The sequence below is a fragment of the Anabrus simplex genome, chromosome X, assembly GCF_040414725.1.
Source record: "Anabrus simplex isolate iqAnaSimp1 chromosome X, ASM4041472v1, whole genome shotgun sequence".
Taxonomy (NCBI): domain Eukaryota; kingdom Metazoa; phylum Arthropoda; class Insecta; order Orthoptera; family Tettigoniidae; genus Anabrus; species Anabrus simplex.
This window is the reverse complement of record NC_090279.1, coordinates 191,391,762-191,968,477: the sequence shown is the minus strand read 5'-3', so window position 1 is coordinate 191,968,477 and position 576,716 is coordinate 191,391,762. Positions and strand designations below refer to the sequence as shown.

The window sequence follows — 576,716 nt, the reverse complement described above, 5'->3', positions numbered from 1 at the left end:
ACTGTCCTTCAACCATTCGGGCGTATGTGAATCTTAACATTTTCAAACGATCTGGCCCGAGATAGTGCAACATACAATTGGCTGCAACTGAACACTGATTCGGGTAAGTAGACACCCACTTTTTCAAGAGTTTGTCCCTGCACTTTGTTATTGGTAATGGTCATACAGAAGGCTAGTCGACTTGATACCTTCCCGCCTGTGCGCACGCTGATGTTTTCTACTAGCAGCAAGTAAGTTATTAGGAAAGTTCTGTCATCTGCTGAGTATATTAAGAAGCTTTTTGCTTTGTAAAGTATTAAGAAGCTCACGAAGGTCAGGGAATGAAAGTGCATATAGCACAAAATAATATTCTTCCATGATCAGCTTGACAGGTAGTAATCAACATGGCTGCACGCAGTGACATTACTAATGATGAAAATCAGATATAACAGAATATTAAAGAAAGGAGAAAAACCTCCATAAACCCGACTAAGTAATCCTATGCTGGCTAAATAAATTAAAATAAATAAGTAAATAAAGTGTTAGTCGCTTAGCAACCTGCTATCTGCAGAATGCATTGAGGGTAGGGTAAGCCTTCGCCTGCAATTATTAGTGAGATCATTTACTGATTTGTACTCAAAGTTGGCTGAACTTAGAGACCTATCAATGTGTCATCATTCACCGGCAGGTAATTCCAGAGAGAATAAAACAAGAATGAAGCAAATCGGTCGAGTAGAACGGACGGACGGATTTGCCAAACCTGTTTGTAGTAAACTGTTTTAATATACAGATTTTATTTTCTTTACGTTCCACTAACTACTTTTACGGTTTTTGGAGATGCCGAGGTGCTGGAATTTAGTCCTGAAGGAGTTATTTTACGTGCTAGTAAATCTACTGACACAAGGCTGACGTATTTGAGTACCTTCAAATACCACCGGACTAAGCCAGGATCGAACCTGCCAATTTGGGGTCAGAAGGCCAGCACCTCAATTGTCGGAGTTACTCAGCCTGGCAAAAAAAAAAAAAAAAAAAAACCTTTTTAGAAGAGACACTAAGGATTTTGTGCTAGGAGTGGAAAACGGTCTTATAGTTGACATTTAAAATGAACACATGAGTAAACAAAATAAATATATTTTATTAAAAACAGACTTGTATATTTTTCTCTCATACATGCACCAAGATCTACTCGGATACACCCAATATCACATTGAGAAAACAATAACAAAAAATATACTGTCAGATGTGATGACTAGATGGTCCTATTAAACATACTACATAAGGCAGAATACAGTATAAGAGTTTACATCAGGTACATGATTGGAAATATTCCAAATTCTGCAAGTGGATTCTATCTTTCTCGCATTTCTATTATTATTATTATTATTATTATTATTAAGGCATACTAATTTCTACTGTTACGTTAGTAGCATAAGAGACAGCCATACTTCATAGGCAGCAAAAAATTGCACAATAAAGCTAATTTCACTTGCAAACCAACAGCAATTCGTACTTCCCAAAAGTTTAAAGAACACCTTAAAATGTTAACCTCACAACATTTCTTAAAATCTATTTGCATTATCGAGAACTATTGAAAGAAATCTATAAGCTTTAATGGTAATATGGTCGTCTTGACGAGAAGCCGCATGGATGCAGGGCAAGAAGTGCAAGAGGTAAGCATGGCTGCCGCGCATGCACCTATCTCAAGTCTTGCTGCCTGACAATAATCACCTGTTCCATCTGCGGTGACTTGCAAATCGAGGTGCTGTCGTGAAGTTTCAAAGTGTTAGTGTAATTATTGTACTTTATACATTTATTATAATTACAAGTAATGCATAATGAACAAGGATCTGTTTCTTCTGTCACGACTCATATTTTTAATGAATGTAGTATGTTACTCGTGCCGTACCTACAAGCCGCTGCGACTTCTTGTCAGACACATACAGTAAATGCTCGACAGAATTAATAACATCATTTTCTGTAAAGTCAGTAATTTAATTCTTACCACAAAAGACCTGTGGGAGAATGTGTTCAACCCACCCCTAGAAATATATTTCTAGTACTTTTATAACCTAAAATTATAAATCACGCAACATTTTCCGTACTACGACACAACCTCTTTAAATGAAATAAATTTCATTTCATTATTTAGCCTGTTTTGACCAAGAACCCCTGTGTTAAATAAAACAGACTAGGCATCCACCTTTTCAGTACTGTTAAATGATCTTAAACAGAATACAATTACATATTTATTGTCCGGCTAAATGGTTAGCGTGCTGGCCTGTGGTCACAGGAGTCCCGGGTTTGATTCCTGGCAGGGTCGAGAATTTTAACCATCATTGGTTAATTCCGCTGGCACAGGGGCTGGGTGTATATGTAGTCTTCATCGTCGTCATTTCATCCTTGTCACTTCTTTAATTGGTACATACAAACTGTACTCTACAGCAAGAAGTAGATTTTATTGTGCGCGTATTTGTTACGTGTCATAATGTGCTAGTAATCTCGTTTATTTGAAAAGAAAATTTATGAGTATAGGAAAGGAAAGAACAAGTGTCAAATCAAGTCAGAGACATAGGAGGGAGAAGATAAGAAAATAATACATGTAATAGGATGAACACCATGGCAGGTCAGTATGCGAAGAGGGAGTAACAGACAAAGGAGACGAGGACAAACATGGAAAACAAAAGGAGAAGGACAATCTCCACATCTTTATACAGACAGGCTCTCTCCTCATTAATACCAGTTCTTTTACGTCCATCTCTTCTCTGGCCCCGATGAGCTCATTTCTGCTTTCCAGCTTCATCCGGAGGGCGGGCTTCAACATTTTTTGAGGGGCTATCTTGACAGATCTCTCAGATTTGATTTACAAACAAACTTTTACGTATGCATATGATCTTTTACAGATTTTTGTTATGTCAGATCAATTCTGGTTTTAACTGTACTTGTATCAGCAGCAATGCCATTGGCTAAAATTTATACAACACGTCACACCCAGAATTCAACAGTGATAAAGTGTAAAGGAAATTTAATTTGTTCTCCTATTCAATACATACATATCTTTAGATGGAGTAATATTAATCATACGTTTCAATTTGTTTTGAGCCATCTTCAGTGAAAAAAGGTTTAATGTTTTTACATAACTGATGCTAAAAGAATATGTTACAACACAATGAAGAAAAGAGTGAAAACAAATGAGACATGATGGAATTAAAACAATAAGTGATTATGGCAAGGTTGTGGACCTCTTAGTCTAAACATGCAGTGTTTTACAATTAAGAAATGAGGATGAATTCAATGTGCTAAAATTTAAAATGACAGTCTGTCTTCATTGAGTCAAAATCACAAATAGTCAAGAGGGCAGCAAAAAAGTGAGAAACTATATTTGAGAAGAAATCAAATGCCAGGTAAAATGTATGCGACTCATAGTGGAAACTGCCAATGAAGTTCAAATTTATTAAATAGTTGCTCTCTCAAACGGCGTGACCTCAATTTAGCTGTCCCGCTTTCACTCTAAATTTTCACTCTTTTCATCATTGTGTTTTAACATATTCTTTTAGCATCAATTATGTAAAAAAAAAAAAAAAAACCTACTTTCACTGAAGATGGCTCGAACGAGTTGAAACATGTATGATTAATATTACTCCATCTAAAGATGGAGATATGAATGTATTGAATAGGAGGACAAATTAAATTTCCTTTGTAAAGTGAAAACAGTCAATACGGAATAATTTTAATATCTGGTAATGTAAACAGAGATAGATATTAAAACTCTTCTACAATAAACAATCCTAAGCAAAATGAAGACTAACCCCTAATGCTGTAAAGAATCTAAAGACGATAACTTCAGTTGGTACGAATTCGGCAAGTCCCGAGCAACATGCTAGAGTTGTGCACGGTACGTGTGGGAGCCTGTTGCTAAGCATTTCCTCAAGTTCTACTATAACCTATTTAAATTTTTGAATTGACAGAAAGAATAGCACTACTGAGCGAAAAGTAACAATAAGGTGCGGCCACAGTTTCAGGACACATTCCTCACACGCAAAAGAAGAAAATGTGTTGTATGGCCAGAAATGTTTTGTTTCCACGTTAGAACTCGTTTTCTACAACTCTAAGAGTACATTAAACACACAGCAACAAAATGTACCAGCATACCTTATGAAACTCTTTCGTAAAGGTTCAAAATGCCCTCCGTTAGCACTGATAAACGCATCAACCTGCCATCACATTAACCCTTTCCCGCGGACTATCTTTCACTCACTGTCTGGCGAAACCCAGAGTAATAATTTGCTTGTCAGGTATAATTGTGGAATACCTTCACTAAATAATTTATTCTGTAAAAACCGCTTAAGATATCAGTTTCAAATTTTGTAACAAAGGAAAATACACCATATTTATTCTAAAATGATACAATGAGATCACCTAATCTAGAAGCATCCAGCACGGTGCGAGTTGATGTTAAATTGTTTGTTCTGAAAGTCAGTCTGAATTGCTCAACCTGACAGGGCTCTTATTTTCTTGGTAATGCAGAGAACACAGGACTTCACCGTGAATCTCCCAATTTATTTCATTTTCGGGATACATCGGATGAAGATACAGTTGAACCTGACTTATACGTATATCAAGGGGAAGAGATAAAAACTACTTTTAACTCAGAATTACTTAGAAATCAGACTTACACAGTACGTCACTTATTTACTGAAAATGCAATGGAATAGACCTACATGTGTAAATCCTTGCAAATAACAAATACGTTAAGGAAGAAAATATTATTTTGAACTTGGTCCAGCCTTAAAGAAATCACATAGTTTGGCTTGTTTCACTTTCCTTGCATTAAGAGAATAAATTTCCTTTTGCAAACTTAGTAATGCATTCAATGCATTTTCACTACAACTTTTCGCACTACACACATCGATTGTACTTAACACTTCACTCAATTCATGTGTTTCAAGATTCATGTCGTTATCTCCATTTACATCACTGTCACTATCGCTTATAGTTGGTCCATCACCACCACATTGTTGGCATACATCAGCAGTAATCTCTTCATCCAGTAGTTCTCCACATACAGCCAGATTACCATCGAAATGCACAAAAGTATCGAATTCTACACCCTCCGGTAACATTAGCTCATTGCCAGACAAACCTTTGTCCCCATAATCATCATCAGAGGCAGCCTCTTCTAGTAAGACTCCAGCTTCACGGAAACAGTTGCTGATTGTGGAGGATGACACCTGCTTCCAGGCATCCGAAATAAAGTCCATGGCTTGTAGCAAATTAATGGAGAGAGGTTCATTTCCTGCATCACTCAGTGTTATTAAATGTTGAACAAGCATTTTTCTATAATGCACTTTGAAATGTGCAATGATGCCAAAATCAAGCGGTTGTAGAACACTGGTACAGAAATGAGGGGAAAATTCCACTCTGGCATTCTCCAGAACGATTTGAGGTGGATGTGCTGCACATCGAGCCATAAGAAGGATCTTCTTCTGTTTCTTTTTCATTTTAATGTCCATTTTTTTCAACCACTGTTCCATTAGAGGCATAGTCATCCAAGAATTTCTGTTGGATTCAGATTCCGTACCTTTAGTTTTCGTACCCTTAAAACACCTCGGTTTCTTCGGTTTTCCTATCACAAGTGGAGGAAGTTTGTCAGATCCATCTGAATTGGTGGCGAGAAGTACTGTTACACAAATTTTACTTTTCTTCCCTCCATGGTACGAGTCACTTTTTCTGCTAACGTTTTATTAGGTTTTTTTGCTAGTTGCTTTACATCGCACCGACACAGATATGTCTTATGGTGACGATGGGACAGGAAGGGGCTAGGAGTGGGAGGGAAGCGGACATGGCCTTAATTAAGGTACAGCCCCAGCATTTGCCTGGTGTGAAAATGGGAAACCACGGAAAACCATTTTCAGGGCTGCCGACAGTGGGGTTCGAACCTACTATCTCCCGAATACTGGATACTGGCCGCACTTAAGCGACTGCAGCTATCGAGCTTGGTGTTTTATTAGGGAGGAGGTTGTAGAATAGGTCTGTCTCATCACAATTGTAGATGTTTGGAGGCTGATAATCGCTTATGATACCCAGAAGAACCTCTTCTTTCCAGTGTTGCACCGTGACGTCGTCCACAGCTTTTGAGTCACTGCAAATTGTTCTCCCTGTGATTCCATGACGATCTTTAAATCCTTGCAACCATCCTGATGAAGCTTTGAAATCAGCAGTGATGCTCATCATTTTAGCTAAATCTATCGCCATTGCCTTCAGCATGTTGCCACTAATTGGTAGAGCTGCAGCCCGCATTTGCTGGAACCATGTGTAAAGTGCTTTCTCCAAATCTACGTACCTTCCTTCCTGTTGACGGCTGCGTTTTGATGATTTTGAACCCAGTTTTAAGAACTCATCCAAAATAGTGTTTCTTTTACTGATGACTGTACACAGCAATCCCGAAGTATGAAGCAATTTCAGTTTTTGTTTTGCATGGATTAGCGTCCACTTCTCGCATAAACTTTACTTTTCCATCTAGGGTATAACTTTTCCCCTTTCTGTTCTCCATGGCTAATCAAAAGCAAATGAATGACAAAACTGTTCAACAGTAAATGCCAGATACCGGCAACGTGGACATTTTACATTTTCCCCACGAAATAAATTCTCATATTCAAACAAATTTACTGTATTTTCTTTTATTTCCGCACCGAAACCGCCGACTTTGCTTGTAATGTATCTTAATCTTTGGCGGCATTGTGAAGGATGAAGTTAGAGAAGGAGCGAGATAGAGAACGAAGGGGACTCGCTCGGTTGGCCTTTGTTAAGCCGCCAGCAAGAAAGGGTCAACAATGTCTCTCGGCGAAACTCTGTGTTTTCTGTTTCAACACCAAAACCCGACCACTCTACTTCTGCCTACGCCGACAAAGAGGAAACTTCGTTAATACAGTAGTTTCTTTTAAAAAAGCATGTGCTCATTACAATTACGCAAAACTCAGTTATATTTCACCGACACTTAATACGTATAACTGTGAATTACGTATAAGCGGATTACGTATAAATAAGGTTTAATTAACACGCTTTTAAATTTCGTTTTGCTGGGACCTAAAGGAAATTACATACAAATACGAATTATGCAGAACAGAGTTACGTATAAAGCAGGTTCAACTGTATTTAGATAGCAAATCATACTGCCTCTCGGACATACAAATTATGAACTATTTTTCAGTCAATGGGACTGGAAGATAAATTGACATTAGTTGGCATATTATTTAATTATGTAGAGGCACACAGTCCAAAAACAGAATTAACTGGAGGATTAAAACTGATAATTATTTTTTGTCCAATATTTTAGAGGGAGACTGTACACTGACCAATAGAGATAATTCCAAACTTCAGGCAGCTGAAATGAAATTCCTACGCACTATGATCCAGAAACCAGGAAAGACAAGATTAGGAATGAGAAAATTAGAGAAGAAGTAGGAATAGATGATTCTCTCCTCAATAAGATTCAGATATCAAGACTGAAGTGGTTTGGTCACATGAAGAGGATGCCAGTAAACAGAACTGCAAGGAAGGAATTTGACAGAAAGGTAGAAGGAAGACGACCCATGGGAAGGCCACGAAGGAAATGGATAGATTTAGTTAAGAGCGATGTACTGCTGAGAGGTCATGATTGGGACAAGTTGGTGGAGGAAGAATGGTACAAGGACAGGATGAGATGGAGGAGGCTCATATACCACACCCGGGAAACTGGAGATGGTTTAGGATGATGATGATGATGATGACTGTACCTGAATGAGCATTTCCCATCCTGTGTGCAATATACTGTATTTCAATTTCCCTCAGGTTCATCTTCTGTCCCAATTACTTCCCACACCATTTTTATTATCATACCTACAACTTCAAATTCACTACCACTGAATTCGTCAACATATTAATCTAATATGTAACAAATATCCTCTTCAGTCAACTGGTTATGTGCAGCCATGTTGCTGCAATGTGTTTACATTCAGTCAGCTGTCTGTTCTATCTAAGAAAATGTTTACGAAAGCACTTTATTATTGCATTCCGTGCATATCAGTTGCACCTAGGAAGCGTAGGAAATTTACTGGTTCCAAGAAGTTATACGTTTAGCAGACAGACGGCAGAAGAAGTCGGTTTGAAAGTCGATTACGCTCTACTACGCAATCCACGGGAAACTGTTAAATCCCAGATGCGCTAGTGGAGTGCATTTTGAACATTTAATTTCCTAAGAAGTTCATGTCAATAATGGCGTTTAATTGATTCCAAAATGCCCTGATCCATGGGCTGAACCAGGGCTGGATTACTTAGATGTTCGACTATTGAGGGGGTGGATTAGAGAGAATCTAGCACATATATTTCCTTCAAAAATGATTTTTGAAGAAAGATTGTAAACCTAACCAAATCAAAAGAATAACTGAATAGTGGTACTTTGAACGTTAAGAGATGTCAAAAATATATCTACAAATTCAAGCGTTAAAGATGATATTCTCAAAGCGAAGTTGTAGGTACATATTTCATCCCTCTTGCGGACATCTTTCGCCTAGTGAAGAACGAAAGTTGACCGCTCAAGCCGGTTCGACGTATACCTGTATGGACAAGGCTAGCAATGTTTAAGATGTACATATACGTGCCATCTGTTGGTTGTAAACTTAAAACTTTTTGCACAGCTCGCAGCACAGGGCATCATTCTATGCAAGGGAGTATCTTCTACTGTGATGCGGCATTGTTCCGACATAAAAAGAATTTGAATATTGAATTTTCACGACCGCACTGCAATTGAAACAGACTTTCAACGTATTAGGTCGTGTTACGTACATGTAGTACGTGTTGAAGAGATGTTAAGTACAGAACAAAAATGGCCAGCCGGACACCAGTGGGATCCGAACCCACAACCTCCCGATTTCGCATCGGTTGCTCTACCAATTGAGCTATGGTGGCCTAGGCCATCTTTGTTCTGTTTGAAAGGATCTGAGCTACAGGTCTGGCACTGCTGCTAGCACACTGTAGAGTGCGTTTAAGTCGCCCGTTGTGGGGCATGTCAATGAATATTGAATTTTCACGACCGCACTGCAATCGAAACAGACTTTCAACGTATTAGGTCGTGTTACGTACATGTAGTACGTGTTGAAGAGATGTTAAGTACAGAACAAAAATGGCCAGCCGGACACCAGTGGGTTCGGATCCCACTACCATTGAACTCATTATAGCCAAACTAGGTAAGTACATGTACTAATGAAGCAGTAAAAGGGTAAATGCTCCGACAATATGCATGCACCCAAGAATCACGGAAAATGAAATAGTACCGAGCAAGTGGCCATGCAGTTTGAGTGACGAAGTGATCAGCTTGCATTCAGGAGATAGTAGGTTCGAACCCCAACGTCAGCAGCCCTGAAGATGGTTTTCCGTGGTTTCCCGTTTTCATACCAGGCTGTACCTTGATTAAGGCCATGGCCGCTTCCTTCCCACTCCTAGCCCTTTCCCGTCCCATTGTCGCCATAAGACCTTTCTGTGTCGAAGCAATGTAAGGAAATAGTTTAAAAAAAGAAAAATGAAAAAGTGAAATAGTTTCAGAATTAAATTTTATGAAAATCTGAAAAATCTTTCAGAAATAATGAGTTGATCTGCACAGTAAGGTAACAGAATTTTTCTCAGTTACACTGATTACTTAAAATATGGAACTCTTAGTCCGCTCAGCTGAGTTGAGACAGCAGACAAAGAACCCCTGCTCTGATATAATCACTTCCTCCTTTAGCCGGCCCATGCCTTAACAATACAGTCACCACAACACAATACAACTTTTAAGTAAAAAGTAGAGCCATAAACTCAAATATGTTCTAGAGTTTTAAAACACCCAACTGAGAAAAGGAGTTTAGAGGAACGTCAAGCATATCACGATCGCACTTACATTCTATAAAAAATAAAATAAAATTAAAAGTTCTAACAATATAATCTTGGTAATAAATCTCCACACTTTTTCTCTATCTTAAGTTGAGCATATTTATCGCCCCGAGTCTCGCCGATATTTATTATTGCGATCGGTTTACCAAGCTCTGAGGCGTGTAATATAAATCGAAACCCTGAGAATACAGAGAGAGAAGAACCGAGGACGAGGAGGGAATCGCTCGTGCTGATTTGTTGTTTTATAAAGTTGACTCGTTCCTTGGGCACGTTATCCCCGAAGAAAACGATGTCAGGCTTCAATATTCCTCCACAGTTAAAGCAGCTGGGCACCTTAAAACTTTCCATATCTTCCTGCAAAAAAAATAAAATTGATAAATCAAATGGAATTTTTTAAACAAAACATATAAAACAAGTTTAATTCTGACTGGAAATGTAGCATTTTATACAGACTACGAGCTGTCAGTTCATGCCAGATGACATCACTGCATGTATGAAATCATGCTATGATTAAATGAAACGATTATATGAATAAACACTGATGGCTTTTACAAATGAACTGTCAGTCATCTGTTTGTTACAAATGGATCGAGCAGCTAATTAATCATAATACAGACTCATTTCGAAGAGGTAGGTTTCTTTCTTAGTACCCTTACCAGAAGATCAGTTTGGCTTCAGAAGAAATGTAGGAACACGTGAAGCAATCCTGGCTTTACGTCTGATATTAGAGGATTGAATCAAGAAGGACAAGCCCACGTACATGGCATTCGTAGATCTAAAAAAGGCATTCGATAATGTCGATTGGACCAAGCTATTTAAGATTCTGAAGGTGATTGGGATCAGATACCGAGAACGAAGAATTATCTACAATCTGTATAAAAATCAGTCTGCAGTGATAAGAATTGAGGGCTTTGAAAAAGAAGCACCAATCCAGAAAGGAGTGAGGCAAGGCTGCAGTTTGTCCCCCCTGCTTTTCAACGTTTACATAGACCAGGCAGTAAAGGAAATCAAAGAGAAATTTGGAAAGGGAATCACAATCCAAGGAGAGGAAATCAAAACCTTGAGATTTGCCGATGATATTCTTATTTTATCTGAGACTGCAGAAGATCTCGAGAAGCTGCTAAATGGTATGGATGAAGTCTTGGGTAAGGAGTACAAGATGAAAATAAATAAGTCCAAAACAAAAGTAATGGAGTGCAGCTGAACGAAGGCAGGTGATGCAGGAAATATTAAATTAGGAGATGAAGTCTTAAAGGAAGTAGATGAATATTGTTACTTGGGTAGTAAAATAACTAACGATGGCAGAAGTAAGGAGAACATAAAATGCAGATTGGCACAAGCAAGGAAGAGCTTTCTTAAGAAAAGAAATTTGCTCACTTCAAACATTGATATAGGAATTAGAAAGATGTTTTTGAAGACTTTCGTGTGGAGCGTGGCATTGTATGGAAGTGAAACATGGACGATAACTAGCTCAGAAAGAAAGAGAATAGAAGCTTTTGAAATGTGGTATTACAGAAGAATGCTGAAGCTGAGATGGATAGATCCAATCACAAATGAAGAGATACTGAATCGAATTGGCGAGAGGAGATCGATTTGGCTAAATTTGATGAGAAGAAGAGATAGAATGATAGGAAACATCTCCAGGCATCCAGGGCTTGTTCAGTTGGTTTTTGAAGGAAGTGTAGGTGGTAAGAACGGTAGGGGTAGACCAAGGTATGAATATGACAAGCAGATTAGAGCAGATGTAGGATGCAGTAGTTACGTAGAAATGAAAAGGTTAGCACAGGATAGGGTGGCATGGAGAGTTAAATCAAACCAGTCTATGGACTGATGACCCAAACAACAACCCTTACCAGCTACTTAAAGCATGACAAATAGAATACCATTCGTCATGCTTAAAGTCTGATTCATGGTCTGATCAAACAGAAATTATAAGAGCCAATGTTAAATTAAAAAGCACCAAGAATTTTTCTGTTGTCTTGATTCTACGTGCAAGAACCTTGATTTTCAGCATATATTATGCGTCCGTCTACAGTAGATCGAATGAAAATACCGATGGAGAGAAATATTAATTACTATTTAAAGAACATATTGATTGTTTGATTAAAAAAAAAAGACATCTCAAAAAAAGCTAGTTCTGAGTTTATATAAAGTTTAAGTGATTCATTAAAATCAGACATTCTTGAGTTTTTTATTTTTTTACCTTTCCAAGCCACTGTAGAAAAATGACACATAACATATTGTTCCTATTCAAAACGACTATATTTCGAAAAAGTGCAGTTGTGAAAAGTTCAAAGCGATAATTGTGGACATTTCTATAGTGTTTTTTTTTTTTCAAGTTTGATAAGCGATAAGACTTACTGCAGTACTCGCCCGGAAAGAGCTTGAAAAATGAACGAGAATGATATAAATAACACAAAATCAACAATTGTTGAGTTGTCGCACTTTTGAACCAGATGATCGATACATCTTGTTAATAACAAATGTAAAAGACAACAACAAGATTACAAGCAAGGTGTTGAACAGCAGATGAGGAGAGAGTGAGAGGGAAGATGGTGCTACAACAACTACTACTCAGTATACATCTGCTGTTTAAAACCGTACAAAGACAGAGCGGTTAGCTTGGACTTAGGTTGGAAAAGCGCATACATGCACAACAATAGCTGCTGGAGTCAACTACAGCAAGGAAGCCTGTTGAAGTATAAAAGCTGGTTCTATTCCAACAATTTCAAATTGATTGTCTTTCTATCTATCAAAGAAATCGACCATAGAAAGAAAAGCTCCAAAAGCAGAGTACTGGAAATTGAAGAAACGTTTAAAACTCCTGAGGTAGTCAAGTTGAAAAAGATTGCTATTGATGACAGTGCCAGAAATTTTTAGTAATGTGTGCAGGAAATCTCTGGTAAGTTGACTGATGTACAATTTTTTTTTTTTAATTTACCTTATGTCGCACCAACACAGAGAGGTCTTATGGCAAAGATAGGATAGGAGAGGACTAGGAGTGGGAAGGAAGCGGCCATGGCCTTAATTAAGGAACAGCCCCAGTATTTGCCTGGAGTGAAAATGGGAAACCACAAAAAAACCATGTTCAAGGCTGCCAACAGTGGAGTTCGAACCCACTATCTCCCGGTTGCAAACTCACAGCTGTGTGCCCCTAACTGCATGGCCAACTCGCCCAGTATTAAAATTAAAAATAAAGCGATTAATTTTAAATTGTATGATCATATGCAGTAAAGTTTGTCTCTATGAGTATTCAATTTTATGTAAATATATAGATAGGAATATTAAAATTTCTGCACATTTAAATGAATATGATTTCTGCTATCAAGAGCTAAGTGAATGTCTAGGGCCACAACTATTGTTACAGAAGTAGAACTGTCTGCGACAATAATTTGATTGTGATGAAAACCACTATACTCCACATATAAATACATTAGTGAACAATTGTGAAAGCTAACCATCAAAACCTAAAATATACTTATAAACAATGACAGTGAAATTCTAGTTGACCATGTTGGTTTATCAGAGCGATTTTCCTTAATTTCCAATTCAAAAAAAGAAAGAAGTTATTTTCCAAGGATGGTTTTGACACAGCATTCCTTATTTACCTACAGACTGGAAGTGTTATGAAGCAATTAGGACCAACAAAATTCTCACACTACCACACACTAAATATATTTAAAAACTCACTAGTTCTTTATGTATTTTAGCAAGACAGCAGAATGAAAATGTCCATTTTCTGGAAGTTCTAGGTGAAAAATTAAGTGGCATACAAAGGTGGAGTATTTCAATACTGGACAAAATATAAGTGAATGAAGGAGTACACTAGAGATGTTGAAAACTTACAGGTTTCGCAGAAAATCACATATCCCATACAGACAGTCTCATGATAAAAAATGTCACAAATAATCAAGAAGTCATTTAACTTCTAGACGACTGTAATTTCAGGATTTTGAGTGTCATTTCTATCAATGCTGAAGTAAATCAAAATATGTTTCATTTGTTGAAAGAAGGATCAGACAATGCATGTAAACTGTTTTTGCCTAATATTACATGTATGTTTACTGTAGTATTATCTGCAGCATCTTGTAGGTATGGCACAAGTAGAGATGAGCTTAGCCGATATTTCAGAATAGCAGTGACCGGCATATCTGTGATACAAAAATATCTGCTTTTTATCTGTGATTCAGTCACAGGAAGCACGAGGATATGATTATCGTCATGGTCACTCTTTGGTTGCGGGTGGCCAGTATGGAAATACTTCTAATTGATATGATGACAAAGTCAGATAGTATTTTTTTGGAAGATTCAGGACATTAGAAGTGGGAAAATTAATATTCACATTTATAATTTGAAGTTTTAGTAATGCATAGGGAAAAGGTTGTTAACAGGATTGCAATAAATTAACAAGCGGAATGTGATTACCTGTGTCGTGTTTCCGGGATACCAATTATTTACAGTACTTAATGTAGGTTTAAAAATAAAATGACAAAAAATAATAAATTTATGAACTTAATACAAAGATTCCTCCCATTCAGCAAAGTTGTCCACCTCAAATAACTCGTGAACGGTTAAGGTACAGTATATCTCAAATATTATTATAATATTTATAGATCCACGTGTTCAATACAATATAATCCACTATTTCATGTGGTTAAAATTTATACATAATACATAAAAGTCATAGATACATGTTTCACCCTCAATCATTTCTTCCAACAAATGTTTCAACGGGGTTAATAACACCCACTTGACCGTCTTTTGGATCCAATTAATTACCGCACCAACATAATTACTGACATCAGCTAGCTTTGACACAACATTTTATCATTAGCAACGTCTCCACAAGAAGTCCCATTTTCTTTTCTACGACTTTCAGATAGACCTATAGTACATATTTTAACATATTTGATACGTTCACACTTCTGTTTTAAATAACTGACAGTGATTTTACTATCTTGAACTCATGCTATGGGAATGGAACAAACATCCCCCTTGGATGATTGTGCTTACACTCAAGGCCGTCACAGTCTTAATGATGTATAAGAAGAGGATCCATTTTGGTTTTAAACGCTCAAATATTCATGATTAACCACGTTTTAATCTTCAAAAACTGTTAATTCACAGTATTCTTAACATACTTTCTGTGCAATATCGTTATTTTAGACGTTATAGTAGGGGCCTATAATATTTTATGAAATCATTGTCCAACATTTTACTCTATAGTTTATATGATTAGAAAGATTCCATATCCATTAATTTTTAAGATTGATATAGGCTGATGATGCCCGTAAAAAAAAAAAAATGTGAAACATTGCAAACTTAATAAACCAGTGCCACAGTTGGCAGTGAGGAGTCATTAATGAAAACAGAGTTCAACCACCCTAGAGAAAACTATAGGGAAGAGAGCAACAATTCATTTTAAAGGAAGGGGAGGGTGTTTTTCCAAAGCAATTTTTTTTTTTTTGCTAGTTGCTTTACGTCGCACCGACACAGGTAGGCCTTATGGCGACGATGGAATAGGAAAGGGCTAGGAGTGGGAAGGAAGCGGCCGTGGCCTTAATTAAGGTACAGCCCCAGCATTTGCCTGGTGTGAAAATGGGAAACCACGGAAAACCATTTTCAGGGCTGCCGATAGTGGGGTTCGAACCTACTAACTCCCGAATACTGGATACTGGCCACACTTAAGTGACTGCAGCTATCGAGCTCGGTCAAAAGCAATTTTCTTTACATGAACATGTGTATACACGTATCTTCATAAAATACAGCAAAAATCTTGTCCAAAAACACTCAATGACTCAGTGCCAGATGAGCGCTGGCTGCATTATGGCGAAGTGCTTCTCGTTATTCATTTGTTGTATGGACAACTAAATTGATACCAAACTATGAAAGTATCTAGTGTAGGTATATAGAAGTCAATTCAACAGTACAGTTGAAAAAGGGCAAGGGTCAGCTTTTCCCCAAAAATGAGTTATAGAAAGTTTCAGGAAATTCTAGGGCGTACAATTCCCACCCATGTATGTTGAATGTTGCACCTCTGCATTCACACAACAGGCCCATTTCTGAGTCTAACTTAAAAAATATACAAAAGTTTACAATTGTTCTATGACCCCTTTTCAGCAGGAGTAGTCCGCACCACAAGAATCAGAGAGCAAGAATTCTGTATTGTCCCATCATTTTATATTGAAAAATTAGGTTACGGTAAATCTTACCTTTCCTTATGCAGTCAGTCCCTGCTATGAATGGTGTGAAAATGTTGCTTATAGGCTCAGTTGGTGCATGCATTTCAGTAGACTTGGCAGACTGATATGTAATAGCAACTTCTGGCTCAGTGAGGAAAGTAACGGGAAACAACCTCACTACTCATTTTCTTAGTATGCCTCTTCAGTGATGCCTAGGGCATCTATGACAGCTTATGGTGGAGCTGTTGAGAATCCAACCAGCCTTTGGGATGAGAACTCAACATACAACATGACATGTAAAGAGAGAGAAGTATTCATTGCCACACCTGTCCTAAAAAGTTACATTATACAATATCATAAAACTACAACAATTTGGAAAGTAGGCAAATGAAGGAACACTGCTACAACCTGATACAAATTCTGCATGTCACCTCTCCCAGAATTCAACACAGATATATTTCATCACCAACTGTGAACACTAGCCAGGATGTGTGCAGAATAATCTCTCTCCAGATTTACCTTAACTAGTCATAGAAATATTCAAGCAAGTGCTGTAACCTCTAAGAACAAAAGAGCAACATCCTCCGTGCCCAGTGTAGCACACACTCCCGTGCTGGTTGATGGGACAATACAGAGAATCAGCCAAATCAGAGTAATGGACATTAAGTTACAAGATAAGACACCAACTGTTTGCAGAATGTGCAACATCCTAGACATTTAAAGTAAACCATCTGTCAAACTTGTGTAGTATCTGGGTAATAATAATAGTATAAGGATCACTCAAAAGAGTATAAGCCGGGCTGAGTGGCTCAGACGGTTGAGGCGCTGGCCTTCTGACCCCAACTTGGCAGGTTCGATCCTGGCTCAGTCCGGTGATATTTGAAGGTGCTCAAATATGTCAGCCTCGTGTCGGTAGATTTACTGGCACGTAAAAGATCTCCTGTGGGACAAAATTCCGGCACCTCGGCGTCTCCGAAAACCGAAAAAGTAGTTAGTGGGACGTAAAACAAGTATTATTATTATTATTATTAAAGAGTATAAAGTGTATCTAAGATCAGCCACTGAGTCACGGATTTCATTGCACTTAAGGAGGCGATATTGTTCACACACAAAGAACACACAGTCTTTATTCGGGAAGTGAAAAATCTTCGTTGTCCAAATCTTATGATGGAAACCGTGAATTGCATATCTGGTTATCACATGTCTTTGCTCCTGAAGCTCCTTGATCCAATTTCGATCTATCATCGCGTCCGTAGCAAAAAACTCGGGATCGATTTCCTTTGATTTTTCCAACAGTACGGTATCCGATGTGCTTCCTGATATTGGTGAGTAGCTGGTAGTAGTAGGCTGAGACGTATTTCCTCAATGAAGAAGGTCTCCTTTGTGAGCTGGTATACCAATCTTGATAGAGCTGAAATCCCCACCCCGATAGCTCTTTTGAGATATCTTGCCTTCACTTTTTCAATTCTTTGTAGGTCATTTGTTGTTAATTTCTCCCATACGATGTCAATTCCATAGGTCATATGTTATGAATTTCATTATGGTCCGTATTGACAACTGATCACTATCAAAGGGTAGGAATTCCATAGGTAGCGATAGGGGTAATCACAGTCCAGAAAAGTGCTACAAATTAATGGAGTGACACCTCTAGTATCTGGGTAGCATCTAGATTAAGAACAATAAACAGTGACAGAGATGAATATAGATTTCCTTTCTATTAAACTCAAGTTGGACATAAAAGAAAACTATGATGCATTTAATTCCTATGAAAAAAAATGCAATATCGACATGTACACATTCATGTTAAGCCTATACCACAAGTTGTATCTAAGGATAATGACATCATCACTATCACCAAGAGTGTTCCCCTGTAAAATTTAGCATCTTGACTCATGTCTTTTTTTTTTTACTGTGTCCTTTAATTCCATTATTCCTTTACTTTAAATTCTACACATTATTATTATTATTGAGTTATAATGAAGAAAACAGATCAGGGAAAGTCCAATAAGCTATGAAGGAAGACTACAGCTCTGATCTGCATGGCGAGTGCTCAGCCTAGAGGCTGGTCTGGACATTAATTGATTAACTTAATTAATTAAAATATAAATTGCAACATACCTCTCTTATTTCAACATCACCATCGGGTTTCATTTCATCAGACCTTAACTGAACACCGGGGTTCATTTCACTCAGAATTTCTTGGAACTTATGCCTCTTCATTTTGAAATTACAAGATAGGCACATCACTCTGTATGCTGTACCATGAAGTTCAATTACTTTTTGGCTTCCAGCTTTGTAATGTAAATTGTCTACATTTTGTGTAATAACGTAACTGATCCTATTCAAATCTAATTCTAAATTTCGTATAGCATAATGAGTAGCATTGGGTGAAATCGAAGAAAACTGGGGCCATCCAACAAAATTACGTGCCCAGTATCTTCGTCGAATAGCTTCACTTCTCACGAAATCATTATACTGAACAGGTCTCCTAGAGCTTCGTGCATAAAGTCCCACTCCTTCAGAACGATAATCAGGAATCCCACTCTCCGTTGATATGCCAGCACCAGTCAATACTAATGTCTTCTTGGAAGAATTAATGAAATCCCTTACTTGATTTATTTCATCTTCACATACAGGATCATGTTTAGGAACGAAAGCTAATGAACTGTACGTAGCACGACCACGATGGAAAACGCTCAAAGTATGACACCTGTCATATAATATGCAGTAACATCTAAACATTTTCAATACAATTTATAAGAAAATTTTCAAGCTAATCACCTACAGTCGAATTACTTATTCAAGAGAGTAGCCCTTTGTGCTACTATACTTCGATCTAATACATAACCTGTTACAACACACACAGTTCGTCAGTCCATCTGGAACAGTAAAACACCACGATCTCGAGAAAGTAAAGTGCCACGAGGAGAAGCAGTCTAACAGTAAGAACATATTGCATATGTATTAATCTTTTTAAATATTATCAACAAAAATTCATTTCATTTCCGTCCATCAAACAGTCTGTCAAAACACCCAGCTGAATCACAATTCCTTGTCAAGGTTAGAAAAAACAAAAACAGATGACGCGCGATCGATAACCTTGGTGTGGGATAATTTTGGCAAAAAGGTCTTCCTTAAAATTGCATTATATCAGGATATCTGCCTCGTCTTATTTCTTCTAGTTTATAAAGTTCCTTCAAATAAATGGTTAGGCCATTCTGTGATGGCGAAATTATAATCTTTCCTAGCAAATAAGTGGTTCATAATTTATGAGATGGGAAGTTTTGACCATGAAATGTGAATGCTGGAATGTTGGTTATATTGAAGAAACAATGCGAATCGTCATATTTTCAATGGTGATTAATCGTGCCAGGGTAGGCTGGTAGGGAATTTAGTCATTTATCTTTCATTGTGAGTTGTAAAGTGATTCCTGTGTAAGTGTTACGGACGTTTTCTTCTAAAATGTATACAAATTATCCAGAGCCCGATTATCCAGCAGCACTTGGACTTATATCACATTTAAATATCGAAGAACTGAAGGAACTTTTAAACAATGACTCCAAATTTGAAGAGTTATTGAAAGACCTAAAACAAGTAAGTTTTCATATATTTATATAACTTTATTCTGTGTTAATATAAATTGTTAACATGTAATACTAACAAGTTTCACTGTTATTGTCAGTTTAAGGAACTAGAAACAGAAAAGGAAATGATAATTGCAAGTAACAGATCCTTAGCAGAATTCAATCTGTCAAAGGAGCCACAGCTAGAACAGGGAAAAGAACGCCTGAAAGAACTCTCTGCCAGAGGAGAAAGACTTTGTCAAAGTATAGAAAGCAAAGTGCAACAATTAAGTAAGTGTCATTAATGTGATTTAAATTTATTTTAAGTGACTGCATGAAAAGGTAATTTTCTTTTGTTAAGTAAGGATTACTTTAGAATTACAATAATTGTTCATTGTAGAATGCGAGGTGGTACTTTGATATCCATCCCGCATGTTTGGAATCACAGAAAAATGATATATTTATATAGCAGGATTAAAAGTGAGGCAGTGTAAAACTGGAAAATGCCAACATTTTCTTAGTTGCTATTGGCTGGCTGTGATGAATGCAAATATAATCTCCGATAGAATTCACATTGTGCGGCCACAAGGCTGCCACATTCTATAAAAATAAGAAACCCGCAAAATTTGAAACTGTCGTGGTGTGTACTAATCGCAGTAATTGATCTATCTTTGATGCGAGTGTATTGACAAAAAGGTTGTAAAAAAAGTCACAGAAATAGTGACCTCTGGGGGGGCCCCACACACTCTTTCCTATGGCTTTAGCACATACTGTCTGCACGACAAGAAAAGAAAGCCATCCAGTAGCTGTGTATTTAACGTCCCAACATTGTCATGCTGTTGTGGGAAAAGTACCTACCAGAGCTTTACGTAATAATGTGAAAACAGGATACCATGATCGGTGTCAATGGTCACTGTACTTGCAAGCAATTTGGCAAGTAGGAAGATTGCATCACATTGTGTATGACATTTCTTTGCATATGATAGTGATGAATATGTTTCCAGAGGAAGTAAATGCCTCACATTTACCTGAAAATATTTTATTTCTGGAACTCCCAATGTAAAGTGAACACTAGACCAAGTGTACACATTTATTTATAAATTTATTTATCAGATACAGCCAATGCAGGGCCATCTCACACTTATATGATAACAGATTTAAATAAGTAGGCCTATAACTAAATAGCAATATTAATTTGATTTGATTTGTTTATTTATCATCAACAGAGTTATTGATTCTCCAATTACAGATGATATAATACACTCAAATAATAACAATATTAACAGAACTTACTACTACCACTAATTATAAATAAGCAATATATAATATATACATATTTACAAAACACATTAGGAAGGAAAAAAGACATGTTTTGAAATGACCGAAGGAAAGAAGTATAACTTTCAGTTACTAAATGGGCAGAACAAGATACAAGGAACACACTGTCTATGAAGTGTCCATAAGGTGTCTGCGAATTTCACTAGCTGACGAGTGAGATATATCCACTATCCCGCTAATTTCGTTCAGGGATCTCAGGGCCTGCATAAACCAAGAGTTCCTGTGCGATTCCGTTCTGGACCTGGGTAAGTGAAAGGTGACAGCCTGTCGGGTATTGCGGGAAGGAACATGAATTGGTAGCAACTGGAGTAAATTGGGACAGTCAAGGAAATTACCGATACATTTGTGTATGAGACGTGCATTGACATACCTGCGCCTAGTCCTAAGCGACTCAATACACATATTTGTACAAAACAAATCATAATCTGTCGATGACAACTTGATACCCAAACACTTTTTACTAATCCATTTTGAGAATCTGATCTGTACTCGCTCTAAGGCATTAACTAAGTATTGCTGTGAAGGGATCCACACTTCAGAACAGTACTCTAGACTAGATCATATAAGCGAAAAATACAGGGTTTTCAATGGGACAACAGATTTAAAACTCTTGCAATTTCTTTTGAGGAAGCCTAACGTTTTAAATGCCTTGTTAACGATATTTAACACATGCTCATTGAAAGACAGACCATTTTGATTACTAAAAATAATACCAAGATCGTTAATTTTATTAACACGCTTTACTTCTTGTTTCCCTACATTATAATTGAATACATTAACTTGCATTTTTCTCGTGAAGGATATCGCACTGCACTTTGAAATATTTAGGGTTAAATGCCAGTTTTTGTACCAATCACTAATATTATTTATATCAGACTGTAACAATTCGCAATCACTCATCTTTTCAATTACCCTGTAGATTTTAAGGTCATCAGCATAGAGCAGGTAGTTGCTCGAATGGATTTGTGATGGCAGATCATTAATAAATAGAAGGAAACATAAAGGTCCCAGTAGTGAACCTTGTGGGACGCCAGACATAGGCTGATAAGGGCGAGAAATGATACCCTCGTATTTTACTGAATACCTTCTTTCGTTAAGATAGCATTTAAACCAATCAAGCAAGCTTCCATGAATGCCATATGCTGACAACTTAGTCAGAAGAGCATTATGCTGCACTGAGTCGAAAGCCTTGGAAAAGTCCGTGTACACGGCATCAACCTAATTGCAATTGTCCAGAGAGCTAGATATGAAGTGGGAGTACACAGCAAGATTGGTGGTAGTTGAGCGTTTCTGGACAAACCCATGCTGGTTAATATTAATTAAACCACTGACTGCACTGTACATGGCTTTGTATACGACTCTTTCCGCTACTGTGGATATGAGTGAAAGAAGAACTACTGGTCTGTAATTGACAAATAAAGATCTGTCACCTTTCTTAAACACTGGAATAACATAGCCTTTCTTCCATTCCGACGGGAAATTGCCTGTACGAAGAGACCAGTTGATTATCGTAGCTAGTGGCGTTGCCAGCTCCTCAGCACACTCACGTAACACGATTGCTGGAATTTGATCTGGACCACAAGACTTCTTCGTATCCATCGACTTCAAGATGTTGCGGACTTCCGATGCCGAAGTTACTACTGATGATAAATTAATATCCCCTAATTGTTCAGTGTGAGAATTACAGGGAACACTGGGTGGATGGAATGTTTTGAAAGTGTCAGCAAAATTATCCAGAATTTCTTTCAGTGAGCTAATTTCCTTGTTTTCATTAATCATCATAGATGGTAGCCGCCTAGATTTTGATTTGCAATTAATAAATTTCCAAAATCTTTGTGGGTGTCTGATAGTATCTTCCTCAACAGACCCGACATATTCCCTGTACTTTTTCCGCTGCATTTGTTTGTATTCCTTTCTTAGCGCCGCGAATTCGATGTAATCTGAAGGAAGTGAAGACTTTGCAGCTCGTTTCCTTGCTCTTTCCTTTGCCCGCAGTTTGTCTGTAAGTTCGGAATCATACCAAGAGGGAAGACGCCTGGTCTTCATTATGCGGGAAGGTACGGCGTCCTGAAGAGCACTGTGCAGTAAGTCATAAAACAAGTCAACTGCGGCATCAAGAGATGGACAGGATTCGAGCAAGTTCCACGGACAACGGGATAAGATATTTCGTAGATGGGGAAAGTCTGCTTTTGTCCAAACGAATAATGATTTTGTAGTCTGTGGTAAACGAGGAACACGGGAAATATGAAGTCTGAGCTCAAGCGCAGAATGATCTGATTGTACTAACTGTTCTGTTGCTTCACACAGGGTATTATTAGTGACTTTTTCAGACACGAAAGCAAGGTCCAGGAAGTTATTTCCTCGTGTTGGAAAACCGCAAACTTGGCGAAGGTTAAATTCGTTAGTGATCTCTAAAAGAAAGCAGGCTTCCTCGTTGACATGGGCGAGAATAGGATTAATAGATCCCGAATCGTCTGATGCCCAGGCTAATTGGCTTATATTGAAATCTCCGCACACAATAATAGTGTCATTTTGTTTTGCTACGCGATTGATTCGAGCCAGGGTTTCTCGGAAGTCTGCGAGGCGTACTTTCACCTCATCCGGGGGCAGGTAACAGCAGACTATGTATAGCACTCGGCCAGGGGATGGGGTGGCTTTCACAACAACACATTCCCAGTTTCCCGTTAAGTCAGGTCGTTGCACTGGACCGTACGCAGAGTTCACTGCTATTAAAACCCCACCTCCCTTGTTCTTACTAGTAATGATATTTTGCCTATCTTGGCGGAAAATAACATAATTGTCATTCAGTATTTCACTATTGTCGATTGAAGAGCCGAGCCAGGACTCCGCTAAACACACGCAGTCGTAATGCATGTCACTCAGAGCGACGTTAAAGTCCACGAGTGATTTCTTAAGACTACAGACATTCTGGTAGTAGATGCTAAGGCTGGTATTTACCTCCGGTCCTGGGTTCAGCTGGACATTGCCGGCAACTGCTAGTAGTAGAACACTCAGCGTCAGGATGGATGTGTCACTGGCCAAAGGCTTGTGCTTTACACGCTGACTGGAATGGTAACGATAACTGGCAAGGGTAGGTTACAGAGTCAGCAAGAAGAAAGGTCATGGTTGGAAGGATGGAAGAAAATATAAACATGGAGAGGAATTCAAAGGAATCTTTTAATTTTGTGTTTGAAGAATTTAAAGGGTGTGAATTTGTCAACATTGGGTAGTGAGTTACCAAGAGTTGGGAGACGGTGGAAGATAAGAGTGTTGTTGTAAGTTTAGGTACGGACGGGACACATGATGAATGTGCCGGTAACTTGTTGGGCTGGGTGAGGAACATGTGCAGGGAAGTACGTTGGAAGAGTATATTGCATTTGGTAAAGGAAATTGTGCCTGGCATGCTGTAACAAAGGGATGTAATTTTCAGTGCACATGTACGACACTGAAAATATCGAGAGATCTTTCAAAATATGTATGAACAGTTTCTGACCTTATTAATGATTTAAGTTTCAAGTCCACCTGGTGACCATGATCATTAAGGCGTTGAAGTCAAAACGGTCGACATTGTGATTAGCTGGTTCGAATCCCGTTGGTCAAAAAAAAAAAAAATTAATCATCAGAATGTTGGCCGGCAGGGTAAGGAAGGTGGTGGTATACAGTTTCTAATCACTAGATTGCGTGCTAAAAGCCTGGATTAAATTTTAAACTTCTCCCCAGTGCTCATATGGAGTGAGGGCATATGATGTTGTTGATTGTGATTTGTCCATCGGTTGGAGAAGTTAAGCCTTGAGCAGGCTCCTTGGTGCTATTCAGCAGGAGTAGGCTATGTGCCAGCACCAGGTTTCTCCCTCTCTACCTTCCAACTATCATATATCACGTCATTCATTTCATCTCGTTTACTCCTCTGATGAGATTGCTGTCAGGAAGGACATCCGGTCATAAAAACCCGCCATGACCGATTCGTCTCGCCTCATACTCGACCCCGTAGAGGAAAGGGGCAAGAGTTGGACACACAGTGATTTTAGTTTGATTGAATATTAGTATTGTAGTTTTTTCTTGTTTGGGGCGTCGACCCATGTGGATCTTTTGCCCCTAGTGGCACCATATTGTATGAACCTGCGTGCAATTGGAATGGCGGTAGTGTGGAAGATTAAGGACATCACATACACTCAGTCCCCAGGCCAGGGATATTAATCATTACAATTTAAAAACCCTGACCCGGCCGGGAATTGAAACTGGGGCCGCCGGGTGACAGGCGGACCCATTGCCCCCCTACACTGCGGGGCCGGACAAGTAGTGTAGTTACTTTCATTCCGTCAATAGCAACATACTGGGGAATTAAAAGATGCCAGATGAATAGAGAATGAATGTGCTGGTACCAATTTACAGTTTAGGTATCCTGTGGCTTGTAGTGTCGGGAATGTCCGAGGACATGTTTGGCTCGCCTGGTGCAAGTCTTTCTGACACCCATTGATGACCTGTGTATTTGGATGTTAGATGTGATGGTAATGAGGTAGGGAGAGGCGAAACCTGGTGTCTGCATATAGTGTACTCCTGGTGAATAACAGCAAGCGGTCTGCTTAAGACTTAACATCCCCATCCAGCTAACGAATCACCATCAACAGTGTCCTGCCTTCACTCCATATGAACACTGAGGACAGGTTTGGAATTGAATCCAGGATTTTGGCGCACAATTTAGTGATTAGAAATTTGGTAGAATTTTACTATCCACTGTCCAAACATTGCAAGGAAGTTGAAGCAATAAAAATCTTAATTGGAATTACTTTTAGAGGAGAGATGTGTACATTACAATAGACAGGGATCCACAACCTGCCCCCAGAACTCAGAAGTACTTCTATAGCCTAATGAAAATGTAGCACACGCCATTGCCCATTACTTAAGCAGCTACTAGCACTGCCATTGGCTGACATATAATGGGAAAATGATGCCATTCCCAGAAATCAACAAACCTAGATTCTGTTACCAAATAGTGAAAATATGGTTTGGTGCTAGCCTGACCTAACAGTCCAGACCAATGGCTTTGTCACTGTATGGCATATTTCAGTAATTCAGCTTTTGGCCACAATCAAATATAGAGTGCATTGCTCTCTCTGTAGGAAATCCTAAAATCCTATTGGCTGATTTGTGGCCCTGCCCTGGAGGCTTGTTCCCCCAGGCCTGCTTTGCTTTCCCCCATCCCAATGCTTTTGTCACTAGCTGTACCTAACAGTGTAGACCAATGGTGTGCATAGTTCCTAAGTTGGTAGCCTTGTGCAGCTCGCTGTCTCGGCTTCCGAGAGAAACAAACAAAAGACAGTCATACCGCACCTAGATGCCTGCACTACAAGTAGCGACTGCTGGTGTTAATGTTAATATTGGGCAGCAGAAAGTACACAAAGTACCATTTTGCCAGTAATTGTCAAACCCTCCCCCACTCTTACCCTGGCCAGCATTCTGATACCGGGCAAGTTGGTCTTGCGGTTAGGGGCGCGCAACTTGGAGCTTACATCCAGGAGGTAGTGGGTTCGAACCCCACTGTCGGCAGCCCTGAAGATGGTTTTCTGTGATTTCCCATTTTCACACCAGGCAAATGCTGGGGCTGTACCTTAATTAAGGCCACGGCTGCTTCCTTCCCACTCCTAGCCCTTTCCTATACCATCAGCCATAAGACCTATGTATGAAGTCAAATAAATATTAAAGTTTATTTAATCCACCTGTTCAGTATATAAAAAAGATAATGAATTAAATAAAATTATAGGGACATGTTTCGCCCTTTAATTATGGGCATCTTCAGCCTTAATCTCAAACTGAAAGTTGATTAATCTACCTGATTGTAATTAACTTACATATGAATGTGAAGGAAAAGTTGGAAAAGTGTGAAATGGTTGACAGTAGTTATGAAATTCTTAATATCAGGCCTTAATAAAGTCTAAAATACAAATATTCTTAAAATTATACACTTTCTTGAATGTAGTTAAGAAATTCTTGAAATGAGGCCTTAATGAAGTTTAAAATACAAGTACTCGTGAGTTTATACACTAGAGGAAACTTTTGGATCTTAAACAGTTTTAATGTCACTAATTACATCAAGTGGGGTTTATAATAAATGTGAAGTGATAAAACTGTAGTTTCCTAGAAGCATGAGAGAAGAAGAGTGCTTGAAGGTAAGTTGCTGTGTTAAATGTTAGCAGGAAGGAACGGCTGTAGTCTCTTGTGTAGAGTCGTAAGGGAAGTTTGGATTGAAGTCTGTAACAATAGGAGATTTACGTGTTAAAGAATGAATTTGAATGGAAGGAGAGTTTAAAGAGAAATTAAAGGATGTAAAACCACTTACCTCTTTAATAACGTTGAAATTGGTTGACCTATGTATGTCGGTGCAATGTAAAGCAAATTGTAAAAAACATTCAAAGTTATATTTATTAGATCATTGCATAATTCAGAGGTCAACATGTACAGGCAGATGATCGTGAATGCGTTGCAAGAGATTTTGATAATAGCCTAATTGTGACAAAATCATTTCATTCAAAATTCATGGGAGAAAATAAAAGCCAATTAAAATGCTTGCTTTCTGCTGCTCCCACACAAATGCATTGAGAACTTGTTCCTTTTGCTTCTGGGAACTTAATTTTTTATATAAAAGACAAAGGCAGATACTTATACAAATGGAGGTACCTATCTCCCCAAGTGCACTGTTACTGTATTGGAGTTCTTAATTTTTGAAACTTTATGTTATTTAAAGTAAGAACAAAATCCATTGATCTTCATATTGCTCCTCGTTGGCCTTGTGGCACTAGTTGCTCTGTACAGAATAGCGTAGTCCTTTGCATCTGACCTCGTACCTATAGCAATATACAGTAATGTCTGTTGGTATTGATATGGAATTGAAACATACAAAATATTGAGCAAAACACCTGAATACAGATCCAAAAAGTATTCAGTTAACCATTTTGTGTGAGAACATGTATAATGCAAATACAATATCAAGAACTTTGTAAATATTTTTGAGTCTTTGTCTATTGGCACCCTTTTGTAAAAAAATAAATATATATATAATTTTTTTTGTTCACAGAGCAACATACGAATAACATAACAACGGATACAGCTCTAGCATTACTACAGACAGCTGCAGCTGAAACTGAGGAAGAATCAGAGGTAATATTAATTGTCATGGAGTGTGGATTTGGTTATTACATTTCCTCTGTAGCCACCTCACCCTACAGGTCCCTCTGTGGTGTGTGGTAGATTGTCACCCTGCAGATCTACTATGTGTCATTTCTGCTGAAAATTTGTAAGTCTTAAGAAGGGTGTTAATTATTAAGCGATTTAATGACTTTTTTCTTAGCTGTAAGTAGGCTATCATAATACAAATGTTCATTGCCCTTCACTGTACAACTCGCACACAGATTAAATTTCTAACTTCTGCCAGGAATGTGAAATACAAGCATCCTCACTGCTAACCAGAAAGCAAAATTGAACTTTCTTGAAGCTAACAGCTTGCACCCTGTGAAGTTCTGCTATTGTGCAACTTTCCCTGTCCTGCCTCCTATGGCAGGCCTCTTATCTGTGTTGAAAATCACATTCCATACACAAGGGATGACAAAGGACATTTTCAGGGCTGGGAAAAAGTGATTCTACTAAGCAGTAACTTTCTTAAAATTATTTTATTTCATAACTCTGAGGTTCTTCAGTCTGTCTAAACAGCTATTTAATTAATTTAAAAAAATTTAGAAAATAACTGAAAAAGAAACAACTTAATTGAAATTCTTCCCAGATGGCTACTCTGCATCATGTGGGCAAGTCAGTACATCTGTCGAATGCTATCAATTCTTTTAGAGATTCTGTTTGAATGGTGAGCTCCAAACTGACCATAATTTGTTCGTCTTAATGTTATTTAAATAACTTCAATACAGTATGAAATATTATACGTTATGCAGACGACTGTGTTTCACGTGTTTGTTTAAAAATTCCTGACTAGTTGTAAACATCTCAACTAATACATAAGATTTCGCTTTCGGTCTTTGTAATCTAAGTTGCACATGCTCCTGATGACTTTGAGACACAGATCTTCTGTGATCTCGCCACATATCTGACCGATACATGCATTCATTTTTGTGGCGTCATTGAGTTATGCAGCAAAGATATTTTAAAAAATGCTACACAAAAATAAATGTCGAGGTGAAGATCATCCTGCTACAAGAGCTCTTGCAGGCGAGGAACCAAGGAGAGGACGCGGGCATCCGAGAGCAACGTGGTGGCTTGCAGCCAGAAAAGTCTTGAACAGAAACAGCATTACAGTGTCGGAGACATCCAACCGCAGGGAATACTCTCTAAAGATCAGAAGAGCCGACCCTGAGTGATACTTGGGAGTGTCCATTGTGGGCCAGGAGAGAAGGAAAGAAGGGCTCAGGAGAGGCAAAATGAATTCACCATTATGGAATTTTGGGTAACAATTAAACATCGTGATTAATTTCCTGTCTTCAGCAAGATCTTTTGTTGATTCTAGAGAAAAGTTTTGTGACCATATGCCCTTGTTGATTCTAACCCACCACTTGATCTAAACAGCTGTTCCTAACCTGGAGAACAAACACCCTTGTAGCTGCCCGTAACCTGGGGTACAGACTCTGTGTAATGGATTTCAGAGTAATTTCCTCCTGACTATCACATTTCCAAGAGGGCTCCTCTGCTGGAATTCGTTAGCCCTCTCGGTGTCAGGTTATTTCCCTGCTGCCCAGCACTGGGTGTTGAATTGCTGGCTGTATGGGTTACTCCATTACCATAACAGAGTCATCTGCAGTCACAAAGTATCATTCTCCCAAAGTCCAATAGAATAGGAGCAGTGCGAAACAATATACCATCCTACTTAAACCATTGTGTTTGAAGTAGCACTTTAATACGAAGAAGTTGAGACACAAAATTTGCAATATATTCAGGTACTTTACTCAAACATTTATTCAACTACTTTTGGAATAGTAAAACTAAAAATCACTGGTTCAAAGAAGTCCAAGAATGTTTAAATGAATTAGGCTTGACAATTCAACAAATTAGAAACAGAGAAGAGAAGAGGATCCTGAGAAATAACGACGTGAGACTTAAACTGAAGACCTTTACACGTAAACAATACAACATAACTGACGAAGAACGGGCAGCCAGGTCAGAGAGAATGAAACATTTCTGGGAACAAAAGAAGAAACATCAACCAAATTTGTAACCAATATTCATAAGACTTGACTGTATATAGATTGATTTCTTTGGTCCAATGTGGGCATAAAATAAAAAATATATATTCAGGTACTTCTGAGAATTCACAGTATCGCTGAAGAAAACTGTCCTGATTATTCAATGGCTGGATGAAGCTACCGAGATGGTTTCCCTCATGATTTTTTTTTTTTTTTTTTTTTTTTTCCCAGTGGTTTAACATCAAACTAACACATTGAAGGTTTTCAATGATGCAAGGATGGGAAAGAATTAGAAGTGGTAACATAGCCCTGGCCTTGGCCTTATTTAAGGTACAAAACTGCCTGGAGTGAAAAAGGGAAACTACGGAAAAGCATCTTCAGGACGGCCAACAGTGGAATTCGAACCAACTATCTCATGAATACAAGCTCATAGCTATGCGGCCCTAACTGTACAGCCAATGCTCTCAGTTCCCCCGTGACTGTTCTTTTCATTAAAATCTTCTAGCTTTTCTTTGACCCAAAGACATAGGCTATGTTTTGTTTATTTACAGTCCCATCCAGATAAAATAGGACCTTGTGTAAGAAGCATGTATTGACGATTATTTCATTCTTACCTTCTGCTCATAAAGCATACTGCCATCTTCTATCCTTATAACATTTAGTCAGCTTACATAGCATGGTCATTTTGTACAGGAACATTTTAGAAATCACTACATAACATAACGGTCTTGTTATTCTAGAAACTTTCTTTGCAACACTGTAACATTTATACGAGTACATTCAACATAAAGCAACAGTCAGATGGTCATGGTTGTAATGGCACCAATCAACCATTAACCGTTGTTTACTGACCTGTATAGTTATTTCCAAACAATGGTAGAGGAGCGTGCAAAATTTGATTGGTATGTGCCATCAGGTACTAATGTTATTGGCTTTTAAAATAATATGAGAACTATTCATGCACCACCCTGTATAATTGAGAACGTGTTGTAAAACCTCAAAAACATGCTCAGATAATCTGACCATGGATGATCGAGGGTTTACTGTCTTTTTTTAACATTTTTGTCGTCATTCTTTACAGAAAATCTCTGAAAAATTCCTGGAAGGCGATATGGACCTCGAAACTTTCTTGGACCAGTTTTTAACGAGAAGAAGACTAATGCATCTGCAAAGAGTGAAAGCTGACAAGATGGCTGAGCTAATGGCAAACCGTTCCCTGTCACCTCCATCAGGTCGCCTTGGAGGCTTGCCTGTAGTTTCTCCAACACAGCCCGGAATACGGCACAACGTACCCAGCTACTTTCCTCTGCCTCCTGTGGGGGGTGGTGGTGCTGCTCCCCCGTATCCTCCTGTTGGTGGGATGGGTAGTTCCGTGCCGTATCCTATCGGCGGTGTCGGCATGCCAATGCCAGGCTCTTACGGGGCTAACGTCTACTGAAATCTTGGATCACATGAATTATAATGTTATAAATATATTGTAACATAAAGCTTATATTTTTGCTGTTGAAAATCTGATGAATTGCTGTAACGGTGCTGGATCGGAAGTGGAAAGTTCCACGAGCCCTAGAAGAACTGGAAACTGGATTATATTGCCATAGACTATTGACCTGTCATTCATAAGTTGGAGATGACTTGTGTGTTCTTAATTTTAAATAAGTCAGAAGATGTGTGGAAATCCAATTTTCTTACCTTAGTTGTGTGTAAATACTCTGTTAACTGTGAGGAGAGAAACATTCGTTGAGGATGGATAGCAAGTAACGAGGAAAGAACATGGTCAATAGCACATACAGTCAGGAAGGAGTAGTAGAAATATTTGTCCAGTGTAAAATTTTTGGTGCATTCTTCATTGAAGTAGTAAAGAATTAGAATGGTTTGAAGTGATTATAGGAGAAGAGATATGTAGGTGTAATGTTTGAAGAAATGATGAAAGAAAGGTATTTTAATGTTAATATCTGGTTCTCCCCTAGACGTCGGAGTTTCTCAGAGCAACAACATGGGATGTTTAAAGTGACTACTTCAAAATTTTGACAGTTCAAGAATTATTAAACATGGTTTGATGGACTGAGGTATGGGTGGAAATCAGAAGATTGGTGTTATAGTGTGTTTGGCAAGTAGAGAGACTCTTCCCACCTAAAAGTTGAAGCAGTTTATGGATGGGTGTTGAGGATGAATGACCTTTAGGACACTTTTGCTACTTCAGGAAGTTTAACTTGCCTTGGATTTCCTAATCCTTTCTTGCAAGACTGTGTATTTCAAATACATACACAACCTAGCAACATTCATGCATTGTTAACAATAACAAATTTTGGAATGACAGATTTCTGTTCCCTTCTTTTCACCCACCATGTGAAAAACCATTTCAAAAGGAGCTGGAAGAGTCTCTCTTCTCGCCAGATGTTCTATAGATGTACACATCGATCTGCAGTGAACAGCATGTGGACTCTGTATGTATCAGGTGTTGCAGAAGACAATTCACAAACGAAAGAATCATGGGGCAAAGTTCTTGATGCCTATTAAAAAGAAAAATTGTATGCATGTTGTTGGGTAAGTTCTTACCTGGCTAGACACTTCTCAACACCTGTTTCTTGAACAAGTGGTTTTAATGTGTAAATATTTTACCCAGTGCTCTGAATTTTTTTCTTCTAGGTAGGCCTAGGTCAAAGAATGTTTGGTTTGTATCTGTTCCAATCAACCAGTTTTTGGTCTAGCTATAATTACAAATATTTGCTGTACATATTGTTGCAATGCAAGAAAGAGAAGGTTATATATTTATAAATTAATTTTACAATCAAATATAGAACAGTAGGAACCTATACTAGGATATGTTAATACACTGCCCTGTCATTATGTTCATCCTCATACAGTATATCAGTATATGTTCCTAGCCTCATTTCTGACTTTTTAATATTTTATTTTAATTGTCACTTTTATTTTTGTTACCTTTCCACTTTACAAATATATAAAGCAAGAGAGTTGCATAGAATTTAGTCAAGTTCAATGTGCAGGTAGGTTTGAAAATTTCCAGAATTAATTCAGATATTTTTAACAGTTTTAAATTGCAGTTCCTTTCAGAAAACTCTCCTTATGGCTAGAAGTTGGTATTATGTCCGATGCCAACCTTAGAGTCACATTCTGCGACTTTCTATTCTAAGATAACAGTTTTGATCCTGAATGATGTTGGTGCTATTTTCTGCTTCTAATATCATCTTGTCAGAATGATGAAGTAATCTTCTTTATTCAGGCTTGCCATATCAGTATGACCACATTGCAGATTTCAAAGCATTGCCAGTGCTTCCACATCCACTAAAGCCTTCTCCGTTCAGGCTCGCTCTTCCTTATACACTATGGCCAAGAATAAAGTATCCCGAAATCAAGTATTGATTTATTTGACTATATTTGTGAATTCAAGTTACCAACACAAGATATGCTCCAGATAGGAACCACCCAACTTAAGGCATCTTTCTTACTTGTGCTGCAGGTTGTTAAACATCTTTACAGTTGTGTCTGTGGACACAGAATGGATTACACATCTGATGTTAATCTTCAGCTGTTCAATATATCGAGACACTGGATCTCGTTGTGATACCTGCAACACTGGATCTCTGTACACTTTTTCCTTGAAAAGACCCCACAAATATGCATCCAGTGGTGAAAGGTTGGGGGAATTTGGTGGGAATGGATAATTGTTTTGTAAGGAGATGGTGTAGTTTTGGAAATGTTCTCGCAGTACACGTGCGGTATTCCCAGCTGTGTGTGCCATCGCTCCATCTTGCTGGAACCACTGCTCGGGGAAACACAAATTTCTTGTCCCTTTCGTCGACACAAAATGTTTCCAGTTTGTCTAAATTTTTGCACCTGCTGTAACACTGTTCTTTTCATGGGTGGGGATTTATTGGATTCCTCTTGAAAACATTCCGGCACAATCTTCACACTTGGTCCGCCTAATCGACCCCTTCATATGAGCGGATATAATGCTCTACAACAAAACTTTTTCCTACCAAAACTAGAACCATTGTTAACTGTCACGCACTGAAACTACCTCAGTGGCAAATCAAGGACAAGCTGCAGTCTGACAGAACATTTGCTCAACCGCTTGTCTTGCAGCGCAGTAGTAATGGAAAATAAAACACCAAAATTGAAATGCAGGCAACCTGAATGGCATCAAATCAAAATGCCTGAACATGGTAGAAGATGTAGCCATAACACGCTGTTTATCTGTGTTTTAAATTGGTTAGGACTTTGCATTTTTTCCTGGTGTGACAGACTATATCCTTATTGATAACATCATCTATTCAAGTCATCCTCACCAGCAGCACTTGAAAAAAAAAAAAAAAAGTTCTATATGTCAAAATTCTGACACCTAAAAGTCATTAGTAGTTTGAATGCACATTACACAGTAATTATTATTCAGTGTTCTGCCCAGAAATTTTTGTCATTCGGGTGGCAGGAATGAGTAACCAGGTGGGGAATACTACGTAAAAAATGAATGATAGAATTTCAACTTATTCCCCTCAGGATATTATAAATGTCGGACAAGTAAACATTAACTACAATTTGAACTATGTTGGTCTTATTATGACAAACAAGACATAACAGAGTATTTTGAACTTCTAGTGTTCTACAGCTCATTCATAATTGTAAACACTGGGGTTCATCACTCGGTTGCTGTGGAATGCCATATGGGTTTGCGACGTTGTGTGAAATAGAGTGCTTGCTATTCTATGCTAATCTTGGCATTGCTCACGTGCCCTACGCGATTGTCAAACTAAATATTTAAACTCTGATACAGTTATGCTGACAATAATGAAGATTTATCATTTAAATAAGCAGTTTTAAAGTATTTATATTTTAATTTGGAACACCCAATGAGTCAAATATGTATTAATATTACTAACTAGCACATAGGTTTGTTATGTTAGCTGGGCGATCTGTAAAAGCTGCAGGCTGGTGCGCCATTAAAAAGGTCCTAGGGTGAACACTGTTCTTCTTCTTATTATTATTATTATTATTAATAATAATAATAATAATCCACTTCCAGCCAGTTGAGTAGCACAGGCACTGAGCTTCAGTGATGTATAAAATCATGCCATAGTAGGTTGAAATTTAAGAGCACCTAATTGACCTGTGTCAGTAAATTTACTGGCATGAAAGAAACCCTTGAAGACTGATTAATAGATGAAGGAACATTTAAAACGTTATTTTAATTATTATCTAACAGGCGAAAATGTTCATTTGATTATATCGTGAGGTGCTGGTATTGTAAGTTAGAACTGCACTGCATGGAAATTGTCTCCCTTTCAGAAACTGATTTATATGTGTATGTATGAATGAAAGAAATGTTGGGACAGGTTAAAATTCTCTTTGCGGAAGAATAAGAAAGCTGGGATGTGTTCATCATCCAGTTATTACCCAGGAACTGCTTGAAGCTTGTGATTGTGTGGACAGACATTTTGCAACAACTTATTTCATAGACATTATAATATGCTTTTGCAGTGTCAAGAAAACAAGGTGAAATTCTTTAGTAATGGAGAAGTCTTCCTCGTGAACAGTCGAGATTTTCTTCTGAAGACGCGGAGCAAAGTTCTCTGCGAAACGTAAAGAATTTCACCTTGTTTTCTTAATACGGCAAAAGCTTATTATCTTGTCTACAATTATGGGCCGTGAAAGCATCAATCGAAACAACTTGTTTCATCTTCTGATCTTACCTGAAACTCTGCTGGTATGAACTTGACAAATTCTTGTTCCTTCAATCTACCATTGATCTGATAACCATTATCGAGGATAGCTTCTAAAGTTGTTTCAGTTGTTTTTCATTGAACTTCCATTTGTTAATAACATTTTTACAAAAAATATTGTAGAACATTTTGTCAAAAATATGCAGTGTTCCTCACCTTCAAAATGTACTCAGAAAGTCAGGCCAGTAGATTCTTGTTTTACAAATACTAATCTTAATGTTATTTTCAAAGTTGGGAAACAAAATAATATTATCCCCAAAGAAAAACATTAAAAGAAAGATTTTCTCAAAGGCTTCCTCAGCTTGCAGAACAACGAAATTGCTTAAATTGGATTAACAAAAACCAATCCTTATTTTATCAATATTTATAAGATAGGTCCCTCTGTGAATTGGCGATAGAATATCAGTAGGGCCCGGATTCATATGCACTGAAAACTCCGAAAATATGCATGCACATATGCACTAAAAATGTTGTAAATATGCCCTAAAATAAAACAAAATACACTCATCAGAAGCATGAAATAATTCCTTGAAAAATGATGCATGGCAGTAGGTTTCAACAGTTTTTCAATGTTTTCAGGAGTCGGCGACTTTCTCTTGTCGGCCAGAATTAATTTATACGCTGAAAATGATCGTTCTACGTCGACGGACGTAACTGAGCAATATTTCTACACTGGCACTGAATGCTCGCAACATTCTTCTGGCAAAGACTTTAGGCATTTTTTACTGTTTACTCTAGTGAAACACTGCAATAGACGAAGAGCAAGTTAATAGTTGAATGCACTTGTTTAAGCAAACCTTGGGAAGCTACTGTAAGGAGGAGGAAGGAATGTCAGAAAGAAGGAAGTAGCTGTTGTCTACCTGCTTGTATTGCAACACTGAAACCTTTTTCCTTGATCAGGGAATGCTTCTTATGTTGCCAACGTATATATAACATACAGAGTTCATTGGATTTTTCATTTCGTTCAGAAATCTTAGATAATTGATCACACATAACAGAAAAATATGTCTGTATATGCACTAACGTTCAAAATATGCATTTGCACATGCGCATATGTATTTAAAAATAATCCGGGCTCTAAATATCAGCCTCTGAATGCCAAGGTTACCCAAGAGAGGCAATCCCATTTTTGTAGCCAGAAAAAAGTCTATTCAGCACTCCATGTCATATGTGGGCTTGTCAAGGATCTCTGGTGACATATTTGGTTTCAACCTGACAGAATTAATTAAACTCGTGTATAGGTTGCCCAACAGAGTTGATTCTCTGCCATGTGGTCCAGTAAATTATTATGATATATGAGTGTTCTGATTAGCCCGCCCGGAAGCTGTGGATGTTAACATATTAAGTCTTTTAAGATCTGACATTGAGAAACCCTCCACTGCCTTTATTATTATTATTATTATTATTATTATTATTATCATCATCTCAAACGTCCACCCACATGTGCAGGTTGCTCTTGGGTGTCAACTAGGGAAACTTGCACCAGGCCTCTCTGGAGTCATGACATCATTTTCTGATTTCCAGATTTTGTGCTAAGTATATTGTCATGCAGTTATTCAAAACTCATCATGTAATACTTCACTTTAATTAATTAATTTATTTAGTGCCTGGCTTTACAGATACAATACATACGACTTCGAAAACAAACTATATCTCTATGTCCAGGTTGTTTATGTAACTAATTGTCTGTGAAAACGCATGAGCAAAGTCACTAATGTCGCCACTGTACTTTCTTTTTGGACACTTGGTGATAATTTGTTGGGTGATCTGCTTAGAGGCACCACAATCGCAGTTAGTTTTAGATATTCTTTTCCATTTGTAGTGGAAATCTGCACAGTTACCATGGCCCGATCGTATCCTGTTGAGAGTAGACCAGGTTTTTCGAGGAATCTCAAATCCAGGTGGCAGCGACAAACCAATTTGTGGCAGAGTTGACTCAGGTATCTTGTCTTCGCTGCCATTCTTTAGTTATATTGAAGTTGGTTTTCTTCAATTCTATTGCAGTTCTTATTGGTGGATTTTGAGATAATATTGAGGACTTGTTTTCAAAATAAACCCCTAAGTATTAGGTCGTGTTCAGTACATATCAAAGAGATTTAAGGACAGAATAAAAATGGCTTACCAGATACAAGTGGGATCCAAACCCACAACTTTGTTTAATTAGGAACAACCATCATTCTGATAGAGTAAGTGCTGCTTTTTTTTACAAATGTCATATAGTTATTTCATCTGCCTATCAGACATGTTTGCTTTACCCGTATCTTCAGAAGTATAACCGCGCAAACAACCCCACGCCAAGCGAGTGATGCAAACCATCTACAGAAACCTATAGTATATGAATGTTATATTTGATCTGTGGCTGTGGTTGTTGTACGGTTAATTCATCACAGAAACTTGTAGTTTTCTTGCTCTGTGGTTTGTAATTATTGCAAATCCATCCACAAAGACTTAAAAATATACATATATATTCTAAGTGGTTTGTGATTGTTGCAAATCTATCTGCAGAAATTTTAAATATATTTGATTGTATTCTCTCTTCTTTGTTCTCTGGTTTGTGGACATTGCCACTTAGAACTGTAGAGTTTTTAAAAATTAAATTATCTCGCACTCTGTTGTATGGTGTTATGCATCACAAATATGTATTGAATTGAGTGGACAATAAAAACAAGAATTGTAAATACTAGTAGTAAGTTCAGTAGGGTAAAAATAACATGAAATTGGTCTTACCACAAATAGGTTCCGAGATGTTTACACAGACGCAAAATTCTTTGTATTATTTAATCTTTCCTCTGAAATGTAAAGTATTAAACACCAATATGAAGATAAAAACATGAATTTTCTTGTTAATGTATCAACATCAGAGATTGTTGTAATCTGAGATAATGGCACTTGGTTGTTTGATGCTTTACTTCAGTTCCTTTAGTTTTTTGTTTTGCATTTCTTACTAACCAACAAATTTGTCATTTAGTGATTTGATTTGACTTTAAAAAATTTCAGTGCATTGTAGAATATAACATTTTTTAACAAATGTTATTGCTCCTTTTAAGTCAAATACCACACCTTGTTTTATATTGATCATATTCGTCTATAGATCTCTTTCACAAATGCCTGCAGTTGTGAGGCATAATTCAGACTAAGAAATTGTGGTTAGTTCATGCAAAACTTTAATTTAAATGAGAGAGGGGTTGGCGTTTGGTCAAAATTGATTTCCCGTGAAAACATGGTAAGGATAACTGAACAATAAAGTTTACACCTTCAACTGCCTGATGGAGCAGTAATGTAAAAAAAATAATTTCAAAATCAATTTTGGCACTTGGACAAGCGAGATGCATAACACTATCCAATTTATTTTGGGTTCAAGCCAATTGTGTCCACATCTATAAATTCTTATGAAACAAGTTTGACTTCTAGTGTTGTATGAGGACTGTTTCCTTATTATTGGCAACTCTTAATTACAACTAATACAAGAGAGATTCCTCTGTAAAACTTCTACAGTCCCCAGCATTTAGTAGAATTTGTTGCCATTGATATGGAAGCCGTAGCATCCCTTCAGCAGTCTCTGTTCTTGAAGTGGTGTGAATGGAGTGGTCTATCCCCTGCAAAACTCTGGGAACATTTTGAAAGCAGATACCTCGAAGCAGTTCCTTCATCTTCGGTATGAAAATCACAGGGGTTACAAGGCCAGGCAGTGGGGGGATGTTAAGGCCAGCCCCATCGAGCTTATAAATCAGCCTTTGGTTATGCAACATGCGCCCAAATGTTGTCCTACAAAATGATAGGAGGTATCTGATGCAAGTGACGTCACTTCTTGTGCAACGCTGGTTGCAGATGATGTTAACAAATTTAACAATAATACTGTACATTCAAATCCTGTCCCTGGGGTACTGTAAATGTTAGGATAACGCCATCACAGTCATACACCAGAATCACCATCACTTCCATATTGGTGGGGTCCTGATGCATTTTGACTTTCACTGGGGACCGAGCAAGTTGGCCGTGCAGTTAGGGGTGCACAGCTGTGAACTTGCATTCAGAAGGTAATGGGTTCGAACCCCACTGTCTGCAGCCCTAAAGTTGTTTTTTCCGTGGTTTCCCATTTTCACACTAGGCATATGCTAAGGCTGTACCTTAATTAAGGCATAGCTGCTTCCTTCCCACTTCTAGCCCTTTCCTATCCCATCGTCGCCATAAGACCTATTCATGTCGGTGCGACGTAAAGCAACTTGTAAAAAAAACATGTTTAAAACTTTCCTGGGGACTTGTAATGATACCATTTGTTCAGTTGGCGTTTCATTCTAGGCTCATACAATCTGGTGCATATGAAAACCTGCTGTTTGCGCAGCCAGTTGCCAATTCTGCAGTTCCGTCAAATGGTGTGGAACCCACCGCGATACACTTTTTCTCTTGCCGAGGCAGTCTTTCAGGATATGAAGCACTTGTCTCTCAGGCGAGCTCACAAACTGTCTAGTTTTATCCATTCCAACAAGCTGAACATACTCGTCACTGACACCACGATGTGTCAGCCACACGCAGTCGTCTATTATTGAAAATTTTGACATAACCATGCCAGAGTTCTGTAAGGCAATGCCGAATCCCCACATACATACCTTCACAACACTGTCGTACTGTATGGCTGCAGGCACATTAAATTTTAATCCACTTGTGCTGTTCCCTTTTAAAAACATCTGGGTGTGTGAAATATTGGCTTTACTTTTTTGGCGTTCATATAACATTGTTGGCACTAATGAAGAAACAACCCTCAAATAATTATAAAAATATGTTATTTATGTGCTTTTTAACTTCTCTTGTATTCTTTCATCTTTGATTACCTGTTCCCTTTCTGAGTTTATTTCTTATTTAAATAACTGACTTTTTTTCTTTCCGTTTTGATCTTTCATGGTATTACACTGCATTCAAGTGGATGCTACATTTCTCTGTGGTTTGTAATTTTTAAAATAAGTTGTAATTTTATGATGAGACGCACAGGAAGAGATTCAACCCCATCTTGCCTGTAAGAGCTTTGTAATTGATTTCTACATGTGCCATAATTCATTATTCTAAGAGAAACATACTTTACTTTGTGTAAAAGAAGGTGAACACCAGAGTTTCCAAGCTGGTCAACCTTCCTTCACACCATATTGAAGCAAATTTTGTTAGTGTTATTAAGGATCCCTTTGTTTTATCATGGGTATGGTTTTTTTTTTTTTTTTTTTTTTTTTTTTTAAATATGATGTTTACTGTGCTTATTGTTTCTGTTTAATTCTCACTGTAGAATGATATATTATCTTTCTATTTCATTTTCCTACACTGCACCCTTCAGTTTTGATGGTGCAGTCCATCCTTAGAAGGTATCCAGGCTCACCATTTCACTGGTCGTAGACGGACAGATAGAGATGCAAACTACTACAAATTGATTCTCACATTCATTATACTAGGTCAATATAGAATGTCAGCTAGGGATGATTATTATTATATTACAACTGATTTTTATGGATTTCACAGATTTGAAATGCTCTTCTTAAATGTTTCATTTCTCCTGTGAACATAAAAAAAATTGTTTTGCACATTGGCTACTTGCTGTCAAATAACGAGATGACAACAGTTGTCTTCGTCTTTCAGCCACAAACATAACATCATTGCTAAATTCTAAATCCCAGCATATGCTTAAAATCTGTTCTATTACCTCGAAAAGTATTATCATGTAGTGCAAGCATCTTATTTCTATGAAGTGAAGAGCAACATTAAAAATAAAATAACAAGAAGAAGACTTCAATCCTAGCAAACCTACAAGGACAGAAGGACTCTCGATGTTCTTCTGGGTGGCAAAAGCAAAAATGTTCCCTTTCCCTTACAATGATGTATGCTGTCAAAAACAGTTCACTGAGGAAGACCTTTTACGAGGCAAAAGAAGCAGCAGTGAAAATGCTGTAAGACAAGTAGTTACAATATGTTTATGTAATAAAGTTGAGATGGTTTATATGCAACAGAGTTCTGCTCATTCTGTTTTATGCATAAATGTCTGTAAGTCCTGGCAAACATAACCCATTATTACATAATTCGGTGTTATATGTATTAATTTTCATTAAATGCAGTTTATTTGTACATTACACAGTTCAAACAAAATGTCGCAGACGTATACATTTCCTCTGATCAAAACGCAAGTGAGTTAGAAATGTGATAGATTTGTTGTCAGAGGGATGCGGTGGTTTAGTGAAGGTCGTGGGAAGTGATTGCGCAGCATAAAGCTAAAGGAAAAAGTTTACGAGACCCGTGTTCAAAACATAGGACACGCTTTCCATTTAAATGTAACAAGGTGATGAAAAAGAGACAAACATTATGCAGAGACCTGACAATTGCCGCATTGAATACTAAAAACTGCGGTACTATCAGTAGAAAGTGTACGCTGCTGTCAGCTGGTCAAGCAGAACGGAAAGAGGGAAGTTACACGCTGGACTAGAAAGTAAAATCCATATGAGTAGTGAACAATAATCAATAATCCACATAAAATTGAAATTATTGGAGATTTAGGATCACTTTGCACGGTCATTAGTAAGAGAAGCGCTGTTTTAGACAAATTTTTAAAAATTGGGTGAAAAATCAACAATAATGATCAATACTGTTTCAAACCTGAAATTTTGAAAGAATCATAAGTAAAAATTATGTTGTTAATTTGTATCTCTGAATAAATTGTCATTAATCATATTCCTGAAAATAGAGAAAATGCTTTTAATAATTATATGACAATATCTAAACGTGATTTGTAAGTAATTCTTAGTTATGCGTATAACTCGTGTTTAGTTGTACTTTAGTTTTTACACCTTGAGGGAATTTTAAAAGAAAGTTTACATTTTTTGAAATTGCATTACTGTTATTTGCCAAAGATGTCAAGCTGGCCACACCTGTTCTCAGATTCACACTACTGACAACCACCTATGGTGGTTGCACCTCTGGATAGAATAAACTGAAATTGGCTTAAACAAAACTGAATCCATAAATAGTAGCTAATGGCGTGCTAGCTGGCCAGAGTCTTGGAAAGCTGCAGTATCCAACCGAAGAGTCCATGCCGCACTGGGGCGAAACGCTGCTCATTTTTTATTATTGAGTGTCCTGAATTTTATTTAGCTATCTCTCTCGGAAGCCATACTTTTGGTCAAAACTGCATCCAACCTACTGGAGCAATGAACTTAATGGTACAGATTAAGGGAATCTGAAATATTTGTCCTGAATGAGTAAATTTATAATACCAATATAAATGGTCCGTTATTGGACATTATATTTTCCAGCTAACTCATTCCTGGTTGCCAGCGTTTCGCCCTCGTGTGCTAGGGTGGGCTCATCAGTTGGTACCTAGCACACCTACCAATATGCTGGCTAGTGCATACCGTGGAGGCCACTGCGTAGGCTAACTGGAGCCACCGGCAGTGCCAATGCACTAAGAGACAGAGCGAGTTGGCCGTGCAGTCAGTCACGTAGCTGTGAAATGCTGAGTTCAAACACCACTGTCGGCAGCCCTGAAGACTGTTATCCGCTGTTTCCCATTTTCACACCAGGGAAATGCTGGGACTGTACCTTATATAAGGCCACAGTCTCTTTCTTCCAACTCCTAGCCCTTTTCTACCCAATCGTCACCATAAGACCTGTGTCAGTGTGACGTAAAGCAAAATTAAACTTAGGTAATATAATTATCCTGTCTTGAAGTGTATGAACTTATTTACAAGCATCACATTGAAATGTTCATAGAAATAATGGGGGAGGGAATTATGCTCAACCACACTGCCCCCAGCCCCTCTATTGCTTCCACTCGCTTCTCCTAAGTTCCTCTCCATTACATTTCCTGATGTGAAGCCTCTCTATATTCCAATACCAACATGATATGTTTATGAAATCTAAAGGTTATTTTATTTTTGTATATTTTCTTCCGTTGGCCAATACCCTCATATATGGCAACGAATTCGCAGTGGTAAAAGTCCTTAAGGTGATGGTGGTTTGTTCCTTTATATATGACCCATTGTACTGAAAGGGACCTAAAGTTGGATTTCTTTTTTCTTTTGTTCTAAAATTGGTATAAGATACTGAACATTCTTTTTTAAAGTTCATGTTTCTAGGTGCAGTACTTCAGAAGATATTAATTATTGACTGTTGCTATTAAGAAAACTGTATTTTGAAACACAATTGCAGCCTGCACTAATTTTATTACCAATTGTACAAAGTTTTCATGACATTGAGTGGCAAAGACTTGTACTGCTGCGTAACTTAGTTTGTTACGAAGACCCGTAGGTAGCGCAAGAAGTCAGAACATAGAAATGCAATTTTTACACCCCAGACACTGTTCAGCTCTGATGTAAAATTTCTATTGCTGACTTTCAGTCCTTTTCTGTGCAACGGGTCACACAGTGATAAATACAGTAGGATCTATTTTAATCTATGAACTTCCCGATCATCTTCATAACCCCTTTTTACACTTCAGAATGAAATTTATGACGTACAGTACCTGTATTAAAACGAGAGCTTTCCTTTTTTGTTTTCGGTGTTTTTAATGACATTGTGAAATAACGTTGTAAATATTTCTTGTAAATACAATAATCTTAGTTATAAAGGAAATTTCTGATGTTTTTTTTTTTTTTTTTAAATACTATTACATATTGTTACTAATGAAATGCAGATCAGTGGTAAATGAAATGTTGTGTTCCTTTTTATTTCCCCTTACCTTCCCCCCTAACAGATGTCCATATGATATATCCTGTATATTTTACTCCTAAACTCTTGTGTTTTTTCTTTGGGGCAGCTTCCCAAGCTTTTTCCTTCCTTGTTATTACTGTACAGAATCAAATCAGTTTTACATAACAGGAGGTGATCACTGATACTATGTTGAGAATCCACATGTATAATAAATGATACCGGTGCATGAAAAAAGTAAAATAATATAAATATTTATAAACCCTGTAAGATAAAATCAATAAAACCTTTCTATAAACAGTTTGTTTCATGACTTATTCATTTTATCCTGTCTATTAACACATTGCGACCAGCCCTTTCTCCACCCTTAGTTTCCAAAAATCCCAGGCCTTTTAGAACTATTTCATTCACTTTGAATATGTTCAGAATCATTACCATACTCTAAAACATCCCTGATCATCATTCTTTCAGACAGTAAGAATTGTCATCACCAATATTTATATATTTTTTAAAATTTATTTGAAAAATGTCAAAATTATAAGAAACACATCTGTGTAATAAGCAAAATTGGAATAATTCCATTGCCCTTTGTGGCACTTGCATTTCTTTTGCCAATGATTTTTTGAAATGTCTGACCCCTTCCATTTATTTCCTCCGATTACTCTCGATAGAGGATGGTTGCCCAGATGAACTTCCCCTTAAAACAATAATTACCACCACCCCTTAATAAAATTAGGTTGACCATCTTCACTGGTCAGCTTAAAGTCCAAACTTGAACCAAACAGAACATTCTAAGAACGAGGTTGATCGTCGGCTGCAAAAATGGAAGGATTTCGACATTAAAAAAACCGAAGGTATCAGCCAAAGAAAGACAAGGGCCCAGGAAAGGACAAGAGTTGACCAAGGGGAAGTCTGATAGGACAGATGAAAGTGAGAAGTCTGGCACAAGTAAGCAGAATCATGCCAGGGCCCTGTTGTTGCCAATTGGCTACATGTTAGATTAACACCAACAAACATGTCAATAATTCACCATACCCATACTACAGGAAGAATGGAAACTAGAATCTACCCTGAGGAGTAAATGCTACAATAAAAGCAAGGAAAGGATCAACATCCTTTTAGTTACACGGCCAGCAACTTTGGAACCAATAACAATGCATGTCCAGTGCATTTTCAGTACATAGTTAGTCATAACCTCTTCAAACTTCCTCATCATCTCTGTAGTCATTCTTGACCAAAGTAGGTATTTTTGGGGATGTTTTCTTTCATGAAAAAGGTCTTGGGTCTTTTCAGATTTCTTTCTTTCACACACACCTGTGTCTGAACGCAAACAGTGTAAGTTGACTGAACCAGTGTTCTACAACTCTTGAGTATATGTACGAAGGAAGCAGTTTAATTAAATTATCAAATTGCCACCAATACTCTAATGATAAGAAGCAATGCTAATAGTGCTAATAATGGATATGACCACACTGTGGAATCATATTTATGAGGTGTTAGAGTTGATTTTTGAGCAGTGTGGGGAGAAGGAGAAAGAAAAGGCTGTCTCCACGCCTTCACACATAGCCATCTTCAAATAGATTAAATGAAATGATGTACGGCTTTCAGTGCCAAGAGTGTCCAAGGACATATTCGGCTCGCCAGGTGCAGGTCTTTTGATTTGACGCCAGTAGACGACCTGCGCATCGTGATGAGGATGAAATTAGGGTTGTAGTAGAAACGGAGATATATTTCACACTCACTCGTGAAATGACAAAATTAAATATGAACATCCGTGTAATGGGTGGCTTAGAAGGGCTTTGGAGATAATTGCATTAAATTAGTTGTAAATATTTATGTCTCAATATAGCCTAGGCCTATCTAATTTTCTAAGAGTATCTGGATAATAATAATAATAATAGCAAAACATTAATGAAGATGTTTTTAAATTCTCCATTAATTTAAAAATAAAAGGTGCTGTCACACTTGGATGTTTGAATTAATATCACAAATTCCAGATATTTATGAAGCAGTGTAGGTAAAAATGCAATTGGCAGTACTAATTAGGTATGGAAGTTCTTCACTATGGGCCTTTGAAATAATGTGGGAGGTTTAAAACATTAATATATTATAAAACAAAGAAACTTCAGCCAAATAAAAGGGAAATGGGTTTCAGACTGTGCCTCCCCTTTCCAGATAGGTTATGGACTCCATTCCGATGCATTCCGGCACCACTGCATCCCTGGATGAAATGTTGATGAAGATGACACGTCATATACTCAGCCCCCGTGCCAGCGAAATTAACCACTGATGGTTAAAATTCCTGACCCTGACGTGAATCGAACCTACGACCCCTGTGACCAAGGGCCAGCACGCTAACCATTTAGCCATGAAGCCGGACTCAAATATATGGATTCTCTCTTTATCAATCCCAGTTCTTTCCAGGCCACCCATTAACTCATTTCTGCTTCCCAACTTCGTCAGAAGTGAGGGTTTGTCTTTGCCTGCCGTTTTGATGATGATACTTGTAGTTTAAAGGGACCTAACATGTAGGTCATCGGCTCCTAATGGTATGAAATAAGATGAAATGTAATAACAATTTAAAAGTCCAAAATCCTCCAATGACCAGAATTCAGAACATGAGGACAAAGAATGAATGGATGGATATGAATTTAAAACAATCAGTGGATCCGCCTCGCAATGCCCCTCATTCCCAGAAACTAGCGTTAAACAATAGTATTACTGACCAAAGGACTGCTTCTTAAGCATAATGGGTTCGAACCCCACTGTCGGCAGCCCTGAAAATGGTTTTCTGTGGTTTCCCATTTTCACACCAGGCAAATGCTGGGGCTGTACCTTAATTAAGGCCACAGCCGCTTCCTTTCTATTCCTAGGCCTTTTCTGTCCCATCGTCGCCATAAGACCTATCTGTGTCGGTGCGACGTAAAGACTAGCAAAAAAAAACTTCTTAAGCACAATACTGAATCGATGATGCTTGTAGTCTAAAGGGGTTCAAAATCCAGGTCATCAGCCCCTCATAATGGTATTTATCGCTAGGAAAGTAGAACCATGGTATTTGTCATGTTGCGGTACTAACCAAAAGTAGCGTAGACTCGCGGTATTCCACACATTATGGTACTACTCACAGGTAATGTAATGCAGACTTACGGTGTTTCTCACATTGCGGTGCCATTTACAGGCAACGCAAACCTATGGTGTTCCTCACATAAGTGTACTAACCACAGGGACTCGTACTATCCCATGGTGTTCCTCACATATTGGGTACTAATCATAGGTAAGGCAGACCCATGGTGTCGCTCACAGAGTCGTACTAATCACAGGTACTGTAAAACCCAACCTGATTCACACACTGTCACTATTAATCACAAACCTATTGTATACCTATCATAGTGGTACTACGCGCAAGTAAAAGCAACCCATGGTGTTCCCTGCGTGATGGTACTAATTACAAGTAGTCTCATGGTTCTAATTCAATCATCCCTTGGTGTCGTCCCCCCCCCCCCCACTCTTACGACAGGCAGGGGATACCATGGGTGTATTCTTCATCTGTATCCCCCACCCACAGGGGGTTGCTGCTATTTTGAGTTGTCTCTCTATTTCGCCCTCTTCTCACACTAAACTGTTATTGTGCTTATCCTCTCAAATGTTCCTTTCGATGTATAGACATTTCTAAGTAAAGACTGTATTTCCAATAGAGTGGCTGTACAAGGTGCCTGGCTTGAATGTATAATAAAATAAATATCTTGATAATTAATAGAGATAATCTTCGGCGATTTGGTTCTGCAAGTAGAGAAACTCAAAATGTCTTTTTACCTATCTAATATACCTCGATATGCACATCATTAATGGCGAGACAGACGTTGAAACTGTATTCCACCTCTCTCTGTGTGGTTTGTCACATTGTAGATGTAGCATTTGCAATAGCTGCTTGAATGCTGCATCTAAATGTGAAAACTGCATTTCACATGTGAATTTTGAATTAGTAAGAGTTCCAACATTCAACTGGCTTGCAAAGTATGTGTCCCATCTGTCTCTCTTCTTTGAAGTTTAGGCAGCTCAGACGGCTGTACAACACAGCATGCATCTCACTAATTGTCTGTTAGGCTTGTAAAACGTCATTTTCGGCAGGAGTATCAATTGCGACTAAGTGACGATATTCCCCATGTAGATATCAATCAGGAAACTGGCAGATCGCTTTTGATATCAGGCCACAAGCTTGCCAATGGTGGGGGAGTGCAATATAGATTCGGCTTTTGCCTCACCATAAATGATGCAAATATCGAGGTCTATTAGGTATATAAACAAACACTTTTGAGTTTCTCTACTTATAGAACCAAACTGCAAATGATTACCTCTGTTACTTCTCAAGATATTAATTTTTATTTTATTATACATTCAAGCTGGACATCCTGTATGTTGGGAGCAGCTTAAATCCCAGTATGCAATACATTGCCAAAAGAGTTTGGCAATTTATCTAAGAAAACAAACTTGTCATGTCTGCATGGAACATTGTCATTTGCCTTGTGTAGAAAAGGGGAACCACAGAAAATCATCTTGAATTGGGTTCATTAAAGTAAATGGCGTATGGCCTCCAGAGAGGCCTGGTGCAGGTTTTTTTCTAGTAGACCGTCTATTAGGCGACCTGCATGTCTGTGAAGATGAAGGCCCTACCTAGGATGATTTCTACGCCACACACACCCAGCCCCCAAGCCATTGGAATTAACCAATTAAGGTTAAAATCCCCAACCCGGCCGGGAATCGAACCCGGGACCCTCTGAACCAAAGGCCAGTACGCTGACCATTCAGCCAACAAGTCGGACAATTGGGTTCATGTCCTTCCCAGATGATGATCATCGTATCAAAGTATCCTCATGTGTTGAAAGCACTCCAGTATGAGGCACTCACGATAGCTTTCCACAGGACAGGTTGGACAGTGAAACAGATGCTCAAGATCTTGAATTGCACTACAGTCACAACCAGCATTCTGTGTATAACGCCATTTTTTGAGCGTAGCCTCAATTCTGTGCATTTAAGTTCTTATCCTTTTTAAGGGTCATTAGGTAGTTTGTTTAAAACAAATTGTGGGGTAGTTGTGATTTTTTGCTCCCTTCGTTTTTTGGGATACCAATTGTGAATCTGACACTTGCCAACAAAAATTTCCTTGGAATTTGAGTTGTAGCAAAAAAAAATGAACAAAATAGTTTTTGCCCTGGTTTTTTTGTTTATAACTCAAAAACTATCAACACTGGATAAAATATTATGGGCCTACTAAAATAATCTGCACAAAATTTCCTGTTTAGGTCCTTATCACCTTTCTTTCTCTTTTGTCACATGTACCATTTAGGCACAAACACGTGTTGAAGTTATTGCATTACTTTCGACACTCAAGCTCAACACCAAGCATGTGCATTGAAGGTCGGTGGGGTTCCATATGGAGGGATCTATTGTCTCACAACCCTCCCTCTGCTTATCCCCACTACATCATTATACCATATGTCACCCTCTCTTACCTTTCCACAACACGTACCGAAAACTATTAATAGTTCTCTCTTCCCTTAGTAGAATCAGTCATTATGAAGGGCGTTCAAGGTGTTCCTGTCTACTCTCACACGAAAGTAACATTTACAGTCTATGAATTTGACTATTATTCAAGTTGGCTAGTCGTTACTTGAAGAAAAGGTGAAAGAAATAAGAAAAATTAACAAGCATTGAGGAGTTCATTTGCAACACCATTAAAGGAAGAATAAATGAGAAAAGAGGAAGAGAATGACCCAGAGTGTCTTACTTCAAAAACCAGCTTCTGAGGATGAAGTGAAAACTATGATGTATGCAAAACAAGGCTTATGATATTAGGAAGTATTTTTATTTCTTTAAGACTGGGCCGAGTGGCTCAGATTGTTGAGGCACTGGTCTTCTGACCCCAACTTGGCAGATACCATCCTGGCTCAGTCTGGTGGTATTTAAGGTGCTCAAGTACGTCAGCCTCGTGCTGGTAGATTTACTGGCACATAAAAGAACTCCTGTAGGACTAAATTCTGGCAGCTCGGCATTTCCGAAAACCGTGTAAGTAGCTAGTGGGACATACAAACAAGTAACATTATTATATTTCTTTAAAAATAATATTCATATGAAGCGTGAACCTCTGTGGCTCAGGCAGCAGTGCACCAGCCTCTCACCGCTGGGTTCCGAGGTTCAAATCCCAGTCACTCCATGTGAGATTCGTGCTGGACAAAGCAGAGGTGGGACAGATTTTCCCTATCATCTTTCATTCCAGCAACACTCTCCAATATCACTTCCTTTCATGTCAGGCATTGATCACTGCCCCAGAGGGGTGTGACAGGCTTCAGCAGCTGGCACAGTTCCTATCCTTGCCGCTAGATTGGGGGGCTTCACTCATTCTATTCCTGACCTGGTCAAATGACCTGGAAATAGGCTGTGGATTTTCATTTTCAACTCATATGAGGGTAAGGAATTTTATGATAAAGTTTATAGGGATGTGTTAAAGAGCCACGAGATAAAAGTGATTTATGATCCACAGTGCTTGCACCAAATAACTTAAGTAATGCTCAATCAAGATAGATTTCAACTTAGATTAAATTCTGAGTGTCAACTTTAATTTATTGTTGCATTTGATGCAATTAAATACCTACAACATTGTTGTGTTCATAGATAAGGTCTGAGGACATTACCAGATGAACTAGAATGTGTCCTACACTTTTCACATAAGAAATAAGTTTGTCTATGGCTGAAAGGAAATGGATGTATGAAGAACTGGGACTGAGTGTATGAAGATTTGGAGAATTTCCTTGTTCTCCTGTTTTTACTTTCTATTGCTTTCACTTCTCATATTGACCTGTTTATGCTGTTGGGCGTTTCTTTTGATGTACCTAGATTATAGCTTGATTTGCACTGGTTTGTCTTTTCCCATCACTTAATTTTTAAATCAGTCATTAATTTCTCTCATATCTGGTATAACTATTATTTTGGGCTTCCTAGCTTTTCCATTGTTTACTAATATCACAATCAAATGTCAAGAAATTTTAAGCTTTTAAGGGCCTTGAAATTCTTACCATTTATCATGAAACTGAATTTCCTCATATTTTTGCAACTGAACGAACAATGCCTCAGATATTACTTTCTATTACAGGTAGAGTGCAACCAGTGATGGGAACAGTACAAAATTAATTGGACATAATTACAGTTAACTGAGAAAAAATTGCTCAATTACAATGAATTTTTCAAAAAGTAATCAGTAAATGCAAGATTTTAGAGAATCACTGACAGTTTTTCTTTCAGATTGTGATGGAATGATACCAAAGTTTGCAAGGAAAAATACATTACTCAATTTTGTGCTTTTTAGCATAGATACATTAAGTGGCTATCATCACTAGGCAAGACTAGTCAGACTTTCAAAATGATTGCTTCCAAGCAAAATTTTAATGTCATTTTCAAATTTTTGTTATCTTCAGGATAACTAATTCAAAATATTTATTCAAGTATATTCTGGGACCATTCTCAACCACGTAACCCCTGTGGGTGGGGGCAGTAGAATAACATCCACAATATTCCCTGCCTATCATCACAGAAGACTAAAAGGGAAACCAAGGACTCTCAGCTTGGGAGCATGAGTTGGCAACTGTGTTTCTGCAAAGTGAACTTGGCATTGCTTCTTACTTGTGTCAGTATCCTGTTTCATCTGTCCTATCTGACCTCCCTCGGAAAACTCTTGTTCTTTCCTGATCTCCACAGTATTAGGTTTTTGAGGCCTAAGGAGTCTTTCATTCTGACATCCTTTGTGGCCCTCCACTTCTCAAAGTGTTGGATCTCCATTTTTCTTCTCATTAGTGTTAATAGAAGATGGCTGTCCAGTTGTACTTCCTCTCAAACCAATAATCACCACCAACACCACTAGTCTCGACAAAGTAGTACATGATTATCTAAATCTCAACCAGTAACCATAACAAGCTACGAGTAACTGAACGAGTGCACGATGAATCTTGGAATTATACCCTTAGCGCAACACCTTGCAAGCGCTGGGGCTCCAAAGGGGCCAGCCTCTCGATGCTACGTACAGTAGAACATAACGATTACAATTTTATTTCCAGAAGTAAATTACGAGTAAAAATTACATTTTGTGAAAAAATAATTATTACAAGTAAAAATTACCAGAAAAGTAATTGTTAGTTACTTTTACTCAATTACTTCCCAACTCTGTGTGTAACCTTTCAAAACACAGGAAGAGAGTAAAGGATTTGTAAATAGAATAAAGCATTACTAGTTCAATAAATATAATTTATTCTCATATAACCCAATTCAGAGTTAATACTAGTTTTGATTTCTTTACAAATCAATAAGAGTATAGGACATGATCACAGACCTTTGTTCCAATACTGGTGGACCAGCCACTCACAACATACAATTCATTTTTATTCTTAACAGCAACAAAGCACCGTTTTATTCTCTAGGTAAGTACAGAGTGGATCTGTCATGTTATCATGAAGGCAGAAATGCACATTGATGAAGGATGGGAACATGGGTAGACACTGCTACATTACAAAGTAATATCTGGACGTTCCAAATAAACCTTTGTAGCGAAAAGATGCTGCCTTAAGTTGCCTTTGTCACACGCCAATGTTACTTTAATGTTCGTTCCTCCTGTAACACCCGCAACTGCTCTTGTGATTGCTCATAAAATTTTGGTTACTACTCGGCCTGCATACTTCCTGACCGAAAAAGTGATCCGCTGAGTACCAGTATGGCAGAAATGAGCAAAGCTAGCTTGTTATTTTATGATCTTGCTTATCAATGCTTGAGGTGGGGCAGATGGCATCCAGTTACTTCTGAAAATACATTCATATACCATCCTGCTACTTTCTTATAGTAGCAATATCATCCCAGAACTTTTTAACATATTTCAAAACTATAATATTGACATTTCTTTTATATCAATGAATGCTTAGCACTCAGTGGAAAATTAAGAAGATACATGTCAAGATCAGGGCAAAATCTCCTTCAAGAACTGTAATACACACACCTCAATGTGTGTGTTTGGCACCCTGCTGCTTTGTGACAACTGCAATAAACTTACTTCATCTATCGGAAATTTACTACTTCGATGTTTAGGATGTCCCAGAAATTGTCACGTCAAAACACTCGTTTATGGGGTAGTGAAAATCTGCAAGCACAGGTCAGAAATTCCTTCATTCACAAAAGGTAGCCGTGTTCTATGCATTATCACAGTGGCACATTATCAGGCCTACTTTTTTAGCAACTCTACTGAGAAAAGTGAACTTTATGTGGAACTGTTTCAAGAATTTGTGAATCAGTTAAGACGATCAGTAATAAGACATTCGGCTGGTACCAACAAGTTGGCGCAACATGCCACAAGGAGTATGGCCCACAAGGCCACCGGATTTGATCCCACTTTACTTTTCCCTGTCATGTAACTTTACAGCAAAGGTCTACGTGATCAAACCATGCACCCTTGATAAGTTATGGCAGAACATCCACCGTAAAATCCAGGCAGTGATACCCGAGGTTTGGGCAGCCACAATCACGAACTTGCAACATCGTGTTCAACTGTGTTTACAAGTTGAGGAAGGTCATTTCCAGCACCTCTTGTGATGTACACATACAGGTATGCCATGTTCAATTTTAATTTCATTTACTCTCCAATTACCTTCTTTACACAATTTCTGGGGCCCCTTTTGAGTGGGACACCTTGCATTGGTTGGACCTCCGCCTAGTGTTTTTAATGCTTAATATTACGTGAAGGAATCTGAATGGTTAAAAAAAAGTCATCATGCAGGCTGTTATCCAGTGCCTTCACCTTCGTTAAAAATGTTGTTTAATCTTTCATGGGTGGATTCATATTTTGTTCTCAATACCGAAGAGAAAGCTCAGTGTTTAATTTGTCATGTAATTTTAAGTGTAAAGTCTTCAACCGTTCAAAGACACTACCACAATAAACATGTTTTCACTTATGATGACACTGTTGGCGCAGCAAGAACCGAGCAAATTGCTAAGTTAAAATCGGAATTGCCAAGTTCTTCAGAGATACGTAATAACTTAGTCATTAGGAATTGTTTTACATGCATTTTAAGAGATCTGTTTTCGTTTTTTTGTTTTGTATTATTAAGAACTGTTGAGAATTAGACGTACTGCTAAGAAAAAACACCGGTGGAGTTGGCGGCGCGGTTAGAGGCGCTCAGCTGTGAGCTTGCATCCGGGAGATAGTGGGTTCGAACTCCTCTGTCGGCAGCGCTGAAAATGGTTTTCCGTGGTTTTCCATTTTCAAACCAAGAAAATGCTGGGGCTGTTCCTTAATTAAGCCCACGGCTGCTTCCTTCCCATTCATAGCCTTTTCCTATCCCATCATCGCCATAAGACCTATTGCAAAAAAGAACCCACAAAGATAATTATTTTAATTATTTTATCTCCCTGTCCCACAGATACTTGAACCCAATACTTTAGAAGGCGCAGTTTGAGCACGTTATGGGCTATTGTTGCTCTGAAAAAAACAGATGTTTTCAATTCTGATTTTAATAAATGGAGAACTAGTACTTCTCTGTCTGATGCGGACTTAGAGGTTGTACTTAGAATTTCTACTGCCAAATCGATTGTACCCATTATTGGTAAATTAGTTGCCGCAAAACGATGTCAGCAATCGACTTAAACGCTAAATGTACATTAAGACAAACGCAAAGTATGTACAGAATAAATTGTGTGTTTATGTGTTCACAGAACTCTCACAAATAATATTGTTTTCATAAGCTGTGTGCTGACTTGACGACCTATGGTTCTGCCTCTGTCACTTCCCCTCCTTCCCCCACCACCTCAACGGTGCTTTAGCACAGCACCGGGGCTGCTGCCGGGGCTGTGGAAGCACCTCAGTTGGAATCGCTTGCTATAACCAAAACCCAAATACTACTAAATAGAATTACGGAGGGACACAATTTGCACAGCAAATCAAATCACTATCTAAAAAGAACGATGCAGCCAGTGACCAGCAAACCATAAATAGCCACAACATTCAGAAATATGACGGATACACTGTTAAATTGGTAGTGTATTCTTACGTGATTATGTAGTACACTGAAGTGACAAAGGCCCCAGATTGGAATTAGGCGTAGAAAGCGCACGTATACGTATATTAACATCTGAGATCTTACTACATTAAGTAGACGGTCAAATTAACCTTCGTCAAGCAAGGTGAATATACGACAATGCCAGGCAGCAAAGCGAAAGAGATTATAGGTGCAGAAGGAGAACTTCACAGTCAATGTGTTTACATTTATAACATCAGTCACAAGGAGGTTGGCAGTAACAGGGCTCTGTTGAATGTGAAGCCTGCAACAGATGGCACCATATTGACTGTTATGGAATGACCGGAGGTGAATTTGGTATATTTAAGTAAAAGAACTGCAAATTAACTTGGCATTGTAGTGAATGTAAACCCCAGTTATTGAAAAAGAAAATTTCAAATTAGAAGTATCTGGAGTCTTTGGAGGATAAAATACAAAAAGTACTAGAATTCTCAGAAAATGGTCTCAAAAGGAGAATACGAGAAGATAATTATACAAACCACATTAAAGAAAGAATTAGCTCATAGATTACCCGGAAAATCTGTAATCAAACAGAAGCCAACAGATCGCTTGACGGTCGATAAATGTCAAGCCCCAGTTCCTCCGAACAATGTGAATCCATGCGAACCGCCAATAAAACAACGGGAAACCCAACAAAACATACAAAATTATCTAAGGAGAATGAAAGTAACTATTTCAGGTCCAGTATCAAAAGCAGAATGCGTGGAAGAATGCAACAGGGATAAGGACAATCAAGACGCAGGACCATGGACTACTTATCAAGGAAAAAGATCTAAAGCGAAAGAAACTTGAAATAATCTTACACGAGGGAACACAGTGATCAGCTGCAGCCAGAATACTGACTCACGATTGCAGGCAGCCCCCAAAAAGGCATGGATTTACATGGGTAGACTGCATACTAGAACAAAATCGGAAGATATAATTGACCCCTCCAGTCTTGACCCTCTACAAGATCCCAATTTCTAGCCAAAGGAAATTATAGTGTGCCTGTTTCTTTTTCGGAGACAAAGAACAAGAGCGTCCTTATAATCCAGACTATAGGTCGACACAAATAAAGAACAAATCTGGAATTCTGGACATTCTACTCTGGGACGTTGAAGGGCTGAAGTCAATTATCTTGCACATTGTAAGAGCCATTACAACAGTGAGAGATGACAGAAATGTAATTCTTGGGGGCGACCTCAACTGTCAAATCGACAAACCCAATTACAAGACAAGACTCTTACTAGACTTCCTACACAATGAGGGATACATTCTGCTAAATAGGCCAGAAGCTGTAGCTTATATAGCTACTAATGGGAAATGCACCATAGACTTAACCTTTGTGAAAGGGGACTGCCTAACAACACACAATCAAGAAGTCCTATATTGGGACTCGGTTTCCCACTCTAACCTGTCCTTTCAAGAACCGTTATAGAAGAAAGATCGCTGTCGAGAAATAAGGAGTGGATTATCACAAGAAAGTTATCAACTGTTATTCTTGAAAGGAGAAAAGACGAGCTGCAAAATATATTGCAGACGCTCAAGGAAAGTCTTCTAGATTCAGCACTAGATACAACGCTGAACATTATCAAGGAATCGCAAATCCGGAGGCCACCAAGAATCGCCAAGATTTGGTTTGACTCCAAATGTTTCAAACTTAGACACGAGACCCTGGACCTTCTCCATAAGGTGCGACAATCAAATGACCATTCCACACTAACAGATTATGCACCGAAGAGGAAAGTGTACAAAAAGCTGTTACAACAAAAGAAAGCAAAATACTTTGAAGGTCTGGCACAAACACAAGCTCAAGAAGCCCTCAGTGATCCATTTATTGCACTCAAGACGCGAAAAACAAAAAACATGCTCCACTCCAGAACTCTTGATAACTACATGGGAAAATCACTTCTCGAAAATTCTAAACAAGCAAAATCTTAAAATTGCTTTCCCACTATGAAGAAATGTTGCCTCAATAACAGATCCGAAAGAACAGGAGGAAGTCAAAACTGTTATTCTCAGCACCAAAGACAAAAGAGCAGTTGGGCCTGATGGGATTTTCAAAGAAAACTTGAAAGATACCTGTGAGACACTGCTTGACACACGGACCACCTTATTCAACAAATGTTATGCAACAGGAGAATTCCCAGATGGATGGATGATATACAAAGGTAAAGGAGATAGAAGCAACCCAGACTCATACAGGGGCACAGCCCTTCAAAATAACATCTACAATGTATTTGCAAAAATACTGGAGAACAGACTTGTCGCAGTGGCTGGAACAATGATCCCTGATCTACAGTTTGGATTTATGAAAGGAAGAGGAACTCTAAATGCATTTAAAAAAACTCATTGGCAGTATTCAGGACAACATTAGACTTCTAAAAGGTAAAATTCTATGTAATCTTCATAGACTTCAGAAAGTCATTTGATCTGCTGAACAGAGATATGCTCCTTTTAAAAGCAGCCGATACGATAGGAAAAGACAACCCACCGACTATAGCAATCAACAACATCCTGGCATATAACCGAGTGACAGTACATGACAGCACGACATATTCAGCAAACATTAAACACAGAGTAATGGAGTTCTCCAACGTGATTCTCTAAGCCCCATCTTATTCAACATTGCCTTGACAGACATCGCAATGATCACTCACGAAACCTCCGTTACAATGTATTTATACGCTGACGACATGATTATAGGGTCAAACAACAGGGAGGAATTACAGAATGTAATGGATAAACTCGAAGACTATGCCATTAAAAACAGCTTGGAAATTAACAAAAATCAGACAGATGGTGTTTAGAAAAGGGGGAAGAATCACAGCCAATTACAGACTATACAGTGTGGAAAGGACTTGGAGGTCATGAGCTCATTTAAATATTTGGGTATCACACTTCAACCTTCAGCTAATTCTTTCATATGTCATGTAAGAGAGACAACATCAGCAGCCATCAGAAGCAGTGGCGGCCGGTCAGTACGTGCTACCGGGCTCCAGCACGTAGCTTGGAACTGTAAAGAATATTATTTATGTACAGTACCATTATCCTGGTGCCTTTTCTTTGTTTTGACTACGATATGAATTTGTGTTTTGTGAAAATCAGGACGAGATCTGTCGAACACCTAGCGCCGTTCTCCTGGGGAACAAGGCTCGTGCTCATGTGAAATGAGCCCTTGCCTGTAGCCTGAAGGAAGCAATACGCAGGCGCAGCCAAGCTTGCAGCACTCCCCCTAGCCGGTGGAGTATACCGTAAACCGGGATCAACTTTCACTGATCCCGTTTATAGTTACTTCCTCTCCCGCTAGGGGGTAGAATTACTCGATGTCTCCTGCTACCCGGAGCGCAGCGAGGGATCCAGTCGGGCGTGCTTATGTTGAACGTGGAAAGCGAATCTGCCACTAGAGAGTAGCATCGTCTGGGTTCGAAAGTAAAGCGTAAGTGGAGGCAATCTATCTCACACATGCTTATTAAAATATCCATCTTCCTTTTGTGTCAAAAATAAGGAATTCGTAGGTGAGTCAAAGAATCTTTGACTGACCCTAAATGTTATCCCCCGTTACAATGTAATTTACTCTGGTGAAATGAAATAGCGTATGGCTTTTAGTGCCGGAAGTATCCGAGGACATGTTCGACTCGCCAGATGCAGATCTTTTGATTTGACAGCCGTAGGCGACCTGCGAGTCGTGATGAGGATGAAATGATGATGTCGACAACACGTACACCCAATGATGGTTAAAATTCCAGACCCTGCCGGAATCGAACCCGGGATCCCTGTGACCAAAAAGGCCAGCGCGCTAACCATTTAGCCATGGAGCCGGACATTTACTCTGGTAACCTAATAGGGGAGGTCTCAATGAATCAGTTGGCAACTCTTTCAGTTGCTTTGTGCAGTTTTTAATCTCGCGGTTATATTACTGGTGCGTGTTTTTTTCTGTCATTGTGTTAGTGCTAAAGTTTATACGAAGATTTATCAAATTATTTATCCACTGCAGTGTATATAAAGTGAAATTAAATTAGTGTTCTTAGTGGGGATCTATATTCCCACGATTCTATTTGCACTGATGTAAGTTGCGCCATTAGGTTAGTAAAAACAATATTTCTTCAATGAATTATTTATCTCGTAGACAGTTGTCGAAGAATTCATCTGCTTCCAAATTAATGTTGTTTTTGTTTGTTCTGAGTAATAAATTGCGAGAAAAGTTGTATTATTATTATTATTATTATTATTATTAGTAGTAGTAGTAGTAGTAGTAGTAGTAGTAGTAGTAGTATTACCAAGTTTGAAGTATGCGTTGTTCATCATGGCAATATTCAGATTTAAAACAGCGTATTTAGCTTGTTTTTGGTAGCACGTAGGACGATTTTTTCACGAGCCGCCACTGATCAGAAGCATTTACGATATTTCGGATCCCACGATAATATCCTTAAGCACGGCTGTGAGTTTATTTTATGCTATAGTACTCCCAGTTCTAACATATAGGCTGGAACTCATCTGGTAACACCTAACAGCATCTGATCTCCAAGCCATTGAAAATGTCAAAGCTAGATTTCTGAAAAGATCACTAGGGGTCTCCAAGACGTCACCCTCAAGACTGACATACATTCTAGCCTCTGAGACATTTTTACTGGAAGACCTACGAATAAGATTGCAGCTTCCATCTACAAAACAGGAACAAGAGCTTCTTCAAATTTGACAGAAGAAACAAGAGGACATCGACCTGGAATTTCACTCGACAGATGTCATGCTCAACAGTAGCTGGTCTGGACCAAACGATATGAAAGTGCTCTAAATAAGTTGGCAATACATGGTTTTCATCATAAGCTATGTACTCAGCAAGGTTATCATGACCAGTCTGAACAGTGTGTTTGTAAGTTGCGTGAAGGCCATTGCGAGCACTACCATTTCAACAAATGCACTAAATGAGGAAAATCCCTTATGGACTACTGTAAACCATAAATTAATGTTAGTGGTGTAATGCTTACTTATAATAGTTTCATGTACTTTATATATGGCCATTTGGCTGCAATAAAGTTATTATCTATACATATAAAATTGCTCAGAATTTGAAAAGAGTGGTATTTCTGTATTGATCATGTCCACAGCAACAAGGAAATGCACTTTTTACTTTTTCGTAATTTCTGTCTGTCTGTATGTTCACGCATCTCGAGAAAACGGCTGAGAGAATTTAATGAAAATTGGTATGTAAAGTCTGAAGATGAGCCACTACAATCTAGGCTATAAATCATTTTATTCACGCTGAGTGAAATGGTAGTTCAGGGGAAGGCCTACAACTTAATTCTCAAATATTTATATTATTAGTGGTCCTATCGATAAATACTACATAACTAAAGTTATATAGAATTAAATTTCTGATCATTTATGTCTTATACATTTTTACCGTGCTGGCTATGATAACACAGATATTCATGAATTTGTATTTTTGTTGCCAAGTCCATATCAACGCCGAGCCACGAGAAAATGGGTTAACAGAATTTAATGAAAATCGGTATATAGAGTAGGGGAATAAGAAACTACAGTCCAAGCTATAAAAAAATTTATTCACCCTGGATTAAATTGTAGTTTAGGGGAGGATGCATAAAATTTAATTTTTAATCTTTAAATACCTATGTTATTGGTCCTATCAAACAGTACTACATAACAAAAGTTACAGAGAATACAATTTCCGATCATTTATGATCTTTTTCAGTTTTACCGTACCGACTATGATAAGAGTGGTATTTCAGAGTTGGAAGAAAACTAAATATGAAGGGCTACAATATCGAAAACACACAACACTGATCAACAATAACATTACATTGAACATTGTTTGTTGTGATGTTCTTTGCCTTTTATGTTGCCACTGAACACCGATAGATGGGATTACTGCTGCATACCGAGTATAACAGCCTCACTGAATAATGGCAGGAAATAGCTGGGGAGTTAGAGATAACTTTCTTCTATGGCATGCCGTTTACCTGGTGTGAAAATGGGAAACCATGGAAAATCATATCCAGAGCTACCGACAATGGGGTTCGAACCCACTAACTCCTGAATGCAAGCTCACAGACCCTAACTGCACGGTCAGCTCGCTTGGTAGCAATATCATAGGTTATGAATCTGGTGTTGGTGTCTGTACCAAATGCACACAATTTACGAGGAACAAAGACACATTCACTTTAAACCAAATTAAACAATAGATCAGTACATCTGATGAAAAGGAATACCTATTCAAGTAATGAATGTTTCCCTTCAACAAACCATTACCCATATTATTATTGTACAAAACATAATTTATACACCAAGTGGCTTGTCTATACAGATGGGGAATGCCAACTCCCAGATCAACTCAGGAGCGTTTGGTTACTGTAGGAGCAACGAGATAGTTTGGCACCAACAGCAGCAGTTTTGATGAGTCATTTGATTTCAATTTTCGATGTGTTGTTTGGACTTCACCAATGTTTTAAATTTGGATTATAAATTGAGACATACCAGATTGTTTACTTTATTATGTGTTGTATGTGAGCATATGTTTTTCCAATTGGATCGAGGCTGAAGATGACCTGGGTATATGGGGTTGAGACTAGTCCCAATTATATGGGACACTATACAAGCTAAAAATGAAATGGCATATGGCTTTTAGTGCCAGGAGTGTCCGAGGACATGTTTGGCTCACCAGGTGCAGGTCTTTTGATTTGACGCCCTCAGGCGACCTGCTCGTCATGATGAGGATGAAATGATGATGAAGACGACACATACACCCAGCCCCAGTGCCAGAGAAATTAACCAATCGAACCCGGGACACCTGTGACCAGAGGCCAGCATGCTAACCATTTAGCCATGGAGCCGGACACTGTACAAGCTAATGGTATTGAATAGAAGGACCCTTCTCTACCCTTTGATACCGGTAGCAATATCTTATTGGGAAATTCTCCCCGATAACCCTGTATCCAAAAAAAAGAACTAAGTGGTAGACAAAATTATCAAACATTTCTGAAGAAAAACATATATTTAGATTGAGACAATGTTTGAAAAAATAACTGCAAGGGAGGGAAGAAAGATGATAATAATAACAACAACAATAATAATAATAATAATAATAATAATAATAATAATGTTATCAGCTTTATGCCCCACTAACTCCTTTTTACGGTTTTCCGAGATGCCATGGTGCCGGAATTTAGTCCCGCAGGAGTTCTTTTACGTGCCGGTAAATCTACCAATACAAGGCTGACATATTTGAGCACATTCAAATACCACCGGACTGAGCCAGGTTCGAACCTGCCAAGATGGGGTCAGAAGGCCAGCGCCTCAACCGCCTGAGCCACTCAGCTCGGCAGGGTAGAAAGAGCAACATCCAGAATTCTTAAACATAGGTACTATGGTTAATAATTTACTCTTTACTTTGTGTATGGTTTTTAGTTTGGGGAGTGTCCAAAGACATGTTTGGCTCGTCTGATGCAGGTCTTTCTAGTGACACCCGTGAGCGACCTGTATGTCTAGGTATGGGATGATGATGACGACTTAGAGAGATGGTGAAACCTGGTGTCAGTACACAGTCTGCTCAAGAAGTATCATATGCCTTCACTACAGTGACTCTATATGTACAGTGTAGCCTAGTCCAGTCCATGTTTTAGCTAAGTACTCAATCAGCTGATAGATGAAGGAGAGTGATTTTTTCAAAAAACAATTATATTTGTTTATGACGTCGACCTCTGTAGATCTTTTACCACTACTTTCACCATTCCTCTCAAGGAACCTGCGTGTAAGTGGAATTCCGGAAGTGTAGAGTGTTGAATGTGAGGAAAGGAACGTTAAGGACGACACAAACACCCAGTCCCCAGGCCGGGGATATTAATCATTTACAATTAAAAACCCGTGACCCGGCCGGGAATCGACCCCAGGGCTGCCGGGTGACAGGCGGACGTGTTGCCCCCTACACCGCGGGGCTGGACAAGAAGAGTGATACTGTTTCAATAAAGAATAGACTAGGTTAATGTTTTAAGATGTAATTTATTTTGCTTATGCTGTGTGTATATAGGCCTATCAGTATTTGTTATATTCAGAGTCTGACTACTTGACGTAAGACTTCAAAATTTAAATTTGTACATGGTATAGGCCTACAAGTCACAATTATTGAAGAGCTTAGTAATTCAACAATGGTAGCTAGGCCTATAAAAACATTTATATTATAATACCTGCGGCATAAAATAGTATAGTCATTGTCTTGCATAATGTATGTGATGGCTGTAAAGTTAGCCTACATTTAAATTTAAAAAATTAACATTACCATATTTCAGGTTACATGGTTTTACATATCAGAATATACAACACAGTATCATCAAACTATACACAGAAATGTACTTTTTTATATATGACTTATCGGTATGTATATAATCTTAACACACGCAGAAGATAAAAAAGAATATTAGTTAACCGATGGGTAGACAAAATTGTATTACCCAGCTCCATATTTATGTTAACATATACTGTACCATTTTACTTGTAGTACTAACAGAAATAATAATGAAAACCTGCTACTCTTTAATGGTGAAAACAAGCAACTGCCATGGTCCTCGGGTTGTGTATAGTGTTACAAGTGCTCCTTTAATCATGGCTACGGTAAAATTATAGAATTTAATCACTAAAAAATATATTTGTATTGAATAGGTGGACACAATAATTGTATTCTTGAAAGAGTTTTACTTATTGTATCTTCAATACGGAACAAAATGGGATTAGTTACGGTTTGATCCCCGCAATAAGGAATTAAATATTAGTATCACTATACAAGACTATAGTTTGAGAAAATGCTACTTGTTGCTCGGTGAAAACAAGCAGTTATACTGGTCCCGGAGTACTTGTATTCAGGACTCAATTATTGACCACCCGCGGTTCGATCCCCGTGATGTGCGACTAATTCTGTGCCTCGGTTCGGTTAGTAATGGTAGATATCCGCTGTATTTTAAACATTCTATTTGCTACTATCGGTTTTGCTAATACATTGTTATTAGTGTTATCATTACCTCCTTTTTCTACCTCTCTTCCCACAACTGAGCGGTTGTGGGTGGGAACTGCGTTACACATGTGGATTTGGTCCTATTTAACAGCCAGATGCCCTTCCTGATGCAAATCCTTTGTGGAGGGATGTAATCACTATTGAGAGTTCTTGTGGTGATTTGTAATGTGGTATGTTATCTGAATGTAAAGAGGAGAGTGTTGGGACAAACACAAGCACCCAGTCCCCAAGCGCTAGCTATTAAAATATCCTATCCAGCCGGGAATCAAACATGGGACACTCTGAACCGAAGGGCAGTATGCTGACCATTCAACCACAGAGTTGGACTATTACTGTTATCATTATAATGTATGGGAAAATTCAACTTGATGCTAGAGAGATGCTAGTTGCTTTACATCGCACCAACACAGATAGGTCTTATGGCGACGATGGGACAGGGAAGGGCTAGGAGTGGGAAGGAAGCGGCCGTGGCCTTAATTTAGGTACAGCCCCAGCATTTTCCTGGTGTGAAAATGGGAAACCACGGAAAACCATCTTCAGGGCTGCAGACAGTGGGGTTCGAACCCACTATCTCCCGAATACTCGATACTGGCCGCACTTAACGACTGCAGCTATCGAGCTCGGTCTGAAGAGATCAATAGCCATAAAAGTTTGAATTTGAAAATATATCAATCATAATATCTCATACAGTGAAAATGAATGAGACTTGCAGTAAATGATCGGGATTGACCTTTCCTGTAACTTTTGTTATGTACAGGTTTTAGATAAAACAGATATTTTCGGGGATATTTGGAAATTTGTGAAAAATAATATGATCGTGAAAATCTCTGTTTTTCCTTACACGGTAAAACCGCACAAAATGCAGAGATCGGAAATTATATTTTAAAACTTTCGCTGTTTACAGGTTTTCGATACGGCAAACATTAACGGAGAAATCTGACACTTACTGTCTTGGCTTCCATAAAATTACTAACCCATTTTGTTATTACTGTTACCATTATAATGCATGAGACAACTCTACTCATTGCTGGAAGTGTCTTATAACGTGCTACTTTCAGAGCTGAAAACAAGCAATTGTCAAATTTCATTTAAAAACCCTTTCCGGAACTGTTTCTGGCACCATAAGCATAACAGCCTGGCGTAATTTTCTTCAAAACTCAGACCTCAGAAATACGTAAATTCACGCACATTTCAAAACTACTAATACTAAATAATCTTCAGTGTTTAACAAAAACATAATTTATAAGTTTCATTTCCGTATTGATTGTAGCTACAACATAAGATTTATTCTGAAGCCTCCACTTTATCAATACATTTGTTTACATACTATCATTCACAGTACCGGTTTCGACCCTTCAAAGGTCATCCTCAGCTGACAATTACAAATATAGTTCTTAAAAAAGCATCACAATGGGAAATATTCGTGACAATTGTCCAACTCAACAGACCATCTAAAACAAATGATACAATTAAAATAATAAAATAAGTCTTCTTCTCTTCTTCTCCTCTTCTCTTGGATTATAAAAGTATTACGTAGTATAAAAAGACATGTCATTTGCAAATGTTTTTGTTATTTTGATCAGCGTAAAAATTGGAACTTGCAATGTTATGTATGCACTGAGTATCAGACCTCAGAAATACGTAAATTCACGCACATTTCAAAACTACTAATACTAAATAATCTTCCATGTTTAACAAAAACATAATTTATAAGTTTCATACTTTTATAATCCAAGAAAAGAGGACTTATTTTATTATTTTAATTGTATCATTTGTTTTAGATGGTCTGTTGAATTGGACAATTGTCACGAATATTTCCCATTGTGATGCTTTTTTAAGAACTATATTTGTAATTGTCAGCTGAGGATGACCCTTGAAGGGTCGAAACCGGTACTGTGAATGATAGTATGTAAACAAATGTATTGATAAGGTGGAGGCTTCAGAATAAATCTTATGTTTTAACAAAAACATATTTTTGGTTGTATTAAGGTTAAACAGGTAGTCTGTACTTCGCTGAAACTGCATAAATAGCGATCTTACCCTGTGCAGAAATACCATGTTTAAATCAGCTGACGGGACATTTGGCTAAAACATGGCGGAGCCAATCAGAATGATGCACTCGTTGGCCACACTGTACATATGGAGTCACTGTAGCCTTCACTATATATAAACGCTGCGGAGAGGTATGGAATGAAATCCAGGTTTCTGGCACGCAATCTAGTGATTAGAAATTGTATACTGCTACTTCTCCTACTCTGCCGGCCAACATTCTGATGATGAACATTTTTTGCACCAACGGGACTCGAACCAGGTAACCATGGAGTCAGACCATATTGACCTTATGGCCACCAGGCAGACAGGGTTAATTTTTTACAAGTTGCTTTACGTCGTACAGACAGAGAGAGGTCTTATGGCGACGATGGGGCAGAGAGAGGCTAGGATGGGAAGGAAGCGGTCGTGGCCTTAATTAACCCATTAGCGCCCACTGATACCATATGGTATCAGGAGACAGTAGAAGTTTAACTGAGCTGGTACTGGCTTGAGTCGCAAGAGGGGTTTAGTTGGAGCTTTATACGTTCTTCGGCTTGAAGTGACACATGCGCCTGAAGAAGCTTCCGACACTTACGAGTGGTTTGTTGGCGGAAGCGCTTGCATGAATTCAGGTGTGATTCTCTGGAGTGAAAATCATGCACGTTCGATATGTGTAAGTATAATATTGCCCTTATTATCTATTATTCCTTTCTAATCAGTATATTATAACATTGACGATGAATCAAAGAAACCTTCTGTAACATTTGAATTTCAACAATGTTATTTGTGACAACACAGCAATGCCTCTAAGTGCGTGATACCATATGGTATCACTGGGCGTTTATGATATCAAGCCGTTGATACAGTAATTTTTAAAATTTTATATCGTACATTCAAAGGTTACTTATGTGCTAAATGTAGTTGATTACATATTTATCTTTTATTATTCGAGGGGTCGACTGGCCTTATCAGAAGTGATGGATATATTGGAAGCAGACGATGAGTTAGGACATCAGACTGAGGATATTTTCATTGAACCACCTGATGGTAATGTTGACACAGATGAAGATTCAGCCAATGAAGATGAAGGAGGAATGGTTCATAACCTAACTGGACGTCAGCTGCGTGCTGCAGCTGAAACACGCTTAGCAAACAATGAACGTATTGGAGGAGATTTTGAACCCCTTGATATTTCCTCTAGTACTTTCTCACCATCCATGCAGCCTACGGAGAAAAATCAACAACAACAGCAGCAGCAGCAGCAGCAGCGACAACAACAACAACAACCTGAAAAACAAGCTCCTGAGTGGATTCTAGAAAGATTAGCTAATCCAGCTATTTATGAATGGAATGACGGTGACTTAGAACGTGTTGATGTTCCCTACCCTCCTCCTGACTGCAAGGGCACATCACAACTTGACTTCCGTAGATAAGTTGTTCAAGTGTATCTAAAACGCTATTGTGTCCCACAAAAGATTCCTGGGAGAGTAAGTGTTGCCCGAAATACAATGCCAGCTTTGAGATTTGATGGACTCAATCACTTTGTTGCAAACTGCAATAGGAGAAGATGTGCCAATGAAGGGTGCAAGTCATTCGGCAGAACAATGTGTCTGAAGTGTAATGTAGGCTTTTGCGTAACATGTTTTGCTACATACCATACTCAGTGAGCTGTGTCAACAGGTTGGAACAATATTAACAATTTCTTGTACCCTGTACAATGATAGCAGTGTAACCGCCCAGTGATACCATATGGTATCAGCTAATATCTCGTAAAATAAATTCTTGTTTGAAAATATTGTGTTATTTTCCCAATTTATATACCCCAACCATCACAAATTAGTGAAAATATAATTAAAGTAGGAACATTTTTTTTTCTGGGCGCTAATGGGTTAAGGTACAACCCCAGCATTTGCCTGATGTGAAAATGGGAAATCACGGAAAACAATCTTCAGGGCTGTCGACAGAGAGGTTCAAATCCACAATCTCCTGAAGACTGGATACTGGCTGCACTTTAGCGACTGCAGCTATCGAGCTCGGCAGAAAAGTAACCAACCAACTGGACGACAGTGTTCTCAACAGCTTTGTAGTTCATGACTACCACCACATATTTACATACACTAAAGAAAGACTGACCGAGCTCGATAGCTTCAGACGCTCAAGTGCGGCCAGTATCCAGTAATCGGAAGATAGCAGGTTCGACCCCCACTGTCAGCAGCCCTGAAGATGGTTTTCCGTGATTTCCCATTTTCACACCAGGCAAATGATGGTGCTGTACCTTAATTAAGGCCACAGCTGCTTCCTTCCAATTCCTAGGTCTTTTGTCTCTCATCATCGTCATAAGACATATCTGTGTCGATGCGACGTAAAGCAAAAAAAAAAAAAAAAAGCTGAATGGATAACTTTGCACCTGAGTTGATAGAGACAATACTTTACAACGTATCTTTGAAAAATTAGGTAAAACTTACATTTCATAGCTCAACATTCATAAAAAGTTATGGCAAATGCTTAAAACAATAAAACAACCCAAAAGATCCCTGTATGATATATGAGTTTGTTTGTGACCTCTTTTAGTGGCAACCTGTAAAATAATAAAGGACATTTTAAAACAATATACCACAAGGACACAGTTTCCTAAAACAAAAACAAAACATCTCAAATAAATATTTTGCTCGCTATACAGTACATAACATAATACCATCATTAGATGGAGTAATGATGGTATTATGTATTGAATAGGACGACACATTAAATTTTCCTTTGTAAAATACAGAGCAATTAGCATTTTGACTTCATGATATAACATAAAAGCTGACAAAAAAAGAAACAGGTTACCATAGTTTCTGCATCATCATTTAAAATGAACACAGAAGTTCCTGTACCAAACTGTACAACAAATAATTCCTTATACTTCTGGCAAGGACTGTCTCTAAACTTGAAATAAGTTGCATCAAAATAAACAGTTAGTACATAACTCTATTGCAATCTATTACTCCATGAAAATTATGTTTTAACTTTTACAGGCTCTTTCTTATCATTCACCTCATCCTGTCTATTTGTATCTTGTTGAAGCACTACATCATGTGACTGAGCTGCATAATTAAAGAGTACGTACACCATGATAAATGAAAGAATTCCAAATACAACTAACTCTTTCTCAATGTCATAAACGTTAGTTCTTTCTCTCATAACCTTCCTTTCGAACTTTTCTTTAGCAGCAGCCCGTCTTGCAAATGCGTCTCCGTAGTGGGCTCGTGACCATTCATCAAAATCATAAATAGGTGTTCTACCAGTAGGTGTAGGAGCGGTGTGTCGTCGTGTTCTTGATTTGTAAAACCTAGTCTGATCGTCGTCTACTACAGTAGCAGCATCCGCATATTGGGGTCCAGCAGTGTGAAGTATCCCCTTGTCGTATAATTTTCGAAGTTTAAAGTTACCTAGCACTTCGTAAGCCTCAGATATAGCACGGAACTTTTCTGAAGCAACATCACTTCCCTTATTTTTATCCGGATGATACATCATAGACAGTTTATAATAAGCTGCTTTGATATCACTCTGGGTGGCTTTGGGAGTAATGCCTAAAGAATCATAATGGTTTTTGGAAGCGTACACAGCTGCAGATAACGAAAATCGAGAATGTTGCACCATTAGCATTAACACAGCCCGTTTACAAGCCAGCATACTGGCTATCTGCCGGCGCACTAACTGTTGTCATCTACGACAAAAAGAGATGTTAGTTTACCAAGGATACTTCCCTAATATACGTTGCTTCAAGGTTCCATCTTGATCTATTCGAGGTTCATGGAAGTTGCTATTTATGTGCAATATGATAATCGATAAAATATCGATTTCTTGACATTTTGTCGAATGAAATGTCGTCTCGTATCTGAAGTCGACGTCGCAATTGACACTTGCAGTGCGCTACAGCAAATACAGTAGAGACAATACACGACACTGAGCGAGATATCGAGGGACAGCTATTGGAGCACACTCTAGCGGATAGACCTGAACGGTACTGATTCTGTCATAAGAGCACGTGTATTTTTGTGTGAAGTTTTTGGTGTTATTTATGCGTTTTCAGTGAGTTGACATAATTAAATAGTAGCGTGTGTCATTCCTTGATATCTCCTCTCAACATGAGGGGAAAGGTATGTGCTGTGTTTGACTGCAGTAATTACGAAGTAGAGAAAAATGCGCGCTCGTTCTTCAGGTTCCCTCGTGACAAGAACATGTAAGTAATATTGTGTTTACATATATATTCTTCCAGTGACAGAGATTTTTTTATAGTACTTCATAATCTTCTGACCTGCTCGACCCATGTTTTAACGGGCTTAAAATATAATACGCATATTTTATTCTATAGTGCAGCAGTTAACCTTCAATACCGATGTGTTGTTGTAGGTGTGATCTGTGGGTTATGAAATGTCACAGAAGCGATTTGGATAAAGTGTACAAGAAAGAAGGGACGTTACGCTCGTATAAGAATTATAAGATCTGTTCAGATCATTTCCAGGCCAGCGACTTTAAAAATCCTCGACTATACAGCCAAGGGTATGTTACATTTTTACTCTAATTGTACGTAAATATTCCTCAAAGCATCACTATCGACAACATTTTCAAACTTTTCTTTCTTTTATCCCTCTTCTCAGATTAAAGCCGGGATTTTATAGATTTTCTTTCTGTTAGTAGGCTTCATGTCAAGAGGAAAATTGTCCAGCTATTAAATGTTAATTCATTGCATCATATGTGTAAGGAATGTGCCGATATTTTTATTGACAAATGTCTTAATGTGATGATACATTGTTTTTAAATGAGGAAAAAAGACAAATCCAACCATAAGATTTCAGGCAGGTATGCTAAAGCTAAAAAAGTAATGCATAAATGAAAGATCAAGCCATTTCACAGCAGTCCATTTCACACCTTGTTTATATGTCTAATTTCAGTCTTTGAATAATAACCTTTTAAATAATTCTTCATTCATTTATCCAGAATTGCTTTAGCAACTTCGAAGTTAATATCTCAATACCACTTTCTTTCTAGACGTAATTTATTTATCCATTTCCGTATATACATTTCCATTGATATTTGAATTTAGCGCGATTTGTTCAGGTCAAGTCACTAGGAGCGCCACCGTCGAATTGTCTCCCATTTTAGCAAGGCGAAATCCGTAAGTGTCGTGTATTGTCTCAGGCTACAGGCAGGCAGCAGGTTATACAATTAATGAAATGGATTAGGGGTACCAAAAGGTCAGAGCATCGTCCCAAGACAACCCTGTTATTTCCTTATTTAACAGTTTATTCGATTTGAAACACCCTTTAATAATTGGTAAAAGCAACATTTTACTTGGCATCTATAAATCCTTTAACATATGATTACACTACAAACGTCATTGCAATAGCAACGGTTGGCATCATTCTCTTTGGTATGTGCCACACGTGCTCTGTGATCTGCAGCCCAGCGATCCCAAACACAGGGTGGTCCTTGGGGTGAAGTAAGGATCGGCAAGGATCATATAAAAGAAGTGAAGTTGGTTGTAAGGAAGACTGCCTGCCTGGTGACTTACAAATTTAAAAACGATGTCGAGACCGGAGCATTTAGCACCGCCAGAAGTGGTAAGTAAAGTAAATGTATAATTTGAAATTCCAGATAAAGTAATTTGTACTTTGCCATGAGATTTCAAAAGTTTATTCTAATATCAATGTCTGTTTTCAGTTTTATAATGAAGAGGAAGCTCGGAAGTACACACAGAAGTAAATAGAAATATTGTTTCTTGCATTCTTTTTTTAATGCCTAAGTGTCCATTTAAGAACTGAATTATTCAACCTTAACACATTTTTTTCTTCATGTTTAGTTCAAGGATGATCGATATCCAGGTACAGATGTCCGAAAGAGCCGTGGAACTCCTAGCTTTACCAGATGACTCTCCTTGTTATCTCTTGGATCTCGGTTGTGGATCTGGATTAAGTGGGAGTGTGTTGGAAGATCAAGGGCACACTTGGGTTGGAATTGACATATCTACAGCTATGTTAGGTAAGCTTTCTCACAGTGTTTTTATTTATGTAAGTGGTTCTTTGTGGGACATAGTAGCTCATGGTGTGGGTTGCTGTAGTAGGTGCATCCGAGTTTGTGAGCCAGCAGCAAATGTTGAGTGGCCTCGTAAATAATTGTCAATGTTGGTACACTGTCACGCCATCCACACTTCAGTCTCTCTATCATCTCACTGAGGTGATAGTTGTCTAGTTGAACTTCCCCTTGAAAACAATCACCACCACCAGTCGCCTTACTGCCGTTCACTGTACTTCACTAGCCACCATACTACCTGCCTCACTACTTTTTGCTTCATCAGCTTTGGGAAGGTACTCCTGAGATTTAATTTCAACCTTAATCATTCCCCTGATAGGCCTGTGCTGTATGAGATTTTTGCTTTCCTCCAGCCCAGCAAGTGCCCCATTACAAGTGGAAGTAATACCAAAGCAAATGAAGTATTAGGTTTTAGAACTCAGGTGCTTCAACATTCCCGCCTCAAGGCGGAGCTAGGGTCAATTGGTCTTGGTTCAACTGCTTACTACTGGGCGAGTTGGCCGGGCGGTTAGGAGCGCGCAGCTGTGAGCTTGCCTCGGAGAGATAGTGGGTTCGGATCCCACTGTCGGCAGCCCTGAAGATGGTTTTCTGTGCTTTCCCATTTTCACACCAGGCAAATGCTGGGCCTGTACCTTAATTAAGGCCATGGCCGCTTCCTATTCCATCGTCGTCATAAGACCTATCTGTTTCGGTGCGACGTTAAGCCACTAGCAAAATAAAATAAAAATGAAATGCAACTGCATACTGTAACGTGAAACATGAAAGTACAGTAAGATAAGCCTGACAATTGGCTTTGGGTTGAGTCCCGTATTGAATAGGTGGAATAATACATTTATTGTTTTTACTTCCATTTAATCTTCAATACGGGTTTTAAAGTGAGAATAGTCACTTTGTTTACCAACTGATATGTCCAATAACAGACCATTCATATTGTTATTATAATATTACTCATTCGGGACAAATATTTCAGGTTCCCTATGGGAATCAACATCTATATTTATTTATCTTTAGCATATAGCCTATATAACTGCTGAGTTCAGATTTGTTTAGTTTCTATAGGCGTAAACACGTCGCTTCTTTGAGATTACGTCTGCTCGCCGCTGGGGGCACTGCGTTTGCTCCTCCCTGTGCGCCTATTCCTCGGTACTCTGCTATGAAGTCTTAAATTATACTCCCTGTTGACACTTGTTTGATCCTTTTTATTTCTTATAACTGCTGATTATGTTTCCATTAATGGCAATGTTATTATGATAGAAACGCTAATCCTGTGAGTCTTGTCCTAGAGGTAGCTGTTGAGCGAGAAGTGGAGGGAGATCTTGTGCTTGGAGACTTGGGACAGGGTGTACCCTTCCGTGCCGGTGCTTTCGATGGAGCTGTCAGCATCAGTGCCTTACAGTGGCTCTGTAATGCCGATAAGAAGACGCACAATCCAGTCAAGAGGCTGTATGCTTTCTTCAGCAGCCTGTTTGCTGCCTTGGTAGGTACATACATAGTCCCCTTTGTTTATGTGGTTGGGTATGAAGTGGGATGAATCTTCGTAGCAAGTTTTTATGACCGGATGCCGTTCCTGACTTTGACTTCATCAGAGGAGTTAACGAGATAAAATGAATGATGTGATATACAGGGTGACCCAAAATTCCATTAGCATTTGACGAGGCAATACTTCACAGAATATTGGGGGTAGAGAGGTACTATTTGCATGACATGGGATTTTATTGACACCAAAATAAAGTAGAGAAAATGACCAACAGATGGCACTTCATATGATACACAAGTAATATAACAATCGAGGTTTAGCAAAGACTATGTTCTTTATAACACAAGCTCAACATGTCGGCCGTCATTCATCAACGATACCTGTAGTCGAGGGACAATGTTGTGAACAGCCCTGTACAGTATATCCGTAGGTACAGTGAGGAATTGCAGTCAGTTGTTGTGTTTTAGCATCCCTAATGAGCATTACAAACTGTCCACTTCATGTCCATATCGATATGACAGTCTAACAATCAAAGAAATATTTAGCCACCTAATCAATACCTTTATTTGCCTTTGGCAATTTTATAAAATCATTAATAGTACATGTTTCGACTGCTTTGCTAGATGTAAATAAAGTGAAAGTGTGCACAATATATGTTCTCCTATTAGCCTCGATAACTTCTCATGGGAAACTCTTTTGTCTGTTGGGGGAGGATCCAGATTGAGGACAGAAGTCACAGACCCACACCCAAGATAGCGGGAAGTAAAGACGGAAATCCAGACAGAGATCGTGTTACAAGCTGCCCAATTATATGGTTTATGGGCAAAATAACTTCTAAGCACATCTCAACAGTGAGCTGCAAGAACATTCTAACAATCTACCTTTGGCAAAAAAAAAAAAAAAAAAAAAAAAGAGCAAGTTAACCAGCTTTTTCCACAAGCCTTCTAGCACAAACATGAATGGGACTTAAAAACCCTTGACTGGAAGCTGACATATGTTTTTATTAATATTTTAGTTAAGAATAAGTTTTAATTATACTGTAATAACATCTCAAGTAGTTAGTTGGTGGAAAGTTAATCTGTGTTTTTTCAAATACGCTTCCGAACAGAAGCTAAAAAGATACTTAAAAGATGTTTTTATCTTCTTATTGGAAGAAGATAATTTTTTTCAACAATATTTTAGTTAAGGACAAGTTATTAATCACTTTCTAAGTATTCTTCCCCACTCTACCCCCCCCCCCCCCCACCACCACCACTACCAAAATATTTCCCCAATAGAGAAAAAAAATTAAGTTTCCCATGAGAAGTTATCAAGGCTAATACAAGAACATATATTGTGCATACTTTTACCTTATTAACACCTAAGCTTACATGAATGTAGCTGATGATGACTGCAAAGCAGTCGAAACATGTACTATTAATGATTTTATAAAAATGCCAAAGGCAAATAAAGGTATTGATTAGGTGGCTAAATATTTCTTTGATTGTTAGATCCCTAATGAGGTCGGATGATCGCGGTAGACTTGTGACTTCAGGTAACCCCACAACCAATAATCACACGGATTGAGGTCAGGGGAGCAGAAAGACCAAGTAAAACATGCCGCAATTGCAGGCACGTCTGACGCCCTCTCTCACGACAGCTCTTTTATAACCACACACGGGTATCGAGGCATCACTGACGTGTTGCTGTCTACCGCCATCTGTTGGCCTGTTTGTGCACTCGTTGTTGGTGTTAACACATTGCGGACCGGGTGATCATCACACTGCTCGACCCCTCTGCCCAGCCATTTTCTGTATAACGTATTGCTACAGCGCATGCACATAAACAAATGAGATGAGCTTCACTAACCTTGAACTGATTATGGTGGAATTTAAAGGAGACCTTTGGTAAGAGTCCTAATAATGATTCCTGGTGTAGTATCTGCTCATATCTATTTCTATTCATTGTATATGGTGGTTTAAATGAGGGGATCAGTTGACCAGTAGTCTTTCCAATATGACATTTTTACCTGTCCCATCAGTATTAAAAAAAAAAAAAGCCAAAAAATATTGCATTTTATCATTATATCAGTCCACTTCGAGCTCTTAGGGGATAATTTGTGTGATGAAGCAGATTGCTGGTGATAAAATTTCGTCTGCTCGGCAAGAAGTTCAAAAAAATCATCACAAAAAATAAGCCCTAATACTCAATATTTTGAGGTTCATTAAGTCTCACCGTAACGACAGAAACTCATGGGAAATCCTCTAAAGTCGGTAAACTATTATTTTCTACCCGTTCATCAATATAAATAAACATATACTTCCATTTACACTCACAATATCACATTCAGTCTCATTCTTGACCACCTCTACGTCACGTTGTTTTGGAGAGTGTACATCATCATCATCAATCGGAACACTTTTGATAGAATAGCTTTCCGCATCGAGCTCGCAATCGTCAATATCACTGGGGCAGTCCGGTTACTTACCCACATATAATTAATTAAAAGTCTCGTCTGCATCTAAGTGCGTGTTCAGTCTCGGAAGCACTGTCTTACCCACCACATGGCTCCTTGAACGATGTAAACATGAGGTTGGAAAACTTAATAAATGAATCATAAAACAGAAGAAAAATGTAACGCAAAGCTATCATAGAATAACACAAAAGCTTTAACACAGAGATTCTGGTAACCTTGACCGCCAGCTAGTTTCAGAAGTTTCGACAGATGTTACCGAACACACGAGTCTCGTGAGGACGAGTTAACTCGTCTCCTGTCTGCAATGTGTTAATAAAACCCCACGTCATGTCAAGCATGTGTGGTCATTTGTACCTGACGTGTTGCTGTCCAGCGCCTTCTGTTGGTCATTTTGTGTACTTTAGTTTGGTGTAAAAGTTTCAAACAAATTTATTTTAAAAAACCACCATTCCAATACTTTACTTAGTGGTGGTGGTTTTTTAATAAATTTGTTTGAAACTTTTACATTCTGTATTCCAATATGGCTATCATAATGAGACTCATAACATGTAATACTTTAGTTTGGTGTCGATAAAACTTCATGTTATCCCCATCTTGTATGTCAATTATTACCTCTCTACTGCCAATACTCCGTGAAGTATTGCCTCGTCAAATGTCGGACTTTGGGGAGACCCTGTATGATAGTAGTAAAGGAGAGGGTGAACCCCAGTGCCAGCACATAGCCTACTCCTTTCGAATAGCATTAAGGGGTCTGCTCAAGGCATGATTCCAAGAGACGAATCACCATGAACAGAGTCATATGCTCTTATTTAATCATAATTGGTTAATTCCCCTGACATGGGGGCTGGGTGTATGTGTCGTCTTCATCATCATTTCATCCTCATCATGACGCGCAGGTCGCCTACAGGAGTCAAATCAAAAGACCTGCATCTGGCGAGCCGAACTTGTCCTTGGACACTCCCAGCACTAAAAGCCATACGCCATTTCCATTTAATTTCATATAAACAATGCGGACATGTTTGGAATTGAACCCAGGCATTCAGCACGCAATCTAGTGATTAAAAATTGAATTGATGCATGCAGAAACGGGCTAACCATCAAATATGTGAAAATTTAGTTAGATGCTGCTACCTACCGTTAATGATACAAACTACATTTACTAAGGTACCATGAGGGAATTATCTATAAAGAAATACAAGGCTTCTAAGTTCTTGGGGTATCTAAATCTTCGTGGCAGAGTTGCAAAATCGGGCTAACTGATTGTTACTAAAAGTTTGCGTCATAATATCTACAGTACGACGAAAGCTACAGAATTTGGTAGTGCGTGATAAACATCCATTTTGGTATGATGTTAATTCAGAATGGAATCAAAAATGCAGATATTATTGTAATTTTAATAACGCATTGTCTTAGTATAGTATTCAGTGCAATAAATTAATGTAAATTATGAAATGTTATACGGACATTTGTTTCGTATTGGTCATATTGTCTGTGTACAAACCAAGCAAAGATGGCTGCTACTTTTGAAGGTGATGATAATTTATGTGAACATAATCAGAGTTCCACCAGTGGAAGTTACAGAAAACGTAAAAGGAATGTCTGAAACAGGGAAAAGGAAAAGGGTTAGTGGTGATTCTTACATTACGTATAAAGTTGAATCACGGAAAAAGAAAAGCTTGGATGGAGACTGTAAATATGCATAAAAGTTAATACTATCGCTGAAAAATGGTAAAAGCATTTTGATGTTTTCCCGTTCTGGCCCAGTATTTTGTGCTCCATTCACCTCAGTAGCTGAGCGTGTTTACTCACGCTCCACGAAACATGCTCCACGAGAAGACCAAGGAGTTTCAACGTTAGGAGATCCGAGGTTCGAATCCCGGTACTGACAGCGGCTATCCTGAGTGTGCTTTTACCCTGGGATTTCCGCATTTCCTCCAAATAAATGTTGGATAGTACCTTATTTCAAGTCCCCCAGCACCTACCCCGTGACGACAACCTGCTATCATTTTTGAGGAACCTTTCTTCATTGGGCAGGATCATGATTGAGTGGCTGCATAATTTGTCCCACCTCCTCCCATTGTGATAAAATGGTTAAAGTTGTATTCCAGTGTCAAAAATAAAGCTACTTCTTTCAGAAGAAAACAAAAAAATGTTAATTTTATCCCCCAGAAATGTATTTTTTCCATCTGTGAGAAAGTCTCTTTTTCTCCAATTTAAGAAAATGATGGTTAATCCTTTTTTGCATGCATCCATTCAATTATATATTAATTAACCTGTCCCTATGTTCTGTTGTTCTCCCTTCCAACGTCTTGTTTTCTGATATACACTTTCATATACATTTTTCTATTCCTGCTCCAGCACATAAGTTTATGTAACATTTCAGAGTCGTACCGGCAGAGCAGTATTCCAGTTCTACCCTGAGAACAACGAACAGGTGGAATTAGTCACCGCCCAGGCGATGAAGGCAGGCTTCTTTGGTGGTATTGTAGTGGACTACCCTAACAGTACAAAGGCCAAGAAATTCTTCCTGGTGCTGATGACAGGAGGAGCCATGCCTATGCCAAAGGCACTTGGTGGACCAGAGGATGGCCAGAATGGTGGTGTCTCTTATACTAGTAAAAGGTAATTTATTTACAGCACCCCATTAGGTATCTTAATTTATATTTTAGTCATCCGGGGGGAAAACCAGGCAAGTCATTTTTACAGTTTTTTATTTTTACATTTTTTCAGTAACCTATAGTTCAGTTCTTATGAGTTTCAACTTGACATTTGAGCGCTGCGTTTTGGCGGAGACTAAGTGAATTTATAAACAGTCAATCATAGGCAGGCGATCGCTCCGATAGGCGCGTTAGACTCTAGTTCCGGTTACCAGTGTTGTCGATCTGTTGTTTACTATGACCACGTGCTTTTAGCTGTGTGTTGTATTGTGCGTGGTCTTTGTCAGTTCACTTGGTCATTCTTGACAAAGCACCAACAATGACGGCTAGAAATAATGAGTTGATTGAGCGGCTGAAGGAGCGCAATATTTCGGTTCGCGATGTAACGAGCAAGGGGGGATCTCATACGTCTTGTGAAACGAAACAAGCCCTTGTAGCCAGTTTACGTGGCAGATGAAATAGCCAGGAGGCATGGGCATAACATAGTTCGCCTTCCACCATACCATTGCCATTTTAATGCCATAGAACTGATTTGGGCCCAAGGGAAGAAATATGTAGCTGCGAATAACAGGCTCTTCACAGCTTCAAAAGTTGAAAGACTTTTTTGGGAACCCGTAGGCCGTGTAATTGCAAGTTGTGAGAGACAATCCGAGATAATTGAAGCCAGAGAGAGGGAAAGTATCACTGACAATTTTTGTTGACGTCAATATCTCGTTACGGTCAAGCGAGAGTGGAACTTCAACAGACGATGACAATGCTGATAATGACTCAGAAATGAGTAGAATCTTTCCTTACTTAGGAGAAATTGAATAGATTAGCAACAGGAGCTCTTCTATATGGTGAGTATGTATTTCATTTCATGTTCTCGCGTTTTACCTGCTCGAGCATTGATCTGTTTTTATCTTATAGCCTTATCCTAAATATGTTATTGTTAAATCTTATGTGAGTTATGCACGTTGCTACAAAGAAAAATTGTTTCTGGACTTATATTCGAGTATGTACATTTCCGTTCATGTCGTTAATCAGCTGTTTGTATTCGTAACAGTTCAGCATTAATGTCTGACTTCTGGTTAACTGTCAAGTCGAAACTCATAGAAACGGAACGATACTAAGATCAATCATTGCTCTCTATCCTTTGACACTAACAATAGAAGTCATTTATTAAAGGAATAGCCAAATCTTATTTCCAGATTATTGAAGAATACAAAACAGCCCGCAGTAAGACCAAGATAGGTTATCTTGTTAATATTCTGCATATTGTTAATAAAAGAGACTTCAACGAGATAAGTCAGTTTGTGTTGTGTGTAATATACAACCTGTGACAATCAAGTTCGGTGAATAGTCCTGTACTATCAATATAGATGAACAATGCACGACAGTGACATTACTGTCCTTCGAAATGGTCCCCTCCCATAAATATGTACTGCTGAGATCGGCGACACATGTCCGGGACACTTTGCAAGGCTTCCTCTGGGATGGTGTTCAAAAGCCTCGTCACGTTTCATTGAATGTCAGGAATATCATCAAATCTCTTTCCTTTCAAAGCGAGTTTGATGCGTGACTTCGGCTCTGGCCTTTTTTCCGACGAGGGGATCCCGGAGAACGCCATTCCATTTTTGCCGTTTCATTTCAGGGTCGTACCTGAGACACCAGGTTTCATCCTCAGTGACAATACAGTTCAAGAAATTTGGTGTCGCATCCGCCATTTTGACAAAATCCTGTGAAGCCTCTAAACGTGCCTGCTTCTGATCGTCAGTGAAGTGATGTGGCACAAGACGAGAACACGTTTTCCTCTTTCCTAACTTCTGGGTAACGATTTGTCGCACGGATTCATGGTTAATCTGCAGTTCATCCGCTACGATGCGGACAGTTAATAGCCGATTGTTTGTGATTAATGTCCTCACCTTCTCAATGTTTTTGTCACTGATGGCGGTCGCCGGTCTTCCGCTACGGGGCTTGTCAGAAACACTTTCCCGGCCTCCTTGAAAACGGGCGAACCATTCATACACACACTTCAAGGACAGTGCTTGATGTTCATAAACACGTACCAACATCGCAAGCGTATCTTCCGGTGTCTTGCCAAGCTTAAAACAAAACTGTACATTTATCTTTTGGTCGGTCATGTTCCTGTTCACAGTTCAGAACCAACGCACTGCGTCAAACGGATCTTACACGGCACACACGATGCTCAACTGAACAACGTTGGGAGCAGGTGGTCAAAACCTGTTGCTACGCAGGTGCAGCATTGTGTGTCGCCAGTGTTGCCGGATCGACCGTTCTGACTTCATTCACCGAACATTATTGTCATAGGTTGTATTTTCTGCTGTTATTGTGGAAGTGGACATTTATCATCTTGTAAATGAATTATTGGCAGTGAATTTACCCAGCTACCTTTGTTAAAGAGAACTATTAAATCTTACCAACTAACAATACACAAATGTCATTTACACCAATTTGTTTTTGACTGGTCCACATCAGAAAATAATGCCGGGTCAATATAGGCTTTCATTCACGATCCGAAGCAGATACTTCATTAATGTTTTGAATTAAACAAAATGAAACCAAAATCATTATTTAAAAAGCTGTTCACAATCAATCAGTCACTACTGATCTGCATTTAGGGCAGTCGCCCAGGTCGCAGATTCCCTATCTGTTGTTTTCCTATCTGCCTTTTCTTAAATGATTGCACAGAAGTTGGAAATATACTGAACATCTCCCTTTGTAAGTTATTCCAATCTCTTACTCCCCTTCTTACAAACTAATAATTGCCCCAATTTGTCCTCTTGAATCTCAACTTTATCTTCATATTGTGATCTTTCCTATTTTTAAAGACACCACTCAAACTTATTCGTATACTAATGTTATTCCACGCCGTCTCTCCAGTGACAGCTCGGAACATACCACTTAATACCAGTATAGTTTGTCCGTTATTGAACATAATAAATTTTCCAGCTAACTCGTTCCTGGTTGCCAGCATTTCGCCCCAGTGGGCTCATCAGTTGGTAAATAGCACACTTACCAAGACGCATGGCTAGTGCATACCGTGGAGGCCACTGTGCAGGCTATTGAAGCCACCTGCAGTGCGAATGCACTATGAGAGATTTTGTCTCATTTTCAAAAGTTGATGCCTGCCTGGCCAGCAGATGATCTGAGCAAGAGGCACCATCCAGAAACTTTCTGTAGATTTCTGTAAGCAGTTCGGACTTCCAAAAACAATCATCACTACCACAGCAGTTAGTGTTTTGAAAAGTTCTGTCTCCATTCTTAGGAACCACACATGTGAACCTTAAAAGTTATTTTCTTTCTTTGATTATTCAGTTTCTAAAATGAATAGGTTCATGTCTGACCACAATTTGTAAGGTACTCTGTGTCTTTGTGGCAGGATGCAGTTGTTGTAGCAAGAACTAAAAATAAAATAAAAACTGACAGAAATTAAATAAACTGTGTATTTTTCTGAGTTACCTAATGTAAGAACAAATCTGTTTTTGATGTATTAATGTTGGTTCAACTTTCTGTTTTTCATCTTTAGAGAACAAATGAAGAAAATGAGAGGCAAACCTCTAAAAAGGAGCAGAGAGTGGATCCTAGAAAAGAAAGAAAGGAGGAGGAGACAAGGGAAAGACGTGAGAGCAGATACCAAATATACAGGACGAAAAAGAAGTGGAAGATTTTAGCAGTAACTTTTGTATTTGCCTTCTTATTTATATATAATAAAATACAATAAAACGTGATCAAGCTGTTTAATTTTATCGTATGCAAGTTCAGTCAACAAATTAACATGTTAGCTTCCATGGGGGTCCAATCGGACCGGCAGTATAGGTATTTATTAATACAGCTGGTTGCTAGGTAATGAGAAATTGGATTCTTATACTAACTGCACACATTCTATCGTGTTAGAAATTAACCATGGTATCTCAAGAGACTCTTTGGTAAACACTATCATCCAATGCGGCTGGGTATGGAGCATAGCACACTTACAAACTTACAAACTTACAAACTGACGCAATATGCGACGTTACCTATCGGCCCAACTGGATCGGCATATGATTTTACGTAGTAATGACCCGGGTGAAATTGAGAATTCAAAAAATTATTCGACATTACGATGTAATTCAGTAGCAAGATTTGACGATGGATGGTGGAGAGGACCAGTTCCCTGTGGAGCCGGGTGAGAGCCCATCTTCAGTGATCTAAGAAATTATAGTTGGCGGCCAGTCTTGGTTGGCCAACAGAGCAAAACAAATCTGTGCTCCGCGGCAGGCTGAAACGTTTGGTTTTTAGGTCTCCAGTCAGCTGGCTCCCTGGTTGCATCTAAGTACAGTAAAACGTTGTTAATTCAAAGTCGTTGGGACGCAAAATGCAACTTTGAATTACGTGATTTCGAATTAACCGCCAACATGTAATTCGGAAATGCCAACCCTTGCGGCATCACAATATATTCTAAGACCCGTTACTGCATGCAGTTAACCTTTATTCACAGTTTAAACCTCTCAAATACCATGGGAAGAAACTTTTTCCAAAATGTATCCAACAAGGTGCATTTACAGTATTTAAATAATGGACTTGGATAACACACTGGCAAACATAACCTCATGCACTGAAATCAAAAGAAAGAAAACTTGATTCAGAGACAAGGAGAAATCTATACTCGTTCCCCTGTGCAAGTGCTTCATTCATTGGGTTATTGTACTGTATGCATTTTAGATGTCTTGTACTTGCACGCAAAGTACCCGATGCCCTTAAAACGTCGCGACTTATCTAACTTTCCCATGACGAGGGGAGAAGGTCTTTCACTTCCATCCGCATTATAACAACAGTACAGTGACTGTACTTGTGCGATTTCCCGCCAGGGCACTTCTAAGACCCATTAATTCATGCAATCACCTTGATTCTCAGTTTAAACTTTTCAAATGCCATGGAAAACACTATTTCAAAAATGTATCCAACAAGGTGCATTTATATAATTCAAATAATGCACTTGGTTAAAACAATGGCAAACATAACCTCACGCAACGAAAGAAAAAAACACGATTCAAAGACGAGGACAAATTATGCTGGCTCCTCTGTTCGAATGCTGTATCTTTTGTATTCCTGAACTGTTTGTATTTTAAGATGCCTTGTACTTGCACGGAAAGTGCCCGACGCCCCTAAAACATCGTGGCTTTTCGAACTTTCCTATGACTGGGGACGGAAGTCTCATGCTTCCGTGGGTACTGCATTACAACACCGTACATTTCCCACCTCTCCTTTACAAGAGAGCCTTAATACTCGAATTTTCAAATGGTGTATAACTTCTAAGTAGATTAATGGAATAGTTTTAAAAATCCACAGTTTTAGACCTTGAGGCATGTAACTCAATGTTGAAAACATCGTAGGGATACAAGCTAAGAAATTTAGATAAATAATAGTACATTATGCAACAAGCATATTATGGCAATAATTAAGACACGAGTACGTTTTATAGGCGAGTTGCATACACTGTTTATGCTCAACGATAATTATAACTCTATTTTTTAAATATTCATAAATTTCTGTCGAGATATCGCTTGACAGTTGAGTTTAATGGGTTATTGATTTTTCCGTGAGCAGATCAGAGACCTTGACAATGTCATATAGAAGGTTATCATAACCTAACTTTATTTCAAATATAAATTGTTTATTGTACAGTTGGTGAAGTGAATTTCCTGGAATGTGCTGTGTGGTTGTGGAATATTGGAAGTAGAAGGTGCATTGATGTTGATATGTGTGTCCGACATGTTTGATTTTTCTATCCTTACCGAACAGGTCAAACAGTAGTATCATAATGAAAATCTGAACTCTGATTGGTGGAGAGCCTGTATCATAATGTAACTTGAACTGTAATGATCCTCATTAAGATTCAGTTTTCCGTCATATAATATTTATATTTAGGCATCATTGAGCATAAAGTATATTCTTTATTTAGTCCTAAAAAGTACAATCCTTTTTTAATTATCGTTGTCCGGTCGATTAGATTAGCACCTTGCCTTTTTCTACCACTATGAGCACTAACGTGAGTCAATACAGAGTTTCACATAAGCCCTTATAACTACATTCAGTGTGGGCATTTTTCAAAAAATCAAAATACCTGAGGGTATTGAACCAAGGAACACGTAACAGAAATAATGGTGTAAATAAGTTAATTTGGTTATGATTTGAGTCAAAAAGAAAAGGCTGCTTTACTGGAACTGCATTTAGGCCAGAAGTGATTTTCAATTTTTTTTTAAGTTCGATAGAGCTATCCAGGACTCGCAAGTTGAAATCTTTCTGGGCAATTTAGCCCTTCAACTTTTGGCACAATTGAGGAAATTGCTTAATTTTATGTTTTTCATAGTATAGGAACCCCTACTTTATCTGCTAAGAAATGTTTTCTACATTGGTCTTTTTACAAAAATTTATGCCTGCTAGGCATAGATTTCCATAGGGAACCTGAAGTATTTGTCTTGAACGAGTAAATTCATAATTCCACTATAAATGATCCGTTATTGGAAATTGTTGTGGGTTTGAACCCCACTGTCAGCAGCCCTGAAAATGGTTTTCAGTGATTTCCCGTTTTCACAAGATGCTGTACGTAATTAGGGCCACAGCCTCTTCCTCCCCGCTCCTATCCCTTTCCTATCCTCTCATCACCATAAGACCTGTGTGTGTCGGTGCATCGCAAAGCAAATTCTAAAAAAAGTTATGTTTTGGGGAGTATTTCTTCTGTGGTTGCACTGGTGCCAGCACAAAATTTACCAGGTGATGACCTAGGTAACTTGATAAAAATAATAACTGTAAGTACTGTACAAAATTTGGTTTTACTGTGCTTAGCTTTAGTTCTGATAATAATCAGATAAATCACAACATGTTTCCCCTCTAGGTGGAAGTTTAAATTATAAGATGCCCAATCCAAAAGGTGCTTCTTATATTTACAGTAGAAGTCCGCTATAGCGAGTACGGCATATAAGGAGAGCTCTGTTATAACGACAATTTTGGGGGTCCCTTCAAAATTCCTATATTAAACTGTGTATTGTTCTTAAGTAACAACGAGAGCCCTATCACTATCGAATCCGTTATTACGAGCGATTAAGCGCGCACGATTTTTTCCGTTATCGATATTTAAGCACCCCAGCGATTATGTTGCATGCGATCGATTACCTTCGGTATCATTTCGTCGCTATGTCCACTAGCGAGTTCTCTCGTCGACATACGAAGGCGATGGCGGAGTCGATTAGTAATACCCGTCGATTGCTGTTCTGTAGAGACAATTCTAAATGAATGAGAAATATTTTCGTAATAAATGCGTAAAAAACGTGTCCAATTACAGTTGTTAACTCGTTAAAAAAATGGTTGACTAAATGATCGCTTGATTTTAATGCTAAATACTGCAATTAAATAAGAATGTGATACACCTCCAGATATGACAGGGTGTATAATTGATTTCAGAGGTTAGTTTATATATTGTCGCGTCTGGTTTAATTACAGAAAGGCTATTATGAAAATTTATGGCGAGAAGGTTATCTTTTTTTTACTGGCGCTTGAAGTGTGTTTTCATTATGCGTATAGCACGGTTAAGTTAGGATAGGTGATGCTGTTTGAATAAGAAAACTGAAACGTTTGCTACAAAATGCGATCGATCATCTTCGGTACGATATAGTTTTCTCACTATGTGCATTTGCGAGCTCTCGTGGACATTCGAAGGCAATATTGGAGTCGATTAGTAATATCCCTCGTCTGCTGTTCTCTAAAGAAAATTCGAAATGAAAGAGGATAGCACGTTTTCATAATAAATGCGTAAGGGACGTGGCTGAAATAAACGATCTCTTAATTTTAATGTTACATGCTGAAATTAAGTAAGAATGTGATACACCTCAAGATATAGCAGAGTACATCACCGATTTCAGAGGATACGGTAGTTCATATTTTCTCACGACTAGTTACATTTCGGAAAGCAAGAAGGTTATCATTTCTCTACGTGCGTTTCAAATATGTTTTCATGATAGATATACGGTTAGATCAGATGACGCCGTTTGAAGAAGGAAACTGAAATGTTTGCCACAAAATCCTCTGCAGTGATACCAAATTTCTCCGAATCCAAGGCAACATTTATTTTTCTCAGAATCACATGCGCAAAATTAAGGATTGTCTTGCGTTCGCGTAATGGATACCACTGGCAACAATCGCGGTAACCACGCTGCTTCTCTTCACCCCCGCACGCGCACACAAAATTCGCTGACAATAAAAGACCGCCTCTTTATTATTAGTCACTATAGTCACGACAACCGATTGTACAGTGCCTGTGTGTAATGTCCGTTGCCTACGCTATAATACAAGGCCTTGAAATGCACTCGTGGAAACGGGTTGCTTCCTAGTTCACCATTCAGCCGCTAGGATCGCGTTCTTGCCCCCAGGTATTCGCATGGCCGTATATGTCAATAAGTAAATTATATCCTAAATAAAAAGAACTGAATGTTTTTGCGAGTATTGACAGTACTTTATTTATAGAGCGGTGCTGCATTGGCTTGGATATGTCATTGAAGTTTCAAAACTTCCCTTTTGAGGGGCTTCTTATCAAGTTTCAAAACTTTCTCTCTTCTACTTGAGTGGCTCAAAGCAATGTTGTCTAACAGAGGTCTCAGAAATGTTCATAGTAGAAAAATAGGTGGTTTGTCGCCTTTACACTTTCCAACTTTCCACACTTAATTTCACTGTTGAACATGTCTTTCGAAAAAATAAACGTACACTTTTTTGAAGTGACAAATTCCGTCGTTCACTGCAGAAGTGCCACAGACGATGATTTTCGGTATCTGAGGGCTCCTCGATCTTGAAAACGAATAAGACACAATGTTGGACTTTGAGTAGCTGGAGAACAGATATGTTCTAAACAGCCTTTACAGTCTGTTTTTTCTTTTGCCACACGAACCATAATGTCATTTTATTCCGCTTGGCGTCTTAGGTAGCTGAAGAAGAGTTCGATATCATAGCTCGTTAGGTTCCTCGTCAATGCATAATGCAAATATATACTTATGAGGTATTTTACGCAGGCCACAGTGGACTGGATAGTCAACATCTATGCCTGATATATTTCTCTCATGATTCTTTCTTAGTTTCTCTGAATGCATTTTAAGTTTCTTAATATATGACAGGAAATCATTAATTAACCAACTGAGGAGTTCATCTTCAGTACTAAAAGATTTTTTTTTGCTAGTGACTTTACGTCGCACCGACACAGATAGGTATTATGGCGACGATGGGATAGGAAAGGCCTAGGAGTTGGAAGGAAGCGGCCATAGCCTTAATTAAGGCACAGCCCCAGCATTTGCCTGGTGTCAAAATGGGAAACCACGGAAAACCATCTTCAGGGCTGCCGACAGTGGGATTCGAACCCAATATCTCCCGAATGCAAGCTCACAGCCGCGCGCCCCTAATCGTACGACCAACTCGCCCGGTTAAAAGACGCTCGTTTGTTCTCGTTCCGAATATGTCCCATGTGAGGTGTTGCAGACGTTATGCGCATTGAACACTTTAATAAAATGCTACATAAAACAAATGGCTTATTTTAAACTGTATTTTATGCTCTCGGGACAAAACCACCTCCATACTTTTCAAACCAGAGATTGTTTCAGGGGAAAATACAATAGTTTTAGCTCTTGCTACATTCTCTTTCGCGAAATTTGTTGGGCAAATTATTTTCCTCGTTGGTTTCCTAATTTAAGATTTCTGAGTTTGAAGATACCTCTCAAATGATTGCCGGTCACGGTAGCATAGTTTAAAAAAAGTCCAGTGACAAATTTTGGGATCGCCCGATTCTTATGACGTAACTCGGATCAAAACTTAGTAACAGAGGCCTACTTCGATCAGCTTGATGTCGTATCTCATGTGTAATACTTCCTCTGTATAATATTTCGAACATTGAACATTCACTGGAAACTTGTGAAACGAAATTCCACTACCTTTAATTTTTCGTGAATAAACCATGACTGGAACTGCGAATGCTTAACATCAGACAAATACATAATGCATTCACAACCAACTCAGTTAATGAACACGTTTAAAGGCGCGAGTCTGGTAGACAGGGGGCAAGATAGCGATCCTAGCGGCCCGGATTTGAACTTCAGTGTAACCACTTCCATAGCGTTTTACGGGCTCTATTTCCAGGCCTTGTATTATAACGTAGGCAACGGTAATGTTACTGGACTTCCGGAAATAGTGAAGAGGGAACAGGGAACTGGAAATCAAATAGGGATGACGACAAATAAGCTAATATGAGAAGGACAGTTGATTCAGAAAGTGATGGAACCAACTAGAGGGAAAAATATCCTGGATGTGGTGCTGGTAAAAACCAGATGAGCTCTATAGCGAAACCGAAGTAATAGATGGCATTAAAGATCATGAAGCTGTTTTTGTCGTAGTTAAAATAAATGTGATAGAAAGGAAGGTATTAAAAGTAGGACTATTAGGCAGTACCACATGGCTGATACAGCAGGCATGAGGCAGTTTCTAAAAAGTAACTATGTTCGGTGGAAAACGGTAAATATAAATGTAAACAGACTCTGGGATGAGTTTAAGGTAATTGTTGAGGAATTTGAAAACAGGTTTTTACCTTTAAAGGTGGTAAGGAATGGAAAAGACCCACCTTATTTAATAGAGAAATAAGGAGACTAAGAAGGAGGTACAGATTGGAAAGAAAAACAAGCGGGTGTATTTTTAAAATAAGTTTCTTCTTCTTCTTGTACCGGTTTTCCCACACTTGTTGGGTCGGAAATACGAACTGTATCGCACATTGGATTTGACGCTGTTTTACGACTGGATGCCCTTCCTGATGCCAACCCTATGTGTAGGGATGTAATTACTATTGCGTACTCCTGTTGCAGTTGGCAATGTGGTGTGTTGAGTGAATATGAAGAGGGGAGTGTTGGGACAAACACAAACAACCTGTCCTCGAGCCAGAAGAATTAATCACACGCGATTAAAATCCCAGACACAGCCCGGAATCGAAACCGGAACCATTGTGAACCGAAAGCCTCAACGGTGAACACTCAGCGCAAGGAGCGGGGCAGTTTTTACACTGACTGACAGAGCAAATGCAACACCAAGAAGGAGTGGTCAGAACTTTATGCCAATTGCAGGGTAGACTGACGTCACTGAGGTATGCTCATGATGTAAAATGCGCCGCTGTGCTGCGCACGTAGCGAACGATAAATGGGACACGGCGTTGGCGAATGGCCCACTTCGTACCGTGAATTCTCAGCCGACAGTCATTGTAGAACGTGTTGTCGTGTGCCACAGGACACGTGTATAGCTAAGAATGCCAGGCCGCCGTCAACGGAGGCATTTCCAGCAGACAGACGACTTTACGAAGGGTATGGTGATCGGGCTGAGAAGGGGAGGTTGGTCGCTTCGTCAAATCGCAGCCGATACCCATAGGGATGTGTCCACGGTGCAGCGCCTGTGGCGAAGATGGTTGGCGCAGGGACATGTGGCAAGTGCGAGGGGTCCAGGCGCAGCCCGAGTGACGTCAGCACGCGAGGATCGGCGCATCCGCCGCCAAGCGGTGGCTGCCCCGCACGCCACGTCAACCGCCATTCTTCAGCATGTACAAGACACCCTGGCTGTTCCAATATCGACCAGAACAATTTCCCGTCGATTGGTTGAAGGAGGCCTGCACTCCCGGCGTCCGCTCAGAAGACTACCATTGACTCCACAGCATAAACGTGCACGCCTGGCATGGTGCCGGGCTAGAGCGACTTGGATGAGGGAATGGCGGAACGTCGTGTTCTCCGATGAGTCACGCTTCTGTTCTGTCAGTGATAGTCACCGCAGACGAGTGTGGCGTCGGCGTGGAGAAAGGTCAAATCCGGCAGTAACTGTGGAGCGCCCTACCGCTAGACAACGCGGCATCATGGTTTGGGGCGCTATTGCGTATGATTCCACGTCACCTCTAGTGCGTATTCAAGGCACGTTAAATGCCCACCGCTACGTGCAGCATGTGCTGCGGCCGGTGGCACTCCCGTACCTTCAGGGGCTGCCCAATGCTCTGTTTCAGCAGGATAATGCCCGCCCACACACTGCTCGCATCTCCCAACAGGCTCTACGAGGTGTACAGATGCTTCCGTGGCCAGCGTACTCTCCGGATCTCTCACCAATCGAACACGTGTGGGATCTCATTGAACGCCGTTTGCAAACTCTGCCCCAGCCTCGTACGGACGACCAACTGTGGCAAATGGTTGACAGAGAATGGAGAACCATCCCTCAGGACACCATCCGCACTCTTATTGACTCTGTACCTCGACGTGTTTCTGCGTGCATCGCCGCTCGCGGTGGTCCTACATCCTACTGAGTCGATGCCGTGCGCATTGTGTAACCTGCATATCGGTTTGAAATAAACATCAATTATTCGTCCGTGCCGTCTCTGTTTTTTCCCCAACTTTCATCCCTTTCGAACCACTCCTCCTTGGTGTTGCATTTGCTCTGTCAGTCAGTGTAAAATGAGTATATCTGCAGTACATCTCATGTACTTAACACGTTACAGGCGTGAACATTGGTATTTATAATCTCCTTTAAAAATAAAGAAACACGTACTTTTTGTTTTCAGAAAATCAACCTAAGCTGGAGATCAAAAATAAGTGAAGGAGGTTTGAATTCTCTTTATGAGGATACTTACCTCAAAAACTAAGATGTTACAGACGTGAAAATTGGTATTTGGAATCTCCTTTAGATATAAAAAAGTCCTATTTTTCCGACTTAATAGAGGCCTGTTTCTCACATGTAGAGTTACACGTCGCATATTCCAGATTTCTTACATGCACTTATCTTCGAAATGTACAGAGCATAAGCGACTGTATTGAGTAAGTTACCATTTATCTCTTTTCGTCCTCACAACGCATTGTTCCGTTAATTCCTTGTTCTTTAAAGGAAACGCGAGACATAATCCGATAAATAATTACCGTGGCTATCCGTACATTCACTGTGTAAACAATAAAATGGTCTAATGACAAACAGAAATTACAAAAAGCAATCTCGGCAATCATTCAGTAATATTGACTTAAAATACGATATATCCTTTGTTTTATTACTCCTATTAGTCCAACCGTATGCTGAGCATACGGCTGGGATTCTTGAAATCGAGAATCTATCTTTTCACTTATTGAAATGCACGATCTCCCTGTCACCTCATCATAAGTTCTCGCGCCAATTCGCTTTATTTTATTATTATTGGAAGTGCGCACAAATGTGCAGAGTACAACAAAAGAAATAGTTTAAATATTATTTCTATTAATACTTAGTTTTGCGTATTCACTTATGGTTTTTGTTCGCTTTGTACACAATTCGATGTGGTAACGATCACACGTTTTTTCACACAGTTGGCATATGCAAGTCTTCATGGGATTGTGGTACGCCTTGTTTTTGCAGAGGTGATGATGGAAACCATGCACAGACAGTCTCGTTAGTACGTGTCTCATCTCGAAGTTTGCTAACGTCCAGGTCCTATCGATCATCGCACCCGTGCTGTAGAATTCTGGCCAGCTTTCTAGGCGGTGGTCCCTTAAGGCCGGTCTCCACTGATTAACATTTAACAACAACATGTTAAATGTTAAAAGTGTTAAATGTTAACTGGTGACACCATCAGCATGTTAAATGTTAAATGTCAAAAACTGTTTCATTTAACATTGTGTCCACACTTAATAAACATGTTAAACTTTACATCCTTTGTTTATATACAGGTAGTTCATCATACAATTTATGGTAATACATTTAGATGGTGTCTAGTATTTTTAAATAAGGACAATGGACTCAGATGAAAAGGAATTGGCCTTTGTTATTGCCACTGTTGCTTCTTGTTTTGATTTAGAAATTCAGTTTTATTAGGCACATTTCCTCCCCTCACTCTGCTCATAGCTTCAAAAGCAAACCACTTTGAAGTACAGGGTATAAACTTCGTCCGCTCCCGACTACCGACTTTTCTGAACTTTCTGCAATTCTCGACTGTACTGGGAGTGGAGGGACGCTAGTTTTTTTTTTTTTTTTTTCGATTTACTCGCGGGAACAATTATAGATATTTTCGAGTTCCTGGAAACTGTGGGCTTTCTTCGCTTTATATCTGTATTCCTCTGATGAGACATCCCACAAATAAGGCCTTTCTATTATATCATTAATTAGGTCCAGAGTAATCTCCTTGCTCTACTCCATTTCTGACATTTTAGTATAGTGCAGAGAGAACGACACACGTGCGTGTACTGTATTTGTAGCTTATAACAAAGAGGAGTATTGCGGAGTGTTGTAATTATAATCCTACTTCATGAGGAGCACGTCGTTTGCATCGTTTAGGTTATGCGTTGGCATGGAAACATCATGGAAGTTGCCGAAGCTGTGCCGACAACGCACGAACAACGAATTGACTTGACATGTTTTCCACTTGGAGCGGAAAACACGCCAACATGTTAAAAGTGTTAACTCAACATTCTGAGTTAACATGCAAAGTCAATTGGAAGACACAATCACAATATACATGTCAACTGTAACATGTTAAATTTAACATGTTGGTGTTAAATGTTAAACAGTGGAGACCGGCCTTTAGAGTTTGTAATTCTTGTTCTGCTGCTATGGTAGATGGGGGCACGAAGGTTGTTTTCAAATCCTCTAGCAGAAATGATTCTCTAGCTAGTACATATGTTAGGCGGGATCTTGTTGATTTGGATACACCCAAAGCTCTTTTCAGGAAGCATGCTTTAACTTTTAATAAGGTAGCTAGGTTTTTCCTGGTGAGGTCAGGCCATATAATTTCAATGCCATATGTTAGGATGGGAATGATCTTTGCCTCGAATAAATTCATTGCTGTTTCCATGCTAAGTGCTTGTATATTCTTGATATTATTTATTGCTAGGATAGCTTGCGCAGCTCTTTGTGTTATGTGTTCTGTAAAGCATTTGCCCCTAGTTTGTAGCGTGACCCCTAAATATTTGAAATCGTTTACTATTTTGAGTTTGCTGTTGGGGATAGTAATTTCTGTTCCGTGAGGTACCTTACCCCCATTTCTAAAAACCATCATTTCCGTTTTTGTGTTGTTAATGTAGAAGTTGTTGTTCTGGCACCATTTTACAATTGTATCTATGGCACTCTGTAGTTTGTGCAGATTTGTGGAGCTAACTACTATGTCGTCTTCATACGCAAAAATTTGAATGTCTTCTCTATCTTGCGTTATCCTCAATATTTCCTCGGTTGCTAAGATGAATAGTAGTGGACTCATGGGGTCTCCCTGAAGCACACCATTTGTTTGCCTAATTGCATGTGAAATGGAAAGGCCGTCCGATACCTTTATTGTGTTGTATTGTAATATTTCTTTGATTACTCTTGTCTATACGTTTTCTCTTCCTAATACGTTTTCAAGTTTGGATATGATTAGTCCTCTGTCCAGTTGGTCAAAAGCCTTTGTGAAGTCCATAAAGACGGAATAGAACTTTTCCTTTTTTCAAATGCTTCTTTTATGTTGCCTAATAATAGTTCTACTGCCATTAGTGTCGATCTATTGTTTCTGAATCCGAATTGAGTTTCAGGGAGGATCTCATCAATGGGTTTCTTTACTCGTTCTGTTATTAATGTTGTGAGAATTTTAAAGGGAGCGTTTTCTAGTGCAATGCCTCTATAGTTGTTGGGATCTTCTGGGTCTCCTTTGCCTTTGAATATAACTTTAATTATGCAGTTCCTCCATTGTTCTGGTATTGTTCCGGTCTCTATGCATTTATTGAATAGCTTGGTCCATATAGGGATGATTTTATATGCACATAATAGATCTTGTCTGGGCCTACAGTTTTCTTGTTCTTTGTTCTATTTATTGCTTTTCGGACTTCTAATTCGCTTTATTTTGACAACCGTTAACATGGCCGCCCCTTATCAACATGCTTCCGCAGGGAGCGCTGATGTCAGGCATACAGCCCCTGTTATTCCAGCTCGTTGACATCAGATACTTTAATATTAAAGTATTTGTTGACATCTACTGAACAATATGCAGAAATCTGGAAAGAAGAGTGGCTAAGAGTAAAGAGATAGACATAGACTTCTACGGTACAAGCGCCATGTTAGAGAGAAACTGGATGAAGGAAAATCAGGAACTCAGACACGTCGTGACCCGACAAGCTATCCACGGCTTTCATCACAAAATATGTGCGACCAAATCGTATCACAATCCCGCCGAAAATTGTGAATGTGAGCTGTGTAATCAAGAATGTGACAGATATCACCTAACAATGTGCAAGAAAAGAACAATGTCATTAACACATTATAGGAAGATGTAATCAGTATTCTGTAGATGTTATCTTTCTTTGGCCTTTCAGTTGCAATAAATGAAGCACTTGAGCTAATCACGAAGATGATACTGGAAGCAACTGAACCAATTTCAATCAGGAGAGCTCAAAGGTGGTTTGACGCAGAGTGTCATAAAAAGAGAACGGAAACTCTAGCTGCGCTAGATAGGACAAGAACCTCACAATCAGAGAGACACCATCAAATATATATCTCCCAAAGAAAAGAATACAAACTACTTATAAAGAAAAAGAGAGACGATTTTATCGAACAAGAAGCTAAGAAGATGGCAGAGGAAGGAAGAAATGATCCCTTCCTGGCGCTAAGAAAGAAAACAGCCTCGAAAGCCAGAGAAATTCCACTGAATAAATGGGAGTCTCATTTTCAAGCCATTCTAAACAAAGCGGAGGAGGACGTACCTTTTATCAAGGATAGAAGGGAATTAGAAGAACCTACAAAGACCATAAACGAAAAAACTATATCAACAACACCTGGGGAAGTAGAGGACATCATAAGAAGAACGAAAAACCGTAAGGCTCCGGGACCGGACCAAATTTGTATTGAACACATCAAGGACTCACTAAAGACGCTACTACCAATGTGGACCAATATCTTCTATATTTGCTTGGAGAGGGGTATTCCAGACATATAGAAGAAATCACTTATTAAAGTGCTATATAAAGGTAAGGGCGACACAAGTGACCCTAATGCATATAGAGGAGTGGCGCTAGAAAACAATCTCTTTAAGATATATATGAAGATAGTTACAAACAGGCTAGAATCAGAAGTCACAATTCCAGAATGTCAATTCGGTTTTACTAAAGGGAAATCAACTCTTCATGCAGTCCAATACCTGTTAGGAGAAGTACAAGAAGCCCTAAAAATATCCAAAGGGAAATATTTCACTGTATTCATAGACTACAGCAAGGCTTTTGACTCACTCGACAGGAAACTACTGAGACAAAAAGTCAATGATATGATTGGCATAGAGCACCCACTTATCCATGTATTGGAAGACGTTCTCCAATATAACTACATTGAAATCGATGATGGTGTCAACAGATCGAAGACTATTACACAGACCAATGGAGTCCTACAGGGTGACCCCATAAGTCCGTTGTTGTTCAACATAATGAGAGCAGACATCGTTGAGATACTCAAAGGAAAGAAGACAACCACGTTAATCATGTGTGCGGACGACATGGTCTTAGGCTCTACCAACCAAGAAAAGCTGCAGGAAATCTTGATGGAACTTGAGACATGGGTAGAGAAAAACCATCTTTCAATCAATATGCAGAAAACATATCAGATGATTTTCAGAAAGGGAGGGAGAATATCGCAAAACCACATACTGACTCTCCACATCAAACCACTAACGACAGTCAATAGGGTCAAATATTTGGGTGTAACCCTTCAAACGATAGCGAGCTCCTTCCGGTGTCACATCCAGGATAGGACAGCAGAGGCCACGAAAGCAATATGCAGGGTAAAGAACATTGCAGCACTATCGCTGAAGACAGCCATGAGACTTTTTGATACGATGATATCACCCATAGTTACCTACGGTCTGGAACTAATATGGGAAAATCTGACCATTTCTGACTTAGATCGCATAGAAAAGGTGAAAGCTCGTTTCCTAAAACATGCCCTTAGGGTGGGAAAATAGGCACCATCTAGACTTGTTTACGTGCTTGCCAAGGAAACGTTTTTATGGAGGGTCTAAGACTACGTCTGCCTTCTACTGAGGCATCCAACAAATTACTGGAACGTAGGAGGACGAAGAGACCAGAGATAGATATTGATTTTTATGGAACATCAGCGATGATCGACCGCAACTGGACAAAGCCGAACCAGGAGCAAAGACATACCGGTACGAGACTGGCCATTTATGGATTTCATTATAAGATTTGTGAGAATAAGCTTTTTCATTCGCCGAACGAAAGGTGTGTGTGTGAATTATGCAGACAGAAATGTACCCTGTATCATATATATGTAGGCCTATGTCAGTATGTCAGATGAGGACAAAATCTTTGTCTGATTACAGCAGTGAAAACTAATCCCTGTTTGGGAGATCATTTCAATTTTATTATGATTTTGTTATTGTACTCTGAATCAGGTCTCCATGAGTGTTAAAGTATCTTTGGTTTGTAGTTAATGCTCTTTCGAGCGTACCTTAATAAATTAATATTATTGCAGTAGGCATCTCTGTGATCAATCCCGTAACCGATACGAAGTCAGCGCATGCGTATTTGCGTGTACGTGAATGCGTTCATGGAATGGCAACGAATTGCGTGTTGGAAAGACCCTCGTTATTGTTAGCTGTCATTCAATTTCCCGCTATTACTAGCAAGGCTTCTGAAGGTCTCCAGCTGAAATACTTGGATTAAACAAGGTAAGCGGCATCTCACGAAGAACTCTACGGTTCTGCATTTATGTTTGTTTACAATGATTATACCAAACAATTGAAGTAGGCTTACGCCACCGAAGAACGCTGTATGGCACATTTTCCATTTTTTTACAGCAGAGGCGAAATACGTAAAATAATAAAAATAAACAATAATTTAATCCCTGTGTCATGGAAACAGACACATTTCATCATAACAGTACAGTACGCGAACCTTTCCTTGAGCCCTGAGCTCCATAGTGCAGAATGGGAACTAGGGATCAAGAAAAGTTTCGCGTACTATACATATTCGTTCTTAATCAGCTGCCTATAATCGAACGTTTCAACATCGTAGTTTTAAAGCGATTATCAGTCGAACAATGATGTGTTACTTAGTGGAACAATGCTGTGTGTTATTTAATGACGAACTTACTAATGAGATATGGATTTCTAATCTTATAATCATAAAAAACAAAGCAAAGCCTCAAAAATAACATAATAAATTTAACCTTTTCAAGGTTATGTAGCATGTAAGTACCGTAATTACTTGTGGTAGCACACACTCCTGAATCAAAACCAAATTTTACAAGCAAAATTAATATAACAATTTGTTATAACATATTTCAAAGAGTACACTCTTTTTCTTCCGTCACAAATTGGCAAATCAGTTGGCAGGTAAGGGCGCGTTCATATTACAAGTGCAGAGCAGTGCTGAGCAGCCGTGATCCTGCCATGGTCAAGATCGCCCTTGCGTAATTTAAACGGAAGTGTTCTCGCTAGACGTTCTGTGCTGAGGAAATGAAGATCTGTTGACCGTCGCGCTGCCTTCAGGCTCTGAATATTAACCCTTTAGCCTCGTTTACGGTTAATTAACAATGCATATGCACAATAAAATATGAAATAAGAAACACTCTTTCGTTCAAATGTCGTCAAATGTAGTGAACTAGTGTGACAGCTAACGTGTTAAAATTATAATCTATCATCCACATTAGTGCTTACATTCGATATCAGTTGCAACATTTGAAGAGAACATAAAATTAGCACATACATTAAAGTATAGGAACATAAATATCACGAATGGCAATCTGGAGACCGGAAACGTTCTGTACCGGTACTGCAGTAGGAATAACAAATACCGTAGAGCGTTGTTCGACTCATCTTACCTGGAGGTGTTCTTCCAGCCACCTCTTTGCCTTTTGTATGGCATTCCGGAGTCCTTTAACCTCTTCCATTTCACACCATTCCACTGATATATGTTAATTTTTCATTTTCTTGGCCTATTAAGTCGTTTTATAGTGCTTGGCTAAACATGTATAACTTAGGACTATTTGCCTACTTGCAGCGTCCACCATCTTGTTTTGCTATATAGTACTATTCACTGAAGTACTTCAGATATCTGACTTTTACTGCCACCTAGAGATGGATATTTGACCTTCCGGTCATTTTCCATGCCATACATCAATGTTCCAACTCAACTTCACCGATAATGTGCCATACAGCGTTGTTCGGCGGCGCACAATACCGTACTTCAATTTCACAGTGATTTAAACCGAGATAGGAAATAATACATATTTATTATTTACTATATTTCCTGTTCACTAGTGGGTTTTACATGACAATAATATTAACATTTATACAGATCTTTACTGCTTATGGTCGTTTCTTGACGGATACAGTCGGATCTGTCTCTTGGTAAAGGGCAGGGCAAAATAATCACAAACGTTTTCATCCCCCTCACTGAAGGGGTGGGGCGGGCCACCTAGAGGTTGATAGTCGCAAATCTATCTATTGACAAGCAGTGTTAATTCCTAAAATTATTCAGTGCCTCATGGACTGCAGCTGGACTCTTCAAGAATTTACTCCGTGTTACATTTAGATATGTATTTGGTTCTGGACTTCTTCACACACACAGTGCTCTAACATATCAAACTTATGAGACTTTTAGGAGCACAGTGCTGATCTACTCTTCGGGAACTTGCTCCGTAGTATATTTGCGTATTTGATCTGCGACTCCTTCGTAATTTTTGGATCTATCGATGGGCAGTGCTATTTCCTAAAATTATACAGCGTCTCATAAACTGCAATTGAACTCTTCAAGAATTTGCTCAGTACTATATTTGGATACGTATTTGATTATACACTTCTTCTCGTATAGTGCCCTCTAACGCTTATGTCTTACTAAAGTTCATGATTGACACGCAGTATCCTTAAAAGAGTACAGTGCCTTACAAAATATGTGTGTTATAGTGCTTCATAAACTGCATCTGACAGTATCTTCTAAACTTCATATTTTTACCCGTTTATTTTTCAAGGCACGTTACTCCCTAAAGATTTTAGTGCTTCACTATCAGCAACCTACAGAATTCTTTATACTTCGCAATTTATTTATCTGTGCATTGTTTTACACCTATATTTTATCAGCCGATGATGACCAAAAATACTGGTCGAAACCGGTACCAATTTTATAATTAAATTGGAATGAAAAGTTACATTTCTTATTTTAATAGTATTGAAAGGTTGAACCATTTTATACTTTCTTTAAACTTATTAGTGAACTCGCTTCAATATGGAACAATATGAAATTTTTATCTCTTAATAAAATCCATATTAGTTCGAACAAGGTTAATCGATTGGGTAAAGTCGGATTCAATGCAATCCAGCAATATCTCCATAATACTTGATGGTATAAGACTAATTCTTTGTCAGAAGGGCCCACTGATTGAGGTTACACTTGAAATACTTCACTTCGAGACAAACGGCCTTTAATTATTAAAATTGCTATTCTTGTGCCTACTTGCCTGGCATCTACAGAAGGTTCCTAGAACTATCTACTTGTTGTGAATGACCTCCAGTGCCATCTAAATATTAGGACTGGAACTACCTGAAGCTAACTACAGATTGAAACTATAGGCCCCATTAGACTTTCACCGGTGGGGTCAGAAGGCAAGCGCCTCCACCGTCTGAGCCACCAAGTTAAACACAGTTGATATACACTCAACTCTTATTTGATCACGATTTTCTGTTATTTCACATGAATTTATGGCAATCTCTCAAGAATGTTGGATGCGGAAGTGGAAAACTTTACTTATTAGTTGCAAACTTGCCAATCTCCAATTTTAAAAACGTCAGTGCAGCAGTGCTGTAAGTTTATCATAGACTAGCTGACGCGCCCGTGCTTTGCTACGGAACAAGTAAGCCGCAGGCAGCCGTGAATGCTCTCTGCCGTATTCAGTTAAGTTTGCACACTGCTCATTCCAATCGGCGCCTCAGAGTAGGGATCGAATAGCTGAAATACTATGACGAACCAGTGTGTTACATACCAACATTTTTCAGAAAATTTATAAACCAGAGGAATGTCATGCTTTAAAAATTTTAAAAAAGTTATCTAATTCCCCACCTACTACCCACCAATATTCAGGCAGGTTGTTTTACTTGGAATCTGTCGGATTTGAGTAGCAACAGAAGAGACAATGCACATCACAACAAACAATGGTCAGTATTGTTGATCAATTTTATGATCTTTCAATATTATAGGCCTTCACATTTAGTTTTCTTCCAACTCTGTGATACCGTATTAGGGCATCAAATGTAAAGAGACTCCTCCCTTCCTTTGCAACTCCCTCGTCTTACTCTTCAAGGAATAGTTTCTTCAAGATTTTTGCTCATTTTTATAATCATCTTCACAATGTTCCTTGTCAATACGGACCAATGACCACACGGTTCTACACCTTAAGACAATGACGAAAGCCATCGCTAATTAACATGACCGAATAATATTTCCATGTTGGCAATGGTCGGCCTTGATAAGGACTAAGAAACAAAATTCTAAATTCATGAATTCTCTTATCATAGTCGGTACGGTAAAACTGTATTAAGACATAAATGATCGGAAATTGCATTCTCTATAAAAAAAATATTATGTAGTAGCTACTTTTCGATAGAACCAATGACATAGGTATTTAAAAATTAAATTTTAGCCCTTCCCCTAAACTACCATTTCACTCAGCGTGAATAAAATGATTTACAGCCTAGATTGTAGTGGCTCATTTCCCGACTTTACATACCGATTTTGATTAAATTCTCTTCAGACATTTTCTCATGATGCCCATACAGACAGACAGACAGACAGAAATTACTGAAAATCAAACAGTGCATTACCTTGTTACTGTGCACACAACCAATACAAAAACACCATTCTTTTCAAATTCTGACTAATGTAGGCCTATAGACAAAACTCATATATATATAAAATATTTTAAGATTACTGGCAGAAGGGTTAAATTCTAGTTACAGAGTTTTAATAAAACAGTCTCTCCTGTAAAATTGGGTTGACTGGACATTGCCAGTTTTGCTTGTAGACCTCTCATTTGTCAAGATGACCCCTCAACGAGTGTTCAAGGCCACTCTACTGATGAAGTTGGAAAGTAAGGACAAGCTTGTCGGCATCCGAGGAGAAATAAGGTTCTATTACTACCGCTTCCCACACTGAACTTTCGTTACAATTGCTGCTGTGTGTTCCTTTAACCCGGCAGAGGGTGTGCGTGGTTGATAAGACCGCACCTTTTATTTACTCACAGCAATCAGAGTTCATTGTCGTATATTTCTCAATTTATACATTTACAGTACTTGTTTATCTTTTTTTATTTTTTATTTTGCGAGGAGATTTATTTAATTTGCGTTTTGTGCAAATGATTTATCTTTTATTTGAACAACATTGTCCCTGTGACATACTGAGTTTCTGACATTTATTTTACTTCTTCCTGTATTTTCGCTGTTTTGTTCAGTTAGCGGATAGTATTAACGGTTGCAACGAGACCGAATTACTGCATAACAATCGTCACCATCGAGTAAGGTCATCAATTGTTTAAGGCCTGAGGCAACGTGGATGGGAGGTGCATGAAGAAGTTCAGTGCGTCTCTACCGACGACTCAACAAGAAGAGTGGACATCACAGCCATAAAGCGATGTGTTAGATCCTATCATTCGCTTTGAGAGAGACCTGCAACAAGCTCAGGATGTTAATCTGGAAAAACAAGCGAATTATACTCCATGTCTGCCATATCTAATCAACCAAATATAATCTTCCCCCTTAGTCCTTTTTACGACATAGAGAAAATCTTATTACAGATCATCAGAGATTCTCTGCGAATTGTACAGTTTCATTTATACTTGAAATTGTAATCTCCTTACAATGAATTTTCCACAAGAGATGATTTCATTATTATAATTACATACTGTAAGTTCTGCATTCCGCACCTGTATGGTCACCCCCCACTGGAGGACGGATGATTTAGTTTTTAATAAATCTTACTACTACCGACTTCATAATGGATCCGAAAGAACAGAAAAGAATAAAGAAACTTTTTGAGAGTTTTGAAAAGGAGGAGAAATGGAATGAAGCACTAGCAAAAGAACAAGGCGTATTTCATCAGAGGCTTTTTGAAGATGTTATCAGACAAAATTCTGCGGATGTTTCGGAAGAGGAAGCAGACAAAGATGTTTTTTTGAGACACGTGATCATAATAGGGAGGCTGACGTATCAGCTGAATCTGAGGATGACAGTGAAGTGCTGCGAGTCGCTGTTGTAGGCCGTGCTAGTGCTTCGTTTCATGTCTCCTTTTGAATGCATTCAGGAAGTTTATTTCTTCTTTCCTGTTCTTTCTGATCCTTTGTGAAGTCAAAGAGACAATCTGCTAACTGAACAAAACAACAAAAATACAGGAATAAGCAGTAAAATAAATGTCAAACTCAGTATGACATAGGGTGTGTGTGGTCGAAAGCACCGCTAATTTACACTTTCAATCACCGCATTAACACAATCACGACTGAGGGATCGATAATGCTGTATGTGCTACCCAATACCTCCCAGTAGGATATGATTGGGGTGAGGGAGCTGTACAACAATCATTTAACAACTGGCGAACAAACAAATACTGCGGCGTGCCTCCTCCCGGGTTAATAATAATGTTATTGGCTTTATGTCCCACAAACTACTGTTACGGTTTTCAAATTTGTGTGTTCCTATTCATGTCACTATTTCAATTTCTTAAGAGGAAGAAACATTTCAACAAATATCTCTTTTCATATTAACTGCTTTGGTAATAATTTTGATGAGCACTGCCTGTTAGCTGGTTTTTTTCTTCTTTCAGACATCCTGAAAATGGCTGCTGGCGATTACCAGTTGATAAAGCATGTAGATGCTTTGATGAAGGCTTTAGAAGATGGAGCGTTCTTGGAGGCTGAAGCACTGATAAGAGACGCTTGGCACCCAGATTGTTTGAATGCGTATGATCGCAGGTCGTCACCACTGTTCCTAGTACTCTCTGGAAAGGCTGGTTATTTCAATCTTTATCTAGCTGATTTATTGGTCCAGTATGGTGCTGACCTGAGCAACAGAGACTCTTTAGAAGTATCTCCTTTGGAAAGTGCCATCAAACTGTACTTGCATGTTAAGGCCTTATCTGAAATACAAGAACCTTCTGATTCCATACTAATTATTGGGTTAAATGGTGAAATAAATCCACCACTTTTGAAACTGAAGGAGCAGCTGTCGGTACTGATAGACTTTCTGCTAGCCTCAGGTGCAAATCCAAATTCACATCAGTACCTTTGTAAACGATCTATCTTCCACGGAGTGGTGGCATTCAAGAATACAGACGTGGACATGGTTATGAAGTTGTACCGGCGGGGATGCAATTTCAACGAGGGTGATAGGAACGGAACTACGCCTCTCATGGACTGTATTACCGTAACGAAAAGGGATCAGTGTCTTCCGCTCGTCGATAAGATATTGCGTGAAGTGACAGAGTTAGATCTCAACCACACAAACCATATGAACGAGACTATGTTCTCGCGGGCCTTGGCAGCAGGATCTCCGACCATAGCCATGCACCTCCTTCAGAACGGTGCAGATCCTACAATAGATGTTAAAGTCATGAACAAGAGCGGAGATTTCATAGATATCTCCCCAATCTTTGCACCATTACTACGGCGGTCACCGCTGTATACTTCTTTGCTTAACATTTCTGGAATGGGTACCTCTTTCAGTATTCCAAGACTCAATAAGGTGATGCTGTGTTCTGTGTTTCCTGTCATCGACTGTACTGATCTGTGCGACATTCTATGTGCCAAGCTAGAGCAAGAACTATCGTTAAAGACAAAGTTCCCATGGCTTTGCTTAACTGACGAGGAATACCATAGTCATGATGTGGCAGTCTTGATATTAGGTCATTTCAAAGCTGGTCTTCAGCAGCTGTGTGTGCGCAGAATAATGGAGCATCTAATAGTGAAGCAACCTTGCCTTTGGAGGGACATTGTGAAGACAGGAACATATCGTCAAGAATCTTTAGTTAAACAGTTGTGCCCAGTGATCATTGGCATCCTCAGAAGGAAGCTGGGGCTACCTCCCAGAGTTGAACGAAGGTTCTTTATAGAGGCTGCCCGTCTACAAATGGGAAGTTGTTTTTTTTGGTACTAAAGAAAGGCAGAGAGCTTTGAGTGTTTCATGGATTCCAGAAGGCCGGAGTTGTTCAGAAACAGAAAGGGAAGAAGACCGTACTTGCTAATGTACAGTTAGACAAAAGTTAACGGTATTCCTGACTGAGCAACTTGATTATTTTTCTTGAACAACAATTTCATAATTAAAAGTTATCTGTATATAAAACAGATTGTGCTGTTATTGATTCTTAATACAGTAGAACCCCGCTTAACCCAAACCCGGCTTAACCAAAATGCCCTGGCAAGATTGTATTTTAATGTTTTGTTTTTACCCTCTCATTCATAGCCATCGATATTAGTAATTCTCTTGCTATATGTGCTGACAGCTACTAGGTTAACCCTATTTTTATATCATGCACATGTAGCATAAAACAAAACAGTTTCTTACCATCTAGTTCATTCCATGATGTATTTTTTCTTGAACAAGCAGGAATTATTACTATTACTGAATTATTATTATTACTGTATTATTCGTCATGAAGATTATGTAGACTGCGGTTAACATTGCTTCAGTTGCAGGAGTTTCATCTTGTTTACTGCTCGAACTATACTGCAGCTTCTGTTAGGAAACCAGGGTGCAGCTTCTGTTAGGAAACCAGGGAAGTCCAGCGACCCTTCTCTGTTCATATTTTTCTTTCACCCAAGGTTTTATACTGTAGTTCCAATGCTTTTCTTACCCCATTGCAAAAGAAACTGTTTCATTATTTCAGATTGCTGTGCGCTTTGTTGAACAAAGTAATGAATCTACACCAGCTGATGTATTGTTGAGTAAACTGTGGCGCGACAACGCTGCACCAAGAAAATTCAGAAGAAAAGCACTGATTTTATGCAATGAATGACATTATGTTAACATTTTAATGTACAGTATGCACCTTTGGTTAACAGAGTTTATGCATTTTTATTTTGACATTTAACTTCTGGAAATATTTACCACATGTCAACCGAAAAAATGCGTCAACCAAAGTGGCTCCACCCCCTTTACTTTGGATAAACAGGGTTCTACTGTATGTGCCTACCTCAATGTATTTATTTGCATAGATAGCGTGGTCGGAGACAACATGTATTGGGTGTATGAGTATCGGAATAATACGATATCTTGTGTTGTCATCTTATCAGGCGCTGAAGAGAAGGAAGATGTAATATTGAAGTAAATGGAAGACAATTAGAAGTTGTGAAAAGCTTCAAATATTTGGGAAGTGGTAATCATCATCAATGTCCCACTCCAGTCGTCCGGGTCTGGTTAACAAGCCTCCTCCAATCCTTTCTGCCCTTTCGCTTTTCCTGCTTCATTACTTCCGCCACATCCAATCCAGCTTCTCTAATGTCCTTCCAAATCTGATCCATCCACCTTCTTCTCGATCTTCCAACTGGTCTCTTTCCCTTAACTTCTCTTTCCAATTCCCTTCTTGCTACCCGTTCCTTTCCCATTCTATTTACATGTCCAAACCATCTCAGTCTTGCTTTCTGTATCTTCTGTACTAACAGTCCTATATTTAGCACTTTTCTGATTTTAATATTTTGAATTCTACCTCTTCTTGTCCTTTTAATGATGATAATGTTTGTTGTTTAAAGGGGCCTAACAGCTGGGTAATTGGCCTCTAATGGTACGAGGTGCAACGAAATAAAACGATAATTAAAACTTCAAAGTGTATCCACTGACTATAATATAAAACAAATGATAATGAAAAATGGCCATGAATCCAAAAATCAGTGGATTCAAGTCACCGGCCCCTCATAATGGTACTATTCACTGATAAAGCAGAACCATGATGTTCCTCCCATGGTGGTAGTATTTACCACTAAACAGAGGCAACATACATCCATGTTGGTCTTAATATACAGTAGCGGCGATTGGGGTGGCGGTGCGGGGTGAAACTATGAGTTATTAAAAAAAGTCATTTGTACAAGCCCTGTTGTCTTATCAGATCATTTTTTTTCTTTATTTTCTTTAATCATTACCAGCATTATTAGCGGAAATACAATATGTCCTTCGTCCTGGCTAACCGATTTGTACAACGCCACAGCAAATAGTGGAGACTCTGCATGTGCTGTGAGGAAGGGTACCAGGGCTATATATTTTTACCAAGGTCATAAACATTGAGGTATGATTCACCACCTTGCCGCGTGCATTCGTCAGTCTGGCAGTCTCTTTAGTGTCTGTTAGTTTTTTAGTGTAACTTTAATTGCATAACCATGCCTTATTTCTTTTTAATTGTAATAAATGTGTAATATTGTTCCTTTGGTGAAAGTTTTATTGTATAGTATTGAATCAAAATTTCAAAAGACTATTATTACCGCATTTAAGTTGGTGAACTGTCAATCTTTACCTCTCTGTCGAAATTTGCTGAGAAAGCATGAAAAAACCTTACCATTTGGTGGCCTTTTTTTAAAGTTTTGATGTATATACCCCTCTCCCCTGTCTGCTATATCCCATAAACCCGGCTACTGTTTGTTGTCTGCATATTTTTTTGCCCCCACACTTAATTCCCAATCGCTGCTGCTGTTCATACAGTAGTACTACTCAGAGATAACGCAGACCCATTCTGAACACAGGGGAACTGACACATACCAGCACAGCGTACAGTACCTTTTCTCGCATGGACATTAGGCTGCGCAACCAAGTGCCCCCCCTCTCCCGCCTCGGTGGGATACACACGATGGTACTAACCAAAGGCAACGCCCAGATCCGTGGTGTTCCTCACGTAATGGTACTAATCACAAGTAGTCTCATGGTTCTAATTTCATCATCCCTTGGTCACCTCTTAACGACAGGCAGGGGATACCGCAGTTGTATTCTTATCCGTCCCCCACCCACAGAAGGTTATTTGGGGAATATACTTGCAGAAGATTGGAAAATAAATGAAGAAATTTGAAAGAGAATCCAACATGCCAATGGGTTTTACCAATGTGTGGGAGGTATAATGTGGAATTGGGATGTCCCAGAAAAATGCAAGAACAATGTATTACACATCAGTTTTGAAATACAGGATGGGCACATAGACAACAACAAAACATGATGAAAGCACAATCCAAACAGCCAAGATGAAATTCCTTAGAGGAATAATTGGGAAGATACAAGGGGATAAAATCAGAGAGATTAAATTCCCTAAACTGCAAGACAAGATAAGAGACCAATAAGTTAAAATGGTATGGACACATGATGAGAATGGAAGAAGACAGAATTCCAAAGCGAGTATCCATGGAGAAAATAATAGGAGGAAGACAACCGGGAAGGCTCAGAAAGAGATGGATGGATAATAGTAAAAGAAAGTATACAGGAGAGGGGAGTAAAAGAAGAAATATTGGAGGAAGGAAGGGAGCGGTGGAGAGATTGACAACTGTGGAGGTCCATGATTCACAACCCGATCCAGAAGATGGGAAATGAAGAAGAAGAATATTGCAATATTGAAATATTGTTAAAAAGGAAGCCAAGAAAACATTTTATTAAATTCCGATATATTCCATTATTAATTGTTTTCTTTTTCAGGCATTTTCTAGATTATTATTATTACTCATGCATTAGTTTTGACAGACTGGAAAACTTTCCAAATTATATACATGGTGGTCAGAGACAATGTGAACCAGGTATGTAAGTGTAAGAGGGTCGGTCATACTGATAAATAATCCGAAGAAAATTATTTGATAACTCGCGCTGTTGTCATTTTATCACCTGCTGAAGTTAGCCAATCAGATCCCAGAGATTCCAACTACTATGGATTTTCCACAGTTTCTACAGTTTTCTCACTTATACTACGGAAATATAGAAACGATGCTGATTATGACGGATTTCATGAAATTAAAATGCTCTTTCATAAATTCTTCATTTCGCCTGGAAACAATACAGAATAAATGTTTCATGAAGAGATTCGCTGTTAGAAAACAGTTCATGAAAAATGATTAGATAGTGACATTTGTCTACAACTTTAACACAGAGCACGAGATTCAGTAGCATTCTTTGACGAACACAGATTCCCGGTGTTTGTGCTCGGTTTCTGTTCCATCACCTCTGATTTAGTAACGAGTTGCCTGCACTGATAACACTTCCATCGCCTGCCTTTGCTACAAATTTATGTTGTATTGTGTAAACATTTATTCATGTGGAGTGAAGAACAACAATAAAATAGGAAGAGTTATAAAAGTAAAAACAATGAAGAGCCGAGTGACTGCACAAAAATGTCTGCAAGGAATCAATATTCCCAAAAATAGTACATGGAAAGAATGTCATGGCTAGGACCATTGAAATTTTACCTTTGTACGTGTTTTGTGAAACACGCTTGCGATTTTTCACTTAAACACAGAGTGACACAATGACCATCCATACCATGTGAATTCTAGAAAAAAAGAAAAAATCAGAATATTATTTCTCACGTTTCTTGGTTGAACATAACCTTCCCTTATCTGCAGCACAGATAACCACTTTGAAGGTTGGCATCTCTGAGATCCTTTTGCAGGTAAAGTCAAATGGGCTTTGCATGTCTGTGTTGCCTAGCAGATACTGATGCCAAGAAGTCCAGCACCAAATAAAAACACACTGAGTTCCAGGATTTGTCACCAGGTATGATCTTGTCAGCTCAGAGGTCCATGCTCAAATCCCTGCCCTGGCAAAGTTTGTTTTCTTTGGTACTCTCAAGCCTGTCCTAAGCCCTGTGCAGATTTAGCATCACCGCATCGCAAAGCCCACTTGAATTTTTCTACAAAACGATCTGAATTGCTAACTTCAGCAGCTGATAAAATGATGATGTTTGTTGTTTAAAGGGGCCTAACAGCTAGGTCATTGGCCTGTAATGGTATGAAGTGAAAGAAATTAAAATTAAAAGCTCAAAATCCACTGATTAGAGTCTAAAAGGAATGACGATGAAAAAATGATCGTGAAACAAGAGCAATCCGGGATCCTATTCACAATGCCTCAAGTACTGGGATGATACTTACCTAAAGGGGTCCAAAATCCAGGTCACCGGCCCCTCATAATGGCACTAATCACTGGTAAAGCAGAACTATGGTGTTCCTTCTATGGTGGGACTAATCACGAACACCAGTATTCCCATGGAGCTCCTCACTTTGTGGAACTAATCATAGGCCATGTATACTCATTGTATTGTTCTTATAGTGCTAATAATCATAGGCAATGTAGACCCACGATGTATCGCACATTATGGTAACGCCTACAGGCAACACAAACCCATGGTGTTCCTCTCATAATGGTATTACTCTCTGGAAACGCAGACCCATGATTTTCATCACAGTGGTACTTATCATGGGCGCCAGTCAGACCCGTGGTTTTTCTCACAAAATGGTGCCAACCACAGGTATTCCTTATAAAGTGGTACTACTTACAGGTAATGCAGACCCATTCTGAACACAGTGGAACCAACCGGTGCAATGCACACAGTGACACTTGTCACAAACAAAGCCCAGACCCGTAGTATTTCTTGCATAATGGTACTGCTCCTATGTAACGTAGACGCATGGTTTCCCTCACAGGGTGGTACTCGTTGCAAGTAACGTTGACCCATGGTCTTCCGCACATAATGGTACTAATCACAAGTAATCAAAAGGTTCTAATATCATCCCTTGGTCGCTCCTTACAACAGACAGGGGATACCGTGAGTATTCGTTTGCGTCCCCCACCCACAGGGGGTTGTGCGTTTGGTCTGCGAGAGCTAATTCAATTCACTCAAGTCCGCCAACAAGCCGATTAGGACTCCACTATCCGCCACGTGGGAGTAACCCCTCTCCTCCTGGTATGCCAGCGAGATATTGAATTTAGCAGTATGACCAACCCTCTAAAGCTCATATAACCAGTTCACGTTTTTCTGGCCACCCTGTATATATATATATATATTTCATATTGGCAAACCAATAATGGCTGATGCTCCTAGCAGTGAAGCCTGTAGCTTGGTATTCATCACATCACACAGATTTTCATCTTCACCATATTGGTCCGTATTTACTACAATCTCACAGGTGTCTACTACAGTAGTTGCAAAGAAAAATTTAATATTAATCCATATTTACCAACTAATCCATCCATCCTTATTTTGTAATGATTACTTACAAAAATTACGAGGGTCGAGTCTTAAGTCATGGCAACTAATTTTTTTCTCGTGAACAGGAGACAATTTAAAAAAATATTTGTTTAATGTCAACCTAGTCAATACTTACAAATTACCACTATTGTGGTTAAATGATCATAAATAATTGAAAAATCGTGAACATGTTTCGCCCTTCTTAATGACTTGTAACAGGAGACAACACGGAAAATCTAAGATATGCATTTGGAAATATAGGGCATGTACTTATGCACAGTGCCTGAAGACAAATTCTGACATCAGGAGATTCTCGGAGGAAAGTGACAGAACACAGGCCATTGGTAAACATTGTTATAGTATAGACAGCAAATACACAAGACTATGAACAAAGGACAGGTCTCCACTGGTTACAGACCTTCAAAATAATCACCCAAGGTTTCCACTGTGCGTTGCCAGCGGTGGGGCAGGTGCTGAATACCATTCGCTGCATGTGTGTCGCTAACGTGCAACACCTTTCTCCGAAATGCTGTTACGATGACCTCTTTGTTAGCAAACAGTTGTCCACTTAATGGCTTCTTGACTTTGGGGATTAGATCATAGTCACAGCTCTGCATGGCATTGGCATGCCTTTCTGCCGCGGAGAACTGCTGTTTTAATACATAATCGTTGCTCCTGATTGTTGACTTCCATTTTGTGACGCTTTCACTCACACAGTGAACTTGGGGACATACTTAGACCCACACTGTTTACGTACACCATCTGGTGGCATCATACATAAGTACATGCCGTACGTTTCCAAATGCACATCTTAGATTTTCCGTGTTGTCTCCTGTTCGCGAAAAAAAAAATAGTTGCCATGACTTATGACTCGACCTACGTATATCTGTAAATTTCCCCACAACATAGAAAAGCATAGAATCATGGGTATGTTTTTGGGCTTAGAAGACGAGAGAGCGAGCATAGATTCTTAGGTGCTCCCTTCTTAGTAGCATCTTATGACATGGAAGGGGTGCATCCTTCCACTCAATCTACAGTGGAGATAAAAAGAGTTCTGATAAATTGAAAGAAATGCATAATATCACGATCAACAATGTGACAGCTGATTCAGCACACAACATTCCCATGCCATGTCAAAAGATAGCCGCACAAATGAAGATATGAAACCAACAAAATGGTCGCTGATTTAGCACACGATTTTATGGGCATAAATATTCGCAAGATACATATTATGAGAAAAGTTCGGTTGCCTTCAGTGATAATTAGACCCCTGCGCGGATATTTAAATATTATCAGCATCCTCCATCGCATCAGCGAATGGTTTCATTGTAAATATTTAACTACAGTATTTTAATACATCCAAGGTATAATAATAATGACTTGTGGCCTCCAGAGAGGCCTGGTGCAGGTCTTTTGATTTGACTCCCGTAGGCGACCTGCGCGTCATGACGAGTATGAAATGATGATGACGGCACATACACCCAGTCCCCTTGCCAGTGGAATCAACCAATTATGGTTAAACTTCCCGATCCTGCCGGGAAACTAACCCGGAACCCCTGATACCAGAGGCCAGCACGCTAACCATTTAGCCATGGAGCCGGACATCGAAGTTATTGAAACGGATAGATCTGTTAGTACAATACAACAGGCCTGATACCTGGCACCAGAGCCCCCAGTCAAAGGTTTATGAGGGATTTTCTCTTGCAACAACTGTCAACGTATTGACCTTTGTTCCTTCCTTCCATTAATTGCGGGCAGGAGCCAGTTTCTTTACAGCTTTATGATCTCAAGGATCTTTATCACCATTCTCCCATACCACTGTCCAGGGTAGCCTGACCACAAGCAAAAATAAGAGTATACCTGAATGAAAATCAATAAACTTCATTATTTAGAAATTATCAGCAAACACTGGCAAACAGTTTGCATCCGCCAGGACACTAACTTCACAGATATCCACATCCATGCACGGCTCTAGTGATGCTACTGTGTGTAAGGGGCTTTGCTCTGACCTAGATGAAACACCAGGCAAAGACAGCGGAAACTCGTTTAAAACACGGCACTTTTCGTACCTACTGTATATAGAAGGTAGCAGGGGGTAATATCATGAGGAAGAAGATTACAAACACTTAGTATAGATATAGATGCCTGGTTATCCTGTTGTCCATTTTCGTCCTATGCTCCTGGACCGCAGTCTACAAGCCTGGAAAATACAGATGTTTATAACGCCAGAACTGGAAGCCTCAACTGCTATAATAATCAACAATATTTTCAGTAATTAGGACTATTTTATTACACATTATATCACTGACATTAAATGCCATTTCTTGTAGTGTTATTTACAGTTTCTTGTGCACATTAATACTACTAATGGACATAAGAATAAATGCATTACGAAGTAAACATCTTACCCTAGTTTCAGGATACAGTTCATAGGAAACTCCACAAACAGGATTGCTGAGAAATTGCTACATTCCTATTGCAAATACAGTCATTCACAATACATTAAATGAAAGGAACATAATTGATAGGTACATTAACATACTTTAAACTTATTAATATTTTCATTAAAAAGAAATCCTCTCAACATGAATATCATAAGATGAATGAAGGAATAAATAAAAGAGATCAGCAGAACATTGCTAAAATATATCCAGCAAATGACACAGTCTAAACAAATTCCGTAGAAGTTTGATACAACTTTCAACAAATATGAGTTCACACCACTTGAACTTGAGATACTGCGCACTGCGGGCCATGATAGACTGGATACAAATTATTGTATCCTGTCTTACGATGTTTCGTTCATACATATAATTTTGTTGATCAAATTATATTATTATTATTATTATTATTATTATTATTATTACTTTAGTGTATGATGTACTATTGTATACATGACAACCTCTAAAAAACTATGGAATTGATCAACAAAAGAAAAACATTTATGCTCAAAGCATTTAATTATTTAACTTTCTCAATTAAAAACAAAACAAAAATTTATTTATATCACAAAAGAAAAATTTTCACGACAATATACGACGAGCATTCCTTATAAACAGGTCAGATAACTAGTCTGATGTGCCTCTCGAAGTCATATTGTTTCATCTGCCCTTTTTGATAGTTTTATGAACATGTAATACCGACCATTCGGCCGTATCTGGATCTTAACATTTTCATACGATCTTGCCCGAGATAGTGCAACGTACAATTGGCCTTGGCTGAATACTGGTTTGGGTAAGTAAACACCCACTTTTTAATAGAGATTTTCTATGCACTTTATAAATGGTCGTACAGAAGGCTACTCGACATGATACCTTCCCATCTGTACGTACATAACTGTTTTCTCTTAGCAACATGTAAGTTATTAGAAACTTTCTGCTATCAGTTGAGTGTATTCAGAAGCTGGGAATGGTCAGAGAATGAAAGAGTACCTAGCAGAGAATAGTATTCTTCCATCATCAAAGGAAGCATATACTCTCTGGCTTACCAGGTAATAATCAAACATGGCTGCATAAAATGACATTACTAAGGATTACAATCACATAATATATGAGAATATTAGAGAAAGTGTTAGTCACTTAGCAACCTGCTAAATAGAGAGAGTATTGCACGCTAGGGTAAGCCTTCACCTGCAATTATTGCAGTGATCATTTAATGATTTGATTTTAGGATTACTCATAGTTGGGTGAACTTGGAGATCTATCAATGTCTCATAATTCACCATCAGGTAATTCCGGAGAGAATAAAACAGAAACAGTAGAACGGACGGACAGATTGGCGAATGCTGTTTGTAGTAAACTCTTCTAATGTACTGTATATTCACAAGCATTCCCATGTAAGACTTGATTGTTGAAGATTTTTTAATTTTATGTTCAATTAAATATTAAAAAATGACCAAGCTAAATTCTGTCTGCTACCTACAGGGCTTTTTCTGTATTAAATACTTACCTTTTTTCTTTAATATCTGATGTTCTCTCTTTTTAGTTTTGAGACAGTTTCTTCAGTATGCTGAAACTAATTTTGATTAATAAATTTATAAACTATCTGAAACAGAAAATCTACTATAATTAAGTTTTTTCTTTTTGAAGTATAATACTGTTACCATTTGTTTTCTCTTTCAGAATTACAGCAAAATCAAAATGTTTGGCAAACTGAAGAATCTAACAGTTTTATAATAAATACTTACTACATAGAAATTACATGACTGTAAATATGAGAAAAAAATTCTAAGACTTAGATTTCAGGTCCAATAATACTATCCTTGGATATACTGTTTTAAAGTCACAGTGGGAAACTGCAATTTCTCAGTTATCCTGTACAACCATTGTAAACAGTACTGACATAAAAAAATCATAATCTTAAATTTTTTGCCTCTTCTTGTAACTTAGCTGAAGGGCATATCAATACCGTCACTAATTAATATCCAGTTACAATATGCTACACAGGAATGGTTTTTTTTTTTGCCAGATTACTGGTTGAACAACTCAATTTCTCACTGCAAGCTGATCACATTTTTCTGATTCCAACTAATGAACTATTGCTTTACATGCATTTGCTTACATAAATAAGATTATATTAATAATTCGTATAAAATAAGAGCTTCTTTATTTCACATACTGAAAAGAATTCTTGGTAAGAAAGCAGAAGATTCAGTGCTCAATTGCTGGAATTTGTTATAGTGTAAATTTCAATGGAAGACTGCCATATATTTTTATGAGCAACTGAATTTCCAGAAACAAGAGAGAATGCTTGAAAAGCTGGAGAGGTCTCTTATACCCTAACTCGATCATTCTTTCATTAAATGGATGGTATACCATTTAGAGAGAATGGTCTACTTTTCCAGAGTCTCCAGCCAAAAGTATGATGAAACAGCTGAGTTTGCAGCACTCTACCAAAATAAATTCATATGATTTCCTAGTAGACTGGCTTTGTCAGTCTATGTCAGAGTTTGATTACATTTCTATGAGATAGCATGTTATGTCCCCAGAGAATAGATTATCTTAAAATACTGGATAATAAATTGAGAAAATGGATGCATTCAGGAGTAAAACCTTACTCCTTTAAGACAGGAACAACATTTTTTAAAATTCTGCCAACAATACTGAGATTCTGAGAAACCAACAATGTATCCCACTAGTCATACAACCAGCTTTTCGTTTTCAATTATTTGCAATGTATTTTATAGGTTTCCTTGATTAGAAGAACTTTATACATACAATTTGGTATTATCTTGTTTTTATTTAATATTTGTTACTAGTCGCACCGACACAGGTGATGATGGGATACGAAACAGATAAGAGTTGGAAAGAAACTGCTATGGTCTTAAGGTACAGCCCTGGCATTTGCCTGGTGTGAAAATGGGAAACCATGGAAAACCATCTTCAGGACTGCCTACAGTGGGGTTTCAACCCACTATTTCTCAAATGCAACCTCACAGCTACCATGTCCTAAACTGCGTAGCCACTCTCTTGGGTATCTTATTTTAATGGCAGTCAGCAAATACCGTAGGTTGGCTCTTTAGTAATTGAAACAATATACTGTATTAAGGATTTTGCTGTATTAAATGTCAACCAAATACCAAGTTGTGAACTTCTACTTTCAAGTGCTTGTTGATCAAGGTTACAGTAAGTTACACCACATCAGCGCCCATATGACAGCTTGGAGGGGGGGGGGGCAGACCTGGGGGTACATAGAATTTTTAAAATTTTGGAAGATAAATGGAGACTTGTACTCTGTGGTAGAAATGACCCATGGTGTTCTCTGCCTGTTGGTGGGGTACGGTACTATCGCTTCTACATAATACTGACTTTTAAATCATTTTCTTGAAAGGAAAACACCTGACTAGACTAGATTTTTGCCTTTCCCTGAGAGCTGGGGGAGGGGAACGCGTCCCCACCTTGCCCCCAGGTATGGGTGCCCTTGTTACACCATTAGCTAGTGCAATAAGTCCCATAGACTTCATTAAGTTCAGTGGGTTTGGCCATTCTTGAATTTTCTTTCCCACTTGACCAGTGCTGGAGTTGGTATATTCTTGAGGCTAAGATTGTCAAATATAGTCCCAAATAACCAAATTACTAATTGATACACCAGAACAGATATAAAACGAAGAGCTCCGAAAAGTTGACACTCAGGATTATGTACTAATGAAACAAGGGATAGTACTCTGATTAGCTTATACAGCTTACAAGTGACTACAGGCGTCCTCAGAGGATGGTTGCCCAGTTGTACAGCATTTCGTCTTATAATAATCACCATCTACAGCACCACATCGAGCATTTAGGGCCTTGAAGTTTGAAATTACGCAATTATACTGCCGTCGTTCACATACATGAAAAATCACATCAAGTATTCCATGTAGACTTATAAAGTAAGGAGTGTAAGATAGGTTATATTACCAAGTCTGGTATTTTAAAGTAGATTTAGCATTTATCAGACTTCCAAAGACATGAGGAATTGGGCACCAGTTTTGCACTAGATTTCTCATTTCCAAAATGCAAATGTAGAAATTAAACCATTGTCATATAATGTACAAGTATCCGAACAACTGTTTGTACATGTAAATTAGAGCCTAGAAGTCACTACAACTGCTGCCGATATAAAGGCGGCTGAAGGCTGACTGTTCAGTGCTATGAAACACCTACATGGAGCAAGGGAGTTTAGTGACTTTGAACACGGAATGGTTATTGCTTGGCATTCCAGTTAGCAGTTGGTCAGTGCCATTTCTTCCCTTCTTAAGTTGCCTAAGTTGACCGTCGGGGACGTGATTGTGAAGTGGAAATAGGAATACACAACTAAACTACGGCCGGGTAGGCAATGTGTGCTGACCAACAGGGACTGTCGAGCATTAAAGAAGGTGGCATAGGAAAGCCACATGCTGTGTGTAATGCCATCACCCATGAATTCCATAGTCCCACTAATTGTGGTGTTAGTGCCATGACTGTGCGCTGGGAGATGCGATCTGGGGTATGAGATTTGGGCACTCTCCCATACACCATGACCATGCACCGGAAGATACGACACCTGGGGTTTGAGACTGGGGCATAAACCAACATCAGGATCGTGTGCGAGGAGATACAAAACCTGGGGCTCGAGACTCTGACACTCTTCCATAAACCAGCACCATTATCATGTGCCGAGAGATAAAAAAGACCTGGCGTTCGAGACTCTGGTACTCTCCCATAAACCAACACCATGATCGTGCGCCGGGAGATACAAGACCTGGCGTTCGAGACTCTGGTACTCTCCCATAAACCAGCACAATGATCGTGCGCCGGGAGATACAAGACCTGGCATTCGGGACTCTGGTACTCTCATAAACCAGCACAATCGTGCACTGGGAGATACAAGACCTAGGGTTCAAGACATGGGCACACTTCCATAAACTGCACATTTCGCTGGTGAACTAAGTTCCGCGTTTGGTGGTGTCCACTGGTCCGTGGACGACTGGAGACACCTAATTTGGAGTGATGAGTCACATTACCCCTTTGGTAGTCAGATGGGAAGGTTTGGGTGTGACAAATGATACATGCCCATAGTGAAATTTGGTGGAGGTTTAGTGAAAATATCAAGGTGTTTTTCATGGGAGGAACTTGGTCTTCTAGTAATACTACAGAGCATGTTAAAGATGAAAAGCAATAAGGACATCTTGACCAGCTGCTTATTGACTACAGCAAAAGGCCAGTTTGGAGACTATTACTGTGTGTTTCAGCATCCTAATGTTCCCTGCCATACAGTGAGGTCTGTCTATAAATTGTTTATGGTCAATAACGTTCCAAAAATGGACTGGCCAGCCCAGAGCCGCACTCTCAACCCTACTGAACAACTCTAGAATGAATTAGAATGGCAATGACCCACACCGCTAATTAGTCTTGTTGCAGGAAGAATGGTCCGTCATTCCCCCACAGATGTTCTGACACCTTGTAGACAGTCTCTCTATGTACACACTGAACAATATAAAAATGAAAAGCCCCAGCCTGTTTCCTGTCATTCGATCAGGTCAGGAATGGAATGAATGAAGCTCCCATCTAGCGGCGAGGATACGAATTGTGCCGGCTGCCGAAGCCTGTCACACTCTTCTGTGGCAATAATTAATGACTGACAAATGAAATTATATTGAGGAGTGTTGCTGGAATAAAGATGACAGGGAAAACCGAAGTACCAGGGAAAAAAACCTGTCCCGCCTCTGCTTTGTCCAGCACAAATCTCGCATGTAGTAACCGGAATTTGAACAATGGAACCCAGCAGTGACAGGCCGGCATGCTGCCGGTTGAGCCATGGAGGTTTACTGGACAATATATCTGAGAAAAATTTAGAGGAAAGTATCGAGTAAATATCCAGGGTACTTTCAATCACATGGTGTACATTGGACAGTATGGGAGACTCTGTACATGACGTCATACCAAGCACTGCTTTTGGGAAAACTACGACAAATTTCAAAAACTTCAATGCAATAATAATAATAATAATAATAATAATAATAATAATAATAATAATAATAATAATCTTTTCCAGTTTGTCCCAGCTATTTATGGGGATCAAACTGATTTTGGCCGAAGGTTTAAGGTCGGATACCCTTCCTGGCGCCATGTAACTTTTGAGATTAAAATCTCAACCCAGGATCGACTAGGATTCAAACCTCAGCCTTCTGAGTGGGAAGCCAGCAGTTAACCCACTGAGATAATCATGCCCCCCAATAATAATAATAATAATAATAATAATAATAATAATAATGTATTTCTAAACTCTGCTTCATCCAACTGGAGACTGCTATGTACAAAAAAAACCAAGGATACAGTAATTAAAGACTTTTACAAGTTTGTATAATAAAACTGATCTCTGGAATTCTATTGATATTAACAAAGATATTGAACTTTTGGACAGATGCACAGATGAGTATTTTTGCCACAGGATGCACAAATGAGTATTTTTCCCATAGTGTAATACATATATCCATTAAGTATAACTACTTTTGTGACAATAATATTTCCCAAAATATATATGCAATGTCTTCAGATTAAATCATTTCAACTGCATTAGCAATAATTTCTTGTGTAAACCAAGAAATTTACTACTAAGGTGTACTGTAGAATACAGACCAGAGGATTTCATTTTTCCCCTTAAGCACTAAAGTAAAGTAAGACATGTTCCCTTACCGAGATATTCTTGCATTTGGTGGGCTTTTCAAGCTTGGCAATTATGTCCTAACTATATAACTGAAGACTTTTACAAGACAGCACAGTAGAAGAGAAACTTCAAACTTACAAAGTTCTGTTTTATGGAGAAAGTGAATGCCTTCAAATAATAACTTTTTAATGATTAACAGCAAATTAATTCCTATAAAATAAATATATGACATGTGATATGATTTGTTTGCATCTTGGTTTTCAACCTCAGAAATTCAACCATCAATTATATTTCTGCTACAGTAGTAGTTGTTTTGGAATGAAAGCCACTGAAGCATGGGTGAGATGTGAGACTGAAAATTACTGAAAAAGTACAGCTAAGCTCAAAAACACATCACAATTTAACAAGAGACAAGAAATACACTTAAATGCACATATAAAAATAATAAGCAAATAAGTAAATCAACATAAAAGAAGTGATGCCTTACAAATATTAAATGCATTAAACATACAGACAATATACTATAAAAATAAATCTTTTCAAAATGTGAAGTTCTAACAGTGATTATAAACATTATTCTCATACAATTTAAGAGTGATTCAAGGCTGACCCAAGTATTCTGTATTCTGCACATATCAACAGGTCGAGACCAAATCCGGTCCTGTAAAAACGTGATAACCTTTTAGTTATCTGTAACTTATATGTTATAGTCAGAATGCAAAATCCTTAAAAACTTTAACTTATTAGGAAATTCTAGCTCTGGAAAACCTTTCTGGAAAATTCTTGTTTTGAATAATGTAATTCAGTTACATCTAGAAATTACTATCAAAGGCTCTATAGGAAATTCTAGTTTAAATTAATATAAGTTAAATCTACAATTATGTTGTTGAGGCAAGAGCAAAGAAAGGATTCATAAAAAATGGTTAGTCTGTTGTGCTTGCAAAATGAATTGTGTTTCAACTTGAGAGTGAAAGAAAGGGAACTCTCAGCAACTCAAAATGTTACAATTAGTAAATTGTGGGCAAACGATTATTAAGCTCTGCAACACAATTATTTTTCTATCAATATTTATTTATTTACATAGTTCATGTTCACATTGGAGCACTTAAAGCATATACATACATCTAAACCTTCAAAGATACAAGTGGGAATTTAGCTTTCATCATCTTCCTCCTTTCCCAAAACCTCTTCATTCTTTCTGACCTGGCTGCCCTTTCTTCCTCAGATATGACAATTGTTTTCATTGCAAAGTCTTGTATATTTGTTCTTCAGAATCCTTTTCTCTTCTCTATTTTCAAACTGCTGCATTGTAATATTCAACTCTTCTAAATCATCTTAGACTTCTTTGAACCAATTACTTTTTGTTTTACTTTTCCAAAAGTTGTTTCATCTAATCTTTATACTGTATATGACAGGATTAAAAAAAAAAAAAAAAAAAAAAAAAAAAAAAAATCCATTTTCCCCATTGTGTATCTATTTTATATTGATTCACTTTCCCAGTATTCCACTGCATTAGGCAACAATCTCCACTGTTCATCTACCTGGTGCTTTATATTAACGATTGTTCTGATAATCTTCATGCCAACCTTCTCCCAGTCCATACGTTGTTGAGTTGGTGTTTAATTTAAATAGTGTTTCACTAGCATAAGTCGCTTCAGACTTAATATTTGTCTATAAATAATAATAATAATAATAATAATAATAATAATAATAATAATAATAATAATAATATGGCACTTAAATTTGATGCCATCTGGTTGCCCGCTCGTCAATTCCGACATTCTGTTTTTCTCCACGTCTACTAGATGGTCGAGTAAACCAAATCTCTCTTCAGTGTCTATGGCTGAGTCTAAATGAATTTTGTCGGATAAACATCAAAAGTGTCACTTGCCAGCACCGTGTGACATGGCATGTCGAATGGACTTCCTTCCAGCCTTCAAAAATTAGACTACCTCTGCCCGGTTTGAACCCTGATCTTGGGATCCAGAGTTCAACACTGCCAATGATCTTCAGAGGTAGCAAACAAATTATAATAATTTCCTTAAGTCTTATTAGCAATCAGTTAATTCTAGATGTAACAGAGTTATAATAGTCAAAACCAGAATTTGCTACAGAGCTTTGTCAGGGCTACAACTTTCTATTCAGAATTTTTATGGATTTTGAGTACTGATTGCTAATGTAGGCCTATGCATGGAAAATATAAAGAACAAGGCACCTATATTATGAAATAATATTTTTGTAGAGGAAGGAAAAGTTTTCCACTATCTTGCAACAAATGCAAGCGAAGTCTGGAGATGAATTTCTCTTAAAAACTGCTTATCTGTGGTAGTTTTAATAAATGTTTTGAAACCTATTAAAACCCAGCCACCTGAAGTGGGGGAGCAATCCAACCTAACTCCATGCCAAACTCAGTACCATATAAATAAAAGGCTGACTGGGTAGTAGTTTGGTCTAGAGCAATTCAAGGAAGCCAAGCCTGTGTTTCTGCTAAAGCTCAAGAAATGCCTACTGTCTAATGGATGATCCTTGCAGAAAGGAAGATACTACCTTATCTAATAAGGTCAGAACAGTAGCCGATTCTTGGAAAATGTAGCGTGCTTGGCTTGCATGTATAATAAAATAAAAATTAATATCTTGAAAAGTAATAGAGATAATCATTGGCAGTTTGCTTCTACAAGTAGAGAAACTCAAAATGTTTCTTTAAATACCTAATATAACTCTATATGCACATAGTGGTGCGACAGACACCGAATCTGTATTGCACTCTCCCTCCAGTCAGCGCCGAAGCGATCTGCCAGTTTCCTGAAGGCGCCTGTGTCATTTTCTGATTGATATGTACATGGAGAACATTGTCACTCAGTCGTAGTTGATACTCCGGCCGAAAACAACGTTGTACAAGCCTAACACACAGCTAGTGCGACACATGCTGTGTTTCGCAGCCGTCTGAGCTGCCTAACCTTCAAAAAAGAGACAGATGGACACTTATCTCGCAGGCCATCTGCATGTTGGGATGCGTACTTAATTAAAAATTAACATGTAAAAATGGAGTTTTCACCTTTAAATGCAGTATTCGAGCAGCTATCACAAATGCTACATCTTCAATGCAACAAAACACATGGAAAGTGGTGGAATACAGTTTTGACGTCTGTTACGCCAAAAATGTTAGCTATGTAAAAAAAAAATTGAGTTTCTCTACTTGTAAAAACAAGTCACCAATAACTAACTCTATTCCTTCTAAAGATATTCAAATTTATTATATTACACATGCAAGCCAGACACCCTGTATAAATAAATAAATAAATAAATAAATAAATAAATAAATAAATAAATAAATAAATAAATAAATAAATAAATAAATAAATAAATAAATAAATATTCTAAACGAGGTGTAATCTATCACAAGACTTCTTACAGCCAAAATTAACACACCTTCCCTTCATGGCAGAATGCAAAAAATTAACAAAGATTTGTCCTAAAAGATTAACTTCATCATCTTCCTTTAGAAGAACTGGACACTGTTTATTCAGAAAAGGATCCTGCCTTACAAATAAAAGGTCACCGTGGAGGTCCAGGAAACAATGCAAAAGTATCTAATAAGGCATCATACCATTCTTCCACTTGCAAAAACCGCTGTGTGATAATGTTATGCGAGAAATACTGACCGGCAGTGCCTATCTCGTCAAGAGCGAGAATTCTTTGACATTATTCTCACAAAATTCAACCTTAAGTGACAGAACCTTACCTTCTAAGCTGAAATACTTCATATAATGGTTCTCACAAGTGCAACAACTATATATATCAAAATAAGTTTTCCCTACTTGTGAAAATACTAGGTAAGAATCTGCAATGGGTCAAAACAAGTTGATTCTTCTAGAGAGCATTTTTTATAGAAGTAATTTCCTTCAGTGGTTATGTCGTCAACCTAGATGATTTTCCAGAGATATATGTAGTTTTCATTACATCACAGTGCCTAGGTTAACCTTGAACCATGCCTTTTCTCACAGTTCCTATAAGCCTACGTATCTTGTTCCACAACCTGTCTTATCACAAAAATACAGTAAATATATAAACTATATTTCAGTAAGTACAAAAAAAAAGGAAATACAAAGTAATACAAAAGAGTTCTGACGGTGTAGATTATAAACCCAAATAGTCGCTCTTCAAATTCCTGCTCTCGACAAGGTCCAGATAATTGGTCACTTTGATGACATCAGCATCTGTTCAACAAAAACAGAACACAAATACATATGAGTATTGTTTAAAATAATCATACATAAGGAAATAAATCCAGTGTAAATAATATTGTCAGAAATACACAACATGACAGTACTACTGAATGATTGCAAATACTTGGTGGTGGTGATTACTATTTTAAGGAAAAATACAAGATAATCATGCAGATCAAGTGTTAGAAAATTCTTTAACATATTCGCTGCGAATAATTTCTGAAAGTACAAACCCCAGGACCCATTGCATTAGCAGACAACCAGAATAATTGGTACGAAATTTACTTTTAAGAAAGTAAGAGGAGCGAGTTAGTTACATGGTTACGATCACACAGATACAAGTTTGCATTTGGGAGATGGTGGGTTTGAACCTCACTGTTGGCAGCCCAGAAGTAGTTTTCTATTGTTCCCCATTTTCACACCAGGCAAACGCTGGAGCTGTACCTTAGTTAAGACCACGGACACCGTCTTCCCATACTTGTGAAACCGAAAGCCTTCGATATGTTAGTACAATGATAAAACCACTTTATGAAAGGAAACTAATAAAATAAACGCTACTTGCCTGGAACACCATAAATATTTTAATGCTTTAAAGTGATGGTTGCAATTGTTATCTCTTACTATTTTGATACAAGTGTTCAATAGAATAAACAGAGCTTATAGTTCAATTCCCGTTGGTTGAAACGGTTTTTACCATCAGAAATTTTCGATTTTCCAATCACTAGATCGCATGCCAAAAGCCTGGAATAAATTCCAAACCTCTCCACATTCCATATAAACACTGTGTGGACGTTTGGAATTGAATCTAAGCTTTTGGCGCACAGTCTAGCGATTAGAAATTGTATATATTTGGCTAACCACGGTGTCAGACCATATGGACTTGACGCCTCAATGATCATGGCCACAAGTTTTGCACAAGAACAGCAATTATCAGGGAGGAGAGAGTGGAAGTTCTCACAATATAGATGGATACAGAAAAACTGGGATATCAAATAGGAAGAGTGACTAATGTAGTTTGGATATGGGAAAAGGTAGAATCCCTGTTATGTTATTTAACGTTCGGCAATAAGTTGCATATTTATCTACAAATATATACGTATAGAAAGAGGAATTATGGATTGGAGTAATTTATCACGTGCGTGACAGCCCAAAATCAATTATGACAAATTTCCACTATGATTTATAGAGTGATTTTGTTAGGATGCACAACTATCTTCGAGGGGACTTGTGTGACAGCATGCTACCATGATGTAGTACAAGAACCAGGCTAACAGATGAAGGTGAAATCTCAAAATCAGCAGTTTTGCTCGTCCTGCACGACTTAAGGTACGGTTTCCTCGATACCATGACATATACTTCTGAAAACTTATTTTTCATCACTGTCAGTAACCAAGTCTCAGCAGCATATAAAACTGCCCCAAATATAAACTTATGAAAATAAAGAGAATATTCAAAAACAAAATTTTAAACACATTGAAGACCGGCCCTGGAGATCTCCATATTAATGCGGCCAGCTGTTGTGGACGGACCCCGGAAATTGCCGTTTTTACGTACTGGTTTAGTTTTCAGATTGTTGCGCTGTCTGTTAGAGTTTGAACTATTTGCAGAGCCATATTTAGGCATGGGCCTTATGAGCCCGGAACCAGGGCAGCAAAAATGAAAAACTTGAATAGTTCGAAAACAAGTTTTTTAGAATGCGCACACTTTTGCAGTATTTTAGAATGCGCACACTTTTGCAGTATTCAAAAGTGAAAGCTCCTGACATGAATAACGGAGATTTAGTTCCACTTACGTGAAAGCTGTCGGTAATAATATTATAAATACCATGACAATGTTGAAACAGTCCCCTTGGTTGTGCGTACGGGTATCAAGATGACTTTAGGCTGCACCTTATTCAAACGGGTGGCAAATCAATGCCATCTAGAGACAACCGCGTGGTGTTGAATGAATCGGGAAGGCCGCTAATTGTCCACAATACCAACAGTTCCGGAGAAGTTTATGAAAATGAAAGCAGTTCATTTTGTGGGATTTTTATTACAAGTTTTTCGTGTTACATACTCAGCATGGGTGGTCTAAAACTATTGCAGTATGTGGCGCAAATTGATACAGATTAGCAGAAGAGAAGAAGAGGACGGAAAGTGAAATGTGTCTCAGATACCAAAATTAGACTGTTTTCCACAGGATCCAAGCTATAACTCAAACAGCTTCCTTTCCTGCAATGATGAAAATAAAAATGATGGTACCAGCACCAGTTTTAGTTGCATTTCCATTGGTCTGCTGTTGGAACCATAAGTGAAAATCGTGGAGACGATCTAGTGGCAAACTCTTACCTTCAATTTTGGCGTATATACTACTATACTATACTACTATACTAAAAGTGAAGTGAAACAGAATCAGGACAATTTCTGTAACTCTATGCGGATGCTTCCAGACAATTAGCAATTTCTGAGAAAAGTGCCGGTTGGAAGAAAGCTTTTAAATTGAGACATTGTGAAACGTGAATATCTGGTTTATTCCTGCAGCCAATGATCTGTTTTTGTGCTCCTTGTAAACGTTTTGGAGGGACATCCCAATTTGCAGCAACTGGCTTCAATGATTGGAAGCACGGAAACCAGCTGTTAACAGAACTCTCATCATTAACGTGTTAATGTTTAAAATACGGGGTAATGAATTGTGCAATCTGACAGGCGTGTGCTCTCTCAGTTGAATAATAATAATAATAATAATAATAATAATAATAATAATAATAAATAATAGGAAGGGGGGCGCAAAATATGAGCCCAGAGGCTTTTAAGTAGTTAAATTCAGCCCTGACCATTTGCCATCATGTCATGGAGTAGTAGGATTGTTTGATTTTAGTGCCAATATTTTTTTCCACTTTTACAATCACTGTAACTATGAAAATATTTAATATACAAAAGTGATCTTACTTTACATGTAACAAGCTTTAACAGCTTCATTTTTTATGAAAACCCGTATTGATTATAAAATCAAGTAGCGAATATTTAAGAATAACTTAAATATTGTAAGTGGGCTGTTTGTTTCTCAAGTTCCAACAGGCCATAAATAATAGACGTATTGAGATAACAAGGTGATTTTATTACCAAAAGATTTGTACATTCATACTTATTTTTCTACATAGCCATCATGAAGGTTGAGGCATTTGTCATAACGAGAGACCAGCATTTCTATACCCTCTGCAAAGAAGCCTGCCACCAGTCTATGCCAGATGAGGAAGTCTACTGAGAGACCCTACGTCACCTCCGGAGAGAGATACAAAACAAACGAAGAGGCATGCTCTCATCTGGCGTGGTTCTGATCCATGTCAATGCAACCGCATAGTGCCAATGTGACAAGAGAACTTCTCCTTAAGTTCAAGTGGGAAGTCTTTAAACATACACCTTACAGTCCTGACCTAGCACCCGGTGACTATCACCTCTTTCGAGAAATGAAGACTACCAACAAAGAGCTTCAAGACGCTGTAAGGACCTACCTGAGCTCACTGGCGGCAGGCTTCTTTTCAGAGGGTATAGGAACGCTGGTCTCTTATCATGACAAATGCCTCAACCTTCACGGTGACTATGTAGAAAAATAAGTAAGAATGTACAAATCTTTTGGTAATAAAATCATCTTATCTCAATATGTATTATTTATGGCCTTTCGGAACTTAGAAAAAAAATAGCCCTCGTATTTAAGTGGTCCGCCTATTCAATACATATATATAATTTATTAAATCTAGTACATGTTTCTTCCCCTGAGGGACGTCAGCTAGAATAAATCACACAATATATTACATACAAAAATTACACTAATAGATTGGTAAGACAAATTAAAATACACTTTTATAATAAAATATGTGCAAACTTGAGATTCAAGTTTCAAACTAACATTTTTATTCGTAAAATCGTAAGATGAACATTAAAGTGAGTAAAAACCTTTCATTTAAAATATTTCTTGATAAAGTATCCTTACGATCGTTCGTAGAAATTGCTTTAAATTGCATTTAAGAATGAATGCTTCTGGGTTCCAAGTCAACATGGCGCCAAAGTGGTAAAGTTAGTTGTAGAACTGAATAATGTTCAGTCTGAAATTAAAAGTTTGCAAATATTTTATTTTAAATGTCCTTGTGTATAAAGGTGTATTTTAATTTGTCTCACCAATCTATTAATGTAATTTTTGTATCTGATATACTGCATGAGCCGACCCCGTGGTGTAGGGGTAGCGTGCCTGCCTCTTACCCGGATTCGATTCCCGGCCAGATCAGGGATTTTTTAGCTGGATCTGAGAGCTGGTTCGAGGTCAACTCAGCCTACGTGATTAGAATTGAGAAGCTATCTGATGGTGAAATAGCAACCCCGGTCTAGAAAGCCAAGAATAATGGCCGAGAGGATTTGTCGTGCTGACCACACGACACCTCGTAATCTGCAGGCCTTCAGCCTGAACATCGGTCACTTGGTAGGGAAAGGCCCTTCAGGGCTGAAGCCATGGGGTTAGTTATACTGTGTGATTTGTTCTAGCTGATAATGTCCCTTAGGGGAAGAAACATGCACTAGGTCTAATAAATTATATATGTATTGAAAAGGCAGACCGTTTAGATACAATATTTAAGTTATTCTTAAACATTCGCTACTCGAGTGATCTTAGGCACATATCTGGAGACGACTGTCTGGATGGCATGCCCGTGGCAACTTGCCTTGTGAGACGGCAAAATATTTCAACATTCATGTGCAGACTCATTATCTGATGTGCCACACAGGTGACAAGCCCTGAGAATTCTTGTAGTTTCTCAGCTGACAGACGACAGCCGACAGTAGGTAATGGACTACAGGAATTCTTGCTTTTATGCACCTCATATTTCCTTATCACTGATACAATTGCAAGCAAGATTATGAGATCCAAATGGTGTAGTCATGGAATATAAACTCTCTACTGCTGCATCTTTCTTTAAACCTTCATGTATTTAACAAAATAATATCTGATATGTAGAGCTATTCCCTGGAGCTCCAGTGTGGATGTCAACATGGTGTGGCGCATTCAGCTGCTGAAGGATACCGATATTTGGGATTATGTATAGATCGGTTGTTATAGGTGTTGTGTGACAGTGAATAGGATATTTCTAATGAGTAATGGCTAATACTAAATGAGGAGTAACCGTAAAAAGAAACCCTTCCATATTTGAATCCAATAAGTACATGAAAGGCACAAACCGGACATTCCTACTACACTGTGCTGAGAAAGACAATTAAATTGAGCCACAAACAGTACTGCTTTGAAAGATATCACACTGTACAGACTACTAAGCAACCTAGTGAGAGTACATGTTTCAAATTTGAGGTCTATATCCTCAATACTTTGAGTTACAGTAGTTTGAGTGCAGCAGTGTAATTTCTTTCTTGGAGGCTTGAACTATTTGTCTACATGGGGTAGCAGCCTCCATTCGGGGTTCATCCTCAATGTGCTAAGAAAGAAGGTACCTTGATAAGTTGTGTTAAGCTGCAAAGAGTTACATCTCAAGAAGACCAAAAGCACCGGACAGGTGCTATGGAAGGGATGCATTCAATTTTTGTGCATAAATACATAAATTTGCTCATTCAGGACAAATATTTCAGATTCCCTATGGGAATCAACATCTATATCATACATCATCATTCTTAAAGATACTTACCAAGCAGGTTAAGTGCACCAGCAATTAGGATTTTTTTCCACTTCAGATCTTGTAAGTCTACGTCCACTTTGCAACAAATCAGCAAATTTAGCTGCTACAGGATCTGTTTTCATGGTAGCTATTGCATTTACACTGTCACCTTGGCAATAATAGGCAACAAACTCCAGGTCGGCTAGACTACCGTTGATTATTATTTTATCGAAGGATGGTGCGAAACCTAGGAAAACAAAGACAACCAACAGATGAACATGAAAATCATTCAAAATATCATGATAATAAATAAGCTTTTGGGATTCTGCTGTGTCAGAAAACAAGGTGAAAATTCTTTACGTTTTGCACAGAAGTCTTGCTCGTGTCTTCAACCTTGTTGTAGTAAGTCCTTTTTCCCCACCCCTGCCAGATTTACACCCATTTTTTTTGCTATGCACTTTTCTTTCCATTTCAGCTCTATTCTATACAGTGTTCTCCTTAGAAATTTTCATCAGCCAGGTGGCAGGAATGAGTATCCGGGCGGAGAATACTACGAGGGGCATTCAATACATAATGCAACACATTTTATTTCTCGGCCAATTTCAGTTTTAAAAAATTGGAATTTTGTCTGGAACACCTTTGAATATTCCTGCTTCATCTCGTAGAGTTTCATTAATTTCCGATACAACGCAGCACTATAAATAACCTTCAAAATAGCATCAGCAACAGAGGTGCATACCAAACAGAGAGCAGTATAGATTTCTTTTGGCGGAAAACCAGGGCATCACAGATATTCATAGGCACTTGCAGAATTTCTACGAAGACCTGACACAGTGAACCTTCTCCACGACAATGCAAGTCCTCACACGCACAGTGAACCTTCTCCACAACACAAGACCTCACACAAGTCTGCGAAGCCGGCAGGAGCTCACAAAACTTCAGTGGACTGTTCTTCCTCATCCACCGTACAGCCCGAAACCCGTGTCTTCTGACTTCCATCCATTTGGCCTAGTGAAAGATGCACTTCGCAGGAAGCACTACGTGGATGATGGGGAAGTTATCGATGCAGCATGACATTGGCTCAGACATCGACCAGTCGAGTAGTACCGTGCAGGCATACAAGCCTTCACATTATGGTGGCATAAGGCTGTAGCATTGAACGGAGATTATGTTGAAAACTAAGGTATCGTAGCAAAAGGATTGGGGAATAATATGGTGTATTTGATTCCTCAATAAAACCAACCTTGTTTTAAAAAAAAAAATGCGTTGCATTATATATTACACTCCCTTCGTACATTAAAAAGAAACAAATATGATAACATTTCAATTTATTTCCCTCAGGGCATTAACAATAATATCAGACAGGGAAACATTAACTGCAAAACTGAACTATTTTAGTCTTACCACAAATAAGACAAAGCTGAGTATTATGAACTTCTAGTGTTCTACTGCTCGTTCATGATCGTGTAACTCCAGGGCTTACCTATCGGCTGCTATGGAGTGCCACACGGATTTGTCATGTCATGCAGAATCAAGTGCTCGCATGCGATTCCACACTAATTCAGACACCGCTTGCACACAACGCTACCTGTTAGTCAAGCTCAACATTTCAACTCTTGATGTAATTGACGCAATTATGCTGACAATAATGAAGATTTATCATTTAAATAAATAGTTTTACAGTATTTACATTTTAATTTGGAATACCGAATGACTCAAATATATATTGATATTATGTAGCTATGATACAGCTCATATCTAGGTTTTGTTAGCTGGGTGGTCTCTAATAATGGCAGGGCGGTGCGCCCATTAAAAATGTCCTAGGTAGAACACTGCTATTTTGTTATCCTGTCAATCTTTCGTTGCACTTTTTAAATGTTTTAATTTATTTATTTATTCTAACACATTCATCCCTGATTCGTCTGATGACATTGCTACTTACTTTGCATGCACATACAATGGTACAAGAAACATCTTAATTGGGGCTAACAAGGGAAGGGTGCGTACTGGGGAATCGACAATCTTACATAAATTTTGCACACACATTAAATAAGCCGAGAATAAAACAATGGCCGAATTACTTCTTTTGGAAATTAACTTGTGCGACCTACAGAAAGCGTTGAAGTCCGTATGTTTGATTTAGTGCGCTCGGCAGTGTCCAACAGCTGATTTGAGGCCACGCTGACACACACTTTTACTCATTTTGTATGGGACAAGTGGTTGTTAGTATAATGGTAATCAACATTGAGCCCTTATCCTCACTTCATTAGGTGAGGTTAGTGTAGAACCACTGTGTGCTTTCAACATTTTTTTTTTTTTTTTTTGTCATGAGCATCAGTGTTGCAAAAACCTATTAGGAGTAACTATTTCGTGTGTAACATCCCTTGTTATACTGACTGTAAGAATCTTATTCTATTGCCTTTATTGATGCATAATCAGTGCAGGAATTAAATTATGTACCTTAATGCTGCTACATCATTTTTACGACGTGCTACATAATTACTAACAGAATATAAAAGAAGATCAGTAGCGCGGTCCCACGTAGCCAAGCATGTCAATTCAAACGTGCAAACTTTAATGCTTTCTGAAGGTCGCACAAGTTAATTTCCTAAATGATTTGGCCGTTGTGTTATTCTTGGCTCATTTAAAGTGTGTGCAAAATTTATGCTGAGATCCATAATTCCCTGGTTCGCACCTTCCCTTTGAAAGATGGCGTTGTCTCCTCCCACTCAAAAGGCTAGTACACAGTAAGCCAGGCATCTAGTGATGAACGACAGTACCACTTACTATAGACCAACAGTAAAGCATTCTTAAACTCAAACCTTCATTATTAGGGAAGTCGTGCTTGTGAACTGACGAAATTTTTTTCTTATTTCGCGGAACCAAATTCTTTGCGAAATGTGAAGAATTTCACCCTGTTTTCTTGACACGGATAAAGCCCAAAAGCTTCATCATATCTATAATTATGGGCTGTGAAATCATCGATCTAAATAGTATTTATACTATTATCACTGAATTCTAAAAAAACTTGAATAGGCGTTTAAAACATTGTTTCCATGAATAAGCTGCCACAACAGACTAAGATGCATCATACCTGCATAACGTATTGACTTCCCAAGGAACATAGTCCAGAAGAAGGGCACTGCCTTGAGATTAGTGCTTTTGCCAGCCATGTTACGGCCTGCAATGTGACCATGGTATTGAGCCAGCTGCCAGTGCCCAATGCTTGCCTTCGTGTGCAACACTGGAGCATTGGCAATGTCACCACCAGCATACACGCCCTTCACATTGGTCTCCAGATGCTGTAACAACAATAAGTATACATATCTGAATGGAACAACAGAGCTTTATTCCCGAGGACAGCTTTCATCAGGATTTACAAACAAAAACAGAACAGACACTGCTAATGAATGAACAACAATGCTACCACTTTCTCACTCTTCAAAGAGATATGTAAATTAAGATCTGTTCACAAATACAGTCAAAACCGGGTATAATGACTGTGAAGGGACCAGCAATTAACGGTCGTTACAGACGATAGTCATACAAACCGGTCTTTTCTTTTTCTTTCTCTGAAAATGTCATATCTGTAAGTTTCAGTTTTCTTATTCAAACAGCGGCACTTAACTTAACCGTACTAGACGTATCATGAAAACATATTCCAAGCGCCAGTAGAGAGATGATGATAACATTCTCACTATAAATTTACATGGGAATATCCTCTCCAAAATTTAACCATACGCAAGAAAATATAAACTAACCTCTGAAATTAGTGATATGCTCTGCCATATCCTGAGGTGTACAGCATTCTTACTTAATTTCAGTGTAGAGTATTAAGTTAACAACTGTTATCGACTATGTTATTTATATATTTATTAAGAAAGCATGTTCTCCTCTTTCATTTCTAATTTTCTTTACAGAACAGCAGCCAACGGGTATTACTAATCGACTCAACATCGCATTAGAATATCTACGAGAAAGCTCACAAATTCACATAGCGAGAAAACGATAGCAAAGTTCGCCTTTGTGGCAAACGCTTCAGTTTTCTTATTCAAACAGTGTCACCTACACTAACTTAACTGTGTATGTACCATGAAAATTAAAACACATTAAGCGCCAGTAGAAAAGTGATTACCTTCTCGCTATAAATTTACATGGGAATAGCCTTACCGAAATTTAACCAGATGTGAGAAAATATAATCTAATCTTTGAAATCTGTGATGTGCTCTGCCATATCCTGAGGTGTATAGCATTCTTACTTAATTTCAGTGTAGAGTATTAAGTTAACAACTGTTATCGACTACGTTATTTACGTATTTATTATGAAAACATGTTCTCTTTCATTTCCGATTCTTTTTATGGAACAGCAGTTGACAGGTATTACTAATCGACTCCAACATCGCCTTTGAATGTCGATGAGAGAGCTTGCAATTGCACATGGCAAGAAAACGATACTGTTCTGATGATCGATCGCATTTTGTGGCATACGTTGCCGTTTTCTTATTCAGAGTCATTTAACCTAACCTAACTTAACCGTACTATAATGTATGTATCATAAAAACAATTCAAGCGGCAGTAGAGAAATTATAACTTTCTCGCTATAAATTTACATGATAATAGACTTTCTGAAATTTAACCAAAAACGAGAAAATACACACTAACCTCCAAAATCATAATAATAATAATAACGTTATTTGTTTTATGTCCCACTAACTACTTGTACGGTCTTCGGAGACGCCGAGGTGCCGGAATTTAGTCCCGCAGGAACCTCCAAAATCAATTATGCACTCTGCCATATCTCTGCCCAATTAAGTAAAATTGCAGTATTTAGCATTAAAATTAAGTGATCTTTTACTTCAGCCTTCATTTTTAAAGACTTAACTGCTATCGGACACATTTACGCACTTATTACAAAAACATGTTCTCTTTCATTTCCATTTTTCTTTACGGAACAGGGTTTTAATAATCAACTCTGACATTGCCTTCGAATGTAGACGAGAGAGCTCGCCAGTGGACATAGGGAGGAAACTATACCGAAGATGCAATATAATGGCTGGGAGCATAAATATTGGTAACTGAAAAAAATCTTGCAGGCTGAATCGCTCGTAACAATGGATGCGTCAGTGATAAAGCTCTCGGTGTAACCGAAGGATAATACACAGTTTAATATAGAAATTTTGAAGGGACAGAAAAATACTGACATAACGGGGTTTTCGTTATATCTCGTACTCGCTAAAGCGGACTTCTACTGTAGTAGCAATATTAATAGAAGGCAATATTTAATGAACTAAGGAGTACCATTGCATTACATTCCTTCAACATAGCCACCCACAAAGTCGGCAAGCCATTGGGGACCGGTGAGAAGGCGTTCTCAGTTGATGACAGCAACGGAGCGCCCCACTGCACGGAGTACAGATGCCACCTCAGGAAATCGGCGGCCTGGGAGGAGATCCCTCAACTTTGGAACAGGTCGAAGTCGTAAAGACTCATGTCTGGTGAGTACGAAGGGTGTTCCAAGACCTCCCAATGCCACCGTTGCAATAAGAGCTTGACACTGTTTGCGACATGACGAGTTGTCGTGTAACACGATAGTGTAAACGTCTCTCAAAAAATGCAGACGTTTGTGCCGCATAGCCGGATGCAGACATTGCTGCAGAAATTAGCAATAGTAGTCACTGTTGACGGTTTGTCCCTCAGGCACGGCATGCACAAGAATCACACCCTCGTAGTTGTACGACACCATCAGCATAAGCTTAATCCGACTGGGTAGCGAACCAGGGTGACGCCATTCATTCGACTGGCACTTTAATCCAGGTTTGTAGGCTCGTGTCCACATCTCAACGGCGACAATGCGCAGCAGAAATGAGTCTTCTTCGTTGCGGTATCTGTCCAGGCGGATGCCAGCCAGTGCATACCGGTGCCACTTCTGTACATTGGTGAGTTGATGTGGAACCCAATGGGACGCAATTTTCCAAATGTTAAGACATTTCGTCAGTACGTGCCACACCATTTGATGACCGAGACCAACCTCTTTGGATAATTCCTGGACAGTTCATCGACAGTCTTGAGGAAACAAGACTATTCACGATGTCAATCTGATCTTGAGGAGTGAATAGCCGACCCGTGTGGTGCAAATCCACAGTCTCAATCTGACCCGCATGAAATGCCTTGACCCATTGTTCAACCGTTCCACGCAATCCTCGACAATATTCAGATGCATTTTTGCCATGGGCAACCTCGATTTTGATCTAAGAATGATGATCACCTTTTGAAAATATGCTTTAGAATGGTTACATAGACACTCTACACTTCAACGCCACACAGCAACAACACTCTCAACTGGATGCCTATCAAATGAAAACTACACAGTGCCTACCCGACCGCTCCCATATCCAATTTGTGCATGCCCAATCTCCTGCGAGTGTCTGGACTAGGTTGTTAATACTTTATGTACAGCCCTTGTATTTGAAGACAGCAGTGTATGACGATGTGGAGATTGTCCTCCTGTGTTTCCGTTTGTCCTGGTCTCCTATTTCTCTTCCTGCACTGACCTGCCCTTGTGTTCATCCTATTGTGTGTGTTCTCTCTCTCTCTAACATTCTGTCTGGTGAGTTTACATTCACCATGAACATTGGGATTTGTAAGAAAAATCTACCATAAGGGATTCAATGGTAAGGAGATGAATTAAGAACTTCAATGAAGGGTGCGAAATGTATAAGACGAGTTGCACAGTGACAGACTGCTACTGGTCATGGGTAGTTTTGTGTCTCATCAATATTTTCCTTCCTTACGTACAGTACATACAACCTTCAAAGATCAAAAGAGATTCACTCACCTTATCTACTGGCACAGAACCATTTGGTTCTAGGTTGTAGTCAGCCTTGTTCAAGAAGTGAGTATTAGGAATAGCACCAATTCCAGCGATGACCACGTCGGCTGGTAGTTCCGATCCATCGGTGAGCACCACTTTGCCGACTGAATTACTGTCGTTCGAACTTGGAAGCAGCTTGACAAGGTCGGCTCCCAGTCTAAACTGAACACCCTTTTCTTCAAACACGGCCTTGATACGAGCACCGATCTCCTCTCCTAGCACAGCCTTGAATGGAACAGAGCCACGGCCAACCACAGTTACGCTCTTAACTTTACCCTGGCAGTAGGCAGCACACTCCATACCTGAAACACAACAATAACAGTATATAGAGTAACATATAAGAAACAAGAAAATACAAGCTTATCACAGGGAATTGCTATGGCAATCAGAAGAGTACCAGAATATTACATCAATGTGGTGAGAGACATGCAGATCAATTCAGTGTTAGGTTGAGTTCAAGACAGCTTAGCACTGAGTTCAACAATAACAGCAATGACAATAATATTTACGAGAGTGTATGGATAATCTTCCAGAAGACACTTGAAGAGTTCACACTCCACAAGCATGCAGGATTCTTACCCACTAAAAACCACATACCCTTTTCCCACGATGTGCAGCTTCGTCCCGGAACCCCTCTAACATTACTTCAGTGCGGCATCATGCTTTTAACCTATCGCGCCTCTTCTTTCTTCGTATCTCCTATACCGACATTCATAAACATCCAAATCAAACTTTTTCTCTCATAGGATACTTTCTGCATATGCAGCTATCTGATACCAACATTCTTGGTTCCCTAACATCACTAGGACAATAGATTTGGTGCCAGTTCTCTTTGATCAACTTTTGATCATCATCTTCGTGTAGATCATTTATCACATACAAAAAAAAAAAAAAAAGTGTGCAGTACATCGTCAGCATCATTACAATAAATACATAATAGATCGCTTGCTCTGCCTACTGTGCAGAAATTTTCTAAAGTACCCGTAGCCTGTCAAGAGCTGCGTAAGGTAATAATTAACTTCACCGTTTGCCCATGCTACCCAGTCATGGTATCAGCTGCATAGTCCATTTCCCTCATCGATCTTCCTCGAATCTTTGCTGCCATCGTTCCATTTGTTTGCTGTAAGCCAGCTTCTTGGCGCATTTCTTTCTTAACTCTCTTCGAGTACGCCAGGCTTCTTGTCCCTCTAAGGGAAGTAAGTAAAATAATAATAATCGTATGGCCTCAGCTACCGTGTGCAGACATTTTGATTTGACGCCATCTGGCTGTCTGCTCATCAATTTCGACGTTCCGTTTTACTCTAGGCCCACTAGATGACAGACCGGGTAAACCAAATCTCTCTTGGGAGTCTTTGGCTGAGATGTAATGAATTTTGTTGGGTAAATACCAAATGTATCACCAGAGGTCTTTTACATGCCGACATCGTACGACATGGAGTATCGAATGGACTTTTTTTCCGCCCTTCAAAAATCTGACTACCTCTGCCGGAGGGCGACGCTCTACCACGGATCCACAGAGGCAGCTAGGGAAGTAAATCAATTGGTGGTACTACTGCTACCATAAGGATCGGAGGTTCAGATACCGTACGATATGCACTTGTAATTCTTAAAGCTGATATCCGCTGTACTGCAGGTATCCTTCTTAGTTATTTTTCATACTTCAAAGACTCAGCCCAGGTTTCTGAACCATACAGAAGTACTGATTGAACTATCGACATAATAATAATATTAATTTCAAGTTTATAGATTCCAGAGGGGTCAGTCGGTTCCTTGACACGCAAGGCATATGTTGCAGATATGAACCATGTTGAACATGGATGGTGTGAAATGAAGATGTTTTTTTCTATTTGCTTTACGTCGCACCGACACAGATAGGTCTTATGGCGACGATGGGATAGGAAAGGGCTAGGACTGGGAAAGAAGCGGCCGTGGCCTTAAGGTACTATTTGCCTGGTGTCAAAATGGGAAACCATGGAAAATCATTTTCAGGGCTGCCGACAGTGGGGTTCGAACCCACTCTCCCGGATGCAAGTTCGCAGCTGCGTGCTCCTAACCACATGGCCAACTCGCCCGGTGAAATGAAGACAGACACTGCCCACAGTCCTCATCCCCCTACTAACATTCAGCAACTGACTGAAGCTGCTATCCAAGAGTGGGGTAATCTGCCCCAAAACAATTTGGATTCTTTTGGTGCTGAATATTCTAAGTGGCTATACACAGTATTGAACTGCCACACAATGAATGAAAATTTTGTGTTCAAAATCCCCTATTGCCAACTTTGCACATTTGTTGCAATTTTATTATTTTTTTTGTAGTGGACTAAAACAGAATATGCAGGACATTTTTGAGTATTCTGATAATGAACTGTTCACTTTTGTTACTAACAGTGTTCAAATGGTGGTGGTGCTGGTGATATTTGTTTTTAGAGGAAGTGCAACTAGGTAAATCCTCCTCTCTGAACAAATTAAATGGAGAAAAAGTTAAAATAAATTTATTTATTCAATGAATTAGAAAATTAATTAAAAGATAAAACAATGATATTAAGCCAAAAAAACAAACACACACCAAAAGGAAACTTAAGTTCCCTGAGTAACAGAACACTTAAACGTTATATGCCCTTGATTAATCGATTGAAACATAAGGCCAATGACGAGATCAACAGTACTCTTGTCATCGGCCAGTATGAGTTAGAATGTCTCCTGAAGGCCAAGGTTCAGTCTTAGGTGAGAGAGATCGGTATCTGATAGGTATCAAATTCACTCATCTTAAAGCAAATTTAACACTTCCAAATGATGCTCCAATCATATTATTGTAATTGTTGCAATCTGCTGTACTAGTGGGTGTTGTGGGAAACGGGTGTCAATGGACTGCAGAGAACTTAACGAGCCTGTACACACGTGAAATTGGTGTCTCTAGTTATGCAGCGCAAGCTGCAGAGCGTCTAAGATCGCAGTATACACGCTACAGACTCTCGGAAGAGAGGTCTTAATGCTAATATTATCAGAGACAAAAGAGCATCCCACATTTTCTCTGATCTTAGAACCATTTGTGAAGACACGTCGCGCAGCCGGAAATTGGTGAATGAAGTCCTGGCAATACCTTCGATGAACAGGGGCACCCGTAATCTCCTTAGGTCCAAGGAGTAGATTAGCCATATATCCGGCCGTAGAACTGGTCAAAGAGGTACCTCGCTAGAAGTCTGCTGAAGACAACCACCGATAGCTACATCAAACTCACGACACAAGCTATCAATGATATAGATGTTGATTCCCATAGGGAATCGGAAATATTTGTTTCGAATGAGTAAATTTATAATAATAGGTGTGCTAGGTACCAACTGATGAGCCCAGCCTAGCACATGGGGACGAAACACTGGCAACCAGGAATGAGTCAGCTGGAAAATTTATAATGTCCAATAACGGAGCATTTATATTGGTATTACAAGCTATCAATTCGATACCCAACCAGCTGTGTGGCATTCGTCTGGTTTTAGTACCTGGTCGTAATGGGTAGTAAAGATATTGCTAGCTTGATGTTGCAGCATTTCATGAATTTTGGCAAGTCTGACATCTAATCCTAACTTCAATATGAATGTAACTGCAAGTACTGCAAGAGAGCAATACACTAGTTTTTAGTCTCCTTGTCTCTGTAATTCTAAACCTCTGCATTTTAATCCAGCTTGATGAATCACTTATATCCTGCTTTCACAAATTATATTAAGTGTTTGTAAGTAATCATATTCCATACACACAGTGAGAAGAATACAAACCTATGAAAGATGCTCCTGCTATAACCACATCCCTCTCAGGGTTCAGCTGCTCCTGAATTTTGTTAGCATCGCTAACATCTCGCAGAACAAAAATGTTTTTCAAATTGGACCCTTCACATTCCAAACGTCGAGGCCTAGAGACAAAAAATACACAATGTTAGAAAATGACAAGAGCTGAAAAATAAACACAAGAGACACTATTAACAAGATGATTATATAGGTGAAAACTTTTTTATGTGGCTATAACAGCAAGATGTAACCATTGTAAGCTCTTCAATCTTAAGCAGTAATCTGGAAGAATATGTACTTTCTCAGGGCAGTAGTTGTTTTGGTTTCTATATACCAGTTTGATGCAGCTCTACACATCACCAGGTATCAATAACTCAATTGTGGATACTACACTGGAGCATGTCGAACACTTTTTGTATCTAAGAAGTATCCTCTCAACAAATGCTAACTGTTCACATGATGTGGATAGGAGAATGGGTGCTGCCCACTGAGCATCTGGGTGTTTATCCCATTGTGCCTTCATGAGTACAGTGCATACCAAGATCATGGTTTACTGTGCTATTGTCATAACACTGCTTTATGGTTGTGAAATTTGGACCCACGACTGTCAGGTTATCAAAAAGCTAGAATGCTTGCAGTTCTTGAGAAGCGTTGGCCATCATCTCAGATGGACAGGGCACATTGTCACACGAGCGATACCAGACTTCGTCAGCTCCAGTTTGGTGAACTCTGCTCCAGCACAAGACTTCATGGAGCCCCTTTCAGCCATTTCAAGGATCAGCTAAAGCATACTATAGGTTTTTTTTTTCCTAGTGGTTTTTTACATCGCACCGACACAGATAGGTCTTATGGCGACGATGGGACAGTAAAGGCCTAGGAGTTGGAAGGAACCCGCCGTGGCCTCAATTAAGGTACAGCCCCAGCATTTGGCTGGTGTGAAAACGGGAAACCACGGAAAACCATCTTCAGGGCTGCCGACAGAGGGATTCATACCCAGTATCTCCCGGATGAAAGCTCACAGCCGCACGTCTAACCGCATGCCCAACTTGCCCGGTGAAGCATACTATAAGAGAAGCTGCAATTAACACTTAATGTTTGGATATGCTTGCTGAGAATAGTACACTTTGGTACCACACTGTTCCTACAACAGTTACTGTGTATGAACAGGAACGACAGACATGAAGAGGCTAAACAACAAGCACATAAGCTCCATCAAAGCTCAGCCCTGCCCTCCCCCAGCCATTCCCATACCTGCAAACTTTCCAAATGACGTATCAGTAAAATCCCCGTACGTCAAAATACGCGGGAACCCTAAGCACCAAAATGCGATAAAACACGACAAAATTTATGTATTTTATTCACTTCAGATAATTACGAGTTCAACAGTATTAATAAAAAACACTACATGCAACCAATAACATTATAAGGAACCAAATATTTCACCCCAGTTAACCCATACATTGCCAAACCCATATATATATGTTTTGGTACAGTGTGTACTTCACCGATCTTCGAAATGAACGGGATATAGTGCCATGCTTCGAGATTCGTGGAAATGCTCAAAGAAGTTCTTCACGGCAGATATACCACTCCATTTTGCGTGTTTTGAAAGCGATCGGGTGTTATTTTTTTTTTTTTTTTTGTGGTTCCCCTTTTGCACTCCAGTTCCTATTCATAAACTACAGCAGATTCCTTCCACTTCCTTACCCAGTTTCATTCACCATCATTCGTTACATATTCATTAAATTCTCAACTGAGGTTTGCGTCAGGAAGGGCATCCAGCCATAAAAATATGGTGTAAAATATTATCTCACTTCATCCCGAACCCTGTATTGGGCTGCGGGGCAAAGGGGACGATGTGCATTCCATTGATAGTATTAGTAAAATTGTATCTGTAAAAGTGCTTCTTCCTTTAAAATATAACCTGACCTAAAGGGTTCACCTGGTCATCAAAACTCAGCAGTGAATAGGTTAAACTAATACAAATATTTTTAAAAATGCATCAATGAAATCTACTTAGATTTGTTTATGCACACGACTAATTAAAACTTTGAAGTAAAGAGTATGCTGTTGCACATAATAATGCAACCAAGTTATATACATTATTTACACCGTCACACGCACATCCTCATTCTGATTTAACAGCTGAAGTTGTGGCTTGCTTTGGTTTTTTTTTTTTTTTGCTATTTGTTTTACGTTGCACCGACACAGATAGGTCTTATGGCGACGATGGGATAGGAAAGGCCTAGGAGTTGGAAGGAAGCGGCCGTGGCCTTAAGGTACAGCCCCAGCATTTGCCTGCTGTGAAAATGGGAAACCACGGAAAACCATCTTCAGGGCTCCCGACAGTGGGATTCGAACCTACTATCTCCCGAATATTGGATACTGGCCGCACTTAAGCGACTGCAGCTATCGAGCTCGGTAATGCTGGTACCAATAAAACAGTATTTATAATACTTTCTCGAGCAGCATCATAAAAAGTAACCACTATGGGATTCAACTTTGAATCTGTATCATTGCTTCCATCTCTCGACAAAGAAAAGGGACTATCCTGTAAACAAGTAACAATGTCCTGTGTTGCAGTACGCACCATTTCGTTTAGGACACACGTTTTTGTGTGATCACAACCATACTTTTTTGCGATTTCCGACGTAGGGAACATCTTTCTGATCAGCTGCACTCAATGGAATGTTATGTTCCACTAAAAAAGAAGTAAACAAACACTCTGCCTTTATTACATCATAAACATTATCTCCAGCTTTGGTAAAAAACTGTTAAACTCGGAAATGAAGAGGTCATGTCACGAATGGTGTGCAGAATAGGATTTAGACCAATCATGGAAGCTGTGCTGAATCCCTTCATAAATGGGGAGGGATTCCATCTCCTCAGTATAAATGCAACGCACCCAGAAATCCTATCCAGAACATGTCTGAATGCAAGAGGACACATTAAAGGGACTTGTCTGATTTTCTGTTGGCAACACCTACAGCTCTAGAGAGGATAAGTGCATTAGATCTGAAGCTATCAGCCCTCCTTGTCATGTAACATGTAAATATTTGTACATATTGTCATATAATGAATATATAAATAAGCAAAACTCAATTTTGCATTAAGCTTTTGCACTCCTTATGTCTAGTGCGGTTCGACATTAAAATATTTGACTTGTGCTCCGATGTCGAGCTCCACTCGACATGACAATTTCTCATACCTTCAGCGCTCGTATGACGACTGTGGCGTGTTCCGGTATTGTTGAGCTATCTAACGGTCTCTGAGAGAACAAGTTTTCCTATTTACAATAGTTTGCGGGAATTGTGGTAACTTTAAGCTCTGTTAATCTCGAATGTTTATGCAATCTCACAGATGATGTTGTTTGAATGTAAACATGGCTTCTGCTTCGTCTTCACTCACGGAATTGGATATTTCAGAAGAGTTAGTGAACAGTGATAGTGACGATGATGAACCAACAACTGACCTGGATGATTTATTAGTGAATAATGTAAGTAAAAGTGAACAAAGTGATAGTGATAATGAAACCGGAGGTGGTGATGCTCCTCCATAACCATGGTGCAAGTGGAAAGCTGGCGATCCTGATTTACCTGCATTCTCAATTAGTGAAACAATTTGTGGATACAAAGCATCAGGTAGGAACAATCCCTCAACACTTCACGGATTTTTTCAACTTATTTTTAGTGATGAGTTATTCAAGCAAATTGCTGACGAGACCAACAGATATGCTAAAGTCAAAATTCAGAAAGTGAGAAAACCCAGTCTCCACGAAGAAAACTGTTTTGAAAAGTACCACACAGTGAAAACATACAAGGATTAATGTATTTTGTGTGCCTAATTGTAAATATATTCATGTAACATACTTATATTTTGTGTTAGATTCTTTTGCATTGTTCACATCCTATAGCTGTTCATAGTGCACAAATTAATTAGGAGTGGAGCAGGAAGCATACGCTAAGGGTAATGGAGTTCAAAAGGTTAAAAAAAAAAAAAATTAGCTCCTAGCTGCTACTTAGGATGCAGTCTCCCTACAAACGTTGGCGTTCCAACTGATTATGATTGTTCGCGAAACAGCGGCTTGAAAGATTTCAATGGAAGTTTGACCATACCAGTGGCACAAGGTTTTTGGACAGGAATTTCTCTGTTTCCCTTTAAATCATTTTCTATCAACTTTCCCCCTGGATGAGGAGTTGGTGGAGTTCATATCGATTATCTCTCATGATATACCTGAGCTTTCATTCATTGATGGTTGTTAGAAGCTTTTTCCCCCCCTTATTTAACAAGTTTAGGGCTTCATCACTGGTCTTCCTTTCTGCCCAGGGCATTTGCAGCATTCTTCTGTACAAGTTACATTTCAAAAGCTTGCAATCCGCATCTCCAGCAAAAGGCTGAGCGTCCAGTCTTCCAAACCATACAGGAGGGCTGGGAAAACATAGCATCGGAACATCCGAACTAACAGCTGAAGGTTGAGATTTCTCCTGGTCAACAGGTCCCTCATACTGTTGAACAAATTTTGGCTTGCCCAATTCTGGGCAATTATGAGGTTTATTTACATCAGCTGCAGGCATCAAAATTGAAGCAGTTTCATTTTGAGAAATGGGAGGAGGGAAGCAAGCTTTTAGTTTTGTGCAACTGTTGATATCATGATCACAGCCATTTTTCAAGTACTTACCTTAGGATAAGCTTAATTCCTTTGATTTTCAATTATTTTTTTTTCCTTGAGATCACAATGCTCAGTCATTATAGCCCAGATATTAGAATTTTGAAAGACAACACTTGCTGAACAATTGTGTACTTGCTGTGCACGCAGGCCTGCTTCGCAGTTCTTGAAAATGCAATCAGCTTGGTCTTACCAATATTCATGAACAGATCAAATGCTGCATTGATCCTTACAATGTTATTAATAATTTGAAGATCTGCACAGTTACTGGCTAACACATCAGTATCATCAGCAAAGCAGACGTTATTAATGACATTGCCATTTATCCTGATCCCTAGGTTATAATCTTCAAAAGCTTCTCTTAACACAGGCTCAGAATAGATATTAAAAAGGAGAGGGAATAGGACAACCCTGTTGCACGTCACTACATATAGCAATGTCCTCAGTTGTGACTCCCTCTATTTTGACCTCTAGTTCCTAGCTTTATACAATCAACTTTGTTTTCTTCGTAAATTTAGCTTTACGTCGCACCGACACAGATATGTCTTATGGCAACGATGGGATAGGAAAGGCCTGGGAATGGGAAGGAAGCAGCTGTGGCCTTAAGGTACAGCCCCAGCATTTGCCTGGTGTGAAAATGGGAAACCACGGAAAACCATCTTCAGGGCTGCTGACAGTGGGATTCAAACCCACTATCTCCCGGATGAAAGCTCACAGCCGCGCGCCTCTAACCGCACGGCCGACTCGCCCAGTTGATTAAAATAACGAGTTTATGCTATGTCATGATGAGAAACAACTTTATAACGACACTCAAGGTATGAATTACTTACGTAGATCCAGTGGCGAGGAACACAGAATTATATTTCAGCTCCGTGCCAGAACTCAGCTTGACCATCTTTGTGTAATGGTTCACACTTTGCACCTCTGTGTTCAGCATCACTTCAATGTCATGTTCCTGAAATGACGAAGTTGAGCGTAAAGGTTAAGTTACAAAACAATTCCATTTTGTCGTCAGTCAGTAAGAAACACCTTTTTATATATCGTACAGTCACATTCTTAGGCAATTATGAGGTTTATTCACATCAGCTGCAGGCACCAAAATTGAAGCAGTTTCATTTCAAGAAATGGGAGGTGGGAAGCAAACTTGTAGTTTTGTGCAACTTTTTATACCATGATCACAGTCAGTTTTTAAGTACTTATCAAAAGAAGATCCTTAGGATAAGCTTAATTCCTCTGATTTTTAAAAATTATTATTAGAATTTGACTTATCTGAACTATGTGACATTAAAATATTTTCTTCCCCTCATTAGAATATATATTTTGTACCCTTCCCCATTGATTTTAGTAACTCTTTGCAAAAAAATATATTCCCAGTATAATCCTAATCTACCTATTTAAGGGTATTTCTTGTGTCAAAAATCTTTTCTTTATGTGTGACATGTATTTGTCCACTTATCAGTGTAAAGATCTGATAATCTGTAAAATACAACATTCTGGCTTCTGCAGAAGGACTTCATTTTAGATCACGTACCAACTAAGGCCTAGTTTAATTCGGCTTAAATTTATTTCTTACTGCTGTTCACATTTGTTCCTGTATTGCACCAGTATGAGCTAATGCTCTGGGAAACTCTGCAACAATGGATTATAATCAATTATATGGCAAGAGATCTTACCTTATAGAATTCAGGAGGACGTAGCTGAAGTTTTTCTGCAGTAGTGTCCAGTCCTTTGCTCAGTTTAATTCTGTCATACGGCAAAGCATCCTCCTTTGCCACCATAACCAACCGGCCTGTAAAACCCTCCTGACGCAAGGTTTCAGCGCACGATAGCGCAGCTGGTCCTGTAACAAGGATTCTAAATTCTTAAACACATGCAGAGATTTAATTTCACTTTCAGATCAAACCATGAATTAAAGCTATGAAATTTAGCTGATGGTAAAACTACTCAGTCACATACTGTAATTCTGAATTTTAAGAGGAGAAACTTATAATAATGACATGGAAGCACTACGCTATATTCACCAGGCCAGGTGAAACCAACAAATTTCTTTCTCTTGATTCCATGTTGAAATTTAATACTTGAAACTGAATATATCTCTGAAGACAGTCCACTAAAGAAGAGGTTGGGATAGATATGACAGGTCTGGGTGAGTCGAGAGAACAATAGAAAGGTTGTAGAGCACTCATGATCATGCCTCTTCTCGACTAATGAAAAGGTAACGTCACTAAAGGTGTGTAAATAAAACTCTCCCTAGTCTCATCAAAACGAGATGGAGAGACACATCCTTCACTATCAGTTTGTCAATGCTGTCCACTTCCAGACACAAAAAGTGATACGGCTGAAAATCTCTAGTGTATTTTTTCTCTTTTTGCTAGTGGTTAAACACTGCACTAAAACATCAAAGGTTTTTGGCGACTGAAGGATGGGAAAGGGCTAGGATTGGGAAGGTAGTGACCATCAATCATCATCAATGATCTGCATTTAGGGATGTCGCCCAGGTCACAGATTTCCTATCAGTTTTTTACCTAAATTTTTCATATATATTTTGAAAGAACTCAGAAATTTATCGAACATTTCCCTTGATAATTTATTCCAATTCCTTATTCCACGTCCTATAAATTAATATTTTCCCCAATCTGTCCTCTTGAATTCCAAATTTATCTTATTTCCAACTTTTTAAAGCTCCACACAAACTTATTTGTCTACTGAAGTCATTCCAGGCCAACTCTCCGCTAACAGCTCGAAACATACCCGAACGGATAAAATTAGAAACATGGAAATCAGAGACAGAATTGGATTCCCTAAACTGCAAGACAAGATAGAGACCAATAAATTGAAATGGTATGGGCACATGATGAGAATGGAAGAGAGTAGAGTTCCAAAACGGGTATTTATGGAGAAAATAATAAGAGGAAGATAATGGAGAAGGCCCAAAAAGAGGTGGATGAATATGGCGAAGGAGAGTATAGAGAAGAGAGGAGTAAAAGTAGAAGAAATATTGGAGAAAGGAAGGGGGTGGTGGAGAGATGGAAAACTGTGGAGGTCCTTGATTCACAACCCAGCCCAAGAGACTGGAAACGGGAAATGAAGATTAAGAAGAATTTATTTTAAAGTCTTAAGTCTTGAGATTATGGTCTTTACTTCCTAGCTATCATTTGGAAGAGAGCTGGACTACCAGCAACAGGGCAGAGAAGCAATCAAACATTTTCAGATGGATGAGTGAGAACAGGCAGGAAGGTGTGGTAGGGAAGATCACATGATCGTTTGGTGACCGAAGACTTTGCATTGCTGTTCACATTTTTCCTGAGATTTTGTTGCATTTGCATGATCCTGATGTAATTAACGGAGATCATGGTTGCCTGTCGAAATGAGCGCAAGTTTGTCAAAATGAAAAGCAATGCTTGAATAATTAAAAAAAAAAAAAAAAAGATCTCTCTGTGGATCATTGGAAGTGTGTTGGCCTCTGGATCTCAAGATCTTGGGATCAGTTCTAGCAGAGGTAGTCAGATTTTGAAGTACAGAAGGGAATCTTTTCTATAGTTTGTGTCATATGATATCAGCATGTAAAAGATCTCTGGTGACACGTGTGGTGTTTACCTGACAAAATTAATTTAAACTCATCAGTGGGTTGCCAGAAGAGTTCTGTTTTCTCTACCATTTGGTGGTGTAAAACAGAACCTTGAAACTGATACGCAGACAGTCTAAATAGCGTCAAATCAGGAACTGTCAAGAAATAAACGTAAGTGGGGATCGAATTCAATTAATGTAATATTCAACTGAAGATAGTGAGGCTAAATGATGAGCATAAATTTAGACAGGTGGACTCAACCTTTGAGAACTAACAATGAGTTTATATCTTATTATATTATACAAGTGTACAACTAATTAGATTACGAGTGAGTTGGCCATGAGGTTAGTGGCACGCAGCTATCACATTGCTTTTGGGAGATAGTGCGTTCGAAACGCACTGTCTGCAGCCCTGAAGGTGGTTTTCCGTGGCTTCCCATTTTTACTCCAGGAAAATGTTGGAACTGTACTTTAATGAAAGCCATGGTTGCTTCCTCCCCACTCCTAGCCCTTTCATACCCCATTGTCATCAAAAGACCTATCTGTGTCGGTGCGACTTAAAGCAAAACTCTATTTTTTGTAATTGTAGAGGTTAAATTTAAAGAGTAAGAATTATCTAGTTTGAAAAATCATAGAGTTAAACCTCCAGAACACCATTTTATTTTAAGGAACATTTAGAGGCACAAAGAGATGTTTATGAAAAAAGTAATTTGTAATCATTGGCCTTTTTGTCCTAAGAAAATAGGTTAATTTCGAGTCACCCAGAATCTTAAGAGAAAGAATGTGAAACGCAGCAGATGCCAATACTTGGGTACTTCATATTGCTTACTTATGATATTTAGTACTACCTTTTGTAATTTGCCATTAATGGGTTAGTTTTTCTAAAATTGGAGTAGTAATGCCATCTGGCAGCAGAAGAGAGAGAGAGTGTACCCCTCAACTAACAACAGCTAGGCAGTGCAATGTTACTGTTGATCACTTTTATGGGTTAGGACATGGAGGCCATAACATTATTTTCTTCCGCTTCAGCGATGTTAAGACATCCAAGGTTAAGAAAGTCTTTCTTTCATTTCCCCCATCCTTTCAATATCATCATTACTCTCCTAATCAATATGGTCCATTAAACATCTTGTAATAGCAATCATGACAAATTAACAGGTTACCGCAACGTTTAAACAATATTAAATTCGTAAATATCTCTTATATAACCCGTATGGTAAAACTATACGAGATATATGATTGGATCTATAACTTCGATCCAGTTTTTAGATAGAGCAAATATTTATGGAGATATTTTAAAGTTTGTGAAAAATATTGCGGGAATATCTCGGTTATTATACCTTGTGTGGTAAAAGGGCGTGATCAGAAATTATACTCTGCACAATTTTGACAGTGTACATTTTTTTTCAAGTCTGCTGTCCTGAGAAAGTGTTTTCTGTGGTTTCCCATTTTCATTAAGGCCATGGGAAGACTTAGGAATAAGGAGGAAACATATTCCAGAATTAACCAGAAACATTACTCAGGAGTTGTTCATTAGGGATGAGGTAAGGAAGTAAAGAGAGGCCAAGAACTTACAGCGAGTACCGTGAGTTGCAGCCATACACACCTCCACCCACAATCACAAAGGTGGTGTTATTGTTCTTGTCCCTTGACACCATGGGTTTCACCACTTTGGCCACCCCCAAGTCCTTCCTTCGAGCCTTTACCTTCACGTCACCATTCTTCTGCACCTCTACTTTGAAGCATGGGATGCCATCCAGTCCAGGAAACTCCTCAATATCTCCTGGTGAAAAAATAAGACAAGAATAAATGTGTTATTCATTTTCTAACAAGCAAACTTTGGTCTGCACACAAGGCAGTAAAACTTAAGTTTATTACAGTGTGACAAACTGAAGTACACTGCACACTACTGTAGCAGAATCGTCATATTTATTCACATAATGGATACATCACAATTTTTCCTTTACCAAATTGTGTGTAAAAATCTCCACTTAGTGGACAAATTTAATTTTCAACAAAAATGGTCTTGGCAATATTTAAAATCTTAACTCCTATGCACCCGTAAGCGGACCGATACGTGCTCGAGCGGCAGGGCCAGAACACCACAAGCGGACTGATCAAAGAGGATAGCGGATTGGTTATACGTCCGCTCCGTTGACTATAAAGAATGATTCTTTGCATCCACATTCTCATAAGCAGGCGACGTTTTACAGTTTAATTCACAGGGCTCTAAACATCCCACTTTCTAATGCTAACAGAAAAAAAAGAATTTGGTTATATTAAAGATTTAGCTGAACTCAACGGCTACAAACAAGATATGGTCAATAAAATTATAGGTAAAATCAAACTAAGAACCGCTTCAAAATTAACCCCCGAAAAAACCCAAAAAAACTAGTTTTGCTGCCTTTACCTTTACTAACCCGACTATATATCGTATAACCAATCTGCTAAAGAAATATGACATCAAAATCATGTATAAAACTCAAAACACAAATCGTAATATATTTTTTAAACTCTAATACCGTAAATTCAATACACAATAAATTTTCTAATTCCGGAATTTATAGACTCAAATCCGCCCAATGTACTTTTACGTACATAGGACAAACCGGACGCAGTTTCAAAACTAGATATATGGAACATTACAATGCTTCAAAACATAGAAAATATTCTGCTATGAGCAATCATATGAAGGATACCGACCATAACTTTACCACGATTGTACAAGTCCTTCATACAAGAGTAAACTGATGACCGAGTTTGAAACCGCCTATATTTATCTAGATCAGCATTATAACATTTATAGTAATATAAATTATGTTCTTGACATAAACAGCCCATTAATTGAACAAATCCCCAAATTACTCACAGCCTTTAACATGAATACAAATAATTTCATGAAAATATTTAATTATAAACACGTCAGCAACTTCCCTACCGCAATAGTAGCTACTCCCAAGTCACCAATTCACGCCACACCCCCTCCGCCTACTCCTAATGTCCTCAATGCTCCGCCTCCCCCCCACTCCAGACTCATTCTCCGCCTTCACAGACACACCCCTACAATACACGTAATAGCAGAATAACAACTGCCAGATCGTCTCAAACAACCATCAAGGCTAGTCACCTCTGTGTCAACACTAGGGATACGTGTTGTTAAACTTCCACTCATTAATAGAATGTTCTCTGCGTTTCCAACTTACATTTATTTTTCCTACAAGTGTTTTCAACATGTACCACATTGCAAATTCTCCCACATCTAAGGCTTTATTGAACACCCTATTTGTTGAATCTACGCTAGACAGCTCACGACTACAATCTATTACAAAGATTATTCCATGAAAAAGACAACACTTCTACACTGATGCTTCAAGCGCCTTTTGACCTTGTTACGCAATTACTTGGAGTCAACAACTCTACTGTAATTTTACGTACCTGATTCTCATACAACAACGTTCGAAGATTTATTTTTCAATATTTTAATTAATCCACGCTTCATTAATATCAACTAATTTTGTACAATCCAATTGTACGTTAGATCATAATGACCATGTCTCGTTTTACAAATAATCAACTTGTACTTTTTTAGACAAACACTAGTATTCATTCCATGTACATATAATACTATGACAAGTTTATTATTGAATTTTAGTTACATTTAAGCATCGCTTTCTCCAAAGACTAGATTTTTATGACTGTTTTATCTTGTATTAAAGCATGTATTATACTTTAATGAGGAACCCAGTTCAGGGCCCTGACTTAACTTTAGATTAAGTGTGGCTGAAGATGCTTACAAAGCTTAAGCGAAACATGTCCCGTTTTTACATTTGTATAACATTTGTATCTTAAACTTAAAGATTGTAAAGTATTGGAATGGCGGTTTTTAATAAATTTGTTTGAAACTTTTTACATGCTCAGTAATAGCGAAATTCAGTCTTATTTGATGTTTTAGGCTCTGATTTCAGCAGTGGTTGTGAGGAAGAAGTTATTAGTGATCCTGTGCATGTTATATCGAATGATTCAAGCGAGAGTGGAAGTGATTTTAGTGAAAATGAGCAATCTGTTCAATGGAATTGGGTGCCTGGAGAGAATTCTCCAATTGTTCACAACTTTTATGGAGCAAGTGGAGTGAATCCTGGCAGTGGTATATGTGGAAGTGTAAGTAGAGATTTCATTTTCTGGAAGTACTTATATGACAACATTGTACAGTTCACAGCAGATGAAACTAATAGGTATGCCAGTGCTGATCCCAACTTTTCTCTGACGAACTCAAATTAAATACGTGTATATATTGCTCTTTGTATTCTAATGGGACTGGTACAAAAACCAACAATTCATAGTTCAAATATGTGAGTGTTGATACACCCTATTTTAGAACCGTCGTGCCTCATGGCAGATTTCTCAAACTTAGCAAATATTTACATCTGGCTAACAATGAGGTAGCTGATACTTCCGATCCTCTTTGAAAGTTGCGCCTGGATTTTTTGTGTGTGATATTTCAGTGTTGTTCATTTTTTTTGTGTGTGTCACAAGCAATGGTGTGGAATTTCTCAAGAACATAAAACAGGTCCCGTGATAAAACGTGCAGTCGTTCACCCACTATACTGTTTTAACCGAAAGCTTGCAACACCAAGGTTGCATACTAAAAAGTTGGCAGATTCCTAGCAATGTCAGTGCACAGGGTGGGTGGGCGCATATGGATTAACAGCACGTCTATGAGACCACAGTAAAGTAGTAGTAAATCACTATTTTTGTCTTAATTTGGACAGAAAAACTTATACCAGGTTATCATATGCAATGAATGAACATTGTAGATTGTTATTAGCTTATTAGTTAGAGGTTATATTTCATAGTTAATTTTTACGTGACAGTTTACTCCTTGCGATGTTTTTAAGGCTGCAAATTCACTCCAAGCTGTCGGAAGGATAAACTCTGAAACTACTCGTGCCATGAATGACATTTATTACCCACAGCATGTAGGTATGAAGTAGACTATGATTGTGACATTTGGTAAAACAGATTTTTGTCAAGGAAAGTTCAAATATTGCTATTCAAATTTACATAAATTTTGTCGAAAGTGTTATTGCCCTTATTTTCATAAATAAAGAAATACAATCATTATTATAGTCCATTTTTATTATAATTGCACAGTGTGCACAGTTTCATCTGTCTGTGATTAATGGTTACAGAGATAGTATAATTATGCCCGGTTTCTGAAACTTAATTTGTTACAGCTGTTTATTCAATACATCTTCACTACGCTGCACAGCGGAATAGATTTATGTTTGTAGAACAAGAGAGTCTGTCCCATGAGATATATGTCCAATATTGTTCAGTTTTCAAACCATTTGTCTTTTGACTTTGTCTTTGAAGGCATATCTGGTAGAAAAAAGGGGCCAGGAAAGGTGACAAAATTAGAGACTCTGACTGAATCATCAGATTCAGAAAAGAACAAAAGTGAACCAAAGGAAGTTGAACAGGAGTGAGAGAAAAAGGCTGCAGTTTAGTACAAACTACATTCATAAAGCAATAATCAACAAAGGCTAATTTAGAAATACTGTTTAATACAAAAGAAATAATACAGGGCTAATGAGGTCTACTCATAATAAGAAATTATTTTGATCTTGGAATAGAAAAATGGTAATATATTTATCCACCTAGTCAATACAACTACATCATTTACACATTTAAATTGCAAAACTGTTACATAATTAGCACCTGTTTTGGCCTCTTTGAGCCATCTTCAGCTACATTAGACAATATAAAGGGAAGAAATAAACATATCTAAACAATCTAATGTTCCATCATAATTCTTACATTCTTAAATCAAAAGAGCTACATCTATTGATGTCCATTCTGTCCTAGAATCGAGTGGAATTAGTCGATCAGACGGAAAACGCCCCGATGGTCTGATTTTAGTCCCATGGAACAAAGGCAGATCTCTCCTGTGGGATGCCACGTGTGTGGATACATTAGCACCACCTCATTTGTCTCACACTCGCAAGGCTGCTGGTCGTGCTGCGGAATTGGTCGTGCGCAATAAAAGGGCGAAATACAGAGCAGTAATGGGCAACTACATCTTCGTGGTATTTGCAGACTAAACGAGGGGGACGTCGTGTCAAGACTTCTCTTCAATAGAATTCCTGAGGCAGCAGATAGGAATTGCTACCCAGCGAGGAAATGCTGCCAGCGTTATGGGCACGTTTCCTGATAACGCTCCACTGGACAAAGTCTTTTATCTTACACTTTAGACTTTCGAGCTGGAGCAAAGTTTTAAAAATGATTGCTGAAATATTATTTTGTATTTATAAAATTTAATTAGTTGGAATTATCTGTATCTTTTGTTTACTAAGGTATTAATAATAAAAGTGATAAAATGTTCATGTGTTAAAATGTTCTCCTTTTATAAACATTACATCCTGCAAAAATTGGGATCTTGTTATGGAAGAGTGTAAATTCATACACTTTTTTATTCATGATCATAATTCTCATTCAGTGACAACAAATCTCTAACCTGTAGCAAGACTGAAACAAGCTCCATGCCAAGGGCACCTGACGTGACCAGGACCCAACACTCCCGTGTTTAGTGGGGCTCCATAATGAGAGCACTTATTACCAACGGCAAAAAATTTGCCCCCTTGCTTGGCAATCAGCACTTTGCCGACATCTCCTACTTCAAAGGCTTTCATCCTGTAACAGATTTAAACATTTTTTTTTAGACATTTAATATATCAACTAACATTTTTATAATCACTCTATGAGAACAGTGGTCCCTAAGCTTTTTTGACTTGTCTTATGATACTGTAAACTCAATTTTGTTTGTGGGGCCCAGTTGACAAACTTAAAATGGGTAGTGGAGAGGACTTGTCTTGCACTGTTATTTGCTATGAAATAAAAAAGCACAGATCCAAAAGTCCTGTTACGAAGTTATTTTTTTATGAACCTGCCTGGTTGTGCAGCATTCTCCTTATTACTAGAATAAGAATAGGATCAAAGTAAGCGAGTCTCAGAAACTTAAAATTACAGCAGAGTACGGCATAATTTGAGAAAGTGAGAGAAACTTACGAGGACGGTTTGAAAAGGTCTCGGAATCATCACTAGATGTCGGTGCTAGAGCAACGAGGTTCCCGCGCAATAATCACACATCCTTTGCGAGTGAACACGTGACGCGTTAGTGCTCTAGCTGCAGGAGTGTGGTAGTGACGACTCTTTGTTGTTGTTCCCGCGTAGTGATTTGTGACAATGAAAAAACTGAGATGCAAGCAGTGATTAAATACTTTGTAAAGAAAGGTATGAAAGCAAAGGAAATTCATGCCGACTTTCAGAACACACTGGGGGACTCTGCTCCTTCATTTTCAACTGTTGCCAAGTGGACCAGCGAGTTTAAATTTGGTCCGGAGAGCTTGGATGATGATCCGCGTAGTGGAAGGCCAAAAAATGTTATGACCCCAGAATTTATCGCAAAAGTGCATAAAATGGTCATGGAGGATCGTTGACTGAAAGTGCGGGAGATTCCTGAAGCTGTAGGGATATCTTCTGAACGGGTATATTATATTTTAACCAAAGAATTGGGTATGAAAAAATTATCCGCAAGATGGGTGCCGCGGCTCTTGACATTGGACAATAAACGCACCACATTGGAAATGTCCGAACAAAGTCTGGCCCGTTTTCATTGCAACCAACAAGATTTTTTGCGCCGGTTTGTGACTACAGATGAAACTTGGGTCCACTACTATACCCCAGAGACAAAACAGCAGTCAAAAGAAGTGGAAACATGCTGATTCACCACCACCAAAGAAAGCAGAGGCAGTGCGTTCGGCCGGAAAGGTCATGGCCTCGGTTTTCTGGGATGCAAAAGGCATTTTGCTGATAAATTATCTTCCTACTGGCCAAACAATTACGGGGCAATACTATGCAAACCTCCTAGGCCAACTACAAGAAAAGATACGCGAAACAAGACCTGGTTTGGCAAGCAAAAAGGTCATCTTTCATCAGGACAACGCTCCGCCGCACACAAGTGTTATTGCCATGGCAAAACTTCATGAACTGGGGTACGAATTGTTGCCACATCCACCTTACTCACTTGATTTGGCACCATCAGACTTTCATCTATTCCCCAAGCTGAAAATTTTCCTGGGTGGACAGAGATTTTCTACAAGGGAAGAACTGACAGCCGAATTGGAGAGGTATTTTGCAGGCCTGGAGGAATCTCATTTTCGAGATGGGATCAAGGCATTGGAAAATCACTGGACCAAATGCATTAGTCTACAGGGAGACTATGTTGAAAAACAGAAGCAGTTCCACTGAGGTAAGATACTTAATTCTAGTACATTCCGAGAACTTTTCAAACCACCTACGTACATGTGTAGCATAAGACACTGACAGCCTAACACAGGCACTGAACTTTGTGGAAGTATTGTTTTTAAGCATTTTTGTAGCTAGTCTATTATAATTTAATGGCAAACATTTCTTACAATGTTATTTTAATGCATCTACAAGCATCTGAATTTCCCACTTCAAACTTTTTGGCGTTACCTCGAATCTTAATTTTCAAGAAAGGACTTCTTGGTAACTTGGGAAACTACGAAGGTTGATCAAATATAAACGGGATTTTTGTTCCTGAACATCAACAGTTGGTACGACTGGCCCTGTGCTTCTGCTATGCTTAGGCAGGACCGTTAGGAGTGGGGAGAGCATGCTGTTAGATATTTCCCGCCGTATTGTCAATAATGCTAATGATGTCGGAGCAACAGGTGCATGTCCCCACTGCGCAACATGTAATTATAAAATTTCTTGCTCGTGAAGGAGTTACAGTGGCAGAAATTTGCCAGAGATTGACTGCACAGTTCGGTGATCAAACATTGTGAAGGACGCATGTGTTTGCCTGGCATAAAAAGTTCAAGGAAGGACGAGAACGTGTGGAAAATCAGCAACCACAGCTTCGCAAACATCCTCTGACCCTGCAATAAATACCTGGTCCTCGGACCAGCATTACGGACGAAAACATTCGTGTGGTTAAAGACATTATTGACAACAGGCGGTCGAGAGTATCAGAAATTGCAGTTAAGGGAGCTGTTAAGCAACCATCACAAACGACCTACAGTTCCGTAAAGTGTGTTCCAGATGGGTCCCTTGCCTTTTGACCGAAAATATGAAGTCGAGACGTTTGGAGGTCTGTCAGAGGCTTACAGCAACATTTGCGGAAGAAGGTGATGCATTTTTAGTCGGATCGTCACCTGCGACGAAATATGGGTCCACCACTACACTCCCGAATCCAAACAAGCCAGTGAGGAATGGTGGAGGAAAGGGGAGGCAGCACCAGTGAAAGCCAAGACTTGACTGTCAGCTGGCAAGGTTCTTGCAACCATTTTTTTTCGATCGGCAAGGCATTTTGCTGATTGATTTTTTTCATCAGCAACGCACAATCAATGCTGCTTACTACTGCGAGCTGTTGAACAAGGCGAGGGTTGTATATCGCCGCAAAGGACAAGACCAACCAATTCGACAGGTCATCCTCCTCCACGACAATGCAGCTCTCTGTCTCCAAGCTACAGGAAATGCACTGGACTCCACTTGATCATCCTCCTTATAGCCCAGACTTATTGCCCTGCGATTTCCATTTGTCTGGGCTGCTTAAAGAAGCTCTAGGAGGGCAATGATTTGAAGATGACGAGAATATCGAAGACTTCATGCGCAACTGGCTGGTGACAAAACCCTGTTCTTTTTATGATAAGGGTATAAAAAAGCTGCCCATCCGCTGGGACAAATGCGATTCCAAACCAGGAAAACTATGTGGGAAAATAAATTGTAATTGCCTTGTGTTTTTTCAATAAATACAAAATAAAATCCCATTTATATCTGATCCCCCCTCGTATATCCAAAAAACATCAATATTTAGAAGACTGTATTTCAAATGCTAACTTTTTAGACATGTTACATATCGTCGTTGCCGGGACAAAACCTCCTATGTGATAATATTTTTGGAGATATACTGACCCGCAGCACATACATTATGAAGAGCGAGAATGCCTTGACAATATTCACACAATATTGCACCTTAGATGACAGAACCTTACCGGCCAAAGTTCTAAGCTAAAATATTTCACATAGGAGGTTTTGTCCCGGCAGCGACGATATGTTGACTAATTGCAATTTTGTCTTGGGCCCTAGAAAGTAAGCATTTTCGAATATGTTTTGATCACTGATGAAGAGAATGGTATAATTTTTCTGGAAAAATGTACAAAAAGTAGATTAATTTTAAACAATAAATATTGACAGGGCAGATCCACTAAGAACCCTTTGTGTTATTTAGACTCTACACTGTTATATTGAGAGGATCACTTATATTTGCTCACACTGATGAATGCAAGATTTGTTATTGTGGCATTACAATTTTTAGGAAAAGTTTCAGGACTAGACTTTACTAAGCCCTGTTCACATCTTGCAAATTAGAGAGAAAAAAAAAAAAAAAAGACAAGCAGGTGAATGCTGCTCATTACTATACTCACTCGTTTTCTTTGACATCACTCTCCTTGCAGACCACAGCTTCGCAAACATCCTCTGACCCTGCAATAAATACCAAATGTCTATGTTTATCTGTCCTCTAAGATGGTGATTATTGTATTTTAAGGTGGGAACACATCACAATTTCAGTCCCTTTTAATAGTATTCATAGGAAACACAAAGAAGTGCAACCCTGAAAAAAATGATGGTATCTACTAAAGAAAGGTAAAGGTTATTTAAGAGAGAAAGTGAAAAGTCCCCTACACCTTACATATAATACCAGGTGAGCAGAATAAAGCGGAACTACCTGTGCACAGGAATTCCCGAGTGAGTGAGTGAGTGGGCTGGTTAAAAAATACAGTGCCAGATGTACTCAAGGCTGCTTTACCGCGCCAGGTTTCAGTCACGTTTACAAACGTGGCACGTGTTTCGATGGTGACATTAGTACAGTATGCAAGATTCAGTGAAATGGTTCAGGTGGCTCAAGCCGGGTATCAGTATTCTGTTCCCCAAAGAGTATTTATTTACGATTCATTCATCCATACAGAAAGTGCGAGGGCCGTAAAGAGATTGTTTCAAGAGAAGCTTCCTGATGTTCAAGTTCCAGTCAGACTTCGATTCATAGATTTAGTAAATAAATTACGTAAGACAGGAAGTCTTCTTGATAAGAAACGTAATAAACCACATACAATACTCACACGAGAAACTGTAGGTAACATTGGTAACGCTCTGAAAAGGTCTCCTACAAAATCACTTTGTCGACTTGCTCCGGAAAAGGAAATTTCCTATGGTTCAGTTCGAATTTGAATGTGATTGACCCTAATCTAATGTTCTTTTCGGACGAATCGTGGTTTCACCTAACTGGCTATATAAATACATAAAATAATCATTATTGGAGTACTGAAAGGCCTAATCAGCTTCACCAAGTACCCCTGCATAATGCAAAAATAGGAGTGTAGTGCACTATTGTGTTGTTTGTTTGTTTGTTAGAAATAGTTTATACGACAATATATTTATTGCGGACTTCCTGTTACGCATGCACCTCCCACGTGTAGGTTGGGGGACTGGTTCCACTTTATGTTGCTCACCCTGTACTATACGGACCAGAAGACAATGGAAGGTGGTAAAGGGACTTCCAGAGTCCTGTGATCGTCCCTACAGGCTCACAAGTTAGCCCAGAAGGGCAAGGGGCAACTTTGTATGTATATAAGTTCGACATTCGACCGTTCCGTCTCGCAGCTGATTTACTATGGACTGTGACGGTGCAATACATTTACTGTAACTACCTGACATACCCAATCACATCTCCAAAGGTATTCAACATACTGTTGGATTTTTATTTAAAAAACAAAGCAAGCATGTAGTTTTTTTTCCCTAATGCCCAGGCGCTTGCACACGGGTCTACTGTCATGACGAGGGGTGGTTTGCAATAATTTATTTTTGTGCATCATCTCTGGTCAAGGAGTTAGTTACTCCTTGCCATCATTACACAAGTGTATATCTTCCTGCGTCCGGCTCCAGGGCCAAAGGATTGCGCACTGGCCTTTGTGCCAGGGGGTCCTGGGTTCGATTCCCGTCCAGATTGGAGATTTTAAACCTTAATTGGTTATATTGTCCGGCTCAAAGGCAGTGATATTTTCAGCATTAAAAATAATCTTAGGTAGGGCCCCATCATCACAGACATCTAGATCGCCTAATAGGCCGTCTACTAGGAAAACACCTTTACCAGGCCTCTCTGGAGGCCACACACCATTATCATCATCATCATCATCATCATCATCTGAGAGAATGAAGAAATATTGGAAGCATAGAAAAGCTAAATTTTCTTTGTATAATTGACCGGAGTGGGCCTATGTTCACCATTTTTGAAGATCATTAGTGCTAGTGTACAATGAAAAGTAAAAGTCGTAAATTATGGACACAGAATTTGTGTCCTTCTGCTTGATTTAGAATGTTATACTAGAAGTATTCTCTTTCCAGGGAACTGTCTGTTGTAATTGCTGTTCTTGGGTAATTACCTGTGTTTTTAACTTTCCTTTATTATTACTTGTAATGTTAAACTAATAGTAAGCTCAACCTGTAGTATTGTAAGCTGTAGTGTTAAGCACTGGATATACTTAAGATTGTTAAACTTGTAGTATTTCTTGCAATATTTTCTTTCCATGGAATTGCTTGTTGTACTTTTGTTGTTGTTGCTGTTGTTGGGTAATTATCTTTTTAAGTTTACCTTATTATCACACTACTGTAAGGGACCACTACCACCGGGATATTTTCCGATTAGATGTATTTGTTCATAATAACAACAACAACAACAACAACAACAACAATAATAATAATAATAATAATAATAATAATAATAATAATAATAATAATAATAATAATAATAATAATAATAATAAATAAAATGTTACAATACAATAATTATTGTGTATTTCTGTGTCCAGTGTGATGACTGCATGAGTTTTCTGTATCTTTCTTCTTGTTTTTTCTTTGCGTTTAATGTCAGACTAACACATTGCAGGTTTTTGGTGATGAAAGAATCAGAAAGAATTGGGAAGGCAGTTATAAATTATTACATAAAAGCGCCATTTTGAACTTCAACTTTGACTGATGAAATTATTTTATCACTGAGGAAGAAAATGTTTTTTCCAAAACATGTACCATTTTTTTAGTGAATAAATAAGATTCATTAACAAAGTGTAATGGCACGGCAGATTTTCCAGCATCCTATTTTAAATAGTTTTTATGATTGTACAAGTCAATACAGGAGTAAATAGCACCTATTAACATTCCACTTAGTCAAGCAGCTCGTTTCCTTACTTCCAAGTCTTTCCAGTCCAAAGTTTGCAGTATTTTCTTAACAAATCGTGCTGCTTTTCTCTGAATCACTTCCAGGCCTTTTATCAAATAATTCTGGTGAGTGTCCCATACACTAGAACCATACTCTAATGGTGCAGGAGAACTATCATCTTTCTGCTGCAGAGAGAGTCATTAACTGCATATACGGCAAACACTATTATCCCGTTTAAGATTACCGTTACATAGTTTGGCGATTAAAAAAGAAATTAAAAAAAACAAAGCCTGAATACTGTATTCTGTTATAATGAGAACTATATTGCATGTGACTCACGTTTTACCATCAGAAGACGCTATGGACACTATTCGCACAGTCGGTCGTCCCTGAAATATTTTCCATTGTTTCCCATTTTATCTTCAGGTGACTAACCTTGTACATGTCTGCAGCCGACTTCCTGCCTGCATCTTTGCCAAACCATTTCCCTAGGAGCTAAATGTAGATCACATCCAGCACCCCTAAAATTGAAAGTAAAATAAAAAGATTCACATTTTCTTCTTGGACGGTTTCTTTCAGAATTCTCGCTCTGTGTTAATAAAAATGGCATGTGGCCTCTGAAGAGGCCCGATACAGGTCTTTCGAGTTGACGTTGTACAGACGACCTGCACATCTGCGAGGATGGGGCCCTACATATGAAAAATTCTAGTACTGACGATGGCCACACACCCAGCCCCTGAGCCATTGGAATTAACCAATGAAGGTTAAAATTCCTGACCTGGCCAGGAATCGAACCCGGGATCCCCCTGGAGCAAAGGCCAGCACGCTAACCATTTAGCCATGGAGCTGGACAATGTTCTGTGTTGATACGATGTGAAAGCAGACTCTTTAAAGATCACCAGGAGGAATGCAATGTTGATCATACTTTTCTAACCACTGACAAGAGATCTCAATAATAGCCCCTAAAACGAATCACTAACGATGAGTGTTAACCTATATTACATTTCTTATTGTGTCTGAAAAATAGAAACAGAAAAAAAAAAGTTGATTATTTCCCAAACGTGAAATGAAAGCAAGTAATACAAAATGCAGTGTGATTTTAAATGTAACTTTGTTATTAAGTTGTCAGTTTCTGGCAAGTTACACACAAATTAAGTTTTCAAATGTGATGTGTAGCATGTTTTGTGAACACAGTAAATGCGCAGTTTCTGGTAAGAAAATGTGTTCTTTGGAATATCTGTGTTTTCCGGTTATCCGCATTAATTGAAATAATAACAATTAATTTATGAATTTGACTACCTAATCGATATAATAAATTATTTATTTATTTATTTATTATCTATTGTATTTATTGTATTAATTAGGTGGCCAAATTAATAAATTAACTTATTATTTCAATCAAATATCATCAATATGGATCAAAAAATATATTTATCACTTGTAATGAAAATTAAAATCCACAGCCTGTTTCCAGTCATTCCACCGAGTCAGGAATGGGATGAATGAAGCCCCCATCTAGCGGCGAGGACAGGAATTGTGCCGGCTGCCGAAGCCTGTCGCACTCCTCTGGGGCAATGATTAATGACTGACAGATGAAACAAAATGATATTGGAGAGTGTTGCTGGAATGAAAGACGACAGGAAAAACCAGAGAACCCGGAGAAAAACCTGTCCCGCTCCGCTTTGTCCAGCACAAATCTCACATGGAGTGACCGGGACTTGAACCACGGAACCCAGCGGTGAGAGGGCGGGCGCTGCCGCCTGAGCCACGGAGGCTCTTTATCACTTGTAATATTCGCATTAATCCGGATAATCAAAAATTTACTGTATAAGTAACAGAAAGAAACAAACAAGTGACAAATCAAGTCTTATGTAGAGACAGGAACATGAAAAGGAACACAAACACAATGATAGGTCAGTGTGGGAAATGAAACAGCGTATGGCTTTTAATGCCGGGAGTGTCCGAGGACAAGTTCGGCTTGCTAGGTGCAGGTCTTTTGTTTTGACGCCCGTAGGTGACCTGCACATCATGATTATGAAATGATGAAGACAACATATACACCTATGCCAGATAAATTAACCTATTATGGTTAAAATTCCCGACCCTGCCGGGAATCGAACCCGGGACCCGTGTGACCAAAGGCCAGCACGCTAACCATTTAGCCATGGAGCCGGGAAGTGTGGGAAGAAACAGCAGTAGAGAGAGGAAACAGGACAAACGTTAAAACACATGGGACACGGACAATCTCCACATCTCATACACTGCCGTCTTCAGGCTTTTTCTTTTATTTTTTATAACTGTTAAATAAGTTATTTCTTTTTTCTTTTGCTGTTATCACATGTTTTCCTATTCAGGCAGTACTCAAAATTAGTTTCAGCAGACTGAACATTTTATTCCTATGGCTATTGCACACACAACGCATTATCAATGATTCCCAAAAGAGAGACCATACTAAATAATTAACTTATTACCTCCGAGGTCGTAACTCTTGGTATTGCTGGCACCCATCCTGATACTCTGAACCTGTCTCGAGCAGCCACTTAAACCTGAAAACAATATAAAAGAGTCAGAAAAATAATCTCTCAAGTCATAATACATATAAGAAGAAAAAAATCAAGAAATAAAAAAATGTATCATTCACTAATAATTTGAGAATATAAGGATAAACCAGTAAATAGCTCAAAAAGCAATTTAATACTAGCATTAAGTGTTCATTGTACATTTCATCGTTAGATATTTTGTTAAACACGTCAGAATAGTTCCTTTTCTTCTACTTCTTCTTGTTTCTGATGAGGCCTGCTAAGGACCACGTGCCAATTTCAATTCAGTTCTCCATACTTTGTTGTTTTCTCTTCCGCTCCTTCCAACATTCTTTCATCCTTTCACTATGCTCTTTCCTTCTGTCCTCAGACCACTTTGCACCAGGCTTCTTGTTCAATCTTGCTTGGAATCCTTCCATACGTACTACCCTCTTTCTAAAAATTTCTCTGTCCATAATTTCTTCTTCTCTTATTTCTTTTTAAATCTTTCTTTACATCTTGAATCCAGCTAGTTGTTACCTTTTTGTCCTGAAAGTACTTGAAAATCCTTTTTCTTAATCTGGAATCATCCGTTCTGTAAGTATGTCCAAAATTGCAATCACCTTTTTCTTATGGTTTCTGTTGTGTTTTATATGTTCCTGTATATTTCATCATTAGATCGTAATTTCCATAGTTCTATTGTTTTCACAGGGCCTAAGATTTTTCTCATGATTCTCCTTTCTAGTACCTTTAGTTTATCTACTGTAATCTATAGTTTAGTACCAGGCATTCACTTGCATATAAGCATTCCGGTTCCATCACTGTAGTGTAGTGCCTTATTTTAAGATTTTTAGATAGGCACTTTTTGTTACAAAATTCTTTGTGATACCATATGCTCTTGCCATCTTGTGTACCCTTTCTTCTACTGCAGATTTGTCTAAACCATTTTCTTGAATTGTCTCTCCCAGATATTTGAATTTTATTACTCTTTCTACTGGACCAATATCTGTTGCCAAAAATTTTGGAGCATTCTTGATGTTTGTAATCAATTTTGTTTTTTCTACGGAGATTCTCAAACCTGTCTTGTTGGCTATTTCTTCCAAGAGATTGATTCGTGTTGTTGCACTTGTTAGGTTTTCTGACAATATAGTGAAATCGTCTGCAAATGCTACGCAATTTATTTCAATGCCTTTGTTTTTTCTCCCCAAAGTTACCAGCAAAATGTTATGCTCTTTAAGCTTTACGTTCCAAATTCTTAAATTTGTATTATTATTATTATTGTGCTTTTACAGCCATACTGGACCACTGTAATCAATTTCTGTCTGGTCTTTATGATGTTTTATGGTTTTTTTCTTTTCTGTTCTTCCCGTATTTCTTCATTCTATCTGATCACTGCCGTTCTTGTTCTAAAAATACCCTTTGAGTTGTTTCTCTATTATCACATTTTGGTAGGAATCTAATTTTATTATTCTTCAATTTATTTACTTTGATTTATTCTTTAAATCCTCCAGTGTTACGTGTAATTCTTTCATGTCTTATTTCTTTTATCCAGACAGGTTGTTTTTGTTTCCAAAGCTTTTCCAAAATTCTGCGTATTAGCCTGTCTTGAGGTGTTCTCAACAGATGACCAAAGAATGATATTCTCTTCTTTCTTATGAAGTCCCTTATAGGTTCTATTTCCTGATATACTGCTGCATTTGGAATGATATGCCATTCTCCTCCTTTTGGTATTTCTTATTAATGCATGTTCTTATTCTTCTTTCTATTTTTAAATTTTTGTCTTATTCTTTTGCTTCACTTCCGTAAGTTATTTCAGGTTGGACTAGTCTTATAATGTTTCAATTTTGCATTTATTGACAAACATTTTTTGTTGTATGTATTTCTGAACCAATTACGCTATTCAAGTATTCTTCAATAGCAGAAAATGACAGTCAATTTCTACTGGTGTCTGTATTTAAGAGCACTCTCCATAAATTTATGTTAACAGAGATCTTTTTCGAATGTTCGAAGCCAAGTTCTTCAGGGTCGGTCTTGTTTCTTTTCTCTCCACAAAGTGTCAACTGTAGTGTACTCTTATTAAAATGACAGTATACTCACACGTGTAGGATGTGGCCAGCAAATTGCATATGACTCTCACTCACAGCAGTTAAATTCTCCCTGTGGCATCCACGGTATACCCTGCCTGTCGTAAGAGGGCGATTAAAAGGGGGACGAGGGACTTTCAACTTGGGAGCGTTTGTTGTGACCAAGGTTCCCGTAGCTGTGTCTGGCATAGCTTCCACTTGAGTCAGGCTCCACGTTCTTATCTTTTCTATCCGACCTCCCTACATAAACTGGTTTTTCCCAACCCCAATGGTATTATGTATCCGAGACCTACGGAATCTTTCATCTTCACACTCTTCCCTTTCTCTTGCCGATATCTTCATTTTACGAAATATCAGACCTCTTACATTTTCCTTCTAATAGGTGTTAATAGAGGACAGTTGCCCAGTTGTACTTAAAATCACCACCACCATCACAATAGTTGAATGACGGTGGGAGTCCAATCTCTGTAATATTTCTTCAGACATCAAGCATCTCTAAAGGCAATGCTGTTGAAAAACAATTAACTGTTTTATCACCTTGTTTGTAAACTTCCATGTTTATTAGGCATATACAGTAAAACCTCATTAATGCAGACTAATTGGGGCTCTAAGTTGTCCAAATTAATGAAAGTCCGGGTTATACAAAAAAACTTATGAAATGAGCCAAGGTAAATAGAACGTGTAGGGCCTACAGAATTTTGAATTTAAGAAATACAAAGTTTATTTAGTACACAAGATATAATGCAATATAGTATTAAGCCCTACAAAATACAAACTAGTGCAGTACAGAATTAAAACATGGCACATCTTCACTGACCACAGTTGACACGCTTACTGGTTTGAAGAAACTGCTGATCTTTCGTTGTCTTCTTTTGACAATTCCTTTAATAATTAACACACACAGATGCCTCAAATGTTTGCAATATGACAATGTTTAATGTTTTTAAGTACATCTTTGGTTTTTCTCCCCTCTTCTCTATGCACTCCCACACTAAATCTGTCTATCTCTTTCAGGGTCTTCCTTGTGGTCTCTTTCCTGTTAACTTAGGAATTTCATTTCCGCTGCCTGCATTGTACTCTCCTCTTGTTTTGTTGTAGTCCACGAACCAGCTGCATAGGTTAGTATGGGTTCATAATACGTTGAATATAACATTTTCTTATATTTCTTCGGGACATCTTGGTTCCACACAATACCCCTTACACTCTGGTAGAAGCCATTTGCTTGTTGTATTCTTTTCCCAATTTCCTCGGTTATCTTTCCAACTTCTATGATCACACTTCCCAAGTACTTGAAAATTTTAACCACTTCCAGAATTTTACTATTAAGTTTTATCTTTCCTCTTCCTTCCCTTTGTCATCACTATTGTTTTACTTTTCTCTGTGCTTACTTTCATCCCAAATTTTTCTATCTCTTGATTCCATACATCTACTTGCTTTTGTACTTCCATTTCATCCTCGCCCCCATATCACCGTATCACCTGCAAACAACATGGCTTTTGTTGCCTGTCTTCCCCCATCTCTGTTTAATGTTCTTGTGAATTTCATCCATGATTATGATAAATAGTATAGGATTTAGAAACACAAAATCTCTATGAGTTATGGACAAAATTTATTTAATTTAGAGCTCACTCACTAAAGGTATAGTATCAAAATTAAAATCTTCCAAAGCTCTCACTCACTTCAAAATCTTCTTTATGTAGCTTTCATCACCCCTATACTGGAATGAAATGAAATTAAATGGCGTATGACTGTTAGTGCTGGGAGTGTCCGAGGACATGTTCGGCTCGCCATGTGCAAGTCTTTTGATTTGACTCTCGTAGGCGACCTGCGCATCGTGATGATGAAATGATGAAGACAAAACTTACACTCAGCCCATGTGCCAGCGAAATTAACCAATAATTGTTAAAATTCCTGATCCTGCCAGGAATCGAACCCGGGACCCCTGTGACTGAAGACCAGCAGGCTAACCACTTAGTCATGGAACCGGACTATACCGGAATAATGCCCATAATACTGCCTGAGACAAAATGATGGAAGAATGGTGGAAGGAGAGAGGAAGATGGAAAAGTGTCAAATGCCCTGACATGGCAAGGGCTGGGTAAGGCGAAAGGAGGAGGATGATAATTTTATTCCTTAAATTAATAACAACAACCACTAGTGAGCCAATTTTGAGCAAAGAGTAGGCAACAAAGCAATCAAATACTAGAGAGAACCAAGCAAAGACACTTTCTCTTGAGGGCATATGCTGCACAAGCAAGTAAACAAGGCTAATTAAAAAAGAGAAAGCCTTGTCCTTCATACCTGTTAGGCACACACAAGGTAGCAGAGAAAACAAAACAGACAAGAGCCTTGCACTAGATACAATGAACAGATAAGAGGTCATTCACAAAATATTTCAAGAAAATAGGAAAATACAATGTAATCAGACTGAATTTGGGAAAAAAAATCACAGTTGGAGACAAATCAAGATATATATATATATATATATATATATATATATATATATATATATATATATATATAGAGAGAGAGAGAGAGAGAGAGAGAGAGAGAGTAAAGATATTCTAATACCTGGGAGAAATAATTCAAGAAAATGGTTCAGAAAAATCTGCTGTAGAAGAAAGGTTACACAAGATGGAAAGAGTGAATAACATCACTAAGAATTTTTACATGAAACGCGAATCTAATAAAACTCTTAAAATTAAGCATTACAATACAGTGGTGAAAACAGAATGTCTTTACCTAGTGAATGTCTAGTTTTGAACTATAGTTTAAATAAACTGGAAGTACTAGAAAGAAGAATCATGAGAAAAATCTTAGGCCCAATAAAAACAACAAAACAAAGGAAATTAAGAAGTAACTAGAGGAACCGTCATGCTCCGCAGCATTCAATATACATAGGTCAGTCAGATAACTCGTCTTGTTATGCCTGTCATAGCCATATTGTTTTGCCTTCCCTTTTATGGTTTCATGAACATTTAATAAGAAGTGTGTTATGGTATGCCGCAGCTCGTATTCATAACGTCATGATGCCGCCTGTTTGGTAAAACTATCCATATATTCGCATTTTTATCCTGCAGTTCTTGGTCTTGTGTCGTAGAAGGCAGCTCTTCTATATAGAACGGCTGTCTTGTGAGCTCATAATTAGTCTCCAAGGAGAGTTTTTTGCCAGGCAGAGAACTCTCTAAAGTTTCATGGCCTTCACTCTTTCTCGTGTAGCTAAGTTATCCTTCGATAGGTGTTCCCAGACAATGTCTAACGCATATGTCATGATGAGGTCTGTTTGTACGCAGACTTCTTTCTCTTCGCAGCATGTAAGTTACTAAGAACGCTCTGCCATGTGCTGAATACATTAGGAAGCTGGGAAACATTAGAGAATCAAAGATTACCTAGCAGGGAATAGTATTCTTCCGTGAACAGAGGAAATTTATACTCTCTGGGTTGACAGGTAGTAATCAAATGTGGCTGCATGCAATGACATTACTAAGGATGAAAATCCTATATATCAGAATATTAATTAAAGTATTAGTCGCTTAGCAACCTGCAAAGTACAGAATGTATTGCGGGTTAAGGTAAGCCTTCGGCTGCAATTATTGGAGTGATCATTTAATGATTTAATTTTATGATAACCCAAAGTTGGCTGAATTTGGGACCTATCCAAGTCTCATGATTCACCGGCAGGTAATTCCGGAGTGAATAAAACAAATCAAATCGGTCCAGTAGAATGGGCAGACGGACTTACCAAAGGTGTTTTTAGTAAACTCTTTTAAAATATAGATACGGAAATATACCAGAACATAGAAAATATAACAGAAACAATATTTTACAAAAGAGATCGCTATTGTTTGGACACAACTATACAATGAATGAATGGACCGCATTTGCTGGGGTACAAGTACTAACTGCAGCTGCTGTTGCACTATCTGAGTGCAAACATCATAGACAGGAAGCAGAAAAACTTCAGAGGCGTAAATAACACCACAACCTCCACCCTCTTTAAGGGGCAATCAATGTAGTCATACGTTTCATACTAGGATTGGTCTCCTTAGCCATCAAAGGAATCTGCATCCCTGAATTCAAATACTGCAAGAAACACAGGAGGGAGATGAATACTCTGATACAAGTATCAGACGACGACAATAAAATGGACAATGATAGATTGACAAAACAGATATTCAAGTCTCTTTGAAATAACAAGTCAATAACGAGTTGGATACAAGAGGTCAAGAAAGATTTAGAAAGAAATAAAATACGAGAAGAGGAAATACAGAAAGAGATTTTTTATAATAAAACTGAAGAAGAAATAAACTATGTGGATAAAGAATTGGAATCACACATAAGGCTTTTTTGTTAATGTTATACTGTATTGAGCAATAAATAAGTTACAGGATTGTAAGCAACTCCAAAAAGACCTTGATGAAGTTGTGAGATGGACAGCAGACAATGGCATGGTGATGAACAGGGGTGAAAAGTCCTCTCAGTTTTAATTTCTGTGCTGATGGGGTGATAGTGCCTTGCTGCAAGTACCTAGGTGCTAACATAAGGAAAGATTTTCATTGAGGTAATCACATTAACGAGGTTGTAAATAATGGTTACAGATCTCTTCACAGGTTTTACAAGGATATTTTGGGGTTGTAGTAAGATATAAATGAAAGGGTATATGAGTCTCTGGTAAGATGCCAACTAGAGTATGGTTCCAGTATTTGGGACCCTCACCAGGATTACTTGATTTGAGAATTGGTAAAGATCCAAAGTAAAGCACTAGTTTGTTCTTGGTGATTTGACAAAAGAGTAGTGTATATAACAAATTCCAACTTGTACGTTTGGGAAGTTCCACCCCTCCACCCCTTTTCTTACATTACGATAACATTAACTTATTTTAATTCTTTTTTGTTGGTACATGTTTTGTTTTCTACGAAAAACATCTTCAGCGGTGATCTTGAATGATAGTTAAAACATACACAAAAACACAACATAGGTAAAACACAATATTGAAACCGACTTGTCCTTGACTAAATGTACGTCCAACCCTTATCCAGTTTCTCAATGGGGTCGGGTGTGAGGCAGGTTTTTATGACCAGACGCCCTTCCTGACGCCAACCTCATCAGAGGAGTTATTGAGATGAAATGAATGACGTGATATATGATAGTACGAAGGGAGAGGGTGAAACCCAGTACCGGCACATAGCCTACGTCCCCATCTAACGGATGAATCACCATCAGCAGAGTCGTATGCCCTCGCTCCACATGAGCACTGTGGAGAGGTTTGGAATTCAATCCAGGCTTTCGGTAGACAATCTACTGATTAGAAATTGTACACTACAACTTCCCCTACCCTACCGGCCAACATTCTGATAGTGAATTTTTTTTCAACCAACAGGACTCGAACCGGCTAACCATGGTGTCAGACCATTTAGACTTCACTGCCTTAATGATCATGGCCACCAGGCAAGCTTGTCCTTGACAAAATAAACGGTTTAAATGTCTAAAGAGTCAATGTTTTTTCTCTTCGTTGTTACTGTTTGCAACCTCTTGATGTAAAAGATGTGTTCATGAACAGCCACTATCCTAAATAAAGGAATCTTAAAATTTCTTAATAAATAATTAAAACAGTAGTGTGTAGCTTTGCAAGTTCTTGTAACATTCAACATTTATGTATGGAAAGGGGAATTTTCTTGCCAGATGAAATCGACTAGGCCTAATAATTGCGTTCAAGGTGGAAAGCGACTCTGATGTGGTTGTGACCAAAATCACCCGACACCCCTCACGGCTGACTCACACCAGAGTTCCTACTGTGCTCAATGCTACTTTCCTTCTAGGACCAAGATGAAATTTATTACTTGTAATAAAAAGGGTAGTGTTCTGAAAATGATGCAATATTTAGGACTGAAAGACTTGGGAGTAAGGAGAGAAACTCTTCCAGGCTGTCAGTGGAGAGATAGCATGGAATGACATTAGACGAATATAAGCTTCAGTGGTGTTTTTAAAAGTAGGAAAAATCACAGTATGAAGATAAAGTTGGAATTCAAGAGGAATTAGGGACTGAAATAATTTACTAAAGAAAATGCTCAGTAACTTTCCATCTTCTCTGAAATTATTTAAGAAAAGACTAGGTAAACAACTGATAGAAGATCTGTCCTACATGCAGATCAGTTGTAACTGTTACAAAGATTAATGTTATGTAACTCCACAAAGCTCTTGATTTGGGAGCATGGGTCGCTGACCAAAATGCCCCATAGCTGAATTTGGTATAGCTTCAACTTGCTTGTGCCAGGTTCCTCACTTTCTTCTTTCTTGTCTGACCTCTCCTCTTGTTCTCTTCTGACCCCGATATTAGGTTTGGGAAGCCTAGGGAATCTTTAATTTTCAAACATCATTATGGTCAGAGTTCATCCAATTTTTCCGTGTGATTAGTGTTAACAGAGAATGGTTGCTCAGTTGTACTTCTAAATACAATAATCCCCCATCACCAGCTAGTGTTTCAAGGGAAGTATAGGCAGTAAGAATGTTACGGTTAAACTAAGGCACAGATAAGACAGAATTTTTTTTTACAATTTGCTTTACGTCACACCGACACAGACAGGTCTTATGACGACAATGGGAGAGGAAAGGCCTGGGAGTTGGAAGGAGGCAGCTGTGGCCTTAAGGTACAGCGCCAGCATTTGCCTGGTGTAAAAATGGGAAATCATGGAAAACCAGATTCAGGGCTGCTGACAGTGGGGTTCGAACCAAGTATCTCCCAGAGCAAACATTAAAGTACACACAGGATGTAATGAGATTACCGCGGGACAGAGTGGCATTACCATACAGCTAATTCTGAGGAAGACCATATACCTATAGGTCACTCCATGTTAAGAAAACAGTAGTGGTCTTCTGACAACAAGGTTGCCATATCGAATGGCTTTGCTCAACAACATTGCAGGAAAATGACAGCACATAAATGTGTGAAACTCTGTATTCAATCTCAAGCTAAAAGTAGGAAGAAACTAAGCTGCTAAATATTTTTATGAAATCTAAGATAAAGGGAGTTTAGGGAAGGCTTATTTAGGTTTCTACAGCAACAAGGCTCCTCTCAGAAAAGCCCGTTGCTTCAGCAGTTTCTTGTACTCACCCAGCTGGGACTTTTATCTGGATTTTTTAGAGAAAGATAAATAAGTACATTATGCACAGTTTGATTTTATTTCTTCCTAAGTACCTGTCCTTGATTATTTTTATGAAAAGCCCTAGCCAGATTGCAAATATCATCACTGTATTAATATTCAAGAAAGAATTCGCACATGTTCTCTTCAACAGTGATAAGCGGCCAGCAATTTGCAGAGTAACAGATTACACGTTACATGTACCAGAGCAACTCGGAACGAAAATGAAGGAAGGCAACAAAGCGATTGGATGTGCTCCCTCCCTGCGAATGTATATATGACATATAAATTATTAAGTAGTCATTTTAATAACTCATATTAATCCCTGATATGAGTTATTAAAAATACTTTGGGATGAAACATTTCCATTAGTTGCCAACATCAGCTTGTACAAAATATACCTAGTACCTATATTGACGTATAGCCTGGAAGCAGAACACTTACTCGACCAACAAAGAGTCGTCTTCAGGCAACAGAAATGAAGTTCCTCCGTTCTTGTCTACAAAAAACAAAAATGGATAAAATAAGGAATGTGGATATCCGACAACAGCTTGGATTGGAAAAAAGCTTGCTGGAGACTCTAGAAGTGAAGAGATTGCAATGGTATGGTCACATGAAAAGAATGAACCCTCACAGGACTCCTCAAACATACTCTGACCACAATGTTCCTGGGAAAAGACCAAGAGGAAGACCTCGTGATGTTTGGGAAAAACAGATAATGAAGGACCTTGAAATCAGAGATGTGAACTGGTGTCGCATATATGAGCAGCATCTGTGGATGGATAGAACAAACTGGAGGCGGCTCGTACACAACCGCACCCGGCTTGCTGGAGCGAAGAAATGATGATTTAATAACTCATGGACAGAAAATGTTTCATCCTGTTTTTTTAAAAATACAATATAAAGTACATTATATTCCTTAATCACAAGGAATTATGGGCATGTAGGAAGGGATGTGTTCACTCCTTGTAGGTCCGTATGAGCTGCACTGTTTTCTTAATATGGAATGATCTATAGTCTAGTCATAAATACTGACTTGGACTGTAGTACCAGTTTCCCAACCGTTATGGTAAAGATTAGTCCTGACCAATGTGTGTTCAACAGTGAAAGAGCAAATCATTTTGGCGTAAGCATGGAGTGAGGTGAATATGAAAAGAGGGCAGTTGAAATTGCCTTGCACAGGAATGGGAAGTAACCTACTGTGACTTTCCAAACCCTGAAACAGCTAAAAATCAGCGAAAGGTTCATCTAACTGGACAATCCAGTTATTCACTGAGATAGGTAGTATGTTAACATCACAGGAGGCTTTTTAGAAAGTGAAAGCTTTGTTCCCACTTACTGTGCACAAAGTAATGGGTTGTGATAATACAGCTCCCAAAACAAACAACCAAGATATGGTTGCAAGAAAAAAAAAAAAAAAAAAAGGTCAAATAAATAGATAAAAAAAAAAGAAAAGTAACTAACTGATAAGATCAGAATATATAAGGTGATAATAGACCACACAAGGCACGATTTTCAATGAAGACCTGGCTGTCGTTATAATTTTTTAAAGGGCCAAGACTCCAATTTGATCTTATAACAAGAAATGGATAGTAAAACCCATCAATTCTCCAGGTGGTGGTGATTACCGTTTTAAGAGGAAGTACAACTGGGCAACCATCCTCTATACAACACTAATCGGAGAGAAACAATGGAAGGGATCCGGCACTTTGAAAAATGAAGGTATCGGCCAAAGGAAGACAAGGGCCATGAAGAGTGTGAAAATGAAAGACTTCCTAGGCCTTGAGTGCTCTAATACTGTCGAGGTCGGATAGGACAGATGAAAGTGAGGAGCCTGGCACAAGTAAGTGGAAGCAATGCCAGGACTCAGGTAAGGGCCCCGTTGTCGCCAACCCACACTCCCAAGTTCAGAGCCCCTGGGGCCCCTTTTAGTTGCCTCTTATCGCAGGCAAGGGATACCGTGAGTGTTATTCTATCACCCCCACCCACAGGGAAACATCAATTCTCCACTCCAGCAAGCCATGGGTGAAAGCAATTCGTCTTTTCCTCTTCTGTGGAGATGCTATGCGTAACACAGTCGAGGGTTTTTCAGACAGAGTGAACTCCCTTAGCCTTTAGTAGTCCCCTACTTAATCAACAAAGCAGCAGATTGCGTACTGGAATGCCTCTTTGCCAACTGCACCGTTCCAAAAACTGTCTTCTCCCCCAAAGTTGTTGTTAAGAACTTTGCTGTAACCCTGGCAAGGGGCCCTTTCAAGATGCTACCAGCTGGACCAAGTAGGTAACTTCCCATTCCTGTGGAAGGCACAAGATGTTAATCTATCATAAGATTGACATCCTGGGCTTCAGTAAAATCCGATGGACTGGGTTTTCATTCATACATTGTTTATTAACCATAAACCTTTACAGCATCTATGGAAGGTCAGGGGAAAAGGATAGGTCCCCTACATGTAGTTTCCTCTGATCTGAGAGTGAACTGAACCAATGGTACGTGGTGTTCCAATAATAATAATAATAATAATAATAATAATAATAATAATAATAATAATAATAATAATAATAATAATAATAATAATAATAATAATAATAATAATAACAACAACAACAACAACAACAGCTGTTACATATAAGATATGGTAGTATCACCAACAGTTAATATAACCTTGCCATTGACACCAGAAAACATCACAAATCTATATATAAAATTACTTGTCCCGACTGAATGACTGATTCATCAACGCCGAGCCCAAACTACTGGACATAAAGAAATTAAAGTTTGGGGATACATTCATATTAACATGTAGGAACTCGCTAAGGGAGGACTTTTGGATATTCCGTCGCTAAGGGGGTGAAAAGGGGGATGAATTTTAAAAATGAGATATCTATATCTAAAAAACTTAAAAGTTTACAGATGTAAAAATTGGTATTCGGAATCTCCTTTAAAAATAAACAAGTATTTTTTTGTTTTCGGAAAATCCTATTAAGGGGGGCGAAAAATGGGGAAAGGGGGTTGAACATCTTTTATGAGGAGACTTATATCTCAAAAACTGAAGATGTTACAGACATGAAAATTGAAATTTGGAATCTCCTTTCAAAATAAACACGTATTTTTGTGTTTTTGGATAATCTGATGAATAGGGGGTGGACGGGAGTGACAAACGAGGTGAATTTTAAAAAAGACTATATCTGCAAATTAACAAATTAAAATCCACTTAAGGGGAACTGAAAAAGAGGGTGAATTTTAAAAATTAGCGTATCTACAGTATATCTCAAAAACTGAATATGTTGCAGACGTGAAAATTGGTATCTGGAATCTCCTTTAAAAATAAGGAAACACGTATTTTTTGGGTAGGGGGAAACCAACTTAACAGGCGGGGGAGGAGTGATAAACGAGTTGAATACGTATACCCTTAACGGGGGGGGGGGGGGGGCGGGCGGAGGGGGAAGGATTGAAAAATTAGTTGAATTATTTGTATGAGAATGTATATATACATACCAAAAGATCTAAAGATTTTAAAAACGTGAAAACTGGTATTTGGAATCTGCTTTAAAAATAAGGAAGCCTGCAAACACGCATTTGCATGGGAGGGGGGAATCAACTTGGTAGAGGGGCGATGAAAACTGAGATGAATTCCTTTTACGAGGATACATCTCAAAAACTGAAGATGTTACAGTCATGATAATTGGTATTTGGAAGCTATTTCAAAGAAATGGGTACTGTTTGTTTTTGGAAAATTCACTTGAGTGGGGAGTGTGAAAGAAAGAAAAAAAAATTGAATACTTTTTCTGGAGAAACATATCTCAAAACTGAAGGTTACAGACGTGGAAATAGGTATTTGGAATCTCCTTTAAAAATGAAGAAACACGCATTTTTTGGGTAGGGGGAAACCAACTTAACAGGCGGGGGAGGAGTGATAAACGAGTTGAATACTTTTCATGAGGATACTTATATCTAAAAACTGAAGATGTCACAGACATGAAAATTTGCATTTGGAATTTTCTTTCAAAATAAAGAAACATGTAATCTTTTGTCTTTGGAAAATCCACTTAAGGGGGCTGAATTAATTTGAAAAGTGAGTTGAATACTTTGTATGAGGATACTTAAATCTCAAAAACTAAAGATGTTACAGACATGAAATTTAGTATTTGGAATCTCCTTTAAAAATAAAGAAACACGCGTTTGGGGGGGGAATCATCTTGGGGGCGGGGGCGGTGAAAAAGGTGTTTAATTCCTTTTTACGAGGATACATATATCTCAAAACTGAAAATGTTACAGTCGGGATAATTGGCATTTGGAAGCTCCTTTATAAAGAAGCAAACAAGTTTTTGCTTTTCGGAAAATTCACTTAAGACGAGAGGGGTGAAAGGAAGTGAAAAATTTTAATTCTTTTTATGGAGAAACTTATATCTCAAAAACATATGGTTGCACATGTGAAAATTTACTTGGAATCACCTTAAAAAATAAACATGCATTTTTGGAGGGGGGGATCAACTTAACGGGCTGGGGTGAAAAAGGAATTGAATTCTGGATACTTATCTCAAAAACTGATGTTATAGGAATGGAGATTTATATTTGGAATCTTCTTTCAAAGTAAAGAAACACGTGATCTTTTGTCTATGGAAAATCCACATAAGGGGGTTAATGAATGAATTGAAAAATTAGTTGAATTCTTTGTGTGAGGATACTTATATCTCAAAAACTTATGTCAAAAAATTAACATGCTAGAGACAAGAAACTTGGTATTTGGGAAGTCCTTTAAAAATACAGGAACCTGTACCTTTTTGTTTTCGGAAAGAGCACTTAACAGAGGGTGAAAAGCAGTGAAAAATAGTTGAATTATTTTTTATGAGGATACTCATATCTTAAAACCTGAAAATGTTACAGACGTGAAAATTGATATTTGGAATCTCCTTTAAAAATAAGGAAACATGTATTTTTGTTTTCGGAAAATACACATAAATCGGGTAGGGGAAGGACTGATCAAGGGATTGAATTCCTCTTATGGGATACTTATGTATAACTCAAAAACTGAATATGTTACGGATATGGGAATAGGTATTTGGAATCTCCTTTAAAAATATAGAAACGTATTTTTATTTTTGACTTGAGAGAAGACTGTTTCTCGCATGTACAGTTCTATGTCGCATGGTTGTTTTAGCCCCAAAAGGTAATACCACAAACATGCTTTACAAAGAATTTTTGGGGTAAATGAAACTCAATTTTTGGGCGAGTTTTTAACTTTAGGAATTTTCAGACAGTCTCTTAGTACAGCGCCGAGGAACGATTACTATGATCAAATTATAAAATCCACACGAGCGAAGCCGTGGGTAATTGCTAGTAAATTTTATATTTCAGGCATTCCATTGTAACTGGTGTTACAATTGAACAGTTGAAAATACGAATTTGGAGAATGAAATAACTGATCAAAATCTCATCAATTGCAAAAGATAGCTCTTACTTTGTGTGTACTACAGGTTATTTTTTTAAATAAAACTTTTTTTTTTTTCACAATTTGTTTTACATCGCACGACATAGATAAGTCTTATGACGACGATGGGATAGGAAAGGCCTAGGAGTGGGAAGGAAGCGGCCGTGGCATTAATTAAAGCACAGTCCCAGCATTCGCCTGGTGTGAAAATTGGGAACCATGGAAAACCATCTTCAGGGCTGCCAACAGTGGGGCTCGAACCCACTATCTCCCGGATGCCCTCACAGCTGCACGCCCCTAACCGCACGGCCAACTCACCCAGTAATAAAACTTTTCCCAGTATGTTAAATATTTAATAAAACCTACTGCAACGGGTGTTTCACGAATGCAACCCACATGTTGAGGTAGATGGTGAAAATCAATAAACTCCGAGATGACCAGCTAATAGAAACATGCAAATTTTATTGAAGACCAAATAAACTCTAGAAAAACTAAACATATAATTTTTAAAAAAAGGACAATCAATGTTTTTCTTGTTATTTTACTATTTTGAATATAATGAGTGTTACACAGTTGACCGAAAACATAATAACTGAGCAAAACTGGCAGAATGCTTATCAGATTAAAGGGGATAATAGTATATATAAGGACAAATTAAAGTAAAATTGTTTGTTTAAATGAGTAAATTAAGCATTAGAGTTCATGAACAAGAGTTAATATCGTTGCCATTTACAGAAGAATGTTGAAGGTGAGATGGATAGATCGAATCACGAATGAAGAGATACTGAATCGAATTGGTGAGAGGAGATCAATTTGGCTAAATTTGATGAGAAGAAGAGATAGAATGATAGGACACATCTTAAGACACCCAGGACTTGTTCAGTTGGTTTTTGACGGAAGTGTAGGTGGTAAGAACGCTAGGGGTAGACCAAGGTATGAATATGACAAGCAGATTAGAGCAGATGTAGGATGCAATACTTACGTAGAAATGAAAGGGTTAGCACAAGATAGGGTGGCATGGAGGGCTGCATCAAACCAGTCTATGGACTGATGACTCAAACACATGGCAACGATGGGGTAGAAAAAGTTTAGAAGTGGAAATGAAGCGGCCGTGACCTTAATTAAGGTACAGCCCAAATATTTCCTGGTGTAAAAATGGGAAACCATCTTCAGGGCTGCCGACAGTGGGGTTCGAACCAACTATTTCCTGAATGCAAGCTCAAAGCTTCGCACACCTACCCGCACAGCCAACTCGCTAGGTCTTCATGAAAGATTCCCATATTCTCCTAGGTAACCTATCCTCTTTCATCCATCTCACATGATCACACCACCAAAACAGGTTTACAAGTAGGCCTACAGCTTGCTTCTTTCAGTCATTCATTCCAATCGTTCGAAGAATGAAGGCATCAACAAAAGAAAGGGAAGGGCCGCAAAGGATGTGAAAGTGAAATACTCCCTAGACCTCACAAACCTAGTGCTGCCAGGGTTGGAGGAGAACAAGAGATGACTAAGGGAGGCTGACTCAACTATTAATAGGTGCCCTGCAGTCAAGCCACATGCACTGAAAAATAGCCTCTTACCACAAGGTGGAGATGCTGCGAATATATTCTCCGCATCTACTCACAGATAATAATTTCCTCACTCTGAGTACCTACCTCCCGTTGTTCCCACTTATCTGTACCAGCAATCATTGTTGCTACTTTCAAGTCTGTTACTAGCCATTAATGAATAAGATATCCTGATGCTTTCAGCTTTCACTCCTGTACAGCAAAGCCTATCTGACACCAGACTGATGTAAAGATAATTTCATCCAATAACACTTCTTTCTTACACAATTACCTTTGATCATAAATGGGAGCGAATTGCATTAGCCTTGTTACACCTTGATTTAACGTCTTTTACAAAACTATCATCCAAAGAGAACACACACCCTAAGCACTAAAAAAGTGCCACTACTTGAAGTGATCCATGTAATTCAGTTCTGTTTATATCCTATCTGTCCTTCAATTCTCGTAAGTTTCTTCCCAGCTGACATCACTTTATACAATTTTCACACTAACTTACACTTGCCATATACAATGTATGTTTAAATTAAGGCATGGGGTATCCCATGACCGTGTCAACTTCAGTAATCTAGTTACTTACCAACAGTAAGAATGTTATTCAAGAAAGAATTTTACTAACAGTAAGAAAGTCAAAAACACTACCAGTAGTCAATTCTCGCAAATATCTAGTATGGTCGTGAATATTTTAGGAGGAAGTGGAACTGAAATATCCTTGGAGCAGCTGAAAGTAGAAATCACTTTTTTTGTTTTACAAGCTACTTCCAACCTAAGGCAGTTTTATATAAATATAGGGGATGGGCGTCTATCCAAAAAGTCTTCAATTATTGAAGACAAAAGGTTATCTATTGATTACCACTTTACTGCCCTCAAAGGGTAGATTACCACAATGAAGAACAAGAATTATTAGCATAATCAATATGATACGCCCTAAAGAAAAGTTTCTGGGTTAAATGTTTTACGTCTGCCACAAAATACGAAGTCCAATTAATGCCACTGAAACTCGGAGGAGTTGTGAATTAATTTTCGAGAGTATCATCAATTAGTTTGAGTACAACAAATGAAATGCCTGTGCTGAATTATGTTATTACCTTATTCGAGAGCACTACACAGATTAATGGAATTTCATCCAGAGGTATAAAGAATGGCAATTTATTTAGCAATTCGCAACACAATCCCAACTCTTCCGTACAACAGTACAGTACTACCCGCTTAAGAAATCAAGATGTGAACAAATACACAATAGTATAGTGTATACAGAATTCACATTGATAGGTTATAATGGTACAATGAAAGTGGCACTCCTTCACAGGATCTATATTTATCGCTTACGTGATATTAGCACAGATGAGTCACATCGAATAAAAACCTGCGCAAGTTTTGGTATTGCACTAAAGGAACGAATAAATAAATTCACGTTCATCGTGTTACACACGAGAACTTTGCCAGATATCCAAGTAATAGCATTACGGTACTGAGAAAAAAATAATTAGCACTATGGTACATCAGAATGAGAAACCTAACAGATCATTACCGTAGTCGTAGTATGCTACTTACCAGCTGATTCGTTTCTTGGCTAACTGATGTCAACAAAAAGCGAAAGAGAAAGAAATATTCTTTGTTGTCACTTTACATTCTAGTCAATTTCTGAGCTATATTTGGGGAAATATGCTAGGAGGAGCCAATCTTTCTTTATAATAATTACCAAAGCTGTTCAACACAGCTGCACGCCACTCCAAAGTGGTTGCGTAAACGGCACCAGCTGTCACCCACCGAATAGAAGGCGGGGCAGGTGTTACGTAATAGCCAGGCTTTGGGCAAATGAATGACCATAGAATTATCTTGCGACAGCGGAATAATAACTCCTTGAAATATCTTATATAATATTCTATGGAGCACGTGACCAGTTGAGGTCCACCGCCAAAGAGGATAGAATAGACGGAATAGACGTCTGACGGTCACGTCTATTCTATACTCTTTGGTCAAGTAGCAATTTCTAGTACAAGGTGTATGATTTTGATTATTGTTGTTCTAGTACGGCTGTTACCTGTTACCTCCTCTAGAACATCATACAAAACTTCCACAGCTTGTAAAAGTGGATATAAGATATATAGGCTAGATTAGTCACTGAATAACTGAATGCTTGTAAGCCTATCATGAATGCGTATTAATTTCCACTCAGTTGTCTATATAGACTCGATGCCCTCGGTTTAGACCGCCCCGGGTTCAATTCCCGACCGGGTCGGGGATTTCAACCGCGCCTGGTTAATTCTTCTGACGTGAGGACTGATTGATTGTGTTTATCCCAACAAATTCTTTCTACACCAAAGAGGATAGAATAGACACACACAACAAATAACACTGCCAACCACCCCAGTAACCCGCAATCGTGATTTTAGCCCTCAACATACACTGACTGACAGTGACAATGCAACACCAAGGAGGAGTGGTTCGAAAGGGATGAAAGTTGGGGAAAAAACAGAGACGGCACGGATGAATAATTGATGTTTATTGCAAACCGATATGCAGGTTACACAATGCGCACGGCATCGACTCAGTAGGATGTAGGACCACCGCGAGCGGCGATGCACGCAGAAACACGTCGAGGTACAGAGTCAATAAGAGTGCGGATGGTGTCCTGAGGGATGGTTCTCCATTCTCTGTCAACCATTTGCCACAGTTGGTCGTCCGTACGAGGCTGGGGCAGAGTTTGCAAACGGCGTCCAATGAGATCCCACACGTGTTCGATTGGTGAGAGATCCGGAGAGTACGCTCGCCACGGAAGCATCTGTACACCTCGTAGAGCCTGTTGGGAGATGCGAGCAGTGTGTGGGCGGGCATTATCCTGCTGAAACAGAGCATTGGGCAGCCCCTGAAGGTACGGGAGTGCCACCGGCCGCAGCACATGCTGCACGTAGTGGTGGGCATTTAACGTGCCTTGAATACGCACTAGAGGTGACGTGGAATCATACGCAATAGCGCCCCAAACCATGATGCCGCGTTGTCTAGCGGTAGGGCGCTCCACAGTTACTGCCGGATTTGACCTTTCTCCACGCCGACGCCACACTCGTCTGCGGTGACTATCACTGACAGAACAGAAGCGTGACTCATCGGAGAACACGACGTTCTGCCATTCCCTCATCCAAGTCGCTCTAGCCCGGCACCATGCCAGGCGTGCACGTCTATGCTGTGGAGTCAATGGTAGTCTTCTGAGCGGACGCCGGGAGTGCAGGCCTCCTTTAACCAATCAACGGGAAATTGTTCTGGTCGATATTGGAACAGCCAAGGTGTCTTGCACATGCTGAAGAATGGCGGTTGACGTGGCGTGCGGGGCTGCCACCGCTTGGAGGCGGATGCGCTGATCCTCGCGTGCTGACGTCACTCGGGCTGCGCCTGGACCCCTCGCACGTGCCACATGTCCCTGCGCCAACCATCTTCGCCACAGGCGCTGCACCGTGGACACATCCCTATGGGTATCGGCTGCGATTTGACGAAGCGACCAACCTGCCCTTCTCAGCCCGATCACCATACCCCTCGTAAAGTCGTCTGTCTGCTGGAAATGCCTCCGTTGACGGCGGCCTGGCATTCTTAGCTATACACGTGTCCTGTGGCACACGACAACACGTTCTACAATGACTGTCGGCTGAGAAATCACGGTACGAAGTGGGCCATTCGCCAACGCCGTGTCCCATTTATCGTTCGCTACGTGCGCAGCACAGCGGCGCATTTCACATCATGAGCATACCTCAGTGACATCAATCTACCCTGCAATTGGCATAAAGTTCTGACCACTCCTTCTTGGTGTTGCATTTGCTCTGTCAGTCAGTGTAGGTTTGGCGACGGAAGGAGCAACCAATCGGAAAACTGGTCCAAACCCACAGTTCGCACTATCACTTCACCAATAAATCACTACTAATCTGCATTTAGGGCAGTCGCCCAGGTGGCAGATTCCCTATTGTTTTCCTACTTTTAAAGACACCACTCAAACTTATTCGTGTACTGATGTCATTCCACGCCATCTCTCCACTGACTGCTCGGAACATACCACTTACAGAGACTTACAATAATTGAAAATCTTCCACCTTTTTGATACTTTTTATTTATTTGCTTTTTAGCAAATTAATTAATTATAACAGTACATAATCAATTAATTTGCTAAAAAGCAAATAAAAAGGATCAAAAAAGGTGGAAGATTTTCAATTATTGTAAGTCTCTGTAATTAGAATTTGATACGAAAAATGAAGCTGATTACTTGCAAACATACCACTTAGTCGAGCAGCTCATCTCCTTTCTCCCAAGTCTTCCCAGCCTAAACTTTGCAACGTTTTTGTAACACTAGGCCTACTCCTTTGTCGGAAATAACCAGCCAACGGAAAAAGAATCCAATTTTATTCCCCTTATTACCATAAAACATTTAAGATTTTTCAGTCTGTTGAAACACAAAATAGGTTTAAAACTTATAACAATATATAACATAGGCCTACCTATAAAACAGAAAATATTAGAACATATTATTTTTTAAAAGTTATATTATTGAGTCCAAGTATTATATTCATGTTTTGACAGAATTAAAAATCTTAATCTTGCACAAAGGGGGGGACAAAAAAAAAAAAAAAGAAGTCCCAATTAGACAAGTATCTGCATTACACAATATATTGGGTTTTTGTCTTAAAACAGTTAACTGTAATTTTAAATAGGTATTATTTAGAGCTTACCTGTATCTACCTACGCATGATGCTCAGCTACTCAGATTGATGTACGTTGTACTGTAGTACACTGATTTGTTAATAATAATAATATGGGGGATTCCATCGTTAGACATGTGGGGAAAGTGTGTGGAGAAAAGCGAACCAGGGTAGAGTGTTGTCCAGTAATTAGGTTGAGGCAGATGTTGAGGAATGTAGAATAGAGGGAGGAGGGGAAGGAGAAGGTGGTAGTGTTTCATGTTGGTACCAACAACGTAAGGCAAGCTGATATAAGTACCAATATAGTTGGAGATGTGTGGGATCTGGTAAATGCAGCACAGGTAAAGTTTAAGGAAGCGGAGATTGTTATCAGTGGAATACTGCGTAGGAGGGATACTGACTGGAGGGTGATTGGGGAATTAAATGAGACTATGGAGTGGGTCTGTGGGAAACTGGGAGTGAAATTTCTAGATCCTAATGGGTGGGTTGGAGATAGGTATCTGCGCTTAGATGGCCTTGACTTAAACCGCGGTGGTACATATAAGTTAGGAATGTGTTTGGAAGGGTTACAGGGAGGTCCATTCAGGGAAACGGGCTGGCCTAGGGAACGGTGATAAGGGAACAGGGAACTGGAAATCAACTAGGGATGACATTAAAATGTTAGTGTTGAACTGTAGAAGTATTGTAAAGAAAGGAATAGAATTAATTTAATAGATATATACTGCAATGGTTATAGCGTCCGCCATGCCAACTGGCAGTGGGCCCACCCCTTACGCTTCAACTGCGCCAATCACGAGCAGCACTTAAGTGCTAGGCCAGCCCCACTAGCTTCCGCCCGCGGCCTTGTAACAGAGGAGTATGGAAATCACTCCACGATTAATCTGGAGTGTTCCATCTCGCAAGATTCCTGGATCCATCGAGCACCCGGACTATTCTCGAGATAGCCTGGGCTGAGATGTCAGCCCGATGGAGTATCTGCCTGTTGGAGCCGAGGACTCGTTCCTGTTTCCCTGATGTCGTGTGTGTGTGTCCCTTGAGGCCGGCTGCTGGAGAAGAACCTGGGGTGTTCTGGAGCAACGCGAAGGGAACACTGGGTGCCGACGTGTGCAGACTGCGAACGGGGTTCGACGGATTGAGTGAACAGCGGATACTATCCCGACCTGTGAGACTGACGTGTAGGCAGTGGACCGTGACAGCGCTAACGAATGTGGCTGAGTGAGTGTAGTGTAAATAATCAATGACTCTGTGTGTGTGTGTCATTGTAGATCAACATAAGAGAAACTAAGAGAGAGAGAGAGCGCGGGAACCGTGTAAGTGTGTAACCATGTACGTGTGTAAATTGTAAGCTCGGCTATCGTCTGCGTGTGTGTAAATCTGTGATTGTAGTGCTTAGTTAATAAATCTTAGAAATAGGACGCTACCAGGATCTGTACTCATTTATTTACTTATTTACCCTGCCAACACGTAACAATACTTACCAGATATTGTAATAGGAGTTCAATCATGGCTGAGAAATGATATAATGCATGCAGAAATTTTCTCACGGAACTGGAGTGTGTATCATAGAGATAGGATAGAAATGGTGGGAGGGGGAGTGTTCATTCTGGTGAAAGAAGAATTTGTAAGCTACGAAAAAGTTAAAGATGAAAAACACAAAATTTTAGGTGTAAGGCTCATTTCTAAAGATAATAGGCAACTTGATATCTTTGGAATGTTCAGACCGGGAAAGGGTAGCGCTGACATGGATTCAGAATTATTTGATAAGGTAATCAGCTATGTGGGAAATGATATGGAAAGGAATGTGATTGTAGCAAGATATCTGAATTTACCAGATGTCAATTGGGAAGGAAATGTGAACGACAGGAAGCATGACCAACAAATGGCAAATAAGTTAATATGGGAAGGACAGTTGATTCAGAAAGTGATGGAACCAACTAGAGGGAAAAATATCCTGGATGTGGTGCTGGTAAAACCAGATGAGCTCTATAGAGAAACTAAAGTAATAGATGGCATTAATGATCATGAAGCAGTTTTTGTCATAGTTAAAAATAAATGTGATAGAAAGAAAGGTCTTAAAAAGTAGGACTAATAGGCAGTACTATATGGCTAATAAAGGAGGCATGAGGCAGTTTCTAAAAAGTAACTATGACCGGTGGATAACGGTAATTAAAAATGTAAACAGACTCTGGGACGGGTTTAAAGCAATTGTTGAGGAATGTGAAAACAAGTTTGTACCTTTAAAGGTGGTAAGGAATGGTAAGGAATGGTAAGGACCCACCTTATTATAATAGACAAATAAAGAAATTAAGAAGGAGGTGCAGATTGGAAAGAAATAGAGTTAGAAAGGGCTGTGGAAGTAAGGAGAAATTGAAGGAACTTACTAGGAAATTGAATCTAGCAAAGAAGGCAGCTAAGGATAACATGATGGCAAGCATAATTGACAGTCATACAAATTTTAGTGAAAAATGAAAAGGTATGTATAGGTATTTTAAGGCAGAAACAGGTTCCAAGAAGGACATTCCAGGAATAATTAACGAACAAGAAGAGTGCGTATGTGAGGATCTTCAAAAGGCAGAAGTATTCAGTCAGCAGGATGTAAAGATTGTTGGTTACAAGGATAATGTCCGGATAGAGGAGGAGACTAATGCTAAAGAAGTATAGAGTTTATTTACCATCCTTTCAACTTCTTCAAGTGTAATTTCCTCCTCCCCATGAGCATGGATGTTCAATCAATCAATACTGATCTGCATTTAGGGCAGTCGCCCAGGTGGCAGACTCCCTATCTGTTGCTTTCCTAGCCTTTTCCGAAATGATTTCAAAGAAATTGGAAATTTATTGAACATCTCCCTTGGTAAGTTATTCCAATCCCCAACTCCCCTTCCCATAAATGAATATTTGCCCCAGTTTGTCCTCTTGAATTCCAACTTTATCTTCATATTGTGATCTTTCCTACTTTTATAGACGCCATTCAAACCTATTCGTCTACTAATGTCATTCCACGCCATCTCTCCGCTGACAGCTCGGAACATACCACTTATGATATAGATGTTGATTCCCTTAGTCGAGCAGCTCTTCTTCTTTCTCTCAATTCTTCCCAACCCAAACATTGCAACATTTTTGTAACGCTACTCTTTTGTCGGAAATCACCCAGAACAAATCGAGCTGCTTTTCTTTGGATTTTTTCCAGTTCTTGAATCAGGTAATCCTGGTGAGGGTCCCATACACTGGAACCATACTCTAGTTGGGGTCTTACCAGAGACTTATATGCACTCTCCTTTACATCCTTACTACAACCCCTAAACACCCTCATAACCATGTGCAGAGATCGGTACCCTTTATTTACAATCCCATTTATGTGATTACCCCAGTGAAGATCTTTCCTTATATTAACACCTAGATACTTACAATGATCCCCAAAAGGAACTTTCACCCCATCAACGCAGTAATTAAAACTGAGAGGACTTTTCCTATTTGTAAAACTCACAACCTGACTTTTAGCCCCGTTTATCAACATACCATTGCCTGCTGTCCATCTCACAATATTTTCGAGGTCACGTTGCCGTTGCTCACAATCTTGTAACTTATTTATCACTCTATAGAGAATAACATCATCCGCAAAAAGCCTTACCTCGGATTCCACTCCTTTACTCATATCATTTATATATATAAGAAAACATAAAGGTCCGATAACACTGCCCTGAGGAACTCCCCTCTCAACTATTACAGGGTCAGACAAAGCTTCACCTACTCTAACTCTCTGAGATCTATTTTCTAGAAATATAGCAACCCATTCAGTCACTCTTTTGTCTAGTCCAATTGCACTCATTTTTGCCAGTAGTCTCCCATGATCCACCCTATCAAATGCTTTAGACATGTCAATCGCGATACAGTCCATTTGTTCGCAACACTACCAGGAAGATTTCCTTTTACGTCGAGAAGATGTTCAAAATATTCCCTCCACCTCTCCAGAGATTTCCTGCGATCTATTATGAGTTCACCTGAATTACTCAAAACACTGTTCATTTCCTTTTTTGCTCCCTTCCTAAGATTCTTTATTACTGTCCAGAAAGGTTTCCCTGCTGCTTGACCTAGCTTTTCCAGATTATTACCAAAATCTTCTCATGAATTCTTTTTGGATTCAACAAACTATTTGTTTCGCTCTGTTACTTTCATCTACGTACAAATCCCTGTCTGCCTCGGCCCTAATTTGGAGCCATTTCTGATAAGCCTTCTTTTTATGTTTACAAGCTGCTCTCACTTCATCATTCCACCAAGATGTTTGCCTTTTCCCATCTTTACACACAGTTGTTCCTAGGCATTCTCTTGCTGTTTCTACTACAGCATCCCTGTATGCCACCCATTCTCTTTCTATATCCTGAACCTGCTTACTGTCTACTGTTCAAAACTTCTCACTAATTGTATCCATGTACTTCTGTCTAATTTCCTCGTCCTGGAGATTTCCTACCCTTATTTGTTTGCAGACAGATTTCACTTTCTCTACCCTAGGCCTAGAGTTTCTTAGTTCACTACAGATCAGATAGTGGTCTGTATCATTGAAAAATGCCCAGAAAACTCGTACATTCCTAACAGATTTCCTGAATTCAAAGTCTGTTAAGATATAGTCTATTATGGATCTGGTACCCCTAGCCTCCCATGTGTAGCGGTGAATAGCTTTATGCTTGAAGAATGTATTCGTAACTGCTAAATCCATACTAGCACAGAAGTCCAGCAAACGCTTCCCATTCCCATAAGCTTCCATATCTTCCCCACATTTACCAATAACCCTTTCGTATCCTTCAGTTCTATTCCCAACTCTCGCATTGAAATCGCCCATTAGCACTATTCTATCCTTGCCGTTGACCCTGACCACGATGTCACTCAATGTTTCATAAAACTTGTCAACTTCATCCTCATCTGCACCCTCACATGGTGAATACACGGAGACAATTCTCGTCCCAATTCCTCCCACTGACAAATCTACCCACATCATTCGCTCATTTACGTGCCTAACAGAAACTATGTTGCGTGCAATGGTATTCCTCATAAACAGCCTACCCCAAACTCTGCCCTTCCCTTTCTAACACCAAAAAAAAATCAAAATCAGTCACTACTGATCTGCATTTAGGGCAGTCGCCCTGGTGGCAGATTCCCTATCTGTTGTTTTCCTAGCCTTTTCTTAAATGATCGCAAAGAAATTGGAAAATTATTGAACATTTCCCTTGGTAAGTTATTCCAATCCTTAACTCCCCTTCCTATAAACGAATATTTGCCCCAGTTTGTCCTCTTGAATTCCAACTTTATCTTCATATTGTGATCTTTCCTACTTTTAAAGACACCACTCAAACTTATTCGTCCACTGATGTCCTCCCACACCATCTCTCCACTGACAGCTCAGAACGTACCACTTAATCGAGCAGCTTGTCTCCTTTCTCCCAAGTCTTCCCAGCCCAAACTATTTGTGAAACTCACAACCTGACTTTTAACCCCGTTTATCATCATACCATTGCCCACCGTCCATCTCACAACACTATCGAAGTCACTCTGCAGCTGCTCACAATCTTGTAACTTATTTATTGCTCTGTACAAAATAACATCATCTGCAAACAGCCTTATCGCTGATTCCACTTCTTTACACATATCATTGATATATATAAGAAAACATAAAGGTCCAATAATACTGCCTTGAGGAATTCCCTTCTTAATTATTACAGGGTCAGATAAAGCTTCGCGTACTCTAATTCTCTGAGTTCTATTTTCTAGAAATATAGCCACCCATTCAGTCACTCTTTTTTCTAGTCCAATAGCACTCATTTTTGCCAGTAGTCTTTCATGATCTACCCTATCAAATGCCTTAGATAGGTCAATTGCAATACAGTCCATTTGGCCTCCTGAATCCAGGATATCTGCTATATCTTGCTGAAATCCTACAAGCTGAGCTTCAGTAGAATAACCTTTCCTAAACCCAAACTGCCTTCTGTCAAACCAGTTATTAATTTCACAAACATGTCTAATATAATCAGATAGAATGCTTTCGCAAAGCTTACATGCAATGCATGTCAAACTGACTGGCCTGTGATTTTCAGCTTTATGTCTATCACCCATTCCTTTATACACATGGGCTACTATAACAACTCTCCATTCATTTGGTATAGCTCCTTCAACCAAACAATAATCAAATAAGTATTTCAGATATGGTACTATATCCCAACCCATTGCCTTTAGTATATCCCCAGAAATCTTATCAATTCCAGCTGCTTTTCTAGTTTTCAACTTTTGTATCTTACTGTAAATGTCATTGTTATCATAGGTAAATTTATGACTTCTTTAGTATTACTCACATCCCCTATCTGGACATTATCCTTGTAACCAACAATCTTTACATACTGCTGACTGAATACTTCTGCCTTTTGAAAATCCTCGCATACACACTCCCCTTGTTCATTCTTTACTTTACTTACCCGTCAAGTACACTTTATAATCTCCTATCTCTTCCTCATTATCTCCCCTTACCCGAATATTACTTAATCCTAGCTCATCCAGATGCATCCTCTTCGCTGACTCAGCCAGTTCTACTTTCTTTCTTCCATAAGCGCCATTAATATTGACAGCTCCCCATCGAATTCCATTTTGTTTGTCAAGTAGTTTCCAAGGAGTCCCTCACCTGTCAAATGGGAGTGGGTCTCCATTACTCCCATAGGTCCGAGGCTTGCTTAAAATGTTCTGAGCTCGGTAAATTCATGAAGCAGGATGGTACCCTACTTACACATAGTCCAAGTAAGGATCTCTCCTCTAACGGGTTATGGACCACCGGTGGATTGCATAGTCCTAGCTGCCTGAGCACAAGGAGGGCCATGACTCAGAATATGTCTGAGATGCCCACTCCCATTCCATAGCAAATGGTATCCTGATTCTCAGGACCACTTACTAGGCCACTCAGCCGTTGCCCATGGTTCACGAACTAGGACGTGACTACCGTCCACTCTTCCTCAGCACTCTCCACTTCTTCTGTAGGTAGTTGTTCTCTTATATGGTCCTTTTTCCAATCTGTTGTAGTTCCCACACCTTAATCTTAGGTAATTTCCTGGTTGTTATCTTTGGTACATTAATGTCTTTCAGATCTGCTACTAATAACCAGTGGTCGCTATTGAGGTTCTCACTTGGAATAACCTTGACATCAGTTACAAGTCTCCTTCTTTCTTTATCTGTAATGACATAGTCAATGACCATCTTACTCTTTTCATCCCAGCTGTAACGGGTAATCTTGTGACTGACTCTTTTGTTGAACCAACTGTTTTTTACTACCAAACAGTTTCTTATGCAGAAGTCTAGGAAATGTACCCCTTCTGAATTTCTTCTCCCATAGCCATTCCTGTCTGTCTCGAGCTGTGCGTTGAGGTCCTCGATGATGATTGCCCTCTCTTCACTAATGGTCTCTTCTAGGTCTTTGAGAAACTTGTTCTTTTCATCTTGACTGCAACCTGTCTGAGGGCCATACATTTGCACCAGTGTCAGCTTCTCTTTCCCAAGGTGAACTGTTGCTTTTATAATCCTCTCATTGATGTAGGGATCTCTGTTATACCATATAACTCTTTAGACAATATCAATCCTACTCCACTTCTCATCTCTCTGTTGTTACCATTCCAACAGAGGGTATAGTTTTTCCTCAAGTCTTTCTTTCCTTTACCTTTCCATTTAGTTTCATTCAGTCCTAGGATTGATACTTTCCTTCTCTCTATGATGTCCACTAACTCTTCACATTTCCCAATCAAACTCAGTACATTGATTGTTCCTATTCGAGTGTGTTGTCTTCTCCGGGGTTGTTGCACTATCGCAAGGCTTGGCCTATCATCAGGCTGTAAGCCATCATATCTGGCGTGGGTCTGCATGTGCTGTTGTCTACTCCGAGTTCTTTGTTTGTATGCGAGGCTCATATAAGTGTTGAAAGCGATTGCAGTTACTCTCCAACTGACTTGCTAGGCCTAATGTTAGATATGATTTTCTGTCTTTTGCAGTCCCCTGCCACATCTGCAAGGTAGCAGCTTCCAGTTTAATTTATGTGTCATTGCCTAGGCCATATATGACAGCTGATGGTAGAGCTGTTGAGGATCTAACCAGCCTTAGGGTTGAAGACTGAACAATGGTTTCACGGGTGAATTCCTCTGCCCATAGCCATTGGTTCTCCCTTAGTTTGTCAGGTTTGGTAACAGCCGCCCAATCCTCGGCCAGGCAGTCGCGGGTAGTACCGTCTACTGTCACATACGGTAGCAGGATGTACCTGACCTGACCTGTAATGTAATATTAAAGCGCAGGAATAATATTAATAATAATAATAATAATTAACAAATCAGTGTAGTACAGTACAACATACATCAATCTGGGTAGCTGAGTGTCATGCATAGGTAGATACAGGTAAGCTCTAAGTAATATTTAAAATTACAGTTCACTGTTTTAAGGCAAAAGACCCAATGTTTTGTATGCTGTAAGTTTTGCAGGGGACCGAGAAAATATTCCGTTGTGGACAAGTTTCTGCTTTGAGCATGTGTTAGTTTTCTTTCTAACTGACATCACTTTAGTATAGGAAAGACTAATTTTCATGCCATACTCATTGCAGCTATTTTCTAGTTCCAAGATATTAGACTGCAGGCTTTTAGTGCAGTCTGCCATTAAGACCAAGGTACCGGTATAGACCAAACTGCTTAATAAAATTCCATCAAACCGAATCCATCCCTGCCACTTTATAGATTTCAGTGGATGATCCATGTAAACTATGTGAAAGACTGAATCCGTTTTCCAGTTGAATGATTCACTCCATATCCACCTACATAATGTAACTGCTTCCATTATTAGCAGTCATCCTCAGAGACCTGGGTATGATTCCCAGTACTGCAAGAGATTTAAAATTGGCAGGAGGTCTGGTTTAGGGTTTAACACATTGTTGTCCGGGCGGGCGCTACTCCATTCTTTCCTGAGGACCGGCAACAGGAGCACACCTAGCATGACATGTGCGGTGAACTGTAAATACTTGTAAATGGTTCTAGGACTCTGTTTTCATCCTTATTTGTCCATCCATCAACCTCACTCTCACTACTATCACTGGCATCTTCACTCGTATTATTGTCGCCGTCAACAGACTCGTCTGAACTGAATGTCGCACTCTCACTTCCGCACGTATATTTTGACATTGATGGACACACATCTTCACAATCACTAATACTTACACTTTCACAATCACTAGGGACATCAGATAAACTATCAGCATGCAATTCTCCAAGTATTTCATCATCGTTCAAGCTGTCTTTGCTACGGCGCGCCATACTGACACCTGACAATACACTTGGTCACGCGGTACTGAGTGTTATGAAACCACACTTCCTGTGCTGAAAGCATTGTCAAGGAAAGAATATATCTATCTAAAATCTGGTCAACAAAGACTTTAGTTTGTAAATAACACAGAATATTTCGATTAATAAACAGCGAAGAGGATAAAATCACACAAGAATGAAGCAATGTGAGAAAACGTTAATTTAAGTAGCTGGTCGCCCGCGCGCCAATACGAAACTACGTTAATTAACGTAGCCTGTCATTAATGTGTTAATAAGTACATACAGAACAGTTCACCTTGAATGGTGGGTGTACCTGAACAGAGCTATATGGAGAATATAGAGAAATAGAAAAGGACAGGATAATTTTAGCATCTTCATATACGTTGTCTCTCTCCTCATCTATCCCAGTTCTTCTACAACCATTTCTTCTCCTTTCTGCTCCCCAGATTCATTAGGAGGCAGGAACAAACTCCTTACCCCTGCAATTTTCAAATAGGCAGACTTTCTCCTGTTCCCCATAATTCCACCCCCTTGTCACGGAGGACGGGCAACGGTATGAAGTAGGGGATAGCCTGTAAAGGCAAAGTACAGCGGGGATATTGTGTGCTCGAGGACTGCTACAGTAGCTGTGAAGGCCTTCAGGGACCCTGAAAAGTAGCAGCTAACGGGGCTATGGTGAAGTCCTTAACGGCAACTTGGTACGGCGAAGTTGGCGGAGGAGACAACGCTCTCTCTTGGGGTTAAATGAAGGGGGAAACCACTGCCTTGTGGTGAAGAAGGATCTTCAAAGCCTAACAGAAAACAGCAGACTTAGAGGTTTCGGGTGGCAGCCCTACCACCAGGCTTGGTATTGATTATTTTAACCGTGATGGTTTAATTTTGTCCATATTGTCTTATATTTAATGTATGAAAACACTTTTCCATTTTTGAATATTTCACATTTTATTATCTTACCTCCTGTACATGTTTTGAGAGCTCAAATGCTCCTTTCCTCAGCGGTGCAAAACATCAAACAAAAATCCTTGGACTTGACACATCTGTACAACACAGTCATCAATAAAAGAAATTACATATAAAATCTTGAAATAGTTAAAGCATCCCTTTTTTTTTTTTTTTTTGTCTAAAATGTTCACTTATCCTTACTATGTCATTTAGTCTAATAATTTTTAAAAAGTTTCACCACACCAAAATGAATAAAACCTATTAAATGAGTCACTATATACTAAAATTTGAAAGGCTCTCTTCTCTGTTCTTGAAAACTTTTCCTTAAATCCTTATTTAGACTGCTTAAAGTTCTAAGATCTTTCATATAAACCAGAATTTCTCCTCTTAATCATGTCCAAACACGCAAGCCATTTTTAACCGTCAAGTTCTTCAGTTTCAGCTGGTACCAAATTTGTCCAAATTAAAACAAAATTACACTTGTCTGAACCAAACTAACATGTCCTTGCTCCTGTGTTTCCATTGACCTTGTGTTAAGGTTTTGCATCGCTGTGGATGGGAGCAGTTCAGCTCTGGAGATATGGAGGGGAAGTAATGTAATAAAATGTGAAGAATTGACAGGGCGGATAAGTGTTTTCATAGACTGACCAGGCTCAGATACGGTGGTCTAATAACTTGCACAACCTTAAATCAATCCATTAAAGAACCATCAGCAAAGAGAAACCAGAACGATTCAAAGGTGATGACTTTTGGCTTGAAAAAGTTAACGAAAATTGGATTTTGGAATGTGTGAACTCTGCGAGAGAGGAAGACTAGTGGCGAAGATCTGTACACACGGAAGCAATGAAAAAGGCGAGACCTAGAATAAGGTAAAGAGGTTGGTTGTCAACAGGACCAAATGGAGATGCTTTTTTGATGCCCTATGTTCCATGAGGGACAACAGGAATGAAGTAAGTCAATACTCTCTCCTCATCAATATCAATTCTTCTAAGCACACCGAGTGAGTAGCCATGTGGTTTGAGTCAAATAGCTGTCAGCTGACATTCAGAAGGTAGTGGGTTCAAACCCCACTGTCAGCAGCTCTGAAGATTGTTTTTTGTGGTTTCCCATTTTCACACCAGGAGAATGCTTGGGTTGTACCTTAATTAAGACAATGGCTGCTTCCTTCCAACTTCTAGCCTTTTCCTGCCCCAACATAGGCATAAGACCTATCTGGGGTGGTGGGAAAAGCAAATTCTCTTCTAAGCACTCAACAAGATGGTTTCTGCTTCCCAGCTTCACCAGGTTGGCAGTCATTGATGCTCATTGAAGGACCATTTTGATAGATCTCCAGTCTTAATGTAGGAAGTGTGGGGTAAGGTAAAAGCTAGATAAATGCAGGATAAGTGAGGAAACAAAAAGATAAAGATGAATCCTGGTGGTAAGAGACAAGGAACACAGGACAAACACAAAAGGAGGAAAGGAACTCGATAAGAATGATGAGTAGGGCCCAGATATTTTAAAAATGCATTGCGCATATGCAAATGCATATTTTGAACATTAGTGCATATTTTGAATGTTAGTGCATATACAGGAATATTTTTCTCTTATATGTGATCGATTATCTAACATATCTGAATGAAATGAAAAATCTAATGAACTCTATATGTTTTACATCCCTTGGCAACATGAGAAGCCTTCCCCTGATCAAGGAAAGGGCTTTCAGTGTTACAATACAAACAGGTAGACTGTTTATGACCGCCCAGCTCCATGGCTAAATGGTTGCTTGCCTTTTGTCCAGAGAGTCTCGGGTTCAATTCCCGGCCGGGTCGGGGATTTTAATCCCCTCTGATTAATTCTTCTGAACCGGGGACTGGTTGTTTATGTTTGTCCTAACACTTTCCTCTTCATATGCACGCAACACACTACACTACCAACCACCACAGAAACACGCAATAGTGATTACATCCCTCCATATAGGTTAGCGTCAGGAAGGCCAAATCCACATATGCCACATAGTTCACACCCGCGACCCCACAGCTGTGGGAAAAGCGGTAGAAAAAGAAGAACAAGAAGAAGATGGATTATGACCCATTTCACGACAGCTAGTTCCTTCTTTCTGACATTCCTTTCTCCTTACAGTAGCCTCCCTAGGTTTGCTTAAACAAGTGTGTTGATCTGTTAACTTGCTGGTCGTCTATTACGGTGTTTTACCTGATTAAACTCCAAAAATGTCTAAGTATAAGAGCTCTTCAAATTGAACAGCATTCGAAAACGCAACAGCTACTTTTAACCGACGTGAAAATACGGTGTGTAGTTAGTACATTTTCTGCTGATATTTGTAAGGCTTCTGTATGCAGCAACATTCCACTGTATAAACTGAATAATCTGCATCTACGCTCGTTTCTTGAAAAGTATTGTGCTTATCAAAGAACACCAGATGAATCTACCCTTAGAAGAACTATTTACTTTCACTACGCGCTTCTGTCGTTGATTCGATGTGATCTGACATAGGAGGGAACTGTGTCTGGATATCGGTAGATGAAACAACTGATTTGTGTGGTTGATACATAGTGAACTTCATAGTGGGTAAATTATGTCCGGAAGAACCCGGCAAACCCCATTTGCTTTCATGCAAAGTGCTAGAAGAAACCAACCACGCTCAGTTGAAAGATTTGTTAACGATTCCCTTCGACTTCTGTGGCCTAGTGAATTGGAGAGTGATTGTTATAAAGTGCGCCTTTTAGTCACAGATGCGGCTTTCTATATGTTGAAAGCTGGTTAATCTTTGAGTATTTTTTCCAAATCTCATCCATGTCACATGTTTGGCCCATGGATTGCATCGTATTGCAGAAGTAAAACGTACCCTCATTCCATCTGTCAAGAAAGTAATTTAAAGTGGGAAAGAACTGTTCCTAAAAGCACCAGCTTGTGTACAGTTGTATAGAAAACTCATCTGCCTCAGGCTTCTCTTCCACCAGAACCTGTTCTCACAAGATGGGGTTACCCGCAGTATCGTTCTACCAGGAAAACTTTAATCAAGTGAAAGATGTAGTTAAAAGTATTGACAATAGTCATACTGCATATGTTCGTGAAGCAAAGTGCGCATTCGAATCTGGAACTGTATACAAGCTGGCTCATTTAACTGTTCTCTGCTTCTCGTAAACATTATGAGACAATGCCGAACTTTGCGTGTGCTATGCTGCTGTTCAGAAGATTCCGCTTTGCTTCTTTTAAGTGACTTACCTTCTTCTTCTGAATTTTATAGTGCCTATCCCCATTGTTTTATTTTGCCTCTTCAACTGTTTTTGTGGGGACTTGATCTTTAATTTCTTTCTTACCTATGCATTGTTTTTTTTGCATTTTATTCGGCTGATGATGACCCGGATTGGGGTCGAAACCGGTACCGCTTCCACTTATAATTAAATAGGAATGTAACACTACATTTCGTATTTATTTGTATTGAATAGGTTGAACTACCTTATTTATTATTTCAATTTCATTACAATGATATGAGTTTCATCCATGTGCATTATTCGTCACTTTCGAAGGCGATTAAGGGCCTAGAACGTCATGGTGCACCCGTACACGAATCCCTTTAGTCAATTCAGAACACCATTAGTTCTTTACATGGTGTCCCAAGTGAAACTGGAGAATAAACTGAAAGGAAACTCAGTGCAGTGTTGAACTCAAACCCAGGACTGAAGATTTAATCCATAAGCAACTACATAAGTGAAATCAGGCAGTCTTTGCCAGAATAATGTTCCGAGGAGCCAGTGCCAGTGTACAAGTATTGACCAGTTACGTCCGTCGACGTAGAACGATCATTTTCAGCGTAGACTATACATTAATTCTGTCCGACAACAGGAAGTCATTGACCCCTGAAAATATTGAAAAACTCTTGATAACCTACTGCCTTGCATCATTTTGCAGGGAATGAAACATGTTTGTCAGTTTAACACTGAGTTAAAATTAAATAATACGTTTGGTAAGTGTATTTTGTTTTATTTTTAGTGCATGTTTTGGTGCATATTTTCAACATTTTTAGTGCATATGTGCATGCATATTTTGGAAGTTTTTAGTGCATAAGAATCCAGGCCCTAATAATGAGTAATCCTCAAGCATTTTCCTTTGGAACTCCCTTAGGATGGGAATAGACTAGTTGATTACAATAAATTCTCCATTAGTAACTCTTTATTCATTTATTTTAGTTTTTTTATCACATTATTAATACTTATTTTTGAAAATGCAGTAACACATTATGAGAAATTAGATAACCTATCTTTAAATAAAAACAAGATATTTGAACTGAACCTCTCAGTAAGACAATTGTGAGCAACTAGGATCGAGTACAAAAGTAATTCCATTTTTTTTAGTACCATTCACGTTCAGGTCGACATGTTTTTCATTTTGCTATTTTTTTATTTATTCTCACTCTCTGTTTCTGTTTTTTTTTTTAAGTTTCTTTTCTTAATCTTTACAAGATATATCTTTCTGGCACTGTTGCATTCAAAATATTTTCTTTATTTATACACTGTTTTTAGAAATACATTTTTTACTTTTATTAAAAAAACTTAAACTTTCCTCTTATTTCCCTTTGAGTCCTAATATGAAGATTTCTGCATTCACACACACAGTAGACATTCTGTAAGTTCACTCTTTCATTTTCTTTTTTTAAGGATGAGGAAGAAAGAAGAAGAAGAAGATAAAGAAGTGCCTTCCCAGTAAGACTTGAAACAACAACTTTCACCTCACCTCAAATCAGGTCTGTTATTTAGAAGGAAATATTAGATGAAATGTGTCAAAACTTTAAGTATAAGATACACAGTTCAAGTGTTATATTGGAAGTGCCAGAAATTGTACGGAGGGCTGGAAATAAAGTAGGCAACAATACTTTTTTAGATACAACTGAGGATGCTTGCACATGTAGAGGAGACTGAGTTGTGCAGGTCTTGCAGATAAAAGAGTGTGAAGCTATCAGTTTGTGGTTAGTGATCATTGTGGTGGATAGGTGGCCCACAGACCCGGACACCCCAGAAATGGACCCGCAGTTCCACAGGCAGCACAGTTCCTGGGTGCTTAATAATACTGGGACACCCTCACTCCAGGGGTCATAAATATGGAGGCACTAGTTCAGTGTAATGAACGAAGACTAGGGTGCGAAATTGCGGTGGGGTGTGGGAGGGTTTTCTCCCACCGATGATTTTATCTCAAAGGTTCCTCCCCACTAAAATTGTCCGGGAGGGGGGATTTTTTCATTATAAAATAATGAGGAAAATGTAGAACATACATATTACTGAAATTAATGCTACTGAGCTCGATAGCTGCAGTCGCTTAAGTGCGGCCAGTATCCAGTAATCGGGAGATAGTGGGTTCGAGCCCTACTGTCGACTGCCCTGAAGATGGTTTTCCGTGGTTTCCCATTTTCACACCAGGCAAATGCCGGGGCTGTACCTCAATTAAGGCCACGGTCGCTTCCTTTCACTTCCTAGGCCTTTCCCATCCCATCGTCGCCATAGGACATATCTGTGTCAGTGCGACGTAAAGCAAAAAAAAAAAAGCTTTTAATGTGCATATTTTCATAAAAACCTCAGCAATAATACAAATAATATAGAATTAATTGAATGACAGCCAGACCTTGAGCAATGAAGTAATGTAGCAGTAGCAATGCACCTGCAACCTAGTGTTCATGTTTCACTCTGACAAGTCCATCTGAAAACTGGACAAAAATATAATTTACCTGAAGGTCTCGTCCCCTGTCATCGCTCTAAGTAACTCGAACTTACACCAGTCCTGTACTTCTTGGAGAGAGTGTGTTTCCAACAGGTAGGGAATTGGACAATATTCGCTTAAGGAGTGTAAAAACGGAATAACTTTCCGATGTTTATCATTCTTTTTATAACAACAAAATTCAAGCAAAAAGATCTGGGAGAGGGGGTAATTTACTTACTGCCTGAAATAAACACGAGTAGTTAAACCCTATAATCCTTCTCCCCACTACCATTTTTTTCTGATTTCGCACCCTGGCGAAGACCTCAACGGCATTTGCAGTAAAGAAGATAATCTTTCGGTACAGTGTAAATGGCGCAGGAGGCAGCTCTTTACTCGGGTTTAACAGGTGAATACAAAGTCATTACTTCATGATAGACTGAAAAAAAAAAACTGCCACCCGACTTCTTCACAACCTCCAGTCTGAAGAAACAGTAAAAGATATTCTTTTACTATCCACACTTGAATGTAACCGTGTACCTGTCATACATCATTTGAAACCTAATATTTCCTTCTTTACAGTGAGACAACCAAACATTATTTTCAATTACTTTTCAGACATTTCATTATACATAATAAAGCAAATAGAGCTTTTGGCCCTTTCCTGTCAAAAAAGAAATTAATCTGGAAAGCTGCTTACCTCTACAAAGTTCTTATTAGTTATTCTTGAGTAGATTTATGCTCGACAACTCACTCTTTTCAAGAAATTATATGCAGAAAAAATGCATATATAAATGCTGTATATTTTATAAATTACATTACATTTATTTGTTTCTACATATTTGTTAAATCTTCAATATAAATATTGTTTACTTAGAAAGGTTATTCCGTTTATCATTCTCTTTGACAGGAAAGGTAGTTGACGTAGATAAGTAAGTTTCCCTATTTTATCACTTGAAAACAAAGGGATGTAATTTGCTAGACAGAGTATAGCTTGACTGGTCACTGTCACCCTGACAAAGGTACGTAAGCAGAGGCTGTGCCCTTTCGTCTGTCTCTTGACACAGGCCAGAGCAAGATGTAGTTTCCACTGACAGTAAGAGGTATGGGTGGTGCTCAGTAATGAGATTTGGAGCACGACTTGTGCGTCTTGAGTGTTACTGCTGCGATTGCATAGGGTGACCACATATTCTCTTTCATCTGGACGTGCCCTCTTTTTTTAGATCACTGTCCAGAATCTGGGTAGATTATTTTAAAAAACTCGAAATGTCCTCCATTATTTTAGTGAGTCCGCTTACTTTGGGGTAATCTGTTTTACTAATTCGTTTTTACAAGTATTCTTCATTACGCGATGGCATCATAGATTTTATTATCTTAACCATATTAGTAAAGTATTTATAATTGGTCCTTATTGACTACAGTCTTATTATCTTTAAAATCACACATACATATACCATCAGCCCAGTCAATACTTAAAATTATATGCTAAATGTTTATTACCACATTACATGCCGTACGTGTTTGGAGAGCATCAATTTTCTGTTGTTCAGTGATTATACAAAATACACAAATAAACAAGGGAATTATAGCAAAGCAAAGTCTTCTCCGTAAGGCCATGAAGGCCCTGGGAGGGGTGGAAGGTAAAGGCTTCCACTATCCGTAACTTCGGCACTTGATGGGGTAGAGTGGTTAGCTTTACGCCCGGCCGCCTTTGGCCCCAGGAATTAACCTGGTACTCATTTTTGGTGTAGGCTGAGTGAACCTCAGGGCCATATGCACCTCCGGAAGTGGAAATCTCATTTCTTAAATTTTAAGACTTCCTGACGGGGATTCAAACCCACGTCCTTCCGGGTGAACCGAGCACGCCTTTACCGCCTCGGCCAGGCAGCAGGGGAATTATAAGGTCCACCTAATTCCCTTGTTTATTTGTGAATCTCGATTCAATACGGAACCAATAATGAAGTTTTTTATGTTAAATAATATACAAAATACCCAAAAATGCTGGATTGTAAGTAGAAGAAAGTGGTTTGATTGTTTGATTATTAACACAGATTGTAGTTTAACTAGGAGATGTTAGAATGAGTTGCTTTGCAGGTTGTAAGTAGATTTGTACAAGCTGCCTTACATCGCATCGACACAAATAGGTTTTATGGCGACGATGGGATAGGAAAGGGCTAGGAGTGGGAAGGAAGCGCCCATGACCTTAATTAAGGTACAGCCTCAGCATTTGCCTGGTGTGAAAATGGGAAATCACAGAAAACCATCTTCAGGGTTGCCGACAGTGGGGTTCGAACCCACTATCTCCCGAATACCGGATACTGGGCGCACTTAAGCGACTGCAGCTATCGAGCTCGGTAAGTAGATTTGTAACCATATGAAAGTGTACAAAATAATGTTATAGATAATAGGTCTAAGAATTTTGGGCAAATTGTATAACAGCTGAAGAAGAGAGAAATGATGCTTTTGAAACGTGTACACGATGTCGTCGTCGGCTTTAACTCATTTCAGAGTAATTAACTTTTTCCAATAATTTTCTTCTGTCTGTGGATGTACTTTTGATGGTTCAACAGTCAATTCTAACATGGAATAAGAGTCCATGCATATTGCCAAAATTGTTGGAGGAGGGCGTGGTTGTGCTGCATAGAGTTTTTGTGCTTCTCTCCTGGCCTCTTCACATTTGCATCGTTACCTTTCAAACAGATTGACAGCAGCAGGCGTGGTCCAGCGCCAGATTGTATGGTCTTGAGCAAGCGTGTCCCAGGTTTGTAGATTGAGACCTGTCATCTTCATAGTGTGCTTAAGCTGGTCCTTGTAGTGCCTCATGGGGGCTCCACGAGGTCTGGTGCCAGAACAAAGTTCACTATACAGAATTTGGCGTGGAAATCTGGTATCTCATCCGACGGACATGATGATCAATGATGGATGATTCTATGCTCTTGGCATGCGCTTTCTCAAGAACGGCAATGTTGGTGACATGGTCTTCCCTTTTGATTCTAAAGATGGACTGAAGTTTTCGTTGGTGGAAGCGCTCAAGCTTTAATAAACATTTAACATATTTTAAGTATTGACTAGGCTGATGGTATATGTATGTGTAATTTTAATGATAAGGTATCATCGATATCACATCGATATAGAAATGAAATGGCGTATGGCTTTTAGTGCCGGGAGTGTCCGAGGACATGTTCGGCTCGCCAGGTGCAGGTCTTTTGATTTGACGCCCGTAGGCGAACTGCGCAACGTGATGAGGATGAAATGATGATGAAGACAACACATACACCCCCGTGCCAGCAAAATTAACCAATGGTGGTTATAAAATTCCTGTGACCAAAGGCCAGCATGCTAACCATTTAGCCATGGAGCTGGACATTATAAAGAAATGTGATTATGGTTATACAGTACATGTGATTATTCTGTGCATGCCTTGTGTTGTGATAATATAGATGCTACGCTTCTCTCTCAGCAGTACTGCGTCAGAACACTGCTATGTTAATGTGTGACAAGCGACAGGAGATTACTGGGATTTGAAGGTAGCCTGTTTTAAATGGATGGCACTGAAAAGATACTGATTATTGTGATGCTGAAAAATGTATTCTGTATTTGCGAGCTAAATCTAAATCCTTTCAAATTGATGGTCTGAAATATTTTGATCAATTCTGCAATTTCGAACAATTCCTGAATGGGAGTAGCAATGACCCTGAATTTAACAAGTTACCTTGTAGTCAGAAATGGGCAAAGTATTTCAATTCATGGAAGTCAGCTGATTGTAGTTCAGAGTTATTGAATCTTGCAGAATACTTTTTTCCTATACCAGGTCACAAAGCAAAAGTAGAAAGATTATTTTCATTAATCTTAGCACAATTGACTGATAATATAAACTTTTTCAAAGTAGAAACTGTGAAAATCCTCTTAATGGTTCAATATAATCTAAAGGAAGTCACATGTGTATCTTCGTATAAATATATGTTAGACACGCCAAAACTTCTGAAGGCCACTGAATCTTCAGAAAAGTACCAGCAAGGCATGTAAATTAGTTTCATTGTTTAAATTGTGTCAAAATTTACTGTAAAATATGGAAATGGATACATTTTATTTATGTATGTGAAAATTAGAATATAAGTCTAAATTCAGACTCTCAATGGAGAGGATTTATATGTCCTCTTTTTTCTTGCATTCCTCTCCTTTTTAAATAATTTTATCTTCTTTTTTATCTATTTGTATCTGGTCACCCTACGATTGCACTTTTTGCTCCAGTGAGGAAAACAGTTCGAAAGATTTCTATGGCATACCCTTGAAGGGCAGAATCAATCAATAAAATTCATTTTATGCAATTTCTTTGGCATGTCATATTTTTATCTTGGTCTCATTTTTTTTTCTTTTACAAATTTAAGTAAAATTCAAACACATTTCTAACTTTTTCTGGCATGATGACAAGGTTTATTGGTCATATAAAAGCATATACCGGGGGGGATAAAACTGGTCCAGAAAATATTTATAAGACTGACAGGGAATTGACGCTTGTTAATGAACAAGCACTTCCAGGAAATGCTCGAACAAATTTGTTTGATGAGCACAATGCCAGTTACTGTTGAATAGGTAAGTCCCCTCAGTTTTAACTACTGTATTGAAGGGGTGAAAGTACCTCATGGGGATTACAGTAAGTACTTAGGAGTTAATATAAGGAAAAATCTTCATTGGGGCAATCACATTAATAAGGTTGTAAATAAAGGTTGCAGATCTGTTTGTATCGTTATGAGGGTATTTAGGGGTTGTAGTAAGAATGTAAAGTAGAGGGTGTATATGTCTCTCGTAAGACCCCAATTAGATTATGGGACCAACACCAGGATTATTTGATATGAGAACTGGAAAAGATCCAAAGGAAAGCAGCACGATTTGTTCTGAGTGATTTCCGACAAAAGAGTAGTGTTACAAAAATTATGTAAAATTTGGGCTGGAAAGACTCGGGAGTAAGGAGATGAGCTGTTAGATTAAGCGGGATGTTCCGACCTGTCAGTGGAGAGATGGCATGGAATGGCATTAGTAGACAAATAAGCTTGAGTGGGGCTTTTGAAGGTAGGAAAGATCGTAATGTGAAGATACAGTTGAAATTCAATGGGATAATGGGGGGCAAATATTAATTTAAAGGAAGGGGAATTAATGATGGAAGTGTCAAGAACAAAGTGTTGAGCAGGGTGCAAAAAGGATCCAACTTCTTCTATCAAGTACGGAACATAGTATAGGACAAGGGGGTTTCTAAGAGGGCTAAACAGATCATGTTTAAAACATCTCCTGCCCATCATGACGTATAGTCTGGAGAGTTGTGTCACACATAAAAGAGAAGCAAGTCAACTGCAAGGTGTTGAAATGAAGTTCCTTAGATTAGCTGTACAGAAAAAAAGGAAGGACAGAATTAGGAATGATCAGATACGAAGAGACCTGCAGGTCAACCTGACCATGGAAGAAAGGCTGAGGGTTACAAGGCTGAAGTGGCCAGGACACGTTAAGCGAATGCAGGTGACTCGAACACCAAGGAAGTATTTTGAAAAGATCGTTCTGGGACGAAGACCAATTGGACGCCCTAGTAATAGGTGGTTAGATCAGATAAGAGAAGACCTAGAGAAGAGATGAGAAACATGGGATGCCCTAGAGAAAAGCAGCATACCAGGACCGTAATAAATGGAGGCACATTGTTCTTAAATATCCTACCCGGCTCGCAGGAAGGAATTCATGATGATGATGAGGAAGGGGAATTAGGGAATGAAATAATTTATCAAGGGAAATGTTCGATAAATTTCCATTTTAAGAAAAGACAAGGCAACAAATGATAGGGAATCTACCTCCTGAGCGGCAGTCCTAAATGCAGATCACTGATAACTGACTGTGTGCTATGAGATATCATATCATCATCATCATCATCATCATCATCATCATCATTTCCCTTTATCCAGCTGTAGCCGGGTAGGGGCAAATATGGTTCCTCTCCACTTTCTTCGGTCTTTCCACCACTCCTCCTCCAACACTGTGTCCCAGTCCAGGTTTCTTTCTATAATGCTGCGTTGGATGGTATCCTTCCATCTCAATCGTGGTCGTCCACGGCCTCTCCTTCCTTGAATTTGCATTTCCATCACCTTTTTTGGCATTCTATCGTCGCTAATTCGCTTTATGTGCCCAAACCATCTTAGTCGGCTCTTCTCTATTCTATCATTCATTTTTTCCACTCCAATTTCTTCCCGGATTTTCTCATTCCTTATTTTGTCTCTTCTACTCTTCTGTATAATACTCCTCAAGAATTTCATTTCGGCTGCCTGTATTCGACTCTCATCCTTCTTTGTCATTGTCCAAGTTTCTGCTCCGTAAGTTGTTATGGGTACGTAATACATCTTGTACATAGTATCCTTTGCTTCCATTGGCACATCTTTGTCCCATAACATATTTCTTACACTATGATAGAAACAACTTCCAGCTTGAATCCTTTTACTAATCTCAGCATCCAGTCGAGCATTCTCCATTAATTCACTCCCCAGGTATTTAAACGTTTCCACTACTTCCAGGGGCTTGTCTGCAAGTCTAATCTGACCTTTCCCTTCTTTCTCCACTCTAGTCATAACAAGAGTTTTAGTCTTTTCTACACTTATTTTCAATCCACATTCTTCAATCTTCCCATTCACCACATTCAACTGTTCTTGAACCTTCCTCTCGTCTTCTCCCCAAATCACAATATCATCTGCAAATAACATCATGTTCATTTCTCTTCCTCCATATGCTGCTTTTGCTGTTCTCATGATGTCATCCATTACTATTGTAAGATATCATATCAACATATAGAAATGTGGTTATGGATATATAGTACATACGATTATTCTATGCATGGCTTTAATAGGAACTACGCTTCTCTCTCAGCAGTACCCTGTCAGAACACTGCTACGTATGAACTTCGGCGAATACACAGAAAAAGGAGGAAGTGCCATCTCCAGTGATGAGAGTATTAAACTACAAAATAGACTGTCCAAAGGATCTAACTTCACCTACCAAGTGTAGAATCTCGTCTTGGATGAGACAATTTCTTTAAGAGATAACAGACAATGTTTAAAACATACCTTCTGCCGTTCACAACATATTCTGTACTAAATACAAGAGACATCACTAAATTACAAGAGTAGGATACGTAGTTTCTAAGACCTGTTATACAGAAGATGAGAAGGAGCAGAACAAGGAATGATTACATCAAAAGAGACATGCAGGTAAACTCGACAAGGGAAGAATGACTGAGAACTGTACGACTGAAATGATTTGGTCATGTAAAGTGAATGTAGGAGACTCAGATTATCAGGTAGTACTTGGTGAGGATTTTGCCAGGAAAAAGACAAGTTGGATGTCCCAGAATGAGGCGGTTTACAATTTTCTTTGTGTCACACCGACACAGATGGGTTTTATGACGATGATGGGATAGGAAAGGGCTAGGGGTGGGAAGGAAGTGACCATGGCTTTAATTAAGGTACAGCCCAAGCTCTAGCAAAAAAAAAAAAAAAAAAAAAAAAGAAAAAGAAAAAAATACAAAATATGAGAGGTTTACAAAGAAAGAAACAGGTGGAGGCATTAACAAGTCCTACCTGATCTGCTGGAAGGATTCACAGATGATGATGATGATGATGATGATGATGATGATACATAAAATTATGGGAATGGAACTAAATCTAACCTATATGCTTCATCTTAGCTTTCCCTGTTTTCAAAAAAATAGGGAAACTTGCTTTTTGTCTCGTCTACATACAAATTATCAATTAATTTACTTGATTGTATTAATGAAAGCAAAGGAAAGAAATAACAACCAATGATTCTCTCCTTTGCTTGTCTCTCTCTCTCTCTGTTTTTTTTTTTACATACAGTGCGTTAGAAATGTGTCTCTGCAGTGACCTTGGCTGACGGTAATACTTGCGTATATTGGCAACGTTTCCGCCAAGTTGAGCAGGATTAAATGCTGTTAAAGTAAAGGTCAGGGGAGGTGGTTAGTAGCCTGTGAGACTTATGATGCTTACAACACAGAAATGAATGCCTTTAGTGGAGTTGGTTTTCCATAAAAATACATGACAAATACAGGAACATAATGAAAAGAAGATTTCACAAACAGTTTTCCGACTCAGTTCTACCACATCATGATACCATGCGAGATTTAATAAGTATATTTTGTAACTGCGGTGTGATGTTTGATGCTTTAAAGAACGGCAGAGCACCAATCTTAACAGAAGAGAAACTTCTGAATATTTACGACAGGATCCTTAAAAGCCTGTATAAATCCATGTGGACTGCAGACTAGCATATCTGTCTTCACAGCGCGCAGAGCAGCAAGAAAGATGCTATATCTTTATCTGTATAACTCTGTTGTTCAGGAGTTGAAGTTGGCAGGCTCAGAGAAGATGATTTTTTATTGCGAGTGGTTTCAGCCGTTTGTTAATCATCACGGAAAGGAAGTATAAGACACAACATCTTTTACTGATGAAGCTTGATTTCAATTATCTGGTTACATAAATCTATATCCTATGATAAATCCACATGCAATTTGTAAAATACAACTTTTCTCTTTTTTACAAGTTGCTTTACATCGTACCGACACAGATAGGTCTTATGACGATGATGGAAAAGGAGTGGGATGGAAGCAGCCATGGCCTTAATTAAGGTGCAGCCCCAGCATTTGCCTGGTGTGAATATGGTAAACCACAGATAACTATCTTTAGGGCTACCGACAGTAGGGTTCGAACACAACTTCATTGCAATCTCTCGTTCATAATTATTGGGCCGTTGTTTTTTACCTGCACAGTAAATTCAGTAGTTCATTGCAGAACTGAATGAAACGGAAATTATGGGCTCATTCTTCCAATAAAATGGAGCCAAAGTTTATACCTCGAATTGCTCCAAGCAAATTTTAAGTGATGTATACGAAGAACGAGTAATTTCACGAGGGCTCCGACCAACAAACGCTGCCAGATCCTCGGTTTACCAATATACTTCCAGAAAAAGAGGAATTTAAAGAAGCCATAACAAATTCTGTTAACTCTATGCATAGTGAAACATTGGTGAAAGTATTTGTTAATAAGTGAAAGCACTTTGTCCTATGCTTGGAACTTCATGGTTAACATTTTCAACATCTGCTGTGAACCTGGTAAGTGCTGGCTTACACTTCATTCCTTTTCAAGCTGCTTTAATAATAATGTTATTGGCTTTACGTCCCACTAACCACTTTTATGGTTACTATCAAAGGGCAGAGAAGGGTCCACCTAGTCAATACCATTGAATACCATGGTACTGAATAGGTGGACCCTTCTTACCCTTTGATAGTGATCAATTGTCAATACGGACCATAATGAAATTCATAACTTATGATACTTTTATGTCGGAGTTGCCGAGGTGCCAGAATTTAGTCCCGCAGGAGTTCTTTTATGTGCTAGTAAATCTACCAACAAGAGGCTGACCTATTTGAGCACCTTGAAATACCATCGGACCGAGCCAGGATCGAACCTGCCAAGTTGAGGTCAGAAGGGCAGTGCCTCAACCGTCTGAGCAACACAGCCCAGGTTTCAAGTTTGTTAACAGCCTATCTTTGTGTGGTACATTATTACAGCTGCAAAGCTTGCTGCGGAGACTAATTTCAAACACACTGTATATTTATAATTCATCCACAACAATTCTTCTGTTTATTTTTACTAGGAGATGATTGCATTACACACTGTCTTTATCTTTATTTCAAACATTTCTTTTATTAGAAAGCAAAGGTGAAAACCAACCAAGCAAACACATGTTCTGTCAGTAAAACTCTGCAGCGGATGACTCTTGATGATGGACGCAAAGGAGGCATGGCGTTCTTTTAATCGACTCTGTAAACAAGAGAAAATGAAAACACTAATGAGAATAACTTCAGTTATTACATCTTAAATAGAAATATTCAAATCAATATGAAGCACGTGGAAATAGGGAGATGAAGTTGTTACCATTTGCAGACAATACTGTGGAGTGGGGAACAAACAGCAAAGAAGCACAAGAACAATTTGATGCACTGAACAAGAAAACTGAAAAGTAAGGTGTAAAAATTAGCACAGGGAAAAGCAAGACCATGGTGATATCAAGAGGATAAAGACAAGGGAAAGGCAATGTGAAAATTTGTGGTCAAAGCCTTGAAACTGTTGACAGTTTCAAATACCTAGGGAGTGAATTAATACAAAATACAAGGCTGGACATAGAGATTAGCAAGAGGGTGCAACAGGGCAATGCATTCTACCAGAGTGTAAGAAACCTGGTTTGGAATAATGAAGTGTAAAGAGATAATGTACAAAATTTATTATACATCCATATTGACTTAATACATTGACGATGGGCCCCGAACAGAGGCTGCTACCCCATGTAGACAAATAGTTCAAGCCTCCAAGAAACAAATTACACTGCTGCACTCAAACTACTGCAACTCAAAAGTTATTCAAGATATTGACCTCAAACTTGGAACATGTACTCACTAGGTTGCTTTGTAATCTCTACATTGTGATACTTTTCAAAGCAATATCATTTGTGTCTCCATTTAATAGTCTTTCAAAGTACAGTGTAGTATGAATGCCGTGTTTGTTCCATTTGTGTACTCATTGTTTTCAAGTATGCAAAGATTTCTTTTTAGGGCTACTTCCCGTTTAGTGTTAGCCGTTAATCATTAGAAATATCTAATTCACTGTTTCTCATTACTTATTATAACCAATCTGTACATAATTAATCACAAGTATCGGTAGCCGTCGGCAACTGAACACAACGCGGCATGTTAACATCTGCACTGAAGCTTCAGGGAATAACTCTACATATCCAACATTATTTGTCAAATACAGGAAGGTTTAAAGAAAGAAAGATGCAGCGATAATTTATATTCCATAACTACACCATTTGAAACTCATAATTTCAGACTACAGTGCTACGGGCATGTGATGAGGAAGGAGCCTACAAGAACAGCCAGAATAAATTTGGAAAGACAGGTGGAGGGGAAAAAGACCTGCAGGAAGACCTAAAACCCGACGGATGGACATGATCAAGGTTGATCTAGTTACCAGAGGATGGACAGTGGATGATGTTCTCCATGACAAGTTGTATATGGACAGGAAGAAGTGGAAGAGGCTCATTAACAGTACCCGGGAAACTGGAACTGTACAATGATGATGATGAATCTCACCCACAATTTCATCAATAATAAGGAAATACAAGGTACATAAAAGCGAGAATTCTCGTAGCCCATCACCTACTATGAGCTGAGAAACTATGAGAATTCTCAGGGCTCATCACCCATGTGCCACATCAGTGCATATAAATGTTGAAGTAGTTTGTCGTCACACAGGGTACGTTGCCATCTTGCACAATGATTCTCGGCGCGTAAGAACACCCGTATATATACAAAGTTTCCATGGTTACAAAAATCATACAATTAAAAATACATCAGTACTAAAATCTACGATCCCTCTACTCCATGACATGATTGAAAGTTGTTAAAATTATAGCCAGCAGATAGCACAAGAAGCTACAAATCATGCCGTGTGTAAAAACGGAGATATCCGGGGCCCGTCAATGGCCGCTGGCCGCAGCACTATGGAGATCTCTGGGGCTGGTCATCAGTGTCTTAAATGGCCGAGACCTGGACAACGACAAGTAGGGAGGAGAGTAGAATTCAAGCCAGTGAAATGAAATACTTAAGAAGTATGATAGGAAAGATAGATTGAGAAACAAAGATGAGAGAAAGAAAGTCCAAATGGGAAACCTAAATGAGAGAACTGATAGGAGTAAACTAAGATGGTTTGGACATGTAAAGAGGATGGCAGAGGAAAGAAAACCAAAACAGATGATGGAGATGAAATTCAAGGGAAGGAGAATGAGACCCAGAACAAGGTGGATTGATTCAATAAAGTGGAGTGCAAGAAGAAGAAACCTGGACTGGGACAAAATGATGAAACAGGAATGGTGGAAAGAGAGAGGAAGATGGAGAATGTCAGGAGCTGGGTAAGAGGAATGGAGGAGGATGATTTGTCAGAGTAAGAACGAGACAGAAAGAAAGCAAAAGCACCTCTCACAAAACATCAGCTAAAGAGAATGATATAAGCAATCACAAATGACTAAATTAATGTGACTGACTATTTCTACTCTCAGAATGTATGGGATCAACTGTCAGTGATGGCGATTAGTGGGGACAGCCCCCACCTCCCCTAGATTGTGGAGAAAACATTACAGTTTTATTCATTTTATCTGCCTGAAACTAGGAGTTATTTAAAAAAAGTAAATTGTACAAGACCTGATGTCTTATCAGCTAATTCTTTCCATTTATTTCTTTAATTATTAAGCAAAATTCTCAGCGGAAATATGCACAAAATGTCATTAGTTACATCTAATGGATTCGTACAGCGCCACAGCAAATAGTGAAGACTTAGCATGTGCTGTGAGGAAGGGTAGCAGGGGAATATTTTTATCAAGGTCATGGACACCAAGGTTTGATTCGCCTGCTAGTCACTTGCGGTCTCACTCAACGTGTCTGTGTAGTTCTATCTGGTATCTGTTACTTTGTTAGTTTGCAGTGTTTTTTAATTGTAATATATCTGTAATTATTATTTCTTTGGTGAAAATTTTATTGTATAGTCTTCTTCTTCCTCTTCTGGCAAATGGGTCACTTACAACCACGTGGAATCAACATTTGTTGAGCTTTCCTTCTAGCCCAATAGTTCTTAATTCTCATCGATTGTCGTCAGTTTTGTTCCTCTGACCAGGTACATCATGTTAGTTTCTTCTCATCTTCCTCAAATCTCCTTGTGTGAACAACTTTCCTGATTTTTATTGTATAGTATCGAATAAAAATCTCAAAAAAATATGATTACCGCATGTAAGTTGGTGGACCGTCAACCTTTACCTCTCTCTCAAAATTTGCCCAGAGAGCATAGAAAACTTACCATTTTGTAGCTTTTTCTCTTTTCAATTTTGATGTTCACCCCACCCCCTACCTGCTATATCCCTCTATCAGTTTTTGTACCCTCCCCCCACCACACTTCTGATTCCTAATTTCTGCTAATGGTCACAGACATTTTATATTAACACATTAAAATTCTCCGTGGTCAATTCTTGTTCTTTTCTGACCCTAACGGTATTAGGTATCGAGGCCTGAGTAGTCTTTCATTTTCACACCCTTCGTGACTCTTGTCTTTCTTTGGCTGATGCCTTCATTTTTTGAAGTGTCGGATTCCTTTCTTTTTCTCTATGATTAATGTTATATCATTTAATTTAATGCAGCCAATGGCCATGAAATAGATACATTTATTTCTTTATTTCTTTATTGTGCACTATAGGATATCTAATTACAATTACAGTGGCAATTGTTTACATGTGTTTATTTTTCAGTGTCTGGAATCAGCCTAATAATCTAATATCTAAACTATTCTAACATTGTATTTACATTGCGAAAGAAATAACATTTCATATGTAACACTTGCAAGAAACAAGTAGATAAAAATATAATTTTGTATCTAATAAATTTTCACTTAGAATACAATATGTAATTCTCTGTGTTAATCACTACAAAATTTGGTCAAAGACACCACTCTTTTTCCACATTCCTGAAGGTGATAACGATCACAACGATTCTTGCACAGCCGACACACACAATCCTCCTGTGGATCATGATGTTTCGTATCGTCACATATTCTGCGATGAAAGCCATGTACCGCAAATCATGTCATGACATGCTGTAGCTCATAATTTTGTTGTTTCCAATCCTGAGTCATCATGGCATCCATGGTATAAAACGTGCTCCATGTTTCCTTCTTCTTTGAATAAAGTTCTTGTAGAACACTGTTGTAGGCAGGTGTAGAATGTAGTAGCATCCACTCTCGTAGGTCCTCTATGAAGAACCTTTCTCTTATTAGTTATAGTGTTAAATAGAGTATGGTTGCCTAGTTGCACTTCCTCTTAAAACAATAATCACCATCACTATGATAATTTAGCTTAATGTATACCTATGTGTTCACCAGTATTCTTTTACATGTTGACAAGATAATGTCAATTCTGAATAATAATAATAGCCTCCGTGGCTCAGGCAGCAGTGCGCCGGCCTATCACTGCTGGGTTCCGTGGTTCAAATCCAAGTCACTCCATAGATTTGTGCTGGATAAAGCGGAGGCGGGACAGGTTTTCCTCCTGGTACTCCGGTTTTCTCTGTCATAATTCATTCCAGCAACACTCTTCGATATCATTTCATTTCATCTGTCATTCATTAATCATTGCCACAGAGGAGTGCGACAGGCTTCGGCAGCCGGCACAATTCCTATCCTCGCTGCTGGGGGCTTCATTCGTTCCATTCCTGTCCCGGTCAAATGACTGAAAACAGGCTGTACATTTTCAACAACAACAACAACAACAACAACAACAACAACAACAACAACAACAACAACAACAACAACAACAACAACAACAACAACAACAACAACAACAACAACAACAACAACAACAACAACAACAACAACAACAACAACAACAACAACAACAACAACAACAACAACAACAACAACAACAACAACAACAACAACAACAACAACAACAACAACAACAACAACAACAACAACAACAACAACAACAACAACAACAACAACAACAACAACAACAACAACAACAACAACAACAACAACAACAACAACAACAACTTCATGAGGATCTTAAAAAAAATGTGGCAGTGAGGCGGGAGATATTACAAACAGAACAGTGTTCAGAAAGAAAATTGCAGAGATGACGGAGCGGATCTGTTCGTAGGGAAACAAAGGAGAACAAGAAGGGTGGTCTTGGATGGGGAACGAGCAAAAGCGAGCCAGAGAATGAAGGTGTATTGGCGTAAAATGAAAGAACAGCAACAGTCAAGGAAGTTGTGTAATCGTAACCCATAGCAGGTTGGAATGATCATAAATAAATAATAATAATAATAATCATCATCATCATCTTCATTTCCCGTTTCCAGCTTCCCGGGTCGGGTTGTAAATCAAGGACCTCCATCGCTGCCTGTCTCTCCACCACTCTTCTCCTTTTTTAAGTACATCTTCTGGTTTTCCTCCCCTCTTCTCTATGCACTCCCATACTGAATCTGTCCACCTCTTTCGGGGTCTTCCTCGTAGTCTCTTTCCTGTTAACTTTTCTGAAAAAGCATTTCTTTGGCACTCTCTCTTCTCCCATTCTCATCATATGCCCATACCACTTTAGCTTTGTTGTTTCTATCCTGTCTTGAAGTTTCAAGATTCCTGTCCTTTTCCTTATCTCTTCATTTCTAATTCTATCCTTTCTGGTCTTGCCCTTGATACCTCTAAGGAATTTCATCTCCGCTGCCTGCATTCTACTCTCTTCTCGTTTTGTTGTAGTCCACGATCCAGCTGCATAGCTTAGTATGGGCTCATAACAGGTTGAATATAATACTTTCTTACATTTCTTCGGGACATCTTGATTTCACAAAATACCCCTTACACTCTGGTAGAAGCTGTTTGCTTGTTGTATTCTTTTCCCAATTTCCTCAGTTATCCTTCCATCTTCTGTGATCACACTTCCCAAGTACTTGAAACTTTTAACCACTTCCAGAATTTTACCATTCAGTTTTATCTTTCCTCTTCCTTCCCCTTGTCATCACTATTGTTTTACTTTTCTCCATGCTTACTTCCATCCCAAATTTTTCTATCTCTTGATTCCATACATCTACTTGTTTTTGCACTTCCGTTTTATCCTCACCCCACATCACTATATCATCTGCAAACAACATGGCTTTTGTTGCCTGTCTTCCCAATTTCTGTTTAATGTTCTTATGAATTTCATCCATGACTATGATCAATAGTATGATGATGATGCTTGTTGTTTTAAGGGGCCTAACAACGAAGGTCATCGGCCCCTATCAATAGTATGGGGGATAGTATATTCCCCTTTCGGAGACTAGTTTCAACTTTAAACCATTTTGTTTTTCCTATACTAGTCTTCACACTACTAACACATTTTTTGTACATAGCTTTTATCATTTACACTTCCACTCTGTTAACTTGTTTTCTTCCTTAATGTGTCCCATACCACCTGTCTGGGCACACTGTCATAAGCTTTGTCAATGTCAATAAATGTCATCACTAAGTCTTTTCCAAACTCCCATCTTTTCTCCATCATATGTTTTAATGTCAAACGTTGATCTGTCTTTCCTAAAACCATACTGTTCTCTGCGAATAACCTCAACCTTTGTGGGTAGGGTTAACTTCCAATAAGTAACCAGGGGAACCTGACCCCTACAGAGCGCATCCCCAGGTGGCAGACAGTGGGTCCCTACAGTACGTATGGCTGGTTGAAATACCCAATACAACCTGCGGAAAAACAGGTAGCCCAGTTCCTGGGGGCTTTAAAATACTGGGACACCCTCTCTCCAGGGGTCATATGAGTTATGGGTGAAGACCTCAACGGCATCCACGACGGAGAAGATGGACTTCGGTACGGTGGAGTTGGCGGAAGGGGCAAACCCGTAGCGTCTGTACTCCAGAAGAGCGGCTACAAAAGGTGTCCGACTCCATGTTAGGGGCAGCCTAATTTGAACCTGGCAGAAGGTAATAAAATGCCTTTGGGAATGGTGAACCCATTGTACAAACAGCCTATAAAATGAGTGCGAGTGAATCAAGGCCTTGGAAAATAATAATAATAATAAATTTGCATGGCTTCTCCTAGCCTGGTGCAGCCCTTGCAAGACACACTCTCCGGCGAAGGAGCGCGACATCTACCATGTATAGGAAACTGTGTGTTATTGGAGTGGAGGATAGTGTATTGTGTGAGTAGGAGGGACACTGGGAACATTACAAACACCCAGTCTCCAAATCAGGGGAATTAACCATTTGAGGTTAAAATATCAGACCCAGCCAGGAATCGAATCCAGGGTCCTCTGAACCAAAGGTGACTCTGCTGACCAGTGCTGAAATGTGGAATCAGCTGAACGAACGAACATAACCTTTAATGAAATAATTATTATAATAACAACAACAACAATATGTTAATATTAATTTGTTTCCTGCCAACTACTGATATTTGTTATATGGAGTTTTTAGAAATGTTTGGAAATATATTTTCCATTTTTCTGTGAAATATTTAGTCTAGGAAGGCATATTATTGCTTTCAAGCCAACTTTATGCTCAAAAGATCGACATTCAAAATAATCTCTTATTGAAAAGTCAACCGAATTGTGTAGTTCACTGTTGATGTGTGCACAATCTCCCATCATGGTGTTTCTGTTGAAGTAAAATATAATCTACATCACAGATTGGTCTTCAAACAAGCAAACCAATGGGACATTTCAGCCAATCGTTCTACTGTAAATCTCCCTATATGAGTAATTTTGTGTTGTTGCCTAAGTGTATTTTTTAATATAACTAACTAAAACCAAACCAAACCCCATGGCACAACAAACCCGAAGGGCCATGGCCTACCAAGCAACTGATACTGCAGATTACTAGGTGCCATGTGTTATAAGTAATAAACTGACAAGAGGGTCCACCTTTTCAATACAATATTACATCAGTTTTGGGACTAGTTTTAGCCACTTAGTGGCCACCTGTGACTAAATAGTGACTGAATGGGTTGCTATATTTCTATAAAATAGATCTCAGAGAATTGGAGTAGGCAAAACTTTATCTGACCTTGTAATAATTAAGAGGGGAATTCTTCAAGGCAGTATTATTGGAACTTTATGTTTTCTTATATATATATAAATTATATGAGTAAAGAAGTGGAATCAGAGGTAAGGCTTTTTGCAGATGATGTTATTCTTTATAGAGTAATAAATAAGTTACAAGATTGTGAACAACTGCAAAATGACCTTGATAATGTTGTAAAATGGACAGCAGGCAATGGTATGATGATAAATGGGGTTAACAGTCAGGTTGTGAGTTTCACAAATAGGAAAAGTTCTCTCAGTTTTAATTACTGCTTGATGGGGTGAAAGTTCCTTATGGGGATCTTTTTATGTACCTAGGAAGGAAAGATCTTCATTGGGGTAATCATATAAATGGGATTGTAAATAAAAGGTACAGATCTCTGCACATGGTTATGAGGGTGTTTAGAGGTTGTAGTAAAGATGTAAAGGAGAGGGCATATAAGTCTCTGGTAAGACCCCAACTAGAGTATGGTTCCAGTGTATGGGGCAGTCACCAGGATCACTTGATTCAAGAACTGGAAAAATCCAAAGAAAAGCAGCTCAATTTGTTCTGGGTGATTTCTGACAAAAGAGTAGCGTTACAAAAATGTTGCAAAGTTTGGGCTGGGAAGACTTGGGAGAAAGGAGACGAGCTGCTCGACTAACTGGTATGTTACATGTGATAAATATCACTTTTGATCTGTACTGATGATATTTGATTCAAATAATAACAATAAGTTAAAGTCTTTATTAAAGACAAGATTTATTGTATTGATTAGGTGGTCAAATTAATAAATTAACTTATTGTTATTATTTGAATTAAGCGGTATATTCCGAGCTGTCAGTAGAGAGATGGCATGGAATGACATTAGTAGATGAATAAGTTTGAGTGGTGTCTTTAAAAGTAGGAAATATCACAATATGAAGAATAAAGTTGGAATTCAAGAGGACAAACTGGGGCAAATATTCATTTATCAGAAGGGGAGTTAGGGACTGGAATAATTTAGTGAGGGAGGTGTTCAATAAATTTCCATTTTCTTTGCAATTATTTAAGAAAAGGGTAGGAAAACAACAGAGAGGTAATCTGCCACCTGGGTGACTGCCCTAAATGCAGATCAGTAGTGATTGATGATGTATACTGTTGCTAGGTAACATTGCATCACACATTTTGTTCTCTCTCTCTAAGTCCAACCCTTCACAAGGGTGTAGTGGCATCACGCGACAATCCTTTTGGTGATTTCCTCCAGGAGTCTCTGCTTTGGGCATGGTGACTTGCTTGCTGTAAGCTCATCCTGGTCAAGTTCTTAATCTGATCCATCCATCGTAATGGCACACGTTCTCTAGGTCTTCGGCCTTCGACTTTTCCCTCTATGATAAGTATTTCCATTGCCTCCTGCCTTCTGGCAATATGACCAAAATATCCGAGTTGTTTTTGGTTGATAAGAGTCAACAGTCTTGTTCTGATGCCGAGCTGTTGCAGGATCGATTCATTAGTACGGTATGCTGTCCATGGTGTTCAATAAATATGCTAACTGGATTAAAGCCACTTATACACTGCTGGCCAAAAGTTTCTGAACAAGCACTGAACTATTAAAGAATGGACTGAGATTAAAAGAAAACAGCATACTGTACTTATGCGAGGAATTGACAAATATATTTCTAAAACTAATATTTTACAATAAAACTACATTTTTACATTACATATGAGTAAGAAATAGACAATATGTACACATTTACTCCCACAGATTACTGATAGTGTGTCCGACTCATTGGCTGAACGGTCAGCGTACTGGCCTTCGGTTCAGAGGGTCCCGGGTTCGATTCCCGGCCGGGTCGGGGATTTTAACCTTAATTGGTTAATTCCAATGGCACAGGGGCTGGGTGTATGTGTTGTCTTCATCATCATTTCATCCTCAACACGACGCGCAGGTCACCTACGGGTGTCAAATAGAAAGACCTGCATCTGGCGAGCCGAACCCGTCCTGGGATATCCCGGCACTAAAAGCCATATGCCATTTCATTTTTTTTTTTTTACTGATAGTGTGAAAACTTTTGTTGTCATTACCATGTCCTGGAGTGCCTCGAGAGGCCTTGTTCTCTGACAAAGCTCTGTAGCGAATGAGTTTGTATTATTAGCTTTTCCATTTAATAAATATGTTTTCTGTTTCAGAAAGTTTATAAATTTATTAATCAAAATTAATTTCAGCAGAATGAAGAACCTAAACAATTATAATAATAAAAAATTTTAAAACCTCAGCTCTAAGACATATTTATGTCAAGATGCTGTAGCTAGGCATGCGTATCAATGGGCAGCCCTCTCCCTACTCATCACTTATCAGGCTACCAGGAAAAGCTGAATTCCTTCAGCTTATCCTAATACTTTGGCAAGAACAAAACATTGTTTCCTTCAAGGCACTATTTGCTGTGCGTACCTTTCTGTAGCCTATTAAATTCCTTTTATTATTATAGAACATTTTTGGAAAAGCTCACCTTGCAATGTACACTCTCAGGCTTTGCAACTGATTCTGACATATAGACTTGAGATTATGTGGTCTAAATTACCAGCAAAATCTTTCACCACTATAGAGAAGAAGAATTCAAATTGATGAGGAGACAGTCTATCTATGTGAAGGCAGCTGTGAAAGAAGGTTGTCCTTGTCTCTTTCTTCAGAAGTGATATATAAAATGTAGCACACGCATCTGAAGTTTTAGATAACATTAAGATAAACAGATATTTTTTGCATGGATTTTCACAAAACTTTATGGAAATGTCACATAAATAAAAGCAGGAATATCATGAAAATTTGTATCATATACAATTCATAGTTTTCCAAAAAAAAAGTTTTTTGAAAATATTTTTTGAAATCTTTAATTCCAGTTTTTCATGAAATTTAATTGAGATGTAATGAAAATTTGGAATTAGGTAGATAATACTTCTTTAAAAAGCACTGTGTATTGATTTTTCTGTACATAATTTCTGTAAGGATATATACTGTACTAAAATTTGTGTAATTTTTATGTTCTGGAATTTTAGATTTAAAGATCCCTTCCACTTGGAAAAAAAAATCTGTAATCAAAAATATTACACACACAGGTTTCCTAATATATCTCATACATATACCATACAAATTTTGTTACATTTGGCAGAATATTATGGGAGAAAGAGCCTCCGTGGCTCAGGTGACAGCCTCTTACGGCTGGGTTCTGTAGTTCAAATCCTGGTCACTCCATGTGAGATTTGTGCTGGACAAAGCGTAGGTGGGACAGGTTTTTCTCCAGGTACTCTGGTTTTCCCTGTCATATTATTTCATTCCAGCAACACTCTCCAATATAATGTCATCTGTCATTCATTAATCATTTCCTGAGAGGAGTGCGAAAGGCTTTGGCAGCCGGCACAATTCCTATCCTCGCTGCTAGATGGGGCTTCATTCCTGACTCGGTCAAATGACTGGGAACAGGCTGTGGATTTTCATTATGGGAGAAAATTGGGATTAATATCTAAAATTATAACTGGTGGGACAATGAAAGCAAAGTAGAGGACATGCCCATTTCTGCTGTGTGCAGACTGGCAAACAGAGCATTATTAAAGTGATAAATTGTTTGGATTCAATGGAATAGCTTCATAACAAGAAAGAAGAAACCCAATCCTTACAATTTCAGCCATAAAACTTTTTCGCCAAAATGACCAAAATATTGATTTTTATCTCCGGACTGTCCCCTTAAGCAGAAGTACTTTCACCTGACCTGTTATTGTGTTTATCCCCTTATGTGTTCCTCTTTCTACCTTATTATATACATATGGTATATATTTATTTAATCTGTTTACCCTCCAGATTTGGTTTTTCCCTCAGACTCAGCAAGGGATCCCACCTCTACCACCTAAGAGCAGTTTCCTGGAGCGTAAGACATTTGGTCGGGGATTCAACTGGGCTGGATGATCAGTACCTCATCCAGGCGGCCTCACCTGGTATGCTGAACAGGGGCCTTGTGGGAGGTGAGAAGATTGGAAGGGATAGGCAAAGAAGCGGCCGTGGCCTTAAGTTACGTACCATCCTGGCATTTGCCTGGAGGAGAAGTCTAAAATCATTTTGAGGACGGCTGAGGTAGGACCTCAGTTGACCTCCCGAGGCTGAGTGGACCCCGTTCCATTGCTCGTTCCACTTTTTTTCTTTCCAATTTTGTGGCAGAGCCAGGAATTGAAACCAGGCCTCCGGGGTTGGCAGTAATCACACTAATCAGTACACCACAGAGGCAAATATATATATATATAACTTCATTCAACACTTTAGGATTAGGCAGAAGGTATAAAATTTCTCTGGGAGTGGCAACCGCACTGTAATAATAGCCTAAAAATGAGTATGGCACTTCTGAACTTGCCTCAGAGAAGGTTATGGAATACCCTGCAAGTGACGCACAGTTCCTTGGGTGCGGGAGGAACTGTGAAAAATGGGTGACCAGTAGCCAACATCATGACCTTGACAGGAAAGGCAGAAGAAGTGGTGGATTTTATGGAGGAAGAGGGTATAGAAATGATGGGTTTGAAAGGGGAAAGGAAAGAAGAGAATGAGGAAAGGATATATACTATACTGGAGTGGTGGTCGAGAAATGAAAAATGGAGTGGTCTGATAATTTCAAAACAGCAGGTGGAGCTTGTGGATATGGTCGATTATATCAGCGAATGAAGACTTCATACAAGTGTGTGTACCACAGACAGGGAACAAAGAGAAGAATAATAAAGATTTCTTGGAGAAACTAGAAAAGAAGATAACTGATGTGGAAGTGATATTTCAAATGTGCTAACTTGTACGTGATAGAGTGAACAGCCGTTGTGACTTAATGTGAGTAGAGAGAGCGTGAACTGTGAACTTGTATGTCTGTTAGTGAATAAGCAATTAGTAGTATGTAAACCTTAATCGTAGAAATAAAACGCCGTTGTGTTTTTTTTTTTCCTGACCCTTTTCAGATTACAATAAGTTTTAAGGGCTTAGGACATTGTAGGCCATCAATTCTGGAGCGGTGACATTAGGCCATTGGAGACCTTAACAGTTGTTCATTCTCCTCCAGTCCCTCGTCATTCCCTCTTCTCTCATTATTCAAGTTATCATTGATTCAAATCTTTTTTCTCATGCTGGGCTGAATAGCTCAGACAGTAGAGCGCTGACCTGGACCCCAATTTGGCAGGTTCGATCCTGACTCAGTCCGATGGTATTTGAAGGTGCTCAAATATATCAGCCTCATTTTGGTAGATTTACAGACACATTAAAGAACTCCTGTGGGACAAAATTCTGGCACCTCAGCATCTTCAAAACCCATTAAAAAAGTGGGAAATAAAAAATCCTTAACATTATATTTTTCTCATTTCAATAGTCATCTTCATAATCTTCCTCATCAATATGATCTAGTAATCATATGTTTTGGCAGCTTATAAAAGCAATCACGACAGCACCGCTGCCATCGCCAGTTAGTTTGTTACCATAACAACTTCACAATATTTTCACGTCAGCAATATCTGAAGTATGAGACAAAATTATCATTTTATTTATACAGATAGAAATTTATTCCAAAACTGAACTAATCTTCAACCCATTCCTCCAGAAACGTGTTCAAATTTTACACGCTTAGGAAACTATCAGTGTGATAGCCTTCACTTTTCAGCACTAGTTTTATCATGTACGCCAAACCACATCCCATGGCACAACAGCTCAGAAGGTTCTTGGTCTACCAAGCGGCAGCTGCTTATCACAAAGGGCTGTAGATTACGAGGTGTTGTGTGACCGGTACATCGAATCCTCTTGGCTGTTATTCTTGGCTTTCTAGACCGGGGCCACCATCTCATTGTCAGGTAGCTCCTCAATTGTAGTTAAAAAGGCTGAGTGGACCTTGAACAGCCCTCAGACCCATGTAAAAATCTCTGACCTGGCCAGGAATAAAACCTGGGGCCTTCCAGTATGCCCTTACACTGCACGGCCAACTTCATTATGTATAAGGATAATCAAATTCTTTCTACAATGCGATGGTATTCTGCCCACAAATTTTGCATTCTAAATAGAACAACTGTGTTATTATTACTTCTCCCATGTCTATAAAGCTGTATTGTTAATTCTATTTGTTTTATCAACTTGGGCCCTTCAACAGTGTTAAAATCTGATCTCAAAACTGTATCTCCCAACTTATTCTCATCAGCGACTCATTCTTCTTCCAGTATGCCACAATCTAGTACCTAGTGCCCAAGTGGTTTGCATAAATGTATCGATAAGAGTATCTATGAATATGACTTATTCGACTTAACTCCTGTTGTTCCTTGTGGAACATAGGGTATCAACAAAGCATATCTATGAATATATATTTTCCTATTTGTTTTAATTCTTCTCAGTCCATTTTTAATATGGGCAAATAAACTTAGCTAATGGCTTGTACTGAAATTTTTTTTAAAAAGGAGAAGAAAAATAATGGTTCCAGGTATCAGCATGAAATTGCAGTCTATTGTTAATGTTGAAACTCTCTGGGCTCTATTTTTCTCAGATGAGACTCTGTAGGATTAACTGTGTCTGTGAGGAAATCCCCTAACAGAGACAGCAGTATATTGATTTGTATATTAAATGTTATACAGAGAAGGTGACTTGGTAAATTGTAACAACAAATCTTCAGGCCACCCCCCCTGTAGCTACAGTCTTAAAAGTACGTTAACATGTTGTTGCTTGAAACTGGTGATTCTCCTGCTGTAGCAATGATACCAGTTGCCATATAGTGGAGTGGAAAATGGAAAATCTTGGTACTACTTGAAGAATTTTGAATGAAAATAGGCAATCCTAAAAGAACTACTATCTTTCTGCAGACCATCAGATTGAATGCTTTAAAACGACGGGTTGCTCACTGATATGTCTTTAACAATTTTGCACAATTTTATCACCAGAAAACAGATTATCAAGTTATATATATTTATATTTTTGTGTGCAAATTTTTTTTCTCACAAAAGGGCGTTGAATGGTTATCTGGAATCCATATTAGAGCATTGTTTGGGTGTTATCTTGGAGATAACCAATTCAACATTTGTGCGAAGGTTGTGTAGAGTTGGTCTGAAACGGTTCTCTTTTAACAGATCCCAGAGAAAGGCATTGTGTATTGTGAGGTCTCGACTTCGAGATGAATAAGGAAATTCAGAAGCTCTTGACACAAGCTGATGTAGAAGCAGTTCCTTTAACATTACTTGGTTTGCTTGGCCTAGGTACGACACCCCTCTTTTCAAACACTTGCTTGTCTAACCCAAATTGTTAATTTCACAAAAAGTACCTTCGTCTGTGTGAAAACACTCTATGACTTGCTCTTTGTATACCATAGTGTTTATATTTATTCTGTTATGTGTATCCTTTATACCGAGTGAGTTGGCCGCGCAGTGAATTTGCATTTGGGAGATAGTGGGTTCGCACTGTCAGCAGCCCTGAATATGCTTTCCTGTTGTTTCCCATTTTCACTCCTGGGCCGATGACCTTCGATGTTAGGCCCCTTAAAACAAGCAGCATCTAGCAAACAAGCCATTTTCACTCCAGGCAAATGCTGGAGCTGTACCTTAATTACGGCAACGGCTGCTTCCTTCCCAGTCCTAGCCCCTTGCTATCCCACGTTGGCATAAGACCTATCTGTGTTGGTGCTACATAAAACAAATTACAAAGAAAAGAAGGTATCCTTTACGAAATAGGGGCCAGTTACACTATGGCCTGAAACTGCTGCCCATCTGGCTTTCCCCAGCCAAGAAAATGCATGGTTTGCTTGTTACATGACCAATGAGGAGAACATGACATTTTGTGCTAATAAATGAAGTTGCAATCTGCCCTTTATGTTTCAGACTTCCGGTAACATTTTTTTCTTTTTTGCGCCACCGTGTATTTAAGCATTCTAAACTTGATCCTGCAACCTCGAATATAAGGGGTGAATGTCCAGTCAACTGATACATGCAGCCTGTCCCAAAAGAAAGAGTTAAGGTGTCTAATATTCAGGCCTTGGTCTACTCTTGAGATGATTGTTAAATTCATTCATAATAATACATCAACATACTTAAGGTCATATACGATTCATCTTCTGCCTTTGTTAGTGTCAATGAAACAACTGAAGATTTTCCCATTCAACGTGGTGTAAAACAAGGTGACCCCATCTCACCAAAGCTCTTCTCTGCAGTTTTAGACATGGAAATGTCCAAAATTCAATGTGAAGATCGAGGCATCAGAATCAATGGGAGGAAGCTGAATCACTTGAGATTTGTGGACGATATAGTATTGTTGGCTAACGATATGGAAGAACTGCAATGACAAGTACGCGATCTTGTACTAGTTTGTCAGCAAGTAGGCCTCAAGGTTAATCTGTCCAAGACAAAGGTCATGCATAACAAGTGGGCAACTTCAGAAAATGTAGTGATAGAGGGAATAACTACTGTCCGACTCGTTGGCTGAATGGTCAGCGTACTGGCCTTCGGTTCAGAGGGTCCCGGGTTCGATTCCCGGCCGGGTCGGGGATTTTAATCGCTTCTGATTAATTCTTCTGGCTCGGGGACTGGGTGTATATGTCCGTCCCAACACTCTCCTCATCATATTCACACAACATACTACACTACCAACCACCACAGAAACACGCAATAGTGCTTACATCCCTCCATAGAGGGTTGGCGTCAGGAAGGGCATCCGGCCGTAAAAACAGGGCCAAATCCACATGTGCGACGCAGTTCGCACCCGCGACCCCACAGGTGTGGGAAAAGCGGCAGGAAAAGAAGAAAGAAGAAGAAGAGGGAATAACTACTGAAAATGTTGGCCAACAAATCAACATGAAAGGAGATATAAGTCAAGAAATTTTCTGAAGAATCAAATTAGGATGGCAGGCATTTGGATGATATTCAACTGTCTTCAAATTCAACGTGTCAGTAAACCTAAAGAAACAAGTTCATGACCAATGCATTCTCCCTGTCAGACCTATGCCTGTGAGACCTGGAGAATGAATGAATTCATTAAACGGAAACTAAGAATTGCCCAGAAAGGAATGGAGAGGTCTATGCTTGCATTTTTCAGAAGAGATAGAAAGAGGGCCCTTGACACAAGAGCAGTCACAAATGTCGTTGACATCATAACGAGAATTTCAACCTTGAAGTGGCAATGGGCAGGACATGTGGCCCGAAGAAGGGATGATAGATGGACCAAGGTTGTTCTCGAATGGGGCCCAAGAGATAAACTGAGACCGCGAGGAAGACCGCCGGATCGCTGGGACAAAGACATCCGTAAAATTGCCAGAGTTAATTGGCAAAACATCGCTCAAGATCGCTGGAAGTGGAGCCAACTCCTAAATACTCACCTAAGTTTCGGACTTCGAGAGGCCACATCAGTTATTGATAGAACTGGCTGATTGTGAATAATGTTATTGGCTTTACTTCCCAGTAATTACTTTTTTTTTTTTTTTAATGGATTTTGGACACAATGAGGTGTCCGAATTTAGTCCCGCAGGAGTTCTTTTATGTGTCAGTAAATCTACCAACACGAGGCTGACGTATTTAAACACTTTCAAATACCACCAGACTGAGCCAGGATCAAACCTGCCAAGTTGGATTCAGAAGGTGAGTGCCTCAACCGCCTGAGCCACTCAGCCTGGCAATTCATTCATAAAATAGGATTATGTATAAGTCACATCAGAAATCATTTGAGGGAAAGAAGACAGGGCAAAAAAATACAGAATGAATACACTAAATAGATGCAGGAGGAATGGACTTTATGTAATTGTAAGAAACCTTTAGTGATCCTGTATGACTTTTCTTAGTTGGTTGCTTTCTTTTTTGAATTAAACTCAAATCTATATTCTTAATATGAGAGTCAAAACACCCGATAGATGTTTATATTTCTAGAGGCAGGCATTCAAGTTCATGTCTTTTTTTTCTCTCTTCATAATATTTGGATAAAATCTTCATGTTGTTACATTAAACTTTGTTATTAAGGTCAACCTAATCAGTATTGTTTTACTCATGAGTTACAATTGAGCGGTGCACCTGTTTCAAGTCATCACCAGCTGACAAATAAGACATTGAAGATCCTCGTGAAATGTCAAATGTTTTAATGTATGTCTTTTAGTTTATAAGAGAATGATTATACTTACATACATCTTCATTATAGACTGTTAAGCCTTTCAGCATTCAGTCTGCAAGCCTCTGTGGATTTACTAAATGTCTCCACAATCCTCTATTTGTAACTAGATTTGTGGCCTCGTTTAGTTTGATATCTCTTATCTTTAAATCATTAAGAACTGAGTCTAACCATCGTCATCTTGGTCTCCATCTACTTATCTTACCCTCCATAACAGAGTCCATTATTCTCCTAGGTAACCTATCATCCTACATTCGCCTCACATGACCCCACCACTGAAGCCGGTCAATGCGTACAGCTTCATCCATCGAGTTCATTCCTAAATTAGCCTTTATCTCCTCATTCTGATTACCCTCCTGCCATTGTTCCCACTTGTTTGTACCAGCAATCATTCTCGCTACTTTCATGTTTGTTACGTCTAACTTATAAATTAGATATGCTGAATCCACCCAGCTGTCACTCCCGTAAAAGTTGGTCTGGAAACAGACCAATGTAAAGATAGTTTAGTCCAGGAGCTGACGTCCTTCTTACAGAAAACTGTCGATTGCAACTGTGAGCTCACTGCATTAACTTAACTGCACCTTGATTCAATACCACTTACTGTACTACCATCCTGAGAGAACACACATGCTATACTTCAAATTATTTATCTGTTCCAGCTTTGTATCTCCAATCTGACACTCAATTCTCTTGGATTTCTTATCGGCTGACATCAATTTAGTCTTGCAAAAGCTAATTTTCATACCATACTCACTGCACCTATTACCAAGTTTAAGATATTAGACTGCAGGCTTTCGACACAATCTGCCGTTAATACCAAGTCATCACCATAGCCCAGACTGCTTACTATTCTTTACCATTATTTATTTGTCAGGTGATGGCTTGAAACAAGCTGAAACATGTACCGCCCAATTGTAACTCATCACAAGTAAGTCAAGGATTGATTACGTTGACTTTCAATAACAAAGTTTTTTGTAACTGGTAACTGTCAATACAGATTCAGAATGAATTTTATAATGATTAAACTCTTCATGTTTTATCAAAATTCTAATTTCTTAATATTTTCCATAAAATCTACTTGTCGGGCTGAGTAGCTTGGCGGTAGAGCACTGGCAGCCTGAGCTCAAGTTGGTGGGTTTGAAGGTGCTCAAACATGCCAGTCTCGCATTGGTAGATTTACAGATAGGTTAAAGAACTCCTGTGGAACAACATTTCGGCACCTCAGCATCCCGGAAAATTGTTATAGCATTTAGGGGAAAGGCAAACCAATAACATTATTATTTTTATAAAATCTACTTAATATTTGCATCTTAAACTTCTGTTAATATAATATACAGTATATTTAAAAAAAGTGTTTTGAAATTTAGGCTACCCTTGAGCAGAGAAAGGCAGAAAACTGTTTTTTTTTTTCCTTAGTGTATTAACATCGCACTAATACACGGAGGTTTCCGATGACAATGGGATGGAAGATAGCAGCTGAAATGCAGATACAGCACTAACAGTTTGCCTGGTGTGAAATGGAAAGAGAGAAATCCATATTCAAGATGTTGATGGTGGGGTTCTAACTAACACACAGACAACATGTTGAAGCAAATGGAGTTAACAAGCAAAAACTGCTGAGCATTTAAGTTTAGGCAGAGCAGCTCGGAGACATATTTTACCCAACCCTGACTATGCCTGGCTTGAAAGGAAAATAGCATTTATTTGCTTTGGGAACAGCATGGTGCTGTACAAATATCTCAAAAAACAGTGTATTTCAAGGCCTCTTACTGTGATATCTGGGGTCATTGATTATATTCAAGTCAGTTCTCTTTAATATACATAAACCAGGATCTGACGATTACACTACATCCACCAGCCCTTCCCTTGTTAACGTGAATATCACCAGTCTGGGTATTGTTTTCAGCTCACTGGTGGTCCATGTGAAATCTGTGCTGGACAAAGCAAAGGCAGGGCAGGTTTTCTTAGTATATTTCCTTTTTTGTTCTTACAAATTCTGCATCATTAAACTGGAGTCATTTTGAATATAATTGATCCCAGCTAGTTTGTATACATTTACAAGGTAATTTTTTGTTATTGTTGTTGTAACCTATGGCTTTATTGGGAAGTAACTCCAATACAAAATTCATATGTCTAAACAACAGTAATATACAAATAACATTAATAATGCACAGATGTATTAGGGAACGGAGTGTTGTTTCATTTTGTCCTGGCTGTCAGTATAGGGCTGGTAAATTGCCTTGTTTTTGTTGGGTTAGGTTGATTCCTGTGCACTGATGTAGGTGTTTCGAATCTATCACTGATCCAGCGATTTTGCAGATGGTACACTTTTTTGTCAGCTATATTTTGATGCTAGCTAGATGTACAGCTAAGCAGTCATGTCCTGTTTTCAATCTGAAGATCGCCACTGCTTCTTTCCTCGCCTTGCTTTTACTTTTATCCCATAGGTCTATTTTTCCCCCCCCATTTCTTCATTGTAGAAAGTTGGGTAGATCCTTTCTTCCTTTTTTCAAGGGTTTTATTTGTGATTACAGTATCTTTGATTGAGAGAACTGCCAGAGGTTTGGTTCTCATGTAGGTATTAGTGTCTTTGTTTCTGCTAGTTTATTTGCCAGTTCATTGTCTTCTACTCTTAAATGTGCGGGGATCCATTGTAAAGTGATTTTCTTCTTCTTCAGCGTTTGTCCTGCATGGGGGCAGGGTCCGCTTTGTGAATTCGTTGTCTCCATTTAATTCGGTCTCAGGCCATGTCTGGATGTAGTCTTACAGCTTTCAGGTCGTTGTGCACTGTATCGGTCCATCGCTCTCTTGGTCATCCCTTGGGCCTCTTGCCAGTGACTTCCAATGTATACGCTGACTTTGCCAATGTATTGTCTTCTACACACAACACATGCGCAAACCAGTGCAGCCAGTTTTCCTGCAGTTTCTTTTGGATTGGTCATCATCATCATCATCCTAAACCATCTCCAGTTTCCCGGGTGTGGTATATGAGCCTCCTCCATCTCATCCTGTCCTTGTACCATTCTTCCTCCACCAACTTGTCCCAATCATGACCTCTCAGCAGTACATCGCTCTTAACTAAATCTATCCATTTCCTTCGTGGCCTTCCCACGGGTCGTCTTCCTTCTACCTTTCTGTCAAATTCCTTCCTTGCAGTTCTGTTTACTGGCATCCTCTTCATGTGACCAAACCACTTCAGTCTTGATATCTGAATCTTATTGAGGAGTGAATCATCTATTCCTACTTCTTCTCTAATTTTCTCATTCCTAATCTTGTCTTTCCTGGTTTTCTGGATCATAGTGCGTAGGAATTTCATTTCAGCTGCCTGAAGTTTGGAATTATCTCTATTGGTCAGTGTTGTGGTTTCGAGACTGTATGTAAGAATTGGTGTATAATAGGACTTGTACAATGTCATTTTTGTTGTCATGGGTTTGCTCATCCCACAGCAGGTGTCTTACCTGGAGGTAAAATTGTGTTGCCTTATTGATTCGATTGTTCACCTCATGTTTTGCTAGGTTGTCATTTGATAAAACGCTACCCAAGTATTTGAAAACTGGAACGCTGTCCAGTTGAGCTTCATTTAACATGACTATTGGTTCTGTTCCTTCCCCATACACTTTCATCACCACCGTCTTGGTCTTGCTGATGTTTAAACCATATTTCTTAAACTCCTCATTCCAGCTTTGTATTCTCTCTCCCAATTCCTCTTCTGAGTCACTCCAGATCGCAACATCATCTGCAAATGTGAAGGCTTTGATATCTCCATGTTCTTTCCTTTAAATAGATTTCATTACTACATCCACTACAATAATAAATAGAAGTGGTGACAATGAGCTGCCCTGCTGCACTCCTCTCTTTGTTTCAAACCAGTCCGACAAACCACATCCTACTTGAATACAGCTTCTGCTCCCACTATACAACATTTTCACTTTGTCTATGAGGCTGTCTCGCACTTGAAGTTCTTTCATGCATTGCCAAATTCTTTCCCTTGGTACACTATCGTATGCTTTCTCGGTTCCGACTTCTCGAGGATCTACTGTAATGTCATGTATTCTGTCTTAGTTTTGTTGAGGCGCCAACATGACATCATCAGCATAGAGAAGTATCCATGATATTGGCTTATGCAGGTCTGATGTAACAGTGTCCATCACAAGAATGAACAGCAGCGGTGATAAGGCTGAGCCTTGATGGACTCCTACAGTGATGCGGAAATCATCCATTGTAAAGTGATGTTTCTCTTTAAAGTTTTTAATTTTCTTAGCAGATGTTCAATGTCATGATTTCATGATTAATGTTTTTTGTTGTTATTATTGTGATTCAAGAAATCTTGATTAGCTGTAACATCTGATTAATAACATTCCTAATTTTTATATATAAAAAGCTGTTCTCACATTTTCATACTTCAGTTCTGTGGAAAATAACAAAGCTTCGTTCTGTATCAACAGATACTACAATAAGTCTGCAGTGCAACCAACAACGGGTCAATGAATGTCAAAGATATTCTACAAAAACATTGCAGCACATGTGAAATACTTTTTTCTTCTGCTGCTTTTATCATATCCTGGTGGGGGTAGTGGGTGTTGGCAGAAGTTCACTATGGTTCATGCAAGTTTTGTAACATTATAAAGCAGTAGAAATCATGCAAATCTTTTGTAACATTATAAAGGAGTAGAAATCATGCAAATCTTATGTGAAATTCCTTGTAGAAGAGAGATATGTTCATTATGATGGCCAGGTATCCAGGGACCCACCAATCTGGCCCCAGAAGTACATTTACTTTTATAACGTAATAAATAGTAGCATACACCATTCTCCATTGCGCAAGTAGTTATTAGCATTGCTATTGGCTAACATAAAACGGGATATGACGTCATTCCCATCAATCATGAGAATTACATCCTGTTACCAACCCGCACAAAATAAAAGCACAGGCCAGTCTCTGTCATGAGAACAGTGGCTACTTGGGGGCACATTCCGTTTGAGAGGCTTTTTTCTATGGTGTGGTGCATACTGTTCACACAGGAAGAATTAGCCTTTTTACTGCACCTAGCAATGTACACCAATCGTCTTGTCCCTAGTTCCTAAGTAGACAGGTTGGCAACCTTGTGCACCACACTATCATGTCTTCCTTGAGAAATAAACAAACAACAATCACACAGCGACTAGATGTTTGCGACACAAGTGGTGACCTGTGGTACTGTACTAATGTTGTGCGAAACCAAGGTAAACGTTTGCCATAAATGGTCGCAAATGGTGACTTGGCCCTATTTTAAGTCTGGATGCCCTTCCTGACACTAATTCTATGAGGAGGGATATATTCACTACAGTATGTTTCTGTGGTGTGTGTATGAAGAGTATAGTATTGGGAACACCCAGTCCCTGAGTCAGACAGAGTTAAAATCCTTGACCCGGCTAAGAAGCGAACCTCAGGACTCTCTCCACTGAAGGCCCTACGCCAACTCTTCAGCCAAGAACCGGACATATGTGAAAAATCCTGGTTCACAAAATTTCCACCAGAACAAAGGAAATAAACATTTTTATCTATGCTGCAGGTATGTCACACCACACACTGAATATTAACTGGAATATCTAGCAAAACTGTATGCTTTTGAAGCAGCATATCAAGAATGGAACATAAATGATGGATGACTAAAATAGGAGAGCTGATCTGACAATGGTCATGAAGAGACAGTCTATATGGAGCACCAGAGAAGAGTTTGTTAATACACACACCAAATGTATAAATTACACAGGATGTTTGGTAAGTCACTCCCCATTTTAAAATGAATGTATCTTTATTATTATTTAAGTGACTACTTTAAAACTAAGTCAATATACTCACTAGACTATGAGGTTTTGACATATCCAGGAATTTTTTCCTGAATATTGTGACTGAAGGGAGGAGTTTGCTGAGCTGGAATGATGTTTAGCTCAAACTGTTTGACAATGTACTCTGATCAAATGAGGTTGTGTTTCCTGTCGGCGGTTTTGTCAAGAGACATAACTGTCATTAATGGGCGAGTGAAAATCCACACATTTGTGTTGAAAAAGTGCAGGGACATACGAAGGTAACACTGTGATTCGGGATTACATCATCTTTAACTGCAGGTTCTTTCTTCCTCTGCATAACAATGAATCTATAAACTTGACCATATTAATGGTCTGTAGTAGTCCGTACTGACCACTAACAGTACAGTGTTATTTGGGTGGACCATTTTATTAATTTAGATCTTTGAAGATGAGGAAAAAAAAAAAAAAAAAAAAAAAGAAACAAGTGAGTTAGCCGGGCGGTTAGGGGCGTGCAGCTGTGAGCTTGCATTCAGGATATAGTGGATTTGAACCCCACTGTTGGCAGCCCTGAGGATGGTTTTCCGTGGTTTCCCATTTTCTCACCAGGCAAATGCCACGCCTGTACCTTAATTAACGTCATGGCCACTTCTTTCCTACTTCTAGCCCCTTTCCTATGCCATCATCCCCATAAGACCTATCTGTGTTGGTGCGATGTAAAGCAAATTGGAAAAAAAAAAGAGATAAGAAACAGAGACATTATGTAATAGTATTTCAATGTTTTTATAATAATTGAACATCTAATTATTCTATAATTTTAATCAAGTCATTGGAATTTGTGAAATATTAGTTTGCTGAAGAAGTGAACAATCTTTTTTTTTTTTTGAAACATGTATAATTAAATGATATATATTTAGATCAATTCAAATGTAAAGAATCCTCTATTCAACACTTTGTAATACATTACATCTAAAGATGATATATCTACATTATCCAAACATATTTTGACCCATTTTAGAGTCATCTTCAGTTGAAAATAAGTCATTAAACCTAAGTTACAATAAAACACTATTTCTAAATAAACTATTTAATAAGTGGATTAGTAAAATCTTGCAGTGGTGTCCTGGTAACATATTATTGACACCTAATTAAAATTACTGTTCTTGAGATGTAATCTCTTGTCTTCTATATATAAAAAACTTGATATGCAGATTAAAGTTATTCCATTTGTGAGTTGACTTCCATCATAAACTTGATGTTATTGTTATCTATATCTGTGTGCTGTTGATATCAGCTGAGGTATTATGAAGTATCGTTTACATTTGAACTGATGTAATTGAAAAACTGTCAATACGGAATGAAATTCATACTGTGCAAATATAATAAATAGTATTTTTTAGTTTAGTTAGTTTAGACTCATCTCTCCTGTTTTTTCAGAGCAGTAAGATTGTCACATGAACAATGAATCGCAAAAGGTGTCTTGAAATGCCGCAAGATGGAATGTGGTCAGTAATTGCTCAGTGGAACAACATTCTAAAACTTCACTTTATGCAGGACGGTCCACTTCTCACATTTTGCATATGAAGTTCACGAGTGATTGCATGACCGTTTCATAGGTCGATGGTCTGCCAGACATGGCCTAATCATACGGCCGACTCGCAATTCAGACCTCACGCCCTAAGACTTTACCAAGAGAAACTTGAGGTTTGGCTGAATTGGAATCAACAATCTAGACAAATGTTCCACACAAAATATTGAAAGTGACAGTCGCAAACGTACCAGATTGATTACGCAGATGTGATGCCAATCTAGAGGCTTACGTGTAAATTTAGCTGATGCCAAACAAAACCTCAAGATTTAATATGTGTAACAAGTAAGTTTCAATGTAGTTTTTTAACTAATAATAAAGTTACAGTAATTTGAAGGTAGGGAGTGACTTATAAAACACCCTATAGTAACCTTTGCTGGGATCAGAGATGATCATAAATCAAAGAATTAATTGTGTATGTTATCAGCTAAGATCACAGATTGAGGAAAAAGTCTTCTGTACTATGTATTTGCACATGGTTTCTATCCTTTCAACACTCTTACTAAAAGAAAAGAAAGTGCAAGCTATGCATTTTTGCTTCACATACATGAGGTTTGTAAGCAATTGCAAAAACTACGTGTAAGTGGACCTTCATATTAATATATAATTTGCTTATTTTGTACACAGCAATGAAAAGGAAATGCTTATCAAGCCCGTTTTTCACACCAAGATACATCTCTAAACCATTCTTGTCTTCACAAAGATGGGAAAGGCGAAATCACCATTAAACATATTTATTTCACCCTAAGTGAGGGACAGCACAGAACATAATTTCCATTTTAAGGGGACTTGGAAATCTAAAAATTCGAAATTTTGACATTTTGATATTTTCATTCCTTTAACAAATGTACAGTTTTCTGGTTAAGTTAGTGCATTATTTAATAAGAAATAAGCTTTCTAATGTTTACTAAATTATGGTTAAAATGACTCCATTTGTCATATGCTTCTCTTGAAACATCTGCATTTTCAAAAGGAAGAGACTTAGAAGGCTTTGAGTTTGCTTCTTTGTAAGAGTATACATAATGCAGTACATTACTTTGAAGACAATTTTTGGCATTTGATGTTTTAAAGATATTTACCCCCATCTCTCGAACTACAGAACGGAGAGTATATAAACTTTCCTCATGGGTTTAAAACAACCAAAAGGCACCACTGAACCAAAATTTAGCAAAGATTTTTTTCACTAGCTGAATTAAAACACTCTTACATAATGTTTGTTCCTCTCAGTAAGTACTTTAATTAAAGTGAATAATCATACTAGTAGCTCGTTGGAGCAATAACCACAATTTATTGTCAATGTTTGAACACATTTAAGTTAAGGGAGAAACAGACTTATTAACCCGTCAAAGCCCAATGTCACCTACAGGTTACACTTTATATTAATAAAATTTCCAGCTCAACAGGCTGCTTGAACTTCTCTGCCTGTCGGAAGTATTTAAAGAAAGATCTTATAATGTGAAATGGAACATTTTTGAACTCGCAGCCTGCACTGGTCAGTCAGCTCTCACTCAGATAAGAGAGGAAACAGACTGGATTGAAGTGCAGAAACAACTGCAAGTTATTATGGTATGGAAAGCGTGCGATAAAAGGTAATTTTATTTTGCATTTTATGCACGTAAATTGCAAAAATGTTCGATAATGAATATGACACATTCTTAAGCACAATATTATAAATTAAGGGTATGTTATTTCCATTAAAAGGATGAAGTAGGCATTTTTGTCCAGTTTTAGTTATGAATAGTATCCTTTATTCACTTCGTCTTTTCTCCCTCTTTTCAGTCTCACACTGGATGAGGTACTAGAAATGTTGGAAGATGACAGTAATAATGCACCATTATGTTTCCTCCAAATGAAGGACATTTTACAGAAGAGGAAAGCGGTGATAAAGCAACTAATTCTGTCAATGTCAATCCCCTTTCTGGTAGAATATTGAGGTTGACAGTGGAAATAAATGTAATATCACCAGATGATGGTACGCCGATACCTTATAATGAAATACAGCAGGTACCTGGTCTTTCTGGGACAAATAAACCAGCATCTTCTAAAAAAAAATACAGTATACTGTGGGCAGCTACAGAGGGGAATTTTATTTTCCGATTGGATGAAGTGACGTGCATGAGGAACCATCTGAATATGATGCACTGCAACTGTCTCCAGTTCAGTGTTTTGAGTTACTGTTCTATGAAGAAGAAGAATCTCATTGTGAAAATGTCCAAGCTATATGCTCCGCTCAGGAACCACATGTTAGACATAAATTCAGATGATGTAAGTGTTTATATCATTGTACTACTATTGACTGGCTAAATGAATTCGCAAAACTATAAGAAAGCTTTGAGAATTAAAATCAGATGTTTTCAATAACTTAGTTTCAAACAGCATGAAAGTAAGTACATTTCCACAAATGTATCAGTATTAGCATCCTTCAGATAATATGAATATCCCTGACCACACCCCCATCCATAAATTACAAACTTCGCAAGGTGTAGAATAGTTAAAATTAAAATTTCTAAATCAAAACTTTGGTCAGTAATTTGAAGAAATCTGTTCAACTGATCTCGCAGTAGATGAAGCTTTGGTTCCCTATTACAGTCATTCAGTACAAAGCAACATATCCACGGGAAACCTCTATGGTTCGGCCATAAACTGTGGACAATTGCTACGAGATTTGATTACCTCATAGCCTTGAAGTCTTGCCAAGGATCTGAATGGACTCAGCATACTGGAAAGTCTGAATATGCATTAGGAGCAGCAGTTGTCCTTGCAATTTAAAGTAGACTACCAGCAAGCTGCAAACTGTAACTATACTGACCAATGTCTCCTACAGGTGACACCCCTGTATTTTGTTTGTGGAGCACATTTCCTGTAGATTTTTAGTTTCATATTGTTTTTTTGTAATGTACCTAACATAATCTGAAAGGAAATGCATAGAATTATTTCGTACATTGCGTGTGGACTTTGACGGGTTAATACTATATAAAATGAGGCAGTTGATTTGCAGTTGATTTTAGCTGCCTGGGGTACAACAGTCTCCTTGATGAAGAATACTGGAATATATTCTAAACTTTGGCAGACTGTACATAAAGTACACAAAATAAAAGCACCGTTAAACCTGGAAAAAGAACTTAAAAGAGTTGTATTCAAAGCTGAAAGGTCTCTTTATTCTGGTTCATTCTGGCACTAAAAAAGATCAAAATACTTACAAAAAAAAAAAAAAAAAATAGCTGATGATATTTGAGAGAATAAGACATAAATTCGGTAATTTTAATGCAGTTGAACTTGATGAACTGAAACATTTTAAATTTGAAATAATTCAAATGTTTATGCAGTCAATTGACATTCCTAAACAACACAATGTTAAAAAAATCATAAGTAATTCGGTAAATTTTTGAATAATTTGAAGTAATACCCAACGTGTTTGAGTTGAGGAATTATGAAATTCAGCTCGTGATGCTAGTATATTAGAAAGGTTTAAAAAAAAATGCCGGTCCAAACGAAGTTGCTGAAGGTAACGGACGATAGCAACTTAGATCAGTACAGAAAAATATCCATAAGTTAATAAAGTGACAGCGAGGACCACTACTATCATTTTTTGTTGTTACTTGTTCATAACATCAGCAATTTACATTCATTGACAAGTTTGAAAAATGAAAATCCACAGCCTGTTTCCAGTCATTCGACCGGGTCAGGATTGACAAGTTTATGCAATGTAAACAATACTGTACATATATGCACTTGATTTAAAGTGATTTGACAGAATCTGAGGATGTTCTTGCACAATGAAACATATCATTCTTTTTTAAGTTTGTTTGGGCTGCCCGAGGTGCTTGTGCTTTAGCTGTGTTGTTGTCCATGTTTGCCGCTCCTGGTGTTCTTGATAGTGGGTTTGGCTGCTGTTTTCTTCTTGGTACCTTGAGTTTTTCTGTTGGCCCAGTAATCCTTAATTTTCGTGCTGAACTCTCTCGGACCATTTTCTGGTCTTATTGTGGTTTGCTTCTGTGAGGGATATTAGGAAGCATCTGGTTTTGATAGTTGGATGGCAGTTCCTTCTGTTAATTATTAGGGTATGATTAATATAAGTTATACAAGATCCTTCTCCACCTACCTGATCCACAGGGATAGAGTGCCTTTATACCATTGCTCTGACTACATGGAAGATATTATAGGACAGCCTGCGGGAGTCCATTCTATACAGGTGTCCATAGAAAGCCAGCCGTCTTCTTCTGGTGGCATTTGTGAGGGTTTCTACCATTTGGTTTGCATCATAGCCTTCCATCTGAGAGGAACCTTGGTCCTACTATATTTCTCAGGAACTTTCTTTCTTGTACTACGAGGACTCTTAGTGGGGTCGTCTTGGTTAGAGATAGGGACTCTGCTGCATAAAGGACAGACGGTCATTATTTAATAGAGGGTTTTTCTTTTTTATAGATACGTGTTGTAATTAGCGAATGCAGGTTAGTCAGGTTGTTTGTTAAATTCCAGGTAACAAACCCATCCCTTCCCTCTCTATCCCAGGTTGATTTTACTGTGTACTATGCTACAGTCCCTTCAGTTCCAGACGAAGTTACATCAGTAGTTTTTAGGGGTTGTAGTTAGGATGTAAAGGAGAGGGTATATAAGTCTCTGGTAAGACCCCAAATAGAGTATGGGATCCTCACCAGGATTACTTGATCCAAGAACTGGAAAAAATCCAAGAAAAGCAGCTCGATTAGTTCTGGGAGATTTCCGACAAAAGAGTAGCATTACGAAAGTGTTACAAAGTTTGGGCTGGGAAGACTTGGGAGAAAGGAGACAAGCTGCTCGACTAAGTGGTATGTTGCAAGAAATCAGCTTCATTTCCCGTATCGAATCTTATTTACTGTACATTAAATCAATAAAAGTAAATATCCACCTTTCTGATACTTATATTTGCTTTAAGCAACTTAATTACTTATAGTACATGCTCGTTCCTTGGGAACATCTTCAGCTATGCAATTGAAGTGGTGTGTTCCGAGCTGTCAGTGGCGTGGAATGACATCAGTAGACGAGTAAGTTAAAGTGGTGTCTTTAAAAGTAGGAAAGATCACGATATGAAAATAAAGTTGGAATTCAAGAGGACAAATTGGGGCAAATATTCTTTTATAGGAAGGGGAGTTAGGGATTGGAAAAACTTACCAAGGGAAATGTTCAATAAATTTCTAATTTCTTTGCAATCATTTAAGAAAAGGCTAGGAAAACAACAGATAGGGAATGTGCTACCTGGGTGACTGCCCTAATTGCAGATCAGTAGTGACTGATTGACTGACTGTTATGCCTTTCAGCAGTCAGTCTGCAAGCCTCTGTAAATTTACTTAAACACCTCCACAATCCTCTATTTGACCTCACTTTTTTTCCATAGCCTCTTAATTTCAAATAATCAGAAACTGAGTAAAACCATTGCTGTCTTAGCCTTCCTCTGTTTCTCTTACCCTTCATGACAGAGTACACTATTCTCCTAGGTAACCTATCCTCCTCCATTCGCCTCACATGACACCAGCTTATGTGTACCACTTCACCCATCAAGTTCACTCCTAACTTACCCTTTATCTCTTCATTCTGAGTCCTTCCTGCCATTGTTCCCACTTGTTAGTACCAGCAAGCATTCTTGTTCAAGATTGCCAAAAAGTACGGTAGGTTTTCAGCCATGAATGAACATATGGCAAGTTTTACTCAAGGTTTTATGTCTATCAAGCAAGATTTAACAATCCTCCATAAAATGCAAAAAGGTAATTTAATGACCATTTAATTAGCTGCCTCTGTGAATGAGTGGTAGAGTGTCAGCCTCTGGATCCTAAGATAGTGGCTTCAAACGAAGCAGAGGTAGAAGGGCAGAAGAAAGTCCATTCGACACTCCATGTCGTACGATGTCGGCATGTAAAAGATCTTTGGTGACACATTTGGTGTTTACCTGACAAAATTAATTAAATCTCAGCCACAGACGCCCAAGAGAGATTCGGTTTACTCTGTCTGCCATCTAGTATGTCTTGAGTAAAACAGAACACTGAAATTGATGAGCAGACAGCCAGATGGCGTCAAATAAGAAAAGTCTGCACACTGTAGCTGAGGCCATATGATTATTATTATTATTATTATTATTATTAACATTTAATTTAACATGCACATTCTACTAGATCAAATAAATAATCCTATCAGTAATCTAAATTAAATTCCTGAACACACCAACATCCTTTTCGAAGAATGAATTAACATAAAAAACAAAAAATTATTACTAGTGGTCATATTATCTACTGGCCCCGTGGTGTAGGGGTAATATGCCCGCCTCTTACCCGGAGGCCCTGGGTTCGATTCCTGGCCAGGCAATGGACTTTTAACTGGAGCTAAGGGCTGGTTCGAGTCCACTCAGCCTATATGATTACAGTTGAGGAGCATGTTATCCTTCTTTTCAATACAAAAGTGTCCGACTGTGTTAGATGGGACAATGTTGCAAGTGCCGGCAAGTCTTCTCCTCTTGTGTTGTAACAGTATATACACACTGCTGTTTTTATAAAGTGAAACACTCAGAAGCAATGGTCTGAAACGGGTAGAACAGTGGAACCATAATAAGTGTTTTAAATTGCAGAGAGGTGGCATGCACGTAGGCCCAGCAGTGCCCTTCTGTGTGTGACCGGCCAGGGCAGTGTTACGTAACGCTCAGTCAGTACGGAGCCGTCATACGAAGTGGAAACGTTTACCTAAGTGCCACTATGCCTCGCCGACACCACAGGAGGGAATATCAGCATGTGAGTCCGTTCCAACAGGGCAGAATGATAGGGCTTCGGGAGATGGGTCTGTCGTTCCGTGACATTGCGGCTCGTACAGAATACGCTGCTTCAACAGTGAGGCGTATGTGGAACCAGTGGAGAGAAGAGGGCCGTACACAGCGCCGACAGGGTACTGGACAACACAATGTGACCACAGCGTGAGATGACCGCTATCTTGTCCACTTGGCAGTAACGGACAGAACAGCTTCGTCCACGGTGTTGCCTCGACGTTGGAGCACTGCTACGGGTGTGGGGATGTCCGCATCGACGGTTCGACGCCGTCTTCTGAGGGCCGGACTGGTGGCACACATGCCGTTGCGCCGGCTTCCATTGACCAGCAACCATCAACGCTGTAGTCTGCAATGCGCACATCAACACCGCCACTGGTGTGCTGGCTGGCAAAATATAGTGTTTTTGGACAAGTCCCGCTTCAACTTGTCCTACAGTAATGGCCGCATAAGCCTTAGACGCCGCCGTGGTGGACGCCATTGGGCAGACTATATTGTTGAGCGGCATAGCAGACAAACGCCAAGTGTGATGGTTTGGGGTGCAATTGCTTATAACATGCGATCTCGCCTCCTACGTCTTGAGGGCAATCTGAACAGCTACCGCTACATCAGGGAGGTTTTACAGCTCGAGGCACTGCCCCTCCTGCAGGCCGTTTCAGGCGCCATATTCCAGCAGGACAATGCCCGGCCGCATGTGGTGAGGAATGTGCAAGCCATCTTCGAAGAACGACGGATACCACTGCTTCCCTGCCCTGCCCGTTCACCGGATATGTCACCGACATGTCTGGGATGTGGTTGGTTGGCACCTTGTTCGTTCAGGTCATCCTGCAGCCACTGTTGATGATTTATGGACACGCCTACAAACTGCGTGGCAGAGTATTCCCCAGCAGCATATTCAGGCGCTCTTTGATTCCATGCCACGACGTCTAGCGGCTCTGATTACAGCGCGTGGTGGCGCTACACCGTACTGAATTTCCACAGACACCGTCTATGTACAGTTCTGTAATTGTAATTAGTTGTGTCTTGTCATGTCCCTAGTATGTGGTATAAATTGCGTTGTGATCTCAGCTCTCAGTCTTGGTGTTTCACTGGATCGAATATCTGAATTTAATGGTATGGAGAATTTTTCTGAAGTGTTGCACAGGGGAAGAATTGAGGATGTGTAAGTTCATTGGAAGTACTTTCTAATTACTTCATTTGCAGCGTGAAATGGACCAGAAAATAGTGATCAAAGAAGAACCAGCCTGGCTTCAAGGAACAACAAATATTTCACTTGAAAATATTGAACATGTATCAGAAATGACACCTCTGAAAAGAAAAAAAAGCCAGATCAGAGTTAACAGAGCCAGGGCCAACACAGGAAAACTCATTTGAGATTACACATACTCACAATGTGCTTATTGACAGTTTCACTACTTTGAGCAGCACAATTGTGAAACCCTCAGATACTGCATGATCAATTGATTCCAGCTGCTCCATGCTCAGCCAATGTGATTACAACTGAGGAACATGCAGAGGTGCCAACCTTTGAAGTGGATTATCAGTAATCGCCCTCCGCCCCCGAGAAGAATTTCGAGTCAAGTCCAAAGCATGCTCCTTCCTTGTCGATAATGACACCCCCTTTGTCCTTCCCTCTAGCAATCTATTTGAAAGTATACCATATTACACAATAACATGTGCACACAACCTGTCAGTTCTGTGATAGCTTGTTTCTCACGCAGCAGCTGCTTTTCAGCGTAGTTTTTCTTTAAGCATCCTTCCCACTGTGATGGTATTTTCGTCCTCTGAACCATAAGCGATTCCAGTGCTGATGTGCTTAATGTAGGCCTTACTTCTTTCCAGGTACACTTAACACAGCAAATACGACATTACTGAAGGATTTATAGTGGAGAAGGGCAGCGCCTGAGCTCCTTCATTCACAATGAATTTTACAGCGCTTGTGGGTATCAAAGGAAGTCACGATCGAATAAGTATCGTTGCCAACTCACAAGCATTGAAACGAGGACGATTTAGGAGAAAGGCTCGAAAGGATTGAACATTTTTCCTTTTATTTTTACCGTTCAAAATTATTTTTTCGTGATGTCTGCTTTTCCGTAATAATTTCCCCTTTGACCGTAATTCTGTAATCGTGAGGTGAAATCCGTAATTATTACGGACAATCCGTAATAGTTGGCACCTCTGAACATGTTATCCTCCTTTTCAATACAAAAGTGTCTCTCTGTGTTAGATGGGACAATGTTGCAAGTGCCGGCAAGTCTTTCCCTCTTGTATTGTAACAGTATATGTATCTGAGTTTCACTGGATTGGACATCTCAATTTAATGGTATGGAGAATTTTTCTGAAGTGTTGCCAGGGAAAGAACTGAGTCGTATAAGTTCATTGGAAGTACCTTCTAATTACTTCATTTGCAGTGTAAAATGGACCTGGAAATAGTGATCACAGAGGAGCCTTCATTTGCAGCGTGAAATGGACCAGGAAATAGTGATCAAAGAGCAACCAGCCTTGCTTCAAGGAACAGCAAATACTTCACTTGAAAATATTGAACATGTATCAGAAATGATACCTCTGAAAAAAAAAGCCAAATCAGAGTTAACAGAGCCAGGGCCAACACAGGAAAACTCCTTTGAGATTACACATACTCACAATGTGCTTATTGACAGTTTCACTACTTTGAGCAACACAATTGTGAAACCCTCAGATACTGCACAACCAACTGATTCCAGCTGCTCCATGCTCAGCCAATGTGATTACAACTGAGGAGCATGTTATCCTCCTTTTCAATACAAAAGTGTCTCTCGGTGTTAGATGGGACAATGTTGCAAGTGCCGGCAAGTCTTTCCCTCTTGTGTTGTAACACTATATATATCTGAGTTTCACTGGATCGGACATCTCAATTTAATGGTATGGAGAATTTTTCTGAAGTGTTGCGCAGGGAAAGAATTGAGTTGTATAAGTTCATTGGAAGTACCTTCTAATTACTTCGTGAAATGGACCTGGAAATAGTGATCAAAGAGGAACCAGCCTGGCTTCAAGGAACAGCAAATACTTCACTTGTTAATAGTGAACATGTATCAGAAATGATACCTCTGATTTAAAAAAAAAAGAAGAAGCCAAATCAGAGTTAACAGAGCCAGGGCCAACACAGGAAAACTCATTTGAGATTACACATACTCGCAGTGTGCTTATTGGCACCTTGGAAGATAGATTTCTCATTTTAAAAAGGACTAAAAAAAGTTTTTACCTTAACCAGAGGAGTGTTTTATTGGTTAGTGTATATGTAACATTTTAAGCTTTCTACTTGTGTCAGGTCAGGAGTGATCCTGATACCGTATGCGACAGTAGACGGTACTACCTGCGACTGTCTGGCCGAGGGCTGGGCGGCCGACACCAAACCCGACAAACTAGGGGAAGACCAACAGCTACGGGTGGACGAGTTTTCCCCTAGAAAGTTTGATGAGACCCTTGTGTAGGAAATGACACATAAATTCATCAGCTGCTGCCTTGCAGTGAGGGTGGGGACTGCCAAAGGCTAAGGGAGAATACCCCTGACAGAAAATCCCCAGCAGTGTTAGGCTTAGCAAGTCAACTGAAGGGTTATATTGATTGCTTTCAACCACAAAACGAGCCTCGGAACGCAAAGAAAATACCGGACAGACACGTCTTCTCAAACATCTGCAACGTATGATGACCGTAAGGCTGATGTTCAAGTACGATGCTCTGAGAAGAAGCCCAAAAGAAAGAGTCCTAAACACAGAATTGGAACATTAAATATCCTGACCCTGACTGGCAGAAGCGAGGAGCTGATAGATATGATGGAAAGGAGGAACCTCTGTTTTCTTGGCCTGAGTGAGGCAAAGTGGAAGGGAAGAGGAACAAAAAAGCTAAGAAAAGGATACAAACTACATTGGAATGGAAATAAAACAGAAGCCGAAAATGGTGTAGGTTTTATATTAAGAGAGGACATTGATGTCATCAGTGAGGTAATATATGTTAATGAAAGAATTATTAAGTTGAACATCTCTTTTAACAAGAGTGTGCTGACAGTAGTCCAGGTGTATGCCCCACAGACTGGCTGTAACGAAGAGGAAAAAGAACAATTCCAAACTGATTTAGAAGAAGCTATAGAAAGAGAGGAAAATATCATAGTAATGGGAGATTTAAATGCTCAAGTTGGATCAGACAGGCGTGGATATGAAAATGTACTAGGTCCACATGGTTATGGAGACAGGAACCCAGAAGGAGAAAGTCGTCTAGATCTATGTATAAGGAATGGCTTGAGAATAAACAACAGTTGGTTTCAGAAGCAGCTAAGTCATAAACTAACAAGATACAGTTGGAATGGAGATACTAAAACTCTGATAGATTATTTTATGTCTGACAATGAAGCAGGAAAGACCATATGTGATGTCAGAGTTATACAAAGTGAAAGCCTGGACAGTGACCACACTTCTCCTCGCAACAATAAAGCACATTGAAATTTATAAACCTCGGAAATACAGGAAACCAAAAATTAAGACATGGGAGCTAAAGAAGACAGAGAAACAAGTTGAATACACAAAAAAAGTGACCAATAAATTACCATCAGATGCATTACAAGAAGGCAACATCGAGTGGACTAGATTCAAAGAAAGCATTGTCGGAGCTGCAGTAGAAGTTTGTGGTAAAACTAATAGCAAAATGAAGGCAAAAGAAACTCCTTGGTGGAACGATCGGGTGAAGATTGCTGTGAAAGCGAAAAATGAAACCAGAAAAGCCAGAGACAAAGAAATGCAAAAAGGAAGGCAAAGGAACGAGTAAAGAAAATTGTGGCCAAAGAAAAACAGAAAGCTTGGACTGATTTCACAAATAAACTATAGCAAGACAGCAAAGCTAATTCTAAACTACTTTACCGAACAATACGAAATATAAGAAGAGACAATGAATACATTACAGCAATAGAGGAACCAGATGGTAACATAGTTAGGGAGGAGACAGAAATAAGGAAGATCATGAAATCCTATTTTGATAATTTATACAATAGTACTGGGAAAGACTCCAATGATGTAACCACGCAGGTCAGTTTAAGCTGCAATGATGAGCCTGACCAAGAGAGTCCGCCAACATGGAAGGAAGTAGAGACGGCCCTTAATAGTATGCCCAAAGAAAGATCTACAGGATTTGATGAAGTCAGTGCAGATATCATCAAAGCAACTGGTGCAATAGGAATACAGTGGCTTCATAGAGTAATTAATGCAATATGGAAGGATAGGAAAGTCCCAGATGATTGGAAAAAGGGAATAATAATACCTCTCTTCAAAAAAAGAAGCCAGAAGAAATGTAGCAATTATAGAGGGATCACTTTATTGTCTCATGGTTCGAAAATATTTGAGAAAATACTTGAAAAAAGGCTAAGGAAAATAATAGAACCATAACTACAGGAAGAACAATATGGATTCAGAGAACACCGATCAACTACCGATCTCATATTTGCACTTAGAATACTGTTAGAAAAGCATTGGGAGAAGGGCAAAGACTTAACACTAGTGTTTTTGGATCTCGAAAAAGCATTTGATAGTGTTCCAAGGAAGACTAAATGGGAATGCTTAAGAAAGAAAAATGTACCCAAAGGGCTTATCCAGAAAGTTAAAATGCTTTACGAAGACTGCTACAGTTGCGTACAGATAGGAAACGGTAATTCTGATTGGTTCCAAACCACTAAAGGAGTGCAACAAGGCAGTACCCTTTCACCCTTACTTTTTATCAGTGTCATGGATGAAGTCATGAAAGAAATTAAGCAGAAGAACAATATGGACATCAATGCATTTGCATTTGCAGATGATGTAGTAATTTGGGGAAATACAGAGAAGGAAGTCCAAGAGAGGCTGAACACCTGGAATGAACATTTGAAAGCACACGGATTAACAATAAATAAATAAATCGAAAACTGTTACTATGTCTGTCAACAGGCAGAAGAAGAAAGGAAAAATAATGCTGGAAGGTACACAGCTGGAAACAGTAGACCAATATAAATATCTTGGGTGCATCATTTCAAGTGATAACAGAATACAGCATGAGATTAACAACCGCATTCAAAAATCACCTCAGTTTTAACATCAAGTTCGGAACCTCCTCTGGAACGAACAAGTTCCCTTAAGATCAAAGCAGATTCTATTCCAATCATACTTCACCCCCATACTAACATATGGCCTAGAAACCTGCACAACAACCCAACAAGTGGATAGCAAACTACAAGCCGCAGAAATGAAGTTCCTACGAACTATGGTACAGAAGACAGAAAGGGACAGGGTAAGGAATGAAAGAATAAGGGACGAAGCTGGTGTGTACCCATCCCTGAATGAAAAAGTGATAAGGGCCCGTTTGAAATGGTTTGGCCATGTCAACAAATGGACGATAGGAGGACAGCAAAACAATGGCTACACACAGTCGTGGCCGGAAAACGACCGGTAGGAAGACCTAGGAAGAGATGGCTGGACCAAGTGAAAGAGGACATAGGAACAAGAGGAATCAGCTGGGATGTCGTCTTGAGAGAAGAGTGGTACCTGGACAGACAGAAGTGGAGAGTGCTCGTAAACCACACCCGGGGAACTGGAGTGGAAAACTGATGATGATGATGATGATGATGACTGAAGATGGCTTTTTAGATAAGTCGAAAAATGTCTAGTTAGACATTATCCCATCTAACACAGATGGACACTTTTGTATTGAAAAGGAAGATAAGAGATTTTTCTATTGTAAAGTGATAAACATCAATACAGAATGATATAAAATGTAATGAGGAGCTATCTGACGAAGTTGCAGCCCCGATCCGGGAAGCCAAGAATACTGGCCGAGAGGATTCATCGTGCTGACCACATGACAGCTCGTAATTCTGCAGGCTTTTGGGCTGAGCAGTGGCCGCTTCGTAGGCCATAGCCCTTCAGGTCTGTTGTGTCATGTGGTTTGATTTTGTCCGATTGTACTGCTTAATAGAATGCGGTCTCTCCTACTACACTCCTTCCCCTCTCTTCTAACAAATTCACTTTAATACAGTACCAAACTTGCTTAATAGAATGTGGTCTAACCTACTACACTTCTTCCCCTCTCTTCTAACTAATTCACCTTACCGCACTTGCTTAGCAGTCCTACAGTTTCCATTTACCTTCAACAAAGCTACATGAAGGCATGTTCCCTTTCTAAAGAATATCAAATGAACATCTCTTTGGTATGATCAATTTTATCATATAATTTCTTTGTTCAAAGAATGTATAAATTCATTAATATTTTTTTTAAAAAAAGGAGTTTTCTCAGAATCTTTATGTATGTTTCTATGACAACAACGCAACAATTTATTAGGTAAACTTCATATAGTCATAGTTGAACGAGGTCAAATAACAACCGAAATATGTTCTATTATACAGCCCAACCTGTTCTAACAGACACCTTCCTGTATGGACATTTTCCACAGAACAAATTTTATTTCACATAGTGTTAAATAAGTCTCATTTAAGCAGACACCTCGAATACCAGACATCGCCATTAGTCTCGTCTACTTGACTTAAGCGGAAACTTTACACGTTCCAGGATATATATTTACACAGGCCTCTGTCATTCCTTCTCTTAATATCATTCTGCAAACATATGGGAATTTCATGTCCAAGGAAAAGAGAGGTGAAACATACATAGGAATGTTGTAGTGCTGTGAAGTTAATTATTCTGTACAGGGCTCTTTCCAAACCTTTCGTTAGGGTCATTTTGTCTTCTAATTAGTGTATATTCTGAGAATTCTAGATTCCGGGAATGTGTGAGTGAATGTTTACTCACAAGTTACGAAGGGATTTTCCAACCCAGCATGCATAATTATATTCATAACTCTGATTGTCGCTGATAAGGTCGAGGACAGCTAGTTCTGTCAAACTTGACAAGGAAGAGACTTTCATTTGCTAATTGTTAAGACAGAAATATCGTAGCACTGCAGTCACATGAATAGGAGGAATGAGCATGTTTAGACCTCGAGACAAGTAAACATGCAGCGCAAAAGGACTTTTAGTGAGAAAAGCTCCCTGAAAAACTAAACTGAAGGAAAACACAATTGGGAAGAATAAAAATTATATTTTAAGTGAGTGGGATGAAAATAAGATTTGAGGAATGTAAAGAAAGTGGGAGTAAGTTTTTGCAGAAGTGAACATTGCAGTATATGAGTGGTTCAAATGTCTTCAAGGAAAGAAAACGTGATTGGGGCCAATATGCAAGAAGAAGCGCCAAAAACATGGCAGTTGAGGTTAACTAAATAAAGAATTCGTGTCTCACACTGGATCGTTATTCCCTTTACGAGAATAGCGGAAAAGAAAAATGTGCTAAATTTATACATCCAGCTGAATGATTACTTCCCGAAGCTGTAACGAATGTAAAGGCTGTAAAATTGCTTGTAATATCTTCAGCCAAATCTTGTCAATCTTATGTTAATTTTAAGGACACTTCCTCTAAAGCATTACTTTGTCAATTTTATATATTTTTCATCTAAACAGTGTTATGTGGCTGAAGATGTTGATAATATACGAAACATGTACCACTTTTGACCATTAAAAATTGCCTTAAGCAATCATTGTATCGACTAGGTGAAAAATAAATAAATACTTAATTGTGAATCTATTGAAGTGCGATACGGACCATGAAGCTGATTTTATGTAACACCTATCTGTGTCGGTGCGATGTAAAGGAAATTGGAAAAAAAAAAAATTAGGCAATGTTACTTCTCCCTTATGACTAAGATATGCGAAGTCCACCCAGCTCTGACACCCACACAGCAAAGTTGGTCAGAAAACAGACTGATGTAAGGATAGTTTGGTATAAGAGCCGACTTCTTTCTTACAGGATACCGTTCATCACAACTCTGAGCTCAATACCTTAGCTTTGCTGCACCTTGACTCAATCTCATTTACTATATTACCATCCTGGAAAAACACACATCTTAAATACTTGGAATTATCTAGCTGTTCGAGTCTTCTATTCTTTTAAAAGAGTGCACTTTTAGACAGTGCGTACAGTACCTCAGGGGCCATGAATCATATCTAGAAATTAATGTGTTATGTTGAGGACTACAAAATATGTGTGAAACAATTTTCCAATAGCTAAATAAACTGGCAAGAATTTTGCCCGATTGAAAGATTAAATGTTAAAAAACCAAGGTTTCAAGCTTGCTTTAAAAATTTGAATTATGTATCTGTACTTTGACACTGAAAAAAATCCACTTTGTTCTTTCTGTAACTGCATCAATTTTTATGCCAATTTTAATTTAAATAATTTAAACTTGTCTAATTCAAAATCTTGATTAATTCCATGTTTTTCTTTTTATCAGTCCCTTCAACTTTAAATTAACCAAGTTCAACTGTTTACATAGCATTCCAAATCCCCTTAATGCTAACAGTAAAACCTGCGAACACTTACACCACTATTGCTTTCAAAATAAAGTTACAGGTAATATTTAACATTTTGTATTACGAGAAAGAGGAATGAGGCCATCTCAACACATTCACGATGGTGTTCAATATCATTTTTCCTTCTCCCTGTCGTCTTCCGTATCGTTGTGGTAGATATGAGAAAGTAAATCTTTTAACAGCACTGACTGTATATTTAGCGCTTCTTTGCCTACTTTTTTCATTTATCTGACTGCCCAGAGGAAAGCCAGGCATGAACCACAGGTGGTACACATACAACTTGTCTTTTTCTCACATCACAGCTAACTTGAAATACAGTCCAGCTGGTAAAAGATTAAGGAAATTTATACATTCAACAAGTTTTACAGCCATTATTTATGGTTTTGGGAGTTATTTCTTGTCAATCTACATCCCATATTATTGCCACTAAGCATAACCTATAATCACAGCATACACTATGACTCCTAGTACAGTAAGACGAGCTCAAAGCGGAAACTTGTCCACTATGGAATATTTTCTCTGTACCGGCAAAGCTTATAGCGTTACAATGTTCTTACTTTTGAATAATGCGGGAACGAAAAATGAAAGATTTCTTTAAAATCTACTTGTACAATGAAGAAAATGTTAGGAACTGATGTAGTCCTACGTGCAATACTTGTGCATTTCTGGTGCTGGTGTGATCAATGTCATTGTTTGGACAAAATGACGCACGCGTTTGGAGAGTGATAATATGGATGGTGGACCAAACAAAGTGCTTGAAAACACTTGGACAGTATCCAACTTGTGTCAAGCAAGAATTTACGACACACAACATTTTCGAATCAGCTACAGCCCTTCTAGCAGTGAGAAACGCCGAGAATGACAGGAAGACTGAAGAAAAAGGAGACGAGCAAGAAGATGAAGAAGAAAACAAAATCCGAACCCATAAACAGCCCCACAGTGCCTTTGTGACGTAAAGCAATTAGCCAATACATCTAACTCTTCCACTCTTCTTGAACTAATGTATTCAGCTCAGGACTGCATTCAGAAAGACACGAATAGAAAGAAAAGGAAACAAATTTGTTTGTTTGATCTGTGGAAGAAAGCTTAAGTACAGAGTTTTATGATAGAAATAAGTTTAAGGAGCGTGTATCCAGTGATCTGAAATAGTATAATATAGTGTTGTGATAGTGCCAAAATGATATACTGTGTATCATTCTGTACATAATAATAAAGCATAATAATGATTAACAAATCAGTATGCAACTGTACTACGTACATCAATCTGGATAGATGAGCGTCATGCGTAGGCTAAGCTCTACATAATATTTAAACTGTTTAGTGTTTTAAGGCAAAAACTCTGATGTTTTGTGTAATGCAGACACTTGTCTAATTTGGAAATTTTTCTGGGTCCTTTGCGATTCCGCTTTGAGCAAGTTTTACTGTACCAAATGACAAGAATTAAATTCCCTGGAAAATATGCTGAGAAAGCAAAGAGAGATGAATCATCAGATGAACATGTACCACTGGTGGTATATAATGGTTTTTGAGAACATTTGTGTCCCACCAGTGGTATAAGACATTGCAAACATGTTTAGGAGGCACTAAACACAGTGGAACCTCGATTATTGTACAAAAGAATATTGCACTCCTCAGTTACAAATAGATGAAAATATTTCGACTCAACAAATATGAGACCTGTTACGAGACAAAAATGGGAAATCGTGAGCTATTTCAGGCGTCACACATGAATTTTGGAAAGAGGTGGGAAGGCGAAATTTCATAATGGAAATTTGTCAAGGATACTCAATTACAAAAGACTATGTTCAATAATTTATTCTAATTTTTTTTTTGTGAAAATTTGGCTCTCTATTTTTACATTATCTTGGAACAAGAATTCCTTTAACAAAGCCTAACTTATGTGTGTTGAGTAATTCTGAGACAGTAGGAAAAAGTGGGAGGGATTCAGAGATAATTCAATGGCATTGGGTATTTGCCAAACCACACTGGAACAATATATACAATAGTATGAATGTCCTATCAACTTCTGAAAACAGTTGAACGTTGTCCAATCTCCTCTAAAACCGCAGCAAGTAGTACAGGGATTATCGTTGCCGAATCATCATCTTTTCATTTTCCCATTAAGGTGGGTCTACCTTCTTGCAAGGTTCTTCCACTTCAATAGATTCATAGAATCCTGGGGACTATGATTCGTGAGCTGCCTGTCATCTCTCACCTGGTCGAGCCAGTGTGTTTGAGGTCGCCAATTCTCCAGGTTCAGCAGTTGAGGTTTCACTGCTACAGAGTACAGGCTCATACTTTCGTGAGCGTGAAATTCTTCAGCACATCATTGTTCCTGATATGATCGAGTCGAGTCAAGCTGTTGGACCATCACAGCATCTTCATTTCCATTTCAGGAAGTGCCCGTTCATGCTTCGATGTTCTACGCCAGCATTCAGCTCCATAAAGTGATACTGGTCTGTGTGGTAGACTAAGATTTTAGAAGCAATTGAATTTTCTTATTGCACAGGACTCAACTAACCTGATGTCATTTCATCCATGCAGCAAAGACTCTTGTCTAGACAAAGGGAACTGTACTGCTGTCCAAGGTGATGCATGGTGCCAGGTATTTGAACTGGGTCTCTATTGGGTTGAACCTGGCTAATAGCAATTGTGCCATTTGTCTGGTCGCCGCTTTCCAGGTACTCTTGTGTTATCTGGTTTAATTTCATCCCGAATTCTTCAAGACACATCTTCCACTTGCTGTTCCGATGTCCTTATGTGTTTTGTTAGCTAGCAGGACACTGTCAAAGTATAATAAATGTCCACAGATGCCTCGTACTGATGTAATTTGTTATGGTGTTCATGGAGAGTACAGATAGCAATGGGGTGAAGGCTGATCCTTGATGGACAGAAAGATTGATTTAGAAGGTACTGAACATTCCTGCTGCATACTGCAGTTATCTTGGAGACTTTTGATATGGAAGTTTCACCACTTTGCCATAGTCTTCAGGTATATTGTGTAGTCTCATTGCCAGCCAAAGGAGATTATGCAGTACCCTGTCAAATCAGGAAAGGCCATGTGAACTGTCTTCTCATAGTGTCTTTCCGTCAATAGACAAAGTGATGCATTACCAAACGGTGTGGTTATTCGGTACGGAGTTAAAACTAAGCCCAACAACATACAAGAAGACAAAGTGCATGGACGGTGTCCGATGTTAATAAAGCCCCACTGGTTAGGTTAGGCAGTGATGATGTTTTGTAATCTTGCATCGAGAACATATATGGCGCAGACGTGGACTGGCCTGTAATTTGAGCATTCATGTATGTGTCCTCTTCCTCTCTAAACTGGAAATGTTACATTGATCTGCCAGATTACTGCTACTGTGTCATTCTTAATAATCATTTTGAAGAAGTCAGTAAGGCATACCACTGTTTGTTCTTCAAGAAAATGACTATCACTAAATACACCATATCCCCAAAACAATTAGAGTCGAAATCAGCCAGGATAGATATTTTCGGTCTTATATTCTGAGAAGAGTTGTGAAATGAGACCAAATATCTAGATGACACACACAAGAAAACACATCATGAAATAAGGGAAACTGTTTATCATAGCTGAGCTCCTAACGAACAGATTCAAGAGGAATGTTTCCCTTCATCGATGAATATTTAGCAGACAGAATACAAGAACAGGCCTTACTTAAGGCAAATCTTCCTAGCGTTACAAAAAGCTTGGAAATAATTTTAATTTGCTGATGCTAAGATTTCTGCAGTTCACACTGCAAATTATTATTATTTATATATATTTTTTAAAATTTCCACAGGTTTACAAAATTAAAGTTACTGTATACATACTTTAGCCGGCCCGGTGGTGTAAGGGTAACGTGCCTACCTGTTACCCGGAGGACCCGGGTTCGATTCCCGGCCAGGTTAGGGATTTTTTACCTGAACCTGAGGGCTGGTTCGAGGTCCACTCAGCCTACGTGATTAGAATTGAGGAGCTATCTGATGGTGAGATAGCAGCCCCGGTGTCGAAAGCCAAGAATAACGGCCAAGAGGATTTGTCGTGCTGACCACACAACACCTCGTAATCTGCAGGCCTTCGGGCTGAGCAGCGGTCGCTTGGTAGGCCCAGGCCCTTCAAGGGCTGTAGTGCAATGGGGAAGGAAGTATACATACTTTAGGATTCTTGGTAACGTTGCTTGATGTCGATCCATGGTGGCCTCAGTTGTGGAGTTTTGACAAGTGCTCTTGTTGAAAAGGAGAGGGTAGTCAGTAAAAGTAATGATGTAGAAAACATATGGCATGGAAAGATGTAGAGACTTAATACTCCATTACTTATACTACACCTCTTCTCCTTGTTGAGGAAGCTCTTGAGTTGGGCATAGGATCACTGACCTCCATTTTGTTCTTCCCATTCAATCTAGGGAAACAGGTACCAGTACGAATAGGGTTTATTCAGTTGCAGATTAAATCACTTATGTCCTGAAAGGAGCTAAATCATCCCAACAACTTCTGCTACATATGCAGTTCCTTCACTAAGTATAGTACCTCGATTACACTGGTGGACAATGAATTTTCGCCGAAAGAAATAAATGTCACTGTGAGGTAGAGATTGATATGCCGATTTCACTTTTGTCCTATCACGTATAGTTTTCTACTTATTTCTATTTTCCGCTTTGTTTACGAAGGTTGATCAAATATAAACAAGATTTTCGTTCCTGAACATCAATAGTTGGTAGGACTGGCCCCGCGCTTCTGCTATGATTAGGCGGGACTATTAGGAGTGGGGAGTGTGTGCTGTTAGATATTTCCCACCGTTTTGTCAGTAATGCTCACAATGCCGGAGCAACAGGTGCACCTCTCCACTGCGCAACGCATAATTATAAAATTTCTTGCTCGTGAAGGAGTTACAGCGGCAGAAATTTGCCAGAGATTGACTGCACAGTTCGGTGAGCAAACATTGTCAAGGACGCGTGTTTGCCTGGCATACAAAGTTCAAGGCAGGATGAGAACGTGTGGAAAATCAGCAACAAGATCGCCATCCTCGGACCAGCATTACAGACGAAAACATATGTGCGGTTAAAGACATTATTGATGACGATTGAGAGTATCAGAAATTGCATAACAAGTCGGAATCAGTTATTGGAGCTGTCAAGCAATCATCACAATGTGCAGCCCCCTACTGTAGCTCTAACTGTGTCCAAGCTACAGGAAATGCACTGGGCTACACCTGATCATCCTCCTTACAGCCCAGACATATTGCCCAGCGATTTCCATTTGTTTGGACCACTTAAAGAAGCTCTAGGAGGGTAACGATTTGAAGATGACGAGTGTGGAAGACTTTGTGCGCAACTGGCTGGTAACACGACCCTGTTCATTATACAATGAGGGTATCAAAAAGCTGCGCATGCGCTGGGACAAATGCATTTCCAAAGCAGGAAACTATGTGGAAAAATAAATTGTAATTGCCTCGTGTTTTTCAATAAATGAATTTAAATTAAAAGTCCCTTTTATATTTGATCCCCCCTCGTATTTTTCTTCGGCTGATTGCAAGACTTATACTGCGTGGCACTCACATTTCTATCTTATGTTGATGCACAACTTCCTGTCATAATAATAATAATAATAATAATAATGATGATGATGTGTGGCCTCTAGAGAGGCCTGGTGCAGGTCTTTCGAGCTGACACGTTATAGGCGACCTGTGCATCTGTGAAAATGGGGGCCCTACATGTGCTGATTTCTAATACTGAAGTATTACACCCAGCCTCCGAAACATTGGAATTAACAAATGAAGGTTAAAATCCCCGGCCTGGCTAGTATCGAATCTCTGGGACTCCTTGTACCAAAGGCCACCATGCTAACTATTTAGCCACAGAGCCGGACACTTCCTGTCATAGATACAGCAATCTTTGTCCTTTTCCTCCATATGTCATCATCATCATCATCATCATCATTTCCCTTTATCCAGCTGTAGCCGGGTAGGGGCAAATATGGTTCCTCTCCACTTTCTTCGGTCGTTCCACCACTCCTCCTCCAACACTGTGTCCCAGTCCAGGTTTCTTTCTATAATGCTGCGTTGGATGGTATCCTTCCATCTCAATCGTGGTCGTCCACGGCCTCTCCTTCCTTGGATTTGCATTTCCATCACCTTTTTTGGCATTCTATCGTTGCTCATTCGCTTTATGTGCCCAAACCATCTTAGTCGGTTCTTCTCTATTCTATCATTCATTTTCTCCACTCCAATTTCTTCCCGGATTTTCTCATTCCTTATTTTGTCTCTTCTACTCTTCTGTATCATACTCCTCAAGAATTTCATTTCGGCTGCCTGTATTCGACTCTCATCCTTCTTTGTCATTGTCCAAGTTTCTGCTCCGTAAGTTGTTATGGGTACGTAATACATCTTGTACATAGTATCCTTTGCTTCCATTGGCACATCTTTGTCCCATAACATATTTCTTACACTATGATAGAAACAACTTCCAGCTTGAATCCTTTTACTAATCTCAGCATCCAGTCGAGCATTCTCCATTAATTCACTCCCCAGGCATTTAAACGTTTCCTCCATATGTAATCATCTGTAATCCTGTATAGTGAACTCTGCTCTGGCCACAAGACTTCCTGGAGCCCCTTTGAGGCGTTCCACGGATCAGCTCAAGCATACAACGAAAACAGCTGTAATCCACACTCAATCCTGGGATATGCTTGCTGAGAATCATACACTTTGATGCCACACTGTTTCTATGTCGGTTACGGTATTTGGAGAGGAATGACGACGAGGATTAACGACAAGCATGGAAGCTCCGTCAAGCTCAGCCCTGCCCTCCCCTAGCCCAGATTGGGCTACTAAGTCATATGAAACATAATTCACAAAGCATTGTGAGTGTGAAAATGTAAACTGCTGAAGAATTAGGTTTAATTGGATACGAGTTTCAGCCGACAACAACGATTCATCTTAATCACCCGCAGTCACAGTTTGTATACTGATTGCAACACATTTTACCTAGCAGAAAAAAATACTGTAAAGAATATTACAATGAGTTAAAAACATCTTGTGTGATGTTGTTAGCAAGATTTTGTGGTGCTATATTATCTACATCAAATCAATAAGGAGAGTGGCTCTGTATCTTATACTAGTGCATGGAGTTTTTCCTATATCCCCTAATTTAATTCAAGCATATGCCTACAGATTCTAAAAAAAGTAATTTATTTGGATAAACTCTAGGAAAGTACCAGTACTAATAAGGTTTATTCTGTTGCAGATTAAATCACTTATCATGCCCTGAAAATGTCTGCATGATCCCAACAACTTCTGCTACACTTGCAGTTCTTTCACTCAGAAATCACAATAGGGAACAATCACTTCACAGCTTCAGAAATGGTATCAACTGCACTCTGGTGATCAAGATAAAGGGTGGCCACCACATATAGTATATAAACCTTGTTCAATGGCTTTGGGGGACTGGATGCAAAAGAAGAAAATACCAATGCCATTTGCCATCCTAATGATATGGCAGAAACCGAAAAATCATGCTGACGACAGTTATTTTTGTTGTGTAAATATTACGGGTTTCTCAGCAAGAAACAAACATAAAATCACGTACCATAAGGAATCCGCAAGGAGGCCAGTCCCGCAAAACGACAGCTTACCAATTCTGAATCCTCCAGAAAATCTTATAAAAACTATTTAAAATAGGATGCTGGAAAGATCCACCTTGCCAATACAAGACGCTCAGCAATGAGTAAACAGACTGATGATGATGATTTAAATAAAGAATAATGGCAAGGCAGATTTCTCTAATAACCTATTTTAAATAGTTTTTAATGAGATTATATAAGTCAATACAGGAGGAAATGGCACCTACTATGGTCAATTTATCAACCTCCAAAAAATGAAATTGAAAATTTCCAGGAAATGGAATGTGACATAGGTATTAGTAATGGGAAATTAGAATGTGCTTCTGATCCTAAAAATATTCCTGAGATGTCTGGTTCCAAACCAGCAATTTACCCAACATGAATTGAACAATCCCTAGGGTCAAGGTAAAAGTCTTGTTAAAGATGAAGCCAGAACCTGCCATTACAGAAAACAAAGCCTTTAGAAAAATTATTTTTGTTAGATGGCCCAATGGTTTTCTACAACAATGTGCATGCTCTCTCTGAGGGTCTAAAACAACAAACTATTACATCAGACTGGAGACTGTTTACAGACTCTTCCCAGAGAAGTTCGAAGGCCGTTCTTCTGCATTATGGCAGTTTAAAGCCTTCTGTATTCGTTGCTTACTTTGTTCATTGAAAAGAAAACTATGAAAATATGAACATAGTACTGCAATCAATTCAATACAATCTCCACCAGTAGCATGTCTGTGAAGATCTGTTGTGCTGCTTCCTTCGCCTAAGGGACAGTTAGAAATACAAGTGAACATTATGTCAACTGAGAATGGAAATCTAGAAACTCTGACAACCCACGAGAAGAAAACGTCCAGCACATTCCGCTAGCTGACCCAGGAAAAGTTCTGCTTCCACCTCTCAATGTAGAGCTTGGTTTAGCAAAGACACTTAGAAGAAGAAATTCAAAAGGATTCCAGTATTTCAGTGAAACATTTTACTATATTTCAGCTACTAAACTACAAGAATTCACCTTAGTCTACAGAACAGGGAGCGATTGCAGATTCTAAAATTTCAATAAAACTGGACGAGACTGAAGTGAAAAACTTGGAAAAGCTTCAAGTGGCGGAGTATGAACTTTTTAGGGACAAAGTCTCCGGGCTGCATACGGGGAGTTCAGGAATTACTGGATATGAATAAACAAATACGTTGCCGTATGTCACTTAAACTTCATTCCATGCATATGCATTTAGATCCTTTTCCAGCCAACCTCGATGATGATGGCAGTGATGAGATGGGTGAAAGGTTTCATCAAGACATTAAGTCAATAGAGAAACGCTGCCAAGGCTTTCGGAATGAATCCATGATGTCAGATTACTGTGTATGTTGCAATGACTCAAGAAAAAGAGCATAAAAGGCATCATCTGCTAAACACTTCTAGCCTCCAGCATACCTGCCAACTTTACAAACCCAAAAATCAGGAAATTTTTACATGAAAATCAGGAGATACAATTGGTCAAAACTGCTTATTCTACATGTCTTGTGCAATACAGGAATACTATGGTATACTTTATAACACTTATTGTCTCAAAACCTGACTGTTGCTATTCGAGGCTACAGGGCTAAAAATTGAACATCTCTTTTCCCTTACAGGAAGTACGCGAGTGAGATGATCGGTCTCTGATAAGCCTTCCGAAAATAGTACTAACTCATGCTCCACACATGTGAATTATGCACATAGATGCCATTACTTAGCAAATGCATAGATTAATATGTTACACCAAGCACCTGAGTGATTATGCAAAGCACAATGCTATTTTTATCAAGTAATAAATTAAAATTCGCTAGAATTGTCTCCAAACGGCTCCTAAAATCTCTAGAAAAGTCACTAGTCGCTATCTTTGAAATTCTGTCCCTAAACTAAAAAAAAAAAAGTACTCCTAATCTAGCGACTAGTCTCTAGAATCGACTAGACTGATGTGAACGAACATGAACATAGCACTGTTAATAAACTTAACCATGATAGGTTAATATTGTGTTTGGTCCGTATTGACTGGTCTAAATGTACAATATAACTATTTATAATAGTTTATTTAAATCCGCCTTGATCAATACACTCATTAAATGAAAGAAACATTATTTATTAAACCATACATGTTTTGGGAAATCTCAACCATTCCCTTCATCATGCGAGAACGAGAGATTGACAATCGATATACAGGTTTCAATAAACATCGCATATTCATGCGCATTTCTTGTATTAATAAACGTTGATATTTCATTTGAAAGCAGTCAATGAGCAAAGGACTTACGGCCACTGGTGTACAAAGCTGAAATGGTGGGATTTGAAAACATATGTTTGAAGTCACCACCAAAAAATAAGCTAAAATCGGGAGAAATAATAGAATAATCGGGGGGCGGGTAAAACTGTCGAAAATTGGGAGTCTCCCGCCTAAATCGGGAAAGTTGGCAGTTTTGCTCCAGTTATGTTCACTTTTATACGTAACTATTCCTGTTTTCAATTATCATTATTGTGTCATAAGTAATAATATGCATGTCTGGACTAATTTTTTCTTGTGAAACAAGTGTATTGTTGCATTGATTACATTTAAATGTATGTGCATCTCCATTAATTTAATATATTATGTGCAAGTTAAAATCTGTATGCAGTTTGAAGTAATGGAAGGTATCCGCAATATACATGAAAAATTGGTCTAGAATAATATTATTTTCTCTCCGGCTATTAAAATGAGTTTCTTTTTGCTGTTGTCACCTAGTGTTATCTGTCTCTTGATTAACTAATCATCAGATTATTAGACAGTCTTTCCATATTTTAAACAATCAATAATCCTAACTAAAATTCTATATACCTGCTAGAATATACTAAAGTGTTGGGTCTCTTGTAAGGTATAAAGCATCCTAGAAAAGACCTCGTGCGAGGCTACAACTACCATTCACAACACATGGTGTTTTCATCTGTTAAGTGCCTTACTGGCTGCTGTGAAGACCAGTCTAGCGACCATCATCCACAAAAGTTTGAAAAAGTAAATCACAAGGTTTCATCTCTTCAACTGTAGTCAAATTAGCTTCAGTTAACACTTTACCCATAAATGTCTTCTGCAACATGTCTTCAGAACAAGTTAAGAAGAGAAAATGCGAAGTATTGGACATTGAAACAAAAGTTAGAATAACTGAAATCAACAAACTGGTGGCCATGGGCAGTAGTGAGGAAGAAGAGACTGTAGCCTGATCCCGTATTCCTCTATAAACTGTACTTGAACCAGCAGAAACTCTCATGCAATCTGTGGAGTGAGGAGATGACACTTCATTCTTGGACATTATTTTACACTGCAGAATTTCAATGGACATCAGAAAAAGAATTGCTGGAAGTAAAGTTCAAAAGAAAGTTGCAGACTTCTTTGGAAGTACATAAAACTACGCGTCTTTTCTGATCATCTATTCCTCTCTCCCCCTTCATTACAATGGATAATCGAGGTCCTACTACATATTGTTTCCACCTCTACTTGTCACCTTCCAATATCGTCCTTAACCTGGTCGACCCATCTCTTCCTTTGCCTCTTTCCCTCGCTTCTCTTCTCCAGACTTACTCTTAGAATTCTGCCTGCTTTCATTCTTTTGTGATGCCCAAATAATTTGAGGCGAGCCTTTCCTATCTGGTCTCCTCTCCATCATCCAACTTTCTTCTGAACTAATTTCTGTTTTTGTCCGTTCATGCTTTACCTTCCATTTTTCTGAACAACTTCATTTCCAATGCCTGTATTCTAGTCTCCTCCCTGGTGATTATTGTCCACATCTTAGGAGCATAGGTCAATATTGTAGAGTTTTTCTTACTTCTTTCTTTCATACCAAATCTTTTACCCTTTGACAGAATCCACTAGCTTGCTGTATTCCTGAACTTATTTCTCTTTTAATAGTGTAATCATTCATTGTGTTTCCCAAGTACTCGAAGATATCCACTGCTTTCAGTTTGAACTTCATTCTTTATACTGACTGCTTGGTATAATCCTACCTCATTTTGGGATTGTCTGACTCGTTGGCTGAACGGTCAGAGTACTGGCCTTCTGTTCAGAGGGTCCCGGGTTCGATTCCCAGCCGGGTCGGGGATTTTAACCTTTTTTTGCTAGGGGCTTTACGTCGCACTGACACAGATAGGTCTTATGGTGACGATGGGATAGGAAAGGGCTAGGAGTTGGAAGGAAGCGGCCGTGGCCTTAATTAAGGTACAGCCCCAGCATTTGCCTGGTGTGAAAATGGGAAACCACGGAAAACCATCTTCAGGGCTGCCGATAGTGGGATTTGAACCTACTATCTCCCGGATGCAAGCTCACAGCCGCGCGCCTCTACGCGCACAGCCAACTCGCCCGGTGATTTTAACCTTAATTGGTTAATTCCAATGACCCGAGGGCTGGGTGTATGTGTTGTCTTCATCATCATTTCATCCTCATCACGACGTGCAGGTCGCCTACAGGTGTCAAATAGAAAGACCTGCACCTGGCGAGCCAAACCCGTCTTGGGATATCCCGGCACTAAAAGCCATGCAACATTTCATTTTGGGATTGCCAAGGATTTTAACGTAGACTTAAGTTCCTCCACAACGTGTACATGGAAAGAAAAATTTTAAAACACTTTTAGTGTTTGTGTAGAATGCCTATATTGCCGAAAGAATTTAAATTTTAGCTGAAACAGCGAAAACAATTTAATACATAAGTCTAGGAAACCCTCAAAACCCTGCGGCCGTTACAATAGACAGCCTACCGCCAATATTTTAAAATGTTTTCTTAAAATAAAACAACCTACAACGGAGCTCATAAGGTTACTCTCCAGACTGATAACTAAAAAACTCAAAATCTCTAGGCAGTACGGATGTTTCTTCTCGCTAGTGGCTTTACGTCGCACCGATACAGATAGATCTTATGGTGACGATGGGATAGGAAAGGCCTAGGAGTTGGAAGGAAGCGGCCGTGGCCTTAATTAAGGTACAGCCCCAGCATTTGCCTGGTGTGAAAATGGGAAACCACGGAAAACAATCTTCAGGGCTGCCGACAGTGTGATTCGAACCCATTATCTCCCGGATGCAAGCTCACAGCCTCTAACCGCACGGCCAACTTGCCCGGTAATACGGATGTGTTTCCCATATCCTGGTTATACAGCATTTGGGAGACCAACCTTAATGTTGATCATTACTGTAATTATGAGGGAAAAGAACACATCTAGGAATAATAGAAGTGGGTTTTACAAACTAATTTACTAGGAGAAAACATACAGAACTCATAAGTAGTGCAGCAAAATTTTAACTACTGCAATCGCCAATTCAAGGAGTTTGAGCCAAAATTAATCTTTAAAAAAAATGAATGCAGCAAAACTGGAGGAAGTTAACCAAGTCCAGTATCTTGGCAGCATTGTAACAAGATATAGATAGCCTTCTTTCAGGTTTAGAAAAGTGCTCTGTTTTATTACCACACCAGAAATCTCCTCTGGGACAAACAAATTCCTATGAAAACCAAAAGAACTCTTATCAATAACAACATAGAGCCTTGAAACTTGCACCATTAACAGTAGAGATGATAGAAGAAATGAAGTTCCTGAGGCCAATACTGCAGAAAACAAAGAAGAGAGAGGTTCCAAAATAAAATAATAAGCTAGAACTGGCATACCAACTGACCAAGAACACCTACAGTAAAAAAATGTCTCTCCCAAAACACTAAAATGAAGCACTACCAGACAATCATCTGCCCTCAAGCGTTCTCTGCTTCAGAATGTCTAATATTCAACAGGAAGGGACTCACGGACAAGCTCGAAATCCAGGAGAGAAAAATATTTAGGAAGATATTAGGACCAGTCAAAGAAGGGAATGAATACAAAGGGGTGACCCAACCAAGAGCTCTACAAATACTGTGAAAAAATCATGGACATAGTCCAGAAGGTACGCCTATCATTTTATGGACATGTCTACAGGATGCATCATGCCAGGCTGAATAACCAGCTTCTCGCTTACTGGCAAAAGAGGAAGAGCAAGTCACCATGGTTGATGGAAGTACACAAGGATCTGCAGAAACTGGGATGAACAGAAAGAGACTTAAAAGACTGGACATCTGTCAGGAGGATGCTTGAACAAAAGAGGTTCCAGGACAAACCACCCAGAAGGAAGACAGGTATGCTCTGGACAAAGGACGGGAAAGAAAAAAACAGCGAGAGGATGCGCAATTGCTGGGCACACCAAACTCAATAGTTTAATATCATGGTCCTTCGTCTGCCTACACGAAACAAGAAGAAGAGAATGACCCATCAAAAAATCCAAATGAAACAGCCTCTTTGTGAAAAAGTTGTGATTCAGACACATGAACAGAATGGACCAAAAGTGATTATTATTATTTGCTTTACTTCGCACCAACACAGATAGGTCTTTTGGCGACGATGGGATAGGGAAGGCCTAGGAGTAGGAAGGAAGCAGCCGTGGCCTTTGTGGCTTGGTGTGAAAATGGAAACCCACCTTTAGGGCTGCCGACAGTGGGGTTCGAGCCCAGTATCTATCGTATGCAAGCTCACAGCTGTGTAACCCTAACCGCTCGGCCAACTCGCCCGGTGACCAAAAGAGAGTAGCAAGAGAATGGCTTGAGAAAGATGAGGAAGGCAAGAGACCAAGAGGCTGACCAAGGGAAAAAGATCCATCATTCAATTACAACAGGACTTGGAAGGAAGAGGAGTGGAATGGAGCAATATCCACAGGGAACATATGGAGAGAACTTTTATACCACACTTTGGTAACAGGAGACGGTTAAATAATGATGATGATGATTATGATAATGAATACACAAAGGATCGTATTTCCAGAAACATTTAATCGAGATACCACTGTATTTCACACAACCACCAAAATTAATGTAATAAACATTTAGCAACATACAGGCCTCTCAATAATAAATGGTGGTTAGATTGCATGCAAGTAAGCAATAAGTTAATTCTTCTTGGAAGGCACATTTAAAAATCATGAACTGTTAGCATATTATTAACTTAGTTGAACTCCTACCTCCAGTAATGCAACAGTTACATGAAAGACAGCAAGTGTATTTACACAAGTTAGAAGCCCATATACTGCGAAATCTAAATTCCATTAATTTTGCAGTTAATGTTTCAGAGAATTCTTTTTCTCTCTATTATTACTAATCAGAAATGAAGACAAAAATTTATAGAAAAAACATTTCTGAATTTTATTTACACACTTGCTTAAAACATTAACAAATTGACAAGATTTAAATTTCGCAGCAAAACAAAAAGAAGCCCTCTGGGTCTTGCGGATGAATTACATTTTGCCCTCGAAATTTCATTTCCGACATGTGTACTCTCGATGATTAAAACATTATTGTATCGCTCCATCATAACTATAAAATACACAAATGTGGAACATCATCTCTTGCTGTACAATACAAAATTGTGAAATAAACAGTTATCAAAATATTTCACTAGTTCATCACTATTCATGATTAAAGCTTGCCTCATGATCTGGAAAAGTTTACATGTATTTATTTTTACCATAAATATCTAAAATGAGAAGTACTAATGTTTAAGTGAATTAGGAATGAAAAGAAGAAAATATTTTATCATCATGGGAGGTACAACATTAACACAACCTACAAAAATAAAAAATTATTTTACTATCACTGACAGAACACGTTTTATATTTTGGGGTGCATAATCTACTATCAAAATTAAGAATGGTAAAAACCCAGAAAATGATACCGCTGAAAATATATGTTTACTTGAAGGAAAATTATTTTTGTAGCCTTTCACACCTTGATTCGTCTTATTGGAAGTACAGCATTCTTTTACAGCAAACTCCCGATTATCCGATTTGTAGGTTATCCGTGCAGAGCCGAGGGTTATTGTATTATTAATCTTTATTTTATTTTTGTCACAGCATTTTGAATACATGAGAACTGCACTTGAAATTTGAGTGCGCTCTTGACTGTAAGTTTGATGAAGGCATGCTATGTTCGAGAACTAGACACTAAACAATGCACTGTACAGCAGTTCTTAGTATTATGTGACAGAAATCATAGCTACGACGCAAAAGTGGTTTAAACTTGAAAACAAAAGCTTGAATTAATTTAAAAGTTCCAGAAAGGAGAATCAGTAAAGAAAATAGCAAATGATTGTGAGACTGGGATTTTGTATATTTTTGCACTGGCACCTCAAGGATTTTATCAACAATAGACGTTGTAAGTAACTTTTATATTAGCCTATTTTATTGGTACAAATGGTTATTGAATGTGTTAATTCTTTGCCATTAATGCATTTTAAAACAATATTGTATGTTCTGTATTATCAAAGTTACAAAATCATACTATCTGCGTTTTCAGTTATCCGTTCGAATATGTCTGGTGATTAACCAGGATAATCGAGAGTTTGCTGTATAAATTTCCAAATTCTTTGCAATTATTTAAGAAAGGACTAGGTAAGCAACAGACAGGGAATCTGCCACCTAGGCGACTGTCCTAAATGCAGATCAGTGGTGACTGATTATACCGTTATTTATTTTCAACAGCAAATGTCATTCAGCTTTGTCTAACAAGAGGCTGCCCAAAGACAAAGTATATGTGTCCTTACACCTGAGACAGTGAAAAAAGAAAATTTGTAACTGTCATGAGAGACTGTCTCTTATCCAAAAGCCCTGGGTTCGATACCTGAAATGGAGCTCACTCACCATGTGGTATTCCAATATCTGCAGGCCATCAAGCTGGGAGACCACTTGTGAGATCGAGGTCTTCAATGGATTTTATGTGCCACAGTCTGCAAAACGAAGATACTGTGGATAGCGGTTCATAAGTTAACCCTAGAACTAGCAACTGTTGAATATCAGATTCTTTGGTCCCTGCTGTAGTGGCACTGTCAAATATTCGACGTATTCATATTTCTTAACATAATTTCCTCAATCTTTCAACAGATGTCATGATGGTTTACATTTTGTCATTCTCAATGTCCACAACAGCCATGAGTTCAGGTTCCTTCCTAGTTACAACCTCTTTGGGTGAAATTTCACGAAAATAAAGGAAAGCAGTTTTCCGTCTGTCTGTTTGAACACCATTGCCTGCTGTGTTTGCAAACAGACCTTCACAGGCTCTGCTTTGCTATTCTATTCTATTTCATTTCATTTTGTTTTCCATTCAGTGTGAGTTAAGATGAAAGTGACGGACCTGACTGAGGATATTGAGAATGAACCAACAGATTCTGAATATGTATCAGTTGTTTCTTTGTGTCAAATATTGAAAAGAGAAAGTGATGACAAGTCTGCCATACAGCAACTGAAGTCACGCCTCCCGAGCAATTTTCCCTTATAATTTCAATAATATATCAAAAGAATGATGAACCTTTTGCTAGTGTATTACAGACACATTATGGACTATTCGTGTATCTGAGTTTGTGACACGTTTCATTTTTGCATACATATGATCAAAACATTTATTCAATTTTGTGTCAACATGACAATTCTCAGTGCATTACCTTTACATAGATTACATAAAAATTTGTAACTTTAATCCATATCTTGCAGATATTTTTACATTTTAGTTAGACAGGTATAAGCTGCCAAATAGGGCCGCCATAACAAGGCTTAACATTGCCAGTTCCAGGGTTAAAACAGGACTGATTTACATCATTTCTATTTTTGACAAATGGATCATAACCATCCATTGATACTAACATGGATTAAATTAAAAACAACCGAGCAAGCTGGTTGCATGGATTATGTCATGTAGCTTGAGGCTTACATTTGGAAGATGGCGAGTTCTAAACACCACTATTGGCAGTCCTGAAATTTTCAAGACTTCCCTATTTTCACTTATGGCAAATGCTGGAGTTGTACCTTACCAAAGGCCTCAAACCACTTTCTTTCCAGTCTTAGCTGTTTCCTAAACCCTCATCATCAAAAACCTATCCAAGTTGGTGTGACAAACTGAAGCTTAAAAATTATTAGAAATAATTACCAAATTCATCATTATGTTGCCAGAGAAGTACATCATATAACACCGAGCAAGTGGCTGTGCTAGCTATCAGTTTGCATTCAGGAGATAGTGGGTTTGAACCCCACTGTTGCCATAAGACATCTCTGTGCTGTCAATTTATTAGTCATCAACTCTACTGAAAATTAGATAGATTGCTGATTAATCCACTGTTTTTATTCCTGGTTTCCTGAGTCCCTTCCTAGTAGTTCTAAGTAATGAACTTTTGATCAAGCAACAGCAATGTAAAATATTGTTTCCTAACAAACACTGAAGAAAAATTCCTATTTTGTATTCAAAAGTCTTACACAATGAATGTTACATGTTTAATACAGTCTGAACTGAGGTAAACCAGTATCTTTACAATGTTTTCATTCCTAATTCACTATTTGAATAGTTACAATAACATCCTAACTATAGAAACCAATACTATTGTTCAAAAATCTGTATTTGTATAACATTCTCCATGATAACTGCAAATCTTAAATTAAAAATATATCAGACTATGTAACTACTCATGCACATTGGCATTTATTATAGAGAAATGAGGGAAATAAACAATATGGAAAAATAACTCCCTTTATAATTTAAAATAATTCATTGACATCGTTTTACTTTGACATGATACCTGCCTCAGAGGTGTGATGGCTTTACATGAAGGAGCAGCCTACGCTCAGCCCACAGGCGATCAGCAAAATAAAATGGTGGAGGTGATCTTGTTTTTAAGGGTATTATCAGCCCCAAAACAGAACAGACCCACATTCTTTCCACATGAATTTTCAGAAAATGATCAGTGTATTATGATGATGTAAAGCTGACCCTTGCATGCTGGATTAGTTTTTGTTTAATTACACAAATATAAAGCTTATCTTGATTAGAATTCAACTTCTTTGATCACATTCTTGTCTAATCGTGTAAGTTTGAATTTGAACACTTCTGTATACCACTGTATAGTCTACCTAAATATTAGAATAGTTCCAGGATAACATTCCCGATACTGAACAAACTGTTACCATTGATGCTTTCGCGGCCCATAATTGTAGACATGATATAGGCTTTCTTGGGCTTATGCCGTGTCAAGAAAATTCGTTACGTTTCGCAGAGAACTTCGCTCCGCAACTTCAGAAGAAAATCTCGACTGTTCACGAGGAAGACTTCTCCATAACGAAGGTTTGAATTTAGCCGTTATTAATAGGAAGTGGTAGGTTCGTTCGTCACTAGATGGCTCACCACACGCTGCCACAGCACTAGCATTCCAAGTGGCATCTGACGTCACCATCTAGAGTCGGTCGGGAGGGCATATCAGGTGTACAAACATTAAGAAAGTATGAAACTAACACAAGCCTGGAATGGAATATATGAATTTGGAAAACACCAAAACGAAATAACAATAGTGAGAGGACAGGGAAGAATATTCCTCGTGAACAATCATGATTTTCTTCGGAAAACATGGAACAAAGTTCTCCGTGAATCGTAAAGAATTTCACTTCGTTTTCTTGACATGGCATAAGCCCAAAAAGCCTTTATCATGTCTATTGAACAAACTGTTTATTATAAAAAAGAGAAAGATATTACAAATATAAAATCTTCATACTTTATTACATTTCTGAACTATAACTCAACAGAAGAAATATGTTGAGGTATGAAACATTACACATGTCAGCACAGCATAGTCCTGAGCTGTTTACATTATTATCACTTGTTGACTGTACGTGGGCTGCTAAAGCATGCGGTCATCAAGTCTCGCCAAGAACACAACAAAATAAAAAAAGATAGCATTGTGTATCTGATGAACAAACCACATAACTTAATTCTCTGTGTAATGCCTCACATCTCAAGTAGTAGTTTATTCTCCCCAAATAATTACTCAGTTGGCCATGACTCCTTTCATACCCTTAAATGCCATCCATTAAAAAAAAAAATTCACCAAATGAGTCATTTGCTACAACATATCTCCAAATTACAGCATCTTATCAGAAATATTAATATTTGGCATCTGATGAATGATTATTGGAGGTAGTGAAGTGTGACACAACCTGTTACTTCAACATGAGTGGTACAGTTAAATCTTGGTAGAAGACTAGTGAATTATATATTAGCAACAGTGTTACCATTCATGTGCAGTGAACTGTCAGAAATAAGTTTTTTAAGAAACTTCTGAAGTGTTACTTCTGTGTTGGTTCACGGAATTGTAGCTATTCATAGTATGGAAATGCTTCCAAAGGAAACGCACAAAGTGATCCGTTCTCAAAGTAGAAAGATGATGTACATTACAATATTTTGAAATTCTATAAGCAAGAAATTTCTCCACAGCTGAGAGAAAGACTGCTGTAGGTAAGGACAGAAGTCAAAGCCTATCTCCCAAGTAAATGTTGGCCATATCTGTCGAAGACAGAGTTTGATGATTCTGATAAAAGTACTGTACGCTGAGCTTTCTTGGAGTATTTTGTATGAAGAACGGAAATAAAGTCCTACAGGCGCTGTGATGCATTAATGGAACAGAAACTCAAAAGTGTTGTATTACATATTGGTTGTGGGTATGGAAGCCAGCAACTTTAACAGTAGTCCAACAGAAATAACTGACAAGGTAATCTAAACAGAGGATGAAGATTCTGAGGCGAAACGCTTTAATTCAGATGATTCACGTTAGTGACATGCTATACTGTGAGTCTGCATGAAGTAGTATATTTAAATAAATTATTAGTATCATAATAGCAAACAAACTGTGTTCTGTCTTCCCATCTTGAAAACAGGCTCTGAAGTGAGTGTACACGCCGGCTCCTTTGCTTTGCAAACTGCTCCGCTGACTGTGCTATAGATGTCAACAAATATCACCTCTCTCACTCACTTACTGTAATAACTGATCAGACAAGTAATACTGGGTATTTTAGCTGTCGATAAAACCCAAAATGCCAAAGAATATTTTTTCCAATTACAAAATATTACCCAATTGGCTACTTTTTTAAATTCTCGGGGGCTAACAGACAAATATTCAGCTATTCCTTTGAGAAGTTTTACCTATTCAGCAAAAACATGTTTTGCTGTCAGTTCTAATTTTACATGAAATACAAGATTATCTTACAGAGGTAACTCTTTAAGGACACCAGACAGTGAAAAAAGTCCAAACAGGAGTTGCAAGGTTTTTAAATTAGACTGATGCACTGAAAATTCATCAACAAAATGTTCTGGAGGAAGATGAACACTCCCTATGCAAGACAGGGTAATATTCTGATATCTGTTGTTAGTTCATTTCATTTGACAGCTGAAGTAAACATCATACACAAGTTCTTTACTGTTCTAAATCTCAGAAAAAATTTTGGACAGGAAATTTATACAAATATAAGTAAATATTCCACATTCTTCTCTTCCATTATAATAGCTGCAGTTTTAAGTGGACTGAACTCCCTTCATTGTTATAAAATCTTAAATATACAGTTTTAGAAAGAAAAAAAATCTTTAAAGAAAGGGAATAATTCAGTCATTATTTCAAAGTACCACTAAGTCGCATGTCTCAAGAAACCCAAGAACTTCTTGGTGTCTTGTAGAGGAGACACACGAGCCTCTCAAAAAAATTAAGCACGCGTCTTATGTCATGCAGTACACTGCGACGTCTCCGTCAACCGGAGAAATCAGGAGTGGGTTTGTTCTCCTAATCACAGTGAATAACAATGACGTTTGTGCAAGCGGGAAGAAAGGAGGCAGTCAAAAGAATCTATCATTTCACTTGAACTTGAGGCTTCAATTTCTGGCAGATGGGAAAGACCTGTTCGTAATTTACAAAATCTTAATTTTTATTAAACATTTATGGTTACCAAAAGAAAGCCATAGGCCTGGGAGTAATTTACAAGTGTCACAGAAAACAAAGTGCAATATAATATTTGTTCCCAGTGTATTAGTTTTGAAAGCAGAAATATGTCGGGCATGAGTCACCAGTTGAAGAGCCACAACATACTTCAAGGCAGTCAAGCATCAGCTAGTAGGTCTTCTACTTTGCAGGTTGCATTTGTAGGTTAAACTAGGGTCTGTTCTTTATTCCTTTTCTTTGTTTATGAAGTAGTAGTTACAACTGTACAGTTAAATACCATGTCTTTATTAGAAACCAAGAGAAGGCATAATTCAAGGAAATAAAACCCCTCAATTTTTATTTCACTGCAAATAATATTTCATTTATTTTTGAAAAGTGCCAAAACTGGGTTTTGTTCTATCTCATTTCTTTCTGCAAATAACCAGTTATGTTAAAATTAATGAAGGAGATCCAATATACAGAGTACTCTTAAAGACAAGAAATTCTAAAAATATGTTTACAACAGATTAACAAACAATGCAATCCTTTAAAAAGAGCTTGAGTCTCCCACTTAGGGGAAGAAATGTTTACAGCACGCAGAGTGCAACACTGTTCACTTTTGACTCGAGAAGGGTTACGCGGGTCTGAAGACTCTTGAGTGTGAAGAATTCCCATCCCTAGCGTTCTTGTTCAATCCATTCCCGTTACATGTCGGAACCTGTCGAATACAGATGATCTAAGTGTCTCCTCTACACCCAACTCCATTCCGACATCCTCATGATCTCGCGTTCTCTACTCTAAGAACCTGCTGTTTATTACATTCTTTCCTCCAGTATGTACATGTTGTATGCGAGATATACATCTTGAACATCGTATTTTCACAAACACTTTTTAATTCCATTCAATCTTGACACAATATGGAAAATGCGGCGAACTGTTAGTAACTCTAGTCGTGCATGCAGTGTGTGCTGAGGATGAATGTACTCATGTGGGAAAGTAGTGAAGGTCTATGAGGACGCAGATACACAATGGGAAGGAAATATATTCACTTAAACCCTATGCCATTGCACTCATTTGATCTCTACCTCAACGCCTGTGGAAGACTGAGAACGAGGGTTTTTGGTCCTTCTCAGGACTATAAAGATACACACAATTAACAGGCAAATAATGAAACAAAACAAAACATAATATCATGAAAAATGAAAGACAAAGTAGACTTATACATATTCTACTGGATAGGATTGAACTCTGGATGTTACAGTCTGGTCTAATACTCCACACTATCAATTCAGCATATTTAGAAAGACAGGAATATCAAAGGGAAACCATTAATAGGATGGGCACGATGACAGGTCGGTATGGAAGAGGGAGCTACAGAAAGAGGAGACAAGTACAAATATGAAAACATAAAAAAGAAGAGGACAATTTCCATATCTTCACACACCGCCGTTCTCAGGTAGATGGGCTCCCTCCTCACCAGTCCCAGGTGTTTTTACATCCATCTCTTCTCAGCTATAAAGGAGGAAATTTTGAAGTCAGTTCAAATAAAATTCGTGCAAGATAATATTTAATGAAACACTTACTGGCTACTGGACGAGTTCTTTTTTTTTTTTTTGTCAAAGAGCAAGGCATGTAATTGTTTATTGTGAATGACTGCATGGAAGAAAAATGGAATAGCTAATGATTTATCAACTATGGTTCATGTAGATTACCCTTCAAAAGACATGTTTTGTATAGAGAAGTATACAATGAACTTCCAATCATCTGGAATAACAATAGATAGACATCAAAACACTGATTAATTAACATTAACATTACTTATTAGTAATATCAAATCCCTCTCCCTAAAGAAAGCTATCAAATTTTTCCCAGGAGGAATGGACTCAATATAGGCTACTATGTATTTTCTACTGGAAGAAAAACCATACACAAACATAAAACCACCACCTGTTAGAAACTTTTAGTCTATTAATGCAACCAAGCAACAATAATATACACATTTATTATGTCCTACTATTCAATACAGTTTTCATCTGCTGAGATGAATTTTTATTCTACCCAAACATATTTCGACTCCATTTGAGAACGAGGCTGAAAGTGATGTTGTGAGTGTAAATGGAAGTCACATGTCTATTTCTTCTGATGAATGGGTAGAAAATAATTGTTCGCCGACTTTAAAAGATTTCCCAGGAGTTCCTGGCATAACGGTAAGACTTTATGAGCCTCAAAACATTGACGAAGTAGAAGGGCTTAATTTTTGTGATGATTTCTTTGAACTTGTTGCTGAGCAGACAAACTTGTATCCAGCGAACTACTTCATTATGCAAAATATCCCCTAAGGGCTTGAAGTGGCCTGATGTAACTAGTTGTGTATTGCAAAAAATTGTTTGCTTTGTTTGTATTGACGGGATAGGTAAAAAAAAATCGTGTTGAAAAGACTACTAGTCAACTGATCCCCTTAAAATTTGCTGCGTCTCCCGTCACGGACTCTTACCAAAGGTCTCCAGTAAATTTCACCATAATCAGTAGAAGGTTAATGAAGTTAGACTAATTTGTTTATGTGCATGCGCTGTAGCAGTGTTACACAGAAAATGGCCGAGCGCAGGGGTTGAGCAGTGTGATGCGCACCTGGTCCGCAATGTGTTAAAATCTGTGATAGAAGTTTGTGAAATAAATGACTGATGTCAGAGAACTATAAATACAGGTCATAATTGTAGCCTGTCACTAATTTCTGAACATACACCCACCCACCACCTGCTAGAAACCATTCCATACTTAGTTCAGTTTATTTGTGTATTTATGGTGATTACACAGGTTGATCTTCTCAGGAAACATGCATCCATGTAGACAGTTCTGGATACAGAGGGGAACGTATGTTTAGATTTGATGCAACTTTTATATTTAAATACAGTTAGTGCTGGGTTTATAATGACAAACCAGCAAAGACTTGTTACCCTGAAATTTTATATGTAAGAACTATGATCTTAAAGAATCACAGGGTGAAACTATGTCCTTTCTATTTTCATTGGTTAATTAATTGGAATGCTATGATTACCTTAGACCAGGCCATTGAAGAGCAGATCTGGCTACTCCAAGGGACCACTGATTGGGTATTCTAAAGTCTGTACATGGAATCTGCGATTACATCACTTGGGAGAGGACTCCCTTTACTTTCTCCCAGCTAGTCTCAAGGAGGAGTTAACATCATTTTGAAGGCCCCACATCCTGTTTTGTGTATAATGCAGATCTCCAGAAAACACACCAAAACTCTGGTGCAATGCATCTCACTTGCCTTAGACTACAGTCATCTAAAAACAATACCATGCAGCATTTTGTTGTCAGTATGACAAGTTTCATTTTTGCATTTTGACATGTCCCCTGCTTCAAGACCAAGTGGCAAATGTGTTACGTTACCTCTTACACTCTTATTTGTTATGCGACTACTACCCATTGGACCAGCCACGTATGATGCTGTCTGCGCTAAAGGCTTGTTTTCTCACCAAGACTTCACAGATCCTACATATGCACTTAAGCCTTTTCACTCCAGAGGACTGCTGTAGCAGTCGTGTGTTGTTTGGCTTTTCTGTGCTTCACTATGGTAGACTGCAGTAGAAGTTCGACTTTCATGTCTTGTGAGTCTGCAGCAATTAGTAGTCACCAGATGTCAGGAGCAATCAGAAAGCAAGAGTGCGAGTGACCTTCGTGCTCGTCATTTGTCACATGATTACAGTTTACTACCAATGCAGCAGTTTTTCTACAGGTAGCTTCAACACATTGTTGTACCGTGTTTCATAAGGCACGAGAAACTGAATACCACGGCTTTTATCCTCAGGTCAGGTAGTGACATTGAAGAAAATGACGGGAAAGCGTAGTCAGTGCTATGTCCATAGCCATTCATTATTTAAAAAAAAAGAGGAAGCTTTGCATGAATGAAAGTGACTAAAATATACACCAAGATATTTGACTGGACTATATACATTGAACAAAAATATAATCAACCTGTTGTATCTCAACAATGTGAACAAATACGAGCGAGAAAGTGGAGAATAGAAAGTAGCCCATACAGTGGGCACGGCCAGCCACCACAGGCACCCGCCCCCAAGGTCATGCATCTGCTCTCGCCTCACCGGAGTGAAAAGGTTACGTAAAAGTTAACTTGTACAAGAGTGGCTAGTTCGTTTCCAGCAGCCAACAACACGCAGTAACATGCATGCAATAACGATACCCAATATTGTTCAGACTTCAGAGAGCTCACAGAAACCAGTGTTATGCCACATTATAATCATAATACAAGAACTTATGATAGTAAGATAATTAAACATATTTTTTTAATGTGCAAATACAGAGAACTGAATATGACATTCATAACTAAGTTTACAAACATAAAGAAAAATAAATACCACATTAAAATCAAACTTCGCCATAAGACAATCTCAGCATTATCTGCAGAATCTAGAAAGACAACCTGCACTAATAGAGGGGAGACAAAGCGGACTGTTTACTTCATCTCTAAAAATAAGAGCTTTAAAGCGTTTCCTTTAACTTGACTAAGTAGATGCATAACCAGGCAGAAATCTAATCACTACCAAACATAGTCACAATCTTTTCAAAATACAGAAAGCTGAAATGTTTGTCCATCTGAGACTAAAATGCATGTATCTGAAAGATACAACTAGAGAGAGGTCATTTCAAAATACAGCAATAACTTGTGTATAGTGTGCCTTTTATTTCTTAATCTATTCAATGCCAAACCCATATATATCGTAATTTATAAGCTTCATATCCGTATTGATAATTCACACAAATGCAGAGGAGAAGAACTCCACCTAATCAATACTTGTTTATTATTATTATTATTATTATTATTATTATTATTATTATTATTATTATTATTATTATTATTATTAAAAATACAGGACCGGTTTCGACCCTAACGGGTCATCCTCAGCTGGACATACATATACATATAACATATTGTACAATTGCAAACATTACCATATTTAGAAAGGAATATCGTGTTACCGTCACATGATATTCCTTTCTAAATATGGTAATGTTTGCAATTGTACGATGTGTTATTTATGTATGTTCAGCTGAGGATGACCCGTCAAGGTCGAAACCGGTCCTGTATTTTTAATAATAATAATAATAATAATAATAATAATAATAATAATAATAAACAAGTATTGATTAGATGGAGTTCTTCTCCTCTTTGCATTTGTTTAAACCCATATATATACGCCATTGAACGCCGTGCCTCATCTGCAAAACCCGTACATGTACGTTTTGGTGCAGTATCTACTTCAGCGATCTCATATATGAACGGGATATAGTGTCGTGCTTTGAATTACCGTGGTCATTCTCAAAGAAGTTACGTACGGCAGATATACCACTCCATTTCATGTGTTTTGAATGCGATAGGATGTTATTTTGGCTTCGTTGGAGTGGAACATCTTTCCTGCTAACATGTAGCCATCATGGCATCTTGAAGTATACATTCATCACTTGTTGATGAAGAAATTGAATGTTTCCTCATAAATAGTGATTCCGGAGAGCTATATTTTGATAATGAAGATGGAGAATATATAGGGGACGATACTGAACTACAAGAAATTGTGAGACAAAGCAGTAATGATTAATCTAATGCGGAATGGTTATCCCCTCCCCCCAAATGTTAATGATTTTAATAATACCAGTTCTTGGATCAACAATTTTATATTATATTTCAGTGATAGTATCACTGAATGGAGTAGCCGTGCATGTTGCTATGGCTACGGTACAAAGCTCAGCATTCAGGAGGCGAGTGAGTTCGAACCCCACCGTCAACTGTCCTGAGAATAATTTTCTGTGGTTTCCGTTTGTCACTTCCAAGCAAATGCTGGGACAGTTCCTATTCATAGGTCACAACATACTCCTTCCACTTCCTTACCAAGTTTCATTCACCACCATTCATTTCACCTTCATTACCTTCTCAATCCAAAACAAACGGCGTGGCATGCTCACAAGGGGATTATTCTTTTGCTTCATGACAATAGGCGACCTCACGTGGCTAATCAAACCTGAGACCTCATCAGTTCTTTTAAACAATTTGATCATCCTCCGTATAGCCCTGACCTAGCGCCTAGTGACTACCACTTGTTCATGCACTTGAAAAAGCATCTAGGTGGTCAGTGCCACGAAGATGACGACCTAAATACGATCATGCTGAAGTGGCCGACACATAATGTGGCAGATTTCTATGAGGATGGAATTCAGAAGCTGGTTTTACGATATGATAAGTGCCTTAATAGGCTGAGAACTGATGTAGAGAAGCAGTTTAAGGTACAGGTTTTCAAAACAAAGTTTAAAAAATTACATTTTTTTTCTATATTCAAACGGTACTTGTTTAAAAAGGAAACGTGCCTTGTATTTGACTGCGAACAAAATCACGGTTGCTGTTTGAAAAAGAAAATCAACCCATAAAGTGAAACACGTAATATATGCTACCACACGTTTACTAAAATATGTAATAGCCTACTTCCTATCCAACAAATGAAGATCATTTCAAAATATTTCTTACTTCCGTGTTGTTCCAACATGCTGTGTGTTCTTTGCTAAAAGTACATCTTCCTCTATTTTATTCCCTATCCTTATCAAAACATAAATAACTTTATGTTGAAAGGGGACTTTGGCATTTTTTACAAAATGTTTGGTTTTGATGAGATACTACAGATGTTTGGTGTTGATGAAAACTGTGTGTGACGTTTAATGTCATTTGAAGTATGTAAATACCATAATTTTACATGCAATAGCTTCAATTCAGGAATACTATTGGTGAAAACTGTCGTTAGTGGCCTAGTCAAGCATTCATTTAGGAATAACCACTAACACTCAATGAGCAACCTTTAGAAGATCAATAATAACAAGTAAAACAGATGATATAAAAAAATAAAATATTTAAAAACCCTGAAATTTATTCCTCATGAGCACCTGAAATACTGACTTGGAATTCTCATCTACCCAACAGCAACCAGAGAGAAAACCAAAAATGAACTGGCGAATAGTTTAGCGTTCTGTGCTTGAGAGGTTCTTACGATGTGTAATATTCTACTTTTGTCATATTTGTACTGTCTTGGCATTTTTGTTACATTGTAAAGCTGTTATTGGAATTGTTTTCTGTGTTCCAATCATTCTTGCAATCATATTGTAATTGTAATTTTCATTTTTCATGGGTGTAGGGTTGGCATTTTTTTAAAAATGTTTTATACCATTCAAAAGCATCAACAATACATTTTTCTAAGTAATAATAATAAATAATAATATTAATAATAATAATGTTATTAGCTTTACATACCACTAACTACTTTTACGGTTTTCGGGAACACTGAGGTGCCAAAATTTAGTCCCACAGGAGTTCTTTTTCATACCAGTAAATCTACCGACAAGAGGCTGACGTATTTGAGCACCTTCAAATATCATCAGACTGAGCCACGATCGAACCTGCCAAGTTGGGGTCAGAAGGCCAGTGCCTCAACCGTCTGAGCCGCTCAGCCCGACAACATTTTATGTGAAAGTTGTCATTAAAAATTCTCAGGTTTGATGATGCTTGTTGTTTAAAGGGGCCTAACATCGAAGGTCATCGGCCCCAATTCCCAGGTTTAATCTTGTTAATGTTAAAAGGGGACTTCTGTGGCAACAAAAAAATGATTTTTCAAATACTGTATGAATTCTACTACTATTTTCGCTCATCGTGGTGAGCATTAGTATAGGGGTCGTGCAATGGCGGAAGCTTAAACACAGACTGACATTTTCCAGCACCTGGACAATTTTTTCCTTTTCTTGTGAAATTTATAAATTGCTAGAAGTCTCCTTTCAATACTAAATGATTCGAACAGGACAAACACTATACACAAGTAATTATGGTACAAGTACTTCACTGTCCAAGGATAATTATTTCAGTGAGCTATATTTACCAATAACACAAAGGGACTATATCTAAGGTCACAAATTCTCAATGTTTTCCAGGTTACTGTGCAATGTTGCTAATGCAGCCTGCTTTGTTTGTTGCGCTAACTACAGGTCTATTACATGATGTGATTCAATCATTAAAAAATGAAAATTAAGATGAAAAAAAATATGTATACACAAAAAGGGCGAAAGAGATCTTAGAGTGCTGTATAAGCCTTGAAAAGGCTGAATGGATATATGAGAAAAATTTCACAAATATACACAAAAATCTTGAGCAATTTAATAATATAAGTACAATAAAACAAACTGCAAATCTCAAAATTCCCATTCAACTTTATTCTTTTTTTTTTTTTTTTACTTGGGGAAATGAACGATTTACAATGTATGAGATGACTCCCTTCTCTTTAAGAGAATTCCAGTGGAAGAGTGAGGGAATCTCACTCTTTGAAGAAGTTGTCAGAAATTTTGCTTATGTCTACAGTAATCATACAAAAAGAAAAAATTAAAAATAAATTTTTAAAATAAAGTGTCAGTAGCAGGGATTCAACAACTTTCAGCCAGGAATATACTGAAGGAGGAGAGTTAAGAAAGTAGTTCCAAAAGTAAGATATTCTTGAAGCAGTGACTAGGTAGAAGGAGAGTTATACACATTCCAAACAGGACCATCTTCTAACTTACATCTCAACATTATCTCCAAACCAATTCAAAGATTGATTTTAACGAGACATTAATTTCAAAATAGCTTCTATTATAAAATGTCAATATAGTGTTTCTCAATTTATAGTTTTGCTTCATTTCATGTTCTTGATATTATAATGAAAACTTGATTTGATCAAAACAATTATCCTAGACAACAGACAATATTTTTACCCATACTGATTTATGCAGCTGAGACTTGGACTTTGACTAGCAGCAAGAGAATATAATTCAAGCCTGTGAGATGAAATTTCTAAGACGTATGATAGGAAAGACAAGCAAAGAGTGAGAAATGAAGATATTAGGGAGGAAGTTGGGATAGGAAGGATGGAGGAGAATAGAATTCCAAAACAGATGCTGAGGCAAAGTGCGAGGGCAAGAGAGCAAGAGGAAGACCTAGAACAAGGTGGACTAAAGGAGTGAAGAGCGGCATAAGAAGACAAAATTTAGACTGGGACAAGTTCGTGGAAGAGGAATTGTGGAAGGAAAGAGGAAGATGGAGAAGTGCCATAAATACCCCGACCCGGCAGGAACTGGATAAAGGGAAATTATTATGATGATGAGTATTTCTAAAATGAAGTAAAATCAACATTTAAAGAATGTGAATGAAACGCATATATGAAATATTTTCTCCTCATTTTACGTTTTCACAGTAACAAGTAGAGGAAAATTGAGAAGTATGGAATATTTTTTTTAAAGTTCAGACTTTTTTTTACTGAGAATTGTATGCGTTTGTTTGCTGCAAGAGGGAAGAACTGGTAGTGCGTGGGAAAGAGGAAGATACCTGAAGCACTTTGTAAGGAAAGTTTTAGATGCTATACAAGGACTGTACCAGCAGAGTGGAGTATGGCACACACAACTTTTTATCATAGTTAGGGAAGATATAATGAAGAGCATTACGGAAAGTACTCAATACAGTTACCTTTGCTGATGGTGCTGTGATTTGGGGAGAAACCAAAGACACCAACTTCCAGGTGTTCAACCTCAAGATCAGCGAGACTAAGTCAGTGGTGATGGCGGAGAACAGAGACGGCCAATCAGAGAACCACAGACCACCACTTGAATAGTGTGGACAATTTCACCTACTTCAGCACTGTAGTCTCTGGACACAATTTAACCGAGAGAGAAATCACCAACAGGGTGCAAAAGAATTCCCTCATCTATCGACAAGTGAGGACCTTTCTTTGGGAATATTATCAGCAATGTTCAACAGCTTCTTCTTATCGACCTTGATCTATGGTACTGAAATGTGCATCCTCATGAACAGAAACTCGTCAAGACTGAAGACATTAGAGATGAAGTTCCTTAGGTTCATTAGTCAAAAGATCAGTGTAAACAAGTTAAGAAATGAGGAGGTGAGGCAGGAACTCTTACAACTCTACTGGGCAGAGTCAGCACATGAAGATTCATAGTTTGGACATGTGATGGGAATGAAGCCTACGAGAACAGCCCAAGTGAACCAGGAAAAGAGAGGAGAAGGAAGACCTAGAACACAAAGGATGGATGGATATGATCATGACTGACATTGCAGCTGGGGGAAGGACACTTATGCTGATATGAAAAACAAAACATTCATCAATAGAGGAGAGTAGAAGAAGAAGAAGCTTATTGACAGTAACTGGGAAAATGGAACTGAAAAACCAATTATGATAACAAAGTTTTGTGATAGTTTTTTCTTTTTTTTTTTTGGTAGTAGTGATGATTTCTAAATTTTACTCCAATCTCTCTGTCAGTTTGCTTATGTAAAAATAGTTAGCAACTGAAGGATCTTTCCAGTGTATGAACACTTCTGCTTATTCTTAAATAGTAGGAAAAACATAATTTTTGTAGTGATACAGAATACTCGTATTTGTAAATAAATCGACAAACAGACTATTTGTGCACCTAATATGAGAAAAATGCTCTTAAATGTCCACTCTGCATATGTAAATGCCAAGCTACAGAACAATAAGCAAACATCAACTTTTATAACAGAATTTTACACTGTAAAATTTACAATACACCAAAGTTTCAGTCAGTTAGTCACTTTCTCCCAATTTTGGGCAAAGTAGAATTTGTATGCTCACTGAAACAGACAAATAAATGTTTGATTAATAGATCAGGGACTTCTGCTTTATTTTTATTTTAAATTCAGGTGACTAGAAAATGTTACTTCCTAAGGGAGCTCCAGAGTTCTAAATTATAGGTATTAGCCATATCTGCAAAACAAATGTTTGAACCAGTCAGGTGATAATACTGAATGTCACACATTGAGTCATAACTGATTGGAATGTATACACAGTAAAAGAAAATTACGAAAAGTTAACTTACTCCTGGAACTAACTGCTCAACAGATGGTACAATTTCCTTGATGATCATATGTTAACACTAATCAATTTCCTCTCATTAAGGGAACTTGTTAAACAAATGGCTATGTTCTCCTCTTTCAATAAGTAAAGAAATGATGGGGGTTAAAAAAATTGAAAATAAAAATAACATTCAGAAGGTTGTCAAGCAATTAATCACTATAATTAACAATACAACAGCGCAACCAAACAAAGCTCATTCTATACTGACACATTTAAAACTCAAATGGACTTCACAAAGCACACTAAAAGTAAGGATAAAACCATGCAGTATAAACTCAAACAGTGCAAACCCTTTGCTGACAATCTCGAGTTTTTTAAATCAATACTACCCAATTAGGTTTATTCCCCTTATAGAGCTCAGGTTTAAAGGAACAAATACAACAGATTAGAACACGAGTATGGCTTGGTGTTTAAAAGGATGTTGAATGGAACTTTTCTTGAATTTCCATGAAGACAGCAATATGTTTCACTTCTCATTTGTAAACGTATCAACAAATCACGTAAGAGATATCACAATTTCCTAAATCTCCAACAAATCCCTAGAGCCACATATTCTTCTACAATATTTGTACATACCTCTTAAAGCTTAAAGTCATCTTTCATTTAAGCTATGCATGAACAGCTTTTCAAGTCGTAACATTCCTATAAATCGGAATAAATGGAAGGCAAAATATTAAGTTTCCTGTAAACATTTTTGATGTTGGTATGAAATATGCACTGCATTCCATGTCCATTATTGACTCCATGTTCTAAACATAATGTAATGGCTACCAGAATTTATTGTCAACCAAGGAAATGTTGCTCTTTTTGACATCTTGATACAAACTGAAGAAAGGTTCCATTTAACATAATTTCTTCACCACTCTGCCCAAATAATGTTTCAATCTATTGTATCAATGCCTATGAAGCAGTGGTCTAGTCTCACAATTTCTACATTCTAGAAATCAAAGCTCCAGTTATATGATTTCTCTATCATACATCTAAATTCAACGAAATATATATATATATAGGGTGTTTTTTTAAAACATATAACTTACACATTTTAATTGCCTCTGGTTTATGCAGTAAATCTTATCTCTACCCACATTACCTAATCATGAACAACCTATCTTTTCAGGACCAAATCATATTTTATGATTAATTTAGAATTTCAATCTGGTTTCAGACAAAACCATTCCTGAACAAATAAAGAATGACCTCAAGCCACCAAGCTATATTTTCTATTAACCACTCTTCTGCTCCTTATATTACTAAAAGATAATGAAGCACTGCTTGTTCAACATCTCCCTACCAACAAATGCATGATAATTATTATGATTAGGCCTTTAGACTAAACAAACTTGGCTCCAAATAACCATGAAAGATTCACTGTATTTACCCATGTAACCCACACAATATTATCATCCCATGTAAGGTTCTTTATATTATTTTCTCTTAAATCTGCACATCGAATACTAGAGGAAGAGAAAAGGAAACAAAACCTTCACCAGTCTAATTTATTACACGTTAAACTAAACTAGGATGGTAATGCATTAAAACTGCTTGCAACGGGTGTTGGCATGATATCCATACACGTGTTTCTGATATCACTGGACAGATCCTCTTATGAAATTCAGCTGTTGCTTGCCGTCTTACTCTGGAGGCACCAGGCAAATGTGTTAATTGCGGGGGTGAACGCCCAGTCTCCTGGAGAGGTTGTTCCGCTCCATTATGGAACAGAAGATGGTCAACGAGTACCTCAAATCTGAGAAAAAGAGGACACTGTCTTCCTCAAGAGAAGTGGACCCTAACATAACTTTTGCTCAGGCAAATGCAGGAGCCCCCGCTTCTACCCCTGATGCAAACTCTGCTTCAGTTGATACGGCGTCTCCCATATCCGACTCTTCTTAGCCCTCTGCAGGCAGAAATTTTTTTCCAGATGTTTGCCTATCCTAAAGGAGAGTGCAAGCAATATTTGATGGAAAATTGGGCACATGAAATGTTACTTATAGTGACATTTTGCAATACGAATTCCACAAAATCGGGATCTATTTATGTTACATGTAACTAATCTCATGATTAGACCCGTATTGAACTATGCTATGATATACTAACAATTTGTTTGTTGTTTTGATCCACCTTTTCAATACTTTCAATATTGAAAAGGTGGATCAAAACAAGAGAGCAAGAGGAAGACCTAGAACAAGGTGGACTAAAGCAGTGAAGAGCGGCATAAGAAGACAAAATTTAGACTGGGACAAGTTCGTGGAAGAGGAATTGTGGAAGGAAAGAGGAAGATGGAGGAGTGCCATAAACACCCCGACCCAGCAGGAGATGGATAAAGGGAAATTATTATGATGATGAGTATTTCTAAAATGAAGTAAAATCAACATTTAAAGAATACTTTCAATATTGAAAAGGTGGATCAAAACAACAAACAAATTGTTAGTATATCATCTATTTATGTGTCACTACTGTATTTTGGAACATCAGCAGCCAGTGTGAAATACGAAAAAAAAAACACAATATTTCTTCGTCCATGGAAAAACAATGCAAAATCTAGCATTCCTTGCTACAGAAGGAAATGAAACACAAATACTGTACGTGGGAACACATTCATCATACAAACTGACAAAAGTCAGGATGAATGCAAAATACTCTGAAGAAGAAGTAGCACTGCTTTTCATAACTCTATAGAAAATGAAAGACTCTACAATAGGCAACAAGATTACTAGGGGTTTTGTGAAGGAAAAAACACCCCAAACTATGTAATAATGTTTACCTTTTCCCGTCCCCCAGCAACATTTCATGCACATTTTAGAAACAGCCAGGACTTGCCTTGACTGGGAGAATAATCAAATTAATTTGAAACAAGAGAGAAATCCTCTATTTCTTTCAAGAGTTTGAGAGGCGGAAATGGGACGAAAAGGAAACACATCATTACTGTGAGTAAATATGGCGGTTTTTTTAGATCAAAATTCACTTCCAATCCACACTTACTGTTACTGATCAACTCAGTTGTCTTTTTTTTAACATACAGAACTTCCAGAAACTGTTGAGGATTTACAATCATTTTCTGACCTAATCAAGTTTTGCAGTATGAGGAGTTTATTCTTTCTGAAAAGTGTGTGATGCAATTCATAGAGGATGTAAGCACACCTGTGATTCAAAAAGAATACAGAAACTATGCATCAGATCAATGATATTGCTATTATATGAATAGGAAAGGAGCAAAATGAAGCTGATGTCAGAGGACAGGAGACAAGGAAGATAACTTCTTTGGATCTGCCACAAAGCTTCCAGGGGTGAAAACAAAACCAGAGCATTAGGTTCATTTATGAAAAAGTGGGGACTTTTTTCATTCTGATAAATACATGTGTTTTTACAAGAGAGGAATTACTGTAACACTAAAAACCAAATAAAGGTTTGATGAAGAAGTGATATCCAGAGAGCCACGATCTGAACTTTTATAAGATGCCTCGGAAGTTCCATTGTAAACAGTTTATCAACAAAACATTTTGTTGTACACAACTGCCTAGTCTATAAACCAAATGTACATAAATTTGAAAATAATTTTACCCATACAAAAAAAAAGAGTATCTTACAAGATGGGTATGGGTTATGCGAGTAAATACAGTATACCAAACCTGGAAGAACTTTAGAAATGATGTAATGAAAGTTCACTCAAAATGCTGAATTCAATTTAGAGAGGCTTTATGTGTCCATAATTACGGCACAGCTTCATGAAAATGAATTCCCATTTGTGATGTTCCTTGAATCAAGATGGAAGAAGGTAGCCACAAATTGCTTTCAGTGAGCAAAATAACCACCACTAGACCCAGAAAATGTTGTTATCTTTCTTTGAGCACTAATATTCAATGTAACTGGTCTTAAATATGAACATGCAGAATAATCTGTTGCTAAGCACTTCCCATAACTGCTAACCAAATTAGTCTCCTGTTTAAAGGCTATTACTTTTGTTATTATACAATGTGTTCACTTGCAAGTTAATTCAGTCTTATAATGACTTCTCCTAAACTTCCTTTTTTTAGTTTTGTCATTTGTTAAGTTATTTAAGAAAAAAAGAACCAAGAAAATAAATACTTTTTGTCCTTTTCATTCTAACATACAAAACTGAAACGCATCAAGAAAGAGAAGCAAGACTTATACCAAGTTAAAGTTCTGCCTTAAGGAGACGAGATGTCAAGTCACAATGATACTCTGGAGTATTGAGAAATTTCCATAATGTACATACCTAAATTACTAGAAATGACTAAAAATTTTTGTTAGTCTACAATTCATTTACCCATTACTTGGTTGTGATATAGCCTATATTCTCTTTTTCTTTCTTTTTCAAGCCACTAGTGCATTTATTATAAAAAGTTTCTAATTTACAAATAAATATCACTGAGTAAATGAATGTGGACTGAAAATGGCTCAACAAAAGACTGTTTAATATCAAAAAAGCTCTTATAATATACGAACAAACAAAAAAATAAAAAAAAGACAAAAGAAGGAGAAAGGAACGAATAAAACATTTACAAAACATCAAACAGTACAGTACTCCAGAAAATGACGAGGTTCACCTATCGATGCAAGTTCACCAAGGATTACACATACGAATGCACATAGTTTTAATTTCCTTTCCTCTGCGTAAATATTTCCTTATAAAATAATTCTTTATTACTTGGTGATATTTTCTTCACGGGGTTTGGCGCCACCGAAAATCTTCGACGCTTGGCTCGTCTCTGCCAGCTGATTGAGGGGATCCTTCACAGTCCTGGGCGCCAACTGCAGCCTTGGACGTCTAGATGCATCGGCTGTATGAAACAAGACATACAAATTTACAAATGTGGCACAAGGAAGCAGTAGAAACATGAAAAAGCATATCTTCAGAAAAATTATGCATCTAAACTTTGATATAAATCCAAAAGCCAAATTTAAAGATGAAGTATAAAAAATGATTTTCCCTGAAACTTCTAAGAATATTTTCTGAAGTACCTTAGCAATATGTCAAGAAAGGGATGGCAATTTTTCCATTCATTATTGCCTTTTGTATGCTAACACAAAAGCATGTGTGGTGTGTCACTAGTGGTTCATTGTGTTTTAAAGGTTTACAGATGGATGTAGTGATCCAACCGCTTAGTGGCCAACTGCTGTGATCAGCCTGCTGAGAATTGGCAGAAAAATCATAAACCTTTACTGACAAGAGGAAATGCTTACATGATGCTGACCATCTAGTGCAAAATTAAAACAACATAAGGTAGCATCATTTAATCCACTTTCAATGACAGAACAAGCCTTGGGAGAAAAAGTACTGACAAATAGGGAAAAAGTTTCAAGCAAACTGGTCAGGTATGATGGCTTACATTGATCTGAAGACAGACAGGCGATAAAAGTGAGAATGGGAACTATGAACATTCTATAACTAACCGAAAAGACAGATGAACTCAAAGACATGATGGAAAACAGACAAATATTGACAATGGGATACAATGGAAATAAATGGAAAGGGAAAGGAAGTACAACTTTTACGGAAAGATGCATACTGTATTGGAGTGGACATGAAGGAGGCCAGGAGTGGGGCTGGGTTTTTAATCAGAAAAGATATTGATGCTGTAGCTGAAATTTTCTAGAAGAATAATACAACAATAAAACTGTCTGTGCAGCAGGATACTAATATAGTTGGTCCGTTTTTGGACATTATAAATATTCCAGGTAACTACCCCTGGCCGCCAGCACCCCGCCCCAGTGCGCCAGCACGGGCTCACCAGACTGCACACCTACCAAAATGCTTTGCCAGTGGATTAGGCATAGATATCAAGGATAATTTAATAAAAAACCACCTATTCAATACTTTCCACGTTTAATGTGGTTATTATCTACATGATTTTATGTAGACTTATTTAGGTCAGGTACATGTTTCACCCATTATTTTGGGCTCTTCAGCCTGTATACAACCTTTAGGTCAAGGTTTGGGACCTTTTTAACCAATATAAACATACCAATATATACAATATATACAAACATTAATGAACTCTTAAGACGGGTAACATAAGTTAATATAGTTAAGTTTTTTGGTCCTAATCTATCTAATTTGAAAAATGTCCAAAACTAAAATGGATCTTCTTTTTGGTAAAGAGGATTACATACCGGGGTTTATGTGACCCCTATATCATATCATGTTCTTGACGTACCGTGTCTGTTGACAGGATGTGTCGTCAACAATAAGTGGAGATTTGAACTGATTGTTGATTGTAGGTTGGTCAAGATTGAAAATATAAATTTAAATTAAATGTGTTTTAACTTGGCAGTTCCATTCTGGTTAACTTAAAATGTTCAAAACTGAAATGAAATGTATCTTCTTTTTTATCATAAGTCTTGAGAAAGGGTGATATTAAAACTGGGGCTTATTTGACCCACGATTTTCATTTTCATGTTCTTGACGTAACTAATATTTAAATGTGTTGTCATGCACAAGTGGAGATTTAAAAAAACGATTGTTGTAGGTAGACTGATCAAGAACGTTGTTGTGAATGAAACTGTTAGCGTCTTGACTTTGGGTCTCATGTAACGTCAAGGAATTGACAAGAGTATAATATTAAGCTGTTTCTTAGTTTTAGGCTGCTGCTTAATTGAGAAGGAACATCCTAGACACTTGATGCAGTCTTGTATGAATATTGTTCCCGTTGATGTGTTGCTTGGTCTTTGGGAGGGATCTTAACCCTTTGGGGTCCAATGTCGGACTCAGTCCGACATCATTAATTTTTAGTTCCGGTCCTATGCCGGACCTAGTCCGACACAACTTTGAGGTTATATATTTCGTATGCTGGAGCAGAAATGGCGCCGAGCTTTACGCAGTATACAGCCTTGGCATTTATCTCTTGCTTACTGCCATCTGCTGTTCATTCCTTTAAGCTGAATTGTGTTTTCTTTGGAGATAATTCCTCACTGTCACTGCTGACTTTACTTTCGTTATCAACATGGCGTCCACCAGCCGCGGCATGGAGCCTAATGATATTTACGAACAGTTATGTGACAGTGGCGATATTGACGATGATTTGTTGACAGATTCTGATGGTGACAACCGGAATGGGCAAGGAGAAGAAAGAATTTTGAAGCCTGGTGCCATTATAGATTACACAGGCAAAATGGGAGGGGTCGATCGTGCTGATCACTACTGCTCATCTTATGGTATTGTAGTGAAAAGCCTGAAGTGGTGGAGGAAATTGTACTGCTGGGTGTTGGAGGTAGCTTTGGTGAACAGTTTTCACCTATATAATTTGCAACAAAAGGCAGAAAATAAGCTCGAGGTGAATCACAAAACATTCAGGGACCGAGTTATTATGGGGCTTGTTGGGGACGTTAGGAACAAAAATGCCTGTAAGCGCGGCCGACGGAGAAGCTGTATCGAAGAACTTCGACTGAACTGGAAGCTACACATCATAGATGCTCGCCAGGATAAAAAAAAAAAAAAAAAAAAAACCAAGGACTGTGCCATGTGTTCCGACAGGAAAGTGAAAGGAGGCAGAAAGGAGACATTTTTTGTGAGACCTGTCCAGGGAACCCAGGACTACACCCGAACAAATGCTTCCGGAAGTACCATACTTTGAAAAAATATCGCTGATAATGTGGTTAACTTGACTGATAATAAATAAATTTGCAGTTCGTATTATTAATTTAAAAATTCAGCTTTTTACTTATGTAGTACTTCCTTCCCATATTTGCCTAATGTCAAATTGGACCTGTGCAGGATGCAGGTGGAAAATCAATTGGACCCCAAAGGGTTAAGAATATTTGTTCAATTCACACTAGATGGACCTGTCTGTTCCATCAGCGCCTGTCTTATCAACATTTTAAGTTAACCAGAATAGAACTGCCAAGTTAAAACACATTTAATTTAAATTTATATTTTCAATCTTGACCAACCTACAATCAACAATCAGTTCAAATCTCCACTTATTGTTGATGACACATCCTGTCAACAGACACGGTATGTCAAGAACATGATATGATATTGACGTCCGAAATGGGGGAGGAGCTTACGGTCAGCTGTTTCCAATATGGCGGCGAGATAGTGACGGGAAGTAAACACGATAGTGATGGGGTGTGCGTCTGTAGGATTTATTAAGTGTTCAAAATGTCTTTGATGTCGTATGCGCAACTGTTGAGAGTTGTCGGAATTTCACGCGTTTATTATTGGAAGGGTAAGAAATATTCAAGCGTAATTACTTGATATGTGTAGGTAAAAAGTTTGAAAAAGAAGATGAAGCTGGTGTTGTGTTTACAATCATCCCACATCGATTCAAAACCCCACAAAGTTAATGTTGTCTTGAACAAAGGGGGTGAAAATGTGAAGTGCAACTGTACATGTAAAGCGGGTATTCAGAGAAATGTTACCGTTGTTACGCTAATTCACCGTAACAGTTAAGCTACTGTAATTTTCCACTATTAGAGGTTATGGAGTAATTTCTTGTTGATTTGGTCCATGCCAAAGCCTTAGCCAGGTGACGGGGGAGTTACCTGTTTTGTAAACTATAATCTTGGGGAAGAAATAAAACAATAATTCTACTAAGTAAATGTTGTAAAGCAAATAAATCCTAGGCTTTATACAGGCTTGTGTTGGAACAGCCCATATGATCTTAATGTTCTTCCATTTTTACCATCAGCACAAAAGTTAGAACTTAGAACCGACCATAATAAGTATAAAAATTATAACTACCTACAGAATATGCAGAGCAAAGTTTGAAAATTATAATTTAAGAGTACTATAACCTCTACAGTCACAGCTGTTTGGGATTGAAGAGTACTTGGTTTGTCCAATTCTACCAAATAATTAGGTTATGGCTTCTAATTTATGATGACCGGGCGAGTTGGCCGTGCGGTTAGGAGCGTGCAGCTGTGAGCTCGCATCCGGGAGATAGTGGGTTCGAACCCCACTGTTGGCAGCCCTGAAGAATGTTTTCCGTGGTTTCCCATTTTCACACCAGGCAAATGCTGGGGCTGTACCTTAATTAAGGCCACGGCCGTTTCCTTCCCATTCCTAGACCTTTCCTGTCCCATCGTCGCCATAAGACCTGTCTGTGTCGGTATGACGTAAAACAAATAGCAAAAAAAGCTAATTTATAATGGCAAAATACTACATATTTTCTTTCATTGATAGAAGTATTTTATAAGCAATTTAAATGCAGTGCTTAATTACTACCAATTAAAGATATTATTCACGTGTAGATAGTTAATTTACTGTTTGCTGTTACACATATGAAGAAGTTTACAAAGAGAGGATTACATTCTATGTGCGGCACAGAAGTATTAGGCTACAAGTTTATCAGTATTTTTGATGTAGCTAAATCTTTGTGAATACAAATTAGGGTCAATAACTATCAATGAGTGCAATAAACAGTACCGGTACCTACGCTGTGGGCGGAAGTCGTCTTCACGATAATGCAGACTGCACACTGTCATGTATCGCGTAATGCGTTTTCCAATTGACAGCGCGGAAACCCATCTTTTTCTCTGAACTTTTTGTACAGGTAAGTAGTGAAGAGATTTCGCATCCGTTTTATACGATTTGCAACCGTATGCAGAGCAGTGCCTACTCAAATTTGACAATTTTCTTTCTGTTTCCATCACGACGTCAATGCTTCGCCATGTAAATAAGCTTCACCAATCACTATGTTGCAGCTTCAACATTCTACCGCTTGGCTGCGCCATCCAACTTTTCTGACGTCAATAGGGGTCACATAAACCCCGGTATGTAATCCTCTTTACCAAAAAGAAGATCCATTTTAGTTTTGGACATTTTTCAAATTAGATAGATTAGGACCAAAAAACTTAACTATATTAACTTATGTTACCTGTCTTAAGAGTTCATTAATGTTTGTATATATTGGTTAAAAAGGTCGCAAACCTTGACCTAAAGGTTGTATACAGGCTGAAGATGCCCAAAATAATGGGTGAAACATGTACCTGACCTAAATAAGTCTACATAAAATCATGTAGATAATAACCACATTAAACGTGAAAAGTATTGAATAGGTGGTTTTATTAAATTATCCTTGATATCTATGCCTAACGTCATCTTCAATACGGAACAATAATGAGAGTTGTTACTTGTAAATTGTCAGTGCATACCGTGGAGGCCACCTGAGTAGGATACTTGGAGCGACTGGCAGTGCCAATGCAATATGAAAGACTTTGTCTCATTTACAAAAATTGATGCCTGGCTGGCCATCAGATGATCTAGATGTTGATTCCCATCGGGAATCTGAAATATTTGCCCAAATGAGTAAATTTATAATACCGAAAAAATATAGTCTTATCATAAAAAATACATTCTTCAAAAACAAAAAAACCATTCGGCTGTTGCTGAACCCCCTTTTCTTCCCCACAAATTGAATTACAATCCACAAACACTAGGGACGACACAGAAATAAAAGAAATTGTACATTGAGAACATATACAATGATGGTATAAAGAAGGACTCTAGTCCTAATGCATAGATTCAGTCAAGCTGCAGTGATAATATATCTGAAGAAACGCCACCAACTTTGAGTGAAGAAGAATCAGGCCTTAAAAGTATGTGCAGTCGCTTAAGTGCGGCCAGTATCCAGTATTCGGCAGATAGTAGATTCGAACCCCACTATGGGCAGCCCTGAAAATGGTTTTCTGTGGTTTCCCATTTTCACACCGGGCAAATGCTGGGGCTGTACCTTAATTAAGGCCACGGCCACTTCCTTCCCACTCCTAGCTATTCCCTGTCCCATCGTCGCCATAAGACCTATCTGTGTCGGTGCGACGTAAAGCAAGTAGAAAAAAAAAACGTAAGTGCAATGAACGAGCTACTGGCTCTGATGAACTAAGTGCAGACATGATTAAAGCTGCTGGCCCACAAGGAATTCAATGGTAATATGGAAGAATAAAATAATTCCGTATGACTGGAAAAAGGATGTTATAGTTCCCCTGTTCAAGAAAGGAAGTAAAAAAAAAAAGTGCAGGAACTATAGAGGGATTACCTTACTGTCCCATGGTTTACAAATATTTAAGATTCTTGAGAAAAGATTAAGTACAATTATTGAATCCCAACTGCAAGAAGAACAATATGGATTTAGGAAAGATAAATCAACTACAGACCTCATATTCACACTGAAAATGATATCAGAAAAGCACTGGGAGAAAGATCGTAACTTGACATTTTTGTTTCTAGACATAGAAACTTGACATTTGTGTTTCTAGACATTTAAAAAAAAAAAACATTCAAAAGAGTCCCTAGAACAACTATATGGGAGTGTCTTAAAAAGAAGAATGTATCTATGGAACTCGTTCAGAGAATAAAAATGCTTTATGATGACTGCTATAACTGTGTTCAAGTAGGAAGTGTATATTCAGATTGGTTCCAGACACCTAGAGGAGCGCAACAAGGCAGTGCCCTTTAACCATTACTATTCATCACCATCATAGATGAAATCATAAAAGAAGTGAAGCAGAACACCAACATGGATCTTAAAGCATTTGCTTTTGCAGATGATATAGTTATCTGGGGAAATAGCGAGATGGAAGTCCAGGAAAGGCTGAACGCCTGGAATGATCATCTGAAAAAATATGGACTGAAAGTAAGTGCTACAAAAATTGCTGCAATGTCTGTTAATAGAGAGAGAAGTAAAGATAATATAATGCTGGAGGGTGTACAATTGGAAACAGTAAACTAGTAGCAGTACCTTGGATGCATAATATCAAGTGACAACAGAATACAGCTTGAATTAAATAACTGTATTCATAAATCCAGTCAATTCTATCAGCAAGTCCGATATCTGCTCTAGAATAAACAAGTACCACTAAGATGAAAACAAACTCTGTTTTGAACATACTTTGTCCCTATATTGACTTATGGGTTGGAAACATGCACAACTACCAAAAAAGAAGACAGCAGACTTCAGGCTTCATAAATGAAGTTTCTAAGCAGTATGCTTCAAAACCCTAGGAAAGACACAGTAAGAAATGAGAAGATTAGAGAACAAGCTAGAATAAATCAGTCCCTGAAGAAGACCAGAACTAGGGCACCTCTGCGATGGTTTGGTCACGTCAAACGTATGGCAGAAAGAAGAATTGCCAAACAATGGTTGCATATTGAGATTACTGTAAAGAGACCTCTTGGAAGATCTAGGAGGAGATGGCTGGACCAAGTTAAGCAATATATCACATCCAAAGGAATCAACTGGGATGAAGTCTTGAAGGAGCAGTGGACTAAAATGGAGAACGCTCGTAAACCACAACCGGGAAACTTGAGTGGACACTTTGTGATGATGATCCACAAACATCATAACATTCATTCATTCTTTCCCCTACATAATCTTCTCATGCTGCCTTTATGAATTCATCTATCACAACAGTAAAGGTGACAGCATACTCCCTTGGCAAACCAATCAGTTCTACTCACTGTGTTTTCATGCAGCTGTAACAGTTATCATACAGTATATTGCTTTTATCACTGTTATTAGCTCCTGTGTGTCAGGCTTTCCCAAACTTTTCATCTGAGGATGCTGTCGTGTGCCTTTTCTAAGTCTATGCAAGTCACTATAGCCTTTTGACTATAAAGTATTTATTCGCATAATTTTCCCTCCCTGTTTTTTAGAACAAAAACTTGGAGGAAAAAAATATTGCATATCCCCCACCTTATCTGCGGTTTCCAGTAGTTGCGAACCACAGATTTGGTCTTCAGGATTCATATATAACAAATTTCAACTTGTGTGTTTGGGAAGTTCCACCTTTCCACCACTTTAATATATCATACGATTTTATTAGATTACAGCAACATTAATCTATTTAAATTTTGTTGTTGTTGTTGTTGGTACATGTTTCGTTTTCCATGGAAAACATCTTCAGCCGTGATCCTGGATGATAGTTAAAATATACACAAAACGCAAGTAACATAGATAAAACACAATATTAAAAACAACTTGTCCTTGGCTAATAAAATGCTTGTTCTTAATATTATGTTTTACCTATGTTACTTGTATTTTGTGTATATTTTAACTATCGTTTAAGATCACAGCTGAAGATGATTTCCATGGAAAACGAAACATGTATCAACACACACAAAAAATATATATATCTATATATATAACAACTCCACCATGAATTGAGATGAAATTTATCCTGTGATTCATACCGATGTATGGGAATCGGGAACCAGTTCGAAAATTCCATTTCATGTTTCCCGTGCTAGGAGAGGAGGAAATGACTGATTACTCAACATTCCAGCGCCTGTGACTGCCAGCCATAACTCGCCCTTGTTATCAGTTGTGACTAGCACATGTACAGTAATCGCTAGAGGCACCTGTCTGTGGTAAAAATGTTTGCCTCATTTCGTAATTTAAAAAACGTTATTTCGGTACATTTTTTTGCTATTCTTCTTCTTCTTGCATTCCGGCCTTCTAAGAACCAAGTTACAATTTCAATTGTTCCTCCTTAGTTGTTCTTTCCTTTTCTTCCAGTATTCTTTCATTGTTTCACTGTGTTTCTTTTTCCTGTCTTCAGTCCACTTTGTGCCTGTTTTCCTTTCTTTCCTCCCTAGGAATCTTTCCATTTGTAGGACTTTCTTTCTAAAAATCTTTTTTTCCAATAATTCTTCATCTCGTATGTTGTTCCTTTCCAGGTCTTTCTTGACTTCTTGAATCCAGGTGGTAGTTGATTTCTTTTCCCAAAGGTACTTGAAGATTCGTTTAGTTAGTCTATTGTCATCCATTCTGTAAATGTGTCCAAGAAATAGCAATCTCCTTTTTCTTATTGTTTCTGATATGTTTTCTACGTTCTGGTAAATTTCATTGTTACTTCTTAATTTCCAAAACTCTGCAATTCTTAGAGGACCTAATATTTTCCTTATAATTCTTCTTTCTAATATTTCTAATTTATCAAGCTTGTAGTTCAGTGCTAGACATTCGCTGGCATAAAGGCATTGTGGTTTCACTACTGTGTGTGCTTTAAGTTTTCTTGATAAGCACTTTTTGTTGTAAGTATTCTTAGTTATACCGTATGCTCTTTCCATCTTTTGTATCCTCTCCTCTATAGCAGATTTTTCTAAACCATTTTCTTGAATTGTCTCGCCCAAATATTTGAATTTCTTTACCTTTTCTATTTGACCAAAATCCGTTACTAAAAACTTCGGGGCACTCTTTATATTCGTCAAAAATTTTGTTTTCTCGGCAGAGATTCTCAAGCCTGTCACGTTGGTTGTCTTTTCAAGGAGATTGACTTGCATTGCTGCATCTGTAAGGCTTTCTGAAAGTATGGCAAAGTCATCTGCAAATGCTAGGCAATTTATTGCAACACCTTTGTTCTTCTTCCCCAGCATGAGTGGCAATATTTTAGTTTCTCTCAGTTTTTCATTCCAAATTCTTAGAATTTTCTCCATGACACAATTGAAAAGGAGTGGAGATAGACCATCGCCCTGCCTGACACCTGTATTTATTTTGAAAAGCCGAGATACTTCACCCATAAATTTTACTTTCGAGATAGTGTCTGTAAGTGTTTCACGAATTAGGTTTGCCAATTTAGTTTTAACTCCAAATTCACGGATTACTTTATCTAGGGTTTCCCTATCAACAGAGTCAAAAGCTAAATTTTATATGCACTTTTCAGCTTTAAAGTTAATCCAAATGGTGGCTGACAGCATATTTGCAGCAAAACATCGTATTTTTTTTTTTTTTTTACTTATGTACAAGAAACATGAGAGTTATGATTTTGTTAAAAACATATATCAAAGGAAGAATGTTTGGAAAAAACCCTGCCTACGTACTTAATTTACACATCAGTCTCAAAAATACAGAGATACCGTGATTTCCATATTACTGAGAGTCAGAGCTATTCTCTTGCCAGATATATTACAGTATGTTGAAAATGGCCTCTCACTATCAACATTACTGACTGGGATCCATAAAACCTTCACTACAGCTTCCACAAAATGTCCGTATGCTCATTTCAAGGAAAGAAGAATGGCAGTCACCTGCTCCTCATGAAGTACAAACTAGATCCCTAAACACAGATATTCTGATGTTGAAAGTTCTCATAGGATGGATGAGAGACTTCATTTTAAAAATCACATTTCCTTATGCTCCTTGAATCCAAAAGTGATTCCATAAAATTTTGTCAGTTATTTTGTGATGTTGCTTAAAGGTAAATAGTTTCACATTTTGAGCCAAATTTGTAAAATTTTGTAAAAAATTAAAGATTATGTGCTTCACGAAAACCAGGTGCCCTTAGTAACCGCTTTCAACAGTGTTCTTATGTGCGAATTGTTGTGCAAAATGTTAATGACATGATGGGAAAGAAAAACAGTAGTTACGACCCACAATTTAAATTGTCTGTAATAGAATTTGCCAAAAATAATGGCAATCGTGCTGCATCTCGTGAATTTTCCATAGCACCATCACACGTGCGTTACTGGCGGAAGCAGAAAAAAGGAATTACAGTGTACAAAGAAAACAACTTTACCATTTCGGGGACCAAAAACCGGAAAGCATCCAGAAATTGAAAAGGAAGTTGTTTCTTCTGTAAATCAATTGAGAAATGATGACTTTTCAGTTTCCCACGAGATGCTCCAGTTCGAGGCTGCAGAAGTAGGAAAAATCTTGAAAATTCCTGATTTTAAAGCAAGCAGAGGGTGGCTTTGTCGGTTCATGAAAAGGAACAATCTTTCTCTTCGAAGGACATCTCTATGCCAGCGACTTCTGAACGACCACAGTGAAAATATCGTGCAGTTTCACAGATTTGTAATTAGAAAGCGGCGCAATTACAATTACCTGCTATCGCAAATTGGAAATGCAGATCAAACTCCGATTTTCTTTGATATGCTGAGAAATACAACAATTACCAAAAAGGGAGCATCCAGAGTAGTCATGAGGACTACTGGTGCAGAGAAACTTCGCTGTACAATTATGCTGGTTGTTACTGCGGATGGGCAAAAACTTCCTCCCCATTAATTTTCAAGAGAAAAAGAATTCCTAAAGGGAAATTTCCTTCCGGTGTGCACATTCGTATCCAGGAGAAACGATGGATGATGGCGGATCTCATGAAGAATTCGTTGTGTGTTGTGTGGGGAAGATGGCTTGGCCATCTCTTAAACCACAGGTATCTCCTTGTTATGGACAGTTTCCGTGGCCAACTTGTTGATGACGTTCGCCAAGAAATGGTCAACCACAAGACTGATGCTGCAACATTTCCTGGTGGCTTGACATCACTCTTGCAGCCTCTTGATATAAGCATAAAAAGGCCATTCAAAGACAAGGTGTGGCAGGTATAATCGGAATGGATGACGGGAGGTTCTCATACTCTGATGCCTATCGGGAAGATCAAGAGGCCTTCAATAGAATTTATATGTGAGTGGATTGTTCGTGCTTGAGGACTGATTTCACAAGACATTAATGTGAAAAGTTTCAAGACAACTCACTTTCCCAACGAACTCGATGGAAATGAAGATGACTGCATCTGGGAGATGGAAGAGAATGGGAGTGATTCATCGCAGGCGACTTCGAAGGAAAGTGACGATGGATGAAATGGTAAGTGTATTACTTTGAAGTGAAATACATATTACAGTAGGCAATTTTATAGACTTTACCTTAATGCAGTATTCTAATTTATTTCAGGTATCTGGCTCCTATCTTCAGCGAATTCTCACGTGACATTAAAAGACGATGGTTTCCGTATAATTATTGCTAGGGAACGTATTATTGCCTTAATATTTTATTACAATTAATTGTGTTACAATACATATTTTCAATTATTTTGTACTCTTTTAGGTTTAAATAAATTTTGTAACTTAAGTAAGATAATTATGTTCGATTTTCTTATTACCATTTTAAATTTAGATCCAAATAATTTTTCCTCCCCATTTACGAGGTCGGAAAAAAGTAGAAAAAGGGGGGAAATTATGTTAGTAATGCGGTTTTCCTGTAAACTAGTGGACCCGAGCTGCTCCGCAGCATTCCTCATAAATAGGTCAGATAACTCGTCTTAATATGCCTGTCTTAGTCATATTGTTTTGCTTGCCCTTTCCAATGGTTTTATGAACATTTAATACAGGTACAGAATGACCGATTCATTCGTAATTTAGTTTATAACACTTTTTTCCATGCAATGTTCTCTGTGCTTCGACCATTCGGGCGTATCTGGATCTTAACATTTTCAAACGAACTTGCCCGAGATAGTGCAACCTACAATTGGCCGTGACTGAATACTTGTTCGGGTAAGTAGCCACCCACTTTTTCAAGAGGCTGTCCCTGTGCTTTATTACGGGTAATGGTCATACAGAATGCTTCCCGTCCGTGCGTACGTAGACTGTTTACTCTTAGCAGCATGTAAGTTATTAGGAATCCTCTGCCATCTGTTGAGTATATTCAGAAACTGGGTAAGATCAGAGAATCAAAGAGTATCTAGCAGAGAATAGTATTCTTCCATCATCAGACAAAGTGTATACTCTCTGGCTTGACAGGTAGTACCTTTAATGGAAGTGTCAGTCGCTTAGCAACCTTTTAAGTAACGAATGTGTTGCAGGTTAGGGTAAGCCTTCGCCCGCAACTATTGGAGTGATCATTTAATGATTTGATCTTGAAAATAAATATATTTCCGTTGACTTTTCAAGAAATGCAAGATTTTTCCTGCACTATTGAGACGATTTGGAAGATTTTGGTACAAACCGCACCTAATAACTCTCTCTGGTTTAAAAGCTTGAGTTTTGTAAAACACACATGTTAACGTCTAATACCTGCAAGACCTAAGACCTGCAAATAAATTTACTTCCCTGAGTATTACAGTTACCCCACACTCATGCTTAGCCATGTTGGTGATACTTAGTTGCTTCAAGAATAGGAAAACAAGATAGAAATATACTTCATACTTTCGATGATAGGCAACACCTCAATCAAAAGAGAGAATTTGCAGAAAATCAGTCTTGCCAACTCCAGTGTCTGCTAGCTACCTAACACACACAGGTGGAAGAATGGAAGCCATAGAGCCAGAAGATGCAAACAGTTTAATTACTAAGTGATAATGGAAGGAGAAATCCAACAAGGCACAGGATTTATCTACACTTAAACATCTACGTAGATTTTACACTATTATTATTATTATTATTATTATTATTATTATTATTATTATTATTATTACTATAATTCTGAAGCCAAAAACATGCAAATTTACAGTTAATGTACAAGTCAGTTTAAAGTACAGTAAAACCTCGTTACTCTACAGGGGACAAGCTAAAAGAACGTGTTATGTGAGAAAACGTCCTACTGAATGCACAAATAATAACTATCCAAGAGGGATATGGAAACACTAGATACATTCTTTTTCCCAACATGATGGCATTTTACATTGTGTATCCGCGGGCGTAGTCAAAATTACGAAGCGTGTTTTTTAAGTAAGGTCCGTTAGACACTAGTAGTTTGCGTGCATATCGCAACGAGCATGTGCGTCGTGTACCGGCATGCCTCGGGAAAAACTGTGCTCAGTTTCAGGTCTGTAGCTAACCTGTACGGTTCTGTTCTGAGTTTTCAAAATGTTTAAGACATCAACTCGCCCACCGCGTGTGAGATTCGGTCAGTGATATGGTTTTTGTCAGCAAGGAACCTGTCTGCTGCAGAAATTCATCGACAGATTTGCGAAGTGTACGGTGATACTGTCACGAGTGAAAGCAAAGTGCTTAAGTAGGTACAACAATTCAAAGATGGCCGTGATAACGTCCATGATGAGGACTGCTCCGGTCGCCCTTTGATTACAGACAATTTGGTGGCTTCAGCTGAAGCAAAGATTCGTGAGAACAGGTGCTTCACAATAACAGGCATCTCAAACGAATTTCCTGATGTGTTGAGATCAGTGCTTTACAACATTGTTTCTGAACACCTAAAGTTTAGGAAACTGTGCTCCTGTTGGATCCCGAAACTCCTAACAGAGGACCACAAAAACCAAAGATTTGAGTGTGCGATGAAGTTCTTGACTCGTTATGACGAAGAAGGTGATGGTTTCTTGAGTCAGATCGTAACTGGAGACGAAACAAGGGTTTCGCATATCACGCCTGAATCGAAGCAACAGAGCATGGAATGGAGGAGACACACACACTCGCCTGGAAAGGTGAAGGCCAAACAGACTCTGTCCCAACGCAAAATCATAGTGTCGGTGTTTTGGGATAGGCATGGTGTTTTGTTGGCAGACTTCATGCAACGAGAAACCACTATCAATGCAGAAGCATACTGCCAAACCCTGAGAAAGCTACGCAGAGCGATTAAAACAAAAGACGCGGCATGCTGACAAATGGAATTGTCCTTCTCCATGACAATGCAAGACCTCTCACTGCAGGTCAGACCTGCGATTTATTGGACAGTTTTGGCTGCCTGATCTTGCGCCGAGCGATTACCATCTGTTCCTCCACCTCAAACATCACCTCAGTGGCAACCATTACAATGACGACGACATGAAAAGAGCAGTGAACTCTAGGTTATCGGAGCAGGAGGGCAAGTTTCTATGAATAGGGCATTTTAAAATTGGTTACGAGGTATGATAAGCGTTTGAACAAACTTGGCAACTATGTTGAAAAATAGAGAGAAGTATGTACTTTCTGAAATAAATTTACTTTTTTGAAATAACCTTTCATTGTGTATTTATTTTCAAAAGGACCTTACTTAAAAAACACGCCTTGTATTTCTACCATTTCTAAAGGTGAGTGGAGAATATTAAAAGGTGTGAAAAACATGAGAGAAAAAATATGAAAACCTTTTCCACTGGGGATTATAAAATAACAGGGCACTGAAAGGTGTCAAAAACACCAGACAACAAATATGAAAACATTTTCAAGGGGCGGCCTATAAAAATACCAAAGTATTATTGCAGATCACACTCTTTCTAAAACAAATGGTAGATGATTTTTATTTAGGACCAGTGGGTTATTAAACATTATTTTCTGGTCACACACTTAGACAATGAATTGGAGGTTACACTCGACCTCAACCATGTGCGACTGGAACTTCGGCTGCCATTTTGAATTGACAACTCTTCGATTCGACCAACTTGAATAATTGAGTCAAAACTTGAAGGTGTGAGTTTTAACATTCACGCTACTTCTGCGCGCTTAAAGATGCGGATGCCAGTCCACTTTCTGATAGATTTTAATCTTGTCTTCATTAATAAGGAATTTCACGACTTTTTCCGAGTCCACAACTAAGCTGTCACAAGACAAATATGCACCTCACACTTCATACGATTATGTTGCTAATCCAGATGTAGGCTATCAGGCGACAAATGTTCTCTACCCTTCACTGTACCACTCAACACAAAATAAATTTCTCATTTCTGAATGGAAAGTGACAAGCACAAACAGACTCAATGTGTTATTCAGCAATCTCCCTGCTAACTGGCAAGCAAAACTGAAGATTCCTGAGGCTAATGGCCTGCTGTCTGAAGTTGCAACTTATCCTGTGAAGTTCAGCAATTCAAGGCCGTATCATGCAACTGTGGCGAGGGCTCTTTACCCGAGTTGGAAATCACGTTCCTTTCACAAAGGGATAACACGAAAAATGTGATCATACTAAGCGGTAATAGTGAAAATTTTTGACGTGATAAGTGAAGTATTTTTATGTAGATTTAATACAATAAGAATCGGGACGTGCTAAGCGGGAGAACGTGTTAATGAGGAACACAATGAGGTTTCACTGTACACAAAACATAACATGTGAGATCACATTACACATGCCCAGTATTTTGCAATGTCCAATGCACTCTGAGTGGCTTGTTGGAGATCTGTGCAGGAAGTTGAGTACAGAGGGTACTGAAGCATGTGGCTAGTGGTTTGTTTTTTTCCACATTCACACCGTGTTAACGCTTGCGCTGAACCCCCATTTCTTCAAGTTATCCCTGGATCTTCCCACTCCTGCTCATAGCCTGTTCAGGGACTTCCACACCAGCCAGCGTTCATTATGTTCAGGCGGCAACTGCTCTGCTGCTAGCATCCATCCACAGAGGTGAGGGGTCCTCTCCTTCCACAGCTCCAGTCTTGCCTTCTCTAGTAAGACAGTAAGCACCTCAGATGTCCTCAGGCAGCTCTTCCCAGATCTCAGCCATTGCTAAGAAGCACTATGTGCCTGCAGCAGGTGGGCGTCTCCCAGAAGATTGCGACCCACTTAAGAGTTAAGATGCAAACGGGTGTTCCTTGGGTAAGGGCAAAATCACCAGCTAATCCTTTCATAACCGAAACATCATCTTGGTCCTTTTCAGGACCACAGTTAATCGTCATCTCAGTGAATATAGAAGGTATATCACAACCAAAGGAGGAACTTCTACAAGATTTGTGCAGGAAAACCAAGAGCGATGTACTGTGCATACAGGAGACTCATAGAAGCTATGAAATGTGTAGACAGAGAATAAATGGAATGCGACTGGCTATCGAAAGAACCCATCACAAATACGGAAGTGTTATGTTTGTCCAATGGGACATACAGGTTATATCAACAGCCTTCACTGATGAAAATGATCTGGAAGTTCTAACTCTGGAAAGTAAAGGCTGTACAATCACATCCATATACACTGTACTATCTAACTTGATAATATTCACAGACAATCTTCAACAATTGGCAATTTTCAAGAATACTGAAGAATGAGTAGCATGGAGGTGGGAAATTTAATTTTCATGAGAACTACTGGCTTGACATATTCTTAAATCACAAAGTATAAAACATAAACTACACTAGGGAAGATCTTACATTTTTAATTACACTGAATAAGTACAGAATTCAAGTAATATACCCAGTGCAACTAAACCCTTGAACAAAACTTTAGGAGTGAATTGCTTATATAGAGAAGAAACTAATGTAATAGGTCAGCAATAAGGGTCCAGAAATGTTTAACTGCTGAGTTATCTGTTTCTATTAAGGTAGAGCACTTCAACATGCCTTACATGTTGGAACTCAATCCGAGACACTTCTTAAACACACTGGATAAATTGATGTTGACCTGAATACGGCTTGAAGACCTACAAATGATTGCTATAGTGTTGCAGCCACATTTGATAGGTTTGTTTGAGGTTTGACACATGATGATGCTCCCACAAGTTTCAGCCTTTGAGCCTGCAAACACATTAATGTACATTGTTAAGAAGGAAGCTTTTTCTTTTCAGTGTTGACTCCTTTAACACGTTAAGTGCGGATCAATTAAGAGATGAAAGTATATGATTTTCCACCTGTTCAATACAAATTCAAATGTGATATACACTGAAATGTCACATTTTATTCATAAATATTAGTGACCAGTTTCGGCATATTTATGCCATCATCAACCTAAAGTTAGATACACAAGGACATAAGTAAATTACATACATGTCATTACACAAATAAACTTTCTACCATATTGGCAATTCATAATAGCGTTGATATACATAAAACCCCGAATGTATAAAACTCTCAAATATACCTCTTATAAAATTTACGATAAAGGTAAAATGATCCATTTATAGTTCTGTGATATCTATTATCTAGTGATGTTTTGTGTTACAATTGTGTGTGAAACAACAAAAGACGTCTTTCAAAATATTTCTGTCTGAACAGCTTATACATCTAATAAAATTTGGAGTATTGACATTCTTATAGTATTAAAATTTTAAACGTTCTATCACGTAAAAATACTCATGTAAATAAAATTAATAACAGTGTCCAGTATTGTTATATTGTAAAAGAGTGGCTGAGGCCGTAGTTTGACGAGTATGAGTTCACAAAACATTATGTCATCAGGTGGTGAAATGGAATTCTAGAGATCTTGATTCAAAACGGACCTCACGCACCACATATCGGCAGAAAGCTAAAGAGGAACTAGTGCGGGATACAGCGAGCGATGTATCAGGCAGCAAGCTGCAAGTACTAACCACACACTAACTCACATGTTCTTTTTACTTCTGAGATTTAGCAACTTAAAATCATCTGGCAACCTGACAACTAAGCTATCGCTATATTTCAAACAAGATTTATTTGATTCTTGAAGCTGACCAATTTAACTTGGCTTACCACCTATATTCTAATGAGGAACTATTTTTAACAAACTTTAAAATACGAACAGCTGTTCTCTTTTACAATATAACAATACTGGACACTGTTATTAATTTTATTTACATGAGTATTTTTACGTGATAGAACGTCCAAAATTTTAATACTATAAGAATGTCAATACTCCAAATTTTATTAGATGTATAAGCTGTTCAGACAGAAATATTTTGAAAGACGTCTTTTGTTGTTTCACACACAATTGTAACACAAAACATCACTAGATAATAGATATCACAGAACTGTAAATGGATCATTTTACCTTTATCGTAAATTTTATAAGAGGTATATTTGAGTTTTATACATTCGGGGTTGTGTGAATATCAACGCTATTATGAATTGCCAATATGGTAGAAAGTTTATTTGTGTAATGACATGTATGTAATTTACTTATGTCCTTGTGTATCTAACTTTAGGCTGATGATGGCATAAATATGCCGAAACCGGTCCCTAATATTTATGAATAAAATGTGACATTTCAGTGTATATCACATTTGAATTTGTATTGAGCAAGTGGAAAATCATATACTTTCATCTCTTAACCGTAAATCTTTTTTCAATACGGACCAGTTATGAAATTTTTAACATTAAATAAGTGCGGATCATGCGCTAGGCGCTAGTTTATAAGCATATGTGGAGAACGCGCCTAGCGCGTTATGGGACGGGTGCTAGGAAACGTGAATTATAGGCTTCCCGAATGGTAAGAAAGACTCTCCTTGTCATCCCGCACATCGTGTAAGACCAATCTACCAGGAGGTTCATCCGTAGCCACATTTACGCATGCTATTCCGTTTCCCGCATATTTCCTCTCCGCAGTTTTCGTCATACATCATCATTCTTCAAAGATAAGACACTGAATTTTCTGTTTATTATTACTTCAAAAGAATTACGCATGATTCCGCTTTTGAAATAAATTCCACTACTGCAATAAGTTCAGTGAGAGGACTGAACTTGTGTTTGTCATTTATTCTTCCATCACCTTTATGAGCCATGAAAGAACTTTTAGTAATCATTTGTGACTGAGTCATGATCCTTATGTTATAATTTTATTTATATTTTGTTCAGATGGCTGACAATGCAGTTCTTTCAACATCACGAGGTCCACCAAATAAATAGTGCGCTTCGAAAGAAGAAATAACGCCTCGGCAGTTGGCAGTTCTGCAATGATAAAGACATTGTGACGTAAAATTGTATAATAAAGAAGTGAAAATATGAACATATTTATGTTTGTAATAATATTTATGCATTTGTTCGTTATCTGTGGTAAATAATGCACAGTAAACTACCCACGCGCCTGGCATGTGATCCACCCGATGACCAGTATTACGTCTCGATTTCAACCACCGTGCGGGTCACGTACCAGGCGCGTGAGTGGGATAAGTCCAAGAGTTCGATATAACTCTTCCTACCAATGTTCAAAACTCTAAGGCCCGGTTTCATCAACACATGTTAAATATATACTAACAAGTAGTTAGTTAATACGGAGTTAGAAATTTAACATCTTGTTAGGTTTCTTGCGTTTCATCAAACTTTTCTTGTGAAATGTTAACTAATCGACTGTTAACTCTCCCAATATTGCGAACTGGTGCGAATCAAGGAGGCAGTGGTACGAACATGCTGTTTTACAGCGCGCTCCGATGCGCTTTTGTTTGAGCACAGCTGTAAAATATGGCGCGTGAAGTGAAACGGAATCGTAGTTCTAATTTTTCCTCCTTCGAAAAAGAGTTGTTAATTGAATTATACTCCGCACGGCCTTACTTCTAAATTGAAGTTTCGCAAAACAAATGAGCATCGCCTTCCCTCTGTTGCCAGCGCGCTACGCCTGCGAGAACAGCTGATGCAATATGACCGCGGTAAACAGCCCTTCTAATTGTAACACAGTAGTCAGAAAAACGAATGAACATGGATTGAAAACAAATTCACAAGAACCACACTTTCTAACAATATCTGGCACTAAAAGAGAATATATTATTAACAATAAAAGGGAATGAGGAAATAACACATCACTAACGGCTAATGGCTGGCACAGAAAGGAGGTTATGGCCTACAAAGGGAACACTACTGATCTCAGAGTCACTGGGACCCTCCAACAATATGAAAAACACACTAAATATTGAAGGAAAATGCAAAAGATCGCGATCCGTACCGAATACCAAACACGTTGAGCGAGATAGGTTAACCACGTGGCGAATGTAAATATTAGAGTTGGCAACTGGGTTTCGAGATCGTGCTCTGCCGATATAAATCGATATGAATGGCAGCTTGGGATTGGTTGGATGTCTATGCTTCAGCGCATAACCACCAGACAGAGCCAAAATCTGCTAAAACGTCAATTTAGAAGTAGAGCCGTACGGAGTATAGTTATTAAATATATATAAGTTATTGAGTGCAAGCGCACAGATGGCTTGACGATAAAAGAAAAGGACGAGGCGCGTGTAAAGTCCGCGAGGGTCAATGGGGTTAACAGATACTTTTTTTTTAGCGGGTATCCGCTGTTACCTAACAAAATCACTTCGTTAATTGTCCCACTTCAAAGTGTGCTCCGATATGGGAGTTATAAATATTGTATTGTCGTGTGCAGAACCAGACCACCTAGCAAGTATATCCCTGATTTGGAGGTTAGGCTCACGAATCACCTGAACATTAACAGAGAAATATCCTTTTTGATTACGATATATTTCGGCCCAATTGCTTCCAGGTGTGCAATCTATTGCACGTAGAACAAACACCAGGAAAACGGCTTATTTCATAGAAGTCGCGGATAATTTGCTGACACTCTTCTACTGAAGGGAATGTTACATACCTCCTTCTCATGGTTGCTATTGCTGCAGACACTCAACAAACAACTCTACTAGCAGTGGCTTTAGAAATTCCAGCATAGTCTCCAACCATTATGTGAAAATAACCAGTAGCAAAAACTCGTAATATTATCAGTACCTGCAACATTGGAGAAAGAGGTATGTTTCTCTTCGTAGGATATTCTAACCTCACTTGAATTTCGTCAACAACCTTAGCAACGACTGTTTTCGATAACCTGTATCTATGAAGAAATTTCGGATCCGTCAAATTTTCAAAGTCATTACGTCGCTGAACTCTTCTTCGATCAGGATTGTTTTGTAAAAGATCTAAATAGAGCAATTCCGCCTCGAAAGCGCGATTCACAGCAGCCATTTTGGGACAGGTTGCTAAATGCTAATGTTAGCCATTTAACATTGGAAATGGCTGATGTTAACTTTAATACGCTGTTTAACATTTGTTAATGTTAACATTTGTTGATGAAACGCAAATTTTCTGAAATGGTATGTTAAAATGATTTAACACCTTGTTAAGTACTAACATGTGTTGATGAAACCGGGCCTAATTATTACAACTTTTAAAGAGTTCCACGCAAATATCTTGCTCACGTTGATGGGTATATCATGCTCTACAAGTACGCAGTGAACGTGTTAATAAAAACAGTTTTTCAGTCTGTCGAAAATACAAAATGTAACACTATAACATACCTGTAAATGTACATTGTTTATAGGTATAATATAGTGTTACATTTCATGTTTTTGACAGACTGGAGAACTAAGTTGTATTAATGTACGATATCATGAGCAATGGATAAGTAGAGGTCAATTTAGTACTTGGCACCCCACGCTTTCCTGATTAAAACCCAGAGGACGTTTTCCTGGAGGATACTTGAAGTATTTGGAGTATTCAATAGCAGTGTATGATGCAACTCTCCAGGTTTGAATTGTGGTTGCCTATCAGGCAGAGTGTACCACAACAGGCGTTTTTCAGCATGTTCAAAACTCAATGAGAAGATGAGAAGAGGCCTGAATTTTGAACAGTGTGTTCCAGCATGTGTTAAACTCATTGGCAATGACATATACGGACGTTATGTAGCTTGACGGCTCGCAGCCGTGGAGCTGAACACGAGCAGCTTTGAGCATGTATTTCAGACGTTTGCCAAGAGATGGCACTGATGTATTATATACCGTTGGAAAGAAGAATTGATTTTCTCGCAATGGTGATTGTGTTCTATTATCTTGAACAGTTCTCATTATAACTGACCTTGAAATGACACAGCTTGACGGCACGAAGCCATGGAGCAGATATGAGTAGATTTGAGCGCGTATTTCAGACGTTCATCAAAACTCTATTATATACCGCCAGAAACAGGAAGACTTGCTCTTTCTTGCAATGGTAGTTGCGTTACATTATCTCTAACAGTTTGCATTATAATCAATCTTGAAAAGTTATTCCTGTTGAGTCTGTCTCTATTCACAGTGAGCAGATGAGTAGCATGGTGCGTAAAAGGCAGTTGTTAGCTATTGGTGATCTACCGGATATTCTGAACAGAAGTGATGATGAAAGCGAGTCAGTAATTTCAGTTTGTGAAGAATTATTTAGTGTCAGTGGTGATAGTAACAGTAACAGATCCGAGAAAACTGACAGTGAATTAGAAAATTCTGGTAGTGATGACTCTAATGTTGCAGTGCCGGATGCTAGTAGCACTAAGAAGATGAAAAATGAAACCTATTGAAATGCCAAAATATCCAAAGGTAAGAGTTATAATTTTTTCATTTCATAAATTAAAGACTGAATGGGAAAAGAGTAATATAACTAATAAATTAAATACTAATCGTGGGCATGCGAAGAGCTAGAAAATTAATATGCCAATGGGTAAAAGACATTCGTCACACACGTTAACAAATGTAATTGTGAAAGTATGACTTGTTAGAGTGTATTACGAACGAAGTCCAATAACTCCATAATAATGAATTTCCGGACACATATTGTTATATTTTTTTCCATCTCTCTATACGAGGAATTCATCCCTGATATTTTGCCCAGGAGTTTTTTTACACCCCCTCTATAAAAAGGTGGGAACATAAATACAAAAAACACGATAGATCAGAATCACAAGAGGGAACGGATATTAATTACTTGATTTGTCACTTGTTTGTCCCTTTTGAGTAGAGACGTATCTTACCTGCAGCAGGCTCTTTGACCTCCTCTGGGAACGGTTTCCGATCTCTTCCACCTTCCGGCCGCAATCGGCCGCCTCCAAATCCGCTACCTGGGCCCTCACGTCCTCCTCCTTCTCGACCCCTACCGCCTCGATTCCAGTCTCGACCACCGCCGCCGCCGCCACCACCACCGTCTTCTTCAAAGTGGCCATAGCTACCTCTGTTACCACCAAAACCACCTCCGCCATCTCTGCCACCACCACCTCCTCCTCTCCGGCCACCACGGTCATTGAACCCACCGCCTCCACCTGAAAACAATGAAAAATGCAGAAATTCAAAATACAATTTTGGCACATTATATGTTCATTATCATTGACGAACGTCAGTTTCTAGATGTGATGTACAAACCTCGCCCATCTTTGTCTATGAATCATTCTTCTTACAATATGAAATATAATTTAATTTAAATAAATGCTACCCTTAAGGCAATGAGTCTGTTCGTACTATAGAATATAGATACAAAGGGCACTGGGAAAGTTTTGCAATGTGAGTGAATGCTTTAGACTTTTTCAAAATAATTTCCACCACACTCAATACACTTCTCCCATACATCGAAACCAGTCACTGAACCAACTCTGCCACTTTTCTTCGGTTACATTTTCACACTCTTGATCCCATGCTGCCAGAAGCTCCTCGTCGGATGAAAAACGCTGCCCTTTCAGCTTCATCTTCAGTTCTGGGAAGAATGCAAAGTCACTTGGGGGCAAGATCAGGACTGTATGGAGGGTGATCAAGCACAGTCAACTCTGATCTGGCAAGAAAATCCATTGTTACATTAGGACGTTGTGCTGGAGCATTGTCGGGATGCAAGAGCCTGGATGACCTGAGGCAGACAAGTCTCACGGTATCACTTTTCAGTAACTGTCCTTTGTGTTTCTAGCACAACCTGAGCCCCGTTTAGTAAAGAATACTGCAATCATCCTTTTCTTCAATGACCCTGACTTTCGCACCGTCACAGGAGTACCCTCAGCTTCAAACAGCCACACCTTGTACTGGGATTTTGTTGGGACATTGTAATAATAAAGCCAAGTTACATCACCTGCAACGATGCTATTGACGTTACACAAAGTCCCAGTTTCAAACTGTTTTAGCATTTTTCGGCACCATTTCACTCAAGGTGCCCTTTGTTCTTCTGAAAGTGAATGGGGCACCCAAATGGAACAAACCTTTCTAACATGGAGATGGTTGTGTAGAACTGAATGAATAGCTGGTGCAGGGATGTGGAGAGTCTCTTTTACCTGCTGATATGTCAACCGCCTCTCTTGCTGCAACATTTTCCTCACAGCTTCAATGTTTACCTCTGTCACTGATTCATACGGGCGCCCAGAAAGAGGATCGTCTTCAACCCCAAAATTTCCCCTCTGGAACTCTTTGTACCGGCGGAAAATTGTTGTCCGATGAGGACAGTCTTTCCCCAGCACAGGAGTCATTTTCCCCAGGCACTGGTCAACAGTTAATCCACGAGCAAAATTGTAGCGGATTATTGCACGATATTCACCTTTAGACCACACTGACGTCTCAACTTGCTTTCAATCCCATTGCTTGGTAAGAACTGATGTGAATGTTGCGCCTTGCTATCTTTTAGACCGGTTTTCACCCCTCACCATAACAGGGGTGTCCAGCCAACCGTTTTTCCATATTGCAAAACTTTCCTAGTGCCCTTTGTAGGAGAGCTCAAAAAAATCCAAACTAGAAACAGCTTAGGCTTTCATGGCTGGCGTCTTGATGAATATAGAGGAAGTTATTTTCCAGGCTTGCAAATCTTGGTCAAAATGGGTTACGGGGAGACCTTACCAAGTTTTTAAGCCAAAACGGTCTAAAAACATAATTTTTTTGTGCATGGCCATTTTTAAATGTCATGCTGCTGTATTTAAAAATTCCTTCGAAAGGCCAAGCCCATTTCCTCAATTAATACCTTCAGAATTACACTGTATTTCATAACTCTGCTTTTGAATTTCCAATGATTCCTGGCGTACTGGTCTGTGTTGTCATTTGTGGACAGTTTCCGTAGTTAATTACAAAAAGGAACATTAGAAATAGTCAAATTAACCCTTTCCTCACCATAGACGACACATCATATCTAGCAAAAATGCCCACCACATGTGTCTTGTATTTTTCTTTATGTTTGCTGAGGAACATTTCAATCTTCGAAGTTCAGCAAAGTTTGTGTTAGATTTACCAATAACTGTTAACTGGAAATAGTAAATTAAACCTTGTATATGATGAGGTTTACCATAATGGAATGTACAAACAAATTTTAGTGAAGACCATTCTAATATTTCAACTTTTCAAAGATCGATATTTACAGTTAGAGGTACGTATTTTTTTATATACAGTAAAACCTCATTAAGATGTTTCTGCAGGGGACAAGGGTAAACAGTGTGTTAAGCGAGAAAACATACTACTGAATACATGAATAAAAACTATTCAACAGGCATATGGAAACAGTAGATATGATTTTTTCCGACCTGAAGGCATTTTACGTTGTGCATCCGCGGGTACAGTGAAAACTACAGTATACCTACCATTTCTAAAGATGAGAGGAGAATATTAAAAGGTGTGAAAAACATGAGAAAAACATGTTGCACGGGGGCCCATGAAAATATCAAGCATTATTGTAGGTCCCATTCTTTCTAAAACAAATGGTAGTAGAAGCCTGTTATTTTGGACCAGTGGGTTATTTAACATTATTTTCTGGTCACACTCTTAGACAATTAATTGGAGGTTACACTCGACAATATGAGACTGCCATTAGCCAACAATAAACTATCACACAGTATACAAGACGAAGTTGCATATGAAGCGAAAAAGAATTCAGAAACCCTCCTTAAAGTATTACATAATGATATTCCCATTAATCTTGATAATAACCAAATTAATAAAGATAATAAACAGAACCGCCAAACTCTGTCAACTCAAACAAATACTAAAAACTTCATCTTGTATATCAACGGAATACGAATGTAATTTTCTCATTAACATGAATTCTGGCCTACCCACAGCCAGAGCACTTTCAAAACTCCATAAAGCCAGCCTCCCCATTAGACCGATAGTTGATTACAGACCCAGTCCTTTGTATACAACATCGCAGTTCATTCAGAGATTCTATAAAAGAAATTACCATCTTTTCAGCCAACAAATCTATTAGAAACACTAAAAAATTAGTTAACAACATAAAAATCAACCTTCTTAAAATTAAACCTAATAACTTCATCCATTCATTCAATATCGTTAACATGTATCCCAGCATCCCCTTATCCGAAGTTTCTTCCATTATACAACAGAATCTGACAAAATACAGTAAATTAAGTAAACTTGAAATTGTTGAATTTACACTAGTGTCCAAAAGTTAAGTATAATCACTACATACTGCCTGATAGGAATGTCTAGACGGATTGTTGAACAAACAGAAGCTGACTCACACACCATACGTCACACAACTTGTCCAAAAAACAAAACAAAAAACAACAACAACAAAAAACTTGGCAATGTCTTTCACAACAAAATATACTGTTAATAGGGTGTATGGTTACCCCTAACGGACACATGCTTCACAGTGACGTGGCATCTCTATCAGATGGTCCAAGAGCTCTTGTGGCAGTCTATCCCATTTCTCCGAAAGGGCAATGCGAAGGTCTTGGAGGCTGACAGGATGCAATTCGCCTCCCCAATGCATCCCAAGCATCTTCTATAGGATTCAGATCCGCAGATCTTGCTGGCCAGTCCATGCGATGAATGTCTTTCCCAGCCCGAAATTCAACCATCAGAGCAGCGTGGTGTGGTTGGGCATTATCACCCATTAAGAGGAAGTCTGGACCAACCACACCTCTGAAGAGTCGAACATGTGGTCTCAGTACCTCATCCCCATATCTCCGAGCGTTAAGTGTTCCTCGGACTACCCATGAAGAAGAGCAGGTCCGCACGGTCATTCAATATGATACCGCCCCACACCATGACACCACCACCACCATACCGGTCCCGTTCCATGATGTTCCTGTGGTTGTATCAGCTACCCGGTTCTCTCCAGATTAATGTGTGACAGGAATTGTTCTGCAAACTGAAGCGGGATTCATCTGTGAAGAGCACGTGTCTCCATTCATTCATGGTCCAATTTCAATGTTGACGGCTCCACAGTAAAAAGGCCTGTCCTTGTGGACGCACACCACTGGACGTCGGACAAACAGCCCTGCTGTTATGAGCCTCCGGTACACAGTTTGCTGGGAAGCGGCAACCCGTGAAATGGCTGCAAGCTCCGCCGACAATTGTCTTGCAGGTGCACTCGGATTTCGTCGGGTGGTTAAGGCCAGATATCGGTCCAGCTGTGGGGTGGTTACCCTTGGTTAACTTAGTTCTGGCCTTCGACTAACATCTCCTGTGTCTCAAAATCGTCTCCAAAGCCTGGAAATGACACTTTGTGGTACATTCAAGGATACGACAACTTCGGCCTGTGTCTGGCCTGCTTCCACGTGGCTGAGTATTCTACCCTGCAAAACGGGGTCCAAATGGCGTCGCTGTGCCATTATGTTGTAACGTTCACCACGAGGCTACACTCCGCACACTATATCAGGGCAAACACAACTGAGGGAATATGGGTTAAGAAATGAACTGAAATTTTTATACAAAAATCTTTCCTCAATCATAGTTTATATGAGGCTCACCTCAGAGCTACTGCTCTACTTACTGAAGCCCAATGGAACTTGTTTCAAGAACAGACTTTAAACTGACTTTTGCTAAGTTATCTGATATACTAGCCACAAAACAATCCACACTAGACAAGAAACTCAGAGTACTTCTAGACAAAGCTACCTCTGGAGGTTCTCCAGTCAAACAGACTAGAAATTGGGAACTTACAACTGATCATTTGGCTCAATTCCATCCTCCCTTAATCAACCTCTCCAACATAACTTTGGATGAGGATGAAAAAGCTATTCTCGTTAAAGGCCCAAAGCACAATTGGCCATGTTTAAATTCTGCCAACAGTTACTAAACTTGTCATTGAGTCAGAGATGGCTTTAGTAGAATGCCACATGACCTCCAAGAAGAAATCAGATTTGATGTTTAAAAAAACTTGATAAAACTTTTCTTTCCGAAAAATGTGCATTACTCCCTAATAATAGTAATATTACAGAATCTCTTAAAGTAAGGAAGAAAATTCAGGACCTCAAAAAGAAAGAATCTGTTAATAACCTTATCATCACAAAAGCCGATAAGGGCAATACAACCGTAGTCATGGATAAAACAGATTACACACAGAAAACCAAAGACTTTTTAATAATGATTCTTTTTCAATTATAAAGAAGGACCCTACACAACTCATTCAAGGACAGCTAAAACAAATCTTAAAAGATTCTTCCTTCCTTTTTACAGAACAAGAAAAAGAAAAACAAATGTTATTAACCATGAACCCGAGTTTGCCGACAGCCAGATCACTTCACAAAGTTCACAAGGCTGGTGTCCCCATTCGACCTGTTATAAATTATAGACCCAGTCCTCTCTACAAGCTAGCACAGTTCATTCAAACGTTTCTTGTTAAAAATTACAAATTTCTTCAAATAACTCTATTAAGAACACCACGGATTTAATTGATTGGATCATTTTGTTCTTAGTCCCTTTCACACCATGCACTCTTTCGATATAGTTAACATGTTTCCCAGTATAAATACCAATGTGCTTTTTCCCATCATCAAGAAGAATTTTCTCACTAATAGTCAACTCAGTAAGCTAGAAGTTCTAAATTTTATCAGTCGTCTTAGCTTGCTGATTAACAATAATTACTTTACTTTTGATAATATCATTTATAAGCAGAATGGTTTGGCAATGGGGTCACCGGCCTTGGGGATTTTGGCACACATTTACTTAGATATCCTGGAAAATAATGCTATAGTCAACCATTTAACGTTCAGTAATATTCATTTCTGGGCCAGATATGTGGACGATACTTTCGTAATTCTCGATGAATGGTCCACAGATGCAAAATCTACCCTTGATAATCTCAGCAGTTTAGATCAAGATATAAAATTCAATTTATAATCCGAGAATAATATTCATTTCAATTTATCGCCCAGCTGATCCGAACTTTGTAAAGAAACCACACACTTTGATTAGTGGTTTCTCACCTCTCACAGGTAAGAAACCATCTACTCACGTTGAATTTTTTACACTCTGAACGGAAGAATTGGTACAACAAATTGTTGATCACTCTCTTCTTTTTCATATAAGATCTATAGAAAGCCTACTCAGACTTATCACCATCAGGAATGATTCTTCCCATCCTCAGGCTCATAAAAATGCTACCTACAAAAGTCTGGTTGACAGAGCCTTCGGAGTTCCTATGTCAAAAAAGAATTTAAATAAAGAACTCCATTTAATTAGTGCGATAGCTAGAAACAATGGTTTCATGAATGTCTTCAATGAGAGAATCATTAACAAGTTTAAGTGCCGTCCTAATACCACCCTTCTGAGAAGAAAACCCAAAGTTAATACTTTTCGACCTTCACCTTTACAAATAAAATACACAATATCACCAATGTCTTCATAAAACATAACACCAAGATTTCTTATAGAACTAATAACAGAAGCATTGACATCCTGCATAACTCCACTTCAATAAATAAAAATACAGTTTTCCATAGTTCCGGAGTGTACAGATTAAGCTGTCATGACTGCAGCAGTTCTTATCTTGGGCAAACAGGAATAAATTTTAAAATCAGATACTCGGAACACGTTAATGCTGTCAGATACAATAAGTTTTCGGCAATGGGGCAACATTTGAAAGATTTTCAGCAGAATTTTACTAACATTGAGCAGGATCTCATAGTTCTACAGGTTCTCAATAAAAGTACTTTGCCTGACATCACTGAGAGTTGTTTCATTCACCTGGATCAGTATTTTAATTCTGGTTTAAATCTTAACGATATTTCTGAAAAACCAAAAGTATTGTTCCATTTTTTGATAGCGTTTTTTAGACTCAGAAAAGTTTCCAATAGTAAATCAGTCTTTCAAAGCATACAGAAAACGTTCTCACACCACGCCCTCTCACCGCATCGCAATACATAACTCCCCTCTCTCTTCCCTCCTTGCCTTTAACTCTAAGCCCCTCCTACTCCTCCCCCATTTCCCTATCTATCCTGCTATCTCCCCTCATTACCTCCCCTGATCAACTTCTCCCCCTTCCCCTCCAACACAGGTACATTGGTCACGGTGTCTTTAGACTCTCAGTGTCTTCTCTAACATCTGATTACACACATCGTACATGCCGCCAGAGGTGAGTCTCATATTCACGTTAATTATTAGGATAGGACTTTACATTTTTCAAGAGTTTCAAGAGGTTTTCTAAACATCCCAATCTTTTTTCTTTATCTGCTTCAGATCCCATTTTGAACCGAGAACATCGTTTAGCACCCTCATTTTCATGTAAAAACTTGCTAGAGAATACTTAGTAGACCGAATCCAGCCACAATTTCTTAAGTTAGCGACGACATGTATTTTACTGCATAAATCTGATCTATTAATTCCTATTTTCAATAAAAAGAAATTAATTATTCTAAACGCCCTTCTTTATTTTTCTCCGAATTCCCTGCAGCAATCACCCATCATTCCACATCCCTCAGCCCCATCTTAGGCTACACTACACCTCTCATCTACAACTCAGCTCTATTCCATTTCTTTGTTTTTGCTCTTTCAACGTTTTCAATGATCCATACTGGAAACAAATGAACATCTCAACACTTTCCCATCAACATTATTCTGTTCACACTTGTTTCAGCTGAACTGAATTCAGGAAGATTCTTCAAGTGCTAGTATTTTAAGTGTTTCACCTGGTCTTTTGTGCAGTGCGTTCTCCAAACTGGAAGAAAACTTTGAGAATTTACACAAAACGTATAATCGTGATGCGTATTTAACATTCAACGCTATACTTGTCTTGCACCAAATATCAACAACACACGCTTGTTTCATAAATTTCATCTATCTATAATTCATGTCTTGTCTTAACTTGAATGATTTTGACTGAAGATGGTCTCTAGCAAGACTGACACTAGTTTCATCAAATATGTGTGTAACTTTTTTAAGGTTACAATAAATAGCATTGAATAGGTGGAAACTTTATGGCTTGACTTCGGCCATCATTTTGAATGCAACAAAACCTTGATTCAAACAACTCAAATGATGAGTCGAAACTCATAGGTGCGAGTTTTGACATTCGCGCTACCTCTGCGCGTTTGAAGTTGTAGGTGCCATTCCACTTTCTGATAGATTTAAATTCTGTCTTCATTAGTAAGGAATTTCATGACCTTTTTCAAATCCATAGCTAGGCTGTCACAAGACTAGTATGCATCACGCTAGTAACTTCACACGATTATGTTCCTAATCCAGGCTATCAGGCGACAAATATTCGCTACCCTTCACTTTACCATACCTACATACATTATCATTATAGACTGTTATGCCTTTTAGCGTTCAGTCTGCAAGCCTCTGAGAATTTACTAAACGTCGCCACAATCCTCTATTTGCAACTAGTGCTGTGGCCTCATTTAGTTCTATACCTCTTATCTTTAAGTTAAAAACTGAGTCTAACCATCGTCGTCCTGGTCTCCCTCTACTTCTCTTACCCTCCATAACAGAGTCCCTTATTCTCCTAGGTAACGTATCTTCCTCCATTCGCCTCACATGACCCCACTACCGAAGCCGGTTTATGCGTGCGGCTTCATCCATCAAGATCATTCCTAAATTAGCCTTTATTTCCTCATTCCGAGTACCCTTCTGCCATTGTTCGCACGTGTTTTTCCCAGCAATCATTCTCGCTACTTTCATGTCTGTTACTTCTAACATATGAATAAGATATCCTGAGTCCACCCAGCTTTCGCTCCCGTAAAGCAAAGTTGGTCTGAAAACAGACCGATGTAAAGATAGTTTTGTCTGGGAGCTGACTTCCTTCTTACAGAATACTGTTGATAGCAACTGCGAGCTCACTGCATTAGCTTTACTGCACCTTGATTCAATCTCACTTACTATATTACCATCCTGGGAGAACACTGAACACAAAATAAATTTCTAATTTCTGAATGAAATGAGATACAGGCACTAGCAGGCTCACTGTGTTATTCAGCAATGTCACTGCTAGAGGCCAACGGCTTGCTCCCCAAAGGTGCAACTTATCCTGTAATGTTCAGGAATTCAAGGCCTTTTCCAGTTATCATGCAACTGTGGCGAGGGCTCTTTCTTACCCGAGTTGGAAATCATGCTCTTTTCACAAGGGATGACAAATACCATTTTCAGGGCTAGCAAAAATGTCATTGTACAAAGTGGTGACAGTGAAAATTTGTGACGTGATACGTGAGAAATGATCAGAATCGGGACTTTGAATTTATGACTGCTAAGCGGAAAAACATGTTAATGAGGTTTCACTGTTGGGCTTAAGTGAAGTAGAATGTTAAAAAATGTTGCTGAGGAGAAGAAAAGGACCACAAAAAGAGAAATATATAATGCTGGGAAATTCTGATTTAGCTACTGCAATTTTTACAAAATAGCTTTTTCTCGAAACTGTTTTTCAGTATTGAAAATTTTGAAAGTGTAACAGTTTTTTCTTGATTGTCTTCAAACTTGGCATGCCTATTCTGCCATTTGTGGTGCAAAAAAATTGGTATCCATTTTGAAAAATAACGATATCTGCCATAAATATCCTATCAAATATGAAAAATTAGGAATTTTTAAAAAGAATGCAAAAGGGTGAGAAAAAATTTACTCTAAAAACATCAATAATGTAATATTTCAAATAATAATACCAATAATTATTCACATACCCTAACAACTATCACAAAGAAGTCTCAAATTAAAACTCAAAAAAGTGGTACGCATGGGATGTTTTGAAATTATTCAAATTAGTTTAATAAAATGTATTATAAATCTGAAATAAGCAAAACGTTGTTTAACCCTTTGCGGACAAATTTTTTTCCTTGTGTAGTCCTGCACTAGTCGTGTGGTACTTCTCGAAGCATCCATTTGTATTTTTTCTCCTGCATAGCAGTCTCATCAACAATTTGTTGTACCAATTCTTCCGTTAAGAGTGTAAAAAATTCAACGGGAGTAGATGGTTTCTTACCTGTGAGAGGTGAGAAACCACTAATCAAAGTGTGTGGTTTCTTTACAAATTTCGGATCAGCTGGGCGATAAACTCCCCAATAATTGTCTGGTTCACTACTATTTATATCGCTTTCATTCTCGCTTTCAACTACTTCTATTTTGCTAGAACTGTCGTCATCACTCTCAGAAACAATTAAACTCGCTGTCCATAACTGATAATTCGTCGTCACTGCTGTAGATTTCATCTACAAAACGAGCTATATCAGACAAAGTAGCATTACCCTGCCTGCGCGCCGCCATTTTCACAGCTGATTAATGTAAACAACAGCTCGTTCTTTATTTACCTGTAAAACAAAGTCTTAACGCATCTAGAAGGCTGTGACATCCCTAAAGGTTCTATACAATAACTATAGATAGCAGCAGCATGTATAATTGCTTCACACGCGTACATATTTACCGCGGAAACAGGTGGTGGGTATATCCCGATATACGTCCAGAACAGGAAATTGGGATGTCAGGAAATGCCCGACAGTTGTCTGCTGAGGGTTAAATTCAAAGTTATGCCAGCTGCTACATACGACATCCAGCGAATATGGATTTACCTGACCGTGAAAAATCTCAAACTAGAGAATGTTAAAGCCAGATTCCTAAAGAGAGCTCTGTCAATCTCAAAGTTCACAAGAAATAACTACGCCTACATAACAGCGCACGAATCTTTCTTCATATAAGATATTATAATATGCTTTGATCTTCCCAGAAACGCAAGCGTTTAAAACTATCACCGAGGAGAGACAAACAAAGCCAGGGAGGTACCGAAGGAAATAATGGAAACAGAAGCGATGAACACAGTTTCCTGGAAAGGACCAAACTTTCAATCCCGCCACCTATACACACGTTTCGCCGTCCACGGTTCCCATGAGAAGATATGTGAGAATGAAGCATATCACGACCCTAAGAAGAACGGCATCTGTAAACTTTGAACCAAGCCTTGCTCCAAATACCATTTAGCGAAGTGTGAAAATAGAACTCAAACACTAAACACATTAACAAAAGACTGGTGAAAGCTTAACCCAAAAGTAATATATATGTACACATTGTATTTAATAAAGTTGTAAATTATAAATCTGAAATTATGGTACTGAAATTTTCCTAATTTTAGAATTTTAGAATAATCATAAATGAACTCACAAAATATGGTGAATATCAGATGGAAATTCAAAGACTTTTATAAAACTCAATAGGGACTCCCCCACCCCAACTAACTGAGGTCAGCTACTCCATATCAAACCTAAAAAATGTGAACTTCAGCAAACCAACAGATATGAAGACTGGACATTGCTGCTCAAATAGTGATTGCAGGTCAGTGTTTGCTCAGACATCACACGAGACGTTTACATTATGCCAGCAATGAAGTGCACTAGCTCCGTGCATTGTCTCTCACTGTGCATGGCTTGGCAATAGCGATACGAGTGTTACTGAATCAGCCCAATATAGCCACTGGAATGAGCAAGAGATTTTCACAGACGTCTTTGATGACATAATTTTATCCCACGGAAGAATGTTATTTAGAAATGTATAAACAATGAGAGTGATTCTGATAGAATCCGATGATGTTGTTTCAAGAATGAAACATATTAAGTTGTTCCTTTTTGAGGTATAAAAATGTTACCATGTTTTGTTTTGCAGGTAGTTTGTAAATTTATTAGTAAAAATTAGTTTTGGCAGACTGAAGAACCTAACAATTGTAAATGAAATGAGTATTAAAAAAAAAATTGGATTCAAATAATACAAAAAACTTTTTAAACATGTTCATAGAGGAAGAAATAAGTAATTAAACACAGAATAACCAGGGGATCAAAGCCGATACAACGCATAAGGTTTGTCGATTACATTGCTACATTAGTAGAAGCACAAAAAGGAATGAAGAAAATGTTTAACTTATTGACAAAATCATTAGACAAACAGAACCTCAAAATTAATACAGTGAAACCTCGTTTGTGCGCTCCTCATTAACATGTTTTCTGGCTTAGCATGTCGTAAATTAAGTCCCGATTCTCCTCGTATTAAATTGATAAAAAAATACCCCACTTATCGCATCACGAATTGTCGCTATTACCGCTTAGTACGATCACGTTCTTCCTAGCCCTGAAAATGATATCTGTCATTCCTTGTGAAACAAACAGGATTTCAAACTCGGTTAAGATCCGTCGCCACAGTTGCACGATTACAGAAAAAGTATTTAAATTCCTGAACTTCACAGGATAAGTTGCAAGTTCAGGGGCAAACAGTTACCCTCAGGAATGTTCAGTTTTGGTTGCCAGTTAGCAACAAGTTGCTGAATAACACAGCGAGTCTGTCTGAGATTGTATTTCACATTCCATTCAGAAGTTAGAAATTTATTTTGTGTTGAGTGGTACAGTGAAGTGTAGCGAATACTTGTTGCATGATACGGTGGCCTATATCTGGATTAGGAGCATATAAACATACCTATCGCATCACGAATTTTTGCCATTACCGCTTACTACGAATACGATTACATTTTTCCTAGTCCTGAAAATGTTATTTGTCATCTCTTGTGAAAGAAACATGATTTAAAACTCAGCTAACAGTTTTTTAATTTTTTTTAAAAATTTACTGTATATGCTCTCTTCATGCTCCGCTGCATGAGTAGTTCTACATGCACTTACAATACATTTCCTTAAAAATGCATAAACATAAATTACATTTGAATAATTAAATTTCTGGATGACTGTTAATCTTATCAATGTCAATGAATATCAGTCTTCCTTTTTCCTGAGACGGGAAGCACTAGTGTTTGTATGAGTTTGACTCTCACAATACAAGGTAAAATATCGCTGTTTCTTTTAACCGAATGAAGTATCGAAAATATTTTTTTTTACACACATTCTTAATATATTCAGACCAATTTAAAGTTTCGTTCATTGTCACTCCTAGATTTCTCACAGTTTGGCTGAATGGAATAACTCTACCATTCAGTAAACTGGAGGAATAGTTTCGTATCTCAGTGTGGCCAACAATGTTTGAGAGCCAATAATGATTGCTTGCGTCTTGGAGGGATTAAGAAGGAGGGAATTTTTCAAGGATTAAGCGTTAAGTCGCTGAAGGTCAGCATTGATGCCTGTTATGGCATGCGGCAAATCAGAGGTCTTACAGTGACAGTAAATTTGTACGTCGTCCGCATAAAGATGGTAGCTACAATTCTTTAAATTAGAGGAAATGTCGTTTATATACAAAATAAAGAGCAATGGGCCTAAAACACTACCCTGCAGCGTGCCTTCCTTCCTGGTTCGCCAGTGAGAGGTTTGATCAAGGGTTATAATTCGTTGCGCGCGATGTCTGAGGTATGATGAAAAGAAATTAATAGTTCGTTGATCGAAGTAGTAAGATTGCATCTTGTTTAATAGAGTCTGGATGTTTATAGTGTCAAATGCGCTACTGAAATCGAGGAGAGTAAGTAATGTCACTAGTCTTTGGTCTATTGCGTGCCGTATGTCATCAGTCACTTTGAGCAGGGCAGTTGCTGTGCTGTGTCCCTTCTTGAAGCCAGATTGCAATGGGTCTAGGAGAGAATGGTTATTTAAGTATTCCAACACCTGCTCATGAACCAAACGCTCGAGTGCTTTGGAAATCGCTGGTAAGATAGAAATTAGTCTGTAGTCGGATGGTAGGGAGGGGTCAGGTTTCTTAGGCACAGGGATAACATTAGCTAGTTTCCATAGTGAAGGAAAGGTTCCGTTTTTAAGGCAGTAGTTGAAAATGTGGGTAATAATTGGTAAAACAGCACCAATAATGTTGTGTAAGAAAGTTATAGGGATATCATCCACTCCTCTTGCTTTTGATTTGATAGAATATAATACTTTTTTAACTTTATTACCAGTAACAGGGTGGAATGTGAAATGTTGTTGGTCAGGTAAAGGGTTCATAACGGAGTTGGGTACTGAGTTTGGGGAATTTAGTATATTAGGGGGTGTTCTTTCTTCAGTAAAAAATTCATTTAACTTATCGAGTGGTATGTCTGGCACATGGGGTTGTTGTCGAGGTTTCCCTATGCCTAGGGAACAAAGAGCGTTCCAAGCACTGCCAGAATTCATGTTTGCAGTCATGTTTTGCAAATATGTAAATTTACGGTTTCTAACGAACTGTTTAACTCTATTTCTAAGGACCCGATAATTTTCGAAGTCACTTTGGTCACGAGTTCGTTTACAGCGTCGGTAAAGTGCATCGCGGTGGGCCATCATGTTTTTTATTTCACTATTTAGCCAGGGACAAGATGGGCGTGTAACTTTTATCTGTTGCTTAGGGGCGTGTTTATCGTACAGAGTGATTACAAGGGAGTTGAACTTGTCTACTTTCGCGTCTATATCGTCCAATAGGAGTATGTCATTCCAGGGTAGATTGTAAGCGTCATGTCTTAACTCGTCCATATCCATGTCTTTTGTGTTTCTAGAAATAACATACTTAGGTTTATATTTTGGCATTCGGAGGGAGTAGGATAGGTAGATAAGGTCATGAGTGGAGATGGCTGGGACTGGAATCTGACTTGAGTTATAACTTTGTTTGGGTTATTTGTCACAATGTGGTCAATGAGCGTGTGTGTTTCGTAGTTTTTTGTGTATGATTAGTAGGCTCTAAACGGAGGATGGTCATATCACAGGAAGAAAACATGTCAATAAATTGTTTAGTTTCGTGCGTTTTAGTAAGCAGGTTAATGTTGAAGTCACCTATGGCAATAATATGCTCGTAGCTAGGCAGTAGGTCAAGTAAGCGAAATTCGAATTCAGTCATATTTGTTATTTTGCGCGGCTTGTATACAACAACTATAAGGAGTTTCTGTCGGTTAATAATGACTTCAACAAACATGAATTCTGGCCCTAGCTGTGCATTGTTAGATGATACACATATCACCCGGCTTTTTAAATCATTTCTGCAGTACAAGGCCACCCCACCTCCTCTTCTGCCATCGGATCTATCATGACGTAAGAGAGAATGCCGGTCAAGTTGTACCATACCAGAGGGTATGCTCGGTGTAAGCCAGCTTTTGCTAATAGCAAAAATATGGATATTATTTTCCCTCATTATGGCTTGAATTTCGTCGAAGTGCGCTACCAAGGAGCAAGAATGCCTAATATTTTTCACTTCACTGCACTCGAAAATTATATGATCTATTGTCTGAGGGCTGCTGTTACACTCAGAGTTACGTATAATTTTACGTCTGTATAAGTACGAAGAAATATTTCCATGTCCAGTCAGTATTGTAGTCATATTTGGTGTTAAGAAGATTTTGGATTTTCATCTGCCTGCAACTGTTGGAAAGAATTCCTTTGTAAGTGTGCTCTTTGAAGTTTGTTCCCATTTTTGCTGCCATTCATGAATTGATTCTTCTCTGAGATTTTTCTTTAATGTAGAGATGGGTATTCTATCGAAACAGATTTCACTTAATTCTGCAGTCTCCTTTGCAATTTTATCAGCCAGTTCATTGCCTTCAACACCTATATGTGCCTTAACCCACTCAAATTTTATTCTCCAATTATTTCTTTTTAGAACAGCTGTAGTCTTTCTTACAATCAGTTGGTTATGATTTCTGAAGTCCGCAATGGAGTCAATTGCTATCTTACTATCTGTGTAAATAATTGCTTTCTTATCTTTGTCATCCTCTATCCTAGTACTGTAGTTACTAAGAATTCCAGAGATTTTATTATGGCTAATTGCCCTGCCTGATTATATGAACATTTGTCTTGCAATTTAAATTTCAATTGATCTATTAATTCATGAGATCTGTATACAGCCATGCCAGCTCCCACTCCTTCTTCACTTTTGCTAGCCATGCCAGCTCCCACTCCTTCTTCACTTTTGCTTCCATCTGTGTAAATTTTCCATGGGATAATTCATTTAATGCTATTCTTGGGTCTTCGGTACCAGGGAACGTGGCTGGGTGGAGCCATCTCATAGGTTTGTCTGGATGATCAATGACATAATGCATAGTTGTATTGCCTGATTTGATATTGTATAAGAGTAACAACCTCTCTAACCTTTATATCCACTGCTCTCCCCAGAAATTTTCATCAATTGGGTGGCAGGAATGAGTAGCCGGACGGGGAATACTACGTAAAATTGAACATGAAAAAATTCAGTATATTGCCCCTCAGAGCATTAATAGGAATATGAGACCAGTAAACATTAACTGCACAATTGAACTATTTTAGTGTTACCACGAACAAGGCATAACAGAGTATTTTGAACTTCTAGTGTTGTTCTGCTCCTTCATAATCATGTAACAGCGTGCTTAGGCCTGGTGTGCGACACACTGCTGAATAGTGTTTGGATGTGATTCCACACTAAGCCAGACACCGCTCGCGCACGACACTACGTGATAGTCAAGATAAACATTTAAACTCCAGTGTAATTGATGCAATTATGCCGACAATAATGATCTATCATTTAAATAAACAGTTTTACAGTAATTACCTGACTAAAATAGGACATATGTATTAATATTACGTAACTAGCACATATCTGGATTATGACAGCCGGGCGGTCCGTAAAAACAGCAGGCTGGTGCGCCCATTATAAAGGTCCTACGGAGAACACTGATATCTATCGGAGTAATTCCTGTGATGATGCACAGTGCCTCATGAGATATAGTGCGGTACGATCTTGCTATTCTCGATAGAATGTCTCTGCACTCTCAGGTATTTAATCAGATTGCATTTCTTTTCCAGGGATTCTATCCAGATCGGTGCAGCATATATCAGCATTGGTAATATTGTTCCTTTATATATTATTTCCAAAGCCTGGTGTTTTAGACCCCATCTTATTTTTGCTGACTTTGATAATGCGTTTATTAACACGTTCCGTGCGGTTCAGGTCATCATGTGCCCCGAAACATGTTACTCTTCTCCGTCGGTGCGAACTTCCCAGAATTGCAAAGTAAATAACTACGTCCTAGTTACGAATTTCTGTTAACTAATGGCAACCTAGTGTTCCAATTGAAGTAAAGGATCGAGGCATACTGCTAGTTTTGATCGGCCCACCGGTGACCCGAAGGAAGTTTTTTTCATCTTCCATTCATATCGCTTCGGGTCACCCTGAGTCCCGATTGTTGTCTGACCTATATTTTTACGCGGGAATCGCTTAGCGCGGTTACGGTGAATGAAGCCTAGAGTGTTGCTTCCCGCAGATGGTAGATTGTTGTTTAAAGAGTAACCCTTCTGATATCTGCTTTCGACATTGCCTATAGAGGTTACTGGAGTAGTTATTGATATATTTATTATCTTTCGAATATAATATTTACAAGCAATTTCACGTCCTTTTTAGGTATGGAGCTTTCACATTCTGACACACCGGTGGCACGGAAAAGAAAGAGGGTTAGGACAGCACTGGGGTAGGCTTATATCACGTTCCGTGCGGTTCGGGCCACCATGTGCCCCGAAATATGTTACTCTTATCCGTCGGTGCGAACTTCTCAGAATTGCGAAGTGAGTAACTACGTCCTAGTTACGAATTTCCGTTAACTAATCGACAACATATTGTTCCAATGGAAGTAAAGGATCGAGGCATACTGCTAGTTCTGATCGGACCACCGGTGACCCAATTATTTCCGGGGTCATTTCTGTTTCACACAATTGTTGAATCGGAACACTGTGGCACAGGTAAATACGCTGGAATGTCTCCTCAACAATAACGCACACAACAAGTGCACATGCATGGTTTAGGATGTCATACTAGGGAGTAAACAAAGTCAAATTCGTCAGGTCACCGGTGACCCGAACCGATAATATCTAAAGGCAGCATCGGGTCACCGGTGGGCCGATACGATGTAACATTAAGTCATCGAAATTCACTGCCGCAGGGAACGTGTTAATTTAATACATTTTTCACTGACTTTATTGATGTGGTCATTGAACTTGAAGTGAGAATCTATAGTTATTCCTAGATATTCCATCTTGTCTACTTGTTCAAGATGTTTCCAATTCATAAAGATGTCAACTGTCTTCTTTGCTTTTCTTCTTCTTGAAATTAACATAACTTCTGACTTACTTTCATTGAAACGGGTTTTGTTGTCTGCTGACCACTTAGTAATGTTCCGTAATTCCATATTCACACTATTTTCTGTTTCAATTTCAGTTTCAACCCTGAATGCAATTATAAGGTAATCAGCAAATGCTATAGTGTTGGGTGTTTTTCCCGTATTCCAAACAGAGCAGTGCATTACACTGTACATTCAATATCCCGGTCCACAACATGAACCTTGAGGACATCCTTTATTAACTACTGTTTCGACTTGTATACTATTGGAATTCATGAATGCTGTTCTATCCTTGAAGTAGCTCTTAGTAAGGTAGTACAAATTTCTCGGGTAACAGTTGTGTGATTACAGAAAAAGTGAGCCTATTTGTGTTTGTATTTCACATTCCATTCAGAAGTTAGAAATCAATTTTGTGTTGAGTGGTTCAGCGAAGTTTTGTCGCGTGATGCAGTAACCTATATCTGGATTAGGAACATAAAGGTGTGAAACAGACTAGCGTGGTACATATTTGTCTTGTGATAGTCTAGTTATTGATATGGCAAAAGTTGTAAAATTCCTTTTCAGGCACATCAGAATTTAAAAGGAGAGTAACAGCTAAGAATGCTCTCCAAAATAAGGATTTGCTGTCCAACAAACATACTGGTATAGAAACACAAAAGGCTTTCGTAAAAATGTTTGTTTGGAGTGTGCTTCTCCATGGGAGTGGAAGCTTGTCATTATGGAAACAAGAAAATGGTTAGAAGCAGTGGAAATGCAGCCATGGAGGAGAAGGAATTGCATAAGCTGGACTGAAAAAAAAAAAAATTTTTTAAATGAAGAACTGTGAGAAATGGGAGAAAGAAGAAGCCTCGTTAGTGAAATTGAGAGAAGGAAGATAGAAGTTTTTGCGGAACAGGGGCTTCCTCTAAGGAAAGAGAATGACCAAGAGCGAGCGATTTCAGCAACTTACTAAACAGGACAAGTTGAAGATCTTACTCTGAGCTGAAAACACTAGCTCAGAACAGAAACAATGGCTGCAGTGGCAAGGCTTGGCCATTAGAATCTGATGATGATTTGATGATGTCATGACAGAGAGAAATGTAATGGAGATATTACACAATTTAAATTTTACTTGCTAAGCACATAAACTACAACTGATGAATATCACAATGGTTCTTTGTCGACTTTGAATAATAAAATAATTATTAAATAAGCATATAACATTCATAGCTGATGAAGGTCAAATATAATTACATATAATTGTACATGTTTCAGTCTAACTTATTAAGTATTGAAACGTCCCCTGTGAAACTTGTGACCTTGTTGTGGTTGGAAGGCTTGTGTGTACCAGTGAAGCAGATAGCCAAACCATAGGTGCAACCATATCGCATGGGTATACGCTGGGAGACCAGATTAACGAATGGTTCATCAAAAGGGGGGTAGCAGCCTTTCGGAAGTTGCAAGGGCCACAGTCTGGATGAGTGACTGGTATGGCGTTGTAATAATACTCAACATGCCTTTGCTGTGTTAATACTGCCACATGGCTGAAAGCAACAGGAAACAACAGCCGTAATTAACTCCCGAGGACATGCAGCTCTCTCCGTATGAATGATGTACTGATGATGGCTCCCTCCTGGGTAAAATATTCCAGGGGAAAAACAGTCCCCGATTCGGATATCTGGGTGGGGACTACAGAGAAGGGGGCAATCATCAGGAAGATGAATACTGACATTCTGCGAGTCAGAGCGTGGAATGTTAGAAGTTTGAATCGTTGTGGTACGTTGGAGAATCTGAAAAGGGAAATGGATAGACTAAAATTAGATGTAGTTTGTATAAGTGAAGCACGTTGGCAGGAAGAGCAGAAGTTTTGGTCAGGCAATTACAGATTTATTAACACAAAATTAAACATGGAAAATGCAGGAGTTGGTTTAATAATAAATAATGAAAAAGGGCAGCAGATAGCTTCTATAACCAGCATAGTGAACCTAAGACACAAAGCCAATGCGCACTACAATACTGTAAGTCTATATGCCTACTAGTTCAACAGATGATACAGAAATCAAAAGAATATATGAAATATATATGAAAATATGTAAAAGGAGACTAGAATCTAATTGTGATGGGAAAGTGGAATGCAGTTGTAAACCAAGTTAGAGAAGGTAATGCTGTAGGAGAATTCAAACTGGGATGAACGAATGAAAGAAGAAGTAGACTAGGAATTCTGCACTGATCATAATTTAGTACTTTCTAATACTTGGTTCAAACCCCACAAACAATGGCTGTATACGTGGACGTAACCTGGAGACACAGAAAGGTGTCAAATAGACTTCATAATGATTAGGCACAGATTGCACAACATTCCCAGGTGCAGACATGGACTCTGACCACAACTTGGTGGTCATGAAATATTATCTGAAGTTGAAATTGAAGAAAGGAAGGAATGCAAGAAGATGGGATCTAGATAAGCTGAAAGAAAAGAGTGTGAGGGATTGTTACAATGAACATGTTGCACAAGGACTAAATGAAAAGGCTGAAGGAAATACAACAGACGAGTATTGGACAGCCATGAAGGATGAGATCAGTAGGACTGCTAATGAAAGGTTAGGAAGAAAGGTAAGATCAAGTAAGAATCAGTGGATAACTCGGGAGATATTAGAACTGACTGACTAACGACGAAAATACAAGAGTACAATAAAATGAAGAAGGCACAAACGAATACAGGCGATTAAAGAATGAAGTAAATAGGAAATGCAGGGCAGCTAAGGAAGAATGGCTGAGAGAGAAGTGCAAGGATGTTGAAGATGGTATGGTTGTCAGAAAGGTAGATGCTGCATACAGGAAAATCAAGAAAACATTTAGCCAAAAGAAAACTAGGTGTATGAATATTAAGAGCTCGGATGGAAAACCCCTTCATGTTACAATTCCCTTACGCCAAATAAATATTTGTTGACATTTTCACGGTACATTTTTTAGCGTGAGATACTAAACTAATGGTGCTGTAGTTTTCACACTTGTCAGCACCTGATTTTTTGGGAAAAGGTATAACAAATTTCTGTCTAAAATTGGACGGCACTTCTCCTGTATCATACATCTTACACATTAAATGGAATAACCTCCCATGCTGGTTTCTCCTAAGGCAGTCAGTAATTCTGTGGGTATGTCATCAATTCCAGGTGCCGTGTTCCTATTTTGGTATCTCAAAGCTCTGTGGAATTCTGACCTCAAAATTAGGTCTTCAATTTCATCAGCATCAACAGCCCCTTCTTGCTCCAGAACCTTAGCATCTATAACTTCCCCTTGGCACAATTGTTTAATATGTTCCTGCATCTTTCTGCCTTGTGATATGTGAAATTAAGGAAAGTTCATATGTCAGTATCTTACTCGATGGATCAACAGATAAATCTGATGATGAGGAGCTGATACTTTACATTCGTTTTTTAAAAGAAGATAAGGTGAAGGAGACATTTCTTTCTATTGTGTCATTGGAGGATGCAACAAGTGATGACTATACGGAGTTGCACATCAAGTACAATCCTTTGTTCTTTACTCACTGAAAAACGCAGACCGTGGATGTACGATTTCTGATATTAGGAAAGCTCCTCAGTATAGTGGCAACAATTCCTGTATCGACCTCATCATGTGAGCGAGGGTTGAGCACAATCAATATTATTAAACACAAACTGAGAACCAATCTTGCCGTGAAGAAGTTAAGTGAACTCATGATAATATCTTTGAATGGACCATCTATAAAGGACTTTGATGCAACAAAATGTATTGATCGTTGGTATTTTGGTGGGAAATCAAACAAGCACATCTAGCGTAATTTTAAAAGACGCCGACCTTGAAGGTGACTGGTGACTATTTGCGTTAGTATATCTTAAAATATAAATTGTTTCAATTCCATTCTGATAATTGATAGACAAGACTACCTAAGGACACATTTCACAAACAATATGTAGTTTTATCCTAGCCTAACCTGTGGATTTCATAATCTTTATTTCCAAAAAAAACTGCTGGCACCTGATAAAAATGGGCTGACTACTGAATTATTTCATTTTTTTTTTTTTTTTTACCCCTGGTCATGACTGTCCTTGTAAGGTGTATAATTATGTTATCATTTGTCTCCTTTCAATAAGGAAGATAAATGAAGATGACTATCGAAATGAGGGGGGAAAACCAAAACATGAAGCAACAAGCTCTTGAAGAACAAAGGGAAATGGAATCAAAAGAACTGGAGAGGAAGAGTCCTGGGTCTTGGGGCCTCTAATTTTGCCAATTGGAGGAAAACGATGTAATGGCCTACACTGTAGTAAACCTCAAAAAGTTATCAACATTATTACACACTGTCTATTGTAGTTAGATTAGGGGTGCTTTGCCTCTTATGCTGCCACTCATCTTGCTAGGTGGCATCACATCAGCAACTGCAAAAAATTAACTAACCTATCAGCAAGGGTATAAATTGCTAGTTTATAATAACCATATCCTCCTAGTTAATGCTTAAGGAACTGTATAATTCATACCTCCAAAGTCATCTGATCGATCACCACCTCTGCCACCTCGGAAACCACCTCCACCTCCTCCTCCGCCGGCACCTGAAAATTGATCATTGCAGAATTCAGAACCTTTGTTAGTTAATACCAAAGGAATGATGGTTTTAATACAAACAGCAATATGTTTTTCAATGATGACTGTTGTTTCAAGGATGAGGATGTTTGACCAGTTATACTTCCTCCTACAACAATAATTCCCACTGCCACCTGTTGTTTTAAGGGGCCTAACAACTAGATCATCAACTGTATTTTTAAATGACTAGTTATAAATATTGTTAACTTCTTAATAATTAAACAGAATGATTAACTGTATACATTGTTCAACTGTAGTGATGTTAATAAGCAGTCTTGGTGCTTAACCCTTTGGCACTCAGCCTATATTCAGGTGTTTGCTCGAAGACACTCAAACTAATTTCTGTGATTTTCCAAACCAAATTACGAAAAATTAACACCTAAACAGTTTAGCACACATCAAAATAAAATAAATCACACTAATACAGGAAACTATGGGCATTTCAGAAATGAATATACCTAGGACGTATTGTTATTGGTAAAGCCCAAAAAAAATATTATTAAATTTTAAAAATAAATTTAAAAAAAATAAATTATGGTTTTCAATGACAAAAAATCAGACTTTATTGCATCTTCCTTCTTTAGTCTTAGACGTGAAAGAAAGAACATTTATTTCTAAATAATTTGATATCAATATGATGTGTGTTCTGCAATTAACTCATGAAGCATGACACAAAGTTATTCACTGTACATGTAACGGTCATCGATCTCAGGTCCTCGCGGTCCGATGCACGGTGAGCAGTTGTGACTGTGTCATTTTCCACACAATGGGAATCACTTTCGGCAAAAGAAGACCACTGTTACTGTGTAAATCATCTGAAAATTCAAGGATTTTGGTCTCATTCGACCTTGAATATGGCCTAGCCATTACGATAAAAAGACGACGCAAGCACGTGCAACAACGGAGTTATGAAAAGAGTAAAATTATAGTTTGCGAAGTACAGCGAACACACGATATACCAATGAAACAAAATAAACTCTAAACTAAACTCATAGCAAGATCAAATTGTTGTGTTCATAAGCTAACCGAAACTGATCCACGCAATAAAACTTCAAATAACCACAACATAAACATTCATGGTCAACAGATTTCATTTGTCAAAAATAAAAATATTTTGCAGGGCTGGTAGATACATCTGTAGAGTAAAATGCAAATTCAACCCTCTAAGGTAACGTCACGATCAAATGTTACGATTTAACAGCCACGCAAATGACCAAAATCCCTAAATAGGACAGAGCCGATGTATTGGCGCCGTGAGCTTTCTCGCCAGATCGGCGCGCTGAGTGCCAAAGGGTTAATAACCATTCAAAATGTTCCCTGTCATCAGGCATAATAAACCATTTTATTTTCTCCTTACTTCAAAGAGGTTTTTTAACAGTGATTTGTAGAGTTATATAGCTGAAAAGAATATCCTGCAAAAAACATACCGTATTTGCTCATACATAACTTGCACTTTTGTGAACATTTTCGATGCGTGCTATATGCGGGGATTTGTGTGCGAAAGATCGTATTCCCGAAAAGAAAAGAATGTGAAATTTGCATTAGGCTATTGTAAAAAGAACACTGGCATATTTATCCTATTCATTGTCACTGCCTTCAGTCTCCAAGCTAGTCTCGCGTGCATCATCCTGACTTCCATCCAACGCATCTGCGATGCCCGTCTTTCAAGAAACTGTTCACAATAACGTCTGTCGACACCATAACCCATCACTTTACAAATAAAAGTATTTATAAAATCCTCCTATCAATACAAATCAACTTATCTGTTAGATGGAACAAAGTCTATACATGTTTCAGCCTATTCTCAAGGCTATCTTCAGTAGCAGAACAATTATTACATAACACAAACAAATTAAAAATCTTGATGAAGTGAAATGACAGTGATCATGATTAATGAATTAAAAACATATTGAGGTATAAAGTCCTCTCGTCTGATGGGTCATTCTTGATTGTCAAATAAAACGTGCTGACTGTTAAAATGAGAAACACTGTGCTAAGCAGTGAAGTGAGACCGACAATACCATGGATTAAAATGAGTGTAACATTTGTAAATAAAAGTTGTCGTCTCAAATGAAAATGACCTTGTCAGTCACATTGACAACTTGTCACACTGCTTATTCGCAAGGACCGACGCACAACGACTTGGCAGTTGGCGCGGGAGCTGTCAATCAGCAAAGGAAGTGTGGGTGTAATTATCAGTGCTCTTGATTACTCAAAAAAGTGTTCACAATGGGTTCCGTGCCATCTTATGAAGGAACACAAAACTCTCAGAAAAAACATTTCTTCTGAGTTGGTGCAACGTTTTGAAGCTGAGGGGGGAAGCCTACTTGTCCCGGATTGTGACAAGTGATGAAACCTGGGTTCACGGCAACCGAGGGAATGGTGCCATCCTGACTCTTCACAGAAGAAAAAATTCAAAACAACTGCTTCCGCTGGTAAGGTCATGATCACTGTGTTTTGGGACTGTGATGGTGTCATACTCATTGATGTGATACCGAGAGGCACCACAATTAATTCTTAGGCATATGTGAACATATTAACCAAACTCAAGAAGTGATTCCAGCGACTTGATGCCATAACAATCTAGGTGATTGCTTCAACATGATAACGCACGCCCTCACACAAGTTTGAAGACGTTGGAATACATCACAAAACAGGGTTAGCCCTGACCTAGCTCTCTCAGACTTTCACTTGTTTAGGCCATTCGAGGGAGACATTTTGAGGATGACGAAAAGGAAATTCGCACAGTGAAGAAATGGCTTTGTGAACAGAACAAGGAATGGTACCGCCAGGGCATACACACTCTTGTGCCTTGCTGGAAGAAGGCCATAGAACGGGAAGGAGATTATGTGAAAAAATAGGGAGTGTAGAAGAAACATAATTCTTTCTTGTGTATAAGTTTCATTGTGTTCAATAAATAATTGTTGAAGAAAAAAATGTGGTGCATTAGTTTTTGAGCTACCCTCGTAAAAATGCAGGAAGAAGTGATGACACAGAAACAGTACATACTGCAGAAATGGGAAAGATACTTTGAGCAGCTTTACCCCTTTACAAGAGGGAAGGTTCAAGTATCAGATTTACTACAAACAGTAGATAAGGGAAATGAGGTGTCCATGACGGAGCTTAATAGGGCCACTAAAACAAGGATAATAGCAGCAGGAGCAACTGATCTACGTGGTTGTACAGACTTTTCAGTGTGATCTTATGTCCGATATAAACTTCATCACGGTCCATATTGACAAACATTAACATTAATAGGAAATTAAAATGAAAGGGGCTTCACTCAACATTATGGAAAACTGTTTCATCCACCTGGATCAATATACAAACCCGAACTTTAATCTTAATAAAATCTTTAAAAAATCTAACATTCTATACGATACAATCATTACGATTTATAATAAATACAGTTCTAACAAAAATCAAAATCTCTACTCCAACTCCAGTCTTTTGTCATTGTCTCGTTGGTCTCCCATTACACCTCTTCCACTGCCCCACCTTAAACTGTAGGCACGCACCCCCCTCCAACCCCGCCGCCACTTTCGCCCCTTCCGATACACATCTTTCTCTGCTTGTTTGTTTCTGGGTATGTCTGCATAGGTTGACACTGTGAAGAGGTAAGTCTCATACAACTTTGATTAGCCACCTGTTCCTTTTTATCATGTGCGTTTATTCTAGTTTTCTTCTCTTGTCAGAGCTATTTGCTCAGCACGAATCATATTGACAAACAGCTCGTCAATTATGATTTTGACTCAAGTCCGTTTGGTTCTATTAAATAATTCAATCGTACCATCTCAAGTCTACTCATTGTGTGTATACTTGTTTTAACACAGCTGGGTGGCATTTGACACAACTCTCACCGATACATGTCGCTCAGCAAGGTAGACTTTTACCAACTAAGCACACACAAGATGGTTATTTTAATTTTCAACACCAGTGCAACAGCTCAGGTCAGATTTTAACATATATACATTTATTTTGAGAATAAACATTTCTCTCATAAGGAGGTTGCCCATGAGGACAAAGTCTACTAAATACATTTATGACTATATAAATGATTTCTCAGTATGGATAATGAACCTTTCAAGGCTTTGAGGATCACATTTTTCGTCAACAACTCTCATAGTTTGAATCTTGAGCAGAAATCTTCAAAGAATTTAGGAATTGCTCCTCTTCCACCAATCATGAGGCCTATAACCTTGATGTTATCCAATTCGTATTCACAGCAGTAGGAGAGGATAGTTGGTTAGTAGACGCTTTCTTTTCCTCGTGCACTTCAATGGGCTGGTTAGTGTGCGATTCAAACTGAACCGTAGGATCAATAATATATACATTTTTGTTATTTTTTAAGGCTATCATATCAAGCCTACGGGTCCTGCTGTTTTCTGACAATCCTTGGACCTCTTTGTGCACTGTGTAATCAGTGTCTCACAATGACTGAGCAATCACAGGGTTTCGCCATAGGGACAGTATCCCATGATATGAGAAAGGGTTCCTATGTCGTCGTGGCAATGCTGACGACGGTTATTGTCCTGGGACGGCTTGAGTGGCTGCGACGTTAGTGGTCATCTTTAGAGCATCACATCCGTTATTGCAAGACAGGCCATTATGGTGAGTTATCCAACTGTTCGCTGAAAAGTTTTCTTTAAATGAGATAACACCTTTTCTCTTTTGAGGAAGCTGACACCATTTTTGGAATTCCTGATCTCTCAGCAATTGTCTTATTTTCTTGGAATCCAAAAGACCACTTTTGGAATAAAAAACAACTAACGCAAGATAAAATGTGCAGTTTTTGTAGGCATTTGTCACTCTTCTTAGAGATATGCCTACTTCTGAAAACGTGAGTGTTGCCATTTATTTGTAGGGTAACAAGGGCGGTAATCTGTTGCAGGACAGCTTCCCACTGTGATTGGGAGAGCCCTAGACTTTTGAACTTCCGGTGTGTGTACATAATACCATCAAGTGTGTCGGGAGGAAGCTTGAGGATTTCTTTAAGCATTTATTTTATCATTTTGTTGCTGTCTTTCAGAAATTTTATAGGAATACAGTCCAGCGCCAACTGTCTGAAATGGATAAATCAATTTTGGGTATACGGGATGACGGTGAAATTTTGGTCTGCCTGAAGGACAGGAGAAGATGGTGGTGGTGGTGATTTTTGTTTTAAGAGGAAGTACAAATAGGTAATTATCCTCAGGAGATGACAGCGACTCCAATTTGAAACGTAGACCCTGTATCGTTCTGTGTGTGTCAAAGGTAATTCAGTTCTGAAAGTTCACTCCAAGATATCTGATGGACTCATCTTGCAATATCAATGTTATATCTCCACCAAAGACAGACATTAGGCCTTTAGATATGTTGATAGACATTGATTTAGACATACTGATGTTCAAGTCTATCTCTCTCAATCTTCTCATTGCTGCTTCAGTCAGATCTAGTGCAGAAGATTTGTCTTTACCAACAATAACTGTGTCATCGGCAAATCCCAGTACTGTGAGAGGCTTCAAACCTTCTACGAGTGGAAACTCATATTCCCTAGCTATTGATTCCACCGAGAGTTCATTCAGTAATTGGTCCGTTGCAATATTATAAAGCGTAGGTGACAATGGTGAACCTTGCAAAACACCTCTTCTCAGTTTTGTGCTCTTAGTTCTCAAGTAGTTGGCTTCAATTTGGGTTGTATTGCCATCTTGAAGAGAGGCGATATTGCCCTGTTAAAGAGAGATGATACTGCCCTGTTGAAGAGAGAGGATTACCTCGACAACTTTAGATGGAACGGCAGAATTGTCTAGAGCTCTTCTCAGATGATCATAGCCAATGTTATCAAATGCCTTCTGGACGTCTAGGACTATGGTTGCATCAGTTTTCTTGTTCTTTGCCTTCGCCAGAATCGACTGTAGCAATGAAGTATTAGTTATCGTGCCGGGTGAGACATTGAATCCCCTCTGATTATCATTGAATGTCATGAATTCTCTCAACCGGTGACCTATAACTCTCTCGATAACCCTACATAAAACTGAACAGATGGAAATGGGCCTCCGATTTGACCCAACTTTCTCATCTCCTGACTTGTGAGTCAAGACTGCTTTTGCCTTTTGAAAACACGGAGGGACATGAACAATGAAAATCCACAACCTGTTTTCAGTTATTTAACCGGGTCAGCAATAGAATGAATGAAGCCCCCATCTAGCAGCGAGGATAGAAATTGTGCCGGCTGCCAAGGTCTGTCGCACTCCTCTGGGATAATGATTAATGAATGACAGATGAAATGAAAGGATATTGGAGAGTGTTGTTGGAATGAAATGCGATGGGGAAAACCGGAGTACCTGGGGAAAAACCTGCCCGCCTCTGTTTCGTCCAGCACAAATCACATATGGAGTGACCAGAATTTCAACCACAGAACCCAGTGGTGAGAGGCCAGCGTGCTGCTGCCTGAGCCATGGAGGCGCTATGGAGGGACATAGGATGTTATTAAAATCCTTATTGCTATTATAGCAATAATATCACACACAAAATTCTTATCAATGCATGAATTGGTTCTGGCGATGTATCAACAGCTATACCTTTCACTGTGAAAGTGACCTCTTCGTTAGAGATGTTGAGTTCATGTCATCCGAAGTGATTCGTTCCTATGCGGACAATGAACTTGGATAATTATTTTGTATGCAATCGTTGCTAGAAAAGTCCCTGAAAGTATGAGGAAAGAAAAAGCAGTTGAGTGGATGAGTTGAATGCAGATATGTTGCGAGTAGTGGGAACTCCAGCAGCTCAGTGGTTATACAGACACCTCAACACAGTATGACAGGAAAACACTACCCCAGACCCTTTTCGAAAAGGGGAGTAGACTGAAATGCCTCAACTACCATGGAATTACTCTAAAACTCCTGGGAAAAAAATTGAAGTAGATAAGAGGAATTGTAGAACCTTTATTGGAAGAGGAACAATATGGTTTTAGGCCTGGAAGAACAACTACATACCTTATCTTTGCTGTCAGGATGTTAATGGAAAAGAACTGGGAAAAAGAGAAGTAACTTTTTCTACTATTTCTAGACATCAAAAAGGCTTATGATAGCATACCAAGGAAGCGTATCTGGAAATGCCTAAAAGAGCTGGAAGTTTGTGACAACATAAGAATGATACTGAAGCCTCCACCTTATCAATACATTTATTTATATACAGTAGAAGTCTGTTATAGAGAGAATTCATAACAGCGAAAAATTTATTCGCTATAACGGATTGTCGTTATATCAGATTTTTGTATAAAAGTCGGAAAACCCTTCATGCACTTTCAAGTCGGTATGAAACGGCAATCAGTTTGTTCAAAACTTGCGTTTCCGCAGATGATATCCACACTACGACTTACTTGTTTGCTATTTTTCGTAATCCGATACTACGTAAAAGTGTACGTTTAATTTCATTCTGAAAAAAATATAGTTCCGTATTCCTCCGAATCCAAGATTAACCCCACTTTTTCCTTCAAAAAAATTTAAATCAGGCTCAAAAAGAAGTTTGTAAAATCATACAAGCCTACGCATTTTTAGACTATTTTTAGACGCCGAACATTGACTTTCATTACGCCGTATTTCATTTTTTTGCGGCTGCACAATTATTCTTTATTTCCGCAAGTTTAAGGACCATTAACTTAACATTGGCATCATAATACCGAAGATGACTCGTTGAAAATGTTCCGGCAATACCTATTCCATGCGTCTCTACAATACAACGAACCATCAGAAAATTATTCTTGCTGTCTATAAAACTGTTACTTTTATGCAGCGTCAGATATAACCGCACGTCTCGCTTGTCGGGTGCGGCCAAATTCAACGGCTAGCGATGTATAGGCCTAATCGCGAACTTTGAAAGTCAATGAACGAGTTTATTGCGCCACGGTATGGCCAACCGCCCTTGCGTTTTTCGTGCACATACTTCACAATTTCATCATCGACTTCTTTAAAGCGTCCTTGTTGCGGACCACTGAATGCATTTTTTGTACAGTAGCGGTACGCATTTTTTTCTTCATATTTTTTTTGTCTTCACGCTGACGCCAAATATTGGCTTTAGTTAGGTCTATGCCGTATTTTCTTGCGGCTGCACAATTATTCTACATTTCCGAGTGTTTAATAAACATTAACAAACTTGGCATCATAATATCGTCTAAAATCTGTTGAAAATTTGCCGGCAATACCTTTTCCACGTATCTTTATAATACCACTATAATAATAATAATAATAATAATAATAATAATAATAATAATAATAATATTTGTTTTACGTCCCACTAACTACTTTTATGGTCTTCGGAGACGCCGAGGTGCCGGAATTTTGTCCCGCAGGAGTTCTTTTACGTGCCAGCAAATCTACCGACACGAGGCTGTCGTATTTGAGCACCTTCAAATACCACCGGACTGAGCCAGGATCGAACCTGCCAAGTTGGGGTTAGAAAACCGCCTGAGCCACTCAGCCCGGCCAATACCACTATCCATCACGAAAATATTCCTGCTGTCTATAAACCTTAATTTTACTAAGCGTCAAGTGCAATAGACGCGTTATGACTCTGCCACTGAGAAGCCATGGCTTTTCTAAGAATTCGAAGGGTCGCATGTTTTGATGCCATTCTGCAGATTTGAGATACACACAGGCTCTGTACAACCGGTTGTCGCGGCTAGCGATGTGTAGTAAAAAGGCGGTCGTTTATTGTCAATGAGTTCTGTGCACGTGTGAAAAGAAGCAGCGTGGTTACCGCGGTAGTTGCCAGTGGTATCCATTAGCTTACTGTTAGGCTGCGAATGCAACAACCCTTGAGTTTTCGCATGAGATTCTGAGAGAAAAAAAAAGTCTTGGAGTCGGAGAAATACGGCATCACTCCAGAGATTTCTGTGGCAAACACCTGAGCTTTCTTCTTCAAACAGCGTCACCTAACCTAACCGTATATATGTAGCCTATCATGAAAACATATTTGAAACGCATGTAGAGAAATAACCTCCTCGCGAAAAATTTACAGGTAAATAGCCGTAACTAGACGCGAGAAGATATGAAATATCCTCTGAAATCAGTGATGTACTCTGCCATATCTTGAGGTGTATGACATTCTTACCTAATATCCGTATATAACATTAAAATTAAGATACCGTTTATTCAGTCTTTAATTTTACGAGTTAACAACTGCTATCGGTCACGTCATTTACGCATGTATGACGAAAACGTGTTATCCTCTTTTTCATTTCGAATTTTCTTTAGAGAACAGCAGTCGATGGGTATTACTAATCAACTCCAACATCGCCTTAGAATGTCAACGAGAGAGCTCGCAAATGCACAAAGAGAGAAAACTATACCGTACCGAAGATAATCGATCACATTTTGTTGCAAACGTTTCAGTTTTCTTATTCAAACAGCGTTACGTATCCTAACTTAACCGTACTAAACGTATGATGAAAACACACTTCAAGCGCCGGTAGAGAAAATATACCTTTCTCGCTATAAATTTTCATAATAGCCTTTCCGTAATTTAACCAGACGCGACAAAATACAAACTAACGTATGAAATCAATTAAGCACTCTGCCATATCTCGAGGTATATCCTATTCTTACTTAATTGCAGTATTTAGCCTCAAAATTAAGCGGTCGTTTAGTCAGCCTTAATTTTTAACGAGTTAACAACCGTTATCGGACACGTTATTTATGCATTTATTACGAAAATATGTTCTCTTTCATTTCGAATTTTCTTTACGGAACAGCTGTCGACGGACATTACTAATCGACTCCGACAACGCCTTCGAATGTCGACGAGAGAAATCGCTAGTGTACATAGCGAGGAAACGATGCCGAAGGTAATCGATCGCATGCAATATCATCGCTGGGGTGCATAAATATTGGTAACGGAAAAAATCGGGCGCGCTTAATCGCTCGTAATAACGGATGCGCTAGTGATAGGGTTCTCGCTGTAACCGAAGGATGATACACAGTTTAATATAGGAATTTTGAAGGGGCAGAAAAGTCGTCGCTATAACGGAGTTCTCGTTATATACCGTACTCGCTATAGCGGGCGTCTACTGTACTATTAATCACAGTACCGGTTTCGACCCCTCTAGGGTCATCCTCAGCTGTCATATACCAATATAGTTATTAAAACATCACATTGGAAGGTGGTGTACATACATAGAATTGACCCACTTTGACAGGCCGTTTAAAATAAGTTGTATGTTAAAATGGTAAAATAAATCCTCTCTTCTTTAATTATAAAAAGATTACATAATGTGAGAAGCGTGTTGCTACAATGTTCCTGTTGATTTGGTAAGCGTAAACTGAGATTTGTACTATTGTGTATACACTGATGTTCATAATCACTATTTTACGTTAAAACTTATAATTAATTATTAAAAACATTTCGACATTTTATTCTTCTGGTGATTATGTTGCTTATTACACGATGTCCTTCTGTTGGTAGTATGTGTATCTTGAAGTGATCTGGACACTGTCTATGAAGAAATGGGTCGTAGTTTAATGTTTGGTTCGATGCATTGTCTATGTACTATATTCATAGCATATACTAAATGCTGAGTTTATAGTAATGCGTATTGTAAGTATAAAAATTTTGTTTAGTTTGCGACGTGCACCTTAATATGACGTTATATGCTATGTCAAGTGTCAAATGGTTTACATTTTTAATATCTTAAATGATAGTGTGTAGGCTTCTTCCTATATGTTGTAAGCCGTGATATCTGTAAATAGAAATGAATTGTGTAAGAAACGGCGTTTACTAGATTTGTAAAAAGGTGGAGGCTTCAGTATCATTCTTATGTTGTAGCTACAATCAATACGGAAATGAAGCTTATAGATTATGATAGTTTGTAACAGTCGTGTTGCAAAAGTGAAGATGCTGTATGATAAAACCAGAAGTTGAGTTAAGTGAGTTGCGGGCTCTCCAAATGGTTTAAAATGAAGAGAGGAGTACAGCAAGGCAGTACTTTATCACGCCTTCTATTTATCAGTGTGATGGATGCTATAATAAAGGCAATACAAAGGAAGGGGCAGCAGGACTTGCAAGCTTTCATCTTTGCAGATGACGTGGTGACCTGGGGTGAAACCGAAAATGATATGGAGGAAAAGCTGCAGAAATGGAGTCAAGAGTTTAAGAGGTATGATTTAAATATCAACAAGGCTAAGACGGTGGTAATAATGAAGTTACAGGGGGAAGATGACAACCCACAAATCAGAATGACACCAAACTGGACAGTAGTCCAATGTTTTAAGTACTTGGTAGTATAGTACAGGTGGACCATTGAATTCACAAGGCAACTCAATTTTACCCAGTAAGACACCTGCTGGGATAAACAGGTATCATTGAAAGCTAAGATGACATATAAATCATATTATACTCCCGTCTTCACGTACAGCTTGGAAACCACCACGTTAACGAGAATAGACAACTCAAAACTCCGAACTGCAGAAATGAAGTTCCTCTACACCATGATACAGAAGACCAGAAAGGACAAGTTCAGGAATGAAAAAGTCCAAGAGGAGGTGGGAATAGGAGACTCCTTACTAGAGAGTATCCAGAAAGCAAGACTGAAGTGGTTTGGCCATGTAAGAAGGACGAGTGCAAGCAGGACTGCAAGAAGAGAATATGAAAGAGAAGTGGGCAGACCCAGAAGAAAATGGACCGATCTGGTGAAGAAAGATCTTGAGGAGAGAGGACAATATTGGGAGAAGATTACAAAAGAACAGTGGTTCGTGGACAGACAAAGATGGAGGGGACTCATACACCACACCCGGGCAACTAGAGATGGTCAATGATGTACAGGGGTTACTTATTAGGACTGTTCATTCTGGATTGATACCAATGACAATGTTACACATGACAAAATTCGACTGGTGGACTTCAAATTCACTAATTGTAGTATTATTGACAGATCTTTTGCCTCTTTTGTAAAATAATTTCTAATACACATATAATGTTTTTAAAGTGTTAATTTGATTGTATTTGTGCTATATATTGCCAATTTTAGTCCATGGCTGAAGATGACCCATAATGGGGTCGAAACCGGTCCCATTGTATATGTGATTTGACATCATATTTAATGGTATTGAATAGGTGGACCTTCATTTTAATTTCTTATCAATGTCGTCAGTGTGATACGGAGAGAAAAGACTGTTCCAAAGGAGAGAACAATGGGGGTTATTGTACTGAACTTTAAGAAAGGAGACAGGATGGGGTGCGAAAACTAGAATGACACTGATCCCTCATACAGCAAGCATCCTCAAAAGAATCATGGATAAATGAATAAGAGACAGTAAAGGGAAAACTTGCAGAGGATTCAGAGAAGGCAGGTCCACATTTGACCCAATATTTACATTACGTCAAATGATGGAGAAGTATTGGGAATTTGGAAAGGACATGGTAATGACTTTTCTACATATAAAAAGGCATATGACAGTGACCCCCAAGGCATTCAGTACGGAAAACATTGACCAAGGAATGAAACAACGCAGATGGTAACATCAACATATCAAAAGTGTGAAATCTGTGTCATTATTGAAGTAGGTTAATCTGAATGGTTCAGAGATGAGACAGGCTTAAGACAGATGTGTACTGTCCCACTTACTCTTCATTATCATCATGAATAGAAAACAAAATAATTTTGAAGAGAAGATGATGGGAGAGTAATTAAAATCTATGCTATTTACTGATAACATTATAATTTGAAGAGATAATGATGAGAAAGTACAGATAAAAGTTAAGTAATGGAATGAGATAAGGAATTTTGGAATGATATTTAGTGGTGTGAAAAGTAAGACTTTGATCATGATGAGAGATTAACAGAACAGCCAGGGGAGTGATAAGAATAGGAAATGAACCTCTTGAAGTAGTGAACAATTTTAAATATTTGAGCAGCATGATGTTACAGGATTGCAGAACTAATTTAAGAATAAAGCAGTCTACAAGTTTCTTGCAGGGCATGAGAGACATTGTATGGAACAAGGATGTGCAGATGAAGTGCAAGGTTTTATACTCATCCTACTTTAGACCTGTTGTTGTTGTTGTTGTTGTTTGAGTCATCAGTCCATATACTGGTTTGATGCAGCTCTCCATGCCACCCTATCTTGTGCTAACCTTTTCATTTCAATGCAACTACTGCATCCTACATATGCTCTAATCTGCTTGTCATATTCATACCTTGGTCTACCACTACCGTTCTAACGACCTACACTTCCTTCAAAAACCAACTGCACAAGTCCTGGGTGTCTCAAGATGTCTCCTATAATTCTATCTCTTCTTCTTGTCAGCCAAATCAATCTCCTCTCACTAATTCGATTCAGTATCTCTTCATTCGTGATCCGATCTATCCGTCTCACCTTCAGCATTCTTCTGTAACACCACATTTCAAAAGCTTCTATTCTCTTTCTTTCTGAGCTAATTATCGTCCATGTTTCACTTCCATACAATGCCACGCTCCACACGAAAGTCTTCAAAAACATCTTTCTAATTCCTATATCAATGTTTGAAGTGAGCAAATTTCTTTTCTTAAGAAAGCTCTTCCTTGCTTGTGCTAGTCTGCATTTTATATCCACCGTACTTCTGCCATCGTTAGTTATTTTACTACCCAAGTAACAATATTCATCTACTTCATTTAAGACTTCATTTCCTAATCTAATATTTCCTGCATCACCTGCCTTCATTCGACTGCACATCATTACTTTTGTTTTGGACTTAATTTCATCTTGTACTCCTTACCCAAGACTTTGTCCATACCATTCAGCAGCTTCTCGAGATCTTCTGCAGTCTCAGATAAAATAACAATATCATCGGCAAATCTCAAGGTTTTGATTTCTGCTCCTTGGATTGTGATTCCCTTTCCAAATTCCTCTTTGATTTCCTTTACTGCCTGTTCTATGTAAACATTGAAAAGGAGGGGAGACAAACTGCAGCCTTGCCTCACTCCTTTCTGGATTGCTGCTTCTTTTTCAAAGCCCTCGATTCTTATCACTGCAGACTGATTTTTATACAGATTGTAGATAATTCTTCGTTCTCGGTATCTGATCCCAATCATCTTCAGAATCGCAAATAGCTTGGTCCAATCAACATTATCGAATGCCTTTTCTAGATCTACGAATGCAGTGTACGTGGGCTTGTCCTTCTTGATTCGATCCTCTAACATTCGACATAAAGTCAGGATTGCTTCACGTGTTCCTACATTTCTTCTGAAGCCAAATTGATCTTCTTCCAACTCACCTTCAACTTGTTTTTTCATTCTTCTGTAAATAATACATGTTAAAATTTTGCAGGCATGAGATACTAAACTAATGGTGCGGTAGTTTTCACAACTGTCTGTACCGGCTTTCTTGGGAATAGGTATAACAACATTCTGCCGAAAATCGGATGGGACTTCTCATATCTCATACGAGGACGGTTTGAAAAGTTCTCGGAATTAGCGCTAGATGTCAGTGCTAGAGCAACGAGGTTCCCGCGCAATAATCACAAACCCTTTGTGAGTGAATACGTGGCGCATCAGTGCTCTAGCTGCAGGAGTGTGGTAGTAACGACTCTTTGTTGTTGTTCCTGCGTAGTGATTTGTGACAATGGAAAAAACTGAGATTCGAGCAGTGATTAAATACTTTGTAAAGAAAGGTATGAAAGCAAAGGAAATTCATGCCGACTTTCAGAACACACTGGGGGAATCTGATCCTTCATTTTCAACTGTTGCCAAGTGGACCAGCGAGTTTAAATTTGGTCGGGAGAGCTTGGATGATGATCCGCATACTGAACGGCCAAAAGGTGTTACGACCCCAGAATTTATCGCAAAAGTGCATAAAATGGTCATGGAGGATCGTCGACTGAAAGTGCGGGAGATTGCTGAAGCTGTAGGGATGTCTTTTGAACGGGTATATTATATTTTAACCGAAGAATAGGGTATGAAAAAAATTATCCGCAAGATGGGTGCCGCGGCTCTTGACATTGGACAATAAACACACCAGATTGGAAATGTCTGAACAAAGTCTGACCCGTTTTCAGTACAACAAACGAGATTTTTTGCACCTGTTTGTGACTACAGATGAAACTTGGGTCCACTACTATACCCCCAGAGACAAAACAGCAGTCAAAGCAGTGGAAACATGCTGATTCACCACCACCAAAGAAAGCAAAGGCAGTGTGTTGGGCCGGAAAGGTTATGGCCTCAGTTTTCTGGGTTGCAAAAGGCATTCTGCTGGTAGATTATCTTCCTACTGGCCCAACAATTACGGGGCAATACTATGCAAACCTCCTAGACCAACTACAGGAAAAGATGCGTGAAACAAGGCCTGGTTTGGCAAGGAAAAAGGTCATCTTTCATCAGGACAACGGTACGCCGCACACAATTGTTATTGCCATGGCAAAACTTCATGAACTGGGGCACGAACTGTTGCCACATCCACATTATTCACCTGATTTGGCACCATCAGACTTTCATCTATTCCCCAAGCTGAAAATTTTCCTAGGTGGATGGAGATTTTCTACAAGGGAAGAACTGACAGCCGAATTGGAGAGGTATTTTGCAGGCCTGGAGGAATCTCATTTTCGAAATGGGATCAAGGCATTGGAACATCGCTGGACCAAATGCATTAGTCTACAGGGAGACATACATCTTATGCCTATTGCTCACGGTAAAATATTTAGTAAAATTTGCTGTACAATTAATTTTATAAAAATTTGGTGAAACAAGTTGTGTTGCTCACGGTAAAATTATTTTATAAAATCCGCGGAAACACCAGAATGGTCATCTATGAACATACTTCTGAACTAAGATATGTATGTGCTGCCATCTATCGATACACTTTTAAACCAAGAATCAGCTGTTCAACTTACAATGTGTTTGAGAGTATGGCTCCAACAAACAAAGCAAAACTTGCTGCTTTAGATGCAATTATATGTTGTACAGTGGTAAAAAGGAAGAAAAGAAATGTCAGGAAATGCTGGACCCGGGATTGGATCAAAAGAAGAGAAGAAGGTCCTTGGTCGAAAATTAGTTGAGGTTAGAAGACCAGTATTCATATAGGAATTCGCCGATTGTGTTTTTTGCCTCTCTTCCTGCATTTCTGCTGTGGTAGAGTGGCGTTTTAACTTCGTACAAACAAGGATATTTCCAGTATTCGTCAGTAAAACACTAACAGCTTCCTTAGTCCACCCGGATCCTGCCACTTTAGAAAGAAGTGTTTGTTTACAATCGAGCTTCGCAATCTTCTCACGACGTAGTGCCAGCATCATCGTGATGTCAGCTTCGCTGATTGGTTCGTTTTGTAAAATTAATTTTACGGAATAGAACATGTCCTATTTTATGAAAAGTTTTATCAAAGGTTTTATAAAACTTGAATTTGACCGTGAGCAACAGAAATTTTATAAAATTAAATTATTGTACAATAAATTTGACAGAAAATTTTACCGTGAGCAACAGGCATAACACACTAAATGGAATAACCTTGCCATGCTGGTTTCTCCTAAAGCAGTCAGTAATTCAGAGGGAATGTCATCAATTCGAAGTGCCTTGTTCCTATTTAGGTCTCCCACAGCTCTGTCAAACGCTGACCTCAAAATTGGGTCTCCCATTTCATCAGCATCAACAGCCTCTTCTTATTCCAGAACCAAATTATCTACATCTTTACCTTGATATAACTGTTGGATATGTTCTTGCCATCTTTCTGCTTTATCTTCTTTCCCTAGAAGTGGCTTTCCATCTGAGCTCTTAATATTCATACACCTAGACTTCCTTTCTCCAAAGGGTTCCTTGATTTTCCTATAATGCAGCATCTACCCTTCCCAGGACAATACAACCTTCGACATCCTTGCACTTCTCCTTCAGCCATTCTTCCTTAGCTACCTTGCACTCTCTATCGATTTGATTCTTTAATCGCCTGTATTCTTTTCTGTCCTCTTAATTTCTAGCATTCTTGTATTTCCGTCGTTCATCAATCAGGTCGAGTATCTCCTGAGTTATCCACTGATTCTTAGTTGAACTTTACTTCCTTCCTAACATCTCTTCAGCAGCCCTACTGACTTAATTTTTCATGACTATCCACTCTATTGTAATGTGACCATATTTTCTCAACGTGAAAACGGGACACTTATCAACTGACTTTAAAAAAAGTATTATTTGGTCTATAAGTTAAAGCAAATAGAAAACTATAAGCCTGTTTATCTATTACAAACATAAGGCAAAATTATTACAATAGGCCTAATGAATACAGAACATAAAACATTACAATTAGCCTACTATAAAAATCCCATACTTTTTACATCATGTTATACAGTTAGCCTAGAGGACATATTTTTCTGAAGAATAGATTTTCTTCAGAAGTTTCTCATTTTGCTTCAAGTAATTGAAAAACTCAAAGCACTATATTTTAGATTGACTTTGGTAAGCAACAATGCTTTCAGCGTTCCAACGTTTAATTGGTGTTTTTCTGATGTCCATATTTTGTTCATACTTGCAAAAACTCTCTCTACAGGTGCATTAGTACCTGGCAAGGATAACCCAAATTCTACAACCTTAGAAAAAGTACTGAATGATAGTTTTTGAGAAGAGAAATATTCAAACATTTCTACCCATCTCAGATGGGCTTCTTTTCCTTCATTATTCCATTGAGTGATTTTGTCTGCAGTAGGAAATTGCTTAACATAAACAAATTCACTGAAAATGGCATTATCATCAACATTTGATTCTCCAGATAAAATTTTAATCGTAGGTATACATATTTCAACATCATTCCATTTCAGGACATTGTTAAGCAAGATCCATTCAAATTTCTTATATACTTCAAATCTGTCAGTCCAGACTTTTAAGTACTGAATACATGAATGATAGAAACTATTAGCAATTTTTTGGAAATCCTCTACTTTCACCTTACTCTCATCTTGAAGCTCATGCAAAGCACATTTTACAACATCTGGGATAAAATTGTTCTCCTTTTTCTGAGTCATATTTACTTTCAACACAGAAAGTGCCATGACTACTTCAACTCCTGTTGCTAACTCACCTACTACATGCAGAACTGCCTAGTGGAAAGTTGTAGCTTGGTTGTAAGGAAAAAGAAGGACAATTTTCGCCAATGGGTTTTCAAAAAAATCTTTCATTATCATTGGACATTTTTCCTGACTCAGAAAATATGATCTCAGTCCTTCAAAAATTGCAAGAACTCTTCCAAGTGCTGACATCAATGCTAACCACCTGATGTTACTATAACCTAACAATTTCCTGTACTCAATCTCAGCAAAATTGCAGAAATCCTTTAGTGATTCTACTCTAATAGTGTACGAGTGAAAATGATAATATATTTTGTGAATAACAAGTTCTGCATCGATAGGTAAACAATCAGCAGCATAATTGTGTTGTGCGCTGCACATCCAACGCCAAGGATTCTACGATATAATAACATCCTGTGTTTGTGGAAAATATTTCTGGATCCCTTACGTGCTGCCCCACCAAAATCAGTATTGTCACCACAGAATGCAATTATCTTGTTGTTAAGATTGTTTTTTGCAAACACGGCAATCAGATAATCGGTAACAATATCTGCTGTTTCACCAGGTCGTTCATCAATTTCCAAAATTCAAACACGGACACCCTGTAGTGGTAAAAAGTACCTAACCATAACATGAAAAATCTTTTCCTCCCCATGATTAGAAGCATCTGTAAACACTGTAACACACCTGACTTCATTCAATTCCTTCTGCAATATTTCATAAGAATGCGGTGCAAGTACGTTCACAACAATGGCTTCACACTTCATACGACTGCAAGAGAATTTCTGTTCAAACCAATTTCTTATTAGTTTCGAAGCACAGTCATTTGAGCGAAAGATATTATTTTCTTCAACCATGTGGTAAGTCCAGGCTCCTTCAATTGCAGCCAAGTGCAGTTCATGGTCTGTTGCTGAAGTTGGCCGAAAAAATGAAGTTACACTTTTGTATGACGATGCCACAATTTCTGCGTTTTTATGCTTCCTTGATTTTAGATGTTCAATGTCGCTTTTCTCTCCATGGGACACAGAGAATTCGGTGTTACAAATGGTACAACGAACATCACAATCACAATCGGTCAGCGTTTTCTTTATGAAAACCTACAATAGAAAATTAGAATTTCTGGATCTATACATAATTACAGGGAGCTGAATTGCATTAAATTCGCTAAAAATTGTATGTTAATAAGGCACTTACCTTTCTTACAACGCAGTAGTGAACATACATTTTTGTTTCGGTATTTTTAATCCTGCATCATACGACACTCCACCTTCTGTTGTTGAGAAAATTAACCAGGGACTCGCTTCAAGCAAGGAAAACAAATGCAGGCAGAGTATCAGGGTTGCCATATTTGTTGTTGCTCATAACAAATATTGTCACAGCCTCTTATATTCCGTCTTTACTCATAGCTAGCTTAGTTGTTATGGACATAAAAACACTTACCTTGCCATACACGAATTTCAGTATCTTATAACAATTTAAAATATTACACTGACGAAAATAGGGACTAAAATTATATTCATTTTCTAATAAAACGGGACAAAGAGGTGTCCCAACAAAATCTGTCGGGACACCAGGTTGAAAAACGGTACTGTCCCGTTCAAAATGGGACGTCTAGTCACTTTATCTACTGTGTTTCCTTCAGCCTTTTCATTTAGCCCTTGTGCAACATGTTCCTTGAAACAATCCCTCACACTCTTTTCTTTCAACTTGTCTAGATCCCATCTTTTTGCATTCCTTCCTTTCTTCAATTTCTTCAACTTCAGATGGCATTTCATGACCAACACGTTGTGGTCAGAGTCCACGTCTGCTCCTGGGAAAGTTTTGCAATCCAACACATGATTTCTGAATCTCTACCTAATCATAATGAAGTCTATTTGATACCTTCCAGTGTCTCCAGGTCTCGTCCACGTATACAGCCGTCGTTTGTGGTGTTTGAACCAAGTACTGGCAAGGACTAAATTATGATCAGTACAGAATCAACCAGCCAAGTTCCTCTGTACTACCTTCCCTTCCTTGGCCTACCACTGCATTCCAGTCTCCCATCACAATTAGATTCTCGTCACCTTTTACATATTGTATTAAATCTTCTATCTCTTCATGTAGTATTTTGATTTCCTAATCATCCGCTGAACTAGTAGGCATATAGACCTGCACTATTGTGGTGGGCATTGGTTTGGTGTCTATCTTGACGACAATACTTTCACTATGCTGGTCATAGTAGCTTACCTGCTGCCCTATTTTCTTATTCATTATTACACCAACTTCTGCTTCCCCTGTTTGATTTCATGTTGATAACTCGGTGGTCGCCTTACCAAAAATCCTGTTCTTCCTGCAAACGTATTTCAATTATACCAATTACATCTAACTTTAATCAATCCATCTCCCTTTTCAGATTCTCTAACCTACCACAATGATTCAAACTTCTAACATTCCACGCTCCGACTCGCAGAATGTCAGTATCCATCTTCCTGATGATGTGTAGTCCCCACCCGGAGATCCAAACGGGGGACTAGTTTACCTCCAGAATATTTTACCCGGGAGGAAGCCATCATCAGCACATCATTCATACAGAGAGAGAGAGAGCTGCATGTCCTAGGGAGTTAGTTACGGCTGTAGTTTCCCGTTGCTTTCAGCCGTGTAGCAGTATCAACACAGCTAAGCCATGTTGAGTATTATTACAAGGCCATATCAGTCAATCATCTACTGGTGGTGATTTTTGTTTTAAGAGGAAGTACAACGAGGTAATCATCCTCTCTGAACAAATAAGTGGAAAAGAAATTTAAAAAATATGAAACAAAATTATTTATTCAACAAAGGAATTTGGAAACGCAGTACAAAATAAAACAAAAAACAATTATAGAATTAGGCCGAAAAGATTACTAACGTATCAAAAGGGAACGTACGTTCCCTGAGTAGCAGCACACTTGTAATTTATATGCCCTTGATAAGTCCACTGTCGCACATAAAGCGGATGACAAGATCAACAGTAGTCGCGTCATCGGCTAGTATGCGTTCGATTGTTTCCTGCAGGCCGAGGCTCCGTCTTAGGCCAGAGAGATCGGCGAACTCTGTGAGGATGTGGGCCACGGTGAAGTCGGCACCACAAGAACACACTGGGGGGTCTTCCCTCTTCAGGAGATAAGAGTGCGTGGATCGTAAATGACCTATCCTCAGCCTGCACAGTACTATGGCCTCTCTCCGTGAAAGTCGGAAAGAGGATCGCCACACGGTAGTTGTCTTCTTAATTGCTCTCAGCTTGTTGGCATTTCGGATATCTAGCCACTCCGATTCCCAGGACGCCAAGATGGTTCGACGTAGCTGAGAACAAATATCCTTAGCAGGTACATTGACTGTTCTTGGAGGTAAAAGTACAGCTTCCTTTGCAGCTTCATCCGCAAGTTCGTTTCCCGCAATCCAAACGTGGCTTAGTAGCCACGCGAAAGTGATTCTGGTGCCAGCATCCATTAACCTGGCTAGAAGGTCATGTATCTGCTGTACCAGTGGGTGTTGCAAGAAACAGGTTTCAATAGACTACAGAGAGCTTAACGAATCGGTACACATAAGAAAGTGGCTTCTTTCGTCACGCAGTGCAAACTGCAGAACCTCTAAGATGGCGTAAAGTTCTGCAGAATACACGCTACATACTTTAGGAAGCGAGATCTTCGTGCTCATATCATCAATGACGAAAGAGCAACCAACATTATCTCCGATTTTAGAACCATCCGTGAAGATCAGTCTCGCAGCAGGATATTGGTGAACGAAGTCCTGGAAATACCTCCGATAAATGGAGGAATCGGTGTTCACCTTGGGTCCATGGAGCAGATTTAGACGTATATCCGGTCGCGGAACTAACCACAGAGGTACCTCGCTAAGAGTTTGTTCAAGAAAACCACCGATATTGATATTCAAATCATGACACAAGCTATCAATCCGAAACCCAACTGGCCGTGTGGCATTCGGCCGGTCTTGGCACCTCTGGTGGTATTGGGTACAATAGATGCATTGATAGCTTGGATGTAGCGGCAATTCACAAATTTTGGCAGCGTACGTGAGAAGTAACTGCTGCCTCCTTATCCATAAAGGTGGAACTCCCACTTCAGCGAGTAAGCTGGGAATGGGGCTAGTACAGAAAGCTCCCGTTGCCAGCCTTACTCCACTATGGTGAATACTGTCTAAAAGGCTCAGCGTAGATTTTGATGCCGAACCATAAGCCGTACTTCCATAGTCTATTCGGAAGAGGACAGGACCGTCGCCGTGTAAAATCGTAGCAGTACCACACGGTCAGCCCCCCCACGAGGTGCCGCTGAGAAACTTAAGCATGTTAAGTCTCTTCATGCAGGCAGAGGTGCCAACCTTAGAATTGGATTATCAGTAATCACCTCCCGCCCCCGAGAAAAATTTATAGTCAAGTCCAAAGCATGCTCCTTCCTTATCGATAATGACACCCCTTCCACCCTACCCCCTAGCAATCTATTCGAAATTATATCATATTACACAAAATTTGCACACAACCTGTAAGTTCTGTGATAAAACAGGTAGAACTTCATAGGCTACACCGCTAGGATTATTACATAAAATGTTAATTTAAATGCTGCCCATTCCTTGTAGCTTGTTTCTTACGCAGCAGCTGCTTTTCAGTGTAGTTTTTGAAGCATCCTTCTCACTGTGATAACATAAGCGATTCCAGTGCAGATATGCTTAATGTAGGCCCCACTTCATTCTCTATCTTTCTATCAACTGTCAGGTACACTTTACAAGATTTTTTTTTTGCTAGTTGCTTTACGTCGCACCGACACAGATAGGTCTTATGGCGACGATGGGACAGGGAAGGGCTAGGAGTGGGAAGGAAGCGGCCGTGGCCTTAAGGTATAGTCCCAGCAGTTGCCTGGTGTGAAAATGGGAAACCACGGAAAACCATTTTCAGGGCTGCCGACAGTGGGGTTCGAACCTACTATCTTCCGAACACTGGATACTGACTGCACTTAAGCGACTGCAGCTATCGAGCTCGGTAAATATAAGATTACTGAGGGATTTATAGTGGAGAAGAGCAGCTCCTACATTCACAATGAATTTTACAACATTTATAGGTAGCAAAAGGAAGTCACGATCGAATAAGTATCTTTGCCAACTCACAAGCATTGAAACGAGAAGGATTTAGGAGAAAGGCTCGAAAGGATTGATTATTTTTCCTTCTTTTCTCCTTCCCGTAGAAAATTATTTTTTTGTGATAATGTCAGCTTTTCCGTAATAACTTCCCCTTTAACCGTAATTCCGTAATCGTGAGGTAAAATCCGTAATAATTACGGACAATCCGTAAAAGTTGGCACCTCTGTGCAGGCAACCTTCAACTGACGGATGTGTGGCTGCCACGTTAGTCTCTTATCAAAATGGAGACCCAGGAATCTGCAGGTGTCAACCACTGGTAAGACACTGTTTCGCAAGCGGAGCTCTGGTTCGGGATGCACAGGCAGACGTCTACAGAAGTGTACAACTGAGGTTTTCGCTGCTGAAAATCGAAAACCATGTTGCAGGGCCCAATTGTCGACTCGGTTAATAGTTTGCAGTAGCTGTCTCTCAGCAAAGGCCACCCTTCCGGAGCTGTAATGTAGAGCTAAGTCATCTACATACAGCGATGGAACGACTGCGGGCCCAGCAGCGGCAACTATGCCTTCCCTAATCTGACTTGAAAGAGACAGAGGGACATGAAGTTCTCAATAAACGTTGGTAAATTTCCCCGAAATCCCCACTGGTGTAGCGTGGAGAGAATCCCATATCGCCAGGTAGTGTTGTAAGCTTTCTCCAGGTCAAAAAACATAGCGACTAGGTGTTCCTTCCGGAGAAACGCCTCCTGAATGGCGCTCTCTAGTCTGATCAGATGATCAGTAGCAGACCGATGAGAGCGAAACCCACACTGGTAGTTAGACAAGAGACCTTCCTTTTCTATGGCCCACACAAGACGCCGGTTAACCAGCCTTTCAAATAGCTTACAGAGGTCATTTGGAAGGCATATTGGCCTATAACTATTCAGGAGTTTTGGATCTTTACCTGTCTTGGAAATTGGTATCACAATTCCCTCACGCCACTGAGATGGAAATACTCCCTCACTCCACATTCTGTTGAACAGGGTGAGGATATCCTTGAGACATCTGTCACTCAAATGCTTAAGCATTTGATTATGGATTTTGTCCGGTCCAGGAGCCGTATCCCTGCATAGCGCGAGTGCACTTCGCAACTCCCACTCCATGAAGGGCACGTTGTAGGGATGTGAAGCACTGGAGGCGAAAGAGAGATGGTGTGCCTCTGCTTCGCGCTTAATTGGTAGAAATGCAGGGTCGTATCTCGCAGAGCTGGACGTATCTGCGAAATGTGACGCGATGTGGTCGGCAATGACAGAAGGAATCGTAACTATATCTCCATTAATGGAGATTCCCGGTACTGAGGGCACATTCTGTACACCGACAATACGGCGGAGTTTTGTCCACACTTGTGATGACTGAGTATGTGCCGTCATAGAAGACACATACTTTTCCCACTAGCTTTCTTACTTTCTCGAATCAAAAAACGGGCCTTCGCGCGCAGACGCTTAAATGTGATATGATTGGCCATAGTAGGATTCCGACAATAATGCTTAAAAGTCCGTCGACGATCACGTATTGCTGCTGCAATTTCGTCCGTTCACCATGGGACCTGTTTCCGGCGACGAATACCGGACGAGGAAGGAACTGTTTCCTCTGCAGCAGCCAAAATTCCTGTAGTAATGGAAGACACGTGGTCGTCAACAGACTCCAGCATATCATCGGCAACTGAGCGATCAAATCTTGTAGTGCATACGTTTCAAGACCGAAGTCCGGTGGAAAGTACACGCTGCACACCGTTGTCATTACTGGCAACGGAGTGCGAACTGCAACTGCATCTAGCTGAGTACGGAGCGGTACTTCTTCGCTGAAGATGTCTGAGCGAACTAGGGTACAAACGCCCCCGGTTGCCACGCCATCCACAGCTAATCTATCTTTGGAATAAAGACGATATCCTCTCATAGTCCTGTCGTGTCCAGGTCTCAAACGAGATTCCTGTAGACAGACTATGGAGGCCGAATAGACAGATATGAATTGACGTAACTCAGCTAGGCGACAGTGATAACTATTGCAGTTCCACTGCAATAGTACCATTGTGTGGATTGGTAGCGTTAGGAAATTAGGACAATTGCTTGCCCTTCTTTCTATCAGCTACCTGCCAATTTCCGCCATCTTTGTCGGTGTCCGTTATGTCATCGTCACCATCTACAATAATAATGGCTTCAGTCTCCATTGTGTCCCCAGCAAGGGGTGACTTGGAGGCTGAGCCCTCCGTAGATGGCGTGCTCTCTGATTTTGAACGGTGGGCCTTCTTCCTGGGAGAACTGAGTTCCCCAGAAAGGGATCGAATATGAGACCGTTGGGGCCTCTCGTTTCCAGCCGTTTCCTTATTCTTTGAAGGAGAACCGGCAGATTGGTTGCCGGTCTTCTTCGGGGATGCTGTGATCCCCGATGGGGTTGGAGAAGACTTCTCCAACTTCTTAGGGGAGTGCTGTGGCTTCCCTTTCTCCTCCTTCTTGACCTGTGCTTTGGTAGGAAGGCTGGAAGTAGGTTTTCCAGCCATATTTGGGGAAGTCGTTCCCCCCGCACTTGAACTAGAGGACTTTCCAGCCGAAGGTGCCTGAGAAGTGCCCTTTCGAGAATTTTTTGGCAATAATTTGCTTACCAATGTTTTTGTTGGGATTTGTTCTCTCTTTTCTTGGTTACTGGTGCTGTGAGGAATTGTCTGCTTGCTAGTTGATGGTTTCTCTGGAGCGGTTGCTACAAAACTTGTTGGTGTTATTGGTACTTTCGCTGCCTTCTCAGCAAAGGAGACGGAGAATTCCGGAGGGGCCATTGATTTAAATTTCCTCCAGGCATCTGGATAAGATAGTTTATCCAGTGTCTTAATCTCCTGGATCTTCTTTTCTTCCTTGAATATAGGATAATTCTTGGATCGCGGGGCATGCTCACCTGTGCAGTTTGCACACACGGGTGGTGGTGTGCATTCTACACCGGTATGTGGCCCTTTTTCACATTCCCTACAAGTTACCGCCCTTGCCCGAAAGGGCGCTACCCCCCCTACATAGACTTAACCTTAGGAAGCATGAATCCTGAGTAAGCGCAACCCAAATAAGATCCAAGCAGCCGAAATAAGATTTCTGAGGAGCATACGGGAAAAGACAAAATGAGATAGAATACGGAATGAGGAAATACGGAGAAGAGTGAGAGTTCGTAAACTTCAAGAACAGACTGATACAGCAAAGCTGAAATGGTTTGGTCAGGTAATGAGAATGCTAGGAGGATACCAAAGAGAATATTCTTGGATACAGTGACTATGAAGAGCCCCAAAAAATGGGCTACAATGAGATGGAGGAGCTCTTTAAAGGGCTGTATTGAAACCAGAAGAGTCAATATAAATATACTGCTAAAAGAGGAGTGGTGGAGAGATCGAACAAGGTGGATGGCTTTGTTTTCTTATGCCCATAAAAAATAAGCCAGTGTGTGTAACTTCATGCGAGTCAGTGTCAGTATCACATGAATACAATGTAAAACTACACTAAGACATAAACCAAGAATCCAATTTCGAACACCTTCAAGGATGAAGAAAGTGTCTCCAGATTGATTTAAAATGCCAGCAGGGTACATTTAAAAGGCAGAGGGACTAGAGGCAAAAGAGTAAAGAATCTGGAAAAGGCTTCTTGTTGATTAAAGGGACCAAACATCTAGGTCATCGGCCCACTTGCAAAACGGAATGAAAGGAGAGGAAGAAACAGCTTTCCAGATTAACAAGGAATGCTTTGTGTTTGATACTTCATATGAAAATAAATATTAAATAGATATGTTTCCTCAGCCATCTACTAACAAAAAGCAGTACTTTACTGGTGGTGCTGATTATTGTTTTAAGAGGAAATACAACTGGGCAACCATCCTCTATTCACACTAACCAGGGATAAACAATTCAACGGATCCAACAATTTGAAAAATGAAGGTATTGGCCAAATAAAGACAGGGGCCAAGATGGGCACAGAAATTAAAGACACCTCTAAGCCTAGCAACCTAATACCGTCAGGGTCGGAAAAGAACGAGACTTGACCAAGGGAGGTTGGATACCATAGATGAAAGTGAAGAAACTGGCACAAGTATGTGGAAGCAATGTCAGAACTCGGCTAAGGGCCCCACAGTCGCCAACACATTCCAAAGTTAAAGAGTTCCTGGGGTCCTTTTTAATCACATCATACGACAGCCAAGGGATAGCGTGGATGTTATTCTACTGCCCCCACCCACAGCGGTAAGTGGCAAGTACTATAGTCCGCATGGCTTTACTTCTAAATTGACATTTCGCGAAACAAATGAGCATTGCCTTTCCTCCGTTGCCAGCGCACTACTGCTGCGAGAACAGCTGACGCAATTCGACAGCAGTAAACAGCCCTCGTAAAATGTAATACCGTACTCAGAAAGGCTAATGAATCAGGATTGAAAACAAATTCACATACCAGCAACATACGATACTAATAAGAGAATGCATTATTAACAATAAAAGAGAATGAGGAAATAACACATCACTCACCGCTAATGACTGGCAAAGGAAGGAAGTTATGGCCTACAAAGAGAACATTCTGCTGATCTCAGAGTCACTTTCTTGCCGCTTGTCTTACTCGAACTACACTTGAGACATGCTAAACACGCACAAACTATGTGCACTAATCAATACACGGATGTAAATAAAACTACAGCTATTTTTATACACTTAACTACTAAACCTATATTGTGCTAACTTACGTTATGCTAAACTGTAAACTACGCTATACTGTGCTATACTAGAGAGATAAACACTAATATGAAATAACCTCAATACTGAAGAAAAATGCAAAAGATCGCTAACCGTACCAAATACCACACACGTGGTACATGTAAATATTGGAGTTGGCAACCACGTTTCGAGATCACACTCTGCCGATATAAGTCGATATGAATGGCATCTTGGGATTCTCTGGATGGCTATGTTTCAGTGCATAACCACCAGAGAGAACCAACATCGGCCAAAACATCAATTTAGAAGTAAAGCCGTGCGGAGTATAGTGCCAACGATGATTGGAACCAAACAAAATAAGATCCAAACAGGCAAAATGAGATTTTTTATGAGTGTAAAGGGAAAGACAAGATGAGATAGAATATGGAATGAGGAAATAAGAAGAATGGGAGTTTGTGAACTTCAAGAATGGGAGTGATGAGAAAAGAAGATAGAGAAGGTGACGTATACATCAAAGGAAAGTAATTGCTGAAAAATCAAGTCAGAGAGAGGAATAAGAAATGAACTATATAATAGGAAAAACAAAATAGCTATTTAAAGATGGCAGTGTATGAAGACATGGAGATTCCCCTGTCCTTTTGTGTTTCCACGTTTGTCGCCATCGTCTCCTATTTCTGCTGCTCACTCTCCCACACTGACCTGCCATAGTCTTCGTCCTGTTATGTGTGTCCCTTTGTTATTCCGCCTGCGACTTGATTTGGCACTTGTTTGTTCCATTCCTATATAATTGTAGAAAAATTTGCTTTAAAATATCGAAAGCCTTCTCGGACAATGAGTTCTGAAGTGTCTCTTAGAAGCCTAAGAAATTCTGTGAAACTAGTGTTTAAAAATATAGTAGTTTGCCTGGGGTAACAGTAATACAACGTGTCAAAGAACATGCCAACAACACTGTTGTTAAAAATCGATTATTTGAACCGTGATGGTTCAATTTGGTCTGTATTGACTTACATTCAATCTATGAAAACACTTTCCGCCTTATCAGTATTTCGCATTTTATTACATTACCTCTTGTACATGTTTCGAAAGTTCAACTGTTCCCTTCCTCGGCGGTAAAATAATAATAATAATCGTATGGCCTCAGCTACCGTGTGCAGACATTTCGATTTGACGCCATCTGGCTGTCTGCTCGTCAATTTCGACGTTCCGTTTTACTCTACGCCCACTAGATGGCAGACAGAGTAAACCGGATCTCTCTTGGGCGTCTATGGCTGAGATTTAATGAATTTTGTCGGGTAAACACCAAATGTGTCACCAGAGATCTTTTACATGCCAACATCGTACGACATGGAGTATCGAATGGACTTTTCTCCGCCCTTCAAAAATCCGACTACCTCTGCCGGGTTTGAACCCGCTATCTTGGGATCCAGAGGCCGACAAAAATCCTTGGACTTGTTATTATAATCCATGTCTTAATTCTACCCTATGCTCTTCACTGTATAATTTAAACATCCCTAGAATTAATATTATCTTATTTTCATTTTCCAAATTTGCTCTATCTTCAGGTCACTGATACATTTGTATATTTTTTAAAATGTTGAAACATCCCTTTCCTGTGTCTAAACTGTTCAATCATTTATCCCTACTATGTCATTTAGTAAAAAAGAAAAGAACCTTACAAAATTAAAATTCACAAAAATGAATAAAAACCTGTAAATCAGTCACCACAATGCTAACATTTTGAAAGGCTGTCTGCTCTATTCTTGAAAAACTTCTCCTTTCCTTAAATCCTGTTTCTTATTTTACACCTAAAAAGAAAAACATTATATTTAAATTCCTTAATCTCTAATTCAAATGTTTTATTCGTATACTTTATTCCAAAATTGTCAATCGACTTACTGCTAAGGTTGTAAAATCTTTCATATAAAACCAGAATTTTTCCTATTAATCACGCGCGACCATGCGAGCCATAATCGTCAACAAACATCATAACAACTTTAGTGATATTTTTACGAAAATGATGTCAACCCAGATGACTAGTGAAAATGCTGTTACATACTTCTTGCTCCAGTTTTAGCTGATATTCAAAATTTGTCAAATTTTAACAAAATTTCACTTGTCCAAACCAAAACAAACATGTCCTTACTCCAGTACTTGCTTCTGTTGACCTTAGAAGGAGAATGCTTGGACGCTATGCTGCAGGTTACGTAATACTAGACTTTAATGACCCTAGGGATATTTAAATTGTACAATGTAGAGTATAAGTCATTGATTATAATAGCAAGTCCAAGGATGTTTTGTATCACTGAGGACGGGAACAGCTGAACTCACAAAACATGTACGGGAGGTAATACAAGCTGTGACAATAAAGTTCGGTGAATGAAGTCAGAACGGTTGATCCGGCAACACTGGCGACACACAATGCTGCACCAGCATAGCAGCAGGTTTTGACCATCTGCTCCCAACGTTCCGTTGAGCATCGTGTGTGTGCCGTGTAAGACCTGTCTGGCACAGTGCGTGTTTAGTGCGTTGGTTCTGACTGCGAAAAGGAACATGAACGACCATGTACAGTTTTGTTTTAAGCTTGGCAAGACACCGAAAGAAACGCATGCGATGCTGGTACGTGTTTATGAAGATCAAGCACTGTTCTTAAAATGTGTGTACGAGTGATTCACCCATTTTCAAGGAGGCCGGGGAAGTATTTCTGACAACCCCCGTAGCGGAAGACCGACGACCACCGTCAGTGACAAAAACCCTGAGAAAGCAAGGACGTTAATCACAAACGATCGGCGATTAAGTGTGCGCATGAACTACAGAATAACCATGAATCCGTGCGACAAATCGTTACCCAGCAGTTAGGGAAGAGGAAAACGTGTTCACTTCTTGTGCCACATCACCTGACTGACGATCAGAAGCAGGCACGTTTGGAGGCTTCACTGGATTTTGTCAAAACGGCAGATGCAACACCAAATTTCTTGAACTGTATTGTCACTGAGGATGAAACCTTGTGTCTATGGTACGACCCTGAAACGAAATGGCAAAGCATGGAATGGCGTTCTCCTGGATCCCCTCATCAGAAAAACGTCACAGCCGAAAAGTCACGCATCAAAACGATGCTCACCACCTTTTTCCATAGTCAAGGCATTATCCACAAGGAATTTCTACCTGAGGGAATGACGTTGAATGCTGCACGGTACAATGAAATTTTTACCTGTTTCATGAAACGTCTATGCAGGGTACAACCCCAGTACGCACGACGAGGTTCAGGGTTTTTTGTCCATGACAACGCTTGCCCACACAAGCCAATATCGTCGAACAGTTCATTGCAAAAAAGGGGGTGGTGCAACTAGAACATCCCCCATACTCGCCAGATCTCAATCTTCCGGACTTCTTCCTATTCCCACAACTCAAACTCGCTTTGAAAGGAAACGACAAAACGTAAGTCAGTGTTGTAACCATGTTGCCATCTTCCTCTGTTGCAGAACGAAGGCAGTTTTGGGTTATGCACAAGACACAACTAATATGAGCCAGCCCAAGTTATGACAGCTTCACCATTTTCGTCGTCATTAAGGTATCGCCATTATTACTGTGGCTAGTAATAATCATCACTGACCATCTCCGGTTGCCTGGGTGTTTGTTCTTTTTACTTCTCTCTCATATTCTCTTCTTACAGTCCTGCTTGCACACATCCTTCTTACATGGCCAAACCGCTTCATTCTTGCTTTCTGGATCCTCTGTAGTAGAGAGTCTCCCATACTCACCTTCTCTCAGACTTCTTCAATCCTGAACTCATCAAGTGTTGAATCATTGAAAAAACAAGGCTAATTATGATTGGCAGGTTCAATCCTGGCAGTATTTGAAGGTGCTCAGATATGACAGTGCTGTGTCTGTACATTCACTGGCATGTAAAAAAACTCCTGCGGGTCGAAATTCTGGCACCTTGGTGTCTCCGAAAACCTTGAAGTCAGCATTCGGCTATTTCCATACATGAGTAAATTACTTCCGAAGTATTTTAGTCCTTTCAGATACTCCTGGACTAAATTACTACAAGAGTAAAATGTTGAAGAGCACCATCTTGTAGCATATTACTAAAAAGATAAATAACACACGAGTATAGGTTAGAATTTACTCTCACGTCGTGCATGGAGTAATCTAGGTTTAGACCTGTTGACTAATGATAATATCATGTCATATACAAGAGGAAGAAGTTTCAAATGCATTTATGGATCACTTAGATTATATTGACGATCTAGACACAGAAAACTATGGGAAATGTAATACCGGTAATGCGTACAGTGCGTGAAAGGCGAGAGCAGTATGATGTGCATGCATGGAGTGTTTAAGGAACGCCTGGTCTAAGGAAGGAATCCTTTACTTTCCTTCTAAATCTACTCTGAGATCACATACAGCTGAATTCCTGTCTTAATTTTGTTGTATCCTCCAATAATCGCGTGGTTAAAGCACTAGTAGGTTAAGAGGGAGGTACGCCTGCAAATGATGATGATTGTTCGGAAAATAAAATTCTTCACGTTGGCAGGTTCCCACACATCGTGGATGCAATTGACTGCAAGCATATTCCCATTTTTTGGTCCTCCTAGTGACAACGGTGAACTTTTCAGAAATCTGAAGGTTTTAACAAATTGCTTACCTTCGCACCCACACAGATAGATCTTACGGCGATGATAGGGTAAGAAAGGCCTAGGAGCGGGAAGGAAGTGGCCGTGGCCTTAACTAAGGTACAGACCCAGCATTTGCCTGGTGTGAAAATGGGAAACAATTTCGCAGTGGATCTAGGTGATCTGTATGAAGAAACCACCATCAGTTTTAATTTTTCCCCGCGTGACCATGACTTTCTGCCCCCCCCCCCTTTTTTTTAAGCCTTCGCTTTTAAGTCCTTCCACAGAATTTTATCTTGCTCTTCACTGTGTTTTCCATCACTCGAAGCATTGAATTCTTCTGTCACGGCTTTCCATGAATTTCCTTTCTTATCCAGCATCTTTATGTTGTATTTCTTACACTCTATATCTTAAGAATAGATCTTTATTATCTCTACTAACAAGCATTTATCTTTTTCCCTTACGGTTTTCCCCCGTTTCCTATCACACATAACCTTATCTACTTAGATTTCTTTAGAGAAAACACGCAAACACAACTACACTTAGCAAGTAACAAACGCTACTTCTATAGTAGTAACTGAAAGAGTACCCAACGTTATTTCCGGAGTAAATAACTTCCGTAGTAATTTACTTCTGTAGTATAGACTTGATTAGTAAACGCTACTTCCCAAGTAATTTACCCCTAGATGGTGCACACCACCCTAGAAGTTCAAGATACTCTCTTAAGTTTTGTTTGTGATAACACTAAAATAGTTCAATTTTGCAGTTAATGTTTACCTGTCTGATATTGTTAATGCCCTGAGGGGAATAAACTGAAATTTTATCATGTCCACTTTTTACGCCCTATTTCCTGCCTGGCTACTCATTCCTGACACCCGGCTGACAAAATTTTCTAGGGAGAACACTGTTGTCCTTTCTAGTCTTCAGTATTATAAAGTGCATAGGAACTTAATTTCTGCAGCTTGGAGGTTTGAGTAGTCTTGTTTCATTAACGTGGTAGTTTCCAGAATACACATGAGGATGGGTGTATAATAGGATTTATGTAATGTCATCTTAGCTTTCAATAGTACTTGTTTATCCCACAGCATTTGTCTTATTTGGTGGTAAAATTGAGTTTATTTGCTAATTTGACTGTCCACCTCATATTTTGCAAGGTTGTCTTTTGATACTACCCTAATACTTAAACGTTGGAACACTGTCCGGTTTGGTGTCATTTATTCTGATTTGTGGTTTGTTATCTCCCCTTTGTAACTGTCTTAGTCTTGTTGATATTTAACCCTCTTGGAGCCCGGAGCCGATATGGTTGGCCGCTCACCATCAGCTAGAAGAGGCCAGAACTCCGCCCCCACTCTACTGTAAAGTGCCAGGCTGTATTTTAAAATTCCTGTACATCTATCAGTGTATGGCAAATACCGGCAAGAAATTTTCTACATGTCGACTACATAGACATAACATAAACAATTGATTTTGAGTGATATAATGAATAAAAAACCGTTTTATTTTTGATACTTTAGTTGTCGATAATGTTTAATTTTAGAAAGAGAAATACATTTTCGCAGTTTCTCTCTCAATATCGGATTTGAAAATATAATTTACGATACAAAAGTATATATGTAATGATATACAATGTATTTTTACATATAATTCTGTAAAATAATTACTTTCAATGAGAAAAATAAAAACATTAAAAATGAAAGTTCAAACATATGTCACTAGTAAAAACAAGACAGTTTTACTCACCGATGAAATTCTTGTATATGTATCGATGTATGGCAAATACTGACAAATTTTCTACGGGAGGTCTACATAGTATAAAAAAATAATTCTGAATAATTAAAAAGTAATATCTGATATTATAGTTTTTGTTTTCAGGAAAATCCTGTTCTCGTTTTCGGTTCCAGTATCTATTTCAAAAAAGACATTTTACAATACAACAGAATATACGTAATTAAAAATCTATGGCGCTAAAGCCCTGATGGGCTTTGGCCTACCAAGCAACCGCTGCTCAGTTTACGAGGTAACGCATGGTCAGTGAGACAAATCCTCTCGGTCATTATTCTTGATTTTCTAGACCGGGGTCGCCCTCTCACCCTCACTCTCAGATATCTCCTCAATTGCAAGCACTTATGGCCACTTAGGTTGAGTGGACCTCGAACCAACCCTCAGGCCTAGGTAAAAATCCTTGACCTGGCCGGGAATCGAACCCATGACCTCCAAGTGAGAGGCAGGCGCGTTAAATTTGGTCCGTGGGGACTGACATTAATGTAATGATAGAGGGCTATAAGGTTTAGGAGGGAGAAAGTGAACAATAAATTGAAGTATGATATGGGCGAAGAATCAGACAGTTGGGGCATGTATAGGTCCAGGAAGTTCCACAAAGGAGACAGAAGATTGAGGAAAAATCTTCTCCAGAGGCATTATCATCATTATCATCATCATCATCATCATCACTAGTTTCATCTAACACCATATTCACAGTAGCTTTAGTGCCGTTAGAAACAAATAAACGTCTCTTCTTTAACTGCGGTGATTCCAGGGGCTTGTCCAGTATAATTTCGTCGCTACTCTCTGAACTAAATTCACTATCACTATCCGATAAATCATCTGCGTTAACTTCGCACGGTTTCAAATACTGCATTAATTTATCATCATCAATACCTGCTGCAAAAATATCACCCGAACCAATTGCCATTATGCTGTCGTAAATCCACTCACTGCAAGGAGCAATCTCTTACTGACCTGTTAGCGGTATTTCTAAACACAGGAAACGACTCGTGCGAATGCTAGAACACCCTCTTAAAACTGCCAAAGCATGGTCAGGCACACAATAACTTGTAGCCCCTTTACTACACGCTGTCACAAAAGTATGCACGTCGCTATAGGTTGTCACAAAATTATGTATAACACAGAATTTTAAGCCGGCTGATGTAATCTGCTCCAGCAAATTCCGACTGGATTTTTAAAGGCCGACCTGATCGGCATTGGCAATTTAAAGGGCGGGTGCTCGAACTACCGCCTGGCTCCATGAGGTTTAAATAAAATCTCAAACTCTTGACTCCATTTCTTCATCCTTTCCTCCACATCATTTTCGGTTTCACTTCAGATCACCACGTCATCTGCAAAGATGAAAGCTTGCAAGTCCTGCTGCTCCTTCCTTTATACTGGTTTTATTATGGCATCCATCAAAGTGAGAAATAGGAGGGGGTGACAAAGAACTGCCTTACTGTACTCCTCTATTTGTTTCAAACCATTTGGACAGCCCATAACCCTCTTGCACACAACTTCTAGTTTTATCATGCAGCATCTTCACTTTTGCAACAAGGCTGTCAAGAACTCCCAGCTCTTTTAGGCATTCCCAGATACGTTCCCTTGGTATGCTATCATAAGCCTTTTCGATGTCTAAGAATAACAGAAGAAGTGGTTTACCTTTCTCCCAGTGCTTTTCCCTTAACATTCTAACAGCAAAGACACGGTCTGTAGTTGTTCTTCCAGGTCTAAAGCCATATTCTACTTCTTCCAACAAAGATTCTACAATTCCTTTTAATCTATGATTTACTGTGGTCACTAAAATCTCAAACTATAAAATGAGTAATTTTTTTTGTCCATACATCTAGTCCTCTCAAAAAGTAGAAGGGAGAATTGGGTGTTTTATATACTGAAGATACTGTTCATGTTGATAACTACACTGTTGGTATCTGTTACCTTCTCAGGGGCCAAGACTGTGATACATGCGATGACACTTGTATGTCTATATTGCTCATGACATCTTTCAGCAACTAGTATCATTCCTGGAATTGCTGGTAATCTCTGCTGTTTACTTCTGTGAGGTTCCTGGGTACAGAGCACATCACACTCATGCTCAAGACAGAACAGATAAGAGATATGCCTTACTATAGGCGAATCCTTCAATGTTAATCGAGACTATAGTTAGCTTTGGTCCTGAAAAGGACTGATTCATTATATCATGTTCCCTTATAAAACAGACTGAAAATGCTTCTGGAATGCTGACGTTCGGTTCAGTACTAGAATTTGATTCCAAGAACCTATGCACGGCATGTTATTATTTTAACGTCCCACTAACTACTTTGACAGTTTATGGAAACAGCGAGGTGCTGGAATTTTGTCTGCAGGAGTTCTTTTATGTGCCAGTAAATCTCCCTTCACGAGGCTAACTTATTTGAACACCTTTAAAAAGACAAGATGATGACCAATACATGGGCCACTGCTACTCCTTCCTCAACCTTAGCCAAAAAATACATCATTAAGACAGAACAAATCGATGACAGGTTTCCCTAATTTTCTGTAGCCAGAATGATCTACAATTCTGATTTGGATTTGAAGACACACACACAAATATACACACCTGAGTTCTACACAGTCAGATATATATATATATATATATTAAAAAAGATTCTTAAACACGGCAACAGTACTTCAAGTAAGATAAAGAAATAGGCTACAGTATCAGTAACTACTCACCTCGACCCCGCCCCCTGTCGAAACCACCTCGTTCGTTCCGTTTATCTTCAGCAATATCAATTCTTATAAGCTGTCCTTCAACACTAATCCTTCCATCCATCTCAAGGGCTCTTTCTAAATTCTGTTGATTTTCAAATTCAACATAACAGAAGCCTTTGAACTTGTCCGTTTCTCTGTCTCGGATCATCCTGATCCCTTTTAACTGGAAAGAAAGAGGATGAATTTCAACATTACAAAGCTCAGTAAATAGATGCTCATGGGTAATTTCACACTGCGCACACATAACTATTTTATATATCTTTGTGCATGTAATAATAATAATAATAATAATAATAATAATAATAATAATAATAATAATAATAATAATAATAATGTTAAAATTACAGGGTAATTCTAAACCAAATAACTTATTTGATAGAACTTTATCCATCACAGATTTTTGTGAAATTTGGTAGGATGGAAGAAGATACAATTGTAGCCCCCTACAATATCAAATATTCATACTTAACAGTAGGAAATATGATTTTAAATCCAGTAAAATTGTCCAGTTCCATGGCTAAATGGTTAGCATGCTGGCCTTTGGTCAGAGAAATCCCAGATTCAATTCCTGGCAGGGTCGGGAATTTTAACCATAATTGGTTAATTCCCCTGGGACTGGAGGTATGTGTCGTCTTAATCATCATTTCATCATCATAACGTGCAGGTCGCCTACTGGCGTCAAATCAAAAGACCTGCACCTGGTGAGCTGAATGTATCCTCGGACACGACACATACACCCAGACTCGGGGCCAGCGGAATTAACCAATTATGGTTAAAATTCCTGACCCTGCCAGGAATCGAACTTGGGACCTCTGTGACCAATGATATTGGAGAGTGTTGCTGGAAAGACTGATGACAAGTAAAACCAGAGAACCCGCAGAGAAACCTGTTCCGCCTCCGCTTTGTCCAGCAAAAATCTCACATGGAGCGACTGAGATTTGAACCACGGATCCCAGCGGTGAAAGGCCGGCACGCTGCTGCCTCAGCCATGGAGGCTCTACCTAAATTAGCATCATCTTTTAATTATATTCACTATGGAGATGGAGTCAGGCGGAAGCCGTCTTTTCTTGCATGTTCTTGTAAGAAAGAAACTGGAAGCCTCCTTAGGACATCTATCATAAGCCTATCCATACAAATCGATATTCTCCCCATCATCCAGCACAAAAACAGGGCATTCTCGTGACATGAATTTGTGAGCCATCAAATATCCCAGGAGAGGGACACACTCAGTCACATTCAAGGGAAATGGTTACAACGATGTACAGATTTACAGAGCCCTGCATCCCAGAGGGACAACTAAGCAAAGCTCACAGAAAGGAGTGAAGGGAACTGCCTATCTGCCTTACATTCAAAATACCACAGATCGAATAGCCAAGGCCTTGCGCAAGCACAAAATAAAAACTGTGTTTGGCACCATCACTAAAACTGCTCACAGTTTAGGTAAAAGCAAGGACAAATTGTCCCCACTATTACACCCTGGAGTGTACAAAATTCCATGTACTTGCGGCAAAGAATACATTTATCAAACATGCCGGTCCATTGGTATTCGTATCAAGGAACATCAACGAATATCCGTCTCGATCAGCTAGACAAGTCAGCAATAGCTGAGCACGCCCTATCGTCGGCTCATCATGTCATGTTTAAAGATGTTCAAGCTCTCCTAATAATTTTAACAGGGACCCTGGCGATCAATTAACTAATATGTACTTGCCAGCCATCAAGGATTTACATAGGTAGTTCTCTTCCCTGTCCTTTCACTACCGTTATTTTGTTTTGGTGTTTTCCAAACTCATAGATTCATCACCAGACTGTTCATTCCAGGCTGTGTGTTAAGTGTCATAGTTTCAAAACGTGTAGATCTGTTATCCAATCGACTCACTCTTCTTATCCTCTGTTTTTTCTACACACTTTCCTCCCACTCTTCAGCTCTGTTGTATTCTATTCTATTCTACAATTCCTTCAATGCATTTTATATTTCTATTTATTTCTTCTACCACGTTTGGCCCTGATTCGCCTGATGACCTTGCGGTTACCTTGCAACGAACATACAGTGTAACAAGAAACCATCTTAACTGGAGGTTACAAGGAGAGGTCACGATGTCCGCATCACCGATTTTGTTCAAACTTTGTAGGTTGGTAGCACTACACCACAAAAAACACTAGCAAAGCAGTAGCGTACAACTCTCAAAAATTTTCAAAAAAGGCAATTTTGAAAATGTTGAAAAAAGAGGATTAGCATGCCAGGAACCATCAAGCGAGAGACTGTGGCGCGGTGATTGAGTGTTTAACGTTCTCTGCTTCAGTTATGAAGGTGGCGAGTTCAATTCACACTCGTATCAACTCGCCTTTTTTTCTAACATTTCCTGATCGCCTTTTTTTCTAACATTTCCTGATCCACTTTTTTCCTGTGTTGCGAATGAGAACAGCAGTTAGTCACTGTCTGACCATGTTGTGTCATGTAACGGTTGTGTGCGATGTAACCAGACGTGCTCATCATAAGTTCGATCGGCATGGATGCATGTTGAATTATGTTCGACGAAAGTTTTTTTGAATGTGAAGCTACGCAAAGTGCAAACAAGTTCCCGGGAGAGCAAGCAACAAATAAACAGTTACTGTTTTGTTTTAACGGTGAACAATTTATGTTGTTAAAACTGATCTTGATACTAGGAACATTATTTCATGTATTTTGAAAGCTTGACAATTGCCTTTTCAATCCAAACCATAAAGGAAATATGTAACAATAACACTTGTATTGTGACTTCAATTATTTTGACAGTTTTTGTTAAATAATTAATTCAATTGTGGCTTGCAATAATCAAAATAATGTGGCGGAGCACCATGAAACTTATAAAGGGCGAATAAAAAAAGGGGACGGGGGGGGGGGGGGGGTAAAAACCTGGTAGCAGCGTGACTCGAACTTGCCACCTTCATGACTGAAGCGGAGAACCTTAACCACGCGACCACCGCACCACAGTCTCTCGTTTGACGGTACCTGGCATGCTAAACCTCTCGTAACCTTTTTCGACAATTTCAAAATAGCTTTCTTAAAAAACATTTCGAGAGTTGTGCGCTATTACTTTGCCAGTGTGTTTTTATGATGTAATACTACCAACCTACAAAGTTTGAACAAAATCGGTGATACAGACATCGTGGCCTCCCCTGGTTAGATGGTGTCGTCAGCTCCCAATTGCAATGCCAACAGTGAGCCATCCAGTGACTAATGAGTGTACCATTTACTATAGACCAACAGTAAAGCAATCTTGAATTCAGACTTTCATCATAGGAGAAGTCTTCCTCGGGAACAGTAGAGATTTTATTCTGAAGACGCGGAACAAAGTTCTCTGTGAACCGTCAAGAATTTCACCTTTTTCTTTCTTGACACGGCAAAAGGCCAAAAGCTTATCATCATGAAAACCTTGTTGTTTGATGCACAGACGTCCGACTCAAAGTCTGTACTACTCGTCACTTCTACTAATAACTTCATGATATTTTTCATCACCAAGTATTTATTGCTTTGCGAACAGTAAATGAGAAAATTCAACATCTCTATAAATTTATGTCAGCACGTGCAATGGACAGAAATTACCTGACACTGAAATCAACATATAAACACGGCTAACAACTCGAATACTACAGACGTAAGGAAAATACAGTATTAAGCCATCAAGAATACTTGGAAGAGTCCACTGGGAATGTAGCGAAGAGTACAGGGCAGAATATCTGTTAGCCTAAGATTTATTCACAATTAATTGTGCCATAGGTAAAAAAAAATACCAAGTTCTGGTGTGCTCGGAACAAGATATTACCTTCCAGCTGTTTTAATTTAAGATGAAGAAACAAACAAAATGCACCTATGTTGTCATTTCATGATGGGCTTGGTACATCAAGGTTAACAACTGTGAAAATTTGCCTCATAACTTGTATCAATGAGGTGACTGTAGAATGTGTGCGTTTGTAATCGGAGAGAGGACTGGGAAGAAGGTAGACAATGCACTTATGCTTCCCATGGAGTTATATGAATTTTTTATTATTAAAGGTACGGTACAAATTATAGTTTTGTTATAACGAAACTAACTAAACATAAGGCATACTTCTGCTAAAAACAAAACAAAACAAAAAAAACCAGACAATACGTTTCACTGGTATAAAAGGACATTATTTTATACTGTCTGCCCTCACAGGGGCCTCCAGGTTTTTAAGAGGACTTTGAAATCATGTTCCGCATGTTTCACAACAGAGTCGAACAATTAACAAGTCTAAAGCTGAACAATGTACAATTTGAAGTCAATATCACAACAAAATACAAGCTTACATCAGGGGTGCAGAAATCCTGGGCGCCAAGTCGCCGCGGCCACAGTGGTTTCTACTGGAACCTATCACTCCTCCCCCCCAAAAAATCTGTTTTCTGATTTTTTTCATACTTTCTTTCTTCTACTACCCATCAATATGCAAGAAAAGCCTCATGACATACGACGTGACGTCACTGTACTAGTTTAAAAACCATGCCAGAATCTTCTTGAAAATAAATAGCTGCAAGACCAAAGAGAATATATCTATTTTTCTCTGCAGATGACTATCAATGTATGTACAGTATATCCAAAAACAAGAGACTTTGCACAATTGGTGGTGGATAGTAGACGTGCATAACACAGCTGGCCTTTATATGTTACAAGAGCAGAGCCCTTGGTGGAAGAATTTAATAATAATAATAATAGTGTTATTTGCTTTACGTCTCACTAACTAAATTTACGGTTCTCGGAGACGCCGAGGCGCCAGAATTTAGTCCCGCAGGAGTTCCTTTATGTGCCAGTATATCTACTGACATGAAGCCGACGTATTTGAGCACCTTCAAATACCACCGGATTGAGCCAGGTTCGAACCTGCCAAGTTGGGGTCAAAAGGCCAGAGCCTCAACCATCTGACACACTCAGCCCGGCGGTGGAAGAATTTAGGACGAATTACTTCACAGTTACATGTAGTCAAAAGTACAATGAATCTGGGGAACTGTGTTTACATGTTAGTGGTTGTATGTGTGTCCTTTGTCATTATTCAATAAATGCAGGGCTTTGGCCTGTAAATCATAAAATGAGTATTTGTGTTTAATACTGTGCTAGCCTTCGAACACGAGACACAATAAATTGCATTGCTGGTGGCTTTACGTAACACCGACACAGATAGGTCTTATGACGACGAAGGGATAGGAAAGGCCTAGGATTGGGAAGGAAGCGGCCATGGCCTTAATTAAGGTACAGCCCTGGCATTTGTCTGGTGTGAAAATGGGAAACCACGGTAAACCATCTTTAGGGCTGCCAACAGTGGGGTTCAAACCCACTATCTCCCGAATGCAAGCTCAAGACTGCACACCCCTAACTGCATAGCGAACTCAGTCGCCTTTATGTAAACAATCATCAGTTCAACTGAGATCTAAGTTTAATACCCGCTTGCATTCACTTCAAGATAATATGCATCTTTAAGGAAAGTTTGCCATATATGACTGCACGAATTAGCAAATGTAGAGAAAAAAAATTCAAATGAAACAACCTGCCCCTTTTAACTTATATATAAGAACTTGTTATAAATTTAATTATGGTCCTACTGACAACTGATCACTATCAAAGGGTAGAGAAAGGTCCACCTATTCAATACCATACCCCTTCAAGCTACATATAAACCATTACCTATCTTACTATTCAACAAGACAATTTATAAATCAAATAGGTCAGCTATACAGATAATGAACACCAATTCCAAGATCGACTCCAGAACACTTGGTCATTATAAGGACACTGACATAGTTCAACACCAACCACAACAGTTTTAATGTCATTTTAGTTCCAATTTTAAACGTGTAGGCCGACTTCATCAATGGTTTAGACTTGGATTTTAAATTAAGACATACCAAATTGTATTCTTAATGTTTGGTTGTATGTAAACACATGGTTCCAATTAGATCATGGCTGAAGATGACCCAATGTACGTAGGATCGAAACTGATTTACCAATCATATAGGACACTATATTAAGCTGAAATGAAATGGCGTAGCCTATGGCTTTTAGTGCCGGGATGTGTTGATTTGACGCCTGTAGGCGACCTGCACGTCGTGATGAGGGTGAAATGATGACAAATACACCCAGTCTCCGTACGAGTGGAATTAACCAATTAGGGTTAAAATTCCTGACCCTGCCGGCAATCGAACCCGGGACCCCTGTGACCAAAGGCCAGCACGCTAACCATTTAGCCATGGAGCCGAATGCCATATTAAGCTAATGGTATTGAATAGGTGGACCTTTCTCAACCCTTTTATAGTTATATGTAAGAATACCTACTTCTAGGGGCAGGTTGGTGGGTCCCCGGTAAGCATAAAGGAAGGATCACTCCTTTCATTACTGAAGTATTGTTTCACAACATTTTCACCTTAATAAAAAATCCAAACCAGCTAGTAAAGTGTAACCTACATATAAACACTTGGCATTTTGGATGCACCATAGATATAACCCTACGCATTTTTTGTTTCATAACCATTGATGAACTGTCAAAAATATTTATGGATCATCAGCTTAAAGTGTACTATCTACCTTCATTATCTTAAGGACTGAGACATTCAAATACGATTCCTTATCCATTACTGCGTAGAATATGGAAGAGAATCCTAGACTTCAAACACCAATAGCTTGAGGACTCCATACATTTACCAGAACTTGAGTTACCCAGAGGAACTTGGTGCCGACTGAACCATTTGAGGACTGGTCATGCCCAAACTAAGGCCACACAGTACAAACGGGCAGTAATTATTATTAACTCTGAAATTCACAATAAGCAACTCCCCAATATGTGATAGTGCATTTTCACAACAAAAGATGACCTATATTATTGAAGAATGCCCCAGGTGTTGTTTTGAAGGTACCTGAATGAATGCTAAATGCTTCACCAAGAGCAATAGGATGGATAAAATTGCTGCACATCAACCTTTAACCTGCTCAGAGACAAACGTGCATATTACCTGAATATTTCACAATTATCTGCTCATTACCTTGAAAATCAGTCCATAATTTTGAGATATCGCGGTTTAATCTTGCAGACTACAATAATTTCTTTTAAGATTCACACTAGGCAAAAAGCAGCTGCAGCTAGGCCCTATTAATGACATTGGGGATAGAAACAGACTCTTTTGCATCTGGCTTGGCCTTATTTGAAGCCAAGATGATCCCTAGCCTCACCTATGGAATAGAAATAACTTGGTACAGACCAAGCACACGAGACCTCCTCTGCCTCAAAAATGACAACACATGCTTCCTGAAGGCTATTCTCAGGGACTCTAAATACACACAGTCAAGACTAGTCTATGGATTCGCCAAAGAGTCCTTCCTATCTGAGGACCTGACACAAACTTGCTCTATGACCTAAGGACAGTTGGAAGAAAAAGAGAGAAAATGGAAAGAGTGGATTTTACACAATAGAGGCCATAGTAAAGAGAATTGGACCAGGACAAATGAAGAGCCTCACCACTTCACAAATTTCCTTGTAGTACACGGTTTTCATCACAAAATACGGAAGACAAAGTCTCACCATGATCCTGAACCCGCACGTGTATGTGAATTCTCTGAATGATACTATGACCGAAATCAGGTAGGAAGTTCCAAGGGCCTAAATGTGTGAGTTCCATAACAAACTTCTGCATTAACTGAAACTATCCCGTTCTATATTATGCATTTGTACACATTTTCATTTAATAATAAAATTACCTTGTAAATAGCCATACTGTTCCATACGATTAATAATAGAAAATATGTAGAATGCAGCAGAACAATGGAAAGATATCAGTTTAACAATATATATCAGACAATAGTATTCTTTGGCCAACAACTTAGAAATAGGCAACAGCTCGTTGAAAAGATGCTTGCACAATGACAATGCAGATTCACAGATCTCTCAGAGGCAAATGCGCAATTTTTACAAAAATAAAGAAGGAAAAGGTCACATTCTAGGTAAATGGTTCTTAAACAACAAATGTAAAATAATATTTTAAAGCAAGAATACCTAAAGGGTTCACAAATCTTATGATCAAAACCAAGTAACTTATATGCTATAAAATAGTATACTAATAATTTTAGAACACTTATTAAAAATGATCTTACTTCGAAATTTTCAAATATCTTATCGACATCACATTGAATAAGTTTGGTTGGCATGTTTCCAACATAGGCAATATATGGTCCTCCATCAGGAATGGGTTTTCTTCGTCTTCCCCCGCCACCTCCTCCACCACCGCCACCAAAATCCCTGTGAAAATAAAATAATGTAAGTCATTTAAATAAATAAACTCTTATTCTACGTAACGTCAGACACCCTAGAAGTTCACCACGTGAACGCCGTGGTCGAAAGTAGGCTTAGCAAGCTCAAGATCCAACCGCTGCCAGATTATACTTAACCTCATATTTAATAAGTAGATCACACATTGTAAGGAAATGGGTGTACTACCAGTAACTAGAAGCACAGATATTAAATTCAATGGAGAACAAATGGCATATAAATTGAAATAGACGTATTTTTTTGTTTACTTGCCTATTATCAATACCAAATCGCGAAGCCATGTTGGATGCGACGACAGTGCTCGGAATACTTAATAGGAGTGTAGATATTTACTTTAAAATTTGAAAAATAACGTGATGAAAACAAATTTAAATGCCTTAATTTGCGAGCTGTGGCAATAATCTACACTTTGTACTGAACAGACAAGTACTAATTTCACAGTTATTTACGCAGCGATGAAACATATGAGAGTTATTGATTTGTTTTGCCAGGTAATACCAACCCAAAGACCTTCGCATCTATGACCAATATGGAGCCAGGTGAAGATGTCGAGCACATGGCGATGAAACATTTACCTAATAAACACAACGAAATGGAATCTTCCGTGGTAGATGCATTCAGCAAACTGAGATCTGGCTCCGAAAAGGAGAGGATTGCTTCTAGCTTAGTAATATTAAAGCATTTGTACCGTAAGCAGGAAATAGAGGTTAGTTTGTTTATGCATAATCCAGTGCTAGTTGTTTTCTTGACATTTTAATTATTTTTCATTTCAAATTCACAGTACAGTAATTCATTATTTGCAAAGGTGTTGTCGCCAATAAAATTATGTTATTGTGTCAGTTTGGCTTGTGTTACTTTACTACAATTGTTTTAAATTTCTTTTCCAGAATGGCGAATTGTGCGGAGAATTGAGACATGCTTTAAATAAATTAGTCCGTGGTGTGGGATCATCTCGTCCAAGTTCAAGAACAGGATATTTTTCTGTTCTTGTTGGTTTACTGTCTTTTTCAACCATATCAGTTCAAACTGTCTTGGCCAGTGTTAAAAAGGAGCTCAATGCTGGAGGGAACATTTCAAAGGGTGTAAGTTGACTTAAGCTTTTCCTTGTTATTATTGTTAGTATTACTAAGAATTTTCTTCATGTAATAGTCTACCAGATCTACTGGTATCACCTTCTCTAACTTGCTTGTACAGTATCGGTAACATGTAGACCTAGTATCAGTTTCCATTAAACCAGTGCACAAAATCCAGTTATAAGAACATTAGTATACTAGAATCTGATATAGATGTTGAATCCCATACGGAACCTGAAATATTTGTCCCGAATGAGTAAATTTGTAATACCCATAGCCTATAAATGGTCTGTTATTGGACATTATAAATTTTCCAGCTAGCCTAACTCATTTCTGGGTGCCAGCGCTTCACCCCAGTGTGTTAAGTCGGGCTTATCAGTTGGTAAATAGCACACCCACCAAGACACAGGGCTAGTGCGTACCGTGGAGGCCACCGCGTAGGCTATTTGGAGCCACCGGCAGTGCCAGTGCACTATGAGAGACTTTGTCTGATTACCAAAAATTTATGCCTGCCCGGCCGTCAGATGATATAGATGTTGATTCCCTTAGGGAACCTGATATATTTGTCCCAAATGAGTAAATTCATAATACCAATTTAAATGGTCTGTTATAGGACATTTTAAATTTTCCAGCTAACTCACTCCCGGTTGCCAACGTTTCGCCCCACTGTGCTAAGTTGGGCTCATCAGTTGGTAAATAGCACACCCACCAAGAAGCATGGCTAGTGCATACCGTGGAGGCCACTGCATAGACTATTTGGAGTGCCAGTGCCCTATGAGAGACTTTGTCTCATTGCCAAAAATTGAGGCCTGCCCAGCCATCGGATGATATAGATGTTGATTCCCATAGGAAACCTGAAATATTTGTCCCGAATGAGTAAATTTATAATACCATTATAAATGGTCGAATATTGGACATTATAAATTTTCCAGCTACCTAACTCATTCCTGGTTGCCAGCGTTTCGCCCCGGTATGCTAAGTCGGACTCATCAGTTGGTAAATAGCACACCCACCAAGACGCATGGCTAGTGCGTACTGTGGAGGCCACTGCGTAGGCTGTTTGGAGCCACCGGCAGTGCCAGTGCACTATGAGAGACTTTCTCATTACCCGGCCGGGCAGGCATCCTTGGTTCAAATCCCAGTCTCTCCATGTGAGATTTGTGCTGGACAAAGCGGAGACGGGACAGGTTTTTCTCAGGGTACTCCGGTTTGCCCTGTCATTTTTCATTCTAGCAACACTCTCCACTATCATTTCATTTCATCTGTCAGTTATTAATCATTGCCCCAAAAGCGTGCGGAAGGCTTCGGCAGCCGTCACAATTCCTATCCTCCCTGCAAGATGGGGGCTTCATTCATACCATCCCTGACCCAGTCATTGATTGGAAAACAGGTTGTAGGTTTTCATTTTCAGTAAAGCAAGTTGTAAAAAAAGAAAAAAGAAACAATCTGTCCTTTTCTGAAAGGCATTTGCACTGTTTTCTCTGTATTTATATCCAAGTTGTTGTTCTTTCTGGCCATCCTTGAAGTTCATACAGTGTTTCTTGTAGTTGTTCCCTATTTTTTTGACCCCAGAATCATGTTGTTTGCCTATATAAGCAATAGGTAGTAAAGAAGTTTAAATACTTAGCAGGACGATTCTTTTGGAATAATGATGTCCCATTGGAATGTGAAGAAACCCTTTACAAATGCTGCTTTGTACCAATCCTGACATGGAACAGAAGCATAGGTGTTGATCAAGGCCCGGCAAAGCAAAATACAGGCTAGCAAAGTATGCTGGGAAAAACAAGAAGGGATCATGTAAGATAGAGACTAAAAATAAACAGTCTTAGTGAAGGACTGGAGAGTTACATTTCAGAGATGGTTTTGAGCACCTGTGAGAATGATGCGACACGTGTTTGAAATGAAAGGAAAAGGCACAAGATCCAGGGCAGACATCCAGAAGATGATTGGAGCACGTTAAGGCAGATCTGTGAAGAAGAGTGAGAGTTTTGGAAGAGATGTTTGTACAGAAGTGTGGTGGAACGGTAGAAGTGCATGGAAATCTCGATCCACAGCCCGACTCGAACTCAGTCGGAGGAGGAGAGGTATAATCACTTTGTTTATAGACGAGTGTTACCTGCCCAGGATGCCTTTACCCTTAATAAGTGGCGCAGACATTGCTCATGAGCTGACCCCGCAATCATGCGGGAATAACACTTGGATAGAGTGTAATTCGAATATAATTCAAATCATAAAATTTCCTGCTAACTTATTCTGCTTGCCAGCTTTTCACCCCAGTGTGCCAATTTGGGCTCATCAGTTGGTAACTAGCACACCTACCAAGATGCATATGGTAAATATCCTAATGTTATTGTTTTTACGACCCACTGTAACTGTTCCACCTCGTCAAAACACATGGGGAGATGAAAGAGATGTTTGTACAGAAGTGTGGTGGAACGATAGAAGTGCATGGAAATCTCGATCCAGAGCCCGACTCAAACTCAGTCGGAGGAGGAGAGGTATAATCACTTTGTTTATAGACGAGTGTTACCTGGGATAGAGTGTAATTCAACACATGAATATTAAATAAACTATTTGTGGCTTGCCCGCAAATTGCCACGCAAATAGAAACAATAAACATCCATGGTTCCCCATTTCTCTATGTAATGTTTGGGCGCCATGGTTACAGTTTTAAATAAAACTGTAAACCAAAATTTATATTTACTAGCATAGAGACTTATATTGAAATCACAGGGGTAGGATTTTAAATAATTAACCATTAAGTGTCGCTTAAGAAAGAAAATTAACGCAATATAAAATACAAATGAATTTATTATTTTAAAAAAATGAGATGAATCGGAAAAGTGGAGGAATTTATAATTTACTGAATTTACCATTGCTTGCTTTATCTAATTGAAGCTCACCAATTGCAGCTTCCGTTGAAGTCATCTGGTTTCCGTGGTTACTCGTACTCTTCTTCTCGGTGTAGACTTTTCTCCATGGACATCCTTCCTTCCTTCTCTGATATGGTACGGGCTATCTGGACTAACACTCCCTACTTGCCTAGTCTTTAAATTAGACATTGGCCCTATACTTGTAATAACTGATCAGCGTTGATCGTATGAGGAGAAAATTCAGAGATATGAATTTTTTCCATATTAGTAGAAATCTCAAACCAACTGAGCTATACTATTTATACGGTACAGACTTGTACCAAAATTCCGTAGACTTGAACTAAACATAGTTCTTCGTCCACAATATTTACTGAATATAACACAAGCCGTAAACTTGTTTCGTTTCTCGTAGATCTGATAACCTTACCGCAGCGACAACACATTGTACAAAAGTAACTATGTCGCGGAGCGACCACACACTGTATCAAAAATCAAATCACGTCGTTCAAAGTAGATGTTCACAGTAGAATTACTAGTGATGGAGTACACGTAGTTAGGTTTTAAGGTTGTAAGGTCGTAAGGCTGTAAGGTTGTTAGGTCCAGTTCTCGTGTTGAGAATCAGTATATATCCGGGCTCACCCCCACTCTTGGTAACAGTTCAATCTCAAAACTCATATACAACGAAGTATCTGATTCGATAGATCGAGCATCAACTCCCCTTCTTCTTCCTCGACAAGTCCACAAGGTGTGGCGATGATATAGCTGACCATCTTGCAAGCCTCGCGCACGGGTCGCTGTTTACTAGCCTTGGTCATAAAATAAACCCATGACGCACGCAAAATCCCAAGCTTCAACAATAACCCTCCGTATACACAAACATGAGATGAAATGAAAACAACTATGTCTCAACATATTGACCGTATTTACAACATAATGAATTCTTATCCTACATAATATAATAATTTAAATAATAAAACGATGTTATCATATATACAATATGCTTCCAAAAAGCCTTGATTGCAAATGATTGACGTTGAATAAATATGTTATTACAAATAATCGCCGATGGCGGATAAACTTGATATCAAATGATATCGCGTAAAATGATATTATATTAAATCAGTAGGGCTGGAGAAGCCTGGACGGTTACACCACTAACTACTTTTTACGGTTTTCGGAGGCTGGTGCATATAGTGGAGCCACTGCATGGGCTACTTGGAGCCACAGAGAGTGTCAAAACTTCACTCATACAGAACAAACATTTCAGTTTCCCTCTGAGAATCAAGATGTACATCGCAGACCTTGTACGTGTGCGGACCCCACATCCGCGGGAATAGCGTGTAAGAAGAGTTTATTTATAGCCAGTTTGTCCTCTTCTCAGCCACTGGTAATCACTTCATCATGTGACTTGCGGGTGGGGGACGCAGATAAATACACCCACAGTATCCCTTGCCGGTCATAACATACATACACCGAGCTTGATAGCTGCAGTCGCTTAAGTGCGGCCAGTATCCAGTATTCGGGAGATAGTAGGTTCGAACCCCACTGTCGGCAGCCCTGAAGATGATTTTCCGTGGTTTCCCATTTTCACACCAGGCAAATGCTGGGGCTGTACCTTAATTAAGGCCACGGCCGCTTCCTTCCCACTCCTAGACCTTTCCTCTCCCATCGTCGCCATAAGACCTATCTGTCTGTTAATAAACTTAACCATGATAGGTTAATATTGTGTCATTATGTTATTCTTTGATCTAACCACTGATGAAGGGAATGGTTGAGATTTCCCGAAACATGTATGGTTTAATAAATAATGTTTCTTTCATTTAATGAGTGTATTGATCAAGGCGGATTTAAATAAACTATTATAAATAGTTATATTGTACAATAAGACCTATCTGTGTCGGTGCGACGTAAAACAAATAGCAAAAAAAAAAAAAAACCATACATACATACATTATCATTATAGATTGTTATGCCTTTCAGCGTTCAGTCTGCAAGCCTCTGAGAATTTACTCAATGTCGCCACAATCCTCGATTCGCAACTAGTGTTGTGGCCTCATTTAGTTCTATACCTCTTATCTTTAAATCGTTAGAAACCGAGTCTAACCATCATCGTCTTGGTCTCCCTCTACTTCTCTTAACCTCCATAGCAGAGTCCATTATTCTCCTAGGTAACCTATCCTCCTCCATTCACCCACATGACCAAACCACCGAAGCCGGTTTATGCATACAGCTTCATCCATCGAGTTCAATCCTAAATTAGCCTTTACCTCCTCATTCCGAGTACCCTCCTGTCATTGTTCCCATCTGTTTGTACCAGCAATCATTCTTGCTACTTTCATGTCTGTTACTTCTAACTTATGAATAAGATATCCTGAGCCCACCCAGCTTTCGCTCCCGTAAAGCAAAGTTGGTCTGAAAACAGACCGATGTAAAGATGTGGATGTAAAGCCTGGGAGCTGACTTCCTTCTTACAGAATACTGCTGATCGCAACTGCGAGCTTACTGCATTAGCTTTACTACACCTTGATTCAATCTCCCTTACTATATTACCATCCTGGAAGAACACACAACCTAAATACTTGAAATTATCGACCTGTTCTAGCTTTGTAACACCAATCTTGTTGAATTTCTTACCTACTGACATCAATTTAGTCTTCGACAGGCTAATTTTTCATACCATACTCATTGCACCTATTTTCAAGTTCCAAGATATTAGACTGCAGGCTTTCGGCACAGTCTGCCATTAAGACCAAGTCGTCAGCATAGGCCAAACTGCTTATACATTTCCACCTAACTGAATCCCTCCTTGCCATTTTATACCTTTCAGCAGATGATCCATGTAAACTACGAACAGCAAAGGTGAAAGATTACAGCCTTGTCTAACCCCTGTATGTACCCTGAACCAAGAACTCATTCTACCATCAATTCTCACTGAAGCCCAATTGTCAACATAAATGCCTTTGATTGATTTTAATAATCTACCTTTAATTCCATAGTCCCCCAGTATAGTGAACATCTTTTCCCTCGGTACCCTGTCATATGCTTTCTCTAGATCTACGAAAGATAAACACAACTGCCTATTCCTCTCTTAGCATTTTTCAATTACCTGGCGCATACTGAAAATCTGATCCTGACAGCCTCTCTGTGGTCTGAAACCACACTGGTTTTCATCCAACTTCCTCTCAACGACTGATCGCACCCTCCCTTCCAAGATGCCAGTGAATACTTTGCCCGGTATACTGATCAATGAGATACCTTGATAGTTGTTGCAATCCTTCCTGTTCCCTTGCTTATAGATAGGTGCAATTACTGCTTTTGTCCAATGTGAAGGTACCTTACCAACACTCCACGCTAATTTTATTACTCTATGAAGCCATTTCATCCCTGCCTTCCCACTATACTTCACCATTTCAGGTCTAATTTCATCTATTCCTGCTGCCTTATGACAATGGAGTTTATTTACCATCCTTTCCACTTCCTCAAGCATAATTTCACCAACATCATTTTCCTCCTCCCCATGAGCTTGGCTGTTTGCAACACCACCAGGATGATTTCCTTTTACATTGAGAAGATGTTCAAAATATTCCCTCCACTTCTTCAGTGATTCCCTGGGATCTATTATGAGTTCACCTGAATTACTCAAAACACTGTTCATTTCTTTTTTCCCTCCCTTCCTAAGATTCTTTATTACTGTCCAGAAAGGTTTTCCTGCTGTTTGACCTAGCCTTTCCAGGTTATTACCAAAATCTTCCCATGACTTCTTTTTGGATTCAACAACTATTTGTTTTGCTCTGTTTCTTTCATCTACGTACAAATCCCTGTCTGCCTCGGCCCTTGTTTGGAGCCATTTCTGATAAGACTTCTTTTTATGTTTACAAGCTGCTCTCACTTCATCATTCCACATCATTTCCCATCTTTACACACAGTTGTTCCTAAGCATTCCCTTGCTGTTTCTACTACAGCATCCCTGTATGCCACCCACTCACTTTCTATATCCTGAACCTGCTTACTGTCTACTGTTCGTAACTTCTCATTAATCATATCCGTGTACTTCTGTCTAATTTCCTCGTCCTGGAGATTTTCTACCCTTATTCGTTTGCAGACAGATTTCACTTTCTCTACCCTAGGCCTAGATATACTTAGTTCACTACAGATCAGATAGTGGTCTGTATCATCGAAAAATCCGGTAATAACTCGTACATTCCTAACAGATTTCCTGAATTCAAAGTCTGTTAAGATATAGTCTATTATGGATCTGCTACCCCTAGCCTCCCATGTGTAGTGGTGAATAGCCTTATGCTTGAAGAATGTATTCGTGACAGCTAAACCCATACTAGCACAGAAGTCCAGCTAAACCCATACTAGCACAGAAGTCCAGCAAAAGCTTCCCATTCCTATTAGCTTCCATATCTTCCCCACATTTACCAATCACCCTTTCATATCCCCCAGTTCTATTCCCAACTCTCGCATTGAAATTGCCCATTAGCACTATTCTGTCCTTGCTGTTACCCTGACCACGATGTCACTCAATGCTTCATAAAACTTGTCAACTTCATCCTCATCTGCACCCTCACATGGTGAATACACGGACACAATTCTTGTCCTTATTCCTCCAACTGACAAATCTACCGACATCATTCGCTCATTTACATGCCTAACAGAAACTATGTTGCGTGCAATGGTATTCCTGATAAAGAGCCCTACCCCAGACTCTGTCCTTCTCTTTCTAACACCAGTCAAGTACACTTTATAATCCCCTCTCTCTTCCTCATTATCTCGCCTTACCCAAATATCACTTACTCTTAGCACATCCAGATGCATCCTCTTTGCTGACTCAGCCAGTTCTACTTTCTTTTTTCCATAAGCCCCATTAATATTGATAGCTCCCCATCGAATTCCATTTTGTTCGCCAAGTTGTTTCCAAGGAGTCCCTCGCCTGTCAGATGGGAGTGGGACTCCATTACTTCCATAGGTCCGAGGCTTGCTTAAAAATGTTCTGAGCTCGGTAAATTCATGAAGCAGGATGCTACCCTACTTGCACATAGTCCAAGTGAGGATCTCTCTTCTAACAGGTTATGGACCAGCGGTGAATTGTATAGTCCTAGTCGCCTGAGCACAAGGAGGGCCATGACTCAGAATATGTCTGAGATGCCCACTGCCATTCCATAGCAACTGGTATTCCAACTCTTAGGACCACTTACTAGGCCACTCAGCCGTTGTCCTTGGTTCACGAACTAGGACATGACTACAGTAACCCACAAACATGAACCGGTCATAAGAGGTGACTAAAAGGGGCAACCAAAGGCTGATCTTTTTTTGAATCATGAGATTACCTGTGATTAGTACCATAACGCGAGGAACTCCATGGGTCTGCCTTACCTGGGCATTGCCTGTGGTTAGTACCATCACGCGGAACACCATGGTTCTACTTTACCGGTGTTTAGTACCATTATGAGGGTCCGGTGACTTGGATTTTGGACCCCTTTAGACAATAAGCTTCATCGATTTAGAATTTTTTAAATTTTGGAAGCAGTCCTTCATTCAGTTTATGCCATAGTTTGAAGTTCATTAATCATTGTTCATTGTTGTCTTTTTGATTTCTAGTCAGTGGATGGATTTTGGATTTATATTAACTTTCAATATTGTGAGCTGGATATGCTGATTATTTTAAATTCATATTCATTCTTCAACATCACGCTTTGAATTCTGATTGGAAAATAAATTTTGGAATTTTAATTCTCAGTACATTTTGTCTCATTTTGTACCATTGGGGCTGATTATCTAGATGTTAGGTCCCTTTAAACAACAAGCGTCATCATCATCAATCATTTCATTGTATGCATAATACTAGCTACATAGTGCATTGTAATCTGGAAAACTGTCATTAGTTTCAATCTTGGCTGAAGGTGTCTTTGAAATATGGCCTTACGTGATTGTTTGCTTCTGATTGCAGGAGGAAGCGGAGGTTTACACTGGACGAATTCTGGCATGTGGTGCAATTATCCACTCGGAAATCCTGTTCCGAGCATCCCCAGAGGAACAGCAGGAAGTGCTGGCGATTATGATTGCTGCTGGTAAAAAGAGAAGTTATCTTCACCTTGCTGTTCTGACCTTCCTTGTTGAGCTCATGAAGAAGGTGAGTATGGATTCTTTATCGTCTCTGAATTGCACATGTTTGATTGCTTCTTCTTAATACCTAAGCTGTGAATTCCTATTGCAATTTTGGGCATAGATCTTCTCTAACTCATTTGTTAGTTGTATAGGTTTTGGAAGAAACAAATAAGTGTATGAATCATCCTCCTTTTCCCTTATCCAGCTCCTGCTGGGTCGCTGTATTTATGGCATTTCTCCACTTTCCTCTCACCTTCCACCATTTCTCTTCCATTATCTTGTCTCACTACAGACTTCTTCTTTCACTCCTCTTTACTGAACCGATCCACCTTGTTCTAGGTCTCCCTTTTCTTTTTCCTTCGAAGTTCATCTGTGTCATCCGACTTGGTATTCTTTTCTCATCCATCCTCTTTACATGATCAGACCATCTCAGTTTACTCCCATCAATTCACTCATTTAGGTTTTCCATTCCAACTCAATGGTGTATTTAGCTCCATGGCTAAATGGTTGGTGCACTGGCCTTTGGTCACAGGGGCCCCGGGTTTAATTCCTGGCGGGGTCGGGAATTTTAAGCATCATTGGTTAATTTTGCTGCCACGGGGGCTGGCTGTATGTACCGTCTTTATCATCATTTCATCCTCATCACGATCCTCAGGTTGCCTACGGGCGTCAAATCAAAAGACCTGCACCTGGCGAGCCGAACATGTCCTCGGACACTCCCGGCACTAAAAGCCATACACCATTTCTTAGTTATTTCTTTTCACTAACTTGTCATTGTCCAGTTCTCATCCTCATAGGTCAATATGGGTGCATAATACATTTTGTACACTATCTTCTTTCCCATTCCTTGCCCCTTCCTATCCCATAGTCACCTTAAAACTTGCAAAGCAACTCTGTGTTCTCAATCAAATGCTTCTGCCAGTAAAGCTGCGACATTCATCAACTGTTTGTGATTTTTCCTTTCCAACAGAAAGTAATCAATTACCGATTTTATTCTTATGTTACCCCAGCCATATCTTGTAATTTTCCTGCTTTCCCCTCCCCCCTCCCCAATACCTTGTGTTGCCCACAATCATTCCCAATCCCCTCACAAAACTCTCAACTAGGAATATAAATTATTAACCTCTTTTTTTCATTCCCCTATTGATTTTAAGTTGGACTGTCACAGACAAGTCTGAGAGGATGTTAGGGTGGAACACGCTAGGCTTAGGAAGGAAGTGATTGTGGCTTTATTTTAGACATATCCCCAGAATGTGCGTAGTTTGAAACAGAAAACGATAGTGGGGTTCAAACCCACCTTCTCCCGAGTGCATACTAACAACTATGTAATTCAAAACGCATAACTAACTAGCTCGGTTTAACCTTCCCTATTCTCATTTTGGTTCCGTATTGAAGATGACGTATATCACAAATATTTTAATAATATTTATAGATCCACCTGTTCAATACAATACAACACAATCCACTATTTTATGTGGTTAAAATTTATACATAATACTTAAAAGTCTTAGGTACATGTTTCACCCTTTTTTTTATGGGCATCATCAGCCTATATCAATCTTAAAGTTATTGGATATGGGATCTTCCTAATCTTATAAACTATAGAATAAAATGTTAAACAATGATCTCATATAATGTTATACTATAACATCTAAAATTATGGCAATGCACAGAAAGTATGTTAAAAATACTGTAAATTAACAGATTTGAAGATTATAACGTGGTTAATCTTGAATATTTGAGTGTTTAAAACCAAAATGGATCCTCTTCTTATACACCATTAGGACTATGACAGCCTTGGACTATGACGGCCTTGAGTGTGAAAGCACAATCATTCAAGGGGGATATTTGTTCCACTCCCATAACATAAGTTCATGATAGTAAGATCAGTGTCAAATATTTAAAATAGAAGTGTGAACGTATCAAGTGTGTTAAAATATACACGGTTGATTTATCAGAAAGTCGTAGAAAAGAAGATGGGACTTCTTGTAGGAGACGTTGCTAATGATAAAATGTTGAGGTGTTAAAGCTAGCTGATGTCAATGTTTAGTTATATTAGTACGGTAATCGATTGGATCCAAAAGACCCTCAAGTGGGTGTTATTATCCCTGTTGAAATATTTATTCGGAGAAATGATCGAGTTTTACTTGTACGGTGCATGTTAAGTACATCGAACTGTTCCAGCAACGGTAGCTTGACTGACCTAAACTGTGGCGCAATATATATAATGAAATCCAGTAACTAAAAATCTTCTGTGAGATAACAGGTATGGTGAGATTGTAGGGAGAAAAGAATGGAAGGAGGAGTTATGTAGTGTATGTAGTGGTAAGACAGCTATTATATGTTAAGTGCATTGATTCATTTATCCTTCTTTCAGCTGGATGAACATTCTTTCAGTACCATACTGTGGCCAGTTTTGGAACAAGAACTAGCCCTGCCTTGGCCGAAGCAGAATCTTGAAACTCTGCACTGCCTCCTGCTTTCAAGGTCACGTTTCCCACAGGTTGTGAGACGGAAGTACCTGAAGGGATTTCTGGGCTCGAAGCATATCCTACATGAAAATTGCATTGAACCTTGCAGCCAGTTGCTTCTGGTAAGTAGAAAGAAATACAGTTTTGTTGTAAAAAATATAACTGCTGCTAGAAATGATCCTCCTCCTCCATCATTTTGTCCCAGTCCAGGTTTCTTCTTCTTGCACTACTCTTTATGAAATCGATCCACCTTGTTCTACGCCCCCCTCTTGCTCTCTTTCCCCCAAACTTCATCTCTCCCATCTGTTTTGGTATTCTTTTCTCCTCCATCCTCTTTGCATATCCAGACATAATTTATTCCTATCAGTTCTCTCATTTAGAGTTCCTATTCTGACAACCTTTTTAACATCTTCGTTTCACTGTCTTTCCTTGTCTTTCATAGTTCTTAGGTATTTAATTTCGCTGGTGGGAATTGTTCGAAGGTTGATCGAAAAGTAGGTTTACAAAGCCTGCAGTGAAACAAGTACATTTTATTTTGCACAACCAATACAGCAATCTGATAGTACGTACATTAGGTTATTTTTCGACGTAGTCTCCATATTGGTTTAGACACTTGTCGCTTCATGGGACGAGTTTGAATATTCCTTCCTGGTAAAGCTCCCGTCCTTACCACGTTGTCGCAATTGGTTTGACTTCCTCATCCTACGCCGTAATGTGATCGTCCTGTCGTCCTGAATCTGCTCCTCCACAGGAGCTGTGTTCAAATCTGTTTATACCGTGCTGGGTAGGGCACTGCGATATTTTCTCTACCGGCCGCAAACTCTCAACCCTATTCTGAGACATGCTGACGAGATATTACAATCTCTCCATAAACCTCTACCAGCTGCTGGTGAATTTCAGCTGCAGTTACATGTTTCGCCTACTGAAATCGAATAACTGAGCAGATTTCTTTGCGAGAACAGTTTTCCAAACGAGTCGCCGTTTGTGTTAGCCTAAAACCAGCACTGTAGGTGTCTGGTGTCTGAAAGTCTGCACATTTGCCAATGGCATGTATTAGAATTATCACACACTACTAATTTCTCTATAACAGGTGGAAGACCAGGAATTTAGACCTTGTAACCTTAGTTTTTTATCGTCCCTCATAAAAATTTGAAATACATGATTAATTTTCCTCACACTGTGTGTGGATGTTTGGAATGCTAAAAATTGAGAATATCAACATTTTTAGACTTTACATCATCGTCAGTCGGTTTACTCTTTGCTGAGCGTCGTGACCTCATTTCTTCACTTCATTAGTAACTGCATCCTTAAAAAGATTTTTCCATGTCTCAACCCTATTCTTTTATAGAAGCCATTTTCTTCAATTTTTACCTTTTGACAAGGTGATATTTAAACGAACAGCAAGGAAGTGCAAGAAAAACGTGATGCATTGAACAAGAAAATTGAAAAGGAAAAAACAGGGAAAAACAAGAATATGGTGATATCAAGAGGAGAAAGGGAAAGGCATTGTGAAAATTGGTGATCAAACCCTAGAAATTGTTGACAGGTTCAAATACCTAGGGAGTGAAGTAATGCAGAATGGTCATGGAGATTAGTAAGAGGGTGCAACAGGGCAATGCATTCTACCAGAGTGTAAGAAACCTTGTCTGGAATAAGAGAAGTACCAAGGAAGTGTAAAGAGATAATGTACAGAATATATTATGCTCCCATAAGTTGATGGGCTGTCCCCTTTACTCTTTAACTGTGCTCTTGAAAAATTTGTCAGAGAGCGGGCAAAAGCAGGCGCACCATGTCACCGACTAGGACCAACAATTAAGGGTGTTGACATAGACTGTCTAGTGTTTGTTGATGATATGGCACTAATTGCTAAGGACATCCCTGATGCACTGAAACAGATTGCTATACTGGAAGACCAAGCAGCAAAAATAGGACTTAAAATCTCATAGGAAAAAATTAAATTTATGACAAATATCAAAACTTTTCCACCTGAACTTACCATTGATATGAATAAAATTGCAAGAGTCAAGGAATTTAAGTACTGAAAATGACAGTGAAAATAAATCAGTAGCTTCAAGAATTCAGAAAATGAAAATTGCTTTTCAACATACAAAGAATGTTTATAACAAAAAATGCTTGCCCTGGAATGGTAAAATTCGTCATTACATAACAGTGATCAAACCTAAAGCTCTTTATGCTTCAGAAATGCTCAATTTACATTTAAAAAATTTAAAGGAATAAGTAGTAAGTAAGTAAGTAAGTGATTCGCCTTTATTTATGGCGAAGTTAGGGATCAGGGCCCTCTCTTACACTTAACGACAACATTTAAAATAATTAACAGGCGTATAATTTTTTAAATAAAACAAATCATTTTTAAAATAATATAGTACTAATAGCAAATATGGAGATAGTAATAAAAGAAATAAGTATAGAATGTACAACATGACAATACAAATGAACATGATAATAATTATAAAACTAACACCAGTAATAATAAAAGAAGGAAACACAGTAAAAACCTATAACTAGCAAATACATTTCTAATTTTTATGAAAATAAGATCATTCACACTTCACACATCGAACAAGTCAGCTAGAAGTATTCAGCAAGTGATTTCGGCAATCCATCTTAAATCTCCTACGAGAACGCAAATCCCTAATGGTAGCAGGGAGGGTATTCCACAGCCTAGTGGCAGTGACTATAAAGGAGCGGTTGTAAGTCCTCGAGTGATTGAGAGATATTAAGATAGATTAAAGAAGGGAAACTCATGAGAAAAAACTTAGGACCAAGAATTTAAAATATATTACCCCAAACCCAACTCGGAAATATATTACAAAATATTTAAATGTACTTTACAATAAGACTGCGCCAAATTCAATTTATAAGCCATTTCGAAAGAATAACTAACAACAGACATACCCATCAAATTTGTGAAAATTTGAATTTAAAATTCCACCTCTACAATACTGTAATTTTCTTTATTAAAAAGACTACATTAGATTATACTCGTGATACATGTTTCGTCCCCTTATGGGACATCTTCAGTCAGAAATACAAAACATTAAAAATAATGTGAGGACACGTTGAAATAGGTAAACAAAAAGTCTTTGTATCCTGTGACGCAGTGTGATGGCGTCTTGCCAATCTTCAGTGATAAAATGGTGCGACATGAACATGATATGAAGCATGAAGTCTAGTTAAAATCACAGATTAAATTGTTGTTAGAAACAACGAATTGTCCAATTATAAAACAACGTGAGTGGCTGCGCGAATAAAATTATATGCGTATTGTACATAAAACAGTGTGATGGTAATGCCACATTAAAATAGCTTTCTTGATTAGAAGATGGAGTTATACTGATGATGCAAGTTGACCTTGATTATGTGTTGATAATAGGGGCCTAAAAAAGGAAAAGAAAAATATGAATGAACTAAAGAATAAATTCAATTAAAATGTGAACTCGCCTCCTTGCCTGTCCTACGTTGACCACTCCACCTCAAGTGTCAAAGCTAACTGAGTGACGTCCTCGAAGGTCGTTGAGGACTGACTGTGAGGGGAGGTTGAGGAGAGTTTGATGCAAGGGGAGAGGCATAAGGTGGTAAAGTATTACTCACGCACCTTCGTGAAAAGAATTTATTGATTAACTCCACGAAAAGTATATTGATTTCCTCCGATATCTCATTAATATTGTAAATCGGGTTGCAATTTTGATCAATATTTATAAAAAGTTTTCTAAAATATTCAATAGATTTGCTTTCTTACATAAATGAAGAATTTGAAGGTCTCAAATACACAAATTTCTGCAAATCAATCGTACGAGATCCAAATGGTATAAGCAAGTAGAGAAAGTCCTCGCTGAATTAGGATCACCATATCTGCAGAATAGGAATATAATCAGAAAAATTGTTCACACAAGGGGATTTGAGGAAGATGATACGAAACCAAGACAATGTACTTGGTCGAAAGAACAGAAATTACAGCAATTGATGAAAGTGAGGAACTATTAGGCAATGACGGAAGCTCGACAAAAATGTTGATTGTGCATGGTCCTAAGTGATCCATTTGCACAGAAGGAGAAGAAACACCCATATTAACTTACGTGTCTGAGACCTGGACGTGACTGGTAAGGAGGAGAGTAGAATTCAAGTCAGGGAAATGGAAATACCTAAGAAGTATAATAGGAAAGACAAATTGAGAAACAAAGATGTGAGAAAGGAGGTCAGAATGGAAAACCTGCATGAGAGAATACTGTATAAACTTTAGCATATTAGAAACCAGTATATAGAATTGAGGAGCATCATCTTATGGATCTTCTGTCTTTTACTGCCTCTTTCCACCTGTATTTTTTTTGTCAATCTTATGTTAATTTTAAGGACACTTCCTCTTAAGCATTGCTTTGTCAATTTTATATATTTTTCATCTAAACAGTGTTATGTGGCTGAAGATGTTGATAAAATACGAAACATGTACCACTTTTAACAATTAAATTGCCTTAAGCAATCATTGTATCGACTAGGTGGAAAATAATAAATACTTAATTGTGAATCTATTGAAGTGCGATACGGACCATGAAACTGATTTTATGTAATGTCAATACAGTGTCGATACTACACTGTCAATACAGCATTGATACTACACTAGAAGTAGGAACTTCAAACAGACTAACACTGCAGGTACATTAGGACATACGTTACATCTTGAGAAATGAATGATTGACAACATTGTTTACTACGGACATCCACGTCTACATGAGGCATTTTCTGGTTACACAAAATTGTCGTCTGACCTACCTTCTTTTATTTGGATAATTTTAGCAGCGTTTTCGGCAAATTCTTCGATTTTTTTAGCGCTTCTTGACATACTATGATTTTTATTCAACATTCCAGGACATTTTAATCTATACCGCCTCTATTTGACGGCGTATTTTCATGCTAATTTTAAATATTGGACTCTAACCTGATCAAATACTGTATCTTTTAACTGTATTGTTCTTATCCTGTGAAGCCTTGGTTTTGATATTCTTTTCTCCAAACGTGATATATATTGTTCAAGCTTTTTATCAAAAAGATCCATTTCAGTGTCAGACATGGATTATTTTTTAAAAAAACGTGTGACAATTACTTTTAGACGAACATTTTAATTTTTCTAAGTGATTTTAGTATAAGTTCTGTTTTATTCAATATTTTTGTGCTGTAATCATTATGCAACCACAGTATCAACACTTGTAAATGTTCATCAATACGTTTTATGTAAATTGTTAAGATTCCTTAGACCAGTGTATGTTTTAAGATTGAATGAGGCTGATGATGCCCAATAAATAGTGGGCGAAACATGTACCTTTAAAATTTTGGTAATTTCTATGTGTTTTTAACCATACAATAGTGGAATAAACTGTATTGAATAGGTGGTATTAAAATTACTCCTTGTATAAACTTTGTGATTAGGAATGAGTTAGCCTGAAAATGTACAATGTCCAGTGACAGACCTATTACATTGGTATTATAAATTTACTCATTCGGGACAAATAATTCAGGCTCCCTAAGGTAATCTACATCCATATAAAGTTAAACCTTTGCCTTTTGCTGGTCTTGGCACCAGATTTTTTCATTTCATTGTGTACTGCACTACTATGTAATAAACAATGCTTGGGGCTTAGTAGATTTGAACCCATTAAATGAAGTTCCTAGAGTAGTGAATGATTCAAGAGGCATTAAGATGAAGTGAGAGATCGAACTGATTAATTCTGTAGGGGTAAGCAAATGATTGTTATTTTTTTATGTCTGGCACCTAAGAAATTGTTACTGTCTCCTACAATTGTTTCTGATTTGTCCAGCCGTGGTGTAGACTATAAGATTTAAAAAAATGTTCTCCTCCAACTTCTGCACTGTGCCAGTCCACTCATGGTAAATTTTATGCTCTTTAAGTGAGATATTGGTGTCTTATCGACAGAATCCATCTATGTTAACATCTCTTCGTCATCCAGTGTATGAGGAGTTCTGTAGTCAGTTGGCTGTATCGAAGATCCTTCTCCCCTTCTGGACCATGGGTGTGGAGCCTCAGTTGATTCGTCCAAACCGCAATAGGACACTAGCTGTCCTTGAAATGTTGCAGCATATTCTCAAGAACCTGGACGACAAGACCAAGGTAAGCTCATCAAGTAAATGACATAGATTTGCTTTAGAGTTTGTTTTGCTCCTGTAGCTCATGTGGATTCATTTCGCATCTTATAAAATTTTCAGTGTTAAGGTTTTTTTATACTTTGTATGTAACCATGTATTGCAGTTTTAATTGCTTATTTGGTTAGAATATGTTTCACTGATAAAGGGAAAAGACCTAGTTTTGGTGTTCTGGAATTGTTTTCTGTGGTTTCCCATTCGCACCAGGCAAGTGCTAGGGTTATCCCTTAAAAAAGGTCACATTCACTTTCTTAGACCTATGTGTGTCAGAGCAGTATAAAAGAAATTGGAAAAAAAAGTTTTCTGGGCCTTGGAGAAACCATAAGTAGCCACAGTGAAAATCTGTGTATGCATTATAGTACCTAAAAAAAAACTTAATAATCTGATGGTAACTCTAATCGACTATTTTGTCATGTTACCTTTCACGTTTTCAACATTATGTAGTCTTTTGTGCATTGAGTCTGTCAGTTTTTCCAGGTTTTACTTATCCGTATGCATCTGTAACTTCTTCACCACACCTTGATGTTTCAACCTCTTGATCCTTATTTTTCATATAGTTCCAAACTTTCTCTATGCAATTTAGGTCAGGTGAGTTTGTCACGTAAAAACCAACCATAATTATAATTCAAAAACAAAAAAAGATGTGTTACTCACTCCACTCACTCCGTAGGCTTCTGGGGGACGTGAAGTTCCTGTGCTGATCTCACAATAGTCTGTTGTTGTGTTGAAAAAATTAATTACCAGGCGAGTTGGCCGTGCAGTTGGGGACGCGCAGCCTTGCATCCGGGAGATAGTGGGTTCGAGGCCCACTGCCAGCAGCCCTGAAGATAGTTTTCCAAGGGTTCCCATTTTCACACCAGGCAAATGCTGGGGCTGTACCTTAATTAAGGCCACGGCTGATTCCTTCCCACTCCTAAGCTCTTCCTATCCCATCGTTGCCATAAGACCTATCTGTGTCGGTGCGACGTAAATCAAGTTGTAAAAAAAAAAAATTAATTAATAGCAGCTCTTTCTGTCTTGAAACATCTCCTTTACTTTTTAGTTGTTCTCGATCTTTCTATGGATGTAAAACTGCTTGTCAAAACTCGAACCTTGATCTTGATGATATGGAATAACCACGCAAGGCAGACAACTGTCTTATCCTGGATCAGTTGTAGCTGGAGAAAACAAAAAGCTTGTCACGTGCAATGTTAACTTTACTCTGTCATTTAAACCAAAACAAATGTGACCTTGCTGTTACGCTTGCTGTCGAGTGATATTTTTTATTTATGCATGTTCTGGCTGTTCTTCTCTCTACTTTTAGTATTTTGTCGATTCTGTTTCTCTGAGTGATTTTAAAAACATTTTTGCTTCTATATCTCACCTCTGGTTGAACCATGGTCTTGTAATGTTTTATTTTTAACCATTGTATATTTTTTATATTATGTAGACCATGTTAATTTTTGAGCTAATAATAATAATAATTCTGATGGCTCGGTCAGCTTCCGCTTCGTACGCTAGCGCTGAGCCACGTCCGGGGGGCCATCTAGTGACGAATGAATGTACCATTTCCACTTCTGTTATATCGTCTAAATTTCAAAAAGTCATTGTTTAAGAAGGCTTTCTTGTGGACAGTCGAGATTTTCTTCCGAGGACGCAGAGCACAGTTCTCTGCAAAACTTAAAGAATTTCACCTTATTTTCTTGACATGGCATAAGCCCAAAAGCCTATACAGTATCATGTGTATAAGTACGGGCCGTGAAATCATCAATGGCAACAATAATAATAATCTTATGGCCTCAACTACCGTGTGCAGATATTTCAATTTGACGCCATCTGGCTATCTGCTCGTCAATTTTGACGTTCCGATTTACTGTAGGCCCACTAAATGGCATACAGAGTAAACCAAAACTCTCTTGGGCATCTATGGATGATATTTAATGAATTTTGTCGGGTAAACACCAAATGTGTCACCAGAGATCTTTTACGTGCCGACATCGTACGACATGGAGTGTCGAATGGACTTTTTTCCACCCTTCAGAAATCAGACAATCTCTGCCGGTTTTGAACCCCCTATCTTTGGATCTGGAGGCGACACTCTACCACTGATCCACTAAAGCAGCTAATTTTTGAGCTTTTATCATTTTATTAGTTCTTTCTTGCCATGCAGGTTTCTCGTCCTTGTTGTATGTTACAATTATTCCTAGGTATTTAATTCGTTTCACTATTTTTATTCTCCAGTTATTTACTGGTATGAGGTTTATTACTAGTGGATCTGGTACCATTAACTCGGTCTTTTTTGAATGATGTCTGTAGTTCTGTTTTTTGTGTTATATTTTGTAGACTTATTTGATTTCTGGCTTCTTGAATGTTTATAGCTAATAACGCTAAATCATCTGCGAATCCCAAGCACCGAGCTCGATAGCTGCAGTCGCTTAAGTGCGGCCAGTATTCAGTAATCTATAGATAGTGGGTTCGAGCCACACTGTCGGCAGCTCTGAAGATGTTTTCCCGTATTTTCCCATTTTCACACCAGGCAAATGTCGGGGCTGTACCTTAATTAAGGCCACAGCCGCTTCCTTCCACTTCTTAGACCCTTCCTATCTTATCGTCACCATAAGACATATGTGTCGGTGTGACGTTAAGCAAAAAAAATCCCAAGCAAGTTTATTTGATCTTCCTTGGTTCCAATTTTCATCTTCTTAGTATTTCCCTTGTACCATTCCCCCATCACGTATTCTATTATTATTATTATTATTATTATTATTATTATTATTATTATTATTATTATTATTATTATTATAGATTAGAAAATCAAGAAATCCTTTGTATAATTGACTAGAGTGGTCCAATGTAGGCCATAAAATGTAAAATAAATAAATAATTACAGATTCCAGAGCTCCTGACTCGCAACTTCTTGGACAACATCTTACGGGGATGTAACATAAAGGAGCCTGGTAATGATGTGCCTGCTAAGGCTCGCCAAGTATTCGGGCAAATTGGGATTCTGCTGCAGGGTGAGGATGTAGATGATGCAACTCGATTATCTGTCCTGAAGCGGCTTCTGTTCTATCCTGGTGACTTCCTATTTGAGAAAATTACTGGTAAGGCTGCTTTCTTTCCGTACCCTGTTAATATTTTGTGCTTAAGATACTATTGTGCTTGAACCGAGAATGTACATTCCAATTTAGAAAAGAGAGTTTGTATTCTTGTTGTTTGAAAAGTCTCTTTTTTTGCAGTCCATTAGTAGTTAGAATTTATATTTGGTGGACATTGATAGGATGTTTTTAAGTGAGGCGTTCCAGGACAGGACGACGAACCTGCCAGTGGTTGATAATTTTTTGATTGTATCTCCAGGTAGCTGAGACCATTCCTTGTAATAACACTAGCCTGGCATGAAAACTGTATAGGAGTTGAACCCCTAACCTATAAAAATATATATGTTGCCATTAACGCTTTCACGGCCCGTACTTCTAGACATGATACTGTATAGGCTTTTGGGCTTACGCCGTGTCAAGAAAAGCCTATACAGTATGATGTCTATAAAATATCTATGATTTATTTGGTTGGAATTGGCAGTTATATTAACATGTATTTTATCATTATTATTATTATTATTATTATTATCATCACTAGTTTATGCAGTTTCCTGTTATTGGTGATAATTGTAGTTCGGCTTCTAATTATTGTATTGTACATATCTGCGTGTGTACATTTTATTCATTTTGGATCATATGTTAATTTACATATGTTCAAGTTCTGCTGTGCTTGTATAACCATGGAAGATATATATCTGTCATTGTGTACATTTGAAAACAGGTCAGCTTCTTTTAGCAACAATGTTTAAAAATATCACCATTGTTTAAAAAACAGAGGTGTGGTATATGATATAATAAACATCAATAGCAAAACTGTTAATTGTATAGTAATCCTTCATGAATCGGAGTTGAAAAAGAATATAATATATAAGAATTGTATCTGGTTTTGAAAGTTATAGGGAGATGCATGTGGTATTAAACTTGTAGAGTGAAGTGTTGCATAATATATTGGCAATTTGCTTATATCATCCATCACCTAAAATACATGGAGTGTTGTCATATCAGACGTGTCCATAATATCTTCCCAGCCGGGCTGAGTGGCTCTGATGATTGTGGCGTTGGCCTTGACCCCAACGTGGCAGGTTGGATCCTGGTTCAGTCCGTTTGTATTTGAAAGTGCTCCAATATAGTACGCGCACCTTTTAGCAATACACGTACACCCTAGTGCTAAATAAATCAACCTCGGGTATCATCGAGATTCGTACTGGCAACCTTTGAAACACAAACTATGAATCACTTATGCATCGCTGTGCGATATCTAGCATACACTTTATGCATTAGTACCGTTGTTGTTTATACAACAAAGCCAAACTGTAGAATTCATGCTAGGAACAAGATTTGCATCGAGAAAAGTTATGTAATGTTATAAAATGTGCGTATGACACAGTTGTTGGCTTACGATAATAAAGGTTTAGAAAATTCATATTGATCGATCATATTATTGATTCGATTCAGATTTCATTTTCATTCAGTTGGCAGTATTTCCGGAACCGGGAAAGCTCCCTCCTTACTACTCACCCCGGACAAAGAAATATCGCTAAAAGGTGCACGGACTATAAGTCAGCCTCGTGTAGGCAGATTTACTGGCACGTAAAAGAACTCCTGCGGGACTAAATTCTGGCACCTCAGCATCTCCAAAAACCATAAAGGTAGTTAGTGGGATGTGAAAACCAAGGAATAATAATATCTTTCTTTGCATTAGAGGATTATAGTGTAGAGATTGTAAGAGGCGAGCAGAAGAGTGTAACTTGTATGGATGATTGATAATGTAAGCAAAAGTATATGCGCAAATATATAAGTGACAAGGAATGCAAGCAGGATTTATTAGCCTACAGTAGAGGATATCATTGAAAAAGGAATAGAAATATTTTTAATGTTGCCGGGATACTGTACTAAAGGAAGTTGGCGTGTTATTAAAGGTGTAATGGATCAGCTGATTGAATTCAAGGTCAAAGACATAATGCTCAGCCAATGACTCTTCAAGGTCAATGGAAAATTTTGTGCTGACTATTTCTTATTATAAACAAAGGAACTAGTAAATATTTTAAAGGTATGTGTTAGAATGTAAATGTATTGTTTTATTTTTTTAAAGGTATTAGGATCATTCATTGATGTGAAAATTATGGATGTATCAAGTTACTGAGATAAAGCACCTGCTTTAAGTTCTAATGGGATTTATATGTATATAGGAGATTGTAAAGTCTAGATTGCGTCAGCCCATGGGCAGTCAAATGAAAATCGAACACCCACCATAGCACACATTCTGCGCGAAAGGTGGCAACTCACAGGTGCACGTAGTTGTTAGGTTATGTCTTTGCTGATGTGTGGACTGCTCTTGTGTGTTTGTCCCCCTATAGAAATGGAAGCAAGTAGAGAAGAGGTGTGGTTCACTTTCTGTGCTGGAGTACGCAAAACTCATAGTCGCATGTCTGCGGTCCATGGCGAGTGTGCACAAGAGGCATAGGAGATTCCAAGAAGACTGCAAGACGATGTGTGCCCAGGACAGGCCCCTCGAGCCATTACCCCTGATATGATAGGGCAGATTGATGCCCTTATCCAGGAAAACCGACGAATCACGGAGGAAGAAATTCGTGATCAGGTCGCATATTAGCCATGCTTCCGTGCAAGCCATTATCAAAGACCACTCGTATTTTCGCAAAATATGCGCGCAGTGGGCTCCACATCAACTGGCGAAGGTACCCTTCAGTGATTTGCTTGGAAAATACTTCAACATCCTCCGTACTGCCGAGTTTGTTCACCTTATAATGTTTACATTTTTGGCCACCTGAAGAAAGACATTTGTGAACATCGGTTTCATTCAGGCGAGGATGTGCAGACCTACCTCTTTCTAAAAAAGTGGAATCAATCATCTCGTCCAGTGGGATAAAAATGTATTAACGCTTTTGGTAATTACTTCTGAATAAAACCATTCCATTGTCACGTTGTAGCAGATGTTCTGTTTTCATTTGACTGCCCCTTATAGATATTAGTTCAGGTAGGAGTGCATGTTACAGCACAAGGTGGCGTGCTCGCCTTTACTACTTTGAAAATAGTCGTTTTGAAAGCTACAGAAATTGCATAGCCTGTGACAAATTCATAATGCCCATATTGCTCTGCATGAGAAGGGCGAGTGCCTACTGGTCCCTCTCCAAACAACAGCTAGTCGCACAGCCAGTCATTATCAGCCTTATAACGAACCAGACATATGAGTGCAACTGTAGTAAGTTGTTACATACATAATTTGCAGAGGTTTGATTATGAAATGAAATGGCGTATGGCTTTTAGTGCCGGGAGTGTCGGAGGACAAGTTCGGCTTACCAGATGCAGGTCTTTTGATTTGACGCCCATACGCGACCTGCGCGTCGTGATGAGGATGAAATGATGATGAAGACGACGCATACACCCACCCCCCGTGCCAGCAAAATTAATCTATTATGTTTAAAATTCCCGACACTGCCGGGAATCGAACCCGGGACCCCTGTGACCAAAGGCCAACCCGCTAACCATTTAGCCATGGAGCCGGACGATTTGATTATGAGTAATTGTGACAGTTCTCATGTTGCACTGTTCATTGATACAAAGTACAAAAATGGAATTACCGTATATCTTTGTGTATTAGACCCCCTCACGTGTTCGAACCCCCCTGGCTTTTCGAGACAAAGAAAATTTAAATTTGGTAAGGAGGTTGAAGGAAACAACTGGTACCGGGATTTGCCTGGAAGTGAAAAATGGAAACCTCGGAAAACCTTTCTCAGGACAGTCGACAGTGAGGTTCGAACCCACTCCTTTCTCAAATGCAGAGCTTGGTTCCATAGCCATATCATTGGTGCAAAACTTCAAAACAATATTCCTTAATCCATGGGTGAAAATGAAAATCCACAGCCTGTTTCCAGTCATCTGACCGGGTCAGGAATGGAATGAATGAAGCCTCCATCTAGCGACGAGGATAGGAAATGTGCCGCCTGCCGCACTCCTCAAGGACAGTGATTAATGACTGACAGATGAAATGAAATGATATTGTTGCTGGAATGAAAGATGATAGGGAAAACCAGAGTACCCGGGGAAAAACCTGCTCTGCCTCTGCTTTGTCCAGCACAAATCTCGCGTGGATTGACCGGGATTTGAACCACAGTATCCAGCAGTGAGAGGCTTCAATCCATGGGTAAATAGTGCAATTTTTTAAATCATCATTATTATTATTATTATTATTATTATTATTATTATTATTATTATTATTATTTACGTAGTTGTGTACGAACCTTAATTGGTATAATCATGATCGTATTATTTGTGAGGTTATATGCTTCTTTAGTGATGACAGCTGATGGCGGAGCTGTTGAGGATCAAGGCAGCCTTCAGGCTGAATACCCAACATACAACATGTCATGAAACGTCTGCTGTATATACATATTAATGCCTTTATTTAATGTAAGAACACGTAATTAATAGTATATAATTTATTATTACCTCTATATACGTTGTATAATCCAATGTAACATTGTGCAACACACTGTAATAAGTCCAGAACAATGTTGTGTTCAACCAAAAATATGTAGAAAGTTCCTTACATTGTAACTAGGCTGTTGGAAACTTTCAAATTTACGAGAAAATATGTTGTGTCATACTCTTCATGAAGCCTGGCCAGGCAACGTATATAAAGAGGCAGTCTTGTGAGTGAGAGTGGAGTGGTTTTTAACAAGACTTGTGTGGAAGTCGTGGTAGCTGAGTGTTTGAAGTTAACTCATTGGGCCCGAGCCACGGAACCGTTCCGTGCTTCGTCTCAGTGGACCAAACGCCAGACCACGGAACTGTTCCGTGGTCTCATTTTACTACGTAATTCAACTTTTCCTCAAGAGATGGCAGAGTGAGTTGCATTTGTGATGTGTGTAGGGACTCTTTCTTTGCAATGTTACATGTTCTTTGCTAATATATATCGATAGTGTGCTTGGTAATATTAGTTTGAAGTGGGCTATCTCTAGCTTTGAGATTTGCTTGTAAACAAGATGGCTGCCACTATAGAACTGATATTTACCGATATATAACCCCCTTTAGGAAGTAATGATGATTAGGAATGTAATTTTTTCAGTGAAATTAGTAGTAATATTAGTACTAGTGTGAGCAGCACTCCTGAAGAACAAATAGATGTGGAAATCGAAGAGGAAGTGCAAAGAGAAAACTGTGTTACAGCTCACCAGGCGGGCTGAGTACGGTCCCGTGATGCTAATAAAATAAAATGTTTTACAGTATTCCTTGTTCTGCAGTTTGTGGTATGAAAGCCTTTTGTTTTCATGTATATTTAAATCTTTAATGGTCTTGTAAGTAAGAAATTTCTCACGATATGAAGCGACACTATATTTCCTCCAAAATAATCCCAGCGCCAATGCAGTTTCAATCCAAGAAATATGCAGGGCTCAGTGGGTTAAGTATCTGAATTGGTTTTGTTGGGTTGGTAGTTGACATGCAACTCTTGCAGTCTCTCCTTATCCTTATTCGTCGTAGTAGCATGTTGTTTCATGATGGCAGTTCATTAGTGCGTGCGTCTGGAAGATGTAAATATAATTTGTAAATAAACTAGTGTACACAACTGACAGCATTTTGTGTGCGTGTTTGTGAGTACATCAGCATGTCAACATGCGTGGCCACTCTGCTTGGTTCATAGTTGCTATAGGCTTTACGTCGCACCGACACAGAAAGGTCTTATGGCGACGATGGGATAGGAAAGGCCTAGGAGTTGGAAGGAAGCGGCCGTGGCCTTAATTAAGGTACAGCCCCAGCATTTGCCTGGTGTGAAAATGGGAAACCACGGAAAACCATTTTCAGGGCTGCCGATAGTGGGATTCGAACCTACTATCTCCCGGATGCAAGCTCACAGCCGCGCGCCTCTACGCGCACGGCCAACTCGCCCGGTGCTTGGTTCATAATAGGGAGTAGTATCTTGGCATCAGGTCATTCGAAAAGAGGGGGCCGTTAACATAATAACTCAGTGTACCTCTTTTATGGTTGATTTTGCAGAAAAATTGGTCATGACAAAATTTAGATAGAATATTATTCAGAATTTTTTTAGTGTACCCAATACCTTTTCCTGATAAAGTGGAACATAAGAGAAATATCAGTGCTGGTTGTGTGGAAGTCCTGCTGCCTTTGGGGAGTAGCAATGGAGAGCACCTTGGCAGCATACAAAGGACTTCATACATCTGTCTGTAGTCTACTTTTTTTGAGATATTAACATAGTATTTGGTTCTTATACTGGAAGGATGATACCAAGTGCAACAGTAATGCAAGAGAGATTAAACTACAAAGTGCCGCAGAGAGTATGGAAGTGAATTCACCACAATAAGCCACTGATAAAATCATATCCACCTGCATGCCTCAGAACCTCAGGAACAACTTGAGAACAGAGGTAGTTGGCCATGTGGTCAGGGTTGCGTAGTTGTGAGCCTTCATTCAGGACAGTGCTAGAACATTCCAGGCTACACACAGAGAAATGCAACAGCTTAGGCAGGTCTTTACCGATGCACGAGCCAGTACTTTGCACATGACAGAGTTCAGTGGGAATTTATAAATTTATAAATTAAATTATAATTTATAAATTTATAAATTCCCACCCCCGGCGGCTTGGTGGGGAGGGAATGTTTGGTGGGGACAGTTAAAAGATGTCTGAGGAAGGTTCTGGGGAAGACTGTAATTGGTGAGGAGGCACTCAGAACACTATTGGTGGTGGTAAAAGCCGCCATTAACTCAAGACCAATAATTCGAGACGATCTGAGACACTGACTCCAAGTAGTTTCCTGAATGGTACACGACTAACTGCCCTGTCCACCGGCTCCAAACCAACGACCTAAATTGACCTGAGAAAGGAGGTCAGAGGCCACAGCCGCTACCTTCTCAATCCTAGCCCTTTAACCAGCCATGGGTTGCCAAAAATTCTGTGTGTGTTAGTGCGACGTTAAACCACTAGAGAAAATTACAAAACAAAACATGAGGTTCCACTACATGCAATGAGTCATATTGAGTTTCGTATTGCCATCAACTATACATAAACAAAGAAATATTGTAGTGCCACCTTTTTCGTTCAGCATTTAATCCGTCAGGAATCACACGATAAAAATTAGAATACGATGTTTCTTCCAAATGTAGGACATCTTCAGCTACTAGATATGTGGAGACTAAAACATAATTCAATTAAAAGAGGGAAATCATGTCCTCCCTGTTGAATATCAAACACATGGCCCATTAGGTTACTAAGTGGAGATTACGATCAACAATGTTCACTAATAGATTAAAATACGTTGTCAATAAAATATATGACATTAGATACACTGATATGATGGAAACCCATTTAAAGCCATATTAGATAATCGTCGGCTGTAACTCGATCCGAGTATATATAACTTCTTCCTACGTACATTGACCAGTTCAACTCAGTTTATGGATGTGTTTACGATGACTAAACAGACCAATCCTGGCATAAAACATATGCCCATACATATCACACTGAATGGATGGAGGAGGGTTATAATTGACAGAGTTTTCTTGCTTGTCGCGTGGCCTCTTGATATCTGCGGTGTTCTCTTTCAAACAAGTTGACAGCAGTGAGCGGTCCACAGTAAATTCTTCCCATGTCTGTATCTCTATACCAGTTGTCTTCAGGATATGTTTCAGCTGGTCCTTAAAATGCTTAAAAGGGGCTCCATGAAGTCTACTGCAGGGGCAAAGTTCACCCTAAAGAATTAGGCGGGGAAGCCTGGTATCAGCCATGCGGTGAACATGGCCTAACCTTCTCAGTTGATGAGCGATGATTGTTGCCTCAATGCTATTTAGCTGTGCTTTGTCGAGAACTGCCATGTTGGTCACATAGTCCTCCCACTTAATATTCAAGATGAATCTCATTTTCTGTTGGTAGAAGTGCTCAAGTTTTTTTTATATCACGGCAATAGAGTCTCCAAGTTTCACAGCCATACAGCAACATGGAAATGACAACAACTTTCGTAGACCATGAGTTTGGTATGCAGTTTTAGGTCGTTATTCATGAAGGCTCTATGCATTAACCATCTGAATGCTGCATGAGCAGCTCCTATTCTTTTATCAACGTCTTGTTCACAGGTACACCATTTAGACAAGATGCTTCCAAGATATGAAAAGTGGTCAATCTGTTCCAGTGTTGTGTCTAAGATGGAGATACTGAACTCAGGAAGTGTTAATCCTGGGGCAGGTTGTGCAAGTACCTTCATTTTTTACGCATTAATGGCAAGACCGAAGCAATCACGTGCAGTTTTAAAGCAGTTGACCAACTGTTGTAGTTCTGCAGGTGTTAGAGCAGGAGATGCGGTGTCATCGGCTTACTGCAGTTCTGTCACCCGGATAACCAGAGTATGTCTGTGAGTGGTCTTGCCAGATTGAAAAGGCCTCCATCAAAACATAATTGAATCTCCATGCCTAAGTTGTTTGCAGATGATTCATGCAGCCTTATTTCAATCCATGAGTTATTGGAAATGAATCTGATACTGAGTTACCATGAAGAACTTGTCCAGACATGCCATCATGAAGAGCTTGAACCAATTCCACACAAAGTTCAGGTCATCCAAAATGTCTCAATACTTTCCACATGACAGATCTGGGTACTGAATCAAAGACTTTTCCAGATCGTAGAAAACTAAATACACAGGCTGCTGCTGTTCTCTGCATTTTTCCTGAAGGTAATAGTCTTCATGAAAAGCTTGTTGAAAATATAATAGCATTGTTTCTTAATGAATTAAACTGTTCATACATGTCTAGTAGCTGAAGATGTCCTGCATTTGGACGAAACATATCGTACTAATTTTTATCATATGATTCTTCACTGATTAAATGTTATATTGAAAAGGTGGAACTATAATTTTTTTGTGTATGAGGTTCCACTATTGACTACCTGAACATGATTTTCTGCGGTTTCCCATTTTCACATCAGGCAAATGCTGGGGCTGTACCTTAATTTTAGCCCATGGTGGTTACCCTTGTGTCACCAAAAATCGCTCTAAACCACCAGCAAAAAAAAAAAAAAAATAACATGAGGGGTTAACAAAAATGTAATCTGTACACACGCTAAGTGGTTGTTGCGTCAGTGATGGGTACAACAGCTAATTGTTTTATAAATTTTAAGCAGAGTTTCTCTGTTTACTTGATCTTTCCAAACATCCGTTGTGGATTTATTACCTGAAAAATAATGTGGCATGAGGAAGTGCCTTAAGAAACTTTTTTTTTCCCTTTCTCTTTCTATCAGGCACGAAACTAGTCCAGTTGCTGATGAGCCAGTTGAAAGGAGAAGCTATCAGGGAATTGGCAGAAATATACCGGGAGGTACTGTCAGCCGAGAAACCCAAAGTGAAAGGTGCTAATGGAGAGACAGGTTTCTGGACCGGCCAAGAAAGACTGTATGCTGCACAGTTGTTCACCAGGTAATTCTTGTTTATCAACATTCATTAACAAGCCTGTGTGGCTCAGGTGACAGCACGCCGGCCTCTCGCTGCTGGGTGAGTGCGACAGGCTTTGGCAGCCAGCACAATTCCTGTCCTCGCCGCTGGATGTCGGGGGGGCTTCGTTCATTCCTTTCCTGACTCGGTCAAATGACTGGGAACAGGCTGTGGATTTTCATTTTCAAACATTCAGTAATTAATCCTTTTGTTTGTGGTTTAAAATCAATTCATTCCAAAAAATTGAAGTACAGGGTGTGAACGAAGTCTGTATACCCCTATATTGAATTAAATTAAACTCAAACTTACATGATACTCATTATTTATTTAATTCTACTTACATCTTAGGAATCTAAAACATCCACATCTGCCCCCCGTGGTCTCTGCACAGCTGTATACGCCGCCATGTTCTGATGCTCATATTAGGCAATATCTTTGGGGTCACTCTCTGGAAAGCTTCGCGCACCGCATTTTTCAGATCATCAGTTTCAACATACCGCTGCTTCCTCACCTGTTCCTTGATGTAACCTCAGAGTGCGTTATTGGGTGTTGTTAGATCAGGGCTCCTTGGTGGCCATGGAAGAGGAGCCGGATCATGGTCCGATCCAGCGATTCCCGAAGACTGCGTTCAGATGTTGTTGAACAGCCACTGTGAAGTGAGCCGGTGCCCCATCGTGTTGAAGCCAAACAACATCTAAGATTCCCACATTTGCATTTGCGGGTTAAGCCAGTCATTAATCATCTGGAGGTAATTGTTCTGATTAGCAGAACGATCAAAGAAATATGGATCAAACAGAGGCGTTTGTATCATTCCGGCCCAGATCATGACATGAGGTGGGTTTGACTCGATTTCGTGAAAAAATGTGGATTTTCTTTTCCCCAAAAATAAACATGCAACTACAGGAGCTGTGATAAATCACACATTCGTCAGTGAACTTGACTTCTGCCATCTGAGCGATTGTTTGGGATTGTTGCAACATCCGACCACAAGCATCAACACGTCTCTCCAAATCATCATCTGATAATTCATTGACGCTCAATGGACGCCAACAGCTCATTTTCAGATCCACTTTGATGTATTTCCTCATGCTTTATTCCAGTATCCCCAACTCTGACGCACGTTTCCATATGGATTTGACCAGGAATTGTTCGATAGAGGTATATGGACTTTTTACGTACTCTGTACTTTCTGCTGTTATGAAGAGGATTATTGAAACAGTCACATGAGGATTGGAAATGAAAATGTAACTTAGATGCTTTAACAACCGTAAATATTTAAGTAACATTATTACTACAAACTATGTTGGCAGTGTGCCCGTTTTTGAAAAAAACAGGGAAATAAAAATGTAGAAGATATACAGGAAGACAAAGGGAAATGACTTGCCATGTCTATCATGTCTATATTTATGTTGTTGTTTGAGTCCTCAGTCCATAGACTGGTTTGATGCAGCCCTCCATGCCACCCTATCCTGTGCTAATCTTTTCACTTCTACACAACTGCTCTAATCTGCTTATTATATTCATACCTTGGTCTACCCCTACCATTCTTACTGCCTACACTTCCCTCCAAAATCAACTTGACAAGTCCTAGGTTCTTAAGTTGTGGACCTTTCTCTACCCTTTGATAGCAGAAATTTTGACAAATCGATCTCCTCTCACCAATTTGATTCAGTATCTCTTCATCAATGATTTGATCTATTCATCTCGCCTTCACCATTCTTATATAATGCCACATTTCCAAAAGCTTCTATTCTCTTTCTTTCTGAGCTAGTCATCGTCCCATGTTTCACTTCCATACATTGCCACGCTCCAGACAAAAATCTTTAAAACCATTTTTCTAATTCCTATATCATTGTTCGAAGTAAGCAAATTTCTTTTCTTAAGAAAGGCCTTCCTTGCTTGTGCTAGTCTGCATTTTATGTCTTTCCTTACTTCTGCCATCGTTAGTTATTTTACTACCCAAGTAACAATATTCATCTACTTCCTTTAAGACTTCATTTCCTAATCAAATATTTGCTCCATCACCTGACTTTGTTCAACTGCACTGCATTACTTTTGTTTTGGACTTATTTATTTTCATCTTCTACTCCTTCCTCAAGACTCTGTCCATACCATTTAGCAATTTCTCTATATCTTCTACATTAAAATAACATCATTTGCAAATCTCATCAGAAAACAGTTTTGCAGTAGCCCATATCTTACTTTGAGTCTTGTGACATTGAACTCGCTGAGAACTACACCAATTAACGTGCATTTTCCATACCTTGATATTTACAGGTAATTTTGTTTTCTTCAAGCTCACCTTTTTATATTTAAAAAAACACCTTTTTTATATGTCAAAATGTGACCTTTCCTCTATGTACATTGTTATAAAGTACAATTTTCCTAATTATGTAAGTAGTTAGAAAGGAAACTTTATTTGTTTACGGCAGATTGTGGTCAGTCAGTCACGATAAACATAGGAAAAGTCATTTACACTGCACAATAATCAATGCAATAAAATTTCCATAGGGATCCTACATCACCTCAAGAACATCAACAAAAGCATATTTGTACATTTTCTTCTACAGTGAATTCCTGTTTCGGCACCGTGACTGACTGACATTGTGCGTGCAAGGCCATGCACACCTCCTCACCGTCCAGTCAGTTGCATTGGAGACACTGGTGAAGTTACAATTGAACTGTGGTAGTGAAACGGTAATTTGGGAATTCGCCAGCAGAAAGCAGCGAGAATACAAACAGCGTCTGAAGGAGAAAGGTCGGTATAAAGAATGGCAAGAAAACATAAAGATAGCAAAAAAGAAAAGATCTAAAGCAAGAATAGAGAAACTAAAATTACAAAATAGAATACATAAATAATCTGAACGGAAAAGGGACAAACTGGCGAGGGTACAGGAAGTTGACAGTCGTGCTGATATTGCGATGCATGACACAGCATTCGGAAGTAGTCAGCAGTATGGTAAATTCAGAAAACTTGTAGAGGAAGCATTGCCCTCTTCACCGTGAAAAGGAAAAGTACTTGTTATGTATTTATCAGAAAAAGAGGGTTTAGGAATTAGCCAGACAAGAAAATGTGTGCCAAGAAAGCAGCTATCGAATTATGTTAAAGCGGCTGTCATTAAGTTATATGGAGATATGCCATCTCATATCGGTCTCCAGGAAGAGACGGTTGTAAGAAGATCGATGTTAGTGGTGAGATCAGAGAACATTCCAAAGAGCCTAACACTCTACTATTTGCAGGTGATGTTCTGATCTGGGGAGAAAATGAAGCGGAAGTACAGGTGAAACTAAATCTTTGGGCTAAATATCTGTAAAACAAAAACTGTTGAAATGACTATCAGCAGGAAAGGCACAGATTCAAATATTTTCCTGGTGGGAACTCTGTCGCAGTCTGTTTCTAACTTCAAATACCTTGGAAGTATCATTTCAAAAGATAACACAGGAAACCAAGAAATACTTAATAGGTCTTGGAAAGCTTCTCAAATTTATTCTCAAGTGAGAAATCTACTCTGGGTTTTAAAATACCCCAGAAAGCAAAACTGACCATGTTTTATACCTACTTCATTCCAGTTCTCGCATATGGACTCGAAACATGTACGCTGGATTCACAGAGCAACAGAAATTAAATTCATCAAAGTATTGAACCCAAAGACCAGAAAAAATGAGATTAGAAATGAACACTGATCTCTATACATGGATCGCTGATGGCAGTTCTCCGCTGCAGGAGAAAGTACGCCAAGTTGAGCGCGCGGTCCGCCATGTTGGTGTACCCATCCTACAGCTCTCCTTATGGGGAAACAATGATAATGTAATCAATTTTAAATTGCAATTAATGGCACATTGGAATAATCATAAATATAGGGACATGTTCACTCAAAGCATAAGGACGTTGGGAGCACCGACACGTCATTCCGAGGTCAGTAAATATCCGGGATAGCAATAAACATGAGTGTATAATAACAGCCGACATATATTAACTTAGGTGCTGAATACATGCAATTAGCGATCGGTAATACAATACAAGTGAAAAATAGTTTCTGGAAACATTGCTGTAAATGTTATACATGTATGCCATGGAATTATGCATTCTTAAGGGGAGGTATGACTGATTTTTTTGTATTTTGAGCCAGAAACTTGTTTTTTTTTATTTCTACAAAAATAGCCCTATTCCTCCTCTTTCAGGAAATGTTTGTATTTTAGTAATTTTGGCTTATTTGAAGCTTGTAGAAGCCATTTAATATGGACCCACAGGACATTTAAAAGCCCAGAACCACACACTCTTCTCCTGTAACGGCAAAATGATAGTTTACTGTGTGTTTGTCGCTGGATATTCAAGTATTTCGCGGCGTATTTGCCATAGAAGTACACTTCGGCATGCTGACAGTCACTTGTTTACTACGTAATCAATACAATTACGTTATGTTAGGAAATATTGTAGTTTGAAATGACGGAGAGAATGTTGTACCTCTTCCAAATAGTACTGAATTTATATCTGCCACACATGTATACTTTGATAGTTTAAATATATTATGTATTTGTATTATTTACATTTAGGAATTCGTATTTGTGTTAATCGTAGTAGTACAAGCATGGCTCCCTTGTTTGTTTATATTTTACTAACATGCAGAAGTAACATGTGGTTTCAATTCAGCAAGTGAAATATCTAAACTTGTGATTTTTCATTGATGTACTTACTTACTCCTTGACGCTACGGTCCTTGCAGAACCTTGGTCTCCGCAACAATCTTCTTCCAAAGCTCTCTGTCGGTTGTCTTGGTCCTCCATCTCCGGACTCCCATGGTACGTAGATCAGCCTCCACCTCTTCTATCCATCGCTTTCTTGGTCTACCTCTACATCGTCCTCCACCTGGATGCCCCTCCAGCACTTTCTTTTCCCTGGCTGGAGTAGGCTTCTCACATTCCAAGTCGCTAATACCAATCCATAACCATTTCCTCGCCTAGGTCGTTTATCAATTTTATCCGTCTGGTTTGTTCTTATTCTTTGCGGCTTCTCAACAGTTTTTTTTTTTTTTTTTTAACGGGATAGAGTTGTCAACCCTATGCCCAACCCCCAACCTGGAGGACCAGGGTATCCCTTTTAGTCTGGATCATCACCTTCGACCTGTCCGGCAAGGGAGGCCCTACCAGTAGCTAAGCTACCGCCGGCATAGCTCTCAGGATCTTTCGACCACACAAGCCCCACCACCATGACAAGGTAAAGATACCATCGATGGGGTTTCATTGATGTATTTCATCTTAATTCCTTTGTAAATGTGTGGGGTATTGCAATAACATAGCACAGAACACCCGTGGAACTACAATCAGGAGGCCTGGCGTCACTGAACTAACCATAAACAAAGCAAGCGCGCTCCTCGTGGTCTACTGCACCGTGCGCTCTCTGCCATCTTACTACGCCATCCATGTATAGCGATCAGTGGAAATGAAGCAAACAGAAAGGAGGCTGGCATCAAAATACCTATTACCGTGTTTTTAGGAAGTCTCAGGATGCAACTGTTTGGACGTGTTATGAGGATGGATGGAACAAGTAGAGCAAGGAATTATTTTGACAGAGAAGTTATAGGGGAGAGGCCAAGGAATCGATGGATAGACACAGTGAAATCGGATGTCAGCAAGAGGAATATCGAGTGGGGAGGACATAAAGAACAGAAACTCTACTTTGACAGGAAGAAGTGGCGAGTGCTTGTACACCACGCCCGGGAAGCTGGAGCTGGAAAATGATGATGATGATGATTAAAGGAAGCCCACGCTCCCAGAGTTAAAAAGCTCATTGGTAGTTTCGCTGCCTCATGGCTCCTATGCAAAATTCTGTTATTGAAATATTTAAGTCATAATCTAAAGTGCGTAAGGACACAGAAATGAACTCCGTCAAATAATTAAAAAAATTACAGTACAGCGGGAACAGTTACCGATATCCGAGCTGCCGCGAACATGTTAACCACGTACCAGCCCTCTTGCCATTCTTACATTTTTGGCAGTCGAACCCGGACCCCAGAGGACAGCAGCTAATACTGCTAATCATTACGTTACGGAGGCAGACATGGCACCAGTGGTAATGACAGTGTCAAGGTACTTGATCTTGTCTGTCATCATCAGTGGTTCGTGGCTAGGAAGTCACCATTGTGTGGGTCAAACAGTTCTGGCTCTGTGAAGTTGCAGGAAGTGTATTCTCTTCATATCATATTCACCTGCTGTGTTATATTTCATTTGCTCTGTGTTCCATAATTTAGAGTGATACATTCTTGTGGAAAACTTCCTCTTTCCACCAGCAAGAAAAAGAGGTTGCACTTTAAGGCTCATTACTCACTGTCGACTGGTTGCCATCAGCCAAGTTGCTGGCAGCCACTAGACAGCAATGCTGAGATGTGTATTTACCAACTGGCTGCCGGAGATCTAGACAGCACTAGCGACACACTCGGTGACCAGTGAGACGGCTTCAAAAGGGGGGGGGGGGGTAATTTCGATTGTATTTTGCTTTTATTTTTATCTGTCAAAGTAAATGATACGAGACAAGTAATGAATATTAGCCTGTGTAGTTAATAAACTTACCTAAAAATAACCAATAATTTTTTTTTCAGGTGTGATGCACTGTGTGATTTTTGCATCCTGGCCTACAATTAACAGTCTCAGCCTATCCATCATATAGTCGAACAATTGTCCGGCTCTGTAGCTAAATGGATAGCATGCTGGCCTTTTTTCCAAGGGTCCCGGGTTTGATTCCCGGTGTAGTCTGGGATTTTAACCTTCATTGGTTAATTCCAATGGTTCAGAGGCTGTCTTCATCATTAGAATTCATCATAGGTAAGGCCCTATTCTCACAGAAGAGCAGGTCGCCTATCAGCCTTCAACTCAAACGACCTATACTAGGCCACGCTCTATATTATTGAAAGATTTCACTGACATTCTCACATATTTGAAAAATTTGTGATCATACTGTCTTGGGTCACTAAAGAAAACAAACATTCCCTTACTGCAACGCTCTTCCATTAGGGGATATACCCAATATTTATTTTTATTCTTTAGTTTCTTTTTCTTATGGATCCACAAAGCTACAGCGACAATACCTTCTATGTCTGTCTTGAAGCACGGATTATTGTAGACTGTTTTCCTTCTCTCTGGTCGCCGTACTGGCCGCTTGTGTTTGTTCTGTCAGTTTCTGGTCGCTGGCAACCATGGTTGCATAACGGCCCTAAGGTGGTGTTTCTTCCAAGAGAGTGCATTCTCTGTAACTTGTATAGTACGCGAACCTTTTCTTGAGCCCTAGTTCCCATTCAGCACTATGGAGCTCAGGGTTCAAGAAAAGGTTCGCATACTATACTCATTCCTCTCTGTGGTCATCTGATAATGAGTTAGTTATTAACACTCTGAAAGTAAAGCATTGTTCAATTTGTTATTGCAGGCTTCTGGCACGACCATCAGTAATGGAGGACTTGGAATGGAAGGAGAGGCAAATGAAGTTTCTTGTTGAAATAGGCTTGTTCGTCTCACCACGAAACGAGGCTGGAGAGTTCATTTATCGTTCTGGGTTATCAGGTTAGTAAAGATAACTACAGTCTTATAAATTTACGAGTTTTGTTTAAATTAATGGGCGATTAATGATTTCTTTATCCTGGCAAGATTAAGGCCAGGTAGCCTTCCACCACATTTAACATTTTACTACTAAAAAGCTATTTATTCTATCCTCATCTATATGCTGTATATATAATTTGAACGTGTAACACAATATTGTGGGGGGAAAATGCAATACTAACCTCTATGTGATATACATCAAAAGAAAGGTCTCAATCTCAGGATTATTAGAAAAATATTATTTATTTCATTAAGTCCTTTATTTGCGTAAAATGATCATTTATTAGAATAATACAATGCTCAGGTCGTTGCAGTTAACTGTATTTGCTGGTAGATGGCTCTACGAAAGTTGTCTCAATTGATCTTTCTATGCCAGCCCAGTAGAGGGCTCTGTGAAAGTTGTCTGTGCAGATCTTTCTATGTAAGTCCGATAGATGGCTCTGTGAAATAAAGTCAGAACACATTGTATTTGCTCACATATAACTCACATTTTTTTGACAAATAATAGGTGTGAACATTCTCGGCGCATGATATATGCGGGGATTTGTTTGCAAAAGATCATATTCCCAAAAAAGAACCATATAATTTGCATTAAGCTATTGAAACAAGACAACTGGCATACTTACCCTATGTATTGTCACTGCCTTCAGTCTCGGAACTATTCTCCCAGGCATCATTCTGGTTACCATCCCATACTGCATCGTCCTGACTTCCGTCCAACGCATTTGCAATGCCCGACTTCTAGAAACTCTTCACAATAACGTCTGTCGATACCATAATTCATGCCCGCATAACCCGATCACACACAAGTTAAACTGACGGCCTCTTTATTTTGCTTGGTGGCGTCAGCTCATGCTCCCCTCCTGCCATCCATTCGGCGTACAATTTACGTATGTTGTCCTTGAAGGGCTTGTTGACGGAAACATCTAAGGGCTGTAGACCATGTGTGAGTCCACCCGGAATTAGGAGATCAGTTTTCATTTCCTGAAGACGTTTCTTCGTGTCTTCCACCAAGTGTCCACAGAAATTGTCCCGCCCATTTATTTGAATAATACAATGCTCAGGTCGTTGCAGATAACTGTATTTGCTGGTAGATGGCTCTATGAATGTTGTCTCCATTGGTCTTTCTATGCAAGCTGGGCGTCGAAGCAGTGCACCTGGCCATGCCCCTCACACCATACGGACCCTGTCCTGGACAAGAGCTGTATCCGTCCATCCTTTCTCTTGAACCCGTACATGAATACCTTTGGGAAAATTTGCTTTAGGCACTGTTTTTCTTTTGAAAATAACATATGGTGGCAATTTTCTTCCGTCTGCGGTTATTGCTAGCATGATAGTGCAGTGCTGTTTTTCTGACCAAGTTGTACGTACAAGCACGCTAGATTCTCCCTTCTTGTTGATGGTGCTGTTGCATGGCATGTTGAAATTTATCAGGGTTTGATCTGCATTGCCAATTTGAGATAAGAGGTAATTGTTTTTCTTCCGCATTGCTGTCTCATGGCGATGAAAATCTATGAAATCGCTTGGCATTCTCTGGCAGAGAGATGTTTGCCTTCGCAGACACAATCCCTTTCATGTCATGAATCTATGGATCCAGTCCCGGCTCACTTTCAGATCCAAACAGCTGATTCGTCCTTGAATCACTAGTTCATGCACTTTGAAATGTAACGTCTCGTGTGAGATACTAAAGCCATCATTTCATGACTCCGTAACGTAATGAAGCAACTCATCTTCCAGCTCAGAAAACTTAACAGTTTTTGGGCCTTTGAATGCCTTACATGTTTGGTTGGTGGTTTTAACGCAGCTTTCTGTTTACGCCAGTAGCGAACATTAAACTCAGTCACACTGAATTCTACACCGGCAGCTTTGTTACCACGTTCTTCAGCATATTTTATAACTATGAGTTTAACTTCCATGTTTCTCCATAACTTAAAGATCGATCTACACAATAAAACGTAACTGAGAAAAAACAATGAAACATGAAGAGAGAATACTGGTACTTGTCGACAATACAACAAATGAAATAATAAATAAAGAGGTTCAACCTATTCGATACAAAAGAATAAGAAATGGAGTGATTACATTCTTATTTAATAATAATTAGAAGTGGTACCGTTTTCAACCCTAGTCCAGATCATCAACAGCCGATTAAAACATGAAAGACAATGCATAGGAAAAAGAAAAGAAAAGATCAAGTTCACTCCAGATCAGTAGAAGAGGCGATACAAAAATGACGGGGGTAGACACTGTAAAATTCAGAAGTAGTAAAATGTAAGTTACTTAAAAGAAACAGTGCGTAATTTTCTGAACAGCAGTATGGCACACGCAGTGTTAGGCAAAGTCTTATACAGTAGAACCTCGATTATACGTTCCCGGAAACAACGTTTTCCCGTATTATCCGTTCAAATTATGTGGTCCCGCGAGCATCCTAATTAAATCATGTTGTAAAAATCCTGCATTTTCCGTTCCTCGAAGAAACGATTTCCCGTATCAACCGTCCAGAAATTTCAGTCCCGTCAACGCTAAATCCTCGATCACGCGTTTTTCAAGTAACTGTATCTCACGAAAGGACGGCTACGGCATACTTACGGATCTTGGTGTTAACGTCTCGTCATTGCGGTAATTTGAGGAAGTACTACCCTATACTGGAAAAACGATCGGTGCATTCAGGTGGTATTGTTTTAGAGAATCGAAATCATAGTGTCCACAACAATTGGAAGGAGACAGAGCGCATTTCGACATCTCTACTTGAAGACGGAACGAGTTTCGTGAAATGTTCATACTTGCAAAACGTCTACATTATTGTCCAGGGTCACATGTTTTTTTTCTCGAGTGTATCGCCGAACAGGATTTCGGCACTTCCCTCAGGGCACTGTATAGTCACCGAGCTTTCAGGCAGGAATCGAAACTGCTCCTTCTTAACAGAAATGTAGTATTTTAATATTATCGTACGGTATACGATTATGTTTACAGTTCAACAATAATAAAGGTGTTTTAATTTGTTCCACCTATTCAAAAACACCTTTATTATTGTTGAACTGTAAAAATTTTCAATACGTACCTAAAATGAGATTTATAACATGTAATACGATTATGGTATCGAAACCAGACCAGATGTTGCACCTTACATACATAAAGCCATGCGAGGTTTCGGGATTGCCTATTTCTGTTTTGGTGTTAAAATGTTATAAAAACCGCAGTTGTTTTATTTGCGCATGTTACATTTAAAAACTTTCTATCATTTTGCACTCGTACTGACTTGTACAGCGAGCACGCTTTCCAACTGAGCTCAAGGTCGCGAATAACCATAATTTCGGAAGCTTTGATGTTATTTTTTCTCTTTCCAATTTCACTGTGATTAGTGACAGGCAGAATTGACTATAATGCATTCCAGAACTTTCGAATCGATACTTACGTCATTCGAAACCATATTCTCGAGTTCAACATAACCTTTAAAAGTCGATGTAGGCCTAAATTACGCGGTACAAGATTTCCATAAACTGACTACGAACAGTATACCGGCGGCCAAATTACAATGGAAGATTTTTAAAAAATGGGATTTCACCATCATGTTGGGTGCTTTTTCTTATCCAACGTGCTTTATTTCATTAGATTAGAGAATTAAAAACAACTTGTGCTCGATTGTTGTTTGGCTTGGTGTTCCGGGTACCGGTATGAGATTTTTCGGAGAGCTTGGCAGATCAAAGTTGCTGAACTGAAAGAAGTTTTCAGAGGAAACTGGCGAAGTTTCCTCGGTAAAAGTGAATGTAATGTTTCGAGATTTTTACGTCGCGTACCGGTAATTAATGTTTGAAGCCGGCCCCGCGGTCGAACTTGCCTGCCTCTCACCTAGAGGGCCCGGGTTCGATTGCCGGCCAGGTCAGGCATTTGTACCTGGATATGAGGGCTGGTTCCGGGTTCGTTCATTCTACGATTATCTTTAATTGAGGAGCTATTTAATGGTGAGATGGCGACCCCGGTCTAGAGAGCTAGGAATAACGGCCGAGAGGATTCGTCACACTGACGATGTGTCACCTCGTAATCTGCAGGCCTTCGGACCGAGCAGCGGTCGCTTGGTAGGCGGAAGGGCCATTGGGGCTGTAGTTTGGTTTGGTTTGGTATGGTTTGGTTTAGGGGTATTTGTAAGATTATAAGTATACATATTTCTTTTTTTGTGATGTTTAGCCAAATTGTTGATGATTCATTTGTTCCTGGATTTTCCATTTTCCCGTGTGGTATGTTTTTTTTCCGTGGTCCCCCAAAAAACGGAGAATTGAGGTTCCACTGTAATGCATTGTTTTTCATGTTTTAATCGGCTGATGATGACCTGGACTAGGGTCGAAACCGGTACCACTTCTACTTATTGTTAAATAAGAATGTAATCACTGCATTTTTTATTGTTTTGTATTGAATAAGTTGAACCTCTTTATTTATTATTTCAATTTTAACTGTGATACTTTTCAATACGGAACAATTAAAATTTTTATCTTTAAATACAACAAATGGGCGATACTTAATACCGTGATCACTAGACAGGGAAACACTCCCAGTTCACGTGATTAGCTCTGCCGGACAAGTAGCGATAAGTATATTGATAAAGACGGAAGAGTGAGAGGGATGGCTAGGAATGCGGCCTTGGAGTGGGGGTTTGCGAGTTAGGTATTTTTGTTACAAACAGCTAGCCTCAACCATTCTGCAGGAAGAAAGAAATTCAGCTTCTTTTTATACTGTCACATACAACGTACCATAATAGCAATTGGTACATTCCTGATATTTAATGTAGTTTAATGTAGGCATGTCCACGGAATACCCAAACTTAATTTTGTGTATGTACCGCATGTCTTTATGACAACGTCAGAAATTAATGCGAGTTATGTGCGGGTAATTTTTCCCCTGCAATTTCAAATGTTAAAAATGTTGTGTGAGATATACGTGGTGGCCAGTTATATGCGAGCAAATACGGTATTGTTTTAAGATCTCAAGGATGCTGCAGGAAAACATTTGTTTATTGAAGTTTAGTATATATGATTAGAAGCAGAGCTGAGATTGCAATTGCTGCTGCATGGACAGGAATTGCAGCTTTTTTATTACCAAATGGTACAACAATTCACAAAACTTTTGGTTTACCCGTTACAATGACAGAAAGGTCAGTTTCGTTTATTAAATGTACGATTATGATAGTGCAATTACCAAGGTTCGAAAATTCGATATGTATAGTTATAACGAAAATTAATAAATTTTCTTCCGAAATTCAGTATATTAATTCTTTTACTTTTCTCATGCATCCTTTATCATCACTTTCATTCTTAGCCTTTGTTCGGAGCTATTGCTGCGACAGGCCACTAGTATTAATTAAAATGTCGTACATGTTTTGAGAATCCTAATCATTCATCAGCGACTAAACATTCCACCAAATAATTTGTGGATCTGATTCAAAACCTAGTAACAAATGTACTCTAAATAATTTATAACTAAAATACAAGAATTGCCATCTAAATAAAATATTTTAAAATAAATAAAATAAGTATCTCTTCTTCTTTCTGATAATGTCTCTAAAAACAATCTTTGGGTCAACAATTTATAAAATTTTTGTTTTGCAGCTCCTTCTGTTTGTTGAAGATGCCACCAAAATGGCTAACAACTTTGTAGCCATGTGTTGCTGAGTTTTCTGTTACATGTGGTAGCTTGTTTACATAGCAGTATAGTGATATATATAGAGTCCAGGTTTCACATCTGTACAGCAAGGTGGAGTTGACACCTGCTCGATACACCTCTTATACCTGCCAACCCTTCCGATTTACCCGTAAACGTTCTGTTTTTAAACTCTTCTTCCGATTTACCGATTTATTTTTTACTTCGTATTTTTGACCAATACAACCTCTAGTAGGACCAGTATTCTTCCCCTGGAATAAATTCTTATGTGGTAGTGTAATTTTCAGTCGTATTTATTTGATGCTTTATTTGGTGAGTGTATCGTGTTTCCTGCCCAGTACAGCAGCGGGTGTGCTGTACACAAATACAGGAGAGAAAATACGTGACACTCAGCGAGATATCGAGGGACAGCTATTAGAGCTCTCTCTAGCAGATTGACCTGAGAACTACTGAATCTGTCATAAGAGCACGTGTATTTGTGTGTGAAGTTTTTGGTGTTATTTATGCGTTTTAGGTGAGTTGACATAATTAAATAGTAGCGTGTGTCATTCCTTGATATCTCCTCTCAACATGAGGGGAAAGGTATGTGCTGTGTTAGGCTGCAGTAACTATGAAGTAGAGAAGAATGCACGGTCTTTCTTCTGTTTCCCTCGTGACAAGAAAATGTAACTAATATTGTGGTTGCATATATATTCTTCCAGTGACAAAGAGACTTTTATAGTACTTCATAATCATCTGACCTGCTTGACGCATATTTTAACTGGCTTAAAATATAATACGCATATTTTATTGCATAGTGCAGCAGTTAACCTTCAATACCGATGTGTTGTTGTAGGTGTGATCTGTGGGTTTGATTTAATGCAGGAAAATACATATGCATATGAGTGTGGCTGGTTGTGTTCCAAGTTACCCCATTTGGAATGCCGTAATGCGTTGTCAAGCACTGAAGAAAATATGGGTGATTGAAGAAATGAACATATTTTGTTGAAACAATATGATGATGCAAATTTGCTTTACCCTAATGTAATGGCATTATGGCAAGTATTGCTTATAGGGAAAGTTTGAATGTTTTTGAGGCTAAATTTATAGATTTTCTTTCTGTTAGTAGGTTTCAAATTAAAATGAAAATTGTCCAGCTCTTAAATGTAAATTCATTGAATCATGTGCGTAAGGAATGTGCCGATATTTTTGTTGACAAGTGTTTTAATATGATGATACAATGCATTTAAATGAGAAAAAAGAAAATCTAGCCGTGAATGTTCAGGCAGGAATTCTAAAGCTAAAAAAGTAATGCATAAATGAAAGATCAAGCCTTTTCACAGCAGTCCATTTCTTATCTTGATTATATGTCTAATTTCAGTCTTTAAATAATAACCTGTTAAATAATTCTTCATTCATTTATCCAGAATTGCTTTAGCAACTTTGAAGTTAATATCTTAGTAACACTTTCTTTCTAGACATTATTTATTTATCCATCTCCATATATACATTTCCATTGATATTTGAATTTAGCGCGAATTTTCAGGTCAAGCCACTAAGAGCGCCACTTGCGACTTGTCTCCCATTTTAACAAGGCTAAATCCGGAAGTGCCGCGTATTGTCTCTACTGTATTTGCTTTACACCTGGGTATTTGGGACAGAAATAGTCCTACAAGTGGGAGAGGCTAGCATGTGCTGGCCGCTCCATTAATTGAGATACTGGACTAAGTAATGAGTTTGTTCTTACTTTGTTATTGTGTGGTTCGCACACTGTTAACATCGTTTCTCTGCGTAGTTTCGTTGGAGTTGTAGTCCATGTTTTTTTTCTTGCAGTTCTGTGGTTTTCCCCCTGTCGAAGTCGTATGTTAATAATGTACGAGACTTGTTGATCTGTTTTGTATGCAGTAGTTTTGCGTATTTCAGTGTATTTGTCTTCATTCTTAGTTCATAATTTTAATGACTTGAATGTATTTCAGAGAGTTGTCTCGGTGAGAGTTTCTGGTATTTTTTTCTTCACATTACAGCCACAAAACCTATAAAATTGAATTTCCTTTCATTTCACAGTCAATAAAGGAAACTCTTATGCATCTTCTTCCGTGTTCATTACATTTTTATGTTTTCTTACTTTAAGATTTTAAATTTAATGGTCAATTCGCACTGTAACTGTAGATATGTATGCCTTTTATCTAGTCTTTTTTTTTTTTTACTTAGACAGTGGTGCAATATACGTGGTCAAATCCAAGAAATGAAATGTCTTCCTATTTTTGATTTCTAAAAGTTGGCAGGTATGACCTCTCAATTTTGTATATATTCTATGCACGCGTAAATTGTATTTTAAAATTCTGCATACAAGAAGCAAATATTTTCACGCTGGAAAATATTTAACCTCTTCAGTGGCACTCCCGATAAATAACATGACCACCCGAGAGAAAGTCTCGTTTAGCTACAATATTAACAGGCAAGTTCATGGTTCTGCAAGGGTACAGTCCTGGAAAGGCTGGAGCTGACACTGATTCGGAATTATTTGATAAGATAATCAGCTATGTGGGAAATGATACGGAAAGGAATGTAATCAGTCGGTCATAAATGATCTGCAGTTAGGGATGTCACTCAGGTGGCAGATTTCCTATTAATTGTTTACCTAGGTTTTTCTTAAACGTTTTCTAAGATCTTGGAAATTTATTGAACATTTCCCTTGAACATTTATTCCAATCCCTTACTCCTCATCCTATAAATGAATATTTGCCCCAATTTGTCCTCTTGAATTCCAACTTTATCTCCATATTATGATTTTTCCTACTTTTGAAAGCTCCCCTCAAGCTTATTATTATTATTTATCGTATGATGAATCTATGTACACACATGTATATAGTTCAGGGTAAATGTGCGTAGTCACAAGTCCATACAATACTATAACTCTAGGTCTAGCATTTTGACCCAATCAACTGCTTCATCCGATGTGCGGTGAATGTCCATCAGCGTTCCTTTGAAAGCTCGAATTGAGCAGTCAGCAACGATGTGGTGGATTGACTGAGAAGATGCACCAGAATCACAATCTGCAGACCTAGTCCAACCCCATTTGCACAACAGATAACCACATCTGCCTTGTCCAGTTCTTATCCGATTGATGATTCTCCACTGTCGTCTTGGAAGATCAAATCCTTGTACTCGTTTAGAAGGATTCTCAACCAGATGTTTGTTCACTACCGAAGACTGATCTCACTGGGCTTTCCATGAACTGTTAACATGAAAAGAGGTTCTTTCAAGATCCATTGCTGTACGCCAGGGTGGTTTCCTTGATTTCAGTCGTTGATGTTCAGTGTGCATAATATCTTGATGGATGGGTAGTTGGGTGTTCTGCTGAATGTTCTTCCAAACCTTTAGGAGAGCTTCTGATCGTCTTAGGGCTGGAGGTGCAATATTGCTGAGAACAGGAAGCCATAGTGTGTTCGTGCTCCGAATGCAACCCGAGATTATGCGCATTGCCTGATTGAGTTGTACATCGATCTTCTTTGTGTGAACCTACTTAAGTCATTCCAGGTCTACTCTCCACTGTCAGCTCGAAACATACCACATGGTGCGATAGGAATCAGTCGAGGGATGTTCGACTATTCAACATGTTATATAATCTGTATCATTTATACGTATTACATAGGTCAAACTTCAACACAGAAATGAAAGTTATAAATTATGACATACCGCATGGTCGAGTATCTCGTTTCTCTACTCCCAAGTCTTCCCAGCTCAAAGTTTGCAACATTTTTGTAACACTGCTCCTTTGTCAGATATCACCCAGAACAAATTGTGCTGCTTTCCTTTGAATTTTTTCCAATTTTCATATCAAGTGGTCCTGGTGAGGGTCCCATACACTACAACCATACTCTTAACTGCGGTCTTAGCAAGACTAACATTCCCTGTCCTTTACATCTTTACTGTTTGTTTGTTTGTCCAACCCTTGTCCCGTTTCTCTACGGGGTCGGGTTTGAGGTGAGATGAATCTGTCGTGGCGGGTTTTTATAACCGGATGCCCTTCATGATGTCAACCTCATTAGAGGAGTTAATGAGATGAAATGAATGACGTGATATATGTTAGTAGGGAGCGGGTGAAACCCGGTGCCGTCACATAGCGTGCTCCTGTCGAATAGCACCAAGAGGGCTGCTCAAGGCTTAACGCCTCCATCCGACGGACGAATCACCATCAACAGCGTCATATGACCTCACTCCATATGAGCACAACAGAGAGGTTTGGAATTTAATCCAGGCTTTTGGCACGCAATCTAGTGATTAGAAATTGTATACCTCCCCTACCCTGCCAGCCAACATTCTGATAGTGAAATTTTTTTCGACCAACGGGATTCGAACCGGCTAACCTCGGTGTCAGTCCGTTTAGACTTCAGCGCCTTAACGATTATGGCCACCAGGCAGGCTCCTTTACATCTTTACTACAACCCCTAAATACCCTCATAGCCATATGAAGAGATCTGTAACTTTTCTTAACAGCCTCGTTGATATGATTACCCCAATGAAGATCATTCCTTATATTAACACTAGGTACTTACAATATTCCCCATGAGGAACTATCACCCTACCAATACAATAATTAAAACTTGAGAGGACTTTGCCTCTTAGTGAAATTTACAACTTGACTTTTCATCCCATTTACATCCATTGTAGTGATTGTAGCGGGAGATCACAATTTACCGAAGCTCAGTTGTGAAGGAAATGCGAATAACAGGAAGCGTGATCAACAACTGACAAATAAGTTAATCTGGGAGGGGCAGCTGAATCAGAAAATGATGGAGCCAACTAGAGGGAAGAATATTCCAGACATGGTACTGCTAAAACCAGATGAGCTCTATGGAGAAACTGAAGTAAGAGATTGTATTACTGATCACAAATCTGTTTTTGTCGTCGTTAAAAATAAATACGATAGAAAGGAAGGTTGTAAAAGTACGACTATTAGGCGGTACCATGGCTGTTAAGGGAGTTTCTAAAAAGTAATTATGATCAGTGGAAAACAGTAAATAAAATGTAAACAGTCTGTGGGATGGGTTTAAAGCCATTTTTGAGGAATGTGAAAACAGGTATGGGAATGGTAAAGACCTGCTAAACTGTAACGGAGAAGTAAAGAGACTAAGAAGGAGGTGCAGGTTGGAAAGAAATACCGTATTTACACGAATAATCTCCGCCACCGAATAATCCCCGCACCCTAACCGTAGGTAGGCTTATTTTGAAAAAAAAGAAATGCCAACTTTGACGCAAAAAAACCGCATCCCAATTTCATGCCTCAGATTTTTAAAAAAATGTGCGGGTATTATTCGCGTAAATACGACGGGTATTTACGCGAATAATACCCCACCCTAAATTTAGGAAGGCTGATTTTGAAAAAAAAATGCCAACATTGACGCAAATAAAACCCGCACCCCAATTTTTTTTTAAAATGTGCGGGTATTATTCGCGTAAATACGATAATTGGAAATTGTTTTGTAAGTAAGGAGAAATTGAAGGCACTTACTAGCAAATTGTCAGCAGTATGTAAAGATAGTTGGTTACAAGAATAATGCCCAGATGGAGGAGCTGACTAAAAATAATGAAGTATTGAAATTTACCTATGATAACAAAAGGCATTTACAATAAGATACAAAAGTTGAAAACTACAAGGCAGGTGGAATTGATAAGATTCCTTGGGATATAATAAAGACAATGGATTGAGATATAGCACCATATCTGAAGGACTTATTTGATTACTGTTTGCATGAAGGAGCTATATCAAAAGAATGGAGAGTTGCTATAGTAGCCCCTGTGTATAAAAGAAAGGGTGATAAATATAAAGCTGAAAATTACAGACCAGTCAGTTTGATGTTTGTCGCGTGTAAGCTTTGGGAAAGCATTCTTTCTTATAATATTAGACATTTCCCTTCGAAGACTTGTATACACCTAATGTTTTGATAATATATATAACCTAAAATTTTTGTGAATTAATTTTACAAATTTTCTGAAATTTTTTTGCAATAAGGTTGGTGTTACATGCTCAGGTATTTCTGTCATGATGCGAGGAGAGGTAATTGAGTGAATTTCTCAGGTAGGTAGGTTATGAAGAGTTCAATATTTTATGAAGGATGCTGAAGGTGTGGTAAATACGTTACACACTCCAAAGATAAGTGAGTAAACGATGGTGATACGTGGTCGAAGTACCTCCGATTGCAGATTATCAGTCACATGCGAGCTCACTCCAGCGTCTGTGTATGACCATTGTTCATCTTAGTTTCTCTGGAAATGTGTATTTTAGCACGTTGAGAGACTGAAATCCGTTTGTTTGGTAAGGTTTGAAACGTGAGCCATCTGAGACAGTTTTTCAAGCAGGATAATATATCTTTTTTCTTAATAGTAGAAATACTTCTCTCGTAATCCAGTCTGTCTTGTTCCTCAGCATTTGTCATTCATGTTGGTAAAAAGGTAAACTCGTGTCCTCATCCTGCTCTTTTCAGGCACACCCCCAATGGAGGTGAGCTGCATGTACCATTTTAAACCACATGCCAGCCCGCCTGTCATTCTTAAATTTCAGGCGGTACCAAGAATCGAACCCGGGTCCCCGAGAACGGCAGCTAATAGCGCTAACCGTTACGCTATAGAGGCGGTCATTCATGCTTGGTGGGATCTGTTCTTCTGGCTTTCTATTGCCACTTGACAAGATCACGTGCCTGGCTAGGATGGGGCTTCTAATCTTAAGATCTCTGTGCAGATTTGCCTCGTTTTTGTCCTACCAGCCGCTTCCCATTTACTTGCATAGCAAAACCATGCACAAGAACTACTCCACTATATTGGCTCCCTAGACTCAGCCATTGAGAAGAAAAGACTAAAAGAATATTTGAAAATAATGAACATGTTGTCTTTAATGTTTTTAAACAAAACATTGTGTGTATTCAAAGGAAGTTTTACATTTTTGTTGGACTAGCATTATATTTGTAGAGCTTAGTATTGTTTGTTTTGTTCCAATACAGCGGGTGCTAAAGAATGCTTCTTCCGTGCTCTGGACCAGCGTTTGCCTCGTCTGGACCTTCTGAAATCGTTAATGAGTTCACTAGTACACCACATTGATACGCTGGTGTTTTCCAGCGAGGAGTCTACGAAACCTCTGCGTCATCCGCTTTCTGAAACGGTAGGATTGATTTGCAGTATACTAGTGGTCATATTGGAGTGTTCAGTCCAAAACTTTTAAGCAATCTTTTGAAGTCAGTATGTTATGATTTTGCTTCTGGTATAAAATAATTGTATGACCTCAACTAATGTTTGCACCACGATCAATGGCAATGTCATTAATAATATTCACTTTGCTGATAATATGGTTGTGTTACCCAGTAGCCTTACTGATCTTCAGATAATTATTATCAAGGATCTGCACAGCATTTGGTCAGTCCGTAAAGGACATGGGTTTGATTCTCCGTCGGGAAGTCGAAAATGTAAGAAACAAGATTTCCATTTTTAGAAATGCATATTGTCAGCCTGCACCAAAAATGATAACAAGGTTAATTCCTGGGGTCAAAGGCGGCCAGGTGTAGAGCTAACCACTTTACCCCATAAGTACTGAGATTATGGGTAGTGGAAGCCTATACCTCCCACCTTTCCAAGGGCCTTCATGGCCTGTACGAAGATGACTGAATTTCCTATTTTCACATCTGTCAAATCCTGAGGCTATACCTTAATTATGGCACTACGTTTCCAATCCTAGCCATTTCCCATCCCTCCGTGAGCAAAAACTTTCAACAATCTTAATGGTATCTTTTTGTCTCTTCCCCTTTTCTTGTCTTTAGCCAGGTTTCTTCTGATCCTATACTTCCTGCATGAAAACTGAAGATCTATGAAGTGCAACCAGGCAACCGTCCTCTATATAACACTAATCAGAGAGGAAAAATGGAGGAAGATCCGACACTTCAATAAATGAAGGTTTTGGCCAAAGAAAGGCAAGGGCCACAAAGGGCGTGGAAATGAAAGGCTACTTAGGCCTCGATGCCTAATATCGTCGGGCTCAGAAAAAAAAAAAAAACAAGAGTTGACCAAGGGAGGTTGGATAGGAGAGATGAAAGTGAGGAGCCTGGCACAAGTGGAAGCAATGCCATGTCTCAGCTGAGGGCACTGTGGGCGCCAACCCACACTCCCAAGTTAAGAGACATTTGGGCCGGTTTTAGTCGCCTCTTATGACAGGCAGGCGCTACCGTGGATGTTATTCTACCGCCCTCGTCCATAGGGGATGCCCACCTTTGTGATGAGTCTGGGTAGGAGAAACAAGGTTGTTGAGGACTGAGAAGAAATGTATGCAGAACTAGGATTGATAAGGAGAGACCTAGTATGTTTGAAGATGTGGGAATTGTCCTTTTGCGTTTTCTTTCTGTTGCTCCATCTGTGGATCAGTAATAGACTGTCCGCTCCCATTCCCAAGATAGCAGGTTTGTTCAACACTACGCTGGCAGATTGTAGAAGATCTCCGGTGACACATTTGGTGTTCAGTTTACTCTGCCATCTAGTATGCTCTGCACAGCTTTACTTCTAACTTGACAGTTTTGCAAAACCCATGTGCATCGCCTAACCTGTGTTGTCAGCACTCTACTGCTGCAAGAACAACGGATGCAGTGTGACCACGGCACACAGCCCGCGTGAAATGTAATACTCTGCTCAGAAAAGCTAATGAATCCAGAGTGAAAATAAATTCACAAAAAAAATCTACTTACTAACAAGATCCAGCACTAAAACGAGAATAAATTATTAAGACTAAAAGTGATTAAGGAAATAACAAATTACTCACGCCTAAGGGGATGGCACAGGAACAAAGTTATGGCTTACAAAGGGAGCACTCCACTGATCTCAGAGTCACTTTCTTGTCGCTTGTCTTTCCCGAACTAAACTGAGACATGGTATACACAGATGAACTAGATACACTAAACAACACACGGATGTAAATAAAACTACAGCTGCACTGAACTCATCATCATCATCATCATCATCATTTCCCTTTATCCAGCTGTAGCCAAGTAGGGGCAAATATGGTTCCTCTCCACTTTCTTCGGTCTTTCCACCACTCCTCCTCCAACACTGTGTCCCAGTCCAAGTTTCTTTTTATAATACTGTGTTGGATTGTGTCCTTCCATCTCAATCGTGGTTGTCCATGGCCTCCCCTTCCTTGGATTTGCATTTCCATCACCTTTTTTGGCATTCTTTCGTCGCTCATCCGCTTTATGTGCCCAAACCATCTTAATCAGCTCTTCTCTATTCTATCATTCGTTTTTTCCACTCCAGTTTCTTCCCGGATTTTCTCATTCCTAATTTTGTCTCTTCTACTCTTCTGTATCATGCTCGTCAAGAACTTCATTTCGGCTGCCTGTATTCGACTCTCATCCTTCTTTGTCATTGTCCAAGTTTCTGCTCCGTAAGTTGTTATGGGTACGTAATACATCTTGTACATAGTATCCTTTGCTTCCGTTCTGCACTGAACTATAACTAGACTATTGTGCTAAAATTATGCTCTGCTAAACTGTAAATTATGCTATAGTAGAGAGATAAAGACTAGAAATAACAATATGAAAAACACAAATTACTGAACAAAATGCAAAAAGTCACTAACTGTTACCAAATACCGTACACACCGAGCGAGATACCTTAAAAACGTGGTAAATGTACAGAATATAGTTGGCACCTAGGTTTCGAGATAGCGCTCATTCAGTATAAATCAGTATCAATGGCAGCTTGGGATTGGTTGGATGCCTGTGTTTCTGCGCACAGCCACAGGATAGAGCCAAAATCAGCCAAAACATCAATTTAGAAGCTAAAATGTCCGGAGCACAGGCCTAGAGTAAACCAGAACGTCGACATTGACGAGCAGGCAGGCAGATGGTTATGCTTGCACATGGTAGCTGAGGCCATATTATTATTATTATTATTATTATTATTATTATTATTATTATTATTATTATTGTTGTTGTTGTTGTTGTTGTTGTTGTTGTTGTTGTTGTTGTTATTATTATTATTATTATTATTATTATTACTTTATCTTTCCACACTGACCTATCATTGTGTATATTTTATTTGTTCCATGTCATATTCCTATCTTTGTGATTTGTCGCTTGTTTCCTTTCCTTTACTTGAAGATCTGTAAAGTGTAATGTTAAATTGCTAAGGAGTAAAATCTTGTTGTTTTGGTTATTTGCTCTTCTATTATCTTTTGCAACTTTTCAGCAGTGAAGTATTTTAATTTATAAATAGTTTTATTTTAAATTGTGATAGTCAGATCTAGAAAGTTAAGAGCTCTAAGGGATTCAGTGCTGTAAATTTGTTATGGGGGTTGAGTGCATTTAAATTTGAAAGGGTAGCAGTTGCATTATTAATGCTCCCGTCTGTTATGACAAACACATCGTCTACATAATCTTACCCAAACGCTAAACTTCTGTTACAACGTCGATAACATCTTTTAGAATGTACTTCAAGGGGACGTCTTATTTGTCTATTCAGATCCATGTTAAAGACAAAAGCAACTTTTTTGGACTATACAGTATTACTTATTGTCCGAACATGAAGATGTTCCCAAGCTGAAGATAAATCACATTGTTTACACCTTTAATATAATTAAGCACCTCAAGACACGTCACCTGCATGTAATCTTAACTGGACGAAATTCAATTAAGTATTGTCCTTCACAAGAAGACACCACAACATTTTAATGCCACAAGTTTCATTCATTTTTAAGACTAGGTTTCAATACTTGTTTTATTGTATATAATTTGTCATGTGTTTGTCATTTTTAAGCATCGGTGAAATTTGGTGAAAATGATGCAAAAACACTTTTTTTTTTTTTTTTTTTTTTGTTTTTTTGTTAACATTTTTACTATGTTCGTACCTTGTACTTTCTTTTTGCGCTTTGTTTTATTTAAAACCCTTAATGGCCATTTAAATGGCCCTGCACAAGTTGGCATTGCCTCACATTGTCGCTATTCTCATAAGTACTAGTTTTGTTTTTCGTAAATTCACCAAAACATGATGGTAGCAACATGAAGAATATACTATCTCCACAGGTAGTATGTGAAATAATACCTGTGTATCAAAGACTTGCTTCGAATGGGGTTTCAGAGCGCTGCACAGTAGGTAAAACACAGAATGCCATTGTATCATTACATAGTGCAATTCAGGCCCAAAGAAAGTGTTTTTGTCAAAGTAAAGACTGGAGACTGGTGAAACATCAGCAATTGCCGAATTCAACATGGGTTGTGAAGCAAGTGGGACACTTAAACCTAGTGTCAGGGGTGTTAATTTAGCAGCTCAGGGCAGAAAATTAGTGTAATGAGTGACAGGCGTAGACTTGATCAGTGGAGAGTCTGGGCGACAAGGGTTCAAAACAGCCCGAAGGAAACTAAAGCGCTCAAAACTGGTAGTGAGACCTGGAAGAAGGAAGCAGAGGTTCTAATATATTGTGCTGGGGAGTTTTAAGTCAACTAGATTCAGGTACTGGACTATTGTTCATCCCAATTTTTTCAATTTCATTTTTCTCAGAATTTTTTCAGCACTTTTCAAGGTTCAAAATACTCCTCATGCCACAATTTTCAGTGAATGTGCTTGAAACTCGTAGGGTAGTTTCAGATACAACAGAGCAACAAACTGATATGCAAATTTTACAATATATGCAGTAGTCCAGGAGCAGTTAGCTTTTTTTTTCTCCTCGTCATGATCATCCTAAAATGTAAAAATCGAGTTATGCCTATGTGATTTTTTTCTGTTAGTGTAAGTAAAATTTGTCTAGAACCCACACATCACTTCTTTTATATTAGTATTTTTAAAGTGAGATAAAATTTTCAGCTCTGTTGAGCCGTTTGGCCTGAGGAGCATTTTATAAATACATCAAAAAGTTTTAAAAATTTTGTTAAATTTTTTTAATAACTCAAAGACTGTTGTTAGAAACTTGAAACTTTGTATGTTGTTTCATATTGATGCTGACATAAAGTGATCAAAATTCTAAGGTGAAAGGATGAAAATTGTTCCTATTATTACTTCAATAATAAAAGTGTATGGAATAAGTTGATCATCTTCTGTATTTTAAATTGCAATTGTGTATCAATACCGATCACCATAAAAAATTATATCTTATGACTGTGAAGTATGATGAAACTTGAAAGAATAAAGATCCTCCGTGTGGTATTGATGTAGGCTTTTCCTGCTTTTCAGTCGAAGGAAGCATGGCGTAAAATGATGAAGGCAGTGCGGCAGTTGGAGGGTAAACTTGAATCAGATCCGACCCTCATAAAAACTTCTGCCTTACCTGTGTTCCACATTCTGTTCCTGCACATGGGACTGCAGCTATTCCAAGATGCAACTCTGGCTGAGGAATCTCTTCAGGTTTGTATCAAGCAGAAACACACTCTTCTTGAACGGCTACTATTAGGAGACTTATTTTGCTCGTCGATTAACCTGTTCACTGCTGAAATAAAGTCTCATTTTTTTAACCCTACAGCATGGAGTGTCGTGTAGCACACATCGTGCAGTAGCCGTCTGCTGCTGCGGAGTGACGTGTCTGACACGCATTGCACTGCATCTGCATTGTCGTTCCATCTCATGAGTTTCCTTCGAACTGTGGCCGAGATTACTTCACAGTCATCGGGATAAAGCTTCGTTCCTTCGTTTCATGTATCTATAGGTTCATTTTTCACCTCTTTATCAATGTGTAAAATTCATCAACTATTCGCTTGTGTACTTTTCCCACAGTGGCGTCTGTAAACAACGATAATTTTTCTAGTGATGCTATACAAGGTATATTAAATGAATGTTTTAGTAATTATGAGGATACTAGTTATAAATTTAGCATGATTCTGATGACAGTGTTGTTGAAAAAGAAAAAGAAATGGAGTATGGCTTTTAGCGCCGGGAGGTGTCCGAGGACTTCGGCTCGCCAGGTGCAGCTCTTTTGATTTGACGCCTGTATGTGACCTGCGCGTCGTGATGAGGATGAAATTATGATGGAGACGAGACACATGCCCAGTCCCCGTGTCAGGGGAATTAACCAATTATGGTTAAAATTTCCGACCCTGCCGGTAATCGTACCCAGGACCTCTGTGACCAGAGGCCAGCACGCTAACCATTTAGTCATGGAGCCGGACGACAGTGATGTTGATATTCCCGAATTAGACTGTGATGAGGCTGAAATGATACAGAGGAGACTGTTGTTTCTGATACTAGTCGTGCTAGATGTGGTAGTGCTGCGTGTAATTTTTACTGGGATGACATGGATAATTACGTAAGAAATAAACATTTTGTAAGGTCTTTTCACCCCAAGGTTTAGCTCTAAATGCTGTGCAACTAGTACAGTAGAACCTCGATAATTCGAAATCGGTTAATTCAAAACCCCGCCTAATTCGAAGAAGCTCTCATTCCCGGAAACTTAAGATACAGTTTTGCATGTTATTTAAATTGTTTAATTCGAAATATGGATAATTCGTAATTCGAAGTACAATGTCGGCCCCATTACCAAAATTCAGACTTTTAATTCGAAACTGCCCTTACATTTTAAAACAATAGTATGTCACAGAGTAATTTCAACTCGAAATTTATCCGCTCCGCGTCATAATAGAACGCGCGTTCCGAAACGTGGAAGGGTAGGTTTCCGCACTTACACTCACTTCGTTGGGTCTAGAGTGCGCCTCATGATTGCCAAGTTGAATGAAATCGGAATTCTTTTGTATTCAACCTTTTAAGGAACGCCGTAATATCACGCAACAGGCAGTGTGCGGAAAAACAGAATCCGCGAACACTGGCGATGCCGACAGTTGACGAAAAAACGTAGCTCATATAATAAATTCGTAGGCACCGAACAACATTGTCATTGCCGGTGAAACTGCATTGCTTTATTTTAATGCAAGCCCAAACGGTCTAATGGTTTTAAATGGGTCATAGTAGTGCGATGGAATGCACATGGGATGGAAGCAAGAAACTTTATCCCCTCGTCATAGGAAAGTTCGATAAACAACAATGTTTTAAGGGCGTCGGGCACTTTCCATACCAGTACAAAGCATCTAAAAATGCAAACGGTACAGAAATCCAAAAAATAATGCATATGCACAGGGGGACCGGCATAATTTATCCTCGTCTTTGAATTGTGTGATTTTTTTTTCTTTCGTTGCGTGAGGTTATGTTTGTCAGGGATTTATCCAAGTGCATTATTTGAAAATTGTAAATGCACCTTGTTGGATATATTTTGGAAAGCGTTTTTTCCATGGCATTTGAAAGGTTTAAACTGTGAATCGAGGTGATTGCATGTATTAATGGGTCTTAGAATACTTTGTGACGCGGCAAGTGTTTACATTTCTGAAGTACGAGAGAAGTGCTATGGCGGGAAATCGTACAAGGATAGTCATAGAAAAGTTCGATTTTAAGGGCATCGGGTACTTTCTTTGTAAATACAAGGCATCTAAAATGCATACGGTATACTGATTCAAATAATAACGCACTTGCACATGGGAGCTAGCATAGATTTCTGCTCATCTTTGAATCGTGCTTTTTTTTTCTGTTTTTCTTTCGTTGCGTGAGGTTATGTTTGCTAATGAGATATCCGAGTGCATTACTTGAATACTGTAAATGAACCTTCCTGGATACATTTTGGATATAGTTCTTTTTTCATGGCATTTGAAGGGTATAAACTGTGAATCAAGGTTAACTGCATGCAGTAACAGGCCATAGAATATTTTGTAAGGCAGCAAGGGTTGGTACTTCTGAATTGCGAATTGGCGGTTAATTCGAAATCACGTAATTCGAAGTCCGATTTTTGAGTCCCAACGACTTCGAATTAATGAGGTTTTACTGTATAGTCTTTCAAAAAATTTTATTTCCTCACTTTTTTTTTTTTTTTTTTTTTTTCCTATTGGCTTTACGTCGCACCGACACAGATGCGTCTTATGGCGACGATGGGACAGGAAAGGGCCGCACTTAAGCGACTGCAGCTATCGAGCTCGGTATATTTCCTCACTTGAACTCGTTCTGCTGAGTGTAACGGAAAGAATTCACTACACTTAGTAGTACTTGAAGTCCTGAGGAATGTTCTTTCCATTTCGATCTAGGGTAAGGGAATAGTTTTTTTATTTTGTCCCTCCTTGTTTTCTGAATCATAGTTCTTAAGAACTTCCTTTACACTGCTTGTAGTTTTCTGACATTTCTGTTGGTTTGGATGCATGTGGTAACTGGTACAAAAAAGCTTCTCTAAAGTACTAATTTTAATCTTAATGGAACTTGCTTATCCCAAAGAAGTTTCCTCAAAAGATGATAAAACTGTGCTCCATTCTGTATTATACTAGTGAATTCTACAGACGGTCGTCTATCTGTTGTTACCACACTGACAAGATAACGGAACTGATGTACTTGTTCCAATTTGGATCCATCTAGACTGATGTTAGTATGGATGTTCTGTTGACTAACAGCCAACACTGTCATTTTGGAATTGCTTATCTTGCTATGTACCATGATGCAAAATGTACTAAATTTTCTTTAATTGTTACCATGATATTTCACAATTTTTGAATTACAGTAGAAGTCCATTATAATGAGTACAACATATAGCGAGAACACTGTAGTAATGATGGTTTTTAACCAATTGGACCAGGCGAGTTGGCCGTGCGGTTAGGGGCGCGCAGATGTGAGCCCCAGCATTTGCCTGGTGTGAAAATGGGAAACCACGGAAAACAATCTTCAGGGCTGTCGACAGTGGGGTTCGAACCTGCTATCTCCCGAACTTAAAAATGGCACAGTACTTGTCCCTGATGGAAAATCTTCATGATTGTCACTTTTTAGCCAGTTCATCACCACCAGCCATGTTTGTTTACAGCAAGCACAGGCAGATTGCATTTTGTCTTTTTATACAGCATTCTATAAACGTTGTAGGGTGCATTTCTTCTTCTTCTTCTTCTTCTATGACCGCGTAGGATCACTTTTGTCAGTCCATCGTTCAGGTCTCTTTGAAGGGATTGTTCGGGCTTTGCGGTCCTCACAGTACTTTATTTAGAAGATTCCCTGAACTTTAAGGAGTAATATCAATGAATAAACAATTATTGGTGGTAACTTACATTAGGAAATTCAGCAATGGGAGAACACATGATTGAAAATAATCATAAATTTGCAGACATTAATATTGACATGGAATTAAAACATTCAGTCCAAAAAGGTAAATTCATGGATGTTTTGAAATCTTAAGAATTTTATTTTGCATAGAAAAATAAATTTGATTCAAGCTTAAATGAAAAAAATTACAGAAGAAAATCCATTATATCAACTTAACGTGTAATCATTTAGGGGGAAAAAGAAGAAAGAAGAAATAGATTTGAAGATCTTTAGTTCATTTAAGAAGTGATTCTTATTTAACATCATTTAATATTGAATATGTGATGTGGTAAATATTTTGTAGATTATGTGCATACCAAGATCATGGTTTGCCATGCTGTTGTCATATCAATGCTGCTTTACGGTTGTGAAACGTGGACCCTTCACCGCCAGGATATCAAAACGCTAGGGTGCTTCCATCTGCAAAACTTAGATCCAACTTGAACATCAATTGGGAAGACCGGGTCACCAACGTTGCAGTTTTTGAGAAAGCATATGCTATAAACATTGAGGCTACCGTCATGGGCCACTTTCTCAGATGGATAGGACATGTCCATCGCATGAGTGAAACCAGGCTTCCTCGTCAGTTTCAGTATGGTGAACTCTGTTCTGGCACAAGACCTCATGGAGCCCCTTTGAGGTGTTTCAAGTATCAGCTAAAGCATACTATGAAAAGAGCTGGAATTAACACTCAGTCCTGGGATACGCTTTCTGAGAATAGTAAACTTCGTTGCCACACTGTTTCTATGTCAGTCGTAGTGGTTGAAGAGGAATGATGGCATCGTGAAGAGGATAAGCAACAAGCACAGAAGCTCCGTCAAGCTCAGTTCCGCCCTTCCCCAACCATTGCATGTGATCTGTGTGGACGTATGTTTCATGCCAACATTGGGCTACTGAGTCATATGAAACATATTCACAAAGCTTTGCGAGTGTGAAAATGTAAACCGCTCAAGAATATGTTTACTTGGATACAAGTTACAGCCGATGGCGACCAGATACAGTGAAACCTCGGAATGCGAGTAACTTGGTCTACCAGTGTTTTGCAAGACGAGCAAACATTTTAAATAAATTGTAACTTGATAAGCGAGTGAGGTTCCACAATATGAGCGTCACGTGTACCTACGTTTTCCCCTCCCCTGTTTGTTTGTTGAACGGATGAACGAGGTCTTTTTTCCTGTAGTGAAGAAATACCTTTCAGAAAATAATCTGCCACTCAAAGTCTTGCTGGTTGTGGACAATGCTCCTGCTCATCCTCCAGGCCTTGAGGACGACATACTGGAGCAATTCAAGTTCGTTAAGGTTAAGTTCCTTCCTCCCAACACTACTCCACTACTCCAGCCTTGGATCAACAAGTCATTTCGAACTTCAAGAAGCTATACACCAAATCACTATTTCAGCGATGCTTCTAAGTGACGGAAGAAACAAACCTTACCTCAGAGACTTTGGGAGAACTTTTCCCCATCGTGAACTGCCTGAATATCATCGATAAAGCCTGGGATGGAGTCACCGAAGGAACTTTCACTTGGAGAAAGCTGTGGCCTGACTGTGTTCTTGGACGTGACTTTGAGGGTATTGTTGGTGACAATGAGCCGCCGATTGTCGGTGAAATTGTGTCGTTAGGGAAGACTATGGAGCTGGAGGTGAATGACGTGGACATTCAAGAGCTTGTGGAAGAACATAGCCAGTAACTGACCACCAAAGAACTGATGGACCTGCATTGCAAACAACAGGAGGAAGTTATGGAGGTTTCTTCCAGGGAAGAGAAGGAAAAGTCAATGGAATCTCCCACTTCAACTGAGATTTGGGAGAAGTGCAAAATGTGGGAAACGGTGCAAAATTTTGTAGGAAAAAAAAACCACCCGATAAGGCTGTAGCAGTGCGAGTGATGAATCAGTTCAATGACAATGCAATGTCACATTTTCGTGAAATCCTCAAAAAGAGGCAAAAGCAACAGTCATTGGACAGGTTCCTAATAAAGCTGCACAAAAAGAAAACAATTCCAGTGAGCCAACAGACAGCAGTGATTCCGTAAGTGAAATTCGTGCTACACGTCATCTCTCGTCTCCCTCACACCAAGAATGATTCTATTTTAAGGAAAAGTGCACTTTAATTTGTTTTACGTTATATTTTGCTTTAGAAATGGTAGCCGAATAAATATTTTTGTGTTGTGAACAAATCATCCGCGTTTCAATTGTTTCTCATGGGAAAACTTGCTTCGATATACGAGTGCTTCGGATTACAAGCATGTTGCCGGAACGAATTATGCTCGCAATCCACGGTTCCACTGTATTTATGAATTGTGTTATAATTGTTCTTTAAAATTAGGTAAGCCGGACTGAGTGGCTCAGACGGTTGAGGCGCTGGCAGTCTCACCCTAACTTGGCATGTTCAATCCTGACTCATTCCGGTAGTATTTGAAGGTGCTCAAATAATTCAGCCTTGTGTCGGTAGATTTACTGGCACATTTACTGCCAGACTAAGTTCCGGCACGTCGGCATCTCCAAAAACCATACAAATAGTTAGTGGGACGTAAAGCCAATAACATTTATTATAAAATTTAGGCTAAACAAATGACAATATTGTTATATTGTTTTTTTATTCTTTGATGTTGTAATTGAGTTAGACTTTGATGATCGCTGGTGAAGAGAATGTATATTGTTCTGAAAACATGTTCAATGTATAAATAGTTTCATTAATAAAAAGTGTATTAGCAAGGCAGATTCAACCATAATACTACTTTTAATAGGGAGACACTGTGTCATTGCGAGCTGAGCTCGTAATTTTATTCATGAGCCACAGTTTGTTAAATGATGCGAATGGGTTAGGAACAATTTTCTCTATCCTTCTTTAAAATGATATAATATTGTGGGTTCAATGAGACCGTCTCTCCATTGTTCATATTGCAGAAAAAACTGGTCGTAGAGAGAACAAATTCAGCAGCATTTTTTTACTGTACTATTTGTATTGTGTATGAAGAGGAAGGATGAAGGCTTAAATGATGATCTTTTTTTTTTTTTTTTCTCACTCTCATAGGAACTACACAGTTGTTACAAGAGGATAGAAAGCGGGAAGATAAAGCCAAAGAAGTCTGCTGCAGGAGAGGAAGAACCTCACTGGGTGGAAGTGGCGGTGGATCTGTTCTTTTCTCTGCTGTCTCGCAACTCTCATCTCCTGAGGAGTTTGGTGGGCTGTGTATTCCCACATATGTGTCCTCATATCACCCCTACAGCCATCCACCAGATACTGCAGGTAACATTTTGATTTTGTTTCCAGATAGAATTTGGTAGACTACATTATTTACTTATGCATACAGAAAATTCACCTGTTAGCCTTGAAATCCAAAAGCAGGCACCCACATCAGAATGGAAACATACAAAAGGCTCTGATAGGTCTGAACTCAAATAAAATAGAAAGTCCAGAAAGCCCAACCAACTCCAGTTGATTTATGTCAGAACTTCGTGAAAGGATCATACTTGATGCATGAAAAAGGATCTATCTGCCCACCCATCAATTCATTACTAGTAAATTTATAAGACTTAATAGATAACTTTCAGAAATCATCTACACATCCCACATTTATTGTTTATTTCAGAGATTGAAATAACATATATTTACCTGAGGATGAATGGTTACGAATCTCTATATATTGACCGGCAGAAAAAAGTGAAACATTACATATTTCAGACACGTTTTAATGTTAGTCCATTTGAAACCTGGAAAAATTCAGATATGATATGTCAACATTATGGCAATCTATATTAAATAGCCCATTTGAAAAGTTTCAGTGCAGTGAATGCTTTGATATTTGCAGACGATGTGGTGATTTGGAGAAAGGGAGAAAAGGATGTACAAAGGAGACTGAACATTTGGAATGAAAATCTGAAAGAGTTTGGAATGGTAATTAATAAAAAGAAAACTGTAGTCATGCACTGTGGAAAAGAGAAAAAGAGAAGCCAAGTGAACATAGATGGAGAACGGTTAGAGAATGTAGAACAGTGTACATATCTGGGTAGCATTATTAATGGAAGTAATGAAATCAACCCTGAAATTAATAACAGACTAAGTAAAGGTACAACATTTTATCTTCAAGCCAGAGAGCTTTTATGGGATGACAAAGTTCCCAAGAGAACAAAATTAACATTATATAAACCGTATTTCATACCAATTGTAACATACAGACTAGAAACGCTGGTAACTAATAAGAGACAAGATAGCAAGATCCAAGCAGTAGAAATGAAATTTTTAAGAACATAGGTTATAAAGACAAGAAGAGATAAAATTCAAAGTACTAAAATCAGAGAAGAGCTATGTGTATAACCGTTAGTACAGAACATACAGAAGGCAAGGCTGAGATGGTTCGGACATGTAAAAAAAAAAAATTGGGAAAAGAACGAGTAGCAAGAAGGGAATTGGAAAGAGAAGTTAAGGGAAAGAGACCAGTTGGAAGACCGAGAAGAAGGTGGATGGATCAGATTTGGAAGGACATTAGAGAAGCTGGATTGGATGTGGCAGAAGTAATGGAGCAGGAAAAGTGGAAGGACAGAAAGGAGAGGAGGAGGCTTGTTAACTACACCCGGGCGACTGGAGTGGGACATTGATGATGATGAACTATGAAAAATCTTTTATTGTGATAATCACAACAGTGCACCAGCACAGATTTGGAAGTGTCGAATTATAAGTAGTTTATATTGATTTTTCTACCACATTCGTCCCTGTTTCGTCTGGTGTCCTCTCTGTTACTTCTCTCGAACACACGCTGTGATAGAACATCCTAATTGGAGCTTAATGTTGTCGTCAGCTCCCACTTGGAATGCGAGCATACAGCGAGCCACTTGGTGACGAATGAGCGTACCACCACGGCTCCAACGGTAAATCATTCTTAAATTCAACCCCTCAATATTGTAGAAGTCTTCCTCGTGAATAGTCAAGATTTTCTTCTGAAGACGCGGAGCAAAGTTCTCTGCGAAACGTAAAGAGTTTCACCTTGTTTTCGTAACATGGCATAAGCCCATGACTGCATTCATATGATTTCACATAGCACTTTTTAAGCCTGGTTAAATTTTTTGAAGTAAAAAGTGGGGGTCATCTTGTATTCGGAGAAATATGGTACTTCCTCTTTAATCGGATGATAAAACTTCTTGATTGAGACCTTGTAATTTTGTGTGTTGTGTAGTGATAATGTAATTTTCATTCCTTAAAAAATTAATTTTTTGTTTTCTTCTTCTCCAGGTGCTAGATCCCAATTCTGAGAAGAATCCACTCTCTCGCAAAGACTCCGATGATGAGGATGAAGAATCAGAAAAAGATAGTGATAGTGAAAGTGACAAGGAAGGGAAGGGAGATAGCGAGAATGAAGCAGAAGAGAGTGACGAATCAGAAATGTCAGATATCGACGATCAAGTCAATGGCAATGATGTTAATCTGCAGCTGAAGATGGCTGTGAGAAAAGCTCTGGGAGAAGCTGCGGAAACTGATGTTGTGAGTACATGGTTACTGATAATTATTATATGTATTTGTACGATTCTGGATGTGTGCCTGCTCCAACGCTCTTCGCTCTTTATCGAGCGGCCATGCTGTATGGAACATCTACAGACAACCAAGGTGTGAAGGTCAGATATCGCTTCGATGGGCGACTGTTCAATTTGGCTAGACTTAACTCCCAAAAGCGTACTAACATTTCCTCCATTATGGAATTGCGATGTGCAGATGACGCTGAGGAGCTGCAACAGTCAGTCATTCGTTTCAAGAGTTCTTGCGATTGTTTTGGTCTCTCCATTAATCTTCAGAAAACCAAAACTTGCACAGCCTGCACCTGGGTCGAACTTCGCAGCTCTCAGTATCACTACTGCGGATACTCCACTGTAGCAGGCTGACCACTTTTTATATCTAGGAAGTATCCTCTCAACTGATGCTCCTTTTTTCCATTCTCTTGGCTGTTTGTCCCTCTACTTCCATCACCTCATACAGCATTGTCATGGTCTCTCATACAAACCCAGACCGAACGCATGGTGTTTGTATTCTGGACCTCGGCAGATGCAGTATGGGAGGCGCGCGCATAATTTTTGACCTTGCAAGCAGCCTGCACGTGTTCAACCTGGCAAGCATGATTATTACAAAAAAATATATGACATGTTTAGCCCGTATTGTCAACTTGTCATGATTTTTCTTTTTTTACCTGTGTGTCGGCAAGTGTAAGATTCTTTTATACTTGAACAACAATGAGTTGTTTCAAATAGATTTCAGGTCATCATTTTGTTGTCAAATGGCACACTAAGACCATGTAAATTTGATTTGCTCTAGACATGTATATAACACCTGTTTTGTTATGCTAATTTTACTATTTAACTTTTGTTTTTCGCTATATCTTTATACAGGCAAGCATGAGTCGCCAGTCTGAATCTCAGCTATAAAAATGGTAAGACAGTTATCATTGCAATATCACATTTTCGTATGTAAAAGTTCTGGTTTCATCTTAACGGTCGTGTGAACAGTCATAACTCTCACTGTTAGTGTGCATATGATAGGAAGATTGATTTTGGGTGCGCTGTTAGTGCAAGACGAATAATTGGACCTGTTTTTTCGAGATGGCAGTAAATGCTGAGAGGTAGCAAGATCTTATTTTCTACCATCAATTAACGGAGGAAGAAAAATCGCATGGGTGGTTTCAACAAGATTCAGCCCCTGCTCATACAGCAGAAGATTCCCTTCTTACAATCTCGGAAGTGTTTGCAGACAAAGTGATCAGTGCTGGTCTGTTTCCCTCTCATTCTCCAGATCTAACAGTGTGTGATTTTTACTTGTGGGGTAAACTGAAAGAAAAAGTGTATCAAACAAATCCTCGCACATTGAAGGAACTGAAAGAAAATCTTACGAATGAAATGAGAAACATTACAATGACAGAACTCACTCGCTTCAGCCAGAATGTGGTTACCAGATACAATGCCTGTGTAACCAAGGAAGGATGACACTTCTAGCATCTTTTATTAGGTAAGATCTCATAGAAGTCCGTCTCCATGGCTGGCCTTTGGTCACAGGGGTCGCGGGTTCGATTCCCGGCAGGGTCAGGAATTTTAACCACAATTGGTCAATTCCGCTGGCACAGGAGCTGGGTGTATGTGTCGTCTTCATCATTATTTCATACTCATCACGACGCGATGTTGCAAATGCTAAGTTGCCAGAAAGTAAGTCCTGTAAAAATATTAAAGAACAAATCCAAGGCCCTTTAATAAAATGCACACTAGCATTTTTCAAAACCATTTCTTTGGAATGTGACCCTTTTCTCAGGCGATTTCAAGGTAACAAATTGCTTGCTCCATTTTTGTACTCCCATCTGAATGAACTATTGAGAAGTCAAGTTTGTCAAGTGTAGTAAAATTAGGAGTGTGATTTTGCTTGATCTACAGGACCCAACAAACTTAATTGGGGTAGGTAAAGTTGATGTTGGATTTAGTACGAAAAAGGTGCTTAAAGAACTAAAATTGTCAGAGAGAAATTTTTGGTTTTAAACATGAATGTCAGAAAATATTAGTGGCAGTTGTGACAAAACTATTGGATAAGAGTCCTTTAAAGTATAGATTAGTGAAAGATCTTAAGAGTTTAAACCCACATAAATATATCGGCAACCAAGTCTAGGTCAGACCGAACGGAATATGTCTTGGAAGTGTTGCATGAAGCTAACAGAATAACTGAAAATGTGGCCAATATGGCTAAAGCACAATACATTTCTCTATGTTGTGAATGAAAGGAAGCTTTGGAAACTAAATTCAAAGAATATATGTTAATAACTGATGATAGTATGGGTTTAGACATTTTCTTTGCTGACATTTTAGCAGGAAACAAACAGTATAGTGAACTTTGGCAAGTAATAAAGCTTTGTTATACTGTCTCATGGAAATGCTACAGTGGAAAGTGGCTTTACTATAAATAAATCAGTGTTGGTAGAAAACATACATGAGGAGTGTTGTGTGTGTCCTCCGCGCTCAAGCTCTGCGCCTACAAACCCCGCAACCCACCGCATCACCGATGTTTCCAGAGCCTACGAGAGGACTGCACTGCGCCTGGCATGCTCGTCTGTGACGTCAGCCAGCGCTGTATAAGGAGCAACGTTCCTCGCCTTACTGAGGTCTACCCCAGTGTCCAACGACCAGACCACACCGCAAGTCAAACACGGAGGCATTCCTCTTAAAAATGTGTCTTGAACAGGTGGACTGATGGCTGGTTAATAAGAAGATGTACAATATTATAGGGAAGGATCCACCTTTCAATACTCCGTAGTAAGTTGAACTAAAAAGTAGTTACAACCTGTTTATTGGGACCAGTTTCAACACATTTCAAGTGTCATCATCAGCCAATTAGCGAAGATCTTAAAACAACTAATACATTGAACACAGGCTAAAAATTAACTTTAAATGATTGCTGGTTGTGAGGTCTCACTTCCGGACATTGCCTCATCTTCCCTGATTCCTGTAGCCACGTCGAGCCCCGAGTCAAGCATTCTGCTACACTCTCAAGTCCTCACCAGTGCTCCGACGACTATTTTAGCATTCTGCGAATTAAGATATTGATGCAAGTTCCTTCCAAGTCTAAGTCCAATACTAGTATTCCACTAACGCGACTCTCTCTACAAGTTACGCTTGTTATCCCACAGCAGATAGTTTTCGACTATCCAAGGACATTTCCCAGTGGAATAGACTATCTCCTCAAGATAGGTGTGAATGTGTATATAGGACTCTCTCTTTGTAAATATATATTTTTGCCACAGACTTTCATCTATCATTGAATAACAGCATTAACTGCGTGAATCAATCAAGCTTCAAGACAAGTTTCGTTATATTTCTTGTAAATACTGTATAAAACTATTGAAGCAATAAACTTTATGTTGTGTTACTGTATACCAAGTTCCTTGTATACAACAAGGAGTCAATTATTGCACAAAGATAAGTGTACGATTCCATTTCGTACTGTGGAGGTTTCAGATGCGTACCAATTAATCCTAGAATGTTTATCAGCGAGACGTGCTCATAAGAAATACCGGGATTAGTTGAAGAAGGCACGCCTGAAGGTCAAAGAAGAGGACAGGAAAAACGCTGAGAAACGAAGAATAAGTGATGAAATAAGAAACTTGGAAGACGAAAAAAAGTTAAAAGAATGCAGTCCCAAGAATGTGAAGCCAGAATTGAAGATAAATTATGCCTACTTGAAACCAGAAAAATTGTGTGTAATTTGTTTTGTGCTGCATATTTTTTTTTTACATTATTACCAACATTGTTGTTCATTAGTAATTTTCACAGTAATACCTTCATTATTCATGTATATATAAAATATATTAACATTCATTATCTGGCAGATCATTATTAAATTGTATGTACTTTACTGTTCAAAATGTCGTATTTCCTAATTGAGTAAGAAATATTTTGTACTGGTGTGTGTTGAACAGCTAATGGGGTTGGAGGAGGCTGTTAAAAATTGCACAAATGCCAAATTTTTGTCAGGGAAATAGAATATTTTGGTCAGGGAAAGTCAGGCAAATTATTATGACTTTCTGGCTGGGAACCCTATGTAACATTCCAGCAAGAAGCAATATACTACGAAGGTGAGTGCCGCGCTCACCGTGCGAGTAACCGTGGCTTCAAAACAAAAATGCCTTGTCTAGTACCTGTATGAATGTAAATATAAAAACTGCAGAAGGTACAACTCTGTTTGTTAACCCATCTTTATAAATATCTTACCAACAAAACTACAGATATTTAGACAAAGAAAGGAGTATTATTTCCTATTTCTCCCAGCCCAAATTCGAAACAAGTGTAACCTACAGTCCACAACCTACTGAACACTAGTAGAAGTACACTTACATCATTTAAAACAGAAACATGTATCAATCATCCTGATTACTTTCAGCAGTCACCAACACATTGTACATATTCCACTAACTGGCTACTTTATCACTACGAAAAGACTGCACCTTCAACGGCTGACCGTTCATGAGAACATCCAACAGTGGCATATGATAATTTAATTTAATGCAGCCAATGGTCATGGGATAGTTATATACATAAATACATGGAATAAATGTTCACTTAGAATACCATATGAAGTTCTCTGTGTTAGTCACTACAAAATTTGGTCAAGGACACCACTCTTTTTCCACATTCCTAGAGGTGATAGCGATCACAACGATTCTTGCACAGCCGACACATACAATCCTCCTGCAGATCATGATGTTTTGTATTGTTACATATTCTGTGATGAAAGCCATGTAAAGCAAATCGTGTCATGACTAGAGTTCGTGGTTTATAGCATTTAAAAATCAGAGATTTAGCGTTTTGATTTTCAAATTTAGCGTTTTGTAGCATCTAAACTTCTCAAATGTAGCGTTTTGTAGCAAATTGGTTAAAAATAGGCATAATTTGCTAAACTGCACACACAATGGTTGGGAGTAAAATCATACTGTTCAATTACACATTGCTTGTCATGCAGTTTTGAATTCACTATGGAAAATAAGGCAAACATCAACATAAGACTGCAAGAAGTATTAACGCACACGCAGGAATATGCTTATTTTCAAATTTACAAATACAATTTCAAAGTGAAAAATACTATTCTGAACGTATTTATTTATCACAGTACAACACACCTACAAGGAAGAGGAATTCCAATGATGATTAAAGTACAATATGCCAATTGCTTAAAAGGTGTCCTTCATTTGAGACCACTTATCAGTTACAATTGTGTTGTAGTTGCTAAAAACAACTCTACATCGACACTGTTCGTAGAGGCCCAAATGGACAGAAGTGCTGCCAAGGCAAAGGAAGGACTGCAAAACATCTTTTTTCTTCAAGTCTTTGATTGCAGAGTCGGTACATCAATATAGGCCATCTGTATCGCTTACATAAAAATGTCCCGATTTGTGACTTTCGGCAAGCTGTTTGATCGTCACTTCGCTTCTACCCATGGCTACCAGACAATAAAATAAATTGCTACCGTACTTTTAAACGGAAATACTACTCAACACCAATGTCAAGAATAACCGACTATGATCAAGGGTCAACACACAAAGAGAATGAACGTGGTGCTTGAAAGTGTATTTGCTGTTTGATTGATTGTTCCTTGCAGTGCTCTTTACCCAGTGAAAGAATTTCCACACATTGAATTATTTAACCCTTTGGCCTACCATTACTTGTGAAAAGAAATATTTCCTTACATACCATTTATTTTTTCGTCACTTTAACATAAATTTGATTAATCACATAAGAATACACAAAGCAAAGTGAGCTTTTAGCTCGTCTATAGTAACAGGAAACCAATGTTCTTGTTCGTAAGTATTACTGGTTTCAAGGGAAGGAGAAAAATTAGCAAGAAATGTAGAGGCATAGGCATTGGTTTCCTTAGTAACGTGATCCCAGAACTGTGGGGTTAGAAATTCATTCCCTACGTCCATTTTTTTGGTATTATTACCCAACCCCCTCCCCACTATAGAGTGAATTTCAAAAACTGGTTTACATGTTACAGAAAGAGGCCACTTCCTTCCTATTCCTAGGCCTTTCCTGTCCCATCGTCGTCGTAAGACCTATCTGTGTCAGTGCAACGTAAAGCAACTAGCAAAAAAATTAAAAACTAGACTTCTCACTCGTTCTTGTTGCATTCTGGTTTTGTCTCGTAGTTTCAGTTGGCACTATCATCTAAGAACTGAAATCACAATCACTTTCATCACTGTCAGTTGAAGAAGAAGAAGTATTTTCACTCTCCAGAGAATCATTTCCACTTTCAACATCACTATTTTCAAACCAGCTGCGGCAATAAACTCATCCATGCCGCGCTTGGATGCCGCCATGATTGTTTACAACGAGCGGCAAAATGAGGTGCTTTTTTATTTTCCGTATTTCAGCTCAGAGTTACTATTTACACAGAGAAAATAGCTTCAGGTATCATCTGACATCAATCAGGTAGGCTTCAAAACAAAGAGAACTCCGACCAGCTAATTGCGATAATGAACTTATAAACGTTCCGTGCAGCAGGACGGAAGTGTCCGTCAAAGCATGTTACCGCTTTACGATCGCAATGGGCGCCGTAATAATTATTTCTCCTGAAATAAATATCAACATATATCTTATTTTTAAGAAAAATGCATCGTTTTTAAAAAGATATATTTTTATTTCGTATAAAACTGCGAGTTTCGCATCTATTTCGCATTTTATCGCTAATTCGAAATCGCTAAAAACCACTCGTACGGGTCATATAAGACGAAGGCACATACACTGACAAAGTTTCGACATATTTCGCATTTATCGCAAATGCTAAAAATCACAAACTCTAGTCATGACATGTCGCTCATAATTTGATTGTTTCCAATCTTGAGTCATCTGGCATCCTTGGTATAAAACGTGTTCCGTATTTCCTTTTTCTTTGAATGAAGTTCTTGTAGAACACTGTTGTAGGCAGGTGTAGAATGTAGTAGCATAAACTCTCGCAGGTCCTCTATGAAGAACCTTTCTCTTGCTAGTTCGTACCCAATCGTTAGGAAGTAAATTTCATTAAGCTTAGAACTTTCTTTAAATGGCTTTCGTCTTCTCTAAATCTCATAAATTACTCTTGGTAAGATGGTCCCATATTAGATGTAGTCCGTAACTCACTATTGGTGAGATCTTCACTTTAAAGAGCTTCATCGCTGTATCCACTGAGAGACTCCGCAGATGCTTGATTTCATTCATGGCTATTATCGCAGCAGCGACCTTGTCTTTTATATGTAGCGTGAAAGTGGTACTCGTGGCCTGTAGAGTCATTCCCAGGTACTTAAAGGAGGCGGGCGTTGATAATCTCTCACTCTTAAAAAATAAATTTTGTCTTTCAGTACAATCTTCCCTCCTCGTCTGAATGTCAAGACTACTGTTTTACTTGCATTCAGCTGTAAATCGTTTCTACCTGCCCATTCCACTAATCTATCAAAAGCTGTAGATCTTCACTGGACGAAGACGCAATAATTGCCATATCATCCGCATAGACAATAAATTTTTACATTCTCTGCACTTACTCTCCTGATTGCGTCCACAGTCGCTATGTTGAACAGGAGTAGGCTCAACGGATCCCCCTGAAGCAGTCCTGTTGTTTGTTCTATCAGAAAGGACGCTGTCAAGTTGTCAATTTCTACGTAGTTCTCTGCAAATATATTTCATATCAGAACAAATAGGGCATTATCACTCCCAATATGTGAACCAGTTGTTGTTACATTGTTGCTTTAATTCAAACTTGCTTCTAAAATTCAGCAACAATATGCTGTGAATATTCAATAAACACTGTTCCTCTCCTCCATTTTTAATATTTCAATGTGTTCTTTGTTGTAGGAATCTGTCGATATGGATGAAATAAATGAAGAAGAGGGAAAACGGATGGATGCAGCCCTTTCTCAAGCATTCAAGATGATGAGGATGGCCCGTCCTGACAAGAAGAAACAGTCTAAAGATGACAGAGCCTTGACACATTTCCGAGTCAGGTGTGTTTGTGTCCTGTAGTCGACTGGCTTGTTTTTCATTCCTCTGTAGTTAGGGGAATTACATCGTTTCACAGTAATCTGTCAACCTGTCTCACGGGTTTTCCATGCTCCATGTGTTTCAGCAGAAATGTGGGCCTGTAGTCAGGTGGTTAAGTCATCGGCCTCATGGCTGGTGCGACACTGAAAATGCACACCTACAAGTTATGTTGTAATAGAAGTGTCCAAATATTGAAGAATTAATCGAGAGTGAGAAGTAGCAATAATAACTTTGTCTGTCTGTTGCAAGTCTGGTACAGTCCTTTCAGGGCAGACTCTCCGATGAGGTAGGTCAGCATCTGCCATGTATTGGAAACTGCAAGTTAGTGTGGTGGAGGATTATGTTGTGTATGGTGTGCGAGTTGCTGGAATTTTTGGGACAGAACAAACATCCAGCCTCTGAACCATGGGAATTTATTTATTTTTTATATTGGTCAACATATGACCACTCCAGTCAATTATACAAAGAAAATTTAGCTTTTCTATGTTTCCAATATTTCTTCGTCGTCTCATATGCCGACATTCTTTCTTCAGTTGAGAACACACCACCTTCTTTTATTAATTTTGCAGTCCCACGTGTGAGTCATTGAGAATTTTAATTGTGTGTGTTTGACATAATGAAGAACATCAAGAAAACCTTCGGCTTTCGCTGATGATCATCAATCAATCAATCAATCAATCACTACTGATCTGCATTTAGGGCAGTCGCCTGGGTGGCAGATTCCATATCTGTGGTTTTCCTAGCCTTTTCTTAAATGATTGCAAAGAAATTTGGAAATTTATTGAACATCTCTCTTGGTAAGTTATTGCAATCCCTGACTCCCCTTCCTATAAACGAATACTTGCCCCAATTTGTCCTCTTGAATTCCAACTCTATTTTCATATTGTGATTATTCCTACTTTTAAAGACACCACTCAAACTTATTTGTCTACTAATGGCATTCCACTCCATCTCTCCACTGACAGCTCGGAACATACTGAAACATAAATTTACTTATTCGGGACAAATATTTCAGGTTCCCTATGGGAATCAAAAGAGCCTCCGTGGCTCAGGCGGCAGCACGCCTGCCTCTCACCGCTGGGTTCCGTGGTTCAAATCCCGTCCATGTGAGATTTGTGCTGGACAAATAGCAACGGCTTGCTCGGTGAGGAAAGCAGCGGGAAACTACCTCACTCCTCATTTCCCTAGTACGCCTCTTCAGTGACGCCTAGGCTATTTATGACAGCTGTTGGCGGAACTGCAGAGGATCAAACCAGCCTTCGGGCTGAATACACAACATACACATACATACGTGAATCAAGTAATCCTGGTGAGGGTCCCATATACTGGAACCATACTCTAGTTGGGGTCCTACCAGAGACTTATATGCCCTCTCCTTTACATCCTTACTACAACCCCTAAACCCCTAAACATCTTCATAACCATGTGCAGAGATCTGTACCCTTTATTTACAATCCTATTTTTGAGATTACCCCAATGAAGATCTCTCCCATTTATGATATTACCCCAATGAAGGTCTCTCCTTATAAAGACACCACTCAAACTTATTCATCTACTAATCTCATTCCACGCCATTTCTCCATTCCCATATGAAACGTTCACCCCATCAACACAGTAATTATAACTAAGAGTACTCTTATTTGTGAAACTCATAACCTGTCCTTTAACCCCATTTATCATCATACCGTTGCATACTGTTATCATGATGTTATAATCTGGGAAGAAACTGAGGAACAATGAACATAATTTTTGCATTGGATGGAAATAAGTCAAAATATTGAAGTTACACAGGAAGTTTTACTGGAATACAGTAGTATCAATACAGTCTTGGTAATGTTTCCTTTGACCAATAATTACTGCCGTACTTCATTTCCAATGTCAAGTTATGATACGCTCTGTGCTGTCTGTGTTTCATTACATAAATAAAACAGCTGATGCTAGCTAATGATTGATGGATCTTAGACTCGTTTGCAGTGAGACCATCTATATATCGTTTGTAGACTCTGCTGGTTTGTTATATCACTACTGATGCTATCGTTTGAATAATTTCACTTTCGTGATGGTGCATATTTTTATTATTTCTTTTATTGGATCCGCCCTGTCAGTACCTAAATAAACAAATACAAAGATTGTTGTTTAAGCTACATTAATTCTAAGAGTACGTGTTTCAAAAACCTGTAATTTTATTCATCAGCTCACATATTCTAATACCTCTTGACATATCTAGACCTTTAAAAATGTATAATCATGAAATGTACTTAAAAGCAATCTAAAATATATGTTTGTAAGGTTTCTTGAGAACCTTAAAATTAACATTATTATTACATTAAACTAGAAAGACCTGAATAGCCACAAAATTAAACCACTGTAAAACAGTTAGACATCTAGGAATAACATTATTATTAATCGATACGGCCACCTGTGGGCCACGTTTACACAATCTTCCATCTGTCACGCAGATTGATACCCTTCTCTTTACACTCTCGCCAAAGATTCTTGAGTCTTTGACTTCTTCTTGCTCGTTCTTCCACCGAGATGTTCCGTGGCTTCGCATGTTGCTCTTCAGACGCATCCCTCAATCCTGCAACCTTCTTCCTAAATGATGTCCTTTCTTTTATATCCTCCTCCTTGATACCTATTTCTGCCAAGTCATTGTGCACGTGTGTAAGCCATCCCGGTTGTTTTTTCCACCTTTCCTGCAGAAGAAGTATCCTGTTGGCCAATCTCTCAGGGTTCATTCTTTTGATATGTCCATAAAAGGTCAGTCTCCTTTTTCTCATCACATATTACAAGAAACAAGCTTTAACAGCTCCATTATAACATCCGTATTGACTTGAAATCAAGTTGAAAATATTTAAGAATACACTCAAATATTCTATTTGAGGATCTGCCTGTTCAATACATGTTGTTACCTTAAACTAGTGGATGTTTCATCCGCTAGGGCACATCATCAGTTAGAGTAATTTACATATATACACCATAAGCCCTATCTGTTTCGGTGCAACGTCAAGCAAATATACTGACCGGCGAAATTAATGGATCACTTGAATTCTCAAAATTATCTAAGTAACCAAGGGTAGTAACAACACACAGATAATATTACTTAGATAATTTTTCATGAAAATAATCAATGTAAATAATAAAACAATGTTTCACAATTTAACATGCTTTTTGCTTAGAAAATGTAAATGATCCATTAATTTTGCCTGTCAGTGTAGTGAGATACTTGTTTGTTCCTTTCCAATAGATACTTAACTGTCTTTTTTCTTGTTATGTTTCAGGGTTATAGATCTGCTAGAAGTGTACCTTGGTACAGAGCCGTCGTTGGCTCTGTGTATTGATATGATCATGCCTTTGTTTGCACTGCTCGAGTTCTGCATCCGAGATGAACACCAGAAGCCCTTGGAAAATCGTGTCAGGTAAGGGATATGAAATACGTCAATTGCACGCGTGTTACAAAGTTGGCCTTTTTAAGAGACCCTAGCATAAATTAACTCTATCAAAATAGACTTATAACCTAATTCAGAGTACTAATGTTGAGGGCGAATGGTCAAATATTAGCTCAGCTTTGAACCAGGAAAAGAAATAAAGGCCTGAGAATACGGGATGAAGAAATTAGAAAGGTTATATCAGATAAAAGAGAAGCTTACAGGATTTTTTTTCAACTGGTAAAATAGAAGTTAAATTGATTTACAGTCATAAGAGAGCAGTTTTATTTTTTTTTGCTAGGGGCTTTACGTCACACCGACACAGATAGGTCTTATGGCGACGATGGGATAGGAAAGGCCTAGGAGTTGGAAGGAAGCGGCCGTGGCCTTAATTAAGGTACAGCCCCAGCATTTGCCTGGTGTGAAAATGTGAAACCACGAAAAACCATCTTCAGGGCTGCCGATAGTGGGATTCGAACCTACTATGTCCCGGATGCAAGCTCACAGCCGCGCGAGAGAGCAGTAGGAAAAGGGGAAGTAAAATGGAAACATAGAAATAGCTGGGAAAATTTTGTATCAACATTAGAAACAAGACTTTACAAGACCACAAACAAACAAAATTCTGAAGAAATGAAATAAGGAAACAAGGGAAGATACATGACTCAATGCACTACCATCAAATGAATAGCTTACCGGGCGAGTTGGCCGTGCGCGTAGAGGCGCGCGGCTGTGAGCTTGCATCCGGGAGATAGTAGGTTCGAATCCCACTATTGGCAGCCCTGAAGATGGTTTTCCGTGGTTTCCCATTTTCACACCAGGCAAATGCTGGGGCTGTACCTTAATTAAGGCCACAGCCGCTTCCTTCCAACTCCTAGGCCTTTCCCATCCCATCGTCGCCATAAGACCTATCTGTGTCGGTGCGACGTAAAACCCCTAGCAAAAAAAAAAAAAAAAATGAACAGCTTAAATATTTGTAGACACTTTGGACACATTCAGAAGGTGAAGTGTTGACTTTGCCAATATCTAACAACAATCAAATAGAATCTGTAACCTTGAAGAAACTTATGAACCGTAAAGCACGTGGAGAAGATGCAATAACTTCTGAATTGTTCAAATACTTCAGTGAACCATTCAAACAAATATTCCTCAGTTTTCTAAATCGAATGGAGACAACCGAGCAGAAAGCAATAGTTTTGCATATTCATAAAAATAAAAAAGGTGATGTAAAAAATTGTGACTATTACAGACAAATTAGCATTGTTAACTCAGGTTACAAATTATTCCAATATAAATAAAGAAAAGTTGCAGAGACATTATGAAGATGAAATGGGGAATGAAGATTCCATAAAGGGCGCTTCTGCATATTTCACTCATCATCATCATTTCCCTTTATCCAGCTGTAGCCAGGTAGGGGCAAACATGGTTCCTCTCCACTTTCTTCGGTCTTTCCACCACTCCTCCTTCAACGCAGGTTTCTTTCTATAATACTGCATTGGATTTTATGCTTCCGTCTCAATCGTGGTCGTCCACGGCCTCTCCTTCCTTGTATTTGCGTTTCCATCACCTTTTTTGGCATTCTTTCGTCACTCATTCGCTTTATGTGCCCAAACCATCTTAGTCAGCTCTTCTCTATTCTATCATTAATTTTTTCCACTCCAGTTTCTTCCCGGATTTTCTCATTCCTTGTTTTGTCTCTTCTACTCTTCTGTATCATACGGTGTGGGCGTGCATTGTCATGCAAAAAAGAACTCCTTCCGACAATCGACCTTTGCGTTCGTTGCAAATTGCAGGTTTCAGCTTGTTTACCAGAGTATCACTGTAACGTTCACTGTTTACTATTTCCCCATTTTCCTGGTAATGTTCCAGGCTTGGCCCTAGAGAGTCCCAAAACACTGAGCTTCACTTTTCCTGCAGAAGGTTGATTCTTGATTTTCTTTTTTTTTTTTTTGACTGGGGATCCAGGATGCTGACATTTGCTCTCTGATTCGAAGTGGTAAACCCATGTTTCATCTCCAGTGATGATCCGTTTGTTAGCATGACGGTCCAGTAGGTGCTGACCAGCTTCTGCTCTTCGTTGTGTTGTTTTAGAACCCATCTCGAACAGACTTTGTGAAAATTTAAGCCTGTTATGCGTGATTTCATATGCAGAACCATGGCTAATGTGCATATGGTTTTCCACGTCATTAACAGTCACTCATCTGTTATTCAGGATCATATCATGCACTTGTTCAATATTGGCACAGTTACGGCTGCAGTTGAGCGCCCAGATCTTTCCTCATCCTTCACGCTCGTGCAATCCCTTTTGAACTGTTCAATCCACTAGCAAACACTTCGCTGTTGCTAAACACTGTCCCTGTATTGTGCTGAAAATCTTCTATGAATTTCTGCTCCTGGTACACTCTCAGACCATAAAAAACGGATTACGGAACGCTGTTCTTGCTTGGTGCAAGCGGAGAGTTGCGTGGCCATCTTCATGTCACAACAGCGCAAGGTGTACTGATCTAATAACGCTGAAACCTAGCACAGACGTAGACAGCTGTGCCATTTAGCGGCTGGTGAGCGCACAATGCCATAGAGCCAACCTAAAGACAATAGGGAACATGCATGATCCGGTGTTTTAATTAAAAATATGTTAATCTGATTCAAAATTTCATGCAGAATTCAAAAATGTGATCAGAATGTACAAATAATAACTCCAAACATGATAAAAATCTACGAAAATATCACGTCACGCAAGTACGCGATCTCATTGGTCTGACGTCATCGTACAGGTTGACTGAATTAGCAGACGAAATAACACATAGTGTGCTGTGAGAAGCAGGATACATTTCGCGTATTTCTACTTTACGTTAGTGTCTGGTATAGTTAAATTCGAGGTCTATACATTGGATAATAATCTGAGTGGTATATTTTAGACTTAAAATGAATCCTGCGCAGACAGTGAGGCAGAAAACTTATAAATGGTGTACAGTTCCGATGTGCAATAGCACATCGCATACCGTACCAAACAAATTGTTTATAAATGTTCCAAAGACGCTAAAACTAGGGAGAAATGGATTTTGGCGAGCCGGAGAAATGCTGGTGATATATCGGAAAAGTCTACAGTTTATTTTTTTTTTAAGATTTTAACGTAAGATGAATTTGTTTGAATTTTCAAATCACTTTTCCATGTCAGCTGTTCTAGTGGTAAAACTTTAAATTTTAATGTATGATGCTTTATTTAAATGCTTCAATTACATCTTGGAATATGAAAGTAATAAACAGTGCATTAAATAATGCTGATTATTAAAATATACTCCAAACCTAACCTATGTTTTGGGTGATCCATGTCAAGATAAAAATCAAAGGGGTTATGAACCATTTTGACAGCTCTATCTTGGCATAGGACAGTTATGTATGTCTTTATTGAAGAGCTTAATTGGTAAAGAAATTTAGGCTATATCTAAATACTCCATAATGTAACAAAGGATAGGCGTGTACATCATGAAAGGAAACAACGTGAATTTAACAAATGTATAACTCTACACAAAACCAATGCTTGTCTGTTGGTGTCTCATAAGTTAACAATGCTCAATTATAATAATTATCATAATATTAATGAAATAAATAACATAATTGCACACAGGTGAAAATAGTGATGTAGGTGTTTAAAATATTATCAAACTTAGCCTAAGATTTAGGTTAAACAAGCCAAGTTAATAAACCGAAGGGTAAAAATACCGCGCGAGTTGGCCGTGCGGTTAGGAGCGCGCAGCTGTGAGCTCGCATCCGGGAGATAGTGAGTTTTGAACCCCACTGCCGGCAGCCCGGAAGATGGTTTTCCGTGGTTTCCCATTTTCACACCAGGCAAATACTGAGGCTGTACCTAGGGCCACGGCCGCTTTGTTCCCATTCCTAGGCCTTTCCTGTCCCATCGTCGCCATAAGACCTATATGTGACGGTGTGACGTAAAAAAAAAAAAAAGTAAAAGTCACAGCACCCAAAGACATTCCTGCATTGAGCGACTAAAATGTCACCAGGACACTTTTCTTTCCTGATATGCTCAGCTTGTTAAAAGCCAAATGTAATTAATGTTATTGGCTTCACGCCCCGCTAACTACTTCTACAATTTTCGGAGACACCGATGTGCAGGAATTTAGTCCTGCAGGAGTTCTTTTACGTGCCAGTAAATCTACCGACACGAGGTTGACGTATTTGAGCACCTTCAACTACCACCGGACTGAACCAGGATCGAACCTGCCAAGTTGGGGTCAGAAGGCCAGCACCGCAACAGTCTGAACCACTCAGCCCGACTTGTGAAAACTAGATGAAGTCATATTTATCTTTATCATGTTTAACTTTTTCCCTCCACAAAGATATTTAATTCTCTTTCATGGGCCCCGGAAGTGGGTAGGCCAGTTGTCCCAACCATAAATATATATTTTTTTGGGAATGATAGATTATAGCCCTATAGTACTATGATCTTTCTTTCTTTCTTTCTTTCCTTCTTTCTTTCTTTCTTAATCAGTTTATCCTTCAGGGTTGGTTTTCTCTCGGACTCAGCGAGGGATTTCACCTCTACCACCTCAAGGGCAGTGTCCTGGAACGTGAGACTTTGAGTATGGTGATGAAACTGGTGAGGAGGGCCATTACCTCGCCCAGGCGGCCTCACCTGTTATGCTCAACAGGGGCCTTGTTGGAGGATGGGAGGATCGGAAGGGATAGACAAGGAAGAGGGAAGGAAACGGCCGTGGCCTTAGGTGCCTGGAGGAGAAGTAGGAAAATACGAAAAACCACTTCGAGGATGGCTGAGGTGGGATTCGAAACCCTTCTACTCAGTTGACCTCCCGAGGCTGAGTAGACCCCGTTCCAGCTCTCGTACTATTTGTTTTCAACCGGGCCTCCGGGAGTGGCACACATTAACCACTACACCACAGAAGCGGACTAGTACTATAATGCTACCTATATGTTTATGTTAGTGCTGAAATCCGATTTCTTACTTTACTAATGCTGAAAGCCCGAAAATGTAATGTTATTCTTTAATAGGGGAATCAGTCTAGAAGGAAATGTTGAAAGTGATGTGATATCTATCCAGGTTCGTTGTTATCCTAATACTATGGGTTACAGTACATTGCACGTATATAAAAGACGCCACTTACAAACTTGCTTGTTATTCGCGAATTTCTGCGGCCACAAAAGTCACATTTTTTCAAGAATGATGACATCTACACATGGTAGATTATCTGACTGTGCTGTTTTGAACCTTTCTTCTGTCATTTCGAAGTTATTCGCGATCATGAATAATAAACAATCGGCTTTTAGCAACGGCTGATGCACAACGGCTGGTAGAGCTCCATGCGGTACTGGATCGTGACGTCACAGCGCGCCGCTTACGTCAGAGGCCGTTTCACTCGCCTTGCGGAAAGGCACTATTAAATATTTTTTTAATGGTAGAAAACAAGGCAACATACCACAATGCAACACGTTTACGTACTATTTCATTGGTGTACTTTTCAAAAAAAATATTTTTGAAAATGATGCATGTTCCCAATTATAGCAAAATTGCAGATACTTATTGACTTGCCTACGTATAACAACTGATGTAACTCTTTAAATATTGAGAGTAATACTCTGGTATATATGTCTCTCCTTGCATTATATCCCAGTAAAGATCTGATAGGAAGTGTGACTTGCAGCTTGCTGAGTACACCATGCACATAATTTTCTATTATTTTAATTTTGTCGATTTATGGTTTGTTTTACAGAGCGTGTATCAAAAAGTTATCAGCAGTGAAGCGGTTTTGCTCCACATCGGGTGTCGACCAGCGACTCTTGGCTGATGTGCTTACTTGCCTTATGGACAAGGGAGAGCGGCCATCTGTGGTGTACCAAGAAATGAGTGTCCAGATGTCTCTGTGTTGTACCTTCTTGGCACGGTGCTCCCAGCATTTGTCGCAGCCTAAGGAGAGCACTACCCCAGTTGAAGATGTCTACAAAGATGCTCTTGTCATCTTCTTCAAAAAGAGGTTTGAACGATTTGGTTGTCGGCTTGTTTGTTGTAGCTCCATCTGTGAATCAGTGGTAGAGTGTAGGTCTGTGAAATCCCAAGACCACTGGTCCAAACCCAGCAAAAGTTGTATTTCGGAAGTGTGGAAGACTCTCGAAATGTCAGCATTGTTGGGATGTAAAAGATCTGTGTTGATACGTTCTCTGTTTAACTGACAAAAATTTTGGCAGTAGGCTGTCACCATTGGAACAGCTGCTGGGTTTTAAGGGTTCTGTAGACTTACTTATTAGAAATAAAAGAGAAATATTATGTGGGTAAATGCTGAGCTGAGTGGATCAGATGGTTGAGGCAGTGACCTTCTGACCCCAGCTTGGCAGGTTTGATCCTTCCTCAATTTGGTGGTATTTGAAAGTGCTCAAATGCTTCAGCCTCATATCAGTAGATTTACTGGCACATAAAAGAACTCCTGTGGGACTAAATTCCGGCATCTCTGAGTCTCCGAAAACCATTAAAAAAATAGTTAGTGGGACGTAATGCCATTAACATTACTATTATTATTATGTGGACAGTAAATTTTATTCAATCGAACATGGTGCATTGGAATGTGTGTAACAACTCGGGTCTATTATATGAGAAATAAGAGACATAATATAAGAGATAGGGAGTAATATTACGAGTAAAAGAAAGATCAATAAATCAACTTCATGGTCCGTATCGCACTTTTAACGTATTCACAACTATAAGTATTTTTTAGTTGCCACCATGTCGATACATTTGTTACTTATGGCAACTTATTGGTTAAAAGTGGTACGTGTTTCGTATATTAATAACATCTTCAGCCAACACTGTTTAGATAAAAAATTCATACATAGATAAAGTATCAGTGCCTTGAGAGAAAGTGTCCTTAAAAATAGCATAAGAAGATTAAATGACAACATTGAATGTTCTAATACCTCCTCTTCATTAGTAATGCTATGTTCAATTATTGTAAACGTGTCGTCTTCGTATCTTAACCAGCATATTATTCCCTTAATGTTTTTGATTTTATTATTTTCAAGAAAATCCATATAAATTTGCACCATAATTCCCTATGGGAAGACCTTCCTGTTTATATATCTGGCCATTAAAGGTAAAGTAATTATTAGCAGTGATGAACTCCAATTAAAGAACAAATAAATAATATGGATTTACAGATTAAATTTTCTTGACATTACAATTATTAATGACTCTAATGAACTTAGGTATAAAATATTCAGAAAAAACACTCAAACGGTGAACGTAATTAGACAAAATTCCATACACCCGGCTGCACATAAGAGGGCCTCCTTCTATAGTATGATTTACAGAGCTTATAATATACCCATGTCAGAAGTAGATCGTAAAAATGAATTGGATACTATTTATTTTATAGCTAAAAGTAACGGGTTCAACAGGCAATTTGTGGACAAAATCATTAGCAAAACCGAGAAGAAATCATTTTCGACATTAGCCAAGGATACTAACAAGAAAGAAGATTGTTCCGCCCTTTTCACCTACAGTCATTAGTAAAATATATGAAATCACGAATGTTTTCAAGAAACTTAATATGAAAGTTTCTTTCAAGACAACCAACAATAACGCTCATCTTTTCTATAATCAGTACACTATCAATAACTGCAATAGCAAATTTCAGAAATCAGGAGTTTACAAATTTAAGTACCAGCAATGTTCCGCCAGTTATATTGGACAGACAGGCCGCAATTTTAACATAAGGTATAATGAACACGTTAATGCATCAAATTACGGTAGAGTCTCGGCATTCGGTTCTCATATGGTCGATACCAATCATACATTCACGACATAAAACAAGACCTTCAAATTCTCCAATTAAGTAAGAAAGGAAATCTTTTGAATAGTTTGGAAAACATTTTCATAAATATTGATCAAAAATGCAACCCGATTTATAATCTGAATGAAATATCGGAGGAAATCAATATTTTCGAGGAGATAACCATTAAATTCTTTACACTAAGGTGCGTGAGTAATGCTTTACCTTACACCTCTCCCCTTACGTCAAACTCTCCTCAACCTCCCCTCCTAGTCAGTCCTCAATGACCTTCGAGGACGTCACTCAGCTTTAACACTTGAGGTGGAGTGGTCGACGCAGGACGGGCAAGGAGGTGAGTGACCAGATGGGCACTCAGTTTACGTTTCAGTCAAATTTTTTCTTTAGCTCACTCATATTTTCCTTTTTCTTTTATAGGCCCGTATTGTCAACACACAATCAAGTTCAACTTTCGTCATCAACATAACTCCATCTTCTTCATCTAATCAAGAAAGCTATTTTAATGTGGCATTATCATCACACTATTTTATGTACAACATGCATATAATTTTATTCGCATAGCCATTTAAAGTTAAAAATTTCATTGTTCCGTATTGAAGAATATCACAATTAAATTTGAAATAATTGATAAGGAGATTCCACCTATTCAATACCAAAGAATAAGAAATGTAGTGAATTACATTCTCATTTAATAATAATTAGAAATGGTACCGGTTTCGACCCTAGTCCAGGTCATCATCAGCCGATTAAGAAATGGAAAACAATGCATAGGATCAGTAGAAGAGGCAATATGAAAAGGAAATGAACGGGGGTAGACACTGTATAACTTAGAAGAAGTAAAATACAAGTCATTCAAAAGAAAAACAGTGCGCAATTCTCTTAGCGGCAGCAAGGCACATGCAGCGCTAGGCAAAGTCCCACAATGAATACGAATAGCGGAGAACTGTTCAAAGCCAGTTTCCATTTCTTAATCGGCTGATGATGACCTGGACTAGGGTCGAAACCGGTACCATTTCTAATTATTATTAAATGAGAATGTAATTCACTACATTTCTTATTCTTAGGTATTGAATAGGTGGAATCTCCTTATCAATTATTTCAATTTTAATTCGCATAGCCACTCATGTTGTTTTATAATTGACCAATTCTATGCATATAACAACATTTGAATCTGGATTTTAACTGGACTTCATGCTTCATATTATGGTCATGCTGTGTCATTTTAACATTCAAGATTGACAAGACGTCAACATGCCGCATCACAAGATTTAAAGATTTTTCGTTTACTTATTTCAACGTGTCCTCACCTTATTTTCAATGTTTATATATGTGACTGAAGATGTCCAATAAGAGGACAAAACATATATCACGAATATAATCAAATGTAGTCTTTCAAATAAAGACAATTACAGTATTGTAAAAGTGGAATTATAAATTTAAATTTTCACAAGTTGATACTTTGACAATACGGGCTCTAATATAAAATTTATACCGTGCAATTGTTTTCTGGTCACACTCTTCGACCCTGAATTATTTGGAGAAAAAACTCGGTCATGTGCGAGATTATGGCTTTTATTCTTGCTTTGACTGTTGTCTTGAATGAAAAATAACTTTGATCGACTCGAGTCAAAAGTTTCAACAAACGCACCACCATTGAAAGAAGCGGATGCCTGTCCACTTCTTGGATTTTAAATTTGTCTTTTTCAGCATCCATAACTGGGCTACCACAAGACAAATATGCACCATGCTAGTCAACTTCACACAATTATGTTCCTAATCTGTAGGTAGGCAATCACACAACAAATATTCACCACCCTTCACTCTATCACTCAGCACAGAATAAATTTCTAACTTTCGAATGTAATGTGAAATACAAGCACAAACATACTTAGCGGGTTATTCACCTTTATCAATGAAAACCGGAGAGCAAAATTGAACTTTCCTGAGGCCAACAGCTTGCTTCCCAAAGGTGTCATTTACCCTTACAGCGTAAGTTCAGGAATTCAGAGCCATTTCTTGTTTTCGCATAACCTTCCCTGACGTGCCTTCTGTGGTGAGGGCTCTAACCCGTGTTGGAAATCACGTTCATTTCATAAGGGACGACAGCGAACATTTTCAGGGTTAGGAGAAATGTGATCGTACGTATAGTGAAAATTTGTGATGCGATAAGCGAGGTATTTTGATATAGATTTAATATGACGTGATTCGGGACTTCGAATTTACAATGTGCTAAGCAAGAAATCGTGTTAATGTGGAATGCACTAGCAAGGTTTCACTGTATTTTCTCACTGCTGGTTACATTTCTGAAAGGCTATTCCCTTGTAAATTTACAGTGAACTACTGGCAGTTGAAATGCATTTTCATGATACATAAGGTTTGTTTGCCACATGAGTGTTACTGCTTCAATTTTTCAGAATGAAATTGAACATACGTGTTCACGTTTTCTCTGGGTTGGAAAAATAACTCTTAACGAGTAAGCCATAGTATGGATATCTGCAGAAACACAAGTTTTGAACGAACTGATTACCGTTTCATGCTGAATTTAATGTGATAACTGTCAATACGGAATGAGATTCATAACTTGCAATTTTCCCGACTTTTACGAAAACCAGATATAACGACAATCCACTATAGCAAGTAAATTTTTTGCCGTTATGAATTTTCACTGTAATGGACTTCTACTGTATTTTAAAAGGGACTCTTCTGGTTGACAGGGCAACTCCTCTTTACCGCAGTTGAAGTTTGATATTAATTTTATCTGCCAGTATGATGTTATATTTGTTAAGCATTCTCTCCACTAGATTCTGTTTTGTCACTTTTCCATGGCGTTAACACGAAAAAACAAACAAACAACAGACAAAAATTGAGCTAAACCTATTTTCATCTTATTAATCAATCACTACTGATCTGCATTTAGGGCAGTCACCCAGGTGGCAGATTCCCTATCTGTTGTTTCCCTCGTACACCTAATCCAAAATTAAAACCAAGTCTGAGGCAAAAATTAGAAACATTCAGACATATTTTTTCCTTTTAATTTTTAAATATAGATTTGTATCTTCTTCTTCCGCTTCTTCTTCTTCTTCTTCTTCTCCTCCTCCTCCTCAACCCAAAGGTTGGTGGGCAGCATGATCTTCTCCCAATAACTTCCGCTCTTGCTGATAGCGGCCTTCTTTTTATGTCATCTAGAAATTCTGTTCTGGCTCGACCTCTTTTTGGTCTCCCTTCCACTTTTCCTTCAATCAGCAAGATGCACTAGGAGTGACACAATAGATGACCAACCCAGCGGTTCCGTCGATTTTCCCACTCTATTCAAAACTTCCTCATTTCTTACCTTACTTGTCCATGGTATTCATAGGATTCAATACCAGAACCACATTTCAAAAGCTCTTATTCTTGCCTTGTCCCTCTTCAACAGAGTGCAGGTTTCTGAGGCGTAGTTTGCAATGCTCCAAACAAAGCTTTTAGAAATGTTTTCTCACTGAAAGTGAAGTAGCCTTTGACGTTAGTAGACTTCTCTTCTTATTGAAGGCTTCTTTGGTCTGAGCAATATGAGAGCAGAAATCATTTTTACATCTTCCATCTGATGAGATGAGCCTTCCCCAATTATTTGAACTGTTTCACTTAGGTAAGTCTTTCTCCATCCAGGCAGATGTTTGCAGTCTGATTTCTGTCATATTTGCACAATATTATCTTCATGTTTTATTTGTTTATTTTCATTTTGCTGATGTTTCATAAGAGGTCATTGAATTTCTTTAGAGAGATCTCTAGATCTTGTTCATTTTCTGCAATCATTTGCAAAGACCCAGGTACCTAGGAGAAATTATAACATACAACTTGGATGAGAGACCTGCATGACAAGAAAGAACTAATAAAATGATAAAAGCTCAAAAATTGACACCATCATTATCATCATCAATGTCCCACTCCAGTCGCCCAGGTGTGGTTAACAAGCCTCCTCCACTCCTTTCTGTCCTTCCACTTTTCCTGTTCCATTACTTCCGCCGCATCCAATCCAGCTTCTCTACAAAGGGCACTAGGAAAGTTTTGCAATACGCAAAAACGGTTGGCTGGACACCCCTGTTATGGTGAGGGATGAAAAGAGGGGTGAAAACTGGTCTAGAAGGCAGCAAAGCGCGACCTTCACACCAGTTGTTACCAAGCAGTGGGATTGAAAGCAAATTTTTATGTCATTGTGGTCTAAAGGTGAATATCGCGCAATTATCTGCTACAGTTTTGCTCGTGGATTTACTGTTGACCAGTGCCTGGAGGAAATGACTCCTGTGCTGGGGAAATGCTGTCCACATCGGACTACAATTTTCCGCTGGTACAAAGAGTTCCAGAGGGGAAATTTTGGAGTTGAAGGCTATCCTCGTTGTGGGCGACCATCTGAATCAGTGACTGAGGAAAACATTGAAGCTGTGAGGAAAATGTTGCAGCAAGAGAGGTGATTGACGTATCGGCAAGTAGAAGAGACCCTCCACATCCCTGCACCAGCTATTAATTCATTTCTACACGACCATTTCCATGTTAGAAAGGTTTGTTCCCTTTGGGTGCACCATTCACTTTCAGAGGAACAAAGGGCACATCGAGTGAAATGGTGCAGAGAAATGCTAAAACAGTTTGAAAATGGGACTTCACGTAACATCAGTAGTAGCGTTACAGGTGACGAAACTTGGGTTTGTTATTACGATGTCCCAACAAAATCCCAGAACAAGGTGTGGCTGTTTGAAGATGATGATACTCCTGTGACTGGGCGAAAGTCAAGGTCAGTGAAGAAAAGGGTGATTGCAGTATTCTTCACTAAACGGGGCATCCTAACTTGGGTTGTGCTAGAAACACAAAGGACAGTTACTGCGAAGTGGTACAGTGAGACTTGTCTGCCTCAGGTCATCCATGCTCTCAAGCAGCTCCGTCCAAGGTCACGGCTCAACACTTGACTCTTGCATCACGACAATGCTCCAGCACATCGTGCAAATGTAACAATGGATTTTCTTGCCAGATCAGGGTTGACTATGCTTGATCACCTTTAATACAGTCCTGATCTTGCCCCATGTGACTTCGCACTCTTCTCAGAAGTGAAGATGAGGCTGAAAGGGCGGCGTTTTGCATCCGACGAGGAGCTTCTGGCAGCATGGGATCAAGAGTGTGAAAATGTAACCAAAGAAAAGTGGCAGAGTTGGTTCAGTGACTGGTTTCAACGTATGGAGAAGTGTATTGAGTGTGGTGGAAATTATTTTGAAAAAGTCTAAAGCGTTCACTCACATTGCAAAACTTCCCTAGTGCCCTTTGTAATGTCCTTCCAAATCTGATCCATCGACCTTCTTCTTGGTCTTCCAACTAGTCTCTTTCCCTCAACTTCTCTTTCCAATTCCCTTCTTGCTACCCATTCCTTTCCCATTCTTTTTACATGTCCAAACAATCTCAGTCTTGCTAGAAATGCTGGTAACTAATAAGAGACAAGATAGTAAGATCCAAGCAGTAGAAATGAAATTTTTAAGAACATCGGTTAAAAAGACAAGAAGAGATAGAATTCAAAAGATTAAAATCAGAGAAGAGTTAAATACAGAACCATTAATACAGAAAAATTGACATGGTGTACATAAAATAAATATTGATCAAAAGAAAATTGGATTATTACAAGATTGTGGTTCAACCAGAGGTGATATACGGAAACGAAACTCTTTTTAAAGTCACTCGGAGAAACAGAGTTGACAAACTCCTAAAAGTAGAGAGAAAAATAGCTAGAACATGCATAAATAAAAAATATAAAAAAGATGGGCAGTGGTGGATCATGCCAAATGAAGTGATATAGAGAACTGGAGCCCATCACAGATTACAGAAGAAGAGGATTCTCTCCCTCTCTCTTTTTTTTTTTTTGTTTTTTTTTTTTTTGTGTCACTTTATGAGGAAGATGAAGTTGAAGAAAAAGAACATTTTGAAGAAGACATAGAGGAAAGAATAAGAGGAGATGGAAGAATTATCATAGGGGATATGATGCTCAAGTAGGAACTGTGAGAGATGGATATGAAAGTATTCTAGGAGCACATGGATGGGGTCCACGAAACCCAGAAGGAACTAGACTACTTGACCTCTGCCTGAGGAACAACCTTATAATAGGGAACTCATGGTATCAAAAACAAAAAAGCCATAAGGTCACAAGATATGGATGGGATGGAAAAAGTGAATCTCTTATAGATTACTTTTTGATCGAGAAACAACTACAAAATAGACTGTTAGATGTAAAAGTGATTCCTAGTGTCTCCTTGGAAAGTGATCATAGACTCCTCATTGGATACTTAAAGTTTAACAAGTTAAAAGAAGTAAGAACCACACAGGTAAAGAAACTCAAGACCTGGAAGCTGAAGGACAATGATAGAATAATGGAGTTCCAAGAAAACATCAAATCAGTTATACTAAAGACAGATGAAAGAACAGTTGAGGAGGAATGGAAGGATCTGAAAGGAAATCTAGTAATGATAACTGAGAAGGTTTGTGGACGAACCAGTGGCACAAGAAGATGGAAGGAAACTCCATGGTGGAGTGACAGAACAAGAACTGCTGTCCTGAACAAGAACAACATGTTCAGAAAATATTTCAAGAACTGGACTGATCATAATAAGGAACTATACAGGGTTGCTAAAAAACAAGCAAACAAAGTTGTTACAGAAGAACGAGAGAAGTGGTTGAACAAATGGAGTGATGAATTGAAAGAGGATGTTAATGGTAATAAGAAAATGTTATATGGGATGATGAAAAATAGAAAAAGAGATAAAGAACACTCCAAATACCTAAGAGATGATAATGAAAATCTGATCACTGAAGATGAGAAGATCAGAGACTTGGGGGGACTTACTTTGATGAATTACTAAGTGTGAATTGCATGCAGCCTACACAAAAAGACAGTACCAGTACTACCTCCTGCAAGTCTGCTTCTGACAACAGGTTAGAATTAACATGGAATGATGTAGAATATGCCTGGAAATACATCAAAACTGGAAAATCAGCAGGGGCTGATGAAATTAATGGAGAAATGATCAAGGCAATGGGCATTTCTGGAAAACATTGGATCTACAGACTCTTTTGTAATATCTGGAATGAAGGGGACATACCAGTCGATTGGAAAACAGGCATCATAATTCCATTCTTCAAGAAAGGAGACAGAAAGAAATGTTCCAACTATAGAGGCATCACTTTAACATCTCAAGTTCGTAAACTTTATGAAAGAATTATAGAGCATAAAATCAGACCCCTTATTGAAGAGAACCTCTTCGAAGAACAGTATGGATTCAGGAAGGGGAGATCAACAACTGATTTAATCTTTACAGTCCGTCAGTTAATGGAAAAATGCTATGAACACAACCAAGATTTGTGGTTAGCCTTTCTGGATATCAAGAAAGCATTTGATGCAGTGAATAGAGAGAAGGTGTGGGAAGCACTGAAGAAAATTGGAATACAGGATGACATGATACACCGGATCAAGAATTTGTATGAAGATACCCAAAGTAAAGTCAAAACACCTGGAGGAATGACTGAAACCTTTGATATAAAATCTGGGTTAAGACAGGGTGGTGTTCTGTCTCCTTTTCTTTTCATCACTGTGATGAAGGAGATCCAGAGAAAAGTTCACCAAACCATTGGAGGTAAGAAAATGAAAGTTATATTGTTCGCAGATGATATATGCTTGTGGGGAGACTCTAAAGAAGATCTTCAAGGACAAATAAACTCCTGGGCAGAATCTGCTAAAGAATATGGACTCATCTTCAGCCAAGAGAAAAGTGAGGTTATGGTCATGAAGAGATACGGGCAACCAATGGGACACATTGAAATGGAGGGGAAACAGCTACAGATGAACCATCAATTCAAATATCTTGGAAGTGTTATCTCTGATACTGGTTCTATAGATAAGGAAATTTCCCACAGAATTCAGGCAGGCAGCAACTTTTACAAAATAGTTAGACATAATATGGAATAAGAAAATACCAACAAAATGTAAGAGAGTCATATATGAAACTTATTACGTACCAATCCTGACCTATGGTTGCGAAACATGGACCATGAGAAACAAAGATGTTAGTAGAATCCAGGCAGCAGAAATGAAATTTGTCCGTAGCATGATCGGCAAAACACGGAGGGACAGAGTCCGTAATGAGGAAATCCGCAAGCAGGCTCAAGTTGTAAGACTGCAGGACAAAATAACAGTGCAGCAACTGAGATGGTATGGACATATGTGACGCATGTGTGATAACAGATTACCAAAAAAAATGTACGATCTAAAACTTGAAGACAAAAGACCAAGAGGGCGACCAAGACTCAGGTACAAGGACATCGTGAAGATTGACATTCATCAGAGAGGACATACTTTGAAAAGCATTGAAGAAGGAGAGAAGTTCAGGGACCGCAACTGGTGGAGAAGCTTTGTTTGCCGACCCATCGCTTAAGATGGAACGACGTGGGATATGTATGTATGTATGTGTGTATGTATGTGTGTATGTATGTATGTATGTATGTATGTATGTATGTATGTATGTATGTATGTATGTATGAAGACACCAATATCAATTCACACACTTGCTCAAGACCATTCAGTTGGTGCCGGACCATACCTGCTGCTGTTAATCTGTTTGAAGGGAAACAACACAGATGTGAAGAGGCCAGGAGAGAAGCATGAAAACGCCGTGCAGCACAACCATGCCCTCTTCCAACAATTCTGTGCAATCTGTGTGGACGCATATTCCATGCTAGAATTGGTCTGTTCAATCATCGAAAGTACATCCACCGACATGTGAATTTATTGGAAGAAGTTAATTACTCGGAAACGAGTTAAGCCGATGACGATGACACCAGAAACTAGATTACCAAGGAGAATTATAGAGAAACTCTGGAATTGGAAGAAACAAGTATGATGGATTGAGGAAGTTGTAGAGGATATGGAAGAACTACAAATAACTGGATGATTTGCAAAACATAAAATTAAAAACTGAAAAACATAAAAATAAGATTTAAACCAAAAATAGACGACGACATACAATGAAACAGGTGAGGAACGACAGAAAAGATCAGAACGAATGAAGAGCTACTGGGCAATTTGAAAAGAAATCTTATCGAAGAAGATGATCAGAAAATGATGTAGGTGGTCCAAAGAGACCATAAAAGCAAAAGAAATACAGTGAAACTCTGTTAAGAAGTTTTTCAAGGGACTGCAAAAAAAAAACTTCTTAAGCAGGAAACTTCTTAAAAGGGGTAATGCCCAAAAACTTATTCTGTACTTTGAAATACATGTGAAACACACAGCCAACAGATTCCTCGTTTGTGAACAATACCGAAATAGGCCGATATATAAGAGCTGCTTACAGAAAGCCACAATATAAAAATTTGATTATCATGACAATATTTTTAGAGATAAAGTAAAATAGTTGAACATACCATATTATAAATATATTTGATAAGAGAAGGGAACATATTAAGTTATATAAAAACGTTGCAAGGTTTGACTATTTTAGCAGGTAGAACCATGTCCTTCCACACTTCCCTTCCCTGCGAACTTACACTCTCTGCTTCGCAACAAATTGTTTTGTAAGCGAAAACCAAAAACCCGATGGCACTACAGCCCTTGAAGGGCCTTGGCCTACCAAGCGACCGCTGCTCAGCCCGAAGGCCTGCAGATTACGAGGTGCCGTGTGGTCAGCACGACGAATCCTCTCGGCCGTTATTCTTGGCTTTCTAGACCGGGGCCGATATCTCACCGTCAGATAGTTTCTCAATTCTAATCACGTAGGCTGAGTGGACCTCGAACCAGGTCCAGGTTAAAATCCCAGTCCTGGCCGGGAATCGAACCCGGGCCCTCCGTGTAAGAGGCAGGCACGCTACCCCTACACCACGGGGCCGGCTTTGTAAACGATGCCGGCTCGATTTTTAAAGCGTTCCAGCCACCCGCTCGACGCGGTAAAAGGTACCCTTAATTTGCATGAGGCTTTCTCCTGCACAATAGTCCCACTGAAAGGTATGTTTAAACTTCGCTGCTGTTTAAACCATATTAGCAGAACTTGTTCTATTTCATCGTACTTTTCAGATTTAACTTCCTTACAATTTGCTGAAGTATTCCCTGCAGAAGCAGAGATCTCTTCTTTCTTCGCTATAATATCGTTCAAAGTAGACGGCGGCATCCCCAGCTCCTTTGCCAAAGCAACACGAGAAAGTGTAGATGACGCCACTTTCCTTATAATCTCCACTTTGTCTTTTATTATTAGTGCCTTTCGCTTGATCTCTTTCCTCTGAGTTGCGCTTATTTTCACTTTTTTAAAAAAGCTTGTACGTTGATATTACAAGTACAAGTAACTTCTCCTACTCCTATTCATACTAATTACGACGCTACACTATGCTTGGCAATCCGTAGCTTAGGCTTACAAGAAGCAAAGACAAGACGTGTACTAGTTTGTTAGCATGTGCTTTCTATCTTCCTCACACCCCTGACACCTGCTTCAAGGATAACGGCAGCAAATGGGAAATCTAGCAACTTACTCTTAAGAGATTCTTAGAACCTAGGCCTAAATCGCCCCTGCATTCCTACTGGTTGTCACGGCAACGGGCGTAGTTTCTGGCTGTTTCACAAGTACCCCATGGCCAAGCCAGTATTGAGTTTATTTTCCCGCTTCAATCCTCTTCATGCTATAGGTAATGAAGAAAAGAAACACAGGTTCGAAGTTTGTAGAAATTAGTGCATGGAAATGTATCCGGGGTATTACGTGGAAGAGATAAAGGTGCAGTAGCAACGCTAGCACATCTAAACTTAAACAGTTTCTTTCCCCGCGAGAATTTTATTTGATGTCTCCTCATCCTTGTGCTACGTTCTAATAATGCGATGTAGTAATTACGAGTGACACGATAATACAATGTTTAGCTCGTATAAAGGTAAAATTAAAAATAACTTTCAATTTTATGCCAACACGTGGTATTGCAATGCCTATGTGTGCCTCCCTCAACACCCAGTTGGCTATCAACATTCGTTCAACTTCGTAAACGATCGGGATCTTTCGGTCGGCTGTTTGGCGGCATGTGTATCAGCTGGCTGCTGGCAAATCGGCTGTTTCCTGCATAGAGTCGCGAAGTTGTTTTTATTCACCTCACTAGTAATAGACACGGAAAATCTTATCAGTTTAGTTCAAAAACGTAATTTCCTCTACGGCAAGGCCCACAAGTATTATTGCAACAACGTAAAACAGAATGCCTGGAAGGAAATAAGCAAGGGAATGAAAAATCAGACAGGTTAGAATATTCAGTTTTGTGGTAGGTTAACAGTAATGTTTAGGCCACCTCGATTAATGACTTCACCCTGTCGCGGCCCGCAAATTACTGCATTAAAGTTTTATCAAATCATTCATTGCGTACTTTGTTTCTTACGTAGAATCCCGTTCGATTTTATTCCGCTAGATGGAACGGTGGAGTGGAAATTTTGACTGATGGGTTCGATTCGATTCCACAAGTCGAGAGTGATCATCTGCTGTCCGTGTTGTCATAGCGTGACGTCATATGGCCGTGGCAGGCCCGCACATGTTCCGTGACACCAGACACACACCGCGAGCGCGCGCACGGTCTAACACAGGGTGCAACTTGCGCGGAGACTGGAGGGTTCTAACCACGGGCTGCTTTGAGCGGACGTTTTCTATCTCAAGGGGCTCTAAAATCTGAACTGATTAAGCGGGAAATATATTTACAACAGAACACTTTAAACGGGAAAAATATACATATGTCTTAATGCAACTGATCAAGGGACCAAGAATATCACACTTCTTAGGCGGGAAAACTTCTTATGCGGGAACTTCTTAACAGAGTTTCACTGTAGATATATATGTTTCTTTACCTTTTTTCTTCCTGTCTTTGATTTATATAGATATTATTTGTGCTATACATTAGTTAACAGTTATTTTCCATGGAGATGTAACTAAAGAAATTCTATATCTCTCTTTAGGGACTCCTTACTACCATTGAGCTTGTTTAAATCAGTACTACAAATCTCTTGGAACGGCAGCTGGTCCCTAGCCTCTCAACTCGTGGAGTTCACTTTTGACCCAGAGGTGCGTCCGTTCAGACGCATCCAAGCTGTGGATCTTCTGCAGACCTTCTTCCACGACCGTCGTCTCTTGTCGGAACCTGCTAACAAAGAGAAACTGGTGGCATTGGAGAAAGCGCTATCTCAACATGCTGTCAAGGTACTGTACTGTATTGAACTGTGCGTTGTTCCGCTACTGCTACCTTCAACATTTGATGTTTCATTATCTTTGTGGGGCCAGACTTTATCATAAATCTTTCTTATTAGAAGTGTCATTTAGTTTTAAATAGTGGTAAGATGATCATAGAAAGGGATTTGGAGGATAACTTCTCTTAAAGTGGTTGTTATTTTTAGCTGAAAGAGCTGAAAATAACCACCTTAGGGACTCGAACCATAAAGGCTCCTACACACCCGGGTGAACATGGTGGCGGTGGCGCGATGGCAGTGAAATATTTCCTGCTGAACTTATGGACGCTTTCAGACAGGCAGCAATCTTGCGGGCAGCGTTCCCAATAGTAGAGCGTTCTACTCTGCCTTCTCGAGTTTACCCACTGCCCACATCATTGTGTGTTCGCATGAACAATAAGTACAATGAGTTTGACAACAGAGCTACTGACTGATGAAGTGAAATTAGACAGTGTATTATTTGATTTGTCGGGGGGGGTGATTAGCTCATTGGCTTAGCTGCTGGCTTCCCACCCAGAAGGCTGAGGTTCGAATCCCGGTCAATTCTGGGTCAAGTTTTCCGTCTCCTGATTCACGTAATGTCAGTAAGGGCATCAGGTCTTAAACCCCCGGACAAAACCAAAACGAACCTAGGTGGCTCCAGTGACCCCAGAAATAACTGGGATAAGCTGAAGAAAGTTTTATTATTTGATTTGTCACATCCTGATTTTTAAAATATAAGAAAGAAGATGACCACGTGATCATGTTAACTCTAATCAGTTGATGGTCCTGAGCGGAGACATCCAAGTATTTTGTAAACCAGGTCATAACATAATGCGAACCTGCATGCACAATGTCCAAAATATAATTTTTTAAACAATTTCAGTCAGAAAAATTTGCAACAACCGATTCACTGTCATTAACATAAGCAAGAATTTCTCACATTTCTCCAATTGTACACAATGAAAGGAATAATTACCTTGGTTGCTGCTGCTCGTCGTCATTAACTACAGCTGCCAAAAGTAATGCTTCTTTTTCCAGATGAAATAATTGATACATCGTTGACGATGTTGTCCATACACGACTTTTCAAACTGATCGCTCCCACCGCATTGTTTGGTGTGCAAAAAGACCTGATCGCCACCATGACCACCACCACGATCACTCTGGTGTGTGGGAGCCTTAATCCCTCGTTCTTTAGACGTGTACTTTAACTATTCTGCAGGTATGAAGGAGGCATGACCAGCTCATAAGTGTTGAATTATATTTTCCTTCTGTATTAACTAAGTAATTGCTCAATTATTATTCCTATTGTTATTTATGGCAGTGAGGAAATTCTTCGTTTCTGTTTCTTTTCTGGTGATATAAATGAGGATTTTTGCTGTCAGAATGGCTTCATCTGAAGAAGTTGAACAATGGCAAATATCTTCAAAGAGATTAGACAAACTACTGTATTAAAAACTCTACACAAGTTCCTGAGCACTTAGATGAACCAAGAAAGTGTTTTTATGAAGTTCTGAGCATTGCAGTATCAACAGTATCGTGTGAACGAGGATTCAGATTCTTTAACAGAATAAAAAGGAAGCAGAGACTTTCTCTGGAGATCACTGTACTAGGAGATGTCATGCAGCTGGCAGTAAATTGACCACTCTGGTGTAGTCTTAGACAAGTGGTATTTATTACAGTATATTACAATCATTCCATATTAACGGTTTTCACTTTACAAAGCAAAAAAATTAATGTATCTTCCTAATTCAGTACAAAACATAATTCCATCATAGATGGAGCAATAAAATTCAAACATGTTTTGACTCGTTTGAGCCATCTTCAGTGAAATCGGGGGGGGGGGGGGTTGAAGTAGTCTTACATAATACAAGCTAAATATGTGCTAAAAACATAATGAATGACGAATTAAAAACAAAAGAGACAGATGGAAATAAAAACAATAACAATGCAGAATATTTACATCACTAGGTGGAGCAATAAATAACTCGCTAAGACAAATTCAGTGAACAAAGTGTTAATATAAAACATAATTGAAACCTAAAAATGTGCTAAACCTAAGAAAATAAAAGGTAACAGATGGAAAAAAAAACAATGAGTGCTAATAGTGAGGTTGCGAACCTCTTAGGCTGAAATTTTTTAGTTAGATAACACTTCAAAAAACAGGATGGAATCACTGTGTTGAAATTCAGGCTGACAATCTGTCTTTGTAGAACCAGCATTTGAACTTCATTGACGATTTCCACTATGGTCACTTACAGTTTACCATGCACCTGTTACTTCTCTAACACAGCTTCTCAATTTCATCGCTGCTCTCCTGACCATTTAAAATAAGGCAAATACACCTAGCCCTCATTGGAAATAGTCTTTGAGAGCGGGACCACTAGATTGAGAAGAAATTGAGAATGCTGCTATTCTAAAATTTTGAATTCATCGGTGTTTTTCCCCATCACTTATCACATACATTTCACCTGGCACGTTGTGTCCTCTCAAACTTGGCTTCTCAAGCTTTTTCGCTCCCCTCCTAGCCATTCATGGGATGCTGATTTCACTGAAGATGGCTCAAAGAGTCGAAACGTTTGAATTTTTCTTGCTCCATCTAATGGTGGAATTATGTTTTGTATTGAATTTGGAGGATACATTAATTTTTTGCTTTGGAAAGCAAGTGGTATTTGTTGTCAGGGCAGTGTCCTAAAAGTATTGACAAGCCCTTATAACAAAACCGCCGAACTGAGTGGCTCAGGCGGTTGAGTTGCTGACCTTCTGACCCCAACTTGGCAGGTTCGATCCTGGCTCAGTCCGTGGTATTTAAAGGTGCTCAAATACGTCAGCCTCATGACGGTAGATATACTGGCACGTAAAAGAACTCCTGCGGGACTAAATTCTGGCACCTCGGTGTCTCAAAAAACCATGAAAGTAGTCAGTGGGATGTAAAAGCAATTTGAATTTGTAGCAAAACGCGCTTCCTGAAGGTAGCCTGCGCTGGGTAGTGCAACAAATGGCACAGCAAAATGAATGACCAATGACCGCACAGGAGTTACCTTTCGATTAATTGAAACCAATCAAGCTTAAATTTTTTATTTGACGCTTGTCTTGTCCTCGGAAACTTCCCAAAGCTTGCATCTTATGGAAGTCCCAGAAAAATCGATGTGCAGTACAGGGTGTCCCACAAATGTTGACAATAAAATTTAATACAATTTTTAAATGAACCAAAATTTACTTGAAGAAGGCCAAATATATAAACTCTTGCAGCACACGTCACAGAATTCATTAAGGGAAAGTCCACTCTCCAAGCATTAAAATGTTTACAAGGGGATACAGATGTAAACTACACGCTGTCTTTATAGACTACACCAAGGCCTTCGACCTCATAAACAGAAATATAGCAGTCGATAAACTGGAAAAAATTATTGGGAAAAATTACATCATGGGGATTTTAAGGAACATTCTGAACAAAAATTTCATACAAATAGATGACAATGTTGATATATCAGATCCAATAGAACAAACAAACTGAGTTTTTCAAGGTGATCCGCGTAGCCCCATCCTATTTAACAAAGTAACTTCGGACATAACTCAGAGCGTTGCGACAGAAAAGAACAAATTGTGCCCATACGCAGACGACATGATTGTATCCATTGAGTTAACGAGTCTCCAGGAGGCTTTCAACAAACTTACAGTATGGGCAACCGAGAACAAACTCCAGTTAAATGAAAACAAAACTGTGTCAATGACTTTCAGAAAAGGAGGCAAACCGGCATCTAGAGATGTTATAATTTATAAAAGACACACACTATCGATCGTCACATGTTACAAATACTTAGGAATCACATTACAGACCCATGAAATGTATATGTTATCCATGTTTGGGATAAAGTTATAGCTGCCTTATCAAGTACAAACAGTATACCAAATTTACGGAAGTTCTCATTAAATATTGCATTGAAAATTTTTAAATTAAAAATCACCCCACTAGTGACATATGGTTTGACATTAATCTGGGGCCAATAAAAAACAGAAACTTAAGGAAATCGAAAAATTAAAAGCAAGATTCCTGAAAGAGGCCTTGTATATTTTAAAGTATACACCCTCACTCCTGGCATATGTACTCGCCAGGGGATTTGAGAAAAGAGCTATTCCTACCTTCGACAGAAGTGTACCAGAGTCTACTCCGTGAAATGCAAGGAAAAAGGGAGGAAATATTTTCCGAGTGTTACGCTACAGGTGATAAAAGCCAACTTTGCAATGAGACACATCATGACGCTCTTTGCGGTTCATGGTTTTTCACCACCGTATCTGCACGAGGGACATCTACCGGCAGAAGTTGAGTTACTGCAGCACTTTTTCAGCATAGACATCTAGGCGCGATTGCACTGTCATTTGTTTCTCTCTCACAGACTTCTCGCGATGGTCGTGATCGTGCGGTGCACAGGGCTGCCAACTCTTGACCTTAAGAACTAGTCATACATTAGTTAGGTGCAGCAGCGCTAGTTTTCAACTTACGAACTAGCGGACTGGTTTGGGCTGTGTTCGAGCACATTGTACAAAATTAAATTAATTAAACAGATTTCTCTTTAGCTCTCCTCCCCACCAGACTTCTGGTGAGTGAGAAATACCAACAATTTTTAAGGCCTATTGTAAGATATTATTTATTGAAAATCTCTTCTTGTTTGCAGCTTATCTCTGGACTTGCTAGTGTGGGAGATGCTACGCGTGCGGGAGTGAAAGCGAAGTTTGTCCAGAATTTCCTTCAACTGCTCTATGCTGTGTGGCAGTTCCATCGTCAGGTGAAGGTATCCGGCATGGATTGGACTGCTCTACAGAAGGCTCTCAATCAGTTCAGAGAATCTCCAGAACCGCTAAGCCTATGCCAAGTGAAGTCAGTATTCAACAAGCTGGCTGCATGTTTAGGAATAGGGTGAGTACATCTAGCATCTTATTTTATGAAGATGGAAGCTGTGCTTTTCATTGTCGACTAAGTTCCTTAGTCTAAGGGAGGGGGAGTAAGAAAGGAACACAGGAAATAAGATAGATGTTCATAAATTCATAAATACAGAGGAAAATCGCTACCACCAGAGACATATAAGATATTTTCAAAGGCACTTCTACATAGAGCAGAAAAACAATTGGAGCCACAAATTGGTGAGTATCAAGGAGGTTTTAGAAAGGGCAGGTCATGTGCAAAACAGAGCCTGACCTAAAATTCATCATTGCATACCAGAAACAGAGAAACAAGAAATTTGTGCTCACGTTTGTGAACTTCAAAAACAGGGAAACAATGATTCATGTACTCAAAGAAATGGGTCTAGATAGGAAGACAAGAAAACTCATTAAACAGGCAGTGACTGACACAACTTCCAAGGTCAAGTTCAGAGGGATCCTATCGGAATCTTTTGGGATTCAAACAGAGGTCAGACAGGAAGATGGACTATTTCCCCTTTTATTCAATTGTGTTCTTGACAAAGTGATTTGAGAGTGGTGCCACAAAATGCAAGGAATAGGTGGTATATGAATGAGATGCAAGAACAAAGGAATTGGAGTTGACTGTTTAGCCTTTGCGGATGACATTGTGGTTCTGTCAGAGTCAATAGAGGAGGCACAGAACCAAATTGCCCAACTCCAGGAAGAAGCGAGTAAGGCAGGCCAACGGATCTCCTTCGAGAAAACACAATACATCAAAACAGCACCCAGATTGATGACAGTTGAGAGAGAAAGGATTCAGAAAGTGGAGAAATTCAAATATCTGGGGGAGTGGATGGACTGTCAGAAAGGGAGGCACAACAAGATGAACTTGGCATATTAACTAACTACGAACACTTACAACAAGAAGAATATGTCGATCAATGCAAAACTCAGACAGTGATCTGCCCTGAGGCTTTATATGCAGCTGAAAGTTTGAACCTGATAAAAACAGGATTGGTCAAGAAGTTGGAACTAGTGGAGAGAAAAATTATGAGGAAGATACTGGGACCCCAATGAACAGAGGATGGATCATACAGAAAGAAAGGAAACCAAGAATTATATCTCAGGATGGAAAAGATCTTGGATACCATCCGGAAGAGGAGAGCCATGTTCTTCGGACAAATCTACAGAATGAACCTGAAAAGACTAATCAATCAGGTAATATTTTTCGAGACCAGGAAAGCTACTGTGCGCTGGTACCAGAAGATGAAAAGGAACCTAGAAGAAATTGGAATGCAAGGAACGGAAATCAGTAACAGGGATGCTTACAAGTCGAGGATCAAGGCCACAAAAAGGTTTCAAGAAAAAGTTAGATCCCATACCCAAGCACCGTGAACAGAAGAAAGGAGAAAGGATGGAGGAGTACTGGATAAGGGTTAAAGCCCAGAAACAGATGAACCTGAATTCGAATTAACGTGTACCACAGTCGGCCAAAAACGAAAGAAGAAGAAGAAGATGATGAATAGAATGGCAGGTCAGTGTGGGAAGAGGGAGGAACAGAAATAGGAGACGAGGACTAGCATAGAAACACAAAAATACAAAGACAATCCCCACATCTTCAAATACACAAGTTCTCCCCACATCAATCCCAGTTCTTCTACATCCATCTCTTCTCAGACCCCGACGAGCTTGTTTCTGCTTCCCAGCTTCATCAGGAGGGCAGACATCAACACTCATTGAGGAGCGATATTGATAGAGCCTCAGTCTTCATGTGGGGTAAGTGAAATACCCCTACTCGATCCAAGGTAATCAGTCTCCCAGGCTCTAGAGTTATTTCAGTCACTGTTACAAAGAATACTGCAGTGTATTCAAAACGTCGCCAAACTATATGGGATGTACAGAAAACAATAACATGGTTCAACCTGGAAGAAGATCCAAATAACTCTACATACTGTGGAAGCTTCACATCTAAGATTCACATGTCTTTTTGTCATGTCGTTGGTCAGTTCTTCTTCTTCTTTTGAGACCATATTGGATCCCTTCATAATCAACCCTTTGGTTTGTTGATTTCTTGGTAGGAACTGTCCGAGCCTTGTGGTCCTCCCAGTACTTCTTCATATGTATTGATATTCTTGTGTAGAGAATATTCTAGGTTATGTTTTTAAGTGTTGTGTTCACTTTTTTCTTATTCATAGTGTAAGGCTAATTTCTTTCACATCCTCCCTAATTTCTTTTATCCATCTGCAACCAGTTGTAGTATTTTTTTGAAGCCAGATTGTACTGCACTAGCTGTTTCAAAAGTTGCGAATCTGGCATTCTCAGGATGTGGCCAAAGTACCCTAGTCTTTTCTTGCGCATAGTATCAGTAATGGGTTCTAATTTTTGATATACAATGTTGTTAGGTATTATTCACCATTGGTCATCTTTTTGATAGCTTTTATTGATACAAGTTCTTCCAATTCATCTTTCAATCTTCTGTAATCTTTCAGTTTTGGATTGTTCATTTGGATGAAATAATGTTTCTGTGGCATATGTGGCTTCTGGCTTTATGACTGTATTGTAATGTTTGATTTCTGCATTAATGGATAAGTTTTTTTTTTTTTTTTTTTTTTTTTTTTTTTTTTTTTTTTTTTTTTTTTTTTGTAAGTTTCCCATGTTAATTTTTGTGCCTTAGATAACTTGTTTGCCCTTATCTGAATTGAAGGTTTTTCATTCAAATTATTTGTTATTAACTCACCAGGATATTTGAATTGTGTTACAATTTAATTTTAGTACCGTTAACATATATTTGTTTTAATGGTGATGGTTTTTGAAGCATAATCTCTGTTTTCTCAAATTATATGTATTTTTAAAGCCAATTTTATTTGCAATGATATTTGAGTTTTTGCTTCTTCTAAATCTTTGGCCAGTAACGCATTTCCTAAACCATTCTCGCATTACCATTTCTAGTGTACAATTAAATAGTAATAGTGATAAGCTATCACCACGACATAACCCAGTAGTTACTTCAAATGGGTCTGGTAATTCACCTCTGAACTTTACTTTTGATTTGGTTTCTGTAAGAGTTCATTTTATCATATTTACTAATTTAGGATGCAATCCCATGTGTCGTAATTTTTTTTTTTTTTTGCTGGTTGTTTTACGTCGCACCGACACAGATAGGTCTTACGACAACGATGGGACAGGAAAGGACTAGGAGTGGGAAGGAAGTGGCTGTGGCCTTAATTAAGGTACAGCCCCAGCATTTGCCTGGTGTGAAAATGGGAAACCACGGAAAAACATTTTCAGGGCTGCCGACAGTGGGGTTCGAACCTACTATCTCCCGAATACTGGATACTGGCCGCACTTAAGCGACTGCAGTTATCGAGCTCAGTTAGTAAAATTTTTAATAAAGTTGTTTGAGTCATCAACTGGTTTGATACAGCCCTCCATGCCACCGTATCCTGTGCTAACCTTTTCATTTCTACGTAATTATTGCATCCTACATCTGCTCTAATCTGCTTGTCATATTCATACCTTGGTCTACCCCTACTGTTCTTACCGCATACACTTCCTTCAAAAACAACTGAACAATTCCTGGATGTCTTAAGATGTGTCTTATCATTCTATCTCTTCTTCTCGTCAAATTTAGTCAAATCGATCTCCTCTCACCAATTCGATTCAGTATCTCTTCATTCGTGATTCGATCTATCCATCTCACCTTCAGCATTCTTCTGTAATACCACATTTCAAAAGCTTCTATTCTCTTTCTTTCTGAGCTAGTTATCGTCCATGTTTCACTTCCATACAATGCCACGCTCCAGATGAAAGTCTTCAGAAACTAAATCCTATATCAGTGTTTAAAGTGAGCAAATTTCTTTTCTTAAGAAAGCTCTTCCTTGCTTGTGCTAGTCTGCATTTTATGTCCTCCTTACTTCTGCCATCGTTAATTATTTTACTACCCAAGTAACAATATTCATCTACTTCCTTTAAGACTTCATTTCCTTATCTAAGATTTTCTGCATCACCTGCCTTTGTTAGACTGCACTCCATTACTTTTGTTTTGGACTTATTTATTTTCATCTTGTTCTCCTTACCAAAGACTTCGTCCATACCATTCAGCAGCTTCTTGAGTTCTTCTGCAGTCTCAGATAAAATAACAATATCATCGGCAAATCTCAAGGTCTTGATTTCCTCTCCTTGGATTGTGATTCCCTTTCCAAATTCATCTTTGATTTCCTTTACTGCCTGTTCTATGTAAACATCGAAAAGGAGGGGGGACAAACTGCAGCCTTGCTTCTCTTCTTTCTGGGTTACTGCTTCTTTTTCAAAGCCCTCGATTCTTATCACTGCAGACTGATTTTTGTACAGATTGTAGATGATTTTTCGTTCTTAGTATCTGATCCCAATCACCTTCAGAATCTTAAATAGCATGGTCCAATCAACATTATCGAATGACTTTTCTAGATTTACGAACACCATGTACGTGGACTTGTCCTTCTTAATTCGATCCTCTAAGATCAGACGTACCGGGCGAGTTGGCCGTGCGCGTAGAGGCGCGCGGCTGTGAGCTTGCATCCGGGAGATAGTAGGTTCGAATCCCACTATCGGCAGCCCTGAAAATGGTTTTCCGTGGTTTCCCATTTTCACACCAGGCAAATGCTGGGGCTGTACCTTAATTAAGGCCACGGACGCTTCCTTCCAACTCCTAGGCCTTTCCTATCCCATCGTCGCCATAAGACCTATCTGTGTCGGTGCGACGTAAAGCCCATAGCAAAAAAAAAAAGATCAGACGTAAAGTCAGGATTGCTTCATGTGTTCCTACATTTCTTCTGAAGCCAAATTGATCTTCTCCCAACTCAGCTTCAACTTGTCTTTCCATTCTTCTGTGAATAATACGTGTTAAAATTTTGCAGGCATAAGATACTAAACTAATAGTGTGGTAGTTTTCACACCTGTCAGCACTGGCTCTCTTGGGAATAGGTATAACAACATTCTTCCGAAAATTGGATGGAACTTCTCCTGTCTCATACATCTTACACACTAAATGGAATAACCTTGCATGCTGGTTTCTCCTAAGTCAGTAATTCAGAGGGAATGTCATCAATTCCAGGTGCCTCTTTCCTATTTAAGTCTCTCACAGCTCGTCAAACTCTGACCTCAAAATTGGGTCTCCCATTTCATCAGCATCAACACCCTCTTCTTGTTCCAGAACCAAATCATCTACATCTTTACCTTGATACAACTGTTGGATATGTTCCTGCCATCTTTCTGCTTTGTCTTCTTTCCCTGGAAGTGGTTTTCCATTTGCTTTCTCCGAAGGTTTCCTTGATTTTCCTGTATGCAGCATCTACCTTTGCTAGGACCATACAACCTTTGATATCGCTGCACTTCTCCTTCAGCCATTCTTCCTTAGCTACCTTGAACTTTTTGTCCACTTCATTCTTTTAATCACCTGTAATCTTTTTCTGCCCTCTTCATTTCTAGCATTCTTGTATTTTTGTCGTTCATCAATCAGGTCTAATATCTCCTCAGTTATCCACTGATTCTTAGTTGATCTTTTCGTCCTTCCTAACATTTCTTCAGCAGCCCTACTGACTTCATATTTCATGTCTATCCACTCTTCCTCTATTGTGTTTCCTTCAGCCTTTTCATTTAGTCCTTATGCAACATGTTCCATGAAAAAATCCCTCACACTCCTTTCCTTCAACTTGTCTAGATCCCATCTCCTTGTATTCCTTCCTCTCTTCAACTTCAGATGGCATTTCATGACTAACAAGTTGTGGTCAGAGTCCATGTCTGCTCCTGGGAAAGTTTTGCAATCCAACACCAGGTTTCTGAATCTCTGCTTAATCATAATGAAGTCTATTTGATACCTTCCAGCGTCTCCAGGTCTCGTCCATGTATACAGCCATCGTTTGTGGTGTTTCAACCAAGTATTGGCAAGGACTAAATTATGATCAGTGCAGAATTCAACCAGGCGACTTCCTCTTTCTTTCCTTTGTCTCAATCCAAATTCTCCTACTGTATTACCTTCTCTTCCTTGGCCTAGCACTGCATTCCAGTCTCCCATCACAATTAGATTCTCGTCACCTTTTACATATTGTAGTAAATCATCTATCTCTTCATATATTCTTTCGATTTCCTCTTCATCCGCTGAACTAGTAGGCATATAGACCTGCACTATTATGGTGGGCATTGGTTTGGTGTCTATCTTGATGACAATAATTCTTTCACTATGTTGCTCATAGTAGCTTACCCACTGCCCTATTTTCTTATTCATTATTAAACCAACTCCTTCATTTCCCCTGTTTGATTTTCTGTTGATAATTTGGTAGTTGCCTGACCAAAAATCCTGTTCTTCCTGCCAACGTACTTCACTTATACCAACTACATGGGGGACTAGTTTACCTCCGGAATATTTTACCTGGGAGGAAGCCATCATCAGTACATCAGTACATCATTCATACAGGGAGAGCTGCATGTCCTCGGGAGTTAGTTACGGCTGTAGTTTCCCATTGCTTTCAGCTGTGTAGCAGTATCAACACAGCTAAGCCATGTTGAGTATTATTACAAGGTCATATCAGTCAATCATGTAGGCTGCTGCCCTTGCAACTTCCGAAAGGCTACTACCCCCCCTTTCGATGAACCATTCGTTAGTGGTTGCACCTGCGACTTTTCTATCTGCTTCATTGGGACACCGTGGCAAGGTCACCTGGTTCCTGTGAATACAATCATAGGCCTTCTTGAAGTGATAAATGTTATCAGTTGGTCAGTTCATTAATTTGTGTGTATAATTTTTCATTCTTCCTTTTCTTCCAGATGTTGCCTTTCTTTCTAGAATTTTCCTCTCTGTCTGTTTCATCCTCCTGGCTTCTGTTTTCCTAGCGTATGTTAGACATTTGGATGCGTAAAATGCTTTTGGCCTTATCACCGTACTGTAGAGTCTTAATTTGTTTCTGATGAGTGTTGACATCTTATTGTTTATGTTCTGCATGAGTTTGTAGGCTAACTCCATCTTCTTAATTCTATTTCTATTCATTTCTTTGTCCTGACCAAGATATTTGAATTTGTCTGTCTTGAGATATCTTCATAGTTTTCAGCCTAATGAGAGGATAAATAAAATCTGAACTGGTTTTTTTTTCTTTCTTTTTTACTGAATCTACCAACAAATACAAAACAATCACCCTGTTCTTTTTCATTTTTGCCTACATAGTCTCCCAAATTTGACACACATTTAACCATTGAACTGGCAACCATTTGATGCCGTCCTCGAAGAAAAAAGAAGGATGTGTGCTGCCAGTTGCTCACGTACCATATAATCTCGAATTCCAACCGCACTTTTTTTGAAAATATCGCTTCCAAAATTGGGTGCGGGTCTTTTATGAAATTTTGGGAAATTTATCTTTCTGAATGCACGTAAATCGGGCATCACTGCCGGCACGGCTTGGCAACAATGCTCTCTTCGCTCTCAGTATACGCTACTTCCGCGCTTGGCGTCAGTCTCACGCACGTTCTCAGAGTATCAACATGAATTCCGCAGAGCATTTGCGATCTTTTACTGCGAGTGAGAAGCTGAAAGTAGTTTGGGAAGCCGAAATTACTGGAAATCGTGCCGCCGGTAGGAAATATGATATTGACAAGTCGTGTATTTGCAATTGGAGAAAGAAGAAAAATGTGCTATTAACATATAGTGGAGATCATAGAGCTTTCGTGGACTGAGTGTACAGTTTCCAGAAATTGAAAAAGAAAGTTATAAATATGTGACAGAAAGGTGGGAATTGGGATGTGGTGTGTCAACCGAAATGTGTCAGTTAAAGGCATTAGAGATCACAAAGGAACTTTCATCGGGAGGGTTTAAGGCAAGCCGAGGATGGGTTTGTGATTTTTATAAAAGAAATGGGTTGAGCGTACGAAGTCGTACCTCAATTTTACAGCATCTTCCTGGTGCCTACGATGAGGAGTCGTTTCAGCGTCACATAATTTGGTTGCGGAAGGAAAACGCATATTTGCTTTCCCAAATTGGCAATGCAGATCAAATGCCAGTCTACTTTGAAATGCCAGTGTACAGGACTGTGAATGTTAAGGGTGCGAAAAGTGTTACCATTAGAACAGGTGGTAATGAAAAACAACGGTGTATAGTAATGTTGTGTATTCTCGCCGTCAGAACCAAATTGCCGCCGTTCATTGTTCTCAAGCGAAAGACGCTTCCTATAAATGTACCCGCTAGTGTTATCGTCAGATTTCTGAACTCCGGCTGGATGGACAGTTCACTTGTGGAAGACTGGGTAAAGTGTGCCTGGCAACGTCGCTCTGTTGCATTATTGGGACGAAAGAGCTTGCTTGTTGTCGACAGTTACCGCGGCCACACAACAGATGCGGTGAGGAAACATGTCAAGGATGGGAAAACCGACCTACCAGTCATTCCGGGCGGGATGACGTCTATGCTACAGCTGCTGGATGTCTGCGTGAACCGTCCATTTAACGTAGCCTTGAAACAGCTCTATACAGAATGGATGGCGGCTGATAATCACACACTGACGCCAACTGGTCGCATTCAGCGCCCGGAATTTCAGCTGCTGTGCTCATGGATTTTGACGGCATGGAATCGTATCCCTGGAGACCTCATACGGAAGAGCTTCAGGAAATGTAGCATTTCTAATGCTGTGGATGGCAGCGATGACGACGTTTTGTGGGAAGGTGATGGTGATGAAAGTTCCGAAGTTGGTACTGATGATGATGAATGAACTCATTGGATAGAACTCTGGAAATGTTTGTTTACTTTTATTTGTATTTTCTAATGATTTAATGTGTGTTAGTAAAGATTGTAAATAACTTTGACTTCACTTTTTTTAAATTTTGTTCTTTCAAAATAAGGGTGCGGGTCTTATTCGGTGCCGGTTTGTATTCAAGATTATACGGTACTCCTCTGCCTCCACATTCTCATCAAATCTGTTTTCCTCCTCCCACTTCTTCTTTCTGTGGTCCTAACAAATGTTAATCACAGGGTGACAAATCGGAACTGTAAGGAGGATGTTCCAGAGATGTCCAATGTATTTCCTCCAGTTTTTGTTTTGTTACGACAGCAATGTGTGGCTTTGCATTGTCGTACAGAAGGAACCCACCTGGCAGACAATTTCTGAAAATTTTTTTGCACCGATCTTCTTCAATAAAGTCATGTACAAAACGAATATTGTCTGCAGTGATGCTTGTTTGTGGTCATCTTTGGTGAGGCTCATTTTCCATTGCTTTCCATCCTGTCTAAAATTGTTTGTGCCATTCATACACCTGTGTCATTGAAGTTAGCCTACTTCCCCAAACTGTGCAGGGAGTCTTCTCAATGTTTTCGAAGCTTTGGTGCCTTCTTTTGTGAGAACCTTAATGATGATGCACTGCGCAATGAGCATATGTACATATTGTTCGCTCGTGGTGTTCGGAAGTGAGCTGTCGCCTTACGGTGTGTGACGCATCAAGAATCCTACTCCAGACATCCCTACCAACATCCCCTCAAAGCTCCACTCATTTCCGTTCACTGCCAGAGATGCTGATTTTAAATTCCGGTTTATGTTTGATGCACCCTCATATTTAAGTTAAGATGCATCTAAATGTACAATTTACATTGAAATACCTTCAGCCATTTCCTGTAGATAATACATAACTTTTTATTTTTATGTGTTTGTTCCAGATTGATAGTTGGAAAGAAGAAATTCCTGAATGAGCAGCAGACAAAGTCACAAAAATCAAGTGATGGGGGTGATGAAAGCGATAAGGAGGAGAGAGGCAATTCAAGCAGTGAAGATGAATCCAGTGGAAAGGAAGTTAAAGAAAATGGTGCTGTATCTCCTTCAGATGAGGATGACGAGGATGCCGAAAAGCGGAAGAAAGAAAAGAAAGAGAAAAGAAAGCGGGAGAAGAAACGGTTTAAGGAAGTAGCTGAGTTAAAGAAGAAAAGTCTACAGATGCGTATAGATGCTGTGTCCGAAGGGTTAGACTCAGGAATCAGTTTTGCACGGGTTGGACTTGCCGGTATGAACGACGAGAACGATACCGATATGGACAGTGATAAAGAGGACAAGAAGAAGAAAAAGAAAAAGCAAAAGAAGAAAGAAAAGCAGGTGCTTACTAATGGAGGGGGGGAAGATAATATGAATGTGGACAGTGAAGTGGAGACATACACGGTAGAAAACAAGAACAAAAGGAAACTGAACTCGACAGAAAGGGAACACTCCAAATCACCGAAAAGTAAGAAGAAAAAGTAAATATGTACTGTAGGTGCCCAAGTGGAGAGTTAGTTTTATTCCTGAGTGATAAAGAAACTATCAAACAGTTGTTTGTGCTCTGCACTGAATGTTTAGGAGGAAAAGTACCCATGTTTATTGGTCTAGTGATGATGAGAATTAAGAGTTTAACGACACTGAAAGAAAAGTTAGGTATCACCATATTTAATTTACTTGTATAGTCTGTATAGTATAGTGCTTTTTTTTATATTTTTTTATTGTCCATCTCCTTGGCTGACTTCAACTCAGAGAGGCCTGAGTTCAATTCCCGGCTGAGCCAGGGGTTTTAGCCAGGTGTGGCTAATTCGTCTGTCACAGGGACTGGGTATTTGTGTTGTTCGTAATGCACACTTCTCTTCATCTACGAACAACACACCCCAGAACACGGAAAAGAAATGTTCTCCTGCATCCACGCATTTTTGGCATCGTCTTACGAAACTTTGATTCAGGGCCGGTTCGACCATCTGCTGGTAAACTGGCTGGCAGCTGTGCGGGAGGTAAACTACGTGGGGGTGTAAACCAGCTGGTACTTTGGCTTGCCTGCAACCACCTCCGCGCAAGTACTAGGTAGCTACACGGAGCTGGACACCGATAAATGGGGTTGGCTAGACTGATTTTTAGCGACTTCCTGCTTTCGAGTGAGCTGCATGGATGCATGAAGCTCATTTCAATTGTCTTATTTTCCTGTGCTTGCATCTGCTGATTATCACCAAAAAGCTAATAAGGGGAGTCTTAAGAGTTATGGACAACGATTTATGTCAAGCTTTCGTGATTTTAATCTATGAGCTTCAAAATCAATACCTAATTGGGATTAAAATCTCGAGATTACATTTTCTTACGCTATGTAAGGTAGCGTTTTGGAAAGTACTCTTGTAGTAGATTGGTCAAGTCGCTCGCTCTGTAACAGAAGGTACTCAGGTTCTCTTCGCAATCCTCTATTTGCAACTAGCTCTGTGACCTTGTTTAGTTCCACATGCTTCCATTTATTGATAATGCCTTTCATTCTAATGTTTAACTTTATGAAGATAAAGTTGGAAGATACTGTAAATGTAAAGAACTAATCGGGGTAAATATCCATTCATAGGAAGAGGAACTAAGAAACAATGTTACGTTTGGTCCACCCAGTCAATTCACATCACTTTACGAGTGAACTATTTAATTAAACAACATATTAAAAATAAATAGGGACATGTTTTGTCTCAATTTGAGACTTCATCAGCCATAAAATCTCGTGGTAGATTACAGAACTCAAAAATCAGAAATTGAAAAAAATGAAAGAACCCTTCACTTGTAGAATTTTCTTTCCAATTGATCTATTCTGGTAGAAGAAATCAGAAGCCTTATGAGACTGCCTGTCATATGGCAAAGACCAGCGCTGCAAGACCACCTGGTGAATGCTTTTAAATGTTCTGATATGGATTTAGTTCCAATCCTTTCCCGAGGCCAGATTTTCGATCTCCCCAGTCAACACACTGAAACTACCAGATTCCAACAAGGCTTGCAATGTTTTTCAAGTAAGGTCGTTCATATTTAACTTTACAGAAAGATTGTTTGCAAGAAGTGTTAATCTACCTCATAAATATGTGTATTTGTTCTCCAATGTTTTCTCAACAGTTCAAAAGGAACTTCCGTTTTAAATATGGACACCAATAATGGACATTGTTTCCGTACAAAACGTTATGGTAGGCTTGTCGGATTTAAAATTATATTTCATTTTTTAACATTGAAGACAACAAAAGCTTGTGCAAGAAGTGAGTCATTTTGTGTAAATAATGTTTTTATATTATATCTTTTGCCTTTCTCAGAAATGTCCCTAAAAGGCATTGGTTCTTCCATTTTTTTTCCTTCAGTTTCTGATTACCGGGTGAGTCGGCCATGCAGTTAGGAGCGTGCAGCTGTAAGCTTTCATCCGGGATATAGTGGGTTCGAACCCCACTATCGGCAGCCCTGAAGATGGTTTTCCATGGTTTCCCATTTTTACACCAGGCAAATGCTGGGGCTGTATCTTAATTAAGGCCACTGCCGCATCCCTCCCATTCCTAGGCCTTTCCTGTCCCATCGTCACCATAAGACTTACCCATGTCGGTGCGACGTTAAGCAACTAGCAAAAAAAAAAAAATCTGATTTTTGAGTTTTGTAATCTACTACGTAATTTTATAGTTGATGAGTCTCAAATAGAGACGAATCATGTCCCTATTTATATTTAATATGTTGTTTAATTAAATAGTTTCCTTGTAAAATGATGTGTATTGATTGGGTGGACCAAATCTTACATTGTTTCTTAGTTTTAACTGTATCAGTACGGATTTTTACAATCAAGTTCGTAAATTGTACTAATGGAATAGTTTCCCATTTCTTTGAAATCATTTACGAGAAGACTAGGTAAACAACTGACAGGGAATCTACTATCTGGGCAACAAACTCCTATATGCTATATGCTTTACTACTATAATGATTGGAATTAATCATAACATCACTTTCACTTTTCCTAGTAGACATAATATTGTGATAAAACATTTCAATGAAATATATTATTAAAACAGAACGTATGAAAAGAGGCATACAGATGAATACAACACTAATAATGAAAGACTCGAACCTGCAGAACTCATATTATGAAGCGCGCATGTTAGCCATTACGCTATGAGAACACTTCGGGTAAATTGGACACATATACTTACTTATACCTAGTGTCTGAACTCTGAAAAATTAAAATTAGAAAATGAAAGTCCATTTGAGATGATTTCCAAGTAGATTTTGATTTTATATCCTTGTAGAGTTTCCTTGCGAAATCTTGATGTATAAAATGTGTCCCCAACGCTGTCGATGCAAGAGGCTGGTGTGACCGTTGTAACTCAAGGGAAGCATTCATGTTCAAAATCCTGTAATACAATATCGATCACTGTTACAGTATCATGCTTTTATCAGTATACTAAGCTAATTTAAGCTGTACGTCACCAGAAATACAGCTAATAAAAACTTGCCCAGCAGGTAAAATCTTATCGGGCCCTCAAAGCGGGCGATAAATTATGCCCCGGTTAACTACGATTTATGCTGCCGATAGAGCTACCTGGGAGTGGTCAAATGGAAGTGTCCTTTTACGCGGAGGGCAAGTTACGCGCTACTTTACCAGTAGGTGGTAGAACCGGCCCTCACACGCATAAGATCGTCTTTCATAATTGAGGCTATTTCTCTCCAGATATATTCTTTCAGTTCATCCAACGTGTAAGGGTTTCTTGCATACACTTTATTTTTTAAGCTCCCCTATAAATAAAAGTCACAAACATTTAAATCTGGGTTTCAATTTATCATTTTCATAGCCTGCCATGCTGAGCTCTTCGAAACCCCATCTTCTTGTCCAGCTCGTCTTAACGATTTTGTAGGTGTATTTTCTGAACTTTCTGTGATTTCGCTTACCTTTTCCTAGTTAAGTACAAGTTTTTTAACACGTTGCTTCTTATCAAGTAAAGAACCATTTCCTCTCAGTTTGTTTCCGATGGTTTCTTTAAGTACACCTGCAAAATTGTGTTACAAATTGCCTAACGACCCCCATGCAAGGCCTTGTTTTCACATAATGATCGTCCATAAATACCTGTTCCTCTACTTTGTACACATGTGGAGGCTTTAGGAGAATTATACCCCGAAGTAACACGTCACAATTCGAGAAGTGTCGGAGCAACAGATCACATTCTAAGCAAGGTCCTGATCTGCGAAGTGTGGGCATTCACGTGCTGTGTAACGGGAAGTTATGAGAGAAACTCACTGTACTTTCAAGAATGATCAGTCGTCTTCATGATGTCTTAACCCATATGCACCCACCCGCCCTGTGCGCTGACATTGCTAGAAATCCGCCAACTTTTTAGTATGCAACCTTGGTGTTGAAAGTTTCGGTTAAAACAGTACAGTACCGAGCTCGATACCTGCAGTCGCAAGTGTGGCCAGTATCCAGTAATCGGGAGATAGTGGGTTCGAACCCCACTGCCGGCAGCCCTGAAGATGGTTTTTCCGTGGTTTCCCATTTTCGCACCAGGCAAATGCTGGGGCTGTACCTTAATTAAGGCCACAGCCGCTTCCTTCCCGTTCCTAGACATTTCCTATCCCATCGTCACCAAAAGACCTATATGTGATGGTGCGACATAAAGCAAATAGCAAAAGAAAAAAACCGGTATAGTGGGTGATCGACTGTATGTATTATCACGGGACCTGTTTTATATTATTGAGATATTCCATGCTATTGCTCATGACACAAAAACAGAACAATACAGAAATATAACACACACAAAATCCCTTTGAAAACTTTAATTTTTCATTAACTAATCTTACCTTAGAAGTTCTTTAGTGTGTGGTATAGCCTTAATTATACGACACGAGCCTAACCAGGGTGTCCACCCGTATGGAAAACCTGGGAAACAGGGAAATGTCAGGGAATTCGATAATTAACGGGAAAACCTGGAAATGTCAGGGAATTCAGGAAAAAATCTGGAAATTCATTCTTCTGCCAGATAAAATTGACATACCGTATTTATCCGTGTAATACAAACACATTTTTCAGTTTTTATAACATTAATCTAGGGCATGTCTTTTATGCCAGGAATAAATTTTAATGAAAAGTTAAAGTGTGATCTCGAATGTGAAGTAATCAATAATATCAATATCAGCTATATGATTGATCGATCGAATTTTCAATGTTTTGATCTGCTTACTATTGAATATTCTTAGTTGGTGGGGAATGGTGAGCTCGATGAATTAGACCTATATTGCATTCTCACTTTTTTCCAGTAATGTTTCCACACTCTGAAACAGCTTCGAAAGTTCAACTGCACAGAACAAAAGTTGCATATACAATCACTCATGGTTTGGCTCTCTATTTCCATAAACAAGTTCTTGAGATGGGTAGTAAGTGCACACATTTCACCGTTGGGTTTGACGAGTCACTGAATAAAGTTTCTCAGATAGGCCAAATGGATCTTGTAGTTCATTGTTTCAATCCTGATACTAATGAAGTATGCACTTCTTATTTTGATTCCATGTTTCTTGGTCACTCTACCTCCTCAGATTTGTTAAGTGGTTTTTTGCAAGCACAGCAAGGACTCTATCTAAAAAAATTACAAATTTCATTGGATGGTCCAAATGTTAATAAAAAGTTCCTTCAGGATTTTGGTAATTTATTAGATGATCTAGATGCTCCTATTTTGATGAACATTGGATCTTGTGGCTTGCATACTGTGCACAATTCATATAAAATGGCAGTAAAAGAAACCCAGTGGAATATCGCAGAGTTTCTTCGTGCTCTTCACTTCTTGTTTTGTTACGCTCCTGCAAGTCGTGCTGATTATCTACATTATTCAGGTTCAAACGTATTTCCTTCGAAATATTGTGCTATAAGATGACTTGAAAATTTTCAAGTCATTGAACATGCTATAGATGTCCTACCTAATGTCGAAAAATATGTGGAAGGAACAAACAGAGACAAGAAAATCCCAAGCTGTAACAGCTTCAAAACAGTATCAACTTCACTTAAAGATAAGGTTCTTAAGGCCAAGTTGACATTTTTATTATCACTTGTTGGAGATTTGGAACCATTCCTAAAAGTTTCAGACAGATCTCCCATTTGCATCACTCCTTTATGAATCTTTCATTGATGATAAATATCATGACAAGGTTTGTTAAGTCCGAGTCACTGCAGTCTTCAGAAGATCTCCTAAAACGTATTTAGATAGTAAAGAAAATCTTCTGCCTGCATCTAAAATTGACATAGGTTATGCTGCTAAAGCAGCACTTCGTGGCAATCCTGGATTAAATGATAGAGATATATTAGTGTTTTGCACAGATTGTCTAAGAGGAATGGTAGCTTTGTGCAAATAGTTACTGGAAAGGTCACCGCTGGCACATCGTCGTCATCATCTGCAGTTTCCAGCTGTTGGCCGCATCTGCTCACCGCTAGCATATAAACTGACTAAATTAATTTCTTGTTTCGATCCAAGTGTAGCCAAGTAGTCTCTAAGCAGCAGACTACTAAGGATAGCTTTAAATGCCTTTGTTGAAAACAAATGTATCTCGGGTAATGAAGCCATTCATGTACAAAGGGAGTTGTGAGAATGATACTTTGAAAGAAGTGAATTCTTTGTATTCTAAAGACGAGAGGTTAGATCACTTTTGGCTTCGCACTGTTCTTCCAATAGTAAATTTAAAACAGAAAAGTTGGCTTCATTTCTCAAAATGATACTAATACTGTTTCATGGAAATGCTTCACTTGAATGTGGTTTTCCTGTTAATAAAGAAATTATAGTATAGAACATGCTACAAGTATCCCTTGTAGCACAAAGAATAATATATGATTCTATCCCAAACCCTGGTGGAATTGAAAAGGTCTCCATTGATAAGAACATGCTCCATGCTGCAAGGAGTGCTCATGCTTTGTACGTTCAAAATCTAAAGGAGAAACGTGAAATATTGGAAGTAGAAGATTCTTTGCAAAAAATAAGAGAAAGGTTGCTTTGTTGCTGAAAGAATTAGAAGAAAAGAAGTGGAGGGTGATGGCAGAAGCTCGAGTCGTTGGTGGCTACAAAGAAGTTTTTTCGCTGAAGCAGTAATGGTAATACATTAAAAAAAACTTAAAGTGAATTTAATCAGACTAAATTAAACTTCCAAGTTTTAATATGCTCATTAATTGCTCTTTTTTTTTTTTTTTTTATGTTAAGTTTTAAAAATGTATTTTAATATTACTGACACTTCCTTTATAATTGTTTTTTGTCATCATGTGTCAGGGAAAAAACTGGTTTTTATGTCTGGAAAACAGGGAAATGTCAGGGAATTTTAAAATCTGGATTTGGTGGACACCCTACTAACATTTGTCTGATCTGGAAATAAGGAAATAACGGGAAACCATTCACGAGGCAGCGAATGATGAGATTCGAACCTACTCTCTCTCAAATACGAACTTACAGCCGTATGTCTCACTCGGTATATTATTGTTGTTGTTATTATTATTATTATTATTATTATTATTATTAAGATTCAGTCTGAGGATCTGTGGTAAAGTGTTCGCATCCAGGTACCAAGATCGTAGGTTCAAATCCGGCAGTCGTAATCGGATCTTCAGGGGCAGGAGAAAGTCCATTCGGCATTCCATGTCGTACGATATTACTATGTGAAAGATCTCTGGTGTTAGATTTCGTGTTCATTAATGCACAGGATCACTAATAAATTTTCCCTCACTATCACTGCTGAAATCAGAGCCTAAAACATCAAGTAAGCTTTGGATTGCGCTATTACTGAGCATATCGCGCGAGCAAGCAACTTCCTTCTCAGCCATCTTGTCAACAACAGAATACCGATTTCTCGATCGATATTTTAATCAATTCTCTTTGCCAAAGAAGCATATCAGAGCACTCTGGTGACACTTTGAGACACCAAGAATAGATTTAAAGTGTAAATGTTTCTACAAAAAGCCAACAGATGTCACAAACATCTCCAATATGCGACCCTGCACCCCGGCGTATCAGGCCGCTTGTGGAGTCCTGGCCCAGCCACTCGAGCGCGTATCAGTCCGTTTACGGGTGCATAGGAGTTAAGGGGAGACTCCATCCTAACACATCAGTTGTTTTCAAAAACAATGTCTATTTCAGACCTTTGGAACGAGCCTCCTTGGCTCAGGCGGCAGCAACCCGGCCTCTCGCTGCTGGGTTCCGTGGTTCAAGTCCCGGTCAGTCCATGCGAAATTTGTGCTGGACAAAGCGGAGCCAGCACAGATTTTTCTCTGGGTACTCTGGTTTTCCCTGTCATCTTTCATTCCAGCAACACTCTAGAATATCATTTCATTTCGTCTGTCAGTCATTAATCATTGCCCCAGAGGAGTGCGACAGGCTTCGGCAACCAGCATAATTCCTATCTTGACTGCTAGATGGGGGCTTCATTCGTTCCATTCCTGACCTGGTTGAATGACTGGAAACAGGTTGTGGATTTTCATTCTCAGATCTTTGGAGTGTTCACTCCTAGGTCCCAAAACGATTTGGCTGTATTCGAATTACGTATGTTTCTAAAATATATTTGAAATACGGATTGCATGAGGGGGTGCGGCACATTGACAGCTGCCAAAGAGTTCATTGCATTTGATCAACATGTAGCGATTCTGATTGTGATAAAAGCTGCATTCGTTCTGTATACAAACATTTCATTGTGAGTGAAATTCATGAAAGTTTGCTTCTTTCTGTTTTTCCTGTGCATCAATCGTTTTATGTTTAGCTAAATGACTGCCTATATAAGTTATTATAGTTATAAACATTGTACAGTGGAACCTCGATTATTCATTCAGGGAAACTTCCTTTTTCCCGGATTATTCGTTCAAATCACGTGGTCCTGCAAGCATCCTAATTAAATCAGTCCCGCATTATTTTCTCAAAGAAACTATTTCCCGGATCAACCATCCAGAAATTTCAATCCCATCAATGCTAAATCCTCGATTAAGCGTTTTTCAAGAAACAGTATCTCACAAAAGGATGACTATGGCATACCTATGTATCTTGGCATTAACATCCCGTCATTGTGATAATCAGAGCAAGTACTATACTGGAAAAGCAATCGACGATGAACGTGCATTACGGACCACCTTAGTTTCGCATTTGGCTGGTATTGTTTAGAGAATCCTCCAAAATCATAAAGCAGAGAGTGGCCACAACCATTTGAAGGAAACAGGATGCATTTTGACAGCTCTACTTGTAGACTGAACGAGTTTCGTGAAATGTTCGTACTTGTAAAACATCTACATTATGTCCAGAGTTAGATTTTTTTTTTTTTTTACTCAAATCGCTGAACATGTTTTCGGCACTTCCCTCAGGGCACTGTATAGTCATTGGGCTTTCAGGCAGGATTCGAAATTGCTCATTCTTAACACGAATTTAGTATTTTAATATGATCGGATTCAACTATGTTCTTGAGACGACGACAGATGTTGCACCTTACATACATAAAGCCATGGGAGGTCTTGAGATAGCCTATTACTGTTTTGGTCCTAATATAAGACGGGGAATTTTACGATGTCCTTATAAAAACCGCAGTCATTTTATATACGCTGCGTAACATTTAAAAACTTTGTATCATTTCCCGCTTGTACTGGCTTGTGCAGCAAGTGCACTTTCTAGCTGAGCTCGAGGTTGCGATTAACCAACATTTCTGGAGTTTTGATGATTTTTTCTCTTTCCAATTTGCTTGTGATTAGTGACAAGCAGAATTGAATATAATGCATTTTGAGAACTTTTGAGAATCAATACTTACATTCATAACCTTTAAAAGTTGATTTATGCGGCACAGGATTTCCAGAAACTTACTACAAACAGTATACCGGTAACTAAATTGCAATGGAAGATTAAAAAAAGGAAAAAAAGAAGGAATTTTGCCAACGTGTTAGGCGCTTTTGTATCTAATGTGCTTTATTTTATTAGATTAGATAATTAAAAATGACTTGTGGTCAATTGTTGTTTGGCTTTGTGTTATTAGAATTTTAAATGAGTTTGGCTGAAGTTGCTGACCTGAAGGAAGTTTTCAAGGGAAACTGATGAAGTTTCCCCGGTAGGACTGAATGTAAAATATACAGTAGCTGGCCTAATGGTCTAGCTTGCCTACCTCTCACCCGGAGGTCCCGAGTTCGATTCCCGGTCAGGTCAGGCATCCTTACCTGGATATGAGGGCTGGTTCGAGGTCCACCCAGCCTACGTGATTACCGTTAATTGAAGCGCTGTCTAATGGGGAGATGGTGACCTGGTGTAGAGAGCCAGGAATACCAAACAGCATGGTCCCTCCAAAACGGAGAATTGAGGTGCCACTGCATTAGTAAACTCAGAAGATTTGCCTTTCGGAGAGTAACAGCAACATGTGGTCTCATTGTGTAAATAGTAACTTCTATTACTTCCGTTAGTGTAAATAATGTGAAGTAGTGGCTACCATAGACTTCCAATTTCAAGAAGCAGCCTTACAAAAGCAGGAAGGGAAAACATATGATGCTGGAGAATTGTAATGGGCATTCATTTACTAAAATTCTATGAAATCCATTTTCGTGTAAGCTTCTTTTCTGAAGACAATGCCAACTTTTTCAACCTAAACATTAACCAATCGCACTGAAATTTTTTACATATGAAGCCACAAGGTATCTTCATTCTATGCCTTAATATTGTGGGAAATTAAGTTTTTCTGTTTAATTACCTTTACTAACTGATGTACCCATGCTTCATTACGGAATTCTACATTGTATACACAATTATAGGTTAGGTAGTGTACACGTTGCGAGCAAGACTGTATTAAATTGCATAGCTCGTAACGTTATCCTATAAACGCGACGGAGAAATCACCAAACGTCTTTTCTCATATAAAGACTGCGTTAGGGAATTTTCATTGTAATGGTAGGCCCGCTTGCCTACCATCAGTCACAATCAGTTTGGGGAATTGCATTATAATGGCAGACACTCTCTCTCCACCTGCCTTTTTACATCCTCAGAAAGACTGTCTTAGTGGTTTTCCCTACCGAAATGAACATAGGTCATTACAATGGCGTCAGTAGGAATGGCACGAGTAAAAGCAATGATTTCACATGAAATACTTGATCAAATGAAAAACCACACATTTTCTCACTTTTAACGAACCGTACTACGCTGCTGATCTAACAGTCCAAAGTTCCAGAGCTGGAATGACCATGCCGCAGACAGCCATGATCCGTGAACACTTTGTCTTTTTTCGGGGGGGGGGGGGCAAATAGTGGAGAGTCCCATGGCAGAAATTATGCCCTTTTCATAATCTGTTTTCTAGGAGTACCCGATGAGTCGGAAAATTTCAATTCACTACACTGGCAGCGGAAAAGACTATCTGACTTGGAGGCAATTTTTTTCCTCCAAGCCAGAGGAGAAACCCCCTCTTCACTGCTAATTTTGAATCAAATAAACATAGAATTTAATAAAAGTGAAGAGGAAGAAGCTCTTTTTAAGAAATGGCTCTTTTCAGGATTGAATTTTGAGTTATTTAGTGAATTGTAGTGCTGTAATTTGGAATATGCCTAAATTGTAATTCTAGACCAGGTACTACTACTACTACTACTACTACTACTACTACTAAGAAGCGAGCCTCTGCCTTACGAGTGCACACTGTTCATTCAAAACAGCATATCAGAGTAGGGATCGAATAGCTGGAATACTATGATGAATCGTTGAGTTACATATCAGCAGTACGGTATCAGAAAATGTATGAACCAGAGGAATGACATGTTAAAGAAGAAAGTTATCAACTCCCCAGCTATTGCCCGCCAATATTCAGTCAGGCTGTTACGTTCGGTACGCATCAGTAATCCCATCTATCAGAGTTGAGCGGCAGCATAAGTAACAAAGAACATCACCACAAACAATGGGCAATATAATGTTATTGTTGATCAATGTTACGCACTTTCAATATTGTAGGCCTTCACATTTAGTTTTCTTCCGACTCTGAAATACCACTTTTATCGTAGTCGGTACGGTAAAATTGAATAAAACGTAAATGGTCGGAAGTTGTATTCTCTATAACTTTTGTTATGTAATACTTTTCGACAGGACCAATAACATAGGTATTTAAAAATTAAATTTTAGGTGCCTTCCCCTAAACTACAATTTCATATGGGCCGAATACAATTGTTTATAACTTGACTGTAGTTTCTTATTCCTAGACTCTATGCTGACTTTCATTAAATTTTGTTAACCCATTTTCTCGTGGCTCGGCGTTGATATGGACCTGACAACAAAAATACAAATTCATGAATATCTGTGTTATCAAAGCCAGTATGGTAACAATGTATGACATAAATGATCGAAAATTTAATTCTATATAACTTTAGCTAGTATTTATCGATAGGACCACTAATAATATAAATATTTGAGAATTAAATTTTAGGCCTTCCCGTAAACTACCATTTCACTCAGCGTGATTAAAATGATTTATAGCCTAGATTGTAGTGGCTCATACCCCGACTTCACATACCGATTTTCATTAAATTCTCTTCAGCCGTTTCCTCGTGATGCGTGTACATACATACAGACAGAAATTACGGAAAATTATAAAGTACAGTTCGTTTTTACTATGGACATGACCGATACAGAAATACCATTATTTTCAAATTCTAAGCAATGTACAGACAAAACTCTTATTTTATATATATATACTAGCTGATGTACCCGTGCTTCGCTACGGAATTCTACATTGTATACAGAATTCTACGTTTGGTAGTGTACACGTTGTGAGCAAGATTGTATTATATTGCATAGCTCTTAACGTTACCCTAGAAATGCGACGGGGAAGTCACCAAACGTCTTTTCTCACATGAAGACTGGGTTAGGGAATTTAAATTGTAATGGTAGGCCCGCTTGCCTACCATCAGTCACAATTAGGTAGGGAAGTTTCCATTATAATACCAGACACTCACTCTCCACTTTTTTACATCCTCAGAAAGACTGTCATAGTGGTTTTCCCAAGTGAAATGAACATAGGTCATTGCATAGACGTCGGTAGACATGGCACGATTTAAAGCAATATGAAATACTCAATCAAATGAAAAAACACGCATTTTCTCACTTTTAACGAACAGTACTACGCTGCGATCTAACAGTCCAAAGTTCCAGAGCTGGAAAGACCAAGCCGCAGGCAGCCATGATCTGTGAAAACTCTTCGCCTTTTTTCGGCAGTGCAAATCTGTGTCCGTTCACTAATCTGTTTCCTATGAGTACCCGATGAGTCGGAAAAATCTCATTTCTCTACACTGGCGGCGGAAAAATCTGACTTGGAGGCAAATTTTTCCTCCAAGCCAGAAGAGAAAACCCCTCTTCACTGCTAATTTGGAATGAAATGAATGCAGAATTTAATAAAAGTGGAGAGGAAGTCGCTTTTCTTAAGAAACGGTTCTTTTCAGGGCTGAATTTTGAATTATTTAGTGAATTATAGTGCTATAATTTGGAATAGGCCTAAATGTAATTCTAGACCAGGTCATACTACTATTACTTAGTGAGCCTCTGCCAAATGTGCACACTGCTCATTCAAAACACCACGTCAGAGTACGGATCGAATAGCTGGAATACTATGATGAACCAGTGTGTTACGTACCAGCAGTATCAGACAATGTAAGAATCAGAGGAATGGCATGCTAAAGAAAAAAAGTTTCTTAACTCCCCAGCTATTTCCCGCCAATATTCAGCCAGGCTGTTATACTCGGTACGCAACAATAATCCCATCAATCTGAGTTGAGTGGCAGCATAACAAAGAACATCACAACAAACAATGGTCAATGTAATGTTATTGTTGATCAGTGTTATGCGCTTTCGATATTGTAGGCCTTCACATTTAGTTTTCTTCCGACTCTGTTATACTACGGTACTCTTATCATAGTCAGAACGGTAAAACTGAATAAAACATAAATGATCGGAAGTTGTATTCTCTATAACTTTTGTTATGTAGTACTTTTCTATGGGACCAATAAAAATTAAATTTGAGGTGCTACCCCTAAACTATAATTTAATCCAGGGTCAGTAAAATTGTTTGTAGCTTAGGCTATAGTTACTTCTTCCTCGACTCTATATGCCGATTTTGATTAAATTCTGTACACCCATTTTCTCGTGGCTCGGCGTTGATGTGGACTTGGCAAAAAATTCAAAATTCATGAATATCTCGGTTATCGTAGCCGGTACGGTAAAAATGCATAAGACATAAATGATCGGAAATTTAATTCTATGTAACTTTAGTTATGTAATGTTTATCGATAGGACCACTAATAATATAAATATTTGAGAACTGAATTTTAGGCCTTCCCCTAAATTACCATTTCATTCAGCATGAATAAAATAATTTATAGCCTAGATTGTAGTGGCTCATCCCCCGACTTTACATACCGATTTTCATGAAGTTCTCTTCAGCCGTTTTCTCGTGATGCGTGTACATACAGACAGACAGACAGACACAGAAATTACGGAAAAGTAAAAAATGCATTTCCTTGTTACTGTGGACATGACTGATACAGAAATACCATTTTTTTTTTTTTTTTCAAATTCTGAGCAATGTACAGACAAAACTCTTATTTTATATATATAGATGTACAGTTAATTTAAGAAAATTTAAACTTGAAATTTAAAAAGAACTGAAAGTACCCTAGAACTTTTGTACTATATCATGTCAATGTACCTAAAAAAAAAAAATGGAATGTAAAAATTGAGGACTGAATACCAAAAATTGATTTTCAAGAATACTATTAAAAATCATATTATATGTTCAGCCCTAAGGCTGGCTGGATCCTCAACAGGTCTGCCATCAGCTGTCATAGATGGCCTAGGCATCACTGAAGAGACGTACTAGGGAAATGAGGAGTGAGGTAGTTTCCCATCGCTTTCCTCGCCGAGGCAGAAGTTGCTATTGCATATCAGTCTGTCAAGCCCACTGAAATGCATGCATCAACCGACCCTATGAGCAACATTTTCACACCATTCCATGGTAGCCACTACTTCGCATTATTCACATTAACGGAAGTAATAGAAGTTACTATTTACACACTGAGATCACGTGTTGCGGTTACTCTCTGGAGGGCACTTCTTCTGAGTTTACTAATGCAGTGGGACCTCAATTCTGGCTGCATAAGGAATGACATTACTAGCATCGCTCATACCTCAGTCACTTTCACATTGTCCACGTCAAGGATAAGACTGAGACAGGTCAATGAAAGTAACAAAATTGCTCTTGCCTATACCAAAAGACATAGTGCACTGTACACACTAGGTCCTGCCAGCAAACAAAATTCAAGAACCCCTGAAGTTCTGGACTTCAAAACTTGGGCATTGCTACTTATTTACATGATGATAATGTTTTCAAAATTTGGTTGAGATCGGCCAAGGAGAAGAAAAGTTAAATTTTTTGGTGGAATCTCCCCTTAACATATTCCCCTCATAAAATATTCTAAAATAGCTCCAAGTATATTTTATTTCAAAAATGTAATTCATAAAAACATTCAATAATAAGCTCTGTGGCAAATCACTTTTTTTTTTTTGCGTCATAAAATCATTGTAAAATTCTTCTTCTTTGGGCATGCAGCCTTTTTAATTATTAATTTTTATACAATTATCTGTATTGTTTTATATTAAGAAAAATTGTAAATATATGTACAAAATTTCATATCCTAATCTCATTGTCCCTGGCTTCTCACCAGGGTGGCCAGTTTGAATCCTGACAGATACACTCGGGATTTTTGAAATTGAAATTGGAAGGTCATGTAAAACCCAAGGTCCTGTGGCTATGATCACAGTATCAACAGTCGCGTAAAACTAGAAACTTGCTTGCTTTTAACCTCATTGGAAAATTTGTAAATTTCTTTCTTTCATACTTTAGGACAAACAGCAATATTTAGATTACCAGTGTCATAACACAGACCATTAATGGGTTTGGGTGCTGTTCAGCTGTATTGTTGGGTTTACATGATGGGTCCACTGCTTTTCATATCAAATACCGTATTTCACCTCATGATTGTCATATCCTTTATTTTCAATACAAAAATTGGATTTTACGATTTCATCACATAATTGTTGAATGTTCAAATTTTGTTCGTCAAGCTGCTTAAAAGTTAAATGGAACTGCAATGTTAATTGCATGTGAATGCGCAATTTAAATACTTACATGTCCTATGGGCAGTTTAACAACACACTCCCGTTTGTGTGATGTTGCACAATGTATACAGAAATAAATACTGGCACCGCACACACTTGTTTTTCTAGTATGTCTCTGTCCTTATCAAAAATGAATGAAATGAATGCGTTCTTTTTTTTTCGTAACATATCCATGTAACCAGCCGCCTGTAGCTAAGGGCCACATTCTTGTGGTCTGCTATAATATATAATTGAAGCAACTGAAGCAGCTTGATGAACAAAATATGAACATGCGACAATTATGCAATGAAATTGTAAAACCAATTTTTTTATTGGGAAATTTCCCTTTGTTGCAACCGTTGTACTTCACCTCAAGTGGGCCTCTCCATGCCCTGAGGTATGTAGGTTTTTCCCATTTCATGTTTTTTAGGTTCTCTCGCAGAAGTATCGATTGCTCTGGAATGTACAGATTCAAGTGTTCATTTGTGAGTGAATGTGATTACTGTAGACATGTATGCATGAGAATTTTAAGTTTTATTTTGTTTTTGGTGTGTTTGTAGAAATGATAAGTTTTTGAATGCGGCACAATAATACCGAGCGGTTACAGACAGTAATTTCCATAGCAACAAATTGATGTTTGAAGCAGTTATTTGTGATTATGGATAATTATAGAAACTGATTTGGACTATTTCATTAATTTGATGTAATATACCCGAGTATTACGTGCACCTTAAACTTGTATCAAATACAATTTAGTTATAAATTAATTTTTTGAGTAATATAAATACTGGTATTAAAAAAATTCTCTCTGTAATAGTCACGCCCTAATATTTTTGTATAAAAAGTGCAACGATTATGCGGTGAAATGCGGTAAATCTAGAAGATTTTTAACTTTTGTGTCCCCTTGGTTGGCAACGATTTTGAATGGGTCTTATTTCTTCTCGTGTATGTTTGTGCTACTTGGTAAAATAATACTGTTTCCTCTCTTCTCAACATATGAATTGAGTCTCTGTTAAGGAATGAGTTTGGATTCCTTCCAGTCTTGAAGTGAATAGACAATGTTTTATTGTTTCTTTATCACTGTGTAATAAAATAAACTTTGATTACTAGAAGATATACTGTACTGTTTTGTGTTACTATGCAATTATATCAGATTTGTTGAATCGTTGTGATTATAAGAGATTTGTTGAATCATTGTGTTATTTCATTATTTATTTTTATCCTAGATGTAACCCTTTAGTAGTTAAATTAATGAAATTGAGAATTATCCTTGGAAGGAATAAAACAAAAAATTCCATTTTCCTCATGATTTAGAGATTAGCATAATACTCATTTTTTTTCAGCCCCGGTTTAGATCCCTGTTCTGTCACAGATTGTAATGTTTGACTGAATCTTAGTAAATCAAGTGCCGGGCTGAGTGGCTCAGACGGTTGAGGCGTTAGCCTTCTGACCCCAACGTGGCAGGTTCGATCCTGGCTCAGTCTGGTGGTATTTGAAGGTGCTCAAATACGCCAGCCTCGTGTCGGTAGATTTACTGGCACATAAAAAGAACTCCTGCGGGACTAAATTCCGGCACCTCGGCGTCTCCGAAAACCGTAAAAAGAATAGTTAGTGGGACGTAAAGCAAATAGCATTATTATTATTATTATTATTATTATTATTATTATTATTATTATTATTTATTAGTAAATCAAGTCATATACAGGGGCAGGTTTAAAAAAAAAATTATTATTATTAGTGATAAATGCAAATTTATTTTTTTTTGCTAGGGGCTTTACGTCGCACCGACACAGATAGGTCTTATGGCGACGATGGGATAGGAAAAGCCTAGTAGTTGGAAGGAAGCGGCCGTGGCCTTAATTATGGTACAGCCCCAGCATTTGCCTGGTGTGAAAATGGGAAACCACGGAAAACCATTTTCAGGGCTGCCGATAGTGGGATTCGAACCTACTATCTCCCGGATGCAAGCTCACAGCCGTGCGCCTCTACGCGCACAGCCAACTCGCCCGGTAATGCAAAATTTAACAGAGTGATGCAACAAGATGTATTTGCATGATTTATCACAAATATCACCAATTCATAGCTCTAACTTTATCACGAATTCTTGCAAAAGTGCTTGTTTCTGCAAAAATGTTCATTTTTATGATTTAAAAAAAATGGCATTATTTTGTTTAACTTCATTTTTTGGAAATGTACTCATTTTGAAGATTTTCGCTCCAAAGGAATTAGAAATCATTTTGAAAGATACGTTAACCCCAAAGTCTATTATTCTCACTTATGACTTGTCGGACTATCAATTACAAGATTTGTCTGATCCTTCGGAACATTTAATTTATTTAGAAATACATCCGTTTTCAAGTAGGATTAGCTGCATGAGTAATGGAAGGCATGACCACATGAACTTCTATTATTTTCTTTGGTTTCCGCTTCGTCTCCACAGCTATTGTCTCTTGTTGTTTTAACAGTTTCCTAATTCATAGGTAGGGTGAACCAAGGGAAACTGTTCAGCCACTTGAGAAAGATATTAAATAAAATTTCCATGAAAACACAAATGGAGGTACCATATATTTCTACATTTCTGAGAAGGCCAGGCTGAGTAGCTCAGATGTTTGAGGTGCTGGCCTTCTAATCCAACTTGACAGGTTCAATCTGGTGGTATTTGAAGGTGCTCAGATATGTCAACCTCGTGTCTGTAGATTTACCAGCACATAAAAGAACTCCTGCGGGACTAAATTCTGGTACCTCGGCATCTCCGAAAACTGTAAAAGTAGTTACTGGGACATAAAACCAATAACATTATTTCTGAGAAGCTGAGAACTGCTTAATGCAGTCCTACTTGGTCCAAACATTAGATCAGTTTTCCTTACATTTTTCAAACAGTGATTTTTTTTTTTTTCCCCCCGCAGTAAAATATTCTAGTGTCAGATATGTGAAGAAATATGGAGGAGCAAAATCAAAATGTTGTTACTTGTGAATGAGAAACTTTTTTTTTTTTTTGTGTAACTTTGTTCTACACTCCACATTTGTTTTTTCTTTTAAAGGTGCGAGTGCTACTTTTCCAATCCGTGGTCCGTTATTGGACATTATAAATTTTCCAGCTAACTCATTCCTGGTTGCCAGTGTTGAGTAAATTACTCATTCGGGACTAATATTTCAGGTTCGCTATGGGAATCAACATTTATATCATCTGATGGCCAAGCAGGCTTCAATTTTTGGTAAGGAGACAAAAGTCTCTCATAGTGCATTGGCACTGCCACTGACTGTAAGTAGCCTAGGCAGTGGCCTCCACGGTATGCACTAGCCATATGTCTTGGTGGGTGTGCTAAGTACCAACTGATGAGCCCAACTTAGCACACGGGGGCGAAATGCTGGAAAATTTATGTCCAATAATGGACCATTTATATTGGTACCGTATTATAAATTTACTCATTCGGGACAAATATTTCAGGTTCCCTATGGGAATCAACATTTATATCATCCTTAGGACATACCGTCTATCGTAAGCCTACCCACACAAATCACTATCCATGCAGATTCTCACCACCATTCAGCACAAAAACTGTGCATTCTCACGAGAGTGGCCCGAATTTGTGAGCCATCAAATATCCAGGAGGAGATGGACACAGAATGATGTACAGATTCATAGAACCCTGCATCCCAGAGGGACAACTAAACAACGCTCACAGAAAAAAGAAGTGACGGGAACTGCCTACCTGCCTTACATCCACAAGACCACAGACCAAATTGCCAAGGTCCTCCACAAACATAATATAAAAACGGTGTTTGGCACAGTCGCCAAAATTGCTCAGTTTAGGTAAAAGCAAGGACAAATTGTCCCCACGATTACACCCTGGGATGTACAAAATTCTCTGTACTTGCGGCAAGGTATACATTGGCCAAACATGCCAAGGAACACCAAATAAATATCCGTCTCAACCAGCCAGACAAATCGGCAATAGCTGAGCACGCCCTAACCCCTAAGCTCAGGTCATGATGTTGTGTTCCAAGATGTTCGAGCTCTTACCCACACTCGACACTACAGGTCCAGGATTATACAAGAAGCTGTGGAAATACGTTTCAACAGAGACACTGGCTATCAATTAAGTACGAGGGCTGATCAACAAAGTCTGGGACTTCTTTTCTTTTTTTTCACAGATGTTTATTACTCCATTTCAATGTTTACATGATCTTTTTCAAAGTAGTCCCCTCCTACTTCAATGCACTTTTTATAGCATCTCTGCCAGTCCTTGAACACATGCTGCAAAACCATTCTTCAGGTCGTTGAGAGTCGCCTCACTTTTCTTGAGCACTGCTTCAGAGTTATCAAATCGAGTGCCCCTAAGCGTTGCCTTTTTTGATGGGAATAAAAAAATCACAGGGTGCAACAATCAGGGCTATAAGATGGATACGGTACACAGGTAATGTTGAATTGAGCCAGAAACTGCAGGACTTGATTTGCGACGTCAGGCCGTTAATTGTCATGATGAAGTCGCCACCCAGTCCGAGAAAGCTCTGGTCGTTTCTTTGCAATGTGCTTCCTCAGTGCAGCCAATACTGACGTGTAGTAACAGTAGTGTGAGGGGGAAATGCATGCTGGTAAATCCATTGTCTGGTATGCTAAATGCATGGAGTGTCTACACGATAGAGCATTACTACCAACCTACCGATACGAGAGTGCTGCCGCCTACGGACATTATACATATAAACCCGCTCTTTTCAAATATTTATGTTACAGATAGGAAACTACAGGAAAAATCAGTCTCGGTCTTTGTTGATCAGCCTATGTACTGCATGGTTGCCAGCCATTAGAGATTTATGTAAGTAGTTCTCTTCCCTGTCCTTTCACTGTCGTTATTTCGTTTCAGTGTTTTCCAAATTTGTACAATCCTCATCACCAGATGTTCCATTCCAGGCTTGTGTCAGTGTCATGCTTTCATATGTGTGTACACAGGTTATACCCGCTCTCCCAGACCGATTCTGATGGTGCCGTCAGCTTCCACTTCGAATGCTAGAGCTGTACTGCGTAGAGTAAGCTATCTGGTGTCGAATGAAAGTACCACTTTCACTTCTATTATTAATGTCTAAATTCAAACCTTCATTATTGTAGAAGCCTTCCTTGTGAAGAGTCGAGGTTTTCTTCTGAAGACACGGATCAAAGTTCACTGCGAAACGTAAAAAGTTTCACCTTGTTTTCTTGACACTGCATATGCCCAAAAGCCCATACGGCTATAGGTACGGTCCGTGAAAGCATCATGATTAACACTGCAGTCCTTCAGCGGCCTTGAATTCCACAGCATGTTATCTTTCCCTTTCCCTTCCCCTGTTCGTCCTTTGATTCCTCATCATCTTTCACTACCTAGTCGCACCACTGCAACTATTTAACTGTCGCCTGGTAATTCAGAATTTCATAGCGATGTTATAAAAAATTGGTGCCACTAGTCATAATGCTCGGCAAGTGTAAGTACAGAAATAAAATAAGAGTAATTTAATGATTCATCCATTCCCCTTCTTCATCTTATTTGCTTCAAAGGGGTCGATGTTTCTGGCAAGTCTTTTCCACTTTATTCTATACGACACATCATCTTCCCTTAATTTCTTCTCCTTCAGATCTTCTCGTACATTATCTGTCCACCTCCTTCTTGGTCTCCCCCTTTTCCTAGTCCCGTCCACAGTCATATCCATCATTCTCCTCCCTACATAGCTTTCATCCCTTTGCATAATGTGTCCATACCATAGCAGTACTTTCTTAGATACCTCTGTCACTTTAACTGTTCCTCTGATTTCCTCATTTTTGATGCAGTCAATTCTAGCGACACCACTCATCCATCTTAGCATATTCATCTCTGCAACATCTAATTTATTACATTGTGCCTTTGTTGTTGCCCAAGTCTCTGCACCATACAACATAGCTAACCCCACTGCTGTTTTGTAGGCTTTTCCTTTAACCTTTATAAGTAAATTATCAATAAATACATACATACATACATACATATATACATACATTATCATTATAGACCGATATGCCTTTCAGCGTTCAGTCTGCAAGCCTCTGTGAATTTACTAAACGTCGCCACAATCCTCGATTTGCAACTAGTGTTGTGGACTTATTTAGTTCTATACCTCTTATATTTAAATCGTTAGAAACTGAGTCTAACCATCGTCGCCTTGGTCTACCTCTACTTCTCTTACCCTCCATAGCAGAGTCCATTATTCTCCTAGGTAACCTATCCTCCTCCATTCACCTCACATGACCCCACCGCCGAAGCCGGTTTATGCGTACAGCTTCATCCATCAAGTTCATTCCTAAATTAGCCTTTATCTCATCATTCCGAGTACCCTCCTGCCATTGTTCCCAACTGTTTGTACCAGCAATCATAGTTGCTACTTTCATGTCTGTTACTTGTAACTTATGAATAAGATATCCTGAGTCCACCCAGCTTTCGCTCCCGTAAAGCAAAGTTGGTCTGAAAACAGCCCGATGTAAAGATAGTGTCGTCTGGGATCTGACTTCCTTCTTACAGAATACTGTTAATCGCAACTGCGAGCTCACTGCATTAGCTTTACGACACCTTGATTCAATCTCACTTACTATATTACCATCCTGGGAGAACACACAACCTAAATACTTGAAATTATCGACCTGTTCTAGCTTTGTATCACCTATCTGACATTCAATTCTATTGAATTTCTTACCTACTGACATCAATTTAGTCTTCAAGAGGCTAATTTTTATACCATACTCATTGCACCTATTTTCAAGTTCCAAGATATTAGACTGCAGGCTTTCGGCACAATCTACCATTAAGACCAAGTAGTCAGCATAGGCCAAACTGCTTACTACATTTCCACCTAACTGAATCCTTCCCTGCCATTTTATACCTTTCAGCGGATGATCCATATAAACTACGAACAGCAAAGGTGAAAGATTATAGCCTTGTCTAACCCCTGTAAGTACCTTGAACCAAGAACTCATTCTACCATCAATTCTCACCGAAGCCCAATTGTCAACATAAATGCCTTTGATTGATTTTAATAATCTACCTTTAATTCCATAGTCCCCTAATATAGCGAACATCTTTTTCCTCGGTACGCTGTCATTTGCTTTCTCTAGATCTACGAAACATAAGCACAGCTGCCTATTCCTCTCGTAGCATTTTTCAATTATCTGGCGCATACTGAAAATCTGATCCTGACAGCCTCTCTGTGGTCTGAAACCACACTGGTTGTCATCCAACTTTCTCTCAACGATTGATCGCACCCTCCCTTCCAAGATGCCAGTGAATACTTTGCTTGGTATACTAATCAATGAGATACCTCGATAGTTGTTGCAATCCTTCCTGTTCCCTTGCTTATAGATAGGTGCAATTATTGCTTTTGTCCAATCTGAAGGTACCTTACCAACACTCCATGCTAATCTTACTACTCTATGAAGACATTTCATCCCTGCCTTCCCACTATACTTCACCATTTCAGGTATAATTTCATCTATTCCTGCTGCTTTACGACAATGGAGTTTGTTTACCATCCTTTCTACTTCCTCAAGCGTAATTTCACCAACATAATTTTCCTCCTCCTCATGAGCTTGGCTGTTCGCAACACCACCAGGATGATTTCCTTTTACATTGACAAGATGTTCAAAATATTCCCTCCACCTCTGCAGTGATTCCCTGGGATCTATTATGAGTTCACCTGAATTACTCAAAACACTGTTCATTTCCTTTTTCCCTCCCTTCCGAAGATTCTTTATTGCTGTCCAGATAGGTTTTCCTGCTGCTTGACCTAGCCTTTCCAGGTTATTACCAAAATCTTCCCACGACTTCTTTTTGGTTTCAACAACTATTTGTTTCGCTCTGTTTCTTTCATTTACGTACAAATCCCTGTCTGCCTCGGCCCTTGTTTGGAGCCATTTCTGATAAGCCTTCTTTTTACGTTTACAAGCTGCTCTCACTTCATCATTCCACCAAGATGTTCGCCTTTTCCCATCTTTACACACAGTTGTTCCTAGGCATTCCCTTGCTGTTTCTACTACAGCATCCCTGTATGCCACCCATTCACTTTCTATATCCTGAACCTGCTTACTGTCTACTGTTCAAAACTTCTCACTAATCATATCCATGTACTTCTGTCTAATTTCCTCGTCCTGGAGATTTTCTACCCTTATTCGTTTGCAGGCAGAGTTCACTTTCTCTACCGTAGGCTTAGATATACTTAGTTCACTATAGATCAGATAGTGGTCTGTATCATCAAAAAATCCCCGGAAAACTCGTACATTCCTAACAGATTTCCTAAATTCGAAGTCGGTTATGATATAGTCTATTATGGATCTGGTACCCCTAGCCTCCCATTGTGTAGCAGTGAATAGCCTTATGCTTGAAGAATGTATTCGTGACCGCTAAACCCATACTAGCACAGAAGTCCAGCAAACGCTTCTCATTCCCATTAGCTTCCATATCTTCCCCACATTTACCAATCACCCTTTCGTATCCTTCAGTTCTATTCCCAAGTCTCGCATTGAAATCACCCATTAGCACTTTTCTATCCTTGCTGTTGACCCTGACCACGATGTCACTCAATGCTTCATAAAACTTGTCAACTTCATCCTCATCTGCACCCTCACATGGTGAATTCACGGAGACAATTCTAGTCCTTATTCCTCCAACTGACAAATCTACCCACATCATTCACTCATTTACGTGCCTAACAGAAACTATGTTGCGTGCAATTTTAAATCAAGCTGCTCGTCTATACAGGTAGGGACGGCAACTCCCAGATCAACTCAGGAACGCTTGGCTGGTGTAGGAGCGACGACATAGTTCGGCATCAACCACAGCAGTTTTGATGTGTCATTTAGTTTCAAGTTTGGATGTGTTGTTCGGACTTCATCAATGTCTTAAAATAAGATTGTAAATCTTGGCATATCAGAGTTTAATTTATTATTGGTTATATGTGTGCATATGTCTTCCAATTGTAGCGTGGCTGAAGATGACCCAATATATATGGGGTCGAAACTAGTCCCAGTTTTATAAGACAATATACAAACTTATGGTATTGAATAGGTGGGCCCTTCTCTACCCTTTGATAGTGATAAGTTGTCAATATGGACCATAATGAAACTTATAACTTATGATTTGTCAGACCTCTTCCATTTTTCGTCTGATTATTGTTAAGAGACCATGAAAAAAAAACTCACTCTTATTTCGTTTTTGTTAGATAAGAATGATCTGAAGACAAACTTGGGCAATAGGAAGATGAGGATTGGTAGAATAAATTATTTTCAACATTTCTTAGAATATTTCATTTCTTTATAAACAAATATTTACACTATATACAATGAAAAATATTTTTCCAAATTTACAAGTGGGCAATGAGGAAAAAAAGAACAAGCTGTACATTTCACTTAAACTAATGCAAATAAATCTGCCAAATGACTTGAGGATCCGTCAGCTAATAAGGAATTACATACTGTCATTACAATATGTACTGCTGTACCATGCTTCATTTCTTAGGTATATGAATTTTGTTGCTGATATAAGATGCCTGAGACTAGGAGCAAGGAATGTAAAAAAATGTACACTTGTTCCAATGTGGAAAGCCTTTTTGAAGGAGAAATAGAGCGTGTCTAAGAACTAACATGCTTCTGAGAAAAGAAACAAAAATATACTCTCAGAGAACTATACAGTGAGTGAATATGCTGAAAGCCCCGCACACAGAACTTCCCATGAAGGATTCTTACCTGACATGCCAATGTATCGTTACATAAAATATGCGACTGACTTCCTTGTTGAAAGGAAAAGAAACTTACAGTACAATGATGTTAATCCGAATATCCAGTCTCCTCTTCCCCCTCATAATCATTTCCCCTTTTCCAGCTGACACTGGGTAGAGGCAAATATTCCCTCTCCATTTCGTCTTTTCTCTCCACCATTCCTCATCAAACACTGTGTTCCAGTCCAGCTTCCTGTTCTTCATAGAGTCCATCCATCTTAATCTTGGTCTCCCTCGTCCTCTCTTTCCTGTCATCTGTCTTTCCAGTGTTTGTCTTCATAGTCTTTCTTCTTTCATCTGTTCTGTTCCAGTTTGTCATTTAGGTTTTGCATATTTAGCCCGTTTTCTTTGTCTTAATTTCTCACTCTTATCCCTGCTTGTCTTTTGTACCATACTCCTCAGGAGTATTCTAGTCTCATCTCCTTGAATCATTGTCCAGGTTTCTGGCCATCAGATGATATAGATGTTGATTCCCATAGGGAACCTGAAATATTTGTCCCGAATGACAGTAAATATATCAGGTTGCCTATGGGAATCAACATCTGAATCATAGTATCCTCCTTATTCCATACATTAGGGTACAATGCAAATTTAAAAAACTTAAAATTCACATTTTTCACATCTATACATGTTTCGATCCTAATTGGATCATCTTCAGTAGATTGCTAAAAATTGACATGTACATATAGTTAAAAACATATAAAATTGAAGCAAAAATGATGATGTGACATTTTTATGTCATCCCTAATTGACTTCCAGATTCTTATACCCTTATCACCGTTCCCTAGACCACCCAGTTTCCTTGCATGTATTATCCGCACACTTTATGTTGGTGCATTTACACCCTAGTGCTGAATCGGTCGACCTCGGCGATCTTCGAGATTCGTACTGGCAACCTTTGAAACACAAACTATGAATCGCTTAAGCATCGTTGTGCGACATCTGGCGTACACTTTACGTACTAGTACTGTTGTTGTTTACACAACAAAGCCAAAGTATAGAATTCATGCTAGGAACAAGATTCGCATCGACAAATGTTTTATAATGTTATATAATGTGTATGTGACATAGTTGTTGGCTTAAGATGATAACAGTTTAAAAACTTCGTATCGATCGATCATATTCTCAATTCAATTCAGATTTCATTTTCCTTCGGTTGGCAGCACTATCGATACCGGGACACCTCCCTCCTTACTCCTCAACCCCGTATACAAATGCACCAACATAAAGTGTGCGGACTATACCTCCCTATAACCCTTCTGAACAAATTTCCTAACTTATATATACCACTGCAGTTTTGTCAGTTAATTTATAACTGTTAGATTCTTCAGTCTGCCAAAACTAATTTTGAGTAGTACATTTATAAACTGCCCGAGAAAGAAAACATATGGTAACAGAATTATACTTGTGATCTGGTGAGAAGATGAAGAGGAGGGTACAGCAACAGAATAGAAGGACTGAACAATGGGGATTGAGGATCAATGTGGAGAAAAGCAAGGCAATGGTGATGAGGAGAGGAAGTGAAGAAGGAAAAGGAGCTATCAAAATTGGAACAAGGAACTGAAAATAGTAGAACACTTCAAATAAGTGGGAAGTGAACTGACAGAAGACTGGATATGGAAATTAGTAGGACGCAACTGGAGAGTGCCTTTTACCACCAGGTATGGAGATTAATATACAATAAAGATGTATCAATTAAGGCTAAATTAGTAATGTACTTAACTATAATGACATCAGGCAGGCATCAATTTTGGAAATGAGACAAAGTCTCTCATAGTGCATTGGCACCGCCGGTGGCTCCAAGTAGCCTATGCAGTGGCCTCCATGGTATGCACTAGCCATGCTTATTGGTGGGTGTGCTATTTACCAACTGATGAGCCCAACTTAGCACACTGGGGCGAAATGCTGGCAACCAGGAATGAGTTAGCGGGAAAATTTATAATGTCCAATAACAAATTTAAGGAGGATACTGTTTAATAATAAATCATAGTTATAGTGATTTAAAGATTATTAAGAACGAGCTTGTCAGGGATGAGAAGAAATGGATGCAGAAGGACTAGGACTGATGAGGAGAGAGCCTGTCGATTTGAAGATGTGGAGATTGTCCTTGACTCCTGCTCTCTTCCCACACTTACCTCCCATGTGTTTGTCCTATTACTTGTGTTCCTTTGTTATTCCCTTTTATTTTTTCTCTCTGAGGTGAAGATGAAATATGTTGACTGGATCACGAATGAAGATGTACTGAATTGATTGCAAAAGCCTAGGCAGGCATTTCTAGTAAGTGGAGGTATTTATCTCTCCTGGTGCACTGTCGCTATAAAGAAGGCTTGCAGTGGTGTCTTAACAGTGTCTGGTGAGCCCCCTGCCACAATGAGGCAAAACGCTGGATTTTTAAGAAACCTGAACACTATCAATTTTAATTAACTGATATTTTCAATCAGTATATTCAAATTATGGTTCCCTCCAGAAAACCTAATTTTTAACCCTGACAATGATTAAAATAAGATTATACAAGTTACATTTTGAATCCTTCAGGATTTCTTAGTCATAGAATCGTTGGCTTAACACAGTGCCGTATATCCTTCCTGTAGTACGAAAGTTTTCTTCCAATTATCACAAAGTTTTTGGATTGATTCTATCCGTACATTTTCTCCTCTTTCACAGCCTGACCTATTATTCTAGTACTTCATCCAAAGCTCACTGGTCGCAAGATCAACCATCTAACTTCAAAGGCAACACTTGATATAGGCAAATCTTATTCACTTGATGTGTTGTGAGATCCACCTGAGATGCTTAGTAACGTCTGTGAAGACGGTGTAATGTTCGGAGTTACAAATCCTCTTAGTTCCGTTCACTTTGGACACACTGAGACTGACCAGGCCACGAAGGAACCACACCTGAGTTCCATTGTCTGCACTTCTTGGCTGGACCATGGCACCACCACTGTCTCCATTACATGGGCTTGTTCCTGAAACAGATTTAGATTGGTTTTCATTATTGTATTCCAGATATATCTATACATATCGTCCCCACTCTGGCAAACTAGCAAAAGTGACAAACTAGGGAATCTGTACTTCTGAAGTTTTGGTGTAGATTTTATTGGTTATATATTGTCTACCTTCTGACAAACTCTCACATCTGCAACTCGTTCTGTATGCCTAACACATAAAACCAATCATTAAATATAAAAATTGATTTGACATGAGTAATCACAACTTCTTTCAGCTCCTCTAACCTTTTGACAATTTGCAAATTTGCTAGTTTGCCAGAGTAGGGACGATATTATAAACTGAAGTCCTTGGTAGGCATGTTTCTGTGGGCTAATCTCAATAACCACCAAACTAATTTTAAATCTTATAGAGTCTACCACTTTGAATTTTTTTTTTTTTAGTTGCTTTACGTCGCACCGACACAGATAGGTCTTATGGCGACAATGGGACAGGAAAGGGCTAGGAGCGTGAAGGAAGCAGCCGTGGCCTTAATTAAGGTACAGCCCCAGCATTTGCCTGGTGTGAAAATGGGAAACCACGGAAAACCATTTTCAGGGCTGCCGACAGTGGGGTTCGAACCTACTATCTCCCGAATACTGGATACTGTGATATATTAACAATTTGTTGGTTATTTTGATCCACCTATTCAATACAAATTACAATACAATTACAAATTACAATACAATTTGTATTGAAAAGGTGGATCAAAATAACCAACAAATTGTTAATATATCATAGCATAGTTCAATACGGGCCTAAAAATAAGATTAGTTACATGTAATACTGGATACTGGCCGCACCTAAGTGACTGCAGCTATGGAGCTCGGTCCACCTTGAATTTAAAACTGCTCCCATGCAAAGCAGAGGCAAATCACTAATGAAGGAAAAAAAAATTGCCATTTTGTTTTATTTGAATTGTACTCCGTAAATTATGCTATGGTGATAATTGCGTGACAGGAAGTGCAAATGATCCAGAAAGAAGTGAGGAAATCCCCTCCTTTAAGGAAATCAAAGAGGAATTTGGAATGGGAATCACAATCCAAGAAGAGGAAATAAAAACCCTGAGATTTGCTGATATTGTTATCTGGAGAAAATGCTGAATTGTATGGACAGCAGGGGCGTATTCTCCTTGAATGCAAGCCATTCATTGCATGCGTTACGATAACACAAAAAACTGTCTGATGTACGATTTTAGGTTGTTTCAAGTCAAATATTAACGTTTTCATCTCTCAGAAGTTCAAAAGGTCCGCGCAACTGTACTAGTTCCGTTGCTTGACTACGTGTGGTGCTGGTGTAGTCTAGCTGTCTATTCCACTCTAGACAGAAAGAGACAGCAAATGGAGGAGTTAAGGATGTAAGGCATTCAATCTTAAAATTGCATTCGGTGGCAGACGTAGTTCTGAAACCTCCGAATGAAGTCGCTGCAATTGAAACTTGGTCAGAATTTGTCACCCCATACCCGTGCTACCCTCTGCCATCTGTTAGCAACTTGGAGAAAGTCGGCATGTATACGTTAAAAGTGAACGGGACCCACAGATTACCCCCCAGCGAGAACCCAACGTGACAAAACTGACCAATGCCACTGGGGTGACTTACCTCCAGTGCTTGAGTTGTGGCTAACTAGTGAGTTAATTCCTTGTGTGTTTTGCTCATTAGTGAGTTCATTCTGTGTGTGCTGTTCCTGTGCTATTCATCGTTTTCGGTGTTTTATTATATTTTGTGCACATGTGGTATTAACGATGGACGAGTCTAAAACGGATATAATCGTAAATCAGTTTGAAAAGCCATTTACTGGCCGTTCGCTTGATGAAAAGATTCAAATAGTTAAAACCGGAAGACCTCTACCTTCCCTTGTGAATTTAAAAACAGAAAACAAGAATTGTGTACGCACGTTCAATCCAGAAACTTACAGTAAAGCTGTTTGGCTCGAATTCACCTACATGTAATTAGTGCAAGTAGAATTGAAATTTACTTAATAGATTGTATTAACTGCATGGTTACTAGTTGCATGCCTCAGTGGAGATTCCAGGATACGCAACTGATGGACAGAGTCTCGGGGTAGGAGTGCAAGATGAAAATTAATAAGTCCAAAACAAAAAGTAATGGAGCACATTCGGACAAAATTAGGTGATGCAGGAAATATTAGAATAGGAAATCAAGTCTTAAAGGAAGTAGAAGAATATTGTTACTTGGGTAGTAGAATAACCAACAATGGTAAAGTACGGAGGACATAAAAGGCAGACTAGCACAAGCAAGGAAGGCCTTTCTTAAGAAAAGAAATCTGGTCACTTTGAACATTGATATAGGAATTAGAAAGATGTTTTTGAAGATTGCATGGAGCGTGGCATTGTATGGAAGTGAAACAGCTCCAAAAGAAAGAGAATAGAAGCTTTTGAAATGTGGTGTTGCAGAAGAATGCTGAAGGTGAGATGGGTAGATCGAATCACGAATGAAGAGATACTGAAGTGAATTGGTGAGAGGAGATTGATTTGGCAAAATTTGGCCAGAAAAAGAGATTAGAATGATAGGACACATCTTAAGACAGGAGATCAGAGATCACGGGTCCCTTATACCAATATACTCCAGAGGTATCCCTGAACAACCTCCGAAAGTTTGTTGGTGGAGTTCGGCTTCACCCTCTAGATGACCATAGCACTCAATTGGTTAATTAACCCCAAAAAATATTACATGAATTTATTTCTCTCTTGCATAGATAATTTGTTTTGTAATTCTCCAAATTGGATAACTGGCAAGTACATTAAGTTACCAGTAATAAAATATTCCATCCCTAGAATATAGTTTTTGCCAAGCAAGTTGGCCGTGCGGTTAGAGGCGTGCAGCTGTAAGCTTGCATTCGGGAGATAGTGGGTTCAAACCCCACTGTTGGCAGCCCTGAAGTTCGTTTTCTGTGATTTCCCATTTCGACACTGGGCAAATGCTGGGGCCGTACCTTACTCATGGCCAGGGCCGCTTCCCTCCCACTCCTATCCCATCGTCGCCATAAGACCTATCTGTGTCGGTGCAACGTAAAGCAACTTGTAAAAATATATATATATTTTCTAGATCTCATCCATACCATTTCTGTTTCCAGCACAAAAAGTCTTGTTGTTGGAGAAGTAGCCAAAGAACTCGGGGTAACTTCGCAAGCACACTTCTTGTGGAACAATGGGCATTATGGCCATCCGAAGATCTTCTGTTTGTGCGCCTTGTTCATCCATCCCCCATCCTGCAACCTATAACAGAATTTTAGACAAATATTAATGTACCTATATTCCGGTAATATACACAGTCTCTTGTATAAACCCAGACCAAATGCATGGTGTTTGTACTCGCCCTATGGGAGCTGCCTCAGCCCAACTTACGTTGTGCGCGGCCGCCTTGCTTTAAGCGAGTATACAATCTTACCTGAAATCTTACCTTAATAAAAGATTATGGAAGTGTGATCTTTCATAATGAGGAACTTCATAAACACCATTAGGATTTTCTGGACACCAATAGCAAGATTTATGACTGTTTCAACTTTTCAATTCTTGCAAAGTGCAAAGTCTTTCTGTTCCACCATGATCTAGGTTGTATTTTTCCATTTCTTCCCAAAGTGAAAAGTCTTTGCGAATGAGTGATCTGATCAAGTTTATTCCATGGGCAAACTGTATAGGCCTAATGCTTTATTTTTCGCAGCGAACTTGACAGTATAACTGTGGTACCGTTACTATTAAAGTTTTTATCATGGGAAAGAAAGATTATTACAAGAAGCTGGCTGTGCTGGAAGTTGTCAAGGAGAAACAGGACATCCATTTTTGGCAACTTTAAAAATAACCTCTCAAATGATGACACGCATCAATATTAACGAGAGTACCGCCAACACATCCACACACAGACAGAAATTCATTAAAAATCCCGTTGCTATATTAAGTGGATTAGCAGAACAACGTACTATGTTAGAAAATATTACATCCCATAATTGATTTTGATGTCCCATGCATTGCTGCTACACCGTGCAGCTGGGCACCATTTACTAACCAATGTAAGCATATAAGAATTTGTTCCTTTTCAGAAAGAGATTGACTTCCTTTTGTTGCATGTTTCAATCATTTCAAGAATATAGTCAGTCTGTATTGGGGTAATATCAAATCACTTTGCAAAATTCCGTCGAAGTGAGGTTATGAAAATTAATCCTGTTTTTGTATGTTCACTTGTTGGATTTTTCATCCCTGTCCTCACTTGAAGCTAACAAAAGCTCTTGTCGTAACGTGTTTATATTACTAAACCAAATTCTACGCTGAGAAACTCGTGTACATACTTGTTAACTAACAGATGAAAAGGGAATCATCTCTTTGCAAGATTTCTGAAAACTTTTCACTTCATTTCTTTGCATTTCTGTACCAATAGAGGAAAAGTGAAAAGATTCCTAACTTTTCACTTTGCAAACTAAATCTGAAAAGTGATGGTGGAACAAAATCTGAACTGAAAAATGCAAAGTGAAAAGTTGCAAAGTTTGTTCGTGGAACAGGCCCCAGGCCTCATCTGAATATAAGACAAGCTGTGGGTCAAATAAACAATCATTCAGTGATGCAAGATAATCACTCTTGTAGCTGGATCAGCAGGTTTTAAAACAATGGGCGCATGTAAATCTGTACGGTTTGATGTGTAACAGCTTTGTAGCTCTGTGTGCAGTAAAAACCTAAACCCCTATTTGTTATGCTAATTTTGTGAGTGATTTATTTGGTGACTGTTCAAGATTCGCACCAATGTCATCTAGCTTTTCCTCTGTTAAAACTGTTTGTGTGCGCGCATGTTTTTTATCGAGCACTGAGCCAGCAGTTTCAAATTTATTTACATTTACACAAATCTGTACTCATGAAGGTGGAACTTCACCAGTAATTTGCTGAACAAATGCATCACATACCCGTCGAACCGACTCTTACTTAAAATATGAAAATACGGAGTTGCAATGGTAACTGTCTCACCATGTTAACAGCTGAGATTCAGACTGGCTATTGATGCTAGGTCGGACACGTGCATGCTCCTTGCAAGGTCAAGAACTACGCGCGTTCTTCTCCTACATTTAAATCTAAGAATTTCATTTTTGTCCGTATTGAACTGAGAATGGAAGATAGGAAACTTAAAAGGGTCCACCTTTTCAATACAAATAAATGTTATAGTTTATTTACAACATATATTTACACTTGGAACTAGTTTCGACGCTGTTTGGCGTCATCTTCAGCCAAAATGTGGGAAATAGGCTAGCATGTAGACATTTTATATTACAAGGTGTTACATTAGTGTGATTAAATGAGAGAACATGAAGACGTGAAGTACAATGTCAGTTTCAAAGGACCCTTCATGACCACTTTGAAACTGACATTGTACTTTGCGTCTTCATGTTCTCTCATTTAATCACACTAATGTAACACCTTGTAATATAAAATGTCTACATGCTAGCCTATTTCCCACATTTTGGCTGAAGATGACGCCAAACAGCGTCGAAACTAGTTCCAAGTGTAAATATATGTTGTAAATAAACTATAACATTTATTTGTATTGAAAAGGTGGACCCTTTTAAGTTTCCTAACTTCTCTTCTCCTACAGCTGCTTAGGTCTGGGAGAGTAAAAATGCTGCTGGATGGTCTGGGCTTATAAGAGAAACCCTATACAAGGAATGAACAAGTATACTGTTGAGAAACTTTTCTTGGATATAAAGTGAGAGTGAAAATATACATTTACAAAACTTACATATCCTCTTGGCTCCTCAAAGCTCCTGACATCAATGCCAGACTCCAAGCAGACTGGAGTTACATATTCTGTGAGGGTGACTGGACTGGCTAGCCTAAGGACAGCCAAGTCAGAGTAGAAAGTTGTGCTGTTGAATGATGGATGTACATATATCTTATCTACCTGTGAACAAGAACCAATTAAAATATATGAGCCTGTTGAACATATCACACCTTGGGAAGAAGAGGACCACAAGTGCAAAAATTATACCTCTGAGATAATTGCAATGTAAGATTTAAAAATGTGTAGTGAATTCAGTTTTTAATTTCTTTATATATTTATCATATTTATATGCTATATATTTTTATATTCCTATTTTGCTATTATCTCAGGGGTATAATTTTTGCTTCAGTAACAAGAAACAGATTCTGACAAGCAGGAACATTAACATTAAAATTAGGAAAGAATTTGCCAAAATGTTTGTTTGGAGTGTTTTGTTGTATGGTCTTAGCAAAACAGGATATAAAACGCCTGGAAGCAATGGAAATGTGGATATGGAGGAGAATGCTGAAATTTAGTTGGACAGAGAAAAAGTCAAACAATAGAGTCCTTAAGGAAATAGATGAAACAAGGGAACTGGTCAACACTGTCGAAAAGAGGAAAACCAAATTCTTTGACCACACACTTCGACATAACACATTCCTTTAAAGATAAAAATTTCATGATGTTCCATATTGAACTGTATCACAATTAAATTAACAAATAATGTAGTTCAACCTATTCAATACAAGTAAATAAGAAATGTAGTGTTACATTCATATTTAATTATAAGTGGAAGCGGTACAGGTTTCGACCCAAATCTGGGTCATTATCAGCCGAATAAAAATGCAAAAACAATGGATAGGTAAATAAGAAATTAAAGGATGAGTCTTTCACAAAAACAGTTGAAGAAGCAATATAAGATAATGGGGATTAGCACTGCGCGATTTTAAATTGTAAAATCTAGAAGTGTCAAAAACATATCAGATGTAAGGCCTTTCAGGCGTCTGCTCTATTAACCAGCGTTTCGTCTTAGGTCTGACACTAGACTCATCAGAGTGGGACGTGTCAGACCCCACCCACTGACGTTAGGGTGTATGCAGGTGAACTTATCAGAAGCCCTTATAAGAGGCACAGTCTGATAACTGCATACGGGAGATAAATCTCCACAATGGAATTATTGCCCGCCTAGCAATTCTGAATGGAAAATTCTAAATTCCCATGGAGGGAATTAGATATTTTTCACCAATAGAGCATGTCAAAAATGTCAAAATGTTATGTTTTTGACATTTTTGACCAATAGAGCATGTCAAGAATGTCAAAATGTTATGTTTTTGACATTTTGACATGCTCTATGGTGAAAAATATCTAATTCCCTCCATGGGAATTTAGAATTTTCCAAATCTAGAAGTAGAAGGTCAGTCACTTATATAAAGTAAGGCGCAATCTTCTGAATAGTAGCACAACACATGCAAAGTTCGGCACTGTCTCAAAATGTTTACGAGAAGAGGTGAACAGTTAAGTGAGCCAGCCTGCATATACTATCAGGCACGAAGTCACAACACAATTTAATAAATATATAAATATAAGGACATTTTCGCAATCCGAAACAATTACAGGCTGGATCATTAAGCTATTCATCGAGTTCCGTCGGCATTTGAAAGCACAGTGCCGGACAGTGAGTCTGTTGCGCTTATCTTCAGGAACTCATTTTGCTTCAATCAAGCGACTCGTCTTCGACTTCTACACAATTTTGGGACTTCATATTTATTATATAAAAGTGTGGCTTTGTCTGCTCTTTTTTGAACTTTTTAAATTTGATGACATATCTTGTGGTTACAATATAAATTGTTGTAAAAATAAGATTTTTAATTTAGTATTAAAAACAATGCATTGATTTTCAGAATTCCAGCAACACGTGAATTGTAGTGTTTTAACAGCCTCAATATTGTCAGCATCGTGAGCAATATTCTACTCTTATTAGCTTTCATAACTGTAGGATTACAATTACCTTGGCTTCCTGTGCACCATCGTCTTCTTTACGGAGATGATATTTTCCAAGGTGTACAGTGAACTTGGAATGATCCTCAGCCACCTCAGAGTTAGTAACACAGTGTGCCACTGAAACAACAACATAGTATTATTGCTAACTTTTTGTTTTCTTATTTTACAACATTTGTGATATTGGAGGCTTTTTTTTCACTCAATTAATTTGTAACGATTAGGTTATATCCTTTTCAGGTATAATTCTGTTAACACATGTTTTCTTGTTTTCAGGTAGTTTCTAAATGAATTTATTTATAAATCAGTTTTGACAGAGTAAAAACTGAACAGTTATATTTTTTAAATGTAAAAAATAAACACCCCTTTAAAAACTAATATTACCGAGCGAGTTGGCCATGCGGTTAGGGGCTGTAATCTTGCATCCAGAAGATAGTGGGTTCGAACCCCACTGTCGGCAGCCCTGAAGATGGTTTTTCATCATTTCCCATTTTCACACCAGGCTGTACCTTAATTAAGGCCATGGCCACGTACTTCCCACTCCTAGGCCTCTCCTCTCCCATCGTGTGATGCAAAAAAAAAAAAAAAAAACCACCCCTAATATTTCAAGTCTGTAAGCAACAAGACCTATCGCATATGCAATCTTAATCTTCTCCTGTGTCTTTATTTCTTTATCTTTACTCATTCCGGTCTAGGCCTGAATATCCCTAACAAACGTTCAGGTCTGAGCATTTTTAAGGGTTTAAAAATATATATACAGTATTTACCTATAGGAGAGAGATATTTGCATGAATCTTTTTTCTTTCTGCTTGTTTCAGCATCTAGTAAGGAAAAATGTTGTTGTTTCATGTCAGCTAGCAATTGAGATATTAAAATTGTTCATATATTTTACCCAGAGCTTTTTTCTGCGTACCTTGCTTCGTGTGACTGTGATCAACTTCACTTCACTTCCTGTTCACTTAATTTTGTAGCTTTGTGTGCTGCGGTTGTGTCTATTGTAAATTCTATACATTAATTTGTTTGTTTCCTATGGTCTTCATCAAAAGCAATGAACTCGAAAATCACTCAGTTCTTTTCTTCTGCTCCGGCAGGTAAGAAATTGGACATTTCTGAGACAGAATCGAGTGAATGCAGTGTGTTGAATATAAGTTTGTGGGAAAATGCTGCGATCAAATGTGTGGCTACCAAATATGCGGTCATGAATGAAATTCTTCCTGAGTGTTGGACTCCACAGCAAAGAGCTGATCTTTGCAAAAAATTTACTGGTTAATCGTGAAAGTAAAAAGCTCACAATATGTCAAGAAGTAATCAATTTGGACCCAGACAGAATCAATACTGTTTGGGATGGATCGAGTGAGCACTGATTAACTTTCTTCCAGAAAAAAAAAGCACTGCGAATAAAAAAACCCTGACGGGCTACTAAGTACTGATCATGTAAAATGTGCATTCCAATTAAAAAACAACAATGAAAACAATATAAAAATAATAATTGTTCAATAAGAAAATGGGAGCTCTTATGAACGTTTATGTATAAATATTTATGTGACAATAGTGGCTCGGAAGGTGATGTTAGCGAAGATTCTCAGAGTGAAGACTATATTGAAGGTATGTATGTGGGGCATATTATATTGTTTTACACTTTATTTTTTGTTGGCTGGTTTTGACACTGCCACAATCCTTCCAGAACTGGTTCCCTTGTCCAACCTTCCACCCAGTTGTAAACTGTTTTCTGTGACGGCGCATGTTCTCCACAGACTGCCACCAAGCGCCGAAGAATTTCTGCCTTCTTTCCATAGGAACCAAGTCGTATAGCGCTGTCCCTGACGGTTGCTTTCCATGTTGTCTGCTCCTACGCTGACAGTGTTGTTATGAAATAGCTATGACGGGTGCATTCGTTGGCCCCTGTGTGTGTGCTGCTACCAAATGGTGGAACAAGACACTAGTTACACGTCACCACCTTCAAAAGTGAAATGTGAACCATACCTGGACGTACAAAAATTAAGTGTAAAACAATATAGTACGCCCTTCGTAATTATAATTTTAAAGTTAAAAACTTCATGATTGTTCCGTATTGAATAGAGAAAATAAGATGTACAATATTATAGGGAAGGATCCACCTTTCAATACTCCATAGTAAAAAGTAGTTTGAACATTAACTGAATTGCCACAATGTGATACAATGTTAATATTTTGCCTATGTTTAATATGTTAGTTATTGTTAAGATCTTCGCTAATTGGCTGATGATGACACTCTAAATGTGTTGAAACCGGTCCCATTAAACAGGTTGTAACTACTTTTTACTACGGAGTATTGAAAGGTGGATCCTTCCCTATAATATTGTACATCTTATTATAATTTTATGCAGAAATGGAAATATTATTGACATCTGAATATGAATTCAAAACCTCTTACATATCATTATGATTGGAATTCGTTTTATAGCCTACCACATGTTCCCGCGTGTTTCATATTTGCATGAATACGTAAGAATATCTACATATTAGAAAAGTTTTTTGCTTTTTCTAGATATGAAAGATTACAATTACATAAAATATCGAAAATATCACTTTCTTCAAGCACTTGTTTATGCGGGAAGCCATATTTTAGAGCACAAAGAGTTACAACATCTACTAATGCACACTCGTCGATAATATCGTCAATTTTCTGACTATAGACAGATAATACTTCCGTCTGTTGAAATACTCTTGTAACTAATATATGAAGAAACACAACGTAGCCACCAGAATGTGTGCATAACTCGTTCACGACTTTTAGTGAATTAGTACAATTTACAAACTTTAACAGTGAAGACAACAAAAGCTTGTGCAAGAAGTGAGTCATTTTGTGTAAATAATGTTTTTATATTATATCCTTTGCCTTTCTCAAAATGTCCCTAGAAGGCATTGGGTTTTTCCATTTATTTTTTTTCAATTTCTGATTTTTAAGTTTTGTAATCCACCACATGATTTTATGGCTGTTGATGTCTCAAACAGAGATGAAACATGTCCCTATTTATATTTAGTATGTTGTTTAATTAAATAGTTCACTTGTAAAGTGATGTGTATTGATTGGGTGGACCAAACCTAACATTGTTTCTTAGGTTTTTTTAGTGAATTGTCAATCCTTATTACAGGCTATGCTCGCAGAAAGAGTTAACTACCCTAGCAGAAATGACCAACAAGGATAGCTCATCTTTTAAGGGCTGACATATGATGTCGGTTCCCACCAATGTGTCTTATGCATTCAAAATAATTTAATTGAGCATTACACTATTATATAATGCTGTGGATTTCAAGTAGATTTTTTCTTAATTCCCTCGGTCGTACCCCCTACGGTGGGGCAGAGGGGCAGTAGAATACATCCAGAGTACTCCCTGCCTATTATAAAAGTTGACCAAAAGTGTTCCCAAGTACTCTTTCCACCTAATTGCTAGGTCTTCTTGCTCATACACAAACATCTGCCAAAAAGCCATTACATCTAATTCTTCTTTTGTCACCAAAGAATGTCTTCACTCCATTGTAGGCCAGTTCTAGTTCTATGGCATGTTTTCTTTTTAAGTTGCACCGACACAGATAGGTCTTCTAACAACGATGGAACAGGAAAGGGCTAGGAGAGGGAAGGAATCAACTGTGACCTTGATTAACATGTGAAAATGGGAAACTACAGAAAACCATCTTCAGGGCTGCTGACAGTAGGGTTCGAAGCCACTACCTCCTGAATGTAAGCTGTGACTCAAATCACACAGCCACTTTTAATGATGCTATTGACTTCTTTCAATCTTTCCTCTATGAAGAGTTCTTTGGCCTGTTTTGCCTTCCTGTTTACCTTGTTCTTTACTATCCTACATTCCATTCCCTCTTCTTCTTTCTCGCAAGTTTTTAGTTTCTTTCTTTTCCTGATCGTAACAATAACTTCATATCTTATCCAATCTTTTCTATTTTGCTTTATTTTCCAGCTGTGTCTTTGACTGTTATTGTGTATGTCTACTCCTTAATCCTGTTTCCTGATAAGGGTCAGGGATGAGGTGAAATGAAATTACATGACGCGTTTTTATGGTCGGATGCGCTTCCTGTCACCCACCTCAGTTGAAGAGCTAAGGATGAAATGAATGATGGTGAATGAAATTGGGTAAGGAAGTGGTCTATGAGTAGGAACAGTCCCAGCATTTGCCTGGAAGTTAAAACAGAGAACCACAGCAAACCACCTTCAGGACAGCCGACATAATCACTGGGAAAGGAATGATACATGTTTAATGTAGTGAACCTAGAGTCTCTGTCCTTATGTTCAAAGCCAGCCACTCTGTCTTGTCATATAAAGTGTGAAATGACCTCACCTGTTAAAACTGCTGATTGGGTGATGAGAGCCCCTGCGCACAAATACAAACCATTTTTGTAGATGGCTGCGTGCCAGGGCCATTGTCCTCGACTTGTAGCCGTGCTATGTAGGATCAGAGGTTTGGCTGTCGGTATAAGGCCACAGCGGCTGTTATCACTGAAAGCTACAAACCAGAAGAGAAACTAAATTTGACAATCAATTGAGTGTGTTAATTAATAAGTTTATTTGGTTACTTTTTCTATTGTGTGCTTCTAGACACTTTTTTTTTGTTACACGTCATGAATCTCATTTTTTTGTCTGCAGTGAATGTCTTGTATATACAGTATAAATAAAAAATTATGTTAAACATCCACTTTTCACCACAAAAAATAATCCTTTGATTATTTTATTTCTATATTCTCGTGAATATTGTTTTTTTTTTTTTTTGCTATTTTGCTTTACGTCGCACTGACACAGATATGTCTTATGGCGACGATGGGATAGGAAAGGCCTAGGAAGTGGAAGGAAGCGGCCGTGGCCTTAATTAAGGTACAGCCCCGGCATTTGCCTGGTGTGAAAATGGGAAACCACGGAAAACCATCTTCAGGGCTGCCGACAGTGGGGCTCGAACCCACTATCTCCCGATTACTGGATACTGGCCGCACTTAAGCGACTGCAGCTATCGAGCTCGGTCGTGAATATTGTGGGACATGTTTCGTCCAATGTGGACGTCATCAGCTGTATTCACTTTCTACAGATTAAAATTAACATAAAGAACAGATCCTAAAAAAAACTACACAATTAACAAACACATAATTAAAATATATTATCCTTGTCAAGGTAAATGGATAAAAGTATAACGAGTCTCGTAATTTGATATTTTTCTTCAGTGGTGTAGCATCTCTTGTTTTTTTTTTTTTTTTAACAACAAGCTGCTAATAAAATTACACTTATACACGTTGCTTCGTATTCTTCATACTGGTCTTGAAACTTGAAATATCTTCTTTTTAAACAACTTGAATTTAGAACTTATGTAAAAACTGTTAAAAATGAGAGAATCTATCAACGGTCTACCTGCTGTGAAGCGAAGGGATTTCTTATGTTTTCATTAAACAAAATGGACCATATATTTCCTGAAAGAGGTTAAAAATTCTCTGCTCTACTGTAATGTCCAAAGTACCATGCTTCCTACCCACAGCTCACTCACTTACTGCTACCTGCTGTACTGACATTTGTTCTCCGTCTGGTTCCGTCCTGTCAGAGACAAGCTATGCACGCAATGCCAGCCCCCGCTGCAACCACTAATGTCATCACTAGTCACCTTACAGTACAAGAGAAACCCAGAGCTTCCTGATTCCAGAGATTTCTCGCACCTTATACTCAAGCGAAGCATCTCGAAATGCCAGCCTCCCTATATACAGGTGTCATAAACATTTTTGCATGTTAATAAACAAAATAGCGTGTACATTAACTTTTTGAGCATGTTGACAAACAAAATTTCTTTAACTTTTGTGAATGAAACTTTTCATTAACATTTCATGTTTTCGTTAACATTTCGGTTCGCACATGCGCAAGGACGCAATTAGAGCATGCAGATTCGTAGCGTGGAATGTGATGATTTCTTATTTCTTCTAAAAATTGACTCTCAAATCGCAAGCAAAATTTCTAATATACAGTACCTTTAATTTTTGTATGATATTCTTTTAGCTGTGTACTAATGTAGTTTCATTTCCAGCTTCGCTCCTCGCTGAATAACCTAACCTCCCATAATCGCTTGTACCGTATATCATCAAAATAATACTATCCTAACTAGGTAGGTTAAATGAAGATTTTCTTTATTTTGTACGTTTACCAATTCCTTCGTAGTGTATACAGCTTCAACCACCTCAGACTCAGTAACTGAATTGCTTGTTTTAATACTCTAGACAAATAGGTATATAAGTGAATTGTTATCAGTTGCTAGGAATCTTTTAAGTTATAGGATATCTATAAAATAAATAAAAAATAGCCTGTCATTAGTGGAGCTGACTTTCCGATAATCTGTATCATTACTTGCAAATTTGAGATCCAATTACTGTCAACAAGAACTGAAAGTCATGTAGGGGCATTCTCAAGAGAATTTTGAAAGCCTGCTGCATCATGAATTAAAAGTTCTGATATAAGTGTTCTTTCCAGTTCAAAAATAATAAAGGTGTTCTTTAATCCACCTGTTCAATACTTTATTTCCATTTTTCAATACGGACGAAAAATGAGGTTTATAACATGTAATAAGTGTTCTTTCCAAACTTAATTCTACTTGCCTTTCCAGTATTTTTCTTTGCCACACTTTGCATCTGTGCTTTTCTCTGATTGTACTCACTAAAATAATGAAAGCTGCAGCTGTAAGTATTTTCTTCTTCCTGACCCTATCAGCTATGTTGATGTGGACACAATGTTGAAGAAATACAGTATGTTAACAAAAGTTTATCAACATGTGGAGAAATGTTTTCATTAACATTGTTTATTAACTTTGGTGCGGACTAATCATGAGACAGACCGGACAAGACTGCGACGGTTTAGTTGGGGCTGAGTTCCACTAGCAACTGAGACAAGAGTGCTGTGAGCAGTCAGTTCAGTCTGAGAGCGAGTGCTGTCGAAGTGTGCTGCTGCGGACAGTGAAAGTTCGAGTGTGTGTGTCAGTCTCTGTACTGAGCGAGTTGACTGTGTGTTTTCAGTCACGCAGCTGTGAGCTTGCATTCAGGGGATAGTGGGTTCGAATCCCACTGTCAGCAGCCCTCAACTTAGTTTCCCATTTTCACACCAGGCAAATACCTTAATTAAGTCCACGACCACTACCTTCCCTTTGATGTGTTGGTGCGACGTTAAACAAGTAGCAAAAATGTTCTGTCCGTGAAACTGAGTGTTCATTCTGTCTGAGGAGCTGAGCCTCTTGGTCTAGCTGCTGTGAAGTGAATGTTGTGTCTGGTACAGCATGGAAGATTTTGGTGTGGGATCAGCAAGGGACTGTTGGGAGTGGGGACTGTGCGATTGTGAGTGTGCAAGCTATGAAGTGGGTGGCTATGATATGACAGTGAGAATAACTGTGGAACTGATTTAGACTATAAGTGAAAGAATATGTACTGTGACTGTTTTAGCTTGTACCAGGTGTATGCATAAGGTTTTGCCAGTTTTTGAGGTAAAGAAAACCTATAACTTTCAAGGGAAATTCATTTTTTGTTTATTCAATATATTGGCCATCGGCTTCTACACACTTCGCCCATCTTTCAGGTAAGTTATGAATACCACGCCAGAAAAACTGCTTGCCTTTTGAGGCAAACCATTCGTCAAGCCATTTTTTAACTTCCTCAAAATTGCTGAAGCGCTGTTCTGCAAGTCCCATTGATGTGAAGATGGCACCAGGTCTGGGGAAGTACGGCGGATGTCCCATTTACATGGGGGCATCTAAGGTAAAAGATACAGTAGTCGGCACCAATGCGTAAAACCACAGGGCATTTTAACAGTGTCCAGCAGCGGTGGTTTGATATGAATCATTGATGCTACTCTATTAGAAAATATAAGTTTGTAATTTTCCAAAATTTTCTAATAGAGTAGCATCAATGATTCATGTCAGACCACCACTGCTGGACACTGTTAAAATGCCCTGTGATTTTACGCATAGGTGCCAACTACTGTATCTTTTACCTTAGATGCTCCCATGTAAATATGTAATATAATCCTTTTTAACTCCATATTATTAATGAACATTGTTTTTCTCATTGAAATTTTAGTAACATTTTCCTAACATTTCTGATAGTGTAACATAAATATTTTGTACGGACCACTGCTGATGGTGCCAGTCACTTATCTTTCCCTTAAACTGCCCCCATGTAAATATGTTAAGTAACCTTTGTAAGACATACCCTAATACACTGACTGACAGAGCAAATGCAACACCAAGAAGGAGTGGTCAGTACTTTATGCCAATTGCAGGGTAGACTGACGTCACTGAGGTATGCTCATGATGTGAAATGCGCCGCTGTGCTGCGCACGTAGCGAACGATAAATGGGACACGGCGTTGGCGAATGGCCCACTTCGTACCGTGATTTCTCAGCCGACAGTCATTGTAGAACGTGTTGTCGTGTGCCACAGGACACGTGCATAGCTAAGAATGCCAGGCCGCCGTCAACGGAGGCATTTCCAGCAGACAGACAACTTTACGAGGGGTATGGTGATCGGGCTGAGAAGGGCAGGTTGGTCGCTTCGTCAAATCGCAGCCGATACCCATAGGGATGTGTCCACGGTGCAGCGCCTGTGGCGAAGATGGTTGGCGCAGGGACATGTGGCACGTGCGAGGGGTCCAGGCGCAGCCCGAGTGACGTCAGCACGCGAGGATCGGCGCATCCGCCGCCAAGCGGTGGCAGCCCCGCACGCCACGTCAACCGCCATTCTTCAGCATGTGCAAGACACCCTGGCTGTTCCAATATCGACCAGAACAATTTCCCGTCGATTGGTTGAAGGAGGCCTGCACTCCCGGCGTCCGCTCAGAAGACTACCATTGACTCCACAGCATAGACGTGCACGCCTGGCATGGTGCCGGGCTAGAGCAACTTGGATGAGGGAATGGCGGAACGTTGTGTTCTCCGATGAGTCACGCTTCTGTTCTGTCAGTGATAGTCACCGCAGACGAGTGTGGCGTCGGCGTGGAGAAAGGTCAAATCCGGCAGTAACTGTGGAGCGCCCTACCGCTAGACAACGCGGCATCATGGTTTGGGGCGCTATTGCGTATGATTCCACGTCACCTCTAGTGCGTATTCAAGGCACGTTAAATGCCCACCGCTACGTGCAGCATGTGCTGCGGCCGGTGGCACTCCCGTACCTTCAGGGGCTGCCCAATGCTCTGTTTCAGCAGGATAATGCCCGCCCACACACTGCTCGCATCTCCCAACAGGCTCTACGAGGTGTACAGATGCTTCCGTGGCCAGCGTACTCTCCGGATCTCTCACCAATCGAACACGTGTGGGATCTCATTGGACGCCGTTTGCAAACTCTGCCCCAGCCTCGTACGGACGACCAACTGTGGCAAATGGTTGACAGAGAATGGAGAACCATCCCTCAGGACACCATCCGCACTCTTATTGACTCTGTACCTCGACGTGTTTCTGCGTGCATCGCCGCTCGCGGTGGTCCTACATCCTACTGAGTCGATGCCGTGCGCATTGTGTAACCTGCATATCGGTTTGAAATAAACATCAATTATTCATCCGTGCCGTCTCTGTTTTTCCCCAACTTTCATCCCTTTCGAACCACTCCTCCTTGGTGTTGCATTGTCACTGTCAGTCAGTGTATTTTGATGCTGTTATCCTTCACAACTGTTAATTTACAGCCAACGGCTGACATGTTGGTATCCATATTATCACTGACTATCCCTACTGTAATATGTCAATATTATTTCTTAGTAATTACAATTTAATTACAAATCAGATACCTGATTTATGCCTTGAGGTAGTACTGTAACTGATGATGACTTCAATGAAAGGCAAAACATGTCTCATATGGAAATAAAGACAAATTACTAATTGTTTAAAATTTTAATGTATTGAATAGTTGATATTACAAACAATTAGCATCGTACACATCTCTTAGTGAAACCAAAAACAACTCATGCATACACCTTGTAAGTGTAAGAGTCAGTGTGACTAAGCAGTGAGAACATAGAGAGAGAGAGAGAGAGAGCACAAACTAGAGCGAATGTGTGCCCATGTATTAGTGCAAGTGATTATTAGTGTTAGTTAATAAATCGTATTTAAACACTGCCAGTTGTGTGTTAATTTATCCACCCACCAACACATTCCAATACAATCTAATTAATACTGAACCTACAAACGAACCACCATTAATATACCACAACTTCTGGGCACAGATTTGTAGCATTTTATCACTTGAAAGTTGATTTGTAAGGGAAAACTTACCATCACCAAATATAATTGATGGATCATCTTCTTGAAGGATGTGATCCATCACTATCTCTGTCACAACACGGCCTGATACTAGAACATACGATACACACTTTTATGAGTTTCACTTAGATGGTTCGTAATCCTATTGACATAACATATTCATTCATTTGGGTAACCAAAACAGTAAGATGCTGAATTACACAGTTCTGCAGTAAAATAGATATGTACAATAAGAGTAGCACAATGCAAACTTTAAAAATATAAATGAAAAGAGGAATGAAGAAAAAAAGCAGTGAATAACAAAAGTAGTGGAAGGCAATTAATAACTAACATCATAAATGTAGGAAAACAACAATTAACAATGAAAGTAATGGCTAATGAGAATGAGGAAAATTATAATAATAATGTTATTTGCTTTACGCCCCACTAACTACTTTTACGGTCTTCGGAGACACCGAGGTGCCAGAATTTAGTCCCGCAGGAGTTCTTCTACGTGCCAGTAAATCTACCGACATGAGGCTGTCATATCTGAGCACCTTCAAATACCACTGAACTGAGCCAGGATCGAACCTGCCAAGTTGGGGTTAGAAGGCCAGCGCCTTAACCGTCTGAACCACTCAGCCCGGCAGGAAAATTATAGGTTGAAAGTAAAATGATGAGCTAGGTACAGTAAGATAAATACTGATATGACAGATAAGTACAGTAAAAGTAGATAAATATTACATTATATACACTAGAGTCCACGTCAGGTCAGGAGTGATCCTGCTACCGTATGCGACAGTAGATGGTACTACCTGCGACTGTCTGGCCGAGGGTTGGGCGGCCGATACCAAACCCGACAAACTAGGGGAAGACCAAAGCTACGGGTGGAGGAGTTTTCTCCTAGAAGGTTTGATGAGACCCTTGTGTAGGAAATGACACATAAATTCATCAGCTGCTGCCTTGCAGTGAGGTAGGGGACTGCCAAAGGCTAAGGGAGAATACCCCTGACAGGAAATCCCCAGCAGTGTTAGGCTTAGCAAGTCAACTGAAAGGTTATATCAATTGCTTTCAACTACAAAACGAGCCTCGGATCGCAAAACAAATACCGGATAGACACATCTTCTCAAGCATCTGCAACGTATGGTGACCGTAAGGCTGATGTTCAAGTACGATGTTCGGAGAAGAAGCCCAAAAGAAAGAGTCCAAAACACAGAATTGGAACATTAAATATCCTGACCCTGACTGGCAGAAGCGAGGAGCTGATAGATATGATGGAAAGGAGGAACCTCTGTATTCTTGGCCTGAGTGAGGCAAATAGGAAGGGAAGAGGAACAAAAAAGCTAAGATAAGGATACACACTACATTGGAATGGAAACAAAACAGAAGCCAAAAATGGTGTAGGTTTTATATTAAGAGAGGACATTGATGTCATCAGTGAGGTAATATATGTTAATGAAAGAATTATTAAGTTGAACATCTCTTTTAACAAGAGTGTGCTGACAGTAGTCCAGGTGTTTGCCCCACAGACTGGCTGTAACGAAGAGGAAAAAGAACAATTCCGAACTGATTTAGAAGAAGCTATAGAAAGAGAGGAAAATATCATAATAATGGGAGATCTAAATGCTCAAGTTGGATCAGACAGGCGTGGATATGAAAATGTACTAGGTCCACATGGTTATGGAGACAGGAACCCAGAAGGAGAAAGTCTTCTAGATCTATGTGTAAGGAATGGCTTGAGAATAAACAACAGTTGGTTTCAGAAGCAGCTAAGTCATAAACTAACAAGATACAGTTGGAATGGAGATACTAAAACTCTGATAGATTATTTTATATCAGACAATGAAGCAGGAAAGACCATATGTGATGTCAGAGTTATACCAAGTGAAAGCCTGGACAGTGACCACAAACTTCTCCTCGCAACAATAAAGCACATTGAAATTTATAGACCTCAGAAACACAGGAAACCAAAAATCAAGACATGGGAGCTAAAGAAGACAGAGAAACAAGTTGAATACATAAAAAAAGTGACCAATAAATTACCATCAGATGCATTACAAGAAGGCAACATCGAGTCGACTAGATTCAAAGAGAAAGCATTGTCGGAGCTGTAGTAGAAGTTTGTGGTAAAACTAATAGCAAAATGAAGGCAAAAGAAACTCCATGGTGGAACAATCGGGTGAAGATTGCTGCGAAAGTGAAAAATAAAACCAGGAAAGCCAGAGACAAAGAAATGCAAAAAGGAAGCCAAAGGAATGAATCTAGAGTAAATGAACTGCAGCAGAAATACAGAGATCAGAAGCTACGAGTAAAGAAAATTGTGGCCGAAGAAAAACAGAAAGCTTGGACTGATTTCACAGATAAACTAGAGCAAGACAGCAAAGCTAATTCTAAACTACTTTACCGAACAATACAAAATATAAGAAGAGACAATGAATACATAACAGCAATAGAGGAACCAGATGGTAACATAGTTAGGGAAGAGACAGAAATAACGAAGATCATGAAATCCTATTTTGATAATTTATACAACTGTACTGGGAAAGACTCCAATGATGTAACCACGCAGGTCAGTTTAAGCTGCAATGATGAGCCTGACCAAGAGAGCCCGCCAACATGGAAGTCAGGTTGTGAGTTTCACAAATAGGAAAAGTCCTCTCAGTTTTAATTACTGCATTGATGGGGTGAAAGTTCCTTTTGGGGATCATTGTAAGTATCTAGGTGTTAATATAAGGAAAGATCTTCATTGGGGTAATCACATAAATGGGATTGTAAATAAAGGGTACCGATCTCTGCACATGGTTATGAGGGTGTTTAGGGGTTGTAGTAAGGATGTAAAGGAGAGTGCATATAAGTCTCTGGTAAGACCCCAACTAGAGTATGGTTCCAGTGTATGGGACCCTCACCAGGATTACCTGATTCAAGAACTGGAAAAAATCCAAAGAAAAACAGCTCGATTTGTTCTGATTGATTTCCGACAAAAGAGTAGCGTTGCAAAAATGTTGCAATGTTTGGGTTGGGAAGAATTGAGAGAAAGAAGAAGAGCTGCTCGACTAAGTGGTATGTTCCGAGCTGTCAGCGGAGAGATGGCGTGGAATGACATTGGTAGACGAATAAGTTTGAATGGCGTTTATAAAAGTAGGAAAGATCACAATATGAAGATAAAGTTGGAATTCAAGAGGACAAACTGGGGCAAATATTCATTTATAGGAAGGGGAGTTAGGGATTGGAATAACTTACCAAGGGAGATGTTCAATACATTTCCAATTTCTTTAAAATCATTTCGGAAAAGGCTAGGAAAACAACAGATAGGGAATCTGCCACCTGGGCAACTGCCCTAAATGCAGATCAGTATTGATTGATTGATTGATTAATTGATTGAGGAAGTAGAGACTGCCCTTAATAGTATGCCCAAAGAAAGTTCAACAGGATTTGATGAAGTCAGTGCAGATATGATCAAAGCAACTGGTGCAATAGGAATACAGTGGATTCATAGAGTAATTAATGCAATATGGAAGGATAGGAAAGTCCCAGATGATTGGAAAAAGGGAATAATAATACCTCACTTCAAAAAAGGAAGCCAGAAGAAATGTAGCAATTATAGAGGGATCACTTTATTGTCTCATGGTTTGAAAATATTTGAAAAAATACTTGAAAAAAGGCTAAGGAAAATAATAGAACCACAACTGCAGGAAGAACAATATGGATTCAGAGAACACCGACCAACTACTGATCTCATATTTGCACTTAGAATACTGTTAGAAAAGCATTGGGAGAAGGGCAAAGACTTAATACTAGTGTTTTTGGATCTCGAAAAAGCATTTGATAGTGTTCCATGCTTAAGAAAGAAAAATGTACCCAAAGGGCTTATCCAGAAAGTTAAAATGCTTTACGAAGACTGCTACAGTTGCGTACAGATAGGAAACGGTAATTCTGATTGGTTCCAAACCACTAAAGGAGTGCAACAAGGCAGTACCCTTTCACCCTTACTTTTTATCACTGTCATGGATGAAGTCATGAAAGAAATTAAGCAGAAGAACAATATGGACATCAATGCATTTGCATTTGCAGATGATGTAGTAATTTGGGGAAATACAGAGAAGGAAGGAAGGAAGTCCAAGAGAGGCTGAACACCTGGAATGAACATTTGAAAGCACACGGATTAACAATAAATAAATCGAAAACTGTTACTATGTCTGTCAACAGGCAGAAGAAGAAAGAAAAAATAATGCTGGAAGGTACACAGCTGGAAACAGTAGACCAATATAAATATCTTGGGTGCACCATTTCAAGTGATAACAGAATACAGCATGAGATTAACAACCGCATTCAAAAATCAGCTCAGTTTTAACATCAAGTTCGGAACCTCCTGTGGAACGAACAAGTTCCCTTAAGATCAAAGCAGATTCTATTCCAATCGTACTTCACCCCATAATAACATATGGCCTAGAAACCTGCACAACAACCCAACATGTGGATAGCAAACTACAAGCCGCAGATATGAAGTTCCTACAAACTATGGTACAGCAGACAAAAAGGGACAGGGTAAGGAATGAAAGAATAAGGGAGGAAGCTGGTGTGTACCCATCCCTGAATGAAAAAGTGACAACGGCCCGTTTGAAATGGTTTGGCCATGTCAAACGAATGGACGATGGAAGGACAGCAAAACAATGGCTACACACAGTCGTGGCCGGAAAGCGGCCGGTAGGAAGACCTAGGAAGAGATGGCTGGACCAAGTGAAAGAGGACATAGGAACAAGAGGAGTCAGCTGGGATGTCATCTTGAGAGAAGACATCTGTACTGGGAAAGACTCCAATGATGTAACCACGCAAGTCAGTTTAAGCTGCAATGATGAGCTCCACTTCTGTCCACAGACAGAAGTGGAGAGAGCTCGTAAACCACACCTGGGCAACTGGAGTGGAAAACTGATGATGATGATGACAATAGAGTGGACAGCAATGAGAAGGCAAAAAGGGAAAAGGAAGATGAAGGAAAGGAGCTAGGTTAAGGCAGTTTCGGTGAAAGGAGGCATATAAATTCAAGGCAGCGTAATGGAATACCTATGATGTATGATGGGAAAGACAAGAAAAGCCAGATTGAGAAACAAAGATGTTAGAAAATAATTTGGAATAGAAAACCTAAGCGAGAGAATGGATAGGAGTAAACTATGATGGTTTGGACAACTAAAGAGGACGGAGCAGAAAAGAATACCAAAACAGATGATGGAGATGAAGTTTAAGGGAAAGAGAGGTATAGGGAGACCTAGAACAGGATGGATCGATTCAATACAGAGGAGTGCAAGAAGAAGAAACCTGGAGTGGGACAAAATGATGAGAGGAGGAATGCTGGAAGGAGAGGGGATGGTGGAGAAGTGCCAACTTGGAAGGAGCTGGATAAGGGGAAAGGAGGATGATGACGAAGAAAAAACATACAGGTTCCTGTCAGAAGATAAAGAGTTAAGGAGGGTTGGAATGTGAATAAATAAAGTTCTTTGAATAAGAGAGGCAGGAATATGGATATGAAGGGGAGGATTTATCCTGGTTTTGCGAATTAGGACATATAGGGAAAAAGAATGAAATACACCATTAATTTAATAACTGTTAGACTCTTCAGTCTGTCAAAACTAATTTATGTATAATTTTATAAACTACCTAAAAAGAAAAACATACATTAGCAGAATTATAACCTGAAAAGTTTAAGACTGGAAGAGTTCGAACACCAGAAAACATTGCTGAAGTGAAGGGAAGCCTGGACAAAATATCAATGCCATTTATCTGTCCAAGTGGGAATTAAGAGATCGTCGAGTCGGAACATAATCTAAAAAGACCTGCATCTGTATCCTTACAAATTTACTGTTGCGCATCCATTAAAGCGTCCAGACGAATCTTTGCATGCTCAGTTCTGTTGAGTGAAGTGGTGTCAGGACTTCTGGACCCCCGATTTTTTATTTCTTCAGGTGAGGCTATTTGCAGCATTATTATTCTTATTATTCTTATTATTATATATATATATATATATATATATATTGCGAATGAGCCCATTAGGACTACACAAAGTACTTAGAGACAGGCATTTGCCTTTCTTTGTGCCCACACTTCCTTCATTCGTTTGCTGTGTGCTTCTTTTCTCTCTTGAGACCATGTTGTTCCGGTCTTCTTCTTTGGTTTTTCCTCTTGGTCAACTTGCCACTTATGAACTTTGGTTCTGAAGATAACCCGGCTTTGGATGTCTTCAGGTGTAATTCCTGCCAGTTTGAGATCTGTTTTAATTTCGCCAATCCATTTTATTGTGTCCGTTTTAGCTTTACTTCGGTTTTCATAAAATTCAACTATTTGCTTGGTAAGTCTATCTGGGTTCATCCTTTTTATATGTCCAAAGAATCTTAATCTGCGTTTTCTGATGTCACTGTGAATGTTAGAAAATTGTTTGATTTCCTGTTTCCCTCTAAGGCGGTACTGTTCATCTACGAGTTTTGGGCCTAAAATTTTTCTAATGATCTTGCGTTCCTTTTTCTGAATATTTTCTAGATCAGTTTTCCTGTTCAAAATTAGTGTCTCTGATCCATAGAGGCATTCTGGTTTAATAACTGTATTATAGTGTCTTAGTTTAGCATGCTTGGAGAGACACTTTTTGTTATAGATATTTTGGGTGAGTCTATACGCAGTTTCCATTTTCCATTTCTTATTATTATTATTATTATTATTATTATTATTATTATTATTATTATTATTATTATTATTATTATTATTATTAACATTATTATTATATTATTATTAGTATTGTGACTGAAGACCTTCACTCTATAACAGACATAAAAGCTCGAATTGCATTAGGCAAGGAAAGCTTCAGCAAGAAGAAAAAACTGTTTTGTGGCCCGCTAGAGAAAGATCTGAGGAAGAGACTTGCAAGGTGTTACGTATGGAGTATAGCTCTATATAGCGCTGAAACAAGGACATGAAGGAAGGAAGAACAGAGAAGAATAGAGGCATTTGAGATGTGGATTTGGCGAAGAATTGAAGGAGTAAAGTGGGAAGATAAAATATCAAATGAGGAAGTTCTGAAGAGAGTGGGAAGAGTGAGAAGCATACTGACCTAATCCAAAATAGGAAGAAAAATTGGATAGGGCATAATCTAAGACACAACACTTTACTACGAGTAGCAATTGAAGGGATGTTAAAAGGAAAACGAGGAAGGGGAAGGACACGATACCAGTTATTAGACAGCATTAGAAAAAGAAAGGAAGATTATGCAGAAGTGAAGAAAAGTGCACACGATCGAGAGATATGGAGATCACAGCCATGACGGGACCTGTCGGATGGCAGAACAAATTATTATTATTATTATTATTATTATTATTATTATTATTATTATTATTATTATTATTATTATTATTATTATCATCATCATCATCATCATCATCATCATCATCATCATCGTATGATGCATACAAGGCAGTAAGAATAAAAGAATATGTACAATATATACAATTTATAACATTAGGACCAAAAGGAAAATAACTTTCAGGGACTTGGTTCTAAATGCTAAGTCCTTAGGAGGACTGTTTGTTGTGTCGGTTTTACTGTCGTGGCCATGAGGCCCCATGGGGCAGTACGGAGGGATCTTATCGCTGTTGGTTTCTTAACATCATCCGGGGGACATGTGCGGGGTAATTTAAGGTTTCAGCTACGGACGTGAAGCAACGTTCAACCCCAGCATCTTCTGTGATGTTCACCAACAAGGATTAATCCCGCATCAGTCCTATCGTAAATATTTTCCAGGCTAGTTTTTTTATTTTGCCCACCTGTTACCATATGTTTTCTTTTTCGGGTAGTTTATACAAGTATTACTCAAAATTAGTTTTGGTAGACTGAGAAACCTAACATTTATAAATTGAGTCAAAACTGAAAAGAATTGGCTTCAGATATCACAAATTTGCAAACGGTTTTATTCTATAATAATAATTAAAAAAAAAAAACAAAAAAAAAAACATAACTATTTGAGTATGTAAACATTTGTTCAGAAGATAATTTACACAAAAACATGAAGAGGCCTTTTAACAGACTTTGCATACATAGAAAGTTTAACTTAACTTAAAAGCTTTTCATTCTGTCAAAATATGTAGGTTTTAAGGAATAGAAGCAAGACCGACTCCAATACTAACATAATAAAAAAACATGGTGGGCAAAGTAGCCAAACTGCTTGTATTGGCCAACACGAAACTATCACGTACATACACTGAGTGGCCAAAAGTCATGGGAAGGGGTGTCCCATTAGAGAATGTGGAGTGTATGACCCCTGAGCGTTGCAGCTAGCTGCGGCGTAGCTGAGCAGTCTGTCATACACACCAGTGTCCTGAAGATGGTGGCGTGTGGTATGGTCCGATGAATCCCAGTTCCAGTTGTATCGAGCTGATGGGCGTGTGTGTGGCGTATGCCCTGTGAAGCTATGGATCCTGCGTGTCAACAAGGTTGTGTCCAAGCGGGAGGTGGGTCAGTTCTGGTCTGGGTGGCATTCTCATGGTCGCAATTAGAGCCCATTGTCCGGCTGCAGGGAGCGCTGACAGGTGCACGTATGTGGCATCCCTCTCTGGCCCTACCCTGATGGTGTTGCCACGTTTCAACAGGACAATGCGCCATGTCACCCCTCTGTGGTGGCACGCAGGAGGTCGAAGGAGCACTCCAGTGAAGTTACGACCCTGGATTGGCGTTCCAGATGTCCTGATCTTAATCCAATCGAGCATTTATGGGATGCTGTCGATGCTGGTGTATGCTCCATGAACCCCACCCCAACTACACAAGACCACTTATGCGTAGCAGTGCAAGATGCGTGGGTCCAGATCCCTCCAGAACAATTCCAACACCTCATAGAGCCGATGCCTCATTGCACTGCTGCCATTTTGAGGGCTCGCGGAGGAGCAACTCATTATTAACATCACATTCAGTGCCTTCCCATGACTTTTGGCAATTCAGTGTAAATATTATACAAGAACATGCCTGTAAAAAAGACAACTATTAAATAAAGAATTACATGTTTCGTTCTTAAAAGAACATCATCAGATTCTATCAAGTCACACTCAATATTTGGAAATATTTATGTATATTTCTGTGCAAGTACCGAAGAATTTTAAATCTGGAACTTATCTTAATGAAGTTCTGCTTTGCCTCCACTCTAGTGTACAATGCAAGGCGTTTTTGAAAAACCGCACCTCTTTCTATGGCTCGAATCCAACCGGCTGCTAGTCCACTGACCCTCCATTACATTACGCCTCCCATCTTGGTCAGGTCAACAACACGCTGCACTTCCCCTTCAGGTGCTTTACCCCCTGGGTTCCATTGTTATTATTATTGTTAATATTATTATTGTTAATATTATTATTTTTCGTATTACAATTTTTTTTAAATATGCAAGGGTTCTTAACGAGCACTTAACCCTCCAAGTGATATGTAAAAACCTCTTAAGTGATAAGCGACTGTAACGTCTTCGTACAAGTTTTTTAAATTCATAAAAAATACAAAATGACAGTAAAATATGTCATATTACATATCTTTTTGTTCAGTATAAACTAGAGAATGTGATTATGTAATAATATTGGGTACATACCTTGATTCCATTTTATTGGGGGCGGTGAATTACAATTTTTCACTTTTGAAAAAAACAATGTTTCAACTTTAACTGTACGTATATTTAAAACTATAAAAGACCAAAACAAAAGGTAAGTGCATAAAATGTTCACCATTTTGCTAGCAACAAAAGACTTAGAGTACATACAGGTATTTACCGTAAAACTAAAGAACAGAAAGTAATGTGAAAAAAAAAAAACCAAAACTATGAACATCTCCTCTTCGGGCATAATTATTTACTTCGAGTCACTTGCAAGAGTTTTTCTTTTCTTTCCCTTTACTATGGGCCTGTGGAAGTGTTTCAACTTATGGTAGCAAGTGGGATGAATGCCACAGTTACACTTAGGGCACCAAAAGTTGCTTCACTTTCTTTTTATGGCCGGATCTTTCGAACAAACCATGGATAATCTTTCTTTTCGGCCAGGTATATGTTGAAGACAACGTTCATCTTGTTGGCTGAGTCTTAGATGTTCAGGCTGAACTCCACCTGCTAAATCTAATACAATGCAGTCTATGAACTCCTCTTGGTCTATAGGCTTATCTGTATTCTTAGAATACAAAACAAATGCATCAAATACAGCGATGTCGAGAAGATTGAAAAATATTCTTTTCCAATATATTTTACTGGTTTTGCTACAGGACTGATGATAAATTCTTTTGTCACTGTTATCAACACAAAATAGCCAATAAACTGAACTATCAATCAGTGCAAAGTTTGACGATGTTCACTGAACGGTTGCCCAGCAATACGGCTCTAAAAAAATGAGTCGTTAATAACGACTTTATCATTTCACAAAGGCATAAATTATGATGATGATGATGACGACGCTTGTTGTTTAAAGGGGCCTAACCGAAGGTCAACGACTCATATCACTTGGAGGGTTAATGCTCTGCCTGTGTATGTTGGGTATTCAATCCAAAGGCTGTTTTGATCCTCCACAGCTCCACCAACAGCTATCAGTGAAGAGGCATACTAGGGAAATAAAGAGTGAGGTAATTTCCAGTTTGTTCACCGGGCCAGAAGTTGCTATTACATATCAGTCTGCCAAGCCCACTTAAATGCATGCACCAACTGACCCCATGAGATATATTTTCACACCATTCATAACAGGGACTGGCTGCATAAGGAATGGTATTACTAACATCGCTCTTACCTCGGTCACTTTTATATTGTCAAAGGCAAGGATCAGACTGAGACAGGTCAATGAAAGTAACAAATTTATTCTAGGTCATATCAGAAGACATAGTGCACTGTAAACACTACATCCTGTCAGGAAAGTCATAATGCTCTGCCTATTAGTATTCCTTGTTTAATAGTTGTTATTTTAGATGTATGTTATAGAGTAATATTTATATTGAATTTGTGTGTTCGACAGACTGAAAATATTTTAAGTTACATTTAACACATTCCACGCGGTTCAGGTCACCGTGTGTCCCGTGTGCACTGTCGGTGCGAACTTCCCAAAATTGTGGAGTAAGTAACTACGTTCTAGTTATTAATTTCCGATAACTAATGGCCACATAGTGTTCCTATTGAAGTAAAGGATCGTAGCATACTGCTAGTTTCGATCGGCCCACCGGTGACCCGAAGGAATTTTTTCCATCGTTCATTCATATTGCTTAGAGTCACCCTGTGTTTGGATTGTTGTCTAATCTATATTTTTCTGCTGGAATCGCTTGCGCGGTTATAGTGAATGAAACCTACAATGTTGCTGCCTTCAGATGGCAGATTTTTGTTTAATACGAGGAGTACCACCCTTCTGGCATCTCGTGTAACCTATTCCTTTCAACATTGTTCTCAGGTAAGCGAATATAAGTTTTCAGATTTTTATTTATTGGAGTAGTTATTGATATGTTTATTATCTTCCATAGGTAATATTTACAAGCAAGTTCAGGTCCTTATTTTAGGCATGGAGTCTTCACATTCTGACACACCGATGAAACGGAAAAGAAAGACGAATTGCTCATTATTTGGAACAAAGTGATGACAATGACGGCGATTTTTCTTCAGTATCTGATGATGATCCTATGTATAGCCTCGTCTTTTGTGATATTATTTTGTCACTAAGCATAATATGAAAATTAACATAGGCCTATCATATTCCCATAAAACAGATTAATGGACGAGTAACTAACATTTACTTCCGGGGTCATTTCTGGGTCACGCACTTGTTGAATCGGAGAACTGTCGCAGTGGTAAATACATCGGAATACCTCCTCAAGCAATAGTGCACACAACAAATGCTCCAGCATTGTTTTGGATTTCATAGTACGGACTAACCAAAATAAAATTCATCAGGTCACCAGTGACCTGAACCAATAATAACTAAAGGCAGCATTGGGTCACCAGCGGGCTGACACAATGTAAACTTATGTCGTCAAAATTCACGGACGCAGGGAACGTGTTAAATGAGTCGACATTGGAACGTATGGTGTCCTTCTTAACAGAAAACATATGTAGAAAATTCTTTGTGTTTTTTATTCAGAGTTCCAAGTATCAGGAAACATTTCGTACATAAAGGTTTTTCCTTTGCTACATAATTTCCGGGTTTTTTTTTCAAATAAAGATACTTTCCTAAAAAAAACACTTGAAAATTTAACATGCATTAGGACTGAGGTAACAAACTTACTGAGAGGTATGTAGAACTTGTCTGGGCCTTGGCAAACGATCTTACCGTTGACAAGAATGCGCTGTACAAGAGGTACAAGGTAATGAGGTGAGAAGTATAAGTTGTACTTTACTAGACTGTAGTCTTTGGCCAACAACCTCTCTCTCACCATGTCCTCATTCTCTGCTAGAACAAGGGCACCGTTGTATTTCTGTGGGATAAGATAACATAATAGAGATTATTGTTTCCTTCAGTTCTGTATAGAGTATGTCAGGTTAGTAAGCACTAAATAATTGGAAGTTGTCAAAACACAGGACAAACATCCTAAAAAACAAAGAGGTTTTCTTTCATTTCACTCACTAACATTGAGAGATCCAACAAATTATGAACTGGCTGATAGTGTTTTTCTACTGAATGCATATGCATCCAGCGACTGACTGACTGACTGACTGACTGATTGATTGATTGATTGATTGATCAATGGATTGATTGATTGATTGATTGATTGATTGATTGATTGATTGATTGATTCATTCATTCATTCATTCATTCATTCATTCATTCATAAAGCACAAGATACAGCTAGACAGTGTATTTCATTTGTACTGTCAACAGATTCATTAACAAATGTAAACTTTCATAATAAAATATAACAATCCTAACAAATGAGTAAAACGATCAGGTACACAACGTACTAGTAACAACTGGCCAAATCAAAAACCTTAAAAATGGCCACGTTCACAGCCAAGCCATTGCGGGTCAAGATAGTGGTATGACCATTTCATATCAAATTATTCTTAAGAAACTGCTCCAACATGACAGACCAATAGGTGAGCAGCGCACCGTAGCCTGCACTACATAATGAGGTGGAATTGCAACATCACTCCATTCCAATGTGAGCTTTGCTGCTATCAAAATCAGTCGAAACCGCCCTTGATAATAACGGACGCAGTTTTCTGTGATACATCGGGACTCCTGGACCACAGCCTGTAAGCCCGGAAAACACTGACGTGATTCGAAATGCCGGCCGGGAAAGCCTCAATTGCTATACCGCTTTTCACGAGAGTTTAATCCTGATGTAAACAAATAGGCGGAGCACCTTGCCTTTGCACGTAGACTCATGCGTAGTTGATTGGAGAAGCAACCGTCATACTCACTCAACTGTAGGTGAACTCGAAGGAAAGTAGTACGTCGCATGAATTTTATTTTAGTTTATTACATTTAGAGAGTTTGGAAGAGTATGTAATCAAATTAAAATATGGTTGTCACATATACCGGTATATATATACACCATCCTTTAAAAAAAATAGTGATGAAATAACGAGAAATGAAGAGACAAGGCGTGGTGTAATACAGGAAGTGTTCTCGTAGTGGGGGAAAGTCCCAGTCTGTACAGCGTGGAGATAAGGTGTTGCATCTTGCAGCAGCAATCAGTGTCAGTATTCATAGTGAGAGAAATGGAGCAAGAGGTAGGACCATCGCGTGTAGTGAAGCACAAAAGAGGAAACCGCTCAGAAGTGACCACAGTCAGTGCATTATGAATGTGTTCATTAAACTAAGTGAGCAGAATCCAGGTTTAGTCGTTCATTCAGAAGTTCAGATCTTTGCACTGTTGTCGTATGCGATGCGCAGCCCTGTACGTCCGAATACGTGACGTTGATGCTGTGTATGTTGGTACTACATGCTCAGAGAATCACAACTCTTTCTTTGGCAGAGGCGTGGACATACCATGTTTATATCAGGATTAAACTCTTGCGAAAAGACATATATATTATTCTTAAGAGAGTATCTATAGTGTGTTTTGTTCTATATTTAATCGCGAGATGAAATATGGATCAGTGTATGTTTTCTACTGCACAATGTGTCCGGCTCCATGGCTAAATGGTTAGCATCCTGACCTATGGTACAAGGGATTCTGGGTTCGATTCCCAGCTGGATCGGGGATTTTAACCTTCATTGGTTAATTCCGATGGTTCGCGGCTGGATGTGTGTGTGCCATTTTCAGCATTAGAATTCATCACAGGTAAGTCTCCTTTCTCGCAGATGCGCAGGTTGCCTATCAGGCGTCAATTCACAAGACCTGTACTTGGCCTCTACATGCCATTATTATTACTGCAGAGGGTCTATCAGAAATTAGCGCCATAAATTTACCATGGATAGAAAACCAACACCGTGATAACAGGCATCCAGTGTAGCCAATACTGACAGGTAGTATGCTGCTGTAACAGTAGTGTGAGGGGGAACTGCATGCTGGTCGCCTCCAATGTCTAGTATGCGAAATGCACGTAGCATCTACACAATAAAACATTACTACCAACCTACCGATACGAGAGTGCTGCCGCCTACGGATATTATACATAAAAACCCGCTCTTTTCAAATATTTATGTTACAGATAGGAAACTATCACGGAAGCGACAGGAAAAAATCAGTCTCAGTCTTTGTTGATCCGCCTACGTACAGAAGGTACAAATGGCGCCATGTTTTAAAAGAGTTTCCACTGCCTTTGACCGGCGTTTCATCTAGGTCACAGCAAAGCCCCTTACACACAGTAACGTCACCAAAGGCAGCAGAATTTTTCTCATAATACATATCTTTTGAATATTTATGGCCATAGCATTGTGTGCTAAATCAGCGACCATTTTGTTGGATGTAGTTCATTATGCTACATATTTCTTTTGATCTATCAGAACTCTTATCCTCCCTATGGGTGAAAGAATGATCTGTACCCCTTCATTTTGTAAGAGGGCACTAAGAGGTGAAGAAGCAAAGAACCTGTACTCACTCTCCCGTCTTCTAATCCCAGAAACATATTTGTGATTCTATGCTTTTCCATATAGCGGAGACATTTACATATATCATCTTTGTAACTGTACTAGACTCGACACAAATGTGATGTCTGTCTGTTAGGTCATCAGCCCAGAGGCTGGTTGGATCCTCAAATAGCACCACCAAAGGTTATGCGGTTATAAGGAAACCCCAAAAACCAATCTGATAAACTGATATAACTTGAAAACAATATATTCTTTAACCCATGGGTAAATAATGCAAGTATCATGCTCAAATTATTATTATTATTATTATTATTATTATTATTATTATTATTATTATTATTATTATTATTATTATTATTATTATTATTATTATTATTTATTTATTTATTTATTTATTTATTTATTTATTTATTTATTTATTTACAGAGTTTATGCCCACATTGGAGCACTTAAATCAGACTACAACAAATTTGTCTTCCTTTTCTTCTCCCAAAAAGTCTTGAGTCTGGTTGACCTGGCTGCCCTCTCCGCATCCGTTATAACATATTGTTTCCTGTCAGAGGAAGCCTGATGCATTTATTCTTCAAAATACTTTTCTCGCCTCTGTTTTCTATGGTTTGCATGGTAATATTCAACTCCTCCAAATCACTTTGGACTTCTTTAAACCAATTGTTTTTTGATTTATTATTCCAAAAGTAATTAAATAATTGTTTTAAAACTCTGAATCCCTTAGTCGAAATATATGACAAAAAAAAGGCAATTCTTCTTTTTCTCATCGTGTATGTGATGGACTCCCTTTCCCGATAGATAACCTCATTCGGCAACAATCTCCACTGTCCATCCACCTGATGTTTCTTGTTTATGATCGTCCTGAGTATCCTTCGATCAACTCGTTGTAAGCGTTCTGTTGTTGATCTAGTATTGAGTTTAAATAATGTTTACAAGCATAAGTTGCTTCTGGTTTAATAACAGAGTTATAATGCCTAAATTTAGCATTAATCGAAAGACATTTCTTTTTGTATGTAGGCCAAGTTATCCGTTGTGTCTGCTTCAGTTTATATATTCTGCTCTCTATTGATGGTTTTTCATTGCAATTCCAAGTGAGATTTTCACCCAAATATTTAAATGTACTTACAATTTCAATTCGTTTATTATTATTTAATAATAGCTCTGAATTTAAAGTTCTGAAAGTAGGCATTATTTTTGTTTTATCATACGAAATTTGCAATCCAACTTTTTTTGCTACATTTGCAAGTTCTTCCAATTGAACTTTAGCCTCTTCGAAACCATTTGCCAGTATCGCAAGATCATCCGCGAATGCCAAGCAATTTAGTTTGATTGTTGTTGTTGTTGTTGTTGTTGTTGTTGTTGTTGTTGTTGTTGTTGTTGTTGTTGTTGTTGTTGTTGTTGTTGTTGTTGTTGTTGTTGTTGTTGTTAGGTATGGCTATGAAGTGTTTACATCCGCTTATTAGTATCATTATTATTTACGATCGCATTGTTTGTATATATATTTATATGAGTTTAGTTAATGTAAGAACCTGTAATTAACAGTATATAATTTATTATTACCTGTACATATGGTGTGTAACCCACTACAGTACTGTGCAACACATTGTAATATCAAGAAGAACATTAGGTAAGACGAGAACTATGGAGAACCTTCCTTCCAACTGTAACTATGTATTAAGCACTCTAGAATTTACTAGAAGATATGCTGTGACGTATCCTTCTAGAAGCTGGCCACACGACATATATAAGGAAGTGGTCTTGATGGTGGAGTGGAGTTATTGTTTGGTTGGAGTTGTTTTCGTGAGCAGATGTTGCGTTTAGGCTGACATGCTAATGTAAGCAGTCATCAGTCAACTGTTTCAACATTGCAGTTTCCATGTGCTTCACGATAGGTTGTTGTTAAATATGGTGGTTTGTTGATGGCAGTTGATTAGGTTATGTGTGATTACTGTAATGTGTAAATAATTAATTGTAAATAAAAATCAGTGTACACAATTTGACAGCACTTTGTGTGCATCCTTGTGGCTACATCAGACTTTACAAATAAAAAGTCTTATATAATCCTCCTTTTCAATACAAAACAATCATTAATATTAGATGGGACGATATCTATACATGTTTCAGCCTATCTAAAGGACATCCTCAGCAGAAGCTCAAATATTACATTTATGCAAACAAATAAAAACACTGATGAAGTGTATGGAATTAAAATACAATGATCATGATTGACATATGAAAACATGTTGAGGTAGAAAAATCCCCTCTTCTAAAAACTTGTTTCATTGACATAAAAATTGCTAATCCTTTTAAAAAGTGGAACACTGTATTACGCAGAGGACCACGAGGAAGACCAAGAGACAGGTGGATAAAAAGAGTAGAAGAGTGTGTGCAGAGGACAAGAGCGGACTGGACAAGAGTGAAGAAGGAGAAGTGGTGGGAAGACAAAAGGAGATGGAGAGGCTTATGTTCCAAGCAGACCTGGCCAACAGCTGGAAATTGCATATGATGATGAACAATGCAAAAACAAAACAATGCTTAGAAGAAGAAGAAGAAAAGTGACACTTCTGTCAATTAAACTCACCTTTTCAGACAACTGGCCTTTCATAAAGAGTTCCACTCTCACATGTAGAGGCAACTTTGTTGGGGTAACAACTATAATTCCTTTCCAGGCACCTGTCTTTTCTTCTAAAGCATAGGTGAAGACCGAAGGGCAAGGAGAAATTGGGGGAGGCTTCTGCAAAGGTATAGCCAGCACTTCAATCATCCCAGCCACAAACAGTAGCTGATGGAGTATCCTGAAAAAGGAAATGAATTTATCAGGTGCTTTCTTTATATAAGTTTTTATCAACTGTTTGTCATCTGAAACCTGTGCATCCTCTAACAACAAACAACACTGAATCATGCCTTGTAAGTTACTGTTCTGATGGTAATTTTGGTATCTGTCCTTGAGTGACCTTTTTGGCCCATGCAAGCAGTGTAGTAGTTAAGCCTAACAACCAGCAGAGTTAGATAAAGCTGACCAAATAACATGGCATTCCACATTGTGCAGACACAAAGACTACAAAAGTGAATCCATGATGTGTTATCGCTGGATTGAGTGGCTCAAACGGTTGAGACGCTGGTCTTCTGATCCCAATTTGGCAGGTTTGATCCTCGCTCAGTCCGGTGGTATTTGAAGGTGCTCAAATATATCAGCCTCGTGTCGGTAGATTTATTGGCATATAAAGGAACTCGTGCAGGACTAAATTCCAGTATCTTGGCATCTCCAAAAAACCACAAGAGTAGTTAGTAGGACATAAAGCAAATATTATTATTATTATTATTATTATTATTATTATTATTATTATTATTATTATTATTATTATTATTATTATTATTATTATTATTATTATTATTATTATTATTATTATTATTATTATTATTATCATCATCATCATCATCATCATAATCATCATATTATATAATAATAATAATAATAATAATAATAATAATAATAATAATAATAATAATAATAATAATAATAATAATAATAATAATAATAATAATAATAATAATAATAATAATAATAATGTGTTGTCAATGTTTCCTTTCCCACTAACTGTACTCTAAACATATATGATACATTCCAATGTTATTGTTACTAAGCTTTGTACCCCGTAACGGTTCATACCGTGAGGGCATTAGAAATCTAAGGAATGAAACCTTTCCTGACTAACCAAATTAATACTGCTAGGTACTATAGTACAAAGACATTTTTATCACCTTATTTTAACTGATTTTTATGTGCTACACCAAGTGAGTTAGCCATGCAGTTAGGGGCACGCAGCTGTAGTGTCTGCATTTGTGTAGTGGGTTCGAACCCTATTGTCAGCAGCCCTGAAGATGATTTTCCGTACTTTTCCATTTTCACGCCAGGCCACAACCACTTCATTCCCATGCTTAGCCCTTTCCTATCCCATTGTCGTCATGAGATCTACCTGGATACGTGCGACAAATATCAACTTGTAAAAAGAAAATTTTAAAAATGAAAAAATTATGTGCTGCTGTTGACAGTTACAGAGCAGTAGGCTTAAAACAGTACTAACACTTCTCCCCTCAGTAATACAGCATTTCAAGATATCACGGTCAAGATATATTACAAAATTTGTAATATTTTTAAAATGTAGAAATACACCAGTACGCCTCTTCAGTGATGTCTAGGCCATCTATGACAGCTGATGGTGGAGCTGTTGAAGATCCAACCAGCCTTTGGGCTGAGGACTGAACAGAAATACACCATCAGTTTGGTAGCCACATCTATTTCTACTCCACTTCTGAGCCTGGCATACATTTGATTCTTTTTTTTTTTTTGCATCGCAACAACGCAAATTTGTCTTATGGTGACGATGGGACAGGTTAGGACTGGGAAGGAAGCAACCAGAACCTTAATTAAGGAACAGACTGGTGTGAAAATGGAAAATCACCTTCAGGGCTACCAACATTGGGGTTAGGACCCACGACTCCTGAATATAAACTAATGGCTACATAACCCAAACCGCATAGCCAACTCGCTTGATAAATCTAGTTTAAAAGGCACAAAAACTTTGTTTTCCACCATAGAAAAAAGGGCACAACCTTTCACTTTGCTTCGTTGAGACAGTTACTTTCATAATAGGGTCTCTGGGAGGACATAATATTTCTGGAACAGCCCACTGGGATACATTATCATGTTACGATACTGTATTTCGCACCCATCTCTACTTCTGGCTTCCATTCCTGACTGGCCTGAGGATTTAGATCATATCTAGTAAATTCCTCTAGCTTGAGGAATGGGTGTTTGTGTTTGTCTTAACAAACACACGCCCTTCTTCTTCTTCTTCTTCTTCTTCTTCTTCTAACATTTTTCCTAATTTGGGGGGATTTCTTCCTGATGATACCCACGTTATGTCAAGAGATTTGAATATTATTTTCCGCGGTTTCTCATTTTCACACCAGCAGTGCCTTAATAAGGCCACAGCCTCTTCCTTCCCACTCCTAGCCCTTTCCTATCCCATCGCCGCCATAAGACGTATCTGTGTCGGTGCAATGTAAGGTAAAATTGTAAAATAAAAACATAATAGTAATAACAGAGTAGTGGCCGGCAACCTTTGGATAGACCTATACAGTATGTAAAAAAAAAAAAAAAAAAAAAAAAAAAGCTTTCTACTCGAGATCTGCTACAATATAGGAGGCACTAAAATGAGTCATTTGTTATTTACTTTATTACCCCTTCCCTGTGGGTAGAGGCAGTAGAATAACACCCACGGTATCCCCTGCCTGTTGTAAGAGGCGACTAAAAGGGGCCCGAGGGGCTCTTAATTTGGAAGAGTGAGTTGGCGACACACATTGCTTCTACTTACTTGTGACAGGCTTTTCATTTTCTTTTATCCCATCTGACCTCCCTTGGTCAACTCTTGTTCTTATTCTACCCCAAGGGTTTTAGGTTTGCCAATCCTAGGGAGTCTTTCATTTTCACGCCTTTCGTGGTGGCCCTTGCCTATCTTTTTTTTCGCCTTTGATACTGTTACTGTTAACAGAGGATGTTTGGCTCTTAAAACAATAATCACCACCACCTTACCTGTATTAACTTAGAAAAAAATGAATATTCTCGAAAACCATTAAAGTTACGAAGAAAATTCATATGCCGTTTCTTGTAGAAAATGTAATGTCAAGGTCACAGTGTGCACGCCATTTTTCGACAGGGAACCGCTTACCGTTACCCGTTATTTTAGTTGATGTAGGACAAAATTGCCTAATTTTGGGACACACCCCTGTAAAATTCCCTACTGGTTCGAAACAGTGAAATATAGTATCAAAATCAAAAGAATTCCTTGCGTGACTCGGGATTTCAAGTTATGAACTTTAAAAATTTCAGCTCAGTCAGCCCAGTACCGGTAGTTTTCGAGCCTATCCGGAACAAACAAACAGACAGACATAATATAATAAAATTCTTCCGGGCTGTTATGCCGTGGTCCACTCCTCTCGCTTCTCAACAGCCCGGAAGAATTTTATTATATTGACACCGGCCGTGAAAGCCTTCATACATTAAAGACAGACATAATCTCATATTTATTAATAGTACAGATAGATGAAAGAAATTTCGTTGAAATTTGAACAAATGTTACATTGGTGTTAGAATACGGTACCGGTACCGTAGTTTCCTTTCCGCAATAAGGACATACCGGTACCATGCGGCCAATTACATGTTTCATATACCAACGGTAGATCTACAGTACACGATTCCCTTGCAATGCACTTGAAGAAGAGAAGACTATTGATCGTTTGATTTTTGACAATCCATTTCATTACCTCATTTCCACGACATCTGGTTCATACTTGGTTACACCACAGAACACAAGCCGGACGCAAGAGTTGAGATGTTCATGTGAGCTTGTTTCAATATTTATTTTTTTACATCCTCGTGCTTGAAAATGTTGACTCACAGAGATAAGTAGAGTAATATACCGCATTCATTTTCAGAGCTACATAGTTGAATACTGGGTATTTATCATTGGGCTCAACAGACCAAAACCTGTCTTCGTTTTCTTGTCCAATGGCACTCTTCAAACCCAAGTTGTTTTGTAAATTAAGTTCATTATTTCGAATTCAGCTGCATCTTCATTAACATGTTTTTCAATGCCGAGGCTCTTTTTTTTTCTTCTTTTTTTTTTTAGGTTTGAGAGCTATATTCCGAAGAGCAATTTATGACCACCTCCATAATACAGAATTCATTATTGTTATTCATCGACCCAGCAAAATGACCTTGCGGTTATACTTGCATTCGGAAGATACCGATAGTAGGTTCGATCCCCACTGTCGGCAGCCCTGTGGATGGTTTTTCGTGGTTTCCTACTGTCACACCAGGTCCATTGTCCCCGTAAAAGACCTATCTGTGTCGGTGCGACGCAAAGCGAAATTGTAAAAAGAAAAATCTCTTTCTTAATCTGTTTACCCTCCAGGGTTGGTTTTTCCCTCGGGCTGAGAGAGGGGCTCCACCGCTACCTCCTCAAGGGCAATGTCCTGGAGCGTGAGACTTTGGGTCGGAAGGATACAACTGGGGAGGAAGATCAGTACCTCGCCCAGGCAGCCTCACCTGGGAAGATCGGAAGGGGTAGAAGCGGCCGTGGCCTTAAGTTAGGTACCATCCCGGCATTTGCCTGGAGGAGAAGCGGTAAACCACGGAAAACCACTTCGAGGATGGCTGAGGTGGGAATCGAACCCCTCTCTCCTCAGCTGACCTCTCTTAGGCTGAGTGGACCCGTTCCAGCCTTCGTACGACTTTTCAAATTTCGTCGCACAGCCGGAAATTGAACCCGGACCTCCGGGGATGGCAGCTAATCACACTAACCACTGCACCACAGAGACGGATGTTATTATCTAAGTTCAATAATATTTGAACTGCAAGGTTTGGTAAGGGAACATAGTGACCGTGATCTTAACTGTGGTACAGCCCCTAGCATTTGCCTGGTGTGAAAAAGGGAAGCCCGGAAAACTATTTTTGGGGCTACCGACGGTGGAATCCGAACCCACCATAATCCCGAATGTAAGCTCACAGCTACGCGAGGTTGAGGTAGCAGTGCGGTCAATACTGTATTTGGTACGGTGTAAAGGTATGGAGAGGAACCGGATCGCGTAACGTGATGATGATGATTTGATGAGAGGAATTTAAAATGAGTAGAATGGTAAATTGGTTTATCTGAATTGAATAGGCCTATTCTGTGGAGAAGAGATAAGGCTCGCTCCCACCTAGTGGAGTCGAATCGAACCGAACAGCCGAAATTTCCACTCGAGCGTTCACATCTAGCGGAACAGAATCGAACGGGATTCTACGGGAAACTTCAGGCTTGCAATGAACAGTCTGATAGAAGGTGTGAGGAGGCAGAAAATTACGACAGATCGGAGAAGTTTCTGGGTGCATGAAATTAACAAGAGAGCCGAAAGAAGAGTATTCAAACTTATTTGAATGTTTATTACGCGATGAAGCTAAGTCTCAAAGGGTAGGCCTACTTCAGAGTTACTGTATTGCAATTTCAACTATTTCAAATAGTAGAATTTAACAGAAGAAATCTATTTTACAGGAGGAAATGCTACCTCAGATGCAATGGGAGTCCGTGATCATTTTTAAAACAACTTTTTTTTTTTGCTAGTTGTTTTACGTCGCACCGACACAGATAGGTCTTATGGCGACGATAGGACAGGAAAGGGCTAGGAGTGGGAAGGAAGTGGCCGTGGCCTTAATTAAGTAATTAAGGTACAGCCCCAGCATTTGCCTGGTGTGAAAATGGGAAACCACGGAAAACCATTTTCAGGGCTGCCGACAGTGGGGTTCGAACCTACTATCTCCCGAATACTGGATACTGGCCGCACTTAAGCGACTGCAGCTATCGAGCTCGGTTAAAACAACTTTAATGCAGCAGATTGTGTCCTGTGGCAGGAAGAAATCATTAACCGAGGTAGCCTCAACGTTATTTTTTTTTTTACAATTTGCTTTACATCGCACCGACACAGATACGTCTTATGGCGACGATGGGATAGGAAAGGGCTAGGACCATGCCGTTAATTCAAGTACAGGCCGAGCATTTGCCTGGTGTGAAAAATAGAGAAACCACGGAAAACCATCTTCAGGGCTACCGACAGTGGGTTTCGAATCCACTATCTCCCGAATGAAAACTCACACCTACGCTACCTTACCGCTCTGTAACATTAATTAAAGACCGCGAAGTGTATTTATTGTCCACAACAGAACAATTTAGTATACAGTAGGCTACTATTTGTTAGGAACACATACATGACAGTTTGAAACCTAGGGAATGCCACTTAGAAATCGTTCACTGTAAATATTAATAAACACTTAAATAGAGATCCCATATGAGATGTAGTGTCAAGTATCGTACCGATATAGGCCTACCGTATGTGGACTCCAACATAACATGATTTTGTGATGAAGTCAACAAAAATTATGAAATAAATTGTATATAGACTAAAGTAACCTACCACAAAATTGAATATTACGTTGTTGTAGCAATGCTCGTGGGTGTTGTAGTAGAGGAAATTCTATTTTTGAATTAAACTGGTAAGTTTTTCCGTGTCTTGTATGCATAAATTAAATAAACTAACACAAAACAGAACGTTCCCGACCGTATCCAAAAAACAGCTGACTTTCCAGTTGAAGCTGATACACATTTGCCGCTAATTCGTCGTCCGAAAGTTCTCGACCCAACTGTCTACGAAGTTGCACGAATCTTGATAATTCTGTTCGATTCCACTCCGCTAGTGGAAAAATATTCTTGCAAATTCTTGGCAGAGAATTCCGTTCGGTTCGATTTGATTCGACTCGTGGCGATCGCCATCTCTATCTCCCTTTTAAACACATGTTAAAAACAAATTCTGTTCGGTTCGATTCCATTCCATTACACTTGGTGGGAGCGGACCTATTATAGGAGCCCCGCGTTCGATTCCCGGCAGGGTCGGGAATTTTAACCATAATTGGTGAATTCCGCTAGCACGGGGGCTGGATGTATGTGTCATCTCCATCATCATTTCATCCTCCTCATGACGCGCAGGTTGCCTACGGCCGTCAAATCAAAAGATCTGCATCTGGCGAGCCGAACTTGTCCTCGGACACTCCCGACACTAAAACCACCACGCCATTTAATTTCATTTAATTTCAACCCTAATGTGAGCAGTTTACGACGGTTTTGCATTTGAAGCTATGAATTTCCTATAATGTGTTAAATATGATTACCATAGGCATTGCAGAGTGAAAATAAGTCAAATGTAGCTATTAAAAAAGTACGGTTTAGTTTCCTCCTACTGGGCTGAGTTATGCCAGTATGAAAGTAACCAAGGACAGGCTGGAAAGACTTGGGGAATAAGGAACAGAGCTGCTCAACTAAGCGGTATGTTCCGACCTGTCAGGTGGTGGTGGTGGTGGTGATTTTTTTTTTTTTTTGCTAGTAGTTTCACGTCGCACCGACACAGATAGATCTTATGGCGACAATGGGATAGGAAAGGCCTAGGAGTTGGAAGGAAGCGGCCGTGGCCTTAATTAAGGTACACCGCCGGGCTTAGTGGCGCAGACGGTTAAGGCGCTGGCCTTCTGACCCCAACTTGGCAGGTTCGATCCTGGCTCAGTTCGGTGGTATTTGAAGGTGCTCAAATACGTCAGCCTCGTGTCGGTAGATTTACTGGCACGTAAAAGAACTCCTGCGGGACTAAATTCCGGCACCTCGGCGTCTCCGAAAACCGTAAAAGAGTAGTTAGTGGGACGTAAAACAAATAACATTATTATTATTAAGTAAGGTACAGCCCCAGCATTTGCCTGGTGTGAAAATGGGAAACCACGGAAAACCACCTTCAGGGCTGTCGACAGTGGGATTCGAACCCACTATCTCCTGGATGCCAGCTCACAGCCACGCGCCCCTAACCGCACGGCCAACTCGCCCGGTGATTATTGTTTAAAGAGGAACTACAACTAGGCAACCATCCTCTATATAACACTAATAACAGAGAAAATATGGAAGGATTCCGACACTTCGAAAACGACAATGGACGCGAAGGGCGTGAAAATGAAAGACTCGCTAGGACTCGTAACCTAAAACCGTCGGGGGTCGGAAAGGAATAAGAGTTGACCAAGAGAGTTCGGATGAAAGTGAGGAGCTTGGCACAAGTGGAAGCAATGCCAGGAATCAGCTTAGGGCTCCGTGGTCGCCAACTCACGCTCCCAAGTTGAGAGCCCCTGGGGCACCTTTTAGTCACCTCTTACGACAGGCAGGGGATACCGTGGGTGTTATTCTACCGCTCCCACCCACAGGAGCTTCCGAATTGTCAGTGGAGATAGCGTGGAATGACTTTAGTAGACGAATAAGCTTGAGTGGTATGAAGATAAAGTTGAAACTCACCAGGACAAACAGGGACGTGAGTGAAAACCCACAACCTGTTGTTTTCCAGTCATTGACCGGGTCAGGGATGGCGAGGATAGGAATTGTGCCGACTGCCGAAGCATGTTGCATTCCTCTGGGGTAATGATTAATGACTGACATGAAATTAGAGATGGGCACTATCGACTGATAACTATCGAACTAGTCGATAGTTTAAACTATCGTAACAGTCGACTACTTTAAAAAACTAGTAGACTGAATTCAGTCGCATTTCCGTCACGGACATCCCACGTTTTGCTCTCCAGTCAGCACTAAACAAGTCGACTGAATTCCGTCGCACTCCCGTCACAGCGAATGGAACTATCGGTTTATGGTCACTTCGGATATGTCATATATAATATGTTAACTTTATAGGTACCTACTTAATATGGCGATTTTCTCTTGTCTTTTATGTGCTCTTTATTTCGTTGCATATTTGTTTATATTAATTACGTTATTCATTTATAAGGCATAACTATAATAATAATCTAGAAAATACAGTAGTACGATAATGTGTTTGGCTATTCTCATATATATCTTGATTGTGTACTACAGTAACAAGTTTTATATATTATTGTTAGCATTGTTCAGGAATAGAGCCTCATTGTCGTCTTTCTACGTTTCACTGTCCATTTAGCACCAAGAAAGGCCATTCGTATGATGTTGGTTCGTATTAAGGGCATCTCTCTACTTGTTAGCCCCGTGTACGGACGAGTGCGTAAATCGGATTTTGATCTGCGCAACCGTGAATTCCTCGATAGTGTGATTATATAATCCGGGATTGGGGTATGCACCCAAGGTACAGTACTATTGTGGCATTTGCCAGGAGTGAATGTAGAAACCCCCATGGAAAACTGGTATCCGCTTCTTATTCCTAATGTGGAGCGGAGTGGATTTCTCGGCTGCGAACGTGGGTCCCTTTGAATAAATTTGTAAGTCACTCAATATAACATTTTTTTTCTAATGGGTGTCTATACAAGTGATTTCTAATTATTGGTAAATTGCGTTCAATTGAGTCGAATTCGTAAAAGTACGACTCTCCACTTTTGCTACGGAGAGTTTCGACTGGAAACATTCGAATGTTTTTCATGAAATGACTACTTGCGTGATATGAATACTTTCATTCGACTGAAATCATTCGACTGTTCAGTCTTCTCAACAGGAAGTAATGAATACTTTTTGTTCGACTGAAAACATTCGACTATTCAGTCGATAGTTCGATGGGACTATCGCCCGAAAAGTCGATAGTGGTTTTCAGTCGATAGTGCCCATCTCTAGATGAAATGAAATGATACTGGAGAGTGTTGCTGGAATGAAAGATGTCAGGGGAAACCGGAGTACCCGAAAAAAAAAACCTGTCCCGCCTGCGCTTTGTCCAGCACAAATCTCACATGGAGTGACCGGGATTTGAACCACGGAACCCAACGGTGAGAGGCCGACGCGCTGCCGCCTGAGTCACGCAGGGTTAAAACAGGGGCAAATATGCATTATTTTATAGGAAGAGGAATAAGGGATTGGAATAATTTAGCGAGGAAAATGTTCGAAAAATTGCCAAGTTCTTTGAAATCGTTTAAGAAAAGACTTGGGAAACAACCGATAGGGAATCCGCCACCTGAGCGACAACCCAGTATGCAGATCAATGATGAAGATGAAGATGAGGGAGCGAATATGTTATATTTAAGGCGTATTGAGAACATAGTCCGCCTGTGTGGTGTAGCGGTTAGTGTGATTAGCTGCCATTCCCGGAGGCCCGGGTTCGATTCCCGATTCTGTCACGAAATTTAAAAAGTGATACGTGGGCTGGAACGGGGGTCCACTCAGCCTCGGGAGGCAGAGGAGGGGTTTCATTCCCACCTCAGCCATCCTCGAAGTGGCCGCTTCCTTCCTTTATCCTTGTCTATCCCTTCCATTCTTCCCACCACCCACAAGGCTCCTGTTCAGCATGTGAGGCCGCCTGGGCGAGGTACTGGTCCTCCTCAGTTGTATCCCCCGACCCAAAGTCTCACGCTCCAGGAGATAATCGTGGAGGCGGTAAATATGGGAGCCCTCGGAATAACCAACTCTGGATTATAAACTGATTAAGAAAGGCGAAAGAAAGAAAGAAAGAAAGAAAGAAAGAAGGAGAGATTGTTGTTATTATTTATTTATTTATTTATTCATTTATTTATTTATTTATTTTCCACAAATTGTAGTAGGTACAATTCAGGGATGGTGAATGGAGAAAGGGCACAGCCCCACATACAAATGTGCCTCATTCCCCACATAGTTGAGTAGCGTTCTAATCCATAGAAAGATTAGTGTACTTTTTTTTTTCAGATACTTGTTACGTGTTCGTTCCAATTTAACACCTCTTTCATTACAACACAACCGAACAAGTTGGCCGTGAGGTTAGGGCCGCGCAGCTGCGAGCTTGCGTTCGGGAGACAGAGGGTTCGAATCCCACTGTCGGCAGCCCTGAAGATAGTTTTCCGTGGTTTCCAACAATTTTCACACCGAGCAAATGCTGGGACTGTGCCTGAATTAAGGCTACGGCCGCTTCCTTCCCTGGCGTTTAAGAGTATGGCGTCGTCATTTCTGCTTAATTGGAGGCGCATAACCACGTTTTAGTAAATTCAGAATTCTACTGGTACCCAGCAGCGGCGATTGGGAATTAAAAGTGCGGGGGCTAAAAAAAATTATACAGACGACAAATGTATCCGGGTTTGTGGGATATATCGGACCGGTGGGGGGGGAGGGGATTATACATCAAAATTAAAATAAATAAAAACGCTACAAAATGGTACGTTTTTTAATACTCTCTGAGCGAATTTTCACAGAGCGGTAAAATTTACCAACTTAGGTGCGGTGATAATCGTTTTTTTATAATAATGTTATTTGTTTTACGTCCCACTAACTACTCTTTTACGGTTTTCGGAGACGCTTAGGTGCCGGAATGTTGTCCCTCAGGAGTTCTTTTACGTGCCAGTAAATCTACCGACACGAGGCTGACGTATTTGAGCACCTTCAAATACCACCGGACTGAGCCAGGATCGAACCTGCCAAGTTGGGGTCAGAAGGCCAGCGCCTCAACCGTCTGAGCCACTCAGCCCGGCTAATAATCGTTTTTCGTCCGCCTCAGTGGTGTAGTGGTTAGTGTGATTAGCTGCCACCCTCGGGGTTCGATTCCCGGCTCTGCTACGAAATTTGAAAAGGGATGGAACGGGGTCCACTCAGCCTCGGGAGGTCAACTGAGTAGAGGTGGGTTCGATTCCCACCTCAGCCATCTTGGAAGTGGTTTTCCGTGGTTTCCCATTTCTCCTCCAGGCAAATGCCGGGATGGTACCTAACTTAAGGCCACGGCCACTTCCCTCCCTCTTCCTTGTCTATCCCTTCCAATCATCCCATCCCCCACCAAGGCCCCTGTTCAGCATAGCAGGTGATCACTCTCCCCGGTTGTATCCCCGACCCAGAGTCTGAACTCCAGGACACTGCCCTTGAGGCGGTAGAGGTGGGATCTCTCGCTGAGTCCGAGGGAAAAGCCAACCCTGGAGGGTAAACAGATTAAGAAAGAAAAATAATCGTTTTTCTTTGAGATTTTGATTCAATACCATACAATAGAAGTTTCACCAAAGGAACAATATTACACATATATTAGAATTAAATAGTAGTACAGCGTAATTATACAACTAAAAATCATTTAGTGTTTGACTGCACACTAAGAAACTAACAGGCGCTGAAGAGACTGCCAGAGTGACGAAATCGCGGCAAGCGGGTGAATCATACCTCAATGTTCATGACCTTGGCAAATATATGTATATATCTTTGCTACCCTTCCTCACAGCACATGCAATGTCTCCACTACTTGCTGTGGCGCTGTACAAATCGGTTAACCGCGACAAACGGCATTTTGTGCGCATTTCTGCTAATAATTTTGTAAATAATTAGAGGAAATAAAGGAAACAATTAGCTGATTGACAAGAGGGCTTGTATACATTGCTTTTTTTTTAAATCATTCATATAATTTCTAGTTTAATCCGGCCGAAACGGAATAAAATGTAATGTTTTCTCCACAAAGTGGGGGGGGGGCAACTGCCCCCCCCCTCGCCCCCCCTAATCGCCGATACTGCTGGTACCAATCATTAATTAGACCGAGATTTATAAGGATTTATTAATACATTGTTTTTAATTACAGAATGCATAAGCTGTAGCGATACCAGACTCATGTGATCACGTCACATCGTAGTTGGGCTTTAAGGAAGGTTTGGCTCGCCCTGGCCGTGCCGTTGAAACCGTCTATCAACTGTCCTGAAATTCCTTACTGGCGCCGTGCTCTGAACTCTTACGCCAGTTCCTTCATACAACCGTGCTAAGTGTTCTGGGAAAATGAAGTCTTTATTACCTGTCAGTTTTCCATCCCCTCTTGGAACAAGCAAATTCGTGATATCCCGACCTGCTGAGAGTTCTATTCATAACATAACCGCACAAAGCCCCCTGTGGTGCGTTGGTAATTAAGCAAAGACAAGGAAAGGATAAGCGAGGGTAACATCCTTTGTGTGTAAGATGGTAAGGTATGCGGAGAATGTTTATCCTTTCGCTGTATCGCTGGTATTGTGCTTGCCAAAGGCGGAATGAATCATGCCTTCTTGAGTTTTCCTCTCATCTGATAAAGAATAGACTTGGGTCTCAATGAAGGAAGATGCTAATGTACAGTCAGTGAGCTAACGGAGTCGTTCTCCAACTGTGGTAGGCATATACCCCTAAGTGAATGCCCGAGGCTTTTAGTGGGGTACGCAAGCAGCCTTCAAGAAAACGTTTGTAGAAAAATTAAAAAAGAAATAGGAGTATATTCACTTTAAAAAGCGTCATATCGCTGACTGTGCAATCAACTTTTTCAACAGCGTATCTATGTAAGAGCGGGTTATCATACACGGTGTATCTAAAACATAAGCACGTGTGAACAATAGGCTAAATCTGGTGCCACACGACGCTTGAAAGTTTCACCTGGACTACCACACATCAGGAAAATGAGTCACGCCCAGCTCATTTGAAAGTTTGATGTTTCATAACAATATTAGAGCCTCATTCTCTTCAGCAAGGAAAAAAATATATAATACTAACCATAAGATTTACGTTGCAACCGACACAGATAGGTCTTACTGCGACGATGGGATAAGAAAGGGTTAGGAGTGGGAAGGAAGAAACCATCTTCAGGGCTGCCGACGATGGGGTTCGAACTCCACCAGAATGTGTGGCTCCATGGCTAAATGGGTAGCGTGCTGGACTTTGCTCACAGGGGTCGCGGGTTCGATTCGCGGCAGGATCGGGATTTTTAGCCATAATTGGTTAATTCCGCTGGCACGGGGGCTGGGTATATGTGTCGCCTTCATCAACATTTCATCTTCATCATGACGCGAGCCGAACTTGTCTTTGGACACTCCTGGCACTAAAAGCCATACACCATTTCATTTCATAATTTTTACTACGTTAGTTCTTTTTATGGAAATCTAAGTTAGTACCTTTTAGAAGCTCTTCTACTGCAGCAGAACAAGAAAGACATTGATAAGAAATTTCAGAGCCAAATGCCTATCTTTTCATGTTGCATTCTACAAACAGATTCACCGGGCGAGTTGGCCGTGCGCGTAGAGGCGCGCGGCTTTGAACTTGCATCCGGGAGATAGTAGGTTCGAATCCCACTATCGGCAGCCCTGAAGATAGTTTTCCGTGGTTTCCCATTTTTACACCAGGCAAATGCTGGGGCTGTACCTTAATTAAGGCCACGGCCGCTTCCTTCCAACTCGTAGGCCTTTCCTATCCCATCGTCGCAATAAGACCTATCTGTGTCGGTGCGACGTACAGCCCCTGGCAAAAAAAAAAAAAAAAAAAAAAAAAAAACACAGATTTTTAAGACGATTTTTAAGACGATGGATTTTCGTGATTCTATTTTAAGAAATCTGTCCATGGCAATCCTACAAAATTGCAGAGATGACAGTTTCATCAGTATAATCCCATGGACTGTATCGTGATTGGCCTATCTAAGGCATTTGATAGGGTAGATCATGGGAGACTACTAGCAAAAATGAGTGCAATTGAAGTAGATAAATTAGTGACTGAATGGGTGGCTATATTTCTAGAAAATAGAACTCAGAGCATTAGAGTAGGCAAAGCTTTATTTGTCCCTGTAATAATTAAGAGGGAAATTCCTCAAGGCAGTATTATTGGACCTTAATGTTTACTTATCCTCTGTGGTGTAATGGTTAGCGTGATTAGCCACCCCCGGAGGTCCGGGTTCGATTCCCGGCCCTGCCACGAAATTTGAAAAGTGGTACGAGGGCTGGAACGGGGTCCACTCTGCCTCGGGAGGTCAACTGAGTAGAGGTGGGTTCGATTCCCACCTCAGCCATCCTGGAAGTGGTTTTCCGTGGTTTCCCACTTCTCCTCCAGGCAAATGCCGGGATGGTACCTAAATTAAGGCTACGGCCGCTTCCTTCCCTCTTCCTTGCCTGTCCCATCCCTCCACAAGGCCCCTGTTCAGCATAGCAGGTGAGGCCGCCTGGGCGATGTACTGGTTCTCCTCCCCAGTTGTATCCCCCGACCCAAAGTCTGAAGCTCCAGGACACTGCCCTTGAGGCGGTAGAGGTGGGATCCCTCGCTGAGTCCGAGGGAAAAACCGACCCTGGAGGGTAAACAGATTATGAATGAATGAATACTTATAAATATCAATGATATGTGTAAAGAAGTGGAATCAGAGATACGGCTGTTTGCAGATGATGTTATTCTGTACAGAGTAATAAATAAGTTGCAAGATTGTGAGCAACTGAAAAATGACCTCGATAATGATGTGAGATGGACAGTACGCAATGGTACGATGATAAACGGGGTTTTTAATTACTGCGTTGATGGGGTGAAAGTTCCTTTTGGAGATCACCTAGGTGTTCATATAAGGAAAGATCTTCATTGGGGTAATCACATAAATATGATTGTGAATAAAGGATACAGGTCTCTGCGCATGGTTATGAGTGTATTTAGGGATTGTAGTAAGGATGTAAAGGAGAGGGCATATAAGTCTCTGGTAAGACCCCAACTAGAGTATGGTTCCAGTGTATGGGACCCTCACCAGGATTAGCTGATCCAAGAACTGGAAAATATCCAAAGAAAAGCAGCTCGATTTGTTCTGGGTGATTTCCGACAAAAGAGTAGCGTTACAAAAATGTTGCGAAGTTTGGGCTGGGAAGACTTGGGAGAAAGGAAACGAGCTGTTCGACTAAGTGGTATGTTCCGAGCTGTCAGTGCAGAGATGGCGTGGAATGACATAAGTATACGAATAAGTTTGAGCGGTGTCTTTAAAAGTAGGAAAGATCACAATATGAAGATAGCTGGAATTCAAGAGGACAAATTGGGGCAAATATTCGTTTATAGGAAGGGGAGTTAGGGATTGGAGTAACTTACCAAGGGAGATGTTCAATAAATTTCCAATTTCTTTGCTAGGAAAACAACAGATAGGGAATCCGACACCTGTGCGACTGCCCTAAATGCAGATCAGGATTGACTGATTGATTAGCTATATATTTCCTTAATGTAATTACAGAAAAGTGTATTGAAGTTAGATAGGAAATGGTGGTTAACCAAGTCCACAGGATTACACTATAACATACCGATGAAAAACACACTGTTAAACAATATTTATGTTGAAGTTGTGTGTTCGGCGGACTGAAAAGCTTTTACATTACATTTAACTGAGTCAACATTGAAAAGTATGGCTTCCTTCTTAATAAGGAAGTCCACATAATCTTTGAAAGAGCCCGCCTGGTGGCCGCGTTCGTTAAGTAGCTGAAGTCTAAACGGTCTGACTCCGTGGTTATCCGGTTCGAGTCCCGTTGATCAAAAAAATTTCACCATCAAAATGTTAGGCGGCAGGTAGGTGGTGGTATAGACTATCATTTCTAATCACTAGATTGCGTGCCAAAAGCCTGGTTTAAATTCCAAACCTCTCCGCGTTGCTCATATGGAGCGAGGGCACATGACGCTGTTGTTAAGCCTTGAGCAGACCCCTTGGTGCTATTCGACTGGAGTAGGCTATGTGCCGGCACCGGGTTTCACCCTCTCCCTTCTTACTATCATATATCAAGCCATTCATTTCATCTCATTAATTCCTCTGATGAGGTGACGTCAGGAAGGGCATCCCCTCATAAAAATCCGCCACGACAGATTCATCTCACCTCATACCCGACCCCGTAGAGAAACGGGACAAGAGTTGGACAAACAAACAGAATCGATTAAATAAAACTGAGAATGTATGAAATGTTGGAAACACTGTTTTTGAAATGAAAAATCCTGTAGGCGACATCTTTCCAAATTTGACGAATTTTGTGAAGGTGCTGGCAAAAGAAGAGGAAGGAAGCAGGAAGGACGCTTAAAAAAAAAAACCTCCCTAGGCATCGAATGCTCTAATACTGCCGGAGTCGGAAAAGAACATGAGTTGACCAAGGAAGATCGGAAAGGGAAGATGAAAGCGAGGAGCCTAGTACGAGTAAGTGAAAGCAATGCCGGGCTCAGTTGGAGGGCCCATGGTTGTCATCCCACGCCCTCAAGATGAAATCCCCTGGGTTCCACTTTTAGTCGCCTCGTTCAGACATGATGGTACGATATTTGCAATTTTCACACGGGAAACAAAATGCCGTACATTTTCTCTGCTTTTTTAATAACAAAAAACCGAGTTGGTCGTGCTGTTAGAGGCGCGCAGCTGTGAGCTTGCATTCGGGAGATAGTGGGTTCGAACCCCACTGTCGGCAGCCCTGAAGATGGTTTTCCGTGGTTTCCTATTTTCACTACCAGGCAAATGCCGTCGCTGTATCTTAATTAAAGCCAAGGCCGCTTTCTTCCCACTCCTAGCCCTTTCCTCTTCCATCGTCAACATAAGACATATCTGTGTCGGTGTGACGTAAAGCCAATAGTTGTAAACAAACAAAAAATTGGCGTCCTAGAAGTATTCGTCTGTGCCCTCTTTTTGCTATTTCATCAATGCTTTCAGAGTTCGGTATATTGTATAGGACCACCTTTTTGTTTTATAACTTTTGTCCTTATTCTTCAGTCGTGTTTATTGGACATGTACGCCATTCACCAATAAAGCTGTTCTTAAATCATTCTTGCTGAGGGTTTTTTTTTTTTTTTTTTTTTTTGCTATTAGTTTTACGTCGCACCGACACAGATAGGTCTTCTGGCGACGATAGGGTAGGAAAGGCCTAGGAATGGGAAGGAAGCGGCCGTGGCCTTAACATTCTTGTTGAAAAAGGGTCTTGGTCATATGCTTTTCCGAAGATATACCCCAGTTTTCGATTGGACTGATTTTCGATGACTGATGTGGGGTCTGCATATAATGCGGAATATTTATAAGAGTCACATGCTGGTATTATAAGCCGTGTGCTTTGGATCGTTGTCCCGGGTAAAAATGCAATCGCCAGTCAATCAATCACTACTGATCTGTATTTAGGGCAGTCGCCCAGGTGGCAGATTCCCTCTCTGTTGTTTTCCTAGCCTTTTCTTAAATTATTTTAAAGAAATTGGAAATTTATTGAAGATCTCTCTTGGTAAGTTATTCCAATCCCTAACTCCCCTTCCTATAAACGAATACCGGTTATTTGCCCCAATATGTCCTCTTGAATTCCAACTGTATCTTCATGTTGTGATCTTTCCTACTTTTAAAGACACCACTTAAACTTATTTGTCTACTAATGTCATTCCACGCCATCACTCCACTGACAGCTCGGAACATACCGCTTAGTCGAGCAGCTCATCTCCTTTCTCTCAAGTCTTCCCAGCACAAACTTTGCAACATTTTTGTAACGCTACTCTTTT

The 576,716-nt window shown here is 38.9% G+C and overlaps 8 protein-coding genes across 14 annotated transcripts; 3 read left to right on the top strand and 5 right to left on the bottom strand.

Moving 5' to 3' along the window:
• Window positions 1–9,176: 9,176 nt before the first annotated feature.
• On the bottom strand, window positions 9,177–19,093 carry Sirt4 (Sirtuin 4). The gene is made up of 2 exons (XM_067158641.2): window positions 18,183–19,093; window positions 9,177–10,236 (listed from the first exon to the last, which is right to left on the bottom strand). Exons 1-2 carry the CDS (start codon window positions 18,804–18,806, stop codon window positions 9,922–9,924), a joined length of 939 nt encoding a protein of 312 aa, XP_067014742.2. The 5' UTR covers window positions 18,807–19,093; the 3' UTR covers window positions 9,177–9,921.
• A 70-nt stretch (window positions 19,094–19,163) lies between these two features.
• Vps37B (vacuolar protein sorting 37B) lies at window positions 19,164–33,098 on the top strand. The gene is made up of 4 exons (XM_067158645.2): window positions 19,164–19,658; window positions 19,747–19,918; window positions 28,038–28,120; window positions 31,226–33,098. The coding sequence occupies exons 1-4, from the start codon at window positions 19,527–19,529 to the stop codon at window positions 31,580–31,582; spliced, it is 744 nt and encodes a 247-aa protein (XP_067014746.2). The 5' UTR covers window positions 19,164–19,526; the 3' UTR covers window positions 31,583–33,098.
• Window positions 33,099–68,985: 35,887 nt separating this feature from the next.
• Window positions 68,986–70,485, bottom strand: LOC136886206 (dnaJ homolog subfamily C member 30, mitochondrial). Its single transcript, XM_067158941.2, has one exon. The coding sequence runs from the start codon at window positions 70,368–70,370 to the stop codon at window positions 69,693–69,695; it is 678 nt and encodes a 225-aa protein (XP_067015042.1). The 5' UTR covers window positions 70,371–70,485; the 3' UTR covers window positions 68,986–69,692.
• A 1,397-nt stretch (window positions 70,486–71,882) lies between these two features.
• On the top strand, window positions 71,883–83,090 carry LOC136886506 (18S rRNA (guanine-N(7))-methyltransferase). Its single transcript, XM_067159322.2, has 6 exons — window positions 71,883–72,301; window positions 72,402–72,439; window positions 72,541–72,719; window positions 74,054–74,247; window positions 79,086–79,324; window positions 82,889–83,090. The coding sequence occupies exons 1-6, from the start codon at window positions 72,266–72,268 to the stop codon at window positions 83,031–83,033; spliced, it is 831 nt and encodes a 276-aa protein (XP_067015423.1). The 5' UTR covers window positions 71,883–72,265; the 3' UTR covers window positions 83,034–83,090.
• A 40,381-nt stretch (window positions 83,091–123,471) lies between these two features.
• LOC136886117 (apoptosis-inducing factor 3) lies at window positions 123,472–183,225 on the bottom strand. Of its 5 annotated transcripts, none has more exons than XM_067158866.2 (12): window positions 183,011–183,225; window positions 165,192–165,266; window positions 159,935–159,992; window positions 155,941–156,116; window positions 151,033–151,209; window positions 147,533–147,699; window positions 146,690–146,814; window positions 141,185–141,318; window positions 137,380–137,717; window positions 133,639–133,846; window positions 130,575–130,791; window positions 123,472–124,900 (listed from the first exon to the last, which is right to left on the bottom strand). In XM_067158866.2, exons 2-11 carry the CDS (start codon window positions 165,226–165,228, stop codon window positions 130,583–130,585), a joined length of 1,629 nt encoding a protein of 542 aa, XP_067014967.2. In that variant the 5' UTR covers window positions 165,229–165,266; window positions 183,011–183,225; the 3' UTR covers window positions 123,472–124,900; window positions 130,575–130,582. The 5 variants fall into 5 exon arrangements, with proteins under 5 accessions (XP_067014967.2, XP_067014968.2, XP_067014965.2 ...); XM_067158867.2 differs by having other exon boundaries at window positions 183,159–183,221; XM_067158864.2 differs by lacking the exon at window positions 183,011–183,225 and adding an exon at window positions 182,786–182,912.
• Window positions 183,226–211,778: 28,553 nt separating this feature from the next.
• LOC136886368 (eukaryotic translation initiation factor 4H) lies at window positions 211,779–382,353 on the bottom strand. Of its 3 annotated transcripts, XR_010861780.2 has the most exons (8): window positions 382,126–382,353; window positions 381,699–381,843; window positions 373,525–373,726; window positions 336,535–336,606; window positions 313,872–314,156; window positions 290,506–290,638; window positions 276,293–276,360; window positions 211,780–211,957 (listed from the first exon to the last, which is right to left on the bottom strand). XR_010861780.2 is itself a non-coding variant. In XM_067159110.2 (7 exons), exons 1-7 carry the CDS (start codon window positions 382,152–382,154, stop codon window positions 211,948–211,950), a joined length of 876 nt encoding a protein of 291 aa, XP_067015211.1. In that variant the 5' UTR covers window positions 382,155–382,353; the 3' UTR covers window positions 211,779–211,947. The 3 variants fall into 3 exon arrangements, 2 of the variants coding, with proteins under 2 accessions (XP_067015211.1, XP_067015212.1); XM_067159110.2 differs by lacking the exon at window positions 276,293–276,360 and having other exon boundaries at window positions 211,779–211,957; XM_067159111.2 differs by lacking the exon at window positions 211,780–211,957 and having other exon boundaries at window positions 267,889–276,360.
• A 40-nt stretch (window positions 382,354–382,393) lies between these two features.
• On the top strand, window positions 382,394–496,507 carry Mybbp1A (MYB binding protein 1a). The gene is made up of 18 exons (XM_067159573.2): window positions 382,394–382,579; window positions 382,761–382,955; window positions 391,773–391,955; window positions 394,308–394,523; window positions 400,349–400,543; window positions 403,445–403,658; window positions 412,912–413,086; window positions 420,518–420,651; window positions 433,320–433,477; window positions 438,523–438,693; window positions 445,471–445,686; window positions 447,667–447,915; window positions 455,775–455,923; window positions 459,242–459,379; window positions 465,133–465,393; window positions 479,165–479,405; window positions 484,089–484,330; window positions 493,979–496,507. The coding sequence occupies exons 1-18, from the start codon at window positions 382,394–382,396 to the stop codon at window positions 494,550–494,552; spliced, it is 3,897 nt and encodes a 1,298-aa protein (XP_067015674.2). The 3' UTR covers window positions 494,553–496,507.
• A 22,980-nt stretch (window positions 496,508–519,487) lies between these two features.
• Window positions 519,488–560,828, bottom strand: LOC136886766 (chymotrypsin-like protease CTRL-1). Its single transcript, XM_068230952.1, has 9 exons — window positions 560,785–560,828; window positions 558,530–558,743; window positions 553,189–553,378; window positions 540,971–541,048; window positions 535,041–535,205; window positions 530,717–530,826; window positions 528,688–528,849; window positions 526,031–526,187; window positions 519,488–522,932 (listed from the first exon to the last, which is right to left on the bottom strand). The coding sequence occupies exons 1-9, from the start codon at window positions 560,826–560,828 to the stop codon at window positions 522,724–522,726; spliced, it is 1,329 nt and encodes a 442-aa protein (XP_068087053.1). The 3' UTR covers window positions 519,488–522,723.
• Window positions 560,829–576,716: the final 15,888 nt, after the last annotated feature.

Coding starts and splice junctions, on each gene's coding strand:
- LOC136886117 (XM_067158864.2), bottom strand. CDS start 182,876: ATGAACGTGAATTTATTTATTCGTTCCTTTAGTGCAATACCAAAACTT. Junction 159,993..165,191: donor CAAGAGTTACGACCTCGGAG/GTAATAAGTTAA, acceptor TATTTATTGCAG/GGTCAGAGGATGTTTGCGAA. Junction 141,319..146,689: donor TTCCTCGCCACTGGATCTAC/GTAAGTAATTCA, acceptor TTTTGTCTCTAG/GCCTCGACGTTTGGAATGTG.
- Vps37B (XM_067158645.2), top strand. CDS start 19,527: ATGTATACAAATTATCCAGAGCCCGATTATCCAGCAGCACTTGGACTT. Junction 19,659..19,746: donor TATTGAAAGACCTAAAACAA/GTAAGTTTTCAT, acceptor TGTTATTGTCAG/TTTAAGGAACTAGAAACAGA. Junction 19,919..28,037: donor AAGCAAAGTGCAACAATTAA/GTAAGTGTCATT, acceptor TTTTGTTCACAG/AGCAACATACGAATAACATA.
- LOC136886368 (XM_067159110.2), bottom strand. CDS start 382,154: ATGGCTTCGCGATTTGGTATTGATAATAG. Junction 373,727..381,698: donor AGATATTTGAAAATTTCGAA/GTAAGATCATTT, acceptor CTTTCTTTCCAG/TTAAAAGGGATCAGGATGAT. Junction 336,607..373,524: donor CGACAGGGGGCGGGGTCGAG/GTGAGTAGTTAC, acceptor ATCAATTTTCAG/GTGCCGGCGGAGGAGGAGGT.
- LOC136886506 (XM_067159322.2), top strand. CDS start 72,266: ATGTCGAGACCGGAGCATTTAGCACCGCCAGAAGTG. Junction 72,302..72,401: donor ATTTAGCACCGCCAGAAGTG/GTAAGTAAAGTA, acceptor GTCTGTTTTCAG/TTTTATAATGAAGAGGAAGC. Junction 72,720..74,053: donor CATATCTACAGCTATGTTAG/GTAAGCTTTCTC, acceptor GTCTTGTCCTAG/AGGTAGCTGTTGAGCGAGAA.
- Sirt4 (XM_067158641.2), bottom strand. CDS start 18,806: ATGTTTAGATGTTACTGCATATTATATGACAGGTGTCATACTTTGAGC. Junction 10,237..18,182: donor GTGATGTTGAAATAAGAGAG/GTATGTTGCAAT, acceptor TTTTTTTTGCAG/GAAGATATGGAAAGTTTTAA.
- Mybbp1A (XM_067159573.2), top strand. CDS start 382,394: ATGACCAATATGGAGCCAGGTGAAGATGTCGAGCACATGGCGATGAAA. Junction 420,652..433,319: donor TTATCGTTCTGGGTTATCAG/GTTAGTAAAGAT, acceptor GTTCCAATACAG/CGGGTGCTAAAGAATGCTTC. Junction 479,406..484,088: donor TATCTCAACATGCTGTCAAG/GTACTGTACTGT, acceptor TCTTGTTTGCAG/CTTATCTCTGGACTTGCTAG.
- LOC136886766 (XM_068230952.1), bottom strand. CDS start 560,828: ATGTTAGAAGAAGAAGAAGAAGAAGAAGAAGAAGAAGGGCGTGT. Junction 528,850..530,716: donor ATGGTGCACAGGAAGCCAAG/GTAATTGTAATC, acceptor TCTTGTTCACAG/GTAGATAAGATATATGTACA. Junction 522,933..526,030: donor TTGTGCTGGAAACAGAAATG/GTATGGATGAGA, acceptor AATCTGTTTCAG/GAACAAGCCCATGTAATGGA.
- LOC136886206 (XM_067158941.2), bottom strand. CDS start 70,370: ATGCTGGCTTGTAAACGGGCTGTGTTAATGCTAATGGTGCAACATTCT.